The sequence below is a fragment of the Podarcis filfolensis genome, assembly GCF_964270895.1.
Source record: "Podarcis filfolensis genome assembly, chromosome: 9".
In the NCBI taxonomy this organism is placed as follows: Eukaryota; Metazoa; Chordata; class Lepidosauria; order Squamata; family Lacertidae; genus Podarcis; species Podarcis filfolensis.
In genome coordinates, this window is record NC_139610.1 from 34,511,328 (window position 1) to 34,952,241 (window position 440,914).

The 440,914-nt window shown below is 42.3% G+C and overlaps 5 protein-coding genes and 2 long non-coding RNA genes across 9 annotated transcripts; 2 read left to right on the forward strand and 5 right to left on the reverse strand.

Annotated features, from left to right (window-relative positions):
- Positions 1 to 5,034: 5,034 nt before the first annotated feature.
- Positions 5,035 to 75,646, reverse strand: CPE (carboxypeptidase E). Its single transcript, XM_083631251.1, has 9 exons — positions 75,101 to 75,646; positions 20,984 to 21,180; positions 18,393 to 18,560; positions 16,458 to 16,575; positions 14,716 to 14,898; positions 11,698 to 11,837; positions 9,089 to 9,188; positions 6,225 to 6,343; positions 5,035 to 5,795 (listed from the first exon to the last, which is right to left on the reverse strand). The coding sequence occupies exons 1-9, from the start codon at positions 75,426 to 75,428 to the stop codon at positions 5,697 to 5,699; spliced, it is 1,452 nt and encodes a 483-aa protein (XP_083487377.1). The 5' UTR covers positions 75,429 to 75,646; the 3' UTR covers positions 5,035 to 5,696.
- Positions 75,647 to 84,865: 9,219 nt separating this feature from the next.
- On the reverse strand, positions 84,866 to 95,074 carry LOC310770480 (methylsterol monooxygenase 1). The gene is made up of 6 exons (XM_083631350.1): positions 94,917 to 95,074; positions 91,373 to 91,671; positions 88,962 to 89,110; positions 88,452 to 88,578; positions 87,077 to 87,231; positions 84,866 to 85,841 (listed from the first exon to the last, which is right to left on the reverse strand). The coding sequence occupies exons 2-6, from the start codon at positions 91,625 to 91,627 to the stop codon at positions 85,634 to 85,636; spliced, it is 894 nt and encodes a 297-aa protein (XP_083487476.1). The 5' UTR covers positions 91,628 to 91,671; positions 94,917 to 95,074; the 3' UTR covers positions 84,866 to 85,633.
- LOC310770545 lies at positions 90,127 to 400,078 on the forward strand. The gene is made up of 3 exons (XR_014552256.1): positions 90,127 to 90,283; positions 102,241 to 102,519; positions 400,053 to 400,078. It is a non-coding gene; the product is annotated as an uncharacterized lncRNA (long non-coding RNA).
- LOC310770481 (methylsterol monooxygenase 1-like) lies at positions 96,251 to 105,156 on the reverse strand. The gene is made up of 5 exons (XM_083631351.1): positions 104,838 to 105,156; positions 101,130 to 101,278; positions 99,803 to 99,929; positions 98,199 to 98,353; positions 96,251 to 96,930 (listed from the first exon to the last, which is right to left on the reverse strand). The coding sequence occupies exons 1-5, from the start codon at positions 105,090 to 105,092 to the stop codon at positions 96,723 to 96,725; spliced, it is 894 nt and encodes a 297-aa protein (XP_083487477.1). The 5' UTR covers positions 105,093 to 105,156; the 3' UTR covers positions 96,251 to 96,722.
- Positions 110,441 to 147,062, reverse strand: KLHL2 (kelch like family member 2). 2 transcript variants are annotated; one of them, XM_083631205.1, is made up of 15 exons: positions 146,706 to 147,062; positions 140,915 to 141,040; positions 138,274 to 138,380; positions 135,908 to 136,029; positions 126,250 to 126,412; positions 123,302 to 123,411; positions 121,012 to 121,128; positions 119,822 to 119,971; positions 118,875 to 118,992; positions 118,516 to 118,713; positions 118,075 to 118,176; positions 116,933 to 117,061; positions 114,365 to 114,505; positions 113,804 to 113,947; positions 110,441 to 111,471 (listed from the first exon to the last, which is right to left on the reverse strand). In XM_083631205.1, the coding sequence occupies exons 1-15, from the start codon at positions 146,732 to 146,734 to the stop codon at positions 111,443 to 111,445; spliced, it is 1,785 nt and encodes a 594-aa protein (XP_083487331.1). In that variant the 5' UTR covers positions 146,735 to 147,062; the 3' UTR covers positions 110,441 to 111,442. The 2 variants fall into 2 exon arrangements, with proteins under 2 accessions (XP_083487331.1, XP_083487332.1); XM_083631206.1 differs by lacking the exons at positions 140,915 to 141,040; positions 146,706 to 147,062 and having other exon boundaries at positions 135,908 to 136,132; positions 138,274 to 138,379.
- On the forward strand, positions 157,270 to 174,750 carry TMEM192 (transmembrane protein 192). Of its 2 annotated transcripts, none has more exons than XM_083631375.1 (6): positions 157,270 to 157,441; positions 161,597 to 161,746; positions 163,156 to 163,420; positions 166,412 to 166,546; positions 171,244 to 171,346; positions 172,577 to 174,750. In XM_083631375.1, exons 1-6 carry the CDS (start codon positions 157,385 to 157,387, stop codon positions 172,698 to 172,700), a joined length of 834 nt encoding a protein of 277 aa, XP_083487501.1. In that variant the 5' UTR covers positions 157,270 to 157,384; the 3' UTR covers positions 172,701 to 174,750. The 2 variants fall into 2 exon arrangements, 1 of the variants encoding a protein (XP_083487501.1); XR_014552166.1 differs by having other exon boundaries at positions 157,317 to 157,441; positions 171,244 to 171,698; positions 172,012 to 174,750.
- LOC310770556 lies at positions 276,311 to 289,829 on the reverse strand. The gene is made up of 3 exons (XR_014552269.1): positions 289,625 to 289,829; positions 277,363 to 277,492; positions 276,311 to 276,486 (listed from the first exon to the last, which is right to left on the reverse strand). It is a non-coding gene; the product is annotated as an uncharacterized lncRNA (long non-coding RNA).
- Positions 400,079 to 440,914: the final 40,836 nt, after the last annotated feature.

Genomic DNA, 440,914 nt, shown 5'->3' on the forward strand with positions numbered 1-440,914 from the left:
CAGAGATTCGTTTGAAGTTTCATGGGGACTTTAAAAAAGAAAATTGGAAACTGGTGTGGAAATGTGGAGAACTGAACTTAGGATAAGTAAAATGAGAAACAGAGAGGAACCAAAATTGACATATTCACCCATCCCTATTTTTTAACAAATACAGATTGAATTCTCTACAGTTGATGGAGGTTATGGGACATTAAACTGCTCAGTATGGGGTGGCTAAACGTTGTCCTGCCGGATGCCCTAAAGGTTCTGATACACTTTTTATTAGAATGCGCTTTGTATTTCGATCTGTTGCCTCGAACCCCTTATTGTTAGGATTAGTAATAACTCTCTGTTTAAGCAAAATTCTATTCCTATTTTCCAGAACAGATCACCACCTGACATCTAGGACACTGAAATTTGTAAAACTGGCTTTAGGAAAGGAGAAGATGCTTACCATCTTGGATGATAATATATGCTAATACATGCCAACTATTTGTAATGATATAATTTTTAATCACATTTTAACATGACTTAATGCATTCCGTATGTTCCTGTTTTGTCGTTATTATTGCCTTGTGTATGTGAACGGCCTGAGTGGCTAGTAAGCAATAACCTTATTGGGTGATAGTCAACTAGGCTTTACTCATAGTAGACCGACTGAAATAAATGAACATGACTAAGTTAAGTCCATTAATTTCAACCACCTGTTGTTATTAATGCCAAACTGTGAGTTGTGTCATGCTAACAGACCCATTAAAACTTATGGACATGACTAACTTGGATCCATTAATTTCAGTCGCTCTACTCTGAGTAGAACATAACTGGGTGCAGCCCAGTGCTCTCACATTTATTTCTAAGCATTAACCAAGCCCCAGCTTTCTAAACCCTAATAAAGGTACACAGAGTTACATTCTAAGTCTTTCTGCCTCTCTGTCTTCCCCAGTTGTCACCCAGCCAAAAAAGAAGAGCTCATATACTTGGCCCTGTCCCGTGGTCCCCATTTTCAGATGCTTGCTGCACTGGCAATGGATCTATCTCACCATGAGGAAGAGTCTTGCCACACAGCAAATATGAGTATATATCTGCTAGTGGGGAAATGGTGTTGTTGAAAACACAGGCTTTTCATTTCCTATCTCGATTGCATTGGTACAACTTTCTGGTGCCAATTCATTTCAGATGTCTAAATGCCCATTTATTTTTTTTTGCATACATACTTCCTTGGTCAGATCAAATTCTGCTTATATCCAGACTGGCCAGTCTTAGTGTGTACGTGGATTTCTCTGTCTAGACCTAGCTATTTGGCAGTGTGCAGTTCCAGGAATTTAGATAATATGAAGCAATGAATACTTTCCTTGTGAATTTGGATTTGCATTGGCACCTTTTAACAGTACCCACCTCACTAGTAAACAAACAGCTAGTGACCTAGTTCAAGATGCCTTCCACATTTCTATTTTCTCTTAGCTCAGAAAAAAGTATTCCAAGCTACATCTGGTGGGTTTTAAAAACAAAAAGCACAAATAAATACTGATCAGAACATTATGCAAATGTCTGGTGGCCTAAAATAAGATAGTGTATTATAAACTATCCTATGGATATTCATTGCCTAAGCTTTACTGTATATCATAGCTGGTCCACATGCAAAAGACAACATGACAGGCTCTATTTTTTACTGCTAGCCTTGGATGAGACTTGTTTTTCATTGCTTGTGTTTCCAGCCACTAAAGTTGGAGTTCAAGCATTTGAAGAGGCTTATTTTCCATTGCTTCTGCATTTCTCAAGTGTGGAACTTGTGGTCTTCTAGATGTTGTTGAGACTCCAGCTGCCATCAGCCTCAACCAGCATGGCCAGCATGGGAGTTATAGGCCAGCAATATCTGGAGGATCACAGGTTCCCCATCTCTATACTAGAGAAATGAAAAATAAGCCTGATCAAAGGCCTTCACTCCAATTCTGCATTTTATTTTGTTTTTCGTAACTTTGTTTTTCATAACTTTTAGCAAAGGACTTTTTGTGAATTAAGGAACTTGTGTTTGTAGCTGATGCCATTCAGGAAATACATAGTGGCTCACTCACTATAAGCCTCAGGCTACGCTAAGCATCAGAGGAGAAGGGCAGGGAAGGGTCGCATATGCTGCCTGTACCGGTGCCAGTCATTGATGTGGCCACTATTGTTTCAGCTGTCTTCATTCTCACTCCGGTCTTCAGAAGCAGGTAGGGTTACGAGGAACGGTGGCATTACCCTGAATAGACCATGGAAGAAATGCACTGAACCAGAATTCCAAGAGATTGCAGTGGATCATTCAATCCAATATTTGTAGTGTTATATATGCTCATTGTGGTTTTTGTTCCTGTTAGACATGGTCACCATGTAGAAATGCCCTAAATATTTCAGGGACCTGCACATATCAGCCCAGCTGCTTGTGGACTCTTGAGATACCATCTCCCAAGCACACTGTATGATGGCAGCAGCTCGGCTCTTCCTCCTGTTACCTTGGCATCCTTGTTGAAAAGAGAGCAAGGACTGGAAGCAGAAGGATGGACTCCCTATAGACTGGTGTGGGTTCTAGTTTTTTCTCTTTTTTGTAGTGTATTCTGCAACATTTCATTGATGCAATAATAGTGTATCAATGAACCATTCACACGTCATTCTGCATTTTGGATTGTTCTACGGTACCTCCCTAATGATATGGCATTATTTCCATCTGGAAGGGCACTCTCCAGCTTTAGCACAACCATTTGCATTGTTTGGTGGTGTTTTATGTTTTGCCATTGTACATAGCCCTGATTTTTTTCCCCTCTCATATGGCAATAAAGAAATGCTTTTATGAATAAATAAGCAGAAGTGGGACAACACCCACTCACCTGAACTCTTGTGCTATAAAAAGTCACAAGATTTAAGCAGGAAGCTATGGGCTGCACACTGATAGGAAACGAAGCAGTACATCTGTCCTGAAACATTTGCGGGCGCAAAGAGCATTGAAAGTGGGGTTGTGTATAACCAGCCATATGCCATCATGAACACAAATCATCATGAATGCACAATAATAAAAAGGCCTTCTGGAAGGGCTCAAAGGCCAGTGGCACATCTAGACCAATGCTGTCCACCCTGGCCAAATTCACACATGATGCACAACCAATCGTTTAGTACCATGTAAACAAGCAGGAATGAGCCACTGAATCTTGACTTTATGCGCTCCCTAACCCCATCTCCTCCCATGCAGCTGGGAGAAAACTTTTCAGTTCAGTTTTTCTTTCAATGAATTCTGGAGCAGCATTAGGTATAAATGAGAGGTCATTGTTTAAAACTGTCTTCACTATTGGAGGCAATAAGATTCTGAATACTGGCTGCTAGAAAGTGCAGGAGGGGAGATGGTTGTTGAACATGGATCCTGCTTCCAGCTTTCCCATAAGCATCTGGTTGGCAACAGTGAGAACAGGGCTGGAATAGGTGGACCACTGGCCTCATCCAGCAAGCTATTCTTGTGTTTCTAAAAGAAACTTTCATCAGAGTTCAAACCAGGGTTTATGAAGCTGGCATGCTTAACTGTTGTTTGCTTTAAACCATGATGTTGTGTATATATAATGACAAGGCACATTTTGTGGAAAGTGAAAGTATGTTTTGTCCAAGTCACCATGCTTAAGAAGTTGAGCAAACTGGGACAATGACTCACAGTGGGCCTCCAGGTTCACAGGAAGAGGTCACCTTGCTAGGTGATATACTATAACAGGAGGCGACAGGGAATGAAATTGGAACCCACTCCGTGGAAAGAAAGTTGTTTAGCATTGAGTTATTGCCTCTTTGTCTCCATGGATTCTCATAGCAAAGACGTCTGCCATTTAAAAATCTTTTGGTGCAGTTAGTACCAAAGGAAAACCGAAGAGACAATTTATAAGACAGTTATGTTTCATTACTTCAACATGAAAAGAATATATTATATACACATGTTATAAGTTAGACTAGAAACCCATTTTGAGGTTCAGCAGGATGTAACATCTGCGCTAGCATTAGACACAGAGTCTACTATACAGCTGCATGACAGGAGTATGGCTGCATTTTCTGGCTTTGCTTCAAAATGGGGAAATTAGTAGAGTTAAGTACAATGACTAACGAGCTTCAAATTCATAGCGTCTTCATTACCACTCACCAGGTGTCAAGATCTTTTGCAATAAATGTCAGAATAATTTCTCCAGCTGTGTTTGAACACAATATGCTTATCTTCATGATTAAAATGTATTTGCATTTTTTGTTTCTCATATTTGGGTTGTTTTATAGTGAGTTATATACAAACTAGTGGGATATGTTGATAGAGTTCTAGAGGCACATTGTTAGGGAAACAAAATGATTGCTTGATCCCACACAGCATGTTTCTTTGTTGCAGTATAAATATTAATTGAAGTTCTGCAAGCTCATTGTTGTCTCTTCAGCCAGATAGAGGTTTTCAAGGATTTGAAGTATGGTCCAATGTATAGCCCAATGTTCCTCATTAACAATGCCATCTGTTTCACTAAGAGCACTTCAGATGTCACTGCTGACCAGCAACAGGAGTGATATACTGGGAAGTGCAGCACAGAAACCATCATGGCTGCTCTGCTTGCTGTTGCAGATACTGACCTACCAGTCTGTTATGGCAAGTTGTTGGTTTTGTGTTATATCTCGATCTGGCTTCTTTGTGTGGACCAGCACTGATCAAAACAGGGATTGCTCCCCTGAACTGCAAGCGTTGACCTGCAAAATACTGATCATCTGCAAACTCATTTGAGTAGACACACCCTTAGAATCCAAACTATTCATTTCAGCTTATGAGAAGCATGTCCCACTAAACTTGGTTCTTTTGAGTAAATTTGTTTGGGGTTCGGCTTTTAGGAGCACACGCCACGTACTGAATTTCCAGTCCAGTGGGTCAGGCAGCTTTTGGGTTAATATTTTGCTCTTTTTGCAAATTATACAGACATCATTTCATGCAACTCATGTCTGCTTAATACACAAACAACTGCTGACAAATCGGATAGCAGAATACACTGCAAGCAGAGAAAACAACATGCAGTCACTATAGGGTTATTCTTTATCCATCCAGAAATTTTAATCTGATTACCAAGTTACTTGGGAACATTATTGGACAGAGTAAGGGAAAAAGTTGTACTATTCCTCTTCACTTTTAAATAAGAATGATGAAAGTTATTTCCATGTGAGTAGATGAAACCCAAGTCATTATACTTATTTTACATGGCTCTTCCACAGAGACATAAACAAACTTTAATTGTAGTAAAGCATTACTTACAACACCAAGCTTTTACTGCATACATTTGCAGTGCCATTATTTCATGAGACATTAGAAAACATCATCTGCTCACCTGCACTGCCGCATATCAGCAGCAGAAGTTGCAAGTGACTGCTAATTACTATAGTGTGTTTAGTATTATTATCATCATTGTGCTTACCCTACACATTCAGGATTTGTATTCAAGTTAGGTAGATGAGACATTCATTCAGATATTCTTCCCCTATGTTGAATATGTAGGATTGCAAACAATGGCATGAAAGTATCTAGCAATTTGTTTTTATGTAGAGCAGATTACTGATTTTTTTAAAAAAAAACCCCAAAAAACTCAAGTTAAATATTGTGAGCTACACAAAATCTAAAATATAGGGACTTTCCACAGTACAGTATACTAAGTCAACATGTAATAGATTAAAAGCTGTAAATTCAGAGCTTCTGCTTAGAAATTTAAAGTTTCTGACATCATCTTCCACCATTCCATTAACTCTTCCTTTTCTTCTTCTTTTCTTTCAGACAGAGATTCCAGGTCAAAATCAACCTAGGCATGAGAAAAATAATAAAATAAAAAACAAGATTTTTTTATGCACATTGAACTTTTAATTGAAGTAACATCCTGAAATTTAGGACCTCAGAAATCCATGAAACAGCTTTCATGGTAGGGGCTGCAGTCTTATGCCTGTTAACTTGAAAGCAAACTTCCCTGAACACAGTGGGTCTTACTCCTGAAGAAACATAAATATGCTTTCTATGATTTAAGAGGAATGACGGGATATAAATTGAATAAATAATAACACATCAAATGTTCACCTTCTATGCTCCCACACCAGGAATGTTAAAAGGCCTTGAATATTACACAGAGAGCCTATGAGGTTACCTTGTGGGCACTGTATTATTGCACAATATACATCTAACCAATATGAAGTAACTGGCATGCAATACAAGGCTACGCCAACCAGGTGATACTTACCCTAATGGCAGGACTGAAGGGAACAGCCACTTTTTTAGTTATTGCTAGATAACCTGGTGCAGAGCCAGTCACTTTATAGTTTCCAGGTACGAGCAATCTCCAGTAATCACCATCCTTAGCTGTGGAAAAAGCAGTATGTTACCACTTCCAGAAATATTCTAGAACCAGCAGGGTCTACTTTGGTTTCTTTACTGCTTGTCAGGGACAGGGCTCCCCAGAGCGACGATGAGAGGAACAGGGAGTCAGTAGTTTTGCTTCCTTCTCAGCAGTTTGAAACCAGTCACCAGCAACCCCCTTCCTCCTTAGCAGGAGAAGAAGAGATAAATTCTTATGAAAGCGAAAGGAGGCTGAAGAGAGGCCGAGTCGCTGATAAGCAGTCTCTAACAATAACACAGGGGGGGCGGGGAATGATTCGTCAGAGGAAGAGGTAGGACGTCAGCCAGAACCTCCCCGTGCTCATAGGTTAACGAGGGTCAGGGAAAGGCGTCAATCAAGGAAGCAAAAGGAGGGGTTCTGGTGAACATCCTGTTGGTGCCGAAATTGGAACTCAGATGCCTCAACGTCTTGAAAGAGGCAGGAGCCGTGGGAGCTGTTCTGAGTTTGACTAATAGTATATATGGGATTGGGAGTGGTGGGGAGAGAGAATGTTCTTGACATGCACCCATTATATAAGCCCGTATCATTTTTTTATTTTTTTTATAATAATATTTATTAAAATTTCAGAGGACATACAAAAATATAAAAAGAAAAAAGAAGAAAAAAGACAAAAAGATACAAAATACAGAAAAATAAAAATAAAAATAGTTAAAAACAAATCAGTCATTCCATATCCTATCTTTCATCTGCCTATTTCCCTGACTTCCTCACACCTCCCTTTTTTTGTATCCTGATTCAGTCATTGTTTCAGCAAATCCTTTCTATATTTTAACTTATAACCAATTAATTAACTCTATACATCCTATCCATCTTTCACCATATTCTGATGTTCAATTTACCTTACTTTATTTAACCTTATCTTACCATAAAATACCTTAACCTTATCTTACCATAAAATACCGTAAAATACCTTAAAACTTAAAAACTTAATACTTATTTATCCTTATATCATTTCTGCTAAAGCCAGACAATTTCATTCCAATATTCTCCCTAATATTCATTAATTTTACACTAATTCCCAAAATAAAAATTTTCTTTATAGACTCTTCCAGTTTTCATCCAACGTCCCTTCTTCCTGGTCTCGGGTTGTGTCAGTCCTTATTATCCAATTCCATCTAGTCCATCAACCTGGTAGTCTGATATCCGAGGCTCTTAAGTCTCTTCCATGCCCCTTCTGCAGATCTTTTTCTTCTTGTTTATACTTGCACTTTTCCTTGTCTTTTGTTGGTCTCTTTCTTAGTTTCTTTCCTTTCTCCTTAGGGAGTAGGTCTCCGGGGAATTTCCATCCATACTCATGTCCATCTCCCCACGTCAAACCAGCCCATTCCCCACAGTCCCACTCCCCACAGTCATCAATATAATCCAAAAGATCTTTAATAGCATATTTCAAAATCTCTCCAAAGTTGAGATCCTCCTCAGCTCCAGACTCCCTCAGGCCTAATTCAAGTTCATTCTTCCAAAACAGCAGCTTACACTCCTGCAGGGCCTCGGGTCTCACCATTTGTGTTGCTTGAGGTCGCACCGTAGCTTCCTCCATTATTATCTGCCCTTGCATTTGCCCAGTCGAACCAGTTTCCTGGATTGGTCCCTGTATAATTTCTATGTCAATATTCCCTATTTGTCCACATTCACTAGTTGCAACAGTCATCAAATCCAACTTCTCATTCATCAAATCCACCTTCTCATGCAACTGCTCCAGCAAAGCACTTGTCTTGCAAAAAGCAAGCACCAGGACTTCTTCCAAACACATTTTTATTCAAGGTCACAGTCTGGTCCCACGATGTTAATCTCGCAGCTGTGAAATCCCCAAGTAAACTGCAGCAACAATTTGACAAGCTCCCTCTAGAGGATACAATTTCTATTTGTGTCCATCTTTTTAAATCATGTCCAACAAAAGAAAGTTACTTTCAGTTTTCAAATATTTTGTTTCTTTAGAATGCAACAGGCAGCATTGGAATCAATTTGTTTCTCTTTTTTCTTGCTGTCAAAATGTTCCATTCACAGTCAATGAACGTCTCCGATAATTTCTGTCTCTGGCACCCCGTTCCCAGGTTTGAGACGGTGGAAACTTATTTTCCTTTACTCCCTCTCCAGCAGGCTTGAACAGTTTAATTTCCCCCCCTTTTCTCCTGCTTCCAAGGGGGTTTTAATGGTTATAAATGAAGGAAATTTCAACCTTTGTAAAGCGACTTTCCAGGGTGTTAGCTTACAAGATTTTTGCTTCAGTCTATTTACAGAAAGCGGAAGGCGGACTTCCTGTTTTGAACCTTCCCACTTCGGTGCCAAATTAAAGTATTTCTTGATCCAATTTTCTGTTTCTACTCACGGGTACTTGTTTAGAATCCAATTGTCGACAGGAAAAAGTCAGCACTCTCCGGCAATGGCAATGCGGCTTCCCTCCGTGAAAATAGCAGTCAGTTCGCTGCACCGCGCCGATCACCCTACTTCACTCCGGAGCCCCAAAATGGGGTCCCCCGCGAGTAGGGGAGGCGCTCCTGGTGCTCTGCCGAACCCCACGTTCCCAGGCTTCTTCCACCTGGGATTTCTAGCGGGTCCCCACCTTCGCCGTGGTGGGTAGACCCAGTTTCCACGGAGCCAGTTCCTCCGTTCGGAGGAACTCCGCCATTTCGCCGATGCCGCTAACCCAGAAGTCCCCTATAAGCCCGTGTCATCACCTGTTTAAATGTATCACATATGACATAACTTACCTGAAGTAATATCATGGTTTAGTCCCTCTACAGAAATGGTGGCATTAGCAATGGGATTGCCCTGAAGATCTCTAACAAATCCTTTCACCCCCCGATGGATCTGAAAAAAATATTTCTTTGTTATCAATAGTCTGTATTTTCTTATGTGCTCTCTGTTACATCTGTTAAATAATCTTTTGAGCCTTGTGAGGTAGGCCAATATTGCCCTCATGTTAAATATGGTGCATTCAATCAGAGACACCCCTTCAAAACTGCAGGTTGATACCCCGGCTTGTTCCAAAGTGGTTAATCCTTGTTTCATGGTTTGGACAAATCAGGAAACTATGGTTAAATAGAGACATCTTTGAGTGAAGTGGCTGTATGTGCGAGCAAAAGGGTCATTCATACTTTGGCTTACTCAATTAAGCTGAGATATGGTTATCTGAATGCAGCCAGTGGCTTGACTAAGGCCATTTGGTGCATTAATGGCTGGGCTTTTAACCAGGGGCTTCCAAGCAAAAGAGTGCAGGACTTTGAGTCCAGGCATAACACGTCTTATGTTGGGACACCTTCTCCACTAGCTGGAAGTTCATAAACTCCAGAAACACAGAAGGTAACTTTGCAGCAGCAAAACAAAATAAAAACATATTGTCTACATAAGGCCATTCTAGTTTGCAGAATCTTTGCAGATGATTCTATGTGAAACAGTAAGTGCCTAACAGTTAACAAAGTTATCTTGTAGTGAAGGGTGAAAGCCTGCAATGCCCTCTGTATACATTTTACAAAGAATTAAATAGGCATGACTGAATGAGTCAGTCCTTGGGAATATTTTATTTGGCAAACTGGGCATTTCCTCCCTAGAAAAACTAGTTTTAAATGTGTTTTTATTCGTCTCTAGTTTTACTAGTAAACTACACTGAGTGCATCATAGTACCAGTTACAGAATTTCCTCTAGTTTGGGTTTATACAACAAAGCGTAACAAACCAATAATTCTTCTATATGGATTTTTCTTTTCCTTGGAGAAACTATTTATGAAACAGAAGGTTTCTGGGTGCTGATTACAGTGCTGTGATTGATCTCTAATCAAATTCTGTAATATGCAATTATGATGGCCATACTGGGAAGTGTTCAACCTTGCAGTTTTACAATCTATTACTTCTCATAGTTACAGCGAGTAAGCATATCCTGTTGCAAGAACAATAGGACATTTAAATTGCAATTCCTATGCAGATACTCTTGGTGAGTAAGCCTCACGGGGCAACAAGATTTGTTTCTGAGTGTACCTGCATGGCACTGTGTTGTGGAGCTGTGGTCTAAGCCACTGAGCCTCTTGGGCTTGCCAATCAGAAGGTCGGTGGTTCGAATCCCCCTGACCGGGTGAACTCCGATTTCTCTTTCCCAGCTTCTGCCAACCTAGCAGTTCAAAAGTACACCAGTGCAAGTAGATAAATAGGTACCACTGCGGCGGAAAAGTAAAGGGCGTTTCCATGCCCTCTGGCTTCCGTCACGGTGTTCCATTGCACCAGAAGCGGTTTAGTCATGCTGGCCACATGACCTAGAAAGCTGTCTTTGGACAAACGCTGGCTCCCTTGGCCTGAAGCGAGATGAGCACCGCAAACCCATAGTCGCCTTTGACTGGACTTAACCGTTCAGGGGTCCTCTACCTTTTTATCTTACTGTGTTGTTAGTCTGTATGGACCGCATCTAAGTAGTATGCAGAGTAGACCCTAAGGCAATTAATTTAAATGAGACTACTCTGACTTGGTCAGATGCCACCCTGTATACTTTTCCCACCACAGTGAAATGACCATACTAGGGAACAGTACAAGTGACAACCATTAGGCATTTTTTAGAAATAATAGCAGATATTCTGAGGGATCTGATGCATTAGACCTGGTCAGGCATTCAGATTCCTCATGCAACAAGGCCAAAGCTCTAGCTTCACCCCACTTCCCTCCACAAGGCAGAGGAATAGCTACTGAAGTAGGTAAACGTTTGAACTCATGTAAGCTCCCATACAATTTGGAGTCCGGATCTCCCAAGGACTCTCACTGCCTGGGGAGGATACATGAGTATAGCAGACTCCCCAATTCAGATACCTGTCTCTAACTTATGGAAGAGCATGTACACTCATTCCCTCTCTTGCTATTGCAGTTGTGTGATGGATTAGAAAGCCTGAATGGGCCTTTTGTGTGAGCTGTAATACAGTGCTGGTGATTCAGAAAACTAGTGCTCTCAGCTAAAAGTTACCAACTTTTAATAAATCTTTTGTAAACAGGACTGACATTTCAGTGCAAGAACACATTCTATTCTCAAATCCCCAAGCAGGGGGAGAATTTATGCAATTGTTTCTGAGAGCAAACCATGATCACATGGTAATCTTTCCTTGCCATTCTACTGTGGGGTTAAGCTTTCGTGTAAAAAGGTAGCCTCATGTGGTTAGGTTCATAATCATGTTTTGAAGTGGTTTGAACATAAATCAATATGTGATTAAATCCCCAGTGTGAGCATATGGAGTACAACTAAGCAGAAGACGGTTTAACTATTGATGAACAATTGGATAAAACTAATCTGGGGTTGGTTCCTGCCCCACTCATGCCATGACTTGCCCTTCCTACTTCTCTTTTACCTGCTCAATATAATTGATAAGTGAATTCTTGTTGTCCTCCCAGTAACTCTTCAGTGTTTCCTCTGGAGGGAATTTTTCACAGCTAAGCTCCACAGTGATTTCAAAACAATTGCTGCTGAGGTAGTTGAAGTCCTGCATGCCTGCATTATAAGCATACAGACAGGTTGACATTTGGACAAGCATTGAGTTCTATGCAATGAAAACAGGACTTAAAATATGTCTCTGTATAATCTCGAAAGCAGGTCTCCAGCCCTACAATCTGTTTTTAAAAGTCTCACACATATATTTCAGGGTTGTTGTTGTTTTTTTTCAATTTTAAGAATGGTTTTCTCCATGGCGTCAAAGTTTTCAGAAATGTTGTCCTCTCAAATTAATGTAAATTAGCTAAAGGCCACCCAGAGATAAGCAGATGTATAATATAGGAGAATCAGGGCTAACGTTTATTTCTTATTTGCTTGAAGTATTCACACTGCCCTTTAGTATATAAAACTCCCTGGGCAGCTAACAACTCACTCAATATGTGATTCTTGAACTCAAGTCAGATACATAATGCGCTGAAATGGCTAACTTCGTGCAATGAATATCTTGGCAGTCACAGCTCTGTTAATGATTGTATGAAGCCTAATATTGCATCTGGTGCGTATATTCCACTGGGATACATTTGGCTCAAAAAGTTCCATTTTCGGAAGCCAAAAAAACAGTTTCCAGGTATAGTTCAATTAATTCCAGATGAACAAGGAAACATGTTATTATGTGTACAATAAAACATGCAAATGACAGATAGTGGCACAGCCAATGAAGCTTCAAGAAATAATTTGAAACAGGGGTTTCTTCCTAATCCTGCAATTCACCAAAAAGAAAAACCAAAGGCAATGTACCAGTGCTAATGATGTGGAGGAGACTTTAAAATGTTGGAGCCAATGTTAAAATGTGTGTCGACAGTACACATTACCAGCTGCACATGTTTAAGACATTATGAACCAATCAAAGACATATGCTCACCAATGAAAAAGGAAGGAAGGAGTGGGGTGATGAGTGAGTGAGTGAGTGAGTGAGTGAATGAATGAATAAATAAATAGGAGTAGGCTTCTGTATATGCATCTCCTTCTGAATCAAGAACTAAATATACAGAATGTTCTAATGCCAACATAGTTGGAATGCCCTACATAGAGCTCACCATAGTCAGCACTGATCACCTGAATGGTGAGGTGCAGACCTGAATGTAGGTTCTCTCTTATCATCAGGGTTGAGAACAGGAGACAAAGGAAAGTAAGCCTGAGTTTAGGGGGCGGGGCTTCCTTGAAAAGATTGTCAGTGGTGTCCAACTTGACAACCGTGCATTCAAGTCTCCAGATTTTGGCTACATTTTGTTTTTCATATATACCAAATATTTTAAATGTGGCAACTAAATACTCTGTGACGCTTGAAGATTGATATCTCCAACAAACTCTACGCAATGTAACAGAAGGTTATTTTCACAATAAAGACTGTTAAACACTGTTATTGGGTTGTTGTTTTCATTTTGATTATATATATATATAGTGGTTTTTATGTTGATCTTATCTGTGAACTGCCCTGAAACCTCCAGGTAAATAAATAAATTAAAAAACAAACAAACAAACAAACAAATCAATGGTGCTCCATTTAAAAAACAAATAAAGCTTAAGAAAAATGTGGTGTTGATGCAATTCACTGTAAATACATTTTGCATAAATGCTAAGATGAATGTGTAATGCAAATGACAGTGGCTACTCAGAATTAAGACTTATTGTGGGGCTTCAGTGGGGCTTACTCCCAGGTAAGTAGGGTTAGGATTACAGCCGTAGACATTGAGGGTGGTATTCTAGACTAGTCCTTCTTAGAGTAGACCCCCTGATGGACATGACTAACTTAGAGTCATTACTTTTACTGAGTCTGCTCTGACTACAACTCCACATTTTTAAGTCAGCCCTACATTACAAAAGTCTGCTAATTTCATAATGTGTCACAGCATTGCATGCAGGACATCTTGTTCCCCTTTGTATTTGCTATACAGAGCCTCCATTTGCTATAGTAAAACCTATGCCACGAATGTTCGTTGTGTGCCCAACAATAATAATTTAATTAAAATGAGTTAACAGCTGCAAGAGTTGCAGATTAGGCTGACAACACCTTAAAAGCAAAGACCGCAGTCCTGCAGCCTGTAAAGTTGCTTTGCTCCTATTGACTTCAATAGGACTTAAGCAGCTAATGTACTGGAATATATCCATCAGCAGTGAAAATGCAGTCTGGCTGCAGGACAAGGTAATCTTCTTGCTGGTGCTATTTCTGTGCGGGAGAATCAGATTAGTCCCCCTTAATCCTGCACTTTGGGAGCCCTTTTAGGAATACAGACTAGCAATGCTCAGGGGTGCTTAAAAGCAGAGGAAAACCCTCCAATGTCTGGCTATTATGTGTCTTAGGGAAAATTGACTGTTTCACTCATATTCATCTATACATGCAATGTGACCTGGTATATATATGGTATATATGCATAGCTGTTTTCCCCCTTTCCTCTGCCTCTTACATCCTCTCTCTGGTCACATATTAAGCTTTTTGTGTGGCAGGGTTTATCCCTCCAAATTACTTGGTGGTTAGCCTCTACAATGTCGGGATACTTTTGTAGTAGATACAAGAAATAGCAAGGTAGGCAACAGTCAGTATGACTGTCACTGATCGTTGTGAGTACAAATCATTTATTCCTAAAGGGCCACTTCTCTCATCACATTTGAGAGATGAGCTTCCAGAAGACACATTTAACTCTGTAGAGATGTGCAAAGGTGTTGACGGAACAGTAATACATTTTGCCAAGTTAGATTTACATAAGTGGAGGCAATTTTTTAAAAGTTGCAAGTTTTAGCTCCAGTGAAGGGAAGCAGCAGCTGATTTGCTGCTGAGACCCACTGTCCATTCACGTGTGTTGGTGTATGTGTATACACTATAATTGTTATTCTCTACAATAAATGAATCTCTGAAGTATCGTAACACATTGGCACAAACCTCCTGGAACACTGTACCAAGCCCCACCATTGGTTGTTCCGTCTATGAAACTGCTGTCGTCATCATTCTTGCGACACGGTGGCCTGTTTGGATCAGACATGGCGGGATTAAAGGATGAATAGCTTCGAGCTAAGCTTTGGAAAATAGCGTCATCTGGGCAGGGGCTGTATTCATGTGCACTACCTGAGGAAATAAAACCAAAAACATGTAGAGGAACAGATAGACTTATTTTTTTCTGTGTTGTTCTGTGTCTGTTGCTTTTGCCCAAAGTATTTACTATTGGGGGTGGGGGAAGTCTCATAGGAAAAAGGCTGGATGCACTTAATTTATTTATTTAAAATCATTTTTAGACTACTTTCCATTTTTAAAAGATTATCAGAGCCATTTAAAACAATAAATCCAAGTTCAATAAAAGAGCTCAGAACAATAAAACAATCATGAATACAAAAACAAAGGTAGCTAAAACTGTCCTTATTTGTATTGATTTAAATCTAGACACATTACACATAAAAATCAGGCAGCCATGTTGCAGTTAAAATTATCTGAGCAAGAATAATGCATTTTAATCTGCAAATATTTCTTAAGAAAAATAAAATACGGTGAGATCAACTACCTGATGATCACCAAAGAGAAATAAGATTATTGTTATTTCCACAACTTTTATTTTAATTTTAGGATTTTTAATTGATGCAAAATGGCATGGATCAGTTGGTCACAGTGTAGTCTTCATACTGTGGATGTCGTTTCAAGTTACAGGGCAAAAGCAGAGTGCATTCATCTCACATATGTCATTTAGCGACTAACATTTAGGGACACATTTACACATTTACATTTTATAAAGATTACATATGAGATATTTTAAAAGATACTTAAGATGTAGGGTGTGAATGTGATATATCTGTAGATATATGCACCAGAGAACAAGCATTGGCTGCAGCTCCCTATTAATTATAGATCCAGAAACAAAGCTAGGTTTTCTGAAACAATGCCTGTGGTAACAGAAAGTTTAAAGAGTGACTATTAGAAGACCTGATTTGGCCATAATGATAAACTATGATTTTTTGCATGAGCCTCTCGCTTGTGCCCCAGTGTGGCCAAGATAGAAATTAACCATAGTTTAGCATTATGTCTAAACTCTCACCTGTGGTTAATGTTGAAACAAGCCAGTTTATAAACCATAGTTTAAACTGGCTCATTTTAGTAAGCAACCATGCCCTTGCAGGGTGCTGAATGAGGCCACCTTTCCTCCACTGCTGACTTCTGGTGTCTACAGTTAATTCTAAACCAGGGGCCAGCAAACTTTTTCAGCAGGGGGCCGGTCCACTGTCCCTCAGACCTTGTGGTGGGGCTGGACCATATTTTGGAGGGGGGAGGGAATGAACGAATTCCTATGCCCCATAAATAACCCAGAGATGCATATTAAATAAAAGCACACATTCTACTCATGTAAAAACACACTGATTCCCGGACCGTTCACGGGCCGGATTTGGAAGGTGATTGGGCTGGATCCGGCCCCCGGGCCTTTGGTTGCCTACCCCTGTTCTAAACTTTACTCTCACACTGTAGCAGCGATCAGTAATTCTATCAGCTGCCAGTGGCATGCAGAAATACTGTAACTTTCTGAAGACATTACATATTGCCACAGAATTATGGAAACTGAACTTTCTACAGCGCCAAAATGATGGCATATTTCACATGCCTTAGAAATGAATAGATTGCACATTCAAGTGTATTGTACATACCAGTTCGAGTCTCATCATAAGGGTAGTTTGCTACAAGGTCCCCACCATGGAGGTTGGCAGACAGCACAAAGGGGATATCCATAATCCAGTGAATTACACTTTTTGTTTCAGGCGCAAGCTATTGAAGAAGAAACATGTATTATTCACCAGCACTTCAAAGCCAGTAAATAGGTTAATACTGTATAACAAGCGCTATCACATAAGCTTTATTTAGAGTCCTGTGAAATTCCATGACTTCTGAAAATTGAATCAGAATTACATTATATCTTCAGGATGTACCAATAAAAGGTGCTGGTGTATGATTACAACACACAAGTTTACTAATAGGTGCACTACACAAGTTGAGTGTAGTAAAAGGTAAAGGTAAAGGGACCCCTGACCATTAGGTCCAGTCGTGACCGACTCGGGTTGCTGTGCTCATCTCGCTTTATTGACTGAGGGAGCCGGCGTACAGCTTCTGGGTCATGTGGCCAACATGACTAAGCCGTTTCTGGCGAACCAAAGCAGCGCACGGAAATGCCGTGTACCTATTTATCTACTTGCACTTTGACGTGTTTTCGAACTGCTAGGTTGGCAGCAGCAGGGACCGAGCAATGGGAGCTCACCCTGTTGCGGGGATTTGAACCGCCGACCTTGCGATTGGCAAGCCCTAGGCTCTGTGGTTTAACCCACAGTGCCATCCACGTCCCAGCTGAGTGTAGACTTAGGCCTAAACGCAACACATTAATGGGCTTCAGCCATCTTAACTCTCTGTTGGATTTAGGCCTCAGAGTCACACAATATGTGTATGTGAAGAAGCCCACAGAGGTCCCCTGCTGCCTTCACCCATTTCTGGCCTTGGGTCCAACTGAATATTCAGAAGAGATCTGGATCTCCAGGGAATGTCTAAGCAGCAGCAGGTTGAATTTGTAGGGGCGAAAATATGCCACTCTAGAAGCAAGTGGCTAGACTTTTATTCTGTCAGACCTTTAGCCTTAAGGAATTTTATGCTTGGTTATGGCCTCTTTGATATTCTTTGTTGCCTAACTTTACTGTTCTTTGTATTCTCTGTTTTTAATGTTTTATTATTGCGATCATTGGACTTTTGCTGTATTTGTTTGTACCATAAGGCACTTTGAGGGTCTTCCAATGGGAAAATGGCCCGTAAATACTAAAACAAATGAACAAAGAAGTGTTGAGAATACATTTGAGGTCAAGTATGCCCTTCTGCTCTACTCTAGCAAGAAAAAAGGATGCTCTTTAAAAAGATGTTCTAGCATCATGCTCTTAAAAACACTAACATGTCCTGTCCTGAAGCCCTTGTGCATCCTATCTTGAATTCCTAGTTCTGATCCTGTCTGCTTGCCTTTTCAGCATTCCTGGTCCAGAGAAGACCTCAAGTTGAAACCTAAAAAAATACTCCTCTGGATTTTGCACAACCTTTGGTTTTCACCTTGCTCTTGACCATATTATACATAGGTTCTGGCCATTTGTCTACATCCATCTGCAACCACATAGACAAAAGGAGAGGAGTACCAAAAGGTGGTGGAGGGGAAGGTCTTTCCTCTGTAGAGTAAAACTAGTCATCTGAAAGAAACATGCTACGGAAATCTAGAAAGGTTTATCATGTGCTGAAATATTTGAATCAATACAACTTTCTGTCCCAATTCTGCTTTATTTATTAAATTTTCAGACCCCCGTGGATTGATTCTTTTTTTAATGCCTGGGTGGATCTACACACAGGAAAGAAACCGCTATAAATAAGTCAGAAATTAAATCATTATAGAAAGGTTTTTGTTCTATCTGGCTCCATCTGGTGTTGCATGTTTATAACGCATTCAAATCACTGTATTTTGATTAATGTAGATGAGTCCCCTGATTGAAAGGGCAAATGGAACTCTCTGAAGAGAAACAGATGACAGTCTATAATGTTGATGGTAAACTGCAATTATTTACCTTTGGGTTCTGATCCACAGCTTTCTTCAGGCTTTTCAGTAAGTGATTATTTGGACCTCCTTCTTTCTCATGGACATAAACTATTCTATCCAGGTCAGGGAAATTTCGGTTTAGGTCTATTCCCTGGGCATTACTTCGGCCAACAAACCAATCTTTGAGTTCACCAGGCTAAAAAGAAGAAGTAATCAAGAGGGATTATTAGAAAATAGCACTGATGCTATCATTTAATAGTATAACATAGTTTCCATGAGAAATGGCCCATTTAGCTCATCACTGTGTTGTCTTGGTGGTGACTTGAAAGACTCTCAGAAAAATTCAAAAGCATGGCATTCTGGAAACATTCACCAGTATCTGCATCTAGTCCTCAGAAGCATACTGATTCTCTTGGCTGATTTAACACATGCATATTCTTCACTTGATGACTGACACTCACTATCTCCGTTGACAGAATTGTGTCTGAGTTGATACGCAAGTTCTGTGGTGCTTAGCCACAGTGAATTAACCAAAATTAACCAAAAAATATAGCTAACTAGCAGCCTCATACCTGACACTGCTTAGGAATTTGATATATATAAAAAATTCACTGCAGTTTTGAAAATAGTGATTAAAATCAGTGCAGTTTTGAAAAGTTCCACCAGCCATCTCCAGTCAAAAGGGTGTCTAACGGTATCCAGAGAGAGAAAGAGAAACCTGCTACTCAATCTCAGGAACCGTCATACAAAATTTGGTTATGATATCTTAAGGTGTCCAAATGTACAGTGAACAAACAAATTTCCAAAATACATAGTAGATATTGAAAATTACATGGGTTAAAAAAATGAGTAGACATTCTAATAGCCACTTCCTCACAGCTGTATAAAATTAGGAGTCCTTGAAATTTAGAAATAATAGTTCAATGTGAGATAAATGCACACATCTACTATGTATTGATCAAAGTATTAGTAGCAATGTTGGTTCTTGGAATAAGAAATCCAGGACAAATATGAAAAAGAAAAGCTTTCCTTTGGGCCAATTTGTGTTTAAATGCAACATGTTCATGAGAAAATGTAACATGGAGCCAGCAGAGGGCGCTCCCACACTGAACATCCCTAATCTATAATTTATTGGTGTTTCAAGGCAACCATGACTCACTTATCAGCAAGTAACTTTGGGATAGTTCTAACTGCATGTACAATGTATCTGAAACTGAAAGAAGCTAGGTGAAATCTGCAAAATGCTCCATGTAGAATGCCAGGGAGAGGAAGTGAGATAGCACCAGGCATGGATGACAACGATGAATGCCTATTTATGCACATTATGTAAGCTAAACCACTTAAAGATTCTATTAAACACTGGCCTGCGAGTGCTCCAATTGGAGAACAGCCTTTACCAAAGGTATCATGGACTTTGAAGACACTCAAACTCAGGACGAAAGGGAGAAATGTGCTAAGAGGAAGGCACGCTTGGCAAATACTCACTGTAATCAACTCCTGCCCGAAAACCTATGTCTCCACTGTGGAAGGACATGTGGATCCAGAATTGGCCTCCACAGTCACTTATGGACTCACTGTTAAAACCGTGTTTATGGAAGACTATCTTACTCACCTACAAGTAATTGCCAAAGACGAAGAAGTAAGCCACTTAGAGATTGGTATGATTTTTTATAAACAAATGTTTGTGGCATTGTAGCCCCTAAGGAACAGTGCCATGTAAGTGGCCTTTCACTCATGACACACACAGAATAATCCAAGTGTATATGTTATGGTTACATTGCTAAAGCTAGAAGGCCCTTGGGGAGGTCATTGTCAAGGTGGGAAACAAGCCCTCTTCTTACGTCCCAATCCACACATTCAATAAATGTGTGCATTAGATCAGGAGACAATCCACTGGCCCTGGCCCCAATTTCTGCACACTGGGAGCAATGTACAAAAATGACTTTGCATATGTACAACTGTACATGCTGTTCTGGATCTATACTCATGATCAGGAACCTTAACCACACAATATTGCCTATGTGGCTAGTAGCAATGGACCGCCTCATCCTACATGAATTTGTCTAATCCTTCATAATAATAATAATAATAATAATAATAATAATAATAATAATAATAATTTATTTATACCCTGCCCATCTGGCTGGGTTTCCCCTGCCACTCTGGGCAGCTTCCAACAAAATATAAAAATCTTCCCTAAACAGGACTACCTTCAGATGTCTTCTAAAAGTCAGATAGTTGTATATTTCCTTGACATCTGATGGGAGGGCATTCCACAGGGTATGTACCACAACCGAGAAGGCCCTCTACTTGGTTCCCTGTAACTTGGCTTCTTGCAGTGAGGGAACCACCAGAAGGCCCTTAGAGCTGGACCTCAGTGTCCAGGCTGAACGATGGGGGTGGAAACACTACTTCAGGTATACTGGGCTGAGGCCATGTTGGTGGCCATCACTCCATCCTGTATATCATCCACAAGGACATAATATAAGTGATGATTTTAGCCACCACTGTAAACTCCTCATTTCAAACCTGCTGCACTGAGCAATAATACCACTGGTAAATGCATTCAACAAATTCTATTAATGAAAATATTTGCTTATGTGGCTACTGCTTGCATACCTGTGACGCTGCCTTCTCAAAGCCATCTGGATTCAGCGACGGCATGATGTGGATACGTGTGCTGTGAATCAAGTTGATGATGGTCTCATTGCCCTTCTGATATTCATTGCAGAGGTACTGAGCTAAGAAGATGAGGAGCTCCCTTCCCACAGCTTCATTTCCATGCATGTTGCCAACGTATTTGAATTCTGGCTCCCCTAAAACACAAAGAAAAATGTGGTGTTGGGCATATACACATAACAATAATCAAAATGAATAATGTACACATCAGATCACACGCAGAGAGAGATCATACAATCATATAATAAAATCACCCAGATCCTAGTTTGCTTCTCAATTCAGGGGGTGATTTTTATCACCTCCCACCTACATCTAAGGCTCCCCTTCTTGTATTCATGTAAGGAAAGTCAGGACTCAAGTTAATGCGCACCAGATCATGACAACCTAGAATCCAAGCCAACATGTATCAGATCACACTGACGGGCTAAAGTCCTGTACAGTGTAAAAAGGAGTGATGTCCAATTGAAATAATAATGCAAGCATGTGTAATTGCATTCTGCATTATTGTTGTTGTCGTATTTGATTTTCTAAGATTCCCATTCAGACTTTTTATTTTTTTAAATGCAGTTATTTGTCTACAGTAACAGAATTTCCAGTGAACCCTGTAAAACTGGCGTGTATGCTATACAGTCGTACCTTGCAAGTTGAACAGAATCTGTTCTGGAAGTCTGTTCGACTTCCAAAACATTAGGAAACCAAACTGTGGCTTCTGATTGGCTGCGGGAAGCTCATGCAGCCAAGCAGAAGCTTCAGAAGCCCCGTCAGATGTTTGGGTTCCAAAGAACGTTCACAAACTGGAACACTCACTTCCGGGTTTGCAGCGTTCGGGAGCCAAAACATCCAAGTACCAAGTCGTTCAGGATCCAAGGTATGACTATACTTCAAAATGACTCATCTCGTGGGGTGGGATATGCAATGCTAGCTTCCCAGAGACATATCTGGCATTTACTGGGAGGGAGAAGGGTGAGGTGGCACCGGGGTTGGGGCTCTGTGCCACCAATCCGGAGTCTTTGAATATATGAGTGTACAATAATTTATATACACTATACATATACATAAACAAATTGCCAATATTAACAATATTATTACATTACTTTGTTGGAGCAGCAAGCAGAGCTATTAAAACCCTATACTGGGTCTCTTCAACATCTACAGCTGCTTCAATGCTGGTGCTGAGAAATACAATCTGAGCATCTGGTAATGTGACTTTTCTTTTAGGTCTGGCAACAAAATCATAATATAGTCTCTGATTCACATAAGCTGTTTTGTCTAAAGGGCGAAAGAGTTGGATAATAATCATTTTCAATATTAAAATACGTTTCAAGATTGCACTAGAAAGCATCATTCTAAATGTTAATTCAGACCAAGAGTCAAAATACATTAGGCATATGAGAAAACCGTAATATGAGTTATATTTAAACAAACATGGTATGACCAGGCACTTATTATTAAAACCTAGGTGGGGGAGCAAGATGGGCCGGGCATAATGCAGCTCTGCCTGCCTGGGTATTTGGTAAGGTACCAAGCCAAGCTGGAGGGACAAGGTGGGGGAACTGTGGTAGGCCAATGAAGTTCCCTCTCCTCCTGGGAACAGGACTTGGGAGGTTGCATCTGGTGCTGGGACAAAGAAGCAGACTAGGGATGCTGTTGGTGTACCATCCACCCTGCTGCCCAACAGCCTCTCTGGATGACTTCAAGATCCATACTGAGGATGCCTTGAGACCAGCTTGGGATTTCATAGTCTCCATGGTGACCATTGGGACTGTCTCAGATGGTCACTTGCCCGACACACAGAGCAGGATATACCCTTGATTTGATCTTTGCTCCTTGTGAGGAGGGGAGTAGTCTGGAAGTAGGGTAGATATTATCCCATGGTTATGGTCCACTTTCTGGTGAAGTTTAATCTAGCATCAACTACTTCTGTCTACAGGATTGGGGGACCAAACTGGATGGTCCGCCATCAGAAGCTGATGGATTCTGAGGTATTTCTGATGGCTCTGGGGGATTTTCCATTGGATAGAGCAAGTGTTCCTGCTGAAGCTCTTGCTTCACTGTGGAAACGTGAGGTGAGTTGGGCCTTCCCTGGCACCATAGAGATTGCATTGCTCACTAGTGACAATCAAATGTGCATTACAGAGATAGTGTAGCTCTTAGTGAGCTGATTAATCAGCTCTTAGTGAAATGATTAATCAGAAAGTCTTCACTGGAAGCATCTTAATATTTATCTCAACAATATATATACTGCTTAAAACCAAGGTTTCTAAGGGCTGGTACCTGCGTATAGCCTCCCATTTTAAAATAGCTAAATAATTAACTAATAAAAATAGCTAAGTATGTTTATTCTTGCCATCTCATTTTTGACCACATCCAACTTGGTAAGTTGGATGTGGTCAAAAATGAGATGGCAAGAATAAATATTGACATCCTGGGCATCAGTGAACTAAAATGGACGGGAATGGGCGAATTCAGTTCGGATGACCATCATATCTACTACTGTGGGCAAGAATCCCGTAAAAGAAATGGAGTGGCCCGCATAGTCAACAAAAGAGTGACAAAAGCTGTACTGGGATGCAATCTCAAAAATGATAGAATGATCTCGATACGAATCCAAGGCAGACCTTTTAACATCACAGTAATCCAAGTTTATGCACCAACCACTGGTGCTGAAGAAACTGAAATTGACCAATTCTATGAAGACTTACAACACCTTATAGAAATGACACCAAAGAAGGATGTTCTTCTCCTTATAGGGGATTGGAATGCTAAAGTAGGGAGTCAAGAGATAAAAGGAACAACTGGCAAGTTTGGCCTTGGAGTTCAAAACGAAGCAGGGCAAAGGCTAATAGAGTTCTGCCAAGAGAACAAGCTGGTCATCACAAACACTCTTTTCCAGCAACACAAGAGACGACTCTACACATGGACATCACCAGATGGGCAGCATCGAAATCAGATTGATTATATCCTCTGCAGCCAAAGATGGAGAAGCTCTATACAGTCAGCAAAAACAAGACCTGGAGCTGACTGTGGCTCAGATCATCAGCTTCTTATAGCAAAATTCAAGCTTAAACTGAAGAAAGTAGGAAAAACCACTGGGCCGGTAAGATACAATCTAAGTCAAATCCCTTATGAATACACAGTGGAAGTGAGGAATAGGTTTAAGGATTTAGATTTGGTGGACAGAGTGCCTGACGAACTATGGATGGAGGCTCGCAACATTATACAGGAGGCAGCAACGAAAACCATCCCACTGAAAAGGAAATGCAAGAAAGCAAAGTGGCTGTCCAACGAGGCCTTACAAATAGCGGGGGAGAGAAGGCAAGCAAAGTGCGAGGGAGATAGTGAAAGATACAGGAAATTGAATGCAGATTTCCAAAAAATAGCAAGGAGAGACAAGAAGGCCTTCTTAAACGAGCAATGCAAAGAAATAGAGGAAAACAATAGAATGGGAAAAACCAGAGATCTGTTCAAGAAAATTGGAGATATGAAAGGAACATTTCGTACAAAGATTACCATAATAAAAGACAAAAGTGGAAAGGACCTAACAGAAGCAGAAGACATCAAGAAGAGGTGGCAAGAATACACAGTGGAATTATACCAGAAAAAAATGGATGTCTCGTACACCCCAGGCAGTGTGGTTGCTGACCTTGAGCCAGACATCCTGGAGAGTGAAGTCAAATGGGCCTTAGAAAGCACTGCTAATAACAAGGCTAGTGGAAGTGATGATATTCCAGCTGAACTATTTAAAATTTTAAACAATGATGCTGTTAAGGTGCTACACTCAATATGTCAGCAAGTTTGGAAAACTCAGCAGTGGCCAGAGGATTGGAGAAGATCAGTCTACATCCCAATCCCAAAGAAGGGCAGTGCCAAAGAATGCTCCAACTACCACACAATTGCACTCATTTCACACGCTAGCAAGGTTATGCTTAAAATTATACAACGTAGGCTCAAGCAGTATGTGGACCGAGAACTCCCAGAAGTGCAAGCTGGATTTTGAAGGGGCAGAGGAACCAGAGACCAAATTGCAAACATGCGCTGGATTATGGAGAAAGCTAGAGAGTTCCAGAAAGACATCTACTTCTGCTTCATTGACTATGCAAAAGCCTTTGACTGTGTCGACCACAGCAAACTGTGGCAAGTTCTTAAAGAAATGGGAGTGCCTGATCACCTCATCTGTCTCCTGAGAAATCTCTATGTGGGACAAGAAGCTACAGTTAGAACTGGATATGAAACAACTGATTGGTTCAAAATTGGAAAAGGAGTACGGCAAGGCTGTATATTGTCTCCCTGCTTATTTAACTTATATGCAGAATTCATCATGTGAAAGGCTGGGCTGGATGAATCCCAAGCTGGAATTAAGATTGCCGGAAAAATATCAACAACCTCAGATATGCAGATGACACAACCTTGATGGCAGAAAGTGAGGAGGAATTAAATAACCTTTTAATGAGGGTGAAAGAGAAGAGCGCAAAATATGGTTTGAAGCTCAACATCAAAAAAACGAAGATCATGGCCACTAGTCCCATCACCTCCTGGCAAATAGAAGGGGAAGAAATGGAGGTAGTGAGAGATTTTACTTTCTTGGGCTCCATGATCACGGCAGATGGTGACAGCAGTCATGAAATTAAAAGACGCCTGCTCCTTGGGAGAAAGGCGATGGCAAACTTAGACAGTATCTTAAAAAGCAGAGACAACACCTTGCCAACAAAGGTCCGTATAGTTAAAGCCATGGTTTTCCCAGTAGTGATGTATGGAAGTGAGAGCTGGACCATAAACAAGGCTGATCGCCAAAGAATTGATGCTTTTGAATTATGGTGCTGGAGGAGACTCTTGAGAGTCCCATGGACTGCAAGAAGATCAAACATATCCATTCTTCAGGAAATCAGCCCTGAGTGCTCACTGGAAGGACAGATCGTGAAGCTGAGGCTCCAATACTTTGGCCACCTCATGAGAAGAGAAGACTCCCTGGAAAAGAGCCTGATGTTGGGAAAGATTGAGGGCACAAGGAGAAGGGGACGACAGAGGATGAGATGGTTGGACAGTGTTCTCGAAGCTACAAACATGAGTCTGACCAAACTGCGGGAGGCAGTGGAAGACAGGAGTGCCTGGCGTGATCTGGTCCATGGGGTCACGAAGAGTCGGACACAACTAAACGACTAAACAACAACAAGTATATGAAAAATGGTTGTGTTGCATTTATGTGGTCACAGTTTTAGTAAACAAGGCTTCACTTGTTTCCAAAAAAGGAGCTTTATGTTGAGATGATCAGTGTGTATTACAAAAAAAAAAAAAATGCTTTTCAGTCTGTCTCTAATCCCCCCAAACCACAATAGTATCTAATGTTTTGTTTTGCCCATTTCAAATGCCTTTCCCCTTCATTCATTCTATTAAGAAATGCAGTTTTCTGTGTACCAGAATAATAAATAGTAAGTTAGTTGACATTTGGAACAAGGGAAAAAATAATAATAGAATCATGGAAGGAACCCAAGTCCAACCTCCTGCAATGAAGAAATCTCATCTGACAAGTGCCCTAAAATATAATTTTGGTGATACAAGATCATAATCTCCATAAATTAATGTGGGAAAGTGCTATTAATCTGTCAGCTATATGTGTCTGTAATAATAGCAAGTACTTCATATCTGAAGTGTCCTGGAGTGGACCTAGTGCTATCTCATAACCATGGGAATTGACCTCACCTCACCTTAGAGGCAACAGAAGGCTGGTAGCAACATACCTCTGATTTGTGGGTTCCCCATAACACTAGCAACCTCATAGTAGAGAAGAGCAGCCTTCCCCAACCTGGCGCCCTCCAGATGTTTTGGTCCACAATTCCCATCTTCCCTGGTCATTGGGCCATGCTGTTTGGGTCTGACTGGAATTGGGAGTCCAACCTCATCTGGTTGGAGAAGGCCAGAGTAGAGTGACAAATTACTTGGGAAAATGCTCTTTGATCTACATTTGTTTTTGATACAACCAAAGGTTAGAATCTGCTTTTGAAAGCTTGGGCCTTAAATTACGGCTACATAGAAAGCACGTTTGTGAAGGAAGAAGCATGAGACCCTTCTATAAGATTTGCCAGATTCCTGGATCTTTTAATTGTTGAAAATTATAAATGGACTCACAGAAAGTCCAAAAAATACTGGGCATGGGGGAAGATACAAGGTTACTTGTTGTCTGAATATCAGAAACAAATCCCGAACAGTTTTTATAACAATTTTATGTAAATAGAACCTTACAGACTACAGAGTAAAATTTAAGGCTTAGTCTTCTTTGTGAGCAGCATTTTGTCCGAAACTTAGAATAAAATTGTACTTTCTAATGTTATTTCTATTCTCTACTAAACATTAGGGGAAATCCAGTGTGACTTGTGTGTTACTAAGCTTGGTGTTTCTGATTATATCCATTTGCCTGTCAGCTTTAAATATTAAAATATGTACACAATTTTTGCAGCCATACATTTTTTCAAATATAAACACCATAAGGAACAGGAAATTAATTAATCTATATGTATTTGAAGTAAGAATTCTGTCATGTTTTTGCCTTCAGTTACAGTGAAATTATCCAGAAATCACTTTAAAAGACAATTTTGCAAGAAAGAAATTGAACATTCTGCTCACAGGAAAATGACAATTATGGGGAAAGTAAAGCTCTGTCTGTTTTCAAGGCATCTGGGAAACAGGTTTTTAAAGTACTATCTGCCATGCAGGAAATCTGTGATTTGTGCAGTTTTAATACTGAATGTGTAGGAAGAGAAGTCATGCAGCTTGTACACAGCTTAGTTCACAATCAAGTGAGACAGAATAGCTTCTCTTTAAGCCTAATGTGGTCTCGGCAACATCTGCTGGATTAAATTAGGTTGAATCAGCTATGTACCTGGTTATATATTAGCATTCCATGCAACAATGTCCAGAAGCATTCAGGACAATCCCAGAGCTATTTCCACTAATGTTAACTGGAGCATTACATCAGTATTTACTTTAATGGCAGAAGGTGGGTTTGAGAGCTGTTTGGAATTCACTCCTCAAAGAAGAGAAGAAGAGTTTGGATTTGATATCCCACTTTATCACTACCCGAAGGAGTCTCAAAGCGGCTAACATTCTCCTTTCCCTTCCTCCCCGACAACAAGCACTCTGTGAGGTGAGTGGGGCTGAGAGACTTCAGAGAAGTGTGACTAGCCCAAGGTCACCCAGCAGCTGCATGTAGAGGAGTGGAGACATGAATCCGGTTCACCAGATTATGAGTCTACCACTCTTAACCACTACGCCACACTGGCTCTCAAAACCTTTGTACTATCCTGGAAGGAAATGTTCCAAGGACAAAAACACCAAGAACAAAAGAATGAAGGTGGGCTGCAAGAATCTACACAGCAAAAAAATCACAATCCTAGACCTCTTCCATTTGAGACAATAGACCATAGGCCTTGCTTCCCTAATACTTAAACACCATGTTCATGTCCTTTGTCAGATAAGTGCTACAAAGTGTTGAGTTCTTCGTCTGGGAACCAACAACTAAGCCATATAAGATATATTTATTTGACGTAAAAGCTGTCTAATTCACACTATTGTCTGATGCACAAGTTACTGCCACCATGGAGCAGTCTTGAATTCAAATAGAGTCGTTTTCTCTACTCCTCTACCAAACTGCTCCTTAAAAGCTGTGAACTTTACATTGGGGTTGGGGAAAAGGAGAAAACCATCTGATGAACATGATGAGCTTGAAGGCTTCCAGACCTGATACCAACAAATTTAATGGCCAAACTAGGGAGACAGAGAGTGTTAGGCTTCAATGCCAAGGTCACTGAGCTTACCGGTATAGGCTGAATGTTGCCATTGCACTTTTTTGGAACACTGTGAGTTTTCACAGTGGTCTTCCCTGCCCCATTAGATCTTCCTCGACCTAAGAATTATTTGGCTCTTTTGTTCACTTTCCTTTACTTGCTGGCTGTTACTGGAGCAGTCTTGTTAATGATGCTGCAGGGGCTCTGAAGGATTTAAGTGTTTCTGTGGAAAGCTACTCATGCCAGAACTCACTCAGTCTGTTGGAGCGGCGATCAAAGCGAGTGTTAATGCTTTCTCCCAAATAATGGGCAATAAACAGTTATCGTTTTCCCTTTTGCAATTTCTTGGCCAGTAAGTGGGACAAATTTCATACCAGATGGCTTATCCCAAGCTTCGGAGGATTTTGAACACAGTGCACATATCTTTCCTTCCATTGTGAGGATATTGCATTTCCCACGCATTTAAAGCACATAATTTCATACTTTTCCCAGATACAGAAAGCATACTAACCGTGAACACACAGCATGGAATGGATTCACACTACTGTCACATATACTGACTGGGTCTCTTACGCAATTCAGTGACATAACCCCTCCACCTCAATATGGTTGAGTTACTTTTGGAACTTTCCTTTGAGGACCATTTAATTCTTTGAAACTATGCATTTCACTTCTCTGACGTAGGCATTGGTTTATTTCTTTTTTAAGAGGGTGTAAAGAATGGCATAACTCCTTTGCAACAAGCCTAACCTCCTCATCCACTATCACATGGTATAGGGAAAGATCATATATTCACTGCTCTTCTCTAGCTCTTCTCCTTTCGTATCACAAGACTTGGCTCAATGAGAGCTGAAGATGGAAATTCTTATCTCCAAAGATGCAGCAAACAAACCAATTTGAAAGTAGAAGTGCTCTTCCAGGAGAGAAAGCAGTATCTTTGTTCTTGCCCCTATCATCCTGGGGAAGTGACTTTCATCGTTGTTCAAGGCGGCCTCCTATGCCGGACTTAGATATTTCAGCCTTCCCAATCTAGTGCCCTTTTGATGTTGCTGGACTACAACTTTCATCAGCCCTGACCATTGCCTATGCTAACTGGGCTGATGGGGGTTGTATTTCAAAATGTCAGAAGGATACCAGGTTGGTTATGGTTGCTTTATTCATATACAGCAATGGGCTGACTAGATTCCTCAGTTTATTGTGTGCATTATGAGCAAATATATTTCTCTGACCAGCTAGCATATCATATATGTATGTTTTGATAATAATTATAAACTATTTGTAATCTGTGTAAGATAGTTCATTGTGAGGCATTGTGAGGTATATTTGACATTTTTTAATATATCTTTTGCAGACTGCAGAAGATGTGTCGTTTCATTTCTGCCAACTGTCCATCAAGTCAATAGGATTCGGTTTGACAGTTCCATTTCATTCTTTGTTTACTATATGAATAAATGGGAAATTGAAAATCCAACAGCACATAACAGATGACAGTGCAGCTGCTCCCAATAAGAAATGCATTCAGCACTTTATAGTGATGCTCAGCTGAGTTGATGGAAGTCTGCTACTATACAAAATCCTCCTTGTTAAGTATATAGAAGAATACAGGGCCTGTCCAGATTTGGGTCTGTTTGCTTGTTTGTTGCAGATGTATTCTGCAACATGTTATTGACACAAAAATAGCATATTAGTGGTGGATTTATAATGGATCATCCACACATCATTCTACTGTTGGCACATTATTGCCACCTGGAGGGGCACCCTTGTGCCTTAGTGCAACAAAAGCAGGTCCAAAAAAGTTAGAAAATCGGAGAAAGTTACAGGAAACACACTTACTGGAAATGTCTGCCCCAAAACATTTGCACGTGCAAAGTATTGAAAGCAGGATTGCATATAACCACTCCAATACCACCATGAGCACAAATCATCATGAATGAACAATAAAACGATGTCTAGGGATGCCCACATTGAAAATGTCACTTTGGCACTAGTAAGACTGCAAGTGCCCAGAAACAATCAGGAACTAGGTGAACAAACATAAGCTCAATGTAGAGGAAAAATATGATAGTGGCTTTACTTTCATAACTTGGTTTCATTTCTCCTTTCTCTATCCAAATATTTTCCCTTAAAATGGTTCAGGTTTGTCATATTTGGAAATACATATAACTGGGTGAATTGCTGAAGTTTGTCTGCTTTGAAGTACAGACTATAGAAGCTGCATTCTCCAAGCACTAAAGTGTAGCATAAACACACACCACGTATGCATGCATGCATACTTACATGAAAACACACAGGGCATTTAAAACTATCTTGAATGAATACTGTAGTGCCTGTAGTTCCAACAGCAATGAACACCACCAGAAGTATATGATTTGTATCCAGTGGCGTAGCGTGGGTTGTCAGCACCCGGGGCAAGGCAAGTAATTTACGCCCCCTAACCCGTGGATTTGCGCCCCCTAACCCGTGGATTTGCGCCCCCTAACCCATTGATTTGCCCTAACCCCAGATGTTGCGCCCGGTGCGGTCCGCCCCCCCTGCACCCCCCACGCTACGCCACTGTTTGTATCAGAACTATAGTCAGAAGACAACTTCGTATAAGCAGGCTAAATATGAGCTACCCTCCCTTGTTCAATAGGGTGTGATGTTTTCTTTTAATAACATTATATGCCCATTATGAGAGGTAAAAATGACTAATACCTAATGCTCATTAGCTTTAGCCATTGCCCTTTATGGATAAACACAGTGCTCACAGAAAGCTTCCATAACGTAAAATGTGACTTTTTGTTTGATTGATTCAAGGAAAAACAAACACAGGAAGAACAGAGCAGATTAACACTGGCGCGTCACTTTATCCCCTTATGCAGTCTTGCAAAAATAAACAGGTGAAGATAAATATGTTAGGGGGATGAAATGCAGTTAGATGATTACAGTGACAAAGAGAGAGAAGATTAAAAGGTGCATTATTTAACACTGCCTGCAAGAAAGTTGAGGAAATCTCTTAAGAGAGTAGTTTAGCTAGATTTAAAAACAAAACAAAAAAGCAGGCAGCACAGCAGTGACCCCAAAGTAGCATGCCATTGCTGGTATTACCTGGGATAGTAAAATGTTGTAAATTACAACTTCCATCACCCCTGGCCATTGGATGTGCCAGCTGGGACATGAGAGGAGTTGTAGTCTCTCTCTGGAACATCCTGTTCTTAGAGCTGCTATGTATTATGCTCTTTTGCATATTTTATTCTGCATGCTAAATACACAGATTCAAAATACATGTTTGAGCACACCACATTTGTATCTGATTCTGGCATGTGCTAATGTGCCCGCCAGTACCTCCTATGATGCCCACATAAGGCCTGAGAAAAAATCCCCTCAAAAATCCACATGAGGCTGTTTGCTCTTTGTTGTGTATTGAGTCAAAGGATTTTATATCTGTATTATTATTGTCTGTAATTGCATTAGGGTAAAGTAACTGCCTTTTGGTTCCAGAGGGTACAGCTACTATTGGTTCATTTAAGCTGCTGTATTTGGATCCTCTGTCTTATTGGTTTCCTCCAAAAGGCAGCACTGTGATTGCCTGATATTGTTCCCTCCAAAATGTATCCTTTCTTGCTAGTTCCCTGTCCCTATAAATGTAGCTCTCCCCTCCTCAGTTCTCAGTCTTGTTTGCTTTAATAAAGAAGTGTTACTACAGAACTGTCTCCAGCATATTATGTCAAGAGAGCTGAAATCACAAACCCCACGTCACAACAACTGGCGACGAGGATGGGATCCGGAATGCTGAGGAGCGGTTAAACGCAGCCCTGCCTCAGAGTCCGGATTGTAGCTAAGAACAAGACTCACTGGCTGGCTGAGAAGACGACCCTGCCCACAGGACAATGGAGAGTCCAAGGGTATTGGAGCCCTTCCAGCCATCAGAGCCCCACATGTGGGAAGACTACGTCGAATGCTTTGAGTTCTTCGCAGTGGCTCAAGGGATCACCGATGCCAGCAAAAGAAGGGCCACATTCCTGAGCTACTGTGGGCCTGAGACCTTCAAGCTGGCCAAGGCATTGCTTGCTCCAGCGAAGCTAAGTGAGACACCTCTCAAAGATATTCTTGCCTGCCTGACAAGCCATTTGGCGCCTACTGAGACCAAGATGGCCCGGCGGTTGGAGTTTCATAAGAGGCAGCAGCGTGCTGGGGAGTCTGTATTTGCATTCCTAGCTGAACTGCGGAAGCTCGCTCAGCACTGCGACTTCAGAGATCTGGAAGAGACTCTCCTGGATCAGTTTATCGGTGGTCTGAGCAGCAAGAAAGCCAGAAGACGCATCGTGGCTAAAGAAGAGGTCACCCTTGCTTCAGCCTTGAAGGAGGCCACCGCCACAGAGAATTATGAAAGAGAGGAGCTTGAGGCCAGTCGCAAGGCCCCTAAGCCACAGATAGAAGTTGCGCATGCCATGGATGAGCTAGAGGCTACTCCGAGCCAAAGCCCAGTCCGTGGGGTCGAGTCAGTGCGTCAGGCCTGCATAGTGCACAAAGATCACCGAGGCAGGTGCCCTGGTTGTGGCGGAAACCATGAGCGGAAGAGTTGTCGTTTCCGGGATGCTATGTGCCGGACGTGCGGGAAGACAGGTCACATCGCCAGGGTCTGTAGATCGGCGGCGTTGGGAGCGACAGGAGCAACTAGACTGGAGCATCGCAGACCGTCCACCGCAAACCATGTTCTAAAGGACTGCCACTACGTAACGGAGATCAACGGGAGGGTCGTGCAGTTTCCAGCGCAAGGCAAGGCACACGTCAAGGTGAAGATTGAGGGTCAGCTGTGCGACATGGAGGTGGACTCCGGATCTGGATTCACTATTGTGTCGGACCAGACCACGAGGACATTCTTCCCCAGGGGTAAGTTGCCCCCTCTGGAGCCCTTCCCGGCAACCTTGCAGTCATACTCAGCGGGCCGCATCCATGTCATGGGAATGTGTGCCGTGAGAGTACAGTTCCGGGACAAACAGGCGGTACTCAAACTGGTGATTGCGAAGGGCAGTTGCCCCAGTCTCCTGGGCACTGACTGGTTCCCCGCCCTGGGACTGAGTATATCAGGGCTTAATTCAATCCAAACCTGCCCTGAGATGAGCGAGGCATTATGCAAAGAATTTGCCGGTCTCTTTAATGGAAAACTGGGTTGTTATAAAGGGCCCCCAGTTCGAATTGGACCCTGGGGTGGCCCCAATCCGACTCAAACCAAGGCGAGTGCCATTTGCACTGCAACCCAAGATCGAAGCAGAGCTGGATAAATTGGTCAAGCAGGGAGTTCTCTCACCCGTGGACTCTGCTAAGTGGGAGACTCCAATCGTCACGCCCCTTAAAGCAAATGGGGAAGTCGGGATCTGTGCAGATTACAAAGGCACTCAGGGGAAACTCATACCCCATTCCAGTCGTATCACATCTGTTGGCTAAACTGGCTGGGGGCAAGGTGTTCGCCAAAATTGACCTGGCACAAGCTTACCAACAGCTGCCAGTAACCCCACAATCAGCGGAAGCACAGACTATTGTCACACATAAAGGGGCGTTCAGAGTTAACAGATTACAATTTGGAGTTTGTGTGGCCCCAGGGATTTTTCAAGGGCTCATGGAACGCCTGTTAAGAGGTCTGCCGGGGGTCTTGCCATTTTTTGATGACGTTTTGATTGCTGGAAAAGACCCACAGGAACTGGTTGCGCGTGTCCGTGCAGTGTTGCTCAAGTTCAAGGAGGTGGGGTTGCAACTGAAAAAGGAAAAATGCAGTTTTGGGGTGCCAACTGTGGATTTCTTGGGGTTTAAAATTGATGCATCAGGCATCCACCCCACAGATGCTAAGATTAAGGCCATCATCGAGGCACCACGACCACAGAACAAGACGCAGTTGCAGTCATTCCTGGGACTTATTAACTTTTATCATTCGTTCTTACCCCACAAAGCTCTGGTAGCTGAACCATTACATCGACTGTTGCAGAAAAAGAATGTGTGGTGATGGCAGGGGCAGCAGAAGGCTTTTGACTCCTTGCGAGGAATGCTGAGTAGCAGGAGCGTCCTTGCTCATTATGATGAGTCGAAGCCGCTGGTCCTGGCATGTGATGCCTCTCAATACGGCCTGGGGGCGGTGCTGAGTCATAGGGAACCGGATGGGTCGGAAAAGCCCATCTCTTTCTATTCCCGTACGTTGTCGCCCACGGAGCGCAACTATGCTCAAATTGACAAAGAGGCGCTTGCAATTGTGGCAGGAATCAAAAAGTTCCATGATTATGTGTATGGTCGCCATTTCTCCATTGAAACGGACCACAAACCACTGTTAGGGTTGTTCAACCCGAACAAACAAACGCCACAAATTCTCTCCCCCAGAATGTTGCGTTGGTCTATATTCCTGAACGGGTTCCAGTACACCTTGACCCATGTGCCGGGGAAACGGTTGTGCCACGCTGATGCGCTGAGTCGATTGCCTCTTCCTGGCGGGAGCAATGTGGATCCTGCTCCAGCGGAGCACATAATGATGCTGGAAACACTTCCGGGGGCTCCTGTAACGGCTACTGATATAGCTGAGAAAACGAGGAAAGATGCTGTTCTCTCCCGTGTGCTCACTTGGGTGGGGAGGGGGTGGCCAGGTGGTCCGCATGAAGACAAATTCAGGCATTATGCGACAAGGCAGCACGAGTTGTCCATGCATAGGGGTTGTCTCCTGTGGGGAGATAGGGTGATCATCCCAGCACCACTGAGAAACAGGGTTCTTGAGACGCTTCACATGGGACACCCGGGAATGGTCAGGATGAAGTCGCTAGCCCGATGCTATGTGTGGTGGCCTGGAATGGACCAGAACATAGAACAATGGATACGAACATGCAAGGCATGCCAAGAGGTGCGGCCAGAAGTGGCCAGAGCACCAGTTCACTGGTGGGAGCAGTCCAGATCTCCCTGGAGCCGGCTGCACTTAGATTTTGCTGGGCCATTCCAGGGGAAGGTCTTTTTGGTTATCGTCGATGCATATTCCAAATGGTTAGAAGTGGCGATGGTCCCTAGCATGGCATCAGCTGCCGTAATCAAGGTGTTGAGGCAGCTGTTTGCAACCCACGGGTTACCTGAGACCATTGTATCAGATAATGGGGCAGCTTTTGTATCCCAAGAATTCAGGGCATTCTTGGCTGATAACTTCATAAGAGGGGTCACATCCGCGCCCTTTCACCCATCCTCCAATGGGCAGGCTGAGCGCATGGTAAGAACAGCCAAAGAATCCATTGCGCGCTTAATGGAGGGTAACTGGTCAGCTCGCATCGCGCGAATGTTATTTTTGCAGCATGCGACGCCGTGTACTGCGACAGGCAAGTCGCCAGCTGAGCTGCTCTTGGGTAGAAGACTGGTAACGGTGCTGGATTATGTCCACCCCGATAAAATGCCAAACCGTAATTCAAGAGCAACCCCCCAGGCTGAGGCTGACACAACAAGGTATCTCGCCCCTGAAGATCTGGTCTGGGTGAGGAACTATTCACGAGGTCCGCGGTGGGTGGCTGGTGTGGTCACCCGGACTAGTGGACCAGTGTCCTACTATGTGACCTTGGAAAATGGGCAAGTTTGGAAGAGACATATAGATCAGCTGAGGCGCCGGGCGCTCAGCAGGGAGGGGTCAGATAATTCATCCCTGGCTAGCGACGCAGAGCTGCAAGACCAGAGTGAAAATGGCCCAGAGGTGCAGTCACCAGGGGCTTCAGCAAATGAACCAGGGTCTGCTAGTCCTCAGAATGACGAGGTACAGGTTAGTCCTCAGAATGACGAGGTACAGGTAGGGGACCCTGCGATGTCTGGGACTCCAGCTGTTCCTGCCGAAACCCCTATAGCACCCCCCCTACCACAGGTAACATCCAATCCAGAACCGGCAACACCTGTTGTCAGGAGATCAAGTAGAAGTTGTAGGACCCCACAGTACCTGAGAGATTACGTCTGCGGTGCTCACTAGGGGGGGAGGGGTGTTGTGTATTGAGTCAAAGGATTTTATATCTGTATTATTATTGTCTGTAATTGCATTAGGGTAAAGTAACTGCCTTTTGGTTCCAGAGGGTACAGCTACTATTGGTTCATTTAAGCTGCTGTATTTGGATCCTCTGTCTTATTGGTTTCCTCCAAAAGGCAGCACTGTGATTGCCTGATATTGTTCCCTCCAAAATGTATCCTTTCTTGCTAGTTCCCTGTCCCTATAAATGTAGCTCTCCCCTCCTCAGTTCTCAGTCTTGTTTGCTTTAATAAAGAAGTGTTACTACAGAACTGTCTCCAGCATATTATGTCAAGAGAGCTGAAATCACAAACCCCACGTCACAACACTCTTCCTGTTCAATTTCTCTCTGCACTGGTTTGGTCTCTCCTGCACTGGACACATACTTATGCTGACCTGTCCCTGGATGCCAGAAGTGGACACCCTCCCATCCATCTGTTCTGAACAGAGGTATGAAGAGTCAGTGCACTAGTGGCTGATGTAGGCATCTTTTTCCTGCTGATGGGAATGTATATACCTGCACAATTCTGTGGTCCTGTCTCTTCTTCTGCTCTTTTAGATGAGGCAGCCATTTTGTGTTATGCCACATCCCTTGGCAGCCATTTTGTTATTGGCACCCATAACCCTTTCTCAATATTCTAAATGTTCCCACTGGTCCCCAAAAGTTGGATGTCTCTGTTCTGCAGGGGACTTCTGATTAGCTATACCTCAATGTGGCATGTGCAAGTATGGAACAGGAAACGTGTATTGTGGAGGAAGGAACCCTTGCTCTTAAGCAAGTTTCTAGCTTTAAAACATTTAATAAGTGCGTTTTCAGCTTTGTCATCTTTTCCCTCACAACAAACCCACTGCCACTCCCCCTGCTTCTCTTTTAAAATGCTAAAGGACATTTGCAACTGGTAATTCAGTCTTCCATATGTAGATGGAATCAAACCATCTGCAGGAGAACACAGTAAAAAGTTAAGCCAACACCCAAAAAGCCAATCCCTCCCTCTTCTAAACATCAGGCTGTTGTCACGTTCTTGCCTTTTTTTCTTCACTTCAGTTGCGGCTGCATCATGATGGTTTCAGTTAACATTCACAGCCTTTATGTAGGCTGCTATGATGCTTGAAAGATGGGTGCTAGAAAGCCTCAGGAAATGTGAAACACTGGCTTCCAATGAACAGCTCCCAAAATAGCAGCTGTTAAGAATGGATAGCGAGGAAGCAGATAGAACATGGGAAGCCAACATGAAGACCAGAAGCAAAACACTGCAAAAATCTCTCTGCTGAGGAGGCTTCGTGTCCAGACCCAAAACCCTTTTAGCATGCTGATGCTAGGACTCAGGATGGAAACATCTACTGAAGAAAAGCGGAAAAGTGCAACTCAGTGTATTTCCTCACCCATTGCTAAGTAACTTTAACCCATGTCAGAGAAAGCAAGTTTAAGATAATGAGAAGTCCTGGACCTCCTGCCTTTAAAAAGAAGGAGGAAATGCCAGGAATGTACATGTCAGCTAGCATGACACCTTTCTTACAATTAGTAATTCCTAACTAACAAGAGGAAAAATGAAATGACATTCCCCACCCAGTATGCAGAGTTGCTAAGTGTGCAAAAAAAGTAGTCAGAGCAAAAGCAAACATCATCATGGCTGGAGCATAATAGTGAAGGATGTGTTGACTTAAGAACTAGTGGCCTGTAGCCAAAGATTTGGCTGATAAAGCTCCAATTGCTATGTGAAATTGATCTTGCTTGAGTACCTCTCAGCTTTCCCAGCTTCTTGGGGCCAAGACCTTCAAAACGCCACTTCTGTGTTTGCACCACTGGCACTAACACAAAGCTCCCCCCTTTCCCTTCACCCCGTCGTTCTTGACTTACTGCTTATGCCATTCTTTGCTGGAAGCCATACCCCAACCCCCAACTCCCAGGAAAGAGATTCTGTTGTCCTTACACCACAGGGGAATTCTGGATTGAGGGGGGGACGGGACTGGCATGGGTAGGAATTGGCAAAACTGCTTTCTCTGGGTGGAGAAGTACAGCAGAGCAAGGAGAAGGGAAGGTGGAAGCTGCTGCACTCGGTGCACATTCAATGTGAACTCTCATCTCATCTTCTTCATCTCCTTCTTTGGCTACAAAAACTCTCCTGCCCTCACCTGAAAGAGGGACATCAGCAAAGGCAGCTGTATGTGCAAGTGCTAAGAAGGCCCTCCAGTCAAAGGTTCCCCACCCCACCTGATTTTAAAGAGACATTTAGAAGATATAACAAGAGCAATAAGACGCATTATATAGCTAGAGAAGAAAAATCCATCCAATTTCAGCCACTTCTGAACAGAATTTTGTCGATTACACTTTAGCACAGAACAGAAGCAGAGAGTTAATCTGCGTGACTCATCTCCGGAGACTGTGTGGGTGGAAAACAGGACCAGAAGGCAAAGACCACAGAAGTGTAAACTTCTGTGTATGCCATGACCAGATAATGTACAGGAGCAGAGCAGTGTGTGTTGAACTTCTTTGTAAGTAACATGGTTGCTGCCCAAAAAAGATTCCGGAGGAAACAGTTTGAAGGGTTGGAAGATTATATATGTGAATATCTGATCGGTATTATACATTTTTTCACTAGTAACGTTTGTTTCCATACACTTTATTACTGTTTTCTCAAGCAATACAGAAGACATAACCAGCAGAAGACAAATTATAAGATTAGAAGGTTGTCCAACACAACCACCCACAACCAAATAATAATTAATAATAATAATAATAATCGCAACCTCGTCATTATTTACCAAACAGATGAATTCAGTAACAAACTAACAAAGTTCATGTCAAAGATAATTGAAAGAGATAGAACCAACTTAGAAACATAAAAGGCCACAAATGACATTTCTCTATGACTAAGTGAAATATTAAAGTGGCACCCCTCCTCTCCCCAGCCTTCTGATCCCAAAGGCTTTTTGGTCTTACAGCTGTGCTTCATCAATCCCATAGACTCAAGAACTTGGGTCTCAACCAATCCCCTTCCTTACCCCTGCATCTCCATCCCCATGGTCAGGAAGCCGCATTGCACAGGAATTCCTAGTTTACCTTCTCCCATACTTGTTGCTCAGGGAACCTGGAGCCTAAAAGTCAGCTGCTGTTTATGCATTTACATGTCATGTCACATCCATCTTCAGGTTTACTGAACTTCTCACCTGCCTCTTCTTACTCCCTCTGAAATCCCCCCCTGCTTTTTTAATTACCTGCTTCCTGCATTAAACACTTTCTCTCTCTTCCATCACATCTGTTCATCATTATCAGAAATGTACAGAAGCATTTTGGCATCATATAAAACCACCCAAACACTGAGTTCTGGTCTGTGTTCCCTTCACAATCTAAGGGTGGGCCTTTTCTGTCATGGTACCAAGGCTTTCAAACTCTGAGATCTACCTGCCCTATTTCTACTCACCTTGTGAGCTTTTGCCTCTAACAATTAACTGCCATTCATTTGTTTTATTTACTTATAAAGTGGAACTAGTCTTGTTATAAAAATTTCCCATTTTGGGGTGGGGGGTTGAATAGTATAGTCCCAAAAGCTCAGTTCCCTTTTGTTCATTCTGGGGCCTATCCCTTTCTCTTCCACACTTTGGAGGGAAATTTCCTCGGACTTATACAGTGTCATGATATCTGTGCTCTTGTCATATTTAATCTATTTTACAACTATCCCATCGTCTCACTAAGCCCCTTCATATCACCTTTCTTATCAAGCCGTATTTACATTCCTAACTAAAAATCCTATGTTGCACAGAAATACATGAAATGAATACCCCCCCCCCCCGATAGTTCAATTGGTTACGCCCTGTGAACACTACAAATTACAGTTGTAATATGCCCTGGCAACAAATGCTCAAATAATTAAATGGATTCACTGAATTCTGATGAGGATTCGAAAATTCCAAAGGAAAACTAGTTCAGAGGAGAGAGGGTATTGAAGCAACAGAAATCAGCTTTGCCAAGGCTCAAAGGCCTTCTGATGCAGGAACATTTTTACTAAACACGCAGTCAACCCCCTCCTAAACACACACATCTCAAAATCATGATATGTGGATATGTGGACTACTTTACAGAGGACCTGTCTGGTCCAAGTCCAGTTTAAAGAACCACAAAGGGGGAGAGCAAGAGAGACCCTGAATTTGTCAGTCAAAAGCCAGCACCTGGACAGCAACCTGAGCAAGTTACAAGAAGAAGAAGAAGAGTTTGGATTTGATATCCCGCTTTATCACTACTCTAAGTAGCCTCAAAGTGGCTAACATTCTCCTTTCCCTTCCTCCCCCACAACAAACACTCTGTGAGGTGAGTGGGGCTGAGAGACTTCAAAGAAGTGTGACTAGCCCAAGGTCACCCAGCAGCTGCATGTGGAGGAGCAGGGAAGCGAACCCAGTTCACCAGATTACGAGTCTACCACTCTTAACCACTACATCACACTGGCTCTCACAGGTCACAGTGTTCCCCATTTTGGTAAGCTGTTTTATATTTCTGTTGAAATTAGAGTCATTACTTCTCAATTTACATCTGCACATCTGCATCAGCATATGCAAGTCCTCATCCGTTCTCTTTTCGGTGATGCATTTTTGTAAGCGATGACTATAGAGGCCACACTAAAATCAAGCTACAGTTTTAATGAGTGACACATTTTTAGTTTTCAAACAAAAACGGAATGTTATTCTTCATGTGGCCTTACACCTTTCCCAGTTCAGGCATACAGGCTAAATGAATGACAATTCAAGATTATATTTTATGGTCTGTTCTATAACAGCTGCCAAAAATAATGTTTAAAAGGGTATGCTTTCTTTCTCACTGACTGTCAGATTATATGGGGTGGGGGAGTTGGTTTCACAGAAAGTACATATTCAATTAAAGAACAAGGAGGAGAGGTTTCGAAAAATGCCTCTTTTAGGGATTAATGTCCCATATCTAAGGAAATATGTTATCTGCAGAAGTTTGGTTCAAATCCTAGGTTGGCTTCAAAGGCAGAAATCATAAATTTCACATTTCTTTTTTCTTATTAACTTAAAAGGAGTGTATATTGCTGCTCCTTGGTTGTGCTTTGTGAGTAAGTAAAAGAAAGAGATTACTGGGAGCACGGTATGAATATGAGAGGTTTGCAAGGCTTGTGTAAATTGAGATTTTCATTTTCGTATATAGTCTGTGTCCTACATAGGCAGTACAAAGCTGGCACACTACACCTGCCTTTCCCCTGCAAAGCTCTTTATTCAGATATTGGAACAACTGGCACATGCAGGTACATTACCACATGGGAGCAGCACGTGAATGAGCAGGGAGGAAATAATTGATGGGCTGGAAGAGAAACAGAATTGTGCCTCTGAATTACACCTATAAACTGGCCTAGCTTCTCTTTTTTTCCATAGTGGCTCATGTTGGGTGGGGCAGCACTTCATTTTTCTGATGTGAGCCTTAGGGAGCGTGCAGACAATAGATGGAGGATAAATTTGATCCAGTACGCATTTAAAGCTGAAAACATTTGGAGTCCCCTGATCCTCCTTTCAGAAAACACCTATTATGATAGAAAGTACTTCGTAAACACTTCCAATCACTTAAATTACAATTGTACTCATAGCAACACATTAACACTCCTTTCAGAATCCCTCCTCTCTTTTTTTATTTTAATCCAAGAGATTTTCACAGAGCTAAAGTTGTGTGGCCATTCATTTTGCAGTAAGACGTATTTAAGATGCACAGCAAGCCTTTAAGATTTCCACACTTTGTGTCTCAGTATACAAGAAAGCTTTAGAAACAGATCTGGTATTCTGTTTCTCAAGAGAGGTGACTATTTTGTTATTTTCCAGCAATTAGTCGCAGTTCTCCTTTGAAAATCAACTAAGTGCGTATCCTCCTGCTGAAGTATTCAATTTATTATTTCTTTTTGTTTGTTTGTTGCTTGTTTGTTTTACTGTGGAAATATTTGGATCATTTTTGTTCTTCTTTCTGCTAGTCCTAACAAAGATCAGACACAAAAGCTGTGTGTAGGATAGAATTCATTTTGCATATGAGCCTTACAAAACCTTTAGTTAATACCTGTTTCATATGCAACAGTTCATTCTCTTTTTTTAGGTGTAATTAAATTGATGCATCATTTCAGTTTTATTGATTTCTCTAGATTCCCAGCCTCTGTGATCTGCCTGGCCCCAATATCTCCCAGTTCCTAAGTTTACAGCTCTAGTCTTCTTCAAACCATAGTAACATTTTCCTGCTTCACAAGAAATGTGTCTTCATTCGTAAGTAAGACCACTAATGGCAGTGAAGCTTCTTTTTCTGCAATGTACGCTGCACGATCTCACTCTCCATACACAGTGGCCCAGCAGATCCCATATTGTTGAATTGTTTAATTTGTTCTGGGATCTCATGGAGAAGGGACGGGAATAAATCTAATGAAATAATAAAAAATATGAACTGAGAATGCCTCCTAGACTATTCTCCATAATATTCTGCAACACAACGGGGGTTCACAGTAGGCATTTTATTTTTATCTATTTATTTAGGGTTGCCATATGCCATCTTTTTTTCCAGGACACACCCTCTTTTTTGAATTAAAATGTCCAGGCCTATTTTTAAAATTTGGCAAAATGTCTGGGATTTTTTATTTATTTTTTTGTTTACAGTAACCAAAGAAATTTTTTCTAGTATGTTATACTCAGATCTGGGATGCGGGTGGTGCTGTGGGTTAAACCACAGACCCTAGGGCTTGCCAATCAGAAGGTTGGCAGTTCGAATCCCCGTGACAGGGTGAGCTCCTGTTGCTTGGTCCCTGCTCCTGCCAACCTAGCAATTCGAAAGCACATCAAAGTGCAAGTAGATAAATAGGTACCGCTCTGGCAGGAAGGTAAATGGAAGCTATACACCAGCTCGCTCGGCCAGTAAAGCGAGAAGAGCGCCGCATAGCGAGCCATAGTTAAAAGTAGAAGTCAGCAAATGCATTCTCTTTTTTGCTCTTCAAAATAGGGCAACCCTAATTTATTACATTTATATCCTACCTTTCTCCCAAGAAACACACACACACACATTTTATTTTCACAACGACCCTGTGAAGTTGGTTAGGCTGATAACAGGGCCCAAGTTCACCCAGTGAGCTTAATGGGTAAGCAGGGATTTGAGCCATAGTTTTTCCAATCCTGGGACGCGGGTGGCGCTGTGGGTAAAACCTCAGCGCCTAGGACTTGCCGATCGCATGGTCGGCGGTTCAAATCCCTGCGGCGGGGTGCGCTCCCGTTGTTCGGTCCCAGCGCCTGCCAACCTAGCAGTTTGAAAGCACCCTCGGGTGCAAGTAGATAAGTAGGGACCGCTTACCAGCGGGAAGGTAAACGGCGTTCCGTGTGCTGCACTGGCTCGCCAGATGCAGCTTGTCACGCTGGCCACGTGATCCGGAAGTGTCTGCCTATAGAGTGAGATGAGCGCACAACCCTAGAGTCTGGCAAGACTGGCCAGTACGGGCAGGGGTACCTTTACCTTTACCTTTTTCCAATCCTAGTCCAGAACATTCATCATTAAACCATACTGGATCCTGTGAACTCTTGCATGCACTCTACTATTCCCCAGAATCTTCCTCAAATATAAAAAGATGGATAACAAGATAACAATGCTATTATTAATTTGTATTATTCTATTAGTATTATTGGCAGAAGCAGCTTTCCTACCACTCAGTGCCCTAAAATCCAAAAATACAAATCAATCGATAAAAAGGTTCATTCAAAGAAAAACTTGAAACTCTCTGGATAAGAGCAGCTAATGAGCTGCAAGTTATATAGTGCCTGGAGAATTGTACCTGTGAGTTCATGCCTACTATTGTCATGGAGAGAAGGCAGAGCCTCAGGAAGTCAAGGCATAAGGGATGGAAAAATCCTAAAACAAAAGTCCTAGAACTCAAAATTTAAAATTAAAATTAAAGGCAAGCACAAGTTAAAGTTAACATGAATTTTCACATCTGCTATTCCTGTCTTCAGCATTTGGCACCTCTAGTTTTATTTGGAATTATACATTATATGTTTTTCCTGTGCAGTTTGCTCTCATGCAGTTTAACAACTAATGGTTTTCACAGAGTCTGTTCCATTGAACTCTATAAAGACTGCATGGAGTACAAAAGTTGTTGCAAATCAGCATTTTCGATATCACACTTATGATGTTACAAGCATCCATGTAATATGATCACAAATGGCCAGGTTCAGGGCGGTTTGTAGAGAGGAATGACAAAGAAGAAGAAAATATGGCAGATAATAACAGAGCAAGCCTAACCATGTCTTCTCAGAAGTAAGTCATATTTAATTTGCTATGGCTTACTCCCAGGTTAAAAGCAAAATAGGCTAACACTGGGGAAGGGAGACTGGTGTGGTAAATACCAGACTTCACATGGTTTGCTCACCCAAGGTAGCGTGGAAAACCAGAGTTACAGACTACACAATAATCGTGTGAGCAGAACATTAATTAATGCTGTAAACTAAGGTTGTTTCAAGATACAACATAAATCATTAAAAAGAAATGGGTTGGAACCAGACTGTTACATGGACTTAGGTCCCATGGAAATTAAAGTGGAAAAATCAGTCACGACTAAATGAAGTCCCACTGATTTCAATAGGACCACAGCAAAAATAACTTACACTGGATTCAACCCTCTCTTTTTAAAAATAAAGCAGGTTTTTAACAGCTGGGGCTTGATTAATAAAGTAAACAAAGGAAGAAGAAAACATGATTTAAAAACTAAGCACAGTGGTTAAACATATGGGAAGGTATTTTTGTAAATCTCAATTGCTACTGCTTTAAATGAACGTCGCTTCAACATTCTGTATCACTGATACTTAACCCCTTCACATTTAAGCAAAATGGGTAAGACAATGACAGATAATTGTTGGAGATGAGCTTTACTCAGAGCAGGTGACTTTCATAAGCTGGGGGGCATAAGGTGTACAAATTTGAGCATAATGTAAAGTAATTATTATTAGACAAATTACTACAGATCTGTCATCATTAAGATTTCTTTTAGGATACATCAAGGATGTAATGGCATGTGAAAAGCCAGGATTGGCCAATTACTTAACTGCTTCATATTGAACAGAGATGGTAAATAAATGGGAAGGTGCTTTATATGACCTCCCTTACATTCTAAGCTCTGCTTGAAGAAGGGGAAGGGGTTACTAGTACAATGAGATTTTTTAAAAAAGAAATAATAATTTATTTTTAGAATAATTGCTTTCAAAAGAATACCGCTATAGGCAATTTAAAATTCTGAGGCTAAAATCAGTTAAATCAGCATAAGGAAATGGATGCATTATTATTTTATTGCTATTGTATTACAGATATTGCCATTTGTGCCTACTCTTTGTGATTTGAGAACTTTATATTGTAGATTACATAGGGAAATGAAGGGCGTCAGGGAGAAACGTTGTGTCTGGCTTTTTCTGTCCTTATTCGAAATGAACTGCTGAGAAGTGCAGACCCAGAATAATAGCGCTTCTGAAGGTTATCATGATTCACAGTGGCATTTTGATTAGCAACGTAGTCTAAAGAATCAATCATGAATCAAAAACTCACTCCAGAAACCTTAAACTTTACTAAGCCTTTAATGCACGTTGCTTTTCAGCAAGATAAAAAAGAAGCCTTCTCACATTTAAACCACTCTGTCAGTTTTTTTAAAAATGCTTTAAAGTTGTAGAAAACATGCTGATTTTTAGCCGCTTTCAAGATCTCTGAATCAGAAGCTCTTCATGTTTTATCCAGCCAATCTGCTGAGCATATTTTTGCATGAGCTCATTTCCCAAGGCATCGTACAGTAAATGTCATCCTTCTACTGTCACTCAGGTAAGCACCTCATTTCACTACTTTGAAGTGCTTCTTAGAATTCCTCCAAATATTGCTATCTTCCCCATTGTGTTGATCACACCAACAGTATGAACATACAAAGCTACCTTATACATTGATCTATCATTGTCTACTCTGACTGGCAGAGTCTCAGATATGCCCTTTCCTTATCAGGTTTTGATGTATCTCAAGGTCGGCAAGCCATTTACCATATTTTTCGCTCTACAAGATGCACCCAACCATAAGATGCACCTAGTTTTTAGAGGAGGAAAACAAGAAAAGCCAGCAAGAGCCGCAGACACTCTCGCTCGGCGCGGCTCTTTAAAGATAGAGCGGTTCTTGCTAGCTTTACCAGGAGGTGGGAGAAGGGACTGACGGGCTGCCCTCCGTCCCTTCTCCCACCTCCCTGAAAAGCCAGAGCAAGCTGCGCAGCTATCGCTGAAGCCAGAAGAGCAAGAGTGAAAGCTGTGCAGCCCGTAAGGGCTCCCTTCCGTTCCTCCTCCTGCTTCGCTGGGAAGCCAGCAGAACAAGAGGCGCTGCGCAGCTCTTACTCTTGTTCTGCTGGGTTCAGTGATAGCTGCGCTGCCTGCATTCACTCCATAAGACGCATACACATTTCCCCTTACTTTTTAGGAGGAAAAAAGTGTGTCTTACGGAGCAAAAAATACGGTATTTGGCAAACATCAGTTTGGTTAGGCACAAAACATTCCATTTTCTTCTCTAATTAAAAACCACCCATCTGCTCAGAAAGTCCTCTTCATGTGAGAAGAGATTCTTACATTACTTTGAATAAAGACTCCCATAATATTTCTAGTAAGTACCACTCTATGTCAATCCAGTTCACACACACCCACAATCAATAATTTTAATCATACCAGGGCAGCCCTCTGCCTTCATCTAAATGATCATTTAGTTTTCCTTCCAGTCTTGAGCAAAATTCTTATTTTAGTCCATTTGGAAGTTCATTAGCAAATTTAGCAGGTTAAAGATTATTGTGGAAATTAAGCATTTCATCATGAGAAAGTTAAAAATATGGCTCAGACCTCATGGGACTGTGCTACCTTAGAATGCAGATTAGAGGATCATGGGACTGCATCCAGGCCAGTTTTTGCCTGTGGAAAGATAACAATTCAGGAAGAAGAGTTCTACCCAAGCCTTCTGCCCATGGGCGTAGTCAAGGGGTGCAGGGAGGGGCAGCATCCCTCCCAAATCAACAAAAATACATAGGTAACAGAGGTTCTGCCCTCCCAAAAAAGGCCTGCCCCCCTAACAAAAATCCTGGCTATATGCGTCTACCTAATGCATTAGTTTTCCATATGCAGGGAGTTTTGCAGGGGAGAAGAAATGAAATGTGATCTTTCACATGCATTTTGGGGTGGAGCAGTCCCAGGAGAGTTGTTAGATTGCCTTCTTCACTTCCTTTCTCTCCCTCCTCCCCTGCCAATTTTGCTTTAGCCCCAAAATCCTGGTTCTGAACTGAGAGGCAGGGCTGGGGGGAAGAATCTCAGGATTCTGTGACTGTCTAACTTTAGATCTGATGGAGAAGTTCCCTACTGAAAGCTGAGGAAGGATGAAAAGGGGATCACTGTATACAACATCACACAGCTCCTCATTTACAAAAGATCAAAGTGATTCGGTTCCCTCTCATTTCACATTCCCTCTGAGATTCACAAACAGGCACACACAAATCAGTGTCATTTAAATCAGTGTCATTTACTGACATTTAAAAATGCTAAATCAATAGTAACTGGGCTGTCCCTTCTTCCACAATTTGCACCTTAGAGTTTGTGCATTTTATCTTGCACATTATGAATGCCTCGTATTCAGGTCAAGGGAAGATGCAGGTGTTTTTTGCTTTTTGCTTCTTCTTATTTTGCAGTTCCTACAAAACGAAACAAACTGCTTGAAATTTCCGTATCCACTCTGTCATGCTCCTTTCCCAATGAAAAGTGTAAGCCAACCTCCTACCTGCAGGCCAAATTAGGCCCAAAAGAGTCCTAATTTGGCCCACCCATGAATAAGTTTTTCCTAAACAATGCCCTCCTGCCCCACACCTGACGCTGTATGTGGCATCAGGTATAGGGCAGGTAAATAGAATTGCACCAAAGGAACAATGGTGAGACTTAAACTCCTGGTGGTTGTTCAGCAAGAGAAGGTTGTTGGTGTGGTATGCACCCAGTAAAGGGCATCACTCACTGCCCAGGCTATGGGATTCTGCACCAGCTACAGCCCCCAGACCATCCATAAAGGAAGCCTCACATCAAGCACATTGCAGTAGTCTAAATGTCAGGTTACCAGTGCATGAGTCATAGTGGCTAACTATCCCTGACCAGGATCTTTCTGACATCATGAACAGAATGGGTTGCTGTGGTTCTGTCTCTCACTCAGGAGTGAGTGACCCATTCTCTGCAACATGTCAAAGGATGGCACCCACACCCTTATTGCTCCCTAAATGAGTTTCACTCCTTTGGGTTCACCCTGCTACTGGTATTTTACCACACTACAGCAGTGCTGCTGATTTAGTAGTTCTAGCAGGATGTCCCAAGACAAATCAGTGCACTTGGAACTGAGACTCAGCTAGTTTAACTGCAATGAGCCCAGACATCGCTGCCTCCTTTCTTGGGGCGCTGCCACAGGAAAGATGACATGTTAATTGCTTGGGTGCACAGGGAAACAGTTTGTGCAGTCGCTGTGTTCCTTGCTCAGATCCCCTGTTTTATTAAATGCTGGCAGGTATTTCTACACAAAGATGTTGTGCTGTGGCACGTTAAAAATGACTGAAAATCAAGACTTAGGAAGCCATCAAAAGAAATGATAATTTGCTTTGCTATGCAAATACTTCGCTACACACTAATGGGGTTTAAGTGGCCTGCATAAAAGACTGCAGCCCAAGACTACCCTTAGGATTTGTCCAGACTGGCAGGAATCCAGGAAAGAGAGACAGCTCCTAAAGCAACTTTCTTCAAGAAGGGGAAGTTGGCAAAGTAGTAGGAAAGTCATGTGTTTATTATCATTCAATACTAACAGTTAAAAGCGATGTGACTAATTGATTTTGAAAATGCAGCATGCTGCCTTTCTGCTATAAATGGCATTCGAGGTAGCTTAACAATCGGTCATAATAAAAATCCAAAGCAGCAGATAAAAGTATCAGGACGGAAGATTAAATAATCACAACAGCCAAGAACTCAAAACACAAGAATCAGAGAACAGACTTCACTCAGCATCTATACACAATAGAAAAAGTGGGTTTCTGTCAGTGGACAGTTCTGTAGTCTGACCACACACATAGAAAAGTCATTCTCCCTACTTCTGCAGGGCAGAGAAGGGCTAATGCTATGGAAAGAGAAAACACACCTTGCCCTTGAGCTCTCTAAACAAATTGCTTAGTTCTTTGGATCTTGGCACCAAAGACATAGCTATAGATAAAAGTTGCAACAGTTAACTGACTGTTGTTGTTTAGTAGTTTAGTCGTGTCCGACTCTTCGTGATCCCATGGACCAGAGCACGCCAGGCACTTCTGTCTTCCACTGCCTCCCGCAGTTTGGTCAAACTCATGCTGGTAGCTTCGAGAACACTATCCAACCATCTCGTCCTCTGCCGTCCCCTTCTCCTTGTGCCCTCCATCTTTCCCAACATCAGGGTCTTTTCCAGGGAGTCTTCTCTTCTCATGAGGTGGCCAAAGTATTGGAGTCTCAGCTTCAGGATCTGTTCTTCCAGTGAGCACTCAGGGCTGATTTCCTTAAGAATGGATAGGTTTGATCTTCTTGCAGTCCATGGGACTCTCAAGAGTTAACTGACTAGTTGGTTACATTAAACGAGGTGTGGGGCCTCTAGAGGTTGTTGAACAACAGCTCACATCAGCTGTAGCAAGCAGGGTGAATAGCCAGGGATTATAGGAATTGTGTTTCAGCAACATCTTGGGAGGGGTCAAAGGTTCTCCACAACTGTATGAAATTATTTTGTAAAAATAACTTTGGGCAGAGCAATCCTAAAACTGACCAAACGGCAGTTGAGAGGCTGTTGGTGCATAAGAATCAGGAGGATGCCAGTGATCCATCTGGTCCAGCATCTGTTCTCACAGTGGCCAACCAGATGCCTTGAGAAAGCATACAAGGAGAATCTGAGCAAAACAGCCACTCTCTCTCTTGTGATTTCCAGAACTGATATGCTTCCTCGGACTGCAGCATAAATGCCACTCTGCCAGAGAGAGAAGCCTATCAGTGGGAAGCACTCATGATGCCAGAACATGCACCGCTGAATACCCACAGAAAGCTGTGTGGGCATACATGTTGCACCAAACATTGGTGGGAGGAGTGGTATGTCAGTGGAGGACATGGATATATAGGATCCTAAGGACCTTCATTGGCTGGACATGACCCCAAAAGGGCACAGTACAATGTCAGCCCTGAAGCTGGTGAATAATTTCCTTCCTGTTGGAATCAAAACTCTCCATCACCACCAAACCTTCTGCCAGCTGGCAAGGCTTCTGCTATGGCTATTGCTTCACTACAGAATCTCTTGGCCATGGGAATCCTCTTCAAATCAATGATAGAGATGTCCTTGATTTTTGTTTTCAAATAGTATTTTTTAATACAAGGACTTGTAAAAGCTGCAGATGGGCAAGCATCATCTTGAAAGATACCTTTGTTCTTCTGCTGCACACAGGAATAGTCTCTGCTAAGATGACGCCTCTTATAGACATATTTGTGCATCATTTAAAAACAAAGACAATACTTCCTTTCTTCAGTTGTATTGATTTTACCTGTACAGAAAATGATGCAAATTGAAATAAATATTTGGCTCAAAGTTATTTGTTGGAACATTTATTTGAACATATGACATTGGATTTTTGGTATTACTTATGCTGAAATGCTGGAGATATGCTGCAAGTCACACTGGAGTCTTCCACAACTCTACTTGGAGATGCTAGAAATTTACAGTACATCCCTATGTATGTTTACTTGAGATTGATGGGATGTATTCCTATGTGTGTGTAGGACTGCAGGCTGAATCTACATGAAAGCAATGGGCTCTAGCACTAAGCCATGGATTCATCCCCCACTGGGGCCTTCATTAATAAATAGAGTCTATTTATCTATGTCTGTATATATCTATGTCTATAAATAAGGACATGACATGAGTAGTGCAGCTAGATTTACTGAGCCTGCTCAAGTACGCAGTGTGCTGCTTAATCATTCAATCAATCAAGCCTGGCTTCAAATCCTACTTACAGTACAAGCCCACATTGTCTGCTCAGCAGTAAATCCCACTGAGCTCAATGGGGCTTACTCACAGACAGTGGATATAGGACTGAAGCCTTAGTCTTATCTAGGAGGTTATTTTAAGGGCTTAAGGGCCATCTATATGTGGTTGATGGACCATGTCCCAGCATGCTGCTTGAAAGCATCAGGAAGGCAAGTCTCATCAAGACTAAGAGCCCTTGGGCAATACAAACAGATCAAAATGGGAGGGGGGATATGCATGTGTGTGTGTGAGAGAGAAAGGGGGTTATACTGGTTAAATAGGCACTTGCATATAAAGATTTTCACTTGTATCTTCATAACTTAAAAGACAGCCACCCCATACAATGTAAAGAAAGATGGGCTTGTTAAATCACAGAAGTGATATTCTCTGTGGATTCTGTCTACAGTTCCAGGCAAACCACAGTTCCTGCCCCTACTTTTCCAGTTCACTTGGCCCAATTTACTTGTTGACAAGTTGATGCAATTATGTGGTTTAATCAAGGTGTTTTTTTACACAGCACTCTGGCATTCTTCCTTCATCCACAGCAAATTCATAGCCTGCAGGTGAAGATGCCATCTGAAACAGAAACAGCACTATGAACTCTGTACTGTTCTTACATTTATTCCTGCATAGACCCCACCCACCCACTTTATATACTTCTACAGAAAATACAAGTGCCAGATGCACAACAGCATACTTTATATTTATTTTTATTTCTTAATATTTTATATAGACTGCCTTCTCATTAGAAATATAACAAGGTGGTACATAACATAAAAGAGTACAGAACAGAACAGACAAAAAAATACAAGGCTACTGTAATATCTAAAAAAACATCAACAGCATGTCAATACATTGGTGGGTGCAAAACTTCAAAAAACAAAGACCAATTTGAACAATTCAACTTCCGAAAGTTATCTAAAAGAAACCAGGGGTGACTCATTATATTTGAAAAGAGCTTCACACTAAAGGCTTAGTCCATCATGAAGACTGGGGACTGCAAAAAGTGCCCTACCAAAAGATCTGAGGTTAAATATGAGGTCCTTAAGGTTCTTTGGGCCCAGGTTGTGTTGAGTTTTGTGAATTAACACAATAACCTTGAACCTGGCTGAGTAGCAAATTGGCAATCAGAGCAGCTCTCTTGGCCAAGAAGTAGCCTGTTGCCAATAGCCACAACTTTTGGCCCAGATACAAGAGCAGTCTCATATGAAGGGCATTGCAGTAATTAAGTCCTAAAAATTATTTTATTTTTTAAAATTATATTTCTATCCCACCCATCCTCCAAAATGAGTTCAGGGCAGTTACCAATGCATGGACCACTGTGGTCTCTCTATCCCAGTCTAGAGATGGAAGTGAACAGTTGGCGTGGGTGAAGAAGCTGGTAAAATGTATTCTTAGCCATAAAGGTCATTTGGGCCTTTAGTAACAAAGATGAATGAAGGGGTATCTTTAAGCTGCACACCTGCTCAGAGGACCTGCAACCCCATACAGAAAAGGTAGCTCATCTATCTCCCAGAAACAGGAATTACACACACTGTATCCAGGTATCAGTCCAGGGCTTGCATAGACTGACTCAGATGTAGTGTGCAAATTGAATTTGGTATCATCAGTACACTGATGTCTTCTCACTCCAAAACTTCCAATGATTTCTCCCAACAGGTTCATATAGATGTTGAATAGCACTAGGGACAATAAAGTGCCCCTTCGTGCTCTGCAGCACAAATGTCAAGCAGCTGAAGAACACTCTCACAATGCTGTTATTTGGAGATAGCAGGTAGGAACACAGCCACTGAAAAACATTGTCACCAATACCCATCCCACAAAATCAGTTCAGAAGGATACCATGACCAATGGAACCAAAAGTGACTAAGACATTGAGCAGAAGGAGGAGGGCTGCACTCTCCCCGAGCTTCTCTCTATAAAGGTCATCCATCAAGGTGACCAAGGCTGGATCTAGACACATCAAAACAAAGCATTTCAGGAAAACGCATTGTAAACTTCATAATGGGAAATCACACTGGCTAAAGTCGGGGCTCCACAGCGCCATCTGTTGTCACAGTGTTATAACGCATATACTGTACAACACTTTTTCTTTACTAATGTAGCTGAGTCCCAAGGCTGAAATGAATCCAGATTTTCACTTTTATCCAGGAATGTCTGGAGTTGTTTCAAATGGGCAATAGTTGTCACAATCCATTGGGTCCAGGGCCAACTTGTTCAAGAGGGTCTGCTCCTTGCTAAAGAGTGTATACATACAAACAAGTTTATTTTCTTAATGCAATCATCTTCACAATGAAGACAACAGGCAGACTAAAAATCATGGGTTGTGTCCAACACTGCTGTTCTGCTCACACAACAGACTTCTGCTTGCACAACAGAACTCCCCCCTCCACTCCTCTGCAGCAGATCTTAGGGGTGTTAAGGGTAAGGAAGAGGAAGTCCCATTGCATGAGTGGAATGCTGCTCATACAGTGTTGAATGCAACTCTTGTGTTTCTAAATAATTAAAAATAAAACTGCACTGAAGCCAAAGCTCTAATAGGAAGGCTTAGAAATCTGTGGATTAGTGAAGCAGATAAAAACCCCTCTTCATTACGCAACTGCCCTGTCACACAGTTAAACGAAATGTTGGACTAAGCCATGATAAGTTTTTTTTCTGCAGGAGATGGAGCAGGTCCTAGGATGGGTCGCCACTCACACTGGGCAGGATTATTCAGTTAAAGGGTGGGTTGCCCTTGCAGGAGGGCCATCCCCTTTCTTCTTCAGTTGCACAACTGCCCAAGCAAAAAAAACCAATGTTTAACAAAACTAAATGGGCCTGGCAACCATGAAAGCATATAAATGAAGTAGGTATGAAGAAGAAAGGAAAAGTGCCCACAAGAAACACATCTCTCCCCCCAGCTCATTATCTGACATTGTCCAATGCTGCAACGCACTCAAACATTCTGCAACGCACTCATTCTGCAACGCACTCAAACCACCTAGGACAAAATCATGTGTGCATGTGCAATGTATAGTATTAGCAAAATTAAAATAAGAAGCACATTCCTGCTGCCCTACATAACAGTTTCCTAGTACTGCTCTCATCAAGATTTGAATTTAAATTGGCTGAGTTTCAATGCAGAGGGCTGAATTCTCTGTTGTCTTACACTCGTGCTAACCTCCTGAAAATCACCTAGTGCAAGATATATAACACAATGTTTGGCCCCAAGAGCACATTTTTCTGTGCAATCTGATGGGATCTGCTTTTGTTTAGAATGGGGTATTACTGGAACCAATCGTCTATTTTTACATTCTTGGGAATAATGAATTGCTATAGCATAAATCACTAAAGCAAAAGGAGGGCGTATCTGTGGAAATCCAAAAGCACCTGATGTAAATCAGAGTTGAAGAATTGTATGATCTTTATAAATAAACATGAAGAGGTAGCATCTCTCACACTAAAGGAATCAGTTAAAGCAAAATCCTGAATCTATAAGAAGAGCCCATCTACTCCTCTGGCGTTCTGTTCACAGAGGCCAGCCAATTTGCCCATGGGAAGCTCGCAAGCAAGATCTGGCATTCAGAGATATACTTCCTCCAACAGCAAAAATTGTCTCCTCAACTTCCAGCAAATTTCACGTACCAGAATAATTTATATACAGAGGTTTCCTACATGTAAAGACATTTTAAATACTAGAAGAGTTTGGATTTGATATCCCGCCTTTCACTCCCTTTAAGGAGTCTCAAAGCGGCTAACATTCTCCTTTCCCTTCCTCCCCCACAACAAACACTCTGTGAGGTGAGTGGGGCTGAGAGACTTCAAAGAAGTGTGACTGGCCCAAGGTCACCCAGCAGCTGCATGTGGAGGAGCGGAGACACGAACCCGGTTCCCCAGATTAGGAGACTACCGCTCTTAACCACTACACCACACTGGCTCACAGTGTGATTACTAGTTGATTAAACAGGTGGCACCTCCAAGAAATAAACAGGAGTACATATGTGTGCAGTCAACATAATAGGCACTGTGGCAGCTTGCTGTGCCAATAGCATGTTTTGCTATTATACACGTACTGAGAATCTTTTAAGGTGTCATTGCCCCCTTTGAAAACCTGTGAACCTCATAAGCTCCATTTACAACAAATTAAAAAAAACACCATGCTGCCCAGCGTTTTTCAGAGCAGGGCTGCACCTTTAAATACTGCCTACACCAGATGGTCTTGACATAAAAGCAGCAGGAGACAACATTTTAATGCTACTCAAACAAGCAACTTGTGCTAGTCGCAGACCAATGGAAGCAGCCTCAGCCGGCTAATCCTCTCTGTAACCATAGCAACTTCTATTTCAGACAGTTCCACGATTTTCAAGTCATATGGGCCTTCGTGAGTCCAAGTACCTCTTTTCCAACACTACTAATGCAACCAGGTATATTTTCTCCTGTGTTAGGAAACTACATTTCAAGAGATTTTACTGAGAGGAAAGCCTGAATTCGTTTTTCCTATGCAGATTTATGGAGTTATTAGTCCCCATATGGCACGCCTTGTGACATGAGGCTGAACTGATATCAGCTGTTGCAAAATCATAAATCAGGGAAGGAACATTCTGCGTGGCTTAAATGGGGCTTCTCAAACTTGGGAGGGCAGGGAAAGAAGAGAAGGATTCTGCAAGTGCCACAAATTTTCCACAGGAAAAAAAGGATTCTGCAAGTGCCACAAAGGATTCTGCAAGTGCCACAAATTTTCAACAGGAAAAAAAGTATTTGCTCCATCTATCAGAAGAGACAGAAAGAGTCTGTTTGCAGAGGGAAATGAAGCCAGCAACACAGTACACCATACAAAGAAATCAGGCTCCTAACCCGCCGTGACTTGGCTTCAAGAACACCTACTACTCTCAGGTATGAAAATCTCGCAACTAATGCTGTTAACGAAAAACAAAATATCCACAATATATACAGATGAATAGAGAGCCTGAGGAAGGTTACATGCTTATTTAAGATCCCATGCCAGCTGAATAGCGATCGAGGGCTACTCCTGTGTCTATTTCCAAGAGAGTGTTTTGGTGAGACGCTTACAACCTGATCTGCCCTGTGCTCTTGATCCTCACTTGCTCCTTTTCCCAGGCAAAAGGAAACCTTTACAGGGGGAGTGGTGAATCTTTGGCCCTTCATATGCTGCAGGACTACAGCTCCCAACCCGGCCTATTGGTCATGCTGGTTGCAGCAGATGGAAGTTGAGAGGCAAACTACATCTGGAGGGCAAACAACATCTGGAGGAGCTCCCACTCCTGTTTTAGAGTCGAGGTGCGAGGGAACACATAAAATAGTGGCAGAATATTGCTCTCCGGCAACACATCAGAGGTACAGAAAAGCTAAAAGGGTGCACATTCAGATTACTAGGAGTTATAGAAACAAAGGATCACATCATGAGAGGATCCAGTCACAAATCTGTAATGTCATGTCTCATTTGGCCCCTAGATCCATCTGGAAATAACTCACCTTTCTTAGCTGGACAGAAGTCCCACAACATATCATAAGTATACAAGTACAACCACATTCTCCCAAATTAGCGGAGCCTCAAATTCTATTAAATGCAACTGGAATGGAGTTGTGAAAGTGCAAAGTCAATGAGTAAACACTGGACACAATCCACCAAGTTTAACTATTATTATGAAACCTTCTTTTACGTCTTTTTGAGCTGCAGCCTTGAAAGTCTCAGGGAAACGAACATAATCTGCACAGCAGTCATGAGTAACAAACACTCTGACCCCCATGTTTTTTACAAGCTAGATCATAAAAGTGGAAGTTCCATTGGTTCTAAAACTTTTTCTCCCCAGCAAACCACTTGAAAATTGCCAAGGATCTTGGTGGACCACTTAATTTTTATTTTATTTTTTTGCCTGTTGCGGAAATTGTAATGTACTCTGCTATATGCTGTATGATTTTCAATGGTTTTATTGCTTCTTTTATTTCTTACATATTGTATTTTATTATACCACAATCCCATACAATTCAAATTATAATGCAATAAAATACAATATAATAAATCAAAGAAGTAATAAAAATACAGTTAAAAATGCAGTATATGTGAATACTTAATGCAACCGATGTGAGACCATAGCTTGAGAAACCCAATCTAGTCAAACCTGTGCCAAAGGACAAAATCCACCACTACATCACCCCTGAGAGGCGGCCACCCAGTCTTTGTCATCTACCACCTTCCAAGGCTCTCATTTCACCGTCAAACAGTTTGAAGGAGAAAGGCTCCAGGATTCTTGAAAAAGTGTGCAAGCTTTCAATAGGAAAATTTCCAGTCCTCTTCTTTCACCTTCACCTAAACACACACACACCTTCATGTTGGTCTCCATCTTCTCTTACTCCCACCCCTTTTTCCTTCTAGCACTGATACTCGCAATGTTTGAAGAGGTTCAATAATGTTTTTACAACATGCTGCTTGGGGAAATCTTAGGAAATATGAAAAGAGTATATAAAGTCTTTGAATCCAATCCTTCTGGCAAGGTCAGAAACTTCTCTAGAGAATCTGTTCAGTGTTAAAACCCATGCAACAAGCTTAGCCTAAGAGCCAAGTGCTTCACTAGAACAAATGATTACTTTCTATATAGTTCTAGTGTAGCTCTGCATGGGTGGTATTTAGCACACAAGGAGGAATTTTCCAAGTAAGGTACTTATCTCTCTTTGGCACAGAGTTCCTTTAATTTAAAGTGATTCTTTTATTAGCCTCTATTAAGTTTACTATCTATTGGAGGAACAATCCAGCATATTGTAACACAGCAAAACAAGATGTTACACTGTAGCATCAACATTCCTACAATTACAATAGCAAATAAATAGGCCACAGAAGTCAAGTCAAATTGATGCATATAATCATGCTTGCCTCTTCTGTTGACCTGAATGGTAGTCTGTAAAATAGCAACATGGTCGTATTTGAAGCACCGATTTTTGAAGCCACTATAAACAACAAATATGTTCACTATATCTTGTCTTGTTTAATGAAAATGTTTACGTGAACATCTGTATACATGCTTTAGCCTTGGAATTTTCACAGATCCAAGTATCTCTGTTTTCCATCAATTTAAAAAATAACTGCAAAAGACAAAACCTTTGGATGAACCCACAAGCATCTTTAAAAATAATGTTAAAGCACTTTCTTAAAATGGCAGCCTTTCTTTTTCTTTGAGCCAATTATTTGCTAACATCTTTTTTGTTTTGAAAAAGCATCCCTTTAAAGGTAGAGATTCCAGTGCACTTCCAAAACATTTTACAACTTTTTGTAAATTAAACTGACATTTATTGCCAAATGCAGGAAATACACCCATTCCCTATAAAAAAAAACCCCTTCATTAAAAAGTACTCAGCCTGCACATTTTTATGGCTTCACCAGTGAGAAAGAAAAATGTTGCTGTAAGTTGAACTCAACAAGGCCCTTTGAATCGCTGGGGAGTTTAAGTGAGTAAAAGATTATCTAGATATTACAAGAGATTTGGGGAAAAGGGAGTTTGCTTAAGTGCTTTGATTGTAGCAGAAACGGTCAAAGTGCAGCCCCAAACACCACATTGGAGAGCACAATAATAGCGCATGAATATTCAAGCCCCTCAGCTGTTGTAACATCCCATACAGACCTTTGGAATATATCTTCTTGAGTCATGTTTAAATTTTACTCACATGTAATTTTCAGACATTTTAAGATATCCCCAAAGGACTCATTCTTTGTCCTCATGCACCAGCTTACTTCCTAAGAGAGTTGCCAAGTGTTCCTTACTTTAAGTGCCTCTTTTGGCACTAAAGCTCCACAGCACATACAGATCCTTTATTTCAAGCACCATGCCTGCAGCTTCCCTTACAATGAAGATATGTTGAGATGGAAATGCCCTCCATCACATATACCAGGGAGGAGGACCTTTTTCAGCTTGAGGGCCACATTCCAGTGATTGGTTCAGCTAGAGGTAGAGCAATACAAATGCAAGTCAGGTAAGGTGATCAGAATTATGATGGGGAAGTCAGACAGTGCCAACATGTTAAAAGTAGAAGATGATGATAGAAAACTACTGGTGGACATGTTGATCAACCAATTGCAAAGCATGTGGCTTTCAGCCTACAGAATCTTTTTTTTCCCCCTTTGCTGAAGACGCTGCAAAGCATTTTACTTGGGTTCTGGTTTTGACTGAAACTGCATTTGTCCTATATTTATGCCAAATGGCAGGTTTTTAGCCCCATGCTTAAGCGCTACATTTAATAGAAAGCCGACCCCTTATGCTCCGCACCAAGTGAGATCAACTCATTTCAAACACTGAAGAATGCTAAATAAGCCAACACCTAGTAACTAGATTCTAGTTTTTAAAACACACACAAGATTCAGGCATGCTTAATTTTCACTGACGTGCAAGCCAGATAACTACAGCAGAACAAAACATTGTTGTATGCACATGGAATTTCTGTAGCTAGGTGAATAAAAATGACATACAACTGAATGCCACTATTTATAAGTACCAAGAAATATCTGAGCCGCAACAGCTGTATCAGGAATGATGCTGTTTGACTGCTGCTATGTTCCATTCCCCCACGCTTGGGCTTCGGAGACAGAGAAGGCTGTAGATTACAGCAGAATCCATCAAAAGAAGGAGAATGTGTATACAGTCATCATCTCTATTTTCTCACCAAGAAAAGCAACTGAGCATGGAAACCATCCATGGTACAAGAGCCAGGACTGACCAAAATGTAATCAGATTCTACAACTCTAGTTAAAGTCACTGCCTGCCTCTGATTCCTAGGCAGTATGCCTACAAATTACTATTTGCTGGGAACACCAGACAAGAGCTATTGCTTTCATGGTCTGTTTTATATGGGCTTCCCAAAGGCCTCTGGTTGGCCACAGTATGAAACAGGATGCTGGACTGATCCAACAGGGCTCTTGTCAGTTACCACCAGAGGAAGTCAGAATAAAAAGTAATCAGAGATAACAATAAGTGAACAACATGGAAAATGTAGTGGTACCACAAACCTCCAGAGAATGGCAAATAAAAATAATTTTAAAATAAATAAATTGCTTTGAGCCTCTCGTGCCTTGTGCATGACAACTTAATATAATTCAGCATATTACTTCAGAATGTGAGACTGATGCCAAGGAAAGGCCACAGCGAAGATGCAATTGTTTCAGACAACATAGGCCCAAGCCACTTTATGTTGTAGGTTTTCAGAATCATAACTTAATCCAGGCATCCCAGGGAAGACTGCCAAAAGTAACAACCCTCCAGACTAAGGCAGCATTTGACTTTTGAACCACTAGGACATGGAAACTCCCTACATATCCCCACATGCATATCCCTACAATTTCTGGGTCCTCTGCCATGAGGAGCCTTACATTATCTAGGCAATGCAGTATGCTATAGATAAGTCACTCTCCTCTTTTCTTGCACATCATCTGCCTCAATTGCTGTGATTCATGTTGCTGGTGTGAAATGCAATGCTGTGAAGAATCCAGATGAGATAATTTAAGTCATCAGTCATGCTTTGATCCGATTAGCAAAAGGAAGACACAAACCATTTATTACAGAGAAGCAACATCGATACGGATGACTAAGACAACTTATTACTTTTTTGTGAGGCAATGGAAACTACAGCTTATATGACCCCTTTATATCGTTGGTCAAAATAAGCTGCAGCATCAAAACTACATTTAGCAAATTCCAATCAAGATATAGCCTGCGATCATGTAAGTTCTTCAGACAAGGTGTTGTGGGGCAACTTGTTCCTGAGGTCTACGTTTTTGTTTTACTTATCTCTGAGAAAGGGCACAGTAAATAGGAACTCTGTAGTCCAGTTACATTTTTCACAAAAAAAAATTCTATTATCCTTTGCTAGCATTCAATAAACCATCAAAGACTTTTGGCCAAGCAAAAGCTGGCATTCTCCCATTTTTAACATTTAGCAGCTCTAGGAGAAGAGTCTAGGAAAAAAGCCACTCTGTATTTTTTTAAGTGCATAATTGGTTTTCAAGATTTGCCAATATACTTTTAAAAGAATGACACAATAAGCCAGATCTATTCCTGCAGAACTATTCTTGTCTCTAATGTATACTTTGTAGGGTATTTAAATAAAGGGTTTTATGTTGTTGAGGGTTTTTTTAGAAAGAAAAACTTTTCTTACAACCAATTCAAGACACCAGCCCATTAGGTCCATCCCAGCTGTGGTGAGCTGCAGGAAGTTTTCTACAAGCTATAAAGAATGTGAACACACTGTATTTTATTTTAATATCTGCTGAGTAAACCTCTATTAACTAACAAGTAGTGGTGAGCTAAAAGGCCACCCTGGAGTATATTAAAAGGGTGGTCAGAATTAAAGTCGGGAAGCATACTTGACCCCATGATTTTAGAAATCCATGGAGGGAAGGGAGGAGGCCTGAAGGTTAAATGAAGTTGTAAAAAAGAAAAGATATAAAATATGAATGTTATGGAAAAAGTTAAAACTAATATATATATTATGAATGACACCAGTCCATTAGTCCTCAGGAGGACATGGTGTTTCAACAGCAATATTCTACAGCTGTGTGACAATACGTCCAAATATGCCAACCCTAAAGTAACTTTATGCTGGCACACAAAACACTGGTAGAAATATTTAGGGAAGAGCCATGGTTCAGTAGAAGAGCACCTGCTTTACATGCAGAAAGTCCATGGTTCAATCCCCAGCATCTCTGGGTGTAGCTGAGAGAGACTCCTGCCTGCAACCCTTGAGAGCTGCTGACAGTTAGTATACTATTGACAACTCTGAGCTAGATAGACCAATGGTCTGTATAAGGTAACTTCTTGTTTTCCTGGGATTGGGATGCCTTCTGGAAATCAGATTAGTTGCTTGTGCAATCTAATCAATACCTCAACATGTTTCTCTCTATCTGCTTTCTTCACCCCTAGTGACTGCAGTCACTGAAATTTACTCTATGGCCCTATATGTATGGTCCTGCCCTTCTGCACAACCTCATCCAGGGTTCAATTTCTTGGTCACACTATAATACGATGCAATATTACCTTTCAAATATGTCCAAGATTGCTTCTTTTTTAAAAAAATAAATCCCATGTATAAACTGCAGCTCAATCCAATGCAATTTTTATTTTTGAAACTTTTCTATCTAGCAGCCGGTTCATGGGCTCCTGAGTTCCTGGGTTCCTTCACCCACAGTTGGCCACTCTTGCAGGTGGGGTGGGGGTAGGCACCCACCTATCAACCACCTGACTTCACCATGCTGTCAGGTGATTCATTTTCCCCTTGCACGAAAGGATGAGCCAAGCTAATTCAAATGTTGCTTGAAGTCACCGCCAATCAGCTGATTCATGCCAACTTCAAGATCTGCTTTGGGGGGGTCGGTGCACAATGGAGTCCCTGCTAGGGAACTTTGTAGCGCAGTCAGCTGCTTGGCGGTGATAGCAAGCCTCTGTTGCCAATGAACAATTGGAGGCTCACTTTAAGGCCTAAATGATCCTCTCAAAGTTCAGCTTGACATACATGATACAAAATATGCTCATGTGCATATTCACAAAGTGAGGCATAGATCTATACGACATAAGTTGTAGCAGGCAGGCTAAGCCTCTTCCTTTTCCAGACCTCCTCCAAGAATCAGCATAGGTCACAATATTTAACAAGCAGCATTCTTATTCAGTGTCATTCAATAAATCAAACAGAAGACCAACAACTGTATTAATTTGTGCTTGCTAAGTTTTGCAAGACGATTAAGAACAACATAAACCCATACTGTATATATATTGTTAAGTTGTGGGCGAACATAGCAGACGACACAGCGATTTCTCCAGAGCAGCTCTTTACTTGTAAGCTGGACAGAACTGAACAGCAAACAGCTCAGCCGGCCTGCTTTTATAGGCAACCGGCTGTCAACATTGTAGCAACAACAATCCAGGGTTTCCCGCCTAAAATAACTGGCGTGGACCTGAGTGAAAACTATCTACAGTATCCCCCTGCTGGCCCAGGGTGAGAACTTCAGTACATAACACCCCTCCCCACCGAGATAAGGCGTTAGTTACAATCGTAATGGTTTCCTTATATACAGCACTACACGTAATGGTTCAATTAGGCACAAAAGCATATTGGTTACATTTCCCATACTTAGACCAACAGTGATACATGTCCAACAACATAGTCCTTTAAATAAGTTGGGCGCTTGGAAACTCTGCCAGACCGCCGGGGACTGGTAGCCAAGTCCGGAGGGCCACACAATTCTTGCTGAGGCTGTGGTGCGACCCTAGGTGGCGTTGAAACCAAATCCCCTGGATCCGCTGCTGTGGGTGGAGCCTCCGCAAGTGGAGTGGTCTGAGTCTGTGGTAAGTCTGGCAGACCCTCTGAAGCGGCTTGGTTCGGCTCCACGCTGGCAGTTTGCGAGGGAGGTGTAGGTGGAGCCTCGCCATCTGTAAGTGTCTCTTCTGGAGCCACAAGCGCAGTTGGGGGCACCACGGTAGTGTCCAAGTCCCCAACCCTGCGCCTAAGCTGGTCTATGTGCCGGCGCCACAAGCGTCCGTCTTCGAGTGCCACCCGGTACGAGCAAGGTCCAGTGACTCCCACTACTGTGGCTGGCACCCAAGGAATGTCCCCCACAAAGTTCCGGGCAAAGACCTGGTTTCCTGGAACAAATGACCGTGGCGCGTTGGCACAGCCTGGGGGTTCAGCCACGGCAAAGTCCGGGTGCAGCCGGTCGAGCAGTGACCTGAGGCGGCGGCCCATAAGCAGTTCAGCAGGACTCCGCCCTGTGGCCGCATGAGGGGTGATGTGTTGCACGAACAAGTATTCGGCGACCTGCTCGTGCCAGTCTCCCCAGTCCAGGCGCGCCAGTGCCTCTTTTGCCGAGCGCACCATTCTCTCCGCTCGCCCGTTGCTGGATGGATGAAAGGGTGCCGTTAGGGCATGGCGGATGCCCAGTCCCAAAAGATACCGCTCAAAAGTGCCTGACGTGAACTGCGGTCCGTTGTCAGAGACAAGGACATCAGGACACCCATGCGTCACAAACAGGCCTCGCAGCACCCAGATGACAGCCTCGGTAGTGGTGGAGGGCATCAGGGCCACCTCCAGCCATTTGGAATAGGCGTCCACCACTACCATAAAGGTCCGGCCGTGAAAGGGGCCAGCCAGATCGATGTGCACCCTCGACCAGGGTGTCTTTGGCGTGTCCCAGGTGTGTCCCTTAGCTGCTGGTGGTGCAGGCCTCGACTCTTGGCACGCTTGACAGGCGGACACCCAGGCAGTGATGGCATCATCCATGTTAGGCCACCAGACGTAACACCGAGCCAACGGCTTCATTTTGACAATTCCCGGGTGGCCAACGTGCAGAGCCTCCAGGACGCGCTGACGGAGTCCCTGGGGAATCACGACGCGGTCTCCCCACAGCAGACAGCCGCGATGAGCCGAGAGTTCATGTTGTCTGGTTGCAAAGGGCTGGAACTCCGATGCAAAAGGCCCTTGTGGCCACCCCCTCCACACCCAGTTGAGCACCCGGCTGATGGTGCGATCCTGGGCAGATGCGGAGGCCACAGTGGCAGCCGATACAGGCGCTGCCGGAAGATCCTCAATGAGGAGGAGCGATGAAGCTGGAGCCGGGTCTTCCACAAATGCTGGAAGAGGGCAACGGCTGAGGGCGTCGGCATGGCCCATCGATTTCCCCGGGCGATGGACGAGCCGGTAGTGGTAGGCAGCCAGGAAAACAGTCCATGGCAGCATGCGTGGCGAGAGGACCGGTGGAGGTGGACGATCACCGGCGAGGAGGCCCAGGAGTGGCTTGTGGTCAGTGATGAGGTCAAAAATCCTGCCATAGAGGTATTCATGGAACCTCTTCACTCCAGCCACAAGTGCCAGTGCCTCCTTGTCGAGCTGGCTGTAATTCCGTTCCGTCGGAGATAGCGTCCTGGAAAAGTAGGCGAGCGGTGCTTCTCTTCCGTCTGGAAAACGGTGACTAAGGACAGCGCCGATGCCAAAAGGTGAGGCATCGCAGGCAAGGACCAGCGGTCTGGATTCACTGTACTGTACCAGCACACTGTCCGATGAAAGGAGAGCCTTGACTGCGTTGAAGGCCGCCGTCTCCCGATGACCCCAGGCCCAAGGCGTCTTTGTGCTGAGGAGTCGGTGAAGAGGCTCAGCCACTGTGGCTTTGTGGGGCAGGAACATGTTATAAAAGTTCAGCAGCCCCAGGAACGCCTGCAACTCCGTCTTGTTCTTTGGGATGGGGGCCTGCTGGATAGCACGGATCTTGGATGTGGTCGGGTGAAAGGCCGGAGGCGTCAATAAGATAGCCCAGGAACTCTACCTGTGGAACGGCGATCTGGCACTTCTCCCTCTTTACCTTGAGCCCGGCCTCTTGGAACCTGCTCAGCACGGCACGGAGGCGCTCGAACAGCTGCTGGTGTGAGTCTGTGGACACCAAGACGTCATCAAAATATGGTACCACGCCCGGAAGCCCTTGCAGGAGACGCTCCATAAGGCTTTGGAAGATGCCAGGAGCCACACTCACCCCGAACTGCAACCGGCGGCAACGGAATGCCCCTCGGTGGGTGACGATCGTCTGGGCTTCAGCAGTGGCATCATCGATGGGCAGTTGTTGACAGGCTTGGGCAAGGTCCAGCTTAGCGAAGACCTTACCCTCACCCAGGGAATGCAGCAGGTGTTGGACAACAGGAACCGGATAAGCGTGCTGCTGAAGTGCCTTGTTGATCGTGCACTTGTAGTCAGCGCAGATTCTCACTGACCCGTCTGGCTTGACAGGCATGACGATGGGGGTTTCCCACTTGGCGTGGTCAACCGGCTCCAAAACTCCTTGGGCGATCAGCTTGTCCAGTTGTTCGTCCACCTTAGCCTTGAGAGCAAAGGGAACCCGGCGTGGCTTTAGCTTGATGGGGGCGACTTGTGGATCAAGGCTAAAGGAGATGGGCGTACCTGTATATTGCCCCAAAGTGCCGTCAAAAACCTCGGCAAAGTCTTTGACCAGACCCTCAGTCTCTGCGTTAGAGATGCAGTTGATGCCGGTGACTTCCAGGCTGAGGGCATCAAACCAGTCTAGCCCTAGGAGGCTTGGCCGCTGACCTTCGACCACCACCAACCGGAGTAGGCCCGAAAAATCCTTGAAGGCGATCCGGAACCAGCCAACGCCTACCACAGGAATGTCGTTTCCCTGGTAGTCTCTCAGGTGTACGCGGTGAGAGTCGAGTTGCCTTTTGGACACTCTGGGTACCAGTCTTTTGATGGTGCTCCAAGACACAATGGACAGGGCAGACCCGGTGTCGATCTCCATGTCACATGGAGCTCCTTCAATGAGCACCGTGACGTTCAGCTTGCGTCGCGTAGGTGAGTCGGTTTGGCCAATCATGGTTCCAGACGGGCAGCGGCAGTTGGTGAGGGCAAAACAGCTTTCCTTGCAGACTGGCGTGAAGACTTGGACTTGTGAGTCGGTGAAGGGGGGGGTGTCAGACGGAGCCAATCGGCAGACCTTAGCGATGTGGCCCCTTCTGGAACACTTCCTACAGATGGCGTCTCTGAATCGACACTTGGCACGGGAATGGTTGCCTCTGCAGCCGGCACATTCCAGTTGGTCCTTGGACTTCTGTTGGAACTTCCTGCGCTCCCGCTTTGTCTGGTGCACGTCATCGTCTTCACTGGAGGATGCCTCATCACTGCTGGCCTCTTCATGATGCACTGGAACTGGCTTCCTAGCAAGACGCGGGCTGCTGGACTTGCGGATCTCCTGGGCGTTCAGCAGCTTCTGAGGCCACAGCCTCCTCAATGGCTTTCTGTAGCGTGAGGTCTGGCTTGGCGAGGAGACGCCGTTGCAGATGGATGTCCCGGACCCCGCAGACAATTCGATCCATCAGGGCATCGTCTAAGTCTCGGAACTCGCAGTGCATTGCAGCCTGTCGCAGGGCGGTGGTGTAGTTGTTGACTGACTCCCCCTCTGCCTGGTTCCGGTGGTAGAACGCATGGCAGGCAGCAATCTTGGACGGCTTTGGTGCGTAGTGGTTGCGGAGCTTCTCTTGGATCGTGTCCCACGGTGTTGCCTGGACTGCTTCAGGCGCAACCAATGCTCGGGCCGTCTCAAACACCTCAGGCCCACAGAGGCTGAGGAATAGCCCCCCCCCCCCGCTTACGCTCCTGTGATACTTGCGTCAGCTCGTTGGCTTGGAGGTAGCAGTCGAACCGAGCGAGGTAGGAGTCCCATGATTCAGAGGCTGGCGCAAACGGCGGTAGAGGCACAAGTGAAGCCATGATTCCGATGCCGGCGTGAAGGGCGATGGATGGAACACCGTGCTCTAGCCAGAACAGTCAGCTCTGAATTGGTTCTGTTCAGTGATTTCGCTCAGTGATTCAGCTCAGTGATTCAGCTCTGCTCAGAGGTGGCTGCATCTGGCTGTGCTCTGATGTCCATCGATCCCATCCTCATTGCCAGTGTTAAGTTGTGGGCGAACATAGCAGACGACACAGCGATTTCTCCAGAGCAGCTCTTTACTTGTAAGCTGGACAGAACTGAACAGCAAACAGCTCAGCTGGCCTGCTTTTATAGGCAGTCGGCTGTCAACATTGTAGCAACAACAACCCAGGGTTTCCCGCCTAAAATAACTGACGTGGACCTGAGTGTGTGTGTGTATAGCTTGTTTATGAAATCTAAGCTCCCTGAAGTATGCACTCAGACAGAAGACATGTGCATTATGTATGACTGCAACAGCTGACCAGATTTGTTAACTTATCAGTCTAACAAACTTACCGGCCTTCCAGAGAGTACTTAACCTATTGGCCACGTTTACATCAAACAGTGAAAGCACTATGATACCATTTAAATAGTCTCTGGTTCCCCCCAAGAATTACGGGAGCTTTAGTTTGATAAGTGTGCTGAGGGCTGGTGGAAGACCCCTGTTCCCCTTCCAGAAATGCAATTCCCAGAGTGGTATAATGACCAATCCCGCTTCACAGGGAACTGTAAGGGAACAGATGGTTTGCTAACAATTCTCAGCACTCTTAGCAAACACTCAGAAGCCTTAGGGGGAAGCCATGAATGTTTAAAGTAGTATCACAATGCTTTAAATATATGTTCTAAGTGTGCCTATTGTTATTCTAGAAACAAGGTGGGATGTAAGGTAAAGGACCCCTGACCATTAGGTCCAGTCGTGGCCGACTCTGGGGTGGCGGCGCTCATCTCGCTTTATTGGCCAAGGGAGCCGGCACACAGCTTCCGGGTCATGTGGCCAGCAGGACTAAGCCGCTTCTGGCGAACCAGAGCAGCACACGGAAACGTCGTTTACCTTCCCGCCGGAGCAGTACCTATTTATCTACTTGCACTTTGACGTGCTTTTGAACTGCTAGGTTAGCAGGAGCAGGGACTGAGCAACGGGAGCTCACCCCGTCGCGGGGATTCAAACCGCCGACCTTCTGATCAGCAAGTCCTAGGCTCTGTGGTTTAACCCACAGCGCCACCCGTGTCCCAGGTGGGATGTAACTACTTTTTTAAACCACTTTTAAAAATGTAACTAGAATAAGTTTTGTGAAAACTGACCTTCTAATCTGACTTCAGCATCTCTTGAAATAGCTGAGCCAGGTGCAAGAATCTAAAGACATCCATACAGTGGTACCTCGGGTTACGAACTTAATTCGTTCTGGAGGTCCGTTCTTAACCTGAAACTGTTCTTAACCTGAGGTGCGCTTTCGCTAACAGGGTCTCCTGCTGCCGCCGCGCTGCCAGAGCATGATTTCTGTTCTCATCCTGAAGCAAAGTTCTTAACCCAAGGTACTATTTCTGGGTTAGCGGAGTCTGTAACCTGAAGCGTCGGTAACCCGAGGTACTACTGTAGTTGCATCTACAAGCTATCTTCTCTGGTAAGTGACAGTCCCAAGTTCAAATCTTACCTTCAAAGTGGCAATCTCCCCTCAGGTTCAAATGCCATTTCCATGGTTTTGGATGGAGACCTAGGCTGACCCAATTCTTGTGCTGGCAGAAATCTATTGAAACTGCCATGGTTTGTGCTAGCAAAGGCTCTTACCCTGCAACATAATTCTCAGCCACTTCCTAAGCTCCAAAATATGGTGTGATGCCCCTAAAGTGCAAAATCATGTAGAACAAGTAATCTAGAAATTTTGAGTACAATGAGGAACCCACAACGACACAGGTTTTTAGCATGATTGTATGATGGTTAATTTACAAGCTGAAACATTTTAACGTACAGAAATTATTTCAATGCAGCTAAGTCTTCTGCATAAACTGCATTCAGCCTGTAATGAAGCAGTGCCTTATTATATGATACCTTTCTCACTTTTTTGGGGGGGGGCTCCAACCTTCATAGATCCATCCCCTATAGAACTCCTCAGAGACAAGACCCACAAATTCAAGCTTCATATAATTTCAGCAGGGATGGGAATAACAGAAATATGAGTCACAGACCATTGCCTTTTCTGTTTTGTATAACATCCAGACTAGATACCAGTGACACTTTGGAATGTATATTTGAAATACTAACAAAAATTCAAGGGGGGGGGGATAAAATGGGCAGGGAAGGGTCCTAAATGGAGGCTGTTTAGCAGAGTGTGGATAAGTCATTGCTGCTGTTGCTAAGCTTTGATTTTATTGTTTTGCTGTATGTTTCTAAACTGTTTTATAAGCCTGGATTTGTATTTTTAAACATGTTATAAGCTGTTTTGTGGAATATTTCCCTTTAAATATGTGTGTGAACATACACACATACTTGAAACAGGTCCCCCCCCCTTCATCCTTACATGGTGTGCATGTTTCACAAACATATGGTCCTAAGCAGGTTTTCTTCCTGATCTTTTCCTTCCCTTCAATGTCTTCCTTAGCTCTTGACACTTGCAGTATTCATCACTCCCACACTGTTCTCCCAATAGATTCGGGAGTTCTCACAATCAAGCCTCTATTCACAAAACCCAAGGTTAATTCACTGATCTCTTGGTATAAAGACACTGAGTTTCTAATAAAAATAAAGCTTTGGCAAATTAAAAAGTCAAATCATTCTGTTGCTCAGCTTAGAAGGGGTACAGCTTTGGGAATTTTCAAAGGCACACACAACCAAACAAAGATTAAGCCGTGCTAGCAGCTAAGAACTATTTTGGCTTGACAGAACATGTGGCTGAATCTTAAGGTGAGCCAAGGTTTTCCTAGGAAGAACGAAAAGAAAACTTTTGAAGACTTGGGTTTTTCAGGCAATGAAGGACAATTGGTACATTCTGTAGCTTTACCACAAAAAAGCAGCAGAGCAGCTTCTGAGTCTTGCTCTAATTTATGCAGACTAGTGCCATAGTATTAGTTCTTTGAGACGTGTCCATCAGTACCATTGATGATACCATGGAGGCTGTATAATCCATTTCAGTTTGTTTTTTATTCCTATTTCCTGATATATTGCAAGCCTAAATCTTAGTTTATAGCTAAAAGCACTTGTTTACTAATTTTAGAAAGTGCTGAGCCTCTTTTTATCTTTTAGATTATGGGACATGTTTGGTTGCTTGAACAGGAATGCTAAATATAAAACATTCTGTTGTGCTTCTTCTTTTTTAATGTCAGACCCATCACAACCAAGATTTTTCAGCCTCCATATGTCCATGTACTTCAGTACAATACAATTACAGTATGTCAGCAGGCAACTTGCTGACGACAAAGACAGCAGGAGCACTGCTTCAATAAGAATGATATTCCAACTCCCATCCCAGACTTACTACATAATAAGTTTCACACATTAACATACGCATTAACAGTGCAATCCCGTACATGTCTACTCAAAAATAAGCCCCATGGAGTTTGATAGGATTTATTTCCAAATAAATAGATACAAGACTGCAGCCTAACACAATTTTCACCATTCACAAATATTGTTAACATGACCCAGCATTTCCATTTATGGACATCATAAAAACTGTCCTCTCCTAAAAGCGACACAGTAGCCAATGGGCAGCTTCCCTTTGAAATGCTAGTTTGAGGGATAATAGATCTGAAGTCAAGAAGACGAACCCTGCCTTGTCATATGTCATGCTCCATACAGACTCTAAGCACTGGCTCTCACAGAACTGATGTCATGAAAAATCATAAAAGGAGCAGAACAATTAACCTCAAGCTTCCCATCCCCAAGAGCTCAGAAAGCTTTTCAAAATAAAGCTGCAAACCAGGACATTGTCTGTGGCCAACAAATAAGGTCATCTATAAACTCTGATGTCCCTTTGAAGTGAATAGAACCTAATCCAGAGCCTTGGCATAATTCAAGGGTACAAGCAAGGAAGAAATCCACATTGGTTTCCCAGTGTCCTAGGGCTTTTAAAACAGAAGAAGTTATCCGTTATTATACAATGATTTCCTAATTAACTCGATTTATTCTTATACAGCTGGTGCTCATCAGTCAATGTATAATCCTGAGTGTCATTCTATCAATTGCTCTATCTTGCAGTAAGAGAGATATTCTAGAATTCATCATCGCTGTTGCCTGGTGTATGCATCTATCATCAGAATCTTTTGATGCTGTCAGAGGTCTAGATATTCGTTTGGCAGGTCTGATTTATGACAATTGTATGTTCATTATTTACTGATTAAATAATTATATCCCCCCTGTTATGCTGGCACCTCAAAGCAAATAATAAAATACAATGCAGAGTATGTAATGCCACTGAAAACATTAAATACAATAAATAACAATCAAGTGGTCAAAAAGTCCACATTCTACCATGGCAGACAGCAAAAGCTATGGCAAATGGAAATGTTTTCATTCATATGGTATCTCATCATTATACTTCTATTGCTATATTGCCTGTTGCCCCATGTGTTGATTCATGCAGCTTTGATATTTGCAGGGATCTCTGTTTTCAACAACTAATAGGATGCTGACCTGCTCTGATTATTTTTTTTTACTGCTGCTGCTAGTGAGAGCTCCTGGGCCATTCCATCTGCTTGCCCACTCTGTTCCTAGATGCCAACCAGCCAGCACTTCATTGCTGATTCTAGGAGGAGGATAGTAAAAACATCTATGCTATCTGGCTTGCTGCCACACTACAGTGCAAACCTTTTGGAGTTTGCATGAGGGCACCAACCTCTTTGAGTTTGTGCTGTGGAATGTATTATCCAAGTAGGAGAAAGAAGTGATGTAATATTGGGTAGCAGGACTGGCCCACCCATGAGGCAAAGTGAAGTGACTGCCTCAGGTGGCAGGACCCATAGGGTAGCAGATTCGGAAGTAGATCTTTACTCCCCACTTCTTCCTTTGTGGGGAGGGAGGTGCCTTTTTGTGGTTTGCCCCAGGCACCAAAATGTCTTGAGCCAGCCTTATTGGGTAGTTTTTGCTGTCCGAAGTGAGAATCTGAGTTGTAATGCTTTTGTTCATTTCAAAGTTGTTCAGTACCACTCAGTGTGAGACACTGAACCGGTATAGATTACAACCCTATGAGGGTGGGAGTCTAGATGGGAGTAGTTTTGTTGCTGGTTATATGACACTACATTGCCCTAGAATGAATGAGCTGGTCTCCCTCCTGTGTCAAGGCACCCACAGGCTACTGGAAGATGGGAGAGAGAGGTTAATATTTCAATGGGTATGGTTGTCGCTAAAAAAGTAAATATCTTGAAGTGGCAGGAGGATGTCACAATTCTGTCACTTTGTTCCACTTTGTGAATTGTTTTGACAGAAAAACAGGCTACAAATCACTAAGCAAATAAATAACTTTTTGTGTGAACCTATTTCCTTACCAGCCAGACTGTACGGTAAATATTGTTGGCCACTGTGTGCCACCATGGAACCTGGCAGCACCAGCATGGGTATTATTTGACCGATTCATGTATTCAGAGAAATTTTAGCTACTACTGTTACTGCATCAAGCAGCTGTTGTGGAGAAGCATTTCTCTGAATAGGAGGAACCGTGTCACACTTTTAACATTGTGTGTGTGTGTGTGTGTGTGTGTGTACGCATGTGTGAAGAGAGACACAGAAAGAGATGGAGCTAGTCTCCACCAAGTCATGGTACATATACGGCTTTCTTTCCATCAGTGGCTACTGGCTCTTTAAAGACTGAAGACAGAGGCCTTCCTATGCAACCTGACATGTGGCTGGTAAAGGTAGAGGTAAAGGTACCCCTGCCCGTACGGGCCAGTCGTGTCCGACTCTAGGGTTGTGCGCCCATCTCACTTAAGAGGCCAGGGGCCAGCGCTGTCCACAGACACTTCCGGGTCACGTGGCCAGCGTGACAAGCTGCATCTGGCGAGCCAGCGTAGCACACGGAACGCCGTTTACCTTCCCGCTAGTAAGCGGTCCCTATTTATCTACTTGCACCCGGGGGTGCTTTCAAACTGCTTTGTTGGCAGGCGCTGGGACCGAGCAATAGGAGCGCACCCCGCCGCGGGGATTCGAACCGCTGACCTGACGATCGGCAGGTCCTAGGCGCTGAGGTTTTACCCACAGCGCCACCCGCTGGTACCTTGATCTATAACAGGGATTGGAAACCTGTGGCTCTCCAGGTGTAGTTAAGACTCCAGTTCCCATCAATCCCAACTAGCATGGCCAGTGGTGGAAGATTATGGGAGGGCCAGCTTCAATGACATCTGGAGATTCAAGCCTATAAGAAACTATACAGCCAAATGGCTCTCTACCTGCTTCTCTTCCCCCTCCAATAAGGCTGGCACAGATGAATCCTTTTCCCAACTAATTCCCTTAAACCAGGAAGATTTCAGCTGCCCATCCAAAGTCATTCCACGGTGAAATGCGTCGCACGTGGCCTCTGCAATCACACAAGCAGCTCAGCCAGCCCTCTAAGCCGAGTCAAAATCATGGCTGCGAAGGTGTAGGCAGAGATCCTCAAAGCCTGGTTACCAGGAAAGATTATCATTATCACCATAGCATCCGTTGCATGCGTCTCCAGGTCTGCGTACGCACGTAACCGTACTGGGAACACAGCACATTGTACCATACTGGGAACACAGCACATTGTACCCTCGCTGCCATAAAAGGGGGTCACCATGGCCAGGATTTCAAAGGTCTCCTAACTCTCCTTCCTGCATGAGGTCATGATCCCCGAAATAGACCCACCGCCATCAAGGGGATCGCGGTGACCTCAATACTGAGAAACAAGGCAGGAATTTGCAAGGGAGAGAGGTTGTTTATTCCACCTGAGAAAGCAAAGGAAAAAATGGGGGCGGTGGGGTGGAGGAAAGAGGAGACACCCAGGACACCTCCAACCCCACCCCAGCACTACCTGGCGGGGGGGGGTGCGTCAGGGGCTTCCCTTACCAGGCTCGTGCTCGCCCGGGTTGTCGGAGAGCTCGATGACCAGCAGCTCCCGGCCCTCGGAGCTGCGGCCCACGGTGTAGATCCTGCTGATGGACGAGCACTGCAGCCACACCGAGACCATCGCCTCGCGCATCTCCGGGTAGCGGTGGTACTCGAAGGAGATGCCGTCCTCCTGGCTGAGACGGCGACGCCGGTTCGCCGAGCCGCCGCCCGCCGCCGCCGCTTCGGGCTGCTCCGCCTCGGAGCCCTGCTGCCGCAAGGCGAAGGCGCCCAGCGCGCCGCAGAGCGCCGCCAGCAGCAGCGCCCAGAGCCCACCTCGCCGCGCCATGCCTGACGGAGAAGAAGGACGGGCGAGCGCGCGCGGCTGGCAATGCGGGCTTCTGCTGCTTCTGCTTCTTCGCTCAGCTGCTGCCTTGACGTGCTGCGTCGACGCGGGCTGCGCTCCCTCTGCGCTCGCCTCCACCTCCCGCAGGCGGAGAAACCTGCTCTGTCCAGGAAGAGCGCTCGCGCCGCAGACTGCACTACTCGAGCCGCAGCCGCCGGGGGGAGACGCAAGGATGTACCACTGCCGCGCGCGGGGGATGCGAAGGTGTGACGTGCCGCCACGCGCGCGCGCGCGCGCCGCCCCATCCACCTGGCAGCGCCGTGGGGGCGCCCGGGCCGGCTCGCGCACAGGCGCCGCGATTGGCCAGGGCCAAGCGCCCTGCAGGTTTGGCGCCAGAATCTTCCTCGCGCGCGTTAAGAGGTGCGGGAGGGTGTGCCTCTCAGGACACTCTGCACATGCCCCAAACCTCTCCATAGGATGAAGTGCATGTATGCCTGCCTGCCAAAACGTGTGCCACCCTAGGAGCCAACTCTTAGAGGCCGAGGTCACTTTGCCGCCTACACCCCCTACAATAAAATATTTGAGGGGACCTGCCAGTGCCGGATTTACGTATAAGCTAAACAAGCTGTAGCTTAGGGCCCCACTCTCTTGCGGCCCCCTCAAAAAAAATTCAAGGAAAAAACAACTGGATGTACATTTCCAAAATATAAGAAAAAAATAAAAATAAAATAATTGTTATAAATAAAAAATCATTTTAAGTTAGAAATTAATAATTATTTCAATATCAATATACTTCTTAATTGTATTTCAGTTCAACAATTACTTTGATAAAATACGTATTTTGTTATGTGCAAATGGCTTTAGATACCTATTAGGTCCATAAATTACCGTATAGCATATATTCAACACAAAATACAGCGATAATTTGTTGTTGACAAAGGACAACTGGGCATATAAAGGGCCCCATTACCTTCAGTAGCTTAGGGGCTCATCATACCTAAATCTGGCCCTGGCACCTCCCCCCTCCCCCCCCAGTTAATGACCATTGCTATTCAAATGATGTGTGTGCACTGTATCATGTGATTGATTATGTGGGGGGGAACACCCCATATTTTATTCAGGTTGGCCATGCATGCCACAATCAGGGTGCAACTGGGCTTTAACATCCCACAAGGTTCTGCTGTTTTCCCATGATCAAAAGTCACTGTTTGTTTCACATGTTTGTTGAGTAATCAGCTGTACAGCTGCAGATAAAACATTTTAGGTGTGTTTTAAGTGCATTATACAAACGTGACACCAGATGGCGCTGGTAAGCTAATGCCAAATTACATATACTGTACAGGTATACAGTACAGTATTTTAAACCTTTTTTTTAAAAAAAAAAAAGCATGTTCACAGCATGTTTTTTTATACATGTGGCGATTCAGCCTATATTTACACTCATAGGAAACTGCCCTACTCTCCAAGGTCACTTCCAGACTACCTGGTTACTGAGCATTCTGGTTTGTTCATAGGAAGTTTGCATGGTCATTTTTTGTTATTACTTATTTGAATTGTTACCAATCCTTCATCATGAAGTTTCAGGGCAAGTTACAACAATTTTTAAAATACAATATTCTGAACAATTAAAACAAATGAGATGACATTGCTTCAAGCATTATCCTGCCCTTTCTGTCGCAATTTCCCATCCTTATTGCAAACACACACATATACATATACATATACATATACATATACAGTGGTATCTCAGGTTAAGTACTTAGTTCGTTCCGGAGGTCCATACTTAGCCTGAAACTGTTCTTAACCTGAAGCATCACTTTAGCTAATGGGGCCTCCTGCTGCTGCCATGCGGCTGGAGCACGATTTCTGTTCTCATCCTGAAGCAAAATTCTTAAACTGAAGCACTATTTCTGGGTTATCAGAGTCTGTAACCTGAAGCGTATGTAACCTGAAGCATATGTAACCCGAGGTACCACTGTACATATACATGTATATGTGTATATGTGTGTGTCTATACACACACACACACATATGTATTATGGTGCTGGAGGAGACTCTTGAGAGTCCCATGGAATGCAGGAAGATCAAACCTATCCATTCTTAAGGAAATCAGCCCTGAGTGCTCACTGGAAGGACAGATCCTGAAGCTGAGGCTCCAATACCTCATGAGAAGAGAAGACTCCCTGGAAAAGACCCTGATGTTGGGAAAGATTGAGGGCACAAGGAAAAGGGGACAACAGAGGACGAGATGGTTGGACAGTGTTCTCAAAGCTACCAGCATGAGTTTGACCAAGCTGTGGGAGGCAGTGGAAGACAGGAGTGCCTGGCATGCTCTGGTCCATGGGGTCACGAACAGTCAGACATGACTAAATGACTAAACAACAACAATATATATATACACACACACACATACATACATCCAATTTTGCGGGGAAAGGTGGTTTGTTGCGCAAGAGCTTCAAAGCAACTGTAACAAAGCAACCTCAATTTCCCGCCCAGAAATATTAATGGACTGGAAAAACTAGTCCATCAATCTCATTACTGCCTACACATTAACAACTATTGAATATGGAGCGTTCTACATGCAAGGCAGCCACTGAATCACTCTATTTCTATAAAATACAGCAGTTCTATTTCTATAAAAAACAGCAGTTCACAATTTTAATAAATAATTGTAAGGTATCAGTGAAGCAGCAACAATCTTTAAAAACAGCACAATCCTATACATATGAGTTTCACAGAGTTTAATGGTGCTTATTCCCTGGTAAGTAGGTACAGGTTTGCAACCGAAAAGGTTAATACAGTATAGGGATTGCGGTGGGAGAAGGAAGAGCTAAACTTCCCCTTCTTGTGGACTGTGGTCCTAATCTAGATTAGGCTGCTCTTGTGCTTGGCTTTCATTAAAAACAAACCCTGAGGTAGCTAAAGCAAAGCATTTAATGCCACACAATGTGCAATAAGGGACCCTCATGTTTCAGACCACAGAAAGTATGAAAAATACTCTAAAAACATATTAAAGAGGAACAAAGAGGTCCTTTGCATATTGTTCATTGCCTCTTTTTTATTTGTTTACTTGCGGACATTAAAAGTATATTCTTTTCTATTTGTGGGTCTTTCCAGTGCTTGTGTTATGAAATGGAGACCACAATCCCCTCATGCTTGCTTTACCTTTCTTTCAGAGGCAGTAATACTTCTGAAAACCAGTTTCTGGAAACCTCAGGAGGGGAGAGCAATCTTGTGCTTGCTTCCTGCTTGTGGGTTTCCCACAGACATCTGGTTGGCCAGCGTGAGAACAGGATGATGGACAGGGCTAGATTTAGGCTTGATAAGGCCCTAAGCTACTGAAGGTAATGGGGCCCTTTATATGTCCAGCTGTCCTTTGACAACAACAAATTGTCACTGTTTTTTGTGTTGAATATATGCTATATGTTAATTTGTGGACCTAATAGGTAGATCCTAATAGGATCTAATGCCATTTGCACATAACAAAATATGTATTTTATCAAAGTAATTGATACAGAAATGAGTAAACCAGTGATATTTTAGGGAGCAGGCTAGCAGGTGGAGTCCATTACTTACATCATAGGAGCCTACACAACACAAAACACTGTTGCTGTATGTAGGTTTTATTTTATTTGTTTTTTATCTTATATTTTGGAAATGTACATCCAGGGTTTTTTTCCTTTAAATTTTTTGGGGGGCTCCAAGAGAATGGAGCCCTAAACTATAGCACTGATGATGGACTAGTTGTTCATCATGACAACCTTCAGACTTCTCAAATGTCAGAGCCTGACTTATACAGGGCTATTTGAGGCGTGCAAGGCATAACTAAGCTGTTAGAAACCACACACTCCAGTCTACAAGCAGGCAGTATTGCTTGTGTTGTAGTTAGAAGTGGTTTTTTTAAAAGGAGATGAAGCTAAATGCCTGCTTTCAGCCACATGGTATTGGTTTTCCATGACCACTAGTATTTATTCCAACATGCAGTAGCGTTTAGTGGTTTAATATATCTGGATTGTAACGAGGCAGAGGATCACACACCCATCCTGATTTCAGATTGGAACGAATGATTTTCAGGTTTTACAGACTCAGCTTTAACTGGCATCCGTGACTCAGATGGAATGAAGCCATCACTTATGCGAAGTGGTGCCACTACTTATTTCACAAACAGCAGGATTCTACGGGGCAGGTAGGAGATGTGCAGCCCTGTGGCATTCACAGCCTCCACAACAGATCAGCTGCTTGAAGCAGTTACCAGACTTCTACCTGCCACAAGAGCAAATCATCTTCTGGAACATGAGGTACACCAGACTTTCCTGAACCTTTAGATTTAAGCTCCCTAAAACATATTTTCCTGCTAGTACCTCTCCTGTAGAGAGAAACTACTCATTGTAATTTGGTTTAACCATAAGTTGTAATTTTCCAAGTTTAAATTTTGACATTGACATATGTCTGTGTTTTATTTTCCTGTTGTCATTCCAAACATTATTTTTCTCTTGTTTTTCCTGTGTGTGTGTGTGTTTTTAAAGATTATGATCATTAAATCAGAAGTGCCCAACCTGCCTACTGTTATCATACAGCCCTCAGCATCGGATTCGTCTGTGCCTTCTTTCCATTCTCTGTGGCAGACCCCTGTTCATTGTCACGACTCCCTCCTCCCCTGAATTCTCCAACCATTGTGGCCTGCTGAGATGGAGGGTGCGGCTGCTTTTTCCTTCTGGGCAAAGGATTAAGAAGACTGCCTAAGGCCATGGCAGAGGAGGGGCAGAATTATTTTCACCAGAACCTTGCTCAATGTTCATTCACTGTCTCTTATTGTTACTCCATGGGAGATAATTAATCTGAAGAGTCATACCTTATTATGCTGCAATGCAACAAAACATTGCTGTGGGGTGTGTTCCTGTTCACTGTTCGTGTCAGACAACCATACCCTCTTCCTCAAAAGTCCACTCCATTCCAGTCTTCTCACTTTCCCAGGCCAGTCAACAGTGCATGGCCTCTTAGAATGCTCTGTCCTCATCTAGCTGTTTTGCCATTTCCAATATATTTTGCCACCTGAGGCAAAGAACATGATGGCACTCTATCCAACCCACTTCCACCTAAAGGAAATTGGATTGGCAGCTGAATCTAACTTTTGCACTTACAGGGTAGTGTCCTTTAGTGCTCATTTAGCGGGTGCTTGACAGGCTTGTAGCCCACCCATAGCTCTGATTTCCAACAGAGTGGAATGTCCAGGGGACCAGAAGGAATGGCTGATGGGCTACCACTGTCACTTGAGCCAATTGCCTCACTCTGCCCAATGGTGGGGTGAATGCTATCAACGACTTAAATGCATCTCTATACCTTTTTAAAAATGCATGCAAAATTTGTTTCCTTTGTCTTTTAAGCACCCAGGAACATCGTCAGTTTGAAGTTTGCACTAGAACCTCATTTCCCTGGCTGTACATAGTTTGCAGGAAACAGGGATGTATATAGGAGCTAGGCATATTAATGGTGACCTTTGCATGGGGTGGGACACGGGTGGCACTGTTGGTTAAACCACAGGGCCTAGGACTTGCCAATCAGAAGGTCGGCGGTTCGAATCCCCACAGCGGGGTGAGCTCCCGTTGCTCAGTCCCTGCTCCTGCCAACCTAGCAGTTCGAAAGCACGTCAAAGTGCAAGTAGATAAATAGGTACCACTCTGGTGGGAAGGTAAACGGCGTTTCCGTGCACTGCTCTGGTTCGCCAGAAGCGGCTTAGTCATGCTGGCCACATGACCCAGAAGCTGTACGCCGGCTCCCTCAGCCAATAAAGCGAGATGATCGCCGCAACCCCAGAGTCGGTCACAACTGTACCTAATGGTCAGGGGTCCCTTTACCTTTACCTTTTTGCATGGGGCTGCTGCAGGACCTGAAGGAGAGCAGCGGCAAGGGAGGCCAGGCCAGTGAGCACATCAGCTCCCAGTTGGCAGTAGTCTTCATTTTATATAATGTTCTCGTTTTAGTATTTGAATTGTAAACTGCTTTGGGTGCCTTGGCAGAAAGGAGGCATGTAAATTCAGTCAATCACTGGTGATGGGAGGTTATTTGAAGGTGGTTAAGAGCAATAGTGGCTTGGAGCAGAGAGCATGGCGGGAACATCTTGGATGCCCACAAACTTTCACCTGCTTTTCTTTGCATTTTTTGTGGCTAATTTCCCGTTGTGCAAGGGCTCAATGAATGACAGATATTGCATCGGTGTGGACTAATTTTTTTAAACTTGTAAACACTGCTTTTCTGTTTGAAATAAACATATAAAGTGCATCAACAAAAGGCAGTGTTTTTAACATTGTGTTTTAATTGTTGTAACCCACCCTGGGATCTTAGGGTAAAGGGTGATTAATTAATAGTTAATTATGCAAAACAATCAAATGCAATAAAAATAACTGAAACAGCAGAAAGATAAATGAACAGTGCACATTTATTCGAAAGTAATTCTCACAGTGTTTAATGTGGCTCAGATAAAGTGTGTGCAGGGGCTGTAGTAAATATTCAGCAGAATCAAACACATAACAAACACTCCACCCCCCGCAACGGCCAAAGGTTCATGAAAGAAACACATACAATTACGGAGTATCCACACCCCCAAAAATGGAGTGAGGGGCCTAGAAGGAATGACCAAAATGCATATTTGCCCACATAACCCTCTGGAGATTAAAATCAACACAATTCATTTTTTAAATTGTTTGAGTGTCAAATATATTTCCAGATACCGCTTGGTAGCCGTATGTTTCCAAGTACGATGAAGTAATTGCTATCAAGCAAAAAAGAGGATTCTGCACCACTCATGGCATTTCCTGTGCTTAACGTGATTATGAATGATTGTGGTTGTAGTTAAAAACCCAGCTCCAGAAGATGTAAATATTCGTCATGCACCCCAGAGCCTAAGAAGGGAGAGGGGTTGGGGAATCACCAAAATAGCATATTGTGTGCCAGAATATACAAGCTAATCATATTCCCATGGCATCCTATGCAACAACAATGCGGTTTCTATAAAAACACACACGCACACTGAACTGAAAAGGAAAGGAATGGAACTGAATTCCTATTTATTTGAGCCAATCTCTCCTAGGATCTCTTTGGCATGTGTGTGAGCACATTTCTCTTTTTGGAGAGAAGGCGGGAGAAGGAGTCTTTATTGATTTCTTTTTAGCTCTTACTGGCCCACCCAAGTACAGTCAGGCTGGAAACCTGTCGCCAAAGAACCGGCTTATTAGTTCAAATTCACGTGTGACTTGAAGCTCCAGCAGCACCTCAGGTCAATAATAATATAATGAATTAATAATACGTGCTTTTTTCTAGAAAAATAGGCGCCGGGACTCACCATGAAGTTACAGTAAGTGCCACACTTTTTAACAACAAAAAAGGAGATACTGGTACTGAAAGTACCCCCTGAAAAAAAAGCACTGATTAATAATAATTTTATTATTTATACCCCACCCATCTGGCTAGGTTTCCCCAGGCGGTTTACCCCACATTGCTTCCTCATGTCACCAGGGCTTTCACAAGCCCCATGGGTATGCCATGGAGGGGATTGGCAGATCCCAAAGAAGTGGGGGAATGAATCAGGCAGTCAGAGCGGGTGACCCAGGGAAGTGCCTGAGCAGGATGGAGGAAGGTCAAGGCCTCAAGAAAGGTCAGAGCTGGTGGAGCTGGCTTGTGATTAAAAAAGTCAGGAGCTGCATCCTGGAGAAGGTACAAGCAGGCTGTCAGAGAGGTGTCCCACCTTGTGACGTCAGATGCCTCTAGTCAGGCGTCTCCTAAAAGGCCGCTGTCATCACTCCCAGCCCCTCCTGACAGGAAGGAGCCTCCCTCCAGCAGAGGCACCTGAGAGGGAGTTGGAGACGTGAACCAGCACCTTTGCCCTCAAGGACATGGAGATGCCACCATTGACATAAATGAACCTCACAGACCCTGTATAGCAGTGCCCTTTGCTTGCCCAGAGCAGAAATGCCTGTTATTCACCACACTGAGATTTGTGCCTGCACCAGTCTTCAAAAGGAAGTGGTAATGGCTGGGAAGCTTCTTGGATCAATGTCTCTGCTTGCACTTAACCTTGCAACTCACCCTCAGGGCATTTAACCTTTGCCTTGTCTATGTATCACTTATATTTGTGCATTGGGCAGAAAGATAAGCAAGAACATTTGTGCCGTAAAAACTTACAGGATTTCAGCAGGAAGTTATGGGCTATGCACTGATTGGACATGAAACGGTGTGACTGCCCCCAAAATGTTTGCAGGCACAAACATGACTGAAAACAGATTTGTGTGTGAGTGGCCAGAGAGCATTACGAGCACAAATCATCAAATAATTTGTTTTGAAGCGAAGTAGTTCTCTCTACAATAGAAGAATTAGGCACTTTGTGTGAATGTGAAAGGTGCTTGATCGATTGAACAATACTGCAGAGGGGAAAATACTGAAAATCTGGGGGGGGGGGGGACTAGAACACACATAATGATGCCAAGAAGTATTATGCACCATCTTCTGGTCAGAGTGAAGTATAACAGACCAAGGAAATCCCCAAACCAAGCACAGAGAAGAAAAAACACAGAACATGCAAATGTGAATTTGTTCTTTGTTCAAATACACATCTAGTATTGAGACTTGTTTGAAAACTGAGACAAATAAGACAGGGTAGACACAGTAAACATATGAAGTTTAGTAAACACAAATGTTCACGAGAAAGACTTCATAGGTTTAAAGGAATTTGGGCAATAAACTAAGTGTTAGGAGTCACTTCCAAACCTGGAGGTTGTACGGTAAGGCAAATTGATTTTGATGACAAATAATGCATATAATGGAGAACAATAACTGGAAACAAATCTATTACTTTTATTAATACAAAAAAGTAGAAGAGCAGCGGAGAATATAGGATTGTTTCTGAAATACTGTCATGCAAACTTTTTCTCCCCTGAAGAATAAAATTCTAGAAACAGCAGAGTGGAAAGCAAAGATGTTTGAATAAACACCTGTGTAGTTTTTTACCTCTCTCCTGCATACAAACCTGAGATGTGGTCAAACAAGAGCTGCATTCGCTCACTGACCATCTTCAAGCAATAACATGCTCATGGGTGGGCGGAGAAACGGGTGTCTTACCTCTGTACAGCAGCATACCACCCTCACCAAAGTCAGAAGCTTATGCCCTCCCACTCCAGCCTCCATTCAGACAAGCAAACAACATTATGACAGTTCAAGAACACAATCCAGGCAGGCAAAAGCCCTTCAAGAGGGTACAGAGCAGGGTCTGTGAAGGGTATTGGCCAGGGGAGTGGAGAGGGCCCAGAGGGCCAAATGAAGAGGTCTGCAGAGGCACATTTGATCCCCAGGCCTAAGGTTTCTCATCCCTGATGTACATTCTCTGACACTAGTTATGGTCAACACCCTCGTTTTCTGAATGTTATAAAGGAACAGGAAAACATAGCTCAAATTCCAATATATATATCTATTTATTTGTTGCATGGTAAACATGAAAATGTCAGACTACCTTTACAAATTTTTTTTGCCAACGACAAGTGCAAAATATAGCAGTCATTCAGTAGTTTGCAAATATTTATTTATGAACATTAACTACATTGACACAGTTAATTTAGTAAAAGAGAATAGAAAGGCTCATCCCAGCAGATTAAGAAAAAGGGGAGAAAAAAAGCTTCCTCTCTCAAATCTAAAATTTTTCTAACACCAGACTAAGAAAGGTTTTTTAAAGGAAACAACTATTAACATGTGCAAATACTCCTCTTCCGGTATTTTTGCTCCCAAGGAAGTTCTACTCAGCAGCTTATTAAACCAATTTTTATGGGTATGCTTCAGAAGATACAACTTCATATATCCAAATACTTTACAAACAGTTCTATCCAACTCTAATGGAAACTTTATTCTTTTACAAACTTTGAATTCTAAATGGATACATTGTTCTTTACAAACATTCAAATTTGTGGCCTTCATCTTTAACCTTTACTTAAATATATATGCTTCACTTGCGTATAAAATAGAAAATGCATTCATTTTAGGAAGATAGGGCCGTTTCCTCTAGCACACAACTAGGGCCCAGCAGGCTTGTTCTTGGGCTCCAGTTAAAAGCATCATATAGCTTTGAATTTGCAGAGGGTGTTAAATCTTCTAAGCTTAACCAAAAGTTCATGGTAGTTATGTGCATTTGTCAAGCGCTCCTCCTTATATTTCTGCAGGGTAATTTATTTGGTCTTCTTTTCCACCATGCACTCTTGTTTCTCCAATTTCTCTCTGTAAGAATTGTACTGCGAGTCGGTACCAAACAGTTTATCCCACCACGTGAAGGTTGAAGCATAGTTGCCAATGAAGTTCATATGGTGGAAGTCATGGAATCGAGCCCCAGCATAGAAAGGCACCAAATGCAATGGATTCAGAGGAATGTCGTAGCCGCTAAGGAGAGAGAGAGGAGAATTTACAATACAGATACGGAAGACATTGCTCGCATTTCCATTCAAGTGAAGCATTGCTAAAATCAGAAGCAAGTCCCACTGAGTTTAATGGGGCTTACTCTCTTGTAAGTGGGTATAGGACTACAACCATAGACATTTACCAGTTTCCATGTTAACTTGGTTGTAAAACCCCTGAAGTTCCTGGACTATGCAACTGGACAACATACTTCTGAAGCTGTAGAAGTAACATCTGTCATGTGGTATTTAAAGTGTGTTTCTTACTTCTGTACTGATGATACATGCTTTATATATAGTCCCTGCAAGGAGGTCATGTAAATATCTCAGCACAAAGTGTCTACAACACTATGCCAAACAGAGGAATGAAATAGTTGAAAAATGTGGGCTCTCTCTCTCTCTCTCACACACACACACACACATACACACACACACACACACAGTCTGGATTCATAGCTAGATTTTGCTGGGAAAGTATTCAATGAATCAAGGGTGGCCAACCTATGGCTCTCCAAATGTTGTTCCATTCAACTAAAAATTATGGTTAAATGTTCTCTCTAACCATAATTTGTTTCACTTGTTCAGACATCACGATGAATTCTAGTTAGCTTAGCATTAAAAAGCTTATAGCCTGCGCATCTGGCTGGGTTGCCCCAGCCACTCTATATCTATCTTTGACATGTGAAAATAGAGGGGAAGAGGGAGCATGTGAGCCTAAGGCTCATTTAGGTAGCATAGTTTCCAGTTATATCTTATCATTTCTAGTTACATCTTAATCACACTTAATAGAGCAGCTTTTATGTGGAACTTAAGGTGACCCTACTTGCTCAAAGAGTATCAAATTAGTTTGTAAGCTTGTCATCTAAAGAATCATGTGCAGTAGAATCCTCTGAATGTTTATGCAAGCTCTACTAAAGTCATTGAAACTTACTCTAAGGTAGGAATGCACAGGATTTCAGTCTTAAATACATGCACTTAGAATAAGGACATTTAGAGGAAATCCTGAATAGTTAATAGATTTTTTTTTTTAAAAAAAGTCATTTGTCTAGATTTTACCTGGTGACTTTGGGTGGTATTCAACGAAGTGTGACTTAGAGTACACCTAGATGACTAATTTAGGTCTAATAATTTTACTATGTCTACCCCAAGTAACACTTTGTTGAATACAACCCTCTATATTTCTGATGAATATGACCAGACTGAACAGCGAAAGTAGATTACCTGTGGACGTCAATGGTCTCCAGCAAGCGACAGATCACCCATGCCCACAGAAGAATCACGTGATTGCAAAACACCATTATTCCAATGAAAAACCCAGCTCCAAGGATAAGGGTTTCCAGAGGGTGTGCATATTCAGCTTGCATGCCAAACGGAGCCTACGAAAGGAGGAAGAGGGGGAAAAATGCTCTTTTGTATGCCAAGGCATAAATATACTTTACGGCTAATCTGAAATGTATACAGTGGGTTACGAACTAAATTTGTTCCGGAGGTCCATTCTTAATCTGAAACCGTTCTTAACCTGAGGTACCACTTTAGCTAATGGGGCCTCCTGCCACTGCCGCACGGTTTCTGTTCTCATCCTGAGGTATAGTTTTTAACCCGAGGTACTACTTCCGGGTTAGCGGAGTCTTTAACCTGAAGTATTTGTAACCCGAGATATGACAGTACTTCCTGCATGCCCAGGTTGTTCTAGCAGAAATCTCCCCCTCTCGCACTCAGATCCTGGTTTTAATGTTACATACAGGTAACAGAGGAATGAGTGAACTGTGTTTAACTCTACTCTAGCTCTTTATGGCTACAAATTCTGGACTGCCCCTGAAAGACTATAATTTCAGCTGGTAGCATAGAACCATGATTACTTAAGACGACAGAGTAAGAACCCCTTGTAAAATATTCAGAATGGAAGCAAATCATAGCTTATATGAAAACTTTACAGTGATGCTTTCCTCACCTTCAGATCCCCCTGAAGGTTTTTCTGAGTCTTTAGTCTATGCTCCCTACTGAGCGTTATTTCAGTAATAGAAGCTAGCTATTCAAAAAAGCAATTGGAGGATGGTTGTTAGGGAAACCACCCAATGTAGGTTGAAACCTTACAGGTGGGCTTTAGCTCAGTAGTACAGCACAGTGATGCAGAAGGACTAAAGTTCAGTCACTGGTCTCTCTGTTTAATAGGACCTCAGTAAGTAAGGAGACTGGAGAATTGCTGCTGGTCAGACTTCACTACAAATATACTAGGTCAAAGTGGGTTATGTTCCTAACCTACATAATCATTATCAGAATAACAGACAGAGATCATTTGTAGGGGAAACCAGCTGAAGGGATTTTTGTATTTTATAGCCAGTCATTGGTGGGTAAGAAGTTAGACATATTCAGAGCACAGCATTTAAAATGGCGAACTATTTTGAGCGATCAGTTTCGAAGTCTGTCGAACTACAGCAATATTAAACTCTTGATGAAAACAGTTTGCTAAGCGTGCTGTTCTCTCTTCTCCCTTTTTACAAAAAGAATAGCTAATGTATGCCTAGTGCTTTTATATGCTCACAGCATTACAGCATTAACTAGGTAACGTTCACCAAGAATTTAAGGCAATACATACCACAAACTCATGATGCACTTTGTGGATGTACTTATATATTCTCTTGTGATGCAGCAGCCTATGCAGAAAATAATGCCAGGCATCCTCAATCACAGCACATCCAAAACATTGAGAAAGTAGCACATACCTGGGGGGGGGGCAGAGGTAGGGAAAGAGAAGCATTTGTTAAGACAAGTACAATAGATTAGGACACCTTGTCTCCCAACCCAGTTTTTGCTTTTTACAAATCATTGTAGCAGTTTTCTAAAACTAATTTCACATAAAATTTACTTAATCCATTAACATCTTTCTTTCTTGCCAACTGTAATTTGTAATGATAGGAACACTTTATAGGGAAAGCTCAGCTTGAAAATGACTACTAGAAACTTCTTATTATTTTTCTGTGCAGAACTTTTAGAAATCTTCCAGATGCTGAAGTGCAGTGCTTGATCATAACAGGATTTGAGAAACACTGCATTTATTGAAGTACTTAACTGCACAGAGCTGTTTCAGTGAAATACATCTACTTACCATCTTGGCATGCTTTCCCAGTCATAAGGAATATTAAAATATTCTGTGAAGTAAAAGGTACCAAGTATCAGAGGAAACTGAATAAAAAAGTGATTGAACATAAGTGCCTTGAAACACTTCCATTGTCTTTCCCAGGTTTCTGGCTTATCCTGTAAACAAGAAATAAAAGTATTTTATAAATAGAAGTAGAATATTCCAATGATATTACTGAAGATGTGATACATGGGAATAAGTACTAAATTAATAGTACTTCATACTATAATAGAAGAATACCTAAATTAAAGGTAACGGAATATCAGCTTTGTCTTATCTGGCACTGTTTCAACTGATAATGCCCCAAAATGCAGCAACACTGCTGCCTGCGATGATCAATGTTTCCATTAATATCAGATATACATTTCAATGTTGATTCCCTGTCAATTATCATCCTACTCCAGGTGTACTTGGGGTAAGGCGAGAGATAAATATTAAAGTAGTGTTAGAATGCTCAGATTTTTGTCTTTCAGCCCGGGAACAGTACTGCCATTTGGTCTGAATTTATTGTTAATGAATCAACATTACAAATGCTATTTTCAAGTCAAAAGGAAACAGTTATGGTATGCATAGATCACAGCATCTATGGCATCAGAGCAGGGATGAGTAACCTGTGACCTTCCAAACATTGTTGAACTCCAGATTCTGTCAGCCCCAGCCGGCATAGCCCATGGTCAGGAATGAGCGGAGCTCGTATATCTGGAGGGCCACAGGTTTCCCCAACCCTCAATTAGTTTGGAGCCTGTACATTGTTTCAAGAAGGCTGCAGGAAATCAGCACAGTAAAGTAATCATGGTTTTATAACAGACTGGGCTCCGGATCTCATTAGGAAGCAGGATACTATGATCTATCTACCTTTTTAGTAGAAACTGGATTGAGAAGGCACCAGAATTCTATACGATACAAATTTCGCTGACTTATTATTCAATACAGTGGTACCTCGGGTTACAGACGCTTCAGGTTACAGACTCCACTAACCCAGAAATAGTACCTCAGGTTAAGAATTTTGCTTCAGGATGAGAACAAAAATCACGCAGCGATGGCGCGGGAGGCCACATTAGCTAAAGTGGTGTTTCAGGTTAAGAACGGACCTCCAGAATGAATTAAGTTCTTAACCCGAGGTACCACTGTACAGTGGTACCTCAGGTTACATACGCTTCAGGTTACAGACTCTGCTAACCCAGAAATAGTACCTTGGGTTAAGAACTTTGCTTCAGGATGAGAACAGAAATCGTGCTCCGGCAGCGCAGCAACAGCAGGAGGCCCCATTAGCTAAAGCGGTGCTTCAGGTTAAGAACAGTTTCAGGTTAAGAACGGACCTCCGGAACTAATTAAGTACTTAACCCGAGGTACCAGTGTATTGCAATACTCCAAGCTTTATGTTATTACATATATACCATTCAGGTATCAGGGTGTATGTCACTCAAGCGAATTTCACACACGGTTACTATTAAAAACAAGAGTGCCCAGGACTGATGCTATATACAGGGGCCATGTTCTAGCTTAGTGATGGATAGCCTGAAGCTTTGCAGACTGCCCCAACTCCCAGCAGCCCCTGCCAGCATTGCCAATGGTCAAAGATGACAGGACAGTTTGGGGGACCACTGGTTCCCACCTGTGTTCTAGCCACTCTACAGCTTCTGTGGGGGAAACTAGCAACTGTACAATGTTATCTCCTTTCTTCATTTACTGGCTGAACAATGCAATCCTATGCATTGCTTAAGATAAAATCCTACACCAACTAACCTGTGAGTAAGCCACAGTGACAATCACATCTGAGCAAGTGTCACTGTGGCTTACTCACAGGTAAGTCCGTGTAGCGTTCCAGCTTAAATACATTTTTAACATTACCTCTTGTCCTTTGGGGTAGCGTGCAGGATAACAGTAAACATCTAGCAAATAATACTGTTGGCAAACTTGTTCAGATGTTCCACTTTCTACAATAACATATCAAAACACACACAAACACCCTATTTACTTGAAAGCCTGCAAGTTAGAGGCCAGACTGTCAAAGGCCCTTTGCCTCGTGCTTTTCAACAGTACCACCCAGAATTCAGATTGGAAGTCAGCAATACGTACTCACAGATAGCTAAACTAAATATTTATATAAGAAATTAACCAAAATATGCATAATAATTATACAATCACATAAATAAGTGTAAATTGTTCCATGTTTGTTATAAAAGCAGAGTAAAGCATAAGATCGTTTTTTTTCTATCCTCTGAAAGAGGCTGCTCACAAAAATGTCACCAGTCGCAAGCTGGCAGAATATGGGAAGTGAACTCATGATCTGGGGAGCTCCAAAGTTATGCCACTTGTTGGAGCCATGTATGACACCAGAGCTGGAATTTTTCATACTAGACAACACTCCATCTTACCTGTTGTATTTTATACTTTTGCATGTAAGGTATAAACTGAAAGATAAATCCAGGCAAACATATTAAAAAGTAGGAAAGTTCATGCATGAGAAGTGATCCCCAGGTTGCAATCTGGTATTTGGTGTAGTTATTCAGCATATATGTCCAAGCATTTTTAAATGGCTGTTGTAGCGGATTCTCAGGCAAGAAAGAGTCTATATATTCTACAGCCAGGTAGGCAGAATTCAGTATGCCAACACTGTCGTTAGTTGCCATCGTTCAGTTCTGGAACATCACACCTGTAGCTTCTCTGCAGGATTCTAGGAACAGTAAATAGACATCATGGTAAAGACACCATAACCAAAATGACATCGGCCAGCAACACAGTGTGCAGCTGTTGACTTGCATAAAAATAGTAGGGGACAAGATCTATCCATTTCCATACTGGACAACAGAGTTAAACAGATGTCGCTGCTTGCCCTTTGTCCTTGTCCAGTAGGAGAAGAGATTAATTCATACCTGCTTGCGCTGTATACATTGACAGAATCTCCTCTACCGCCTGACAAGAAGGAAATGTGCTGCTGCTTAATTAGGATGCCTTGGCCATAAACTGATCGATCATGCTAGATATCTGTTACATAATAAAAAGTAAATTGAAAGCCCTGCATGAAACTACTAGGATTTAGCTCGAGAGAGCATCCAAGGATTAACTACAAAAACAATTACAGTGGTACCTCATGTTACGTACCGTCCCCCTTACAAATGCTGCGGGTTACGCGTTCCACTAACCCGGAAGTAGATCCCTCTTGTGCGACCCTTGCCCCAGGATGTAAGCGGAAGTTGCACTCTGGCGACCTGGCAGCAGCAGGAGGTACCATTAGGGAAAATGTACCTCATGCTATGAGCAGTTTCAGGTTACAAATGGACCTCTGGAATGGATTAAGTACGCAACACAAGGTACCACTGTATCATCTTTCCCTTCCTGATATGAACAAAGAACAGGTGCCAATGTTTATGTACCAATTTCAGTCCAAATCAATTCTTACCTATATGGCATTGCTAATGCATCAGATTGAACAAAGTTTTTATAAGCATTCAATATCGGAGGTATAAGATCAAATTACATGCTTCTGGGTGATGTGGCCAGTATGACTAAGCCGCTTCTGGCGAACCAGAGCAGTGCACGGAAATGCCGTTTACCTTCCTGCTGGAGCTTGCACTTTGACATGCTTTCGAACTGTTAGGTTGGCAGGAGCAGGGACTGAGCAACGGGAGCTCACCCCGTCATGGGGATTCGAACCACCGACCTTCTGATTGGCAAGTCCTAGGCTCTGTCGTTTAACCCACAGCGCCACCCACATCCCTCAAGCATTCACATACATGCTTTCAAATGAATATGTGTAAGTTTGCTTAACCTGATGCAATAAAGTAACTCTTGATAAAGAGGAATTAAATGCTGTGCTTTTCTAATTATTCAGTCAGAGCAAGAATTTAGGCTTGCCGGATAGAACAATCCTGACCCTCCAGAGTGGCCAATGGTCAAAGATGACAGGAGTTGTAGTCCAGCAACATTTAGAGAGCCAGAGGCTAGCCATCCCCAATATGTGTGAAAATCAACTAACATTAAGAGTGCCATAACAAGAGAATCCCAATCCCACCTTGGCAATCAAACCGAGTGATTGCAGGCTAAGGTACCTGACCAGGGGGGTGAAATCCTTATAATGGCTACTCTGCCTTTCTGTACCTCAAGCCTTACTTTGTTATGCACTTGATATTCAGGTGAATCTATCTGGAGGAAGTTTATATCTCCCTCTTTGTCCAGCCAGGTATCAGATATACAGAGCAGACTGGCAAGTTACTAAAGTCTGAAATGATTGAGGTCTATTATTTATTTATTGCACACTTTTTTTTTACATAAAAAGTAAACTCAATTGCATTTTATCAAATAACTTACCCAATCTATCTGCTATAATTATGCAAATTTCAACCTCCTAACAGTATCAGTAATCTATTCTTCTACCCATATTACACGTTAAATGGAGCAGGTGGTGCTGTGGTCTAAACCACTGAGCCTCTTGGGCTTGCCGATTGGAAGGTCGGCGGTTTGAATCCCCGCAACGGGGTGAGCTCCCATTGCTCTGTCCCAGCTTCTGCCAACATAGCAGTTCAAAAGCATGCCAGTGCAAGTAGATAAATAGGTACTGTGTGACAACAAGATAAACGGCATTTCTATGAGCTCTGGTTTCTGTCACGGTGTTCCATTGCACCAGAAGCAGTTTAGTTATGCTGGCCATATGACCCAGAAAAGCTGTCTGTGGACAAACACCGATTCCCTCGGCCTGAAGCAAGATGAGTGCCACAACCCCATAGTCACCTTTGACTGGACTTAACTGTCCAGGGGCCCTTTACCTTTTTGTTATTACAAGTTAAAAGAGATAAGACAGCTCTGCCTGCAAGTTTGCTTTCCAACAGCACAACTCAATAGGGAAAAGTAATGGGGAGGCATGAAAAGCAAGCACTGGAGCAGCTATTCCTTTACTGGCAGAACTGAGGGGGCGAGGCTGGTCTTCCTCTTAGTCTTCCTAGTTGCCATGTGTACCCCTGCTAGTGACAGAGGCCAGAGCATGCCACGCACTGGTTCCTGTACAACACAAGACTATGACTGAAAGCAGATACACCCTAGCTCTGTGAAGCAAGACATAAGCATGCAAAATGATGAAACCTTATAGCACAATCTCAAGGATGTTTACTCCGCAGCACATTTATCTAATTAAACTGGGCTAATATTGTAGGATACAGTGGCTCGAGCGTCAGACTAGGCCAACTCCCTGCTCAGCCACAAAGTACATTTGATGTTCTTGGTCTAGTCATTGTATTTTACTTATTATACCACAAATTTTCTATACTGCTTAATTATAGGTGGGAACCACTAAAGTGGTTTCCCACTATCCATCCTAACCCACCTATCCCAAAGTTTGGTTAGGAACAAGTTGCAGGAGGAGAGTGCCTTCAGCTTCTTGGAGAAGAGCCGGTAAATAATTCTTAAAACATGCTACCTCATCCATCTTAAAAAAGTTACAGAAAAACTAGACAGTCCATCAGTCAGGCCTGGCCAAGCTCATCAACCACAACAAACAAATAATATAAACTTTAGAATTTCAAGCCATGGTTTGCTTTCTTGTTCTACCAGGCAAGCAGCACTAGGCGAATCAAAACAGCGAAAATCGAAAACAGGCACCAGGAGAAAGAAATGCCTTCTCCTATAACTCACCTGGGCCAAATAACAACAACTAATACAAAATAAAAATGCATCTCCCGAACCCTTAACTTCAGATTTTGTCTCTGAGATAGAAGTCGGTGAGGGGGGAGAGAAATAAAACGGAAAGTCACAAAATAACAGGCCTGAGCGGCCAAGAAGTGAATATTTTGGTGCCCATAAACAAAATGTAAAGGGGTTGCGTTTGTCGCCTTTTTCGGGTGGGGGGATCTCCAAATGCAACCAATGAAAGGAGCACCCCCTAAAACAACCCGCCCCCCAAGGCGCCTCCGCCTTCCATCCTCTTACCTGCGCCGAGGGATGCAGCAGCTCTGCCCACCGACGCTCCGCGACAAGGGCCAGGCTCCCTCCGCGCCGGGTCCTCAAATACGCCTCCTTCATTGGCCGCGGAAGGAAAGGCCGCCCCGCTGCCGCGATTGGTGCCTCGCGAGAGGCCGCGACCGTCAGGCGTGCGCCGAGCAGGTCTCGGCGGGCTCCCATTGGGTGGAAGGATGGAGTGAGATCGTCAGATCTCGTGGGCCGGCCAATGGGACGAGGCGCCAGTTCACTGACGAAGAGAAGGGAGAGGAGCGAGATGGGTGGATGGAGGGGACGCGGGGCGGAAGGTAGGCATGCAAACCGCACGGCGGCTGCACGCTCACCTGCTTCTCCTAATATCGAAGGATCGCAGCCTCTGCTCACGGGGTTTACTTCCAAGGAAAGCTGGGCGTAAGACGGCAGCTTTCTGATGCAGCTTAGCTCCCCTGCCTCGCGCTCCAAAATAAACCTAGAAATAATGTTTGGTATTGTTTTCGGTTCATACAACTCCCCCTTCCTTTTGCTGAAGAAAAATTCAGATTATTTTTTTAATGGTACATGCGGAATCGCTTTCACGTTTTCCTTTTTTTAAACTGCCCATTTCATTGCTGTAACCCAGCCTGGGACCTTATGGTAGGGAGCAATTATAAATGATAAATAAATGAGAAAATCCCGAATCCCATAGGTGGTTTGGTTCCTCTTGGCAGTGCCAGATTTATGTACAAGTTAAACAAGCTACAGCTTAAGGCCTCACTCTCTTGGGTCCCCCCAAAAAATTAAAGGAAAAAACACCTGGATGTACATTTCCAAAATATAATATAAAAAACAAATAAAATTAAACCAGCAAGAGTGTTTTGTGTTGTGTAGGCTCCTATGATGTAAGTAATAGGCTTCGCCTGCTAGCCTGCTCCCTAAAGTATCACATGTAAAGGGCCCTATCATCAAACCTAAATCTGGCCTTGCCTCTTGGGGCTTGGTCCTAAGTACTGGCAAGTGCTTCAGATTGCAGCTGTTCTTGTTCAACAGCAAACACAGGTTTGGTTACCTTACTCTCTGCTTTATGCCAGGAATCTACTGCTATCTTCCACATGCAATCAGTGAGGCCAGCAAGTGGCATTTATATATTATAAATATAGCAATCATTCAGTAGTTTGCAAATATTTATTTATGAACATTAACTACATTGGCACAGTTTATTTAGTAAAAGAGAATAGAAAGGCTCATCCCAGCAGATTAAGAAAAAGGGGAGAAAAAAAGCTTCCTCTCTCAAACCTAAATTTTTCTAACACCAGACTAAGAAAGGTTTTTTAAAGGAAACAACTATTAACATGTGCAAATACTCCTCTTCCGGTATTTTTGCTCCCAAGGAAGTTCTACTCAGCAGCTTATTAAACCAATTTTTATGGGTATGCTTCAGAAGATACAACTTCATATATCCAAATACTTTACAAACAGTTCTATCCAACTCTAATGGAAACATTCTTTTACAAACTTTGAATTCTAAATGGATACATTGTTCTTTACAAACATTCAAATTTGTGGCCTTCATCTTTAACCTTTACTTAAATATATATGCTTCACTTGCGTATAAAATAGAAAATGCATTCATTTTAGGAAGATAGGGCCGTTTCCTCTAGCACACAGCTAGGGCCCAGCAGGCTTGTTCTTGGGCTCCAGTTAAAAGCATCATATAGCTTTGAATTTGCAGAGGGTGTTAAATCTTCCAGGCTTAACCAAAAGTTCATGGTAGTTATGTGCATTTGTCAAGTGCTCCTCCTTATATTTCTGCAGGGAAATTTATTTGGTCTTCTTTTCCACCATGCACTCTTGTTTCTCCAATTTCTCTCTGTAAGAATTGTACTGCGAGTCGGTACCAAACAGTTTATCCCACCACGTGAAGATTGAAGCATAGTTGCCAATTGAGTTCATATGGTGGAAGTCATGGAATCGAGCCCCAGTATAGAAAGGCACCAAATGCAATGGATTCAGAGGAATGTCGTAGCCGCTAAGGAGAGTGAGAGAGAGAGAGGAGAATTTACAATACAGATACGGAAGACATTGCTCGCATTTCCATTCAAGTGAAGCATTGCTAAAATCAGAAGCAAGTCCCACTGAGTTTAATGGGGCTTACTCTCTTGTAAGTGGTTATAGGACTACAACCATAGACATTTACCAGTTTCCATAATAACTTGGTTGAAAAACCCCTGAAGTTCCTGGACTATTCAACTGGACAACATACTTCTGAAGCTGTAGAAGTAACATCTGTCATGTGGTATTTAAAGTGTGTTTCTTACTTCTGTACTGATGATACATGCTTTATATATAGTCCCTGCAAGGAGGTCATGTAAATATCTCAGCACAAAGTGTCCACAACACTATGCCAAACAGAGGAATGAAATAGTTGAAAAATGTGGGCTCTCTCTCTCTCTCTCACACACACACACACACACACGGCCTGGATTCATAGCTAGATTTTGCTGGGAAAGTATTCAATGAATCAAGGGTGGCCAACCTATGGCTCTCCAAATGTTGTTCCCATCAACTAAAAATTATGGTTAAATGTTCTCTCTAACCATGATTTGTTTCACTTGTTCAGACATCACGATGAATTCTAGTTAGCTTAGCATTAAAAAGCTTTCTATCTGTAATAAATAAATAAAATAAAATAAAATAAAATATTTCATTTATAGCCTTCCCATCTGGCTGGGTTGCCCCAGCCACTCTATATCTATCTTTGACATGTGAAAATAGAGGGGAAGAGGGAGCATGTGAGCCCAAGACTCATTTAGGTAGCATAGTTTCCAGTTATATTTTATCATTTCTAGTTACATCTTAATCATACTTAATAGAGCAGCTTTTATGTGGAACTTAAGATGACTCTACTTGCTCAAAGAGTATCAAATTAGTTTGTAAGCTTGTCATCTAAAGAATCACGTGCAGTAGAATCCTCTGAATGTTTATGCAAGCTCTACTAAAGTCACTGAAACTTACTCTAAGATAGGTATACACAGGATTTCAGTCTTAAATTCATGCACTTCTAGGACATTTAGAGAAAATCCTGAATAGTTAATAGATATTTTTTTTAAAAGTCACTTGTCTAGATTTTACCTGTTGACTTGGGTGGTATTCAACGAAGTGTGACTTAAGAGTACACCTAGATGACTAATTTAGGTCTAATAATTTTACTATGTCTACCCCAAGTAGCACTTTGTTGAATACAACCCTCTATATTTCTGATGAATATGACCAGACTGAACAGCGAAAGTAGATTACCTGTGGACGTCAATGATCTCCAGCAAGCGACAGATCATCCATGCCCACAGAAGAATCACGTGATTGCAAAACACCATTATTCCAATGAAAAACCCAGTTCCAATGATAAGGGTTTCCAGAGGGTGTACATATTCAGCTTGCATGCCAAACGGAGCCTATGAAAGGAGGAAGAGAAAAAAAAGGAATGCTCTTTTGTATGCCAAGACATAAATATACCGGTACTTTACGGCTAATCTGAAATGTATACAGTGGGTTACGAACTTAATTCGTTCTGGAGGTCCGTTCTTAACCTGAAACAGTTCTTAACGTGAGGTACCACTTTAGCTAATGGGGCCTCCTGCCGCTGCTGCAAGATTTCTGTTCTCATCCTGAGGTATAGTTTTTAACCCGAGGTACTACTTCCGGGTTAGCGGAGTCTGTAACCAGAAGCATTTGTAACCCGAGATATGACAGTACTTCCTGCATGGCCAGGTTGTTCTAGCAGAGTTCTCCCCCTCTCGCACTCAGATCCTGGTTTTAATGTTACATACAGGTAACAGAGGAATGAGTGAACTGCATTTAGCTCCACTCCAACACATTATGACTACAAATTCTGGACTGCCCCTGAAACACTATAATTTCAGCTGGTAGCATAGAACCATGATTACTTAAGACGACAGAATAAGAACCCCTTGTAAAATATTCAGAATGGAAGCAAATCATAGCTTATATGAAAACTTTACAGTGATGCTTTCCTCACCTTCAGATCCCCCTGAAGGTTTTTCTGAGTCTTTAGTCTATGCTCCCTACTGAGTGTTATTTCAGTAATAGAAGCTAGCTATTCAAAAAAGCAATTGGAAGGTGGTTGTTAGGGAAACCACCCAATGTAGGTTGAAACCTTACAGGTGGGCTTTAGCTCAGTAGTACAGCACAGTGATGCAGAAGGACTAAAGTTCAGTCACTGGTCTCTCTGTTGGTCCTATTAAACAGAGACTGGAGAATTGCTGCTGGTCAGACTTCACTACAAATATACTAGGTCAGAGTGGGTTATGTTCCTAACCTACATAATCATTATCAGAATAACAGACAGAGATCATTTGTAGGGAAAACCAGCTGAAGGGATTTTTGTGTTTTGTAGCCAGTCATTGGTGGGTAAGAAGTTAGACATATTCAGAGCACAGCATTTAAAACGGCAAACTACAGTTGTACCTTGGGTTAAGTACTTAATTCCTTCCGGAGGTCTGTTCTTAACCTGAAACTGTTCTTAACCTGAAGCACCACTTTAGCTAATGGGGCCTCCCACTGCCGCTGTGCCGCTGGAGCACGATTTCTGTTCTCATCCTGAAGCAAAGTTCTTAACCCAAGGTACTATTTCTGGGTTAGTGGGGTCTGTAACCTGAAGTATATGTAACCCGAGGTACCACTGTATTTTGAGTAATCAGTTTCAAAGTCTGTCCAACTATAGCAATATTAAACTCTTGATGAAAACAGTTTGCTAAGCATGCTGTTTTGTCTTCTCCCTTTTTACAAAAAGAATAGCTAATGTATGCCTAGTGCTTTTATATGCTCACAGCATTACAGCATTAACTAGGTAACGTTCACCAAGAATTTAAGGCAATACATACCACAAACTCATGATGCACTTTGTGGATGTACTTATAAATTCTCTTGTGATGCAGCAGCCTATGCAGAAAATAATGCCAGGCATCATCAATCACAGCACATCCAAAACATTGAGAAAGTAGCACATACCTGGGGGGGGGGCAGGGAAAGAGAAGCATTTGTTAAGACAAGTATAATAGATTAGGACACCCTGTCTCCCAACACAATTTTTGCTTTTGCAGTTCTATACTGACTATAAAACCAGTTTTTTTGTGTTGGAGAAACATGTTATCCAATAGCTTGCAAGGCAGCAGCAGTCTACAAAGAATTGTCAAAAGTATATTTTACCATACACATAACCTTTGTACACAACAACTTTATTATATAGGGAGGATAAGAGTGGCTTAAGAGACTACATCATACACAAACACCGCTGTTGTGTATAATGCAATACACAAGTTTGTGTTGTGTGTCAAGCAACATTAATCTTTAGAATAATTTAAATTGCTATAGCTGTGACCTACTTTGTATTGAGCATAAGATTAGTAAGATTGATAATACAGCATATTGCTGACAACCAAAGTAGGTCACAACTATAGCAATTTTTAAAAACCTATAAAGAAGGCATGCAAGTAGAAACCAAGCTACCATGTATAATAGATATGGGGATAAAAATATAGCCTAAGTTGTAACATATGGGAAGATTCATAGTTGCTGGTGAGATATTTTGCTACTTTTTTCCCTAAGGAATTAGTGAGAAATGTTTCAAATACAATATAGATGGGGGAAAGGTGTATGCTGTATTCTGTTTGCTAATGAATGAAAAAATGAAAGTTGGAATTGTCAACTCTGGTGACATTGCTGGAAGCAAATCAGTTGTAATTTGTTGTTGTTTTTCCAAAAAGTTTTATTAGTTTTCCAAATTTATAACAAACATATCAACATAAAAAGAAAAACATCAAAAAACAAGCAAACAAACAAACATATATCCTAACTGTAGAAATTCCGCTTTTGTTATCATTGTTAGGTGACTTCCTCAAATCCCCCTGGCTGAGTTTCTATATAAATCATTGTAGCAGTTTTCTAAAACTAATTTCACATAAAATTTACTTAATCCATTAACATCTTTCTTTCTTGCAAATTGTAATTTGTAATGATAGGAACACTATATAGGGAAAGCTCAGCTTGAAAATGACTACTAGAAACTTCTTATTATTTTTCTGTGCAGAACTTTTAGAAATCTTCCAGATGCTGAAGTGCAGTGCTTGATCATAACAGGATTTGAGAAACACTGCATTTATTGAAGTACTTAACTGCACAGAGCTGTTTCAGTGAAATACATCTACTTACCATCTTGGCATGCTTTCCCAGTCATAAGGAATATTAAAATATTCTGTGAAGTAAAAGGTACCAAGTATCAGAGGAAACTGAATAAAAAAGTGATTGAACATAAGTGCCTTGAAACACTTCCATTGTCTTTCCCAGGTTTCTGGCTTATCCTGTAAACAAGAAATAAAAGTATTTTATAAATAGAAGTAGAATATTCCAATGATATTACTGAAGATGTGATACATGGGAATAAGTACTAAATTAATAGTACTTCATACTATAATAGAAGAATACCTAAATTAAAGGTAACGGAATATCAGCTTTGTCTTATCTGGCACTGTTTCAACTGATAATGCCCCAAAATGCAGCAACACTGCTGCCTGCGATGATCAATGTTTCCATTAATATCAGATATACATTTCAATGTTGATTCCCTGTCAATTATCATCCTACTCCAGGTGTACTTGGGGTAAGGCGAGAGATAAATATTAAAGTAGTGTTAGAATGCTCAGATTTTTGTCTTTCAGCCCGGGAACAGTACTGCCATTTGGTCTGAATTTATTGTTAATGAATCAACATTACAAATGCTATTTTCAAGTCAAAAGGAAACAGTTATGGTATGCATAGATCACAGCATCTATGGCATCAGAGCAGGGATGAGTAACCTGTGACCTTCCAAACATTGTTTAACTCCAGATTCTGTCAGCCCCAGCCGGCATAGCCCATGGTCAGCAATGAGCGGAGCTCATATATCTGGAGGGCCACAGGTTTCCCCAACCCTCAATTAGTTTGGAGCCTGTACATTGTTTCAAGAAGGCTGCAGGAAATCAGCACAGTAAAGTAATCATGGTTTTATAACAGACTGGGCTCCGGATCTCATTAGGAAGCAAGATACTATGATCTATCTACCTTTTTAGTAGAAACTGGATTGAGAAGGCACCAGAATTCTATACAATACAAATTTCACTGACTTATTATTCAATACAGTGGTACCTCTGGTTACAGACGCTTCAGGTTACAGACTCCACTAACCCAGAAATAGTACCTCGGGTTAAGAATTTTGCTTCAGGATGAGAACAAAAATCACGCAGCGACGGCGCGGGAGGCCCCATTAGCTAAAGTGGTGTTTCAGGTTAAGAACGGACCTCCAGAACGAATTAAGTTCTTAACCCAAGGTACCACTGTACAGTGGTACCTCAGGTTACATACGCTTCAGGTTACAGACTCTGCTAACCCAGAAATAGTACCTTGGGTTAAGAACTTTGCTTCAGGATGAGAACAGAAATCGTGCTCCGGCAGCGCAGCAGCAGCAGGAGGCCCCATTAGCTAAAGCGGTGCTTCAGGTTAAGAACAGTTTCAGGTTAAGAACGGACCTCCGGAACTAATTAAGTACTTAACCCGAGGTACCAGTGTATTGCAATACTCCAAGCTTTATGTTATTACATATATACCATTCAGGAATCAGGGTGCATGTCACTCAAGCGAATTTCACACACGGTTACTATTAAAAACAAGAGTGCCCAGGACTGATGCTATATACAGGGGCCATGTTCTAGCTTAGTGATGGATAGCCTGAAGCTTTGCAGACTGCCCCAACTCCCATCAGCCCCTGCCAGCATTGCCAATGGTCAGAGATGACAGGACAGTTTGGGGGACCACTGGTTCCCACCTGTGTTCTAGCCACTCTACAGCTTCTGTGGGGGAAACTAGCAACTGTACAATGTTATCTCCTTTCTTCATTTACTGGCTGAACAATGCAATCCTTTGCATTGCTTAAGATAAAATCCTACACCAACTAACCTGTGAGTAAGCCACAGTGACAATCACATCTGAGCAACTGTCACTGTGGCTTACTCACAGGTAAGTCCGTGTAGCGTTCCAGCTTAAATACATTTTTAACATTACCTCTTGTCCTTTGGGGTAGCGTGCAGGATAACAGTAAACATCTAGCAAATAATACCGTTGGCAAACTTGTTCAGATGTTCCACTTTCTACAATAACATATCAAAACACACACAAACACCCTATTTACTTGAAAGCCTGCAAGTTAGAGGCCAGACTGTCAAAGGCCCTTTGCCTCGTGCTTTTCAACAGCACTATAATAATAATAATAATAATAATAATAATTTATTATTTATACCCCGCCCATCTGGCTGGGCCTCCCCAGCCACTCTGGGCGGCTTCCATAAAAACCAAAAATACAATAAAATATCACATGTTAAAAACTTCCCTGAACAGGGCTGCCTTAAGATGTCTTCTGAATGTCAGGTAGTTGTTTATCGCTTTGACATCTGCTGGAAGGGCGTTCCACAGGGTGGGCGCCACTACCGAGAAGGCCCTCTGCCTGGTTCCCTGTAGCTTTGCTTCTCGCAATAAGGGAACCGCCAGAAGGCCCTCGGCGCTGGACCTCAGCGTCCGGGCAGAATGATGGGGGTGGAGACGCTCCTTCAGGTATACTGGACCGAGGCCGTTTAGGGCTTTAAAGGTCAGCACCAACACTTTGAATTGTGCTCGGAAACGTACTGGGAGCCAATGTAGGTCTTTCAAGACCGGTGTTATATGGTCTCGGCGGCCGCCCCCAGTCACCAGTCTAGCTGCCGCATTCTGGATTAGTTGTAGTTTCCGAGTCACCTTCAAAGGTAGCCCCACGTAGAGTGCATTGCAGTAGTCCAAGCGGGAGATAACCAGAGCATGCACCACTCTGGCGAGACAGTCCGCAGGCAGATAGGGTCTCAGCCTACGTACCAGATGGAGCTGGTAAACAGCTGCCCTGGACACAGATTTGACCTGTGCCTCCATGGACAGCTGTGAGTCCAAAATGACTCCCAGGCTGTGCACCTGGTCCTTCAGGGGCACAGTTACCCCATTCAGGACCAGGGAATCCTCCACACCTGCCCGCCTCCTGTCCCCCAAAAACAGTACTTCTGTCTTGTCAGGATTCAACCTCAATCTGTTAGCCGCCATCCATCCTCCATCCATCCTCCAACCGCTTCCAGACACTCACACAGGACCTTCACCGCCCTCACTGGTTCTGATTTAAAAGAGAGGTAGAGCTGGGTATCATCCGCATACTGATGAACACCCAGCCCAAACCTCCTGATGATCTCTCCCAGCGGCTGCATGTAAATGTTGAAAAGCATGGGGGAGAGGACAGAACCCTGAGGCACCCCACAAGTGAGAGCCCAGGGGTCTGAACACTCATCCCCCACCACCACTTTCTGAACACGGCCCAGGAGGAAGGAGCGGAACCACTGTATGACAGTGCCTCCAGCTCCCAGCCCCTGAAGACGGTCCAGAAGGATGTTATGGTCGATGGTATCAAACGCCGCTGAGAGATCCAGCAGAACTAGGAAACAGCTCTCACCTTTGTCCCTAGCCCACCGGAGATCATCACTACCCAGAATTCAGATTGGAAGTCAGCAATACGTACTCACAGATAGCTAAACTAAATATTTATATAAGAAATTAACCAAAATATGCATAATAATTATACAATCACATAAATAAGTGTAAATTGTTCCATGTTTGTTATAAAAGCAGAGTAAAGCATAAGATCGTTTTTTTTCTATCCTCTGAAAGAGGCTGCTCACAAAAATGTCACCAGTCGCAAGCTGGCAGAATATGGGAAGTGAACTCATGATCTGGGGAGCTCCAAAGTTATGCCACTTGTTGGAGCCATGTATGACACCAGAGCTGGAATTTTTCATACTAGACAACACTCCATCTTACCTGTTGTATTTTATACTTTTGCATGTAAGGTATAAACTGAAAGATAAATCCAGGCAAACATATTAAAAAGTAGGAAAGTTCATGCATGAGAAGTGATCCCCAGGTTGCAATCTGGTATTTGGTGTAGTTATTCAGCATATATGTCCAAGCATTTTTAAATGGCTGTTGTAGCGGATTCTCAGGCAAGAAAGAGTCTATATATTCTACAGCCAGGTAGGCAGAATTCAGTATGCCAACACTGTCGTTAGTTGCCATCGTTCAGTTCTGGAACATCACACCTGTAGCTTCTCTGCAGGATTCCAGGAACAGTAAACAGACATCATGGTAAAGACACCATAACCAAAATGACATTGGCCAGCAACACAGTGTGCAGCTGTTGACTTGCATAAAAATAGTAGGGGACAAGGTCTATCCATTTCCATACTGGACAATAGAGTTAAACAGATGTCGCTGCTTGCCCTTTGTCCTTGTCCGGTAGGAGAAGAGATTAATTCATACCTGCTTGCGCTGTATACATTGACAGAATCTCCTCTACTGCCTGACAAGAAGGAAATGTGCTGCTGCTTAATTAGGATGCCTTGGCCATAAATTGATCGATCATGCTAGTTATCTGTTACATAATAAAAAGTAAATTGAAAGCCCTGCATGAAACTACTAGGATTTAGCTCGAGAGAGCATCCAAGGATTAACTACAAAAACAATTACAGTCGTACCTCATGTTACGTACCGTCCCCCTTACAAATGCTGCGGGTTACGCGCTCCACTAATCCGGAAGTAGATCTCCCTTGTGCGACCCTTGCCCCAGGACGCAAGCGGAAGTTGCACTCTGGCGGCGTGGCAGCAGCAGGAGGTGCCATTAGGGAAAGTATGCCTCATGCTACGAGCGGTTTCGGGTTACAAACGGACCTCTGGAACGGATTAAGTACGTAACACAAGGTACCACTATCATCTTTCCCTTCCTGATATGAACAAAGGACAGGTGCCAATGTTTACGTACCAATTTCAGTCCAAACCAATTCTTACCTATATGGCATTGCTAAGGCATCAGATTGAAGAAAGTTTTTATAAGCATTCAATATCGGATGTATAAGATCAAATTACATGCTTCCGGGTCATGTGGCCAGCATGACTAAACCGCTTCTGGCAAACCAGAGCAGCACATGGAAATGCTGTTTACCTTCCCGCTGGAGCGGTACCTATTTATCTACTTGCACTTTGACATGCTTTCGAACTGTTAGGTTGGCAGGAGCAGGGATTGAGCAACGGGAGCTCACCCCGTCATGGGGATTCGATCCTCCGACCTTCTGATTGGCAAGTCCTAGGCTCTGTGGTTTAACCCACAGCGCCACCCACACGAGCACGGAGCATGATTTTTGTTCTCATCCTGAAGCAAAGTTCTTAACCCAAGGTACTATTTCTGGGTTAGCAGAGTCTGTAACCTGAAGCGTATGTAACCTGAGGTACCACTGTACAGTGGTACCTCGGGTTAAGAACTTAATTCGTTCTGGAGGTCCGTTCTTTACCTGAAACACCACTTTAGCTAATGGGGCCTCCCGCGCCATCGCTGCGTGATTTTTGTTCTCATCCTGAACAAGTTACAGGAGGAGAGTGCCTTCAGCTTCTTGGAGAAGAGCCAGTAAATAATTATTAAAACATGCTACCTCATCCGTCTTTAAAAAGTTACATGAAAACTAGACAGTCCATCAGTCAGGCCTGGCCAAGCTCATCAACCACAACAAACAAATAATATAAACTTTAGAATTTCAAGCCATGGTTTGCTTTCTTGTTCTACCAGGCAAGCAGCACTAGGCGAATCAAAACAGCGAAAATCGAAAACAGGCACCCGAACCCTTAACTTCAGCTTTTGTCTCTGAGAGAGAAGTCGGTGAGGGGGAGAGAAATAAAACGGAAAGTCACAAAATAACAGGCCTGAGCGGCCAAGAAGTGAATATTTTGTGCCCATAAACAAAATGTAAAGGGGTTGCGTTTGTCGCCTTTTTCGGGTGGGGGGATCTCCAAATGCAACCAATGAAAGGAGCACCCCCTAAAACAACCCGCCCCCAAAGGCGCCGCCGCCGCCTGCTCTCGATCCTCTTACGTGCGCCGAGGAATGCAGCAGCTCTGCCCACCGACGCTCCGCGACAAGGGCCAGACTCCCTGCGTGCCGGGTCCTCAAAGACGCCTCCTCCATTGGCCTAGCAGGTCTCGGCGGGCTCCCATTGGGTGGAGGGATTGAGTGACATCTTCAGACCTTGTGGGCCGGCCAATGGGACGAGGCGCCAGTTCACTGACGAAGAGAAGGGAGAGGAGCGAGATGGGTGGATGGAGGGGACGCGGGGCGGAAGGTAGGCATGCAAACCGCACGGCGGCTGCACGCTCACCTGCTTCTCCTAATATCGAAGGATCGCAGCCTCTGCTCACGGGGTTTACTTCCAAGGAAAGCTGGGCATAAGACGGCAGCTTTCCGATGCAGCTTAGCTCCCCTGCCTCACACTCCAAAATAAACCTAGAAGTAATGTTTGGTATTGTTTTCGGTTCATACAACTCCCCCTTCCTTTTGCTGGAGAAAAATTCAGATTATTTTTTTAATGGTACATGCGGAATCGCTTTCACGTTTTCCTTTTTTTAAACTGCCCATTTCATTGCTGTAACCCAGCCTGGGACCTTATGGTAGGGAGCAATTATAAATGATAAATAAATGTGAAAATCCCTAAGCCCATAGGTGGTTTGGTTCCTCTTGGCAGTCCCGGATTTATGTACAAGCTAAACAAGCTACAGCTTAAGGCCTCACTCTCTTGGGTCCCCCCAAAAAATTAAAGGAAAAAACACCTGGATGTACATTTCCAAAATATAATATAAAAAACAAATAAAATTAAACCTACATACAGCAAGAGTGTTTTGTGTTGTGTAAGCTCCTATGATGTAAGTAATGGGCTTCGCCTGCTAGCCTGCTCCCTAAAGTATCACATATAAAGGGCCCTATTACCTTATGTAGCTTAGGGCCTCATCAAACCTAAATCTGGCCTTGCCTCTTGGGGCTTGGTCCTAAGTACTGGCAAGTGCTTCAGATTGCAGCTGTTCTTGTTCAACAGCAAACACAGGTTTGGTTACCTTACTCTCTGCTTTATGCCAGGAATCTACTGCTATCTTCCACATGCAAACAGTGAGGCCAGCAACTGGCATTTATATATTTTTTAAAAGTTACTGCCTGCCCTTCATTATTGCCAGGGTTGGGTGTGATGTAACAAATTGCAATCTTAAAAATCAATTTATAAAACACACTGTCAGGCTGAGAACTAAAAACAGACGGGTAAAACACTCATTAAAACCCACAAAAGTCAGTAAAAAAAAGTCTCTCTCACGAAGTGTTTGTCCCTTATATAGTTGTAGGGAGAAAGCACTCCACAAACAAGGATGCCATGCTGGGGAAGTTTGTACCACCACTTAATTAGTCTCTAACAGATAACATAAAAAGATTCCCTCTGCTGATCTTGGAACACAGATAGGTTCAGTATTTCATGTGTTTGAGTCACAAGCTCTCAGAGAAGGTGCAGTGTTTTAGATATTTGAGTTGCAAGCTATTTAAATGTGTAAAGATGCACAGCCATTTAAGGCTATAAAGGTGCAGCCTTGACTTAGGCTGGGAAATGAATAGATGGCCAATGCAGTTGTCTAAAGGTTGATGTACAGTAGTACCTCGGGTTACATACGCTTCAGGTTACAGACTCCGCTAACCCAGAAATATTACCTCGGGTTAAGAACTTTGCTTCAGGATGAGAACAGAAATCATGCAGCGTTGCAGCAGCAGCGGGAGGCCCCATAAGCTAAAGTGGTGCTTCAGGTTAAGAATGAACTTCCGGAACAAATTACCGGTAAGTACTTAACCAGAGGTACCACTGTACTATGAATCATATTGGTTGTATAAGTCAAAAGTCTGGCAGCCACATTTTGCACCCATTGACATAAACTAGACGGACCACTGCTACTTTTAAGCTTCCCTGCCAGAAACGTGTCCCAAGCGTGTTGTCACTGAAGAGTTAACACCATCCCATCCTCATAATGCAGTTCAGTGATGTGGTAAACAGCTCAGAGGTATTTCACTCGAGAAACCAGTTTGACAGTGACAGAATGCTTCTTGATTTTAAAAGGAAAGAACACACTCAATTGGAGTGCTCTTAAGGGACTAGCCTTTTCTCAGACATCTAGTTTTCTCTGAAGGGTGGGCCTGCACGTGGATAAGGAGAAACATTCAAACATGAGCTTGTAAGTGGTACAGCCCAGACAGTTTACCTCCCTCTAAGAATCAGGCTAAAGAGGAGCCATTATTTCATATAACATATGCTTAAGTTACAGACTGCAATAACTAGTATATCAAGTAGTGAGCACTTTTCCTTTTAACACAACATTTCTTCCAAAAAATTTTTTGTCTGGTGTGGAATGTGGTTATCACTAGTCATCAGGCATGGTAGCAACCCAGAACCTTCATGTGCAGCTGTTTCACATGGCCAAGATTTCAGATGGAGCAGCTCTCTGACATGTCCATGTCCATTTCTACACAACTTAAAGGTCTAGGAGTCCTGTTATATTTTCATTTCGTCTCCCTATTTATACCCTTTCCTGTTTGTGAGGTCCCCATATGCATGTGGCTGACCATTGTAGGAAAGAGTGCAGTAAGGGCTGGAAACCTTTGGGTCTGATCAAGTAATAAACATTGGAATGTACAAAAATCTACCATACTGCTTCAACATTCTTCCCTACCATCTTATATAAAAACATCTTAATCAAATACCAATTTTATCCTTTCCCCCCGATATATACACAACATTCCTAGACAGCTTGTTGTAGCACTCCCTTGCTCTTAGTCAGAAGTTCCTAATGTTCAAAATACAGTGGTACCTTGGGTTAAGAACTTAATTCATTCTGGAGAGCTGTTCTTAACTGTCAGGACTGGTTGTTGTCCTCTTCAGATCACCACACAAACGCTTCTTGTTCTTTTATAACTTTTATTGTGTATCAACAAAACAATCTTATAAACGGTTCTTAACTATTTTTCCTCAGAGTCACTTCTTTCAGATACCTTCTGAGCTCTGCTTCTCCGTGACCAGCCACTCTCAAAATGTCGTGGAACGCGCCCTTCCTTTCGTTTTCCTGCTCTTTTTTCTAACCTCCTGGCTAGAGCTGGCTTGTATCTCCCCTCCTCCGAATCTGAGCTAGAACTTAAACCTTGCCTTTCCTGGGAACATCCCTGTTGTTCCTGTTGCTCTCTTCTATTTGATTCACTGCTCTCCTCCCCCCCTTGGGGAAAGCTTTCTCCCTCTGGGAAACTGGAAACTTCTAACTCTAACTCTTCCCTGACATTAACCTGAAACTGTTCTTAACCTGAGGTACCACTTTAGCTAATGGGGCCTCCTGCTGCCGCCGTGCCGCCACCGCGCGATTTCTGTTCTCATCCTGAGGAATGGTCAGCATGGTTCTTTTGCTCCAAGCAAAACATACTCAGTTCATCCAATCTCTCTTCCCAGACAGTTATGAAACAAAAAATACCTGTCTTGTTGAAGAGGGACATTATTTCATCACTTTTACATTAAATAGAAGTCCCAAACTTTAGGAAAAACAAATATGCAAAGTTTTATTAAAAGAAAAGAAGTCAAAATGACAATAGTTTTGGTCATATTTAAAGCATCCAGGAATTGTTTGTTTACAAACATTTTCACATACAGGAAGTACATAATTAATAGCAGCTAGTTACACAGGAAATATTTTAAATGCCATGCAAGTAAAACAGAGCTCCATACATTCATTATAAACCTGCCATTATGCCCATGCCAAGTATTAACCCTTATGACAGAGTTAAGAGAGATAAATCAAAACATAACAAAAGAGATCTTGGTAAATAGAGATCACCAATACATTAGTTTAAAACATTTTGGCATTACACTTGTTTCATGAGCATTGTATTTTATGTTTTCTGTGGCATTTGTTAAAGCATTGGTAAATATCAAAATATACACCTCTGTTTTACAACATAGTACTGGCAAACTTCAAAGTTCCGTGCAGAGTATAAATAGTATCATCAAGTTCCAAACAAGTATAAAGAAAGTCTACTTACACACACACACTTAAATATGCACACAATAGTAATGTAACCAAAGATGATTTATAAAAGCATCCAGATTCTTGTGCCAGTTTGTAGTACTAAGCTGGGATTCAATATTCCTCCAAAAAGCAGCAGTTAATGGATATTTTTTTTCTTTGGAAAAAAGACACCAGGAACTTAAACTTTTACTTAAAAAAAAAATATCCAGTCAACCATGAGACACGATTGGTCCTTAAGGAATTTTGTCCAGAAACCCAGCAAATCCAAATTGTAGTCAACACAGCCAGCTACATCTCAGTCAGATGCTGCTTTACATCAAATAATGCTACACATTGCTTCAAACTGGAATAATCTTCATTTTCATCCTTAATTGTCGCAGGCCACAGCTTCTAACATGTCTCAATGTGCTACAAGTTAAGAAGTGACTTGATGCTCAATCACTTCGACATCACTTGTTAAAGCTTGCTTCTACTGCATAATCAAGGTAGGGAGAAATCTTTGCACCAACTCACAATGGCTTGTCAATAACTGTAACACCTACAGAAAGAGAGAGAAAGCAGGACTTGAACTCTTATTCAGAGAAACATTCCTATATGGTTGTTCTAAAACTACGTAATTCACTTTATCGTGTTAAAACAGCCGTGTAAAAATAAAGATGTGACCGGATTCTGTGGCTAGAAAGCAGGACTGATCCTAGAGTGGAGTTATGGAGTTTTGCTTCACATACATATTTCCCCCTGAAACTAAAATATTTTCCCTGAAGGGGGCTTTATTTGCTGTGCTTTTTGCTGTAGTGGGTCTTGGGCTATAATTATGTTTTAGTTCTAGGCTGGATGTCTGCTTATTTGCTATCTGTATTTATTGAGCTTCATTCACCAAATAAAAACGAGTACAATTTACATTAAAACTGTAAAATAGCATCAGAAAACCACCAATGGCAAAGTTGCCAAAAAAAACAACCCCAACAACAACCAAAAAACAACAACAGCACAGAACATCAGATCATAGCAAAGTAGAAGGGAAGACATCTACTCGGTGTGATTTTCTAGAAAAATAGGTGCCGGAACTCACCATGACCACCTCCCTCCTTCTCTTAGAATGGCAATAGCGCCCACCTGAGAGGTGCTGGACTTGAGTTCCAGTGAGTTCCAGCTGAAACAAAGCCTTGCATCTAGTCAACTAAAGACCTGGGTGAAGAGGTGTGTGAACTAACTCAGAGAGGAAGTCATTCGACAACCTGGAAGCCACCACAGAGAAAGTCTCCCCTGTCTCCCCGCCCCTCGAACCATATTTTGCCTGCACTGCCAAAATGACTTCCCACACTGATCGCAACACTTAGGCAAGCTGATGTGGTAGGAAGTGCTCCTTCAGGTATTTGGAGCCCAGGTCATTTAAGCCTTTAGCAAATTGGAAACCAGTGCAGATCTTTCAAAGCCAGCATAATACATGTCAGGCTAGACACTCAACAGTAGCCTTGCTGCTGCATTCTACATTAACTGCATCATCTAAACAGTCTTCAAGGGCAGCCCCACAAAGAACATATTGCTAGTCTAACCTGGAAGTTATCAAAGCATACATTGCTTTGGCCAAAGAATCCCCTTCCAAGTGGGACTGTAGCTGGCGAACCAGCCAGAACTGGAAATAGGTATTCCTAGCCATTGAAGCGAACTGTGTCTCAAGTGACAGTGATGGATCAAGGAGTCCTGCCCCCCCAAATGCACATTTTCCTTCCAGGGGAATGCAACTCCTTCCAGAACTGACCATCTCCCTATATTCTACACTTGAGAACCTGCAGCACCTGAATGTTGCCTGGATTACGTTTCAGTTTAGTACTCCCCATCCAGACTACTACCATCTCCATACAACTGACAAGCACCTGAACTGCTTATCCTGAGTCAGAGGCAACAGAGAGATAGATCTGGTTGCCAACTAACTCGACATCGCCTTAATACATCTCCCAGTGGATTTCTATAGGTGTTCAAAACCATCTATAACTAATGCTCTTTGTATGGATTTTGTTTCATTATTTCTGGTTTATTCACATTTTATCTGTGATGAAATTGTCTTACATGTTGTTTTTTATGGACGCCGCCCTCAGAAAGCTTTGACTCTTAAAAAGGTGACATATACACAGTGGCGTCGCAATGGGGGCGTGGGGGGTGGTGCGGTGCACCCCAGGTGCCATGTCTGGGGGGGGTGACAAGAAGGCAACCCGCTGCAGCTGCATGTGGAGGATCCTCCATTCGTGGCTGGAGCCGTGAGTAGAGGATCCCGGCGCCAGTGGCAAACTGCTATGTACAGCGTGTGTGCAGTGTCGCACGCATGCACTTTACGCAATGACGCCGCACATGCACTGTACATAGCGGTTTCCGCCGGTGCCGCTCAAGCGCCTTACAGATGGCGGTGGGATCCCTCCATCGCCACTACAGCCGCATGTAAAGGATCCTCCGTTCGAGGCTGCAGCTGCGAGCAGGGGATCCCGGCACTGTCCGTATAGCGCTGGAGCACCGGCAAACCGCTATGTACAGTGCACATGCGGCATTGCTACGTATGGCACATGCATTATACGTAGCGACACTGCACATGCGCCCTACGTAGTGATGCCCCGTTCCGGATGTCACAACGCCTTCGTTCGCCCCTGCATATACATATTTTAAATGAGCAAATATAAAGGTGAGAGCTTGGTTTTCACCGCATACAGATGCTATCTGTGTTTAACTCCATTTATATCTCATCCATCCTCCAAGAGCTTCTAGACCCATTCACATAATACACGCTCACTGAGAGAGCATAATGCAGTCCACCTGCCCCTTCATTAACCTCCAGAAAAAGGGAGAAGACTCCTCCTTTTTAACTTATTCTTTATTACCTGCATAGCTTCTTCCTGTACTCATACATGACGATACCACCGTCCACTTATCTGTTGTAGGGTTATAATATTCCACTGTTGCCAAGTTACAGGAACCATCGTCTCCTCCAACTACATATAAGAGCCCATTGACAGCACAAACCCCTAATACAAAGCAGAAAAACAGTGTCAGTGCCTGGTTTCTTAGCTCACCAGGCCACATTTGGTGCCAGGAGGTTGTAAAAAAGAAGCATTAAGGCCTTTCTAAGTGACAAGCTAAGTGCACAATTATTTATTTGATATGATGGACAACCATGTATTCCCCCAATGTAGCATTTGAGGCTAGTGGTTTATCAAAATTCAAAACTGCCATAATTTTTGTCTGTTGTTATTTAGTTCTATGGTGAAAGTGGCTGTGTTAGTGTCATATACTGAATTATGTTAGATTTCTCAGTACTCAAAGCAAGGTCCTCATTAGATAAATAACCTGGGGGGCAGATGTGGAAGCAATTAAAGCCCAAGCGAGTGTCATTTCTATTTTCAATGCTATATTAAAAGTTCTTTGAAGGCTGTAATATTTACCTGCATTTCTCCTACACATGTTCATATCTGCAACCTGTTTCCATGTATTGATGGTGGGATCATACACCTCAACACTTTTTCTGACTAAAGGACCATCATGGCCACCTACTGCATACAATAAGTTGTTTAAGACACCAACACCTGAAAGGAGGGGGGGAAAGCAAAACGAGTTAACATTAAGAAAAAGCATAAATCCCCACTTCTGGGGTTTTAGCAAGTACCAACAAAGTACCAAGGGGTGGGAGGTGGGAATCAAAAAATTTCAGATGCAATGAAAGTCACATAAATACTGTATTACATTATACGTTCACAGGCACCAACACATTCACAGACACGAACACACACTTAGTATGTACCTAGAGCTTGAGAGTTTTGAAAAATGTCTTCACACTTTTCCCCAGCAACTCTTATAGCCACCTTTAGGTCAGTTTGTTTATCCCAATATTACATGGTTTGCTGGAGCTGTGTGTGGCTTTGTTGAAGGTTCTATTGAGTTCATCAAAGGGGCAAACTTTAAACTAATGAAATACTGGCCCACAGCTGACTCTCTTACAGTGCAATCCTTTGTCCAGTGGAATCCTAGGCTAAATTACACCTAGACAAGTGTGCATAGGATTGCACCTTTAGCCAATATGCTATGCTAGTTCTTGGTCTTGCAAACCTTGATGCAGCTTACAGGAAGGAAATACTGTGGGGTCCTGCAACAGATTCTATAAGCTAAAAAACATAACATGCAAGAATAAAAGGGCAGCATAAGCACTATACTAGCAAACAAACTGCAGAGTTGAAGTGAGGCACATCCTTGCCTTCCTTCGCCACTGGTCAGGAAACCAATGGCCCCTGGGAGAAGCACTCTCTACCTCTCGGAAAGAGCATCATGGGAGAGCAATCTAGCCCCATCCATCTGCCAGAGGAGGAGAAGCAGCTCCTCCAATCATTACTTTCTCCTTCCCACCCCATTTCCCCCCTTTTCAATTTGTATATCACTTAGTTGCAGCAATCTCTCAGTGGCATACAGGAAACACAAAGCAGTAAGACTAAAAGTGAGTCAAAACTATAAAACCAGAATTCAGCTTAAAAGTCTGCAGGAATAAAACAATGTCTTCAGTAGGCACTGAAAGCTTAACAGGGAGGGGGGATCTTGTCTGATCTGGAAAAGAGTTCAATAAAACTGGGCCCACTATACTGAATGCATGGCTCCTTGGTAATAAGAGTCGTGCATCCAAGCCATGGGGGACCATTAACAGTGACTCCCTTGAAGACCTCAGTGACTGAGCAGGGATATAATGGATCAGGTGGTCCATTATGTACCTGGATCCACGTTGTTAAGGGCCTTATAAATTAATACAAGAACCCTGAACCTGGTCCAGTAGCATATAGGCGGCCAATGCAAGCTTGAACACCGGGTTTATGTGCTGCCGATAGTCCGACCCTATCGACTGTCTAACCACAGCATTCTGCATCAGCTGCAGCCTCTGCTCAAGGGATGAGTGCATTGAAATAATTGAGTTTTTGAAGGTACCAGTACATGAATCTCAATACAAATTTAACTAATCATCATCATCACCATTATTATCCAGGTCCAGGAATGGCCATAGTTGGAGGACTAACTGTAGGTGGCAAAAGACACTCCTAGCCACTGAGGCTATATCTGAGCTTCCAGCAACAAAGATGGATCTAGGAGCACCCCACCCCCCAAGCTCTGAACCTATTCTTTCAGAGGGAGTGCAACCCCACACAGAACTGGTCAATCTTCCAAACACGGGAAACACCAAACCATCTTCCAAGGATTCAAGCTCAGCATACCGGCCCTCATCTACTCCACCACAGTGCCCAGTGGTGCAAATTGAACTGGACACCAAGTACTGAATGGGTGTAATCCAGATGTATGCAAACAAAATTATGTTTTCGCAAGTCATGCTGAACCAGAAATTGCTTTTTCAAAGCCACTGGCATTTAAGAGTTTGCTGCTGGGAGCTTCCAACATAAATACTTAAATCGGGATTCAAAAAACAAAAAACAAAACAAAACAACCAAAGTCAGATTTTTCAGTGAGTAGCTGTTAGATCATACCAAAAACCTTTGAAAAACAAATAAATGGGGGCGTTAAACCAGCAATTTAAAAATTAGCTACAAAGAAAGATTATCTTGAGAACACTTCCTGATTGCAACTCACAATGTCAGTTCCTTCCAAAGAAACTGATAGCAATTGATCTTTGGAATGTACACCTACCCGTCACCCCACCTTGAGAATGGTAAAGCATGAATGGCGAGATGACCCTCTCCAATCCTGCAATTCAAGCTAAAATCTGATCAGAGAGACATCTCATATTCCAATAAATGCAATTATTTCCTGGTTCATGAATTATGTCCCATATGCAGCAATGAGTGTGAGGGAGGTGCAGGAACAAGTTCAAGCAACAGTAAGACAGCTATTTGGATTTTGAAAATATGTGTACCTGCCATGACTAGTTTAACCCCCCCCCCCCCCAAAAAAAAAAATTTGGGATTCCTTGCATTTTTTTCCTATTTGACACATAGAGTTCTCATTTAAGTTTGTTTACTCACCTGCTCCGCTACGTCTAGTGCCCATCTCTGCAACATAGCTCCATTCATTTGAACTGTAGTTATAGCACTCCACTGTACTAAGGCACTGACGTGATGCACCATCATAGCCACCGACGGCATACAGCATACCTGGAAATAGGATTAACAAATTCTGCATATACAGCTATACCAGTAGATGATAGGTCAACCCTCCCGAACCTGGTGTTGCCCAAGCGTTTTGGACCACAACTCTTGTCTTTCCTGACCACTGATCATGCTCGGTGATAGAAGTAAAGAGCCCAAAAATATCTGGTGGGCCCAAGGTTGGAGAAGGCTGCATTAGATTTGTATGATGTGCATTTCATGGAGGATTAAACCTAGAAGCCTTTGTGTTAAAAGGGGTGACTGATCTGAATGAGAAAGCTTCCACATAAAATAGTTAAGGTTTGTGCTCTGTGTAACTGAAACAATGCAAAACCATTTAGCGTGGACGTTTGCATTTGATGCTTTGTGCTAAATGGGCTTTTCTCAACAAGGGTCTATTTTGAAGAGAACTTGTCAGGTTCCACTCAAGTCCTTTTTTGTGAGGTTTGATGGACTCACACTTTGAAGAAGCTGAACGAAAGCAAGGCAGCCTTATCTGAGCTGTCTACTTCAGATAGGTTGTGGTTCAGTTTAAATCATTCGTACATTTCAGAAGAAACAAATACTTTCTCTTTAAATATTTTTTTAGACATTTCTCTTTCAATCATATTCATTTAATTCAAGATTTTTATTTTTATTTTAAAACATGAGCAGTCATTTTTTAAAAAAGGACTATTCAGCTTCTCAGCTGGCCAATAAAATCTGACTACTATAGCTATTTCTTAATATAGCAGGCAGCACACTGCCACTTTCTCCTTGGCACAAGGAAAGCAAAAAATTAATAAAATAAAGATAAAAATACTGTACTAAGGTGGTTAGGAAAAATTCACAGAGAACACAGCAGAGGGCACTCCTGGGTCTAATAAATACTTCATCTGAAGATGGAGTTAGACTGAAAAGACTAGTCTGCTTTGCAAAGTGCTTGCTATGAACATATGGTGTATTTAGGAGTTAAGCTTGGGAACAGCTATTAGTCACATGGACACCAGAACCAATTTAGTCTTAAGAGGAGACCTTACCTCCAACTACACCTACACCAACACTACTTCTCCTTGTGTTCATTGGAGTTACATGAAACCATTCATTAGTCTTCATATTATAGGCTTCTACTGATGATAGACCTGTAACAAAGCAGTACACAAAGCTATGAAGAAAGAAGGTATTATTCATTCGTTTCTCCATGAACTATTAACAGGAATTAAGAACTTATGAACTCTTTTCTATCATTAGCTATGGAGATGACCGTGAGCTTGAGAGTGCTGGTCTCACTCAGATGAATTACTGCGTGTTGTGTTTTCATTTTTATAAGCACAATTTTAATAGTGCAAAACAACTTGCTGGGGCTGATGGGAATTGTACTGCCAAGCATCTGAACAGCGCCAAATTGGTGAGGTCTGATCTAGAAGACTGTCATCTCAAAGTAAGAATGCAAAGTACAATATGAATGAAATGCTCTATACCTGTACTTCCATCAAATCCTCCCACAGCATACAGAAGTCCGTTTAATACAGCAGCCCCCAAAGTGCTTCTTCTGTCTTGCATGCTAGCAACACTTGTCCATTGGTCCTTCACGGGATCATATGAATCCACCGTACGAACCCTCAAGGAGCCATTGAAACCACCAACGGCAAAGACAAGTCCGCTCATGTATACCACTCCTGAAAGAAAAGGTTCTACATTTCAGGCATTGGTCTCTGCAGACCATGTATGCTCTTTTGTTTAAAGACTGCACACATAAAAAAAACATCCTTCTTAAAAGGAAGTTGTTGGCATGGAGTTACCTAGCTATGTAAGCAACACTATCAATTTAAGCAGCTACCTGCTCTGCATCTTCTAGAAGGCAGCTCAGCAACTTGGTGCCACCGTTCTTCCTTAAAATCGTAACACTCCACACTGCGGATAGCTTTGGGTGCTTGTCCTCCGACCACCACCATCAGCTTCAAAGGAAGAAACACCTCGTAAATAACCTAGTTGCTTATTCACATGAATGGAGACAACAATGGAAAATTGATCATTTCTTACAAGTTGCTATTCCGTGTCTCAGAGTAGTTTGTCATGGTCTTTGGCTAGAGCAATAAACTTAGGAACTATTCACTTACGCATACCCATCATGTATCAGAATAGCATCTTTGAACTTCCTGTATTCCCCTTTTCTTTTGGAGACTACTTCTGCCAAGGCGACTGTCAGGAGAAAGAGTTCCACCACCAAAGTACACAGGGATCAATAAGGAGCAGATATAGTCCTACTCCTACTGTCTAACTTTGCTGCCACCAGGGGTTTTTTTTTGGGGGGGGGAGAAGAGTCTTGCTATAATCTATAACGCTGCTCCTTCTGTTAAGTGGTCACCTTGACAATTCATGGGACACATATGGAACCAAATACCTCCATTCTACTCACTAAAAAGGCAGATGCTCTTGACAGGCAAAACAAGAGTCTCTCTGCTGAACCACCATGACAGTCTTGCCAGTTACGTCATGGCACCCCAATATTCTTGAACAAGCAGAACCCTACTAACAAATATGAAAGAAAGACGTTCTAGATTGATTGTCTAAATTCACTTACTGGATTGTGGTGCGCCTCTTCCTACTGGTGTGTGTGTGTATGTGTCCCATTTGACTGTCTTAAATTACTCCAAAATCACTGTATTTTCAATAAGACCGCCACATAATTAAATCCATCTGTTACATTTCTGCTGAACGTTCTCTTCCCATAATGCAATGCAATACTAAATGGCGAACCAGGTAGCCAAGAGTGACGGGTCTTACTTTTGGAAGGCAGGCTGGTGTTCGCAGCCTTGTTCGTGTGGTCTTCATCAGAGCCCTTTGCTCAAGTGGCAACAAATGGTACTTCATCGCTTCAATGAGGTAATCCTTACACGCACTGCTGTTTTTAACAAGCGGTTCCTCTTCGACTCTCTGCGCATTAAATGTGGACAAAAGTCTTAACAAGTACTACTACACAACAGGTGCACACTAATATGCTGGCATGTTCCTCTCAAGATTACCCCTATGCCAGCCCTCTTAAGAAAGAAAATACAAGCCCTTTGGATCTGTTCAATAAGAGATGTAAGCACGGTGCTTCCAAAATTTTTGGAACCCTATAAAGAAAAGGCATTTCAAGAGGGTGGATGCCTACAGGCGAGAAACCAGAATATAGAGACAAGCACAGAAGCTGTATACCCTGGCCAAAAAAAAAAAAAAAGCAATTTGAGTATCACTTGTTATGTGTGCTTTGGAATTCTGTCCTATGCAAAGACATTTCAGTACTTTTCTGAACAAGATCAAGGTAACTTATTCAAAGAAATGAAAACAAATGGGCTCAAGGAAAAATGAGGTGAATATTGCCAATTTCCTTCTGCATGTCATGCAGGTTCAAAACTCACTCCCTGGCACCTCCAGGTAAAGATGGGATTGTCCCTTATTAAACTCTGGAGAGCCCTGCCAGCTGGACCAAAGTTACTTCATTTAAGCTGGTTTCCTACATTCCTAGGGCAACAGCAAATATTAATTCCCTTCGACAGAATATCAAGGAAAACATAAACCAGTACGCAATTGTTCTAGTATAGCTGCAGATTCAGATTCTTAGCAATAAACCATTTAAGGCAGGTCACTTCAAATTTAGGTGTAGGTTGTTTTGGTTTTTTTTGGCTAGTTAGGTTGATGAAGTGATTCCTCCAAATTAACGGAGCCTTACCCTTTCCACTATTAAATATTTTCAAAAGTTTCACACTCGCCAAAAAGCAAGACACAAACAAGATAAAAAAAGACCCGGCCGTAACTAACAAGATACAGAACGCTGAGCAGATTGGTAGAACCTTACAAGAAGTGCTACCTGTAGTTAAGCGATTCTGTCTCCTTAATGGTAAATATTCTGGTCCTATGGCTAAGTCTGTACGCTTAAGGTTGTACAGAATAAGAGAGACGGTGTGCACATCAAATGCTTACTTTTTACTTACCTGAACCAAATACTCTCGGGAGAGCAATGGCAGGCGGACATGTTCCATCAGGCGTGCCATGAGCTCTTGCCGCACATCTTTGTCGTGGTTGACCCATGCGATCACCGCTTCAAACACCTTGAGTAACAAAAGGACACACTATGAGTTTTGAACATTTTTTGGGGGGTGGGGCAACAGGGCAGATTCACATATTATTCTCTCTTAAGAAGCCCTTCTCTGCGAGTGCTGTAATTGAGCGTGGAGAACAGACACCCTTCCACCAGGGGTCAGTAGCACAGCTTCCGCCCATACTCTGTGAGTTATCCTCAGCAGGTCCTATCTTTTTTAAGATGCCAGTAGCCTTCTCACTCTCTAAATGGTTAAAAAGGGGTACCAAGCCCAAGCTGCTTCCCTCTCTCACCCCAAGCATCTTGCTCCTTTTGAAAGTGGCTGCTCTCCTCTGTCGTCTCTTCCCCAATCACCTTCAGCTTCTCATAAGCCGTCAGGAGGATGGAGTATATTCTCACCTCCTTAAAGGAATACTATGGCTACTGAGGAACCTCAGTCCTTGGACACAGCTACATTGGCAAAGAAAAAGCGCTTCGTATGCGTTGTACAGTGGTACCTCTGGTTATGAACTTCCAGAGGTCCATTTTTAACCTGAAACCGTTCTTAACCTGAGGCGCCCTTTTGCTAATGGGGCCTCCCGCTGCCGCCGCACAATTTCTGTTCTCATCCTGAGGTAAAGTTCTTAACCCAAGGTACTACTTCTGGGTTAGCAGAGTCTAACCCAAAGTGTTTGTAACCTGAGGTACCACTGTATATGCATTATAACACTGTGACACCTGACGGCGCTTTGGAGTTCCGTTTTTGCCAACCCGATTTCTCATATAAAGTTTACAACGCGTTTCACTGAAACGCTTCTTTGATGTGTCTGGATCCAGCCCTTACTGAGGTTCAGCTTTTTGATTAAAACGTTTGTGTTTTCACAAGCCGCCGGAGTGGAATTCAGCATCGTGCTAAGCTGATCCTTTCATCGGCACAGGCATTTCTCCTTGTCAGGTGAAATGATTAATCCTCTGCTCTCCCTGCGAGTTGTTTGGGGGGTGGGCATAGGGCATGTGGGGCATGTGTGCGGAAGAAGAGAATTCCCCCAAGGATGCCAACAACTTGGTGTTGTTGTTTTTTAGTGGTCTCCGGTTACAAATCTTGTCAGCGCTTACCACTTGAGTTAGAAGGATTATCTATAAAATTCCCATACTGTGCTAAATATATCTGCAGTCTATGAGGATGCTTAATAGAAGTTCAGTTCAGTTTGCAGCAAGGGTACCAAAAGATCTGCTGAGGATTTAATTAAAGGATAAGAGTCATGCAGCTCTAAAAGCAGGCCGAGATGTGGGCTGACAGCACTGCGCCACTGCCAAGACTCAGAGAGTTGGACAGTGATGCTGCAATAGCGTGTCAGCCCTCACCGAGGGAAGAAACCCACACAGGACATGGGCATGTGGCAAAAACAAAACAATCAGAACAGCTTCTCCATATGCCGAAACTCAGCACATGCTCTACTTAACCTACATCTCGGCCCACATTCAGTATCATATGATCTTGCTTTGTAGGCCTAAGTGTATTCCAATATCTGCGCTATCACTGTATAATACTCATTTTTAGGTAGGATGCTTTAGCTGTACTTCAAGGAAAGCCTTGAAGTTGGCCAACTATAATGCATTGCGCATAGGGCAACCTTTCAAGATGGCTCCAAACCTGCTACTGGTCCATTTCCAAAGTGCTGGCACATAAGCATATAATTTGAAGCCCTACCTACTCAACTTTGGACCTTGTTACCTGAAGGCTTGTCTGCTTCCATATGAAACAGCCCCAGAACTAGGTTTTTGGGTTTTCCCCCTTCCCACCCTCATTTTAGGAAACCCTTCTCTGGGTGCAGCTACCATCTGTGGTGAAGGAAACGCCATTTTCTATTATAGCAACTTGCTTTTGGAGTTCCTGCACTCCTGGGAGGTTCACCTAATGCCTACGTAAATGTCTTTCCAGGGGCAGGTATTTTCCAGTTATCATCATCTGAAGACTTCTTATCCAGTAAAATGTATTATTGCTATTATTAAAATTTATATACCACCTTTATCTTTCAAAGATCTCAAGGTGGCATACATAGTTCTCCTCCCCATTTCACCCTCACAATAACCCTGTGAGATAGGTTGTTGTAGATGCGGCACATGAATGAAGGTTCCATCGTATCTGATTAGACCTTAAGATTCTTTAAAGCAGCTTTCAAACTGGGAGAAAGGGACCTTACCTTTTCCTCGGACGCTATTGTAAGTTTGTCACTGGATATTAAGCTGCACACCTGTTCTACATCGAGGTTCAGAAATTCCTCACAAAGTACAACTTCAGTAAAGTGCTGCTCTGTTTAGAGAGGGGAAAAATATCTTTGAATGCACATGCACACACCCGTGCGATGCAAGTTAAGAGGTACCGACTCTATAGAAGCAAGTGGTTTCCACTGCAGTGACTACTTGCTGGGGCACACGACGGCAAAATGAGGAAAGCACATAGTTCATATATAGTAAATGCACATATATGAAGCATTCTAATACAATAACTCACCACAATATCATTACAGCATTTGGGATAATATTGTTTGATATTCAGGTGAATGGGTGGATAGAGCTGTAGCCATAATGGCACACACCAAAGGGGAAGAAGCAGGCTTGGCAGAGCCCTGAGCTTTGCAGACGTACAGAAGTTCTGCTAAAGATACCCAAAGGGGAGAAACAGCCCAATGAGTACTGAGTATGTTCAGTGGGCAAAGAATGCTGACTGCTTGGGGAGGAAGACTTTTGCCTTGCTCATAAATTAAAAGTTGGTTTAAATGGACTCTGGCCCCTGAATGGCCAAGGCAGCGCACCAGGAGTTGGGCTCTTTGGATAGGGGAGGTATTTTCCTTCTGTCCATCATTGGAGGATTTTTGCTTATTTTTTTAAGTTGAAAGGGCGGCAGAGGCAAGTTAGTACAACAGGGCATTGTGCACCTCCGGGGTGGCTTGTTCAAGGCTGGGAGGAATGAGACAGAATGTTGGGAGGTGGAGGAAATGGCTGATCAAGTTCTTTGGGGTGGTTTGTGGTATACAGAAGACAGAGGGCCTCTCTTTTGTAGGCTTCATGATTTGGATGCTGTAAATCTGCCTGTGGGGGCTGCCCTCCAAGGTAAGACTCTCTGGGGTTTGGCGTTGGACAGTTTGTGAAGAGCAAGAGGTTCTACGAAAGGCTGCAACTGAAATGTGATTGCAGTATTGCCAACCCTGAGAAGGAAACCAGATGGAAGGGGAATAGAGTAATCTAGAAGGGGTTCCTGGCTGGCTGAATGACATACTAAACAGGAGCACTCCACACTGCCAACCTTATGTTGAAGGCCCCACTTGCCACACGGTCATTCAACAGTTTAAAGGGACCCAATCTGATTAATGTGCTATTCAAACACAGTAGCTGCGTTCTCAACAGATTCTGCAGCAATTCAGCCTAGGTGATTGGCAAGTTGCCCCTTTCGTAATATCTCTGCTCTCTCACACTCAGGTTCTCAGAAACGAGAAAAATAGGAAAAATAAGGAATCTAAAGCAGCATTGTTATGATCAGCCGTCTGTTTAGAATGTAGTTCGTTGCCTAGGAAATCTTGTTAACTCTTTGAGGCATCTCCTTTTGTCACGAAAGAGGAACAGATAAATGAATTATTTCGAATAATATGTTCTGAAATTATATAAATTATATAAGCCTTACAGCTGAGCGGAGGAAAAGAAAAACGTGTGCTGTTGAGATGAAGGGAGAAGCCTTCCCCAAAGACCAAGATGGGGAACCACCTGTGGCCACTGAGATATACATGGGCTTCATCCCCTACCAATAATGAGCAGGGATTGTGGCAACTGTAACCTAGCAACATCTGGAGAGCCATGTGTTCTCCAACCCTGGTCTATAATCATTGGCAGCAGCCAGGAATTGAATTTGAGATGTTTATGTATACAAAGCACATCCACTAATTCTCAGCTATGCCTCCAATCTTGTTTGAATGTTCTAAGCTGCTCAGAAGACCCAGACAGCTTTCCTATGATTTCTTGGGGGGTTACCTACAGGAAGGAGGGGTACCCAGGGAGCTGGAGAGCCCTAAAGGAAAAGGAGATCTTTCCCTCCTCGCTACCTTGTATCAGCAGTTCAGCCAAGCCATTGCCTCAGATCCAAACAAGTAGCAGAGCCCGTCAAGCAGTTCAGAGATCAACTACTCATTTGCGCTGCCTTAAAACCTGACTTGACTAAAGATAAGGAATCTTCTCTCACGTCCTCAAACTTCAGCTCTGCCATTGATCTGCTGCCCCCAAATGCTAGAACAACTGTTTGGGTAAAATGCTGAGGAGCAGAGTTGCAGTAAGAGAGACCTTACCCCAGCTTCCAGCCCTTTACCCAAGATACTGCTGTATGCAAGTGTACACAGGCTATATAGGTCACAGGAAGAAGCCCACTGAGACTGCTCCTCACCTTAGGCTATGGTGGCGACCCTCTCACCCATGGGCCAATATTACCCTGCTAGGGTATCCAAATTGCCCTGCAAGGCCATGTCCCTCCCAAGCCTCATTCACCTACCCATCAGCTAGAATGACTTGGGACATCATCTAATGAATGATGGTTGAGGTTATGCATTTACCACCCCACCCTATTGTCAGGAAGAGAGTTGCTAAAAAGGAGGGGGGGAACACTTGTTTTAACAGTTCCTTGCAAGGCACTTTGTACTCCCAACTTTGGGTCTTCAAAGCACCTTGTGTCAAAATGACTGTGAGGTCAAACTTGACCTGCAAAGCCTATCATGATAAGGAGATAGGGGCTCATGGAGCCAAAAATGTTCCCTATAGCATTGGGGCTTGGCTACAGAGCATCTGGAAGAATTTTTTTGGATAAGGCTAGAAAGCCCTAGAAGGCTTGGGCTGCATAGACTCATTTTTTTATACTGGTGCCTAAAATTTTAATGTGGTTTTAATTTCTGGTTTTAAAATCCACTCGTTTCCTAGCTGCTTCGTGATTTTTTTTCTTGCATGTGCAAAAAGTCAAGGCAGTCAGTTCTAAGACTTTCACATTCCCCAACATTGTAGCTCAAATTCCCTCTTGTGCGAGCAATGTTAAAAGGCCACCACATTAGACAGCGTTAGAAACAAAACCACAGTCCAGCCAAGTGTGTTTTTTTAGAATTGGTGTTGCACTTGCCTGCATAAGTGTTGGCCTTGTTCAGAAGATCTGTGCATGCATGCATGTCAGCAAAAGCGCGAAAGCCTAAACAGTTCACAGGATGAAGTTGGGTTTCCAGAAAATCACAGCAGCTCTTCTTTACATCCTGCAACTGCAACAAACTAGCTGCCGGGAGAAGTACCTACAATAACCAAAACCAAATTCATGCACACATTGCCAACAACAACAAAAAGAAAAACTTACGGCACACGTATTAGGAGAAACATTAGAATGGTAGAGAATATGACCAACAGAGGTCTGCATTTTAAAGTCACCACCTTAAATTTACGGTACTAGTGTTGATTGTGATGCTTGCTGTTAGAAAGTTTTAAAAACCCTGTATTCTAGATCAGTTATGGCTGATATTTCTATTCATTTTTTATCATTCCGACTCACTGGCCTTTGAATCCAGATGAGTTGCCAAGGATTGGGTCACTGCAGAAATGCAGCTGCCCCTTTTGTCGCATGAACTACGATGGGACAATGTTCCTTCTATTTTCAAAGGTTTATTCATTCATTCTCCTACTGCTCACTGTAGGACTTAATCATATTAGCACAACAGGGCTGGCATTTTTTTTTTTAAAAAAGGTTAGTGTTTAGGAGGTTGACATTGATCAGCTTCATTCCAAAGCGCTATCCAATTCTGTATTCCCAACGCCTTTATTTGACTCAATGAAATCTAAGTAAGCTCACAAAATGGGCTTCTTTGTAAACACTGCATTTGCTGTTAGCAGTTGTATACGGTATTCACTTTTAAATACAGAAGCCACGGAATGCTAGCTTCAACTGGAACACATTCAAGAGGACAGACACCACTGACTTTACTTTACTGCACTTAATTCATCTGCCCTACACAGAGGGTGCTTCCGGGTTCCCAAGGGCTCACTGAACCAGCAGAGAACTGCAGAAATGCCTCAAGCAGAGATCCTTTGCGATTGCACTGCTTGTCTTTCAAGAAAAGCATGAGTCAAGATAAACAGCTGTAGTGGTGGGTGGGTGGCAGTGCAGAGGGCTAAAAATAAATTTCGACATCTGTAGCACAAAGCTAATGCTAACACTTTACATTTCACCGAAGAAAGCTATTAGCCCTCATTCATTTCAGATGTAGCAAGTCGTTCCTAAAAATCATTTACAAGCCACATGCTTCCTGAAACAAGACCTTTTTAAAGCCATCAACTTTTTTTTTATAGCTCTGCTTGAAGTCCAAGCACTGTTTACAGACCAAGCATGTGGCCTTGTCTAAAATGTTCCCAGCTGCCCAGTACACTCACCCTCCAAACAAATATTTACACTCGGTTCTGTTCCATGTTATATGCTGTTCTCTGGCACCATATGTATAAAAAGTGAACTGTGCCAGAAAAAAAATACATAAGCACGAATCAGGAAAGGATCGAACCCCACTTAGGTGTAGTTTTCAAGGCAGAATCTGCCATTTATACACATGGGAGTTCTTAAAAGACTGTACCCTTTGGATCTTGTTTAGGGAAGTTTTTAATATTTGATGCTTTATTGTATTTTTAACATTTTGTTGGGAGCTGCCCAGTCAGATGAGCGGGAAATATATAAATATATATATATATATATATGACGCTTTTGAATTATGGTGCTGGAGGAGACTCTTGAGAGTCCCATGGACTGCAAGAAGATCAAACCTATCCATTCTTAAGGAAATCAGCCTTGAGTGCTCACTGGAAGGACAGATCGTGAAGCTGAGGCTCCAATATTTTGGCCACCTCATGAGAAGAGAAGACTCCCTGGAAAAGACCCTGATGTTGGGCAAGATTGAGGGCACAAGGAGAAGGGGATGACAGAGGACGAGATGGTTGGATAGTGTTCTTGAAACTACCAGCATGAGTTTGAACAAACTGAGGGAGGCAGTGGAAGACAGAAGTGCCTGGCGTGCTCTGGTCCATGGGGTCACGAAGAGTTGGAAATGACTAAACGACTAAACAACAACAACATCACACACACACACACACACGTGTGTGTGTGTGTGTGTGTGTGTGTGTGTATATATATATATATATATATATATATATATATATACATATATATATATATTACCCAGCAGCTCCCTCCCCAGGCCCCTCAGGCTCTCCTGCTCCCTGACCTATCAGTGAGAGTTGTTAGGCAAGTGGATATGAGAGGTGCACTTTCTCCCAGTGAGGCCTCATATTTTTGGAGCTTCATTCCCAATAGCCTTTAAAAATCTTCAAAAGATGCATTTCTTTAAGCCTGTGCTTGGCTGAATTGTGCTATACCATGCAAGTTAATACATTAGCAGAATTTTTAAAAAACACTTGTAATGTGATAGATGTTTAAATTTGGAGGTAATTAGAGATAAAGATTTTATTGACATGCATGAATGAAGATAATACAAAGGAACCAAGGCAAGGAGTAGAGGGAACTCGAGGGATTCAAGTAATCCCACAATGTGATTTAATATTGATTGTGTATACAGTTGTTATAAATGTTTTATGTTTTTCTCTTTAATGTAATGATTTTGTTGTTTTTGTGGAAATCAATAAAAATATTATTAAAAAAAATAAAAAAATTGTGCTATACCGCACTTGGTAAAGAATTTTTTTAGCTGCTGCTGCTTTGAATCTGTGTGTGGCTTTGTAATTGTGTTTCATGTGTCTTGTAAGATGCCTTGCAAAGGCAGCATGCCCTGAAAAGTATTAAAAAATACTTTAAACAATATTCAACATTCCTTAGAGTGTTTTTAGTAGCTTTATGACAGATTTGTGTCTTTCTACAGGCTTTCTTAAGTCCACTCACAAGACACACACACACAGCTGTCTCCCTACTGTAAATTATTTTGTAAAATTACACTTCCCATTGTAGATATTACCTCAAAATAGCTTGTGCAGAGGAAACGTCAGACTTATTAGACATTTATATTTCATATACAGGCCCTATTCAGGTGTTCAATCTCCTCACAAGTAAGGAAAAGATGAGAGCCACCTTCTAAATAATCACACAGGGAGCCTCCAAGAATAAGAGGCAGCTCCTCACATCAGATCTTCCCCCTCAAATGCATGAAGGATTCTAACCTGGGTAGCAATGACACGCCAGAGGGGGTGCGGGACGTGACAGCACATCCTGCTTTTCCTCACGTTTCCTCAGTCTTATAAGGAGACTGAGCACTTGAATAGGATGACTGTGTACCTCTGGCAACTGCCTCCCAATCTCCCATAGCCTCACTCTTAATATCTGCCACAGCTCCAAGAATTTGGGATAACACGAAGTAATAATCTAGAACTAGAAACTGCATAGCAAAGTGCAAGACACTGACTTAGCTGTCGAGGTTTAGGCTGCAAGCCTAAACACATTCATTCACTTCAAGAGTAAAGGTCCAGTGAAGTCAATGGGAGTTACATTTGAGAAAGCAAAATTGGGCTGTTGGGAGTGATGTCCTGCAAGAGGCAAAGATTATGCAGCTCACTGGATGGTAAAACGTAGCCCGTTCCTTGCATTTGCTCTTTGACGGTCTGAATACTGAAATCTTCAGATGTCCTGTCCTCTCTTTACCAGAGAACGGTCCTTCTCAATTGTGGAGCCTCAGTTGTGGGATTCCCTTCCCAGCACCTACTCCAAATTTGTTTTGGTACCACGTGAAGAGCCTTCTTGCTGCTATTGATTTTCCTGCTTTTAACACATTAGACTGCATCCAATGTTGCAGCTCTGCTGGTGCATGGGAATTCCATATGTTCAACAGACTTCCTCTTCCGTCCCTCCAGCTCCCTGAGCACCCTCAAAATCAGCTCCAGAGCAATTTATGGGGGGAGAGGAAGGAAGGGAAGAACAGAGAGGAAAAGGAAGTCCTGTTGCCCCATTGGAATCCTGAAGGTGCAACACTGGATGCAACCCAGTATGTTTTAATGAGCTTGGAATTTTATCGGAAGGGTGGGGAGAAAATCCCTAATCAACAACAACAACAGACTGAATCCAAACTGAGTTAGTTGGTGTGTAGTTCCACTCAAATGAACAAACTTAAGAGCAAATCTAGATCCACCCCAGTAAGTATAAGAAGAAATTAAATGAATGAATGAATGGTATTGCAAGTATTATTATTACCTGTAAGTCACACTGAATTAATGGTATATTATAATTGAAAGGGAGCAGGTGGCGCTGTGATCTAAACCACTGAGCCTCTTGGGTTTGCTAATCAGATGTTTAGTGGTTCGAATCCGCGCGACGGGATGAGCTCCCTTTGCTCTGTCCCAGCTTCGTCCAACCTAGCAGTTCAAAAGCATGCCAGTGAATAAATAGGTACCACTCTGGAGGGAAGGTAAATGGCATTTCCGTGCACTATGGCACTCGCCACAGTGTCCCATTGTGCCAGTAGTGGTTTAGTCATGCTGGCCACATGACCCAGAAAGCTGTCTGTGGACAAACACCGGCTCCCTTGAACTGAAAAGCGAGTTGAGCACCACACCCCATAGTCGCCCTTGACTGGATTTAACCTTCCACTGGTCCTTTACCTTTTTTTACCTATATTATAGTTCAAACACACCCATAAATACATGCTATAAACTCTTCTATGATCTCAAAAGTAGATCCTGTATTATCAGATCTCCCTTCTCCTCAACCTGCCTCCCATTTAGGTGCTGCATTACACCTAACACCACAACAGTTCAACAGTCCTAACACCTCAAAGCAGCTACCGATTAAACTGAACCTGACTAGGCCTAGTAAAGAAGCTACAAATTTTATGAGGAAGATCACTTTCGGGGGTGGGGGGTAAAGCTGGTCTCAGTCAAAATAGTGTGATATTACTCACAGTAGTTTAATTCTATGTCAAACCGGTCAAACCCATCCCAACAATTAAGGATTTTTTTTAAGCCAGCAAGCTATTAGGTGTTAAAAATCCTTAATTGCTGCAGTTGAAAGTGTTGACTATGCAACAGCTTGAGACATTTTCTTGCGTTTAGTGAACATTTGGCCAAACAGTTTGTCAGAAATGCTACATGCTGTACCAGATAATGAGTTGAAAGATACTGGCAAGTCATACCTAACAGGAAATAGGACTCAAATTGCAAAGGACGAGATCATTAGATCACTGGTATTACACACACCATTTATATACAAGATGGAGGGCATTACACACAGCATTCGCATACTGCAGGAATGCACAGCAGCTGTTTGGGGTTTTTTTTTAGAGAATTGTATATAATTCTCTACCATCAAGAAGGAGAACAGCCACAGTGCAGCCTGCTTGTTCAGGTTGCAAACAAAGGGAATGTGGCATATACATGAACATCTGAAGCGAAGGAGCATAAATTGATGCCCATAAAGGCTGCCAAATCTAATCCTTCTGGAATCAGTTGCAGAGACCCTCAATTTGTAGCCACAGGATTCTAGTTTCCATAATTGCAGCTATACCTCTTCTCTATCATCAAAGTCCAGCCTAGTGTCTAACAGAACACACTTTGAAGTATACACAGTGTAGCCTCCTTATACTAAAATTTTACTAAATTCCATGGAGACACCCAATGTGAGTTGCCTGTAGGGCTTACCCAGAGCTCAGCCGTCCTGAAAAACAGAGGCACTGCTTGATTCCAAAGTCCACAATGAAAAACAAGACAACCAACACCTGTCAGGATGAAATGCCAGGTAAGGAGCTTTCCACCTTATCTTGGGTGGGTCAGAACAGCTCTGCTGTACTGGCTCAGTCCTAAACATGGAAACCCACACATTTCATCTCCATTAACATAATCAAGTAAACAATTACTTTTAGCTGTAGATGGATATGAATGAAGAGTTTCATAAATGAATAAAATATAAGGTTTTAATTACCTCTAACTCCCTTCCTAATTCAGGGGAAATAGCCCCCCCCCCCAATTTTCATCACTCTTTGCAGAGACTGCAAATCCCTTGGAGACTTATCTACTCTTTTGTGGAAGACAGGCTGTGAGTACAAATATAAGTAAAAGGAACTGCTTATAAAAGAGCTTTGGCGATGGGGGATCTCCATGTAATCAATGCATTAGGTACCTGTAATGGTTATAGGGGTTGCTCGTGCGTAAGTTGCCGCCACTCCTGGCTAGGTTGCCTGGTTAAACCTTTTCTGTCTGGACAGCCCTTCACTTCGTGGCTGTTTCAGTCACTAGCAGAATCCGTCAGTGGGAGTTTCTTGAACTTCTTCCAGCAAAGAAGTTCTTTGACGCCAAGTCTACGCCTACTTTCCCTGCGCGGAAGTCTTCTGCGCAGGGAGGGTGTGGGTAGCGGAGGACCCGTGCTCTCCCCGCTGGTCTCCGGCGAGGAGTCCTGGAGCCCCCTCGCCGATTCCCCCATCTGCCCCCCTTTATCCCTGGTGTTACGTTGATTTCCTTCCCCAGCCGATGAGTTGCCTCTCTCCCTGCTGGGCCCTTCTCCAGCATCGCTTGGGAGCCTTGCCTCCGCCTCTCGCTCCGATGTCAGTTCCCTGACAGTACCAATCCCAATGACTTCGGAAAGACATTTTGTGGGGCCAAAGCACTTCAAATATGTGAAAACGAAGAAGCAACTTGTAAGTGCAACAGAATACCAAATGATGGCTATATAACAGAAGTCATTCTCTTGCTGACCGTGTATGTGTATGTGTATGTGTGTATGTATGTATGTATGTATGTGTGCGCATGTGTATATTATATATGCAAAAACAGCTGTGTCAACACTCAGGGCCATATTAATATGATGCTGGCAGTTCTGCATACTTTACATGTGGCTCTCCCCTATTCACATAGGGAGTGGCAATCAAATTTAACAGAAAAAGAGGAGCACAGGTGAGAGGCGCTGGACTCTCGCTGCACCCACTATTCACTGCAGCTCTTAACAAGCACTTTCCCCTTTCCCAAACAGACTTCCAGCATCAAAGCTTAGCTAAAAGGAGGTGGTTTGTAAGCACTTGAGGGCTACAGGAAGACAAGTCATGCACCCCTTCTGCGGTTAAAAACGAGACCTACACCTTCCCTCCTCTCAGTGCAACTGGCCAGTTGGACTAGATGACCCTTGGGATTCCTTCCAACTCTACAATTATATGATCCTACATTGGTCTCAAAGCGCCACATCACAACTCTAACTGAAAAACAGGCACAGAGGCCTTCCAGGCAGAAGAATCTTTAGGCAGATTTGGAGACAAGCTTGAGTTAAAGGTTGACTACACCAGCTGCCATCATTAATACTGTGTTAGATACTGCGATCCAGATGGATACTCAGGAAATGTAATAACAGTACATTGGACGGCTTATTATTGCAGCATGTAGGCTGGAATCAGAAACAGTATATAAAGCTGAATGAAGAGTGTCCATAAATAATGGCTGATGTTGCTGCACCAAGATCTCTGCTACTCTTACATGCCACAGTTTGCCCTAATAGTTCAAGCAATGACATTTACCACCTCGGCAGAGCCCGAGTACTGTAAACGCTGAACACTGTACACTGAAAGATTAGTAAGGTAAGAAACCAGAGCTCACAAAGTGAAACCCAAATCCCTCAAATCACTAAAGAGATGGGTATCTGATTTCTGGTAAGCGAACAATCATTTTTCCTAATCTGTAGGGATGGCTATTGCAGCAGTCATAGCTCATAGAAGTTCTGCAGCGAGATGTGGCAGTACCAACCCAAATGGGGGATATTATTCTGTTTAAGACTGCACTAGGGTCTTAAGTACATTGTTGCTACAATTAGGCAATGCTATTGTGACATTTTAAGTCTCATCATTATCTGCTGAACTAAGGAAATCAGCTTTCAGGTCAGTAAGTTTTGCCAGGAACCAGGCTGGCCGAAGACATTTTGCAGCCCAAGGGGATGGACCCCTTTCTCTATTCCAGATACAGAAGCTGACCAGACTGGTGGCTGAATCTTATTTCACGACTGGTGATGGGACAGTATCTTCTACTGCCGTCAGATAGCAGGCTAGCTTAGGAGGCACAAAGCAGGCTGCATAACACACACACACACACACACACACACACACACACACACACGTACCTGTTCCCTGACCCTCAGCAGAGGGTCCTTTTTTCCTTTTTTACAGGAAAAAAGCTGCATTACAGGTCAACATACGGAATGTACCCCAAGTTTGGATTAATCATTTCTAAAGAAGGGCAATCTGACCTCTGTTATAAAGAACCAATTAATTTTCTTTTAGTAGCAGCATGCCCAGTAGTGGCACAGAATTGGAAGAGACTGGAACGTCTGTGTATTTCTCAGTGGAAACAGAACGTATAGTTGACTGCTGCATCAGATAAATTAACAAAGAGATGACATGCACTGAATGATACAAATTATGTAGATGATTTTGCTGAAATATGGCATCCTTTAATAAAATGCTTTACTGATAATCCTGAAGAATGGCACGGACTGGACTTTGGCAAATTAAACAGACTGATCCGTCCTGGAAGGGGGAAGCGGGGGGAAATTGAGTTTTGTTTATGTTTTGTAATTGTTGTTATATAACAATATATCTCAATAAAACAACAACAACCACAACTGAGTTCATTTAGAAAACTGGCTGATTATGCCTATTTAGTTAACAACCTGGACAACTAGTAAACCTGTTCCTCTGTGTGTGTTTTTGAGCTTCTCCAGAATGCAGAACAAATATTTGCTATTTATTTAGCGGTTGCTGGCCACTTCAGCGGCGAGTGCAATGAATGCATGACAATTTAAATATGATAGATCCCAATATGTATATTTGACATCCATATTCATCCATATTCAAACTTTGCCCCTTTTTGCTACACTAGAGCTTCTGACATGCATCAGCGAAGATGTATACCCAAATGCAGTGTATTTAGCATTACTCTTTCAAGCCACTGCTTTCTCAACTGCTTCCAAGGCTGGCCATTATATTTGATCTACAATTACCGTATTTTTCGCCCTATAGGGCGCACCGCCCCATAGGACGCACCTAGTTTTTTTTGGGGGGGGAAATAAAGAAAAAAAATTTATTTCCCCCCCAGGCGCGGGGCTGGCGCGGGGGAAGCCTGAGCTTCCCCCAATCCCAGCCCCGAGAACAGCCTGCTATCCGCAAGCCTAGGGAGGCCAGCGGTAAGTCGCGCCGGTCTCCCCAGGCTTCGGAATGCAGGCAGCTCTGCGCAGCCATCGGGAGGCGGGCGCGACTTCGCGCCCCGCCCCGGATGGCTGCGCAGAGCTGCGCTCGCCCCGGGACAGCAGGCAGCTTTGCGCAGCCATCGGGAGGCGGGCGCGAAGTGGCGCTGGTCTCCCGAGGGTTGCGCAGAGCTTCCTGAAGCCTGGAGAGCGAGAGGGGTCGGTGCGCACCGACCCCTCTCGCTTTCCAGGCTTCAGCGAAAGCCTGCATTCGCCCCATAGGACGCACACACATTTCCCCTTCATTTTTGGAGGGGAAAAAGTGCGTCCTATAGGGCGAAAAATACGGTACTAAACGGCTTGTTGAGGACTGTAAAACAGCAGGTGACTTTAAAGTGCAAGTTCTGTATCAGTTATTTTGAACAAGAAAAAGAAGTGCTATAAGATCACATAAATGCTATTAAAAAGCACACATCCTTCTTATGACTAAGATGCTAAAAATAAATGTCATTACCCTCACAGGGGTGGGGGAGTGCCTTACTTTTTGTGTCATTATGCATACCATTAAAGGATGAGTTGACAGTATCCTCCTACTCACCTGTACATTTTCCTCTGTAAGCTGAATTTCAGCAGTGTAAACATATTCAATGAGCATCTTAAGGGTCCATCCACCAACTTCCTTTATTCGAACTCTCTTTGCCTGACTCTCGCTCATTTCACCTATAATACATGGTTGTATAGCTCTGTTAATTTAATCAGATACTGGCAATTGGCATCAACATGTTGCAGTTCCAGGTGGCTTCCTCAGCACAAAAACTTTCCTCTAAGAGAAGAGAAAGGAAAAGCTTATTCTCCAGAACGAAGCTATATAGATCAGTGTGTCTCTTTTTGGAAGACAACCCCTCATCCCCAATAAAAACCACAAAGTGCTGGAAAAATATTTTGAATTTATGGAGCAACTATCAGGTTTAGCTACGCTTCCTGCTATGATCTGCACAAAACTGTGAAAACCTTGGATGCCAGTCTAAAATGTCTATATCTATTTGTAATTTCAGGGCTAAAAACTTCATGGGTTCGTAAAACTCAGAACATGACAACGATGCAGAAAGGGCACCAAAGCACTCATACGAACTGGAATAACGACTTGATACAATGAGCTTCCAATATATTTAAATGATACCAGTAGAAACTGCCTTAGAAAATTCTAGCAGCCCACAAGGAGGATTATTCGCAGCAGCATTTGATTCACTGTCTCTCAAAACAATTTCACCTCTAGCCAGAAAATAGGGAAATATGGTGTCAGCTTGTGGAGGCTGAAAGGCTGGTCATGAAGACCATCTGCAGTGCCAGCACAAATATTTGCAAGAGAAGAGGATTCAGAACAAGACTCCAAGACCAGAAAAAGCCAGTGCCTCTAATAGCAATGAAGTTTGTCCAAGGTATATTTAACTGCTTCTGCTCTGGTCTGTGACCACAATAAAGATAATGATTGACTGCTTCTGCTCAACAGCAGGAAAAAGCCTACTGTAACCTGTAGTACAGCCCCAATGTAATTGGGCTGTACCCAACATTAATCATACTTAGTTGGATACAGCCCATTGTGCCTGGCAGGTGTAGCCAACATGGTGTTGCTAGACTCCAGCTCCCATCAGCCCTGCCTGCTGGCATAGGCTAATGGGAACTGGAGTTGAACAACATCTGGAGTATACCACATTGGCTACCCCTGCAGTATGGGATAGAATTACAAAACAAGACAGATGAGATAGGAAGGAAATAGTCTCTGAACTAGAATTCTAGCTGGATAGTCAATAGTTTGGTCCTTTTGGAATATGTTTTCTGAGTGGAACAAAAAACTCCCAGACTCTACACATACATAGGCAACAGAGATGCTAAAACCCCTGCCTGTGAAGCCAGAGCACATAACCCAATTGCAATGGAAGATGGGACAGACAGAGGTGAATTTTTAAACTGAGGGGGTTTTTTTTTGCTGTTCTCTTGCTGCCATTGTTAATTATCCCATTGCATATACCATATTTTACTTGTATTACATCTAAAAGCCACCATGGTGGCCCCTCTGAAGACCCAAAGATGGATCATAATTTTCTAAATAAAAATGGCGTGTAAGGGGAGACCAGAGCCATCAGGGAATGTGTTCAGCCACAGCCACAGCCGGTCATAACAATGGACTACCTAGTATTTGATTACACACATCGAACAAAAGCATTTAAGCTGACAGAATAATCTCTAACTTGTATGAGAACTCCATATTTTTCTTTCATCTATCTTTTAAGAAGACACCTGAATCAAAATAATGCAGGTAGTGATTGACTTGGTCTGAAAATAAGAATTCCTAATGTAAGAAACTTTAGTATAAAGGGAAAGGAGGCTTAGTCAGAGCTTCAATACTAATACTTTCCTGATGACTGACTGAATATTTATCCTAAACGACACTGAAGTCATCTAAAGAAGAGACTGTGAATCTGTGGCCCTCTGTATGAGGTTGGGCTACAGTTCCCATCATTCCTGGCCACTGGTCATGCTGGTTTGGAATTCAGAGCACAACACCTAGACATCAACCCCAAAGACAAATGCAAACATTCTTGTGTCCTGAAAACCCACTAACATTTCAGCCTTAAACACACAGCATAAGCAGTGCAAGGAGAGAGAGAGAAAAGGAGAAAAACCCCAGCTGGCATATAATTTACGGCAAGATATACAGTCCAGCTGTCACTTAGAGTTATGCAAAGAATACTAAAACATGAACTCCAGCAATAAGACGGCAAAGTCATTAAGTCCTCCATGCCTGTTAATAGCTTGACATTTTCAAATATTGCAACTGATGTCTCAGCACTCTCTCACCCCCCCAACCCCTCCCAATTCCATTTCCGCTGCAGTGTTTTGACCTTGTATACTCATTTAGCTATGCTATAGTTTCAAGAAGTAAGAAACAAAGTAGTACAGTACCTGTAAACATGGCATGGAAGTATGGGCTGCAAGCTGCTAACACAACTCTATGAGCTGCAATTTCCATGTCTTCAGCTACTATTGTCACATCACACAACAAGTTTTGACTATGTAGAAAACGAGAAAAGAAGAGGATGAGTTGTGAACAATGCAGAATCTGGTAGAAAGCAAACATCTACTGTCTGTTTTGGAAAGCTGTTTGTGTGCTCTGTATTCAGACCCCTCTTGAGATATCATAACCAAATTCTGTATGATGGTGCCAGAGATCAAGGAGCATGTTTTTATCTATGTTTGGATACAATCATATGCCATTCTGAATTAAGATGGAAGGCTTTTTAAAACTGCACTGGTTTTAACTTCTAATTTAAAAACTGCATTAATTTTTTTGGTTTCTTAGAATTCCCAAACAGCACCTGCTACGAAGCTGCTAATATTATATACTCTCCCCAATAAGCTTTTAAGATATATTTAATTTCCAGATGCATTTCAAAAAGTATAACCATTACCCACGTTGATGAAAGTTGCCAATTGGGAACAGGAAGTTTTGCTAAACCCCACCAATATCAGTCCCGTCCCCCCCCCTGCATTTAAAAAAATAAAATGAGGAGAGTGCAGCCAAAGTCCAGAAGCTTACTGCTCCTCTTGGTAATGATGATGCCACTATTAACATGCCTCTCTCGGCTTATTTTTATTGCATCACATCTGCAGCTCTCCACTAATCACACCTTCATCTTATTAAGAACTATTAACTTCATTGGTATTCCTATTTTACAGATGGAGAACCAAGGGCAAAAGACAGCTGGCTGTCCAACATCACACAATGAACCTCAAACTCAAAAATATTGATCCAATGTTCTAGTCACTGAATTAGGACCATACATGGTTTCACTACCTGGACCTTTTCCCTAGATCCCTCATTCAGTCATTTTATTTGTATGCCACTTTTTCCACACACACACACACACACACACACACACACACACACCAAGCTCAAAGCGGCTTACAACAAAGAAGCAGGACGCATTTTAAACATACACTACAGAAAAAACAATTTCATAACAACACAGCAAAACAATAACATAACAACACTTTCATAATAACACAGCAAAATACAAGCTGAATTCAAGCCATTCAAAATAAGGAAAATTTGTTATCGGGGTGTGTTCAAAGCAGGAAGAGGCAAGACAGATGGCAGAATCACTTGCAGGATGGGTGAAGCTCAGAGAGGCAAAACAACAATTTATTAATATACAGATAGTTTCATACTATTTGCCAAGATTCAATTTGCCTATAAATGGAAGAAGTTGAACATTAAGTGTGTCCCTCCAAACTGAATTTTAAAGAGGCAAATGAACTCAAGGACATTTAGTTTAAAAACATGAGGGCAAGGAATTTCTGGTTGTGAGGAATGAAATGTATGCAGAACACAATACAGTGACCCTTATTTCTGCTGGGAGAAGACCTAGCAAACAGCACACTGTAGACTGCAGTCTGTGCACAGAATAGCTGTGCACATTTGTGGATGTCAGACTAGTTTACCCTCTTGTCCACGCAAGATGGCAGGTCCTAATCAAGCTTATTCACAAAACCCTGAGACTTACAAAGCAGGTTTACATGTTATATGTGTGACAGCGTCCTCTTGCAACAACTAAGGAGAAGCAAGTCACCTGCCCTAGCTCTGGAGAGCAGCACCTGCTCATGAGCAGACTTCATCCCTGCAGATATCCACGCTGGCACAAAGTTTCCAAAGTGGGGACAACGCCATCCCCAACTCCAGGGCTGGCCCCAGTCATTGTATGAGAATCTCTCCATGAATATAATGGGTGAAGAAGTCTCATAATGCAAACAGGCTAGAAGTTACCAACTACTGGTAATTGTATTACTTCCAAACAAAATCAAGGTGCCATGAGCCCAAAAAGGGGGAGACACTTGTGCCACTCCAGGCATGGGTGCACAAGACTTTGAACAAAGGATGTGGGAACTATACACAAAAAGAGTAGAAAAGTGACAGGTGATGCTGTTACTATGCCCCCGAAGTGCCCCTGCACCAACACCACCAACTAGGCTCAAAAACAAAACCATTTCTTACCATTCTATCCCATCTTTCGTCTACATTTTATTGTCACAGCAACGATCCTAATAGGGATTATGGGATTTATCTCACAGCCCAAGACAGTTCTCATAACTTTCTTTCCTATGGGGCAGGTTATGCCCCATAGGGCTGGCCCAAAATCACCCAGTAAGCTTTAGGGTTTTGGGGAAAATGGAAGGGAGGGAGGAGGACAGCTTGGGGCCACAGAGTTCCCACTGCTTGAAACCAGCCCACCTGTTTTGCATAGAGTTTGTAGCAACCCACATTTAAGGTGCAGAACTACCACCATGAATGGATACAGAAGTGTAGGCTTCTACATATGGAAATGTTTATCTAGATGCAACTCACCTTAACCCGCCCCCCGCCCCGCTAAAACAAAACCAACTTTCTTTAGGGAGCTGCTTTTGAGGGGAAGACAGCTGTGCATGCAGAAGAGAATCTCCAGACCCCATCTTAGGACATGATGCTAGCCTGTACATCCCATCAATGGCAAAGCTCAGTGAATGACCAGACAAGCAATCAGACTATGTGTATATCAAGAAGTAGTACCTTCTTAATTCATTCATAACTTTGAAAGCGTTCTTCATATGCCAAGGGTTCACTGTAACAGGACAGTGCTTTTCGGTATTATCATCTTTCAGATCCAGAGGTTTCTGCTGGCACAGTTTGGTACATCTGCAAGTAAGAAAGGCTGGTTCATTAACTGTCTGCTGGAGAGTTTGTCACCAACATGGGCTAAAAGGTTTTACTGCCTACATTTCTGCAGCTTCCGCATCATCACCCCCTGAAGAAAGGAAGCCAGGTGCAGAACTTTGCTTTGACCAGGCCCTCAACACTCAGGACAAACAACCCAAACCTCTGAACGATTTAGATCCATGCATATAAATGCTCCAAGACAAAAAAAACCCCATATATAATCAGATTAAATTACTGATAGCAGATCAAAACAGTGCCAGTTAAAAGGAGTCGCTCTGACAGATACAAGAAAGAGGTCAAAATGATGTGCTCTTTAGCCAAATCTGAAAAAAAGAAAAAAGCCCTAGTGCCATGACTTACCTGCACCTGCAAATGATACACTATAGTCCAAACATGAGCGCCAATGTTCTTCCCAAACCTGCTTGCCTTCCGATGTTTTGGATTGCAATTCCATCATCTCTAACCATGCTGGCTTGGCCTGATGGGAACTGTAGTCCCACAACATCTGGAGGGCTGTGCTAGTATGACGACACATGGGCCTGATATCTCACAATACTTCATTTGAGGAGACTTCCCCCTGCCTGCCAATCAAGGCAGCAAGAATGGCCACTGACAATATCTCATTATGTTCAAATAGAGCTGCTCTGTAACCCAAGACATCACATATTAGCAATTGCTCCAAAGGTCAGAGTAGAGAGGCAAGCACAGGGCTTATTCCACAAGTTTGAGCCACTAGGTACCGTGCAAATGCATCAGGATCAGATTGTCCTTCCAACAAATCAGTCCTAAAGGTCACAGTGAATGTCTGCAACAAAGTGAGTCAATCAATCAGTGAATGCAGAGCCTTCTTGTCAAATGTCTGTATCCAAGCACCAAAGAGATCAAGGGGAAGACAAACTTGGCCTTTCAAAGAAAATAGATCAGCTCAAACCATCATTCTTATTAACTTTTTTAAGACATTGTTTTCTAGTCATTGATCCTCTAGTTACCAAAAGTCTCTCATGCTACGGAAATTGCCTCTATATATCACCAAGTCCATTACATTAGGGGAACATGCGTGGTATTTTATTTTTTACTTTTGCAGTTGCTCAATATCCTTTTCTCTTCCTGTCCTTTCTGTGGCTTGCCTGCCTGAATAGCTCAGTTGGTTAGTTTGTGGTGCTGATAATGCCAAGGTTGCAGGTTTGATTCCCATACAGGGCAGCTGCGTATTCCTGCATTGCAATGGTTTGGACTAGAACTGCCCTGAGACCTATGAGTATAGGGCAGTATATAAATTCAGTATAGATGATCCTCAGGGTCCCTTCCAATTCTATGACTACTCTTCTATTACTTCTTTTAGCTTAGTGCCAGTTCTGGAAGAGATCCCATCCACTTTGAGATCTTTTATAGTGGATCAATCCAGCAAGCACCACTGCTTGCCCAACTGGTGCTTCCAGCTACAGGTCCTCCCAGTGGAGCCCAACTTCTGAAAGCTCAACAGTTCTTCAACAAACTGCAAGGAGGTGCAATGGACAAGATCGAGGACAAGATCGAGCACATAGAAGACTCTGAGCAGGAAGCGACTAATAAGTCTAATAAATGAAATGAAAGATGCTAGCACAGTGTGGGTAAGGTCCCAGCAACTATCTTAATTTGCTAAGAGACCTAAATCTACATCTACACACATTAGTTAGTATGCCTTGTGACACTGCCCCTTGTTGATATATGGTTCTTCAAGCATGCTAAAATTATATTCTAATGCAAATTAATATACCGTATTTAGCTTTTAACAATAAAAGTTAATACAGTGGTACCTCGAGTTACAAACACCTCATGTTCCAAACGCTTCAGGTTACAAACTCCGCTAGCCTGGAAGAGTCACCTCGAGTTGAGAACTTTGCCCCCAGATGAGAACGGAAATCGTGTGCCAGCGGCGCAGCAGCAGCAAGAGGCCCCATTAGCAAAAGCACGCCTCTAGTTAAGAACAGTTTCACGTTAAGAACGGACCTCCGGAACAAATTAAGTTCGTAACTAGAGGTACCACTGTAATGTAAACAAAGTGTATGCTACTGAGCTGTCATGTCTTAACAGTATTTTAAAGTAAAAACATTTCAGAAGTATCGAAATACGAATTTCCACGTAAAGTTTTTAACATGTTTGAATATAGCATGTAAACAACATGAAGTGTGCCTTGTTTTCCTGAACAAAGCACTTCATTTCAAATAATTCTGGCTACTGAGTGGAAAATTAAATACTCCAAACAGAACATAAAACCAACAATGACATGGTTATTTTTTAAAAATAGCTTTGCTAACTGAATATATCTTCAACATGCTAAAGTAGATCTTAGTTAATTTAGTTAAGTTACAGGTAGTTAGCTTGTGTACATATGGACCCCCCCCCTCTGCTTCAATAAACCATTTTAAGAATCAAGGAAGTGCCCCTGCTCTTAACTACTTAGTGGCTCTGTTTGTATGACAAAAGGCCAGGAGTCAAACTTTATGAGACGCCAAAGAACATGAGCCCCAGCTAATTTTCTTTGCCAGTCCCCCCCCCCCGCCCCTTTCCAGTAGGGCTTATCTTTTAATACACGGGGATTACACTGTGTTGCATCCTATTCTCAAAAAACGGTCCAATAACTCATTATAAAGAGGTGGTAACATACAATTGGCACCCACCTCTACCTCATTCCATCCACTATTCCAAGAATCAAGCCTGATAAACAACTTAACATTTATCAGTGTTGCTTGCATGGTTGATTATAAGACAACAGCCAGCGGGATGCTCCTCGCTTCCCGCCAAGATGCTCAGTCTGCTGTGCAGGAAACGGAAGGGATCTGTTGCCATTTAGACTAGAAGACAGACACTTAACTCTTAGTTTGGGGACATGGCATGTGCATCTGCTTTCACATTCCTTACAACACATATACAGTGGTACCTCGCGTTACATACGCTTCAGGTTACATACGCTTCAGGTAACAGACTCCGCTAACCCAGAAATAGTACCTCGGGTTAAGAACTTTGCTTCAGGATGAGAACAGAAATCGTGCTCCAGCGGCGCGGCAACAGCAGGAGGCCCATTAGCTAAAGTGGTGCTTCAGGTTAAGAACAGTCCTCCAGAACAAATTAAGTACTTAACCTGAGGTACCACTGTATATGTCTTTCTGTAGCTCCACTGACCTCAGAAATCTTTGAATATCATTCTTAGAAGCCTACCCACTAAGAGGCATCTGGCAGGCCACTATGGAAAACAAGATGTTATTCTAGATAAGGTGTGAGGGACCTTTGGCCCTCCAGGTATTGCCGAACTACAACTCCCATCAGACCTAGTATGCATGCCTAGAGGCCAAGGACAATGTGCACTGCTGTTCAGCAACAACTGGAGAGCCAACGGCTCTCCAAACCTGGACCTGATGAACCACTGGTCTTAATATGCACCTCATCCATCCACCCCTTTTCTATCATCATGCACAAAACTGTCTGTCCCAGAAGAGCTTCTTCAATCTAATGTGACAAACAACAGGCTCGCTTCCCCTTGGATTAATTGCTTCAGCGGATTCTTAAACTTGTTCCAATACATTTCACCTTCCTAGCTTCAAGAAACAGGACTTTGGAGGAAACTTAACAAAACTCTTCTTAGAATCTTTGGGGATCACACAAACCTATGGCAATTTTTTTGCTAATACCCACCATTACCTGAAGCATTTTACATCCATTATTTGGATGTGTAATTCTTGAACAATTTGGGCTGGTTATTTATTCATACATATAGCAGGATGCAGGTGAAGTTAGTTGAACTGAGGTCCTACTGAAATCGATGGAATGGAACAAATTAGTCATATTTGGTTGTCACTGAAATTAGGCAGCTTAAGTGCAACTAACTTCACCTGGATCCAACCCATAGTCTGTTCTCCTGTGTTCTCCATTCCCTCCAAATCATGCAGGAGCAAATGAGCTGCCTTGTCTGCTTCATTCCCAACTCCCCCTCCTCTCCAAACTGTTCCTCCTGTGTTATTGAGATTTCCACTACCCCCAAAAACCTTACTCTTCGGTAACTCAGGCTAGGCCAAAAACCATCGTGGAAAGTGACAGACAAGTGGGAAATATGGCATTTTATTTTATAATCTATTTACAAAGCAGGAAGATCCAGTTAATGCAATAATGAACATTAATATGCAACCCCCAAAAATAAAAACAAGGAAATAAATATAGCCACTCACAGACCCTTGCTGGCTCTGGGTTGAGTTAACTTTTCTTTGAAGGAGGTCAGTACAGTAGATGCTCTAAATAATGAAGACTCCAGGTTGGGTCTGAAATCCTGAAAACTGTTGCCCATCAGTGTATATGCATTTCTGAGATGGCCAGACCGTATGGTCTAACTCAGTATATTTCTATGTTAGGACAGCAACAATCACAAAGTTTCAGAAAGCAGCATCAGTAATTGTTTGAAGCCTGGGATAATAAGGTTTTGACACATAAAGCTCAAACAAGGCACCAGGTGAGAGCATTCCAGAGTAAAGGCACCATCACAGAGAAAGCCCTTTCTCTGCTTATTGTCATCTAACATCTGACAGCAGGGGCATGCATCAGTAGAAGGGCCTTTGAGGATCCTCTAACCTGCCTGCTGAGTCTTTTAGCTATGGGCAACAGGTCTTCTAGCACCTCACTGGGAGGGGCACTGACTTAAACTGCAAACTCACAATGCTATCAGGACCTCTTTCAAAGCAGCAATTGAAACATATTAGGGTGCATTTCCCTAATCTTTCAATACATGGGTGTTAGAAGTAGTGAACAAAAAACAGAGGGGCAGGGAACAGAATAGTTATTTCAAGCTAAAGAATTAAAGTGATTGTGCAGAACAAAACTATAGCCCTCACAGGCAGAAACCATCATTCCTGTACGTTACCCAACACACTGCAAGCGCCAAACACACTACTATTCAATAGACAATTATTACTAATTCAAAAAAAAGAACAAACAAGGATAAACTGGTTCTTCTCTTGCTAGCTTGCCCCCAGCCCACATTAGGATTTAAAAAAGAGCACATACAGACCGGTAAGTGTGAAGGGCAGACAAACAAGAAAACGCCTGCCTGAAAGCTGCTCCCTTTCACTTAGAATGAATGGAAATGTTCCACAAAATTAGACTACAGGCTACCTCAAAGCAGCCCATACTTACATTAAGGCCAGTGTCCAGTTCCAGAAAGTGTTTTGGCCTGGAACTTACTGATTCTACGGGCAGTGCTTCTGAGCACGTCCAGAGTGCATTTCTGTTTCCAGACACTCGGCCAGCCCCCAAAGGTGTGGGACCAGGGAGCATCCCTTCCACGCCCGAGAGCATCGCCCCAAAGGCGACCCTTCTATACCAACCCCACTCCCTTTGCTCTGGGGCGCCTGCGGGCTGGCCTCTGGGGAACAGGAAACAAACTCTGCCCGTGCTCCGGGGCTCCGAAATAACCGCTCCGTTCGTTCCCAAAAGCGGACCTTGGGCATTCCCAACCGGCGGCGGGGCCGAGGCCTGCTCCAAAGTACACTCTGTCGAGGTGGTGGTGGATGCCCTCTCCAGGATCCCTCGCATCGTTATTACGCGCGGCCCAGCCCAGCGCTTCTCCGCCCCCCGCCCCGGACCCCCATGCGCGCCCAGCCCCGCCGGCGCCGCTCACCCCAACGGCTGCAGCAGCAGCATCTCCATCGCGGCGGCTCCTCCGCTCGGGCTGCTCTCTCCGGGGAACGCGGGCACCGCGCACCGGCGCCAGCACCATTCCAGCCGCGAGCGCTGGGACACCCCCGGCAGGTCGCCCAGAGGGAGGCAGGCGAGGCGAGCGCGGCGCCCCCACCCACGGCGGCAGCAGCAGCGCCTCCGCCGCCTCGTCCTCCTCCTCCTCCTCCGGCGCTGCCCCGCACCGAAGTGCAGACGGGGTTGCAGCTCCTGCGCCTGCTTCCCTCTGCCGCCGCCTCTGCCGTCCACGCTTTCTCCCCAGATTCCGCCAAGCCGGCACTTCCGGGGTCCTAGCCCGACTATCCTAACATGAGGAGGAGGAGGATTGGGGGCGGGGGGGTGACGCGACGTCAGCGCGCGACTTGGTGCGGGGTGGCGGGGAGAGAAGGGAATGGCTCCTACGCGCTCTCCCCCCTCCCTGCGCGGTCCTGGAGGCGCGGCGCGGGCGCAGCTCGCGATGGCGGCAACTGGCGCTGGGGTGGGAGCGGGGCAGCGAGGGGAAAGGCGAGGCTGGGGGGATCTTGCAGTGGAAGGCGACTCTCTCCTCCCCAGGGGTGCAAACTTCAATAAAATATTAGACTGGGGGAGGGAAATAAGCCCCGCCTTGCATAATCGATCACAAGACGCGGCGTACCCCCTCATGTGAATGGCAATGCCCATCAACTGGCGGGGGGGGGGGCCTTGGGCCCTTCAATATTTTATTGGGGGTGGTAAAGGGACCACGACCCCTAGGAGTTGCCTCCTATGCTCCTCCCGTTTGGGGTGTGGTATCTCTCCAACCCCCTTTTCCTTATGCTTCAATGTTTAGATGCAGCCATGGATAGCCTTGTCCAGCTTTGAATCAGGTTGGTGGGCCCTGTAAGGTAAAGGTAAAGGGACCCCTGACCGTTAGGTCCAGTCGCGGATGACTCTGGGGTTGCGGCGCTCATCTTGCTTTATTGGCCGAGGGAGCCAGCGTACAGCTTCCGAGTCATGTGGCCAGCATGACTAAGCCACTTCTGGCGAACCAGAGCAGCGCATGGAAACACCATTTACCTTCCCGCTGGAGCGGTACCTATTTATCTACTTGCACTTTAATGTGCTTTCGAACTGCTAGGTTGGCAGGAGCAGGGACCGAGCAACGGGAGCTCACCCCGTTGCGGGGATTCAAACCGCCGACCTTCTGATCGGCAAGTCCTACCACTCTGTGGTTTAACCCACAGCACCACCCGGGGCCTTGTACAATCATAGAATTGTAGAGATGGAAAGGGACCCAAAAGGGTTAGCTAGTCCTACCCCCTGAAATTCAGGAATGACAGCTAAAGAGTCAGCGTTGATCAAAGCTGAACCAAATGCTGGTTCAGGAAAGTTAGGAGCGCAGGAAGCTGCCTCATAGCGAGTCAGACCAATGGTCCGTCTAGCTCAGTACTGTCTACATTGCGCGGCAGCATCTTCCAAGGGGCCAGACAGGATTCTCTCCCAGTCCTACCATGAGATGCTGGGGATTGAGCAGGGACCATGTTCATGCAAGACAGATGCTCTTGTTGGCTGTTCACATCTGTTTGTCTCAGGAGACAATGGAAGAGTGTGCCTGTAACCGTTGGAGAGTCACAGTGCCTGCTGTGGCTGTAGAGACCAATAAGGGGGAGAGATGTTTTGTTGCAGCTGGAGTAGATGAAGGTTTCTTTTCTCTGCTCTCCTCTCAGCGGTCATTCCTCCTCTGGTCACTGTTATGGATACATGACCTGATTGTCTGTCTCCAGGCCCTACAGTTTTCTGTAGGGGATTAACACACGACAGGCTTGATGTTGCCAGCCTTCGTGTTATGTTTGCAGACATCTTTGTAAGACAGAGCTGGTCTGCCAATGAGCCTGGTGCTTGAAACCAACTCCTCCTAGAGCACATCCCTGGGGATCCTGCCATCTTCCTTTCTGTGGACATGAGCACTCCAGCATAGACATCACTGGAGGGTGAATATGCTAGGAATATGGGCTTGGCACTCTTTGTTTGGCGGGACGTGGGTGGCGCTGTGGGTTAAACCGCAGAGTGGTAGGACTTGCTGATCAGAAGGTCGGCGGTTTGAATCCCCGCAACGGGGTGAGCTCCCGTTGTTCGGTCCCAGCTCCTGCCAACCTAGCAGTTCGAAAGCACGTCAAAGTGCAAGTAGATAAATAGGTACCGCTCTGGCGGGAAGGTAAACGGCGTTTCCGTGCGCTGCTCTGGTTCGCCAGAAGAGGCTTAGTCATGCTGGCCACATGACCCGGAAGCTGTACGCTGGCTCCCTCGGCCAATAAAGCGAGATGAGTGCCGCAACCCCAGAGTCATCCACGACTGGACCTAATGGTCAGGGGTCCCTTTACCTTTACTCTTTGTTTGAGACTGTCCTGACATGTGATTCAAGACAGATGCTCTGCCACTAAGCTATAGGGCCCTTCTCCAAACAAACAGGACAACTTGGTGGTCAGACATGGACTTGATGGTGGAAATAACACATCCATGTTATCCACATCTGTCTCCTTTCCTGCCCTTCACTTACGTTTTCCCTGTGTTATATTTTATATGGCAAGCTCTTTAGAGCAGGGACCTGCCTTTCTGTATTCATGTTGCATAAATAAATAAAATCAGGAGAGTACAAATAGATATTTCCTTTGTATTTTTAACCACCTCATGTAGGTTCAATTGCAATAGTAGCTTGATGATGTGTCATGGCAGAATACAGATATGAACCTTGGACTGCAATAATAAACTTGGTAAGGGATAAGGCCAGTGTGGGGAACCTTTGGCACTCTAGATGTTGCTGAACCACAACTCCCATCAGCCTCAACAAGGACAGATTGCAAGGCCATCTATATAGAGAGAGACTACATTCACATTGCAAGGCCATCTATAAATAGAGAGAGAGAGAAAGGGGAGTCCCTAAGATGGCTGGATTGTGCCTTGTATGCCGCCTCCTGGCAACTCCTGCAGCCAAGCTGGTCCCAAACGTATTGCTCTGCGTTCCTTTGAACCACATCAGTGAGGACATGAGTGGCAGTCTTGTCATCTAGGCAGCCTAGGACCTCCATACACACTGCCCAGACTTGTGACCCCTGTTCTTTCGAGACAGATGGCTGCCAACAACTTTACATACAGAGAAAGAGTCCCACTTATTTCTCTGATTGCAACTTGTTTTAAACAGTTGCTAATACAGTGGTACCTCCGGTTGCAGAAGGGATCCATTCCAGAGGCAGCTATCTCCATGCATGGCCTGGGTCAGCAAGTTAGTGGAATCAGGCTCATGAGCAGTCACCCCAATTTTTAACTAGTCTCAGTCTGTCTCTATGTAGTTAGGCAAGAAGGATTATGATAGTAATCCCATATCAGTGTCCACCTCTTCATCATTGCTGTAAATTCTTAGGCAACACTATTACAGGGCCAAATATAGTATCACAATAGCAAAGGTTCATTTGCCTGGTTGTCTTCCAATATGGTATCATCTGTCAGCAACACCCTTCTGCAAACTGCATTGGACAAACCAGACAATCTTAAGCACAGTGGTACCTCTGGTTACGTACTTAATTCGTTCCGGAGGTCCGTTCTTAACCTGAAACTGTTCTTAACCTGAAGCACCACTTTAGCTAATGGGGCCTCCCGCTGCTGCTGTGCCGCCGGAGCACGATTTCTGTTCTCATCCTGAAGCAAAGTTCTTAACCCGAGGTACTATTTCTGTGTTAGCAGTCTGTAACCTGAAGCGTATGTAACCTGAAGCGTATGTAACCCGAGGTACCACTGTAGACACAAATCTGACATCAGAAATGGAAATTTTCAGAACCCAGTAGGAGAATGTCTTAATGTTACAGGACACACAGTTACTTACCGTATTTTTCACTCTATAAGACGCACCAGACCACAAGACACACCTAGTTTTTGGAGGAGGAAAACAAGAAAAAAAAATATTCTGAATCTCAGAAGCCAGAACAGCAAGAGGGATCGCTGCACAGTGAAAGCAGCAATCCCTCTTGCTGTTCTGGCTTCTCGGATAGCTGTGCAGCCTGCACCCGCTCCATAAGACGCACACACATTTCCCCTTACTTTTTAGGAGGGAAAAAGTGGGTCTTACAGAGCAAAAAATACGGTACCTTAAAGTGACCATTCTTGCACAGAGAAACTTGAGAGGAAAACCCCAGCATGAACTGTTGAATTACAAGTTGGTTTTCTGTCACCTACGTCTTGAAGCAATTTGACACAATGATTATTTTACAGGTGTTAATTAGTTCACAAATGTCAGGATATTTAAGTTATCAGTAGTGTTTTGTGATTGCTTACTGTAATAATTTTTAGAATTAAGCTTTGAGATAATTATCACAGTCTCCTGCATTTCATATCCCTGCGGCTTAGTCATGCTGGCCACATGACCCGGAAGCTGTCAGCGGACAAACGCCGGCTGCCTCGGCCTATAGAGTGAGATGAGTGCGCAACCCCAGAGTCGTCCGCGACTGGACCTAACGGTCAGGGGTACCTTTGCCTTTTACCCGCTAACTTAGGATCATATGTCATGTGTCTTTGTCTATGAAGGCAGAAGACATAATACATTTGATAGTAAAGACTATGAAAATCAGATCGGATGCCACAAGACTCTGTGCTTTAACTACTAAATTGTTAATGTCCTTTTAACTTTATACAAATATGTTACCAGTGAGAATATTTGCTTTTTCTTTCTGTGCCTTGTGGGAAATCCTTAACATGTAGTTTTAGAAGTAAGTAAATTTTATTTACTTACTACATAATTTATTTGCAAGTAAATTATGTTTAGGATTGCAACCTCACAGGTAACATTCAGGTGTATGGATCACAATACTTGGTCCACTAGTTAACTGGGTTGTGCTTTTTTAAATAAAGAAATAAATAAATAAATAATAACTAAGTTGACAGTAGGCATATGCACCACTCTTCAGTTCATAGAGCTTACTCCAATAAGAAATGCAATACTGTTAAAATAATAAGATTATAAAATAATAACCAATTAAGCTGTATAATCTAGAAGAGTAACAGAGTCATACACTAAAAATTCTGTTGGGTGGTGGTGGTATTAATCTGTCCAACAGACAGGAGTAAGAGAGCCAGATGAGTTAGGTCAATTTACATGGTGCAGCTCCACCAATGAGAAGCCCACCCACTTCATCCCACCAGGGGAAAGGACAGAGAGTGGGACCTCCAATGAAGATCTCGGACTTAACAGTGCAATCCTGTGCATGTGCTCTTGGAAGTAAGTGGAAGTAAGTTTCATTAAGTTCAATGGGGCTTACTCCTAGTTAAGTGGGTAGAGGAGTCCTCTTTTAACTAATGTGACAAATTAGTTTATGACTTACAGTAAATTCCATTGATTTCAATGGGAAGTAAGTGCAACTGACTTACTCTGGATTTTACCCATAAGATATAACACAGCATCCAAATAATTGTAAACAGTGTTCCTTAACCTTTGGTGTACAATCCTCCAGAAGGAAAGGGATACATAATTTTCATGTGTGTCAGGCTTTTGATACCCTATCCTATAAGTATTTATAAACAGCAGTTGACGCTAGGCAAGGTTATCATGTAACATACATTTATACTGGATCCTTTCCTCAACTGATTGTGGGTATAATATATTAATTTCCAAAGGAAAACATAAACCTGTCGGATTTTGTATTTATGGCTAAATTAATTTTATATACAGCATTTACAAACTATTTATTTAATTAATTAAATCTACCTCCCTTCATCCGTAGATCTGAGGGCGGTTCACAACATAAAAATGCAATATAAAAACACAAAATGCATGATAAAAAAACCCCAAACAAACCAATAACCCTTCCCACCCCCTCCCACAAACACGTTTAAAAGGGGTGTAAGATGTTAATCAGCCAAAAGCCCAGTTGAAGAGGACCGTTTTTCTGCCTGGCAGCTAAAGGTGCATAATGAAGTTGCCAACCAAACTTCCCTGGGGAGAGCATTCCATAAATGGGGAGCCATTGCAGAAAGGCTGATCTCAGGGTCCAGAGTAGGTTCCTATATAGATTAAATTTGTGTGTGCGTGCGCACAATATAGTGCCATCTCGTGGTCAGTGGATCGCAGTGCTCTTTCTGACAAGAAGCATTCCATTTTAATCTCTTTTTCCCTGGCATGATCCCCTTCCCTGTAAATAATTATCAAAATATGCATGACCCCCACTTTTGATTTCTTTTAAAAATTAAAGTGAACAAAATGAGACATCTGTGAATATATTTCTCAAATCAATTAAATATTACGGAACAGTCAGTTTCAATGGGGGGTGGGGTGGGAATGGATTTAAGGCTGCAGTCCTAAACTCTCCCACTAGGAAACAAGCTCCATCAGACTCTGTTGAACTTACTTCAACTGCATGTCAAGTGACTTCTCGAATATAACCTGGAGTAAATTGGAAAGATGCAGATTTATTTATTTTAGAGATCAGCATGAATATGCGTGTTCCTAGTTATCAGCACAGTGGTCTTCCTCAGAAACTGACAGAAAGTGGGTTTCATGCTATGCAGAGGATTAGAATTATATGGGGAAAGGCACCTTTCTTTATTTGAACAGTCTCAACTTTATCAGTTTTTGAGCAGAATTTTGTTGTTGTTTAGTTGTTTAGTCGTGTCCGACTCTTTGTGACCCCATGGACCAGAGCACGCCAGGCACTCCTGTCTTCCACTGCCTCCCACAGTTTGATCAGACTCATGTTTGTAGCTTCGAGAACACTGTCCAACCATCTCGTCCTCTGTTGTCCCCTTCTTGTGCCCTCAACCTTTCCCAACATCAGGGTCTTTTCCAGGGAGTCTTCTCTTCTCATGAGGTGGCCAAAGTATTGGAGCCTCAGCTTCACGATCTGTCCTTCCAGTGAGCACTCAGGGCTGATTTCCTTAAGAATGGATAGGTTTGATCTTCTTGCAGTCCATGGGACTCTCAAGAGTCTCCTCCAGCACCATAATTCAAAAGCATCAATTCTTCGGCAATCAGCCTTCTTTATGGTCCAGCTCTCACTTCCATACATCACTACTGAGAAAACCATGGCTTTAACTATACGGACCTTTGTCGGTAAGGTGATGTCTCTACTTTTTAGGATGCTGTCTAGGTTTGTCATTGCTTTTCTCCCAAGAAGCAGGCGTCTTTTAATTTCGTGGCTGCTGTCACCATCTGCAGTGATCATGGAGCCCAAGAAAGTAAAATCTCTCACTGCCTCCATTTCTTCCCCTTCTATTTGCCAGGAGGTGATGGGACCAGTGGCCATGATCTTCGTTTTTTTGATGTTGAGCTTCAGACCATATTTTGCGCTCTTCTCTTTCACCCTCATTAAAACGTTCTTTAATTCCTCCTCACTTTCTGCCATCAAGGTTGTGTCATCTGCATAATTGAGGTTGTTGATATTTCTTCCGGCGATCTTAATTCCGGCTTGGGATTCATGCAGCCCAGCCTTTCGCATGATGAATTCTGCATATAAGTTAAATAAGCAGGGAGACAATATACAGCCTTGCCGTACTCCTTTCCCAATTTTGAACCAATCAGTTGTTCCATATCCAGTTCTAACTGTAGCTTCTTGTCCCACATAGAGATTTCTCAGGAGACAGATGAGGTGATCAGGCACTCCCATTTCTTTAAGAACTTGCCATAGTTTGCTGTGGTCGACACAGTCAAAGGCTTTTGCATAGTCAATGAAGCAGAAGTAGATGTCTTTCTGGAACTCTCTAGCTTTCTCCATAATCCAGCGCATGTTTGCAATTTGGTCTCTGGTTCCTCTGCCCCTTCAAAATCCAGCTTGCACTTCTGGGAGTTCTCAGTCCACATACTGCTTAAGCCTGCCTTGTAGAATTTTGAGCATAACTTTGCTAGCGTGTGAAATGAGTGCAATTGTGTGGTAGTTGGAGCATTCTTTGGCACTTCCCTTCTTTGGGATTGGGATGTAGACTGATCTTCTCCAATCCTCTGGCCACTGCTGAGTTTTCCAAATTTGCTGGCATATTGAGTGTAGCACCTTAACAGCATCATCTTTTAAACTTTTAAATAGTTCAGCTGGAATATCATCACTTCCACTGGCCTTGTTATTTGCAGTGCTTTCTAAGGCCCATTTGACTTCACTCTCCAGGATGTCTGGCTCAAGGTCAGCAACCACACTACCTGAGGTGTACGAGCCATCCATTTCTTTCTGGTATAGTTCCTCTGTGTATTCTTGCCACCTCTTCTTGATGTCTTCTGCTTCTGTTAGGTCCTTTTCACTTTTGTCTTTTATTATGGAAATCTTTGTACAAAATGTTCCTTTCATATCTCCAATTTTCTTGAACAGATCTCTGTTTTTCCCCATTCTATTGTTGTCCTCCATTTCTTTGCATTGCTCGTTTAAGAAGGCCTTCTTGTCTCTCCTTGCTATTTTTTGGAAATCTGTATTCAATTTCCTGTATCTTTCACGATCTCCCTCACATTTTGCTTGCCTTCTCTCCCCCGCTATTTGTAAGGCCTCATTGGACAGCCACTTTGCTTTCTTGCATTTCCTTTTCATTGGGATGGTTTTCGTTGCTGCCTCCTGTATAATGTTACGAGCCTCCATCCATAGTTCTTCAGGCACTCTGTCTACCAAATCTAAATCCTTAAACCTGTTCCTCACTTCCACTGTGTATTCATAAGGGATTTGATGTAGATTGTATCTTACCGGCCCAGTGGTTTTTCCTACTTTCTTCAGTTTAAGCTTGAATTTTGCTATAAGAAGCTGATGATCTGAGCCACAGTCAGCTCCAGGTCTTGTTTTTGCTGTCTGTATAGAGCTTCTTCATCTTTGGCTGCAGAGAATATAATCAATCTGATTTCGATGCTGCCCATCTGGTGATGTCCATGTGTAGAGTTGTCTCTTGTGTTGTTGTAAAAGAGTGTTTGTGATGACCAGCTTGTTCTCTTGGCAGAACTCTATTAGCCTTTGCCCTGCTTCGTTTTGAACTCCAAGGCCAAACTTGCCAGTTGTTCCTTTTAGCTCTTGACTCCCTACTTTAGCATTCCAATCCCCTATAATGAGAAGAACATCCTTCTTTGGTGTCATTTCTATAAGGTGTTGTAAGTCTTCATAGAATTGGTCAATTTGTTTTTTCAGTTTCAGCAGAATTTTACCAATAAAGAATTAAAGTGTAAAGCAGCAATTGTAAAGTGCTACTTGAGAATGGTTGGCATGCATTATCAGTGGTTCTGACTACATTGCCAAGAGCCTTCCTGTCAACCACTATTTATCTTACTTTATTTAATATGTTTCTAGGTCTCCCTTCATCATTCCCAATCCCAGAGTGGGTTGCAAGCCCTGTCTGCTGCCCTGTCTTCAGGGCAGGAGTTGGCTCTTTAAGACTCTGAAGTCCTTGGTGAATGGCTGAAGGGTGGAGGAGGTAGACTGTTGCAAAGAGGCTTAAAAGGCCTCGGTCTACTCCCAACTTTTATCAGAGCAAGCTGCTCACCTGAAATAAATTAAAAAATTGTCCAGTAGCTCCTTAGAGACCAACTAAGTTTGTTCTGGGTATAAGTTTTTGTGGGCATGCACACTTCTTCAGATACACTGAAACCTATCCTGCTCACCTGAAGTTTGTGTGTTGTTCTGCAACTTCTGACCTGCCTTGCCACCTCCTATTTGGGCTCCCAATCAACTATAAAGGACCCCTGACAGTTAAGTCCAGTTACGAACGACTCTGGGGTTGTGGCGCTCATTTTGCTTTACTGGTTGAGGGAGCTGATGTTTGTCCACAGTTTTTCCGAGTCATGTGGCCAGCATGACTAAGCTGCTTCTGGCGAAACGAGAGCAGTGCACGGAAGCATCATTTACCTTCCTGCCCGAGCGGTACCTATTTATCTACCTCGGGTTAAGTACTTAATTCGTTCCAGCGGTCCGTTCTTAACCTGAAACTGTTCTCAACCTGAAGCACCACTTTAGCTAATGGGGCCTCCTGCTGCCGCCGGAGCACGATTTCTGTTCTTATCCTGAAGCAAAGTTCTTAACCTGAGGTACTATTTCTGGGTTAGCGGAGTCTGTAACCTGAAGCGTATGCAACCCGAGGTACCACTGTGCTTTCGAACTGCTAGGCTGGCAGGACTCACCACGCTTAACAAACTACAACTCCCAGAACGCTTTGCGAGAAGCGGCGAGCGTTCAATGCGGTACCATAGCGCTTTAAACGTGTGGCGTGTGAACGCGGCTGTTCTCATCTCCCTGCTGAGTAATCAAGAGGAACCCTCATTTAAATAGCCATTGCTTCTTTAGCGCCACCCGTGGCATGCACTTCGCATGCAAAAAAAAATAAAAGTCTCAAATCCAATCTGCAGAGCAGACTGGCGTCCTTACAGAGCCGCTGCCAAGTCGCCAGCGCTCTGCGCTCCTCCGCTTTGGCCAGGCGCATGGCCACGCCTCCCCCCTCATGACACGCCTCTCTTCGCTTCTCCGGCAACCCAGGCAGGGAGGCGGAGCTTCGAAGGGAAAAGAGACCGCGGGGCGAGGGAAACATCCGTCCAATAGCGTCGCGGGCGGAGGTTTGGGCGGAAGCAGCGCTGCGTGAGGACGCGGGAGGGCGGGGCGTCCGCTACACCTGACAGCGCCGCGCGGGAGACGGGCGTGGAGCGCGTCGGGGCCGGAAGCAGCTGCGGAGAAGATGGTCGGCGTGTCGAGTGGGGCTGGGCGGCAGCAGCAGCCACGGCAGCTGGATAACGTGAGTCGCCAGCCGCTTAGGGGTCCTGCTCCGCGGGCTGCACATGGGAAGGGGAGAGGCGGCTTTGGGGTGGAGCGGGTCGGGAGGACGCGTGACTCGGGAGGGCGTCTGAATCTCACGGCGCGCCTCTTTGAGCCCCGTGGCTGCTCCAGTATCCCCGAAAACGGAGAGCTTCCAAGAGTTCTGAGGGCACACGGTTCTTCCCTTGAACGGAGAGTCGTCGAATTGCATCGTTGGGAGAGAGACCCCGAGGGTTATCCAGCCCAGTCCTGTGCAATGTAGGAAGTCTGCTCACAGCCGTCCCTGGGTGGGCTCGAACCGCCGACCTTCTGCCTCGCAGCCAGATGCACTGGCCCACTGCGCCACAGTGTGCTTTTATTGCATTTATAACCGCCGCCCCCTCCCCAGCGGATAGAAGGTGGTATATTAGTGGTTCTGCTCCTCAGTTTAATCCCCTCACAACAACCCCGCGAGGTAGGTTTAGACTGAGAGGCAGTGTTTGGCCCAAGGTCTCCCAGGGAGCTTCGTGGCTGAGTGGGGATTTGCACCCTGGTCTCCCAGGTGTTAGAACAGCACTGAAGCTGCTACACCGCAGCTGCTGGGCAAAGAAGGCGTGGACGTTTATAGACTCCACCGCAGAGATTTCTTGCTTTTGCCTTGAAAACCTCAGTTCCTGCTTCCAGCTGTGTGGAAACTGTTTCGATTGTGAGAGAAACGATGGTTAAGAAAAAGTCATGTTAAAACTCCTGAAAGCCATTGAGTCCTGTCTGTTGACTGTCCATTTGGAAGAGCATCTTTTCATAATGTCTGCCAGTTACTTGAAGGCCTCTTTGAATTCCAGCACAGCAGCCCCAAAATATGGCTATTTCAGTCCTGTGCTTCTATTCTGTGAACTTCTTGCTTTGAGGGCTTTAATTAGAAAGTTTATTGCCCACCCTTTGTATAGGGAGACACATGTCTTCAAGAATTTGGGTCCTAAGATATTTAGGGCTCTATTGGCAATGAAGAATGTACTTAAGCTTTGTTTAAGCTTGTCAGTTCTCTGAATGTTATGTCAGGGAAGGACTCTGCAACAGGTAAACTATTGGGAAATCTAGTAAAGGGATGTTGATCCTAACAGTAGAATCGGCTTCTGAGTTGAGAAGTATCTGTGGTTATTTTGTTTTTTTTAAAATAAAGGTATTTTTATTTTGCTGTTTTGCAAAACATCAGAGTGGTGTATAAACATATAAACATTTAAAAGCAATCTGGGGACATATCAGACAACTGTATAGGCCTGTCAGCATAAAATTCTTCAAGTCTTGTGACAGTCATACAGTTACTAGGCCACAATTAGAAACAGACACCAGAATACTTGTAGTAGGATTGGAAAAGAGGAAGTGTTTGCAAATATTTTGCTCTATTGTAAAATATTGTAGACAGACATTCATACTTCACCAAACATTTACAGTGGTACCTCGGGTTACAGACGTTTCAGGTTACAGACTCCGCTAACCCAGAAATAGTACCTTGGGTTAAGAACTTTACTTCAGGATGGGAACAGAAATTGTGAGGCGGCAGTGGGAGGCCCCATTAGCTAAAGTGGTACCTCAGTTTAAGAACAGTTTCAGGTTAAGAACGGACCTCCAGAACAAATTAAGTTCTTAACCCGAGGTACCACTGTATTAGACATTACAAGTATGGGCCATCATAAAGCATCCATACATAAAATTTTGAAATATATACCAATAAACAGCCATGTAAAATATATAATGTAATGAGGATTTTCATTGGGACTTCTTCCCACTAAATAGTGCCATTCACCACTCTGAGAGACTATTGGCCAAACTCAGCCACCTTTGCAGTTACTTCCAGGTTAATGTCAGACAGATAGAATCTGATATTTTCATTGTCCTGCGATGTTAGACTACCCAAAAAGGGGATAGCACACATTTGCGTAGCTGTTTGTACAATGGACTGTAGAAAAGAATATTTTGTACAATGTCCAGCACATTCAAAGCAATGTCTATCATTTCTGGGGATGTTTAAATATCTGCCCTTGACAAAAACTGAGGGGAAAACATTCAATCGGGTTAACATAAAGGTCCTGTGTTGGACTGGAATTATTAATTTTTAGATATAAGTAACCCTGTTAACTGTTGTATTTAAACTGTAGAACTTGGGGGAACAAGTTTTATTTACAGCTAATGGTAAAAATGCTAGAAGCAATTTTCAGCAATGTTACAAATATATCTATTATTTTGGGTTTAAATGTTCAAAGCAAAGCTAAAAATGTGTTTGCATTGCAGAGTTGTGTTTGTTGTAATGGCTGCCTCTTGAGTTTGTGGAAGGTTGGATTCTGAGACTCTTAAAGAAGACCAATCATTTTAAAACTGGTGGTTGTTGGAGGAACCATGCTCTGTCCCCTTAAAAAGAACTTGGTGGAAAACTGCAGTATTATGTTGAAATGAAGTTTGATTAGGAAATATAAAACTATCTTACATTTTGGGGCATCAAGGGAGGGCTGTTTTTTTAAAGCAGAGAATACAAAACTTATTTACTCCATTTGTTGAAGAGCAAATTAGAAGTGTGTTAAGTAAATTTGTTTGAGTGATATTCAACTAAGTTTTACTCAGAGTAGACCCGCTGAAATTAATGAGCATGATGGAAGTTAGATCCATTAATTTAAGTGAGTCTACTCAAAGTAAGACTTAGTTGAATATCACTCTTGGTGTTCTGTTAAGCAGACATGACTATTGAGCCTTCTACAGTTACTATTGGGATCTCTATTTCTGATGTTAAGGTATGAATGTTGCAGCTTATGTAGCCCACATGGTATCCATGCCCAAGAAGAAGGTTATTGTCTGGGCTGGCAGAGCCCTGTGGCTTCCTAAAGCAGGAACCCTAAGGGAGAAGCCCATTGAGAACACTGGGTGCCCTGTGGCTATGCACTTCTGGCTGTTGGTGGGTGTGCTGTGCATTGGCTGGCTGACAGGAGCACTCCACTCTGCAACACTTCACACAGGACTGAAGCTACATGGTAGTGTTCCTCGTGTAATATGGCAGCTGTCCGTGCAATGCATATACAGCTCCAAATAAATATTGGGGTACCTGCATTGACTAGACAGGAGTTTAATTATATTTTTAAAATGCTAAATTAAGTTCTGGCTAGCTTTCCAAAATTGTATAGTGCATTTAAACTGAATTATTAGGAAATATTTTTATCTTCCAAATACGAGCAGTTTCAATTTTAAAAACAAGTTTGAAGTGCAAGGAGACTATTTTACATGTGGTGCCAAACTTGCATGGGGTTGGTTACCCATTAAGGTAAATGTTGACTTCTGTGCTAATTTAGATAAGATTGAGCTGTCTTTGGGAACAATAAAAGAGCTCAAGTGATGCCTTCTAAAGTAAACTTGCTTGAATTTTTCAAGGACTAAACTAGATCACATGCCTTTCTCATTCCTTTTTACTAAAACTGAATTCTTTTTACTAAAACTGAAGTAGTTTTCCATTCTGGCAGGACAATGCCAAAAATGCTTGTGTAGGACAGGAAAAATGAGTTGGGCAATTATCCTGTGATTATGTGTGATGTTATTTCTTAAAATTTATACAGAAAAACCCCCTCAGTGGTTTATGTTAGATAAATGATCTCATAGGCATTACTTTTATCTCATTGAGCTTTACTAGTTCTCCTTAAGTTCCTATTTAAAACCTTAAATGTAGATGAACACATTGAAAGCCATAAATTAGTTTGAGCAAGTTCATATTCACGTAGGAAAAACTGCATTGGTGTTTGTGCTAAACTAGTGTGGGCAATATTTGTTGCCAGTTCAGGTAATATTGCTTACCTTCAATTTATTAGGACTATTTCACATTCGTCAACCCCAGAGTTCTTTAAGAACTGGTTTACAAAAACAGACCACACTCTTCCAAAAACAGACCTGTACATGGGAGTAAATCCCATTGAGTTCCAGTTCCCATTGAGTATTCTTCCAGTTAAACATGCATAGGATGGTGCTGAAAAGATTTAAAAATCATGCTTGCTGATGTAGCTTACCTGTGTAAGTTTTTTAAAAAAACATGTATGCAAAAGTAGATGTTTGAACTGTCTCACAATTGTTAAACTTCACTTGGTTTTCTGTTTTGAACGCTATGTTGCTAAATCTATTTCAGGGATCTGTTTCAGAGATAACGCAGAGCATGGATGACGACCCTTTGCTTGATGCCCCGCTCCTTCCACCTCATGCATTGCATTCCAGGATGTGTCCAAGGTTCCACGCCATACCTACAGTCGGCATTGCCAATATTTTGCTGCTCATGCATGTAAGTTGCCGATGAGTTATTTGGATAAATTCAATGATGCAGAGGTGCAGTTTGCCCCCGGGCCTTGAGTTGAGCGAGCGAGTAGCAGCGCTGGACTCTTCCTCAGGCATCTCCTGCGCAGCCACTAGAGTAGCTCTTTCCCCAGCAGACAAGTGTGACATGGCTCTCCTCCTTGGCCACTTAAAAGGTGGAAGAGTCAGCCCAGTCAGTTTCCTGTGAGCCCTTTTCCAGAAGTGTGCTGTTGTGGTCGCATGTTCTGTCTGTCCCTACTCTTTAAGGCCAGAGGGTGGCAGCATGCAGAGCAAGTGGGATGACAAACCAAACCGATGCATCTGGAAATTAGAAAGCACTAAGGCATGGATGAAATCTCAAAATACCTTGCGGGCAGTAAGTTGGGGAAAGCTGTTACTGCCCAACCTTCATCCCTAGAGTTTTGTTGGCTTGAGAGGCAAGCAGACAACAATAATTGTGTCTATGTCCCTGTTCCATATACTGATGCCATCCTTCTCCCTGCCCTTGGTGACCCTGGTCAGTGATAATCAAGCTTTTATAGCCCTGCCTTCCAGTCCCAAACTTGGTGGCATCATGCTGATCAGTAGAAAAGTGAAATGGAGCTGCCCCAAAGCAGGTGTGTGTTTCTGTTTACTGGGACTTCATAAGCACAATAATACTGCTTTGTTAAGAACCACTTTCCCAACACCCGCCAAAAAAAAATCCTGCTGGAGAGGGCTATGCAATCAAAAGTCCTCCCCTAGAAACAGTCAAAGCTGTCTTGGTGGCAAAAGCAAGAGGAGATAGGAACTGTTCCTGTGGAGAACTGGGATAATGCACAACCAGCAGCAGCTGTAATGGCCAGGTAGCTCCCACTCAGATTAAAGTACTTGCAATCAGAGTTGGTGATAACAAAATGGGCAGCTTCATTTCTGTGCTGTCCTGCTCAGGTTGGGGGTCATTGCCTTCCTCTGGCCACTGTTTACCCGCCCCAGAGATTCCTTTGGGGAGAAGGCTGAGCTCACTGGCATGTGCATGTGCCACTTCCCATCATTACCGTGTCAGTACTGGGATAGCTCAGTCAGCAGAGCATGAGACTCTTAATCTCAGGATTGTGGGTTTGAGCCTTGCGTTGGGCATAAGATTCCTGCGTTGCAGGGGGTTGGCCAAGATGACTCTTCTGGTCCCTTGCACCTCTACAGTTCTATTATTCTAATAGGATGGAGGTTGGCTTATATTTTTCCTTCCTAGTGGGAAAGCTTAAGAACATACTATGGGCTAATGATGCCATATCAGCAATAGAAAATGGTAATGAATCTGTAAAATAAAGTTAGAGCAAACCTGCCAGGCTTTGATGTGTTTGATGTGTTTGACTTTGATGATGAGCATTTGAAATAACTTTCTTTCTTTTTTCTTAGGTTGCTTTTGTTGTTTTGGCTTTTCTGGCAGGGATATTCTGCTCTTACCCTGATGCAAGTGGAGATATGTGTCCTCAGCATTACACTTACCCACTTAAAGTGCAAACTGTTATAGTTACTGCCAAAGTAATTCTCTGGATCCTGTATCTGTTTCTCGAACGGTATATTCACTTCCACCATAGCAAGGTCAGAAGGAAAGGCTACCTCCAGATCTACAGAGCCACAAGGCATCTTAAGAGATTTCCACTCCTAATTCAGTCTACAGGTGAGCCTGAACCTATTGACTCACTCTTGTCAATCTCTTGGTGTTTCCTGCTTGGCAGGGGGTTGGACTCGATGGCCCTTGTGGTCTCTTCCAACTCTATGATTCTGTGATTCTTGTTTGTAAATATGAATTCTTCTACATGCATGAAGCATCTCACATGGTCATGACAACAGTGCAGTTCTAGCTTTCGCTGCATCTTTCTAGTATGTGGTCCGACTTGGACAAGATGAAGCCTTCAAGGTAAGCCAAGATTTATCAGTAATTTTCGTAATGCATTCAGTCCACTTTGTTTCTTAATGTATGCCACATCTCTCCTCTAATAGCTCAACTGCAGGTACCATAACTGCCAAAAAATGGCCATTTGAGGTGTTTTGCTCCAATAGCTATCAGGAATTGACTAGTACATTGTGACAAAATGTGCCATACTGTCCTAATAATGTCCAGAGTATTCCTTACTGCAGTTAGCTCAAAGGGGGGCACTGGCTCTATAGATCAAGGAAAGAGTGGGTACTTTAGCTTCTACCCTAATCACAGTAGATGGCGGTGTGGTAGGAATCTGAGCCCTGTAGGATAATAATAATAATAATTTATTATAATAATTTATTACTTATACCCTGCCCATCTGGCCGGGCCTCCCCAGCCACTCTGGGCAGCTTCCAACAAAATATTAAAATACAGTAATGCATCAAACATTAAAAGCTTCCCAGGGCTGCCCTCAGATGTCTTCTGAAAGTCTGGTAGTTGTTGTTCAGTTTGACATCTGGTGGGAGGGTGTTCCACAGGGTGTGTGCCACTACCAAGAAGGCCCTCTGCCTGGTTCCCTGTAACTTGGCTTTGAATTGTGCTCGGAAACGTACTGGGAGCCAATGTAGGTCTTTCAAGACTGGTGTTATGTGGTCTTGGCAGCTGCTCCCAGAGTTACAGCCTCAACCTGATGCTCGGAAAGCAGAAGTACAATAGAAGTATGTTGCGGTATGTAATAAACCCATTGCATGTTGACATTTAACAGATGGCTGTTCAGCCTTGACTTGAAAACCCCCAGCATGGAAGACCCCATCACGCCTTTAAATAATCTGCTGCGTTGCTGAACTGCTCTTGCAGTCAAGAAGTTTCCACCCAAAATCTGCCTTCCTTTAACTTAAACCCATCAGATGCCTGGTGCCCCAGAATTTAGTCACTTTCTTCCTCTAAGAAGCAAATATTTGAAGAGTGCTATCATGCCCTCTATAATCTCAGATAGGAACTAAATAATGAGTAACTCATGAAGAAACCAGTCCTTGGTCAAAAGCCTGCTTTTGCTCAAATTGAAATGTTGGGCTCTTGTTATTTTCCTTCTCTGTCTACTGATGCAAGAAATGTTCAGTTAACAGATTAATGAATTTTCCATACACCCATTGTTTTTGTAACAACCAGAGTGGGGACGCAAGTGCCTGCATATTGACTGAAAACTGTGGGCTTTAATACTTAAATAGAGCTGCTTTCTTTGTGTGCAGTTTGCCCTACTTATCAAGTTGGGCGCAGTATGGCTGCAGTGTTAAGATGTGGCCACTAGGTGGAGCTCTGGAGATTTAATATGAAAGATCACACGATAGAAGTAGCTTTTGGCTAGATAGTGTTGGTTGTAAGGACAATAGCTTTTCTTGCAGTATGCAGTAATGATTTGCGCTTGAAGCGCTGTGCAGCTGAAAAAGTTTAGAACATGTTTGTGAAAATGCGAGGGCAAAATGTGAGGTCGAAACAGTAATCCTTAGTGACTTCAGCAGTGTAATAGTGTGGAACCACTGGCCCTCAGGCTTCCCAAGCCCTCGCCATTTGACCTGTGAGGCCATTTCAGCCAAGCCACATGCATGTGCCCCACACCTGATAGGGGGTAGGTAAAGACACGACTTGCTTGAAAGTGAGTTTTGCGGTCCCCATAATCAGAGGCTCCAGCAAGGCCTTTGATGGGAGCTTTGCTAATAGCAAGGCCATCATGATGGGAGCTTTGCTAATACAGCAGACCAGCTGATTAACTGTTCCTTTGTCCATGCAATTTGATTCCAAAGGAAACTGGGGCCCCTGATGTGTGCGGGACTTGGCCTGTCAAACATGGTGCACGGGTGGTGAGGTGGGTAAGGATCTTTGATCATAGGTGTGTTAAGAGAAGGGGAAAAGGAAGGGAACAGTCTAATACAGACATCAGCATCTTACTGTCAGTCATATGTTCTCGGCTGCAATTCCTGACTGGAAGGCATCAGGTTGGCGAAATCTAGTCCAATGGATAAACGTACAGTGGTGCCCCGCAAGACGAATGCCTCGCAAGACGGAAAACTCGCTAGACAAAAGAGTTTTCCGTTTTGGAGGTGCTTCGCAAAATGAATCTCCTATGGGCTTGCTTCGCAAGACGAAAATGTCTTACAAGTTCCTGCGGGTTCCCCCCCCCTTTTTCTAAGCCGATAAGCCGCTAAAAGCCGCTAATAGCGCCAATAGCGCTAATCTGCTAATCCGTCAATGGGCTTGCTTCGCAAGACGAACAAACCACTAGACGAAGAGACTCGCAGAACGGATTCTTTTCGTCTTGCGAGGCACCACTGTAACCGGTACTTCAGATGTGTTCTTAGTAATCCTCAGCCATACATACCTTAAAACATTTTACCTTAAGTTCAAACTCTGCATCTTGTTGCATGCAATTGAATATACATTTGCTAGTGACAACTTGGAAACATCTTCCATGGCATTTAGCTTGAACTGAAAAGTGCAGCTGAAATAAGCACAAGGGTCTGTTCCTCTTTCTTATCCTATAGTAAAGCCACTGGCCATCTAAGTGAGGCTGTGCGTGGTTGAGAATGTGCTCAGTGCCTGTTTTCACTCATGACTGAGAGAGTCAGCTGGGTATGACTATTGGTTCAGAGTTAATGCTGGTTTATGTATTTGGGGGTTATCTTGAGCCACTTCTGGAAGCTATCTAGACGGCTGGGTTTCTTAACATGTCTCATCTGTGTCTTTTAATAGGTAATATAGCTTTACTGCTGATCTTGTCAGCGCAACATTCCTTCTCTGATCACAATAAAATGTATCTCTGCTTCATCCTGGGAATCTTGAGCGTGGAACTACTGTGTTCGTTGATATGTGTGGTTGTCTACACAGGTAAGAGCAGCAGCATTGCCTTGCATGTATAAGCCACTTAGACTGGCCACTAGGCCACAGAATCACCTCTTTATTTTTCTTCAGATTCATTGCTAAGATTAGCTTGACCCAAGGGGCCTGCTAAGAGTTAATAATCTGATGGCTTGGATGGTTGTATCTTGGCTTAATAAGACAATACAAGAACGGGCCTTGTGCACTCATACGCAGCTGCTTCAATCCTGCCTTTATGTTAGTAACCAAACAAGCTGGGGAGTCTTAATCTGCCTAGTTTCTCTCTATTCCTGTTTTTGCCCTATCGAGAAATCTGTGTTTTGGCCAAGACCTGGGGAACAGCTGGATTTTACACTTCCATGGAAGCAGAATTGGCCATTGTCAGATTCTCCTCCCCAGCAGCCTAAAACCTGCATGGTATACATTTGTCTGTTACTGCCTCCCACATTTCATCTTGAAATTCTTGGCAAATGCCAACTCAGTGGCTTCCCTGCCAGCCACATTTTTTTCTTCCATTTCCTCCTTGCTTTGATTGCCTATCTACACTGATGAGGTCTGGGGAACTGAAACGTTGTGCACTATGTGAGAGCCAGTGTGGTGTAGTGGTTAAGAGTGGCAGGCTCGTAATCTGGTGAACCGGGTTCGCGTCTCCGCTCCTCCACATGCAGCTGCTGGGTGACCTTGGGCCAGTCACACTTCTCTGAAGTCTCTCAGCCCCACTCACCTCACAGAGTGTTTGTTGTGGGGGAGGAAGGGAAAGGAGAATGTTAGCCGCTTTGAGACTCCTTTGGGTAGTGATAAAGGGGATATTAAATCCATTTTTTAAAAAAAATATTTTGTGACATTTTGGTTGGCGTAATAAAAGGGCTGCCCTAATACGGATTTTGACCACAGTTTACTGGTTTAAACATAACAGGAAACTGTAGTGAACTGAGACTTCCCAGCTCACTTGTGCAAGGGGAGAAAGAAAATGGCTCCATGTGGAAGAATGAAGCTTGTTCATACGTTGCTTTATAAAGTCGTGATAGGGTCATCCCAATATGGCTTAGAAGAATAGAATTGGAGAGTTGGAAGGGACCCCCAAAGGTCATCTAATCCAACCCCTTGTAATGTATGAATCTTTTGCCCAATGGTGGGGCTTGAACCCACGACCCTGAGATTAAGAGTCTCAGGCTCTACCGACTGACCTGTTATCAGATTCAAGTTTGTACAACCTTATTCTGTTGATAAAGTGTGTATTTTTAACAACGTGCATAGCTACTTGACGTTCGATAAATGCAAAGAAGCTGAAACGCATTCAAGCGTTTCTAACTTCATTCTATTGCATTGATCCAAAATGCCCAGATGGAGAGATACGAGTTCTTTGCCCGACGCTAAGACGTTGTTTAAGCTCCTACACTTTCCTATCCCAAGGGTTTTGGGCAGTTAATAGTGTAGAAGAGAGGACACACAAAATGCAGCTGTTGATCTAGAAATCTCTCGCTTGTCAGTGAGAGCCATCTTTGTGGAGGAGCAGCTGTTTTGAGGGGTTTCTTGCCTGGCACTGATAGGCAGCTGCGTCTCTGCCCATGTAGTGCAAGGCTCTTCATTTTTGTACGTATGGCAGGCGTGGGAGGAGGCAAGACCCTGCTTCTGAAAAGTGCCAGCACAATTGACAGAACTTAAGGTCTGGACTGCAGCCTGATGTCACCTGCAGGGCAATGCAGTTCTTGAGTCTCCTCCCTCCTTTAGGAAGACAGACGTTAAAGCTGCCAAACTTCACAGCGTTAGCAGTGAGGCAAGAGGGAATCGTGATGCGTTGTAAAATATTGCAGAGAGGAAATGGTGGCAGTGCTACTGATTTAAGAGGGAGGCCAGGGAGACTGCATTGGCTTTCGACCGTGCCAGCAGAGCAGCTCTTGGGTGTAAATAATTGATCTGTCAGCTCCTACATTAAAGGAGTGAGCTCTTCATGTTTTTAAAGAGAGGAGAATCCATATGATGGTTCTGTGCTGGCCTTGCTGCTTTCAGAGCCCCTCTGAGACTTCACACAGATGCAGGCCCAGTGTGATGTCACAGTCCAGGCACAAGCACAAAGTTAACGGGCTTCCAAGACCACAGTTTACGTTTGATGGCTGCAGATAGCGGCCGCATCTGGATGATTAAATCCTGTCTTAATAAGACAGCGCACATCCACACTTTGTGCACACATCCTCTGCGCTTTCTTCTGCATGCACAAGGAAACCCTGGGAATTAGACAGCCCTGGGTTGTTTGACCCTTTAATTAGTTCTCTTTTTTGCCTCCTATAAAAACTACACAAGACACTCTCTTTTAATGTTTAAATAGCACATAACCGTTACTTAGTGTATTTGCATTTGCAGATTAAAATATACAATGTGGGTGGGTGTTTCAGAGGTGTAGCTTGAGTGGTGGTGGGCACTGGCTTATGTGGCCAAGCCAGCATGTGTAAGTCATGGTTTAAAGTTAGCTTTTGCTTCCTTGCTTGTTGTTCCTGGTTCTCACGTGACAAGAAGCTATAGCTAACTGCAGTGGCTTGGCATACTGTCCAGTTTGCACAAAGAGTGGATTAGGGGACTGCATGCAGATGTATGGAGCATGTACACATCCTGCTAATTAAACGAGGATATAATTTGTGTAAACCAGGTTCAATTAGATCAGGCACCCCCAAACTCGGCCCTCCAGATGTTTTGAGACTACAACTCCCATCATTCCTAGCTAACAGGACCAGTGGTCAGGGATGATGGGAGTTGTAGTCCCAAAACATCTGGAGGGCTGAGTTTGGGGGTGCCTGCATTAGATGCACACATGAAAGTAGATCTAGCTGGGAAAATGAAGTTGTTGTTTTTCTGAAGGCACATAACAATCCTGCTACTTCTTTGCCATGTGTCTTTTGCCTTTGTCCATTGTGAAAGTGGCTCTGGGAACCTCTATTCAAAATTCACCTACAAATGGATGAGATGGGATTTGCTGACAGTGAGCTCCCTCGACTCCTTCCCATTGGGCTGTTGGCATGCTCCACTTGCAAAGGAGCAGTCAAGAACTTACTTCGAGCTCCCAGGAATTCCTTTGTAGCCATGTCCATACACTTGCTTCTTGCCTGACATCATGTATAAAGTCAGGAATGGGGCAGCTGGGCATGGTTTGGAGAAAATGTCCAAATTGGGACCCATGTTGGACCTAATTAGAGTGGTGGGACCTGTGTTAGAGTTCACAAGTGGAACCTACAACAAAATGTTGCAGTCCTTTTGCTCAGGGTTTGTGTCGCTTCATTTCCCCTTCCTGTCTTTTTTATTCACACACCACTGCACACATTCAGTGAGCATTCTGTGGCCATTGGTTGCCCTTGATCCTTATCTGACTATTTTGTGGGCCTTGCTCCTATAGGTGTTTTCTAAAGACTTTATTTTTCTTCTGTTAACCTTGATATCCTCTGAACCTCTTGTGTGTTGATGCCCCTGCTTGAGCTACATGAGCAATGACACCCTTGCCTGAAAATTCAGGTTTTTTTAGAGAATCATCAACTTTCTTATCTTTTCTTGATCTTTCTTTTACCACCAACCTTCCAGAATGAAGTAGTTGTATATCTGAACCCTTCAGGACACCTGTTGGGTTACAATTGCCTTAAATGTCCTGGAATGCATGTGCTGGGGTAATCTGATCCAGTCGTGAATAGCTGAATTCTGATGTTGTTGAGAGCCAAACTCAGCTGATTACTTTACAGCTTGCTGACACATCTGCCTTGGTTATTCCTCTGATCAGTCATGCAACCTGCTTGTACACAACAGGTGGTCTAGTATAGTAATTCTATGGGGGGAGATAGGAGGGGGGAGAGAAGAAGAAAGTTCCTATTCAAAAGGAGATGCTGACTGAGTAGATGAGAATGAAGCATTGTGTTGACAGTGGAACTCTCTTAAAAAGGAACTTCCTCCACCATCTTTTGCCAAAGAGATCAGATGAATTTAAGCATTCCGATTAGGGACGGTTGAAGGGGACTCGCCAAACCACATTAACTGGTCTGTAAAATTAAGCCGCCGGTTATTTTTTCGTAACTGGCTGAAAGTGGTATAAAACATGCCATTTCACACTGTCACACTCATTGCAAAGATGATCAGTTTTTCCCTCTTGGGCTTCAGCTCTCAAGCATTGTTTATGGGTTTGCTATGGGTAGTAAATCTGCCTAAGTAACATATTCAGCTGCACGTTCCCTGCTTTCTCCTATTTTCTGCTTCTCTTCCTTTTCCTCTTTTCCCCCTGTGCTCAATTGTCAGCTTCCCTAGGCAGGGGTCACTCAACATGCATTGGCTGTGGTCCAGATGTGGAAAAGTAGGATATTGCATGTTTGTAACTCAGATTAGCTATACCTGGCTCATGGAGTGTGTTGTGTTCGTGTATGGAATGGAGCCAGAAGGAAAGTCCCATCTTGTAGCAATCTTCTTTTTCTTCTGTGGTGGAGCAAATGGTAGAACAGAAATGGAGAACTTGTGGTCCTCCAGGTGTGGTTGGGACTTCCATCAGCTCCAGCCAGAATGGTCCAGGGGTCAGGAATGATGGGAAATATAATGCAGCAACAGGTGGAGGGCCACAGGTTCCCTCTCATTGTTCTAGAAATTAAAATGGTTCTGTATTTAAAAGTCTTCTGAACTGTCAATTTATAGTTTCGGTGTCAGACTGCACACACTGTAGCTTTCCCCTTTTCTAATTACAGTAAAGGTAAGCAACTTTAACCGGGCAAAACCAAGACCTGATGTCATAGAAGAAGAGCAGATGTATGCTTATCCTAATCACACTACCTCAGAAGTTGGATTCAGGTAACATCTCCTGTTACTCATTATTCCTCCTGTGCACTAGGTAACAAATAGCATTTATTGGAAAGATGAAGTCTGACTTCTTGATAGATGCCAACATAATGTTCTGCACCATTACTGAGAGTGTAACCATAGATATCACTGGTATTTGTGTAGCTTGGTACTGTCATGTTTAATGACATGCTGGACTTGATTGAAGTACAGTTGACAACTCTGTATGTGGCTTATCTACATAAACACTTTTGGGCTTAGCTGCGTCCTCAGAATTGGGAACTGTTGTTTATCCACTACTTTTGTTACTTCATTTGTTCCTTCCTTGGTGCATATCTGAAGACACAGTGATTTTTTCATATGCGTGGAAGACGTTGTTGTTGTTTAGTCGTTTAGTCGTGTCCGACTCTTCGTGACCCCATGGACCAGAGCACGCCAGGCACTTCTGTCCTCCACTGCCTCCCGCAGTTTGGTCAAACTCATGTTTGTAGCTTCGACAACACTGTCCAACCATCTCATCCTCTGTCGTCCCCTTCTCCTTGTGCCCTCCATCTTTCCCAACATCAGGGTCTTTTCCAGGGAGTCGAGTCTTCTCATGAGGTGGCCAAAGTATTGGAGCCTCAGCTTCACGATCTGTCCTTCCAGTGAGCACTGCACTCAGGGCTGATTTCCTTAAGTGGAAGACACTTGGTGCCAAATAGATGTATGACAGCTGGCAGTGGCTGTGGTTATTGAAGGTTCAAGAAATAAATGCACACATAACCTGTTGAACCAGTCAAATCTGTAAGGCACCAAACTAGTGTAACTGCCTTCCTTTATTTAACACGGAGCTGAAACTATAAGTAATATTGCTGGACATATCTTGAGATTTCTATATTCCACCAAATATAGAACTTTTTAATACTTATTTGTCTTCAGGCCAAAGCCATCATAAAGCATAAGGGTTTTACTAAGAGTCGGTGTAAGTGTTTTACTTGACTTTTTAATAGGCGTTAATGCTGCTCCTTTGTTCTGATTATTTGTATTCATTGTGTTAAGGTAACTGTGTTCCACCTTGGGTGGTCTGTTCCCCAAAAGGCATCGTATAATTAAACAAATCTGAGATCAGTATGTAAATGCATTTTGGGAATAGGAAGGGTGTCCAGTAGGGGGAAGAGTTGCTGTTGCCTTCTTAAGTTTCACATGGTTGAGGTGGAAGATGATAATGCTCTGTAAGTAACATGGTTTGAATTTGTCTTTTAGGGAAGCCTCAAGCTTGGAAGAAGTGGTTGAAAAACAAGGAGATGTGATAGAATACCTTAAACGACACAATGCTCTACTGAGCCAGAAGATGCTGGCTTTAACGTCCCAGCAGGGCAGGGGCTAGCCGTGGCCAGAAAACAGTGGCCAAACAGTGTTAAAAATGGCGGACTAACTTGAATATTGACTCGTCCTCTGACAGCAGCAAACACATCTTATGCAAGTTTGCAGTGACAGGTTTCCAGTCCTGGTTCTGAGCAGCTGTCGGACCTCATCTGACTTGGTGCTTAAAGCTGCTTGGTTTTTAAAGGACACTTTTATTTTTGAGATTCCCCCCCCCCAAAAAAAAATCCCTCCTGTACAGAGAGCTGGCAGTAACCAGGGGAAAAACACCTCAATCAGTTGTCTGTTTGGTTCTTTCAACTCTCTGATTTGAAAGTGATGCAGATTTCCAAAGATTTTAGTCGTTTTGAATGCCATCTTTTTTCAAACCAGTATGAAGCAAACACCTGAGTATCAAGTATCAAAATATTAATATACTGTGCATTTATTTGGTAATTGGTAAGGCCATCAATTAAGGATTGTTAGTTTCTATACTGCAGCTGCGATGGATGACCTCGCAGTGGCAAGATCCCATAGGAAAGGCTGCTGGGTGTCACAACTGACTCCGGGAGACTTTCACCAATGTAAGTGCACTCATGATGACAAGTAGCACTGTAAATTCAGGGACTGATCCAAAGCGGTATGGAGACGACACTTAGACAAGTGGGAAAGAGAAGTGAAGCATTCAGAAGCTAGTCCCAAGGCACTTGTATAGATGACATTTCAAGCATCACTCCAGACAAGGATGGCAAGATGAGGCTGGCAGTCTGAGAAGCCACTTCTTCTGGCTTGTTCACGTGTTGCATTATCACATGTTATAAATGCCAGTATCCTGTTGTCAGCAAATGGTTGCATACTGAAAATATGTTGTTCACTGCCTCCAGCTTTTTCCTTTTCTTTTTGCAGACCGGTTATCCCTTCTGCTTATGCCTCTCTGCTTGTCTTGCTAGCTGGAAATAAGTGAGAATAATTAAGGGGACAGTGCATGGGCATAATGTAAGAACCTGCATGTTAACAAGCTACGTGTAAACGTATTTCAGGGAGAATTGAGTACCTCTTGCCCTCCTGATGTTGTTGGAAAGCAGCTCCTTCAGCCCCAGCCATCATGGTCAACAATCAGGGATGATGGAAGCTTCAGTCCAGCAACATCCAGGAGATCACATGTCCCCCTTCCCTGGCCACCAAGGTGTGTCCTACTTAAAAAACAGTCCTTAAATTCTTCTCATGGAAAACTACTTGTTTATCTAATCCTTCATATGGGATATATACACAAACAGGAAAAACCCCCAAAAATTGCAACCCAGTGATTCACACATGCTTCATGGCGCTGAAGTTTAGAAATGGATAAAAGTAAACTAACAAAAGCATTTTTCTTACAATGTTGACATACAGTTTGAATCTGCCATGATCGTTGCTTCAAATATTTCACTTTACAGGATAGTATCCAGTGTCTGCTGTCTTTGAAAATGTCGGCTTTCCCCCCCTGAAGCCAAGTGGCTCACAGAAGTGTTTATAGGTTCAACTCTGCTTTGAATGTATTTGATTGAACTCTGTAGATACTAATCGTTGGGACGCATTCCCCCTTTAAGTTCCCCATCCAGCTACAAACAGCTGTCATTTGTCTGCTATGCCACTTTGCTGCCAACAAAGGCTGGGTGGTTTTTGTTTTCTGTTGTTCTTTTTTTGTATATCTTAGTCAATATTTCTGTAGAAAGACAAACACTTAAACAGGAGGATTTTCCGAACATGTGCTGCGATCTAGTTTAGAGAGAACAAAAGCATACCATTCTGTCACACTTCATGCAAACAGACTGTTAATCCACTGCTCAGTGAGAGATGTATATAGTATTGTTTAAGGGACAGTATAGAAAAACTGCAACTGGCTGCTTCTGACACTTGACATGTTCTTTCCTTGTTAGCTGTGCCTTAAACACAGTTGGGATTTTATTAAGAAGTGGAGGAAGAAATATGTATACTTTTCCTTTTTTAAAAGGACACTCAGGTTTTGATCTGATTTGTATGTGACTCATTCTCTGTTTTGTACTAAATGTGAAATAATAAACGCAACAAACCCTTCTCACTTTAGTCTGCTGCTAGCTAAAGGTAAAGATTATTGTGCTCTTGCATTGGGGTAGAGCACTTGAGACTGGAGGTCTTCGTAAACGCCTGCTGGTGTGTTGTTCTTGCCATTGAGTCTGGTAAGTCACAGCTAAGTGCCTAGAATCATTAGAAAGTCAAACTAAATTGAAGGCTTGAGTCAGTGTCAGAATATCGAACCTAGGGCACCTGTGCAAAATTGCATATCACGTAGAACCCAGTTGTTAAATCACATCTTCTGTTGACATCAGCCAGGTCTACTCTTTTAGCCTGTTAAATTGCATTGAACCCATTTACCAAGTAGCGTCCTCTAAATGCTTTATTCTGAAATTATTGGCTAGAAAGATGACCCCTGGAATAGTATTTGCATAATGGGGAAAACTTTGTATTCCAAAAGTTGGAAAGCAACATTGAGTTCTACTTGCTTTCATATATTTACTGCGGTTTTTACAATGTTTTCTCTACAGCAGCTAGATATATTAATTTGAAGCAAGAATTCTCTCAAGGCAGCTATTGTGAGTTGTGCATAAATTAAATATTGGCAGAAGTGAATATTGACCCACCCCATTGCTGGTGGGGTTAAAGGACAATGCAAAACTGGATTCTTGCATTAAATGACTCATTGGTACAACTTTGCTTATTGTTGTGTCCCATAGACGAATTAGTATCATGCAGAAATAAAATTTAGCAATTGGGATAGCTGCCTGCATGGGGAAGCATTTTATGATAAAAAATGTATGGTTTGCCTTAGTTTTTTTTCTAATCTTGAGAGAGAAAATGGAAACATCCGAAGGTGTCATGAGAAGTAGATATTTTTAAAAATAAGTTTGCCCAACATAATTTGAGTTCTTTTATCAATGTTTATAACTCCTTTTAAAAAAGATAACTTTAAGAGCTGAAAGCTTGAGAAACAGTGGGTAAATGTCAAGAAAAGCATCATTTCTCCATGGCACCTATTTTCCTTCATTGTGTCTCCCCACTCCTGGTGAACTGTGCCGGTCTTGCTGGCTGGATTGATTTTTTCATATAAAAAATCTGTGCCATATTGTTTCAAGGCCTTAAATGGGAGTGCCGTCTGTTCAAGACATGTCCATGGAGCTAGGATCAAAACTTTTCCAGTGAAGGGTAATTAAAGGGAAAAGCAATCTGCCTGGGGAAGGCTATCAAATAGCCTAATCCTGAGATAACCCCAGAGACATGAAAGCAGTGTCACTGTGGGAACTGGTTCAGTACCTCTGGTGCATTACAATGTGTTTGGAGACGAAACTGCCTATGAATTGATTGCTCTTCCTGTGTGTAAATATTAGACCATGGAAAACACTTGATCAGCATGCAAATGGAAGCCGATACCAGCTGACCTCTCATTTGCTTGAGGAAAATGGAGGTCTTTCCCAGGCCTGCCAACCTCTTGCAATTGGAACCATATCCTGGTGGGAATAGTCCCTTTGATCCCAGCGTTTTGAATGCTTGTACATTACTCCCATTCAAACAGGCCAGCTTAGGCCTTTGCAGTCACAGCCAGTGGACTGGAATGGTTATGAGTGTTGGACTAGGACCTGGGAAACCAGTTTTCAAATCCCCACTTGGCCATAAAGCTCAACTGGTGACTTTGGGCCACCCGCTGCCTCTCAGACTAGTCTACCATGCAGGGTGGTTGGGGTTAATTGAGATGGGGAAGAACCCCTCATACTCCACTGAGGACCTTGGAGAAAAAGGTGGCATATAAATGCAGTAAGTAAATAAATAAGCCCTTCATGCAATTGCCATCAGTTGTGCTTCGTGGCATTGCCACCCTCCAAGCTTCTAGATGAGAAGAATCCCTGTGGGATCAGAGTTCTAATTATGCCAGGAGCCTTCAGACTCTCCAGTGTGTGAAAGTGGAGCCAGCAGGGGATACGATTGAGGGTATGCAGCCAGCAAGTTTGCAAAAGGAGAATGACTCTCTGACCTTATTTATATATATTTAAAGCTTATGATTGCCTAGTCCATGAAAAGTGAGACTGACAGCACAATCCTATCCTTATCTACCCTGAAGGTCCATTAAGCTAAATGAGACTTAGTCCTTGGTAACTCTGCATAGGGTTGCATGTTAAAAACAGATTTCTTGCACAGGCATTAGCATAGGATCCACTGTGGAGCTTCCTTATTGCATTATACAAACACCTTCGCTTTTGGATCAAAGCAAGGCCAGCATTGTCCCGTATTCTGTTCCCATAGGTGCCTGTGGCAAGCCTCCAGGCAGAATCTCAACACCTATATCTTATTTAAAGTGAATGAATGCATTACAAGCTGCAAAATCTGATCAACGGCTTCTTTCTTCAATAGTTATGGCTTCTTTCAAAAAAAGAAAGAAAAATTAATAGCATGATTTAAGCTATATTTTATTTAGCTACATCAATTATTAAAGTTTACATTGATCCCTTATGAAATTTACAAATTAGGCAAATATTTCACTTGTCTTTGGATATGGGCAATTTCCATGTACAGAATACAAAATTTTTAACAAAATTGTACAAAGATTAATATGAGAATGCTATTTGAAGTACCATTTTACAACATATACAGTTACAAACATGCTTTAAGGAAATAATTGAATCCCAAAGTAAGTTGTAAACAGGTTAAAATTAGTACAAATACAACCAGTAATACTTTTAAGGAAGACTAGGTTGATCTGTTTGATAAGAGCCCGGTTCTACTAAGCTAGCATCCAGCATAGCTTTGGCATATTTTCCACTGGTGTGAGTGGAAGATTCAGTCATGCTTTCCCGTTAAGGCTGATCATTATTTAAGGAATTTTCCACTAGAAGTATTCACCTAGTAATGTCAACAGATATACTAGTCTTGAAAGACTGGGAAAGGTGATAGAATAACACTAGCTTCAAACATCCAATATGCATTTTTATAAATATTCCAACGAATCATGATGTTTATGAAACAACGGCTTCTTTCTTGCATATTGTTAGCTGGGTGTTAAAAGATATACAGACACGTGAATAAACACTATTAATATACCAATAGTTGGGGTTTTTGTTTTTTTTAATGACACACAACTCTTCTAATATTGTGAAGTTCGCTTTCTGGTTACCGGTGTTGATGTGTAGAGAAGAATGGTGATCATATTGCACTGATGATTCTCCAAAGTCCAGAAGAGGATCCCTAAGTTCTTCATTGCTTTTATTCCTGCTTAGAGAAACCCAAAATTCCTGTGAAGCTTGTTTCAGCAGGCCTCTGGTAAGATTTTTTTTGAATGTTTCCAGGTGATGGCTTATGGGACACCTATATAGATTACAACAGTGCCGCTATCAAATTTTGTCATTGGCACATCTCCATTCCTTTCGCCAGTCAGTTGGTGGAAGCTACATTTGGGGGAAGAGTAAACCAGACAAGATTTTAAAATAATTGTATTAAGGTGGTCAACATTTTGTAAACCGTCCTCCTAATAGTTTCTACTAGCCTTTATTGGCACAACTTTTTAAAAATGTGATGCAAGGGTGATCTGGTTGCTACATGTCATTCCATTGATCGCCAGGTTTGATTTGACTGATCTGGCTAGCTAGGTGGGTGTCCCCTTCCACTCCCTGTGTTTCCCCCCCACAAAGCCGCACACTCGGTGGAAGAGGACGACCATCAATAGCTGCACTCCCTTGCTAGAACCTCCAAACAAGCTAATAGCAAACTCAGGTGATCAGGGGGTGATGATTACATTGCCAACCAGGGCCACAAGAAAAGAGGTAGCTATCGGCAGGCTCAGGAAAAAAGCATTGCCAAAGTACAATTCTTCTTATTAGAAAAATATGGCACTAACACCCCACCAAAACCCATCTCAATGAGGATCAGGGATGCTTAGAAGGCATTTGAATGTTTAGAGCAAGGTTCAGCAACCTAAGGCCCATGGGCAGGAAGCAGCCCGTGGAGGTCATTTGACTGGCCCACAAGCTGCCCCCGAACCGAACTGTCCACTCATGTGCTGCGCTAAACTGGCATAGTGCAGGGACTCGCTTCCACGGCACCAAAAATTGCGCCTGCTCAGGTGCCAGAAATGGCGCGCGCAGGTGATCCGGCCCAGAGGGATCTCCACGGGACCGATCTGGGCCAGACAAGATAAACCTTGCTGACCGCTGGTTTAGAGTCAGTTGTGAAGAAATTGACAGGAGACGGGGTAGGGGTTGAATGGAGTTGGGTACTCCTGGTTGGTTGGCACCTTGACAACTCCTGTTTGAACCCCACTTGTACACATATAGTCCTCAACTTTTAAAAGAGGTAGGGGGAAGAACAGATTTTTGAGAACAGTTGAACTTCTCTCAAAGCCAGCAGCAGCAGCAGCTGACTTTCTGGTGCCAAGGAATTCGTACCCCAGTCATAATAAACTTTACATCTGTTCTGTGATTGCAGAGAGTTATAAGGTATGAACATTAAAATATAATTATCCAAGGAAAGGACATTTTCTGTTCTTAAGCTGCTCTCTTCCGTATAGCCCTGCATTGTGTATCATTTGCTGCTTTGAAGAGATCTATGCAACTACAGAGAATTGTAGCCATTATGAGAGTTGTTTTCAGTGGAAATTTTGAGGTTTAAGTGCAATAGTTGTAGGTTTGCTTGCACAAGTTGATTTGGTTCAGGTAAACAGGATGCATTTGCCCCATCCCCTGACCGGTTTAAAAACCAGTTAAATAGGTACATTATTCAAATAGTGGTTGCTACCCATAGATGCTTAGAGGAGCCTAAAAGTCTGACTGTGCTCACTTGAGACCCTTGGAAGGGTAATACTTGAGCAAACATACCAATTGCTGCATTTCCAAAAGACTTTGCTTGTGAAACAGGTGGAAATTCGTGTCTGTAATTGACAATGTTGTATCCCTAGGAAATACCACTTTTTCTAATATGATCAACTAAATAGTCCCCCATATAGTCCACGTTACAAATAAGAGGCTATGCTAAAAGGCCCGGCACCCACTTTAAAAACCAACTCCAAACAAATAGAAACCAGTTTGAAATTTTCAGTGTGCATGTCCTACACCTTTAATAGTTGTGTAGAAGAATTTCAGCGAATTTCCTGAAATTCCCCATTAAAGGTGCAGAAGGCCTGTCCCCCCATTTCATCTGGCTACCCAAATAAATCATTTTCTGCCTCTTTGCTCTTTCTCAAGGCAGGTCCAAATGGCAGGCCTATTGTGATGATTCCTCCTTAACATATGTGAGAGTGGATCCCAATCTGCAATCTTAAGGGTTTACGGGAGATAGAAAACATGGGTGAATCTTCTATTTCTGGAAATTTAAGTAGTTCCTTCCAGTGTCCTTGTACCATAACACCACTCTAGATCATAGCCATTTTGGGTCCATTAGACCCAAATGAGAGCCCTTGTATAAAAATATGAAAAGGTACAATCTCTATGGAGTCTGGAGTTTCCATGATACTGCTGCCCCCGGAACTGGGGCACACATCCAGCTTTAAAGAGGACAGCCCTCTGTGTGATGGGCTGCCTGGTCTAAGTCTAGCTTAAAGGGTAGGACTTCAAGAAGGGAGAGCAGGAAGGGCCTGGACATGACCCATCAATAGCACCAGAAAACAGAGCAGGCACATAGGCCACTACAGTGAACTGCATTGTATTACAATTTAAATGACAATAATTGCTTCTAAATTTATATGCAAATAAGTTAGTATGCACACATTTTATGAAAACCTGTTGTTTCTTTCATCCTCACTTTCTCTCCTTTTGTGACACTTTCCTGTTTTGGGGCAATCCTTAAGCAGCCTTCCTACTTGGTAAACTCCTTGCTAGGAAGGATTTGACTTGTGTCTATAACTCTGTGAGATGCCATGCTTGCTGCTGACACAGTGTAAGTATTATTAATAGCATTTCTGTTCTCTGTTAAATTCAACGGAGCTTCCTTCCATCTGAGTGCCATGGCACGGCTATGACCTTTTATGCCTCTGTATGTCTGTGGGAATTCATCCTCAATCTCCGAGAGCAGGCCAGGATTTCAAAACACATTATGAATATGCTGCTGCAGTAAAAAATCTGAACAAAGTAACACAACACGATGGCCAATAACAATGGCACTAAACACTATTTATAGACTAATACAAATGATCAGAAATTGCAACCAAAGTCTCTAAATCTAAATAATTCAAAAGTTCGATATATACATAATCTGCAGTAAAAAGTCTAGCAGGAGGAACATTCTCTTTTTATAATCTTAATCCCAAAATCAGGCCAGTGCAATGACTGAATGCATTTGAGAGCTGATTATTTTCCTCCCCATGAACAGTTAAAACATTTGTGCCCATGACGCATTTCTTAAGATTGGGCTAGGTTTTTTTTTTTTTTTTTAAAAGGAATATTCAAAATGTCAGTAAATCTTCCATTGACACACAACTCTTTTTGCCAAGACTGACAATTTTGTAAGAATGGACATTTCACTTATTGCCATTCAGTTAGGTGAAAGTATGGCCTCTGAGCCTCATGGGCTGTCATTGGAACAGATATAATGTGTGATGAATACATGCAAACAACCCTTAGCCAGTAGGAAGTATAAAGGGGAAGGCTTTTCTTCATCTGAAGGTGCTACTGCCTGGGAAACAACAAAGATAAAGCTTCACCGTGAATACGGCTGACATGGAGAACTAAATGACATTGAACTCCATATCCCATCATCCCCAGCCAGCATGGGCTGTGCTTAGGGATGATGGGAGTAGTAGTCCAACAATATCTGGAGCAGGAAGAGCTAACATGGAGCCCTTCAGAGCCTCCTTATCATTGGGCCATGCTGACTGGGGTAATGGGAGTTGGAGTCCCCTGATAGCCAACCCTGATCTGGAGGGTCAATAGCATCCCTGCTCTAGTGGATTAATCAGTACTTGTTGACCAGTTCAGAATCACAGGCAAAGCTTAGACTCAACCAGTGTTAATTTTGTAAGAATCTTAGCACTCCTGGGAGCGTTCAGCTTGAAAATGTATGGATTCCATGCAGACAAATGCACAACAAAGAGCATGACCCACATAGTTGTAGGGGATGCGCCATGCAACTTTTGCAGACAGGTTTGAAATCTTGAACTCTGTCCCCACCCCTTCCCTGGCACTCCAAAATGCACATTTCAGTTGTTCAGAATATCTCTAGACCAGGTCATTGTTAAAGAGCATCTGTTTCTGCTCTGTTGTTAGGGCAGAGCAGTTTCCCCAAACGGAACTAGCTACAAAATAGCTTTTAGTCTTGCAAACAGATATTCTGTAAGGAGGGATGGGAAATCCACCTAAGTGCATGTTTATCACCCAGACTCCGTACTATTAACTTGCATGCATTATGCTTCAAGGCGCATTAGAGATTGTCTCTGCACACAGTCATGAAACACTGGAAGTGGGGGAAGGAGACAATTGATTCCATACTCAGAAACACTTCTGAAGCTAGTGACTCAAGGAGTCTGCCTCCTCCTAATTCTGATTTCTACAGTGCCCCTAAACTCCAAAGTGCTGAGTGAGTGGATGTGGTTGCTTTGGCTTGAGATCCTTAAGCTGATACCACTCCGCTCTTGCTTAATCTGCCACCTGCTGTAATTGACACACAGGTGGACCTTGCCCCCTTTTATATCCTTATAAAAAGGCACATTTCTTAAAAAACCAGTGAAGTAGCTGGCCGAGATCTTGGAAAAACTTAACATGATGGAGACAAAGCTTTTAAATACATTTGGTATTTCCAGCACCACATATAAGCCAAAGTGTTACTTTCAAGGAAGAAACCTTATTTTGTTGTTGTTGTTGTTGACTGAGGCTTCTTGAGACTTGCAAACATCAACTGTTTTTTGGTGGGTTTCTTGGTTGTATCTCAGTGCAGGCTGTTTGGGGCCGAATGAATGCCCATTGCTTTAGAATCACTTATCAAATTCCTTCACCGGCTTCCTTTGTGACTAAGCCTAAGTGTGTATAACTGAAATAACCCACATTCTTTCCCTGTTTACTCCTGCCTCTCCTCCTCTCACCCTTCATCTCCTGGCTCTCTGATGGCGAATGGTAGATTCAAGGCAAACAAAAGCAAGTGCTTCTCTGCACACAGTTAAACCTTGGGATTCGCTACCAAGAGATGCAGTGATGGTCGCTAACCTGGATGGCTTTGAAAGGAAGTTAGACAAATTCATGGAGGATGAGGCTATCAATAGCTACTAGTCGTGGTGGCTATATATTACCTCTAGCATCTGAATACCAGTTGCTGGGGAACATGAGCTGGGACTGTGCTATTGTGCTCATGATCTGCTTCTGAGCTTCCCATCAGCATCTGGTGGGTCACTGTGGGAACAGCACACCAGACAAAATAGGCTTTTGGTCCAATTCATCAGGGCTTTTGCACCACAGACTTCTTGTTAGCCCTTGAGACAGGGACTTATACTCTTCTATGCTGTAAAATGGCATGTGCATTATGTATTTTTTATTTTTATATCCCATTGTTCCTCCCAAAGAAGTCCAGGGCAGCACTGATGATGCAGTATATATATATAAAACAGACAAAGAAGAATAGCGCCGAAAATGTTTTGGATGGATTTCATTTTCTTCCCAGCTTCTAGGCAGGTAGGTTTCACAAAACTTACGGCACTGTCAGAAACGCAATTCTGACTTCGGCTGAACTGCTTAGCAAAATGTAAAGTGTCCTTGAAGGGCCAGTTGCTGTCCCTTAACGACACTCACTCCAGATTAGTCTTGCTAGTTCCAAGAAGCTGACATTTTGAGAGAATTGATTTTGGGGCTTATAGCCTGTGTCATTTTTTATTTATTACAGCCAAACTACCTAAGGCTATGCCATTATCCTGATGTATATAACAAGAGGCGCTGCCAGATGCAAAGCTATCAAGTGCATGTTTTATTCATCTGCAAATAGTGTGCTTCTCTAAAAGGCAGCTTGGGCATCCTTTTGATCCTTGCTGTGACATATTTACATGTCCTACCTGTGTGCTTCTGGAGCGGCGGAAGCATCTGCATTTATATGGTGCCCTCTAGACTAGGGAGCATTGATCCTTTGCACCTCCTATTCTTTAACCTGCAGAAGCCCCACTTGGGTTCAAAAGTGCTACTTCAGCTTTATACCGCGGAATGCAATCTTAAAATCAAAGAGCTCTCAGGTTCACAATGCAACAGCCTGCTCCCGACTCTTTTGAATTGGATGGCACATGAGCCCCTGCTATGACAGGCTTGTTAGTCGATGCCCCCTCGTGCTTTGTCTTTTTGCTGTGCTAGAATAACACAGCTGCTCCTTGGGACCTCACATCAAAGGACCTTTGAGTTCTTCCCTCTTAACAAGATCAGTCTAGGTGATACCTTTTTAATTAAATAGGGAGCGGTTCCAAATGGTGGACTGTTTCCAACACTAGTCCTCCTCATTCAATTAATGGACTGAAATTTGCCATCACGCTGGATAAAACCCTTAACCCCCCCCCCCACCTCTTAGCCACTACACATATTTCCCTGGGATAGCTACGGTACACAAGCCTGTGGTTATAGCTCTACCAGTGGTGAAATCCACATGTAATTGAAAGCTGCATGCACACCGTAATTTAAAGCACATTATTCCCCTCCCCAGGAATCCTGGGAACTGCAGTTTCCACCTCACTGTGAGCTAAAATTCCCAGCACCCTTAAGAAATCAGCTCCTGAAATTCTTTAGGGGAAGTCATGTGCTTTAAATGTTCGGTGTGTACATTCAGAAGTGTGGAACCTGTGGCCCTGAAGATGTTTTTGGGTTATAATTGCCTTGACCATTGGCCATACTGGCTGGGGCTGATAGGAGCTGGTTTTCAACAACAACTGGAGGCCCACAGATTCCCCATGCCTGGTTTATAGAGTGTCCATTCAGCAAAGTTGGCTGTTACAGAGCTAAATGGTAATGGCTGCCTTTGGTTTTTTTTTAAAAAAATACATCCTGTTTCTTTAAGAACAATCTGGCATGAAGAAATCCACAAAGTTAATGTGCTGTACATCTCCATGTAAATTTCTTAGTGATAATTTTAATGATTTATGTAGACCGCTTTGAGGCTTTTTCTACAATCAAACAGTATAGAAGCTTTACAAAGTCAACAAATAAAATAAATGCCAGGAAAGCATTCCCTGCCACATGGCTTTGTATCATGCTGCTGTGAAAATAATAGAAGAAGGGCATGACAAAATCTAGTGAGAGTCTTCCCACATGAAGATCAGATCCTTGACACAATTTCACATGAATCCTGCCATAGGTTGACTCAGAGAGAGTTGAAGGAATCTTCTCTTAATAACACTGAATACCACCAGACACCTCTGGGTGGTATTTGACTAGGTCATACTCAGAATAGCCCCACTGCAATCAATAGGTTTAAGTTAATTATAATTCACTTTAAATCCACTGATTTCAGTGGGTCTACACCAGGGGTCAGCAAACTTTTTCAGCAGGGGGCCGGGTCCACTGTCCCTCAGTCCTTGTGGGGGGCTGGACTATATTTTTTTTGGGGGGGGGAGATGAACAAATTCCTATGCCCCACAAAGTATTCAGAAATGCATTTTAAATAAAAGCACACATTCTACTCATGTAAAAACACGCTGATTCCCAGACTGTCCACGGGCCAGATTTAGAAGGTGACTGGGCCGGATCTGGCCCCTGGGCCTTCGTTTGCCTACCCAGGGTCTACACTATGACTGATGCTACCCCCCTGAATTCCACATACTCCAGGTAGATCCAATTTTTATAGACTGTGTCCACCTTATTCTTAAGCGAGATAGACTTGTTGGATGGTTCTGCCCAAGGGATTCCTTCTTTCAGGTTTTATAATAATGAATTATTATCACTTTCATGTGCAAGATTGGGGGGAGGGGGTGGAAAACTGCAAAAAGACAGCAGGGCATCAAATGGGTCCCATTCTCTGTGCAGCTCCAGAGAGTGAAATAATTGACAGAGAGCCCAGTACTACTCACTCATTTGGAACCGTGCCCCGGAGTTCACATAAAACAAGAACTTTTATTGTGCTGTTCCTCCCCCCCCCTCCTTGAGTTCATTTCCCACCCCCACCACTCCCTCCCTGTTGCTCTATTTTCAGAGCAAATAAAATCACAAAGAACGGAGGCCAAAGGAAATTGTTTGCGGTCTGAGGTTAGCAAAATGCCCCCCAAACCATTTGGAAATGAATGCATAAGTTTGCAAACGGGCATATTTTCTGGTGAACACATTTGGCATTCCCCTACGCTGTCCCCAAAACAATGCTGGAGGGGCAGCCTTCGACAGTCGCATCCTACTGGCGCCTGGTTTTATTACCAAACCCTTATGAATGACCCTTTGCCTAAAATTAGCCCAAGCACCGTAGAGTTTTTTGGATACCTCAGGGAAAGGGCACTCTGGAATGAAGGGGCATGCATCTCCTGTGGGAGCAGTGATGTCTGTGGAGTTTTCGCCTGGAGGCCACATTAGCTGGAAGACAGGAGAGAGAGAACATGAAAAGAGCAAGATGTCAAAATGAACACCAGGTAAACAATAACGGTTGCTGTTCTGAAGCAGCATAAAGCGTGTCTGCTTTCTGCAGGATGTTATTTCCTACACTTGTGGGATCCCAAAGTATAAAATTTCAACGTAGCAAGTCTGTCTTCTTCCAGAAGCACTCGGCTTCCCATCCCATCCCATCCCATCCCAGAATTTCCCCAATTTTTCAGAAGTCTCAGTCCATTGTAAACTGCAGGACCTTCAGCTGTCTGTGGTTCAGCCAGAACCTCGGGTTACATACACTTCAGGTTACAGACGCTTCAGGTTACAGACTCCGCTAACCCAGAAATAGTACCTCGGGTTAAGAACTTTGCTTCAGGATGAGAACAGAAATCGTGCTCCAGCGGCGCGGCAGCAGCAGGAGGAGGCCCCATTAGCTAAAGTGGTGCTTCAGGTTAAGAACGGACCTCCGGAATGAATTAAGTTCTTAACCCAGGGTACCACTGTACTCTTATGGCACATGTCCTATACATGTCTATTCAGAAGTAAGTCACATCTGAGTTCATCGAATCATACAATTGTAGGGTTGGAAGGGACCCAAGGGTCATCCAGTCCACCCCCTGGAAAGCATGAATCTCAACTAAAAAATCACATCTAAACCTATGTGGATTCTGCACATTTGTTCATGTTTTGAATATCATAAAATCTACACCTGGGCAAAAATAGGAAATTGTGAGTAGTTCAGCAAGGCTTACGTTAAATTGCCATCCTAAGCAAAACGTTCTAGGGAGTAAGGCCTAATGATCACAGTGGGGCTGGCTTCTGAGTCAGCATGGATTGCCCTGAATGTTCCCTGAAATTTAATGGAATTTTAAGAAGTGTTTATACTTGGCTGAGTCGTGCTCTTTGATTTTAATGCATGGACCAAAAGTGTTGTGTGCAAGAACTCTTAATATCCATTCAGGGTTTAATTGGTTTTTTTCCCTTTCAAATTTGTAAGCCACCCGGAGAGCCATTTTATATGGAAAATGGGGATTTGGTAAATAGAATAAATAATGGCAGAGGAGACCTGATAAATATCCTTTTCCAAATAAGAAACAAAACACTTTTGCACCCAGAACAAAACAGGGGTTAATAGTACTTATGGAGTTCTCTGAAAAAGGCATGCCACTTTTACTGAAGATGTAATTTTTTTTTATTTCATAAAATTTACAAATGGATTGACTGTAAAAAAAAAAGAAACCCTCAAAGCAGTTTACAAAGTAGACCATGTTTAGGGTCCCTCCAGACACCCCATTTATTGCACATTCATGGCCATTTGTGCTCACAATGCTCCTGAGGCAGTTATATGTGATTCCACCTCCATACCACTTCATTTCTAATCAGCACCTATCCCATAACTTCCTGCTGAACTCCTACAACTTGTTATAGCATCCTGGTTTATTTTTATTCCCCTTTTGTTGACAGCAGTAATGTGGCAGCACTGTGGAAGCACTGCAGAACAAACTCAAGCAGAATAAACCCACCACTCATTATTGAGTCGAGAACATGTTGCAGAAAACGACCGCAATAAAACACCAGTGGCGGGGGAGATATTCAGAGTTGCACCATCCTAATCAGCCAAAGAGCTGATGTAGTATTGTGGTTATATACTGAGCTGTGAGCTTGTTCTAGTCTCACCTTAGACATACATTCATCATGGAGATAGATAAAAAGTTAAGTCCTCAGAGAGGAAAGGCAAGAAGAGGTGTTGGCTGAATCAACCCTCTCCCCCTGTGGCTGAAATAGTGGCCTACCTTACAGGGTTGGCATGCAAAGCATGTTAGAACACTTAGGGAGAAAGTGCTATATAAGTACTAAGCAACACTACTGATGTGCCTTTGAGCCTTTCAGCGCTGGAAAGGTGGGGGGATAAAGTTCCCAGACCAGTGTAGTGACTAAAAGCCTAGTTTTGGATGTGGGAAATGCTCAAAGCTCAGTTCTGATGCTCAGTGGGTAGCCTCAGCAAGCCACTATCTTCCAAGAGAGTCAGGAAGCTAAAATGTTCTTCTGTGTTCCTTAAAGTCAAAATAACAAATGCAATAGTCTTCTCAAAGCCTCTGGAATGGTAAGGTGGATAGACAACTGCTCTGACTGTGAGCACATCTTCCTTATTCTTACTGGAGGCCTCCACCTGTTTATGCAAACCCAGGTATATGCAAAATGATCTGGGAAAGCATACTAAGTACTGTAGATCCCTTTCTGCCTGCTGCTCAGTTAAGAGAACTGCTTTGCAGGATGGAAAACTCAGGTGACTTCAGGGCAACTCACTCCCTTAGGGAATATTTTCTGAATTCACCATAGATGAAGTCTGCCTCTTCATCTGTGCACCAAAAGGTGGATCACAACTCTGGCTACTTGTTGTATGCCCTCAGTTCCATTCTTGTTTCATTTTGGCTTTCTCCACCAGAGAGGACTGGGAATGTACATTCCCGCCAGCTAGTACTCAAGCAATGCTCTTTTTGCCTAAGGCTTCCGTCTACTCCAAGCTAATTGCTCCAGAGAGTTGTATCAGTCAAGCAAAGGAGACTACCGCAGAGTGTATGGTCTGGGAGCTGTCAGCTTTACTTAGAAAAGTGAATCTGCCTTCTGAAAAGTGGGGAGTGGCAGGGAGGGCAATTATGCAAATATCTTACTCCTCTGAAGAATCAGTATATGAGATGATGTGATTTCACCCATCTCTCTGTCAATGCTCTGTTAAAAATTGTTGAAAGCTGTAGGGATCTGGGAGGGTGTCAAACGAGGCAGGAGGTTATAAAAAAGAAGAAGCAAAGTCTGCCCTCCCCTTGCCTGATAAAGGTAGTCAAATAACTAATAAATCATCATAGGAATCAATAAAGCAGCAGTCCGGGCAGATATTAGCCAGATATTATAGGGAATGGAAAACAGTGAAATAATTGCACACACGTAGGAGAAGAGTCACAAATATTTGCACAGGGACATAAGCTGCATAACACAAGCTGCCCTCTTCAGATGTTTACTCATAGGGTTACAGCACATAGAGATGAATTAACCCATCTACATTTACAGTTTGCACTTCTTTCACGACTTTATTGCGGTAAAATGTTCCTACCAGGCTAGTTAAATGTAGCATTTAAATGTAACATCTTGCACAAGCCCTGAAGGAGCTGATGTGATCATGAATTCTTTATTTGCCATCTTCTCGTGCGCACGAAAAGAAATGGCTTTGCACTGAAATCTCAAAGTGGCATGTCGTAGGCGCAGCATCTCTTAAGGAAGCCATTCTCTCTTTTCTAAACAGAGTTACGGCTGCAAAAATAATACTATGGGAGGCGAACAGCTTTAAAAAAAAAAAGGAAAAGAAAGCCTGGCTTCAAACGTAGCTGCCCCAGAAATCCCCATACACACGCGGGAGATAAAAGACAGCTGAGACGGGGAAACGGAATCAGATCACAGGGTTCCTTACCTGGCCTCTGTCCGTCGATCAGGAGCACCCCAGCCAGGAGCAAAAACCAGGTCAAAAGGAGCTGCTGGAATCTCATTTCTGCAGACCGGATCCGATAGTATTTGTAACACTTGCAGCCAATTTGCAGACACCCTCCCGGAAATGTGTCTGCAGTATCTGTGGCTCAGCTCACATTCTAATGGCAAGCTTTCGAAATGAGCTCCCAGCTGCCTTTTTCAGCAAGGTTAATGATCATACACAAGGCAAGGTTACTGGTTCTGCACTGTGGTCAGTGCCTCCCTCTGTTTCCCTCTTTTTTTTTTTGTCACTCCCACTTATTTTCCATAAGCAAACAACAGGAAGAAAAGCCCCTGTAAACTGCAGCTTCTGTAAACGTCCGTGAAAGAAGCAGCCCTACGAACAATGGTCCAGCAACTTCCCTTTCGATTCATTCCAAGGCAAGGCTAAATATGCAAAGCGAACTCTAGCCTTCCTCCTCCCATTTGCAACTGTTTATGCTTTGCTGCGTTTGCCCATGTTGGTCCCACATGCGAAAAGCCGGGGAAGGGACAGGAAGTCTTTCCTTTTGTCCACCTCTGAAAAGGCATCCTCAAGAGGACCAAAAAGCATTGTGGGCCCCTCTTGTGGAGCCCCCACCGCCCCCCACCGCAAATCTTTATCCCTTATCAACTAGCTGCAAAGTCGCATCTATTCAAAGTGAAAATGTAAGCTGTTAAATGTAATGTGCCTCTTCTGTAGGGGCAAGTATTTTTCTTTCATTCAGGAACTGGGATTTCTGGGCTTGCCTTTAAGACTGTTTAAATGGGTACTGACTGCAGGATTGTCTGAAAAGTTGTTGTTGTTGTTGTTTAGTCATTTAGTCGTGTCAGACTCTTTGTGACCCCATGGACCAGAGCACGCCAGGCACTCCTGTCTTTCACTGCCTCCCGAATTCAAAAGGCTGGGCTGGATGAATCCCAAGCCGGAATTAACATTGCCGGAAGAAATATCAACAACCTCAGATATGTCTGAAAAGTAAAGGTAAAGGTAAAGGGACCCCTGACCATTAGGTCCAGTCGTGACCGATGCTGGGGTTGTGGCGCTCATCTCGCTTTATTGGCCGAGGGAGCCGGCACACAGCTTCCGGGTTATGTGACCAGCATGACTAAGCTGCTTCTGGCAAACCAGAGCACCACACGGAAACGCCATTTACCTTCCCACCAGAGCGGTACCTATTTATCTACTTGCACTTTGATGTACTTTCAAACTGCTAGGTTGGCAGGAGCTGGGACTGAACAACAGGAGCTCACCCCATTGCAGGGATTCGAACCACCGACCTTCTGATCAGCAAGTTCTAGCCCCTGTGGTTTAACCCACAGCGCCACCCGCATCTGAAAAGTACATCCCACTAAAAGCAAGCAGACGCTCCTATTCCCACTCCTTACCAAGTCATAGTTTGCATTTCCGTACAGATCCCAGACTGAGTACCATCACCAAAACGTGCCACCTGCATCATGCCACCGCTTTTAATGCTTGCAATGTAGATGTCTGTTTTTTAATGTATGCAGCGTTTTAACTCTCTGACTTCTTTGCAAGGCACTTGGATAAAGTTATTTGGCTCCATAACCAGCTGGATGCCACATTTGTGGCAGTTTCCAGAGAGGTGTCCAAGACAACATCTACTGTGATGTCATGGGATCAGTTTCAATTGATACCTATTGAAGATGTTGACAAAGTGTTTGCAACGCTGCAATAAATAAATTAATAATAATAATAATAATAATAATAATAATAATAATAATAATAATAATAATTTATTTGTACCCTGCCCATCTGGGCTGGGTTTCCCCAGCCACTCTGGGCGGCTTCCAACAAAGATTAAAAATACATCAAAATGTCAAATGTTAAAAACTTCCCTGAACAGGGCTGCCTTCAGATGTCTTCTAAATGTCAGGTAGTTGTTTATCTCTCTGACATCTGATGGGAAGGCATTCTACAGGGTGGGCGACACTACCGAGAAGGCCCTCTGCCTGATTCCCTGTAGCTTTGCTTCTCACAGTGAGGGAACCGCCAGAAGGCCCTCGGCGCTGGACCTTAGTGTCCGGGCGGAACGATGGGGGTGGAGACGTTCCTTCAGGTATACTGTACCCAACCATGTTTTCCCCTCAAGCCCATCTTGGCTTATTAAAGCTAAGGGGGCATCAGTGGGTGGGACCAGGGTTGGGAGAAGGCTCATGTCCACCAGTAGAGACTCAAATGACCTCAGGGGCTACAATTGCCTTTTACCAGCTTCAGTTGGTTAAGACACCTACAGCTATTTTTGGACCAGGATAGCCTGACAACTGTCATACATGCATGGGTAACCTTCATACTGCATAACTATAACATGTTCCATGTGGGCTGCTGCCCCTAATGTTAGCCTGGAAGCTGCAGCTAGTGCAAAATGCTCCTGTTCAGCTATTCACTGGGGCTGACCATCACCACCATCATGTCAGACTGCTGTTGGGAGAATTGCACTTGCTAAATTCAAAATGCTGGTACTCGTGTACCCTATGCAGTTTGGAACCAGGCTACCTTAAATATCATTGTGATTTTTTATTGTGATAGCACTGGGGCAGCATCGTAGAACAACTAACAAAGCAGAATAAATTCATCAGTATCATTGTACACCCACAATTTAAAAACAACAACAGTGGAGAGTTCCAAGATGAGAAAGTATGTGCTTGATATCCACCGCAATCCTGAGTCAATGGTCTCAGGATCTCTTTGCAGCCGCTATAAAACTGGCTGACTGTTGCTAGAAATTTGTAAACCAAAAACACAAGGAGAGCCAAGTGGAGAAACAATGGCTGATTGCCAAATTAAATTTCAGGTTTCTCTTTGAAAGACGTGTTGCAATCTATTTAGAACTGTTTTGCTGAAGCAGCCAGTCTTTCAGCATAACCTAATATAACCTGCAGATGTTCCCTTTCAGAGGTGCTGTGCCTCTTAACAGCTTTATGGCAGCCGGATAGTAAAAAGAAATAACTGGAGTATTGCCAACCTGGGACAAGGTGCACTTGTTGAGTTTGCTTCATGTCACATTATTGGCCATTAGAGAGGAAAGGCAAGAAGAGGTGGTGGCTGCATTTTAGAGTGAGAGCAATCTTGTGCACAGGTGCATTACATCATTAGTTGTGGAAACTGGCTTCCATCTGTGAAAAGAATTTTATGGTCTTAGATATATGGCAACGTTCATAACCACACGTACATAGATCAGCACAGGAAAGCCAACCTGGAACCATTTTGATTCCTAAACTGAGTAAATGTTTCTCTGCATGGTCAAAATGGAAAAGCCTCCCCATTGTCTCTTCCTTCACAAATCCTGTCTTAATCTGTGTTTGAATAAGGGTGTGAGCCTTATCATTACAAAAGACTGCCCAGGCTCCCCAAGAAATCCAATCAAGTAACCTGCCAGACAGGAAATAAACAAAAGCGACAGGAGAAAACAACATGCAAATGTTCTGTTTTAGACCGCCTTATCTGAGGGGTGGTCTTAGGTTACACCCCTTCTGTGATGAATGCATAATGTTTCTGGGGGTGGTCTTGATCTAGAGGAGGGGAATTTCAAAAGTCTTTATAAGCCCTTGCACAGCATTTTTGGGGGGTCCTCTTCCTCTCCTGCGTGTGAGGGGAGTACCCTGTTGCAACAGATCAATAAAGATCAAGCTTACTAGCTGCTTTGCTTCTCAAATATTCTCTGGTTGACCTCTGTTATTTTCTCCTACCAATAGGGAACCTATGTAAGGACTCTATATGGGCTCTTGGATACCCCATAAGGGAAAAGGGCATATTTTTATTTACCACAGATGGCGACCACGCATGAAGGGACTTTTGGTTACCCGGATTCTGGAGGCGAGGAAGGACTGGTTATCCAGCGCGCACCAGGCAGTTTGCCAGGAGGAATGGCCAGTCCTCCATCGATCCCAGGGTCTGGAAATAACTGGAGGTTCAGCGGGGTTAACCAGGGGAAGCAACGCTTGATCAGGCCGGCCTTAAACAACCAGTCAAGAGATCGTGGGATCACCAGGAACAGCGCATGCGGAAGTGAGTATTAAGTAGGAAACACGGGTAGTGGGTTGGGTTCTCTAAACCACAGCAACCAAAATTCTTTAATTCTTCCTTTTCCCTTCAAATCTAAAAATTCTACTTTTTTCCTCATCTAAAAATTGCCTTCTCTTCCTTTCTGTCCCCTCGATCTCAACACCAGCCCTAGCCCTTCGGAGTATGCCCAGGCAAAAGTTTTGTGTGACTTCTTTCATTTCCCTTCTACAGTCTATATGCCGACCTATTCCTTCGGAGTTTTGCCCAGAAAAAGGTCGTGCTTTTTCTTCTGTACTGAAACTATAACTCCCAGGTGCAGCCGCACCTCTGCCATGGCGATCTTTGTTAGAGATGACCTGTGAGCAGAGAAAGCAAGGGCACCTGATTCCTTTCCTTCTTTGTCATTTCTGAGTCCCAATCTGGCACTGCGCTACGCAAGCGTCCAGTAGGGAACTCTCAGGTTAGATTGTAAGAGGCAGAAGGTTGCTGTGGGCTCCCTGGCTGAGTAATGACCAAAGGGGGGGGGGTTTGAGATCGCTGACCGCACTGTTAGCTTAGTAGCCAGGAAAGGCCAACAGCTGTACCAGCCTAGTAAGTCAGGCCAGACGAACGGCGGTGTGTCACAGTACTAATTCTCGGAGTTGTCCAAATTGAGTCTACTGTGGGGTTATTTATTGTGTTTCCTGAAAAGTGGGGATAAAACCCCGACTGCAGTATAAAAGTAAAAGCTAGCGCTATTAAAATTCTTAAAATGGGTGCACCTCAATCAAAGAAATGAACCTGCAGACTCCTGATGGGAAAGAAGCCCAGTTGGCGCTTATTTCCGGCCTGGACTCTGACAGTCCCCTTCAATTTGTGTTTAAGAAACGTTTTTCCTGTGTTTAAATTGTACTTAGGTAACATCCAGAAGCTGCTTATCTTAAATGTGCCATCTAAAATAAAAATGCAAGCTTGCTCCAAAATTTTAAATCTAAGAAAGCCATGTTGGGCCTTATCAATCTTAAACAAGACAAAAATGAGAATGAAGTGTGCAAATGTTTGTTATTTGAGAGAGGCTCAAAAGAGTCTTCCTCCTTGTATGTACTTCATTAAGCATATGCCTATGAAAGTATGGTCTTCCTTCTAAGAAAAATATCTGAGTCCAGTTTTAACTTTGATTTGGTTGGACAGAAGAGTTATTGTAAGGCTCCTGATATCAGTCTCTATAAGACTTCCTGGCCTCTTTTCTTAGAAAATGCCCCCCCCCCTTGTTTCATTCTGTCTCTTTCAGGGTTTTTTCCTTCTTACTTCTGTGCCAGGTAAATTTACTCCCGAGTAAGCTTCCTTTAAAGGAAACTGCAAAGGGGGGGGGGCATAGATTAGGCTTACTATTCCTCTGCAAGTTCAGGAAAAATTGTTCACTTTTGTATTCCTTTTAAATCAAATCTATGGCTGTTTTAACTATGCTTTATAAGAGATCCTCTCCCTATCTTAGGAAAAAACTGTTCACTTAATCTTCCTTTAAAGATAATTTCTCTAGTTACTTGCATTCTTTAGTCTAAGGAAGCAAACTCAAACTATCTCAAGATCTGCTAAAAGGGTTCTGTGTAAAGTTGGGTACTTTTATTTTCCTCTTCCTTAGTACATGATAGGAGCATGGCTTGTGGTCTCCTCCCCAGTTGTGTCTGTGTACATAAGTATGTGTGTGTGTCTCGGGTAGTACAAATCTTGCTATGAACACTGTATTTTAGGGTTGGACTAGATGACCCCAGGGTCCCTTTCAGCTCTCTCAATTTGTGGCTGTGTGGAGGGCCATGTGTCTGCAAGCATGTGATGAGTTGAAATTCAGCCCAACTTTGCTCTTTGTTTTTGTTTTTTTAAAAGGTGAGAGGTAAAAGCCCTGATGTTTTGAAGCAGAACTGGTGATATCAGGCATTTGAGTGATTACAGTGTTTATCATTTTGTCTATTATTTACAAAAATCAAACTTGAAAGTCTATTCAAAGTTTAAGCACATAAAAATTCATATAGTCAAGTAGAATGAGCCTTGACCATCTATCCTGTAAATAAAGGGCAGAAAAATTTGTCTGCAAATGGTAAGGCTGAAATGACTGAGAATGTTAAAAATCCTATAAATTATGACTCTCTGGCCATTTTTTCCCATATATAAGGGCGTGGCATTGTTCTGCAAATGACCAGATAAAATGACCGATAATATGACCAATAATGATAGCCCTTTCCTGTAAATAAAGGAAGCACTCCCTTGCTTGGGCTGCAGGAAACATGATCCCTTAGAAAATTTCTAGCTTTGGTAAATGCTTGAATTGCGGAGTTTCCTGTTTTGTTTTAAATCTAACCCTATTTTTTTTAATCTACTCCTTACCCTTTATTTCCTTTATTCAAATGGTAATTTAGCCAAAAGATTCAACATTTTCAATAGTATAAAACTGTTTGCTGAGACATGAACTCTGCACATGCACAGAGGCTAGATCAGCTAAAAAAAAAAACAAGAGAGAGAGAGAGGGGAAGAAGGGGGGAACTGTAGAAGGGGGAGAGGAGGTTTGGAGAGCTTGGGCTGCAGGGAGAAACTTATCCAAATTTCCTTATGTAAAACTTGGAACCACTGAAGGAAATCACCCTTAATGTGTCCTTTGCTCCAGGGGCTACATAAAACAAAAGCGTTAAGTACTGGACCATCAAAGTCAAAAGGTTGCCAAGTTTCAAATCTTAACATGCCAAATTCTTTTCACAGGTAAATATCAAAGCACTCCCCCACCAATGGGATTTAAATCACAGACTTTGTTTGTGTGCATTTTAGGAACAGCATTTCCTGACAGGCTTCTCACATGAAATAATTTTCCCTTTTAACAGGATATGTGAACCCCGATAACAAAGTGTTTGTCCCTTTTTTTCTCCCACAGCAACTTTCTTTCTGTTCTGTGAAACAAGTCTGAATCCCTGCTACATTAGTGACTTCCATCTCTTTGTGGCTTTGACACTTTTAAGTTACAAATAATCTGTTTTCATTTATTAAATCAGTTTTTCCATGATGTCTATGAAATTAATCGAAGCACAACCAAACATTGTTTGTGGAATGGTATTTGTTTACCTTTTGCCTGAGCATTTCTTATAAATTCTGTCATTTTGGCTAGTTCAAGGTACTTGCACAACTTTAAATTGACATTCATTTTTTCTTGGTATTAAGTCATTTCCCAGTATTTTGCTATTAACATTCTAGCCGATGTTGTCACATCAAGAAACACTCTTTTATTTTCATTTGGGATGTTAGAATGCCAAAACAGGTTACTTCAGGTTTCTTAAAAATTGTGTGTCTTAGCATTTATTTATTTTTGATTCCTCACAGGTCATTGTGTGTGTGTGTGTTTTACTTTGGGGACATGTCCATCACATTGAAAGTCATTTTAAGCCCTTTTCCATTGTTTTCCCATTTTTTTAGTCCAGTAGTAATCTGTGTGGTTTTGATAATATCTTTGTATTATTTAATAATTATTATTTTCTGAATCTGATGTCTTTGGGTCAACTCTGTTTTCATCTGACTGGTAATCTAATTTTTTGCTTTCTTTTTATTTTTTAACCTTTGTTGTATTTTTTACAGTTCTCTTTCTATACATGTGGAGTAATTTTTTATTTAACTAAGTGAAGGAAAGCAAACAAACTTAGCAGATAATAACAGTAATTATATGGAAATGTGATAATAATATTAAAATGAGTAAAATGCTTAACTTGCTAAGATAACTCAAGGAGATTGGGGGGGGGGCTTTTGCCCCTTCCTTTTCTAACTATGTCTTTTAAGTCCCTAAAAAACCCTGCCCCCTTACAGGATGTCACTTCTACAGATGTGTTACTACAGACCTATGATGAAAAAGCTTCGCCACCACCTGCAGCAACAACAGACACCAAAGTTTTCAAAGTGCCCACAGCTATCTCTTTCAAAGGATATAGACTGACAGAGGAGTGGGGCTGACAAAGGGGGGAGGAGTTGAATTGCAAGGACATTTTATCACTTTTGAACCTTAAGACTGTGCTCCAGGATTGAGAAGATCACAATTGTCTCAAGATATGCAACTGATATTTAATTAGGTTCTTTTGTATTATGTGTTATTATGTAGGAATGTTGAAATGTGTCTGACAGTGTGTTATTTCCACAAAGGGGGGGGGGCTATTTTTGTGTGTAATTGTTTTTAAGTTTAATGTCTTATTCCTTACACCCCAGTGGAGGATTCTCATACATTTTATGCGTTCTAATAGACCAGGCTATTGTGTAGTCCAATGTTTAGATTGTCCCACCTGGCACTATGCCAACCTTCCCTACCCATTTTTAAAATGTGCTAAAACTCGCTTTACCAAGGAGAAGCTTCTAAGATACATGAAGGTGGATATGCTTTGGTTTAGCAGGAATGATCCCTTATAGAGTTAAATTGACTTATTTGGACAAGTGCCCTTTTTAAGAATGGTTTTCTTTTAACAGTTTGTTTTGATAAGTTGAGAACCATGAGCATATATAAATTATAATTGGACTCAGTTTGAATTGGGCAAGTGTATCCAGGCTGCAATTAGCTTTTTGGTCCTTTTAAGTGCAAGTGAGCAACTTCCCATGAGTGCAAGACCACAGCCTATAATAAAATCCCACAGAAAGGCCAAGGCAAAGACATCTCTCTCATGAGATGTCCAAACCTGTGCCAGCTATGGTGAATGCCAGGCGACATGGTTAAATGAAAGCCCCGAGGGGATTCAACAGGATGTGTTGCTGTAGCACTATGCCGGTGTGAGACCACAGAAGAGCTAGCTTGACACCTGAGAAACACACAAAAATGGCGAAGGACAAAACACCAACTGCATTTTTCAGTCAGTAGTGGACCTTCCTGCTAAATGTAAAGCATAGCCACTATTGAGAAAATGTTTCTCCCAAGAGCTAGAATGCCACAAGTAATTTAGTAACAAAATGCAACATATGTTATCTTTAGATGATATATTTATACAAAGGCATCCATTTACAACATACGATGTTATTATTTGTGGGGCAAAAATTTTTAAGAAAAATTCTAGCCCCAAAGGGGGGATAATGTGAAAAGAATTTTATGGTCTTAGATATATGGCAACGTTCATAACCACACGTACATAGATCAGCACAGGAAAGCCAACCTGGAACCATTTTGATTCCTAAACTGAGTAAATGTTTCTCTGCATGGTCAAAATGGAAAAGCCTCCCCATTGTCTCTTCCTTCACAAATCCTGTCTTAATCTGTGTTTGAATAAGGGTGTGAGCCTTATCATTACAAAAGACTGCCCAGGCTCCCCAAGAAATCCAATCAAGTAACCTGCCAGACAGGAAATAAACAAAGCGACAGGAGAAAACAACATGCAAATGTTCTGTTTTAGACCGCCTTATCTGAGGGGTGGTCTTAGGTTACACCCCTTCTGTGATGAATGCATAATGTTTCTGGGGGTGGTCTTGATCTAGAGGAGGGGAATTTCAAAAGTCTTTATAAGCCCTTGCACAGCATTTTTGGGGGGTCCTCTTCCTCTCCTGCGTGTGAGGGGAGTACCCTGTTGCAACAGATCAATAAAGATCAAGCTTACTAGCTGCTTTGCTTCTCAAATATTCTCTGGTTGACCTCTGTTATTTTCTCCTACCAATAGGGAACCTATGTAAGGACTCTATATGGGCTCTTGGATACCCCATAAGGGAAAAGGGCATATTTTTATTTACCACACATCTCAGTCATACAATTACCCTTGTCTGGCTTCCCTCTTAGAAAAAGGACCATTATAGCTTTGCGATTTCATTTGCATACCTTTGGGTTGATGGAATATGGACTGCCTGCGTTCCTTGGCCATCTTTCTGATGACTCCACAGCCACTGCATTAATTTAGCTGAGAGGCAGCTGACCATGAGAGGAAGAACAGCCTGCTTTGCATGTAACGCTAAATAATCATTCAGCGTTACATGCATGAATGTGGGGCTCATGTGCTCGCCCCTGCCTTCTCTTCTTCTGGTAAAAAAAGGTAAAGGTAAAGGAACCCTGGACAACTAAGTCCAGTCAAAGGAGACTATGGGGTTGCGGGGCTCATCTCGCTTTCAGGTCGAGGGAGCTGGTGTTTGTCCACAGACAGCTTTCCGGGTCATGTAGCTAGCATGACTAAAACCGCTTCTGGTGCAACGGAACACACTGACAGAAACCAGAGTGCAAGGAAACGCCATTTATCTTCCCACCGCAGCAATACCTATTTATCTACTTGCACTGGTGTGCTTTTGAATTGCTAGGTTGGCAGGAGCTGGGACAGAGCAATGGGAGCTCACCCTGTCATGGGGATTCGAACCGCCGACCTTCTGATTGGCAAGCCCAAGAAGCTCAGTGGTTTAGACCACAGTGCCAGCTGCGTCCCTTCTTCTTCTGGTACAGCTGTCAGATCAGAATCTTTCACTTTTTAACTAACTGTGGTTACTTGCCACCTATGTTTGAACCAGTAACTGTGTTTAACCTAAATTGTTGTTTAGTTTAGAAGTAGAGGATCTGAACCATAGAACTGTAGACTTGGAAGGGACTGTGGGGGTCATCTAGAGCACCCCCTGGAATGCAGGAAACCTTTGCCCAACACAGGAATTGAACCCACAAACCTGAGATTAAGAGTATCAGGCTCTACCAACTGTGGATATCCAGATGTCATTGGATTCCCCTCACGCTTGGTCAATATGGCCAGTGTTCAAGGATGAAGGGAATTGTAGTCCAGAAACATCTGCAGGGCCTGATCCCTGGTTTAGTCAGTGACACAAAGCAAAGACCATTCACCATAGTTTGAAGGGCTGGGTTTTTTTTAAAAAAAATCAGTTATATAAACTTTTAAAATCACAAACTAAAGAACCAACAACTACAAGCATATGCAAAAAGGGTAGGGAAATACAAGGGAGAAAAGAAAGTGTCTGGTCAAATAGCATTCTTGCACTTGCAAGCATTGCAAAGTCAATATTTCAATACATTTATTCATTGGCTCTCCATTATCAAGTTGATTTTCTGCTGTAGGTCAGTTTTGATAAAACAACAGTATTCCATATTTTACTATACAATTTGGAAATCTATGGATCAACTATTTTCTTCCAGCTAGCTGCTATGCACATTTTGATGCCAGCAATTTCAAGGCCACTTTCATTAACCAATATAATAATTATACTATTTTCGGATTTTGTGGTATTAGCCAGTCATCTCATGAATCAAATTTACAACATTAGTCCAAATAGACTGCATTACCCCAAATATGCAGGAAATCTGCATGGACACCTTCACCTTGCCACCAAGAGTTGTCCACCAAGTTATAAATCTGACTTCATTTGCAAAGGAGTTAGATACTACTGAGACTATTTTAAAAGCTTTTTTAAAAAAGATCAATGGACACCCATTTAGTCCACATATACCTCCATACACAGTCCCATTGCTTGAGTTGGACCTCTTGCCTCAAATCTATTGCTCATTTTTCATAAAAGTACAAGACCTCTCTCTCTCTCTCTCTCAGCTGTTCTATAATAAAGCATGAAACTGGCTTATAAGGGCTTTGCTTTTTATTGGGGTTAGTGTTCTATCTAGTCTCCCATTCTGTTACAGCAGGCAGTGAGTTCCACAGTTTAGCTATGCATTGCATGAAGAACTACTTTCTTTTATCCATCATGAATCTTCCAACACTCAGCTTTATTGGACCTCCATGAGTTCTAGTGTTATTAGAAAGGGAGAATAGCTTTTCTCTCTTCACTTTCATCATGCCATGCATTATTTTATAAATTTCTATCATGTCACCTCTTACAGTGGTACCTCGGGTTAAGTACTTAATTCGTTCCGGAGGTCCGTTCTTAACCTGAAACTGTTCTTAACCTGAAGCGCCACTTTAGCTAATGGGGCCTCCTGCAGCCGCCGGGCCGCCGGAGCACGATTTCTGTTCTCATCCTGAAGCAAAGTTCTTAACCTGAGGTACTGTACTATTTCTGGGTTAGCGGAGTCCGTAACCTGAAGCGTCTGTAACCTGAAGCCTATGTAACCCGAGGTACCACTGTACTTGCCTTTTCTCTAAACTAAAAAGTCCTGTACATAGCAATCTTTCTTCACAGATGAGTCATTTCATCTCCTTGATAATTTTGGTGGCGCTTTTCTGAACCGTGTCCAACTCCTTTTTGAAGTGAGGCGACCAAAACTTTCTTCCAAATTTTACAAAGCAGTATATATTGTGTTCCCCCTAGTCCCTGCCCCCATTAGTTCAAAATGCCTTTACATGTGCTCACAACAAGCACATTAACACACACTTTCTTTCCTGGCTTTATAACTCCAGTTCTAGCAACTGACCAAGAAGATAAAACTCTTGGCAAACTTGTAAAATTTGCGCCATTGATTTTAGTAGACCAACGACCAGACCCGTTTAACTACAGATGCAATTCATAAGGAACAGGAGCACATTGCCCTGCTCTCTCCTTCACTCCTGAAACACAAAACCCTCTCTATGTTGTAGGATGTGCTTGTGCATGCCAGTGTCCTTCATGACTCCAAGTCTTTGTTTTCTGTCTAAAGAGGAAGACAAGTGGGGTTTGCAAATGCAACTGAAATGGTTGTGTATTGCTCCAAATTATTATAAAGCAACACTATTATCTAGAAATCAAGTTTGCATATTGAGCCAAATATGAGGGGTGTCTATTAGGGTCAAAATATCTACATTTGTAAAAGTCAGTCTTAAGCATCCACTTTTTTTCCTGAATTCTAGAAACAATTGCAACTCTTGGCTTAAGGTGTCAAATACATTTTGCATATGAATCTTCCCTCCAGGTTTTATTCGAAGTACCTGATAGCTTGCTCAATTGAGCTTTGACTTCTGTGAAAAAGTCTCCAGCTCCTGCTTCCTTAGACCTACTGCCGAGTTTCTTTGCTAGACTTTTCTTCCTCTTTCTCAGAAGGACCTTCTAATATTGCCATCACAGGTGAAAAAAGTAAAACAGCAGTGAGTTATTACCGTTTCAATTGCTTCTAAACCTTTGTGGAAAACTTTGAGGTGGATTATTCACTAGATGTGACTGTGAAGATCTGAGTTACTCCTTTCCCAATCTCTGGAACTCCCTGCCTATTGAAATTAGGTAGTCAGCCTTGTTAAACTGTTTTAGAAGCCTGCTGAAAACTTTTTTTAAAAAGTAAGCACTTTTACTGATTTTATCTGTGTTGTAAAGATAATTATGTTAAGTATATATGTTCTTTTTTAATGTTTTTGTGGATTTTAGCTATGTTTTATCTACAGTTCTCTTATGCACACCACTTAGAGACCTCTTCGATTAAGTGGTTAATAAATCTTCTTAAATAAATCAATAAATACATATTCAGGGAAATACCGTTTAACATTACTAGATAGTATTAATACAGTATAGCACTGTATACAAAGCATTGCACATGAATACTTTCCTTTTGATCCTGAAGACAACCCAAGCAGGCTTGGCATTATTAACCTTGTATTGGTTGAACAGAGACGAGCTTCCCTGGCTCCATCCAGCACTCTAACTACTCTACAGCACTGGCTCATGGCAGATTTGTTTCCTGAATGCGTGTTCTCAGATTAAAACCCATCGCTCCATATTGAATAGGTTCATTGCATTGCAAACAAGGAAGTAAACAAAATGCTAAAAAGTTGAGTTGAACCCAAGACCAACAACATTGCACTCCAGTCAGCAATGGGGTTTGCAATATGGTTTCACACTCTTCTTGGACTTGACTGCTAACTATGTACTGATTCCAATACTCACTCTGTTTGTAAAAGGGGGAGAAATCCAGCCTTAATAAAAAGCATATTGCAGAAGTAGCTAAATAGTTGTGGAAAGAGGCGATAAACAAATGGCAAAGTAAGAAAAAGAGAGAGGGGGAAAATCAGTGTACAGTATAAGACTTTGTGATTTTGTTCCATTATTTTTATTTTTTTACAATTAACACCAAAAGGATTTCTGAGATGGGCTGGTCTGCCAGAGCGGGTACAATCCACTTTTTAAACCATACTATGCTGGGGGTGAGTCAAGAGTGAAGTGGAAACAACAGGGGATTTCTGGAATTAAAAACCAATTGCAAAAAGCCCTTTGTGTGATCGCCTATTATGGAAATATGTATTTTGGCAGTTTTTTTTAAAGCTGAAGTAGCTCTTATGCCCTTGAGCCTTTCCAGCTGGCACAGTAGTACAACCTAAGACAATTACCTTGGTGAAATATGAGCTGAGAAAATACTATAAAGGCTCCTGTCTTGCTTCAAAACCTCGCCAGATCTGATTAGGTTTCTCCCCCACCACAACATGACCAAAGGAATTTGTGGTTTTCAAGTGGGATGATGGCAGATCCTCACTTGGAGAGGCACAACTGCCTTCGCCCTTCCTCTGTTCTCATTGACCAGCTTCTACATGCAAACAACCACTTGGAAACAAACCACACAGAGCGGAGAGGTTGTTTCCCATGGCAAGACTTTTGTGGGAGTAGAAACCCAAACAATCCCAGAAGGGAAACTGGTTTTTTACAATACATATGCAAACTTGGGGGAGGGGAAGAGCAGGCTTCCAGTGGTATGGATCAGTTAATGCCCTGCACTGCAAGGTGTAAGGCAGGTGAGCTTGGTTTGGGGACTAAATTAGGATTCCTAACTAGCTCAATGTATACAAAAAGTATACATTTTCTACAAAAGAGACACACTACCTTTGATTCCTTTTGGCGTCTGTTCCATGAGGAACAGTTCCTGTGGGGTTGTCATGAACTGGCAGGACAACGGGGAGGAGGAAGAGGATCCCGGCGGGAGATCTAGCTGGGACTGGGACACACTGGGGCAAGCAGGGGCTAGGGAAGGAATGGTTGGTGTAGGAAGTACTCACAGGATGGTGAGGGGGTGGGGGTCAGTGCACAAGAGCCAGAGCCGTAGGACTCATGAACAGATTCAGAGTGGGCCCTGTCCTCATGAACACTGCAGGCTCTGAGATGTAGAGAGCAGCGGGAGTTGTGCTCTAGGAGGCTGGGGACAGGCAAGGGCCTACTGCCCAGCTCTCTAGTTGGCCAGGTGTGGCTCACTAGCTCTGGGAGGAGCTGTATGATTCCTCCAGCTGGAGTAGGCTTGGAACAGGTGATGGCTGGGTCACCTGCCTCAACAAGCCCAGCTGCTACAATCAGCAGGCAAGGCAGAAAAGGGCAGCAGAGCTGAGCTGCTGTGTCTGCTCATCTTGATGGGCTTTGGCTTCAATGCGCCTGAACCCCTATGGGACTGTGCTTCAGGTTTGACTCTGGACTAAATCCTGACTTCTAACTTGGCTTACTTGGAGTGGCCCTGGACTGTGTTTCCTGGACTTTGCTTGTGTGGATTGACCCACAGACATTGAACGTTGGACTTGGCATACTGGGTTGCTGCCAGGTAGGCCAAGGGTTCAGGCCAAGAAACTTCTCACACCACTGAGTCTATGAACACATATTTTGAATGGGTCAGGAGACAGAGTGTTAACATGCCCCTCCCTACAAAAACAGTTACCCAGGTAGGTGTTGTCTACATTTCTTGCCTACCCAGTGCTCTGATTGATAATTGTAGAAGCTATTTTTGGCCCCCTCACTCCCTTATTAATCACACCTATATCTAATTTCTCTAGTACAGCCTTGCCCAACCTGGTGCCATCCAGATGTTTCGTAGCACAAACCCCACCATCCCTATCCATTGGTCATGCTGGTCAGATGTAGTTCAAAACATCTGGAGGGCACCAGGTTGGGGGAGGCTGTAAAAACTGATTGGAGCTACCAGAAGTGCCTCAAATATTTTCATTGATCTTGGCAGGTTTGTTATGATAAAGTTGGGGGACAACCTTTTGTCTGCCTGGGTAACAGTGCAGCTGGTTTTTTGTTTGCAGTTGGTTCTGGCATGTTCTGTATGTTGCATATTTGTATATCCAATGCTCTCTTTTTGGATGTTTTGAATGTTGGCTGTAAGCTGCTTTGGGCACAGCTTTGGCATATAAGTAAAATTTCTCTTATTTATTATTTGTAGGAATTAGAGCCATTATAAAAGAGGATGGGGTCCAATGGCATGATGTGTGCAATCACCCCTCTCCTGCTCATAAAAGCCAACTCCTAGGGGTCAAGGTCCCTTCAGCTTCCCCCAATAAAATTGTGGTGGAGCTCCCCCCCAGTTGATGGGCAATGCCATTCAAATGGTGTGTGTGTGCACCACATCATGTGATTGATTATACAGGGCAGAGCTTACCTGCCCCCCAATATTTTATTCAGGTTGGTACCCCTGCTCCTGCTCTACCCCTCAATCGATGCTGTGTTGATCATGGAGCCAGCCAGCCAAGGTGGGTGCCTTTTTCTTCCAATTAAAAAATGGATGTCCTTGGATTGCCAACATGACCTCCACTGACTGAAATGGTCCTTGGCTTTATTGCTAAATAACAGCATGTGTTAATGCATGCAAATATATGCAGTTAATGTTCCTTCTCCAGAATGTTTAAAGGCCCATTGTGATAAAACGTCTGCTTGCATTATGAATTACATTTTATTTTATCAAGTATTTTGCTTTAAAAATCATTAAAGATTAGGGAAACCTTACTTTTTAAAAATTCCAAGCACTGTAAATTTTGCTGATTTTTGTGGCTAAAGTTGTCCAGGCTGTTGACAGCTGACTACAAGAATCTGGCTACACGTTAATCAATAGTGTGATAACGGCTATGTAAGCATTCAGCAACCAGTCCAAATTGTGCTGACATCATAATTTGCCGTCAGCACATAAGAGTTGTGCAAAATTCCCTATTCAGCATTAAGAGGTGGTTAAACCCTGTTTGAGGACACTGTGCTGGCTTACTAGAAGCAAACAATAACTGTGCTTCACTTTAAGTCTCTACTCACTTACAACCATTAACTACTTGAAGTGCAGCTTCTGATGCGACACATTGGCCTGGTTTTCACAACACAGTAGGTCAAATTATGATTTACTGGGATCACATGAACACCCTGGCTTTTCCCAGGTCCTCCTTACTCATGCACTGCGATGAGCTAAGCAATAGTTTGATCTAGAACAGGGGTCAGCAACCTTTTCCAGCCATGGGCCAGTCCACTGTCCCTCAGACCATGTGGTGGGCCGGACTCTATATCTATCTATCTATCTATCTATCTATCTATCTATCTATCTATTGGGGGGGGGAATGAACGAAGTCCTATGCCCCACAAATAACCCAGATATGCATTTTAAATAAAGGACACATTCTACTAATGTAAAAACACGCTGATTCCCGGACTGTCCGTGGGCCGGATTGAGAAGACGATTGGGCCGCATCCAGCCCCCGGGCCTTAGGTTGCCTACCCCTGATCTAGAATGTCAGAGAAACTGGGACTCCTGGTTAAGGCCCTTCTTCAATATGGGCGCAGGGCTGGACCTTCCATGAGGTAGAGTGATGCTTCACCCTGCATGTCCCTGGCAGAGATCGCCAGAGCATCTTCCGTGGAAGAGTAATCCTCATGGAGGGGAGAGTACTCTTGTGTTTAGATCCTGCTGGAGAATTTCCCACAAGTATCTGGGTGGCCACTATGAGAACAGGATGTTGGACTAGATTGGCTGTTGGTTTGATCCAGGAGCTCTTCTTACAACCTTATGCATGTTTGCCCAGAATTCATCCCATTGTGTTCCATGTGGCTTACTCCTAGATAAGTGTGTGCAGAATTACAGTCTGAATGTCATCTGTGGACCTCAAAAGATGCATAATGATAACGGAACTGGGATTATAGCACACATACAGTCGTTTTTGTTACACCATTTGCTTGGTGAAAGTCCTTGGAGCTTTCAGTAATTATAAATGCGTGGTTTTTTTACATTCTCATCACAGTTTCTCTGGTTGTTTTCATGTAATTTAGATTGGCAGATGCAACCGCATTGCAGTAGCTTGTAAATTTGTGTGTTGAATTGTAGTCTGTATAAAGAAGGCAAGGAATAACAATGTGGTATTAGAACTTCTGACTCAAATGGCCTCCTTGGAGTGTCTAATTTTGTGGGCTGGGAAGCAGGAAAGCTGTCTTCAGCTGCTCCCGCAGGAATGTTTTCAGAGGGCAGTGGGGTTATTGAAAGCGGGGGATATCAAACCTTGACACTCACTTCTCGGAATATGGCCACCCAGGCACTATGCAAGTGAAAAAAGAAAGAAAATGGCTGGATGGTGATGGGACATTCTGAGACAATGTACAGACCTCATTGCTGACTGCTGTTGGCGACTAGAAAGTTGAATCAATAACACTGGGAATAAACATATTTCTCCAAGACCCAAGAGCTGGTGTGGTGAGATGGTTAGAGCGAGGGAGACCTGGGTTCAAATCTCTATTCAGCCATGATGCTCACTGAGTAACCCTAGAACAGTTGCTGTTTTACAATCTACTCACCTCACAGGGTTGTTATGAGGATAAAATGGGGAGGGAGAGAGCCATGTCAACCCCCTGAGCTCCTTGGAGTAAAGGTAAAATATAAATGTAAGAATAATAATACTTGTGTGTCTGATAAACAACAAACAAGTCTTGGAATACTGGGCTTCCCAATTTGAGTGTCTTTTATTTTCATGGCATTGCTTTCTATTTAGGGTTTGCTAAATCTCCAAAATAATAAAAAAGAAGTTTTGGAGGGATTTGAATGGCAGCCCAATTCTATACTTCTTTGAGTTCAATGTTCAGAAGTACAGTGTTGTTAGGAGGAGGTGCTGAAATTTCACAGGTGTATGCATCTATAGGGAGGGACCCATCTTTGAAACATTTAAAATTACTGATTAGTAGTTGACCAAGGGAAGTCAGTCACCTTTGCTGGCACTTTCTCCTAGTCTTTTAGAGAACGTATGGCCCACTTTTCATGGGTTGAATCCAAAAATCCTTTTCCTCCAATGGAAGGATTTTTGGAAGACACTTTCCATTGGAGGAAATTCCTTCCACTGGTGGCAGGTAAACTTTAGATCCAGGCTGATGTGAAGGCTGCCAAGGCAGTGGACAATAGCTGGTTGAGTGTTGCTGTTTTTGTCTGATGTAGGATCCATGATTTTACTATGTAGTAGGACATTCCCATGCACGCTCTCTTAGGTTTTTATGTTAGTTTCAGAGTGACCTTGCTCCTCTACGTGCTTTAAAGTCAATGCAGCAAAAGTATAAGACCTCATACGGCGTAGGTTGAGCATCAAAATAAAACGCAGTATTCTGCAATTTGTTATATCTCACTAAACAGGTGAGGTTTGTTCATGGCGTCTAATACAATTTAGCATCTGAATTCAATAGATGAAATAGATAATCCCATTGCTGGGGGGAAATGTGTTTCTTTTCCTTCTATTACTTCACACGCAGTGCAATTGCATTATTTACCTTTCATTGCTTCATTAACTTTTCAGTTTGTAGTCAAGATAGCTTTCCTTCACATCAAAATCAAATTCTGAATCCTCTATGAATTATGCAAGTTAAGTAAATTTGAATATATTCTGTATTGGTTTGCTAGGTTGTTCACTGAAGCCCCTCGCAACCACCGGAACATCCTCCTGAGCCACTCTATGGCTTTTACACTGTGAAATGTTATAGTCATAGTAATAAGGACTAGAAACTTGATCTTTTGCAAAACAAAGCTATACATTGTCAAGTATCCCGTACCAAATTCAGTGGAGTTTTTTTCTGCACCTGGACTTGAATACATGTGGTCCCTCTGTTACTGGGGGGTGGGGGTGGTATTATTGGGTTGCTGCTTTTATTTTGATTATGGTTATATATATATATATATATATATATATATATATATATATAGTGGTTTTGTTCTGTGAACCGTCCTGAGACATCCGGGTATATTATTATTATTATTATTATTATTATTATTATTATTATTAATTATTATTAACTGTCAGTAGCTGAAAAGGACTTTGCAAACGAAAGGGCAGATTCTTTCTTTCGCTTATGGCACTCTGTATGAGCAAGGGAGTGTGTGAAATAGTTTCTCACTAATCTCTGTCTCCAGCACTTTAATTCGTGTCTGGTGCTTTCAGATGTAAACTGAAGTCTGTGTGGTGGATGTGGATGAATGTCACAAATGATTGGCTCACAAATTATACTGTCCTCATGCATAGGTGATTCCTGCAGGAGCAATAATGGAGTCAAGTAGTCTCTGTTTCTGCTGCAACCAAAGGTGGTGTAAATATCCTGAAAGATCAATTCCTAATTCAATTATTTCTCTCTCATATATAATGAATATGGAAATATATCTGTATGTGTTGTATGATTAAAAACAAATATATGCGGTCCTGCCATTTCTACTTCATTACTCAAGCTTGCACAGAATCATGAAATATTATCCAAACCCTGCAATTTTCACTGACAGAACTCAAGGTGGCTTACAGATAAAAACAAGAATCACTAAAAACATAAAAAAATCAATTATTTAATTTTTTCCACAAACAATTAAATACACATGCCTTAGGAGCTTTTTTTAAACCTGCATCTTTCTTCATAGTGGGAGACTTAAGACTAATTTTGCTGTGATAGTAGAGATTTTTAGAGATTGATGTGGGTGGATATGCCATGTGTCTTAAAGATGTGAAAATTTGCCTGAGTGATAGACATTGATGTTGTGAACTCTGAATTTGCTGCCAAAGATTGTACTTCAGATAGGAAAAGATATTCAACATACAACTCATTTAAATATTTATCTGGCATGGTTTGCTGAATATTCTAACAGGGAAAGTCAGTCCTTCAGCTAAAGAGATGACAAATGCGATTTTAATCTCTGTGTATTATTGAGGCTTTCCACTTCCCTAGATGTACTTCGTTGGCTCATTACTCTTGGTGAGGGCACTTCCTGAGGACAATGGCCTGTGAAGAATCTGCTTTGTGAAAGGAAAGGGGCTTCTCTTTTTAATCCTGTAGAAAATGGCTGAATGACAGCTGGAAGGCCTAAGGCCCATCTGCACTGTACCACAACTAGGTATCCATAAACTATTCCTTAAGGAGGAGGAGGTACTTTGATCTTGAAACGGCTTCAATTTCATCTTTGGGGCTGCCTCTCCTCTACCAGGTAGAGTCTGATCTTGACCCTCTATCTTGAGAAACAGAGCATTTATCACTCGTCCTTCAGTTCTTGAATGTTTTATTTCAGACCAAGGGGGTGAATGAAAAGGCCAGTCTTCCTTCTGAGGTCCTGCTGCAAACACCCACTCCTCCTCCTCCTAACAGATCTTGCTTCCCACCTCCAAATCTTTTGATATGCAGAGACTTTCATAAAGAGGAATCCAACAGCTATGTGAAAAGTATGGCTTATTAGACTGTAGACCACACACTCCACCCCCAGATTCACTAGGGAATTCAAGACTGTGTTGTTGTTTCTAACACATGTTCCCATCCCAAAACAGAGAGCAGCGAGCCTCACAAGTCAGCTGCGTGTAGGAGGAGTGGAAACACGAAATATCTTGTGTGTGCATTCTAGCATTCAAAAAACTAACTTGTTTGGAGGGGTGATGCATAAGCTATTGCCACATCTGAAGCTTACTTTCTCTCCATTTGTCACGTAAAAATGCATTCCAGCTCATTCCCACCCTACTTTTAGAATTCAGTACCGTGTGAAACCACTCGTGGTTGCTAGGTTGAGATAAGGCTGTGCTTGTGCTGTAGATGTGCAGCAGCGTTATCCATTTTATTGTGAGAAACTCAAGGTCAAGTCCTCCAGCCTTAATATTTGTTGATGGCCAACTGGCTCTTCTAGAGATTGGAATATTCAAATAACCGTGAATGTTTATTGTAAGCTGTTTCAAAGCATGCAGCGAGACAGGGTGTACATTTGTTAAATAAGAAAGGTGTTGGAAGGATCATTTTGCATCCTGCAGTCCTGATAATCGCACACAGGTCTGGCAGGAAACAATATCAGCGGCAAGCTTTAGTAGAAGCAGGTGATTTCTCAGGAACCCTGATAGTGCTATTCTTCCTTCCCTGTGTGTGATTCAGCCTAGTTCAAATGTTACATTCTGTGTCGATTCAAGTCTGTTCCTGCAGAATGTCTGGGAAAGCTGCTATCATGCTGCGCAAGTCAAAAAAATGAAGAACCTTATGTCGAGAATTGCAATTATGTCTCCTGGGTTGAAAAGCCAGGGAGAAACTTTGCCTCTGTTTTTTAGGCAGATACAACTTAGCAATCAAGGCAACTGATTTCTAGCATGGCAAAGTTCAGATTTGTTAGACATGCGTTAGAACAGTTCCTGGAGTGAACAGTGAATACAAATGCAGTTAATATTTCCAGTTCCAAATCTGCAGCAGAATGGCTCTTGGCTCGAGTCCTAACTTACATGCCTCTGTTGGGGGGTGAACTACAGTGGTATCTTGATTTACAACCATAATCCGTTCTGGAGGTCTGTTTGTAAACCAAAACAGGTTGTAACCCAAGGCGTGCTTTCACCAATGGGGCTTCCAATTTTTTTTTGTTCATAATCCCCCCCACAAAAATGGGTTGTAATCCAAAAATAGGTTGCAAATCGGGACACTTCCGGGTTTGACGTGTTTGTAATCCAAAATGTATGCAAACCAAGGTACCACTGTACAGTGGTACCTCGGGTTAAGTACTTAATTCGTTCCGGAGGTCCGTTCTTAACCTGAAACTGTTCTTAACCTGAAGCACCACTTTAGCTAATGGGGCCTCCCGCTGCTGCTGTGCCGCCGGAGCACGATTTCTGTTCTCATCCTGAAGCAAAGTTCTTAACCTGGAACTCCATTTCTGGGTTAGCGGAGTCTGTAACCTGAAGCGTATGTAATCCGAGGTACCACTGTAGTTGGTTCTAAATTGCCTATGGATCTGTTGAGGAGGATTCCTGTCTGTTTTCTGGTGCTTTTCTCTGTTGCAAATGCAGATCCTCCCCCCTGTCTCCTTCGGTCGCTTTGCTCTCTTTAGTCTCCATATAATCTGCCTACTGTACTACAAAATGATTTACAGAGTTAATAAATAATGGAGGGTAAACTTTCTCTCCCGAGCTGCCTGTCATCTGGAACAGTCTTGCCCATATTCCCCTCCCCAAGTGTGTTCCATCTGGGAGATGCTTCCTTCCCTCCCTCTTTGCTGTTATATTTCTATTTTTTTTTATTTATAGCAGTGTATTCTCTTTTAGCTGAATTTTATATAATTGTCTGGATTTTTTAAAAAAGCTTTATTTTATGGTTAGTTTTGTTATAACATGTAAAAGAAAACCATTCAGAATTGCCTTGGTTTTCCAGAGAGCCGGAAAGGTAGCTGTTCTGAGGGGAAATGAAATACCCTTCCTACTTAATCCCTCACACTCAAAACTCTTTCAAGTTCCCATATTTTTTTTTGCACAGGTTGCCTGAAAACACAACCTCTTATGCCTTGGGAAAACAGAAAATCACCTCCATTTCCTGTAGTTCCATTCTGCCTATTTGATAACGGGTAGACAGAGCCTAGGGCTTGCCGATCAGAAGGTCAGCGGTTCGAATCCCTGCAACAGGGTGAGCTCCCATTGCTCAGTCCCAGCTTCTGCCAACCTAGCAGTTCGAAAGCATGTCAAGTGCAAGTAGATAAATAGGTACCACTCCGGCAGGAAGGTAAACGGCATTTCCGTGTGCTGCTCTGGTTCGCCAGAAGCGGCTTAGTCATGCTGGCCACATGACCCGGAAGTTGTACGCCGGCTCCCTCGGCCAATAAAGCGAGATGAGCGCTGCAACCCAGAGTCGTCTGCAACTGGATCTAACTGTCTGCAACTGGATCTAACTGTCAGGGGTCCCTTTACCTTTACCTTTACCTTTACCTTTACCTAGACTTGCTATAAATATGCACCCTATTTGCAAGTTCACCCGTGTTTATGACTATGAGAGGAAGAGTGGGATGTGCCCACTGGCCTTGCACCCCTTGTGTCTTGTCACATCCCCATAGCCCCTGCCCCTGCTGTCCACCCAGAATGGTGATGATGGGGAAGAACTCAACTGGGGGACCTGTCTTTTCATAGGATCCCTGTGTGATTTGGAACCTTGCATACCAGACAGCAGGAGTGGGGCTACAGAACTATAATGGAGAGAGAGGGGCCCCACTCTCACATGACTGCAATGTGAATGCCATAGATGGCTAGATAGTTGCATAACGGGCTGAGCGGCTCATATTTACTCAGGAGTAAATCCTATTGTGTTCAGCGGGCCTTACATCCATGCAAAAGTGCACAGCTTCCTAAGTGCTGTTGCCCAGAGATTAATTTGCAAGCTGCAAAGTCCTGGTCATAAGGAGAGCATAAATCATTTTTTTTTAAAAAACTTCGGAGTATTCTTTGGTGTACTTTATTGGCTTTTCTTCCATGGCACCGCATTTTATTAACAGGGGCAGGATATTGGCATCATGTTAGGCTGCTGCAGAAAGAAATTGAACTGACTGCCAGTTGGCTACTGACCTAGGTTCAAGTTGCTGATATTGGGGTACCAATCCCTATACTGCTTCTGACAAAGACACATCAAGAATGACCACACTCCTTATATAGCCAAATGATCACTGCCTCCTCTGGCAGATATTGTCTCATCAGGAAGTCCATTCCATATGATGTACAAATCAAACCTTTAGTGTCATATCACCTTCAGAACTCCCTCCAGTTACATCATTGATGCTTGTTGATGACTTACCTTTCCTAACAAGCTTTTAAGTGGAGATTTATTTACTTTTTAAAATCCCAGTCTGTATTGGAATTGAATTTGTTTTTAAATAGGCTTTTATGCTTGATTTTTTTATTATTATTGGGTATGTTTTATGGGAGGGACGCGGGTGGTGCTGTGGGTTAAACCACTGAGCCTAGGACTTGCCGATCAGAAGGTCAGCAGTTTGAATCCCCGTGACGGGGTGAGCTCTTGTTGCTCGGTCCCTGCTCCTGCCAACCTAGCAGTTCGAAAGCACATCAAAGTGCAAGTAGATAAATAGGTACTGCTCCAGCGGGAAGGTAAATGGAGTTTCCGTGTGCTACTCTGGTTTGCCAGAAGCGGCTTAGTCATGCTGGCCACATGACCCGGAAGCTGTACGCCGGCTCCTTCGGCCAGTAAAGCAAGATGAGCGCCGCAACCCCAGAGTCGACCACAACTGGACCTAATGGTCAGGGGTCCCTTTACCTTTACCTTTATGTTTTATGGGATTTGTAGACAGAAAAAAGGAAACATGCACAATGATCTGGATGATGTACGTAGCAATTCTTGGTTTGACACAGGAAGCTGCCTTTTTACAAGGACGGGCTGTCAGTCCACCTATTTTTTTTTTAATGAAATATTTATTAGGATTTTTCAAATTCAATACAAAAAAATCAAAAAGAACAAAAAATGCAAAAAAAGGGAAAAATTTAAAATTTATAGTTCCATATTTTCATTACCATATTTCCCAGACTTCCCCACACCTCCCCTTCTTGCCTTCCAATTCAAGTTGTTTGTTCAACAAGTTCCTATCCCCAATTTTTAACCTTTTTATATTTAATTCATTTTTTTAACTTATTTTAACTTATAAACATCAATATTTGTACCTCAATACACAAATCTTTTTCCTAAAGTCAACCCTAGTTCCATTCCATGAATTTCCCAATTTTCATATTGTTAACCAAACAAAAAAAATAAGACAGATCATAGTTATACACCCTTTGGATTCTCAAACCCCCCCACCCCCTTTCCCGGTTTCGATCCCCAACAAATGTCCAGTCTTAATCTTCTATCAGCCTGGAGATCTCACGTCCGAGGCTCTTAATTCTCTCTCAGTTCCTCTCTGCCGGTTTTTTTGATAGTCCTTAATATTAAACTCCAAATTTCGGAGGAGCTCTGTCTCAATAAAGTCCAAATTTCTTCCAGCCAGACCTCCATACTTAAAAGCAAGGTCCAAAAGTCCAATTGTCACCAAGACTCCAGCTTCCACTTTAATCAGATTTGTAATCCATAGATCTTCTGGTCTCCACACAAAGGAATCTCTCCATTCTTCCTTCACCAATTTAAACCAGAATTTCATCATCCAGTACTTATTTTCCTTTGTAATCATCCTGTCAGGCCTTTGGTTTGATTTTTTGTTTCCCTTTTTGAGCATGATATCAGGCCTCTGGCTCTCCTTTGTCGTTTGCAAAATTACAGCTCCTCCTTCCTTCTCCTCAGGAACAACATATATCTCTTTCTCCACACTTTCAGAATTCTCAAAGTCCTCTTTTTGTCCAGCTGCATGGGCTTCCTGAGTCAGGTCCTTATCAAGTTCCGTAATGTTATTTACTTTTAAATTCAAGGTTGTTACATTTGTAGACAAAACCTCAATTTGGCCTTGTAACTTTTCCAGGAGAACAAATATTCTGTTCAGCCCAGCCTGAATTTTCCCTTTTCCAGCCATTCTTGTAGTGTCCCAAATCCTCCTCTAGAGGGATTTAGTAACTTAGTATTCTTTCCAGTTAAAATCCAAAAGTCAGGTTAATTTGTATCAGTTCTTACTTATTTTCAACAAAATATAACCAGGTTGCAGCAACTGTATCCAGCAGAGACAGCAGAAACAAAGTTCTCTTTTTCCTTTTTGACAGCTAAATTTGACAGCTGTCAAACTTCTCTATGTCTCCTCAACAGGCTCTCTCGCGAATCACTCCCGGGTCCGGGGGGGGGGGGTGGAACTTCAACTCTCAAAATTAACTCTTATCCTCCAGCACAATTACTTATTGTATCGCCAAATCGTGAAATTGATATCTTTTATCGAAAAGACAATTCTCTCGACTTTAGTTAACTAGTCCTTGCTTTAGATCTTTTACAAGGCGGGGAGGCGGACTTCCTGTTTGCACCTTCCCCGATCGTGCCAAATTCCAAAGAAATTTCCTTAAAAAGTCCAATTTCCGTACTACTCACGGGTTGTTACTTTTAGGGTCCGATTGTTCACAGGAAAAAGTCAGCGCCCTCCGACCATGGCTCGCGGCTTCACTCCCCAGGAGAAGCAGTCGACTCTCAGCCCCGCGCCACTCACCCCGTCCCCCGTTCCAAAGCCTTTAAAAAGGCTTCTTCACGGGTCGGGGGGACGCAAATGGTGCCCGCCGAGTCACCAAGTTCACAGGCTTCCCCGCCTGTGATTTCTAAGGGTCCCCGCGTCGCCGCAGCGGCAAGACCCCGCTCCTGAAGAGCCGATTCCCTCTGGAGCTCGGAGGGAATCCGCCATTAGCCGTTCGCGCTAACCCGGAAGTCGGGCTGTCAGTCCACCTAAACCAGTTCTGCCCACTCTGGCCAGCAGCAGCTCCCCAAGGTTTTGCACAGCTCTTTCTAATCATGCACTACCTTATCATTTTAGCTGGTGGTGCTCTGGACTGAACTCTCAAACTTCTGCATTCAGAGTATATGTTCTGCCCTCTGAGCTACAAACTTTAAGTCATCTGACAGGTCTACAAGCTTGAAGTTATTAGTGGGCCAGCATCAGCTGTGTAACACACATTCATACTGTACATCTAAAGCACATTCAATGCACAAAGCTCCCCCAAAGAATCCTGGGAGCTGTAGTTTAAGGGTTCCGGGAATTATAGTTCTGTGAGGGGTACACTCAGGATTCTTTGATGATATCATGTACTTTAAATGTGACCATCCTCTGTATTCTGAGAGCAACGCTTTCAAGCGTCAGTATTCTCAGATCTGAAGCAGCTTTGAACTGTATGGTTGTTGTGAGGTAGGTTTACTGGCTAAAAAAAAAAAAAAAATTCAGGCCAAGGCCAGGCCAAGCCAAGCCAGAATTCAGTTCAAGGTAATGTTGTTCCAGATCTCTGTGAATGTGCCAAGTTAGTGTGTCGGGAGGCCTTACCCAAGGATGCAGCAAACATGAGTTATTTGCAGGTCAAATTGAGAGATAAAGCACAAGTTAGAGATGTCAAGCTCATGTTCTGTAGCAAGAACATGAACTCTCCCTCTCAGTTTGACATAAGGGCTTGGAAACTAAAAAGAATTGAAATTAAAAAAAAAGTTCTGCCACCCTTTCTTAATACTGGGTTTTTTAAAAAATAACAATGGCTTCGCTGTTGGTCTGTTTATTTCTTATGAAAATTTAATTATGCACTTTTCATGCCAAAGGCTCCCAAAGCAGCTCATGCGATTAACCTCCCCCCGCAAACAAGTCAATTAAAAATAGATTAAATGCAACAGAACAGGTGAGGTCAATGCAAAAACGGAGTACCAATGAAACCCTGGACAAATGAAAAGGTGGACACCTACTAGTGCAATTCCTTTCAGCTGATCCACAGAGTCTATCAGCATATTCATGGAAGGGGATGGCTAGAACAGCCTACTGAAGTGGAAGTCAGTAACAACTGCCATTTGACACGCACGAAACTTCAGGTTTCAGAATTCACCCAGGTATACTTATGAAGACATGGGCTGCTTCTCTGTGTGCAGAACCAGTGTGATATAGTGGTTCGAGTGCTAGATTAGGATCTGGGGGACCAGGGTTAAAACCTCCACTCAGCCATGAAATTCCCGGGGTGACCTTGGGATAGTCACTCATTCTCAGCCTAACCTAATGGGGCTGATGGATAGCTCAGTCCATAGAGCATAGGATACTTAGTCTCAGGGTTGTGGATTTGAGCCCCACATTGGGCAAAAGATTTCTGTGTTGCAGGGGTTTGGACGAGATGACCCTCATGCAAGGCGGGATTTACGTTTGATGAGGCTATACGGTAATTTACGGACCTAATAGGTATCTAAAGTCATTTGCACATAACAAAATATGTATTTTATCATAGTTATTGTTGAACTGAAATACAATTAATAAGTAGTATATTAATAGTGAAATAATTATTAAGCTCTAACTGTATGTAGGTTTTATTTTATTTGTTTTTTATCTTATACTTTGGAAATGTACAGCCAGTTCCCCCCCCCCCTTTAATCTCCACCCCCAGAGAGTTGGGTCCTAAGCTATAGCTTGATTAGCTTATACATAAATCTGGCACTGCCCTGGTGGTCCATTCTAACTCTACAGTTACATGATTCTACCTCACAGGCTTGTTGTAGGGTTAAATGAGGAGGGGATGAACCATGTATGCTACATTGAGTTCCATGGAGAAAAAGGTGGGATATATGCATAATAGATGATGACGACTGATACACACACACACACACACACACACACACACACACACACAAATGCACACACACAAATGCACACACACACAAACAAACAGCCTCGTTTCTACACAAATACACATCTCTCAATATCTTCCTCTCAGGCAAGCAGGAGACATCACCAGAATTCAAGAACACATTTCAGCCAGGCAAAACACTTGAAGCTTGATGCAGGACCAATGAGGGATGTGGCTTGGGAAAAGTTCTGAGGATCAGCAGAGTAAGCTGGTGGAGGCATATTTGGCCCCTGGGCATGAGGCCCCCCCACCCCTGTTTGAAAGTAGAAGAGCAAATGTCTGGAAAAGTAGAACTTGTGGAAATAAATGCACCAATTGCATACACAGGGGGGAAAACTGGATCTGTAGTATAAATAGGATCTTTGTGATATAAAGCAGCTGTCTGGAAGCATCCCGAGTTAGCTGTTTCTGCACAACATCCGAAGTCACTCTAAAAATAGAACTTGAATTTTCTCTTTTTGTAACTTGAACCCGCATTGATTAACATTTATGTTTGGTGTAAATAAGCCTGTACTGTCACCTATTGCGCGTTATCAGCATCCAAAAATGAAAGCCAGGAGTTTGAGATATGTCCTGTGAAAGGTCTAGCAGGCTTCCAAATAGCTGAGGCATTAAGAGATTTTGAGTCTTTCCATTGGTAAAAGATATGGGAGGAATGGAAACCTGCAAAACACAATGTATGTGGCATCCTCAGGTTAAGAGATAAAGGAGCTGCAGATGGCAATAGTTAAAATGGAATTGGAAAATTTTATTACCATTTATGACATACTTAGGCATGCAAGGAAAATCTATAAGGGTGATCTAATTACTCTTCGGATTAAAAGTATAGGTCAATTCCTTTCAGGGTCATGAACAAATTTACTTGCCTGTATAATTGATACAGTGTATTCTGAGATTAACTGGTCTTCTCTGAAGCATGCAGCACTTATACTTTGAGAACATGTGGGGGTTGACTTGAAATATTTATAGTTTCACTAGTCTAAGATGAAGAGGGAGACCTGGAAGCAACGACCGTTTAACTATCTAAATTTTCCGTGTGGCAGTGCCATGAAGACTTGCTAATTTGTAGTACAAAAGTTTCCTCTCTGAAAGAAATCAGAAGTGTACTTTAGACAGATGACATGAATAGGATGCTGCAGTCAAAGGAGAAATGTGAGGGGTTTCAGAACAACATAGGGAAGCCCTGTCACTCAATCTGGTCATATTTGTAAGTTCAGAACGTTGTTTTGAATAATGCATCAGCATTAATCCTGTGCGGGGACTCAGCTATACAGCTGCAAACAAAACGTTTTAAATGTGTTGCAAAGTGCAATATACAAATGTGACACTAGACGGCGACAGTGAGCTATGCCAAATTCAATGTGTTTTTCAAAACATTTTTTGAAAAAGCATTTTCACAGCATTTTTTAAATGTGTGTAGATTCCACCCACATGTCAGCTGTCCTTGTTCCTTTCTTGCTTTCTGCTCAGCTGAGACATAAAGTTATATGTTATGGGTCTGTCTTGCTGTTGTGTGTGAACACTTTAGCCCAAACAGTTCTGTGGCTGTACTTGAGGAAGGGCTGTAGCTCAGCAGCAGAGCATTTTGCATTCAAAAGTCCCAGGTTCAATCCATGGCGTCTCTGGGTAGAGCTGGGAATGTCCTGACTCTGAAACTCTGAAAAACCTACTGTTAATCAGTGGAGACAATACTAAGCTAGCTGGACCCAATGGTCTTATTTACTGATAGCTTTCAGTGGGTCAGATTCAACTAAGCAGTTCCACTAGTGGGAGCCAGGGCATGGGCTCCTGCTAGTGCAACAGGGGCGTCCCTTTATCCTCTCCCCACACACCCCAAAATCAGTTCTAGGGGGTTGGGGGAAACCCCAGAACAGTGTGTGGGGCAGGAGAGGGGAGGTTGTTCCTTCAGGCAAGCAGAAATGCTTGCACTGACAGAATGCTTGTTATAATAATAATTATAATAATTTTATTATTTATACCCTCCCCATCTGGCTGGGATTCCTCAGCCACTCTGTTTTACCACAATGCTGAATTCCCTCCTTTCTCCTGTTCTTTGAAGAAACCCCCTTTGTAAGGGAGCAGGAGATGCTATGAGTCTCCATCTCTTGAAAGTGTTCAGTAACAAGTGTGGGGTGATCCCCCCTCAAATAAATGATATATTGAATGCTCAATAAATAGTCAATGTTGTTTCATCTCCTGCAAAGAACTTAAGGGGAACTGGCCACTGTAAATTATCATGGAGGAGCTATACCATTGTTATAATCACAATAGCCTGTAAGAGGGAGACTTGCTCAAGTTTACTCAATCAGCAGGAGAGTCTGATGCTGCAATTGGGTTGGAAACCTGGTCCCTGGAATCCATTAGTGTGCTAAAGTAGCCTATGAATCTTCACTCTGTGAAGATTTGGGGCCTAACTAGATGTGATGGCAGCAGATCCACATGCTTGGAGCTGGATCTAACACAACTGTGGAAAAGATGAGCGCTCCAACCTAAGGAACAAACAGGTCATTTGGGTGAGGGCTGCAGAACTTTTCCCTCACATACACCTTACCTGCCTGTCCTTTCATCCCAGCCAGGGCTCTACTATAAGAAGTGAGCCCAACTGAGATAGCAAGGCACTTGTGAGAGAGGGCTGCAAATAGATAATCTGTGCTGGCAGGAAGGATTCCTTATCCTCACCCTTTGTGCTCTAGAACCTAGACCCCATTTCCTACTTCCTAGGTGATTCTAGAATATCTATGGCTAATTGTTCAGTTCTGCTGCCCTTTCTCTGGCCCTAAGTAAACCTGAATATCAGGAATGGGTTTTTCTTGCACTGTAGCTTCTCAGTCCTTGTTTCTGAGTTAGCTGACTGGTACTTACATTAAATGCATTCCTGTACTGTGAGGACAGAATATTTCCTCCCCCGCATAAGTTTATAAGAGAAAATGGTCAAAAAGAGGCTATTCATACAATAATGCCTTTTTATTTTGCTTTATGTAAGAGTCAAATAACAAAATGGTTGTAAACAGGGGCAGCAACAAATGACAATGGAATCCCCAGTGGATGCAATTCAAAGGCTGTTGTATCTGGTGAGTCAAATCATTTGCATTGGCTTGAGACTCAGAACTCTTCTTTGTGATTGTCAATACGTATCAGATTGAAAAAACAGAATTATTGGATTCTTAGGACTGTGAAGAAGTATAAGGAGGCCATTCCTTCATAAACATGACCAAGTAACACCAGAGCAACTCAAGTGTGCAGCATGCGTAAGGGACATGACCCAAGAAGCAGAGGAATGACCCTGACTAGACGAGTGTGTGGGATAAAATTGGGCAACAAAGCTACTTATTATAGCAAATATGTGGTATGACATATGGGACAGGGACACCCTTGGGAGTTCAGACAAAAAAGTCTTCTGCAACAAGTCTTACACCAAGGGAAGGAGGGATCCTGTGAAGAAGGCCAAGCTTCACAACTGAGCCACCTCTTTCTAAGTGGCTTAGTCTGGCCTTGCAAGACTGAGAGAACTCCCGTACGGTCTCATAGGATGGTTGGAGCCAATGAATTTCTTCCCCAAAAAGGATGGTCTCTGTACACTTGTATCCTACTGTTATCCATTGAAATATTTCTGTGTCTAGACTCCTGAAAATGTTTTTGTGTGGATAGTGTCATTATATGGACTAGTTCCTAGGTAGCAGTGGACTTAGCTGTATCTGAGGGGAGTCCGGTGTCTCTTGTTGCTGTTTTCTCTGTCCAACATGAGCACAACAAAGCTAGCACGTAGCTTCCTGACTGGTGTGTCCTACAAACCTTCCATGGCAGGTTTCAAGAATGCCACTCTCATTAAGTTGGCCATTACCAACTTAATGTCCTTCTGGCCAACCTGATTTCTCATAAAGGTTTAAAAGTACTCCAGGGTACTGCAAAGAGTGGAGGTACCTTAGGCCGGCAGCTTAAAAGCACTTATCTCAATGACCACACCTACACTCCTTGAATTCCTATCGCTCTAGTGTAATGCCTTTGGAATATTGAACTTTCATCTCTCTGAGCCAGCTCCCCTTGCCTGCTTTGGCACTTAGGCTCTTCTTTTTATAATTGGAGATTTTTTAAAGAGGAGAATAGCTAAGGCTTCAGCATAACTTCTTACAGTGCAGGAAACTCCTCCATTTCAGCCCAGGCTGGAGAAGCCAAATGTTAACATCAAACATTTGCAGAATTCTTCGTGTCTGCCTCTCTTAAACCAGCCAGTTGATCAAGGGCTTAATCATGTCAAAAGTTTTCCGACCAATTTCATAAGCATTTAAAGTCTGTTCTAAATCACTGGACAACGTTGTTACTGTTTTGTCTGTAATCTTGGGCAAGGAAGAACAACTATCAGAGTGTTCACAGGGTCAGTCTTTATCTATAATAAAGGTCCAAGTTTATAGTACCCTTGCAAGAAATGATCCTGCCCTCCCTTCTTATGGGTCTTTAACATGGAGTTGGAATGAAGCGCCCTTCAGCTGAAAGTCCTCCGCAAAGTAGGATAATGGGCAACCCTATTTCTGCTGCTGAAATAAATGCAAAAACACATTAATGTGTATAATATTGTCCCCCTGGTTAAACTACTGGATTGCCTCCCCCCAAAAAATTTGCTTCTGATTGCATCAGATTCCAAAGGCTAGCACAATTTCCATTTTGACTTGTGCCACAGGCACTGAAATATGCACTTCACTTTTCTAGTTGATACATGTGACATAAAAAATTTGATTCCAGGTCTATCGTGGCACGTTTTGCTGTGAAACTCATGCAATGCAACAAGTTCCTTGTAGAAGACTGGGCAATATCTGGTCCTCAGTCTGCAGAAATGGTTTGATGGTACGGTAAGCTGAACTTTGGGTGTTTTAGCACAACCACTTCCAGACTAATTCTGAACTCCAGAGCATGAGCGTAGCCATGATTTTTTTTGGGGGGGGGCAGGACTTTGTTGGGGGCCAGAACTGGTGTGACTGGTCAGTTACTTAAGTATTTCTATTGTTTTACTTGATCTAGAGGGTGCAGCTGCCCCCCTGCTGCACCCACGTTGCACAGCTGTGTCTTGCATATCCCAATATTTTGTAACTGTCAAAAATATAAGGAAGAATTCTGAAGTAGAAAATGGAGCATGGGAAGGCATAATGCATGTTGAAACTGCGCTATACAGGAGCATCTTACAATGCAGATGCAAACCTATTGACTTCTATATGAAAGTTAAAAACAAAACAAAAGAGAAAAGTCTTCTGAACATACTGCTCAGTAATTTGACATTTTCACTATTTGTGGATCTATTCTGTTTCAACATGTCTTAGAGTAGGGATCCCCAACATTTTTGGCCCTACAGGTATGTTTAAAAAATCTAAGAAACTATTGTGGGCACCACAAAATACCCATTTCACAGAAGAAAAACTGAGGATGTTCAGAACCTGTTCAACAACAAGCAAAACACCTTTATGCCACAAACAAAACAGACAAAAAAAAGCTGGACCCCCCACTGCCCCATAGCTACCCAACATCAAAAGCCATTCCCTTATTTACTTATTTTTAAATGGGAGGGGCAGAGAGACCCTGGGTGCTCACAGACACCACATTGGGAACCCTAGTTTTAGACTTCTGATTTTTTTTTGTGTGTGTGTGAACTATTTCAGTATATACTATTTCAGTATATCAGTATCCAGTCTATAAATCTTATGATAATGCCTAAATACAAATGGAATACAAGGAAGCTGAATCCTGTATATTTCATAATGGAACAAGTGATAAACATATACATGGATATCAAGCTTGGAGACTTACATAGAACAGTCCTCAGAGTTCATGAAATCAGAACATTCTGGCAAAAAAAAAAAAAAAAGAGAGAGAGAGAATTTTTAGAAAACCCACAAGCTAACCCCATAACTGACAGAAAAAGAAACAGTTTAACCAACCTAACTGGCTGCTTTCCCCCCTGCCATTATGCCAGCTTCATTATTTTTTGTTTCATTAAAATGAATCCAGAAGGCTGAAGAGAGATTTTGTGTTGCTGAGCAGATAAAATTTTCAGAGCATTTGGCACGCAGATTGTCTTTTGGGAAAAACTAGAAATTGCTTGCTGAAAGATGTCTAAATCTATCAAGATATAAACTGGGAAAGTTTCAGTGCTTTGGGTTTTCTGGAAAACAGATCTATTAAAGACCAATGATTAAGAACCTGGAATAACAATGGAAATAAGACATATAATTGCTAGTCATAAATATAATTTGGCTCATATATCCCAATATTCTGTAATTAATTAAGTCTCCCAAACCACTGATGTATATAAGCATTCATAGACTTGAAGGCCAGACAGGATAATTACAATAATTTACTTTGACTCTTGAATAACACAGGCCACTGGCTTCGTCTGTTAATTACTGTATTGGGGAGATAAAATGTATGCTTGACTTACAGCTAATATATAATGTACCTGGTGTGGTTCACCAACTCTTACTCCTATCAAGGTCTTATTTTCCAGTGTCAATGTGATTTTGTCTGGAATCAGGTGTGCTCCTCCAGCATGGATTCAGTGTTCAGCTCAACTTCTCTCAGCGTCTTAACTCCAAACACTCACAAGTACTGGGTGGTTTCTGTGGATCCTGTGGACCAGATTCAGTGGCCATGTATCCAATGGTGGCTTCATGCATATGGAAAGCCCTTCTGCTTGCAAAAGCCAAGGTGTCCAATTTCCACTGATTCTGCCCATTTTATTTGTCAAATTTGTCTTCCATGTTCCTCCTCCAAATAGTGCTCAATAAATGCAAATGTAAGAAAATACAATCAAGCAGCAATTAAAAAAAGAAAAGTTAAAATCATATAAACAAGCCAAGGCAAACATCAATAAAAGTGAGTTAAAATGTACTTACAGGCCTGACTTTATGCCCTGTCTAAATAGGAATGTCTCCTATACATCAGCCAACCCCCCAAAAGTAGGGACCTTGTGAACAGTATGGGTTCTGTCACAGAGGATTACAAGGGACTGGCAAAATTTTGGTATCCCACCTTGCCTTGCACAAACAGAAGCACCTTCTGCTGGTGCAAAGTCAGCATCCAATGGGGTCTTCCCATTGTACTTAGGAATAGGTTGACAAACTCATGGTTTGTAACACCACAAATGAAGGTGTAACATCGATGCGCAGACTTCTGGGGAGCAGCGCTGAGAATTCAGCTGCCTTTCATTCCATCGAAGCAAAGGGAAGGTTAGCGTCAGGGATGGATAGACTTATAGGAAGGCACTGCATTTGTTTCAGCACTCCAAAATGTTTCATTACCATAAACTGCTTTGGGCAAGGTGATGTATACTTTTTAATTTGGTGGAAATTAAAGAGCAAGAGTCAGAATTGGGACATGTGTTCTTTTATGACTGAAGCCCTAATTAATCACTGCACTCAAATATTTTGGAATTAAACCCAGACACTCCCCACCCCATCCCAGGAAAAGCCACTTTGGCAGGAGAAGAGGCTGAACTGAAACAGAGAGGAGGCAAAGAAAGAGGGTGCTTGTTCCTTCTCCATTTCAAATCACTCTGAGCCACTTCCCCCCTGCAAGACTCTAAATGTGTGTTTGCACTTCAGGGTGGTGGGAGCAGCTGGCTTTAGGTTTAGAATGGAGAAAGAGGTTGCAGCGCAAGGGGTTAAGTAATCTCTGTCACTGTTCCACACCTGAATGTGCACTTTAAGTTATACCCAACATGTAGTGTGTTGTTCGCTCCTGAAATAATCTTACTTTTCTTTGTTTCTTTGAGTTGGCTAAAAACAGAAGCAATATAAAATAATAATAATACGGTGGTACCACGGGTTACATACACTTCAGGTTACATACGCTTCAGGTTACAGACTCCGCTAACTCAGAAATAGTGCTTCAGGTTAAGAGCTTTGCTTCAGGATGAGAACAGAAATTGTGCTCCGGCGGCGCGGCGGCAGCAGGAGGCCCCATTAGCTAAAGTGGTGCTTCAGGTTAAGTACAGTTTCAGGTTAATAACAGACCTCCGGAACGAATTAAGTACTTAACCCGAGGTATCACTGTATATGAATACTTTTCTAATATGAGCTTCTATAAGAATGTTGGGAAAGAGTTACATATTTGCAAAGTTCTCTGTTACTCTCTTGCATGCTGTCATGCATTGCAGAGGCCACTTCAAAAATAAATAATTGTAAATGCTTTAAGGAAATGTGACAAATATACCAGTAATTAGAAGCAGACTGCATAAACATATCATAGCAAACAACCTGAACAAATATGCTTTAATTTCAGTTTCTGTTTGGTATTCATTCATAAACAGAAGCTTAATTTTCTGAAAGGTCAGGCCATTTCTCCCTCATCTTTCAACTGAACATAGTCCACTTTGCTATTTTGGCAATTCTTCATTTTATTTTGTGGACAGTTCGCTGACTGGTATATATGATCTCTCCATTTGGCTTGCCTTCAAAATTTCAGCGACAACAGTCAACAGCCTCCAAACAGTCATTCCAGTACAATGTTCAGTTAGCACTGCCTTGTTCCACTAGCTAAGCAGGTTGAACAGCACTGTAAATAAGCACTTAAAATAAGTCTGTTTATGGTATATAAACAATATAGTATTTTTAAATTTTTTAAGAAGCATTAGCTCAACATGTGTGTGGGTGTTTGTGGAAAATCAGCAATATGTTAAAAACATCTCCAACATCTGTTTGCTCCATTCATATGGATTGCATTAAACTGAACAGTGATCAGGTATCAGAAGCCTGTTTTAGCTTTGTGCTGAATGATCAGTTCTACTGATTTCAAGAAAAAATAAAGCAACCATATAAAATCACTGCGTCTTCATGTAGCTATATGATTTTGAATATTCTTAGTATGAGCTCTGTGTTATTTTGTAGAATTCCTACTGTATGCACACCTTGCGGAATGAACCAATTCTCTGTAGTGTATACCAGTGCTTATCTTCTCCTGAGGTTTGTGACATCAAAGAACTTCATTCAAGAGTACAAATAATTAAATGACTTGCAACACATGTTAAGTAGTACATTTTGATCAAAGCAACATTGGCACTATCAGTTTGCCAAGTGGTGAAATGGTCTATTACCTGAGACAGGTGCAGTATAGTAACTGTTGTCACCTAATCAAAGTAAAAGCTATTCTTCCTACTCAAGTTGTTATTGGTCGGAAGCTATATAAATTTACAGCTATTTGAGGGCAGGTTGTGCCTCCCTCCCCTGTTCTGGCACCTGGATCTCACCCCCCCATCAGATAAGCTCCTGTAGGAGCACAAGAGCCCATAAGGTCAGGCCATTCAAGCATCAAAAGGACCATTGCTGCCTGATTTCCAAGAGTAATGTTGGGACTTTAAAAAAAAAGAACATGAAGTCAGCAGAAGCCATCAAATCCACCAATTACACATTTAATAAAATAGGATTGGAAATACTGAGAACTGTGAAATAACCAATTGCTTTATTGCATGTATTATGCTTTTATTTAACAACTGTACAATGATTTTCCATTATTGTGTAGGATAAGGTAAAGGGACCCCTGATCATTAGGTCCAGTTGTGACCGACTCTGGGGTTGCGACGCTCATCTCGCTTTATTGGCCGAGGGAGCCAGCGTACAGCTTCCGGGTCATGTGGCCAGCATGACTAAGCCACTCCTGGCGAACCAGAGCAGTGCACGGAAATGCCGTTTACCTTCCAGCCGGAGCAGTACCTATTTATCTACTTGCACTTTGACGTGCTTTTGAACCGCTAGGTTGGCAGGAGCAGGGACCGAGCAACGGGAGCTCACCCTGTCGTGGGGATTCGAACCACCGACCTTCTGATCGGCAAGTCCTAGGTGGTTTAACCCACAGCGCCACCCACGTCCCATTGTGTAGGATACAATGCTTCAAATAAGAAATTGTTTAATGAAAGACTCCTGCTAGTGCACCTGTGCAGCCCCATCGCCGTGCCCCCTGCGTTGCCTCTTCCCCTCCTGTTAAGCAGCCGTGATGCTATTGCTGTAGCTCTGGGTCCCTGGGCCCAGTTCCTCTTTACCTTCTCCTCCAGCCAATTTTCTGTTTTTCTTTTCAACCAAGACTCAACCTCATGTGGCTCCTGGCTGCCACTGAGTATGCTCATTCCTCATTGGGCTGGAGGTGGGGAATGTTTGGTACTTCTACATGTCTCAGGGTTCACGTGAGCATGCTGATACCACCTTTTTGTGTCTAACCTGTGGTCCAGGGCTGGATAATGCCAGCCTGCACTGACGGCAAATGGCTTACTAGGGTTTCAAGCAACGTTCTCTCCCATCCCTACCTGGAGGTGCCAGGGACTGAATCTGGGACCTTCTGTAGGTACAGCAGAAGCTCTACTGCTGAGCTATAGTTCCTTCCCCGAAGCAGGGGTGCCCAAACTTTTTTCAAAGAGGGCCAGATTTGATGAAGTGAACATGCTTGAAGGCCGACCACAGTTGTTGAGCTTTTTTTGGGATTGAAGTTGTTTACCCAAAGTTAATGAACTTTTTTAAAAAAGTGGACTTTGGACATACCTGCCCTAAATGTACTACCCAACTTCATTGTTAGAAGGAATTATTACTTTAATCCTGAAGGCAGCAGCAGCAACAAGAAAATGATCTGAATAAATTTCTGTGTACGCTGCCATGCCAGGCACACAGCTTATAGACAGTGCTTTTTGTCAGTTCCTGGGCAACTGAAAATGGCTAGGAGGGATGATTTCTGAGCAAATGCATGACTAGTTCTCTGTGCAAATCATAGAGCACATGTGGCATTTTGATGGGGATAGTAATATCAGCACCACCCATGGCTGTAACATCTGAGAGCTCTTTACTACTGTAATGTAGCCATCACAGAGCGAGCATCTTCAGTCCTTCTCCACGTCTCTAGTGCGTTTCCCACAGGCCTCTGGTTGGCCACTGTGAGAACAGGATGCTAGACTACATGGGGCATTGGCCTGATCCAGCAGGCTTTTCTTATGAACTTCAGAGGTAGACATGGGGTAATGGCAGCATAAATAAAACAGGTAAAGAGCGAAATAAAGCTGCTCTACTTAATATATTTGGTCCTTTTAACAACTGGAGCAGATGCAGGTGTTAACAAGCCAGAATAGTTTGTTGTTAATATTAAAGTAGTAATAGAACGATTCATCTTAACATGGTACCAGCTTTTCTTATGTTAAGCAATTAACAGACCTCGCCATGAGATCTATCCTCTATCAACAGGTATGGGAAGATAGTTGCATTTACCGGTATTTGGATAAGATTTTATCTCCTGTCTTCGCTTTCAATAGGAATTTTGCTCCAGTGTAATAATCTTATTTGTATCATAGAATTGCAGAGAAAAACCACACAATAGGCAGATGATCTTCTGGGGGGGGGGGGCGGGAATGGTTACTGGATCAGTCAACTCTTTCTGGGGACCCCCATAAAAGTTACCAGTTAAAAAATAATAGAGGAGATGTTGTAAAAAAGGGTCTAAAACGGCTTAGCATAACACAGTCCATTAAGCGGTGGCATCATGTGTCTGGTTTCCTTTTGATCACTGAAGAGCTTCTTCCTTTCTCATGCATGTCCTTTGTCTTGCACTGTCTCCAGGGAACCAGTTCCTTTGTGGATCCCCCTAGGAGAGGGATTCTCAACAACTAGGCCAAGGGGTTCCTCGTATGTTAAACTGTTTCAACAACACTGGAATCTGTAGAAACCTTTGTCTTGGTCTTGTTGGACTTTCTCTTCTTTCTCTTCTCTTCCTGTGGATAGGAATTCTTGTCTGGGGAAAAAAGGCAGATATTTATTTACAATATGAAGCAGGGCCAGACCTTCTTTCTGAGTATGCTTATATTTTCTTATGTTGTGACTCTACATAGCAAAAACCATTCTATATCGAGCACCCTTCTTTCTTTCTTTTTTGCATGAGAAGCAAGTGAAGTAAGAAAGAGGGGGAAAAGAAAAGAAAAGATATAAGAAGAGGGGAGAACAAAATATAATACCATGCATAAATTCAAGGGAAACATATTGTCATTTAAACTTTCCAGAAATGTAAAAATAAGGTCCTTTCCAATAGGATGTTAACTGCCTGTAAGTCCTAGAACATACCAGGGTCTTCTCAAGTCGTGTGTGTGTGTGCGCCTGCCAAAAATGGCTTTTAATTTACAAGCTTAAATATTTGTAGACAACTAGGGAGCCCATGACCAACATACCCTTGTGGTAATTTGGCGCCCTGTACAAAAATTGCCTCCTTAGTTTTGGGTGGCACCATTTCACTGATAAGCACTCAACCACCTAAGTTCAATATTAGAGGGGAGTTGCAGCTAGTCTCTTTCAGTGAGACCCACAAATATATTGTTGCATGGATCAGAGCCAATGTGATTAATTCAATGTAGTGTTTAATTTCCTGTTTTGCATTGCAAGTCTAACAATGCCTAAGCAGAAGTAGGTCCTATTGAATTTCACGGGGTTTACTACTAGGTAAGTGGGGATGGGATTACAGTCTTAGTTTAGCACTGAAATCATTTTGCTCATGACCAACAGTCTCTTGTGCTAATTTGGCAATCTATACAAAAATGAGTTAAACAAGTCTTTGCTGATGTTCCTGTTGGCAGCAAAGTAGTAGTAAAAAGTAACAACATCAACAACATGGGCACTGGATGACCCAGTTACCATATTTAATAACCTGAAATAATTCCCCTTGATGAATCAAAGCCAGAGCTTCTTTTTGACTTTTACTGTGGAACTGCCATAAAAGTGCTTATTCTCCCCCAATGTTGCAGACATGTTCTGATATGAATGCAGTGTTGGGTTGTCATTGAAAGAGCAACCCTGACTTATGATGACTTACTGCTTGTGTTGCAAAAATCTGCTCTGCATTCAATTGGATTCATATTTTCATGCTTAATATACGATGGAACATATTTCCTGTTGATAAACACATCCTCCTCCCTAACTTCAAAAGAAAAGAAAGACTTAAAAAATGCTGTGCTGCTAAAACATTAATCAGATTAGCACGATGGGTGGTTAGAAGATGGAATGAAGTGCTGAAGTCAGCTCCAGAAATGTGGAGCGTAAATCAAATCAAGGAGAAGCTGGACACATTTATGGGATGAAGATAGAAAAATATAGGTTTAATGGCATTTGTTGAGTTTATAAGGACAAGCCTTGATGTGCCATATGGTTGCCTTCTCCAGCTCTTATGTAGCGTTTCCTCAAAACCTTTTCATAAATTCCCATATGTGTGATTAAATTATCCCACAATAAAAACCAGAAAATTAAGAACAGATCGTCGGCGTACCAATCAACAGGGCTGCCCCCAAAGCAACCATTTTAAGAACAGAATAATCTCAGAAATTCTCCCAGGAGGACGCAATGTATATTCTATTAAGGTGCCGGTTAATAGCTAAGCTTAAATTTAAGATATGACTAAATTATACATGACACGTATGATCTAAGACTTGCTGATACAGCACAGGAGTGCTTATGAAAGCTTCAGAAAACACAAGGTCACCCAGACATTTCAAAAACCAGTTAGTGGATATGTCTTTGCAAAATACTGGGAGCTGCTTTATATCACCAAACTGTCTGTTCATGTAGATCAGTGGCTCCTCTGATTGGGGGGGGGGCAGCTCATCAGGGTCTCAGGCAAAGGCCTCTCCCTTCAATGGCTACCTGATCCTTTTAAACAGGAGATGGTGAGGATGGAAGCCAGGGCCTTCTGCATTAGAAACTTGTGCTCTGCCACTGAGCCATTGCCCAATCCTGTGCCCTTCCACGTGGGATCAGTGGAACATAGGATCTACTACCAAGGAGCGCATCATGCTTCCTTTCTTCATTGTTGCAGCACAGCCTTCCACTTTGTTTCCCAGTGGCTGTAGCTGCTGTTGCTGCTCTAGCACTCCAGAGGAGCCTCAATACTGTAATGACTGGAGTCCAGATCCTCCGCTGTCTCCAGCATATTGCTATCCAGAGTGCCATCAACTTTTCTTTGATATTACACTTGAAAGTACATTGTTAGGAGGCCTGATGAATTATAACTATACATCTCGGATTATGTAGGACCATCCTTTCATCCAGGTTGCCATAAGCTTATATGGTCATGCCTGAAGAAATGTCCTTCCTACGGAAATGCCTACAGAGTTCCTGTCTAAAGGTACTCTTCACATCAAGAGGATTGAAGGGCAATCAATGGCAACCATAGTTTCGCACATTGTTGATGCTAAACTCTTTAGTACTTGACTGGCATGAGTGGTGGACATAGGCAAGACATTGTTAGGTTTGAACTGTACAGTGGTACCTCGGGTTACAGACGCTTCAGGTTACATACTCCACTAACCCGGAAGTAGTACCTCGAGTTAAGAACTTTGCTTCAGGATGAGAACAGAAATCGCTTGGCGGTGGCGCGGTGGTAGTGGGAGGCCCCATTAGCTAAAGTGGTACCTCAGATTAAGAACAGTTTCAGGTTAAGAATGGACCTCCAGAACGAATTAAGTTCTTAACCCGAGGTACCACTGTATATAATTGGGTATCAGATTTGTTACAACATTGGGCATTCCTCCCCTTATATTTTCCAAGAGAATAATATATTGTGTTAAACAAATATAACTATGTTGTTGTCCCTTATCCAGACTGTCAGTATCTTGTGGGAAGAATTCATATACTGGAAGTTTAGTTTTGCACATTTAAAGTGGATTACAGTTCTCTACTGCTCTAAAAAACAATTAAACAGACTTTTTTCCAGAGTTCCCCCTGAGGGACTGACCGTTAAACCACTCTGGGAACTGTAGCTCTGGGAGAGGAATACGGGTCCTCACAACTCTCATCACCCTTAACAAACTACAACTCCCAGAATGCTTTGAGTGGGGAGCTTTAAATGTATGATGTGAATGTTGCCTGCATCTCAAAACTATTGAGGCTCATTCAGCCTCATTTCTTTAAGGTTTGTGCTACAAAAGTGTCTGGTGAGCTGTGTTTTTAGGGTATCATCTAGCATAGTAGTTCCAAATTGGTGGTCCATGGATCCCAGGGGGTCTGCATAGCCCACCCAGGGTGTCCATGGCACCATTCACATTTTTTTAAAAAAACTACCACAGAGGTGCCAGTATTTTCAAAAGTGGGGGGTCCATGGCTTGGCTTTTGAAAAACAAATTGCCCACAGTACTTGGTTAATTGGGAACCACTGAGGATTCTAGCACATCCACTAAAGACCCAATACAATAAATGAAAGTTTTGCAGGGAACAGAACAGAATGCATTGCATTCTGGGTGCTGAAGCAGCAGTTGGCATTAGGAAGTCTACATTAGATATGTTAGAAGCAGTGATTCATTTTAAAAGGCCCAGGCATTGTTAACAACAGTATCAATCAACATTTATTTGTAATATTGTGCAGTATCTATCACAGGGTGTTGTAGCATCCTAGGAGGTAAAACTGGAATTATAACCCTAATAAAACGGGATGCACAGGCAGTGTGATAACTTCAGAATTATGTTGCGGTTGCTTTTTAGTCTTGTATAGCACACTATATTATTCATGTAGATTTTGAAGTTAGCCCTCCTGGGGGAGAAGCACAGATCCGCAACATTTGCATAAAACTAGGTCACTCATATGGTTCCTACAAAGGCATTGAGAGTATATGCAGGAAGGCTAAGCATCTAGTTCTCCAGGGTCTTTCACTGCAGGTATTCCTGTGTTGTCCTATATTGTACTTTGATTTTTCTGTAGTTTAAAAAAAGAAGGCAATCCCATTTTAACATCAAGTATATTGAAATACTTTTCAGGTTCAAGATGCTTAGCTATGCTTTCACTACATTAGTAGTTTGCTGTAGTTGGTTACTTTATAACAACGCCAATGTATGCTAGAGATGGTGTCAAAGTTCACCATTCTCAGGCTCTGTTGTGAACTCTGGTGGATGCTTCAAATAAGAGGTGAGAATTAGAGACCCCAAATTCTTCTCTGACTTGGATTTTAAGCAGATGGGGCAGATTTCAATTTCTTCCTCTCTCCCATTCCCCCCCCCTTACTGCTGCTCCTGCTCTGCATTATGGGAAGGGACGCTCAGAGCAGGGTTAGGGAGGGACAAATGGCAGGGCAATGAAAAGGGGCTAGTTCTACTCAAAATAGCTCAGAATAAAACAGGTTATTTCCTGTTTTATGTGTGAAATAACTCATCTTATTTGAACCTAATTTGAGGAGAATGGGATGGAGGTGAGAATGATATACAGATCATTCACATATATATATATGCAACACAAAATGTACAAAATACTTGTTGTTGTTCAGGCACTTTTATCCTAGCTTCCTCTTGAAACAATTGGCTAGATTCCTGCCTTACCCAGCTTTATTTTGTATTAATTGATGTATTACATGTACAGTTCCCCCTTCTGTGCACTGCACTCAAGGAGGCCAGCAGCAGCTATCTAAATTTCTACAGTGGTGTTGGTCGTGATGCGCAGACAGGGAGGCAAAGGAAGAGTTAAGGAATGTGGGAGGCAAGAACAACATGGGATGCATGTGAACAAATGCAGTTACAGCATGTGCTTATAGTGCAATCCTAGCCAAAGCTACTCTCAGCTAGGTGGAGTTCAGATTGCAGCCTTGGAACTTTGTTTTGCTTGGGCATGAAGCTGCAATCCTGTATTCAGTTAGGTGGGAGTAAGCCCCATTGGACTCAATAGGACTTCTTTCTGAGCAGACACCCATAGGATCTCACTAAGAGGATTAAGGTAAAGGTAAAGGTACCCCTGCCCGTACGGGCCAGTCTTGACAGACTCTAGGGTTGTGCGCTCATCTCACTCTATAGGCTGGGAACCAGCACTGTCCGCAGACACTTCTGGGTCACGTGGCTAGCGTGACAAGCTGCATCTGGCGAGCCAGCGCAGCCCATGGAACGCCGTTTACCTTCCCGCTAGTAAGCGGTCCCTATTTATCTACTTGCACCCGAGGGTGCTTTCGAACTGCTAGGTTGGCAGGCGCTGGGACCGAGCGACGGGAGCGCACCCCGCCGCGGGGATTCAAACCGCCAACCTTTCAATCGGCAAGTCTTAGGCACTGAGGCTTTAACCCACAGCGCCACCCGCGCCCCTACCTAAGAGGATTAGAGTATGCCTTAACTTTTTCCTTTTCTCCACAGCCCTTCCGTACTATACAAAGTTTGTTTTTCTGTTTTTGATTGCGATAGGGAAAATTAGATTCTCCCCTAATTGTCATGTCATTTTAATGTCACGTTGAGCTCAGGCATTTATCTGTCTTGCCTTTCCCCCCATCAAGCAGCAGCAATCTTCATGCTCTCACAATTGCTCCATGGGATTGGGTTTTTGCATTCCTTCCATAAATATAATTGATGTTGTCTAAGGGTTAAAACCTTTCATCTTGTTTATATGGAGAGCATTTTCTTATAATAATAAAGATAAATGGGATTAGGCTCTTGTTCTGAACGCATACTAGGTCTCCAGTCGATGACCTCTAACTGCAGAGTTCTGACAATGCTTTTACAGCTCTTTGGGCACTTCTCTGTGATAGCCTCCAGATGCTGAATTTTTAAAAAAGAAATGTGCTTGGTGCATATTGGGCACTAACACGCATATTTCCCCATTTTTGCTGTTCTGCAAATCCTCTTGATACAAATTTCCTATGGCAAAATTAGGAGGGGGGGTATTTCCCCCCCTTTGAAGGTGAATCTGTATAATGTTTTAAAGGGAATCAGATGTTTTAAAGAGGCCCTCCATAGATAAAAGAGAGGTCAAGCACAATAGTTCATATTGAAGGATCTGTGGTTACTGTACACTCTTCCATTATCAAATCCAAAATTCAAATATGTTAATTTCCACTCCTCCTGGCAAGTTTTAATCTTCAAAATTAAAACGTATGCTTTTAAAATGTCCTAGCCCACTGCCAAAGGGCCTGGTTGTGTACACACTATCCCGTCAAAACACATTTGAAGCACGTTCTTTCCCTCAAAGAATTCTGTGCATTTTAGTTTGCTAAGTATTGCTGGGAATTCTAACTCTCTGATGGGTAAACTACAGTGCCCAGAATTCTTTGAGGGAAAGAATGTGCTTTAAATGAATAGTGTGTACACAGCTCCTGTAAATTTTGCTGCCTAAATGAAGGACAAGAGGGTGCCCCTTCAGCTAGTATTCTGCTGAAACTGGTCTTCTAGTTTCTTTTCCTGAAAAAGAGGCTGACATTTTCCTGCCTCATTCACAGGGCAACTGAGAATTGCTTTAACATTTTGGTTAGTGCAGGTCTTGAACTTAGGTTATCATTGCAAGGTGACCAAGAAGATATTGAATCAAAGGATTGCCTCCAATGTTGCCTTGAGCAGAACTCTATGCGGGCAACAGCTCTTCCCCTTCCCCTTCTCCCTCACATCTCCAAATATTTGGTTTTGAGGGGAGAGGGGCTGCAGGAGAGGAGAGGAAACTTCTGTTCCACATGGAAGCTTTGCGCTAACAGAACAATGGAGACTTCCCAAAGTGATTTGAATGCCATTCAGAAATGCTAGCATGCCGTAACCTTATTTCCAGGAAAACCTTATTTTAAACAGAGGGCAGTTTTGTTCAATAAATACGCTTTTTTTTTTGCATTCTCAGTATTCCAGTTTGCCTTCATCACTTAGATTGGTGTTGAGGTTTTGCTAAAAATGCTTCAAGAAACGTTACGCTTCATCAGTGCACTATATTTATAAGACCATTGCCATTTATAGCTCAGTTCTGCAACGTGCTAAGTTTTCTGAAGGATGTGACTGAAAGGCTCAGGGATCTGAAAGCTGTTACTTCTTAATTCCTACCACTGAGTGTAGAATGTCTATTCTTAATTATGACTCCCAAGGAGTATACAAGTAGAACAAGGTAAATAAAAGTGAAGGGCTACACATAGTGCTCTGTTTGCGGGGAGGCTACTGACAGTGGGGGGTGACAGCGAACTTCTGTGCATGCACAGAATAGCACATATGGGAGATGGTGGGGAGGATGTCTGAATCACGCCTGAAATGTATATATTCTGCACACGCATGCACACACATTCTGCTGCAGATATATGCTCTCATTCTATAAATATACTGTGAATAATGCACAAAACAGTGCATTAGAACAGTCTAATTTAGGGCAAATATTTCTGTCTTTGCATCATTTGTCATGGATGGCATTCTGTATTGACCAGAATTATACTTCATTATAGTCCATTTCTTTTTTAATGGAAAACATCAGACCAAATGATTCAGAAGTGTTGCATAAGCTCCCCTGTCCCACAAAAGGGCACAACCTTTTTGAACTATCTGTGCTTTCCTTGTTTTAAGCCGTGGGTGGAGAACTTCTGCCCCATAAGCTTAATGAGCTCTGCAGGGCTTCTGCTTTTGACCTGTGAGACCATTTCAGTCAAGTCATCTGTCCTACAACTGGTATCATAGATATCAGATGGTGGGGCATGTTAAGGACCCGAGTCAGCCAAAAGGGGTTCACAGACACCACCAATCAGCAGATGTGCTAACACAGTTTAGAGGTTTGATCTGGCCCTGCACATGGTGACAGCTTGGACTTCCTGCTTCCTTCATCCACATCTGCTCCCCACAAGGCACCAGCAACTTTACTCCTCTTCAAACCACCTGAATAGCAAGCCCATCTTATAGAGTTTTTCCACATATGGCACCAGAAGTGCTTTGTGCTTCCTTCTTCTCTGAATATGATGCACATCGTGGCTATATTGAGAGCTGTGAGCTGAGTCAGAAGCTATGTAAAGTTCACAACTGTAAAATCAACAGACCAATACTGCTGAAAATAAGTTGCTTAGGTTCCAATAGTAATTACAATAGTAATCTGCACCTCCCGACACTGTAAAATTGGGAAATTTCAAAGGCTGAGACACCATGGTGACTAGAGAGCTCCATCCAGTGGGAAAACTGTGGACTGTATTTGAAGCAGCGTGCTTTCCCCCTCCCGACGAACAGAATATACAGTTGTACATTACTGGTATATCTTATTTGCTTACATGCCTTTGACATCGTTGTTTCTCAATTCACAACAGAAATTTATTAGTGGGTGGAGTGCACCTCCCTTGTAACCTTCATGAATATGCATGGACTTTTATCACCATAGAGTAATAAATAATGAACAACAGCTTCAGAACAATGGTTCTTTCCCCAGCCAACAGGCATAATAATACAGGAGAGGGGTGTTCATGTTCAACCCTCTGTTAACATAGCCCTCAAGAAGGACCTCTGAGAATCTGGTGGTTCGACCCCCTCCACACCACTGTTAATATGAGCTAAAACAAAAAAGATACCACAGCTCAGTATATTTATCCTGACATGCCTTTGACAACTTCATTTTTCACTTCAGAACAGGATTCTCATTGGGTGGAGTGTACTTCCTTTGTAACATTCATGAATATTTATTGCAGGAATTTATAGCGAAAACAAATACCTGGCACACCCATAGATACCAAGATTTACTCTGCTTTCTCTGTTTTAACCTAAGAAATGAGTGGCATAAATGCTGCTAGAGACCTGCAGCACATTTAAAAGGTTGTCTTAGAGAAAGACAACTATTTTCCCTCCAGGCAAGGGTCCAAATTTCTTGTGCCAGATTTAGGCTGAAAATCAAAGGGAAACGCACTTTGCAGCTTTACAACTGGTTACGCAATGAAACAAGTTGTCTAGGACAGTCAGTGTTGACATCTTTCTCTGGAGGTCTGTGAAACCAGATTGGGTGGGCATCATTTTCTTAAAGAAATCCTTCCAGCATGCCCGAGGAGCCAATTTTATACACATTTACTCAGCAGTAAGCCCCATTAAAGGGATGCGGGTGGCGCTGTGGTCTAAACCACAGAGCCTAGGGCTTGCCGATCAGAAGGTCGGCAGCTCGAATCCCCGCGATGGGGTGAGCTACTGTTGTTCGGTCCCTGTTCCTGCCAACCTAGTGGTTCAAAAGCACATCAAAGTGCAAGTAGATAAATAGGTACCGCTCCGGCGGGAAGGTAAACGGTGTCTCTGTGCGCTGCTCTGGTTCACCAGAAGCAGCTTAGTCAAGCTGGCCACATGACCCGGAAGCTGTACGCCGGCTCCCTCAGCCAATAAAGCGAGATGAGTGCTGCAACTCCAGAGTTGTTCGCGACTGGACTTAACGGTAAGGGGTTCCTTTACCTTTAAGTCCCATTAAACGGGATAAGACTTCTCTCAGTAAACCTGAATAGGATCAGGCAGCAAATGTGTATCATTTCGTAGCCTATACGTGGAACTACATCAAGACCCATTGTGAGGCAATATGAAAGATAATAATGTACACTCTGTGGATGAGTGTTTTGCACACGACTCTTTGAATGAACCAAGATTTCATAGCAACCACATATTTGCTTAGGAAAAAACCCCTATAAATTCCGATAACCCTCTTTGCGTCTCCCCCCCCCAATCTTTCACCATATCTGAATCTATAAAAATGATGCACATTGAAATAAGCACTTTCTCAATTGTCTCCTATTTGCATTATGATTAATATACATATGTACTTGTTTAACTGGAAGGAAAACATCCTATAAAGAGAAGGACTCTTTGTTATGCAGCCTCCTGTTGAGACTGACCACCCTGCTACACCACCAAATGCAATGAGAACAATTCTTTATTAACAGGCCATTGCTGCTAAGCAACAAGCTTGGAGAAGGGGAAGGGGGGATGCTATTTTTATATAGCAGAAAATTAACTCCTTTGTGGTTGATTCAATGCCCATTTATGCAGAAGTAATCCTAGCAAAGCCAGCTGAAGCACCCCAGTTGACATAGGGTGTAATCCAGAGTAAATTAAGCACACCTAAAGAGATTTAAATCAATATAAAACAAATGCCTTAAGCCAGGGGGGTCCCAAACAGTGGTCCATGAATTTTGTTCAGGTGGTCCGTGGTGGATTTCTGGTTGGAGATGGGAGAGCACATCCATTACATTAAATACTCATATTGTGCTAGATGCTGTGTGATGTTTAATTGTATGTATTTCCATTGTTTCTGTTTTAAAACAAATATATTACACTCTGAATTCTTTGGACTTTATATTGCAGTGCAATAAAATATAAAATATAAGAAATAAAAGAACTAAATATACAATTAAAAATTGTACAGCATCTAGCATAGTGTTTTATAATTGCTACAATATGCAGGAAAATCATTAAGTGCTCCCCCAAGACCCTTGACAATCTTCCAATGGTCCATGGGGAAGATAAGTTTGGGAATCACTGCCTTAAGTTATCAGGAATCAAATGATTAACTATGTTCTTAAGTCCCATTTGTGTCTGGAAGGATACACTTTATCTCAGGCATCCCCAAACTCGGCCCTCCAGATGTTTCGGGACTACAGTTCCCATCATCCCTGACCACTGGTCCTGTTAGCTAGGGATGATGGGAGCTGTAGGCCTAAAACATCTGGAGGGCTGAGTTTGGGAATGCCTGCTTTATCTGGATTGTGCCTGGCAGTCTGTAGTCAGTTTACCTAAACCACTTCAAACCCGCTGCCTTTAATATTGTCTGGTGATAAATGGATAAATATCCAGGTCTATCAGGAAGAGAGAACTACCTGCTTGCAATGCAGAATCATCTCTGTTCTTTCCCCCCAAAGTCTTCTGACATAAGTTACAGGACAAGCCAGCTACAGCCAACGACTCGTATCATGAAAACAAACTATGATTTGGTCACACCCAACACAGGCCCACGTTGCAGATTCCAGAGTTCAGGGCAAAAGCGAACGTAATTCTCCCCTTGACTAAGATGCTAATAAATGTGCCACAGCGTAGCAGCAATAAAAGTGCATGTAATGTTCTAGTATAACATTATGGGAGTTCCCATAAAACCTACAATCTGGTTTCTTCAAGAGGCTGAAGCTCAAGTAGTGTTGAGAGAACTGAGAACTGCACAGCCATGGGCATAGCCAGGATTAATCTTGTTTGCGGGGCAGGATTTGTGTTGGGTGGGGGGGAGAAGCATGTTATCTGTGGCACAATTGGTCAGTTAGTTAAGTATTTTTATTTATTTACTTGATGGGGGGCAGTGACCTCATTTGAGGGGTGGTACATCAATGGGTCACAGTGAGAGATCAGTTAAAGGCAAAAATTTACCATTGGAACCACAGGCTATTCTTTTAGAAAGTATGCTTCTGTCAGGCTACACCTGGGTTTTGTGTCTACATTATTGAACTCCTCTAATTCAATGGTTTGTTAGCCCATTCCACATTTTTGTAGTGTGGGTTCAGGTGATAATAAAATCAGTTTTATTAGATGGCACCACGAGCCCTCTTCAAGTGTTCTTCTTTCCACGGATGTAAATATATAAGGGATGTGTTATGTACTGAGTTGAATAGGATCCAAACTACAGCAGTCTGATTGGTCCTAGAACAATAGGATCCAAAAGGCAGCAGTCTGATTGGTCCTAGAACAATAGGATTCAGAATGCAGCAGTCTGATTGGTCCTAGAACAATGCAGCAGTGTGGTTGGTTGGCAGGAACCACCCAATCATGCTCCAGATAGAAGTGAATCCACAACCTGATTGGCTTACAGTAGAATTCCGGAATTAGCCAATCATGTGCAGCCCATTGTGTAAATAATGTATATAAAGCAGATACTTTGAGGGGACTTTCATTCATTCCTCCTCACCACTATGAGCTGAATAAAGAGCATGAAATCACTTTGCGACTCTGAGTATATTTCAGGATGACTGTGGGAACAAGTTTTGTCCCTGTTGCCCTTACCCTCCTTGAGTTGGAGGTGAACAGAAGCAGGGAACCTCCTGCATTCATCGTTATTTCAGCTATTTATATACTGCTTTTTCACCAAAAATTCTCACCAGTGTTAAATAAAATTACAAAAAAACCCATGGTGGATAAAATCAATTAAAATTATTAATAAAAACAAAACACTTACTTAAAATGCCTGCTGAAATAGGAAGGCATTTGATAAGCACCTGAAATTCAATAGAGAAGGGGCCTGTCTGATCTTAGTCGGGAGGCAGTTCCGCAGAACTAAGACCACAATAAAAGCCATGCATTTGACTCATGGGGAACGCTGTCAGATTCCCATGAAGATCTCAGCGATTGCACAGATGTAAGGAATCAGGGGATCCTTAAGATAACCTGGACCCAAGTTGTCAAGGGATTTGTAAATTCATGTAAGAACCTTGAACCTAGCCATTGGGCAGTCAGTGTAAACTTTTAAGCACCATAGTTATGGGATGATGACAACAGTCTGTCCCCCATCACCTGTCTATTGGCATCATTTTGTACCAGTTGGAGCTTGTGGATTAGACCCAAGAGCCACCCCACATAGAGCACATTGCTCTGGGGAGCTCCCCACTTCACAAGCCTGCCTTCCAACTCTGGGAAGGAAACAGGAAGTGTGATGGGGAGGAGCTTGTCCCCCTGATGACCAGTCATGTGTTTATGTAGTGAAAAGAACAAAACCTGAATGGGACTGCAATTAAAGGCCAATGTACTTTCCTATAACAGGCTACATAGGATGGTATAATCACATCTGGTATATAAGATGACAAGGCAGCATGGCAGCACCATGTTTTGCCAAGCACACAGTGGCCTAAGGAGGGATTAAATAGCATTGCTTATCACTGAATAACAATGAGTGCACAAAAGTGCCAGCATTATTTACCTTCATCCTTTGCCTCAGGTTCCGTGTAGATGGAAGCCAGGATAAATAAGGTGAAAATGACAAAAGCCAGCAGGATGAAAGCTGCTTCGAGGTTTGTGAATGGCAACTCCATGAGACATTACCTAAAGAAAATGCAAACAGTTACTTGGCATAAAACTTTTAGAAAGCTTCTAGAAACAGACGTTTTGAGCTGCTTACATAGGTTCCCACGGAGGATACTAGATCCTGGTCAAACAGGTTGAGTGACTTGTGCAGGAAAGGAAACAAAGCTGTTTGTTTACAAAAGGAACAATTTGGCCCATTCCTGCAGCAGGTTTCTCTCAGAGAAGTTGGATCTTAAAGTTTGGCATGTGTATGTGTGTAAGAGAGGGTGTGTGTCCTAATCTGGATCAGGATCTCCTGCAGCTGCTAGAAAGAAAGAAAGAAAGAAAGAAAGAAAGAAAGAAAGAAAGAAAGAAAGAAAGAAAGAACATGTGATCATACATCTAATATACTTCTTTATTTATCTACACCACACCTTTCAGGTCGAACCCTCACCAGGATTCCAGCTGTAGAATTCTGTGAGTCTGTGAAAATCTATTTAAAAACAGGAGGAGCTGAAATGGCTTCAGGTGGTGCATCATAGCATCATGTTTGGTCCTCTGAGTGTCCTTTGGAATGTACACTCAGAGCAGTGCCGAGACCAGTGCTAGTTCAATTGTTAAAGGCATGCAACTAAACCCCTCCTTGGGCAAGGACCTTCTCTGTTGTCCTTTTGGTACCTGTTGAAGATGTTCCTCTTTCAACAATCCTTCTAAGTAGATATATATCTCCATATCCCATTTGGCTATTGGATTTGACTAGATTTTATATGTGTTGTTATATACGTCTACATATATTTTGAAAAGTTTTTATATAGGCAAATGTTTATACAATTTTTATATGCACAATTGCTCTCTCTATATTTTTATTGTATCTTTAATCACTTTGAGATGCCTCACAGGAAGCCATTCTTAAATGAAATAAATAATAGTTTAATCTTTTCATTTTTAATGTGCATACTCTCCAACATTTCTCTGATGAAAATAGGGACATCCTATTCTTTCTTTTTTTTGCTAATAATTTTTATTATTTTCAGTTTAAACAATCCAATAATAGCCTCATTATAACAATGCCAAATTATAATACAATTAATAATACCGATCATTGAGATGCCAAATTATACAATTTAGGTGGCCCCCCGTGTACTATAATTAATGGTTTGATGATTTTCTTTGTTTCTGCATTCCAAAATCTTATGAATTTCAATTACGCTCCAGTCCAAATACCAATTCCTTATATCGCAGCTGCATCCTATTCATAATAATTTATTATTTGCACCCAACCCATCTGACTGGGTTGCCCCAGCCACTATGGGCAGCTTCCAACATATATGAAAACATAATAAAACATCAGACATTAAAAACTTCCCTACACAGGACTGCCTTCAGAAGTCTTCTAAAGGTTATAAAGTTACTTATCTCCTGGCTCGGCTCGCATAAGTCCATACCCTTCAACATTTCTCTGATGAAAATAGGGACATCCTAAGGAAAAGCAGGACATTCCAGGATCAACTCAGAAACTGGGGTGGCTTCTGTAAATCCGGGACTGTCCCTGGAAAACAGGGACACCTGGAGTATCTGAATGTGTTTTCTTTCTGAAGTAGTTTCTTCCTGTAGTATTCAAGTGTGTAGGCATTCATCAAAGCCTTTAAAAGAGAGATATCATTTCTCTCTCTCTGCCTTGCCTTTGCCCTTTGAACCCTATGTGTTTTCTGTCTCTCTGAATGCTAGAGCACTCACATCCCCTCACTTGTAAAACATTTTAAAAGTGTTGGCTAGTCTCTCCCATAATGCAGTTATCTCTACCATCCATTTGAGGACAGGATAGCACATTAAGCTGTAGATTAGGGTGAGTGCTAGTATATAATTCTGAAAGAAGAAGCATAGTGTTTTGGGTTGTTTCAAAAGGCTCTTTGACAATTTCTGTTCTTTGTACGAAGTGAGCAAGGGAAAAGAAATGATTTACGAAAATATATGGGTTGAATCCAGACTATGTTAGCTAGGCTTTGGTCTCATTGAAATTATCATTGTTGTTGTTTAGTCATTTAGTCGTGTCTGACTCTTCGTGACCCCATGGACCAGAGCACGCCAGGCACTCCTGACTCCCGTAGTTTGGTCAAACTCATGCTGGTAGCTTTGAGAACCACCTTGTCCTCTGTCATCCCCTTCTCCTTGTGCCCTCCATCTTTCCCAACATGTCTTTCCCCAAGGGTCTTTTCCAGGGAGTCTTCTCTTCTCATGAGGTGGCCAAAGTATTGGAGCCTCCGCTTCAGGATCTGTCCTTCCAGTGAGCACTCAGGGCTGATTTCCTTAAGAATGGATAGGTTTGATCTTCTTGCAGTCCATGGGACTCTCAAGAGTCTCCTCCAGCACCATAATTCAAAAGCATCAATTATTTGCCGATCAGCCTTCTTTATGGTCCAGCTCTTACTACTCTCATTACTACTAGGAAAACCATAGCTTTAACTATACGGACCTTTTTTGGCAAGGTGATGTCTCTGCTTTTTAAGATGCTGTCTAGGTTTGTCATTGCTTTTCTCCCAAGAAGCAGGTGTCTTTTAATTTCATGACTGCTGTCACCATCTGCAGTGATCATGGAGCCCAAGAAAGTAAAATCTCTCACTTGCCTCCATTTCTTCCCCTTCTATTTTCCAGGAGGTGATGGGACCAGTGGCCATGATCTTAGTTTTTTTTTGACGTTGAGCTTCAGACCATATTTTGCACTCTCCTTTTTCACCCTCATTAAAAGGTTCCTTAATTCCTCCTCACTTTCTGCCATCAGGGTTGTGTCATCTGCATATCTGAGGTTGATAGCCAGGACTAACTTAAACCCCTTTGCTTTCAAAGAACCTAAAGCAGTGGTCTTCAACTGGTGGGTTGAAGATTGTGGTTTGATCTAAGGTGGGCGGTGGTAGAAGCACTACCACCATTTCAGTGTAGTGTTGTGACTATAGTGTTGGACTATGCTGAAATTCCTATTCAGCCATGAAGCTCACTGGGTGACCACAGGCCAGTTGCTCACTCTCAGCCCAACCTACCTCACAGAGCTGTTGTGAGGAGAAAATGCAGAGGAGAACTATGTATGCCACCTTGAGCTCCATGGAGGAAAAGTAGGATATAGATAGAAAAATAAATAAAAATCTATGTTTAAAAAAAGAGAAAGATATGGGTTGCCAAAAGCACATTTGGACTAAAGGTGGATCCCGGGTCTGATTTTTTTGGGGGGAAGACTACTGCTCTAAAGTGTGACACACACACAATTTATGCACACACACAAACACAGTAATTGTAGAGCAGATATACCATAACATCTAGTGTCTGAATAAAGTCCAAACCAAGAACCCACTGCAGTTGACTTAATGCTAGTAACTGCCTTTGAATACTGGGCTCTAAAAGACTGCCCTTCAGTTTCACATAATAAACCACACACAATCCAATATATTTTTTCCTATGTGCATTCAAGAAAATTGCCACACATTTTCAGAAAGCCAAAAGGGTAGAATATAAAAGGGAAGGCAAGCCTCTCTGTTCACTAGGTCCTGGAGTTGATGGCTAGATTCCAAGGAGAATAATTTTCCTGAGACTTCAAAATTGCCTCCCTTTCCCTCCCTCCCTTCCAAGTGACTCCACACCTTAGTCTTGAGCTATTTATTGGGGCACTGGAAGAGCTTAGTGCAAAGGTTTAGAGATGCTTTCAGGCTTTCCTTATTGAAGGAAGCATTTTCCTGATTCTAATTGATGCCTACCTCATAAAAAGGTCTGGCACATATAAAGATAGAGGTCAGAGAACTGCAGTAAAAGCACTAAGGAGGATATTTGTTTCACCTTGTGGTTTCCTGCACCTACTCATGTGCTGTTAGGAGTGCAGGAGGAGGGAGGGGAATTAGTTTAGAATGTGAGATGAGGCCTGCAGGATCAGACCATCCAGTGGCAATCCATCATCTTCTTTACCACAGTGACTGACCGGATGCCACGTGAGAGATGGGGTAGGGCCCATGGATGCCAAATGCTGAGTCAAATACAGATGCATAATCAGAAATGGGGTGATATTTTGTACTGGCTCCTTCCGTTTTTGTATTGGCATCATTTTCTCTCCTGTTTAGTTTCAGTACAGTGGTACCTCAGGTTACATACGCTTCAGGTTACATACGCTTCAGGTTACAGACTCCTCTAACCCAGAAATAATGCTTCAGTTTAAGAACTTTGCTTCAGGACAAGAACAGAAATCTTGCTCTGGCGGCGTGGCAGCAGCAGGAGGCCCCATTAGCTAAAGTGGTGCTTCAGGTTAAGAACAGTTTCAGGTTAAGAACGGACCTCCGGAACGAATTAAGTACTTAACCCGAGGTACCACTGTACTTTTAATTACCTTGATTTATTTCACAATATTGTAGGGGCTGATTTTTATTTTGGTACATTTTGATATTGTGATTATTGATCAATGTTTCTAACATGTTTTGAAATGCTAAACTTATAGTTTATTTGGTATGTTGTGAGCCACTTTGCACACAATTTTGTGGGGAAGTGGCATACGTATAGATGATGAGATGGCATAGCTGTCAACTTACAGATTTGAAAATAAGGGACCAGCAGCCTCGAAAATAAGGGATCAGCAGCCAAAATAAGGGATTTTCTGGGCACAGGTATGTTCAACTTCTGAGCCCTTCCGAGCCAAAGGCAGAAAGCCCAGCCAGCAGCCAAACGAAGCCTCATCAATAAGGGACAGCTGCGGGACATGGCGCTGGGATAAGGGACTGTCCCGCCAAATAAGGGACGCTTGACAGCTATGTAAGATGGTGATTGATGCCTCTCAGAAGCCTGTAAGCAAGACAGAAAGGCAATACTCTTTCTCATACTCTTTGTCCCAACCAGAAGCATTTATTTATGTATGTATTTATTATTCATTTCACATTACTCCATGGTCCCAGTGCTTTCCCTGGGAAAACCCACATTTTACTGCTGAATCAGAGCAAATGGTGCAATCCATAGAAAACCTGATTGCTGGTTGCTGTAATTCAGTGGTAAAAAGTGGGTTTTCTTGGGGAAAGCACCAGGACAAAAACAAAAAAAATCCCCGCTTGGTCACGGAGCTTTGAAGCCCAGATCTGTGCCAAGAAACATGGCACAAAGGGCAGTCTGGATAAGCCCTAAATGTTGGCCACATCTGCTCCTTCTTCCAGATATGATTTTCCTGATTTTCACATCAACAAATGCATGATTGGCACATGCATTAGATCTTCAGGGATACTTCAACCCAAATGAGTACCAGAAGGGCTTAACAGGAACAAATTTCTGAGTGAGGAGACTGAATTTAAAATGTAGATATTCCTCAGGAGCCATTATCTCATCAAACACCTAAGTGAAAGGCATATCAAGTATTGCTTAATTTAATTTGAAATTAATGTGAATAAGCTATATCTCTGTTGTGGCAGTTCCAGAGGGACTATGTGTGCAAGATCCCCTCCCCTTCTGGACTATAGACATTTTAGTGAGCCTCTTTAGAAGTGCTTTCAGGGCTGAAGTCTTACTACTGTGCTTCAGAAGTCTGGCATGGAATTTTCTACCACATGACAACAGATTAGCACTTAACAGTGACTGGCATTCCGTGAAAAGGGGAGAAATAATGTAAATGGCGTGGGACTCAGAGCAGAATTTTGATATTGCAGTGATGTATAATAGCGATAATTGTAGCAAAGTAAACAGAATTTCATCCATTAGAGAGACCCGTGTGGAAAGGAGGGTTAAGTGCTTCCTTCCCTTTTAAAGTTGTGTTGTGTAGCAGAGGAGGATTGTTCTAGGACTGGCCTAAACCATAGAGGGAAAGTAGGAAATTTTCTGGGGCGCTACAACCCAATGTCTGCTATGGAATTCATGGAAGAAAAGAGGGAGGGAGAAAGAAACATGAATATTATGACACTCAGAATATGGTAATGCAAGTGGGTGAAGATTTTTAATTTACAGTGAAGCAAAAAAACCAACAACCCCTGGTTGCCTCACTTTTGTCAGTTTACTTAAGTACCTTTTTCTAGCAGGGTTGTCTACATTGATCTGTGGGGGAGCCTGCTGTGGTGGACAACCTATCTTGCATGCAACCTGGAAAGGGGCAAAATCAGGCGTGATGTTACTTCGTGAAATCCTTCTAAGGGTGCTTCCAGACTGTTGCTATTTTTGGGTGGGATTGAATCATATCCTGGCAAAATTAGTGATAGTTGATTTGGAAGCGTGGTACAACAAACCCACATCCTGACATGCAAGACTTTTTGCAAGAAGGAAAGTGAGGGGAAATGCACGGAAAGCATGAGAGAACATTTGCCTTCCATCTAACCTCCCTGCAAACAAATCAGAACGAAAGCTTATGGAATGTTGTCTAATCTCCCAGAAAACAAATCAGGATGAATACTCAATAAGAAGGTCATCTGAAAGTGCACTAAGTCTTACTTGGAGTAGACCTATTGATTTAATTGAGTCTACTCCAAGTATGACAAATGTTTAATATCACCAGGCAGTTAGTATCTGGTGTGTTATTTCTCATTGCATAAAATGAGGAAGGTTTGGGTATTAGAGAGTCCCAGTGCTTGAAGCAATGAAATGGAGAAATAGAATAGGACATTCATGCATTCAGTGCATCAAATGTTCGGAGCAAAATCTGGAGCAGCCAAACTATTTGAAAACCACTTAGAATATCATATTTTTAAGGCTTAAGCTGCAGAGTCATTATGCTGAAGCAGACTTTTAAATCACCTTGTCACTAATAACAGGGGCAAGCGAACTCTTTAAATATTCCTTTGGCACTAATATCCTGAAGTGACTTATATTTTAAATCATTTTCTCTCAAATAGCCTACTTTGGTGGCCATTCTAAATCTCTCTGACACTAACAGCTTACCTTTTGAGCATTCTGTCCCTGTTCCCCCATTTTTTAAAGACTTTGACTTTGGTAGGTCACAACAGCACGCACTACATATTTTTCGCTTCTCTGTAATATCAGACTGGTACAGATGCCCAGCTGTTTCCATTTGCAAGTATAAGAGAAACCTTCTTTTCATCTTACCTGTTTTGATGCTCATGTCAAAGAGGGCTTCTATAAGACAGCCTTCCAAAACTTAGTACCATGCAGATATTTTAGGCACCAACCCCCATCTGCCCCAGTCAATATGGCCAATGGATAAAGAGGATGAGAGTTGTAGTCTGAAATGTCTGAATAACATCAGGTTTGGGAAAACTGCCAGAGGACTGGAGTTAAGCACCCACTCGCCCAGTTTCAGTCTGTGTTACAATTTGGAAATTAATGATTCACATGTCTGAAGAATTATCAATTTTACTGATGCTGCCTTAAGTCCCATCTATATGGTGAACATGAGAATGGTGAAAGGCTTCTTCTCTCAAAACAAGACTCAAAACATGAGATAATATTACGTTTGCTTAGCTGTCAACTTAGCATTTCACCCACTCTGGATGTTGGCAAGCTTTTAACCTATGCCAGGATGAAATTCATTATGGCTTACATCCATAGCCTTTAATTAAAATAAATGCTAAACTGAGCCATCTACTGGTGAAACTCTGGAAAGACTGCAATTCTCTGCTGTAGAAAGCCATTCACGAGGGAATTCTTGGTGCTGAATAGCAGCCTGCGAACTGGGGATTTGATTAATATTAAATATGAATGTAGCCTTCTATTGCCAGTTCTAATCTATGAAAATATACAACTGTCAAACCGTTATCATGCCACTGTTTAAGCAATGCCTTTATCAGGGCAAGTGCAAAGAAAGTTTGTATGAATACCAAATAACTCTGAAGGATGAGCCATATCCGTAATCTGTATAGAGTTGCCTTGTTTCTTGTTAGTGTGTTTTCTGGGAGGTGGGGAAGGGGAATTGGGGAAAATGGAGAAGAATTGAGCTGTGTCCCATATCTCCAACATATAATTGGAGGGATTCTTCTTTGTGAACAATCCTGAAAGCATTTTCAATAAAGAATAAAGCTTATTCAACCCCCTCTGCATGTTTTTCAATAAACTTTTGTTTCTACTTACCCGTGCATTGTTCTTACACACATATTGAAATGGAAATCTTTCTCTTGATGATGTATTCTGTCTGGACAGGCACCTCTGAAGTAACTTTGCACATTCATATTTCAGCAGGCAATGGATTTTCTTCGGATTGATCTTTACAACAATGTAAAAGTTAGATGAGCTCCAGCCCGACACACATGCTTGAAAAAGCAGGGAATGGGGCTTTCAGATTTCTTTGTTTCCTTTTACCAAGTTGGCAGGATTGGTTTATATATATAATTTCAGCCACTGCTGGAAACCATTCAGTCTTTCCGCTCAAAACTCGAGTTCAAGGTTCAACACATTGGCAATGTAAGTATGACGTGTTCCAGCTGAATCTAGTTACTGTTAGTTAAAGCTGATAACACATAGCAATTACTTTATTCAGGCTGAGTAAATATGATCTTTGGTAATCAGTGTATTAACAAACTGTTTATCTTAAGCAGAATGAAATAGGCACTTTTGGCTATTGAATTATGTTTCTTCTCATTGCATCATCCACTCCACAAGGTCTCTTCCTGGGAGACAAATATATCTGTAGAAGACAAATATATAGCTATCCCTCTTTTCCCTCCAAACTGTTAATATTTTTGTTGATTTCAGCAGAGGGCCTCTCCAGACATCCTTTTTATTGCACATTTATGAGGATTTCTGCACATTATGCTACTGTGTGATCACACATGATCCTGTGTTTAATAGTGTTTGTGCCTGCAAAAGCCTTGGGGCAGTCACTCTCCTTCTTTCTCAATCAGTGAATATCTGGTAAACTCCTGTGGAAATCCCCTATTTTTTAAAAAACCACAAATATTCTGGTTTATTTCTGTTCCATTTCTGTTGCACCATGGCCCCTTTGGATAGTAATAATGTGGTAGCGTTGAAGAAGCATCACAGAGCAAGTAATAAAGCATTACAACCGCATCACTAACACACTATCATTGTGTCAAGAACATGCTACAGAACATGCTTATGATAAAACACCAGGTCGGAGGTGCCCGGAGTCATGCAAACTGCAGCTTGTTTATGCAGCTGGGAGAAAGATAGGAGACAAGAAGAATATTCACCTGGTGACTACTGCAGCTTGTCCATAGTTTAGCATTCTGTGCAAACACAGCCCCATTGTGTAATATCTGATATTCTCTCATCGTAGTGGTATCTGGGGTGGGGGACTGATTTACTCTTTCTTTTGAACACAACTATTTGCAAACTGTTACACCTGAGTAAACAGTTGGCTGAGCTTCCCAATTGCTTAGACAGGTAGCAAACTTGACCAAGAAGTCTTTATAATCGTGAGGGAATACCACCTGAACCATTAGTTTCCTTTCATGGAGATGCTCACCTTGCAACTCCATTCTTTGGTTAGCAGTTGACACACAGAATCACTCTCCCTTTGGCACCCCACATATTATCAATTGAAGACTGCCAAGATTTGATTTGTACAGGCTCATAGGTGAAGCCCATATATTTTTAAGCAGACCTTGCACATCTACTCACAAAGGTTGGGCCAGAGGTGCCAGGCTGCCCCCAAGATTGGGGGCAGGACAGTGTGCATCGCGTGTGTGCGACATCATGCGTACGACATACATTGCACAATATCACATGTCTCCCAACACTGCACAGGCCAGCGCAGCCTTCTGTGACATTGTGCTGGGGCCCCTCAACTTTGAGGGGACCCATGAGTTGGTGTGCCTGGGCTGGGCTATTTGCATGTAATATCAGTGTACCAGCGACTGATGCTTTGTGCAGGTGTCTTGCTGGCACCACACAGGTATGAGCCAGCACATGGGGCTAATTGCATTTTAAATGTGATGCAGGACACATGAAATGCTTACACATATATGGGCTTATCCTGTATAAATGAGCCAAAGTGAAAACATATCAAGAAGGAACTGAAGTAGTGCAGGCAGCTGAATGCCAAAGCTAATAAGGACACAGAGCATAGGTGAAAGTAGATTTGTGAAACTGCATGAAAAAGTGCAATTAAGCTGTTGAGTGAACTTTGGGGACTGCTTTGAAGAAAGGTAAAGAGCATAGGTGTGGCCTGTATCTCAGCTCATGTAATCCAGTGTTATGTTTTGTTTGGCTGCTGTGGGCTTGTGCCCTCGTATGTGTTAGGACACTAAGTGCTGCTGTTTCTGCATTTGAAAACATTGTGGTTTTGCACTTAGGTTTTATTTTTCTCCAGTGCCCCCCCTTTTGATCTGCTCTTGATAAATTCCACCAAGATTATGTTATCTCGATATGCAAAGGACAAACACTTCCCTCAATGTATTCTCTAAATGAGTTCTCTCTCCATTGCCATGTAATTGCTAGCAAGGCAGCCATGGCCTCTGTCAAATGAAACAAGAAATGAGAAAGATAATTCACAGGAACTATAAATAGACAAGGGGGAAGGTTCAAATAAGATGGGGAAAATCTGCTTCCAGTGGCAAATGGCTCACATCTTTGAGAAGCCTTATAAAATGGTTTCTAATGATCACAAAATAACAGCTTTAAATGTTGGTTCCATCCTGTAGATAATAAGCTAAACCACAGAGTTGCCCTGAAAAAGCCTGCTAAAACATCCCTCTGTTTTCAGTTTTTTTGTTTTGCGTGGTGCTTAGTGAAATATTTGTATTTGAAGATCTCATAAAATTGTCCCCTTTCAAGAAAAATAAAGCAACAGGTTTCGAGAGATATTGCACAATATATTCTTCTTCCTAAAAGTGTGACTGATGATCAGGAAAATAAATGTACCAGGACAAGAAAATATGGTTCCAGCTCTCTGACAATACCAAGCCACCTGACAGTGTCCCTTGAGTGTTGCGTCTGTATTTTTAGCTTTGCACGAAGGGACTCCATTCAAAATATAGATTAAAAGTGCGTGTTTGTTCTGAAGTCAATCCCACTGTGTCCAGTGGAGCTAACTTCCAGGTAAGTGTGCTGTCATTGCAACACTATATACACTCCTCTGGGAGTAAATCCCACTGAACACAGTAGTAGGCACAGTATTACAGTGGCAGAGTATTAACAGAGACTTGTTCTCTTCAGAGAAAATGCCAATGGATGCATTATTACGTGCTTGCAGATATTCCGTTTGTTACCTGCTTCATACCAGCTACTTGTTCTGTAGCTGGTATGAAGGCAACAAATGGTACTCGAACTGGAGAAACTGCAAACTTGGTTACTGCTGTAACTTGAGTCAACTGAGTGCTAGAGTCAGTGAGTCAATTCAACACTAGAGGGGCTAGAGTGGCCTGGGCTCCTGCACCTTTAAGAAAAGATAGGTTTATCATGCAGACTAAATCTGCTGAAATTCCCTCTTCTGCACAACTGTCCTCTTTCTGCATCTGACCACCCTGAGACAAGGTGTTTATGGAAAGGTATTCCAGCACACAAGGCTGTTGATAGCACCATGTCCCACTGCCACCCTAAGGAAGTCTTCAATTCAGATGACTCACAAGCCACCAAACTTGTGAGGAAGCGCCTCCTCTACACCATCACAGCTTAAGGTGCAAGAAGAACCACTGAAGGGAAGACCTTGACAGTCTTCAGATGACTCTGTTCCTTTGCTGAGAGAACATTTTCCAACGCTCAACCAGCAGGGCTCATGGAGAGCTGCCCAGGGTCCTAATTCACTTTTCATTGCCTGAAAGGCTCTGGTAATTGCAACCACCTCTGTGGGAAGAGCACCAAGCCCTAGGCAAACAGGATAGATAACAACGGTGTTGACCTACCCGAATCTTGGATTGGCCAAATTGCAACTGCAACAGCTGGGTAGATAAGAAAGTGCCTCAGATCTTCATTTCAAACTGTAGACTTCATTAAAGGCAGAGCTGTATCGGTACATCAAAGAGGGCAATTCGACTTGGATTAACCATCTGAGCTCGCTTCAGTAGCATGTGGACCACACTTAGAGAAACATAAACATGAACCATGACAACAATTTTCTACCTGGCACCATCATAGGATTGCTGGTGGTGGTACCTGTTTACAGCTGCTTCATATAATACATTCTGCCACATAAACATGTGAATGAGGACAGTTGGGGCTGCTTGTATATATGCAGAGGGGCTGGGTTCAATGGTAGAGTGATGCAAAAAGTATTGGTTCTGTTCCCCAAATCTCCAGGTAGAGTTGGGAAAAGACACTTAGAGAGCCGCTGCCAACCAGTGTAGGCGCTACTGAGTTAGTTGGACTGTTGTCTTAATTCAGCATAAGACAGCTTCCAGGTGACCCATTTCACTCTATCTTCTACCTTTTCTTTAGAAAGCTTTAAGTGGCTTACCTGAGGCTCCTGGTGCCCTCCCAGGTAGATGCTGATCAGGTCTAGGTGTGCTTAGCTTTGCCATCAGTTGCACCTACACCATTAATTGGGTCACCATGTGAACTTGCCCCTTGAAACTCATTCTCTTAATCCTGACCTAAGTAAATACGTATAGTTTGTATAACATGATACAAGCACCTGATAAGCTGAAGCGGAGGTGGCATGAACATTTGGTAGAAGAATTTAGGAATAACAACAACAACAACTAGAGGGACACACTGAACAATCTGTACAACCATCTGAGCCTTCAGTAACACTTTTATTTCCTCAGCTAAACATTTTTCTCCTTTTATATAAACACTGACAGACCTGTCAGCTCCCCCAGATCTTATTTTTACAATCGGCCACAGTTTTGTCAGTGCTTAAGGAGATTTTGTGGGGGCTCACGTTGTGACTGACTCCATGATTGCCTTCCAGCTGTCATTATTTAGATACGTTAAGGATAATTAAAGAAAAAGGCCCTGGTGAATGAAGCAAAGGAAAGAGCTGGTTGTTTTTCTGTAGTTTCTGCATTATGTCAAGTGTCTTGAGGAACTACAGAGAGAGCGAGAGAGAGAGAGAGTGCAAGCTTGTTAATTTTTCTGCAGTTCATAATTTGCAATACTATGTGAATTAATGGCTTGCTCAGAAGAGGTACTTGATGGGTCTATATATGGCACCACTAATAGTTTGCAGTGGGTTGACATCCTACATCTCAGTTGGCTCAGTATTTCCATGCTTTCTGTGCCAGTGCTTGGAAAAAGTTTGTCTGTTTTCCAAGCGTTCTCTCCCAGCTTGTAATTTTGATTCATTTGTGTTGATGTGTCAACATACATGTCCATTACTGCATTGCTTCAGTTCTTTACTGTTCCCTTTCTTCTCAATCTTACACTAGTTTGAAGCTGCAATCCTAGGCAGCATCTGAGGCCCCTTCGTCATGTGCCTCTGCGAGTGGTCCAGAGGGTGGCAACACGAGAATGGGCCTTTTCTGTGGTGGCTCCCCATTTGTAGAATGCTCTTTCCAGAGAGGCTTACCTGGTGCCTTCCTTACATGTCTTTAGGTGCCAGGCAAAATATTCCTATTCACTCAACCCTTTGGCTAATTAAAAAATCTATGGCCTTTTAAACTGTGTGTGTGTGTGTGTGTGTGTGTGTGTGTGTGTGTGGAGGGGGTATTATTTTTATTTGTTACTATGATATACATTTTTGTTTTTTTATATTGTGAAGCACCTTGTGATCCTTGGATGAAGGGCAGTACAGAAATTTAACAACAACAACAACAACAACAATAACAATAACAATAATAAAATTCTGAGCAGACATAGAATCATAGAATCATAGAGTTGGAAGAGACCACAAGGGCCATCGAGTCCAACCCCCTGCCAAGCAGGAAACATGTTTAAGGTTTCAGTGTTAGTTTGTGTATTATTTTTGTTTTGGGAGAAAAATGCTTGGTGTCCTTGAATTTTCTGCATTTTGAGGAAATCTCACAGATTACAATCATATTTCCACCTTCATCTCCCTTTGAAATGCAATTGTTGCAAGATATAAATATGAGAGCAATTTGTAGCAAGATTTGGTTTTCATAAACAGTTTGAAACTACCTGTCGTGACACATAGGTGTTCCCGTACATTAGATGGTTGCATTCAACTACATGGAAGGTTTTTTTTAAAATAAAATAAAATAAAAAAGCTGTTTTAAGCACATTATTGAACTGTTGCTTTCCAGAAAAATGTCAACTTGATTAGCATTTCTTAAGGTGCCTGTGAATAATTCTGTCTGTTGAAATTGATACAAGTAGTAATTGGCTGCCTGATTCTATGTCCACAATGATTTAGGCAGTAGCTACATGCTACTGTGCTTTGTAGTCTGATTCCATGCTTAAATAATGAGGTGTTTCTGTACCTCCATTCTCAGAAATCCCCCCTTCATTCCCGTGGCCAGAAGTGGGTTCAGGACAAACAAAAGGAAGCTTTTATTCACACACTGCGTCATGAAGCAAATGAATCTGAGGACCAAACTAGGTGAGATGACAGGAAATCCATAATCAGATCTCCTGTGGTTTGCTTGTTTTTAAGGGAAGAACGCCTCGATTGTATCCAGGCTGCAGTACTGGGAGCAGGATGGGTGAATTCATTTACCACCCTCACTATATTGTTTTCCAAATCTGAATTGCCTCCCTTTCAGAGCTGCATATATATACTTGCCTCTGTTTTGTGCCCTGTGGTGCAAATAGCAGCTCTGGGGTGAATGTGTGTGTTTGTTCATGCATGTTCAGATTTGAAAATGGCGGAAGGGCTAACTTGCCCAGTCCTCCTCCCTGGCAGCTCAGTGATGTGTTCACTTTTGATCTACATTTAACCTTCTCCCCTTCAAAAACTGTGTGAGATCTGACCAGTCTTGTCCAGAGGCCAATCTAGATAGGATGACTTGGGAACTGGTGTTCTTCAAGCCAGTTCTTGACACAATCATACTTGCCCCGCATGATCAGAGTCGTAGCCTTGATGTGGGATTAATCTGATTGTCAGGTTGCTGCATTCCCTTTGCCCAATAATATTTGGTGCACCAACTTCATCCTTTGTTGGAATATTACAATCCTGACAACATGCACATGATATGTACAGGGGAGGGTGATGCCCAGTTGCCAGAGATGATGTAAGCATCAGTAGCCAGTCAGGTTGACTACTCTACAGGGAATGGAGGCAGGAGCGTGTTCTCTTATCCTTCACTGGGGAGGTCTTTTCACGTGTCCCCTAGTCCTGGGATATATGGGGGTGAGAACCAAGACTTTCTCAGCTGAGGCACCTGGTCTTTGGAACTTCATGCTCTCCCAGCTTTCAGCAAGGTGATAAAATCCTTCCACTTTAAGAAGGCATTTGTTGATCTACAAGGTTTTTTTATTTTAAAAAATCCAATTCAGTTTATACAATTTACATATCATTTCATGCTGCCAGGAGGAATCCCAAAGCCATTTCCAGGGACAATAACCTACAAAATGTAATATACAATAAAACTCAATTAAAACAAAACTAATATACTACAAGTGATCATCCACAAAAGTCACCCGGCAATATAAAATAATCACCCTGTCCATGTAAGAATGAACTTCAGAAGTAGACAACCTAAAGCCAGTGCTGTCCTATTTGGCATCTAATCATTTTGGTCAAAAGTTTGTAAGAGCTCCTAGCTTTATCCTTTAAAGAAAAGGATTATACAATTGTGTGGAGCAAATAAATGGCAGTAAGCTAGTAAAACTAGTTCAAAAGTAGCAAATGTCTGATTACTAGATGCCAACAACAGGGAAAGGTTATTTCCACCATGCCCTGCTTGTGAACTAGCAGGAACCTTGTGGCTTGCTGCTGTTTGGCAATAAAATGCTATACTAGACCATATGACCGTAAGTAGAGCCCTTCTGGATTGAGCCAAATTATCTGGTCACCACAGTGGTCAACCAGGTGTCTATGGGAAGCCCACAAGAAAGACCTGATTGCAACAGGTCTTCATCTACTTGTGATTCCCAGCAATTGTTATTCAGAGGCATGCTGCCTCCAGCGAGATGGTTCTTTGGTTGGATACAATAAGGCAGTTCTTCAGCTATGGCTAGCCTACACATGCTCCAGTGTCTGTGAATCTTACGGGCCCCAAACAGACTATATCACTTGTAGATCCCTCTTTCTGAAACACTTTCTGTTATCCCCAGCTATTAAAGGCAGTCTAATGGCAAAAATTCGACCACCTGCTACTGTAAAATGACTGCTCCATGCAGGCATTGGCTTTCCAGCCTTGCAAATCCCCTCCCCATGTGTGCCTACTCCTTCATCTCTTAAACGCAGAGGCAATCTGTCTTCTTCCTGGGAGCCTTGACAGAATCGATGTTATATGTGATGTGCAACAATTTATGAAGCAACCATGAGCACCTGAGTCCACATCTGAGGAACATTTTGCAATTTCTCTGAGAAGGTAATATAGTGTTATATGACTTATGACATTTAACATGCATGGATTCCACACACGGTTTATTCATAATAAGTAGCACCATTTCCTGGAGTTTATGACTGAAGTTATTTGTGATGACTGACCAGTCATATTTCCTGGGCAGCAGTAATAAAAATATAACACTCCTACATACTTTGTGTAGAGCAGTCCCCGTAAACAGGGTGGTTTTTTTTTTTTTGCAGGCTGTTATCCTGCTCTCCCCCTCCCTAGTTCTCTTTAAATGTCAGACAGCTGATGGTTTTGGCTTGGAAATAATAGCCGAATGAAACCAGTCAAGAACAGCAGACAAAAGCAAGGGGGAGGGGAAGGAGAGGAGAGGAAAGAAAGGGTTCAGGATGATGAATAGACAAAGTACACAACATGATGAGATCAGCTAGATTTTCAACACCTGCACACCAGCTTGTTCCACCTGTCTTCCTTAGACCGTGCACGGATGTGGAACGAAAAGTCAAATATTAATTTGTTCCTTGTTGATGCTCCGGGCTGACAAAAGTGTTTTGGTTCTACCTGACTAACATCCAATATTTGAAAATGAATAAATTGCATCCTCTTTTGGCAAAGGGAAACATTAAATAACAGAAGGGCATGTTTATCACTGAATCTCTGCCTCTTCTTCTGGTGGGGTCCTGAATGATGAAAGGAGCTGTTGGATGATGTGCGCAGTATCGGGGCGGGGGAAGGAAGAGGGAATTAAGATCACAGCCAACATGTTTGAACATGAAAAAAGAGACAAATATCTTTCTGTGCCTAATTGACTTAGAACCATTTTATTTAGAGGGCTCTCTTTTGCCACTCAGACCCCAAGATCATACATGGGTGCCTTTCTGGGGGGGTGGTTCTCACCAAAACAGATGGAGTGGATGGCTGTGAAAGAAAGGGACTTTTCAGTTGTGTAGCCCTGGTTGTTGAATACCCTCCCTAGAAAGCCTTGCCTGGCACTTAAAGGTTGGTCTTTTTAACACCAGGCAAAGACTTTCTATTTTCTCAAGCTTACCATGTTATAGGGCTTTGCAACTCTCTGGACCAACACTGTTTTCTCCCTTGGGGTTTTTATTTTGGTTTATTTTAATGCTGTCTTATATATGTTTCTAATTTTATATCCATGTTGTACTTTATAGGGCTTTTTTTAGGGGGGATCTGTATACTGCACAGAAACACCTTTTTGTTAATGGGCAGCATGAAAAGAAAGAAGCAAATGCATTATTGCCCTAAGGTTTAATTTTCTATGTTCCACAATTCTGGATTTTATCCTGCTTTTTCAAAGCTGTTTATTTAAAGGTTTAAATCATCTCCGGGACCTTAGAACAAAATCAGGGTGGTGCTATTTTGATGTAGAATTCCATTCCCAGCATTGCAGTTGTGAACAGCAATAAATAGGCTTCCCAATTCCCCTAAGCATTGAACCGAATCCTCTGTAGATTTCCTGGTCAGATAGCACAGCAGCTGTAGATCTAAACTCATGTCATTTTGTAAAAGAGTCACAAGGGGGAACCATTGTCAACAGCATCAGGAGAAGATGATCTTAGATGGTGGCAGAACATGACCCTGAAGCTGAACAGGGAAGAGAGTATCGCTGGATCACCTCTTCCTCACTTGAAGGCACCCAATCTTTGAACTGTCACAAAGATATGAAAGCTTGATAAAGAGTTTTCAGACCAACTGAGGCCTGGTCAAATAATATTACCGGCTCAGCCTCAGGTGCTTTTGTTTTGCAAAAGCGGTATCAACAATCTGTGACTTAGTCCCAATGACATGAAGCGGATAACCCATCTCGGTTGAGTCCCTGAGCCCAGCTGGGACCCAATAGCAGTGTGTGGTGCCATTTTGTTGACATGTCCATCCATCCATTGTACTGTACAGTGCTGGTGGTCAGTGATGCAATCCCACTGATAGTACTTCACATAGGATCTCAGGAGTTTTTGTAGTGCTTGAAATAGTGCAAAGAGCCTGGACAGGGATGGATGGATCTGTATATTTTCAGTCTATATCTAATTGCATGCCTTTATTCATAAGTCCACACCATCTTGCTTTTGCATTAATCAGTGATTTTTTAAAAAACTTGTATTTAAGAACTTATTCAACTAGAATTTTACCACAGAATATGTATTTTAAAACCTATTGCCTCTTGAGAGACACATTTCTCAATGTTATATCCTAAAACACACATTTTTACAACACGTTTTAGTACAGGCCACTCCCCATTTATGCAGGGGTTATGTTTCGAGGCACCACACATTTATGTTAAATAGTGTATATTAGGAACACCATTGAAAAAGCCTACAAACAGCCTTGAAACCTCTGGAAACCCTTGAAAAACCCTTTTAAGAACCTGCAGCACTTACCAGATGCCAAATTGAGCCAAACACCTCCACAATCGCTCCCTCCCAACCTCCTTGCTCCAACTCTGCATACCTAAATGGTCAGTTTAGGCCTGTGGGATTGCTAGGTGCTGTTTTCACACCATTTTTGCCACTCTTCTAGGGATGCTTTCGATCCTTCTCATGCCACTTCTGGTTTCACAGCGACGTGTGTTGTACGGGCGCATGTGCCTTGAATCTTCATAAATGGGGAGTTGCCTGTATCTGAGTCAAGAACTGTATTGCCTTGAGAGGAAAGGATGCAGCTCAGTGGAAGGCTATCTGTTCTGTATGCAAAAAGGTTCCAGGCTCAATTCCTGGCATTTCCTAGTGGGGCTGGGAATGTCCCCATCTGAAACCTCAAAGAGCTACTACCAGTATTCAGTATTCAGTGCAGACCTAGATGGGCCAGTGGTGCTTCTGATTTGGGACTCAGCTATACAGCTGGAAATATAATGCTTTAAGTGTGTTTTAAGTGCATTATACAAATGTGACATAGGTGGCGATTGTGAGCTTATGGTAAATTCAATATACTTCATAAAACTTTTTTTAAAAAAGTATTTTCACAACGGGTTTTTTTTTTAAACGTGTGTCTACATTCCACCTTGGTGTAAGGCAGTTTCATATGCCTTTAAATTGCTCCTATTGCAAAATTTGGAGAAGTGTGAATTTCAAAGGATAATTATGTTCCAATCTGACTATTAGTTCAGGAGGTGTGAATTTTCCCAGTTTGCTTTAAAATGTGAACAAATCAGAGTTATCTTTCAGCCCTAATCCAAGGACTAAGGGAAAGAAGCAGATTTTCAGGTACTTGTGCTTGTCAGGGAGAACAAAGTTGTCCAGCATAGCCCTATATCCTAAGTAGGCATAGGCAGACAGCAAATCTGGAATGGAACGTGTTTCTAGGATGGGGATAGGTAAAGGTAAAGGGACCCCTGACCATTAGGTCCAGTCGTGACCGACTCTGGGGTTGCGGCACTAATCTCGCCTTATTGGCCGAGGGAGCTGGCGTACAGCTTCCGGGTCATGTGGCCAGCATGACTAAGCTGCTTCTGGCGAACCAGAGCAGTGCACGGAAATGCCATTTACCTTCCCGCCGGAGCGGTATCTATTTATCTACTTGCATTTTGACGTGCTTTCGAACTGCTAGGTTGGCAGGAGAGGATGGGGATACTTGCCTGTTATTGCAAGGAAGGGCAGGAAATATACTGTTGTTGACAGAGAGTTATCATAGAGTATCATAGTTGTAGAGTTGGAAGGGACCCCAAGAGTCATCTAGTCCAACCCCCTGCAATGCAGGAATCTTTGGTCCAACATGGGACTTGAACCCACAACCTTGAGATTAAGAGTCTCATGCTCTACCAACTGAGCTACAATTCTTCTGAGAGGGATGCACTGCCCACCTGACCAGATCCATGCTGCAGTGTGTCTGTCGGTATTTCAGCACTGTTTATAGTGGTTTCCTGCCACTGCTGTGAACTGTGTGCTGTCCCATTCCAAAAGGATAAACATGTGCAAATGTTTAACTAGAAGGTGCACTGACACTCTGCCTTTGCCTTTTCTTCTGTGCTGGCTTTTAGAAACTTCACTGAGAAGCTGTGACACTATGCTGGACTAGGGGGAGATTGGCCAAGCATTTTGCATGTACCTTCCCTAATCACATTAGCGCAGAGTCATTGAGTATGACATCCTCCTTGCATTTTTCATCCGCTGCCTCGGTGGTGAGAGGTATGAGCCCTCAACACCTTTAAATTATGGCTCCAAGCTATTTGCATATAATTCTACAATATTTATTAGTCACATTCAACCCTGGAAGGAGCCCCCGTTTGTGCATAAAACATTCTCCATTTTATGCCAAAGTGAGACCTCAGTTTGTGATCCATCATAATGACATTTAGTTGTATAAAAGATGGCCTTCCACTAGGGGTACACGAGACACAAATAAAACCAGGAGATTACCAGGATTGTAGGTGATACATCAAAGAAAGGAGAGTGTTGGTGTTTTACATATTAAATCAGTACCAAGCAGCATGCATTGTTCCCAAGTTCAAACTTGCATTTCATTGGAATCAATTTCTTTTCTTCCCTTTTTTTTGTAGAAGAGCTGGGAGGAAGTAATAAATCTCTGTCAGGAGGAAAACTATTTATAGGTTCCTAAATCAGATTATTCTGAGGTTGGTGACTTTTACATAGACAATTAACTCTTTCTGACATGCCACATTCAAGGTTTGTGTAACACATATTCCTACATTTAACTGAAATTAAATCTGGACAAGTCAGAAGTGCTATTGGTCAACACATGTAAAGGTCTTGGGATATGATGTTAGACTTTTCTGGACTGAGTTGCCCCCCCCCAAGATCCGGTTTGTAGCTTTGGAGTACTCCTTGCTACTAAGGACTTACTTGTCTGTGTACCAGCTGATGATGTACCAGCTCTGCTCATTTCTGGTTCTGTCAGAGCTGACTGTGGTCCTACCTGCAATAAAAGGTAAAGGTACCCCTGACCATTAGGTCCACTTGCGGACGACTCTGGGGTTGCGGTGCTCATCTTGCTCCATAGGCCGAGGGAGCTGGTGTTTGTCCACAGACAGCTTCCAGGTCATGTGGCCAACATGACTAAGCCGCTTCTGGTGAACCAGAGCAGCGCACGGAAATGCCGTTTACCTTCCCGCCAGAGCAGTACCTATTTATCTACTTGTACTTGACGTGCTTTCAAATTGTAGGTTGGCAGGAGCAGGGACTGAGCAAAGGGAACTCACCCCGTCGCGGGGATTTGAACCGCTGACTTTCTGATTGGCAAGCCCTAGGCTCTGTGGTTTAGACCACAGCACCACCCGCGTCCCTCCTACCTGCAATAGTTGCATCTTAATTGGATTTCATGGGACTGTCCCTGGAAACCACTTGGAACATCAACTGGTGCAGAATACTGCTGTTAAAATTTTGATTGAGGCCATATGCTGTGACCATGTGACCCTCTAATTGTACTGGCTGAACTAGCTGCTAGTTTGAGTGCAATTCAGGGCACGGGTTATAATCTTTAAAGAGCTAAACAGCCCTGGGACCAAGCTACTTGAATTCATGGAGGTTAAGGCAAAGCCTTTCCTCCTCCCAGGAAGGGAAGGGGTTGTGATCGGGAGACGATTCCTGCATCATGCAGAGGGCGCTCCGCCCCCTGCTTCAACTCCAGGGCTGGCGTGCCACGCCCCTCCCCGGTTGGGCACCCAATAGGGAAGCTCGGCGGGGGCGTGGCTTGCTGCTCAAACGCAGCCCCGCCAGCCATCCCCACCATTGCACACACATTTTCTCCGAGACTATGGTCTATCTCCATTGTCAGAGACAGAATACCTCTGAATACCAGTTGCTGGAAATCACAAGTGAGGAGAGCATTGTTATACTCATGTCCTGCTTGTGGGATTACCATAGGCAACTGGTTACCAAGTGTGATACAGGCAAGATACAGGACTAGGGGATACTTTGGCCTGATCCAAGAGGGCTCTGCAGTTCATGTTCTTATTCCCTTTCCTTCTGAGTTCAAGCTGGTGACTAGGCATGAGAGGCCTTTCTCTGATGCAACTTCTTGTATGTAGAACTCCCTGCCCAAGGCGTTTGGCTTATCTTCCTCTTTATTTGTGCTCTGCCAGAATTTGAAGACTTTTCTGTTTAAACAATAAATAAGACAGTAGAAACCTTTGGTTCAATTGTATTCTTAGCTCTGTCCCCTGGGGCCCATTTTCAGTAGCCCTTTTAGTCTTGAATTGTGTTGGTATTTATCCAGCTGTTTTAATAATGCCTTCTAGTATTTCGCTAGCCACTCCTTTCAGAGGGCATTTTTGTACAAATAAATATATCAACTTACATAGTTAACATTAAAAAAAATCAAATGTAAGTTGCTGTGAAATTGAGAAATGCACATAAACATTAGTATTCCAAAATGAGAAAATGGGTATTATTAAATGTGTGCTGATTTAGAAGAAGGATGTGTTTGGAAATTATTTGCTTTCATTTCTTCTCCCCTCTTCTTTCAAAACTCCTCTATAAGGGAGTGAATAGCTCTGCTCCCAACCTTTACTCACAAAGGCAGAATCTGTGTTGGGATTTCATATTCATACATGTTGCAGGATTCCATGTCACAGTTGCCACAGCAACTGTAACTTGGACACATGGCATATATAGGCAGGCAGGTTCTCTGGCAGCACTGCAAGACAAGAGGCTTCTAAAAGAGGGATTCTGCAGGGCTATTTATTTACTTTTTATGGTCTACAGCAATGTGACTTGGAGCACAATGCAGAATTTTCACTGGCTTCAGTACAACCACCCACACTTAAAGTTGGGCACATGCATAATTCCTGGCTTTGACACTGAGCTAGTGCAATTTTTACACCTACTGTATCCTGCTACTTTGAATTGTTTCAGGTGTTGCCACATGCTGATCCCCTCCATATGTTCACTGGCCCTTCCAGTAGAAAGCTTGATGGCATCATTAGGAAGGGACAGCTTTGCTTGTGAGTTAGTTGTAGCTGAGCACTTTAAAAACTTGGACGTGTCTCAGCTCTGCAAATAGTATGATCCACTTTCTCCTTTCTCATCTGAGAGGAAACAAGCAGTGTGCCTATAATGTGAAGCTTATTCAGTTAAAGGCTTTTGGGGTCAAGGATGAAATGCAAACATAGCTTAGAATTGGGGGGGCCTATTGCATAAGCTAGTAGAGTGCCGGGTCTCTTGATGGCCAGTATGGTGTGGTGCTTAGAGTGTTGGACTAGGACCTGGGAAACAGGGGTTCAAATCTCAACTTGGCATGAGGCTCACTGGGTGACCTTGGGCCAGTCACTGCCTCTCAGCCTGACCTACCTCACAGGGTTGTTGTGAGGATTAAACTAGGGAAGAGACTAACTATAGAACACCTTGGAACACCTGTTTGGTTCTGGCAAATGGGGAAAGAGAGAACAATCAGTGTAATTGGTGAAATGGGCATAGAGACTACAAACACAGTTAGATGGGTACTTCCACCACCCCACCGAATCCTACAACCATGAGTTGCCACGTAGATGGTGCAGCAGACTTGGAGTTTGTACCTCAGGAGTATAATGTAATTAACCTGCAGACAACTCTCCTAAATATTCAGGACAGAGAACACTTTGGCCACTAGACATGGTAGTTGGAGAGAAAAGCCACCCTCACATCAAATAATTTTAGAATTTTGTTCTTTTCCAAGGGGTGGGAGGAGATACCAAGATTTGAAATTAAATTTATTGCTTAGAATTTGTGGTTTGGAGCTCACATCCAGCGACATGGCAGTGGAACCTCTGGAGTTCATGGAAAGAGGATAACTTCAGTCTTCCTAATGGTAGGGTCAACTAAGACAGTGAAGTGCTCCTAGGTAGGCCATTGTCTCCCCTAAACTGGAATGATTTTTACTGGACTGCCTCTTGCTCAGCGACTTCCTATGGCTCAGTACTGACAAAATGACATAGTTGTGCCTTCCCAAGTCTTCACACATGATAAGTATTATTTCTGTATATGCACATTATCATTGAATTATGCTGAACATAAGACTTGCAACCCCAACATTTCCCACACTTAAGCATCTTGAAATCTCAGGCACGACGCTGATGAAATATAACTTCCCCTGCTGTACCTAAACATATCTTTATTATTGTAATAACTGTTGAAGTTGAGCCTGTGAGGTGGAACTGCCTTACAGTAAACATGTACATAAATTACAAAGGTTTTAGGCTGTTGTAATAGTTTTGCTGGAAACCCAAATGCATCAAACATGAGTTTCTGCATTAGATAAAAGAAGATTGGTAGGAAATCTGCTTAGTCACATTAGAATATATGAGAATTAGGATTGTGCTAGTCTAAACATGTCACAGTCTGTCTGGTTAAAGCCCACTCTGTTTGTTTGGGGATTTTGCATATTTAAAGCTTTTGCATCCTGTGCCTTGATGCATCCTTTGAACTGGCACAGGCACAAGCATACCACATTTTAATAAAATCTCTGCAAGAGGAAGAGTGTTCATAGCAGTTGCAGTTTCTGGGCTTTGCAAGTATATTGTGGTCAACGTACAATTGCCAGAGGGTGGTCTTGTATCTGAGAGTTTTATCAACACAATTCCACCACCTCACAACACACAACCACACACCCCATATGTGGGTGGCTTCATTCCACAAACTGGCAATGTGTTTAGCATGCAAAGTGCTCTCAGCTTGTCCTCTTGGTGATGGGTTCAGATCCTCTTTCCTCTATGCCACATGTCTGCATGTTGAAGAAGGTAGCATAGCTCCCTAGTTGAGAGCATGTGTACCATGCAGATGATCACAGGGTCAAACTCTAGTTGAAGGACCTTGGGTAGCAGGTGGTGTGAAAGGCCTGAATGCCTGGAGAGCTGCCGCCAATCACACGAAGCAGGACAGGGCTAGATGGACTAATGGTATAAAGCAGCTCCCTCTGTTCATAACACTGCAGCTCATTGTAAATCTTGCCATGCAGCTTGAATGGTGGAAAACAATTCTGTTTGCCATGATTACAGCTCAATCTGTGTAGACAGGAAAAATTGTCTGACAAAGAGCAGAGTGATCAGCAGAATTTCCCCTTACCTAGAGACTTCATCACGATAATGTTCAGGATGAAGTTTTTATAACTACAAAGGGAGCGATTGAACAAGAGCTCATGTTTCTCTAAATGAGGGCAGCTTAATGACGTTTCTGCTCTCTTTCTTTTCTGTTTAATTCATGTGTTGAAAATAATTTTATCTAGCATCAGTTTGCATGCAGACTCTGCAGCATGGCCAGAGATTTCAGTTGTAGGCTGCAATTCTAACCGCACTTACCTGGCCCTTTGAATTCAGTAGGACTTACTTTTGAGTAAACTCACATAGGCTTGTGCTCTGAATCGGTAATCAAGGAGGTTGTGGAGCTGAGTAAAACATTGCTAATCAAGCTATAAACTAAAATGATAATTATGTGAAGCCAGCCTAAAACAAGCAAACTAAGAAAAGGCAGTCCTCCCACCCTTTCAAATGTGAGAACTTGGACACAATTCAAGTTTTCTGACCTCTTCTGTATCTTGAAATACATATACCTGGTTCATTTTAATGGAAAACTGAATGAAATGTAGTATATAATACGATTGTGGCTGAATTTTAAACTTGGAGCAATGTAAGGACGCTAAAGTGGCTGAATTTTAAACTTGGAGCAATGTAAGGACGCTAAAATATCCCATCCTCATATTAAACAGGGAACAAGCATCCACTGCACCCACACTAGCAGAGCAGTTGTTGTATCTAGTGCATGCTCAGTCCAGGAAGGGGAAAATGCAGATTCACAGGGAGCTCTCCAAGGTGCTGAGCTGGCTCCCTCAACTTTAAACCTTGTGATTATTAGGAATGTTCACTAACCACAAGAATTGACTTGGACTCAGCTCTGCTGTTCTGGAAAACAGCAAGATTTGGCCTGAATCTCTTCCAAGAATGTTTGAATTGGCTCTGATTCTGGAATCAGAAAAAGAAAGCTTCATGCCTGCTCCATTCACTATGATGGGGAAATAAAAGATGGTGCAACCTTTCACCCTTTTTGACATTGCTTTTTCTTTTCTTTTCTTGCGAGAGCAGCCTTTTCAGTTTTGGTATGGGTGAAAATGGGTTCACTTAATCTTCCCTAGTGAGGTCAAAGTGTTTTTGGGCTAGGAACCTTTGAAGTTGATTTTTCGGGGGAAATAAATAAAAGTGATTTGCTTTCCTCTTTGTGGGCAGTGATTTTATTATGAAAATGGCATACTTTCTTAGGAGCAGCTTTATGATGTAGCTAGCGAAATTTCAGAAGCATCGGAGCAGGGAATAAGGTGTTATGATGAATGACAAAACAAAAAACCAAAACCAAAACCAAAGCAAGCCTCAAGCTTGTAACACTATAAATCACAGAAACAAAGTGTAAAGCTGATTTGACAGGAGCAGGTATATGGTCATGTTGCAAGGGCCAGAAGGATTGGAATGTCCAGCACCACTAGCAGAATTAGCAAAGAGCACAGAGTAATCAAGAACCAGGTGATACATTACTTCAGCATCCTTTCCCCCAGAGCACTGTGATTGGAGGATGCTGCTAGATTAATTCCTTCTGACTAGAATGTAAACCTGTCATTTTTATTTTTATTTTAAAGAACTATCTCTCTCCCCAGTCTGACATTTCGCTTATATGGCAAGCTTGGGGAGAACTGTTAGAGTTTTCTCACAACCACTATCTGCAGCACTTTTAAGCGCCTGTATTTCTAAAACATTTTGAAAGTTTCTACTTCAGTTCTGGGTGCTTTGATCCTGCTTTGGATTGAACAAGCCCCAAATTTGCCTGAAGTGGCCCACTTTGGTTCTTGAGTCAGGATCCATCTTTCTTTCTTTTTTTTTGTTTTTTGCATACCTTTAGTGATTATCCATGATTTGACTATGGTTACATGGCAAGTACCTGGTATGACTATCCTTACTGTGACTCCCCCTAAAGTGTTGCTATTGATGGTTCTTCCCCTCAAGTAAGTCCTGGGCCCATGCAAAACAATACAGCAGCCCTCACACTTAGACAAACTGAACCAATTGTGAGGAGCTCTGCATGGACCAATAGCCTGAGTGTGATATGAGCCAACCAGCTGTTTTAACCCACTTCCTCTTGGCAGTCCATCTGTGCAGTCTATACCTTCCATTTCTCCTGATAAGACAGCCCAGCCAGGTAGGTTCCCAGCAGTGTGTAGAAGTGATGGCATGTAGGCTTTCCCCTGCAGCCACCCACATCTAATTTGTGGATACTGGGGACAAGAACAAGGTGCCAGAAAACCATGGGCTACAGCCAGTGGAGTAGCCCCTTTAATGTGTGGTGCGCCTTCATGCAATGCATTTTGAATTTACATAGGTACGAAGCATATCTTTGAAACGATGTGTGTGGGGCTAGTGGTGGCAATCACTGTTCTACTCATTTATCCCCTCCACCCCAAATTCAGAACAACCAAGTAGGTCCAGCGTACTATAGAGGAGAGAAATTATTTAGGCCAGGAAGCTACAGAACTCCGCAGAGTATAAATTCTGTGTGTCGGAACTCCATTATTCTGGAATATTTAACTTGATTAAAACTGCAGTTACTTAATTCAGTTCTAATTAAAACTGTAACTCGTTCACACTGTCACAAGATTTACAAGGCAAATGTCTATGTGCATTTTAGCAATTTAGATAACATGATTTTGCATTTCTTTCATTATGCCTGCATTTATTGTGTGAAACACAGAAAATGATGCCAGCACTGAGTATTTCTAGGTGGTTTTATAGCTCAGTCATCACTTTTCAGGAAGGAACAGCTTAAATTATTGGTAATCAATAGCAAACAAACTTTTTAAAATGAAGATTGAAGAGATCATTTATTCAGGTTTTTTTTTTTAAAAAGCTTTTTGATATATAAGCAATACATTCTAAGGTATGAGTAGCCATTGCATTTTTCTTTTATATTTCTGGCTGGCTTAGCTGCAGTGTTCTTTTTATTGTTATGTCCTAATGTCATCCTTGCTCATTTGAAGAGTTAGATGGCAATGTTGATCTCAAATGATCCTTGGCAGAGGGCTTTTGAAAGAACTTGGAGCTAAGAAGTAATATCCTTAAATAGACAATTTGTTAAAATTCCACATCTGAAATTGAACAACTGAACTGAGTGCTCCAATATATTTGATTGTAGATGAATAATTCAAATCCTTTCTGATTTTTTTTTAAAAGGAAAAACCCAAGATGAGCTGCAGCTACTACTGCTTGTGCCAAGAAATTCCTAGTTGGTGAGTAGGAAATCGACATTCTGGATCCTCAAGTTGGTAGCAACTGATATAATGAGAGGATAATTGCAGATACCAAGCTAGAGAGTGATGACTATCTTAGGTTAAGGACTTGGGTGTGGAGTGCCACTGGAGAAGCCCAGGTGTAGTTGTGGCCATCCTCTGCATACACTGTAGCAAATGTTTTGAAGAGGATAGCAGAGAAGCTGGAAGAGGAAACTGAACAGCAGAGGGAGCCAAATAAACATAGCCTGGAGACAGTGGAGAAGGCATTGCACTGCCAATTACTTGTCTTTGTAGGATATACAGAAGCAAGAGTATAACAAAGATCTACCTCATGAGCCCTGAGAACTCTAGTGATAGGATCAAGGCTGAAGGCATTAGTCTGGATGACTGCATCTATAGTTTAGCTCAGCAAAGTAACTAGAAAGATAAAGGACTATATATGCTTTTGCAAAATGAGGATCACAACAACTTGTAGTGAATTCTTCATGCCTTACCTTTCTAGGCTTCTACTTGAAGTGGTGGTGGTGGTGGTGGTGTGTGTGTGTGTGTGTGTGTGTGTGTGTGAGAGAGAGAGAGAGAGAGAGAGAGAGAGAGAGAGAGAATGGATATGGAGATGTTGAACATACATTTCCCCATACCATTTTTGCACAATTCATTGCATGAAATAGGTGCACCAGTCTCTGTGGCATGCAGAACATAGCCACATTTTTTCCTTGTCTGGAACTGGTCTGTCACTAAAGGAATTCAAGCTCTCTTATGAGTACAACCATCTTAACTAGGAGAGCAGAGCCATGCTCTCACCATTGCATGCCTGCTGGCCCAGCTTGTCCACTGCCCACAACTTGGGGCAGGAGGTTTGAAGTGGGGATCCTCCTGAAGGGGATTCCCTGTGCAATTTAGAACTCTGTACAATCAGGGTTCTAAGTCACATGGGCACCTACACATGAAGAGAAGTCTCCTGATCTTACCCCAATGTGTGGACAGGAGTGAGGTTGAGCTGTCAGGGATGTGGCAGCGCATCAGGCCCAGTGGGTGTGACCCCATCCTCCTGGTCCATGTGATTATTTTTTAACTGAAGTCTTTCTTTTTGAGCAATGTAATTAAGGTAACATGCTGACAAAAATTAAAAGGGAACATCAGAACAGGAAATAGGGATATAGTCTGAAGTGTTTTGCCCATATAAAATGGTTAATACAAATGTACTACCATCATGCTTAAAGAGTGATTTTTCTTAGTGTCATTTGATAGAAACGGACTAAAAATAGGAAGGGCAATGTTTCTTAATACCTGTGTATGTCTCCCCTGCCTCAAAAGGTGGGGAATCTAGCCTTCATGGGCAACTCCATTCAGATCCAGAAACAAGAGTAAAAAGAAATGGGAATTGTGCAGTTTGAATAGGAAAAGAGGGGAGTTAACTAAATTTAACTTCCACCTTTCAAGGGCTATAACAGCTGGTTTATGGAGATCTATGCAATATTGGGAGGTTTGCTATCTGTTGAAGGAGTCCCTGTATGCTTCTGTGATGTCCTGCTAATATATTGGTGAATCAACCAAGTATTACAAGTACACCATAAATCTCCAGAACTCTTTGTCAAAGAAAAGAAAACAATTTAACAATGTCCCTGGAACTTTTCACTGCTTATAAATAGAGAGTGCATACAAACATGTAGCAATCAATTGCCCTAACTTTACAGCAATAATAAAAATGAAATGTGAAAACCAAACTTGTGTTTCTGAGTAGCATTTAGGTTTAAACAATGGCAGATGTTTGACTATTGCTTCTAAGTTTCAGAGGAAACATGCAGTGCTGGCATAGGATACTCACTGAGTCTACAATGAAGCTAAATATCAAGCAAATCCACACATCAACCTCAGTGATTTAGCAAGAATCATATGAGCCTGTGTTCTAAGTAAATGTCTTTGTATTCTGAGAATATTAATTACTGGGTATCCATATAGCTATAATTAAATAAATAAAAATGCTCAGAGATTAAGTTGTAGTCAATGGATTTAAAGCTTCAATAAGTAACACAGCCATTTTGTTCCAAATAATGATCCTGAGGTGCAAACATTCCATTTACTTGTTCAAAAGGCAAGTTCTCCTCAATTAAAAAAAAAAGTCAGATAGAAGGACTATCTGAATGCAATATGTTGAGCATACATTTTAAAACCAGAATTACTATGGAGCTTGTATCTTGTTCTTTGGAAGTGCTGAATTTTGCGCCCCCCACCCGATATAGTGTTGTTTGTTTTAAGTGAGAGCAAAGCCCTCTTCTGAAAGGGAATCATCTGCATGTCCCTGTCCTGTCACAGTGCCTGGCAAAGTGATGGGCATATTCTTTCACATCTCTCCCCCCCCCATTTCTGGATGAAGGTGCCAAAATCCATCAATAATTGAAAGTGCTGACATGATGATACATTGCAGCAGAGCCTCAGGAGACATTATGATGCATTTCCTCATCGTGGTAAAGAAACACTGTGAAATTAATGTAGATATAATTTGATATTTAAATAAATGATGGAAGTGATTATAAGCTTATACTATGGAGAATTCCATTTTGAAACATGAATAAAACATAGTCTGGACTCATTTCCTCCCAAGTTCCACAATGCCCCAGCTCATAGTATATGCCACCTGGTATATGTTGAGGATAAAATAAGGTGTTTTAGTTACATGCAATTAATACCTGTTAATATTTTAATAGCTTATTATGCTCCAGGTGAGGCATTATCGTGAATTTAGAATGTGTGTCTGAACGTTGCAGATCTTTGCACATTTTTCACAACCTATGTAAAAGGTATTGTCAGCATCAAATCCTACAAATAGGCAGTGATTTGATATCAAGGCTGCACCCTTACATACTTATCTATACATATTTACCCAGGAGTATATCCCATGGAGTTCTATGGGGCTTACGTCTTTTTTGGCAAGTGGAAGGTTGCACTCCATATGTGTTAAACAGTTCGCTGCAGTGCTAATGTTCCGTTTGTTTCATTTTTATTATATCTTTGACAAAATGGTTTTTATTTATTTATTGTTTTTAACTGAGTGCAAGGTCTTTAGGAAATTGTAACTATGTCCTGAATCAGTGTATGTATTTATAGATCTACTAAGTTATTATGCTGCACAACTATGGAAAGTTCTTGGGCAGTTTACAGTAAAGGTTAAAACCCATAAAGTATACAAATAAAACAAAGGCATAAAATCCAAAAGAGAGTAAAAACTGCAGAAGGATAACAACAGAAAAAGGGATCAAGGATAGTCCAGAAGCTCTGAAAGCACTAAGCATGTCCTTTTGGAGGACTGCAAACAATTAAATGCATGTGTGAAAGTCACTGGAGACAAAGATAAGTTCCTTACATGTGCTCAGGGTTAAGCTCCAGGTTGCTGATGTGGGTAGGATTTGCCAATCCAGGGGTTTGGGACAGTGGTAGGGGTGGCTAAAAGGGAATATGGGCACACACACCCTCTTGCACAAACACAGAGGCACACAGCCCCCTCTTCAGCTGATCCATACAGATCAGCTGAGAACAGGGGGGCTATTGTTAGGAAATAACTGGTGAATACCAATTAATGTGGGGGGGAACCACAAAGGAAAATGGCTGACTGCCTGAATTTTTAAATACAAATCTAATTCCCCTCTCATTTGACGATCTATACAATTTGCATATTTGGGAATGGGTATGAAAAAATGGGCATGAGTCGGCCCTGAAGGGGAAGAGGAATGTTATTTTTCTTGGACGATTCAAAGGATCTGATGTTTTCTCCCAACATTTGAGCAATGCATTGTGCTTTCAAGGGTTGTGAGTAAACAGTTGAGTACTTATTGCATTGTTATTAAATGCTCTTTCATGTGGAATGCTTGGTAGTGGAGAATACCAGTCACAACAATGCAGATACTCAGTGTCTTGCAAAATCAGACACTGGGCTTCTCTTGCGAAGTAATATTTCCAAGTGTTATTTTTATTGCAGTTCAGCCCGTGAGTTCTTACTCGTGTTTATAAGTTGATCCACAAATGATTACAGACTACACTTTCAGATCTATTTCTGGATTCAGAATCTTTGGTTTAAACATGTATTAATGGTGGGTGTAAGTATAAATTGTGTAGGAGTTGAGATCAGGTGACAATCCATTTGGGAGTTTTTGTGCCTCCCTCTTTGGAAGTCTATTTGTTTACAAAGCAACAGAAATTAAAATAATAAGCTGCAGAAAATATTGGCTGGGCAAAATGACAACAGCACAGGCGTTATAATTATTATAGCAGTTCACATGCATACCTCAAATTAAGCAATATTGGCTTTGTAGCAATCAGTTTCCTGTTGAATCCTAGGTATATTCTAAATACTTCTGTGTTCTTTGAAAACGACTTTTTAAAACCTACTGTGGCATATTTGGATAGCTTCTGGTTACTAAGCCCAAATGTTGAATATTCAGGGAAAGAACAAGCAGGTCATACATAAAGTGGCTCCGCTGAAGATGCCCTTGATTTCTGTCCTGTATCTGCAATGAAGACATGATTTTGGTTATTTGAAATGTTTTGATATCTCTTTCCAATGTAATAGCAACCTTGTGGCTGAGATGAATAGTCCATCTTGTTGACAGCCGAGGTGGTTTAAAACAAAAGAAAGGTATATTTATTTGTTTGCAGCTATCTTGTAATGAGATCCTCATGAAATCTGGTCTAGTAAAATGTCTATGTATGTCGTTCCCCAGCTACCATGTCAATGGCAGCCTGAATATTGGGGCTTCCCAAGTATTCCAACTCTAACAACTTCAGGTAGTTTAAAGGAAGAGCATGCTAGTGGATAGGTAGGGTTGCTGTTAGTGATGGGATGCACTCTACCCCACTTTGGGGATGCGGATGGTGCTGTGGGTTAAACCACAGAGCCTAGGGCTTGCTGATCAGAAGGTTGGCAGTTTGAATCCCCGCGATGGGATGAGCTCCCGTTGCTTCGTCCCTGCTCCTGCCCACCTAGCAGTTCGAAAGCACATTTCTGTGTGCTGCTATGGTTCGCCAGAAGCGGTTTAGTCATGCTGGCCACATGACCCGGAAGCTGTCTGTGAACAAACGCCGGCTTCCTCAGCCTATAGAGCGAGAGGAGCGCAGCAACCCGGAGTCGTCCGCGACTGGACCTATTGATCAGGGGTACCTTTACCTTTTACCTACCCCACTTCAAGCACTGATTTAAGCAGGGGCTGCCAACCATTTTGGACTACCTACTGGACACATTTTGAATTTTGAGAAAGTGTTGGGGGTGCCAGTCACAATATTGCTGCCATGGTGGCGGCCTTTGCTCTGATATAGTTGCCTAATGTAGCATTCCAAGGTATCGCTATTCATATTGCAAGGGATGTTGAAGTTGGCAATTTCCATACCATTAAACCGACTGATATTTTCACCACAGATTCCAAATGCTGTACAGAGAAGAAATACCACCACAGCAAAGAAAATAGTTGCCATTTCCATCTCTGTGTAGGGGGAGCCCATGGCCGTCTTTCTGGTGATCTGTTGAGAAAAGGAGAATCAAAACATTTATGAATAAGTATTATGTTATCATTCAAATTCCTAACTGCCAGAACCAATCTTTTGGAGCACCTCTCCCAATATGAACTTATCATTAAATCTTCACCCTTTTCTAGGTGCCCCCTTTGAGGGAAGCTTTTCAGTTGTGTTTCCCCACTTGTGGAATGTTTTCCCCAATGAAGTCTGCCTGGTGTGATCGTTAACATCCTTTTGTAACCAGGTCAAAAAACGTATCTTTTCTCCCTGACATTTTCTGGCTTATGATAGTTTTGCTGTCTGTTGATGATGTGTCCACTGAAGTTTTGGGTGCTATGTGTTTTATAGATCACTAGCAGCCTTGCTAGTGACCTATACACAACATTGATGGCGGAAAGTGAGGAGGAATTAAAGAACCTTTTAGTGAGGGTGAAAGAGGAGAGTGCAAAATATGGTTTGAAGCTCAACATCAAAAAAACGAAGATCATGGCCACTGGTTCCATCACCCCCTGGCAAATAGAAGGGGAAGAAATGGAGGCAGTGAGAGATTTTACTTTCTTGGGCTCCATGATCACTGCAGATGGTGACAGCAGCCACGAAATTAAAAGACGCCTGCTTCTTGGGAGAAAAGCAATGACAAACCTAGACAGCATCTTAAAAAGCAGAGACATCACCTTGCCAACAAAGGTCCGTATAGTTAAAGCTATGGTTTTCCCAGTAGTGATGTATGGAAGTGAGAGTTGGACCATAAAGAAGGCTGATAGCCGAAGAATTGATGCTTTTGAATTATGGTGCTGGAGGAAACTCTTGAGAGTCCCATGGACTGCAAGAAGATCAAACCTCTCCATTCTGAAGGAAATCAGCCCTGAGTGCTCACTGGAAGGACAGATCGTGAAGCTGAGGCTCCAATACTCTGGCCACCTCATGAGAAGAGAAGACTCCCTGGAAAAGACCCTGATGTTGGGAAAGATGGAGGACACAAGGAGAAGCGGACGACAGAGGACGTGTGAGGCAGTGGAAGACAGGAGTGCCTGGCGTGCTCTGGTCCATGGGGTCATGAAGAGTCAGACACGACTAAATGACTAAACAACAACAACAACAACAGCCTTGCACTCAGTGTTGCTCAGGGATTCCTAAAAAGCAAATGATCACTGCAGTTTTTTAAATCAGTGGAGTTTGAAAGTTTCAGTCCAGGATATTGATTTTAAATGGTGTCCATTTGTTTCCAAACACAGAGGAAACCCGCTCCTTGATCTCAGGAACCTTCATGCAAAATGTGGTTAGTATATCTTAAGAGGTGTCTGAATGCATAGCAAATAAGACAAACAACTTAAAAAATAGATAGTCGTTTGTTCAGTTTTTATCGCAATATGTTGTTCTTTTTTCTGACATTTTTATATTTTTGTAAACTGCTTGGAGATTCCTTATGTGTCAAGCAATTCACAATCTGAAAAAATACTGCTGCAGCTAAGAATAATGTAAAGTAGTTACATAGCAATGCAAACCAGCATGCAAGACAATCACTGTCCATTTGTTTTGCTGAAATCCCTTTTCTACTGAGAGGTAGATGCAATGATAAGAGGAGAGTATGTGCTTGTGCTATATGTTTTATTTTATTTTGCTTTGCTTTTGCCTCTCCCCCCACACACTTTTAGAGGGTGTCTTTTAATTGCTTTGTGTCATCAGATGCTGTTTTTGTCAGTGTAATTTGGTTCACATGTTCTCAGCCTGTGGCAAGCTATGGCATGAACTGCCAGAGTTTGATTTGCAGGAAATTGGTGTGAGTAGTCCTGTCTTGTTATAGGAGGCTGGAATGCTTGGCCTTTTGTGGTCTCATCCTGTTGTAAGATTCTATGCATTGTCTCCACCCCCACCATTCTGCCTGGACACTAAGGTCCAGCTCCGAGGCCTTCTGGCAGTTCCTCACTGCGAGAAGCAAAGTTACAGTGAACCAGGCAGAGGGCCTTCTCAATAGTGGCGCCTGCCCTGTTAAACACCCTCCCATCAGATGTCAAAGAAATAAACAACTATCTGACGTTTAGAAGACATGTGAAGGAAGTCTTGTTTAGGGAAGCCTGATGTTTAAATGTATTTTTAATCTTTTGTTGGAAGCTGCCCAGAGTGGCTGGGGAAACCCAGCCAGATGGGTGGGGTATAAATAAATTATTATTATTATTATTATTATTATTATTATTATTATTATTAGCATGAGTGACATTTGAATGATTTGTCTTTCCTACCTCAGAAATACCATCAACTTGTGGTGGTCACTTCAGATACAATATAAACACGATAGACTGAAAGTTCTGGGGAAGCCACATTTCAGTGCATTCCTAAGCCCTTCCTTGTAGCCCTAATAGTGGTGAATCGGAAAGAGAATCGGATGGGGGAGACTGCCCTCCCTTGCTCCATCCCATTTCTGCTGCCAGAAGAGGAAGTCAGGCCTGGGCTGGATTGAAAAGGGCATTTGGAGGGAGGCATAGGAACAATGTGTTTGTATATACCACTGTAAACCACCTTGATATATTACGTGAGATGGTGTCATGTAAGCATTTTTATAAATATCAATAAAATAAATATAAAAAAACCCCCACATGTTCAACTAGCCCAGTATTCTGACACTGACTGGCAGTGTTTTCCCAGGGTTTCAGGAAGGAGTCATTCCCAAACCTATTTGGAAACCCTGGGAATTGAACCTGGAATTATTGATAAATCTGATAGGCTAGGGTTTGCAGAGTTGAAGTTTAGCAAATGGTTGCTCACTTTTTGGTCAGAATTGCAGACGTAGTACGTGTGTGTGTGTGTGTGTGTGTGTGTGTGTATGACCTGTCAGATGACATAGCTATAATTGGGTGGCACAGCTATAAAAGAGCCCCCCCCCCCCAGGAGACCAATTCCAGGATATTTAGTGCCAAACACACCCATGGAACTAAAATGATAAGGACAAAATGAACAGGAGCCAGTTATAACTAATAACAGACGAACAGCTCAGCAGAATAAAAATAGGCAACCCAGGTCTTTGCAGCTAAGGCTAAAAAATTGGGAGGTAGTTTCAGAGTCTGGGTGCAGTCACTGAAAATACCCCTCTCTTGTTCCCCACCAATAGCCATTCAGAGGTTGTTACTGGGATCCAGGGGAGACTGGAACAGAAAATAAATGGAAGCTGTACCAGAAAGCTGGGGTTCAAGTAGAAGTGTTGGATAATCTATATCCAAGCTGTGGTGTAGACTGTGCTTGGAATAAAGTAATTTGTTTTAACGATGTTCAGTGAATTAGTTCAAAAATCTCTGAACTACACCTGAAAGTTGTTCCCATAATTGCTGCCGGGTGAATTGAACATGAATTAAGTTTATTTTTTGGGGGTAGAACTTTGAATGTCTTCCTTCTTCTTTAGACACTTTGAGCCTTTAAGCTTAAACATGATAATTGTTGAGAAAAACAAATTAATCATTTTGCAATCCACTCTTCTTAAGTATGTTTTACACTTTAGCACAGCAGCTCTCAGCATTCTGAACGCTGGGGGGAAATAGCCAAGGAGCATTTGGATGAATTTGAATAGAACTGTGAACTGAACCTGAACCCAACTAGTTCATTTTGTATAAAAGGACAAGTGGGAACTGGAATCTATTCCTTTTGGGACATGTTGAACTTGAACTAGTTGCTTTTAAAAATGAACTTTCCAAGCTCATGTACAAAATAGGGAGAGTATGCAATGCCTTAATTTCTAGATTTTTCAGAAGTTAGGGGAAATACTGCATTTATCTACAGTTTTGGAATATGGGATACATCCTGTTAAATTAAAATAATACCCATCTGTTGTGTTCTGTCTGCATCACCCCAGGTTAATCCACCAGAAGGCATGGTTTTGAAAACCTGTTTGTATACAGTGTGTGTGTGTGTGTGTGTGTGTGTGTGTGTGTGCACTGTACATATATTCTTTAAGGCCGTAATTAGACCTGTCAGATAACACTGATATAATTAGCACATTGTAAAGGGACTTTTTTTTATGAGACCAATTGTGGGATTTTTAGTGCCAAGGCAGATGGGGGCTTCAGAACTACATTAGAACTGAACTATCCAAATTGCACACCCACTACTTCTCATCAGAATAGAAATAGCCCTAATGTTATACATAAATCCATGCCAATACTTTTAGTCCTCACTTTTGATGACATCAGATTTTGCACTTCTCCACACAGAAAGGTTTGAACTTGCGCAGCAGCTCAAAAGTTAATTGTATACTGTTTGTTAGTTAAGTAGCAGTGTGCTCAAATGACAGCAATATCATGCCCTCCATGATAGGAGATACCAGGAAGCATCTGATATGTAAAGCTGGTGCTTCATGTTCTGAATGCTATCACTCAGTTTAAAAAAAAAAAACCTTAGGAGTAAGCAAATAGACAGAATGGATGGGATAAAAGTTGAATGAACCAATAAAGCTGGAGTAGGTAATTGAAAGCCTGGGGTGGGTGTATATGAGTGTGGCACTTCAGACCTCCTTATCTGGCTCTCAGGATCTAGGCCATTTCATCTCATCAGATCATCCCCCTCACTGACCCTGTTCTGCACCCTCTTTGAGTATTTTTGCCTACCTGGAATGTGTCCTTGAACTACCACAATGCATCTTTCTTGCTTGTAGGGAGAGGTGGTGGAGGATGCAGAAACATTTGGCTTTTGCATAGCTGGACTATAGCTTAGTCTACAGAGCTAAGGGTCCTCTCCATTGACACACAACCCACTGGCACACAGTCCCCAGAAGATAGGGTTGCCATATGTCTGGGCATATCTGGAATACTGCAGTTGGCATCACTGTCTGGCCGTAACTTTGGCCCAAAAAAAGTCAACAACTTTTCTGCCTGGATTTTCACTGTTTGAAATATGGCAACCCTACCAGAAGTTTCCCTGCGAGAGAATAGGAACATAGGAAACTGTCTCACACTTAGGCGGACCATTGGTCCGTTTTACAGAGTATTGTCTACACTGACTTGTAGCAGCTCTCCAAGGTTCCAAGCAGGGAATGTCTGCCATCCCTACTTGGTGATGCCCTAGTTTCAGGGGTGCCAATTTGGGCCCCAGGTTATGGGTGCCCAGCGTGTGCGACATGACATCATGACGTGACATTGTGATGTGACGTCATGACATCACATGCCTCACAGCCTCAGAACCTGTCTTGTGGCACTGGAAGTCAGGTTCTGAGGTCTTGCAAGGCCTCAGACGGCGTCTACAAGGTCTCGCAAGGCCTCAGGCATGACCTCTGGCGCTTCACAAGGCTCTGGAAGTTGCATCAGGGGTCCTGCAGTGCGGGTGCTGAGCACCCACAACAAATATTGTCTGGGGGCTTGGGCCCCTAAGCCCCCCTATTGTTGGCACCCCTGCCCAGTTTGAACTTTGAACCTTCTGCATGCTCTACCACTGAGCTATGGTCCTTCCTTCTGGTTTAGAAAGGGTTCCTCATCCCTGCAATAAAGTTTATTTTTTTAAAAAAATGCTTTTGCTGTATTTGTTTCATTCCCATATTGAGGACACACAGTTTCTGAAAATCTACATCTTGCAAAAATCTATCTTTATTGAGTTGGCCTAAAAACAACAGCGACAACATTTACTAGCCAGTTGCCCATTCTATAAAGATGTGAATTCTTTAGGATCAAAACTTAAGGAGTTTCATATAATAAGCAACTTAGGGCACAATTATGCACATTGCTATTCAAAACTAAGTCCCGTTCAGCTAACTGGAGCTTACTCCCATAAAAGTGGATATAGGACAGGAGCTATAGTATTTCTTACAGCCAAATGCTTTGGAATTAGTTTTGACATGAGATGGTTTCAGTGCAAGCAATTATCTGGAAAAGAAATAAGAAAATAGTCCTTGTAGATGTGAACAAATAATTTTGGGGGAGTTGGGGGTACATCTCCAGCATACCACTGTATATTTTGAAAGTAATAACTAAAATTGATATCTTTATTTGTGGGCTTCTAACCTTCAGAGGGTGCACAAACACCCCTATATTCACCTCAAAAATAAATAAATGAGCAGGTTTCTGAGACTATTTTCTTTGAGCACTCTCAAAACCTCATGGGCTTTCCCAAGTTCTCAGGGGGAAAATTGGTTGCAATTCCATGTGTCTCATGTGCCTGTTGAGATCAATGTCTCCATCCACATCTATTTGAACATACATTTTTAAACCCACGTAATGTCCAGAAATGGTGGTGGTGGTAAACAGTGGGTAACCCTGCAGCAATCATCCTACCCACCCCTAGCCAGAAACATATCTGATTTGCTGGGTGATAATACAAAGTGATACAGAATCACACAAGTAAGAGAAGATCGAATTAGAGCATGTTGACTGTTAGTCATGAAGTTGAGACAATGAAATAGGTTTCATTTTAACCAGAGACTGTCACCATTGGCTAATGAGGATGAAGCTTCTGGATGGAGACAGCCCTGGCAGATGGTCAAGGTTCCAACCTGAGCTTTGTCCACCCAACTACTAAAGCTTCTTCCCTCTCCTGCCTCCAACTCCACTTTGCATTTTCCTAGCAAATGTGCTTTGCAAGACAAACACCTACTTGATGGTGGCACTGAAGTTTGTGTTTACCTAGCTCATAATACCAAGTTGGCCAGCTGAGCATGCTTACCTGATATATGTATTGAGGACTATCAGCCATGCATGCTTCAGGGCATTATTCCAAGCTTGTGTGATTTTAAACTAAAAGTAGTGTGTACGATCTGCATGGGGCTCCCTTCCTGCTCTGCATCTTCATCTGGTCTGTTCCTGGTCTTGATTCATGTGCTAGTAGAAGTAACTGCTCACAAAATGGTGACATCCACTTTCCCAACTCACAGAATGGTGGCTCCTGCTATGTTCAGCGCATGGGTAATGCAACTGAACAACAAACCCCCCAGGAGTAATGCAGGTATGACCTACACGCAGTCGGCTTGTGCCAACGCTACAAATCCAGGAGACGCCTTGGTGACAAAAACACAAACTTTCTCTAAATGCTTACTGGGAGAGCTTGAAATGAATGAGCCAAGAATGGTAGATCATCTCTCATTTGCTGCAACACTTGAGCCACTCCTAAGTACTGTATTATTTTCTACTTCATCTAATAAATGTAGCATTTACATAGCAGGATGCAAATGATAGGATTGCAAGCTAAATTCACAGAAAATGAATGGCATCACAGCTTTTTGTTTTAGGCATTCTTTGCCAGACCAGTACCTGTGACTCCCTGCTAGAGATAGCATGGCAGATGACTGAAAGGATATCTGAATTGGGTTGGGTTAACCATAATGCATTTCTGTATTTGAAAGTACTTAATACAGTAAGCCTACCTCCAAAGGAAAACAAATGTAGCTGTTTGCTTATCGAGCTATATCTGTCATCTATCTCTATCTCTATCTCTATCTCTATCTATCATCTATCTATCTATCTATCTATCTATCTATCTATCTATCTATCTATCATCTATCTATCTATCTAATCTATCATCTATCCTATCATCTAGTGTTCTCTCTCTCTCAAATCGTGCCAAGAGTTAATTTGTTACATCTAATAGTCACACATGGTCACATTCATAAACACAGTAGGGAATGTTTTACAGCAACAATGAAGCCCTGATGGAAGGTCTTGTTTTCATATTGAGAGGGATCTTTCCCCAGGAATTACAAATCATTTAAAAAGTCATTGCTGTACATAGTGACTATACATAATTCTCACTAATCCACTTTGTGAAACATGGTTTGAAAATCTTGTGTTGGTAACCGAAGGTGGCTTTGGGCTGTCAAAAACTCTTTTGTATTCTGAGATGTCTAGATGTTGATTCGCTATTAAATAAATTGTCATCAGGAAGACAATCTTTTCAGTTATTCTCCCAGCATGAATCTTTTATGAACTTCAAATCCCCCAGGGATAGATCTAAAGCAGACAAGGTCTTGATCTGACCACCAAAGACGGTTTAGTGCTGTCTTGTTACAGTGCTGGCAATAACCAATCTTGATGACTGACAGAAGTTGTTCCAGTTGGGGAGATTCAGATAAGCCACCTGAGTTCTTTAATTTTACAGTGATTGACATTCAAACTTCTTATTGCTAAATATATTTTTTTTACAAACCTACATTCTACAAACAACATCTCCAGCTCTATTGAAACTGTGGCAGATGGTGCATAAATGCATTGGGAAATGCAAAACTGGGGACCATACCATTACTTCATTCACAGTTAATGAGATGTTTGAGATAATAGGAGCCCCTTAATCTAAGAAAATAGGTTGTTCCATTTTATTTATTTCTGTAACATGGTCCTGGCATATACCTAACCAGCAATGGGAACTACTACTAAATGGAAATTCCAGTTGTATTTAATGGAAGCATGCCATGTGAATAGGAATGGCAATGTGGTTAGGGTGGCACTGGTGTAGGAGGTAAATCTAGCTGTAATCCTCTACTCACTTACTTTGGAGTAAGCATAACTGAACTCAATGGAAGTTAGTTCTCAGTAAATAGTACACAACTAAACTGTACACCCCCCATACACCCCAATCAGATGTTACCAAAGAGTCAAGGAACAGCCATGGTGCAATACTCTATATGTATGCTGGTAATAGTAGCAAAAAAGGAATGCGGGTGGCACTGTGGTCTAAACCACTGAGCCTCTTGGGCTTTCTGATCAGAAGGTTGGTGGTTCAAATCCCTGTGACAGGGTTAGCACCCTTTGCTCTGTCCCAGCTCCTGCTAACCTAGCAGTTTGAAAGCACACCAGTGCAAGTCAGTAAATAGGTACCACTGTGGCAGGAAGGTAAATGGCATTTCCATGTGCTCTGGTTATAACTTTTTTCCTTTGGACAAATTTGGATGAAATCTGTATACAGTGGTACCTCGGGTTACAGATGCTTCAGGTACAGACACTTCAGGTTACAGGCTCCACTAACCCAGTAATAGTACCTTTGTTTCAGGATGAGAACAGAAATCGCACTGCGATGGCACAGCAGCAGCAGCAGCAGCAGCGGGAGGCCCCATTAGCTAATGTGGTACCTCAGGTTAAAAACAGTTTCAGGTTAAGAACAGACCTCCAGAACAAATTAAGTTCTTAACCCGAGGTACCACTATAATATAATTACCTCTATAATTTGGCAAATTTCAACCACTCTATGAAGGGCCTTTTGTGTTTTTTTCCTTTTAAAAAAAGGAAAAAAAACCACCCATAACATTTTTTTATTTTTGGCCAGAATTGGCAAAGGAAAAATCTTGCAAATTTTAGGTTTCGTCCACTATCCCATTCTGGAGTTATGGTAAACTTAATTTATTTTGCTTTCAGCAAATGCTTAACCATAGCATTAGTGTGATGCCCACATCATCAAGGTGCCCAAAAGTGCCACCTCCTAGAAATAGCACTTCAACTCTGAGAATCCAGTCCAAGGTATCCTGCTTTGCCTTGTGAGTCAACCCAATCCAATGCACACCCTTTGAGATATGCCTTTAAACAGTTAACATTTCTTGCAAATTTATTGTTTCTACTGTTTGAGAGATTTAAAGCAGTTAAAGAAAACCCAGTTGACACAAGTTGCTTTAGCTTTGTGGGTGAAAACACCCTTATATTCCAAATTTTAAATTGGGAAGGTCAAATAAACATAAAAATGCATAAGAAAGCAACCAGACTTACCTACAGTTCAGCATAAAATGGGAAATGTGAGGACCCAGCATGACAGTTTAGAGATGTCCTATTAGCTTTGCATGTATGTTTGCTGTCTCATAATGAATGGCTAAATCCTGACATTCAATACAGAGACTCAATACACCCATTTTATTAGATATTATTTCCTATCTGGAAAGGGTTTTTGGGGGGAGGGGGAGGGGAGGTTTTCCAGGGAGGGGCTATCAGCATTATTGTCACATGACCTACAGTAAGAGAAGATATACAGATTAGTTTCTCCAAAACAACACCTGCTTCCTTGCTAGCATCACAGTAAAGTTCAGTTGTCCTCCTTTGTATGACATCTCTTTTTCAGAGACATTTGCATTGCATGCATTCTTATAATAACAACATTGAGGTGAGGCCAGATCACATTTCCTATCCATACTCAAAAGAGCACATTAGTGAACAGGTGCACCATGGATGCAAACAATATGAATTCATAGAGAATTGGCTGTCTTATTTAATCATTTATGGGAGAATCTAGTTACTGTTTGGAATGACCTTCTTTTGTGCTGGCACCAGTAAACTCGTGCCTTTGATATAGCTATTTTCCATCATTTTGCCCATTTTTCCCCCTTCTGGAAGTTCCTTGCCTACATACCTAGAATGTGATTTAGTCAAAGTAAAGCCCTTTTACTTTGTTGTTGCAGTGTGGTATTAGTTGATTCACTTACACACCAAGGTACAAGAGAACTGAAATATTGAACAAGATGTGCTATCGCTGTCACTGTTTCAATATTCCAGAAGAATGGCACAGGGATCACTTTTTAAAATCATCTGATAGTCCTGTTTCTAAAGAATGGGGTTTTTTTTGGTTATCTGTGGACCACATGGAAATATAGTTAATGATACAACTAAATGAGTAAAATGTTAAAAAATCATAAGCGGGTAATCTTCAGAGGGTTGTATTTTGGAATTAAAAAATAGTTCACTGCTTGATATGGACTGTGGAGAATCTTCTTCATATTTTCATTTGATGATTTAACATCCAGCATTAATTTTATATAGGTAAAAAACAAAATTCTGAAAGGAATGGTTGTACTGTAATCTCCCCTTACCCCCCTGACTGCCCAATGGATGCTTTCCCCAGTTACAGTATTTCCCATATGCTGTGCTTTGCTTGGGTGGGAAAGAGGTTATGAATTTTGTCCCTTTTAGAACAAGATAAAAGCATGTTTTCACTCATTCTAACTTGTGTGATGTGAATCTCTGGAGGATGAAGTGTAATGTGTGCAGTTCATTGAGACAGACGGCTGCTCACTCAAACAGAACAAAATCCAGATTCAAAGGTTCTTTCTTTTGTTTATACAAACTCAGCGTTGTTTTTTTAAAGATATTTATCCTAGAAAGGCATAGTTTCCTCCATTTTTTTAAAAAAATGAAGAAAATGTACACCATAAATATAAAAGATCTCAGCAGGAAGAAATGGTGAAAGCACATAACCTTCTATTTTCATCAGACAGGGAGTGGGCTAACACTGTTATCCAGCAACTCCAAAACTTTGGAAATTCTACTGCTCAACACAAGAGTACCACATTCCACTTTAATCTCCTCACTCTTTTTAGAATCTTTCATTTGGGAAACAATTTTCTAGTGTGCTCCCAGCAGTATATTTGCGGGGAGCGGGTGGCGCTGTAGACTAAACTACTGATTTTCTTGGGCTTGCTGATTGGGAGGTTGGCGGTTCGAATCCCCACGATGGGGTGAGCTCCCATTTCTCTGTCCCAGCTTCTGCCAACCTAGCAGTTCAAAAGCACACCAGAGAGAGTAGATAAATAGGTACCGCTGCAACAGAAAGGTAAATGGCGCTTCCATGCACTCTAGCACTTGTCATGGTCCTCTGCGTGCCAGAAGCGGTTTAGTCATGCTGGCCACATGACCTGGAAAGCTGTCTGTGGACAAACACCGGATTCCTTGGCCTGAAGCAAGATGAGCGCCGCACCCCATAGTCATCTTTGACTGGACTTAACTGTCCAGGGGTCCTTTACCTTTACTTTTCTCTTAGTAGGCAGAAAATTGTAATAGACATGCAAGAATGAGGTCTGGAACACGTGACCAGCGGAGAAGATCCTGGAGCAATGGAAGGGAAGGCAGGGGGTACATACAAGGGATGCAGCCTTTTCTGTGGTAGCCCCATGGCTGTGGAACTGCCTCTCTCAAGATATGCAATATGCTCCATCCTAGTTGCCCAGCCTTCTGGAGTAGGTTTGGGGATCTTGAAGGGTGGAGGAGAGGTGGGTGGGTGGGTGGAGTACTGTTGCACATGAATAAATCCTTGTGCTGACTGGATACATTAGTTGGATGCCACCCAAGGTCTTTAGAAATTTATGGTAGCTCAAACAGAAAGTGGGGAGCTATGAGTAAAGTATTTTAACATACTGCTAAATAGTAGAATACACTTATTTTACTATGGGCTATTTCTGGGGTAGACTTGGACCTAACTTACCTGTATGATATTTCTACCTTCTCCAATCTAGTGCCATTTAGATGTTATTAGACTTCCATTTCCCCCAGTTTCAGCCAGCACATATATAGAGGAGACCGGGTTGGGGAGGTTGACCCGGGGCATTATTTTTCTGCTTCATGACGTTGTCTGCTTTCTTTGAGTCACAGGTGCTGTCTTTGCAGGGCCCTGGGTACTGAGGCATCCACAAAACTTCCACTGTGGGTGCCTGGTTGGGTGACCCAACAAGTTGCGTGTGTAATGTCACACAGTGCGCCAAGGCCCGACGGAGCTCATCACAGCCATGGGAGGGTCTGATGGGGCCTGACACATCATGTGATGCTATGCATGCGCCACATTGTGCTGTGTGACATTACACATGCACTGGGGCAACCCCAATGTGGAGTGGAACCTGGCATGCCTGCTTTGAGTTCATTACACAAAGGCCATTATGATGGGAAAACGGGGAAGCAAAATGACAAACAACCGTGTAAGAAGAAATATAAAGATGATCTTGGTGTGATTCTCTTGGGCTTGAACCCTACCACTACAGACTATTTGGGATTTAGACTTTTTGGTCTGCTACCTTGTAACATAAGAAATGTCCCTATTGTACCTTCTTTATAGGTTTGTGTGACTTTATTATTTTCTGTGCCAGTTTCTGTGTTTCAAATAAACATTAAACCTTTTAACTCAGTGTTTGAACTACCAATTTAAGTTCAGCAGTTGAACAAGGCTCCGAGGACCAGAGATTAAATTGATCGAGAAGTCTGTAGGATATCTTGAAGTCAGGTTTGGTACCATTTTTAAAAATCACCCTGAAATTAAATTCCTACAGCATCTCACATTTTGCTGTGTGATCAGTAATACTAGTGTACCTCGTAGTGCCTTTTCAACAAACACCTTTCAGCACCATATGGATGGAGCAAGATGATGATGTACAACCTGTGGAGCTGAAAACAATTAGGCTATTGATGGTCATGCCAGAATAAAAGTGTTCACGGCTTGTAATTTGCAATGGATTTTAGTACCAGTACCTGAAAAGATGGTCTCTGCTTTTGAGCAGACAGACATCCTGTTGGATAAAATGGGAAGTCACAAATGTCATGCCATTCATGCTGTGGCTCATGGTGAGCACTCTCAGTTGGCTTGTGCATCTGTACAAGTAATTGGTTTTGAAGTGCAGCTTATCAAATGTGTTTGCCTCTGAAAAGGGAGAGAGAGAGGATCGAGAGCAAAATTTGTTTATGGGAAGACGAGGTTGGCATTCAGGTTCATCAGACGCAGTGCCTTGCTTTGAGAAAACAGGAAGGATGGCACCAAAAGGAAAATAAACACAAGATATAATTAGCAGTAACTGCGCCTCCAAGCACTGGCAGATAAGCTTCTGAAAGATAGGGATGTGGCCAGAGAGCAAAGATGGCCCATTAAGTCACTGAAATCCAGTTTATTTTTTATAGCTAGATATGGCCCAACCACTTCCAGAAAACTAGGATGTGTAACAAAAGCAGATGAAAGAGTACAATGTGGCAGAATAGAGAGAAGCTAGCCAGGGTTGCTACGTTGTTATCAAGTTGCTCTAGAAATGAGGTCCAATTATGCCATTACCTATAATAATTTAAACCAAATAAACCATGTCAAGTTCCTTACCTCAGTAACAGTCTAGGCCTAAGTAAGAGCTACTGGAGGACAAATAAATGGACTGCTGTTCCAGTACCTTGTAGTAATCTATGTTGCCATTCTGGCATTTGAATTAACATCTGATGACACTGTAACAATGCAACAGCTTGGGGCTGACCACTGACGGAATTTCCAAATGGAGCAATGAAGTATGCAAAGCTATTATTTTGCAAACAAAATGGATGCACAATGTGTTTGATACAGGCTGTCCAAAGTATATAACTATGCTGAATTTTATGCACTTGACAAAGCAATTAAGCTAGTATAATGCTAACGCTGATGCTAATGATCTATACAGTTGTACCTTGGTTTTTGAACAACTTAGTTCTTGAACATTTTGGCTCCCAAATGCTGCAAATCCGGAAGTGACTGTTCCAATTTGCGAACTATTTTTGGAAGCCGAATGTCCGAAGGGCCTTCCATGGCTTCCGATTGGCTGCAGAAGCTTCCTGCATCCAATCAGAAGCCGCACTTTGGTTTCCGAACGTTTTGGAAGTCAAACGGACTTCTGGAACGGATTCCATTCTACTTCCAAGGTACGACTGTATAGGTGCAAAACAGACCAGTACAACTCATGTCACATATCGTAGTATATAGCTATAATAATATTTAGCTTTATAACTTTAAGCTATTTTAGGTTTCTCGGTTAGGCCAGTGGCAGATAATCTATTGCTGGCAGCAGTTCTCCACAGCCTTTTCACCACCACATCCGTCTTTGAGTGTAAGGCTATAACAATGCCTAATATGTCCACAGCACAACTGCTTAAAACCACTAGAGGAGGAACTCAAGACATTTATGAGGAGCAGCTGTTGGACATTTGTAGTTTCAGTAACTGAAAGTGTCCAATCAACACAGCCACACAGGATGTCGTTACTGATTGGGTCTTCATGTTGCATTGTGTCCAATTGTTATTGAAAATGTTGAGCCATCAGTGATGTTTAGGCAATTTCATTCCGCTCCTCTGCAAGATTCCTAGTGTTGGAGCTCATCAAGATGAGTCTCCTGCTTTGACAGCTCTTGGACAGCATAATACCAATGTACAACCTTCTTTTATTCTATATCATCACAAACGTGCAATCATGGCCATTATCCTATTGTTGCAACCTGTTGGGGGGGGGGGGATTCTTGATGACTGCCAGGAAGCTGGAAATGCTAACAGCAAATTCTTTATTGAGCATGCAGTCCATTTTCAAAGGAGTACTTATCAATCACAGTACAATGTTCACTCTTCCCCATACTAAAGCAGCTGTAGAAAAGAGAGAGAGCAATGCCTGTGTGTATCATTGCCTAGGCAAAAATAGCCTAGAGGTTACTAAGATAGTAGTTACTTTAGACATTCTGCATGTAAGGTTTTTGCTGTTGTTGTGGTTACTTATAGTATCGTTTTGAACATTGCCTGATGTATTGGTGTTTTCCTAATGGAAAAGTAGATGCTGCATCCCTTTTAAAATGGTGCAACTCAGTCATGGCAACAGTGACAAAGATTTATGCTGAAAACCAACGTGCAATATCTCATGTTGCTCTTAACATGTTAAACCTGAATGATGAGGCAATTTAGAAACAATTTTACATGTCATTTGCTCTCTAATGGCATCTTTGGAACCATGTTTTTCATTATCCCCTTTTCACCAATGGCGAAATGTTGTCAAACGATTCCACGAAGTGAATTGACAGCCTCACTTTCTCAGTTTTGGGGGTTCCTAAAACATAAATCAGAAAAGAACAGCTCTGCTACATGACTTCTATGCTACTTGTGGTCAATTTCAGTGTGATTTAGTTGTGACTCAATTTTGCTAGACTATGCCCACAATGTTAGTGGGGGGGGGGGAATCTTAAGACTGTGCACATGAAAATTGTGAGAGATATGTCACAGTTAAAAGGTCTGAAAAAGTATTTAATCCATCTTTACCATATTGTATAATGAGATGTCTTAACAGCTTGTTGACATTCTGAAGTTGCTCACAAACCAATGTGTTTGCTGGCAACAAGTTGTAAGAGGAAACGTAGAAGGGATCAGAGTTTGTGCTAAGCAACCTTTTCTGTCATTATGCCTGTCATCAAATCCCTGACCCTTGGGGTAGGGTGAACCAAAGCTGAAGCAAGACAAGCTGAAGTTATCTGTGGAAGCCCTGTGGGGAATTCCTATTTCATCAAAGACTCAGGAGAGACTGGTAGGTATATATCCTGCCAGGCAGACCCTCTTCCAGGTCATCTGCTGGGTCCCAATCCACACTTGGTTCTTCTCTGGCTTCTGCTTCTGGCAGCCAGGCTCTTTCACTAGCTCTGGATTTCTTGTTGAGCCTGATGCTACCTCTGCTCCTGACAAGTTGGAGTAAAAGCAGGAGAGATAGAGGTTGCAGCCAGAGTCCAGGTACAGTTGAGGGGGGCAGGCAAGGTGGCATAAAGACCTACATTGGCTGTTTCCGAGCAAAAATTCAAAGTGTTGGTGCTGACCATTAAAGCGCTGAACGGCTTTGGCCCAGTATACCTGAAGGAGTGTCTCCACTCCCAGACACTGAGATCCACTTCTGAGGGTCTTCTGTGAGAAGCAAGGTTGCAGGGAACCAGGCCTTCTTAGTAGTGGCGCCCACCCTGTGAAACGCCCATGTGATGTCAAAGAAGTAAACAACTATCTGACTTTAGAAGACATCTGAAGGCAACCCTGTTTAGGGAAGTTTTAATGTTTGATGTTTTATCATGTTTTTAATATTCTGTTGGGAGCCACCAAGAGTGGCTGGGGAAACCCAGTCAGATGGGTGGGGTATAAATTGTTATTGCTATTGTTATTGTTCAGCCTGCTTTATAATGATTCTTTGGGGTCCTCAGTTGTGCTGGAAGTCTTCACATGGCCACCACTTCCCCTAGACCCTGACACCTTAAAGTTATCTCATTGTATTATTATTATTTTCTCTGTGGATTTCATTCGGTATCTTCCTCTCCCCAGCATGTTTAAAATTTAGCTATTATCAGTTGTATGTTGCTGCCTTTCTCTCCCTATTAAACTTCTTTAAATCCTCTTTCTTAAATAATTCCCAAACCCAACTACCTCTTTCACCACCCTGCTTTATTTTCCCTCATAGCCTTTGTGTGTCTCAATTTTTGCAGAAAAAAACAAAAAAATTAAGAAATGCTGATGTTGCACTACCTAAACCATTTCACAGCTAACAGGTTTTTGGAGTGGTAATTCTTTTTGAAGTATGAAATCCATTGTTTTGGTGAAACACCTGGAACAATGATGTGTTAAAAACAAACTAATGGATCCCCCGCTTTCTGAACTGAAATAGCAGTGTTGGGCTGATATGTAAATAATAGAGTTATTCATACCATCTGTCACTCTTGTATGGGGGAAATAATTTGGTGGTTCTTGTATGCAATTGAGCCTAGCTGTTCTGTTTTGATGAGTGATAAGTGTAAAACATTGCCACTGTCAACAACTGTATATTCTCATGTCATTTCTCATTTTAATGGAGCAAAAGGTGCTGAGAACAAATGCTCCGAGCTGATACTAATCTTCTGCTAGATTAGTATCCATTCTGAAAGTACATAGCGCATGAAAGAGACTGCATAGCTTTGTCTCCAGGATTCCATGATCATATGCACAAGGAATTTTTCATTGATGATGAAAAGAGGGGAAAGTCTTTAATGTTTTTGCATCCGATTAGATCTGAATCCAACTGGTTGGAAGCCATACACTGCATACATTAAAGCAGAATGATGCTGTAATTTTACAGTGTGTGGCGTGGGTTGCTAAATATTGTTGCAAAAAAATAATAATACTTCCAAGCTCTGCAATTTGTTCAAAATGTAATTTTAAATGGGGAAATGTTTCATGGGACTCAAGGGACTAGATTCAAATATGCATTTCTACTTTTTTTGGCAGGGGGTTGTTTCAGTCTCTTTTAAAGCTATGCGCACACACCTGTTTTCTTATGGCTCTCAATTAGCATTAAATTGTGGAGGAACTATATCTGTCTTAAGAGGGTTTTGGTTTTGCCAACTACAATAGAAGCACATAGCTGGTGAGGTTATTGTAGGCCGCTAGTCCAGCTATTTGATGCAAGACATCTAGAGACACAAATGAAGACACAAGACACAAATGAATACCTGCAGCACAGCCTATCACCAGCTGTTGTTGTAATTTATATACCATCCTATACCTGGAGGTCTCAGGGTGGTTCACAGAATAAAATCAAAATATAAAACCACAAAATATATAATCAAAATAAAAGCAACAACCCAATAAGCCCCCCCAACCCATAGGATGTCAATTAAATCAACCAAAGTCCTGCTTTAAAAGGAACATTTTTGCCTGTTGCCTAAAGGCATATAATGAAGGCACCAGGCAAACTTCCCTGGGGAGAGCATTCCATAGCCAGGGAGCCACTTCAGAGAAGGCCTGTTCTCCGGACCTCTTGAGGAGGAGTTCCATTGTTGAACTGCTCTTGCCATCAGTTAAGGGCCAGTAAACGTCTAACATTCTACTGAAACCTACACTTCTGCAACTTAGGTCCAATTATGCAAAAATAGAGTGTAGCTTCTTAGCTCATTACCGTAGCTCAGTGGTAGGGGAAGGACTGTAGAGCCCATGTGTTACGTCCCAAAGGTCACAGGTTCAATCCTTAACATCTCCTGCTAGGGCTATCTGAAAACCCGAAATCTCAGAGAGCTTCTGCCAATCACTTCAGACAATACCAAGCTAGATAAACCAATCAGACTCAGGAATAGAGGACTCTATCTGTTTATTCCAAGCATAGTTTATTCTGGTGGAACTACTGCTGTGCCCCCAAATTTTCTCATTATTACTGCTGTTTTAGCTTATTCTTCATATCTCTGATAAAGTAAACTCAAAATCCCTTTCCCAAGGAAATTATGCATAAATGCTGAAGTATCCTGACATTGAGGCAGAAAATCCTGCTTCTTAGGACTGCAATGTTTCTGACTTGGCTGGTTGGGGCTGATGGCAGCTGGAATCCAACAACAGAAGGGCCACAGGCTCCTCATCTCTGCTGTAGCTAAAATATTTATTATAAAAATGATTTATTTATTGTAAAATTTACACCCCATTCTTCCTCCCAAACGAGCCCAGGACGGTAAGCAACAAAAGCCTCTTGAAAACAATTCCAACAGGGGATTTCAAAGCATAGATGCTACAACCCTAAAATTCCTACATTGTGTGGAATTCTTCCTGCATCACAGGGGGTGGACTAGATGTCCCTTGGGATCTCTTCCAACCCTACAGTTCTATGATGTCAATGCAGATAAGAAATAAGGTATGGAAGAGCCCCATCTTGACCTCCTAATAAAATGGTATCTGCAGGAGGCTTGCAGTGATCGGTTGGATATGCAAGTGATGTGATGCTCTTTTAAGCATCCTGGCTATGAGGTGTACAGGGCTTTATACACCAAAACCAGAACCTTGAACTTAGCTTGGTATCTAAAAGTATTTCAGATAGCACCATTAGTAAAGACTTCTGTCTGACACTCTAGAGAGCCTTTCTCTAAGGCAACTTCATATACAGACTCCAGAAGAGGGACAATGTAGAATTTGGCTCTGCTTCAAATACCACAGGGATGTTGCCTACTGTAAGCAAACATGTTGATTTAATCCTCTGTGGACGTGACAGAAAACATATGTTCAGTTGCACAAATGGAAGGCTCTCGAGGCAAACCAGTGGAATGAAGCAGAAGTATTCCTTCAGGATTTAGTGACCAGTCAGTCCCTGAATGGGAATAAAAACCCCAGTCCAATGAACCATCCTCCTTTTAATGGGAACTGAGCAGATGTCTAGAGCAGATGGGATGCTGCTGAATACCTGGCCAGACTATTTGTCCTTCTAGCTCAGTATTGTCTATTTGGGCTAAGCCAACCTGGTGCCCTTGAGATGTTTTGGACTATAATTCCATTCATCCTCGACCATTGTCCCTTTAGTCTGTGGCTGATGGGAGCTGGAGGGCACCAGCTTGACGCTAGGTTCCTAGTCTACTCTAGGTTCTTGGGCAGATGGCCTATTTATTTATTTAACAATAATAGTAATTTTAAAGCATATGCTCTACTGCTGAGCTCTGTTTCTTCCTCCAGATGCAAGATAAGTGCTGCATTTCTTAACTTTGGAAAGTAACTCCTTCCCCCCGTCCCAAGTTTTCAGGTGATTTTCCTCCATAGTCTTCTATGTTACATTCTCCATTCCCTACACAATTATTGAAATAGAGTCTAAATAATAGGTCTCTGTTTTTTGCACCTCTGTTTTGTTTTTTAAAAAGTCCTCCTAAGACTTTTTATTCACACATCTTTAAATTATAAGGCACATCTTTTTAGGTATGCTAGATGCTGAGCTATGCTAAGACTTAAAGCCAAATAATCAGTTTACTGCTGGGACCAAAGGTAGAATAGACCCCTTAGATCACAGCCTTTGAAGATCCTGGACAACACAATGTAAATTAAGGAAGGTACAGATTTTCAGTCATTACCCCATATTTCTCTCTTGCAGAATAGCCCCGTTCATCATATCTGGTTGCTGACTGGCAAGATTTATTAAAGCAAGTGTGACTGCATCTTTATTGAGAGAGTTGTACAGCATGCTGGAAATATATGTGGTCTATCTATAGTAGTTTATATGTCTGCAAGAAGCATCTTCACTATATTTTTTGCCTGCCTTGAGTGATAAATGAGTTTAAAGTCACCAAGATTAAAGAACTGGACGACTCTCCTCTCCCAGCCCCCAAACCCCATGATTTCTCTCTCGCAATTTTCAGCCGATGACTCCAGAATGGCATAAGCAGCCTCTGAAATTCTGCTGGCATCAAACCTTAACGTTAAATTGGAGGTAGTCTTTGACCCCCCGGCTCCACACAGAGGTGGTGCCCAGAGGTCTCAAGAACTGATTGTCAATTTCATCTCAGGCCACCAGTAATGGGCCGCAGCACGTTGCCCCCAACAATGTGTAAAGGAGGCTGTGTTTTAGCTCTTCACATTCTCCATTTTGCTTCTTCATAGAAACCAGAAAAAAATTCAGACTGTTCCGCTGTCAGTGCTTCTTCCATGATTTTCATTTGGTGCCTTTCTTTACAGGCATTCAGTGCTAGCAGTCCCTGAGATGATACAAAACAGGAGCAAGATCTGTTTATAATTCTCATTATGAGAAATTATGCTGGACATTTCTAAGAGGAACAAGTAGCACAGCTTTTTGTACATCACAGGGATTCTTCAACCATGAATATAGGGAACACACATAGAGGGAGGGACATGGTGTGTACCCCTGAGATATTTGCATTCATTGGACTGGTACAGGCTCTACACATGTAGGGGCCATAGCTCAGTGATAGAGTGTTTGCCTTGCAAGCAGAATGCACCATGCAACTGGAATCCTGCAATAATAATAATAATAATAATAATAATAATAATAATAATAATTTATTATTATTACCTTGCCCATCTGGCTGGGTTTCCCCAACCACTCTGGGCAGCTTCCAACAAAATATTAAAAATACAATAAAACATCAGATATTAAAAACTTCCCTAAACAGGGCTGCCTTCAGATGTCTTCTAAAAGTCAGATAGTTGATTATTTCTTTGACATCTGATGGGAGGGGGTTCCACAGGGTGGGCACCACAACCAAGAAGGCCCTTGGCGCTGGACCTCAGTGTCCAGGCTGAACAATGGGGTTGGAGACCCTCATTCAGGTATACTGGGCCGAGGCTGTTCAGGGCTTTAAAGATCAGCACCAACGCTTTGAATTGTGCTTGGAAACGTACTGGAGCCAATGTAGGTCTTTTAAGATCGGTGTTATATGGTCTCTGCAGCCATTCCCACTCATCTGTCCAGCTGCTGCATTCTGGATTAGTTGCAGTTTCCAAGTATCCTTCAAAGGTAGCTGCACGCAAAGCACATTGCAGTAGTCTAAGTGGAAGATAACCAGAGCATGCACCACTTTTGCGAGACAGTCCGTGGGCAGGTAGGGTCTCAGCCTACGTACCAGATGGAGCTGGTAGACAGCTGCCCTGGACACAGAATTGACCTGTGCCTCCATGGACAGCTGCTAGACCAACCAAACCTTTTAAAGGATCTGCTCTCCAGTCCTCTCCTGAGATCTCACTGGGCCCTGCAAGAGGAAGACCCCCTCATGATATCCCAGATTGGGAGAATTGGTCCCTTGCCTGGTCATGGCGGCATCTGTGCCACCCCACAATCCAGCTTCTATGTCAATTCTTTTCTGGGCTGATGTTTCTAGCACTGATAACAAAACTTGTTGGACAGAACTGGCAAAACTTATTGGCTAGCATTCAGCTGGCGTGTGGGCTCCGATGGGGAGACACAGCCCTAAGGATCAAAGGTCCTAGGTCGAAGCTCAGCAGAAGCTACTTGCTGGTGTTGACAGAATGGCTGTGGCCTTCACCAGAAAGTGCAGACACCACCATCCCATTGTTCCTTGTCTCCATTGAAGGAATTTTTTTGCAAAGCGGTCATTTTCATCCCTATTTTAGTAGTGTGTGTATGCATTATTTTACACAGTGCGTCATAAAATATATAAGACATTTATTTAGAGTGACAGCATAAAGAACCGAGGGCCAAAGGTCTGCTTCTCTGTTTTAAGGATTTTCCTTTCTGTATTTTTCACATGAGCCAGTTAGAACAAATAACAACTATTAAAGCAGCTGCAGTATGAAAAAGGGTCTCGTAGGATATGCGTCTGTGGAATGTTTGAATCGGGTTGCCCTGGCAATATATTACTCCAGTATATATAATACAAAAGCCAGTTCTCTGAAGATGTCTGACACTTACCACATATTATATTCTTGAAAACAAATATCTGCTTGTCTTCTGGTGTATATTTGTGTCAAATAATCCTACTGTTGATAAAGTGGGGGCCTTGGCTGATTTTCTACACATCTAAATAACACCCGTGTGCAGGATGGGCAAATTCTGAAGCTCCTTTTTACCATCAGGGAATGGGTAGCAATGGAAGCAGGGCAAGTAACAGTGTTGTACTTGAATATGTGGACCCCAGTGAATATGCCATTGGCAGCCTCTGAGTATTGTGTTTCCAACAGAAGGTGATAAAGATGCTTGTGTTGTTGTAAGGAAAGGTATGTGGGTGAGTGACAATGGGATAGATCAAGCAGTACCGCTCTCTGAATCAGCCCATATACATGGAAAGGGGGTTGGAATGTACTTACCCTTCACACTCACTTAGCTTATCTCCTCCATCTCCAACTACCTCAGACATCCATGTTGGTAAATCCCATTTGAATATGGCTATGCGCAAGTCCAGTGTATGCAGGCCTAGAGCATCACTATTGGATATTATCTAAGAACTTGGCATTATGGGTTGGATATTCAGGTCAAATGTGGAGCATGAATATTGGGTGAGGATGCATGGCTAGTTGCACCCTTGGTCTCCACTGTGTGTATGAACTGGATTGGGAAGAGATGCCATCCAATCTGTGTTTATAGGGGGACTTAACAATTCCATGTAGAACAAAAGGATACAAGGAAGAAGTTTGTGTGAGTGGGAGGGGGATATTGTTCAGTTTCTGTTAATTGGTTCTCATGGGAAACTTACAGATTCTGGCTTCACACAATTAACTCAAGGCCGTGTCAATTTACTCTTGGCAGAAAGCCAAGGTCAGCTTGACCTAGAAACTACTTACTCTGATTGGTTAACGACCAGCACTCAACTCTGTTATCTAGGGATTGCTAGCACAGTTTGGTGTGTTAGGGGTGTGTTAGGAGTAGGAGTGCTGTGTATGGTTAAGAGAGAGAGAGAAAGAAAGGATTTATTTTGCTTTGTTTTGTATGCAGAAACTCTGCTGGTTTTATTTTTCCTTTTAATAAATCCTGTAAATAGTTATTCTGAGTCTAGCTGACTAGTCATTTCCACCTCAACTAGCTTCTTCGCTGTGCAGGAAAACTCTGCTACGTTTGGGCTAAAGCCATTAGAGCTATGCCTGACACTTCGAAGTTCCATGAGGTTATGGGTATTGTGCTGCCAGCCTGAGTTGTGGTGGTGTCAGCATCAATGGCGTTGGTTCCAGTAGTTCCAGAAGTTGTTGTTCCCGTTGGTGCAGCAGATGGACACTGGCTGGTTCCTGACTGTGGTGAGCTGGTGACGCAGTGGACACAAGGACAACAGCTGCAGCGTGTGAGTGCTGGGTGCTGTGGTTCCTGTTTTCTCTCTCGGTGGTCGTGAGTAGCTGGTTCCGGGTTCCAGGGACATCGCTCTCAAGATGGCCTCACAACCAGTTCAGATGGCTTTTGAGCGTCTGAATGACTCCAATTACTTGCTGTGGTCGGAACGCATGCAGGCAGTGCTGCAGAGGGATCATCTCTGGCAAGTGGTGAGTAAGTTTCCTGCGAAGCCTGATGATGAAGACCTCGATAAAGACCAAAGAGCAAGGGCCACAATTGTCTTGGGGCTGGAAGATTCCCAGTTGCCGTATGTGTGGGGAATCAAGACAGCTAGAGGTGTGTGGCAAGCACTTAAAGAACTCCATGTGCGTGAGACAGCAGTTTCCAAGCTGTTCATTCGCAAGGCATTGTACAAGGCAATGTTACAGCCTGGGGTTACAATGCAGGAACACCTACACAGTTTACAGTTAAAGTTTGCTGCGCTACAGGAAAGAGACTGTGCATTAGACCAGCAGGAGAAGGTGGCTATTATTTTGAGTTCTCTCCCGGAAAGCTGGGATAATTTAGTTTTGTCTCTAGAAGGCATACAGGAGCGTGATTTATCAATCAGTTACGTTACTGGGCGTTTGATTGAAGAGTGGCAGAAGAGGCAAGAAAGGTCGTTGGCTGCAGAGGCTTCTACAGGCGGGCGGTTTGGAAGGAGTTCTCATGCCGTGCCAGGGGTGAAGCAAGAGCAGCGTGCCGGTGAGGAGTCTGCGTTTGCTGTTAGGCGTTGTTTCCGATGTGGGTCTTCAGCGCATCTAAAACTACAATGTCCGGAGTTGGTCAAGTCTCAGTGGCCGGTGCAGGAGCAGAGACGAGATCAGCAGCAGCAGCAGCAGCGTAAAAGGAAATTCTTCAAACGAAAACAGTCGGCTCAGCTGGTGACCGCCAAGGTCAAGATTGCTGATGAGAAACAAGCTGTCTGGGTGGTCGATTCGGGAGCGTCTCGGCACATCGTAAATTCAGATGAATTGTTTGTTTCCAAGAACTCAGCACAGCGCAGCCAGGTGGCTCTAGCAGACGGAAGTACTTCCGAAGTGATTTCGGGGGGTGCAGTTTTTGTTCCTTGTCTTCATGAATGCCTGCAAAATGTACTTTATGTGCCTTCATTAAGGAGCAATCTGATGTCTGTAGATTGTTTGCTAAAAGCTGGGTTTAAAGTGTATTTTGAAGGAGACAGTTGCATTATTAAGAAGGCTGGTGAGATTTTAGGCACTGCTAAGTCAGAGGGAGGCTTGTTTTGGCTTAAAGCGGGATCTCAAGTTGCAGCAGTAGTCAGTAAATCTCAGCCTGCAGTGAATAACAAAGCTATACATGACAACTGTGTGCACTTATTGCATAGGAAAATGGGGCATGCTTGCTGGAAAAGTGTACTAAAAATGTCTGAATTGGCCGTTGGGGGTAATTTAAAGAGTTGTAACAAGTACCTTGATTGTAATGTTTGTAAAAAGGTTAAAACCCACAGAGTCTCTTACCCCAGAAGTGACAGAGTTAGTGAGTCACCGCTACAGCTGGTTCACATGGACGTAATTGGTCCGTTTGCTGTAAGCAGGGGTGGATCGCGTTTTTCATTAACAATTGTGGATGACGCCACGCGTTATTCTTGGGTTTTTCCCATGAAGAATAAGGGTGACGTGTTCACTAAGTTTAAAGGCTGGGTGGCATCTGTGGAAAGATTTCTGTCCATTAAACTCAAAAGGATTCAGACGGACAGAGGTGGCGAATTTATGTCAAATGCTTTTAGAGATTGGTTACAAAAGCGTGGCATTGGGCATAGAAAAACGAACGCTTTTTCCCCAGAGGAGAATGGTGTTGCAGAGCGAAAAAACAGATCTTTACAAGACATGATGTTTGCCATGCTTGATGATGCTGATTTGCCCATGTCTTATTGGGGGGAGAGCATGCTCACCGCGTGTTATCTCCAAAATAGGCTCTTTCATCAAACAATAGGTACAACTCCATACTTTAAATTGTTTCAGAAAAAACCCAAAATTGACCATTTGCATGTGTTTGGATCAAAAGCCTGGGTATTAATTCCAAAACAAATGAGAAAGAAGGGAGATCCTAAGACCAAACAGTTAGTGTTTGTGGGTTACCAGGAGCTGGGAAAAGGTTTCCGCTTTGCTGAAGGGACAAATGGCATTGTGATCTCCAGGAATGCCAGTTTTTGTGAACATAGTGGCTGGGAGAGACTACATGCCAATACTGAGGTTTGGTTTGAACCTTCCCAGGAGCTTCATGACTCTGAAGGTAAACATAGAGAATCAGAGTCTGAGGGGGAGGAAAGTTCAGATAAGAGCTCTCAAGAAAGTGGAATTAGCCAGAGACCAGTTGCTAAGCAACAAAAGAGAGGTCGTAGTTCTGAGGAGGAAAGTGGGTCAGAAGAAAAATTTTCTCCCAGAAGATCTAAAAGACAAAACAAAGGAGTGCCTCCGGTGCGTTTTTCTCCAGATACTGCAAATGTGTTTAGTGTAATTGCAGAGCCCAAGAGTTTTCAGGAGGTGTTAAAGTTACCAAAAGAGGAGGCAGAGCTCTGGAAGCAGGCAATGGAGGAAGAGATGTCCTCTCTGAATGAGCACAAGGTTTTTACACCAGTAGCAGCGCCTGAGGGGGCAAAGATTGTAGGCTGCAGGTGGGTGTACAAACTTAAACCTCTGGTGACAGGAGAGTACAAATACAAAGCTCGTTTAGTGGCTCAAGGATACTCTCAGAGGCCTGGAAAAGATTATGACGAGACTTTTTCCCCTACTGCTAAGGGGGACAGTGTAAGGCTGATTCTAACGCTTGGAGCAAAGAGAAAACTCCTGTTAAACCATTTTGATATCCAGACTGCATATTTACATGCATCAATATCAGAAGACCTGTATCTAGCCGAACCGCCTGGTTATGAGACAGGTTCCAATAGAGTGTTGAAATTAAACAAAGCTCTGTATGGTCTGAAACAGGCTGCAAGATCTTGGAACAAATGTTTCCATGAGGCCTTAGTGTCATTTGGTTTCAAGCAGAGTACAGCTGACAATTGTGTTTATGTACGTGGTACAGGCAGTGATCAAGAGTTTTGTCTGATTTATGTAGATGATGTATTGTATGCTTGCAAAACAGATAAACAAACTAAAAGGTTTGCCAAGCAATTGTCCAGTAAGTTCAAAGTGAAAGACTTAGGCCCGGTTAGGACATATCTAGGGTTGGAAGTGTGCTGGGCCCAAGATGGCAGCTGCCTAATTAGTCAGCAGAACAAAGTTAAACAACTACTGACTACATACAGGATGCAGGATTGCAAAGGGGCAGTGGTGCCTATGGATCCAGGTTTCATAAAAACACTTCATACAGATGAGAGTCCTGAATTTGAACATCCTGATGTATATCATTCTGTAATTGGAAGTTTATTGTATCTAGCACAGTGGTCCAGACCTGATATTAGCTATGCAGTAGGCATATTAAGTAGATTGGTCTCAAAACCCACACTAAATGCCTGGAAAGGGGTAAAACAAGTTCTGAGATACCTCAAACAGACAATTGGCTATATGTTACAATTAAATTCTTCAGAGGATGAAATGTTGAGTTGCTACTGTGATAGTGACTGGGGAAATTTGCCGGATAGAAAATCTGTCACAGGACTAGTCATAATGGTCGGTGGAGCTTTAATCAGCTGGCGGTCACGCAAGCAAGACGTTGTAAGTGTGTCATCAACGGAATCAGAGTACGCCGCGTTGAGTGAATTGTGCAACGAGGTGATTTATTTCAAGCAGATGTGTTAACTAAACCATTGGCAAAGGTAAAGAACAAGCGAATGTGCAAGGGTTTAGGTTTGCTGGAAAAATAATCTCCTACATAGGTGTATTTGATGTTAATTGTCCAGCAGAATCTGTGAGGGGGTGTTCAGTTTCTGTTAATTGGTTCTCATGGGAAACTTACAGATTCTGGCTTCACACAATTAACTCAAGGCCGTGTCAATTTACTCTTGGCAGAAAGCCAAGGTCAGCTTGACCTAGAAACTACTTACTCTGATTGGTTAACGACCAGCACTCAACTCTGTTATCTAGGGATTGCTAGCACAGTTTGGTGTGTTAGGGGTGTGTTAGGAGTAGGAGTGCTGTGTATGGTTAAGAGAGAGAGAGAAAGAAAGGATTTATTTTGCTTTGTTTTGTATGCAGAAACTCTGCTGGTTTTATTTTTCCTTTTAATAAATCCTGTAAATAGTTATTCTGAGTCTAGCTGACTAGTCATTTCCACCTCAACTAGCTTCTTCGCTGTGCAGGAAAACTCTGCTACGTTTGGGCTAAAGCTATTAGAGCTATGCCTGACACTTCGAAGTTCCATGAATATATCCTTGGAAAGACTTGCATGGGGTCTAAATTCAGATTTGCCAATAGCATGAAAACTCCTTTTACCGGCACTAGATTAGTATCAGTTGGAATTTAGAATATTGCTTGGGCATTGAGAGCTGATGACCAATTACAACAACTAAATGATAATTGTGTAACTGTTTCAAACACACACACACACACACACACACACACACACACACACAGTATGTTACCAAATACCCAAGACAGAAGTATAGTTCTCAGCTGTATGCTTTGAACAACTGCACATAATATTTTTACTGTGCCTGTGTAAAATGTTCTTCTTACCCATCCACACAGATGTTTTGCTTGCTTTCATCAACAAACCATCAGCTGCTGTTTGTTTAATATATTTCCTTGATCAACAATAAATTTTTCTCATTCCATGTTCTCTTGTGATAAAATATTAAACCTGGTGCATTTGAAGCCATTTTGATGACAGCGCTAAAGCCAAATTATTGTCACAAGTATAAATATTTGAAAGGCTATCCCATTGCACTACAACATGCTCAGTTCTTTGTTTCTGTTACTTATGTAGGAATCAACATGGTCTAGAGATAAGTGGTTTTCAACCAGTGTGTCGTGGCATCCTGGGGTGCCCTGAATGATGGCCAGGAAGGCCACGGGCAACACTAGCCTCTGTCTTTCTTTCCTTCCCCCCTTCCTGTGATGCCCTCTCACGTCTCTGCCTCCCAAAGGCTTGCACAGCTGTTTGTTGCAGCAGCCCTGGCTACAAACTCCCCAGGCAAATGGTGCCTCTGGGAGGCACCTATCCTTGGGGCGGTGGCGGTTGGGAGCTCAGAGACCAAGGATGGTAGCAGTAGCTGCCTGGAGGACTCCCAATGAGAGGGTAGGGGAGAGGAGGCTGAAGGAACACTACACAAGAGAGGGTGCTCGAAAAAGAGTGAGAGGCTGCCAGCTCCGCAAGCAAGAGGTGACATAACTGGGCTCCTAAACCCCACAGGAGTGCCACAGAAACAATGTAGTTGGTCATGGGAGCTATGGACTCAAAAAGGTTGAAAAACTCTGGTCTAGATGATACCATTCAGAGGCCCAGGTGCAAGCAGCAATCCAAACTGAATAAAGCTGTTCTTCTTTTGTCCTGTAAAAAGTACTATTTGGGCCAAGGTGGGCTCTCATTCTCCTCCTTTGTGTGCATGTCAGTTACTTTAAAAACATGGGGTGGTATTCAAAGTTAACCCAATGCTGAAGTGCACTGATTTCAATGGGTTTACATGACTAATATTGAATGTAACCCATCACCTGATGTTCAAAAACAGGGGGAAAAGGCCCTACCCACTCTATAAAGATAATTTCTGCCAAAATACGACAAGTCTCATTCAAGCTTTTACTACACTGTCATCAGAACCTTGTTAGGCTGTCACATATTCCGAAAGATGCCTCGCTACTATGCTGGATAACCTGTTGTCACAAAGGCACGTTACTTCATATGTGGTGGGAGTTCAAAAAATTAACAGCTTGACTGTCTATAATACTTTAATAGTTAGAGTGTGAGGGCTCTGACACGATCTTAGAATCCTCTTGCCAGGCATTAAATGTTAACTTTCTCATAGTGCAGCATATTACCAAGGTCTGCACATGGTTGTTTTGAGGATAAAACAGGGAGGGCAGAATTATGTATATTACCTTGAGCTCCTTGGAGGAAAATGTGGTGTGTGTGTGTTGTGATGCATTCCGGGTTGCAATATGTATGTGGTGCCCTTGACAGCTTCTCTCGTTTACATACGTGCCCCAAAGCCCCAAACGTCTAGCAACCCTATGCGTAGTGCAACCAGCAATCACATTACCAATGGCAGTGTAAACTGGTTGCTTTTGTGTGCCACATGTTCCTAGCAGTAAAAATATTGTTCTCTCTTGCAGCCACAACAGATGTGCTACCTTGAGGGGAAACGTTTATATATGCCCACTCAGCAAATAAACAATTGAACATTTGTTGTGTGATAGTGGTGCTGGTGCTGATAAAAATAATGTGCAAGGCTAACACAGCACATACTCCTAGGCTGGAATAAATATGTGCAACAGACTTTTGAAGATGCAGCATTATTATACATAGCTAGAATTGCCAACCCTGTCTTCTTTGTCAACATCTCTGAATGAAATCATTCATTTGAATGGCAAAACAGATGTTGGCCATTATGAATACATTTGCTTGAGTGGAAGAACTAGGTATGGGTATCTTTGGAGAATAATGTGATAAATGTAGTTAATTTCTTAGGTTCCCAGAGTAGGTAGGTGATCATGCAGGAGTGTGCTTTCCTTTCTGAGTGAAGAAAAACGCAGCCTGTGGAACATTTATCTCCTTCTCCCCCAATTTCCATGCATTTAGATTTCTAAAAGCAGTAAGTTGAGAGGAGTAAGATAAATAAATGTAGAAATGTCTGTGCTAGAAATGAAGTGCTCAGACGTAAGCCCCAATGCATTCAATGAGACGTACTCCCAGGCAGTAGAGTAGTGGCAAATTGAGAAGTACAGGGTCCCTTCAAGGGAGCTACAGCCTTGCTCCCACACATCCATGCCCCCTTCTAAGATTATGCAACAATCTTAGACAATAATGATAACTGGGTTGCATTGCAACGAATATGCAGTTCTCCATGTGCTGTACTATTTTCAGTGCATGTACATGGACTAGTTGTGTGGAGTGTTCCAATATCTTTTGGAGTGACTCAGAATGTGGCAGTTACACTGGTGACTTGGAGCCGCCGCCGAGACCACATAACATCGGTCTTGAAAAGACCTACATTGGCTCCCAGTACATTTACGAGCAAAATTCAAAGTGTTGGTGCTGACCTTTAAAGCCCTGAATGGCCTCAGCCCAGTATACCTGAAGGAGCTTCTCCACCCCCATCATTCAGCCCAGACACTGAGGTCCACTTCTGAGGGCTTTCTGGCGGTTCCCTCCCTGCGAGAAGCAAGGTTGCAGGGAACCAGGCAGAGGGCCTTATCGGTTGTGGCACCCTCCATCAGATGCCAAAGAAATAAACAACTACCTGGCTTTTAGAAGACATCTGAAGGCAGACCTGTTTAGGGAAGTTTTTAATGTCTGATGTTTTAATGTATTTTTAATATTTTGTTGGAAGCAGCCCAGAGTGGCTGGGGAAACCCAGCCAGATGGGTGGGGTATAAATAACAACAAGTTGTTGTTGTTGTTCTTGTTGTTGTTGTTTTCCTTGTATATAACAGAACTTGCACATTGTTTTCTTGAAACTGAAGTACCTTGTGTTCCTAAGTGCTTAGCTGTGGAGCAAACAGAACAGCACCTCAATGGTGTTCTTCCTGTGTGCCTTCTCCAGAAGGATCGTAGAAAGCCATCCTCCATTGCTAACTCCTCCTTTCACTCTGATTCGCTCCGATCAGCGAAAAGGTGAGAAGACTTAGTGGCTAAAAAGCTTCCCTTTCATGCTGATTGGGTGACTCTGGAATGCTGGAGACTGAGACCCAGCTGCAGAAATAGTAACAGGTCTTCAGCTCCCCCTCACTCTCAACCATTTCACCTCTGCTCCCAGGTTATGGTGTACAGGGTTGCAGCATGGATCAAAACAGGTATTGAAAGTTATAATGAATATTGCTTATATTGTAAGCAATAAATGTTGTTTACTGCTTTTCTGCTGAAAGGTTACAAGTCCACCCAACCAATTTCCATCCTCATTCCATTCACAATGCCATAGTATCTTGGCAATATGTCACTGTAAACAAAGATTGTCCATGGATCTAGAGAGGTCAGAGGACATTTTGCGGAAAATTGAAAACTAGCCTAACTGTACTCTTGTCAGGAGGGCCCCTCTTACTTTCTTCTCAGCATCATTTACTGCAATGAATTTTAATTTTTAATAGAGGTAGAGACATCTTGACATAGCGCTCCAGAACAACAAGGCAGCTCTGCTTTATCGTCTGTGCTGTCTTATAAACAGTTGTGTTTTGTTAAGCACTCTTGGGTGGGCTGAGGAGACCTTTCATAGCTGACTTCCTTTTGTGTGTGCTTTTAACTCGTGGGCTGCTAGCCATAGCAAAACAAGTAATGGCAACACAGTACAATAAAATAAAATGTTAGGTCCTATTGAAATCCATCCAAGGGAAGTCAGATGTGCTGATACCTTTACCACTGAAGCAAGGACAAGATGTGTTTATCAAATATGTGGCTTTTATTTCTCATGCAATTTTTTTCCTCCCCTGCTTTGCTTTTAAAAAGAGTACAGTGTATGAACCAATGTCAGGTTAGAAAGGGATATGAAGAAGAATGAAAACCGGTGTCCCTTAATGTGCCAGCTTGTGTAAAGTAATATTTGCAGGGTTGTTGCTTGTTTTGAGCAATGCAATTCCATACTTGTCTACTCAGAAATAAGCCATGCTGACTTCAGTGGGACTTGCTCCAAGCCTGCAGCCTAAAACAGTCTTAAAGTACAAGCCTAGCCATGTCTACTCAGAAGTCAGCCCTGTTTAAATTGACAGGGCTTAATGCCAGCCCCCTCCAGTGATGCATTGTGGAGTGGCAGGATGATTGCTGCATCTGCAACCCTGCAGCTCACGCCAGCTGCAGCAGAAGGCAGACGGGAGGGGGGCAAGATGACTGGGCTCAATTCAAGCCCTATGCAATTGCAGGATGACAGTGAGCATGGCTTGAGATTCAGTGGATCCAGGGCTGGTTTGGCCCTGCTCCCTCCCTGCCCTCAAAACCCCTCATTTAGGGCTTTCTGCCATCTCCTGCCAGCAAGGATCCCACCAGGAGGCCTCCTATTCATTTGATGTCTACCCAATAGGAGGCTAGCTCAGCCAGCAGAATAGAAGAGAAATTTTGGATTGTTCTGCACATCAGTTAATAGCATACATTTGTGCAGATGCAATCAATATAATTTTAGTTTGATTGTCTGAATAGGTCACAGGTCAGCAGGAAAAGCATTCTTTCTTTGGTTTTTAGATGATATACCCATTTTGAGGGGAGCAGGTGGCTCTGTGGTCTAAACCATTGAGCCTCTCGGGCTTCCTGATCGGAAGGTTGGCAGTTCGAATTCATGCAATGCGGTGAGCTTCCACTGCTCTGTTCCAGCTTCTGCCAACCTAGCAGTTCAAAAGTATACCAGTGCAAGTAGATAAATAGGTACCACTGCAGCGAGAAGGTAAACAACATTTCCATGCACTCTGGTTTCCATCACAGTGTCCCGTTGCGCCAGAAGCGGTTTAGTCACGTTGGCCACAAGACCTGGAAAGCTGTCTGTGCAGAAATGCCAGCTCCCTCGGCCTGAAGTGAGAGGAACGCCACACCCCATAGTTCCCTTTGACTGAACTTAACCGTCCAGGGGTCCTTTACTTTTTTACCTTTTTATACCTGTTTTATAGCAGGCACCATTTCAGAAGAACAGAAGCTCGCTTGTTGCGGGGCAGCCACAGCAATAGCCTCTCAGCGATGGTCTTGCTGCCACTTAGGCTCCAATCCTATACCCATCTTCTTGTAATTAAGCCTCATTAAACTGTATAGGATTTACATTTGAGAAGACCAGTATAGGCTTGCAGTTCTATTGAATTCATTAAAACTAATTTTGATATATATGTAGCTAGGAATTAGGCTCCAGGTTTGATGTGAAGGTAGACTTTGGAACACTTGTTCCACAAATGACCATTTTTTTGACTTGGTGTGCCACAACCAGTATCATTGCTAATGGATGGCCAAGGGCATAAAGTCCCTGATCTTTTACCCTAAGCCCCAGAACTCCTGCCCTTCATCCTTTTAAAAAGTATTTTTTATTCTGCAGAGCACAGTGCCAATGATATTCCACCCACCCACCATATTAATTCATTAAGATGCCAAAATGTCCATCAATACAGATAAATTAGCATAGACAAATTTTCGACAAGACTGTGTTTTGGGCCTATGCTCTGCTTCTGAGCCTTTTAAGTACTGATCAGTGCCCCTAGTCATGCCTGCAAGGTGTTATCACTGGGGGATCCTTCTTTAATTATTGGGCTTCCTTTCTAAAATAGTTTCTGACATGTAGATGGGATAGGGAATGATGTCATGCACTGTGTAGGAATCACAGATATGGGGGAAACGACTCGTTTCATAACAACTTGAGTTTCCATCAGCCCCCGTTTTCTGACTCTCTCAGAACACCCACTTATCTCCTGACAAAACAGCTTTGATGCCCAATATGTTGAGTCACTTGTTACTCAGTGTTTCTCGAAGGAATAACAAAGTGTTGTTCTTTCACGCAAACCAGTGATGATCCTGAATTAGAACGAGGTTGGGTAGCTGTTACCATGCCTTGTTCGGATTAAGCTGAATGAAGCATTGATGAAATACGAGCAGGGCCTCCAGTCATTTTGCATCTCTCACTAGAACTCCCATTCATTTTCAAAATCGGTGCGGTTCAGCATTTTGTTAACATCCTCCACCCCCAATCCATCTGTAAAATGTGACACATTCACTTTATAATATTAACAGAAATAGCCTTTGGGATTTGCATAGCGTATCCGAAAGAAAGAACTGCTCTGTAAAGCCAGTTTGCCTCCTGCAAGTTGAGAGATGTTGCTGTAAATCTACCTCCCCAAACCAAGATTTTTTGCACTAATTTATATTATGAAATAGAATTTGCTTCCTGAATTTTGACCACAGAGTATCAATAATATCCCTATTTTATAGTATGCAGAGTCTCAGACTATATGCACATCACTCCCCCGCCCAAGCCTAACTTGCGTGGATGATATTTGATAGGTAGTGGTGTTGCTGCGGCACACAGCAGTGAGAGAGAGCCAATGATATACCCCAAATATCTCCTGCACTGCAATTATACTTGGGGCAAGGAAAACATAGACTCCATTGCTGGGTTACTGGTGACCTTCATCAGATAGTTCATCAGCATGAATGAGATTCTCCATTTCACCTGTGTGCATACTTTGAAAGACTGGACCTTTCCCGCTCTATATTGACACAGATTGTGGTTAATGGGTAGTTAAATGGGCATCAAGGGAATACAGTGGTACCCTGGGTTACAGATGCTTCAGGTTACAGACTCCACTAACCCAGAAATAGTACCTCGGGTTAAGAACTTTACTTCAGGATGAGAACAGAAATTGTGTGGTGCGAGGCCCCATTAGCTAAAGTGGTACCTCAGGTTAAGAACAGTTTCAGGTTAAGAACGGACCTCCAGAACGAATTAAGTTCTTAACCCGAGGTACCACTGTAATTGCAGTAAATACCGTACATGTAGCATAGTATTCAACTTAGTTTTCCTCCAAGTAGGCCCATTGAAATTAATGAACGTAACTTAGTCCATTAATTCCAATAGGTGTCCTCTGAGGAGAGCTGTTGGATATCACTCCTTGAGAGTATAGTATATCCTTAGAAAGCCTCAAGGTTCAAGGAAGATTATTGTCATCAAGCATGGACTGTCTTTACTTCTAAATGTGTCGGTGGTTTCTATTACATGAGATAAATGAGTTTCTGTAGGGCTTCTTTAATTCACTATATGGCTTGTGGTCAGTGTTTCTGCAACGCCATAAGCTAATAGGAGTTAGAATAATGCAAAAAGTATGCTGCAGATGTGGGCCTGTAGCCATATTTTATTGAATTCCTTTATGTGGAACCCTTTCACCCTATAGATGATATATTAAAAGACAGAGGAAGACCACATCATATGGAATTCCAGCACACATACACACTGCCCCAATTCAGTCTTTTCTCTTCACAACCATCTATGATATAGCCCTGGCAAAGCTAGAAGTATCTTAATGCTTAGGGATGAAAAATTCAGGTGGTGTGACTTCTTAGAGTTAGAGTTAATGTTCTCGACTTCATTCCTGAGGCAAAATCTGGAATGGAAATGGGGAATCACAGCCTCACAGCTTCTGAATAGCAATAGGGTTTAATATTACTTTCTGTTAAAGTTCATGACTTCACAATCCCAAAGTAATAGCACTCCTCTCTTACCTTGAGCTAAGGCCTTTTAATGAATAGTGAATGCTGACTGTCTATATTCATAATTCACTGTGAATTGAGCATAGGGGGAAGTAATACTGTGTGTAGGTGGGGGAATGAAAAAATACAGGTCTACTCAGAAAGGAGCTCCATTTAATTCAGTGGGACTTGTTCCTAGGTAAGTGTGTGTAGGGTGAAATATTAGAGAATATGCCTCAGGCTGTTTCACACATAGCAGATTTAGGAAAATGCTTCAAATGTAGACTGCAGTACACTATGACACCTGATACATATTTCATGGTGTGTGGGAACCTACTTGAGCTGCTATGGTCAATCACAGCTCCCATGTGGTGATATGTGCCAAATAAGTTTGATGTTTTTGTGAATATATTTACATGGACTATTACCTTTGGTCTTGACATCTGGACAGCCTAGGACCTCCATGCGCACTGCTTAGGCTTGCGCCCTGGAGTCACTTTGGTGCAGCAAAAAGAGCAAGGGAGGCAGCAGTTTCTAGTTTCTGGTCTTTGCAGCCAGACCAGGCACTGTGCTTCTCCAGAGGTTTGACTTCACCTCTGGAGGTGCACTCTATTGCCTCCTAAGACGCCAACAATTTTGTAATATGATCAGTTCAAAACTGTATAAATTAACAGATCTTTGGAATGAATGCCAGCTCTCCACAAAGTTTACCAAAGTGGAATGATTGCTGATATCTATCTTAAATAAACAAAAAAATTTTTTTCCTTCCAGTAGCACCTTAAAGACCAACTAAGTTAGTAAATAAACAAGGCTTTAAAAATATCACGGTGAAGCAACGTTCTTTGGAATTTGAATGTTACGTTTCAGGACAGTTGTGTCCATTTGCCAAGAGGTTCCTTGTTGGGGGTCTGGAAGATGATGCAAAAGTCCTTGTAATCTCGACACCCAGTGACACCATGATGGGGTGCAAAGTCCTTACGTTCATGGGAAGGTGTACTTACAACATGGTCCTTTCAATCCAAAGGAGCATCTACAACTAACACATCAGTCTTGAACAGGTATCTTGAACCTTTTGAGACCCAGGGCCCACTTTTAACCCAAGCATCATTGGGGGGCCCATTTCTTAATCTCTTACCATGCAACTGCATGGTGGCATTGCTCCTGTTGCAACCTACCTTGCATCAGACCATGACCTGCCAGTTGAAGACCAGTGGTCTAGAAGACTGAGCAGCGAGTATAAGAACTTTGGAGTCAAAGGCATCTTTGGGTGAAGACCTTTGCTGAAGCACCCCAAGGAACACTGTGTAGCTTCTACCTTGTCTTACTCCATTTTCTGTGCTTTTAGAATCAAGTTAAGCAGAGCCACTATAGTTGGTTAAGTATATCTTTGTGGAGAATGTGTGAATGTGTTTGAGAATGCTTGAATAGAAGAAGTTTTTGAAAACTGGTACCATTTCCCCCCTCCAATCTCAGGTTGCATCCATGACAGCTGGATATGTCTACAGTGAAATAGACGTGTATGTTCAGATATAATGGGGCACCAAACTCAATGCACATTCTTGATCTGTAATGTAGTTTATGCAACTTTGGTAATATGATCAGTTGCATAACTATGTATATAAATGCAAATGGATTCACCCTGTCATCTAACTTTTTCACAGATTACAATCATACTCAATCTAGTTGTACTTAAGCCTTCCAAAGTCAATCAAAAGCTGTTTTCATTTTCTCAGCTCCCTTGATGAATATGCTTCACACTTGACCTCCTGTTACAATAATCAAACACAGGGCAACAATTTCTCAATATAATGACATTTATCTGAATTTCTTTTGGCTGTTAAATGCATACGGCTGACTGATATGCACAGAGAAATGTTCATGAGATACCAAAACCAGTAAGGTTGTAGGCCCTTGATTTTCTAAAATAAATGCATTAGAGTAATCTTTGGAGTAAATGCACACTGTCTTAGTTTATCATCACAAATAATTTGTCTTTTCCATTCATTGGTCAAAACGTTATAACACAAGGAAAAAACTGCAGTTTTCTGTAACATAGGAAAATGACTGGAACGTTTCAAAACCCAGGTATGAGCATGCAAGGTCTGCTAACTTTTCACCCAGTTTCTTGATCTGCAGCTAATGAGCATGTTATTTCCATGTCATGAAAAATGTCACCTAGTTATGCTAGCAGAGCAGGAGTGGGGCACTTGTGGCCCTCCAGATATTGCTGGACTAGAACTCCCAACAGCCCTCTCCTTTCCTTCCAATAGCTCAGTTGGTAGCGCATTAGACTCCTAATCCAGGGGTTGACGGTTTGAGCCCCACATTGGGCAAAAGATCCCTGCATTGCAGGAGGTTAAACTAGATGACCCTCCTGGTCCCTTCTACCTCTACAATTCTATGATTCTATTGGCCATGCTGGCTAGACCTAATAGCAGTTGCAGTCCAGTAACATCTGGAGGACCACAGACTCACAATCTCTGGTGTAGAGTGTCAAAGCACATCCCATTTTATCCATAGATTGCTCTACTATTTGAATAACAGTTGAACTGAGGTAAACCAATCTCTTGAGATACTACTAGTAATTAACTAGAGGTGATCAAGAATTTGCTGGAGAACAGGCAGCCTACCTCCTGGGGAACATGAAGACAGACAGCAAATAGCCCAGGTGTTAAACTAAAACGTTATTCATGCACGAGCCTGGAGAGAGAAAATAGATTATGTTTTCCCCACTCACATTAAGGCCCAGTATCTCCAGAGCTTCTGTCATTCCAGTTTGATAAAAGCTAATTATATACATCTTGCCTTGATCTATTTCTCACTGAGGAAGTCAAATGTGGCATTTGCCAGCTGGCCACCTCTTCTCTCAGGTTATGTGAAGGACTCTATTTTACTACTGTTATTTCAGGCACCTTACTTTTTGCCTCTGGACTTCTGTGCATAATTTTTTGACAAGAAGCTTTTTATGAAAGGAAGTGTCGATTTTTCCAAAAGGACCTTTTTCTATAGCAAAAGCAAACAATGCAATGGAGAAGCAAAGCCACATTAAAGTAAAAAGTAAAGGGAACTTTAGAACACACAGGAAATAATGGCATACACACACATCCCAGCATCTTCAGGGCTTCCTTGGAGGTTCCTTTGCCAGAATTAGAGCTCCTGTAATTTCCCTTGGATGTTCCTTTGGATTCCACAGTCATTTTCCTCCATCAATTTTCTTCCTTGTGCCACAAGGCTGAGTAACTGTTTCACACCACAAATGAATGCATTTGTTCTTTTTCAAATGAGCTGCAGACAGAATATCATTACTTTGTCCTGCACTGCCACTTAGTTTCCTTCCAGAGCAGCATTAAGTTTCATTTTTTTAAAGTATTTTTTTATTGATTTTCAATATACACATATTAACAACAAACAAGATGTGGAGTACAGTTTTTCCATTTACAGTTCCTTAAATATCCTAATCATTCGAAGCAAGCAACAAGTGTATTCTGTTTATGAACAGCCAGCAGCTTAAAAGGATAGGCTCATCACTATTGAATTTCTGCTTTGTTGAGTACCACTGTGTACAGGCAAAATGCTCTTCTGCATTTAAGCAGATTGAAAGATTTCCACCATTGCGTCTCCATATTTTACTCCCTCAGATTTTGCTAGGCTTTCTAGATCTTCTCTGTAACCCAATATCTTTCAAATTGTGCTGTTGGAGACTCAACAGATTGTTGTCTAGGTCCCAAGGCTCTGTGAGCACAAACAAAATCCTCTGCTGAAAGAGTGTGTCCCAGATTTAAACTATTAACCCAGTATGCCATAAAGGAAGGCATATCAGCCCACACTTCCTTTTCAAAGATCCCTCTCTAGTGTAAATGTTATCTTCAGTTATGATCCTCTTGATCTGTCAGCTGAACCTCCAAATAATAAACTGTCAGTTTTAGGCATTTAACTTTGTTTGGATTATCCAGACCCAACTTCAAGGCCTTGTTAGCTGCCTTAGGACTCAGCTAGACTGGTAAAGAAAATGTGATTTATATGCATTGTGTATGCAATGTAACATTGTGCCACCAGATGGTGATGTGGAGTCCCGTTCTTCTCTGTCTGTTTTCCCTGTTTAAATTTACAACTCTTCAAACTGAAATGCTTCTTTGATGTGTATAGATCCAGCCTTAGTCAAATCAAACATTTGAGAAAAAAGTGCAGCCAATTTGTCTTCCATAGGCTTTATGCCTCTGACAAGTCAGTAGCTGACCATATTTTAGTAGCATATCTGAATCCTTCTGCAAGAGACTGGTCAATTCTGCACCTTTCGAAGTGTTCAAACCCCCAGGCACCATTTTGAGAACTTTATATTCACTGTCTGACAGAGTGCGCAGGTTCATATTGTTTTCTGCTCCCTCAGTTAACTTAGGAATTTTTGCACTATTCCAAGTATTTGCCCTCTGTATTCATTACCTTATGTTATCAGCAAGTTGGAACAGATTACAGACATTAATCAAGGCGATCCATTCAGCGTTTGTCCCATGGGTAATGGAGACTCAGCACTATCCATTCCATTTGCAGACAACCCATACCCCCTCCCCTCCAATCTGGTTTTATTGCAAGATTGCCCCTCCAATCTGGTTTTATTGCTGGACATATCCAAAGGATTTATAGAAACAGCTTTCCCTAGATACAGATGCCACAAAAGACTTAGAACTGGGCAAAAACAGAGAAAGAAAAAGTAAATATGCCACAGATTTCAACCAAAGACCTCCTAAACCTTCAGTGGTCTCCATAAACATCATCAGACCTACAAAGTTTTCAGCACATAGAATATAAGAATTTATCTACATCTGTCTGAAACTACTTTGATCTAAAATGATGAGAACAGCTAAAATGTTTTTGCAGCAATTATGTATAAACTTAATTATGGAGGCTCAGAAGCAGAGCACATGACTTTGCTCTTCAAGTCTCAAGTAAAAGGATCATGTAGTGATCATTTCTGCAGCCCATCACCACTGCACAAAATGTTTATCATGAGGAGCTAAGATCACTTACGGCCTACCTGCAGTGATCTAGTCATCAACAGAGAGGTTGTCCTTTATTACTATGCAAAAATGGATAACACCTTGAGATAGATAGCAGTGAAATATGTTATATTGACTCCTTATATTGAACAAAATTGAATTCCTACCTGACAATCGATGTCTGCATAATGAAATGTAGACATTATACAATGGTATGTATGTAAGCGTGTCAACACATACTAATCCTAAGGTATGTGCTTAGGAACCTTAAGAACAAATGTGGCACACTATTGATTTATGAGCTGACTGAGATTTATAGCTCTTGGAACAGCTACATCATTCCAACAGCTCTGGGAAGAGTAGACACATGTTTATAATGCTATATTAGAAAGTGGGGAGAGACCCTTAGCTCAAAAGTCTAATAATGCTCAGTACACTTGATATTCTGCTTCAAGTAGGCCAAACCGCAAATTACATTAAGTGCATGATTGCTACTGGCACTGTAAGTGGCTTTCCTCCCGAGACACATAAATTCCCCTTCCCATTTGCTGTTATCCCACTCTTTTCAGAAAGCTGAGAATAGTACAGCAGGAGCAAATTCTTCTGTGTTGTACACATTCACTCAAAGAAGACAGTGGGACATACAACAGTATGCATGAACCACAGGCAATGACGCCACTTTAAATAGCACCTCCATCTCTCTTAAGGCATTCTCTCTCTCTGGTGTATGTATAAACAATGTCAGTATAGAGAATATGTATAACCACCCCGATTTCCTCATGAGCACAAATCATCCTGAAGGCACAATTAAAAAGGACTTCTGGAGGGGCCCTGTAAAAGGTAAAGGTAAAGGGACCCCTGACCATTAGGTCCAGTCGTGGCCGACTCTGGGGTTGCAGTGCTCATCTCGCTTTATTGGCCGAGGGAGCCAGTGTACAGCTTCCGGGTCATGTGGCCAGCATGACTGAGATGCTTCTGGCGAACCAGAGCAGCGCACGGAAACGCCGTTTACCTTCCCATCTGAGTGGTACCTATTTATCTACTTGCACTTTGATGTGCTTTTGAACTGCTAGGTTGGCAGGAGCAAGGGCCGAGCAATGGGAGCTCACCCCGTTGCGGGGATTCAAACCACCGACCTTCTGATTGGCAAGTCCTAGACTCTGTGGTTTAACCCACAGTGCCACCCGCGTCCCAGGGAGGGCCCCTGAGTCTCAAGCACTGAAATAATGCCATGGGTTTAACTCACATAGCCTGGTTCAACCTCATCACCAAAATATATGCTAATACTTTTAAGTCCAGAGCCACAGGATTTAATGTTTGGCTAGGCCAATATCACTGGAAAATCCCAATAACTGGATGCCAAAATACAGTTATCTTTTGTAGCAAATTGACCTTGTTAGAGCATGTGTTTCCTTGTTCATTCCAACCCCTCTTATCAGTATTGTTTGTCTAAGCCAGCATCTTGACAAGCAACATAAACAGGGGGGGGAAAAGAAAAGAACTGAGGCTCTGGATTATCTAAAGGCGTATAATAAAATGTAAAGACAGGAATGTATAAATGTCACCATTGGGAAATTGCTAAGAAATAAACTTGCTGATCCAGAATTAATGTAATGTTCGAAAGCAATTTTGTAGAAATCTGTCTTCAGTGATTACTTTCTCATGGGTCAATGAGCCTGTGTTATGCAGCTTGGGAATATTTCAAGTTGCCGCCAAGGAAAAAAGTGATTTTTATTTTTTTTGTATGTGAAGGCTAAGCAAGGACAGAATTGAATGAGACTTATCTCATCAGGCTATGCATAAAATTACTTAGGTAACACATTTATGAGCAAAGCAACTGAAGATATACTGCAACTACACTGCCAGAACAGTTGCCACATCCTAGGCATGTTTAGTCTGGGAGGGGGAAACACACAAGCAGATATATATATAGATATATATATATATATATATATATATATATATATATATGCATAACAATGACAGACACACCCGCAGTATTCCTGGAAATACATCCACAGCCAACCAGTCAAGGACTGTGCTGGTGACCACACCCACATTATTTACTTATATAGTTCATCACTTTTTACAAAAAAAAAAGTCTTAAAGTGACCTACAGAATGTTTAAAAATACAGTGTGTTGAACTATGACCTGGGAAACCAGGGTTAAGATCCCTGCTCAGTCATGAAGCTCACTGGGTGAACTTGGGCCTGTCACCATTTCTAATGCTAGCCTACCTCACAAGGTTGTTGTGATGGTAATATGGAGAGAAGGAGAGCCACATATATCACCTTGAGCTCTTTGGAGGAAAGGTGGGTGTAAAAACATGCCAAACCAGCCAGCCAACCAACCAACCAACCAACCCTGTGCTACTTCCCTAAGAGTCTTAGGAGCACAAACCTAGCAAGGCTAAAGATGAAGCTCTCTGTTGTTTATCTAGTACAGCACAAAGGCATGAAGTCAGGTAGCTACTACAGGTAAGCACACCTATTCCAGGGGGGAAACCTATTTGGCTAGATTGATCCTCAAGTTTGGCTCTCAAACCTAGATTCTTCCCAGTTTTTAATCCATGGAAAGATGGCACCTGCCTGCTCTTTTTTCCTGCTGAGCAATACTGGCTTCAGTGATGTCCTGCAATGGAGGTCAAGATAGCCTGCGCTTGTCTCTCCTCCATCTCCTTGGCTGTGACTCAATTTCTTTCAAAGGAAACAAAGATAGGTAGCCTCTGCTCAAGGCTGCCCACCCACTTTCTGCCCCTTCACCTATTTTGCCCAATTTTCAGTTTCCAGATTAGCCTGTGGCCCGCTGGAGCCCATGTTTGGCAACCCTGGCCTCTGGCTCTTCAGTACCCTGGGGCACAGGACAACATGAAGCAAGCTCTCATTCACAGCCCAAATGAGAAAAACTGGAAATACTTATTTGTTAGAGCAGAACATATTGGCTACCCTGAACCTCCCTTTTAATTCCCTCCCCACCTTTTTATAAAAGAGTGCAATAGCTCCCGTTTTTTAGTAAATGCTGTAAAACGAAAGCTAAACAAGTGAAGCTAAACAAGTGAAGATGCTCGCTGTATAGCCTTGTGAGTTGATGAATTTTGTGTTTAGTGGAAGGGCAAAATCTCTGGAGAGTCAGAAGTCTGCTACAACTTTGCAGGCTTAAATGAATGTTTCAATTTCACCAACAGTGTGAATAATGTGATGCTGTTAGAGCTTAACTGTAAAAAGTGCAGCGTGTCTTTCTGTATCAATGGCAGTTCAGCTTTAGGATCCAAGAGGAAAATAATAGCCACAAAGTTACATTTAAAATGAATGAACATTGGCTGGGTGGATGTCGCTAGTGTACATATTCAAGGTGAAATCTTCTCCTAATTACTTCAGATATATTTATTACTTTTGTATCCTTGGAACCTTTCTCCAAGGTTATTTCTTTTGGCAGGAAGCCAGACAGATGAACATATTTATAGCATATGTGGAAAGCACACAATTTTCTCTGAAGAATCCTAGAATATATAGTTGGTTAATGGTGCTGGGAATTGTAGCTCTGTGAGGAGTCAGCTAAAGTTCCCAGGATTCTCTGGGAGAAAATAATGTGCTTTCAAAGCCCGAGTCTTTCTGTGCTCTCAGAAAGACCTTGAGTTTTCCTGAGATCTCTTTCAAGAAGCTCAGGAAAAAAACCATGTTAATTGTGTGACAAGTCATATACAGACTAGGCTAAAAGACATCAATCTGCTATTATTATTGTTGTTGTTGTTGTTACATCTGGTGCAATCTGCTGCGATCCTATGTGCATTCTTCTGGAAACAGGCTTGTTGAACAGTCATGACTGTATCAAAAACTGTTTTAACGGCTTGCCTTACTAAAACTTAAGTAAAAACATAGTTTGTTCTGGAAACATTTGGTCTGAGATCTTGCCGTTTGCCCCATGCCTAGTTGCCATACCACTGTACCAGACATATGGAGCAGATTGGTCCAGCTAAAGTCCAGAAGGCATAATGGCTGTTTGGTGGAGGCAGCTGCAGAAAAACAAAGAGATCCACTTGGTGGCAGTGCTGAAAATAATATGCAGCAGGGGCTGGTTTGCTTGCATCCCTCTCCTCTCACGCTGCAAGCTACAGACTGCATGTCACACGCTCACAGGCAGTCTGGATCCTTAGCATGCACTGAGCATATATGCATGTCTCGTTGCCGTAGGCTGATCAAAACCTGGATGGTATGGAGAAGAGAAGGGGGAGAGAGGATAAATGTAACTTCATTTAAATGAAGCTTCCTCAAAGGTCATTTGAATAGGCCATTAATTGTAGGTCCGCAAAATGAGTACTTGAAGCAATCTGAATTTTTGAAGCATTTCAGTGACTTGAATAGTTAAAATCTTAATTAGGGCCTTCCTTAAGGAAAGTCTAGTCACTTTTAACTGTGCCTTTTAACAAAAATGCTGTGTGTTTTTGCTCTCGTCTTTGTGCTCTTCCATACGTTACTTTTTATCTGCATTGACATCATAGAATCCTAGAACTGTAAAGTCGGAAGGGACCCTAAGGATAATCTAGAGCAACTGCATGCAATGTGCTGAACAGAAGTTTTTCTATTCTGTTGTGGTTGTTGGCCTCCATCTGTCTCAGAGACAATGTTTTGTTGCAGCTGGGGCAGGTGAAGGCATTCAGTTGCACTGTTGCAGACGCACCATGGTGTTACCTCTCTCTGCGCTCCTCCCAGATGTCACTCCTCTGATGGTCACAACTATAGATACACAACCTGTCTGTCTGTCTGTAGGTGCTGCAATCATCTACACATTGGTCTCTCACTATCCATAATGCCTTGCCATTCCATTTCTCCCTGTTGCATCACCCTCCATATATTACAATATGCACGTTAGGAAAAATGGCTCGGTAGATTAGGGATGGGGAACATGTAGTCCTGCAGATGCTTTTAGACTCCAGCTCCCATCAACCCCAACCAGCATAGCCAGCGAGCAGGGATGGTGGGAACTGGAGCCCAGCAACATCTGGAGTGGTGGTTCAAGTTCCACATCTCTGCAGTAAACCCAAACTTTCCTTCTTTAAATTTGCAGCTCCCTGACCTTGAGCAAATTGTCCCATTTCCTCTATAAGTGAGGCTTTTTACATTTTGCCTGTTCTACAATTATGCAGTTATGCTGCTGAAAACTGAGGCTGCCCTGCAGTTAAGAATACTGGATGCTATTGCTGCTATTCATCTATTTGAACCTTTGTTTATTCATCTACTTATAATTTATTTTAATTTTTCTCTTGCTTCAAACAACCACCCTTGAATATGGTCTCTGCTGTTGGATGCCATGCATCTTAGGCTTCTCTGCCCCCTCTCCCCATTTCCTCTCCATGATTCAGCAATGACTTCTTCCTAGCTAAATGATGTGTCACTGCCCTTATTTTGCATTTGGCGCATAAGGATAGGGCCCCTGGCTTTCGAGTCTCCCATCATTCCTCTTGGAGGCAACTAACTAAGATTCCGGTGCTTTGCTAGCAATGATTTCTGTAACTTAGCAATTCAATTAGATGGCAGCTGTCCTACATAATGTTTCATGAGACCATAAATGAGGTATTTTGATTTACTGTCCTGGCTTAGAGCAATCAGCAGAGGGTGCTTACTATGCTGGAGCTGGCAGATGCATGCTTGATGGCAGGAAAACAAGCTGAGCAAATACATTCTGCCTCTCTCCCCGAGATGAAGTGTGCCACCAAGATCAGAAGGAAGGAAATGAATTGGCATTCCAGTTTTGCATTGCACTGGGAGCAGAATGAACACTGTCCTCCCCTCTGTTCCCAAGCTGTGGGAACCTGGAACCCGGACAGAAACTCCTACTCTTGAGGTCCCTCTAGCTGACAGCCAAGTAAAATATGATTGGGTATCAGCTGCTGGAATGAAGGTAGCTTTGGTTCCTGCTTTACAGAGGACACCCCCTTATTTGAAGGTCTATCAGAGGACAGTCCCCAGACAGTTCTCTATTTGTAGGACTGGAAAGGAGGCTCCTTGAAGTTTCCCAGCAACAGCACCTGGACAACAGACTGAGCAGGCACACAGATCAACCAATCACAGGTTTCTCACTATGGTGAGAAATCTAAAAACCCACCAAATAGCAGTTTGAAGAAGAAACATAAAAGCATTACTGGGAACAATGGGGCCAAACTACATGTGCCAGTAAACATGTTATTTGCAGTTTCAACAGTAAATCGTTCTCTCTGGGACTCAGGATCAGAATTTCAGCACCAGGCTATTTCAGCACACCAAGGTCCCGATCATATCCCATCCTTCCCCATGACTGCTATTCACAGTTTTTAAAAGATGCATGCAACACGCAGGAGGGCGGTTGTACAGTGGTATCTCAGGTTACATATGCTTCAGGTTACATACGCTTCAGGTTACAGACTCCGCTAACCCAGAAATATTACCTCGGGTTAAGAACTTTGCTTCAGGATGAGAACAGAAATCGTGCTCCGGTGGCGCAGCAGCAGCAGGAGGCCCCATTAGCTAAAGCTAAAGTGGTGCTTCAGGTTAAGAACAGTTTCAGGTTAAGAACAGACCTCCAGAACGAATTAAGTACTTAACCCAAGATACCACTGTACTTCTGACCCTCAAGTGTTCACAGCCACTTACAGTATATGCACCTGATGCTTCCAGTGGCCTGTGCTGATCCTTGGTTACAGCTGCTAGAGATGGATGAATCTATCACCTCTGGTTTCTCTTAGCTTCTTATTTTCCCAAATAAATCCAGTTCTTCACTCTTCCTCATCAGTTTGAAAAAAATTAAGTCCTCCTGACAATTCACCAGCATTTTATTGCTGTTTTCTCCAGCTACACACATGCATGCTTTTGCCTAATACACACATTTTTACAAAGAATTTTACCTGTAAAACAATGCATATTTGAATGTTGTTTTCACAAACATAAGCATTCTTATGAACACTTTACTCCAGCACGTGCATTTTTGCACACATGAATTGGCTGGAGAACTGCACTGCCAAATTTGGAGAAGTGCAAATTTCAAAGGATGGTTGCATTTTGGTTCTTGTATTGTTTTAGAAAGTGCTAATTGGGTAGGTTTTGAACTGTAAATGTGCACTGAATTGAGTTTCTCTCCCTATCTGCTACCACTTTCTTTAGAAAGTGTGTTTTTTTTTGGGGGGGGAGAGAAAGAAAAAAGGGACAAAAAATAATACAAACATACACTACAGAAAGTTCTTCCATGCTTGGTTCAGGCAGTAGCCATTCATTTATATTGCATAGGTGTACACATGCAGAGCCATCATGAATCAAGGCAGCTGGGAGCAGATAGTCAATGGAGATGCAGAGAAAGAGAGAGAGAGAGAATGAGATGCCATTACAGTAACAGTGAAGAGAGGTGAAGGGAAATGACAAAGGCTCAGTTGTGTCTGTGGGGTGTCTGATGATATGGCCTACAAGGCAGTAAGTAATTCAGGGATGAAGCTACATAGAGATCTAGCTCCTTCACACAGACTATGTGGGGCAGATATTTTTGTGCTATAATTGTTTTCAGTTTTACATTGAGATAATTTTAAAGGGGTGGGCAGGTACAAATGTATGACTGACAATTCAAAGTGTTTATGTGGCTCATGGGAGAGAAGTTCTAAAAAGAAGTTTGTTTGCAATGGGGCGGTAATGATATGCCCTCTGGTAGATTCCTGCGGTGTACAATCAGGAGTGATTTTCCAGATTTTCCTTTTCTAATAGGGCAAATTAGTTCCCTGTTTCCTTTGCCTGAGGAATCAAAACATGATTAGCATAATTAGTTATGTTAATGTAGGAGAATCACAGGTTAGCAGGTGCCAAAAATATGAATTTGGAAGCCGTTTTTAAATAAAGATAGCTGCCGATTTCCTGGTTACTAACCAAATGATAGCCTTTCAAGCTGGAAAGGGGATGATCTGTTAGGTCATAGAAACTTAAACCTTTACATATGGACGAGATGATGATGATAACAATAATAATAGATTGCAACTGCATTCTGTTGGAGGGAAACTTTTAAACAATTGCTAAGATGCTTTATTAGATTATGTAGCTTAACTAAGGATATGCTAATTACCAAATGCACACTGAGTAGAATGGGGTTTTTAATGGCTTTTTAAATAGAGAAAGAGATAAAGCTGGATGTATTTTCAGCTGAACACCTGCAGAGTACTTAGCAAATTTAGCAGCTGGGGATCTGGTGCATATTTTTCTTCTCTGAGTCTTTAATCCGTTCTTCCTGACCACTGACTCAAGAGTATAAAACGACGGAGTTTTGCTTGAACAGTTTTATTTTCTGGCCTCTGCATTTAGTTTCAACCTGAGGGTAAAACACCATAAAAAGACACAAGGAGACCAATCAGCTTAGCATGCCTGGCCTCACAGAGGAAATGATCTTGTTCTGTAACAAAGTTGTAGGCGTGTTGCCAGCCTTTTAATACCTGACGTTTCTCCATCCCTCAAACACTACTTCATCAGAACTACACTGTCAACCAGTAACTTAATACATCTCTTGAAATACTGTGCACCATCCTGGACATGTTAACTATTATTGACACACAAATATTTCATGGCGGAGCTGAAATAAGGCCATCATCTGTCTGTTTCTGACTGGAGGAGATTTTGGAAGCTTACAGTGGGAGTACTGAGAGCATCTGCCATAGGAAGGCTAGTGAAAGCCGCCATGTTAGTTGCCACCTGTAGGATTTTACATATACTACAAATAACTGCTGAAATGCAAGAGATAAAGAGAGAGATAGAGGTCTCTATTAAAATAAAAATTAAAAAGCATTAAGAAGGCCCTGGGGGGTGTGAGGGGGAGTCCCTCAATTTCACCAAACCCACAGGGTTATGTTGATTCTGGTACACAAGGTAGAATAATGAACTGAATTTCAAATAATCAGTGAATTTTGTCACAATGGAAAGATGTAACAGAAACAGAAACATTCACCAAGTACATACGGTGTTTATGATAGAGTGGCTGATGAAGTTTCATTCAGGTAGAGTTTTTTTATGTCAATTTGTGGAGTGGGGTTTTTTCAGTTTGAAGTCTGCCTGAAATCTCCGGGTGTCTGAAACAACATGAAAAGACCTGGTTGACCCCAAAGGACTCTAGATTGACTGATGATGTTAAGGGTTAAGTGCTGAGGCTTAGAGGGATTTGAGCCTGCTGTATCCCTCCTGGCATGGAGTGGGTTGTCCTAACCATCTAGATTACATTATGGAGATCATAGCAAGGACTTGAACCATGATCAGATAGACACAGGAAGCTCTGAAGCATCCAAACCAGAGATTAGATTTAGAATTAATCAGGAGACTCAGTGAAATTTTGGAATTGATGGGACATTGCCCCATTTCTAATCTATTCTAAAGGCTTGCCTTGAAGAAGAAAAAAACCATACAAGTGTTCATGTGTTGTCAATTTTCTGATATAAATGGGAGAATAATTAAGACCATAATGTATGGTAGGTTGCATTAGGCCTAGTGGAATTTACCGGTACTTCTGTGTAAACATATATAGATCGCACTGTCTGTCTAGCATATGTAGGGGGAATCTGCTGATCTAGAACAGGGAGGAAAATGTATAAGGATGCCAATTTCTATTAGAATTGTGCTGTTCTCCACCCATTACGTCTCCTGCTTCCTTAGCATTTTTTTTGGTCTAGAAAAAGCCCTGAGCAGGCTGGATTTATACATTAGAGTATTACGGTTGACTACGTTTTTATGTACTGTCACAACCAATGAAAAATCGCTAGGGAGCACTTTCAGGAGCCATACTCATGCGCCATTAATTTTAAGGCCACCTTCAACAGCATACTCTCCATGCTAACTTGTGAATACTTTTTATCCTCCATGGAAATGATCACATCTACAATAATTTATATTCTATTTCAAGAAAGTATCCTCTTTCTCAGTCCATAGACAAGGAAAATTAATGATTCAATTGAGCTGAGTAAGTTTTTGTTCTAAAACTCACACTCTTTAGTGACATAAATGGCTGCTAATCCAAACCACCAGTCATTACAAAGAGATTGGCCGTAATTTTAACTACATGTGGCTCTCCTGCTAGTATGGAGGTTAGATGCAAAGCTGGAAAGATAAGCAATTAGCATGATACACAGAAGACCCAGGTATAAAAATGTAGGATTTCTGGTAAGTAAGCATTTATGCATAATGAGCTATATACTGTTGGATAACCTATATAGAAATCGCTAGAGGCTACTGCCATTCTTAGATTTTTTTAAAAAATAAGTGCCCTATTACCACTGTTCTTGTAGTTGATTCGTCACAAAGTTTGAAATATAGCACTGACACCAGGCATCTTCAGAAAACGATTATCATTAACTCTAAAAACAGTTCACAGGGGCTTCTGTTGGTCATGCACAGTCCCACTGTAGTATAGCTGATGTTGTACTTGCAGATATATCTAACTCAAATGAAACTGAGGGACATGCCATCATTATCCATGATAGTGGGGGCGGGGGGTGGGAATCGCAGCTCCACTCCCACCTTCACAATAAATAAATGAAACAATAAGCTTTAGAATGAAAACTTGTTTTGTTTTTGGTATATCGTCTGGCGGGATGTGATACAAAGATCCATGGAGCTCCGAGAATGAAATCTGGAAGCCTCTTTCAAGACACCAGAGCCAAGCAGTGAAACTGATGGGCCTGATAATGCTGCGGGACCGACCATTCTTTACTACTATTTATTATTGAATTTGTATACAACCCTTCCTCCGAAGACCACCGGGTGGTTCACAACATAAACATACAAAATGAAAGTACAAAATACATAATAAAAGAGAAACAAACCAATAACCCCCTATCACAAACACACTTAAAAGGCCATAATTGGCCCAAGGCCTGGTTGCTGTTGTTATTTTATGAATTTGTTTACCACCCTCCACCTGCAGATCACAGGGAGGTTCACAACATAAAACCACCATTCTGAACTGGTCTTTGACCATAATAATAAATTATTATTACTGCATTAAAATATGAAATAAAAAATAAATCACCATATAAAACTACTAAATACATAGTAAAACTGAGGGTGGGGGTACAAGAATCCCTCCTTCTACAACACATTTAAAAGGGCATTGGATGTCAATCAGGCAGAGAAAAGTTTTGCATGGCTCCTAAAGACATGCAATGATGGCGCCAAGTGAGTCTCTCTGGGGAGAGCATTCCACAAACAAGTAGCCACCACAGAAAATGCCCATTCTTGTTTTGCCACCCTCCAGACCTCTTGCGGAGGAGGCACATGAAGATGAGAGAGCAGATTTGACAACTATTTAAACTTTCACAAACTACAGTAGAGTTGATGCTGAAAATGGAGATTGAGAACTATGGTTACTGCCCCAGTTTTTATAATAAAAAGGCCTGCCAGAGTTGGTGGGAAAGTGAGACTTAATTACTTAACTTATAGTGAGGCTTCAAGTACTGTACCTGGAGCTGGAGGTGAATTGAAGTGATATAAAATGGGTCTGTCAGGTGCCATATTAGAAACCTCCACTCAGAGCATAGCCCCAATACCTTATTGTTAAATTTTCCAATTCAGATGTAAAAAATGGATGTTGCACAATACGAAAAGGCTCTGAGAGACGCTCAAATTCCCTACCTGTGCAAATGAGGGCTACTAATGAGGGCTCCGATTTCAATTGATGGAAGATCAGGAGACAATGATTATTATGTATGAGGATTCAGGGAAATTCCTAGCAGTTCTCAACACAGGTGAGGAGAGGAGATGAAGATGGAATAAAAGAAGAGGATCCATGTGGTAAGCTCTATGATTGACCATATTTCTTAAAGAGAAACAAAAAGCCAGAGCTCTGTAAAGGAACCCAAACTAAAATTAGAGGGGTGCTTGTTTAAAGGTCCCAGGCATTGTACTCAGCATCCTTTTTCTATTAGCAGAATGCAGAGGCTGGATTGGATAAGAAACATAAAAAGAATTCACTGAACATACTCCAGAGTGCAACTCAGCAATAAAACTCATATTTATTGCACAGGTAGGGAATTGGATCTAGCCATAACTGGTGACCAACCTCAAACTGAAGACAGAGATGGGTCCAGCCCTATGGCTAGATCTAGTTCCTCACCTAATAGAAAAAGGATGTCATGGGCCAAACAGGGAGGCTTGGTGGGCAGCAGTGTGTGAGCAAACCATTGTTTCATTTCCACACGTATCTCTCTGGATCAGGCACTCTGTATATAATAGTCTACCTTCAAACACTCATTGTCACTGCAGCTTGGCTTGCTATTCTGGAGCAAAAATGACTTAATATTTTGGAATGTGTCAGCAGGGGATTTGAAACCAGCTTTGCTATATATTCTACCAAATAAGAACTCATAATTACAGTAATTAGAAAGATTTGTTTTTAGTCATTCTTGGTAGTAGAGCTTTCTCTCTTTGCTAATTGTGTCAAAAGAATTATCTGATGACATGATGTATAACTTACAGGGAACCAGTTTCCCCTCACTTCAGTTAATATTTTTGACTGTGAAACAGGTCCGCTCTATCCCAGGAACACCCTGCAGTCCAGAAATCTAATTACATTTACACATAGGATCCCTTGTGGTTAGTAAAAGGCTTTATATCATCAATTACTGTCATTTGATCATAGCATCCACACACTACAGAGGAATCTGATGACAGAACAGAGTGATTTTATATGATAACTTGTGGGGCTCAAGAGTCTCTGGCAGTGTACAGCCTTACAAGTGTCCGACGGATTAGCTCCTTGCCTGTGTTAGGGTCTGTAATGTTTTCTCATTTTATGGAGAATTTGGCTTGAAAAGCGAAGAACATAAAACATGACGCTCCAGTTAGCACAGCAATAAAATGGGCATCTGCTTATTTTGATTCAAGTCCAGCTTCTTCCTGCCTTTCTGCTGTAACATGGCCTCTGCAGAAGTATTTTTTCCATGTGCACACTAGAGATGTGTAGTGTTTGGCTATTTCAGAGAAATCTAGGTTCCTTCTTTTACAGCAATACTTTTGTTGTAGAGAAATCACTTTTCCACAATACTCAAAATCATAATAATTGATGTGGGAATGGCTAAGTGGACTCATATTAGATTCAAAGAAAAAAGACAATATATATATTTGTAATATACTGGAATCCATTTATTGAATATAGTAAGAAAACTGGGTCATTATCAGATACAAATAATGGCTTTAGAATATTTTGACAGCTCAGAATTTATGGTATGTATATGTGAATATGGTGTGTGTATATGTATGTATGTGTGCGTGCGTGCGTGCGCGCGCACACACACACACACACACACAGTAATAATGAACAATATATACCATAGGGCAGCTGTTCTACAGATGTGTCCTTATTCTATCGCATTTCACTGAAGATGCCATCGATTGTCCCAAGTTTCTTCCCTTGATAGACATCTTTGCATTTCCAGTGGTGGCAGACAGTCTCTTTACAAGTTATCTGCCTCTCTAGAAACTAGGACAGTAACTTGCATCATGTATTTTGTGGGGGACAACTGAGAGATACATGCTAATTTCACACTTATCATGAGACCTTGTAGAGTTTGTCACCAGGCAGCTCTAAAGCGGCAAGCCATCATTTACATTGGGAATAATGGGATGAGGCCACAGTAACCAATGGTAACTCATATAATAAGTGCACTGTGAAATCTGAGGATGGAAATGAAATTAATTAGCTGTTGACACCACAGTGAGCTTGCATTTTGAGGATTCTGCACTGCACTGCAGATAGTCTAGTGTTTAGCTGGGGGGAGAATGCTTTTTCACAGAAAAATCCATGATGTCTGTGTGATCAAACAAAACTGCAATAACAAAAGAGATGAGAACAAAGCTGAGAGACATTTTACATCCAACTTGTTTAACTGAGATCTTTATGAGTTTGCTTTTAATTAAACATGGGACAGCTTAAATCCCTTCTCAGGAAATAGCCAGATTGCAGTGATTATTTGGATGAAGGGGAGCTGGCATGTCTTCTGAAGTAGAATCATTGCGACCTTTTCCTCCTGATTATGCTTATCTTTTAAAAAGTTTACAATTTGATGGAAAACCTTGAGGCAGATTTTCAAAATGTGCCTTATGCAAATAACAAAGCAAGTTATTTTAGGCTGTCCCTTTTGATTCCCCGCCCACCCGTTTTTATTTCATTTTCCAGTTCCATAATAAATATTCTTCCAGTTAGAAGCAGTTCATTAACTCATACTTAATGCTTCCATTTTTACTGTCTCGTTGGGTTTATATTGATGCCAGTGCAGCAACAACAATAACCATCTCCTCCCTAAGAAAGCTCCACGGAATGAATCCTAGCCTCCCATATCTGCTTCCATCTTGTTATTTTATTCATAAACATTATTTTCCAAATTTGCTTCTTTCTGAAGTCTCTTGTTGGTACCATGTCAGTTTTCCACATCTTTGCTACTGGAACCCAAGCAGTTGCAAAGGAACCTGGTGTTCAATGTCACCTAGTAGCAATGTGAAGGGATCTACATGTAAATTGCTGTCTGTTGTTCCTTGAATTTATCCTTTGACATTCCTCCAAAAATCTTTAATCATATCGTAGTAACACCAGACACCTCTTCTCTCATAATACTGGAACTAAGGGACACCCAATGAAGCTGAACGTTGGGAGAATGAAGAGAAACAAAAGAAAGTGCGTCTTCACACAGTGCCTAGTTAACTTAGGGAAGCCACTCCCACAGAAGACAGTGATGGTCACCAACTTTGATGTCTTTAAATTCATGGACGAGAAGGTTATAAATGGCTATTGGCCGTAATGGCTATGTTCTGTTTCCATGGTCAGAAGCAGTACGCTTCTAAATACCAGTGGCCAGAAACCACAGGAGGTGGTTGTGTTGTTGTGCTCAGGTTCTGCTCCCATAGGTATCTGGCCTTTGTGAGACCAGGATGCTGAGCTAGATGGGCATAATGTAGGGAAAACAGCACAGTCCATCAGCTTCTGCAACCTGCATCTGATACATTTTTCTCATTTTGGCTGCTATTATTTCTGTAGCATTCCCCTCCCCCCGCCCCCTTTTAAAAATTCCAAATAGTTTTTATTGGTTTTCAAGCTACCAAGAGTTTCATGCGCACTTCTGGGGTTTCCCTCCTCTCTGAACCAGAAAATACATGCTCCTACCTTCTTCCTTAAGGGACGCGGGTGGCGCTGTGGGTAAAACCTCAGCGCCTAGGACTTGCCGATCGCATGGTCGGCGGTTCGAATCCCTGCGGCGGGGTGAGCTCCCGTCATTCGGTCCCAGCTCCTGCCCACCTAGCAGTTTGAAAGCACCCTTAAAGTGCAAGTAGATAAATAGGTACCGCTTTATACCGGGAAGGTAAATGGCATTTCCATGTGCTGCGCTGGTGCTGGCTCGCCAGAGCAGCTTCGTTACGCTGGCCACGTGACCCGGAAGTGTCTTCGGACGGCACCGGCTCTCGGCCCCTAGAGTGAGATGAGCGCACAACCCTAGAGTCTGTCAAGACTGGCCCGTACGGGTAGGGGTACCTTTACCTTTTTACCTTCTTCCTAATTTTGATATTCAGTCTATCTATACTTGCTGCATTGTTTTTTTACTTACAATTTTCACAGGGTTTGAGGCCACCATCTTGCTGAAGCTAAGTAGGTCTGGGTCTGGTCAGTGCCTGCATTGGTTGGGAACAAAATGTACACTCTCTTTGGTTTCATGATAGAAGAAAGATATAAGAAAATAGATAAAAATAAGTATTTTTTAAAAGAAACAAATGGTTGGATTAGGCGAAAGTTGATGACAAAACTTTATGTCTCTGAAACAGCTTGTAATGTATGTTATCAGTGGTATAGATGGACAAATGAAAGGAAGAAGAAATGGTTAGGTGTGAAAATGATAAATGGGATAGGTACTCATCATAAGTACTATATGAATATAAGAGGCATGAAAAGGCAAGAGATGCTTTAACTAGTTAGTAAAATTAATGCAGTGATCACAAGTGCACTGTGTTTATTTTCATTTTTTAAAAAAAAACTACATTACTGGCGGATGCTTTAACTGACAAAATATATTATTGCCATCAACTGGTGTAGATACTTATTATTTAGCATATTTTTAATCCTGCCTTCAAGCAGATAAGGGAAAATGTGGAGTTTAATCACATTTTATATTCACAACAAACCTATAAGATAGATGAGACTGAGAGAATGTCATTTGTCCAAAGACATTTGGATGTACCTGAGGTCAGCCAGGGCTTCAACAGGAGCACCAGTCATTATCAGCCCAAAATTCCCCCAGAGTTGTGTGGAAACCCATTGGATGTATCCCTCAGAGCCATCTAGAAACTACTCCAATCCATTAACCTCCAAGGGCAGACCACCCTATTAGGTTCTCCACCTCTGCAAGGGAAAAGGTGCTGAAAGCCTGAATCTCCACAGGAAGTGATTTGACCATGACAAGGGACTGATGTCAATATTCCCCACTTTCAGTTCACTGTCTTCCTGCCCAGCTGAGAGAACAAGGTCCAGAGTGTGGCCTGCCACATGCATTGGACCAAAGACATGTTGGGACAGCTCCATGGTCATCATGGCAGCCATGAAGTCATGAAGCACCCCAGAGTCAGTTGCCTCAGCATAGATGTTGAAAACCCCAAATCCCCAAAACCAGCAGTCTGCAAGTCCTCACTGCCTCTGAGACCAGCTCTGTCAGCTCAGGCAGGGAGACTGCTGGGCAGCAAGGTGGGTGGTAAGCCAGCAGAATCTCTGATCTGTCCCAATTGCCCAGTGCCAGGAACACACTAGATCCCCCATCAGCTGCACAGAGACCCTGGAGAGAGAGGGAGAGAGAATCTCTATGGACTGGAGCAGCTCCCTGTCTTTGACCCTTAAGTCTGTCCTGATGCTGCCCTGAGTACCCGGATGGGCACAGCTGGCTGAGACCAACTCCACCCTGCTTACCCACCCAGATCTTTGTGGTACAGATGATCATCCTCTGATGATCAGCCTCCTCAGCCATTATCAGATTAGAGCCAACTTGGCACTCAGCAAGTGCAGCCACAGACCCAAGGGTTGACTGAGAGGACAACAGCATTTCTCTACATTGCAGGAGAGGCTGGCACATGGCACAGTCACTAACCGCCTGTGCCATGTGCCCCTTAACGCGCCTGCCCCACCCACCCATACCTCTCCTTTCCCAGAACCAGGTTGCCCTGCTTTCCCCAAATTATGAAGCAAAAACTTTCTGCATATTACTGGAACTTAAAAACGTTCAATTTGGATTTAGCTTCAGCTAAATTTGGATTTAGCTTCAGCACAGAAATGTTTTACCTGACATTTCTGTGCTAACTTTATATGTTCTATATTCCGAAGGCATTTGGGTACATAACATGGACAGTGGTATACACTCACTTCTCTTGCCACAGGGTTCTGTTGGCATTTTAGCCTTGGGACTACATTCCATAACACTTAGCTCCATGTGGAGAAGATTATGGGGAGAATATTTAATATTATCTATTTGCTTTGGCACCAGTTTTCAGAACGATGCCAGAAATGGCTAATATGAAAGAGAGAGAGTCTAATTTTACCCATGAAAGAGATAAATTTATCATAGCTGTTAACCACATCAAAGATAGTTATTGCTCATAGGCCTGCTAAGATACTTGTTAAAAATGCAATCAAATATGGTTTGAGGCAGATAAAATTTTGTTTATTTAACATTCTGCTTCTCCTCAGAAAGTACATTGGTCACTCAGGAGAGCTATGTTTATTCTGGTGAGCAAAGTCATTATATGCCTATGGATGTCAAAAACATAAGCTGAAGTGTAAGAGCACTGAGGAACCTCATTCCAAATAGTGAGGAGGAGGAGGAGGAGGAGAAGCAGCACAGGACCGAAGCCTTATTCTTTAAGTCAGGGGTTTTACTTAATATCTACAAGCAGTCATCAGGCTTTAAGCAGATACAGTTCAATCTGAAGTGCAAATGAGTTCCATGACCAAAGGTTTTTTTTTTTTAATTTTCAGTTTTATAAAGGCTCTACTTAGATGCAAACCATTGTGTTTTAATTGCTATAGCAACTTTATAAATTCCAAAAAGAAGAAACTTGATTGAAACTATGCAATTTCAACAGGGATTTTTTTCCTTGGTGAATTATTTCAATGATTTAAGTGTGCTTGATTTAAATCAATCCACTCTGTTGCAAACAGCTCCCATGTGGCAACAGTGATCAGGGCAGTTATCAAATTTGTAAATTCCTGGTTTTGCACGTATGTGAGGTTTACAATCAGAACTTGCCTGCCCTCAGTCTAGACCTACTGGGGCAAAAGGAACAAGTTCTCAGGTCCTAGTGCTGGTCTGGGTTGGTGTAGCGAAGGGCAGATGACAGAGCCATGGCAACTTGGGCTGTTTGGGCAGCAAAGAGGCTGAACTTGTGAATAACTTTTATTTCAACAGCAGCTGCCTTGTGTCTCATGCAGGGCTGTTTCCCATTGCTTGCTACTTTATGCTTTCAACTCTAGATGCTGAAGATTGACAGTCTGCATGCAAAACCTATGCTCTCTCACTGAGCTTTGGTGCCTCCCCCCATCTTCAGAGTGGAATAACTGTCTGTAGTACAGGGATGGGGATCCTGTGGCTCTCCAGATGTTGTTGGACTACAGTTCTCATCATCCCCAACCAATGGCCATTCTTGCTATAGCTGATGGGTGTTGGAATCCAACAATACTTAGGGGGTCACAAGCTCCTTATCACCATTATAGCGGACACTTTGTGTCTCTCAAGTACTTGACAATCTTTACAGCTTTACTCTTAGTCTCAATAATTTAGGCCAGCAGAAATTGATCCAGACCAGATCTCAGTCTGATTATAATTGTGTAGTAATAAATTCTTGGGAATGTACCATCTTGCCATGGTATTGCATTCTATCCACAAATGGCTATCATGTGATATAGTTTTGTAGCCTATATTCAAGCAAGCACGTACAGTGAGTTGCTGATGGGTGTCAAGGTGGGGGTTAATTGCTCCAGTGCAGTGAGCTATAGCAAAAATGCTTCAGCAAGGATGTAACTTAATTGACAAGCAGGTGCACCTAATTACGGAGCCGTAAGTTGAGAATGCAGGAGTTGAGTTAGAAACAGAGTGCTGGAGATAAAAGTAATACTTGTAGTTAGTGGTATTCAAAAGTCATTTTGTGGCAGTCACATGCCCTCCAAACCGGGGACACCATCTTCTGTTTCCGAAATCCTGTGTGAGTCATGTGATCCGTGTGAGATTGCAGACCCAGGAAAATCACTTTTTCAGGCACAACACCCATAAATGTGCGTTTTGGGATGCTGCACAAGATCATAGACCTGAAGAAAATGCTTTTTTCAGGGCAAGAACTTGACCCAAAATTGCACAAGAGAAAGGTGTCAAAAATGGGCATCATACTGGTCCAGATTGGGCCCCTCCTCCCATGACACCTATTTCCCTTAAAAATGCCATTTACAAGTCTCATGTAATTTGATCCTAAAAGAAAGTATGGATAATGTGGGAATGTAGCAACCTGGTGGAACAGTGCCCTGACCAGAGCCTATTTTTATTTTCAAATAAGTTTTCTAACAGCACAATCCTGTGCCTGTTTATTCAGAGGTTCTATGTTCTACGGGCTTTACCCCCAGTTAAATGCTCAAAGAAATGTATAAGATTGGATGAGACCTGGAAGTCTCTGCTGTTTTTAAAATTACAACCCAATTCTAATTTACCAGATCAAAGCTGGGCTTAATGAAATGGTCCAGGTGGATGAATCGGGCATCTGCCAAACATTATAAGCGCAGAACATTGCCCCTTTCGCCACCGACTCTACATAAGCCACAACATTCAGTAGGTGTCTTATGAGCTTATTGCCTGCTGTTGGTCACAAGCAGTGATAAGATGCACAGAGCATGAAATATGTACAGCCATGACAGCTTCTTTCTGAAAGAAGCGGTAATTGGAGATCCCTCAGAGAATTCCTAAGGAGTTCCCTCCCCATCCCCATCGTCTTCCTGTTGGGTTTTTCTCAGGCATAAAAACATCTGTTATCTGTTTCCAAAGTTTAAAGCACTTCCCTCCCCCACTTAATCTGAACGGTCTCAACTTTTACTTTATCTCTTTCAACTTCTTAGGCTATATAATATAGTTTGTCTTTAAAATGATGCCTCAACCCCAGGAATTTTGAGGAACGCAAGCTGTTCTCTCCAAGTGCTGTAAGGTTTCAGTTGTGTTGTGGAACAAATTTAATTCTCAGGAGGGAGGGGGAATGTAGCTCAATTGCTCCCTCATATTCCCTGTGGGTTATTTTTAGAATAATAAGTGTTTTCTTAGCAGCAAGATGAAATGGAAAATAAGGTTTGCATACAGTGAGAAACTTCAGTCATCAGGGACTGGCTTCAAGTAAGATTTTTCAGAATGGAAAATCATTGCTGATTGTGTGGGAAATTCCCCCTCCCCACAGTTTGTAGTGGCTTATGTTGTGTGCAAGTAACACTACAAGCTCATCTCTCCCACCCACACTCCTATGGAACAGCCTACATAGTAGCTGAGATACACAGGAGGCTTCTAAATTATAACTAGTATGCTCCCCCCCCCCTTTCCCCTTTGTGTCTTCGTTATGCAACATCCTGGTGTTTTACACAATAGTCCATGTTTAGGGAACCATTTTTTCAGTCTATGCAACCTTCTAAGGGCTGAAGGCAAAAGTGGGCAGAAAAATTAGTGTAAAATTTACCTTTATACAATAAGCTAGTTCCTACACACACACACACTCACATCTCCTTCACTGTCTTCCATTTGGGGAAGCAACACACATTTGTCAGAGTCAAAGGTTGCATTCCAGCCAGGCAAAAATTCTCAAATGAGGTGCAAGGCAGGGCTGGTAGGGGGCATGGCCTGGGGAGAGTCTAGAGGTCCAAACAGAGAGCTTTGAAGGGCTACATTTGGCCCCTGGGCTTGAGGTTCATCACCCCTGCTGTATTCCCTTCTTTCCAAACATTGATGGCATCCCAAGAGCACCAAGGAATTTTCTATAACTCCAGTGCATAGAAATTCCAACTTGTGGCCATGCTGTCTCTCAAGAAACAGTGCACAGGTTGGAAAGTATGAGGCCATGTTACATGTAGGTAGGGTGTGAAAAGGTCTACCCACCCCTGAAACACCTAGCTTTGTTGTTTGTGTGTTGTTGCAGCCATGCCAGTTAGGTGGCAGAAATTAAATGGGGGGAAAGTGGATGCTGGAGTTTTTCCAGGAAGCACCGAGATTTTTATGGGACAAGGCAGGGTTTCTGTTGCTACTGAACTTCAAGCACCATGTTACTAGTGGAGTCTCTAGGTGCTTTCTTGCTCTCCCATTCTCTCCCTCCCCATAATCATGCTGTGTATTCATTCAATGTGTGTGCAACTTTGTGAGAGAGGACCCTTGTTTTAACAGGGATATCACACCTAAGCCCCATTCCCCTCTGACCATGGACTCCATTCCCTTCTCTTGTTTTTGCCATTAAACATAGCTTTCCATAAACTTATTTCCAAGTTGTCTCTTTATCCCAGCTTATTCTTACACTGGAAAGGAAAAACTAAGGCTATAAATCTGTTGGAAGTCCCGTGGAAGCCAGTGATTACAGTGAGTACATCCTATGGAAGTCAGCTCTGTAAAATGACCTTTTTCTTTGAAAAGGATCAGACCGTGCAATATACATATTGTTGTCAAGTGTGAGTTGCTGAAAAGTTGTGGCTGAGGAAGCATGGAAACCACCTTGTGGAAATGCATCAGCTTTCACCACAATGTAGAGGGCCACTGGGATTCACTATTTCACCAATGCCTCCAAAATGCAGTGTTTGTCCTATTTTAGTTTTTGAATTATTTACAGGTGTAAGAGCCCAAGTGCAATCCCTGCCACGAGCCTTATATTAAAAGTATCTGCTTTCTTTACCCCCATAAAGTTCCACTGTCACCATGTATTTCCATTGAATGCTTTAAACTCAAACAAAGATTTTGTACAGTAATTTATTAATGCCTATTTATAACATTATTATTTAACTTGCAGGTAAACAACAGCAGCAGCAATAGCTATCAGATGGTACTTTTGCTTTAAGTCAACTATAGTGGCTTACTGTTGCTTTAATAAGGTTTCTATGCATTTGTTCTGGTTCTAATCCTTATAGAAAAACTATTAGCCAATTCCCCTTCCTATGTTTGCATTAGTTACATTGTAGGCTTTTTCATGGGGGACGCGGGTGGCGCTGTGGGTAAAACCTCAGCGCCTAGGACTTGCTGATCGCATGGTCGGCGGTTCGAATCCCCGTGGCGGGGTGAGCTCCCGTCTTTCGGTCCCAGCTCCTGCCCACCTAGCAGTTCGAAAGCACCCCTAAGTGCAAGTAGATAAATAGGTACCGCTTTATAGCGGGAAGGTAAACAGCGTTTCCGTGTGCTGCGCTGGTGCTGGCTCACCAGAGCAGCTTCGTCACGCTGGCCAAGTGACCCGGAAGTGTCTCCGGACAGCGCTGGCCCCTGGCCTCTTAAGTGAGATGGGTGCACAACCCTAGAGTCGGACACGACTGGCCCGTACGGGCAGGGGTACCTTTACCTTTTAGGCTTGTTCAGAAGGCTTCATTGGAAGTCTTCCATCTGGTTAGTGATCCATCTGAGGTTTTCACCAGAAGTCTTCTCTTTGCTCAAGAATCACCAATTGCTGGCAGACCAGCCATAGTTTCCCCTAAGGATACTGCTGAAGTCTTCTTCTCCAATGCAGCAGACCTTCTTAGCTTCTGTCTTCAGTGATTTCAAGAATCCAGGGTAGCTCCTCACTTATGGTTGCCATATCTTGAAGAGCAAAAAAGAGGACAGCATGAGCCACTGCCAGTCTGAGTTGCCCAAACCCGAGCCCCCCCCAACCCCGAGACATTTCTGTTAAAATGTAAAAATCTGCCTGGATGGGCATGTTGGCCCCTCAAAAGAGGACAAGTCTGGGTTTTCATGTACATATGGCAGCCCTATGACTTCACTCTTATTCAGCTGCTTTTACTCTTCTTGGACCCCTAACTGAACCTACTATTACAGTCTACTAAAGATTGACTGACCTGCAGACAGTGCTGAACCTGCCTTTATATTCCTGTCTAGCCAGAACTGTCTAACCAATCACCATGTTTCCAATGGACCCTCATTGACTTATAATTATGGGCCAACAAGTTTGAATGAAAACTCCACAAAATGACCAATCATAAACTATTTTCGGATGCTCCCACCTCATATATAAAAGCTGTTTAACTGAAACATCACATGCTACATTAGCAACAGTTTAGCTGTCACTGGAACCCACATAACCAGGAGTAAAAACAACAGCTGCCCCCTCACATAGTTAACTACTTTCATACCAAGCAGAGTTCATTTCATAACAACATTCGTACATTTAAAATTTACCTCATAAATATCCATTATCTTCACAGGAAGTTAACAGAGTTTAGGATTACACTCCACTGAACACAGTGGGACTTACTTTTAAGAAGACAATAGGATCAAGCTGGATATGATCCTGAGGTACTTATACCCTGGATTACCTATTTAAGAACCCTGAAGTGTTCTTTATCTTTCACAAATTAACGTTGGATTGGGGGATTTTTCCTGTATAGTTCGTGTAGGCATTACGTGTAATCCCCTGGTTTGTATTTCTTGATGAGATCACAGCTTTGATGTAGTAATGTGCCTGATATGTTTATAAAGATAAAGAAATCCCTACATCCAGCTGTGGTTTCAAAGGAATAAAATAAGAAAGAGGCTGCCCTATCAAAGCATTCTTAAAATGATTACATTCAAATGGTGCCAAAGTTATTTATACACACAATTTAAAGCAGTATAAAAAGCAGACACTGGCACCTGCATTAGATGGGGCCTTGAGTCTCCAGAAGACTCAATATACTGTGCAGCAGCATGCATAGAAGGGCAAGAACTGATGTGGTGCTAGACTAGAAAGGCAGGATGAATTAGATTCATTTGGGTATTAAATACAAACCTTCCTAATTTGCACTTCCAGAAACGACACATGAACTAAAATGCAGCTACCCATCAGAACTTGCACATCTCTGAAATTTTATGAATTTTGTGGAGCAGTTCTACCAACTGATGTGTGCAGAAATGCACATGTACAAAAATGCAGACATTAGTGAAAAGAGCATAGACAATTATAATAAGGGTTGTTTGTTTTTTTGCTAAATGTGTACATTGCACTGGAAAATATGTATACTGTATTAGGAGAAATGTGCACTAAGGCGCAGGTGAAATTTCATGATGCCTTCAAAAATCACGGACTAACGTGGAAACACAGAAAACTGAATTTACAATGGGAAAAAACAGAAACTGACAGGAAAAGAAACTGACATGATTTGAGGAGACTAGAGTGCTGTGTTTGGATGGTGGGGAGGGGAGAGGACACCCATAAAGCTGTGCAGGTGGAGGTGAGAGATCCCTTCTTCAGCTTATGTCATGGGGTTGTTACAGGTATAAAATGATGGGATCAACTGCACTTATTTAAGTTCCCTAGAACAGGTGTGGGGAATGTTTGACCCACCAGATGTTGCTGTGATACAACTCACACCAGGAATTTACATGTTCATTTATACATAGGTTCCTCAAAAATGTAACAAATACAGAACCTACTCTGAGTCAAAGTCACAGAGAATGCGCTTGTGCCAGAAATCTTAAAAATACTGATTGGCAACCTCATTTGCAACAGCTGGTGCACAGTAGGCTGTGTTACCCCTTGTTAAAAATTCAAGCAAATGTAATCTGAAGCACTAAAGAGTATTTGGATGTTTCCTGTTAAAAGTACTCTCTGTAGAACCTCATCTTATAGCTTTGTGTTTGTTTTTTAAACATTAGTCTGTTTGTGGGAGAATTTCTCTTCACAGTGCCTCCAGGAATGCCTTTGTGGAGAAATATCTACACCAAAATAAGTACATGGAGAAGCTGTTTCTTAGCATGTCAAAGGTGGCTTGCTGCTGTTTGAAGCACAACTCCTCCTACAGAGTATGCGAATTATTTCTTTACAGCCACCCACTTGGAGTCTTTTAGTTTTCCAATGTTTCCCGTTTTATTCCAGATCAATGTTCCAATGCTTTAACCCCTGGACTCTGAGGAGGGTGGAGTTTTTTTTGAGAGAGAAAGAGAGGATGGGTAATAATTTTTATACAGTGTAAAACCAGATGCTACAAACACTTCACCCTGTGAGTGACCCATGCTTTAGAAGACTGGTTTTCCTCCCTCAAATCTGTGAGATAAAGAAAAGAGTTTTTTCCAAGGTTTTTTTTTTATTTTTCTTTCCACAATTTTTCTTTCTCAGCTGGGGAGAGTCCTGCCTTGGAAAAAGGAGTGTGGCTGCCTTTGTTAAGTCACATTTTTGTTATTTTCTTTAACACCCCTTTCTGATTATTTTACTTAATAAAGCATATCCTTATAGCTAGGTAATTAGACATTTTATCAGTGTGAATAGTTGGTAATCCTAACCAGAGGGGGACTTTTTCTATTTTTTTCTTTATAGTGGAGAATAATAGTGCCTTCTTCTAAAAAAACCACCCCAACAATGTTAAGCCTGTCTAGTATTTATATCTCACATCACTCAGCCGACTTCAAGAAATTGGCATATGTTTGTTGTGCATTTCTAAACACTTATTTTCTTCTGTTGAAAAGAAAAGAAAGAAATCACATCCGCCTTAGGCTTGAAACATTTTTTAAAGCTTCCACTAATAGCCCATTGTGTATCCATGGAAAATAGACTGATACTGCAAAAGGATCATTAAAGTTAATTAAATGCTAAAACTATTTAAAAGCGAAAACAGACCATCTGAATACAAAAGAGCAACCTCCAAGGACAAAGGATCGGCTCATGGGTTCAACCACTTTCTTGCACATTTGTCTATGTGAGGAGTGCAGAGGCAAACAAAAAAGATCACACCTGAGTTCCTGGATGTGCTCTGAAACTGGAAGTCGTCTCATAGATGCTTATCTCTGAGTTGAAGAACACAAGAAGAGTCTGTTAGATCAGGCACAAATAGTTCAGCGTCCTGTTCTCACTGTGACCAACCAGATGCCAGTGGGAAACGTGAGAGCACTCTCTCCTCCTGTGGCAGAGGCACCACCTTCTGAAGAAGAATGGGGGGCAGTGGCATGCCGTGTGTGGTGTCAGTACGTCAGAGGAGCTGTGGGTGCAGCCAAGTGTGGCAGCAGCGCAACGGCAGCATGGCTTCAATGGTCGCAGCTCCTCCTGCCACCACCACCAGCCTAGGGCTGCTTCCCACCTCATTCCCCTCCATGACATCAGGAGGAGGAGAAGCCACAGCCATTGAAGCCATTCTCGGCTCTGTGTTCAGCCTCCTTGGGAGGAGCTGAGCATGGCAGCTTCTATGGCCGCGGCTCTGTCTCCTCCTGTCGCCACTGGCCTGGGGCTGCTTCCTGCCACCTTTGGACTTTGCGATGGCCTGGTCCCCTCGCAAAATATATTGGGGAGAAGCCCAAATGGGCTCGGCCCCTAGGAATTGGTGCCCCTGTCCTATGATTTCCAGCAGCAGGTATCCAAATCAGATGAATGAATTACTAAGGTATTAGCTTCAATAGCCATAGATAAGATACTGCTAAATGGCCACATATAAGTTGTGATCATTGGCAACAGTAGAGGACTTTGAAGTATCTTTAATTACTTCTGCCTTCTTCCTGGACAAAAATAGCAATGATCTGTCTTGCAAATGTAGGACCCTTCTTACTTTAGGCATGGGGTCATGGGACAGCCACTGCTCTTCTCTTGAGACGGTAACAAAACAAAGTAGCTTAACTCCATACAAGTTGTGACATATATATACAGTAGAAAAGTGAAGTAGTTTACTGTTGGTGTTAGTGGGAAGTTCGTAAGTTAGAAAAGCTAGGTAAGAACCCACTTTTTGTATGGAGAAATCCATGTATATTTCAACATTTTAGCCACATACACATTTCAGGGGGAGGAATATAATTTCAGAATCTAATGTGGAACACTGGGTCTCTGAAACAGCTGAGATATCTTATCTTTTTGTCATTTTCTGACAGTAAGCTACCATTATGTAAGGTATTTAGCTTTTTCAAAATAGGCACTAGGAGTCTTTGAAGTTTTTTCAGTTTCAGTAGGACTTATTGTCTATAACTATGAGGTCCGTCCTCAGGTATAATTTGGGAGTGCCTTGGTGGGCTTACTTCTGTCACTTGTGTTTGTTCTGTCTCAAGAGTAATTTCACTCAGTGTTCCTCTTGAAATTAAACATCTCTGAATGAGTAAGATCAACCTTCCCTGAACCTTAGTGAACTAAGCAAATACTTTTTCTGTCTATGTCTTTAGAGCTAAAGGCTTGAAGGAGCAAACACAAGTCTAATTTCTTCCCTGACTTGAGACAGAGGAGAAATAATTGGTGTTTAATGGAAGTGTTTACTAAAAGTCATTGTATGGAAAATATATCTTAGTGCTTCAGGTTTGCTCCTGAATGGGAAAGGGGGGGGGGGGAGAGAATAATTCTCTTGACAAGGTGGAGAAAAAAAGTGCTTATTTTTAGAGTGACAAAAGAAGCCTTCTTTGTTGCAGAAACAGGGAAGGGTGAGATCATAACCTTTTTTCAGACCAGGAGTTTGGTAAGAATACAAAAATCATCTTAATCAAGTCACGTTACCTGGGATAGCTCAGCTGGTAGCGTAGGAGACTCCTAATCTCAGTGTTTAACGGTGCATCAAATGTTTTTCAGTGCCGATGAGTCATGGGCCTGATCCATATGTGCATACTCCCCTTGCTGCAGCCCATCAACCCTTGCTGGATGGTGCATTCAAAGTTTGAACCTTGTTGGTCTTCTGCCTGTAATTGTTGAGATGCTATGTATTGTAATGTTTATATCAGGGGTCAGCAAACTTTTTCAGCAGTCTACTGTCCCTCAGACCTTGTGATGGGCTGGACTATATTTTTTTTGGGGGGGGGGAGGGAGGATGAATGAATGCATTTTAAATAAAAGGACACATTCTACTCATGTAAAAACATGCTGATTCCCGGACTGTCCACGCGCTGGATTTAGAAGGCAATTGGGCCAAATCTGGTTTATATAAACCCATGGTTTATATAGATACAGCATATTTTGGTTTTGGATCCACAGGATGCCACAGAAACATACTTTGTACAGTGTTCCTTTTGCACTACATTTCAACGTTGACTTCTGGAGTCTCGGAATGAAGACCAATAAACATTCTAAGTTGGTGGACAGGTCGGAAAGCACAGTTCAGAGCTCTCTGATGCCATTTGTTTTGAGGGCAGATAATGTGCCTCCAAAGCACTTCCACACACAACAGTATGTCTGATTGCACTTTCAGCCATGTCAATATCATGTGCCAATGCCTAGGAGCAGCTGTCTGTGCTTTTGTTCCTCTCCATGCAGGTACCACGCAGTAGAAATAAATGCACAGCCATGCTGGTGATGGCAGCACTGGCAAGGACAATTTAAGGGGAAAGGCTGCAATGTCCATGAGACACATTTTGTGTCTTTCCCTTTAGGGGAGCAATTCATTTGTCTTTGTTTGACATTTTAGTCACTGCTCAGGAAAGTTGTTGTTTTCCCCCTTGCTGTTTCTTTCTGTTGAAATTACCTGTTCCTAATCTGCAAAAGAAAAAATAGAAAAGAAAAGCCACCCACTGTTCTGAATGAAAAAAAGGTTGTTATTCCTGTATTGTGTGTTATAAGGACTCATTCTGTTGTTGGTGAGGTCATGGCTTGGTGTTATCAGCACCATTGTCTCCACTGGAGAGAAAAATCCAATAGTGCAGGCCTAACAATTTGCTTCATGCATTAACAAAATGCTGCTGAAATGTGGGTATTTGGATGAATTATTATATTAAGCAATAGAGATTGCTTGTATTAAGTCTTTTCAGTGGTCTTCCTTCCAAACTATGAATTATACATAAAATATGCAGTCAGATCTAGCCTGTTCATATTTCCCTATTGTGTTAGTTTCTCACCATATTGCAATGAAAGGGAGAGATAGGCCACTTGGCAGCAGCCCAGAAAATGTTGGGAGGTGGTACAGAGCTTTGGGGGAGTATAAGAGCTGTACCATAAAGGTAAAGGGACCCCTGACCATTAGGTCCAGTCGTGACCAACTCTGGGGTTGCGGTGCTCATCTTGCTTTATTGGCTGAGGGAGCCGGTGCACAGCTTCCGGGTCATGTGGCCAGCATGACTAAGCCACTTCTGGCGAACCAGAGCAGTGCATGGAAAAGTCATTTACTTCCCCCCTGGAGTGGTATCTATTTATCTACTTGTACTTTGACGTGCTTTCGAACTGCTAGGTGGGTAGGAGCAGGGACCGAACAATGGGAGCTCACCCCATCGTGGGGATTCGAACCACCGACCTTATGATCGGCAAGCCCTAGGCTTTGTGGTTTAACCCACAGCACCATACAGACATGCTTTTTCCCCCAAGCTAGTCTTGCCATTGGGTTTCTCAGGCAAGTTGACAAGTTTGACTACCGCTGTAAGACTCTAGAAATAGCTTCCTGTGGACCCAAAGAACATTAAACTCCTTCAGTAGTACCTTATGCCTGTTTCACTGAGTGCTGTGGTGTAACTTTTTGTGTAACTTTTAAGTTCACATGTGCATTGCAGCATTCCTGTGCAGAGATCCAGGTAGAACTTTATTGTTGAATTTTCTGTTACTGTTTTTTCCAATGTTCTGAACTTTTGAAATAAAATCACTTTATTTATGAAGGAGCCAAGGCAAACAATAATGTCTCTCAGGGGCTCATCATTCTTTAATTTGTGATGAAGTCCTCTGTCTGTCTTCTTGATATGGCCTGGTTGTATAATGGCATCAGGAAGCATTTCCTTTATCCAAGACACAAAAGCCTCACGTAAGTTGTTGGTGTCTTCAAAGCAATCTGGAGCCCCTCAAAGGTGCAGATTAGCACAGCCTTTACTAGCCTTGTGCTATCCAGATGCTTTGGACTACAATTCCCATCAGGTTGTACTGACTGAGGCTGATGGAAATTGTAGTCCAAAATATATGGAGGGCACCAATTTGGCAAAGGCTGAATTAATACATAAGAGAAATTAAAGCCAACATCTCAGCAGGCCTGAGACCTGGAGAAAAAGAAATGTCTTAGCACAGTGGCAGAAAGCCATCAGAAAATGACTGAGATGAGCCTCCCTTGGCCGGCAAAGTTTCTGCCAAAGTTTAAGTGTGGCCATGAAGAAGCCCTTTCCACAAGTATAAGATTGAAAACAGCATCTACTTCTTGGCCCCCACTTCCGCTCTCTGTTTTTTGTTTAAATTGCATCTCTACAAGGATATGATAAAAAGAGGAAAACTAAATTGAATTATAAATTTATACAGTCTAAATTGCTCTCAATAAGAACATTAGGAAGAGAAAGGTAATGTTTTTCTTCTTCACTGTGTGCACTGTATTCCCCACATCCCCATTAACCTGCTGTGAAGACCAACCTGCAGGTTTGTATATTGAGGGCCTGGAAACCTATTTAATTATTTTTGGCTTTAGTCCTTATGCTCCTGTGCTAATTGCATGAATCTAAGAGCGTGTCTCTGGTGTGGTCAAAAAGCTCTTTCTGCTTAAGGGAATGAGCTATACAGCTTCACTTTTAGTACTGATCAGCTACTGTTGACAGAGTCATAAGCTCTTCATTACATAGCTGGGAGAAGATTAGATGCTTCAGAGTCCAGATTATAATTAGGGTTTTCACCCTTTGCTTTAAAGTTAAACTTCCAAACGTATTCCTCGTGTTAAATATTTCTTTTAAATAGATACAGTGAAATGAAGTATTTCTGTTAATTCCATAACTTTGAGGAGTGATTTCCCCAGGACCCATTTCTGAGATACTTGACAGAAGAAACAAGGAAGTATCTAGATTAGAGAAAAAATGAATAATGGTGAAGATCATGCCCTTTTTTCTTTTTTTGCTGCAAAGATAATAAATTGGTTTAATTCTTAAATTGTGTCTTGAGGGGACAGTTTGCTATAAATTAGTTGGGATTTGATCTAGTCAAAGTTAAGCACATAAGTCCTATTGATTTCAGTGAGAGAGTTTGATGCATGCTGAACTCTTGGAAAAATGAGTGGAACCTAATGTCACCTGCCCTGCAATCCCATTGGGCCATGTGAAGGGGTACAAATATGTTATGTTGTGTACCACCCTGAGATCTGTGGATGAAGGGTGGTATATAAATTTAACAAACAAACAAACAAACAAACAAACAAACAAAAAACTGCCTGTGCTTAGAATGGACAAGTCATGCTCCAAGTAGTCCTAATGAATTCAATGGACTTGTTTAGTTCTGATTAATTTAAATCTATGGATTTCAATTGATCTACTACTTCCAACCTTTAATGATGGCTAATAGCTGATATACATAACTCACTTTTAATGCTGATGATATTTCATGACAGCATTTTTCATTGATTGATGGGCACGGGGATCATCCTTGCTTCTTGGGCAAGCTTTGGCATAATTCAAGACTGCAGCTCACTAGCTCCTTAGAAAATATTCAAAATATGAGCTAGGGCCAAAGATTGCATGTTTGGCATGCCTCTCTGAATATATGTCTAATATTTGATATCTGAACTTGCCCTATGGGGTTATGAACAGATCATACCCCCCACTTCTTCAATTCTAGTTACAGCCATGTGTGACAGACACATCTCTCTCATCACCATGTTGCACAGGTACAAACAACTACATCTCTTGAATTTCTCCATGCCTACATGGCTATTAAAAGCAAACACATTTCAAGATCAAAAGATGATATATCTCATTTAGAAGCACTGCATAGCCATTTAGTTTCTCAGCAGCCACTAAAGACTGAACTGAGGCTCCAGGTCTGTAGCTGGTGCCATGCAAAAGTGACAATTACTTCTTATAAATGACAGTAACTTAATTGTAAAATTGACGTTGGCAACCCGTTGCTCGGTCCCTGCTCCTCCCAACCTAGCAGCGGGAAGGTAAACGGCGTTTCCATGCATTGCTCTGGTTCACCAGAAGCGGCTTATTCATGCTGGCCACATGACCCGGAAGCTGTACGCCGGCTCCCTTGGCCAACAAAGCGAGATGAGTGCCGCAACCCCAGTCAGCCACGACTGGACCTAATTGTCAGGGGTCCCTTTACCTTTACTTTTTACCTGTTTTGCTAGTTAGTTCTACGCCATACAGATAGGGTACTACTGTGTCCATGGAACAGGCCAGGTTGAAGAAGTGTTTCAAGTTAAAAGCCCCTTTGTGCTTGTAACAATAAGGCCTTGTTCTCACAGTTGAAAGGGAGGCAAAATTTCATCTTCAGAGTGGACATGAATTTTTATAAGGAATTCAATCCCAATGAAATGTGTCATAAACATTGGGTTTCAATAGCATGCTCACTTACTGTCATATTCAACAGTTTTTGAGATATTCTTTAAAAAATGTAAAGAAATATTCTGAAGACACTTCTAGACCTGAGGGGAAAAGAAGCAGTAACAACTTGGTGAGCTGCCTCTATCCACCTCCTACTGGTGTTTTGGCTTGTGCATATCAAGCACTTACGGAGTCAAAGCTGGTGGTTGCAGTACCATGGATACCTTAGAATGAGCAACAAGGGCCGGTGGGTGAACTGAGGTCTTATGAATCCCTCCAACCATTCCTTCATAAACTCCATCCTCTTGGCCTGAAGACTGTGCTCTTAAAGGGTTAGCCACCTGACCTGCATCTTTGCCTTTCTGTTTCCTTATCCCTGGCATGTCCCTGGCATGTCCCTATGCTGTTAAGCAGATGCAGCATCCTCTGATGAGTTAGGGGTCAACATCCACGAGGGATCCAGCTCAGATTCTAGGTCACCAGCCTCAGATTCTGTAGGCTCTGAACCACCAAGCTTGGGCTCTGTTGGTTCTGAAACACCAGCACCTGGGCCTTCTTGAATTCTCTAGCTGGTAGTACAGCAGTCCTGGACTTAGCTAGCAACTCCTGCTTTGACTCTGAGGCAATCCCACTGCCTTAGGGACACCACTCTGGATTTGTGTAGGGTTTACTCCTTAGCCCCAATATATCTGTTACCCACCCTGTTACAAGCAGCTTTTTAAACTACCAAATATGAAAAAAAAAGCCCAACTTACAATATGCAAGGAAGGAGGGCTGTTCAGCCAATGGTTTCCTTCATATGCATGTGAAATCTCCTGCATGCTCATAAAGGAATCGTGGCCACTATGCTTTGTTTTTGGCTTATTTTTTACCCCCATAAAATTATTCCTGGTGAAAATCAGAAGAAGCTCTTGAACTAGCCATTACAATGAAAAATGAGAGTTGCCCCTGCCAAATGTGTAAATGTTTTGACAGTTCTTCTGAAGGAGTTTGGAAAGTATGAATAAGCAATTAGTATCTTATTGAGGAGGCATTGGTATAATTCTCTAAAGTGTTTTAATTAATTTTTATGAAGCAATTACATAAAGCAAAGTTTATAAATGTCCAATTAAACAGAATAAACCCAATTAGCCAGTAATAAGGAAGAGGATCCATTGTAAAACTGCAATAACAAAAATTGTGATTATTTTTTCCAGCCTGACTCATTTTCCAGTGAAAATGCTTTTAAGAAATACTTTGTAATAAATATGCATGTTTGGCACTTGCTTTCCTGTTCCTACTTGAGAATAGGTATAGTGAAACAACACAATGGAACAGTCATTTAAGCTAAATAATTTCATAATTTAAAAGGGTTATAGTAATATCATTACTGAGATAATAATGGCTTTCCAGGCACCTAGCTGCTACAGTGAGTGCCCAAACTTTGGTGAATATTTCAATTCTCATGTGAGTGTTTATAATAATACCAGTCAAATTTTGTGAATATCTGCAAATAAATATATATTTTCTCCACTGGTCAGACAGAAAGCCTTGAATGTTTGCAATCTGGCTGGTGACTGTTAACAGTCACTTACATATATATCTTTAGGCTTACTGTAATTCACAAAGTTCTCCTAGGGTTAATCCTAATAAATAACATGTTTTGGATTTTCCTTCTAATACACACAACTCCCAGAGTTAACAGTGCTTCAACTTTATTGTTGGGAAAAAGTTGAAGAGCAGATCTTCAAATATGCTTTGCAAACATGCTCCAAATACATGGCATCCCCTGTGTATGCTAGTTATACCTCCTGCTTCTGTAAAATGTAATCCAAACTGTCATGTTGTCAAGAGAGGACATGGAACAGCATAGTTCAAGAGGGAATAAAATTAACAAAGCTGGAATGAAATTAACATGCTGCTTAACAAACTGAAGTCCTAACAAGCTGTATACTGTATCCCAGTAGGTAATTGCACATAGTAAAGTGTGTCGTCTTTAGAGTCACTTGTAGAGTATGAAATAGACATAACAGACCCTTAATAGAGGCTAATTGACCTACATGGAAGGGAAAGTACACAGTTCAATACACATGACTCCTAACAGAGCAAATAGTGAAAAGGTGTGCTTTTAACTGGAGAGTCAATTATCATGTCAGTGGAGCTGATGTGAAGTGACTTTCAGGCTTGCTATCAGAAGTTCTTTCAGACACACAGTAAAAATGGTTTATATCATGCAAAATTCTGTGGGTATCATGGCTGGTGCTTGGATAAACAATGGAACAGATGCTTCAACATGAGCCAGGGGCAGTATAGACTTGCCCATGCTTATTGGGAAATCACAAAATGTCCCTCCGGACATCCCATCCTTTGCATTGTGCATTCAGGATTATTTGTGCTCATGATGGTATCATAAGGTTATACACAATCTTGCTTTCAGTACTGTTTCTATCTGCAGAAGTTTTAGTGCAGACTTGCTGCTCCATTTCCAATCAGTACATGCAGTGGCGTAGCGTGAGGGGTGCAGGGGGGCCCGGCCGCACCGGGCGCAACATCTGGGGGTTAGGGTTAGGGTGCGCAAATCCACGGGTTAGGGGGCGCAAATCCACGGGTTAGGGGGCGCAAATTACTTGCCTTGCCCCGGGTGCTGACAACCCACGCTACGCCACTGAGTACATGCCCCATAATCTCTTGCTGATATCCTGTAACTTTTTATGCCACAAATGTACCGAGTGGTGGAGGGGATTCTCCCACTTTGGTTGCAGTACAGCACAAGAGTGCTCCTCCAGGTGGCAATAAGGTAGTAAGATTGGGAAAACACTGCAGAACAACTAAGGAAGTGGAATGATGTGTGCACAATCCACTATAAATCCACCACAAATGCACTATTGGTACACTAATGGCATGTTGCAGAATAGACCTACAGAAAACCCCCTAGTCCAGAGAAGCCCAGAGACAAACCTAGTTTGGGCATTCACTCCAAAGAGAGTTGTAGCCAATCACAACTTTCTGAAAAATGTATGTTTATGATGCATGTGTTTGTGAACACCTGCTTGCCACATGTTCACTTTTTTTTTAGGTACACATGTAAAAACGCAGTACTTTTTTTCCTGAAAAAATGTTTAGGGGTACTCTCATTTTCCTACTCATATTGAAATTCTGCCCCTCAATGAGACCAAATCTAGATTCACAAAATGTTTAGGGGTATGTGTCCCCCTGTGTCCCTCCAGAAAAAAGCACTGTAAAAATGTAATGTGTAAAATTCCTCTTGCAATGCAATCCTTTGCATGACTACTGGAAAGTCCAAGTAACTTCAACAGGACTTATTCCCAAGTCAATGTATATAGAATCGGAGTCTTTGTAATTTTAAAATTATCACTGCTTCATTTTGAAATTCCTATTGTACGCTGGAACGGAAGCTTTTTTTTAAAAAAGCAAAGCTTTGAATGTGGACATTGCTGTGTTATACAGCAAAAGAAATGACCAGAAAAATCTGATTTGCATACCAGTATTTTTTTTCTTTTAGGACTTTTTGTTTTCTTAAATAAATTACTGAATTTCATTAAGAAATGGCTAAAAATATTATCTGTGTGCGTATGCAAATACAGATGGTATGCCGTGGAAATCATTCAGTCATAGTTTACTTTGGCAAAAGAGAGCAGCAGTGAGGCTTCTAAGGGCTACTTCAAACATTTCAAAAGACCACTTCAGTGTAGGCAATGTACTACTGCATGCAATCTGCTTAAAGGTAGGGGTAATGTAAACTGAGCAGTTAATGCGCTTAACAATGGCCATTGTGCATATTCACTTGTGTTGCCTACTGCCTGCAGTGATGAGTGTGTGTGTGTGTGTGTCTGCATACGCACACAACAGAAAAGCAACAAACTCACGCTTTTCTAAACCTACTACCTGTTGTCATGCACAGATTTATGCATAACAATAGCCAGATTTTTTGCGCTTGAGTTTTGGCTGATGCTGGAAGACAAAGAGGTTTGTCTTGCTCTGTGCTGGACCCAAAGCTGTGTTTGGGGCTGGAAAGATCTGCTGGAGTGTTAATGCTGTGAATCCCTCCATTTTATACTTAGGTTGTATATATGTGTAAATAAAACCACATATCCCATAGACTTTACTGACCTTCATTCCTGAACCTTGGAAAAGTGCAGGCACCCCTGGAGTCTTTTGCCACTTGGAGACTGGGGTGCATGCAACACTAATTTAATTGGATAATAGCCTTATATCTTGCTTTGCCTCCAGCAAACTGCTTTAAATGTTCATTGGGAGCATTCCAAACAAGCTGGATGCACTTCAGCAGATTTTATATGATGAATCCTATTACTTATTTTGTTGTTATTGGTGTCATTTGTAAAAGTGACTTTCAAACCCTGTAAATGGGAACAGATTGGCAGAACCAAACAATGAGGATGCTGTACTTGTACCTACAGGGGGAGGAATTAATGTTGTTAGCGGAAGAATGGGTTGGCCTCTTCGCATATCTTAATTCTGCATGAACCATCTGTAAAGGCAAAGGAGCAGCTTGTTTTCTTTGCCAACCAATCCTTAAGATTCTCTGGTGAAACTTATAGCAAAAGGGGGGCAATTTTTTTGTCATTTGCAAGAGTTGGACGGTCATCCCTGGCTCATTTTGCACTGAAGTTAAACTGTCGAATAGCCAAGAGATGAGCCCACTCTCCAGCTTGCTTCAAATTTGTATTTGCAGCCAAGAGGTGAGATGTTTTCTAAGTGAATTATTTCTTTCAATAGTATAATAACACTCTCTATATACTTCCCCCTGGAAAAGGTACTTCCCTCTCTGGGAGAATAACATGCTTATCTGAACAAGAAAGGGATTTAGCTGGAATGGGGCTGCTCATCATAAATTCAATGTGTAGGAGAATGTGCGCACATGAGAGGCACACAGAGGACACCAGGGGTGTCATATTTATCATTTACCAGATTATTTGGAAAAACCTCCCTCTGTTTATACAGTGCGACAGGATTTAAAGCAGTTTAGGCATGTTGTTAATGTTGGGGTCCGCTAATCGGGCCCAAGCTGCCTTGGTCACTGAAAAGCCAATAGATGCCATAGACAGAGGAGATTTCCATAATCACTCATTTATTCAGCTGAGTAAAACAGTGTGATGGTGAAGCCGTGCCAAATAGCCTTTGTTCATACTTTTTATAGGCATCACCCCCTTCCCCCCTTTCGGGGTTCTTTGCGCTGATCAAAGCAGGACACCCTGCCTGGAGACCTTGAAGGGGAGAGTTGCCTGGCAGAGGGAGGTTTTCCAGAAAATCGCCTAGCAACGTTATCTGGTCTTCACATATTTGTGGCTCACCCTCCTAAATTCTAAAGCAGGCAGTTTTTTTACAGAAGCAAAATGGCACCAGTTAGGCTAACCAAAAAACAGGACAAGATGATTCTCTGTGGCTTTTCCTGAGACCCCACATTAGGGGATGGCCTTGGGACGGTGGAGGGACCTGGGTTTTTCCGAGCAGGCCCCATATTTTTTGTCCCTTTCTCTCCCCTCCAAATTTCTTAACCTTAGCTAACAGGGTGATTAGATGCCCTGCAAAGGACAGTGCAGCACTCTGGTGAGAGATCCCAGTCACATGCCAGAAGTTGTCCCAGAAGTAAATTTATGCCATTGGTCTGTGTCCCAAATTGTTATTTTTTTAAAAAAACACACACAAAATCCCCCCAAAAAATTTCCTCCCCTTTTCTTCTTCAACTGAATATGCAATCTACAGTCAATTCTGTATACATAAAGGCAGCAGCCGGATGTACATACAGTCTCTAAATTTCCAATGTAGAATCAGATAAAGTACACATTTCTCATAATGTTCCCAACAGTGTATATGGCTCTGCTTCTTGCAGCTTATTACGTAAATAAATTATCATGTTGTGAAGCATAGGTGGGCATCTCACACCCTCCAACATTTCTCTGATGATAATAGGGGTGTCAACAGCAACAACAATTTTATTATTTATACCCCACCCATCTGACTGGACTTCCTCAGCCACATATAAAAAACATAATAAAACATTAAGCATAAAAACCCTCCCTATGGAGGTCTGCCTTCAGATGGCTGAGGGGTCAGATAACTCCATACTCTCCAATGTTTCTCCAATGAAAATAAGGATGTTCTAGGAAAAGCGGGACATTCTAGGATCAACTTAGAAACTGGGATGGCTTCTGTAAGTCTGTCTCTGGAAAATAGGGACACTTGGAGGGTCTGGCATCCTATCTTGTTGAACATTGCGAAGAGTCCTTTTCAGCTAATGAGGTCAAAGGCCTTTGTCAGGTCTATGAAGGCAATGTGCAAGGAGTTTCTGTGCTCTCTGCATTTCTTGTGCAGCCATGTGGCAGGAGTGGCTGGTGGGGAGGGGTGTCGCTATGAATGTGGTTCCCAGCAGTGACATCGCTAGCACATACCCATATTGTGTGAGACCAGACATCAGCAAGGTTGGGGCAATTCAGACACACTGGTGGGAGTGCAAGATTAGCTCTGTCCTAATACCTGACAGTGTTGCTTCTGTTGGGAGGCCAGACCCATGGCAGGAACCCTCCCTGCCAGTGGATCCTGTTGTGTGGGGCTTCAGATCAGAGCATTTCTGGGCTCCAGAGTGATTGTCCACCCATAGGCTACTCCTGACCATGATAAAGATCATAAAGACTTTTTAGGCTGGCACTCTGGGCAACTGCAGTATTCCATGGCTTGTGGTTCCTAGCTCTTCTACGGCAGTAGCCCGCAGCCCATCTTTGACCCTGTATTAGTAACGTATATGTATCTCATTTTTAATTTTCATACATCCACCACCACTAAGTGACTAATGAACACTGTTTGGATAAAACTACATATGTAGAGGCTTTGCAGAGAAGAAAAGCCACAGAAACAATCTTGTTTTTATATCATGGAAATAGAAATTGAGGGGGGCGGGAGTTCTGGAGTTATTAGGGTTATTATGATCTTATCTTTTCGTAACTTGAATAGAAAGAAGAAGCAAGCAAATGGCAATTCTTAAAGCATATTTCTGTGGGCAGCAGCTGCAACCAATTACAAATACCATTTCATTTAATGTGTGTAATTATTGACTGACATAGTGGCATAGTATATCTACTATGGTATACGAAAAGCGACAGGCCAACAATCTGGGCACATTACTCACCCCAAAATGTACACATTCCATCTCATTAGGTTTTAAAGCTTCTGAACAATAAACCAGCCCACAGTGATGTCACAGGAAGACGGTTGCTAAGATACACTTCTGAGAACCCTAAGATCAGCTGGGCACAAATAGAGATGGGGGGTCATAATCATTTTCAAACTGATTAGACACATTTAACGAAGCAGCCATGATGCCTTTACAACACTTACAGCATCTCTATTCTTAACTGAGGGTCTTATCTGACTGGAGAAAGTGAAATGGAGAGCCACCATATGTTTAGCGTAGAGTCATAAAGGATGTCAAGAATCCTTGATTTCCTGATTAGATGTGACAGCTCGGATCAAGCACAGGGAAACTCTCTCCCCAAAGGATTTAGAAGAATTAACATTCTGAGCTTGGGATAATCGCTCTTCATTTTTGGCATATTTATACCTCATTCATCCAAAGTTTTATTCAAAGCTGTGCTATCGCTTTTTCATGTTTAACCTTGCCATGAAAGCAAGACAGTTTTACCTGTGCCACCCATTTTTGCTAACAGGATGGCTGGCATTTTCTTGTTACCGCAGGCACATTTGACTACCTTTCTGTGTGCTGTTAGGGTCTGAACTTAAAACTCTTTTTTCCAGTGACTTTAAAAATGGAATTCCTATATAGCGGACCTGTGCTGGGGCACAATGTTGGGACAGTGTTGGGACAAGCGAGGGCTGTCCTCCCATCCTCATTTAGGGAATCAATTCTGTTTGAGGAAGGAACTTTATATAGAGAGTTACAATGTGATGAGAAATAGAACCACAGAATTGTAGTCTCGGAAGGGTCTTCTACTCCAATGCCCTGCAATGTGTTAAAAGGCAAAACTGTACAAAAAACAAACAGACACCACACTTACGATATCAAGGTTCTGCATTTCATGGGAAGCTTGCTCAGGTAGAAAAGCATTCCTGCTGCAGAAATCATCCCTCCAAATCATATAGGGTAATAGGGATTACAACAGGCACACTTGTTCTTGCTGCAACACTCCCAATGTCACAGTTTAATTTAACACAGAAGTAGAGCTCCTGAATAGGGCTTATGGGCATGGAGAATCTAGGGTGGCATGCACTGCATCCCAAAGATTCCTAACTGTACTTGTACACAGGAAGCTGCCTTATACAGAGTCAAAGCATTGGTCGATCTTGCTCAGTATTGTCTACACTGATTGCCAGTGTACTTGCACTAGACTTGTACAGTGCTTGTACAGGACCAGAATTGGTAGATTAGTACCTAGCAGGTAAGCAAACAAGGGTATTCATTCCCTCTGTTTCTGATACTCAGGCTGTACATGAGATTTTTATATATATAGCCAAAACATGGAGAAAGGGGGGTATTAGCAGGCTGGAACTGCAGGGAAAGACCCATAGTTTGGCAAAATAACAAAATTTATTGGTGGGAAGATCCCCATGGTGGAGGGGAAATCACCAAATAGCCCAGTAAAGAATGAATAATAATAATAATAATAATAATAATAATAATAATAATAATATTTCTACCCTGCCCATCTGGCTGGGTTTCTCCAGCCACTCTGGGCAGCTTCCAACAGAAGGTTAAAAATACATTAAAACATCAGTCATTAAAAACTTCCCTAAACAGGGCTGCCTTCAGATGTCTTCTAAATGTCATATAGTTGTTTATTTCCTTGACATCTGATGGGAGGGTGTTCCACAGGGCAGGCGCCACTACCGAGAAGGCTCTCTGCCTGGTTTTCTGTAACCTTGCTTCTCGCAGGAAGGGAACCACCAGAAGGCCCTCGACGCTGGACCTCAGGTTGAACGATGGGTGGAGACGCTCCTTCAGGTATACAGGACCGAGGCCATTTAGGGCTTTAAATGTCAGCACCAAGATTGTATGCTCAGTAGCGACACAATTCTGGCTGGCTTTAGAGGAGGAAATGGAAACTTGGGGGATGGGAGGAATGGAATGAATGGAGTGGCAGGAGTCCTGAACAGAAGCACTGTCCACTGTGACATTTGGTTGCAAATCCCCTTGTTGTATCATATTTGGGAAAAGGAGAGGCCGAGAGTGGTTGAGAGAGATGAAGTGGGAATTGCTTTGTTGGATGGACCGAGGGGGGACTGTGTTGCCAAGGCAACTAGCCTACTAAAACTGACCTTATCCAAGACTGAAACATTCATAATGTAGATATCATAGTGTTCCTCTGTCTTTACAGACTGTCACACTGGTGCGAACAACAGGTAGCATTACTTGTTAAAGTTGAAGCTATGCTTGTTTAGTGGTGCAATCTTAGAGAAAATGCCTTAATGCGAAGAAAATCAAGGTCAGTCAAGTGATTAGTGTTCAGCTATAATTAGGAGACAATAGGGTGCAGACATTTTCGTATTGGGGGCCAAATACATTTTGGAATAGATGCAGACTGCGTGTTTTAATTTTCTGTGTAACTAAATTGTATTTAACTAAATTATGCATTTAAAATGTTTATATTCCGTCTTTTACTGTAATTAAGGTGGCTAATGTAATAATTTACAACACAGAGTAGAAAATCATGTGAAATCCAATATGATCACAAGAAATACATCCCAAAATGATCAGAAAAGCAAATCTGAGAACAGCACTAGAGATAAAACTCAGTAAACGCACCATTTTCTTACCTCCATAAAAGTTCACCTGAATAAAACCAATTTGGCTTGATTCTGGGAAGAGATGAGATGGAGCAATGCAAAACTCTCTTGGAGGTAATTCTAAAGTGTGGACACCACTAATGAAGAGGTTACAACTCTGGTCACCACCCACCCACCCACCCTCTGCTAGTGGTAGCCCCCAGAACAAGTCCTCTGCTGATTGGCACAGTGTAGGGGCAGGTCAATATGGGAGAAGTCAGTTCTTCAGATATCTTGGCCTCAGACTGCATATAGGACATTGTAGCTCAACACAAGCACTTAGAAGTGTACCCAGAAACTGAGAACCAGTACAGATTTTTAAACATTGCAGTGATCTGAGTGTTGAGAATCATTTTAATACTTCTCTGCCACTATCTTGAACCAATTGTGTTTTCCTATAGTCTTTCAAAGGCAGCCCCACAAAGATGCATTACGGTAATCTAGCATGAATATTATTAAGGCATGGATGACAGTAGCTGCATTATCCTTATGCAAAAGGGTATGGTAAAAATGGATCCTAGCTCATGTTTCACTGGGTTTTTCCCAAGCTTCCCTCCATCTTCATTCTGTCACCTCTCCTGCTTCCTTGCCTCAGATAAATAGGAAGCAGCATTCCCTTCTGGGCAATTATCCAACAGCCCATTCCAGTGTGTGGCAGGAAGCAAAAATGGGTATAGCAACCATTGTAAATTTTACCTTTTTACAGTAGGCTGGTTTTGAATATACTCACACACCCTCTCTGTCTTCCATCCAGGCAAGGAACAGGCATGATCCATGAGTTCAAGGACAAAAATATCTGGGGTGCAAGGTAGGGACAGTGTGGGATGAACTGGGAATAGAGTGTGTGGCCTGGAAAGAGGCCCAGGAGCCTGAAAGAGAGGCCTGGGGGGGGGGGGAGGAGACACATTTACCTTAGAGTAGAGCATACCCTCCAACATTTTTCCAATGACAATAGGGGCATCCCATTCCATAATGATACAGTGGTACCTTGGGTTAAGAACTTAATTCATTCCGTAGGTCCATTCTTAACTTGAAACTGTTCTTAACCTGAAGCACCACTTTAGCTAATGGGGACTCCTGCTGCCACCGCGCTGTTGCTGCATGATTTCTGTTCTCATCCTGAAGCAAAGTTCTTAACCCGAGGTACTATTTCTGGGTTAGCAGAGTCTGTAACCTGAAGCGTATGTAAACCGAGGTACCACTGTAATTTTACTATTTATACCCCACACATCTTACTGGGTTGCCCCAGCCACTCTGGGCAGCTTTCAACACATATTAAAACATAATAAAACATTCAACATTAAAAAAAGCTTCCCTATACAGGATTGCCTTCAGGTGGCTCAGGGGTTGGATAACTCCATACCCTCCAACATTTCTCCAATGAAAATAGGGACGTCCTAAGGAAGAGTGGGGCATTCCAGGATCAAATCAGAAACTGGGATGACTTCTGGGTGTCCCTGGAAAATAAGGACACTTGGAGGGTCTGGTAGAGCGTGCCCCACTCAAATGGAAAAAGGGGTCTAAAGGTGTTAGCTGATCAAGCCATTCCATTTTTCAAACACATGGCTTGGCTTTGATAGTAGCTCTACCCATGTCCAAAGGAAATCCTCTCTGAGCTATTGGGGTCCAAGGGTAGATGACCTTAACAGGTCATCCCTGCAGAAACCTGAAACTACTTTAGTTGTGGAATAAGGTTTATATACATTTGAAACACCACTTTCTCCCCCACATCCCCCACACTGGAATAAAACAAGACACAATTGCGTAAAATACTGAAAATATATATTTTTAAGTAAGGTTCCATTTTCCTAACCAACTATGATAGTAAGAGCTTATCTTTTATTCATAATTGTGGTTCGGAAGTGTAGGCAGAGATACTGAGATGGTTTTCTCTGCAGGTGTTTAACTCACGCAGAATAACAGCCCCCTTCAAGAATCTGATATTTTTTGCAATGATGCTTAGATGACCCAGCATTAAGCTGCAATAGCTGCTGGCTGACTCACGTTATTTCAAAAGAACTAGCCAGTGTCTTGCAAAGAGGTATAGGCAATGACGTACACAGCTGATGAAGTGCTCATTCCATTCATAGGATAATTCTACCCATTATTTCCATTAGCAACCATTATAGCAGAATGCTATAAACTGCATGTGCAGAGCTAGTTTGCAACCACTGCCCCCTTGATGTCTTACATGATCAACGTTAGTATGGAAGGGGCTTTATGCAACTACAGTTTATTTCACACTAAAACTAAATGTATAACTGTCAGGTGGGGCTGACAGGTACACCTGTATTTACCTGTGGGCAGAGTCCTCACACACACATATGCTTTCATTATACTTGCATGGAAGAAATGTCTTCATACTTCTTTTGCTTTTGTTTAACAAGGACAAAAGGGACGCGGGTGGCGCTGTGGGTAAAACCTCAGCGCCTAGGACTTGCCGATCGCATGGTCGGCGGTTCGAATCCCCGCGACGGGGTGCGCTCCCGTCGCTCGGTCCCAGCGCCTGCCAACCTAGCAGTTCGAAAGCACCCTCGGGTGCAAGTAGATAGATAGGGACCGCTTACCAGCGGGAAGGTAAACGGCGTTCCGTGTGCTGCGCTGGCTCGCCAGATGCAGCTTGTCACGCTGGCCACGTGACCCGGAAGTGTCTGCGGACAGCGCTGGCTCCCGGCCTCTAGAGTGAGATGAGCGCACAACCCTAGAGTCTGGCAAGACTGGCCCAAACAGGCAGGGGTACCTTTACCTTTTTTAACAGGGACAAGCCAAGAGTTTGGCTTGCTGTGTGTTGCATGATTTACTTACTTATTAACATATTTATATACCACTAGGTCATAAAATTTACACCAAAGTGATTTACAACAATAAAACATAAAGTAATATGATAGAAGCCACCACAAAGATTAAAATCAGACATCAATTAACCATTGTGGAGGGATGTTTTCTTAATGGCCTACATAGTCCTGGCGGTATAGAAACATTCTCAGCAGGCATTTAAAAGTTGGCACAGAAGGTGCCCACTCAATCTCTGTTGGCAGAATATTCCACAGGACTGGGTTGATGACACTAAAGGCTCAGCTTCTGGTTTTTGTCGAATAAGCCTAGCCAATTCTGGGAAGAACCAACTACTCTCATGCAGACTGAGCTGGGAAATAGGGGTTCAGGTGATCCTTGAGGTAACCCTGAACCTAAGTGGTTCAGGGCTTTGTAAATTTAATACATGAACCTTGAACCGGGCTTCTTAGAAAGTGGGCAGCCAGTGCAGCTGTTTTAACAATGATGTTGCATGTTCTTGCCCCAAAACTCCCGCCAGCAGTCCAGCCACTGCATTCTGCTCCAGCTGGAGTTTCCACATCAGACCCAGTGGGAGCCCCACATAGAGTACATTACAGCAATCTACTCTCGGTTACCAACACATCCACTACAGTGGTCAGGCTACCCCCTGTCTGGAAAAGGCCATAATTGGTGAACCAGATGCAGCTGGAAGAATCCTCCCCGATGAAACTTTGTGACTAGAAATAGACTATTTTCTGTGTACATCACAATACATCTACAAGTCCATTCTCATAGCTGCTGGTTGCATCTCCATGTGTGTGTCTTTTAAAAAATGAAACAGGTAGAAAAATGTCGGGATCTCCCCTAAGCCAAGCTGATAAAGCTCATTTTCCTCCCGAGCCTTTGGAATCGCCTTCCAACGAATAATTAACGACCTTGAGCCTTTGATAAGGCTCCAAGGCACGTTCCGATCCAGCAGAGAATCCAGCACAGGGAAGAGACGAGAGGTTTGGGCTACATTGTTATTCTTTATTTCTTACTACACAGAGAGCAAAGAGAAATATATCCTTTCTCTTCGAAAGCAGAGAGCAACTGAACAAAGGAACAAAGGAAACAGGAAACCACTAACGTCACATCCCGTCTCCCGACTCCTGTGAGACTTCCAACACTCTGGAAGGACTCTGGAATGTAAACAGAGTCCTGTGACTTTAAGCAGCTGCTCAGTGGCAAACAGAAACTAACAAAATGTACATCAAGCAACATTCTTGATCAGCTCTTGAAACCAGCCTGCCAAAGCCAGATTGCCTTATGAGCCACTGTGATTTCAGATGCTCTGCAAGCCAATTTGTAGGGTTACATGAGATCCGGACCATGGCAGTCTGGTGAAGAATTTTAATATGCACTCAGTTACCTACTCCTATCACATGCTGGGCAGCCTTTGAGTAACTGATTTCTCCTACCAAGGCAAATGGAGCTGATAAGGCAACACAGGATTCCTGCTGCCAAATGATCAGTGTTTGAAGCCCACCAATAGGAATAGTCAGGAAATAAATTAGAAATTCTTGTATTCTTTCTAGCAATTCACATCCTATTGTAGTGTGGAAGACTCTCAATAAATAACTCTGTTGTTGCTCCTTGGCACAGCAACCAATAGGGAACCCAAGCCGTAAGATAAGAGCATGGTCCAATAGTATCGCTAAAGTGCTTTTATTTGTGCTGCATATGACATTATCAAATACACCTTGAGAGTGGGCCAGTAGGAGTCAGTTGTTTTTTCCCCAGCAAACAATATAATAATCTGCTTAAGAATGTTTATCTTCAGCTCCTGCAAGGAGACAGTGTAGTTAATTAGCAGTGTGTGACCCAGTGAAGAAAGAAGGGGAAAGTGCATGGAGAGATCATCTCCCATTTCAATTATGGCAGGACAGTGAGTTATCTTAGAAGCAGTTACCCCAGGATATAACCATGCTGATTATTGTTATTATAAATTTAGCATTCGGTGCTTAACACAGCATTCACCAAGCTGTGCATCACAGCATAAACAGTAAAGACAGCCAAAAATATGAAAGGAGACAAAGGAAAAGCAGTTTCTGGATCCATAGTGGCTATGGTACAACAGATTGCTCTAGTTATACTCACAATTTTTGTAGCTCTGTATTTATGTTTTGACATCCTTTAGTTGTTCATTTTACATATTTGTAACATTATACATGCCTGGCGTGCTCTGGTCCATGGGGTCATGAAGAGTCGGACACGACTAAATGACTAAACAACAACAACAACAAACATTATACATAACCTTTCCTTGCAAGCTCCTTTTCTGGATACAGAAGTCAACTGGATCCTTCACTTTTAACAAATCCTCAAGAGAACAAGAATTTTGAAGGCTAAGTGGCCTCCTTTTCACTGTTGCAAAAAGCTAGAACAGTGTATTTAGCACTGAGAGCAGTGAGAGGAAATGCATTGGGGACACCCCTGTAATTAGTATTTGAAATGGAGAGGTGAGAGGATTGCATCAGGAATGGAAACTCGCAGATATGAGAAAATATGATACGGACAGTGATGCAGGTGCATTTTATGTAGCGATTTAATTTACAGCAGCATCTAAATGATAGCTCACCATTTACTTTTAAAATGTTAACATGTCTAGGAAAAATAGATCTTTTAAAATATTTTTAAATTTTGCAAGTAGCACTCACCAGGTGCAGGGGGTGGGTGGGAGGAGAAGGCTGAACCAGTTCAAGTGATCTAGATCAGGACTGCAGCACTAGGGAAGTGGAATGTTAACCCTTTCTCCCATTTACCATTCTCCCAATGAAAGTGAGTGCCCCCATTAGGGCAACCATGCATGTCCACAGGTTGTACATGTAAGCCTTCCCCAATCGAGCAAATAGCAGCTGGCAGGATTGTCCTCAGGAAAATGGTGCAGGGAGAAAGGGTTAACCCCCTCCCTATGTGCCACAGTACTGATCTATATCCCTCCCTTTTTTATAGCAGGTGCAAGAATTTAAAAATTTAAAGAGGCTGGAGATCTGATCATGGATCTCAGTTGCTCACCTAGTTTAGCCTTCATACAGCATAGTTTGTACCACACAGTATATACTGATGGGCCATTAATCCAGTGTATGCCATAAGTCTACACCATACATTTAAATCCCATGACTTTCCCCAAAGAATCTTGGAAATGGTATCTTTCCAGCCACAGAGCTGTAATTACTAGCACCCTTAACAAACTACAGTTCCCAGAATTAGTTGGGGGACAAGCCAAGTGCTTTAAATGTGCACTAAATGTGCTTTAGATGTATCCTGTTTGCCTTGCCTCGGCTTGTGCATGCATTTAGATAGGGCTAGAAAGGATTGCTTTGAAAGGGGATGGCAAAGAAGAGCCATTCCAAAAAGCCATATTAAAGGACAGACAATTAAAAGGAAGATGGGAAGTTTAAAAAAGTTAGCTGTTACATTCTATTAGCCTATACTGCTTTTGCCATAATGAGAAAACTGACAGATGTGCCTTAATAGTTGCACACCTCAGTTTATTGCTCCTCCTTTCTTCCCAGGAGTATAATAGGTTTTTACTTGAAGCCAGCCTACTTCAAGTATCTTTGCTGTGGATTATAACATGTTTATTGATTGTCCTTGGGGGGTTATTTCCTGCAGTTTTCTTGCGCGTACACATACACACACACACACACACACACACACACTCAGACACACAAACTACGCAACTGTATAGATGGTTGTACCCCTGTAGGAATTTCTCTCTGAGAGATTCGAGCTGTGTGACTTTCCAATACGTTTTGATTTAAATTCCTTCAATCATCTTTGTATATAATTGTTTATGTTGTTCTCACAAGACTGAAATATTTGAAAAGTTAAGCAAGGGGGGGCCAGTAGCGTAGCGTGGGTTGTCAGCACCCGGGGCAAGGCAAGTAATTTGCGCCCCTTAACCCGTGGATTTGCGCCCCCTAACCCTAACCCCCAGATGTTGCGCCCGGTGCGGCCGGCCCCCCCTGCACCCCCCACGCTATGCCACTGGGGGGGGGGCAGGGGGAGAGAGATGTGTCTTGCTATCATTGTATTTCCACGCTTTTTCAGCTTTCCTAGCTGTTTCCCTTTCATTGGTTTTGGAGTTTTCTGGTTTTCCTGCTGCCTAGAGACCCGAATAAATTAACGTGGCATGTTTTAGTTCCACACTGCTGCACTGTTTAATCCTTTTAAAACCTTTAATATTAATAGAAACATAATCCTCTGGTTATCCATTTTACAGCAGATGACCTTCCTAAACTTATTCTGCAACCATGTGTTTGGTTATAATGCAACACAGCCTCTCTAATGCTCACTAATATCCTCCATGAGGATAGAGAACAAGGGAAGGGTAAGGCTATCAATGGATATAATGGCTATGTTATGCTTCCACTGTTGGAAATTTGTATACCTCTGAATCCCAGTTGCTGAGAGTCACAAGTGGGCAGAGTGCTGTTGCACCCACTTTCTGCTCTTGGACTTCCCATAGGCATCTGGCTGGCTGCCGTGAGGACAAAATGCTGGCCTAAATGGGCTTTTGACTTGATGCAGCTGGGCTCCTATTTTCTTTATTCTACACACCTTTGATTCTTTCCCTCCCACTTCATTTTAAGAATGGTGCATTTACTGAGGTTTCAAGGGTTTAGATCACCATATCAGTGTATTTTTTTGACCAGTGTACAAGCTTCTATATGTTCTATGCCTTGCTGTCACACTTATGGTTTCTTTGTTGTTTGTTGTTGTTTAGTCGTTTAGTGGTGTCCGACTCTTCGTGACCCCATGGACTAGAGCACGCCAGGCACTCCTGTCTTCCACTGCCTCCTGCAGTTTGGTCAAACTCATGCTGGTAGCTTTGAGAACACTGTCCAACCATCTCATCCTCTGTCGTCCCCTTCTCCTTGTGCCCTCCATCTTTCCCAACATCAGGGTCTTTTCCAGGGAGTCTTCTCATGAGGTGGCCAAAGTATTGGAGCCTCAGCTTCACGATCTGTCCTTCCAGTGAGCACTCAGGGCTGATTTCCTTAAGAATGGATAGGTTTGATCTTATTGCAGTCCATGGGACTCTCAAGAGTCTCCTCCAGCACCATAATTCAAAAGCATCAATTCTTGGAATAATCACAATTTTACTGACCTAAAGGGTACTCATTGCTTTGGGCGTTGCACATATACCTTTTTATCACTTGCCTAATATAAATCAGCCACTACTATCACCAGGGATAGAACTTCCTTACTTTCAAGTATTCACAAACCTTCAAGTCAACAGGGTCATGAAAAATGATCAGATGTGCCTCTTCTGAGTCAACAACACACAGTTCTGATGCTCTATTCAGAGAATTGTGACAGGGGACTTGGATATGATTAAAGCCTTAACCAAAGTAAATAAAAGCTGAAATCCTATACACACTTATGTGGAGGCCACTCCAATGGTATTTCCAGCTGAATAGGGCAGAAGATTGAGCTGGAAGTGCCTAACTTTTCAAGCCACTAAGTTCACTTCCAGAATCCAGACCCAACCACTGCATTGGCTACAGGCTGGTGCAATGATATGCCTACCCTCCACTCCTTCTTCCACCTTGGCCTCTCTGAAGTGAAGAGTGGTGTCCTAATAACTCATCCGCTCATCCATTAGAACCTGTCTTCACATGCAGGGGAAGCCCCTATATCATCGAGGGTTTGAGACCCATCAGCTACCCTCACCTGGTTAGTCTGCCAGTTGAAACCATTTTGTGAGCGATGGCCGCTGTCACATGCTGACAGCTTCTAGGAGCCACAGGTGAGAACTGAAAGATAGACAAACTGCCCCAAAAGGAGCATGATGCACCCACCACCAAAGGTAACACCCTCCCCTAACAGCCCATACATGGTGTAACTCCATACATGATGACTTTATCTATATATATTGTTACAACTTGCTTTAAATGTTCAGTGCAGACCAGGGCCTTCAACATATGCCAGATGCTTCCTTCCTTCCAAATGTAAGTTAGAGATCCTCCAGGTGGATTCCAACTCCCATAAGCCTTAGCCAGCATGCCCAATGGTCAGGGATGATGGGAATTGCAGTCCAGCAATATTTAGAGGGCAACAGGTTAGCCACCCCTCCAGTAGACATTGCATATTGGTCTTCCATAAAACTTCAACAAAGTCCTTCATCAATGGTCCAGATTAACTTTGGTTCTCTACCTGGTTTTTTACTGTTATGTCTTATAGATATTTTTCTGAAATACTCTTGGTTTTTATTTTGAAAGATAGGGTGCAAATTTATCACATAGATAAACTTGGGAGTCATGCCATAAAAGGATAAGTTCTCTTTTGTGTTTGATCTTGCATATCCAGCTAGAAAGAAATCAATTTTAAAGGGAGGCTATAGGGACAGTGCCCTTATGTGTCAACAGAAAATGCAACTGTTTTCAGTAAACTTGTTTTCTAGACACCTCTCAAATACTCCTTTTTTAACGACCCCCCCCCACTTTTCCTCTACTGTGTTCCCCCCTTCCCACCAGAGTATGAATATTTTTTCAGGGAAAGGAACAGAATTGTGCTTATTTCTTTTTCAGCCAAAATTTTACTTCATGTCATTGAAACTGGTTTTAAAAAAACACAAAAAACTTTCCTCCCTTCCTTCTTATTTTGTTGTACTTACCATCTTTTCTCTGCAATATGAGGAACCTAAGACTCAGCTTCCCCCTTTCTTTCCTTTTCTGCAGCCTCTACAATGCCACCATCCCAATCTTATTCCCTAGACCGGTAAGCTCTTTATTCTCTCTCTTTTCTATGACTCTTGCAAATCCTGCCGGACCAAAATCTATTTCTTTTCAGTCCTCAGAATTAATCCCTCCTGTGATCTAGTTTTGAGAAGGTTACTTTTTAAATTAGCAATCTAAGCATGTTACATTTACAGTTTTACTGCTATGTTTTCTTCTTCTTCTGTGGAGGCCTGTGCAACAACTTCTTTGCTGCAAAAAGAAAAATCTCCCTCCTGCCTTCTCTCCACCATCTCCCCATGTGGAAGAATGATTATTCATACTTTACTTGGAAGTTCCCACATCCCGAGGCTGAAATCGCCAAGCTCTTACTGTGAGTTCTGCAATTTTCCTCCGCGAGGCAGTTGAACATATGGCTCACTAATTTCATCTTTCCCTCTCATGTCATCTTTTCTGTACCTGGATAACATATTTATGAAGCTTAACACACCTGCAAATTCGTCAGTTTACTGCAACGCTTCTGAGTCATTTTGAAAGGGCCTGTTGAGATACATTATTTCAGCTAATCCCTTGTGCTAACATCACCACCCCCAGAAAGTTTGGTGTAGTGTTTAGAGTGTCGGAGTAGGACCTGGGAGGCTAGGGTTCAAATTCCCACTCAGCCATGAAGTTCACTGGGTGACCTTGGGTGAATCGATGCCTCTCAACCTAACCTACTTCACAGGGTTTCTGTGGGGCTTAAATGAGGAGGAGAATGATGTGCATCTTTGAGCTCCATGGAGAAAAAGCTAGGATAAAAATGCAATAAATAGATAGATAGATAAATATCAGGCAGGCAAGCCATGAAGTATCAGCTTAATCCAGGGGTTGCCAACCTTTTTAGGTCCATGGGCAGATTTGGATTTTTTAAGTGAGTGTCATAAACACCACTTCTCTTCCCCTCTCCAACGAGATGTCTCCTCCCAAGAGATAGAAAGAGAGAAGGCTCATGCATACTCAGTACACTTTCTCAAGAGATCTGGGAAAAGTTGGATCTGGGAGAATTAATCTGAGTCTTGCAAAGCATATAGAACCAAAAGGGGACAGAGCATTGTGCTTCCAACTTACTCCTTCAGCTCTGTACTTCCCAAGGTAGAAAAAGGTAATCATCCTTACCACCTCTTGGCTAAGGGGACAGTGAGTGGTGAGGGGTTTTTTGAGGCTTTGTGGGCATCAGGGGAATACCTCAAGGGTGCTATTGTGCCCATGGGCACCATGTTGACCATCTCTGTCTTAAGAGACTATACCTGAAGAATTACCCTGTCCATCACAAGCCTAAAACAATCCACACATCACTACAGAATAAAGGTGTGGTGGATGCCACATTTAGCGCATGTTCTAAGGAGGGAGGGAGCAAGGATAGAGAGTGAATTGCTTGGAAAAAAATGTAGGGTATCCACAACAACTTGGTACATAGCTTGGGAGGAAGCAATAGACAACACTTCTGGAGCTAGCCACCAGTGGTGAGTCAAGAAGGGAAAGGCTTAACTGGAGGAAGGGAGAAGCTGCTTACACACCTGATAGCAGAAGGATGAATGAAGAAGCTAAGAAGGGCTCTGAGGATGAAAAGGACTCTAAACCTCTCCGAGTGAACAGCTTACCAGGTGTTTTCCTTGAAAGAGAAGACCCATGGAGGGTGGATGTTCTCACACAAAATAAGAGCAATGTTTCTTGCCCTCACTCTGAAATGCTTCCTGCCTTCACTCTGACTTGGCTCCATTTGGGCTCCACATGGCCAATGTCAGAGAGCCACTTAGTTTGAAAGCAGGAAGCATTGCCCTCACTCTGATTAGGGTTTGGGAGAACGGCACCTTATGAACAGCCCCCACCCCATTTATCTGTCTCTCCCCTTCCATACCTCGGGGGCAGTTTTCACTAGGGCAGACATGTACATGAAAATCACACCATATTTTTGTTCTGCACTAATGCATGCAGTCCTTACTGTGGAACAGAAGCTGGACAACAGAATACCAATTCCTACTTGGCGTTGAAGCTTACTGGGTGACCTTGGGCCAGCCCCTGTCCCTCGGTCTAGCCTACCTCACAGGGTTGTCATGAGGACAAGGTGGAAACCACTTTAATATCCTTGGAGGAAAGTTTTGATTATAAGTGTAATAACAAAGAAATAATAAATAACACCTGGTTATATTTTATTTGGAAATACTGTGCAATGCAATGATAGAAAGCAAGCATGAACCAAAGTGTCTTCATAAAAAAAATATCACTGGAATTATTAAAAAGAGCAATGTACCACCTCTGCGCCTTTGCCACATGAGACCGTTGCTTGGCATTTCTCTAAAACACATTCCAAAAATATCAACATATAATTGCTCCATCATAAAAGCTCCAGCTTCAGAGGTCAGTTTCTCTCCTGGAGCCTGAACGGATTCTTTAGGGTTTTCTTCATGATGAGTAACACTCTTAAAGCTCTACATTTCCCCCCTCCTTCTTAGTTTTCAAAGCATATATAACTACCAAAGTACTGAGGAGGATTTTGTGCTTGTGTTTATGTTTGTGTGTGTTTCAAAAAAAAGGTTTCTTGCTTGATTCTTGATATTGGTAAATTACTAGGCCACCTTTGAAAACACTAATATATAATCATGCATTCAAAAAACTACAGGTGGAAATGCTTCTGTTCTTTACTGAAAGATGCTTATAGAAATATTTTGAATCTTTTGGGGCAGGATTGGCATGAGACAGGAGCAAAAGTAAAATGTGCTGGATGAGTGTCTAGGAACATCATGTGCCCTGGTCATAGTTAAAAATAAGCAAAAACCTGGAATTCTAAAATCTGTCAAAGGAGTGAAAAGAGGCTTGTCTTTTACTGAGATATAAATGGTTTCATCTGCAACTCACCCTGTCACACACACACAGGTCTGTAGTCTTTTTTTATCCTGAGTTGTGATGCCTGTAATCAGCAGAAAATATAAGAAGGTACTTCAGAATACAATGGAATGAGAGAGAGAGAGAGAAGAGTTGATGAGCATGGGCATGCCATAGGCCAAACTGTGAGAAATATTCTTGATCATGAGCCTATCCATTAAAAGAACACACAGAAAGAACTATAGAATGGCTTATTGCTTGGAGAAACTCATGTCAGAAGTTAAGGGTCCTTCAAAAAGGGTATCACAGAATCCTGTAGAAATAATTATTGACATTTGTTTGGCTATGACTGCAATCATATAAAGCCAAGGGCAACATTCCTTTTGAGGGCTGCATATCATTAGTGTGTGGGGACCAGAGGCAAAAATGCACAAAAGAATGAGTGTTACCTTTGTACAACAATATACAAACCTCTACTATTGGGATAATGAAAGATATGGAAGTGGGACCATGGATTTAACATACAGTTCGGTTTAAAGATGTTACATGGCTGACCTCTCTAGGAAAAGCATTCTACATCTGTAGAGAAGGCATTACATCATGATTCTAATGAAGATACAGTGGTACCTTGGTTTACACCCATAATCCGTTCCGGAGGTCCGTTTGTAAACCAAAACATAATCCAAAATTGTTCATAATCCAAAAAATAAAAATAAAAAAGGGTTGTAATCCAAAAAAAGGTTGCAAACTGGGACACACACTTCCGGGTTTGACGTGTTTGTAATCCAAAACATATGCAAACCAAGAAGTATGCAAACCAAGGTACCACTGTACTTAAGTATCCCAACAGATCTTTTACACCTGTTCCCTAGGATAAATTTCAGTGAAGTCTAAACTAAACATTATTTGAATTGGTTTAAAAACAGAGGAAACCAGGCACATTGAAAATGGAAGGCCCCATTGCTACTGTTTTTCAAATATTAGAAGCTCATCAGTATAAAATGTTGACTGCTATCAAATACTGGGTGTTAAATATAAAAATACGGTTGGAGGTGAAACACAAGCTGAATACTGGATATCAAATATTTGAGGGATATTTGACCTCAAAATCTGCCGTAGGTTATTCTGAGGAGGATTTACCAAGGCAAATTGATTTTAGCTTGAGATGAAGCTGAATTTCTTTGCTAGCCAGAGTGTTTGTTCAGAGAATCACAATAAGGCACCAATCCTGTGTCTGCACAAGAGCTAAATGCCTTCAGCTCAAATCTGCTATATTGTAAATTGCTCCAGGATGCCTTGTGGGAAGCAGTTCGTAAATGAAATAAATATTGAATACTAAATAACAAGTACATACAGAGGTAAAACTTCATCTAACAAGTTGCCAGAGGCCTACTTCCAACAGTTCAGCAGCTTTTCATTGACTGCCATATCTTTTCACAGAGAAGGATGATGCTCATTTCAACAGGATTTCGCTTATTATTTGCTGCAGTTGCTTGCCTTGAAAATGTACCTTGTCTATTTACAAGGCATGTCCTACAGCTTTCATTAAAGTTTTGCTCAAAGAGAGATGCTGGTTTTGTCTCTCGAAGTTCCTTAGTAAATTGCATTCAGATATCCTTTTTGCATCTAGAATCTGTGTTTTGCAAATATGTCATGTAACAACACAAGAAAGGCAAGGTTAACTTCCTCTCTGTTCATGTTGTTCCTTTGGTTGACTTACTTTTACATCCTGAAGTTTGTTACCCTACAATTTAGTAGTAGTAATTCTGAAGCAACACTTCTCATCTGCATATTAACTAAAGATGGGGGGGTGTTTTAGAGCTAATTGATAAATTACAAATTCACAAGTCACTGGAGATGAATGGCATTCATCCAAGGATGAGCAGATCAAGGCATGATCTCAGGATAGAAAGGGAACATTGCTGGAGGGTGTATTGTACAGCTAAATGGATGTATGTATGCACTTTTGACTTAAAAGTGGGTTGCGGGGGAGTAAATTATGGTTAACTCAATGATTATTTAACTATTTGTTTTGCTCCATTGATGGGTTATGTTGGTTTTCTGCAACTTTTTCACGTAAAAGCCTGTTCTGTCATTTTAGTAAACTTTTATCGTTGTTTCATTAAAACTTTGTGGTCTTCGATCATGTGCCACCCACGCCCAAGCCAAATTCCACACTGCTTTGAGTTGTAGCTGTGGAGACACAATGAAGTTTTTAGGCTGTTTGGTGAAAGCTTGTTTGTAGAAAGATAAAGGACTTTTCACCTAGTGGCAATGAGTTCTTAAATGGGGAGGGTGGGCAAGCGGAGGGTACACAAAGTTGTGGTTGAATCCCTCCCCACATTGCAACACAGGACCCAGAGAAGCTTGGGCGCCGTCAGACGGTGGTTATATACAATCATGCTTTCAATACTGTTTGCACGTACAAAAGTTTTGGGGCAGGTATACTGCTTCGTTTCCAGCCAGGTCATCCCCTGCAGCTTCCAGCTAAAATCCCGTAACATTTTCTACCACAAATGTTCTAGGGTTTTGTTTTTTCTCCTGCTTTTGTGACCCTCCAGATAGCAATATATAATTCCAATATAAATCCGCTATTAATGTATCATTGACATATTGCAGAATACACCTGCAAAAAAGCTGCCAGCCTGGAGGGATACTTATGAATGGCAGAAGGAAGGAGCCATCTCTGCTCCATTTTAGCACTGCATCCTGCTGAATACGCGAGGGGAACCCAAGTCCTGTGGGTATGACTTGTTTGCACAAATGCAACCTCACATAGTAAAATGCTTCCAAAAGAACTAAAGGAAAATGGAATGCAAACATATAATATGATGTGTAAGACATTTGGCTAGTCTTAGGGGGAAAGAAAACGATTCTTAGGCAAACTGTGATTTTAAAAATGCCACATGGCTTCAGTTAATTGGTTTCCAGGGGAAATTAATTAAAGTTGCCCAATAGTTTATGAATAAGATGGATGATATGTTGGTTAATCGTTTATTAATTAAGATGTGTCAAAGGTGAAACATTCTACAACTTGACTTTTATTTTCTTATTTCTCATGCCATGAAATACAAGCAGACAGTGACGTTGATACATTCGTAGCAGCTCACGGAGATTACACACCCAGTGAAGCAGAAACGTGAGCTGCTCTTATCACCTCTGATCTTGTGCACACTATAGCGCCTTTCAAATGTTGTCATTAATGCAATTAAAGTTTTAAGTAGTCTGTCTGTTCATGTTCTGCTCCTTAAACATCAAGAGAATTGCTTTGGTGTAATTCAGAAAGGAATGATTGCCCCGCTCAAAATAACCACTCTTTGGAATGAACACATCGAAAAGCTAGCATGCCACTAAGAGAGTTGCACGCCCTTTTAAACGAAATACTGAAATGGGCATTGTGATCACATTATGAAACAGGTGTTTGCTAATTGAAGAAGACACTAACAAACAAAACCCCCCAAATACCACTCAAACAGTATGTCTAAGCTTGTATTTTCATCAGTCTTTGTGGCAAACTTCACAAGTTTTGCTCCAGTACAAACACATTGGTGCTGATTCCTACATAGAAGGCATTTCTATTTGCAGAAATTTTGCATGATACATGCATGCAGGTTTCTCATGCTTGGAATCTGCATCCATATTTAGTTTAGCAGTGCATGTCCTTGCAGTGAGAAACTGATATGTAGAATCATCTTATGTTATGGAGATGGCCAGAGCCTCCACCACCTGCGGACTCCCTCCCCAGCTGTCTTCGCACCAGAAAGTAACTCAGACACTTTCCCCATGGTTGCTTTCTGCCTTTTGTGAACTGAGCCATTTGCAAATGGTTTCCTCAATGCATCTCTAGTTCTGCAGATGCCGTTGTGGGTGAGCCCAGAGTCTGCAGAATGGTGTAGAAGGCCGAACATCTTAGAGAAAACCACTCATCAGAACTACACTAGAAGCTAAAATGAAGCAGCGGAAACTTGATTCAAAAACTCACTGAAGCAGATAGGAACCTTTCAATTGGCAACAGCAATTTTTATTAGCCTCTCATGTTCTGACCCTATGAGGCCTCAGACATAACCATTTTTCCTGTAAGCAGTCTGTGAATGCATCATATGAAGGGCTTCTAATTCTCTCTCCCTTGCTCTCTTTTGCTCTCTCTTTCCACAGACACATACACACTTTTTTTTCTGGGACTGAACAGCCAGGGGACAAGATTGTAACTCCAGGATGTGTGTACAGATTCCAGAGACCTAATGTCACATATCAGGATTCAGTAAATAATATCAGGATCAGTGTACAGCAGGCAAAACAAGTCTGGAGAAAGCAGAGAACTCCATCTAAGCAGGCTCAAGAAAATTAGAAGTGACGATCTGAAAACAGCACCTTGGACAACTCCAAATGGACTCTAGGTTGAAAAGCAGAAGACAGCCTTGAATGTTGTTCAAGCAAGAATAAAATCCAAAAACAAGCCTTAAATATGACTCCAGCTGCCTTTGAGATGTGATAAGTGGAGCATTTACACTTAAAGGGGCACAGCCTGTTTTAGGAACTTTCGATTCCAACATTGCAGAGGAAGTCAGAATTCTATTACAACCTTTGAGTTGGGCACCTCAGAAGGTAGTGTGACCTCTCCCAGCAGAAGAGTTGCTGACATCATGGACGTCTCTGGTGCTGAAAGTCAGGAGGAGCTGAGGACAGTGATGATTGGTTCTGGGAGCAAATGCTCCTTCCAAGTGCAGGAGCCGGGTAGATGGTCTACCCATCTAAAGGAGCAGTTTTACAGTTGTTTGGGGTGAGGTTCTTGGAGTCATCACTGTCTCTTGACGCCCAGCTGGCTCCACTGGCTCTTATGTCCAGCTGCAGTCCTTCCTAGACCAGAACATCTTAGCTTACTGCATGCTCTGGTAACCCCTTGATTCAACTATTGAAATACACTCTGCGTGGGGCTGCTCTTAAAAATGGTCCAGAAGCTTCAGCTGGTGAAAGTTATTGACCAGCAGTATGAAGTGGGACCATGTTATGCCTATCCTAGAGGAGCTGCATCAGCTGCCTGTTCACTGTCATGTCCAATTTATACTGTTGGCATTGGTCTATGCAGACTAGGACCCAAGTTTCTGAAGCACCACTTCTCTTATTACTAGGCAGCCTGTGCCTTAAGATCTGTGAGAGGAGTCCTGCTCATAGTTCCATTGACATCTGACATTCATGGCAAAGCCATAAGGAGCAGGGCCTCCCCTGTTTTGTCACTCTGGATGTGGAATTCCTTCCCCGCAGACATCCGGTTGGCCCTTTAAGGGATCAGCTCAAGGAATTTCATGTCTTGGTTGAGAGTTTTTGGAGTGGCTGCTAGACTATTTGGAATTTTTGATTCTTGATATTGTTGATATTGTTTTCTGACACCTGGTTTATATTGCAGTTTTATGGTTTTGCATATTGATTTATACATTTTGTCATGAAACACCTTGGAATCCTCCAGGTTGAAGGGCAGAATATATATCTAACAAAGAAAAACTGAGAAAACAAAGATGCCCTCTGTATCCATGGCTTCTTACCCTGAGGATGGGTAGTTAGAACCGTAGTTTGTGAAGCACTACTTTGCTGGAATGATATAGCAGGCTTGCCCTGAGGTGCTGCAAAAAGTTTTTTTTAAGGTAATGTAAAAATAGAGACATTTTTTAAAAAGTTGACAAAATGGAGCAGGCAATCTGTTCTGATGCTCATCACTAATGATGTCATGGACACAGTACAGTAAGTGCATGTGACAAATTCAGATACATTTCATACAGTTGTCTCAATTATAATGGATGTGATAGCACTGTAGCAGAAAAACCACATTTTTTTCATTGAAAATAATAATAATACTGCAGTTGAAAGACTGGAACTTTCAGGCAATGTGTCTGGATCTCCTTCAAATATTTATGTACTTTTGTTGCAAAGCAGAATGTCTTTCTCGAAAGGTCCCAAATTCCTGATTTCATTTGATATAAAACAACAAGTGAATCCTGCAAGACATTAGGAGTTGAAAAACAAAATGCATACGCAGCCTGCTCCTACTTAACATCACTGAATTAACTAAACATTAACGTGACTGACAAAGCAGACAGGGAAAAGGGATCAGATGGGGAAATATGCAATTTAGTACCTAAAACATCCCTATATGAATGCATGGAATGTAAGGCGTCTGATAGACTGCATCAAGAAAACTATTTGCAGTTTGTCTTGGAGAGGGACATCTAGTGCTCCTGTGCTTATTGTAACTCAAGACATCAAGTTATTAAAAATAAACACAGATGATGATATTTCCATATACTACAGGCTCAGTGATCTGATTGCAAATAATATCCTGGAATACAATTCCAAATTTACCTTTAATCCCCCCTTTTATTGCTGTGAAATATTTAATAAAGGAAAGGATTTATTGGAGGTGAATTTAAGTCAATACCACTGAAGCCCATGTAACTCCCCATCCTTTAAACCTTATAATCACAACTTGTATCTCTAAGTTTTGTGCTTTACCTCCACCTGACATTCAAATTGTAAGTAACATACCCTAGAAAATAATGACTTGAGAATCTAATGGTTCCACCATAAGGAACTGATCTGCATTTCCCAGTGCCAGGGCTGTCAAGATCCTGAGAGAGTCAACTTCATGACATTTGCCTCAGCAAAAATAAGTTAATACACCCATGTATAGTGTATACATTTCCATATACACATTTTCTCCCACTATTCCTGGGAAATAAAATATGTAGCACTGACAATGAATGGATAGATTGTGTTTTGTTTGAGAAAGGTGATTATGATTATGTTCTAACAGGAAAAAAAATGGTTAGAAAAGACAGACTAAGACATATATTTTGCTAAAGCGTTATCATAATTTGAATACAGTTAAAATAGTGCAAAATAAGCCTATCTATTCTAGGTTCTGACATTCAAGACATTCCACTTAAATTTGAAAAGATTATTCCCCTCCCCACCACCGTAATTATAGTGATGGTATGTCTTAAAATGCCAAATGTTTTATGTTAGTTGTCAAGAAGACTTCACTGGTGTAAAGTCAATATTGAGTCATGACAAGTTGTTAAAGAGACTAGTACATTGGAAAGAGGACAAAGTGCTTGAATCACAAATAAATCCCGCAGTTTCAGCTGAAGAGCCTATCTATTTTGGTATCAGCAGTGGCCTACTTAAAGAGTTGCCAACTTGCCCCACAAAACCTGGGTGCATATATGAATTTAATGAACCATCTTCTGCACATATGTACTGTTCTCTGGAACTAAGTTGCATTGATCAGGCATTATGCTTGAACAACAAATATTAGCATGCGTAGGAAGCATGGAAACCCAAGCCCAGTGTGTCCACATGCATTGGCCATGCCTTTCCTGTTTCTGACCTCCCCAAGTTAAGTGGAGAAGGTCTGAAGAACAGGAGTAGGGGGCATGGGCCCATGCATACTGCCCCCACAACCAATGGTCCCCACCAACTCAGTACCCAACCTTCCTCTGAAGGGGTCTCCTGAGTTCATTTGAACACTAGTAGTTTCTACTTACATTCAAGCAAACATGGGTAGAAGCCCCCTTCAGGTCTTCCACGTTCAACCTGCAAAGGTTGGTGGTTGAGTGTGGAGAGATCATTGGGTGTGGGGTCAATGCACATGGGCCAATGCCTCCTGCTTAGGTTAATATTTTCCAGTCACACATAATGCATGAACAAGGCTATCTAAAACTATTTTAATTCTATCTTTCAGCCGTATATAGACATCGAAGTGAGCATGCTAATCTAGTATTACAATATCTGTCCAAATTAATCACTCAGCAAAGTGGTGAGTGTAATGTTCTAGGCCAATTTTGGCACCTGAGGGAGAAAGCTCAAATTTAAACAATTGCCATGACTGCTGACATGACTTCCTTGTTACGAAAAAGGAGCAATGCTGCTGAGTGCTCCAGATGGCTGGAAAGCCAAACAGGATGTTGATGTCATGGGACTGTACCGTGGCAACAAAGGACAGTCTATTATGTGCACTGAGCACCGGATGTTAGCTCAGAGTGTCACATGACCCTGTACTGGAAGTACATGGGTGGAGTTATTCTCTCTCTGCAGCTGGGTATCAGAGAGTGCAGACATGTTGTTCTCTGCACTGAGGAAAGACAGAAATAAAGGCATGTAAATACATTTCTGTCTGTCTCTTTCCCCTCCCTGGGGATGGCAGGGAGTGAGGGAGGAGGAGTGGCTGTGTTCTTCTCACGTTTGAAGAAGGATCGGCCGATAAAGACCTCGCCTTGTCTTGCCGGGAGTCGCTGACGGGGGAGGCCAACAAGGAATCAAGCCGGGCACCTGGAGAGTGCCAAATGCCTCTGAATGACAAGGCTTGATATCAACATATGGTAGCAGAAGCTGCTGGTTATCTGATCCATGGGAATCAGCATGAGAGGTGAGAGGTTGATGGATCGTGTGCCATCCTCTGCACCAAGGAAAGAAGATAACGTCTGCAATTGCAGCCAGAAGCTGAACAGACGGCTGGCCCCAAGAGGGGGTGTTTTCCAAGCAACGGAGCCCCAAAAAGGTATGCTGAATATCGGGCTAAAAGTGTGAATGCAGATTGATTTATTCTCTGGTTCACGAGAGAGCTGCGTTTGGAAAAACAGCTCTGAAAGAAAGGCTTGCATACCAGAAATTCTTGTGGCGAGATAAGGATGAAAAGTATGCACAGTTGCTAAGCAACGACAGTCAGGGCAGTGGAAAACTACTGACACCTGGGGCTGGCTCAGTCAGAGCCGGGAAAGCGAAAGTTGTTTTGACTTTCAGACAGCTTGGAGATTGCCTGCCTGAGAGAGAGGCAGAAAGACAGCTCAAAAAGGAGCTTTTGGATTTTAACTAGCTCGAGTGAGAGAGCTGAGACTTGGATTCAAAATGGATGCCAAGGACAGGGGGAGGGAAGAACGGAGTTCTAATTCCCCCACTGATGTTGCTACTGGAGAGGATGCTGTAGCTTTGAACGTTGTCCGATGCTACAATTGTGGACAGACTGGGCATCTTCAGCGGAGCTGCAAGAAGCCATGCCAGCCGAAAGGAGCGAAGGGCCGCTCAGCAAAGCCTGAGGCAGCAGGCAAAGGTCATACCAAGTCTATGGTGGAACCTGCAAGGGCTCTGATGGCGAAAGGAACCACGCCAGATGTTGGGAACTCGTTTGTAATTGACACTGGATGTAATTTTCATATGTCCCCGCACAGAGGACTCTTTTCGACGTTTAAGAAGCAAAGCTTCGCTGTGGAACAAGCCAACGGTCAGAAGCTGGAAGCGACCGGAAAAGGGACTGTCTATCTTAAGAGTCTGAACTTGACAATACAAAATGTTTACTTGGTTCCTGAATTGAAGTTCAATCTGCTGAGTGTTTCGCAGATTGCAAAGAAAGGACTGAAACTGTCCTATGATGATAAGAGCTGCGAGATCTTCAAAGATGGAGAGTTATATCTTTCTGCCAGACAGAAAGGTGGACTGTATTTGTTGGACTTTGACCAAAGTGATTACATGGAATGTAATTCTGAGTCTAACTTGATTTCTCTTGCAGGTGTGACCAAAACAAGCGCCAAGAAGGTGGCCAGGGTCGACAGAGTGTTTCAGCGGGTGTATGCTGATGTGATTGGTCCTCTAGAACCATCTAGAGGCAATGCAAGATTTTATCTTGTGTGTGTGGATCATTTCTCTAACTTTGTCTGGGTTTATGTGTTAAAGAGGCCACAGGAAGCCTTGGAAAGGTTTCAGAAGTTTTGTGACAAGGTTAAAGACATGCATGATGCTAACATTGATTGTCTTTTGACAGATGAGAAGCAGATTTTTCTTTTACAGGATTTCCAGAGGTTCCTGCAGAAGAAGGGGATCAGACACAAGATTGCTGTTTCAGCGGAAGCGTGGAACAGGGGTGTCTGTGTAAAAGTGAACAAAGAATTGCAAAAGGGGATGAATGCGCAATTGCTTAGTTCACATCTGCCACATGAGTTCTGGGCGGAGTCACTCATGTCGTTTTGTCATGCATGGGTGAGAAAGGTGTCGAAAGAGTTGGGAAGTTCTCCTTTTGAGAAACTGTTCCAGAGAAAACCTTCTGTTGCCCATTTCAAGGTTTTTGGGTCTCATGTGAGGACAGAAGCTCCAGGTGGAGTAAAGAATGCCAGAGGCATTTTTGTGGGATATGAAAAGGGTCTCTACAGAGTAATTTTGTCTGAATCTGGTCAGGTGATTCTCACAAAATTTCTAGAGAGTGCTCCTGAAAAGGAGAGAGTGATAGCACACACATTTCCCACAGAGGACGATTCAGATGATGATGATGATTTCACAAAGTACAGTGGTACTGAGAGTGACAGTGATAGCTCAGAGAGTTCAGTCGTCACAGTCATTGAGAGGAAATCTCACACAATGGATAGACCTTCACAGGTGAAGGATGAACCACTGTTTGCTGTTGGAACTGGTTCTCCTAAGAGTCCTGAGACAGAACCAGTGAGCAGAGAGGATCAGCACCTCATACGCAGGTCTGAGAGAGTCACAAAGGGTGAACCACCCAAAAGGTACTCAGAAGAGTATGCTAATTTAGCTGTTGCGTGTGTTGCTGTTGTACACAACCGAGGACAGGTTGGAGCTGTGTCTAAGTCAGAGACAAAGACACAACAGAGAGTTGCTAGCCAAGGGAATGCAGATGCACTCATTCCTTGGAAGCCAGACAACCAGAGAGGTACACTGGGGAAACCAGTGGCGGGTAGTTCCAAGGGTGGAACTGAAACAACAGGGGAGTGTTATGTGTATAACAACTGTTTGTTTTCTTCTCTGGATCACGCTTTGCTTGCCGCAACATGCATTGATTCTTTTGGGGGAGGTTGTTACGAAAAAGGAGCAATGCTGCTGAGTGCTCCAGATGGCTGGAAAGCCAAACAGGATGTTGATGTTATGGGACTGTACCGTGGCAACAAAGGACAGTCTATTATGTGCACTGAGCACCGGATGTTAGCTCAGAGTGTCACATGACCCTGTACTGGAAGTACATGGGTGGAGTTATTCTCTCTCTGCAGCTGGGTATCAGAGAGTGCAGACATGTTGTTCTCTGCACTGAGGAAAGACAGAAATAAAGGCATGTAAATACATTTCTGTCTGTCTCTTTCCCCTCCCTGGGGATGGCAGGGAGTGAGGGAGGAGGAGTGGCTGTGTTCTTCTCACGTTTGAAGAAGGATCGGCCGATAAAGACCTCGCCTTGTCTTGCCGGGAGTCGCTGACGGGGGAGGCCAACAAGGAATCAAGCCGGGCACCTGGAGAGTGCCAAATGCCTCTGAATGACAAGGCTTGATATCAACATTCCTAACCAAATGACTTAAAGTTGCCTTTATATGCTATCATTGCTTTTATTATATGTTTCAATTTTAAAATGTGTTTCTGGTATTCTGCTGTGGGTTTTTGAGTTGTTGTTTTTCTGTTATGGACCAACACAGCTGCCTTTAGTGAAGGGAGACTCTCAGAGCACACAGGCACAAATCTGGATTTAGTTTTTAAAATATTTACTTGCTAACTTGTAACAAATGACATGAATGGTGCCTATAAAGCAGGTCTGGCTTAATATTTAGGCCTGAGGTGGCAGTGAAGACTCCCAAGTGTGACATCGTTTCCCACAACATACAGTTCAATACCAAATTAACTGCACCTACAGTAATAACGTTGCTTAGGGAGCTCAGGATTGAAATGCTGTTCATATGTTTTGCTGTCAGGTTGCTACAAGTTGTTGGGTAAATGCACTCTAAAGTACCTGCTTAAAAAAATATACATTCGGGCTGCAATCCTATATGTAGGCTCAAAAGAATGCCTCATTGAGTTCAGTGGGGCTGCTTCCCCCAGATAAGTGGGTATTGGATTGAAGACTCAGGTACATATCTATCTATCTATCTATCTATCTATCATCTATCATCTATCTATCATCTATCTATCATCTATCTATCCATCTATCATCTCTCTCTCTCTCTCTCTTTGCTTTATTCTACTCCTTTGGTACTCCAGTGCACACATGTAACTCTATACAAGCAGGATCTGCGTCATTCATATCAATGGAAGGGTGCGTGTGTGCAGCCTCATTTCCTAGCATTGAACTGAATGGTGTATCTCCTGCTTCTGCCAAGTGTCGTGAATGCACTGAACAGACTGTAAAAAGAAGAAGAAAAAGCCATCTTATTGTATTAATCTTGTAGTAGCGCCGTTGCATGATGAACATCACAAATGTCATCTTGGGGGGAAGATGAAGGGAGGCAAAGACCAAAAGGGCAGAGGGTGGGAGGAAAAAGAGAGAGCATGTATTAGGAATGTGGACAGGAAAAGAAACAGAGATCCTCCCACAGTCTATTGATTAGGTAGCTGGAGATGAGGATCATGTACTATGGAATTTCCCAGCCAAAATGCTGCTGCAGGTCTCTAGTACACAGTAGTCCCAATTCAGGCATATTGCCACTTACGTGGGGGTTATGTTACTGGGTACCTGTGATGGCCTGGGAATCCGATTCAGAGGCTGAACCGGAGGAATCCCAGCCTGCTCAGGACTCCCCGCCTCCAGGGCCGGCTGAACTGGGGCAGGGCCTTGATTCTGAAGCGCCTGCACCTGTGCCGGATCCTCAGGAGCAGGCACCAGGTGAATCCACTCTAGCTCCGGAGGTGGTTGAGGACTCAGTGCCTACACGTGAGTCTCCCCCTGGGTCCAGTAACCCTTCAGCCTCTCCTGAACTGCAGACGCTCAGGGCAGAGAGGCGAAGGGAACTGGTTTCTCCCAGGAGGAGTGCTTGCCTTAAGGCCAGGAGAGGCGGGTCTCCTGGGGGCCGGGACCGCCCCTGGCCTCAGAGAAGATAAAGGCCAGTCAGCCCAGTCCCAGGTTGCGCGAGCTGCTTCGGCCAGCATCCAGTCCTGTTCCCCCAGAGTTCCTGTCCTTGCCCGGCTTCTCGCTGTGGACCCCGCTTCGCCCGAGGACTGTCTGCCGACCCTCAACTCAGGTCCTGGACCTCGCCCCATGGTAACCTCCCCCCTGGACCAGCACAGTACCACACATGTGAAATTGCATATAGTGGGGAACATGAAAAACTCCACCCAAAATTTGCAATATGATGTTTGGCAATATAATGCCACTCCCACCCTCAAGTGAAAAAGAATTTGCCACACACCAGCTCCTCGGGGAAGATAACTCAAAGTAGTTTTGACCTGGGAAGGGTTAGGTGGGCTGTCAAGCCAATCAGGATAGGGAAGAAGCCCGATTTTATGAGCTGCCTCCACCTCTTCTCTTTGCAGAGCCTTCCTTCCCTCACTCTGCAGTACGGGCTTTGCTAGCTGCCTGTTTGGGGGCTGAGTAGGAATTTTGGGAGGAGCCCCGGATTGGACTTGGGACTCTTCCATTCCAGCTACTCCATACTTCCAGGAGTCCTGTTTTTGGAGTGGTGCTTTTGATTAGTTTAATTGACTTTCCGTTCAGGCAGGAAAGACCAGTTGAGATCTGATGGGGGAAATCCCTGAGGCATTAGGTTTGGCAGGTTGGGGCCACTGTGTGCTTGTCAGGTTCACACAGCAAGGTTCTCACAGTGAAAAGGAAGAAGTCTTTCCTATCCTTTGGTGAAGGGTCATAGGTGGAGTCTACGACCAGGAGTAGAGAGGGACCCAATCCTTCCAAGCTTAGGGAACTTCCCGGCCCAGACTATATTTTGATTCAGATAGTTATGATTATTTGGTTGTTTGCAGATCCTATATGTTGTTATATTTGAATATAACAACACCACAGTGATAGTTTTTTGAGTCTTCTTTAAGACTGTGCTGGCAATGCCTATTTGGCAAGCCTTGTGGAGGAGGAGCAGAGACATTTTGTTGAGTAGAAATTACTTCTAATATTTCCTTTAGCAGGTAATTATCTTGCATTGCTCTCGGAGAAAGCTGACAATCCTGTCTAATAGCACATTCTCCTCTGTTTCCTTTACAATAGCTTAAAAAGCGTGATTAATGTGGCTTGATTTTGATTCAGAGGCTGTTTGTTATTATGTTTTAAAAATGAAAATTATTTGTGGGTGGCATTCTTTTTCTTCCGACATTCATGTCTCTTGATTTTCTTGCCATCTGATATAAACTTCAATTTAGCCAGCTGAGCCATTCAGTACAGAGATAATTGGGTTGCCTTCAAAATAAATGTGCAACTTGGTTTAGGAAAATGTGTCTAATGTCTGTTATTTGTAGGCAGAAGTCTTGAAAGCTGTTCAGAACAGTTGGGCGGGGGGATGTTTTCGTGATTCACATTTTGACCATTGCATAAAATGGGCAATACTGGTTTTAAAAGATTTATTTCTCTCTCTTCTTTGTTAAGGAAGGTGATGTGCCAAGCTTGAAACATGGTTTTGATCAGCTGTATTTTGAATATTGTTACTCCCTCTCCTTGCCACTGCCCTGGAAGTTGGAAGATTTAAGAACATACAAAGCTGCCTTATACTCAGTAGACAATTTGGCCATCTAGCTCAATATTATCTACTTTGACTAGCAGTCACTTTCCAGCGTCTCAGACAGAGGTCTTTCCCATCACAGGCTACCTGAGATACTTTTAACCAGGGCCCCTCTGTCATTGGGCTAGGGTACCTCTATTTGTGAGGTGTAACTAGAGCCAAGGAGAAGTAGACAAGGTTCCTGTGGCCCAGGAATCTGAAGGATCTCAGAAAGCTCCCCAGCCCCAATCCCAGCCATGACATCATGTATCTGCTAAAGTGAATTCTAATAAGAACATAAGACAAACCTACTGGATCAGGCCAATGGCCAATCTAGTCCAGGATTCTGTTATCACAATGGCCGACCAGATGTTTGTGGGAAGCACCCAAACTAGACCTGTTATAGTTTGGGTTGCCATATTTCAAAAAGAATGTTTTTTTGACACCCGCAAAATTGCTGTGCTTTTTGTTAGAAACCCACCAAAATTTTAAAGCTTTTTTTTGGGGGGGCGGACAAACCCAAGTTGTTGAACTTCCGAGGGGAAACCAACCCCCCAAATAGTGATTTTAAACTTCTCGAGCTCTTTCTGCTGCTTTTCCCATCGTGTTGCCGTACATTTGGGTTTTTCCTGACATTTTGCCAATTTGGCTAAATTCCCTCCCAGTGCCATTTTTACACTCAAAAACCAGGACGCGTCAGGAATTTTCCTGATGTATGGCAAGCCTAGTTATACTAGTAGTATTTGTTAAATTTGTATACCGCTCTTCATCTGAAGATCTCAGAGTGCTTCACAACCTATCAGCATTCTCTCCACTTGTGATTCCCAGAGGCAGACTGCCTCTGATAGTGGAGGTAGGATGCAGCCATTATGGCTAGCAGCCATTAGAAGCTTATGCCATAATAAATTGGTTAGACTTCTAGGTGTCACAAAATTCCTAACCATGGCAGGGAGAGAGGGGAAAGAATGAGGGTATCTACCTCTTAACCGAAGCAACCAGGGAGGATCTCTGAGCTGAAAAAGTTGGCCACCCTCCCTTAAAAGATTGTACAATGGGATTCTAGCCAATAGAGGGAGTTTTCAAAGTTCTCATCCTCAATTTTACCCAGAACCATATTACAATACCTTCCCTTGGCATCAAATAGTTATTCCAGGCAAATGTAAAGTTTTGTATATTTTGCTGTCCAGTGGATAGGAAGACAGAATGAATTGCTAACAAAGTAAAACTGAATGTGTTCTCATGTGTGAGGTTTTTCTGACATTGAGACCTTATGCGGGTTCAGTCCAAAGTAAAACTGTAGCTTGCCTTTGGTCAGGTATGGTCTGAATACTTACAGCAAGCATGGCAGTATCCAATTGGGTTCTGTTCTTATAGGCTTGCAAAGAGGTCTACAAATCATTACACCAATACAATTCAAACCAGATAGAATAGGGCTGCCATACATCTGGATTTTCCTGGACATTACTGACATTCAAAGGCGGAATTGACATCTGGGGGAATTTCCAAAATGTGGTGCTTCGTCCTGGATCTTAGGCAAGTAAATCACATTTTTTTGGCTCAACTTTGGGGTTGGTATAAAAAAAGCTCAACCCTAACATAGAATTCAAACAGCTTACACAGATAAATATGCAGAGGATGCAGCATTTTCTGACAGTTTACACTTTATTTGAGGAGGTCTGGAAGGCTAGAATCTGCTAGTGATAATTTCTGCAGCCCTTCACAGCTTGTTTCTCCAAAATAACTTTAATTTTTTTTTGAGATTTCCTTTGTGATTATATTCATGTCAAATTGAAATGCACAGTAACACTGCTGTATCTGGAGCAGTAAGTCTTGTGTTTCAGCTTGACTATTGTTCATTAACATGTAACCTGTGTACATCAAAACCTCTCATTACCTGTGTATCTCAAAGCTTGTCCACCAGAATAAATTGCTACAGTGTTACTGGGGTTAACCAAATGACTAGAAAAAAAGCATTTCTGGAAGATCATTAATATGTTATTCATCTGTTTTTGAGGCTTCACCTATTAGGACTGTTTAAATAAGGATGTCGGTAAACACATCCTTAAATTCAATCATGTTGTGCTTCTGTTGTCATGTCAAATTTAAATATTAATAGACTGTCTATGCTATTAGCTTGTTAAAATTGTGTCAACTCCTTCCATCATGAATCAAAAAGACTGTGAAGCATACGCTGCCATGCAGGTATTTTGAAGTCTGCAGAAACAAGCGGTGGAAGGCAGCAGGAACATGTGGATTGATCACTGGCAGACTCTAGACATTGAGACCTTTGCAAATAATGTGTAAAATTGTTTTCCATATCCTGTCATTTAGAAGAATGTTTACTGCTCCATTGTAAACCTGGGAATAAGTGGAAGCATTTGCTGCAGTACGTACCAAAGGGTTGAAGGTTAACAGAGTGAAAGGAAATATATAAATACTAAACTCTTCATGAAGTCCTTAAATGATGGAGGTGCAACATTATCAGTGACCTGACCTTGGCTTTACCGCCTAGAGAACATACGCTAGCGAAACATCCTTCTTCTTCTTCTTTCCTTCTGCCTTGCACAGCTTCCACAGAGCTTAGCTTAAATTCAGGACTGCAGCCATAAGGAAGTGATAACTATGGACTGCGTCAAATAAATGCATCTGACATCTGAATGACTGCATGATAGTGCAAGACACTTTACAATAATCACCCCAACCGAGGAAGGCCATATAAGGAAGTAAAAATAGAGCTAAGGATCCCTGTTGCAGCAGCTGTGGAACCTGAAATGGACTGAGCAGATCCTTTCACTGCTCTATTAAACCAACGTTTGCTACCTAGATTTGTAAGCAAATAGTGCAATGCCACACCAACTGTTGGCACTACATATGCCGCTCACATCAGCAGAGCAACCCAACCCCACTTCGCTGGGCCACTGTGCTGGATTAGTGGAGGTGTCCCTCCACCCAGCTCTCCCAGCTCAGGTGGCATCCTGTTGGCTGCTGCCAATGGAGCAAGGACCAATCTTCCTCTTACACCCACCAAACATATGGCCACCTGGAAGGCATACTGGCAGGTACCTTGCTGATGGGAGTCAATGGAAAGCCCTGAAAGTGGTCATTCCAAGGGCACAGAGACAGTAGCCCTGAACCAGCCCAGGAGCCGCTGGATCCTGAGCTGTTCTCACAGTCGTCTCTTGATGGCATCAGGTCTGACTGCTGCACTGGCGTGGAGCTGGTGCAGGAGACAGGTCCAGGTTGGGTTCAGTTTTCTTCTCCCATAGGTGCCATGACTAACAGGTCTGCAGATGCGGCAGTGCCCCTGCTGCTCCACAAAGACTCACTTGGAGTGGGGATGCAACGTTTAAACATTTTTATACCACCTTTAGTGAAGCACCAAAATGAGCTGTACAATGGAATTATAGTAACAACTGAAGTAGTACTTAGATGTAAAAACATCATTTAAAAAACAAACAAACCCCAAAACAGTAAAAATATGATTCAAGGTAATAAAAATATGCTCTGCATATTTACCTGGGAGTAAGCCGCAATGTGAGGGATGCGGGTGGAGCTGTGGGTTAAACCACAGAGCCTAGGACTTGCCAATCAGAAGGTCAGTGGTTCGAATCCCCGCGACGGGGTGAGCTCCCGTTGTTCGGTCCCTGCTCCTGCCAACCTAGCAGTTCGAAAGCACATCAAAGTGCAAGTAGATAAATAGGTACCACTCCGGCGGGAAGGTAAACGGCGTTTCCGTGCGCTGCTCTGGTTCACCAGAAGTGGCTTAGTCATGCTGGCCACATGACCCGGAAGCTGTACGCCGGCTCCCTCGGCCAATAAAGCAAGATGAGCACCACAACCCCAGAGTCGGTCACAACTGGACCTAATGGTCAGGGGTCCCTTTACCTTAAGCCGCAATGTACACAGTGGCATTTTGTGAAACTATTTTACTAGGGTCATCAGAACAATAAATGAGTCCTGCACTTTAATGGTATGTTAAATCTAAGGGCATATCCACACTTCCTCTTGTTCCAGTGCTTTCCCCTGGAGAAAACCACTCTTTAGCACTCAGTTGCTGCAAATGGCAATTCATGTTTACTCTGGACTGATGTTTGTGCCGGTCTTTCTTTCTTTCTTTCTTTCTTTCTTTCTTTCTTTCGTATACCACCTATCATCTGTAGATCTCAGGGTGGTTCACAACATAAAAACACAGGATAAAACCCACAAAATACATAATAGAAACAAGAACAAAAACCAACCAATAATCCTCCCCCAAAAACACATTTTATAAGGGTATCCGATGATTTAGAGCTAAAGTGGGGGTTTTCCCTGGGGAAGGAGAGGGGCAAGGGGAAAACCGCTTGGACCCATGATTTCTAGGCTTGAGACAAGTGTAGTGTAGACAAGCCCTAATTCTGAAAACACATTCTATCTTATCTGGTGCATGTTATTGTGAGGATCTAGAAGATCAGATTCTATCAACAAACGTTTGTGAAGCTGTATCTTATTTTATACCAGTTTATATTGGGCCTGATCCTATGAATTGTTGGGATTCAACCCTAAACACAGTCCACAGGTCACGTATTCTTTGGTGGGGATCCTATAGGCACTGACCAGCATGACACATTATAAGGATGGTCCTTGGTTAATGAATAAATTGTTCCAACCCTAGTAGGTGCAAGAACAAGAGCTTCCAGCCTGTGAAAAGTTTCTTTGACAGGAAATCATTTCCATTCCTTTCTCTTTGAGCATGAGCTCACCCAAAAGAAACCAGGCCTCTGCTTGGCTGTTATCTTGTCTGACTGAGTAAAGCTGGAGAGACCAGGCAGCAGGTTACCCAGCTGAGGGAATTGTCCTATAGTGACATTACCAGTTTGGAACAGCATTGGCAGCAGAAACAAGTGGCTGTCAAGCCCCCATTTTTCCCATGTTGACATTCTGTGTAAAATTTGTCAGTGAAAAAACAAAGACCTAAATTGATTTTGAGATGGTTTTCCTATCCCATAAAATTAAAAACTTTATCTTGAAGATTAAAACCTTTAGTTTTGGTCGATCTTTTGTCTTTTCTTGCAAAAGTTACACCTTCAATTTGCAATCTGTTCATGTTTGACTTGATATGGATTTTAATCATTCTTACCCTGCAAAGGGACCTTCATTTTAGCTTATCTCATCAAATTTTATAACAATAACTTCCTGATTAGAAAATGTTATCATCATCCATGGAACTTCCCATTCAATTGTTCTCCCAAGAAAGACTTGCTTATATCCAGCTACTATAACACAAAAAGACATCAAGGCTTAGATCCTTGACTAGATACTTAGATTAATTTTTTCTAATATGGACAGCAATTGTAGAATGAATGTTTATGTAGAAATCACCAAATAACCTATTGGAAGTTAGAGCCATTTTCTTGATCAGCAATTAACCTAACCCAAGACTGTGCTTTAAAATAAAAATAAAGTGATCTGAATTTCCTACTCCCTATTTCTCATTTGCTTTAAGATTTCAAATAATAAAAATGGATAAAGATTGTGTTCATTGTAAAGGCCTTTGGCTATACACAATAAATCGATATAGATTATGTTGAGATCATCTGCCATTTTCATAAAACTATTTCTCTCTGGCTTTGCAGATTCCCTGTGCTATCTTCCCCCACCCCCGGACATGGACATTTTAAAAATTCAGAATCAAGGCAGATATAGTGCCATTAATGGGTTTCTAAAGTAGCATTCTGAGAAAATTGGTGTACGCTAGGTTATAATTCCTTGTGTCATTTTCCATTGCTTATCTAATGACAGCTCCTTTTGCAGAATAGACAAGTCTAGCTGTAGCTGTACCATGTGATTCCTTTTCTACTTGCCCGACGTTGCTCAATACTGATTTGATAGCAGACAAAACAGCCCACAGAAATAAAATAGAAATGTGTGTACCAGCAAAATTGTCATTCATGCTTTTTTTGAAGGCTTGAATCAGTCTAAGTACTGCTGCTGATTTTTTTCTCCAAGAGGAGATAATAACTTCACAGTGAATTGTTCCATCCATCAGTATTAGAGCTAATAATAAAACGTTTAGTGTGTGTGGCATTCTTGTTCTACTAGAAGAAGCTATTTCTCACTATGATCCTTATTCAACCTATTCACACAACGGAGTGGAGTAGATGAAGAGGGACCATGTCTGCTTTCCATACTGTGCAAAACTATCTGTTTCTTGCAAATACTTTTTCAGGGCAAAATGTATGAATTGACACATAACTCCCCCATCCCAGAAATCATCACATCAATTTTTCACCTTTCATAAACACTTCTTTGCTCTAGTTTCTTGCACAGGAGGTGCTCTCCTTCACTATACAGTAAGAAAGAATATCTGAGAATTTAAGGAAATTTACTGCTCCTATCATTTCCCATCCCTGTTTTCTATTAGACCCCATACTTTCTACTTTCCACCTTTGTTCAACAGTGAGCAACTGTGCTGTGTGCTTCTTTTCTGAAGGACCTTGCATGAGATGTTCAATGTTAATTGGTTTTGAACTAAGAACTGGAAGAAAATCAAATGCCATCCAGTTGTCATGATAAAAGAAACAGGGGGAAAGAAGAGATGAGATTATTTGCAGGCCAGTTATGCCATAAACTGCGCTGGTTGTCAACAACCTTACATTGATTTTGCTACTGCATGAAAGGCACAGCTTCTGAGAAAACAAGCTTGGAGAATGTTCTCTGGCATTTTCCCTCAAAAGAGAGATTGGAGTACATCAGACTCCACCGACTCATAGGAATAACTCACCATCTCTTACTTATTTTGTTAGCTCATTTTCTATCCTGCCCTGTAAAAGCAGCTCACGGTAGACAACAGTCGTTAAAATGCAACAAAGCACACATGATCAACACAAAATACCCCATTTAGTTTAAATCCCAATTTAATTTAAATTTAGTTTGAGTCGCATGGCTTAAGCAGTGCACCATGAGAGGTCGTGGATTGCACAATTTGCTGCCCACAAGGCAGCCTGATCCCAGCATCAACATCATGGCTGGCCAACTGGCTGCGGCTGTTGTGGCTGCTGCTGCTGGTGCCTGCCTGTTCGCCAGCCCATTGAATGGTGCTCAACATGGCTAACAACGGCGAGATACAGATATGAAACATGAAAAACACAAGGGGGAAATAAACAAGGCAGGAAGGAGTGCGTCAGTAAAATCTGTCAAGATCATACAAAGGAAGCATGGCAGTCCCTGAGGAGGTATGGTCCAAAGCTGCTAAGCGTTAAGCATCTGAAATCATACTCTGCTCTTTCATCTTTCCTTGAGCTCATTAATAGGCCACTTGCTTTTTGATCTGTTGAAAATACTCCATAAAACACAAGCATTCTGTGATAGGTTAGGGATTTGGTAGAACTCCAGTAGTGGTATTTTTTTTAGTGTAGAGTGACAGGAGATTATCTAATATATGCAGGCTGGGGGAATGTGCTGCTCACTAATGGAAATATATTTTGACAGACACCAAGTAATTAAAAACTAAAACAAATATCTATTTGTGTTAAATATGCATTACTCTCTCTCTTGCATGCACGCACCGAAACACAACAGAGCTTTTTCAGATGGTGTGGATTTTCCCCCAACTGAATTTTGCTTAGGGTGCTACATCAAAGTCATCATGTACTTCTACCAGCTGTGCTCCAGTATGTTTTTGAAGCAGTCATGGCGATCAGAAGGAACAAAGAGAAACATGGGTTTTGAATACAGTGATTGCCCTGCTCCAGTTATGACTAGGTGGGATTGGAGCTTCCATTCAAATGGTGAAATGCAGCTATTGCTCTTCCAGTTCCTTTACCAGTTCCTTCAAAGCATATATCAAAATCTTCAACTTCACAGAGAAGAAGAAGAATGATTCAGGACAGTGGTGATCCACTTCTAGTTTCCTCAGAATGGTTGTGTTTATTTTATTTTACTATTAATTAAATTTCTATATTGGTCTTCATCCAAGGATCACAGGGCAGTTTACAATATAAAGACACAACAACACATAACATAGTAACAACAAAAAACAGTAACCTCACACATAGTTTAAAAGGCCATAGATTGTTTAATTAGGAATTCCAATAGCAGGTGCTAATGAGTGAAGTAATTTTGGAGCCTATAACTGAAGACTAAGTTGTTTCTATTTTTGCAAATAGAATGAACTCGGCTTCCATACATAAAGTACTGGTTGTATTGAGCGCATAAAAGGGATTCTATGCAGAGCTGCAGAGAAACATTTGAGGCCAAATATTGTTGCCTCTATATTTGCAACAATAACTTATTTTAGATCGGGAGGAGAAACAGCTTGATTTCCTAACAGGAGGAGCTGTAACACTGCTGAACCATTCCACCAAGGTTTTAGAATGAAAAGTTACTATGACTATTAAAATGGATTGGTAATTATCTCTTCCATCCCTATTTAAATCCTATGTCAGACAACCTGACTCTGTACAAATCAGCATTTATCCACCCAATAGAATTTTTCAGACAAGGTACATAAAATTGGCCACTTGCAAGTATTCTAAATGCTCCCCTTTTTGTTAGTCTCAAGGATGCATTTAAATGTAGATCTATGATTATGACCCTGGGTGGATGAATGAGCTCTCCTCATTCCATACCAGACATTCAACATTTTATATTGCTGCATTGGATTGTAAGCAATAGAATCCCTCTGCTGGTAGAAGGTTCTAGTCAAAGCTTCTGTGTGTGGAAAGGGGGAAGAGGGGATTGTAACAAACTCTTCCTTTCTCTTGCAACCCGCTCACCCTTCCAGGTATATCTGTCACGCTGCACAGTAGCAAAAGAGGAAAACCACACTGTCCTGCCCAGCTCAACAACAATTATATAACCATTAATTAAGTCATCTTGTAACTTGAAATGGAATCATATTGTAACAGGTGACATTTGATATTTAGAAACAGCTGCATTTTTCATTAAATTGTTTAAAACTAGCTCCTTTCTAACATCTTTTTCTTCACAAAATGTATTTTGGATCTCACCAAAGCAAGTGCTGCCTGCATATTTAAGATTTATACTTGAAAACAACAACTGTCATCTAGAAGTCTTCCAAACATTACCATATGGGTATTTGCTCAAATGCTTCTATTAATCACTTTCAATTTTCTTCTACTTTTAAATGTATGTGGAGAAAAAAAAGAATAGATCGGGTTTTTTATTTGTGTAAACACCTGCATTATTCATCATTCTGCATCTTGTTCACAGATAGCTCAGCAGTGAAGGCAGGATCTAATTTAATGCACTGAGGTGATGACTGCTTGTTTGTGCTTTAAGAATTAGTCAGAAATCATTGGGTATCCAGATGCATTTGAGCTTTTCATGTAAGTTTTGAAACATGAGCTCTCTTTAGGCATTTGGAATAGGTACACATATGACAGTGGTCATGGTATGAGTGGGTACTGGTTCCATGCCCATTCCTCAGGTTGGAGGCTAGTCATCTGAAGCAAAAGGTTGCTGAAATTGGGGAGGTTCCACGCCCATTCTAGAACCCTGAGTTTCTACTATTCAAAGACATGCAGGGAACCGCCATGAATGCTGGTGACTACCTACTTCAGATGATTACCCTCCAACTTCAGGACAGCAGTGATGGTTGTAGATCTAATACACTTGCCCCCACAGCATCTTGGCATGTATACTGAATCTGAATCAGAGATGCAAGAGAAATTTGGTTCCATTCACACTGAAAGGCGAGCCCACCTAATTCACACCTCATGAAACAATATGTAAACAAAAACTCAGTCACCCTTTGAAATCTTCACTTCTCCAACATTTGGAAAGCAGGTTTCTAACCAGGTACTGTGTACAAAAATTCATGGTATCTAAGGGGGGGGGGGGAATCCTACAGTTCCAGTAACACAAGTGCTGAAAGTTGCAACCCACACAGAAGCCACCTACCATTTGTCCCATCATTCATAAATACAAGTGCAAATGATGAAGTAAAAAATAGGTAAATTTATTATAGAAAGAGACTCATACATGGTCCATCATCATTCTCTTAGCAAATATCAATAAAAGAATACCTACAAACAATGTGATTTGAGCTGTTTGCTGGTATAGCCTTCAAGGAAACAGCTCTAAGCATGCTCAGAAGGCAGGGAGGATAGATGTTCATGTGGCCTTACCTTCTCCCATACAGAGGCTGAAAAACTGACAGTCCTAAATACTCAAATCTTACATGTTCCCTGCCTTGCCCAGAGGCACACAGGAGAGATGTCTTTTGCCACAGCTTTACATTTGGATTAGGACTGGCTGAATGGTGGAGTGATTTGATCAGACAGAGAACAGTAGATTGACAGAAATGTCTGCAGAGGTTCTCTGAGCAATAATAAAATGTGTGTGGGACAGGAAAGAGCGTATGGATTTGAGGGGATTTTTTTGGGGGGGAGGGCTTTTAAAAATTGTTTGACATCCTTCTTGGGAGAACTGTGCCCAGTAGCCCTAGTAGACCAGCCTGCACTGGTTTTATGAATGAATTATGTGGCAAGTTTGCACTTTTGATTAAAGGTTTAGTTGATAATCACACTAATTAAGTGATTAAAGACTTGCATTATATTTTTACCTTACTATTTCAGAGTCCTATAAGCCAGTGAAACTACCATAATCCTTATTTACAAGAGGAAATGGAGATGGACAGATAATAACTTGCCCAGATCTACCTTAGTGAGCCCAAGCTGAGCAAGGATGTGAACCCAGGTCAGGCTCCATCTTTCTATCTTCTGGCATTAACAAAGAGCAAAAACAACATTGCCTAGTCTGTTATAGCAACCTGGTTTCTATGGTAACCCTGCTTAGCTGGACCTTTTGTATTTTGGACATGCCTTTTATTCCATCTTTGTGGAAAAAGAAGTCTTTACCTGCCACACTATCCTTCTTTCTCAAATAAATTTCATGCTGCCCGTCTCCAGAAAATCTGGATGTGTGGGTTGTTCCATTCTAATAACTAGCCAGATGTGTTGGATCTGTGTTGTATGCATATGGAATCAAAACCTTCTTTATAGACAGGATTTCTTGACAGAAATCACATAAAACAAGATTTTGGTAGGGCCAAATGAGAGAATAAAAATATAAAAACTAAGCACTTTCTTAAGATGTGACAACCTTTCAATTTGGTTAGCAAAATTCTAACATATTGTTATTCCTGCATGGGAAGACATATTCCTGTTAGATGGATACAAATTTATCTATTGTTATTTATTTCAAATATTTCTATACTGCTTTCCCTAAAAATACAAGGCAGCTTCCAACAATCATAGAAAAACTAAAACACTTTTATATGGATACTGAACCTTGGGGCACTTTAAGGAATGTGCATGAGAAAGCTTGTTATATTTAAGTTTCAAAAATGAGAAAACAGGATCAGAAAGCTAATGCACCTTTTTAGGTATTGTGAAATGTATCAGCTAGAGAGGGGTGCCATAACCTTTTTAGTGCTCTGTAACTGAATTGACCAATCAGCATACAGTACTGCTGTTTACTAGTTTAGGCATGGCCCTCCATTTTTAATCTGAGAAAACAGCCAATGAATGACGAGTCTTTTAGCAAACTAGCCAAGGACTTCATGCTTCCTTTTTAGACTCCATACAGTTAGGCTAAAGATCCCAAAGCAGAATGGCTGTAGCAGATGTAGTTAACTGATCCATAATATGACTATTTACTGTGAGTAGGTTAAAAAAATGTAATGATGAGATGGCACAATGAAGAAATGCTGTAGCAATCTTACACACACACCCTTTTTAGGCATCTATAGCCCCATCATATATATTTTTACCCAGCTCAGATTTCAGTTGAAGTTCTGTAATAGAATCTGTGTTTTTTTATTGATAGGGAATTACACATTTTGAAGTCAAGGACCTCCATAGGTATCATGCTCACCTTTCTTCTATGACCAAGAGCTTATATCTTATGTAGTATAAAATGATGCTTTGCATTTCTCAGATGACAGCAGGCTTGGATCCACTTGTTCCTATTGAAATAAACAGGACAAGTCACGTCTATGTTCTCCCCTTAATTTCCATGGAAACTAAGTGCAACTAAGGCTGCAATTCTAATCCCAATTACCTGGGAGTAAGCCCCACTGAATTCAACAGGTCTTATCTATGATTAGACATGGTTAGCACTGTGCTGTGATTTTCTAGATCAATCCATGGTGTGTAGAGGTGAAGGGAGCATTTATGTGTACGTGTAGGTAGAAGCACTTTTCTCCAGCTTCACATATGACTCATCTTAAAATCTGGTGCATTTGTCCAGTAATCACTAGAAGTTCATTTTTTCTTTGAAAAGTAAATTCTGTAGACTATTATATAATCTTGTTTAATCTTGTTTCCCTTTTATAGCATGTCTGTTAGACTGTGAGTCAGTTTTATCTTTTAATATATGTACAGTACTTTGAAAATTGTAGGTAGTTTATAAAATAAAATATAATAATAATAATAATAATAATAATAATAATAATAATAATAATAATGGCATTATCTTTTTGTAAAATATCACAGTCACACATTGCCCTAAATGCATTCCAAGTGCAGCATGTTACTGACGGTTCTTTTATCACAGTCATGGTATTGAAAGGAAGTTTTCTTTCACTAATTATCACATATTTGCATTTTGAGTCAAAAGGCTAGAAGGTCACATGTACCTTAATAAAATGCAGAATGTAATCAGGCTGTCAAAATCACCATCAGTCATTGTATCTTCCTTCAAGTGGTTCACTTGCTTCCATATTTAATCATTTCTTAGTGTTCTCAGTCATAGTAACACCCATTCAAGGTATTAAAATAAAGCCAGTAATAACTGTCTGACATTTTGCTGCTAAGCTTTATTATTCAGCTTCTTGTGACATTTTTTTTTTCCTGGAGAGGTTATATAAAGAGGAGTTATTGATTCACTGAGTTTACAATAGACTTTGCAAGATTACACACTGTCTTCAGAAACTATTTGAAATTCAGAGTTCCGTTTTCTAACAAAAATAACTGGATACTAGTTGTTGCCTGCTTGTGTATTCTGCAGGTGAAGTGATGTTTTGTTTTTAAATGGGCATTGTGTTTTGTTCCACTGCTTTGATGTTTGCTTGAGTATATTCTGGGTTCTAATTCCTGGGTTCTAATGAGATAAATACCCACCTTCAAAATTCTGTAGCAGCCAAACCCAAATTCTGCAAATGGAGCAAATTATGAATGCTATGAGATTTCTGTGTGTGGAGCAGGGTGCATTACTTAATTACTGTAATCTATATGCAAGTTCTGCTTTCCGCTCACTACACAAACATTCATTTATCCAAACACAAGGAATTAGTACCCAAACCTGACTATACAAACCTCAAATTCAGAAACTCAGACTGCCAGAATTTTCTCATTTCCTTATTTGTTTCTGCTTTGCTGGTCAGCAGCAGCCATTTTCAGGCAGAAACCATGCAGGGAGCAAGGGAGGGAGATTGGACAAATCATAGAGTAGGAGAAATTGGACAAATCAGTTTTTCCTCTGTTCTCTCTTTTGCTGGTTGGCTGCAGCCATGAAGGGAGGGAGGAGAGAGATCAGACAAATCACATATTAGAAATGTTCCCATAGGAATCAGTGGAAACTGCAGACTCGTTATGTGAACACTTGCCTAATGAATGATTTCCAGGGAGTGCATTGTGTTTGGTAAGTGGGACCTGTTTGTACTCCAGTTCTAGCATTTGAGAGCTGCAGATTTTGGAAGCTCTCTTCTTGCACTAAAAGAAACTTAAAACTGATAAGTTTTTTTAAAAATTAGTTTAGTTGGCTTATAAGTTGTGTAGATATGTAGCAGAGTTAAAAAGCTTGGAAGCTGGAGCTACCTGAAGTTACTCAGTCCCACCACCTGTTCTGTCGCATTCACACATCGCTAGCATTGTTGAGAAGGAAACACACACACACACACACACACACACACACAGGAGTCCCATTGGTAGACAAAAATTGTTATTTACCAACTGTTACTTCATATTCACAAGGATGGGGGTCTACACTACATGACCAGAGCTAACTTCATGGCATCCTTGTGTATGAAAGTGTGTGTGTGTGTGTGTGTGTGCAGGAGGAAAGGATGGAGTTTAGGTGTTTAGCCAGAAACCACAAAGGGTATTTTCCCATACTACAGTGGTACCTTGGGTTACATACGCATCAGGTTACATACGCTTTAGGTTACAGACTCCGCTAACCCAGAAATAGTACCTCGGGTTAAGAACTTTGCTTCAGGATGAGAACAGAAATCGTGCTCCGGCAGCGCAGTGGCAGCAGGAGGCCCCATTAGCTAAAGTGGTGCTTCTGGTTAAGAACAATTTCAGGTTAAGAACGGACCTATGGAATGAATTAAGTTCTTAACCCAAGGTACTCTTTGAAAGGATGTGGGGTATATGTGAGTTCTGAGGCCTTCCTCTCAGAAATAAAGCCAGAATTAATATTGTTGTGGATATCAAACTTGCCCTTATCTCCCTTCCCTGGCCTTCTTCTCCATTCCACACAGGCTTCTGTATCTAGAGGGCTGGCTTCTTCTTTTCATGTGTGAGATGTTGGTCTGTCTGATGCTGTCTCTAGTTCCTCCTGTTCTCCACTACCCCACCTCCTGCATCTATCTGCTCCTCCACACATCCTATGTCTGCTTCTCCTTTTCACCCATTTCCCTTTGCAGCAGTTCTTCTTGTTGCCGTTTAATTTTCTCTCCTCTCAGACTGACCAGTCTGACCCAATCTATATTGCTGGCCAAAGGGCAGAGAAATAAGATTTGCACTCATTCCATCAGATCTCCTGGCTTGTTTGTTGTTGTTTTTAAAATAAATCCTCAAGTCCTGATATGTTCAGCAAAATAAGGTTATTGAGATGTGGAGTTTGGCTAGCAACATTGAGTTCTTGGTTATAAGCGCTGCAGTAACCATGCTGGCTTTTTGTTCCACTTCTCAGGCTGCAATTGTGTGCAGTTTCTTGAGTATTTGAATGAAGATACTAAGGATCAAACTGTTTTTCTGCTTTTCTTGCGGAAGGGGCAAGGCTGTGAATGTGCTCATAGCCAATCCTATGCATAATTATTTCTCTGAGAAAGTGATATTATTTCTTAAATCTCAGTGTGACCTAAGTTTAAAATGAGATTGTATGATTACACAACTTCCTTAAAAACTGTATTTGAAATGAGAATGAGCTGCAATGGACTCTCAGGATGGCTAGGACTTTTCCTGTGTTCCTTAACTGTGAAATTGTGTTACTTTGCTGCCTTTCATCAAGTATTTGTTCAGCTCTCCTGTCTAATTGTAAGAATGTAACATTCATTGTGTTCAGAAATTAAAACATAATAGCCACTATTCAAATGTTAAAATTCCAAATCCTTATGATGGCAGCATTTTATTTTAATTATTTCATAAATAAGCAATATTTTCTCTAGTGTTCATGCTGCTTATCTTGGATGGTTTTAGCAAAGGTCTAGAGGTGAAGCAAAAGGTTGGGTCGGGAAGAGAGAAACTTCTAGCATTTGAAATGCAGGTGAACTATCTTGGAAGGAAAGGAGAACCCTACTTTGTTGCCTGCGTTCATTTTGTAATAAAACGTTGAAGAGTGATGCAGAATTATTATTCACCATCTTTTCATGGTGTCATAAATAATTGGAGCTGCTCCTTGCGATGCAGCCATATAAAAATCCCTGCTGTGTGTCATCTTAAACCACTTTAGCAATGATCCTACCTTGACCTTTCTTGCAGATCCCATTACTTACCTTCGAATTGCCCTTGCAGCTAAAATTTCCCTCTCCATAAATTTAAGGTTTAACATTCCATTTTAAACATTTGAGGGAAAGAGGCATATCATTTGAATTTTAATAACTTGACGAGGCTCATGAGAGAAATGGCCACCAAAAGCCTAATTCCTTTACCACCCTTGTCCCCTTTAAGGATGGTATTGTGGTTTTTCTTACAGCGCACCTGCAGTGCACAGGTAAAGCCAACTCTTATCAGTGTTTAGCTTTGCAAAGCAACCCCAACCTCTGATATGGCAAAGTTTACTGAACAGCTTTATTGTGCACCTGATTGTGAGTTAGAGAAGAGAGGTCCTTTTTAAGGCATTGTTTCAGCCAGCCCCCATAGTTTCAGGTAGGGCTGAACCATAGCACTTATATTTTAGAAGGAACAAGCTTAGTGGAAGAGCATCAGTGAAATGGGCCAGGAATCAGCTTCACGTGCTGAGTAGCAGCCTGAAAGAGCAGAAGGCGAAGTGACTCCACCTGCTGCTGATCAGCCTTCTTGCTCCTGATGAGAACCAGCTGGCTCCAGCTTTCTTAAGCAGAGCTTCCAGCCTCAGTCAGTTGCTGGAAACAACATTTGTCATTCCTGGCCAGACCTTGTTGCTTCTTGTGACCTTGGACGCTCAGCTTTCTTGACTCCCAGATCATCTGACTACATGAACTGAGATACCGCTGACTTTAGGACTGGACTGAACCTTGCATATGGACTCTGCCTTCAGGCAAGTACCCCCCTGAGAGTTGGCTGGTTGGTTGGCTTCTCCCTCCACTGTGCTCTGTCATGGCTGGCAGCACAGGACTATGACAATCTGCCTTGCATACCGAAAGTCGTAGGTTTAGTCCTTAGCATTTCTGGGTAGGTCTGAGAATGTTCTCTGTCTGAAAGCCTGAAGAGCTGCTGTGAGTCAGTGTATACAATACAGAGATATGGACCAAGCTGATTCAATTGTCAAGGTATCGCTTAATATATATATATGTCATGTCCAATAAGAAAACAATGGTAGAGGCAGTGGCAGCCTTGTTGACCAAGGAAGCTTCAGACAACCGCAAGTCACATAATAGCCACTTAAAGCTTATTGCATATACCAGGGGTCTGCAACCTTTAAGACAAAAAGAGCCACTTGGACCCGTTTCTGAAGAAAGAAAAAAACTGGGAGCCGCAAAACTTGTCATTATAAAAATAACTTTGTTATTTCTTTGTTTGACCCCTCAGAATTACTCCTCCTCATAGAAATAAACGTTAAATTAACAAGTTACCTTTTTGTGTGTGTGTGTTCTTCACTCCTCTTCAAAACAGTGACCAGCGTACATGCCCCCTTTCAATGCAGTGACCAGCGTACATGCCTCTTACAATGTAGCGGGCGGGCGGGAAGGTGACGTTGGGACGGTGCGTGACTAACGCACGCACCGCCCCCATGCGACGTCACAGCCAGTACAGCGCCCGCCACAGTGGGGAGTGTCGGGGCGCACAATGCGCCTCCTCCCCTCACTAGTATCCGCCCCGGAGCCACGGCAAAGGTGTAAAAGAGCCACATGCGGCTCCAGAGCCCCGGGTTGCAGACCCCTGGCATATACCAATTGAGACTTGATCGTAGTCTCTGACCACAAAGTAAAGTCTAGCATGGCCATCCCTTTACTTTCTCATATTTTCAGACTTCCATAGAGAATGGTGGTAATGCTGTGGTTCAATGCATGATAATCAGGGCAGAAGTTTAGTGGTACCTCTGGTTACAAACTTAATTCCTTCAGGAGGTCCATTCTTAACCTGAAACTGTTCTTAACCTGAGGTACCACTTTAGCTAATGGTGCATGATTTCTGTTGTCATCCTAAGGTAAAGTTCTTAACCCAAGGTACTACTTCCAGGTTAGCGGAGTCTGTAACCCAAGGTGTTTGTAAGCTGAGGTACCACTGTATCTGGTTTTTAAGCCCACGTGACAAGTTTTTAAGCAACTACTGCATAGTCCTTAGCTATATGAATTTTCCTAGCTTCTGAGTACATCCAAACTGCTCAATAATACAACAGACTAAATGAATCTCTCTCTCTCTCTCTCTCTCTCTCTCTCTCTCTCTCTCTGTGTGTGTGTGTGTGTGTGTGTACTACACTTGGACAGAAACACATTCTATTGGGATCTCTAATTCTTTTTAATAAGATTTCATCTTTTTTAAGTGTTACTGATTTTATAGCACAGGAGGGGTCTTTCTTGCAAATAGTACAGAAATTTGACTTCTTAATCAGACATACCGTGAGAGACTTGAGTTTGCATACTGTATGTTTATTAATCTAATCAACCAGATATATTAAAACAAATTAAAAATACTATTTTTAATTTCAAAACACCACCACCAAAGAATGATAATGACTTGCTTACTAGATAATTTAAATATGGGCATGAATGCAATAAAATGAAAGTATTCAATAAAATAAACTCAAAAAGAAGGAGTGCTTTTTAACACACATACTGAATCTATGAAAATTCACTAGGACAACTGCTTTGAAACTATATGAAACACGGTCAAAACCCAATCAGCTCAAAGCTCAACTTGATCTATTTCTTTGTAGGTGTTTGAATGAAAGAGAAAATATCCCCCAGTGATGCAACAAAGCCATGATCTTTGGTTTCCTAATACCCCTGACCATCCAGATTGAATATCCCTGTTATCTTGAGCGTTGTTTGCCCAACCTGCACAGTAGATCTTTTGAACTTTTCCAGTTCTGCCAAACCTGCATGACATTTCTCCAGCTTCTGCTAGCTTCACTTTAATTATGTCCTGTTCTCTCATTTATTGAAGCAGCCCTTTATCAATCAGTTCATTTTTCCTGCGTAGATGGGGCATTTACTCACTGTTTTGTTTTTATGGTCGTGTTGGGGAGGTATTGACTGATCAAAGGGTACAGGTTTAAAAATACCTTTATATGCAGTAAGTTCCAATAAACCAAATGGCATTCACTTCTCAGCTAACATACTTGGGGTCATGCCAGTGCAGATAAGCACAGGCTCCTTTTTGTGAGGAATCTAGCACTATAGTTGGTATTGAGTAAAACACCATTTCAATTGCACTTCCAGCCAAATAGCACTGCAGAGGCATTGTACTCTTGCTATGGATCCTTAGCACAGAAGCCACCTCCCTCTGTTACTCTCCCCTCCCCCATCACCCACCCACCCATTAAGCATAAGATAGTGAAGAATGTTGTGAAACCACCCATTTCTGTTACCGGTATAAGCTCATTGCCAAAAGCACCACTGTAAAATTTGATATCCTTTTCTGTTTTATTGAAAGATTTCACTGACAAGTGGGAGAAATGAAGATACTTCTTGCATTGAAAGTTTAGTTCATTCTCCAAGAGAATTAAACCCTTAGCTGTCCTATTTAAGAAATTGTGGATGGGCTTTGCCAGCAGAGTGCCAATTAGACTGCATGTAAGATGTAGAGACTTGTCAATTAGGAAGTGGATTGAAATCCTCAACTCTTTTAAATATAGCAGATATCATTCATGAGTCAAAATGAGGATGAAAATGAATCCGATTTGCAGCCTTGACAAAAGGCATGGCGGCGGGGGGGGGGGGGAGAAAGGTATTTAATAATGTGGCTTGGGGGCATTTTTATCCAAACTACGACAGAATGACTCAGCTATTACATTCAGGGACTGATTCAGAAGCACTTACTAATATGGTAAACTCGGATCCATCTCTTCTCAGTCTTTATGCATATATAAGGATAATGAGCATGCTGTGATCCAATTATGAAATCAAGCACTTCGGGCCTTGGTTGAAGAAGTTCTGCTGGAAAACCTTGAACAGCAACATTTTGACAGAATCTTCTAACTGATGAGCTTCTAACACTCCAAAATTATTGACGCTTGCTAATACTTGTCAGACCTCTGCTGATTGCATTCTCCTTATACTTATGCCGTAAGGGGAACTTGTGCCACTTTTTTTTTTTTAGAACTTGACTTTTTTTTATCATGGCCTTTGATTTTAAATGGATGAAATTAAGATGAGAGCCAACTGTTTCACCAGTGCTGTACTTTATGTAGCATCCAGCCACTTTGAAGCAAAAGGAGGGAGGAGATGGCGATTCAGGGCCCAGTGCAGAAGACCCATGGATTTGAATGCCCCTGTGAAGAGATGTCCAGTGGGATTGAGAACCATGGACCTTGTCATCCATCCGCCTAGGCTGAAGGGACTCCATGGGTGCTGCAGTGCTGCCAGAGAGGTGGGCTGAGATGGGGCAGGAAGGATTTGTGAATTCTATTCCAGACTGGTCGATGTGTCTACTACATGACCTGTCTGGGGAGCATGCAGCGTTCATGCTTACAGGATCTCTTAATGTATCCTGTAAAATGACACCAGCCACCCCTGCATGGTGGTTATTAAGGAGTAGATCTTCACTTGGGGTGTATATTCAAATACAATCTCAGTAGAGGTAGATGACATTGGCACTTAAGCACACATTTCAATGAACATTGAACATTTGGTGCAGATTTATTTCCAGAGTCCCTGACCTAGCAAGTCATAAGCACAATAAAGCCTGATTTTCGATGTAAATGCTTGGGAAACTGATCTGACTTTGACCCCTTTTAACGTAAATGTAACATAAAAGGGGATTTTTTTTCTTCTCAGTGATTCGTTTAAGCAAAATAAAGACTCACGAATAACAGATTTTTCTGTAGAATCTTTCCGGACAGAAAATATTATCCTCAAACTTCTAACAGATGAAGGGCTGTTGTTTTTCAGTATTTTCCCCCCCTTAAAAAAAAACATGCTGGTGAACATTAATCATCTCCTTTATTATGTTTTTTAAGATAAAATCTCTCTAAGCTGATAAATACCTCCTAATTTGGTTGGTTTGAGTGATGGTTATATGCTAGAAATCTGCTTATGATTATGCTGTAATTGATCTAATACATCCTACATTGAACTCCTGCATTATTATTATTATTATTATTATTATTATTATTATTATTATTGAACCAAATAGTGGTCATGAGACAAAAGTGATTAAGCACATACTGATCACTTGGGTGTCAAACTGCCCTATCAGTGTTTAAGCTTTGGTTTCCGCCCATGATGTGCTCTTCTCTAATCAAGTCAAAACAGCACTGTACGCATCCATGCACACACAGAAAAAAGAAGGAAGCAGCAGAAGACTTGAGGTCTGCAGTAGTGCAAGAAAATCCTGAAGGGATGAAAACAAGCCGCCGTTCCCCCCAACAACAAAGCAGCTCAATGAAGACTGAGCATGGCCCATGACTACAAAATACTGACTGAATGAATGGAGAAATGAAAACCTAAGTAGGAGATGGAATAGGATAGTATATCTTGGAGAGGGGCATGACCAATGGAGTGAACAGGAAGATCCCACACTGCCACGTTTTGTTGCAGGACCTCCTTATAGAGCCTTATAGATTCAAAGAATCATGGAGTTGGGACGCCCAATGAGGATCATCTTGTCCAACCTGAATATGCAGCTGTCCCATACAGGAATCAAACCAGCAACCTTGACATTATCAGCACCACACTCTAACCAATTGATCTATCCTTAAGATAAACAAGAACAAGGAACAACCCAGGTGGGACACAAACCTACAATCCCCAGCTAAATGCTTTATGAATGACTTGGGCCCTAGCTGAGCTTAAAACTCTCTCTCCTTTTCATGTCCCCAAGCTCACTTGTACTCATTACAGCTCTCAGTGGGTAGATAGACTTCACAGGTATATTTCAAATTGGTTGGAACCCAGTTTACAAGTCTGAGTATTTGATGTCCTGAGAAAAATGAGTTTAAATGGAGAAAAAAGTTACACGGGTCAGTTCTCACAAAACCTGGTGATACCCTAGCAGAACTTGTATGTCCTCAAGTGAGCTATCGGGTTCCCACCTCATAAGAATTACTCTGAGCGTTACTGGCAAATTGAACGGAATGAAGCTGTGGACTTCTCCAAGGTGCTGAACCAGCATAATTTTCGCATTAGTTCATATTTTGCCTTATTACTGATTGTTATGTCATTTTTCTTTTGGGTCCTAAAATTAAGTGCATGTTTTTCTGTTTAAGGCAATAGTTGCATCTAGGTGCATTTCCCCACACTGCTTTTATTGCTTGGTTCAAGCCAGATTTGTCTATAAAATACATTAGAGAAGTAGTTTGGAAGAACTGGAAAGCATTGCAGGGAGGCGTAAGTTGCCAGAATCCCAAACACTTACACTTACACACACACACACACACACACATACACACACCCCACCCCAAACCCCACACACCCCATTTTCTCTGCTCTGGTGGTTAGTTGGAGCCAGTGGAAAAGTCTCCCTATTTCTCCTCTGTGTAAAACTACTTCTCTCCCATGGAACAGTTGTATAAACGTTACTAACAAATGTTGAGTAGATATGAAACCAACTAGTCTTACAACACAACTAGGCATGTATTTTCAGAAGTAAAACCCATTAAGTTTAGTGAGAATCCCACCCTGGTAAATGTGCATAGTATTGCAGCCTTAGTGTATAATAGCCTTCCTTAATCTGGTGCCCTCTATGGAAACTATGGTTTCCATCAGCCCCAACCAGTATGGTTAGTGTAGTGCAGTAGCCCATTGAAAAGCTGTTAGGGCTGCATTCCAGTACAGTGGAACCTCTACTTACAACCATAATCCGTTCGGAGGTCCTGTCATAACTAGAAACGTACATAAGTAGAGGCACACTTTTCCATAGAAAGTAATGGAAAAGTGAATTGATCTGTTCTAGACGATGAAAAACAACCCCTAAAACAGCAATTTAGCATGGATTTTACTGTCTAACGAGACCATAGATCCAAAAAATGAAGGCAATACTCAATGTACTGTACTATCAAATAAATAATATGGTATTGTAGATGGAAAAAAATTAACATTTTCCCCCCTTATGTGCACTGAGGGTGGGTGGGCTTACCTGGTTACAAGCTGGGGGTAGGGCAAGGGTCAGTAAAGAGCTGATTCACTTCAGCCAGGGTCACTTTTTTTTTCTTGTCAGGCCAGGTTCTTCTCTGGAATTCCTCAGGTTAGTTCCTTGGCATGGTTTGGGGCTGCAGTGTGCCCTGCTGTGCATCTTGCAGCTGGCACCTCTTCCACAGTTCCGGGGGTGGGATGAGGGCCCTCTCCCCGACAGCAGAGGCCTCAGTGCGGGGTGAGCTCTGGTAAACCAGAGGCCTCTCCCTGGTGATGGAGGCCCCAGTGCTGCCCCGCTGCTGGCCAGGTGAGCTCCGGGCTGCTGGCAAGGCCTCTGTTCGTATCTAGAGGAAAGTTCATAAGTCGAAGCACCTACTGAAGGTTGTAACTGGAATCGTACATAAGTAGAGCCGTATGTAAGTCGAGGTTCCACTGTAGTGAATGTGGGCAGACCCACACACATTTATGCACACTTAACAAACACAATCACATATGCAGTTACATTCAAAGCTATTTCCCATGGAAGCAGAGACCTCCGGGTATAGGGCGGTATATAAATTGAATAATAATAATATTTAATTCTTAGTAACTCCCCTGTAGTTTCACCTTCCATTTCCTCTATGGCCTTTAAAATATTGTAAAAAAATAAGCTCTTCAACCCCACTTTATCTGTTCTGACTGTGCAAAAGCCAAAAAGAGCTCGGTAACCTGAGCAGAAGAATGCAAATAGCATAATTGTGCAACTTAACTGCAAGGACTGTCTCAAAGCTTCAAAATGCAATTGCATCCTGAAAGTTACATGCATTCAATTGCAAATTGTATTACCCTTTCTATATACTGTATTTTTCGCCCTATAGGATGCACCAGCCCATAGGACGCACCTAGATTTTTTTGGGGAGGGGGAATAAAGAAAAAAAATTATTTCCCCCCCCCCAGGCGCAGGGCTGGGGCAGGGGAAGCCTGAGCTTCCCCCGACCCCAGCCCCCAGAACGGGTCCCAGAGCGATGCCGAAGCTGCGCGCAGCTTCGGCATCGCTCTGGGAGCTTGCGCAACCTTTGGGAGCCCGGCGCGGCTTCACGCCGGGCTCCGGGGGGTTGCACGGAGCTGCGCCGAGCCCGGGAGCACAGGCAGCTCTGCGCAACCCTCGGGAGCCCAGTGCGGCTTCACACCGGGCTCCCTAGGGATGCGCAGAGCTTCCGGAAGCCTGGAGAGCGAGAGGGGTCGCTCCATAGGACGCACACACATTTCCCCTTCATTTTTGGAGGGGAAAAAGTGTGTCCTATAGGGCGAAAAATACGGTATCTGCCTTTCTGCTGAAACATACCCCCTTCCCTTTGATTTTCCTGCGGAGGAAGGAGCTACAATTGCACACTTTTCACAACATTAAAGCCCCTTTTCCTCCCAGCTACTCCCACTGAACATCTCATGGGTGTGAGGGAACCCAGAGGGCCTGATAAAATAGCTGTGTGCCTTATCCAGACTGCAAACTGGGAATTCTCCACCCTTGATGTAGCACAAGGCTGATCAATGAATGAGTGTTAGGAAATGGAGAAGACAGTAGTCAGGTGATGATTTATATGGGCTTGTAAAATGGGTCTGTGTCAAACCAGATAAGGACAATAATGGTTTCCCTGCTTCTGATCAATGTCATTCTTAAAAATGTCCAAATGAAATTACATGGAGAAGCAGAGTATACTGAAGGCCTTGTTAAATTGCTCCACCAACAGATTTAGTCTTGTTCAGTTTCCAAATAATATAGTGCTCCAAATAAAATTTATAATAATTGATCAGACTTTTAAAAGCATGAAGATTTAAGTCCCCCCCCCCCAATAGTAGGTGACATCCAATGTTGATCATACTCACACAATACATCCATTAAAACCAAGGAACTTCAGTCCACTACATGAATGAGTTAGACTGTCATATAAAGGAAAAAGCAAATAACTTACTCATGCTTTTGTCTTTCTCATGCATGCCTGAGCATGTGTGCAAACACCTCTGAAGTATCTTATTTATTGACTGTAAGAGGGTTTCGCTGTAGTCACAAAGGTAGAGCTGTACCACATAATTCATTGTTAGATAAAACTGGTGCAAAAGCACTGTAGAAATAAAATTAATATCCCGAGACACTGTAAAAAGTAGAATGATTCATTATCACCCAATTTTAAAATTATAAGCAGAGTATTGTTGTCAGCGAGGGGTGGGGCTGCATTCTCGCTACCTTGGAATACGGCAGCTCAAATTAAGTTCATGCTATTTTGCTACTTGTTTGGTGAATACGGTGGCTGGCTTTTTTCACATGGAGCCTCTATGACCAAACAGGTTGTGAAGAAGCAGGTAGAGGGCTTATTGGATTCTTCTGTGAAGCAATTCTTCTGCGAAGACCACTGTCTTTTTCTGAGCACACACCCGGACCCACAAAAAGGAAAATTCTTCCTGCAGATGGTATCATTTCATATATTAACTATGAAAATTCATATATTAAAATTGTAGCTACTTTAGGAAAAGTTTTTTCCTTGGTGCAGCGCAAGACTTTGAAAACACAAATGCACACACATGCACACGCACACTTAAAATAACATGCCATAATTTTGTGCCCCAGAGCCATTTCCCTCAATACACTGCAGGGAAAATTGCCCCTGTTATCTTTATCATAGGAATTGTTTCTGACAATATCCTTGATTGCCCAGCTCATCTGTTTTATCAGTCCAGGGAAGCTTGCCCACACTGATGTCTCTTTATAGTCTTTATAGACACTTGGGAGCCAACAGAGGAAGAAATAGGAGGGTTACAAATGGATAAAAGATTGTTTCACTACTTAGGCTTAGTAAGTTTGTCGTGATATGATGGGAGATGGGAAGGAGAAATTTGAATCTGTACATTTTTGAGGTGGAATCTATCAAATTTGTAATTTTCAAAACAATATGCATTATGAAACAGAACTGTCCTTTGAAATTTGCCCCTCTCCAACCAATGTTTATAAAAATGCATATATTACGGGGAGATGTGCATAAAAATGAATATAATAATGAAAATAGCACACAAAATGCATTATATTAGCTGAACTTGCTTACAAAAATGTGTACATTGGTCAAAACTCCATTTAAAATGTGTTTTAATTGTGATAAAATACTGGATTTCCATTTGAATTCTAAAAAAAAGAAGATTGGTGCAAAATGTGAAAAACTGAATTTAAGACAGGAAAATGAGTAACCTAGAGAACCTAAATTGACAGAGCCTTAAATCTCTGAGGTGGGGCAGAGGACTAAGATGGTGTACCAAAGGCTTCCCAGAATTGACCCTGTAATCCTAAATGAACTTACTAAGGAATAAGATCCATTGGAACACAGTGGCACTTGCTTCTGAGTAAACGTGCACAGGATTGTACTGTCAGTCACAAATGAAACAACTCAGTTTCTGGCTCCATTTTAAAAAGATTGTGAACAGGGAAACGAACCCAGAAATGCACAAGTTGTACACTACTGTGCTGAAACTTCTTTCTCATATTTCCAGTACTACGGTATGAAGTCAAGTCCCAGCAATCCTAAGGAAGGCATAACTGTAAGCCATGGTTTAGAAAACCATGGGTCAACCACAAGTTGTCCCACAGGTAATCAAAAAAACCATGGCATCTTTCTCCAAAGTTGCTTTTGCCTTCCAGCTGCTCTTGCCTCACACCTATGTGCTTTAGTGAGCATCTGGGGTGGGGTTGTCAAGCAAACCATGTTTATGGAAAGGTGTTGGATTCACACATAACACCAAGCCATACAGGCAGCAACCATTTTCTGAACGTCCAACTGGCACGTGACTGCCAATGCATGAGTCATTTTGGACCTGAGGGCAGAATGGGAGTGGAATGGGGTTGGGTGGGCTTATGCACGCTCTGCCAATGCATGTGGGGGCCAGGAACAGAACCCTCATGCAAAATACTTAAAGCAGGCCAAACGTCATAGGCCAACAACAAACCATAACTTCAGTTTGTGATTTGTTGGCAGCAAACACCAGTAGTTAAGCTCCTAGGCAAGGTTCACACATAACACCAAGTCATGGTTTGATAAACCATGATTTAGTGGTACAGTGGTACCTCGGGTTAAATACTTAATTCATTCCGGAGGTCCGTTCTTAACCTGAAGCTGTTCTTAACCTGAAGCACCACTTTAGCTAATGGGGCCTCCTGCCTCTAGAGCACAATTTCTGTTCTCATCCTGAAGCAAAGTTCTTAACCTGAGGTACTATTTCTGGGTTAGCGGAGTCTGTAACCTGAAGCGTATGTAACCTGAAGCATATGTAACCCGAGGTACCACTGTATGTGCAAACCAGGGCAATGTTAGTCCACTGGGGGTGGTGCAGTGATTTGTGCAGTGATGCCACAGTGAAAAGGCTTTCCATGATTCCAGTAATTGTTATTGTGATAGGACATTTCTTGTGCAGATACACAAAATGATGTGCACAGTGTATATATGGTTAGAGGGCTTACGGAGGTAGCACATAGAAAAGGTGACTAATAATATGTTGTACTTGCTGTTTGCAGCATTGATATTTGAAGATTTCAGGCATCAAGAGTATTCAAACTGTAATAAATATTGTTCTGCATTTTTTATTATACAGTCATGGTACAGAGGCACAAAGAAGGCATTTACTCAAAGTCAAAGCTGAATAAATGACAAAAAGAAGGGTAATTCCGAACACAGAAATCATAAGTAAGTGGCTCCTTTCATAACAACGAAGAGAATCTTCAGCATTCATGTTTCTATTCCAGGGATATGTGTCATATTTCTGAGAAGCAGAAGAATATGGGCTTCATCTCAGTTTGCTTTAAACCTTTTTTTTCTAAGTTTAGTTTTGATAAAATACTTTTTTTCAATATTGCTTTCATATTGCAAGCAGTAGAAAATAAAGTGAAGGGTGAAAGTTATCTCCCTTCACCGATTACAGGAGAAGAAATTCCACTGAAATCATTGATAAATCCGTGTAATGCGTTTAGGATCTGAGGGAAAGTTTCTGCACAGTATTAAATATCCCACTAACCTGCGCTAATGTTCCTAGAATCCAGCAACTTTTGTTAAAATCGTATCTTAAATAACATATTTAATCTTTGATCAATGATATTGTTTTTTTAATGTCAGGGTTATTGCTTCCTGTGGTACAGCTCAAGTGTGTATTTCCTGAAACAACTTACAAAAGATCAGGAATGAATATGAAGGTAACATCTTTCTCAAATATAAAATATTATGCATTTAAAGTGTTGAATGCTTTGCATTGATGATTGAAAAAATACATTTGCTTAATACTGAAATAAATTAATATGCTGAAATATTTAGCAGCACCTCAGTGCTTTTCACAATCAGGTGATTTATTCATGTAATATTAAATGGTCCACTTGGTTTTGAACCCCAAATATTTTGTGGCTGGTTTGGTGTTTTAATTTAGTACTTGCTAACTAGTATTGACCATGATGGGTTGGATAGACAAATATTCAGATATAAAGGCAGTGTGCTGTGTAATTAGTCATGCATGTGGTTCTGTGGTCAACACAGTATTCATAGTCTTTTTGAATCATCTGAGTTGTATAAGGGGTTGGATCCAGACTGAGTTCCAATGGACCTCAATGGGGCAAGTCATGACTATGTTCAGCTAACACAGCACAATCCTATAGATGTTTACTCGAAAGGAAGCCCCACTGTGTTCACTGTAGCTTACTCCTTAGGATGTGTCTTTAGAGTTGCAGCTTCAATCTGGATCCAGCCCATTATAAGCTGTATAGAGATGTAGGAGGACATAAGGAAACAATACAGTCTTTCAATATACGTACACTCAAGATATATTTAGTTGCAAATGTGTGACAATTCTGTTCATGTAATAAATACCTTGAGTACGAACAACACGTTTAATTGGCACAGGGACAAGTTTTGACATTAGAAAATATATGGTTTAACCTGAATGTTATTGTCCTCTGGCCTTAAGTGAATTGTTTGGAGATAGTACTAGTATTTCATCATCATATAATTAAAAAACAAGCACATTGAAATCATAAGTATAATCATATAATTGAAAGTAATTTAAAACTAGCACATCCTACGCTGTGTTTGACATGACAGTCTGAATAGTGTCCTTTAATGCCCGTTAGCTTTCCACTTACAGGAAAAGCTGTAAAAAAAAGAAAGAAAGTAAGTTTTAAGATTTTTATTTTTTTTAACTCAGCCTTTAAAGGAATGTTTTCCCCCCTCTAGTAATCTTTGTTATAAATTTTAAAGCCACTTTTTAAAAATTTCCTGGCTTTGATTTTATGGTAGTGCTGAATCCAGCTAATGGATTTCAGAGTGAAAAGACTGAGTTACTATGGAGACACTGCAGCTTGAGAGCTTAAAAGGACAAAAGGATAAATGAATACAGTACCAGTTGCTTAGCCATTCTCTGAGTGGCTTCTAATAACCCAGAGAATTATAGCCTTTGCAACAAAATGAAGAAAAAATGTTGGTTCTTTACAAATGTATTTTCTGTTTCACTTCAAGTCACTGCTTATGGCGGGGGGAGCATTTGAAATGTTTCTGCAACATCCTCTTGGTTTATTTCCTGTTTTGATGTAATTGTATTTTGGCACAATATGAAGTCACCTAGGAAATGTAATTAAGTCACAATGGAGAAGTAAATACGCTACCCTGGACTGATTACTGATTGCTAGTGATTACATTATTAGCAGGTTTTTATCGCTTTTCATGACCACTATTGCTGCGTCTCCTTCATGGAAGCTCCTGGTTAATAATTTTAGATTTGCAGCACAAAGCCCATTTTAGAGCAATTTGCCGAGAATAATCATGACGACTATAAAGCCAATAACATAGATCTCTGCTAATTCAACAGCATTGTCTGGAAAATATAGTAAACCTATAAAGAAAGAGATCATTTTAAAAACAATGTACTAAGAGAAAAGCTATAACTGTATGGTACTGTTTATGCAGACTACGGCTTTTTCTCTCGCTCCCACCCCTACCCATCCCCACTTCTGTGTGATTTTCCTTGTTCCTAAGGCAGGAGTGAGGAACATTTTCACTCTGACATCCACATTCCCTTCTAGACAATCTTTCTGAGGGACACATGTCAGTGGTGGTCAGGGTCAGAGGCGAAAATATACAGACCAACAAGTGTTAATTTCCGTATGGTAGGCAATTTTCTACACCCTAGCACTGTCCTTTCTGCAGGGAAGCATGAAACATTCTCAGAGTTCAAGGGCCCAGTCTAGCTAGGCAAAAACATTTGTGGGAATGTGCGGTTTGTAGGGGTGGGGAATATAAGGATCTGGCCCAACAGCTGGATGGAGTCACTCCCTGTGATATCAGTTCTATGTAATAAATTCCTTGGAGATGCAGTTTGGCCACAATAAGGAAATTTTGCCCATGGTATGACTATTTTCCACCTTCCCATTTTGACTCTCTGGCACCCCAATGGCGTAGCGTGGGTTGTCAGCACCCGGGGCAAGGCAAGTAATTTGCGCCCCCTAACCCATGGATTTGCGCCCCCTAACCCTAACCCCCAGATGTTGCGCCCGGTGCGGCCGGCACCCCCTGCACCCCCACGCTATGCTATTGTGGCACCCTATTTGCATAACCTAGCAATTCTAAAATATAGACGCGTTTTACTCTTGCAAGATTGAATGTATTGCCCTTGGCTGTACTTGAGGGACGATTCCAACAGATTCCACACGGAAAACGCTTATGTCCCTGTGGAGATGGCAGTACCGAATCGGTGGCGCATGCCCTTCTGGCTTGCACTCTTTATAAAAACTTGAGGAATGAGATTATCACCCCTCTTTTATTGTCCATTCCGGGTCGCCCAACCACTGCCACAGTGTCCTTTCTCTTGGCAGATCAAGATGAGCAGGTGACAGCAAAGGTTGCAAGGTTTTTAGTTGGGGCAATCAGAATAAGATCCACTATTTGACTATTGATTCAAGACCCTAAAATGTATTTTATATAATTGACTTTTTATTTTTATTCTTTGTAGTGGTACCTCGGGTTAAGTACTTAATTCATTCTGGAGGTCCGTTCTTAACTTGAAACTGTTCTTAACCTGAAGCACCACTTTAGCTAATGGGGCCTCCTGGTGCCGCCGCGCTGCCGGAGCACGATTTCTGTTCTCATCCTGAAGCAAAGTTCTTAACCCGAGGTACTATTTCTGGGTTAACTGAGTCTGTAACCTGAAGCGTATGTAACCCGAGGTACCACTGTATATCGCATTGTTGTTTTATTGCTATGGCCAATGGCTGATGGAAATATTCATTCATTCCTTGGAGATGGAAGAACTCAGCATTGTTGTCAACACCTATAAGAAAGGACATAGAGCTATGTCTAATGGTTGTGCAAGGAGAAGGTAGTTCATGCAAACAAAGTTTCTCTTCCCTTCCTCGCCACCTGCAGCCCCCTCCACAAACACCCCTCCCCCAGTGAACCCCCCCCCCCATCCCTTTTAGCACTAAAAACAGTCTTGAGCCCAAGATTTCTGCTCCTGATTTGGGTGAATTATTTCTTCGATTTCAGCCCCATATGGCACAGCCTGCCCAACTGTCCAGGAGAAGGCCCCAACCTTCTCCCCCCCCCCACCCCCAGGGTTGTTGGAAGCTACTGAGGAACACAATAGAAAAGACAGAAAGACAACATTGGTTGCACAAACCACATTCTCAGGCCACAAGCCACAAACATTTAGCATCTATTCATAGAAAAAACAGACATCTTGATATTTTGGAAAAATTATATGCCAAACATACTGTTCAGATTTGAGGATGGGGTCGGGACTTAAATGTGGTATTTTATTATTATTGCTATCACTATTTATTAATTTTTTATACCACCCTTCATCCCTAGATCTCAGGACAGCTCACAACATAAAAATACAAGATAAAAACACAAAATGCGTAATAAAAGCAAGAACCAACCTGCACCCTTGCCACAAATCAATTACCCCTCTCTCCTTACCCCCTTTCCCCCCTTGCAGAATAGATAGTTATATTTCCTTGAGGTGTCAGAGCAGGATATGAAACTGCGTACAGTTTCCTTTCACTTGCAGATCTTATTTGCAAATATGATTTTAAAAATAGGCCTTTTCTCTTGCTTGTCTTGATTTAAAAACCGTTTTTGACATAGAACTACTGTGCATGTGGGGAGAGGGGGGCAGGGAACAAACTTGAAACGATCTGAACTGCAAATTGTTAAGATTAATAAAGGTTGGGTTTTTTTATTAGCATTCTGATTCCAGCCTGAGGATATGAACTAACTCCACAGAGTGTTACGAAACAGCATCTCTGTCACAAAGGAGATGAAACAAGAGTATATTATGGGTTATTTCTTGTTTAATGCTTTTATGAACAATATTACATCAGCTTTTTGAAAATGCTGAGTTCCACCCACCATCTGTTTGTAGTAATAAAAGCTGTAGTACTGCATACTAGTTACGAGGTAAGACTCTTTCTCAAGTAGGCTCAAAATGGTCACTTAAGACTGCCCATCTACTAAGGTGGTCTAATGATGCCCTTTCGCCCCTCTTACCACCTTCCGAGGTAGAACCAACAATAACTAGTTTTATTTAACAAATGTATAGACCGCTTCACAGCACAAAGTCATTGAAGCAGTATACATGGGAAAAACAGAATGAGACACAAGCTCTACGAACAACAAAACCAACTCTACAAATTCCAAAACGATAAAACTCTCCACACAAACTCTAAAAGAATGTACCTGTTTCATTAGATATATAACACCAAGCTCCTGTAAATGACTAGGTTACACCTCATGGAGAGCTTTTTGAAACAAAATTGGGTGCCTACGTATCATCACACTAGGCCTCCTGTCTTATTTTAGCTGGTCATTGGTTCCAGACACCTGGAGCTTCAACACTATTTTTTTTTTTTTTAAAATGATATTTATTAAGAATTTAGAGATTACAAAAAAAAAAGAAACAGAAAGCAAACAGCAAAAAAAATTAACAACATATACGTTACAATATATAGAAAAAAGAAAAAAATATATAAAAAGAAAAAGAAAAATACAGCAATAATAATAATAAAAAAATAAAAATAAAACACACATCCAATATTCCATCTCTTTGTTTTTCATTTACTTGTTTCATCGACCTCCTCACGCCTCCCTTTTTGTATTCTAATTTAATTATTTGTTTCAGCAAATTCTTTCCATCTTTCTCAATTTTTATTGGATAATTTATCTTAACAGTCTAACCTATCAATTAACTCAGCAAATCCTTTTCATCTTTCAAAATATTCTGTCATTCAATTTACCTTAATTTATTTTAACCTTATCTTACGAAAAAATACCTTAATCCTAGAACTTAATACTTATTTATACATATCTCCTAATATCGTTTCTACTAAAGCCAAATAATTTCATTCCACCATTTTTCCTAATTCCCAAAAATAAATTTTACCCTAATTCCCAAAATAATTTTTTGAAACTTTCTTCCAATCTTTATCCAACGTCCCTTCTTCCTGGTCTCGGGTTATGTCAGGCCTTACTGTCCTTTCCATCTAGTCCATCAACCTGGTAACCTTATGTCCGAGGCTCTTAAGTCTTTTCCATGTCCCTTCTGCAGTTCTTCTTCTTGTTTATACCAGCACTTTGCCTTGTCTTTTGTTGGTCTCTTTCTTAATTTCTTTCCTTTCTCATTAAGGAGTAGGTCTCGGGGAAACTCCAACCCAAAAATATCTCCATCTCCCCTCAACAGATCAGCCCATTCCCCACAGTCCCATTCCCCACAGTCAACCAGGTAGTCCAGAAAATATTTAAATGCATGTTTCAAAGTCCCTCCAAAATTAAGGACCCCCACAACTCCAGACCCCCCCTGGCCCACTCCAGGTTCAATCTTCAAAGACAGCGGCTTATGCTCCTGCAGAGCCTCAGTTCTATCCATTTGTGGTACTTGAGGTTCAGCAGCAACCTCCTCCATTGTCTTCTGCATTTGCACTTGCCCTGTCAAAACAGGTTCCTGGGTTGGGTCCTGAGTGGTTTCTATATAAGTATTCACTGTTTGTCCAAAATTTTGAACTGCAACAGTCATCAGATTCATCTTCTCATGCATCTGCTCCAGCAAGGCGTTTGTCTTGCAAAAAGCAAGGACCAAAACTTCTTCCATATCCATTTTTGTTCAAGGTCAGAGTCTGGTCTCACGATCCTAATCTCCACAGTTGTGAAATCCCCAGATCGACTCCAGCAACAATTTAACAAGCTCCCTCTAGAGGGAACAATTTCCATTTGTATCCATCTTTTGAAGGCAAGTCCAGCAAAAGAAAGTTACTTTCATTTTTCAAACTTTGTTTCTTTTAAGTGCAAAAGGTAACTTTGGAATCAATTTATTTCTCTTCTTTAACTATCTGTCAAAAAACGTTCCATTCACAGTTGATGGGCTTCCCCAAAAGTTTCTGTCTCTGACACCCCGTTCCCAGGTTTGAGACGGTGGAAATTTATCTTTCTTTACTCTCTCTCCACAGGCTTAAAGAATCAAAATTCCCCCTCTTTTCCCCTGCTTCCAAGAGGGGTTTTGATGGTTAAAAATGAAGGAAATTTAGGTCTTTATATACAACTCTCCAGACTTTGGCTTGCACAATTTTTGCTTCAGTCTATATACAAAAAGCGGAAGGCGGACTTCCTGTTTAGACCTTCCCGCTTCAATGCCAAATTAAAGTGTTTCTTAATCCAATTTTCCGTTCTACTCACGGGTACTTGTTTAGAGTCCAATTGTCCACAGGAAAAAGTCAGCGCTCTCCGGCAACGGCTGTGCGGCTTCACTCCGTAAGAATAGCGGTCGATTTAAGACACTGCGCTGCTCATGCCACGTCGCTTCGGATCCCCGAAAAAGGGGTTTCCCTGCGAGTAGGGGAAGCGCTCCTGGTGTCAGCCGAATCCCACGTTCCCAGGCTTCCTCCACCTGGGATTTTTAAGGGGTCTCCGCCTTCGCCGCGGCGGCAAGACCCGATTTTCACGGAGCGGGTTCCTCTGAATCAGAGGAATTCCACCATTGCCGATGGCGCTAACCCGGAAGTCACCTGGAGCTTCAACACTAAAAGCCCTGGGTCTAGTAAAGGCTAAGTGCATATCTGAGGCATATTAGCACCGTTTCCAGGCAGGGATATCTTGGTCCCAAGTTGCTGATCACTTTAATGCTAACAGCAGAACCTTGAACTGTGCCTGGTAGTACATTGGCAGCCAGTACAGCTGCTTCAGCAGTGATGTTATATGGTATAGGAACCATCTTCTAGGGGCTGAGGTTCCTTTGCTGCCCCATAAAATATTTGAGCCTCCCCAAGTTGTTGGGCATTGCCATTCAAATACTGTGTGTGTGCTGTCTTGTGATCAATGATGCAGGGCGGGGCTTACCTGCCCCCACGACAGGTAAGTTGCCACCCCCTTATATGGTGTCAGCGGGGTATCCCAATCCACAATCTGCCTGCTGCATTCTGCACCAGTTGTGGCTTCTGGGTTACACTCTAGGGAAGCCCCACATACAGCACATTTCAGTGATCAAGTCTTAAGGTTACAGTGTCAAAATCCCTGCGGCCAAGCTAGCTCATATAACTATGAGATGGCCTTTTCTGTGATGGCACTAAGAATGAGGTTTTCTTATTTGCTCCTCCTTTGCCAGTGTTCCATCTGGGTTTTAAAAGGGTTGGTTTTTGCAATAATAATAAATAATGTTATTATTTATATCCTACCCAGCTGGGCGGCTTCCAACACATATAGAAACATAATAAAATATCAAACATTAAAAACATTTTCGGCAAGTAACTGGTGTTTATTAATTGTTTATTTGCTGGACCAGGGAGACCTTCAAATAGAGGTCTATCCTCTGGCCACCCTAGCACCTCTGTGCATATCATAGGAAGATCTGATGGAACCATTGGTTCTACTGCTGCTGTATTGATAGACACATTGTCTAGCTATCCGTTTGCAGAGTGGTTCTCCCCCCCCCCTTTAAATGTTGAACTGAAGAAATACAGAAATAAAATCCCTCTTCTCATGCACCTAGTCACATCCAGCAAACATGCACTGGAGATGGTGGGATCGCAGGAGCACCTGTTTGTTTACAACAGGAGTACCTGTTTGTTTACTGCTTTCAGAGTCATGTAAAAGTTTGTGGACGTATGCTTTATGCACACAGCAAACAGGTAAGGACACAGGTTTGCGATGGGGCAATTCACCTGCATCCACCCACACCCAAATATTTTATAACTATATGTGTAGACTTGTACAGTTAGAGTTGAGATTTTGGTGTAGCCCTATGAATTCTGTTCATTTGTATTTTTGTGGAAGTAGAGGCTATTTTAAGTGCACCTGACACCTTTGAGTTCTTTTACATTCTTAGGTTTCAGAAGTTATTGTTTGTTTGTTCTTTCTATCTGCAATATTGAGAAAATGTTAATAAATATGTTTGTGGGTTTTGTTTTTTTTAAAAAAAATACATTAACTGCCTAAATAATTTAAGACCAAATCCATAATTTTAATATGAAAGAGGAGTTTCTTGACAAGCTTCCTAACTACTGAGATCTGGCAGCACTCTGTAAATAAGGGGGTAGCAAAACAGAATGAAATATAAAATTAGCAGTCTGGTTGAATCTGTTTAATAGTGCTAAATGAAAGAGTCATTTCAAGTCCATAACCCCATGCCCTGTAATTTTTAAAATGTGACATTCTTGCTCTACGTAGCATTTTCTTTCACTAATTATGTTGTACCCCATTTAAAATTAATATTTTGTGGGATTTAATGATAGTAAAATCTATCAACAGCATGGCCATGGCTTATGACCGATCTTGCAAACAGTGCAATTGTATATCTGTCTACTCAATAGAACTTACTCCCATGTCAGGGAGATTGCTGCCTAATCCTGCTTTACAGTATTTATGTATAATCCATTTCTAGTGCCCTTCTGGAATGAAATTATTTAACTATGGCTATAATCCTATACCTACTTATGTAGGAGTAAAAGTCATTGAACTCAGCAAAATGTATATAGGATTGCATTGCATGTTGCATCTTTTGTAAAGCACCCTTTTACATCACCTACGCTTTCATTTTTAATGATTGTAATAGAATATGCTGTGTTAAGGATATAGTCCTAGGCCCACTTACCTGGGAATAACACCCAATGAACTCAGTAGAATCCAGTCATGTCTTAGATTATGCTGCTAAAGAAGTAGGGTGATGACAATAAACAATGGCGATAAGTCTTACACATCAAAGCTCACCACAAAGGCCTTGTGCAGAACACACACAACTGAAAAGAATGGAGTGCAGGCTCCAAAGTTGTTGTTTGTCGTTTAGTCGTGTCCGACTCTTCATGACCCCATGGACCAGAGCACGCCAGGCACTCCTGTCTTCCACTGCCTCCCGCAGTTTGGTCAAACTCATGCTGGTAGCTTCAAGAACACTATCCAACCATCTTGTCCTCTGTCGTCCCCTTCTCCAAAGACACAGGCATAAATCCTCGTTTTTAAGAGAGGTGCACTGGAAATGATCCAGGTGAATTAACATTTTTATTTAGGGAGCATATTCTCCAAGTGTGAGGAACCTATGACCCTCCAAATGTTGTTGGGCTAGAACGCCGATGAACCTCAGCTGGCATAGCCTACAGTCAGAGAGAATGGGAATTGCAGTCCAACCACATCTGGTCTACTCCAATACTAACCAGTTTGCACTTTAAGATCCTCTGCTTTATAGCCTTTTCTGAGGGGCTTCTGCTTCACAGGTATCAGCTAGAAAGGGGGCTTATTTGTCTACGAGAAGTTAGGAAATGGCCTTCCCAGGGAGGCTTGTATACAACATCACCATGATTATCTTTTGGCAACAGCTAAACACCTTTTTAGTTTCTTAAGGCTTGTTAAGTATGATACGATTGTAAGCGTTTACCTGCTGTTCTTACCTCTGTGTTGTGAAGAACGGTATATCAATATTCTAAATAAATAAATTTGTTACAAAATGCATGCTCCCCCTTGCTCTGCAAAACTGCTACAAAGTACCTTACAATGAGAAAAGTAAAATCTTCATAGCATCTCTGTAAAGAAAAGCAGGAATCTTGGTGCTTTTCAGTGTTGCCATGGGACTCGGGAGATAGCTTAGCAATAACATTTGTGGAGCAGATGGCCTAAAATTAAATAAACAGTTACAGGTCCCGTGTAAAAAAGAAAAAGAAAAAAAGATTATGTAACTTAGAAAAGGAAGGCATGTGATACCCTGAAACAAAAATCACCATAGCGTGTGGCACTTTTTTGAACAAAGCAATTGTAATTTATTTCAAATTGTGGGAGTTATGACTGTGCTATAGTCAGGCATGGTTGGAACTGCTGTGATGTGTTCTGCAAAGTGTGACAGGTGCCAGAACAAAAGCAGTTCTGAACTCTGGTCAAGGGTTGTTCAGTGGGACCTTGTGGTGTCTTGGGCATTAGCCAGTAGCACTAATACACACAATAGGGACACTTTCATCAGCTGATAAAGTTGTTAGCTGAGGCAAGGAAACTCGTAATGGCTTGGAAAGGTGAAATGAAGAGTTCCTTGTTCCTTGTTCCTTTACTATTGAAGCCCAACCCATCAGAAGCTCAAGCCCAGTTTGTCATTTATCTGCTCCAATGCAAGGATCATTCTACCCCACTGCTGTGGTTGCTATTTTAATTCCCTTTTTTAAGACAGAGATGCATTCCTCTCTGTCATACAGTGTAGGGTGATCTTAACACTCTGATACACAGCATTCTAATCTGTTTTGTTTTATCCCTGCATAAACAGGAATATGGGCAACAGCAGCGCCTCCCTGACCACCGTTTTGCTGCAATCTCGAGGCTCAATTCTGCGGTTCACATTGTCTGCTTCACCTCTCCTAAGTGGAGTTGTTTATCTGTCATAAGAGGAGTGGGGATCCTATGGCTCTCCAGATGTTGATGGACTCAGAAACCCATCATTCCCAACTATTGGTTCATGCTGGCTGAGCCTGATGGGACTTGGAATCCAACAACTTCCAGAGAGCCACAGGTTCCCCTTTGCCATAGTTCCACCATCTTCTGAACATTACTGGTTCAGTCCAGCTGCCCAGACTGCGTGAGAATTGAACACAGAGTCTTTTCCTCTTTCACTGAATGCTATGTGTGGCTCTCAAGCAGGGATCATAGTTGTGGGCTTGATTCAAGCCACAAATTAAGCCATGGGTAGGTAAACAGAACCCATTTGTTTGATCAGTAGCTCATCCAGAGCTACATCTATCAGCCAGTTGCTAAACATGGGGCTTATTTTTCTCACAGCTAGCTTTTGTGCTCAAGCTGCAGCTGATCGCCACATGATTGCCATCGCTGGATTACAGCAATTAGACTAAAAATATGGCTAATATATGCCTGTTTTTCTGCCATTCAATTCTTAATAATGAATCTGTTTCACAGAACACTTCTAATTGCTTTTTTCTGGACTAAGGGTGTAGAGCACAATCCACTATTCATGGCTTTCATGCTGCTCCCATTCGTTCCAATGGGCATATGGAACGGGAGAATTTCCCAGTAGATCGTTCCAACAATAAGCTAGTTACATGGCTGTAAACAGATGTTTATGAGGCCAGAGATATCATTTTCACATTAAAGTGCTTATACTGAAACTCACTTCCTTTAGCATATTGCATTTTGGTCTTTCTTTATGCCATTTTAATTGAAAGCAATATACAATTAGACCTCAGGAAGTACTTGGCATAAGCCAAGAGGCAATATATCAAGTTTGTTGGGTACACACAGCATAATCACAGATGGGCCTGCTGACACTTTGTTTATGATTAAGTAATATTGTGCAATTCTGTATCATAATTATCCACTTTAATATTATTTATTACACACATGCACACGCACCGAGTGGGATCTAGTCAAATTTAAGCACTTATCATCCCACAATTTCAAGAAGCGTGTTGTTTAAGAATAGGTGTGACTTTATCATATTCAATTAAATGAATCTTAAAAGCTTAATAATCTCTCTCTCTCTCTCTCTCTTTCTCACACACACACACACTTTTTTACATGTGTATGTATATCCTGCTTTAAAGGATGATATAACATGAAAATTCAGATTTTTTTGCTTTTGCACTGTGCTCATCCTTGAGTTATAAGTAATTTTCTGATTTGTTGTCAGTGTTGCTATTACTATTTAAATGCAGTCATCATATATGTAATTAGACTCCTAGGCTGAAATTCTATTTACACTTACCTAGGAGTAAAAGAATGTCTACACTTCCTTGAAGTCTTTCTAAGGCCTCCTATGAACTTTCTAATTCAGAATAAATTATGTATAGAGACTCCATACCCTCCAAGATTTCTTTAATGGAAATAGGGACGTCCTAAGGAAAAGCAGGACATTCCATGGTTAAATCAGAAACCAGAACAAGCTTCTTGTAAATTCAGGACTGTCCTTGGAAAATAGGGACATGTGGAAGGTCTGAGATGCTAAGCCTGATGTGAACTCTGATTCTTCAAAGCTAAACATGGCTTTACCAATTGCTCAGACACTTCACAGACTTTCCCTGGAGATCACACTAGAATCAGCTGGGATCTCAAACTAAGGCACTCTTTGGATAAAAGCAACTTTAAATCCATCACTCACTTCTCTAGTCCATCTCCATTTTCTGGGCCAGATATATGGACAGCCCCTCCTTAAAGTGCATTAAAGTAATCTAGTCTTCAGATTCCCAATGCATGGACCACTGTGGTCAGCCTATCCTGGTCCAGGCTATGTATTCTGTACAGGTCTTGTCAAGGGCCCACAGACATCTCTAGGCTAGTGAGAAAGAACAGCTTTCATAGTTTGCAGACTTGGGCTCTAGCATCTCACATGTTAAGGTTTATGCCATATAGCCAAAGCAAGACCATTGTCACTGGATAAAACAAACTGTGAAGTAGTGAATTCATATAATCAGGATTTGCTGAACAGTAACTGCAGTCCTACACGTGTAGTAAGTAGTCCCAATAAAGGAAGTGAGTTTAATCAGACATATCTGTGTGCAAGAATAAAGCCAGACTTCTCACAACCTACATGAATGAAGTGTTTTATCCCATAAACATATGTAATGTTGCAGAAATAGATAATACATTGAGGGGTAAGTGAGGAACTCGTTATGTATTCATCCCTGCATGGTTCCTTTGTGATATCTCATCAAACAAGAAATACTTGAGAGTTGTAATGATGCCAGCCATCAGGATTTCTTTTTCTCCAACGCTGAGCCATGTTTGAGAGAGCGATAGTCAAAATTGTGTGGTGTTATGCTTCATTGAGCTGAATTTAGAGAGAACTCATACCATGAAGTAATGCTTTTCTTTCTGAAAATGAGCAAAACTCTTCTTTCCCTGGCATCTTCGAATGTTTTCCTGTAGGAGCTGCACAAAGAAAACTTAGGTCTCTGATCCACAAAATGCATTTCACAGTTAGAACCATGGAGAGTGTTTGCAAATATACCTGCTGGATGCTGAGAAACAACAAGGCATGGTAGCAAAAATTGCACCCCAGGGGAGGGAAACATGGCCAGGATGCGAAGAATTTTAAACAATAAGTGAGGATAATGACAGTAAATACTGTTACACACACCCAACTCTCCAAGTGGTAAGAGACTCCAGGGGTGCCTGCCCTTTCCCAGACTTTGGTTTCCTTGGAATGAATATCAACAGAGACAGTGGTGTCTTTAGCATATATGGCTGTATTTACATATATATACAACCGTCAATGAAGAGCCAGTGTGGTGGTGTGGTTAAGAGTGGTGGACTCGTAATCTGGTGAACCGGGTTCAATTCCTTGCTCCTCCACATGCAGCTGCTGGGTTGCCTTGGGCTAGTCACACTTCTTTGAAGTCTCTCAGCCCCACTCACCTCACAGAGTGTTTGTTGTGGGGGAGGAAGGGAAAGGAGAATGTTAGCTGCTTTGAGACTCCTTTGGGTAGTGATAAAGCGGGATATCAAATCCAAATCCAAACCTGAGGCTAGGATGGAGGAGCTCACACCACTAACAAGCCACAGAACTTGTCTGTTTGTTAGGTCCCCATACCAGACCTTTGGGACCAGCACAGAGCCTGAAAAAGCCTCTATGCCTTCAGCTTCCAACCAAACTCTCTCACACACAAACAGAACCTCCTTTGACTCATTGTTCTCCATCCTAGGATAACATGACATTCAGCTGGGTGAGCTGGGAAAAGGTCCACTCATTTGTCTCTATGGCAACAGGGCAACCTCTTTGGACATGTAAATGACAGAACTTAACTGCCAGCTAAGGCAATTATCTTGCACACAGGCTGGTCTGAAGAGTTCAAGAGCTGCTTCTACTTGATTCTGAACCTGACTGGGTACAGAATCGCAGGCATGGAAGGGACCCATTGATATCCAGACTGACCCCTCAAAAACTACAATACATTTTTCTGTGAACCCAAGTGATGGAGGGAGGTGGCCTTTGTTCTCCTCAATGGCAGCTCTCCATGCAGCCAGGTAAACTGCTTTTCAAATTGGGGGGGGGGGACTTGCACAACCAGTTTTTGATGTGATATTAAGTTTAGTTGTTCAAATGACTCTTTCTGTGTCTCCTGTTTCTCTGTATGGCTTCTTTGGCTTTGGCTATACTTCGATATATCCGAAAAGAAGAATCAGTGGTTCACTAGGTAGAATATTCCCCATAATAATTTTAATTGCCTTAATGATATCAGACCAGAATGTTCTTAATCTGGGACATTTCCAAAGGATGTGTAAAATGTCAGCTTTAGGCATCCTATATCTCCAACAAGATCGGTTCACTATTGAGTATATATGATTAAGCTGCCTCAGTGTTAAATACCATCTAAAAATAAATCTATAAAAATGATGAACCTGTTTTCAAATTTTTAAACCTCACGGCAGGATTGCTAATTGTGTTGTTAATGTCACATGCAGTCAGGCCCTCGTCGTTAAAGAACATTTACAGGAGCAGCAGCAGACAGTGAGGATGGAATCAATGGATGTCACTGTAGGGCCACTGATGGGAAAGAGAGAAGTCTACCCATACTGCTATGCTTTGGAAGAAGTTCTTGGTGGAGGCATCTCAGTCAGCATGGTGAATCATGAAAGAAGCTGGTAGCCACATATTTTCTCAGCACTGCCTTAAGGTATTCCCTGCCACCACCTTTGTTTATTTCAGGCTTCCTCAGCCTTGGTCCTCCACATGTTTTGAGACTACAATTCCCATCATCCCTGACCACTGGTCCTGCTAGCTAGGGATCATGGGAGTTGTAGGCCAAAAACATCTGGAGGGCCGAGGTTGAGGAAGCCTGGTTTATTTTAATGAACTGCAGTTGCATCCAGTGGATGATTTTAAGATTGCTATAATTATATACATATCTACTCAGAAGTAAGTCCTACTGAATTTGGTATAACTTTCTTCCAGGGAAGAAGTTACAGAATTGCAGAATAAATCCATCTGTCACTTTCAGATGGCTACAATATCGTTTATACTAAGACACAAACATTTCTGTGTTAAGATCCAAATGATTACGGGCAATCTCTAAAATGCATTTCAGACTCTTTCAACAGTGGTAACTTTTTCTTTTTTATATAGAAATTTTCATATTATGATAATCTCTGCCACAAATTCTCTATTCATTTCATAGAATACAGTCAAAGGTTCCTGCAAATTACATGGGTGACATTTGCTTCCCTGATCATAATTACCATCATTTTGTTCAAATCTTTAAAACCTCCCTTCAGCATGTGAACTAGCAATTTTGTAAACCTCCAAGATAAAAGCGCTTGACTTCTGGAGGTGCGTTGTCATTCTCATATTTCCAGGATATGTTTAAATTAGATTTTCAATAATGTAAGGTGTAATTGTGTGCCTCTGCCACATTCGTTAAATTAAGATATTCCTTCATTATGAAAAGATTTAAACAGCTATGTTAATAGCAATGGTTGTTTCCTGAGAATCTGTATGAACACAATGCTAGATTCTACTTGCGCACCAGGTGCACCAGTGTGGAAGGCAGAGTATGGCAGCAATAATAAGTTGAAACAAGAGTGTGGGTTAAGTATAGCCACAACTTTATATCTGGTTTGGTGTGGCATAGGGCAAGGATCCGTCCATTGCATAGCTTAGTTGCTGGCTGAGATCACCACCCAGTCCAGCTGCTGGAATAGCCAAATAAATTGGCAATGAGGAGGGGCCTACAATGGCAGGGATCCAGCAGGTGGGCCCGAAAAGCAACATGGGAATGTGGTCACTAGCTCAGGCCCCTCACTGGAACTGAAGCTTTTTGCCACTACCCCAAGACCCTTTATGGGGATCCCCTCATAAGCTATGGATCCTGCCTAATGCCCTCATCCACCAATGGGCAGGACTGATGTAGCCAACAAATGGATGTACTTGCTATACTGGAGAAGGAAACCTCATGGCTGGTTGTCCAGTTAAGGCCATCAGTGAAATTCCTTCCAGCCATTAACCAGCTGTCCAAAGCAACGGTGACCGCAATTGTTGGAGGCAGGCAAAGGCAGCGACACTGAGCGCACCTCCCAGCCCCCAGATCAGGCCAGTCCTCAGAGGGAGAAAATCTTCTCCCATTTGCCCCACCCTCAGGAAGCAGCTTTGGTTGCCCATGGCATCCTGAGTTGCAGTGGGGAAATGCACCCAAGTAAGAGCCAGTTGGCTCCCTCCTGCCTCCACTTTCCTGGCATGCAAAAGGGCAGTCCAGCTTCATTTCAGAAAACTTACTGAAATCAACTTTATCAGCTTTGGAATTTGGATAATCAACAGTTATCCTAGTTTTAGTGTAAACACTATTCACCAATAGTAAAATAAAATACTTTCTTGGTTCAGCCTTTTATTCTACCAAAACTAAATAAAAGTCATAAAAGCCATCAGGAAGTGAGAACAGGTGATTTTACGTGGGACTGCTTGAAAATAACTCTTTTAGAGGATGATGCTACATGAAATCAATGCCATAACATCTGACAATAGCACTCTTAATTGTATCAGTGTTTTGTTAGGCAACTGAAGCAACATTCTGGACAAGACCAATTTTAAACTAATCTGGAATCTCCGAACTACAGCTGCTATATTAATGAGTAGGAAATAGTGCAAAAAAGCTGGATAGCTGTTGGAAAACAGGGGAAGTGGCAAGGTTCACTAACTATGTAAGAATAAGTGATGGTAGCAAAGCATGGACAGTTATGGAGGTCTAACTATATTTTATGTGTATTAATTATTAAACGATTGATTGATTTGGAATGGCTGCTGTTTATCTGACATATTGAAAACAAAGTAGATCATAATCACAAATTAGAAGAATGAAGCTTCCACCTATCATGCCCTTCAACCACCACACTGTCTGCATTCAGATATAATGTTAAGCCATGAAGTATAGAGGAGACAGAGTTATTGAGAACTTTTGTGTAACATGAAGTTTTCAGAAGCCAATGCAGCACTTGAGTATAATCACAATTCACCCCTTAATTTATCGCTGCCATTTCCCTTTTGAAAACACACTATGATACATCAGCCAGAATGCCCCAATCAGACTGTCTTCCTTTAAAAAAAATAATAGGGAAGATGTGAGAGTTCATTTTGTTTTGTTTTGTTTGGAGAAAATAACACTGAAACTTGTGGACATATCTTTGAAGGGTCTACACTTTTTATCTGCTGCATGCCTTTGAACTGTGTGTGGCTTCCTTTGAATTTTGGTTTTGGTTTTGACCTGTGACTGCTTTCACATGAGGTTGATTTTGTTCAAAAGGAATAAGAGCTTTGAGGACAAATATCTTGACTATTCTGCTTTCAAGAATGCCTCCCTGAACACACTATCCTTTTTTCACATGCATAGCTTTCTGCTCAACAAAGGATTAATTTACTGCTAATCTCCCTGCCTCCGCCAATGAAAAAATTATATTACTTGGGAGGGGCAGAGCAGGGAATTTACACGCACACACTGATGGTAAGTTGATGCAAGCTATTAGTGCACACAGTCTCTCTCTCTCTCAACTTTTTTTTTTTATCGTCTATTTTTCTCAGGGCTGCATCCTTGGCCACAAACTAGCTTTAAAACACAAGTGAGATGCAACTGTCCACATTTATAGAAAATGAACATATACATAATTATTTGGTTCCTTTGTACATCAGCAGTTCATAGTAATGCTCCTGTAGAAAATAATATGCCACTCAGATGACCCTTGCTATTCTAACAAGGGCCTTTGTTATCTTCTGTAACCTCCTGAAAGCACTATAAAACATTGGGAGGTCAATAGGTTCTTTGTAGGGAATCAGAAGGGACGCGGGTGGCACTGTGGGTTAAACCACAGAGCCTAGGACTTGCCGATCAGAAGGTCGGCAGTTCAAATCCCCGCGACGGGGTGAGCTCCCATTGCTCGGTCCCAGCTCCTGCCAACCTAGCGATTCGAAAGCACGTCAAAGTACAACTAGATAAATAGGTACTGCTCTGGCCGGAAGGTTTCCGTGCGCTGCTCTGGTTTGCCAGAAGCGGCTTAGTCATGCTGGCCACATGACCCGGAAGCTGTATGCCAGCTCCCTTGGCAAGAAAGCGAGATGAGTGCTGCAACCCCAGAGTCAGTCACGACTGGACCTAATGGTCAGGAGACCCCTTTACCTTTAGGAAATCATTACAAGTGCCCCCCGCCCCCATATCTTGGCCACAATGGCATTTTGTATTTCTGTAAGGTTTTCTTTAAGGGGGCAAGTGATGCAGGTATGGTAGAAATATTTCCAATATTTCCTTTTCCAAAGTGTCATTAGTCCCTTCTTAGTGATGCCTACAGAAGATAAACTCCCATCTTTCCCCGATAATACAGTGGTACCTTGGTTCTCAAACTTAATGAGTTCCAGGAGTCCGTTCAACTCCTGAAACCATTCGAATACCAAGGCGCAGCTTCTGATTGGCTGCAGGAGCTTCCTGCACTCAAGCGGAAGCCGCATTGGATGGTCGGCTTCCAAAAAATGTTTGCAAACCAGAACACTTGCTTCCGGGTTTGCAATGTTTGGGAGCCGATTTGATTGACAACTAAGTCGTTCAAGAACCAAGGTACATGAATCCGCCTTAATGTGCTGCAACTCTGAAGGGTGTTTGGAGTCTAAGCATGACAACTCCTTCAACACAGTCTTATTCTGATGTCATTTTCTGCGGTTTACTGCTTTTCCTTTTCCAACAAGAAATAAGTGAAATGCCTGATGGAATGTTAATGCAACGATGCACCTTTCTCTGGGCATAGTATTTTAACTTTGCTAAACAATGAGGTTGGACAAATGTTGGATGTATCACTCTTTCCCCCAAAGTAATTTAATAAAAGATCACACTTTTAGATCCAGCTGATAATTGGTTTATCGTGTACAATTTTGCATCTATTATCACCTTTTCATGCAGGAGAGACCGATATAGCTTTCACTGCTAATAATGAAAGAATGAATTTGAAAGAAAACAGTTTAGTTCTCTCTTTCTCCCACAATTTAGCATGGTTCAGAAATGCAGCTCAGTTGTTGTCACCTTATTTTTTTCTATTAATAGTAAACAAAATTAGGTTCACACTCTTGTTTACTGTGCACTTGTTGCATTTCCAGGGCTGGGTTTTTAATCCATGATCATGCAGCATTATCCAAAAATGCATATGTAGCTTGTTCTCCACCCCCCCCCCAATATTGCTGTTTGATGCATTCATTGTTTGTCAAATCAGCTTCACACCGACTGGAGTCCTTAAGCTCTTACTTAAACCATTCCTAATTCATCTCTAGCCAAGTTCTGAACACCTTTGCAAAAGCCTTCTTTTTGGGCTGGGAGAGGACCTTTCAGTGTGAGGTTGATATGGATATACAGTGGTACCTTGGGTTACATACGCTTCAGGTTACAGACACCACTAACCCAGAAATAGTGCTTCAGGTTAAGAACAGTTTCAGGTTAAGAATGGACCTCCAGAACGAATTAAGTACTTAACCCGAGGTACCACTGTATACAGAATTGGAGCCTCCCACTTCCTACCATCTCCCCCACTGATCTGGACCCTGCAATCGTCATCTGAGGCCCTTCTTTGTGTGCCTCCTGCATGAGAGGTCTGGGGGATGGCAACACGAGAATGGGCCTTTTCTGCAGTGGCTCCGCACTTGTGGAATGCTCTCCCAAGAGAAGCTTGCAGCTTGAGTTCCAAGAAAGTTTCACTGGACTGAGACTACAGTGCTTAGGAAAACTGTTCAAGGTTCCCAACCAGAGAAAGAGCTTTCTTTCTGAAGGAGTGTGGCAATTCAAAATAAATAAAATTGGCATCATGAAAACATTCCATCTCCGATATGCCCTTTGCTCACACTATTCTAAATTAAATGTGGATTTAAACAATAGGGTTGTTGGTTTTTTTTGCTGTACTTCTGTGTGGGGTTCTATCTGAGGAGAATCAAATTTTAATTTTGCCCTTTTCTGAATTCAGTAAGCATCATCCTGATCATAAGCTAGTATAAAGCTGTCTAGCACATCTAGAAAAAAATAAATTATTGTAAAGGTCTTCCTTCTATTGCTTCATTATGTATTATGTAGATTTTTTTATATACAGGATATAATGGAAAATATAAATTGATATATCTAAACCAATTACACTAGGAAATTCAACGTCTGTCCCTAGTGTTCCTAAGGATAATTTACTTTACTCTAACATAATTTCATGCTTTGTTAAAATGAGAGGGAACTATGACTTCCTGAAGGTGAAATAAATGGACAAGCTCTGACGAAAAAAGCTAAAAATTTTGCATACTTTGGAAGAGTTTGATCTTAACAGGAATTACATTTGAATGATGAGAGTGACGAAAGCGTCTTTGCACTGAAACAAGTTTGGCTATTAAAATATAATATTTACCTTCTATCTCAGCTGCCAAATAGCTCTTACTGTATTCTGAATGTCGTTTAATAGTTTGATATCTGTTATGGCTCTCAGTGTCTATAAGGGAGCCATTTCAGATTTCAGCTAAAGGGCTCTGAGCAAGATTCAATGAGGTTCAATGGCCTGGAATTTTCTTATTCAAGTAGGGGAACTACATTTTCAAAAGTAGTTAGCTTCCATATTCTTTATATCCTCTGAAAAAATATAAGAGGGCTCTCAACAAAATATACACGGGGCCCTTCCTATTAAATAAAGGGTTTTTGTACCTACCACAAATTATGCAACCACAAATTATGCAATGGATGAGCCTCACCCTGGGATAAGCTCCTTCGGGTTTAAAGTATTTACATTTATACCATGAGCATCTGGTGATGTAAGTGCTTTTGATAAGAATGCAAAAAAGAGCACATAGTCTTCGGTTCTGCCTTGCATTTGTTGCATGCAGCTCTGTTTCCATTCCATTGCAGTTTGTGTTCAGCCAAAAACTATGTTCTAAGCCCTGCTGCCTGCTGTAGTGAAATTACATCACTTAAACTTACACCACTGATCCCACCCCATTCATTGTAGTACAAAGTGAGCACAATGCAAATGGTGGTGGGGCGGGGGGGTAATCAATGATGTATTGTTTGCAGGCTCAAAGCAACAAAAGTGAATGCAGATGGCATAGGCATCAGGTTGGGGGGGCTGGATGCTCCAACCCCCACAACATTCCCCATAAAGGGGCTGGGCACCCACAATATTTGGGGCTGGAGCCGCGCACGCCACAGGGGCACGCGTGCACGACGTCAGCATGCCTGCTGCCACAGGCAATATCATCACACACACTGGCGTGTGCATGTGGCAACTGCAAGCTGGCGGGCCTGGCAGATGGTATTTGCTGGGTTGATTTCCATTTCAGAAATGAGACAAAGTTCCCTGGAAAGAGAAGTTGACTGTGAAACCAATCTAAGAATTGTAGCTCTGTGATGGGAATAGGGTTCTCCTAACAGTTCTCAGCACCCTTAACAAACTATGTTTATCAGGTTTCTTTGGCTGTTTAAAGTGGTGTGATACTGCTTGTGCAGATGGGACCAAAATGAGGAGGCAACAGAGCAAGATGCTTTATATCTAGTTCATCTAGGTCTGTATCATCTTTGCAGACTGGCAGCACCTCTCTGGCATCTCGGGGTTTCAGGCAGGAGTCTTTCTCTTTCTACCTAGAGGTGCTGGGGATTGAAGCTGGGACCGTCTGCATGAAAAGCAGATGCTTCCCAGAGGTCAAGCATAACTCATTGAGTGCATCCTTCTGTTATCTCTTTCCTTTCAAGCAATATCACAGAGCAATTATTCAGGATGTCAAAGAAGGCCAATTAGGAATAACAACCAGGAAGAAGAGATGCTGTCTATCGAAATGATAAGGTTGGCTGATTTTACCTGCTATTAATTTGAAAGTGTGACCCGCAATGCTACAGGATGCGAGTGCATTTTTTAAAATTATTTTTAATAATTTTCACAGTCTTCGCACATATTACACAATGAAGCACGAACCCTACAGTGACTCCACTGCAGTACAATGGTTCCAAATCAGCAAGTTTGTTCTGTAAGAGAGATGTCTGGAAACATGAAAACAGGATTGTGCCTTTGATATTTTAATGGTTCATATGATTTTCAGCTCTCTTATGTTTCAATCTTTTTCTTTGTAGGACTCGATACCCACTGAGTCGAGGGGGGAAATGTCAGGAATGCAGCGCAGGTCTTTGAAAAAAGTATATGGAGTGATGGAATAAGTCAGGGGAGGAGAGGGATCACAGGAGCTGAAAGAAATATTTCTAAATACCAAATCTAGCCAAATTTGGAATGAGAGATTTTGACTTTGGAATTGTAAATGCACATTTTGAAAACGACATGTTCCCCTCAGTGTGCTTGCTTACTCAAAAGTAAGTTCAATGAGATTTACTCCCATGTATGCATTTATAGCATGCTTGCTGAGGATGCAATCCTATATACCAGGGATGGTGACTCTTTGGATTGTGGGCCAATCCAAGTTGGCCCATGAAAGCATGATTCCCAAAGTGTCAGCTAATTGGTGAGAGCAGGGCTCACTCCTGCTGGGTATACCAAAGATCTGGCTGGAGTCTACGTAGAAGGAGAGGGTGTCAAGACAGGGTGTGCCCAAGACATTTGGCTGCCTGAGGCAAAGGACAAGATTGCTTCCCCTTCCATTCCCATATACAGAAGTCAATTGGTGTTGCATTTGAATCTTACTTCAATAGTGAAGAGGAAGCTGTATCTTCCACTGTACCCAAGGGAAGCAGACTGGTCTGGGGGTTCAAGGCAGGCCACATGGCACCCTCAGCTCTGCCCACTGACACCTTGCTATCACTCCCTAAACACTGCGCCCCCGCTATACAAGGTGATTAACTTGCTCCATTTAACAGTAGCGTTGGAGCTAATAGTCTTCCCTGCAGGTTATTGTGTCTGTCTCCCATTCCACTGCTCAACCAAGGGCTTTGACGGGGCAACCCACCACACCAACAGGAAGACCTCAGAGAGCTGTCAGGAAACGATCAGGATCCATCAGCTTCCAGGAACATTCTCACAAATTTCGGAAACTCTGGTGTGGCATTTCAGAATCTCTCTGGATTCTATAAACATGCTAGATAAAGTCTGCTTGGGCTACTTATTGTGGTTTTATTGTGTGCTTCCATCATGTGGGTTAGTTTTTAACAATGCTTTTTTTGAGAGGTTGAACAGTGGGATAAAAATAATTTAAAATAGCATAAAAGAGAGACATACCTGTCCTGAAAGCTTGCAGCATTGCATGATCATTTAACAATAATGAAAAGGTCATCTTGTGAAGTGAGCTTGATGCAGAATCAGGGAAAAAATATTTTATAGATGAGAGAACCAGTCTTAATGGAATTACTCAATCCATTCTTTTTTCCCAGGGCATCTCTTCAGTTCTTTCCAAAGTGGCTTGCTTGTTTGAATGAATGAATGAATGAATGAATGTGTAAGGTATGTGCAGTCTCTAGATGATGGAAGCACAGATTTGTCCTAAAAAAAAAAAAATTATATGCACTTCCATGTTTTTGACATAAGCTGTCATATTGCCATGACTAATGCATAGGTTACAGACTAGAGCAGAAGTATATCCGTTTTTCAAAACCCAAAGAGCAAGAGAATCTGTTTGATGCTTGAAGTGTCTGACATTTTGTGCTATAATTATTTTGCCTTGCCTTCTTTCTTATAGCACATTTATGAAGGGTCAGTTCAGCAGGGTTCAGTTTATTTTCATTATTCTTAATCCCACATGCATCTTTTTAAAAAATTAAAAGTAACAAATCAAAACCAGTGTGTTCTAATAATTTTTCAGTTTAGGAATCCTTTAGGTTTATACATGCAGCACTCTTCTCTTGTGTTGGAATTGCCTACATAACTGTTTCAGCTACAACCTTACTCCAGGAGTGGGGAAGCGATATTTCCTCCAGGTGTTAGACTTCAACTTCTGTCCGTCACTATTGGCCAAGCTGCTTAGGGCTGATGGGAGTTGGAGTGCAGCAACAACAGGAGGATTCCAGATTCCCCCACACCTTCTATGCATGTGTACCTGGATTAATACATCCCACTGAACTCAAAAGGGCTTCCTTCTGCGTAGACGTCCATAGGATTGCACTGTTAATGACAGAAAGCATGTAACGTGCATGTAACTCTTTCCTGGGAATGAAGGGTAAAGAAAGTTATAATGAAATGGAGCTCACAGCAAATTCTCAAGCTGCGGTGCAATTCTGCTTCAGCACAGCTTCATGACAGAATAGATAGGTGTATACACACCAATAAATCAAACGCTTGTTCAGATGTCAGTTTTGTCTCTGCCTCCATGCATCAGGAAGGCTGCTGTTCTTTTTTTAAAAAAGACATTATTGCATTTATATATTCATTCATTGACACAGTTTCATAGATGTATGCACTTTCCTCTTCCACTGAAATGCCAGGGTATGCATGGCACAAACAGTGCTTTTGCATATGTACAATGTTCCCTGACGCTGAAGTGAATGAGGCAGGTTCACACTGAGTCCAATATGTGCAGCAGAACCCTGTGAAGCTCTTTAGCTGAGAATTCCAAACCTGGCTTAAGTCTTTCACTCACTGGATCATAAAATCTGAATGAAAATTGGGAGAACAAGTGAAATACGTGTATATCCATCAAGTGTGCTTTGAACAGCATGTGCAAATTATGTTAATTCCATTCAACTTCATATGCAAAAATCAGTCATGACATCTTGTTAACGGTAAACTTCTAAGGCAGTATTGAACAAGTGACACATGGAAAAAATATATTAAAGAAATCTGTCATGGTATACTACTCAGCCTTTTTGGGGGCGGGTGGGCACGGAACAGGTATAAACTGAAACACATGTAAAATACTTGATAGTTAAACAGCAAGCTGTTGTGATCAAAAGTCTTTACAATACTGTGTCCAACTCATATCATAGCTATGGTGCTGATTGAATTGGGCCATTTGCCAGTGAATTTAGTCTAAAGGACAGCAATTCTCAGCAGGACTAATTTAGCTCTGCAGTTCTGTCCCAGGGAAGGTGCCCAATGCCAGATAAGGGTAAAATTAAAATTTCTTCTTTAAAGCAAATGGCAGCAGTAAATGCATCACTGGAACAAGGGACCTCCATGGCAGCTGCAAGAC

Bases quoted from the DNA above. Each gene is read 5' to 3' on its own strand.
- TMEM192 (XM_083631375.1), top strand. From the start codon at position 157,385: ATGGTCGGCGTGTCGAGTGGGGCTGGGCGGCAGCAGCAGCCACGGCAG. The intron at 157,442-161,596 runs GTGAGTCGCCAG...AATCTATTTCAG, and splicing joins AGCCACGGCAGCTGGATAAC to GGATCTGTTTCAGAGATAAC. The intron at 166,547-171,243 runs GTAAGAGCAGCA...TTCTAATTACAG, and splicing joins ATGTGTGGTTGTCTACACAG to TAAAGGTAAGCAACTTTAAC.
- KLHL2 (XM_083631205.1), bottom strand. From the start codon at position 146,734: ATGGAGATGCTGCTGCTGCAGCCGTTGGG. The intron at 138,381-140,914 runs GTACTACTTCTT...TTTTCTACATAG, and splicing joins GTTATGAATGAATTAAGAAG to TCAAAACTTGTTGTGTGATG. The intron at 119,972-121,011 runs GTAAGTAAAAAG...TTTAATGCGCAG, and splicing joins CCCGAGAGTATTTGGTTCAG to AGAGTCGAAGAGGAACCGCT.
- CPE (XM_083631251.1), bottom strand. From the start codon at position 75,428: ATGGCGCGGCGAGGTGGGCTCTGGGCGCTGCTGCTGGCGGCGCTCTGC. The intron at 18,561-20,983 runs GTATGCAAGCAG...TCTTCTTTTTAG, and splicing joins TTGAGAAGGCAGCGTCACAG to CCTGGTGAACTCAAAGATTG. The intron at 6,344-9,088 runs GTAAGTTATGTC...CTTTTTCCACAG, and splicing joins AAACCATGATATTACTTCAG to CTAAGGATGGTGATTACTGG.
- LOC310770480 (XM_083631350.1), bottom strand. From the start codon at position 91,627: ATGGCAACTAACGACAGTGTTGGCATACTGAATTCTGCCTACCTGGCT. The intron at 89,111-91,372 runs GTAAGATGGAGT...TCTTGTTTACAG, and splicing joins AAAAGTATAAAATACAACAG to GATAAGCCAGAAACCTGGGA. The intron at 85,842-87,076 runs GTAATCTACTTT...CTCTCTCCTTAG, and splicing joins GAGACCATTGACGTCCACAG to CGGCTACGACATTCCTCTGA.
- LOC310770481 (XM_083631351.1), bottom strand. From the start codon at position 105,092: ATGGCAACTAACGACAGTGTTGGCATACTGAATTCTGCCTACCTGGCT. The intron at 101,279-104,837 runs GTAAGATGGAGT...TCTTGTTTACAG, and splicing joins AAAAGTATAAAATACAACAG to GATAAGCCAGAAACCTGGGA. The intron at 99,930-101,129 runs GTAAGTAGATGT...CCCCCCCCCCAG, and splicing joins TGGGAAAGCATGCCAAGATG to GTATGTGCTACTTTCTCAAT.